This window comes from Scyliorhinus canicula, chromosome 16 (genome assembly GCF_902713615.1).
Source record: "Scyliorhinus canicula chromosome 16, sScyCan1.1, whole genome shotgun sequence".
NCBI lineage: Eukaryota > Metazoa > Chordata > Chondrichthyes > Carcharhiniformes > Scyliorhinidae > Scyliorhinus > Scyliorhinus canicula.
The window spans coordinates 36,071,118-36,647,833 of NC_052161.1; the positions used below are offsets into that span (position 1 = coordinate 36,071,118).

General features: G+C 46.4%; 2 protein-coding genes across 3 annotated transcripts; both read right to left on the reverse strand.

Moving 5' to 3' along the window:
- Positions 1-29,243: 29,243 nt before the first annotated feature.
- On the reverse strand, positions 29,244-288,851 carry cpxm2 (carboxypeptidase X (M14 family), member 2). The gene is made up of 14 exons (XM_038773322.1): positions 288,125-288,851; positions 287,362-287,463; positions 228,157-228,266; positions 213,553-213,692; positions 152,488-152,572; positions 149,337-149,487; positions 134,085-134,173; positions 107,915-108,038; positions 98,232-98,428; positions 97,921-98,100; positions 77,185-77,482; positions 60,026-60,165; positions 41,793-41,892; positions 29,244-29,830 (listed from the first exon to the last, which is right to left on the reverse strand). Exons 1-14 carry the CDS (start codon positions 288,357-288,359, stop codon positions 29,580-29,582), a joined length of 2,202 nt encoding a protein of 733 aa, XP_038629250.1. The 5' UTR covers positions 288,360-288,851; the 3' UTR covers positions 29,244-29,579.
- Positions 288,852-475,981: 187,130 nt separating this feature from the next.
- On the reverse strand, positions 475,982-553,477 carry LOC119979496 (carbohydrate sulfotransferase 15-like). Of its 2 annotated transcripts, XM_038821795.1 has the most exons (9): positions 553,273-553,477; positions 529,222-529,942; positions 519,502-519,841; positions 509,711-509,797; positions 501,735-501,878; positions 500,560-500,716; positions 496,194-496,350; positions 486,885-487,032; positions 475,982-479,091 (listed from the first exon to the last, which is right to left on the reverse strand). In XM_038821795.1, exons 2-9 carry the CDS (start codon positions 529,720-529,722, stop codon positions 478,904-478,906), a joined length of 1,722 nt encoding a protein of 573 aa, XP_038677723.1. In that variant the 5' UTR covers positions 529,723-529,942; positions 553,273-553,477; the 3' UTR covers positions 475,982-478,903. The 2 variants fall into 2 exon arrangements, with proteins under 2 accessions (XP_038677723.1, XP_038677724.1); XM_038821796.1 differs by lacking the exons at positions 509,711-509,797; positions 553,273-553,477 and having other exon boundaries at positions 529,222-529,722.
- Positions 553,478-576,716: the final 23,239 nt, after the last annotated feature.

The following is a 576,716-nucleotide window of genomic DNA, read 5'->3' on the forward strand; positions in this document are numbered from 1 at the left end:
CTGCCATGCACATGGAGACTCCCCCCCCCCCCCCCCCCCCCCACCACACACATACAAAGGGACCCCTCCTTTCCATCGCCGTAGACACAGAAGCAATTCCCTTTTTCTGACGCTTGTGGAGTTTTGTGTCCATGTTGCTGTTTGCGCCCATCTGCTAGTTACTGTAATATCCAGGTGCATTTAAAGGTTTCACTTCATCCCCAGTTAGTTTTGGATGATGTGGGTCTAACAAACACATCAGGTAAGCACCAGGTAATGTCACGTGGTTACCAATCCCTAGTCGTGTACATCTGTGTCATTGCATGTCTTGCCTGTGTTTACATGACAGCATTCTTTGCAAATAAAAACCCCAAATTGGAGGGTGTGTCAGTGAGACATGTGTGACTCCTTACCAAGTTAACAATACATGTGGTTTCCAAGATAGCATACATATTGGTTTGCTTGTGCAGGTGCTGGAGGTGACGGGGATGTGCAGTGTTATACAGCTGGTGTTGCATTCCTGTTGGCACTGCAAGATGGTTATTTTGCACAAGTGGGATGTGTTCATTTTAGATTGGCCCATGCACAGTGTCACAACACCAGCTGCTTCAACGTGAAAACGTAAAATTCAATGTCACCAGGACATCAGAGCAATGAAATGAAACAAAAATGTCTGCATCCACGACGAAACTCTGACCTCCTGGCCAACAGACGATTCAAATGCACAGTGAATTGGAAATATATTGATACCTCATGTCATGTTATTCACGCTGGGGTAACACGGACTGCAACTAGATGCAGTTGCACTTGATTGTAGACTCCAAACTTTGATGATAGTTCAATACGCTTTATTGAACTTGTTAAGCATTGCACAGTTCGCTGTGGGTTTGACACTCTAGTTATCTAAGCGTGCTAACTATAACTAACTAGACCAGACTAGCTCTGAGCCACGTGTAGAAGGTGCTAACTGATATATACACCCTGACTGCCACTACAGTTGTCACCAGTGGAAAGAGGCAGAGTGTTGATGCCTCATGTGTTTTATAGTGGGAGGCCACCTTCTGCCTGGTGATTGGTTGTGTTCTGTCCTGTGTGTTGATTGGCTGTACTGGGTGTCTGTCACTGACTGTCTGTATCTCATTATGTGCATGAGTGCATTTCATGACATCTTCCCTTTTTAAAAAAAAATGTTGATTGCTAGGAGCATATGCAGGGCCGGCTCAAGGCACCAGCAACTCGGGCTGTTGCCCGGGGCGTCATGTGCTAGGGGGCGCCAGATTCGGGTCCCGCGCATGCGCAGTTGGGCCGGCGCCAACCAGCGCATGCGCGGTGGCCGCACTCCCCCAGGGCTGGCCGCACTCCCCCAGGGCTGGCCGCACTCCCCACCCCGGTCCGTCCCCTCGGTCCGCCCCCCCGCTCGGTCCGCTCGGTCCGTCCCCCCCCCCCATGGGTCCGCACCCCCCCCCACCCCCGCACCCCCCTCCCCCCGCCCCCCTCCCCCCCCCCCCCCCCCTCCCGCACCCCCCTCGGGTCCGCTCCCCCCCCCTCGGCCTCGGCCCCGCCCCCGCCCCCCTCTCCGCCCCGCCCCCGCCCCCCTCTCGGCCCCGCCCCCGCCCCCCTCTCGGCCCCGCCCCCCCTCTCGGCCTCTCGGCCCAGCCCCCCTCTCGGCCCCGCCGCCCCTCCCGGCCCCGCCGCCCTCTCGGCCCCGCGGCCCCCCTCGGCCCCCCTCGGCCCCCCCCCCTCTCGGCCCCCCCCCCCCCTCTCGGCCCCCCCCAGGGCGCCGAAGTTCAGCTTGCCCGGGGCGCCAGCAACCCTAGGGCCGGCGCTGAGCATATGCAACTGTATTTACATGTATAATTATTTACATTAAATGGCAAGTGAATGAATACATACATAAGAGGTGTCTAGTGTACAGATACAGAACAAAATTTACAAGATAAATTTCTATAAGTCCAGTCTTTGAGTCTTGCGTCGGATCCTTGTCGATCGCCTGAGAGGTGGAGGTGGGGACGACGGCACCTTGACAGGCGGAATTGCTGCCAGATTGGTGGCCTTGTGGTGCGAGGTGTCCGGAGGAGGCATAACAACATGTGGAAAAGTAGGATCTGGTGGTGGGCAGGCAGCTTTGTGCAGTGCCCTTCTGTTGCGCCTGATAATGGAGCCATCAGCCATACGAACTACAAAAGATCTGGGAGCAGCCTGTCGAACAACAACAGCTGGAGCTGACCAGCCTCCATAAGGTAGCTTGATCCGAACAGCATCTTCCGGAGATAGCAAAGGCAAATCGGTAGCATGAGCATCGTACGTCAGCTTTTGCCGGTTCCTGAGTTGCTGCACCTTTTGCAGCACTGGGAGGTGATTAAGGTCTGGTAAGTGTATGGCTGGAACAGTCGTTCGCTGGTCTCTATTGATGAGGAGTTGAGCCGGGGACATACCGGTGGACAGAGGGGTTGCCCTGTACACCAAAATCGCAAGGCTGAAGTCAAAAGCAGAGTCCGCAGTCTTACAGAGCGGTTGCTTCACTATATGGACCCCTTTCTCAACCTTCCCGTTGGACTGCAGGTAGGGTGGGCTTGAGGTAATGTGGTTGAATTGGTATGACTTGTCAAAATTGGACCATTCTTGGCTATAGAAGCAGGGACCATTGTCACTCATGACAGTGAGTGGAATACCATGCCTGGCAAATGTCTCCTTGCAGGCCTTGATGACTGTCCTTGATGTGAGGTCTGACAGCTTCACAACTACCGGGTAATTTGAGAAGTAATCTATGATGAGCACATAGTCACGCCCATTGGTGTGAAAAAGGTCGATCTCCACCTTGGACCACGGAGAGGTCACGATCTTGTGTTGCTGGAGTGTTTCTTTTGTTTGAGCAGGCTGGAAATGCTGCAGGTCGCACAATTGAGGACCATGTTGGATATGTCCTGACTGATTCCAGGCCAATAGACAGCCTGCCGAGCCCTGCGCCCACACTTTCTGACACCTAGGTGTCCCTCATAGATTTGTTTGAGCACTAAGCTCTGCAGACTGTGAGGAATAACAATACGATCTAGCTTGAGGAGGATCCCCTCGATGACTGTCAAGTCGTCCTTCACATTAAAGAACTGAGGGTATTGCCCTTTTTTCCAGCCATTTGCAAGGTGGTGCATTACACGCTGCAGAAGAGGGTCCTTGGCAGTCTCTTCACGAATGCTGATCACTCTTTCATCTGAGGCCGGGAGGTTGCTCGCACACAGCTGCACCTGTGCCTCAATCTGGTGGATGAAGTCAACCTGTTCACAGGGCGAGGTGATGGAGCGGGACAGGTCATCCGCAATTATCAGCTCCTTGCCTGGTGTGTATACTAACTCAAAATCCTTCGCAGTCGAAGGAGAATGCGCTGAAGCCTGGGCATCATGTCATTCAAGTCCTTATGAATGATATGGACCAAGGGTCTGTGGTCAGTCTCCACTATGAATGTTGGTAGACCGTAGACGTAGTCATGGAACTTTACATTGCCGGTTAGGAGGCGCAGGCACTCTTTTTCTATCTGGGCGTACATCTGTTCAGTAGGAGTCATGGCCCTTGACGCATAAGCAACTGAAGCCCAGGACGAGTCATCCTTCTGCAGGAGCACCGCACCAATGCCGTCCTGGCTTGCGTCCGTGGCGATTTTTGTTTCCCTGTCCGGGTCAAAAAATGCTCGTACCGGAGCAGTGGTGAGCTTTGCTTTGAGCTCGAGCCACTCTGCTTGGTGTGTGGGTAGCCACTGGAATGCAGTGGACTTCTTCACCAGATGCCTGAGAACAGTGGTGTGTGAAGCCATGTTGGGAATGAATTTTCCCAAGAAGTTCACCATTCCGAGGAAGCATAGTACCACCTTTTTGTCTTCCAGGATCTTCATGACGTTAATGGCCTTGACCTTGTCCGAATCTGGTCGCACACCCTGCTGGGATATCTGGTCACCCAAGAACTTGATTGTTGACATGTCAAAGGAGCATTTGGCCTTGTTCAGCTTGAGGCCGTTTGCATGGACACGTCGAAAGACTTGTTTGAGACAAGGTATGTGTTCCTCGGGGGTCGTGGACCATATGATTACATCATCTACATAGACACGCACACCCTCAATGCCCTCCATCATCTGATCCATGATCCTATGGAAGATTTCCGATGCTGAGACAATGCCGAACAGTTATAACAGTACCTGCCAAATAGTGTGTTGCACGTGAGGAATTGAACAAACGAATGTGATATAAAATAGGATAATTAGTTAGAATAATGTAGATGATAGGGCCGGTCTGATGGTAGTGAGTTCACAGACAAAGAACAAAGAAATTGAGCAAAGCACGGCCAGAAAGGGGGGAGGGGAGCCTCATGCGGAGGATGGTGAAAAGGATGCTGGATAACAAGGGGCCCAGGGTTGAGGAATGCGAAGTGAGCCAATCAGGATATATGGCCAGGTCAGGAAGTGTATAGGATGACCTATGGGAATCTTGTATGTGAAACCTGATGCCATTTGAATGATATGTGCGGAGATCTCTTTGTCTTCGACCTCACTTGGTTCTGGGAGCTTCAGAAGACTGCATGCGTTCTGAATCTCTATAGAGCGGGTCAGCCTTGCAAGTTGTTTAAAAATAAATAATACTATACCTACAGATCCCTCTCGAGTTTTATTGAGACCAGACTGACGGGTAAAGAACTTAATTTGTCACATGTGCAGAGCTTCCTGTTGGACTCGTCCAGTTGTATCTGCCAGAAACCACGCGATGCATCTAGCTTCGTGAAGAATTTGGCGTGTGCCATCTCACTGGTCAGTTCCTCCCGCTTCGGGATCGGGTAATGTTCCCGCATTATGTTCTGATTAAGTTCTTTGGGATCTATGCATATCCGCAACTCCCGTGAGGGCTTCTTCACACAGACTACTGAGCTGTCAGTCAGTTCCGTCTTTGCTCCTGTAGCTGTGCCTTTAAATGTTCCTTCAGAGGAGCCGGCACCCAGCGTGGTGCATGGATTACAGGCGTGGCATCAGGCCTGAGTAGGATCTTGTAGCAGTATGGCAGAATACCCATTCCATCAAACACATCCGGATATTGAGCAAGGATGTCATCAATGTCAGCCTGAAGATCCACAATGGAAGAAGACATTGGTTGTCTTGTTGGAGAGGAATAGATGACAAGATCCTAGTGCAGTTATGGCATTGCCATTATAATCAAGGAGCTGGCAGGCTGGCGGAAGAATTTTGGGTTGCTTTTCAATGTGGTCAAAATCAGCTTGAGAGATGAGATTGGCAGAAGCACCAGTGTCCAGCTTGAACTGGATGCTGCATTGATTTATGTGTATGACGTCCGCAGAATCCACATTGAGGACAGATAGGTGTCTTGCTGAATTTGAGGAGGCATACTCACATGTAGTGCTGATGCTCACTTGATAGGGGGACTCCAGGAAGTCGTCCTCTGGATCCGTAGTGCTACCAGGATCCGAATCCAGTAAACCTTGCTGTACACATCGAACGTGCTTGCTTTGGAATTGGGATCACTGGCCCTTGACTGGTGGTGCAGACCTGCACAGGGCTGCATAATGTCCAGGCTTCCTGCAATTTAAACATCGCCTGCCTTTTGCAGGGAATTGCTCCGTGCATTGTCGCACAGGCGCAATGCGGTCAGCCGACGTTCGCACCTGCGCAGTTTGGATTTCGGCTGCTTCATTCTCCCGTTTGTGTTGCACATGCGTTGTGCCCAGGGAAAAGCGTGCAAAATGGCCATTTTCATCGATACTGAGACGCTGCATACGGCCAATGGCCTGTACACTCTATGCCGCGTGGGAGGCAAGTTTTTCGTCTCCTGCCGATTTGAAACGGGGGTACTGATTTCTCGTATGCTCATACACTATACATGTCTCAATTGCGACTGGCAGGGTCATGTGCTTAATTTTAAGGAGTTGCTCCCGCAAGGAATCGGAGTGCACCCCAAACACGATGATCCCTGATGATGGAATCAGCGGTGTCACCATAATTGCAGGGCTGCGCTAATATACGGAGATGAGTTAGAAAGGATTGGAAAGGTTCATCCTTATCCTGAAGGTGTTGCTGGAAGATATAGCGCTCAAAGCTCTTGTTTGCTTCGACTTCACAATGACTGCCGAATTTCTCCAAAACGGTCTTGAATTTGGTCTTGTCCTTGCTGTTGCTAAAATTAAGGGAGTTGAAAATCTTGATGGCTTGGTCTCCCGCAGGTGATAGGAGCAGCGTAATTTTTCTGGCATCGGACGCATCCTCGAGGCCTGAGGCCTCAATTTAGAGAAGAAACCTTTGCTGGAAGACCTGCCAGTTGGCGCTGAGATTGCCGGAGATCCGTAGCTGTGGAGGGGACTGGATCTTCTCCATGCCGCTGGAAGACACTTGCTTATCGTCACAGAATCACTCGAGGTAAACCACTTAGAGATAGTAGACTATTGTTACCATGTCGTGTTATTTACCCTGGGGTAACACAGACTGCAACTGGATGCAGTTATACTTGAAAGTAGACTCCAAACCTTGATGTTAGTTCAATACGCTTTATTGAACTTGTTAAGCAGTGCACACAGTTTGCTGTGGGTTTGACACTCTACTAATCTAAGCGTGCTTACTATAACTAACTAGACCAGAGTGTAGAAGGTGCTAACTGATATATACACCCTGACTGTAACCAGTGGAAAGAGTCAGAGTGTTGATGCCTTGTGTGTTTTATAGTGGAAGACCACCTTCTAGTGTTCTGCCTGGTGATTGGTTGCGTTCTGTCCTGTGTGTTGATTGGCTGTACTGGGTGTCTATCACTGCCTGTCTAAATCTCATTATGTGCATGAGTGCATATCATGACACCTCACTCGGCCTGGAATATGTTGTCAATAAGATGGTCACAGGCCTGTCTGCCACATCACACCATCACCCTGGCTTCTGCCACTGCAACATCCACTCCTTCATCAGCAGTATCATCTTCCCCTTCCTGCTCGTCAGACGAGGCATCTGACTCCTCCATCTCCCCCTTTGAAAAATCATTCCCGCTATGTTGAGCGATGTTGTCAGGGCGCAGTGGAGCACAATCGTCCTGGGCAATATTTGAGTATTGAAGTTCTCTGCCTGAGTAGTCCAACCAGCAGAACCTCATATTTTCTGCTCCATTGTTGCCGGTGTTAAGGCCTAGGCACTGTTATACCTCTCCTCAGCTGCACTCTGCGGGTTCCAGACTGGTGTCATCTGCCAGGCCCTCTGTGGGCATCTCCTGTCTCTAATGAGCCAGCCCTGCAGTCGATGAGGCAGAGCAAAGACTTGTGACATCTGCGAGTTGTTCAGGGTGTAAGCATTGTGAGAGCTCACACACACACACACCTGAAGGATGTGTTTTCTGTGATCACATCCCAGTTGCACATTCATAAAGTGAAACCCCTTCCTGTTAATGAATGCAGCGGGCTGACCCACAGAGCTCAGTGCCACCTGTGTGCAGTCAATTGTCCCATGTACTTGTGGGAGTCTGTGACTGCAGCAGATCCCATAGCTCTGGCTGCCCAGCTCTCAACTGAATTTTGCAAAAGTATTTGCTCTCCTGAAGACACCTCCCAGTTAGATTTGTGCATGGCATACTGGCATATTCTGCACATGAGCCACTGACGGTGAAGTTCATTGACACTGTCAGTTTTAACGTTACTGCCACTGAATTGCCTCCCAGTCCTCATGGGGGCAGGTCTTCAGGGAGCAGCTGGCATATGTGTGTCACTGCATTCTGTGACATGCTAAGCCCCCTCCTCCATTGCCACTCAGACATTTGCAGGCAGCTGCAATACCTGACATGTATACAATTGGGTGTCGAAGCTCACTGTTGCATTGGCTGCTGGATGTCACTATCCTGTGCTGCTTAACCCTCTGCTGCCTCTCCTTGTTGATGTTCCGGACACTGCTCTGCCTGGCCCTGGACCACCTTCCAGTGGTTCCTCCGCAGCTTACTCAGCTGGGCGCAGATGCAGGACCTTGGAAGTCACAGACAAGATGGTTGTACTTTGACCAGCAGTGTGAGATGTCTGCCCACATGTGAGAATTCCCTGAGGCTGTACGCAGTCATGGCTGAGAATGAAGGAGTTAATGCAGCTCATGTGCATTACATGACGCAGGGCTTTAAATGTGTGAGATTCTCCATTATGGAGAGCTATATGCAGCCTCACGCTGAGTGGGTTCAGAGACAGTTCACTGACATGCACAGGATACATAGAATACATGTATGGCTCTGCAGCACCCTGGACTGCCAGGGAATGAAGGAGTCATGGCAAATGCCAGGATAGAGAGCCCACACATGCATTAAGCTAGTGCTTTGGTCCATATCAGCTGAATGTTCAGGGAGTGGTAGCCCTTCCTGTTGAAGAATATCACTGGCTACACACTCAGCTTCTTGATAACCAGATGAGTGCGATCGATGATGTCCTGTATTTGCAGGAATCCAGCGATGGAAGCAAACCCACAGCCATTTGTGTTGGCAAGGTCCCACCTGTTTGAAATCAAATGTACTGCCCAGCTCACAAGTAAGGCATCAGTGACCTGCGAGATTCAATGCCCCAAGATTCACTGCTGATCCATGGAATAAGCCATAAGGAAGTTCAAGGCCGCAGTGACTTTAGTAGCTACAGGAAAGGCATGGTGAGCAGTACTGCGAGTTCAAGGTCTTCCTAAATCAGTGCACAAGGAATGCTCCCCACCACTGACCAGGCGCATACAGAATATCTGCTCCGGTAACTCTGCTCACCCAATGGCACCCGTATGCCAGTGGATGAGCACCCCTCTCAGCTGTGCACTCTATGAGCCCACCTATTGGAATGGCATGGCCGTGACTGGTTTCCTGCAGTGTTACCGCCTACTTCTCTGTGGATTGCTCCTGGTCCATCGTGTAGCGTGCAAAATTGGCAAACTGGCCCTTAACGAGCTGGCAATAAGCTCAGTAAACAGCTTAATTGGACATCGATCCAAATCGGGTCCTGCTTTCCCCTCCTCCTGCTGACCATCAGGATGGCAATGGGAAACTGGCAATGACAGCAAGTGGAGTGAAGTTATGTGCCCACCCATCACTGTCCCTACACCCATGTCGAGGCTTCATATTTAATGTTCCATTGAGGCCAAAACCAAATTCCATAAAACTGAAAGCTGTAGTGTAAATAAACTTTAAAATGAGCCAGAAGATACAAAGAGGCCTACATGACCAGAATGGAGGGGTCGAAATTCATCTCAGGCAATGGTGTAAAGCGGTGATAGCTTCCCATTGAACCCGACTGATATTCAGTCCCGATGCAGTCATTGCAATTAACATTCAAGCAGTGCATAGAATAGTGAAATGTCCAATACCATCTGATTAGTGGCACCGCCTGAGCCAACTTTCAACACAACAGCCATTGCTGCAGGTGCAATGGCTACAGTTCAGTAGGCAAGAGTGGAACCAAGCAAGGTTGGGCCCCTGGAGCTGGAAAGTGGAAGAGAGTCATTATCGGAGAATAGTGTGTTCGCCTGTGTCAGAAATAACCAGCACTCTTCAGTGCACAATATTCCATTTCAATTCCTCTGCACAAAAAAAGAGAAATTAAAGCAATTCTGGCCTCTCGAGCCTCACCAATTTTAATTGCTCCACCATGCTTTCAGGCCTAAACTCTGAAATCCCATCCTTAAAGATCTAACTCTCTTTCTGCTGACACCTAACTGTTTTAACTCGCATGAGACCTACAGGGATGGACCAATTAGCCTCCACGTGAGCCTCCACGTGAACCTCGTGGAATACGAGCTTCCCCACTTCCCCACATCAGCCGAGTAAATAGACTCTCGCATAAAAGCTGGGCCAGATGGGAGCCAAGCATGAGTAGGTCCGGCTGGGACCTGAAGTGTACGGTGTATATGGTTTACTCTGCAATAAAATAAGTTTCTTTATGCCTCTCATTTTGGACTCTTCTGTGGCCATTAAACTACCTCTTTGGTCAAGATGTTTGTCATCTGCTCCAATATCTCCTCATGTAACTTGGTGTCAAATTTGAACATTCCGGTGATGTGCAGTCGCATGTTTCAATGCATTAACATTGCCATATAAATACACGTTGTTATTTTGTTGTTGACTGCAAACAGTCCTTTCATTTCATTACTTTCTCATATGATGCATTCAAAGAATTATAATAGCCTCAAATGCTAATACATATAAAAACACTGAATCCCAATTACCTGCAGTTATATCAATTATGCTATGCTATGATAGAAAGTTAACATTTGCAAAAGTCAAATATTGGAGCCTCATTGCATGGCCTGCATTCAACAAATTTTATTTAGTTCAGCAACATTGTGATTGTTAATGGCATGACAGACACCAAAATCAAAACTAAACATTCCTTTCCAAGCTGCAACGCAAAAGTGGCTTATAGCTTCAAGATAACCAGTGAATTAGACTGATTCGGCCTTCAGATTCGACTTAAATGTGGCACTGCTCTCTTATGTACTGGAGGACAAGAGCAGCCAGATAGTCCTGATGAGCCATCAATTGCACGTGCGACGAGTTGCTATACAAAAGTTAGGCTTTAATAAGCTAGAACTTAGCCCTGCGGTCGACTTCAATAAAATGGACGACCGCCGGGCGTTCTGACTATTTATACCTCGGTATGGAGGCGTGGTTAACTCAGCCTCTTGACCAATCGGAGAGCCGTCACATGACTGGTCTCAACCAATCGGTCGAAAGGCACATGACCGACCAGGGCCAATGGTAAGCCGGTGTTCTGCACCAATGGCAGACAGCTATGCAAATCATACCACCACAAGTCCACTCCAAGCAGCTCTAAGCTGACAGCATCCATGTTGAATGGCTACTGAAGTGGAGGCCATCGTTAAAAATTGCAAAACCACATTTAATTCTGCTGATCTCCATGGCAACCCAGTGCTTGACATCAATTCACCACTTTCTCACAACCACTGATGCCTGTCTGTGTCCCTCAGACCCCCGTTCCCTCGCTCAGTGCCTGATGCCATCCATCACACCGGGAAAGCACCTAAAACACAATGGACAGCCAAAAGCCCTTCACTGGTTACCTGCACACCCAGGGCTGACTTTCATTGGCGCAGTGGGTGTCCTCGCGCCAGACTGGAAAGCCATGGATAATCATGCCCTGGCCATTTGGGGAAGCCTAGGATGCATTTTTTAAGCAGGCAATCAACCTTTTAAAAGACAAGGACCCACCCAGAGAGCTGACGACCAAACACCATCCGTAAGTTCTTCATTCTCAGCAGTGCCATAGGATGCAATGGTCACTGCAAGGACTGCGGCTATCAAAAATGCATGACGATCTCCCCACAAAGTAAGTGGATGCGGGATTGCCAGGGCCAATCAGGTAGGCCCTGCTGAGAGGCAGAGGGGATGGTTGGTTCTGGCAGGGAATGTTTTCGCGGGAATGGTCCTTGCTGCCAGGAGCCCCTCTGGAGGCCCCTAAGCCAACAGAAAAGCCATCAAGATTTACTGAGCAGTGTTCCCAAATGGCAAGGGGCCTATCAGCTGCTGACAAAATGCCAGTGGTGACAAGGCAGACTCTTAGTTGGCCATGTAAAGCCCTTAATTTACTCCAGGTACCTTGTTAGCCACTCACTAAATTGCACAGCATTGAGAAGGTGATGAGCATTCGACACTAACTTCCTGCTTTCTTGCATTCCCCTCCCATTTGCCTCTCAGCCCACCCCTAGAATGCTGGTAAAATTCAACTCCCAGTGAATAATAAGAGATTCCGTCAACATGGCAATGAATTATGCAAATATACTGATCTCATAGTTTGGTCCGTGTGTGTACGCTGTTACCACCAATAGCATGAAACTTAGATTGGACTATTGGCCTGCCTTCCATAACACTTTCACCTGACTGAGTTTATAAATTAAGTCACTACCATATAACTTTTCTCTTTCTTTGTAGCCTCATCCTAATTTTTCCAGCAATTACTTTCCCGTTTACAAATCCTATTTTATTCTCACAAGAACAGCAAATGAACAAACCTGTACAGTGCTGACAATCATTTAGTTTCGGCATTTCACTTTCGGCATTTATTGTCCATTCCTAGTTTCTCTGAAAAGGCAGTGGTGGGCTATAGTAAAAGTTTAATACCATTATCTGTCTTGCCCAACTTCCGCAAGCGCAGGGACATACACCTTGTTGGCGATATTAGCGGACAGGCTTCTGAGGCATAATCTGGTGAGCACCACACAGTTGCTGATGCACATCAGATGGAGGCAGGAACATACGAGGGAGGCAGCAGTTGGAGATCTGCTGGATTCCAGGATTCAGCTAGGTTCCAGTCAGATGCCGAACCTCTGGGAAAGGTTATCCCGGAGCTGATGCAGACGCTAGGACAAGATGGTGAGATTCAGGAGTGGATGTCAGCAATACTCCGGCGTGTGCATATCCGATTGGAGGAGTCCTAAAGACTATGGGTTGCGGAAGAAGGTACCGGTAATGCGTGGTACTGAAGCCAACACTGCTAGGGTGGCGAACGCAGTGGAGAGCCTGTACCATGACGTTAGCACCATGAGTGGTGGTGTCAAGGAGTGGTTCAGTCAGTGACGACCATGTCTGAGGGCATATCCCAGTCACTAAGAGACATGTCCCAGTCGCTGAGGGACATGTCCAGTCTCAACTGGACATTGGCAGGGTACTGCAGAGCATGTACCAGGCTCAGGTGGACATTGCTCAGGTACCGCAGAGCATGTGCCAGTCACTGAGGAGCATCACTGAGGAGTGTCGACACCATGGTGCAGAGAATGGGGAGCCACCAGGGCCAAATGACGTAAGGGCCTCTGAAGCTCACCTCAGCTGCTACTCCATTCCATAGAGTCATCCAGAATGGCAAGGGCCCTCTTCTGTAGGAGAGAGCGCTGGAGGCTTTCCACCGGGGAGATGACAACTGTCTCAGGCTCTTCCAAATCCCCACCTCCTGACATGGCATGACACAAGGTCAACAGATAGAAGAGAGTGGCACGGCGATGCCAGTGTCACCGGTAAGGCAGCTGGGGCCCTCCTGCTCCAGGCCCTTAGGAGGAGGCCTGCCAGAGGCATCAAAGGCCACAGGGTGCGAAAAGCAGCAGGCAGCCTCCTCTGTTGCACATTGTGGGGACACACCTAGATGTAGTGGCAGAGCATGAAAGCTTATGAAGAGCGAGGATCACTGGGTGGACACTGGGGGGGGGGGGGGGGGGGGGTGGGGGGGAGGAGGGTTGCGCCATTGTTAGTTTGGGAAAGTCAGGGTTTCGAATTTTCACAAGTAAAAAGTGTTATACCTGATATATGTGAAGCCTCTGTCACGTTATTCCGCACAGTGCGCCTGCCTGCAACTCCGCCCCAATTGCCTCCTGCTCCCCACCACCTCATGTCCACGGGCACACCAGTCCGAGATCAGGACCCTCCGATGCATACCATGTACAGGCGATGGGTGTGAGTGTTCTATCAGCAGAAAGACAGGAGTCAGACTATGGTTTAGATTTAGACAGAGGGCCACCAGAACTAACCTCACAGCGGGTTATCATCGCTCTCCTGTCTTGTATATTGACCCACTGACAGTGCCAACACAGGCCCATCACCCTGGAGTGATGCTACACAACCCTGGCTTGGTGGAACAGGATAGTCGGTGGAGGGGGGGGGGGGGGGAGAGAGGGAGAGAGAGAGTGTGAGAGAGGATCAGGAACTGGGCAGTAGGGGTGGAATTTGGAGGGTGGGGGATGTAAGGGAGTCAGGGAATGGGGGGGGAGATGGTTGGAAGGGTGGTTTATGGGGTGGGTGCGGTCAATGGGGGAGGCGTTGAACAGGGGGAGTTTGGGGTGGAAGGAGGGATGGGGAAGGTGGGACTGTGGGGGAAGAGAGGATCGGGGAAGGAGGGATGAGGGGATTGGGGGTGGGAGGAGGTCTGTTGATGGATGAAGCACCGTCGTTTGAGAAGTGGACAACACTGAGAGCCCACCTGGTCCTCCAGGCATGCTAGGCCCTCGTTGCCGCCTGTCCTCCTTTCTCCAGCGCTCTTGAAGTCCACCCCGGGCTTGTCATCCAGCCTCTCCTGGTCCTGTCCGGGGAGGACCCACTCAGATGATACCGCATGACCCTCCTCCTTCAGCCTGTCACCCTGCTGCTGTGCAGATCACCACAAAGCGGGCGACCTCTGCGGGGTGTACTGCAGTGCACCACCAGAGAGGTCCAGGCATTGGAACCACATTTTGAGCAGTCTGATGCACCACTCAATGACGGTGGCACGGGTGGCAGCATGGGCCTCATTATATCGGGTCTCCATCTCAGTCTCCGGACTCCACACTGCCACCATCAGTGAGGACCTCAGAAGATCACCTTCCCCCCCCAAGAACCAACACGTCGCCCTGGAGTGATCCGCAAAGATGTCAGGGATCTCTGAGTGTCCTAGGATGTATCTGTCATGCACACTTCCTGGGAAGCGCGAACACGTCCATGATCTGGAGGTGGTGGTCGCACATGGGTTGAACATTCAGGGAGTGGAACCCATTCAATTAATGAAGAGTGCTCCATAATGTCCATAATGCAAGGTGACTTGCGTGCCACCAACTACCCACTGGACATGAGGCAACCCGGTGAAGGCAGAGAATCCAGTTGTCTGGGCATCTTGATTTTTTTACCTTTTTAAAAATTCACTTACGGGATGTGGGCATCGCTGGTTAGGCCAGCATTTATTGCCCATCCCTAGTTGCCCTTCAGAAGGTGGTGGTGAGTTGCCTTCTTGAACTGCTGCAGCCATTGAGGTGGAGATGCATCCACTGTGCTGTTAGGGAGGGAGTTCCAGGATGTTGCCCCAGTGACAGAGAAGGAACGGCGATATAATTCCAAGTCAGTGTGGGGGGTGATTTGGGGGGGAACCTCCAAGTGGTGGGGTTCCCAGGTATCTGCTGCTCTTGTTCTTCTAGATGGTAGTCGGCGTGGATTTGGAATGTGCTGCCTAAGGAACCTTGGAGTTACTGCAGTGCATCTTGTAGATGGTACACATGGCTGCCACTGTTCGTCAGTGGTAGAGAGATCGAATGGTTGTGCAAGAGATAGCAATCAAGTGGGCTGCTTTGTTCTGGATGGTGTCGAGCTTCTTGAGTGTTGTTAGAACTGCACTCATCCAGGCAAGTGGAGAGTATTCCATTACACTCCTGAACTGTGAAGTATAGACAGTGGACAGGCTTTGGGGGGTCAGGAAATGAGTTACTCGTAGAATTCCTAGCCATTAACCTGCTCTGGTAGCCACAGTATTAATATGGCTAGTCCAGTTCAGTTTCTGATCAATGGTAACCCCCAGGATGTTGATTGTGGGGGATTCAGTGAAGGCAATGCCATTGAATGTCAAGGGGCGAAGGTTAGATGCTGTGCTGTAGGAGATGATCAATGTCTGGTACTGTGTGGCGTAAATGTAACTTGACACTTGTCAGCCCTAGCCTGGATATTGTCCAGGCCTTGCTGCATTTGGACATGGATTGCTTCATTGTCTGAGGAGTTGTGAATGGTGCTGAACATTGTGCAATGGTCTGCAAACATCCCCATTTCTGACCTTAAGATGGAAGGAAGGTCATCGATGAAACAGCTGAAGATGGTTCGGTCTAGGACACTGCCCTGAGGAACTCATCGGCGATGTCCTGGAGCTGAGATGATTGACCTCCGACCACCACAACCTCCTTTGCCAGGTATGATTCCAACCAGCGGAGAGTTTTCCCCTGATTATCACTGACTCCAGTTTAGCTAGGGCTCCTTGATGCCATACTCGGTCAAATTCCGCCTTGATGTCAAGAGCAATCACTCTCACCTCACCTCTGGCATTCAGATTGGCTTGGTCCAACTGGAAGTTTATACAGTCAGCTGCCTGGGCAGACAGGGCATCTGTGACTTCACAGATGCATTTGTGAGCTGTAGGTTGTGGTGTGCCGCACAAATCTTGCCCGAACCCTGGAGTGAACCAGTGACATAAAAGTTCTGTGCTGCAGTGATCTTCACGGCCACCGGGAGTGGGTACCCTCCTCCACATGGTGCCAGATCTGCGAAGTTATGGTACTGGTGCCGCACAGTCCCCTTGTTGAGAAGTGAGCCTCTTGCGGCACATGCTGTCCGCCAGCTCCTCGAACAACCATCAACGTACGCATCTTGGGCCATCACTGTCCTCCCCCTCTGGGCTCCACCTTGGCCTGATGGACGGCCACGTCTGCAGAGTGTGCGGTGACCACTGCACATGGAATGCTGCCTTGAGCCTGCGTTGATGCTGTTGCGACCTTCTCTGCTGTCTGGTTGGCTGGTCAGCCACCGAGCACTGTGAAGGCTTCTGCAGCAGGGTCTAAAACACCATCCATATTGTTATACTGTATCTGTAAGGAATTAGAGGAGAGAGATCGATAATCAGTGACGGCTTCCACCCCGGTGGAACAAACAGGCAGCTGCTGTAGTTGCCCCAGTGATAGGTATATGCGATTTGGGGGGATGGACTGTAGAACCCGCAAGCATTGAGCCCCTCACCCCCCAGCCTAGGGCGATCCCCGACAGATGGTGCCCAGCCCCCGACCAGGCCCGTCACTCCCCCACACTCCATCCCCCCGAGCACTGGAGAAGCAGCTCCTGTGCCCCTGGACTGCATGCCCAGTAACAATAATGTCTACTCACCTCTTCCGATCCCCACAGTAAATATTGCGTTATGTTCCCATATTTAAATAGGATTGCTAAAAACTGCCCATGTGCCTTCCTGACGGGGAGCCAGTTAGATCCCGGGAGGCAGTTAGATAGGGCATCCGTTCCGTTAATGATATGGAGATTGCCCTTGATTGATGCCAATTGGTGTCTCACCACAATTAGGTGGGAGCCGAACCCCACCAATGGGAGCAGGCCGGTTAGATCGCGAACCGATTGGTGTCCGGTACGGAACCCATTTCAGCCTCTCCCGTGAACTAACCAGTGCGCACGGATCCATGCCGGGCATAACGCAGCCGCTAAAATGCACCCAAGACATGATAAAGAAAGCAGATCAACTTCCTTAAAAGACATCACTGACCCAACTGAGGTTTAATGTCAATTTAATAGCTTCATGGCCACTTGTATTTTTAAAACCAAACAAGCTTTTTTAAAAAGAGAAATTCCAGATTTAAGATATAATTTGTTTAATTTCCAAACTGTCATGGTGGAATCCAAACGAGCATTAATTTAGAGCTCTGGACTGCTAGTCCTGTAACATAACTAGGATATTACCATACCATAGTTCACAGGATAATATTTAGTTTGAAAATATCATAAGGATTGTACAATTCTTTGAAAGCAAGTTGAACATAGCTGTATAAAACATGATTGAATGGGGTGTGTACTTCATAAATAAAAAGTCCCATTTTAGGACTCTCCCGTGTTAAACAATTTGGCTATCAATATGACTTAATTACAAAGGAAATGCATGTAAATTTTTCAAAATGTTTGGCTATAGAACTATCACAGAAAATAGAGATGACTGCCAGAGCCCCTGCTATGTTTGAAATGCATTCGCCCTCATGGATCTGTAACTGTCACACATTATGTGGAACTGAAACGCTGCTGGTAGGAATAACACATGGATCTCCATTACCTAATATCAATGCACAGCATCTATCACCAGGAAAGTCTAGACTGCAGCTCTAGGCAGAGAAGGCCTTTTAAACACTTCAAATCTAAGGTCGAAGTTTGAATAGACAGAATTCGATGGAACATGCAGAAGGTAATGTATGAAACTTTGAAAATGCCCACTGCTGGGTTATCTATTTAATTTGGCCAAGCAACGATGGCCAACTATCGTGGGAATAGAAGAAAATGGAACAAAGTCCTTGCAGGTATCAACACATTATTAATACTACTGAATCAATGCAGGAACCAGTGACAAACTAATATGTTACAATGCTTTATTTTAAAGTGCAAGGACACTTAAAGTTCAAATGACTGCAAATTAACAAATTAGCACAAAGTGCAAATTAACACAGAATTATTACAGATATTCTAGCAGGTTAGGTATAAAAAAGTTATGGATATTCAGCTTATAATTTCCACCATAAACCCGAGTGTACCCTAAAAATATAAAAATAAAATGTAACTGTGCTGAAACAAGAAAGGCACTATTTTCCAAGGAAGTACTTAGAACCGCAGCCATGATTATATAAATGTTTAAATTATGCTTTGCTTACTTGCCACATAGGGATGTAACATTGGTTGTAAACAATACTTAAGACACTCAAAAAGTGATGTGACAAACTATTTCTAATTGATTTTTTAAGTGCCATATCACTGAAGGGAAATAACACCATTCTGGGCTTGGGGCGAGCATCAAAGCCATTATGCTTCACTGCTCCCAGTCTCCATCAAATATCCACATTTCTATGTGTGAAACATAAATCTAAAATAAAAGGTGCGAACAAAATAATTAGACTGACTCAGATTTTATCCATTGAACATTGATTTGGGGTATCTTTAAGTATTAAAATGAGCATTTCTTAGATATATCAACTTAGTTTTTGAGCTTCTTCTGACTGACTAATTTTGACTCTTGCCAATCAACAAGAATACTGCACTAAAGCTCTCCCTAATTTGTTTTTTTTGTATGAAACACGTTCAACCACCAATTGTAACTGATCACATCCCACCCGGAGGTTTTTCCAGGTGCAGCGACCATTGCAGTTCCTCACATCCAGGTAGAAAAAGTGGAAAGCTGTAGATCCAACTTGTGCACAAAGGAAGGTTCTACTTTGTTATAAACTCAATGGCATGCCTTCACTGGAGGCCTGGCTTTGTTTATTTTAGTGTGCTACTGCCCAAGGAGGAGGAAGAATAAAGTATAGACTGGCGCGACAAGGACATGGCGATGGTTGGTACTGCAGAAAAGGGAAAGAGCAAACACCTTGGCAACTGATGGAGAGTGAAGATTGAGAACTAGAGGGAGAGGGAGAGAGAGATCTACCATCTGGGGGTAGTGGGATTGGTGATTCACATCATATAAAGTAGGAGAGATATACCATTGGGTGGAGACAAGTAACTTTGTTGAAGAGGAACAGCCAGTTAAAGAGGGGTAGAAATAAGGGTGGCATGTGGCACAGTGGTTAGCACTGGGACTGTGGCGCTGAGGACCCGGATTCGATTCCCGGCCCTGGGTCACTGTCCGTGTGGAGTTTGCACATTCTCCCCATTTCTGCGTGGGTACCCCCACAACCCAAAGATGTGCAGGTTAGGTGGATTGGGCATGCTAAATTGGCCTTTAATTGGAAAAATTAATAAATAATTGGGTTGTCTAAATTTAAAAAAAAAAGAGGGGTAGAAATGAAGACTTTTGTAGGAAAAGAGATAGAGAGAGAGCGTGAGAGAGAGTCAAAAATGGTGCTCTCAGTGCACACATATTGAAAGTGTGACTGATTATTGCTATCAGAATTTAGAGGGACACATTTTGAAACAGCCAATTCTCCAACACACAAAGAACAAAACTATAAAAGATCCATCAACATATATGGGGCGATCTTCTAATTTCTTCCCTAAATGGGCACAAAATTGATAGGGTGATTGCACCACCTGTTCAAACGCAGCCTCGGGAGACAAAATTAGTTTTAGTATGGGCCTACAGAATTGCTGTAAAAACTCCAACAGCTTCACAAATGTCCTTTGAGAAACGGCCACCTGTACCCAGTCTCGGCCTAATTGTGATTCCTGTCTCATTCGACATGGTTGAATTTTAATGTCATCAGGCAGACTAGGAATGGGCATTACTGGCATTGCCCACATCATGGGGAGCTGGCGAGAAATCATTTGACTCCCACACTGAGCAGAGAGCAGGTTGGACCTGTAGAGAAGGGAAGGCCTGGTACTGAATGGCACCTGGCTGGAGCTCCTTTTATCATAATAATAATCTTTATTAATGTCACAAGCAGGCTTACATTAACACTGCAATGGAGTTACTGTGAAAATTCCCTAGTCACCACACTACGGCGCCTGTTCGGGTACACTAAGGGAGAATTCAGAATGTCCAATTCATCAAACAAGCACGTCTTTTGGGTCTTGTGGGAGGAAACCAGAGCACTTGAAAGAAACCCACGCAGACACAGGGAGAACGTGCAGACTCCGCACAGACAGTAACCCAAGCCGCGAATCGAACCCGAGTCCCTGTTCGAATCCGAACCCCGAGTCCGGGTTCACAGTGTAATTCTCTGTTGGGTCAGGGGGAACACTTACTACTCCTTTCCTGCTACTCAAAAATAAGAATGGAGATTGTATTTAGCTGATTGTGTTGGCCTCCAGTGCTCCTTTAAAGGGAGCCGGTTGGTAGGCTGCTCTGTGCTTGGTATAGAAATGGGTGGAGCCCATTCTATACTTTAAATTTACACTTGGAACTCTACGATACATTTGCGCTCCATTTTCCAAATTTATGTAGCCACCCAATGGGAAAAAGCTGATGTGCTGCTCCCATTTGCAGGCTTGTCTCAAAATTCTAACAGGCACCTTTAATAGTTCAACCAAAGAGCTTGACATCAGTTTATCCAGCAGTTGGAAAAGGGACTCCAATCTATTTAAGAATGTTTAAGTTGGCCAACCTTTTGATTGAAGTATATGACAAAAGTAAATCCACAGTAGTATTTAAGGGGAGAAGTATTCAGTTTGGGTATGGACAAGTGTGTAATGGGCATCCAATCCAGAGTGAACCGTTCTCCATCTGCACCCCAACCTGAAAATACCAATTTTTGAAACCTTTTTATTGTTTTAAATTCATCAGATTTATTGAAACGTTGCTTTATTTACTGAGGACAGTCTCGCTTTCGAAATCAAGAGGTCATTTGCATGGATTATATCTGCTTGGAATCTGGAATTTGGTATCTGGATGAAACCAGTGAAAACAGCAAATGTTTAACAAACCGAAATATGTCCACGGGTTTCCCATTGGCAAGTGATGGGAAGACAAAATCCTGCCGCCAACAAATGGCATACCGCCGAGAGAAACACGCGGCAGGGGGTCCGGAGAATTCCGCCCAATATAGTTTGGACCCAAAATCAATAAAATAACATTGCCATTCCATGTAAGTTGATGTGCATTCCTCATTTTCCGTAAACCACAAACTGTTCAAATTTTTTCTTTACATTTGGCTCTTTACATTTTATTCTAGTTCAAATCATATTTTGATATTAGAATGACTGAAATAGCAGTCAGTCTGTAACTCTTTGCAATAGTGCTGTTTCAATTGTTCAAATTGGTCATCATTTTAAATTCTTCCCTTTTTTTCAATTTAGGTACTTGCTGTATTATTTACGACCTTTGGAGAAGTAGCAAGAGAAAGAGGGATCAGAAGAGATTTCTAATTTTTTTCCCTGCAGTGAAACAGTAATTGTGAGGAATGTGTTACAAAGGCAGTGGCGTGCAGAGGGGGGGGCCGACGGTGCATTGGCCCCGGGCATCCATTGGATGGGGGCATCCAATCAGAGAAGGGAAAAAAAAAAAAAAAATTTTTTTTTTTAAAAAAAAATTTTTTTTTTAAAATTTAGATTACCCAATTATTTTTTTCAATTAAGGGGCAATTTAGCATGGCCAATTCACCTACTCTGCACATTTTTTGGGTTGTGGGGGCGAAACCAACGCAGACACGGGGAGAATGTGCAAACTCCACACGGACATTGACCCAGAGCCGGGATCGAACCTGGGACCTCAGTTCCGTGAGGCGGTTGTGCTAACCACTAGGCCACCGTGCTGCCCCAGAGAAGAAAATAAGATAGTAATTTTAAAATTTCAGCGGTGATAAATCAATTTTTGGAGGCTCACCACACTGCAGAGGCAGTTGTTAGCCCTTTATTCCTTTAACATGGTGTACCCTTTCTGTCTAGAGAAAATGGTCCTTCTCCCCATCCCCCCCACACGCATGCGCATGATGTACGTGGTGCAACCATCAAAAGCAACAAGCAGACGTGGCTGTTCGTTCCTGCGTTTCCTCGAGTCATAACTCGTCTTTTCTTCAGCTTTTTGTGCATCTAGATTAGTTCTTTTACCTAGAACAGGTGCAACTACGGTTTTTATAGGTTTTCTGGCGATATTTAATGAAATATTTACGTGGGATGTAGTAAGAGTGAAGCCTGGATGATCAGAGGACTGCTATGGCATTTAATCTCGGAATAGGAGACATTTATTCCTTAACATGCTAATATTCGAATACAGATACCACTAATTTGCAAGTCTATGATATAAATTGCACAAAATTATCAGTGGAGAATCAGTGTGAAATAATTTGATACGAAGGAACAAAGAAATGAAATATGGTTTATCCGTCTGCAACTGACCGATTGTTTACCATTTTCTTCCCATTTTCTCATGCGTCTTACGGTTTTTGAGATAGAAAATGAAATGTTACGAGTATTTCGTGTACAACCGAGTGGAGCACAGAACAGGAAAAAAAGAGGGCCAGAGTCGAAGAAGAGTCCCATCAAAGAGGGGCATTAGATGCATGGATAAAAAGAAGTAAAGAAGTAGGAGAACCTGGAGAAATAAAAGATGATGTGGGTGCAGAGAAGGATTTTTCTGATACGGATTCAGCTCGGTCAGAACATAATACTCTCTCTCCTCAGTCTCGTTGTCAGGATGAAATGAAAATGAAATGAAATGAAATGAAATGAAAATCGCTTATTGTCACGAGTAGGCTTCAATGAAGTTACTGTGAAAAGCCCCTAGTCGCCACATTCCGGCGCCTGTCCGGGGAGGCTGGTCCATGTGAAGAAAATAAAGAAGATTTTAGCATATTTTTGCAAATAAGCGATTTTGGCTGTTTGAAGAAACCGATTCCAGATCATTTGAAGATGACAATATTACAACATGGCCCTGAAATATATCAGAATAAAAGTGGTCCATTTGCTGAGAAGGATGGGAGATCATTTTCCAAACAGTGGTTTGATAAAGTTTCCACAAACGGAGAAATTGTGGAGAGAAAATGGTTGTTATACTCTCCATATCGGAAAGCATGCTAGTTTTGTTTGCTTTTTGTTTTCAAAGGAGCATTTGTTGTCTGTGTCAAACTTTGGAAAGGAAGACGGTTTCTCCACTTGGAGAAAATTAAATCCAACAATACCTGACCATGAGAAAAGCCCTTCTCATAGAGCTCACATGAGGGAATACCTGAACCTCGTAGTTCGACTCCATCATTCAACTACGATAGATGCTGAACTTCAACAGCAAATGTCTGCTGAAAAGAAAAGATGGAAAGCTATAACTGAACGGATTGTCGAGGTTATATCCTGTCTGGCAAAACAGAATCTGGCCTATCGTGGACATCGAGGAGAAGGAATATCTGGGTTATCAGAGCCAGAGGAGACAGTCAGTGAAAATACAGGAAACGTTCTAGCAACAATCAGACTTTTGGCCAAATATGATGACATCTTAGCAAAACACTTGCAGAGAGGGAAAGAGAAACCAAAAAGTGTCACCTACTTGTCCAACAGAATTCAAAACGAAATAATCAATCTTCTTGGTGAAACTGTCAAGAAAAATATAATTTCCGAAATTAAGGACGCAAAATATTTTAGCATAATGCTGGATTCAACTCCAGATATTGCCCATGAAGATCAGGTTTCTGAAATTCTGCGTTAAGTTCATATTGATGAAAACAGAAAAGCAGAAATAAAGGAGACATTTCTGGGATTTTTTCAAGTCAACAAGAAAGATGCAGTCAGCCTGGTAAATAAAATTCAGGAAAAATTGGAAGAAGACAAAATTTCCATGAATGACTGTCGTGGTCAAGCATATGATAACGCAGCAGTTATGGCTGGAGTGAGAGGAGGTGTTCAACAAAAAATTTTTGAAGTTAACCCAAAAGCTGTGTTTGTGAGCTGCGAGAACCACAGCCTCAATTTGTCCTGTGTCCATGCAAGTGAGGTGCAACCTGTTGTTGTTACATTTTTTGGCATTCTAGAAAAACTCCACTTTTTTTTCTTCATCTACTTCTCGTTGGGAAGTGTTAAAATCATTTGTCACTCGGGCTGTGAAAAGACAGTGTGACACAAGATGGAGTTCCAGCCATGATGCTGTGCAAGTAATCCACGAAGAGTGTGACAACGTTATTGCAAGCCTTCAACACCAGCTGGAAGGAGAATTTTCAAGGGAAACTAAATCTGATGCAGGATCGCTACTGAACTCTATTCAACAGTTCCCGTTTATAGCTTTATTAAATTTTTGGTACTCAGTTTTATCAGTGGATAAAGTCTCAAAACGTTTGCAGGATCCGAAAATGGGGTTCCATGAAGCTTCTTGTGATCTGAGAGGACTTATTCATATCTTGAATTTGAAGAATGACGAAATTATCCACAATGCAATAGATTTAGCCAATGAATATTGTCAAAATTGGGCAATACCAATTGCACGAACAAGGAGAAGAAGAATAATGCCTGGAGAGTCAGCAAGAGATAGTGGACTGACGGCACAAGAAGAAATGAATAGAGTAATGGTAGAGATTGTGAACAGATTAAAAACTGAAATTGAAGACCGCAGTGTCCGTCTTCAAAGACTCAGTGACCGATTTACTTTTCTTCTGAACTTGAATTCAGGAGTGATTGAAGATGAACAAGAAAGAGAGAAATTAAAAAAGGAATGTTCAGACTTTGCAAATTATAATGACAATGATGTGGTTGCAATTCAGTTATATGACAAAATTATTGATTTTGTGATGCTCCTTCGAGCTGGAGGGAATAGAGTTCCCCCTGACCCTAAAGATGCTCTGGAGTCTTTACTGCAGTATGGGAGGGATGTCTTTCTGACGCTGTGTGTTTCATACAGATTACTGCTTACAATCGCATTTTCAGTCGCAAGCTGTGAAAGGTCATTTTCAAAACTGAAATTAATAAAAACATATCTGAGGTCTTCTATGTCACAGGAGCGACTGACCAACCTGGCTTTAATAAGCATTGAAAAAGAATTTCTCACAGCTGATGTAAAAAGTGAAGTAATTCAGGTGTTTTGTGACAGGAGGTATCATTTGGGGAAAAGAACTTAATAAATTTGATTGATTTATATTAAAATCGAATAAAGCGTTTATTTCATGTTTCATCTGTGTTTATATATTCAAAATGTTTTCCTTTCTCATAATATTTCTCAGTATATTAGGCCTTATACTTGAGTCTTTGGGGCATACAATCAAGATTTGCCCCGGGCATCACCAGACCTCTGCACGCCACTGTACAAAGGCCAGGAATTGCTTTGATGAACAGGACATGTCTACTGCAAGACCAGTGAACTGACAGCACCGGGTAAGGGCCAGACCCAAGGCAATTCCCGGACAAAATCTAAAGTTATATTTCACCGTTTGAATATATTTACCAGAAATATGGCAATTTTGATATTGTTAGCATAATCATAGAATCATTACCAAGCTATCCACCTAGATACTCCAACACACCCCTTTACAATGTAAATCATTCAGGGTGAAATATGATTTTTAGCTTCTAAACGCTCAGTCAGACCCCAAACTGGTCTCAGAATAAAACTGGGTGGAAGTCTTTGAATTAATCTCATGCTGCCTGTAATATCTGCTGATCTCCACACAGGTACCTTTTTGTACTTGCATCAAATCTGAATTTAAATGTTCAAAGTGTGGAGATTCTCATCTCCTTTTTTAAATGTTTAAATATTGAAGAGAGCTTTTCCCACATTTGCATCCGGACATGCCCAGAACTATCGTTTGGACAAGACTGGCAGGAGTTCGACAATGTACAGGTAGTTCTGCCTGTCTGGGGCATTTGCTGCTTTTACTGGTCTCAGACTAATAGCTGCAATGTAAATGTACCCTCAGTCATTGCTTCAGGTCACAAAGAATAAGTTCCTATTTAAAAGACAATGCTACAGAGTTATTTATCTATTATTGAAATTTAGTGTGCTCAATTATATATTTTTTCCAATTAAGGGGCAATTTAGTGTGGCCAGTCCACCTAACCTGCATATCTTTGGGTTGTGGGGGTGAAACCCACACAGACATGGGGAGAATGTGCAAACTCCACACGGACAGTGACCCAGGGCCGGGATTCGAACCCAGGTCCTCAGCACTGCAGTCCCAATGCTATCCACTGCGCCACATGCCGCCCGAGAGTTATCTATTTATAATATAAAACCTGTGAATATGGTGCTGCTGATAGCATTGTGTGTCTTGTGACTGTTCTAATAAAACCAAATGCCAAAAACACTTAGCAAACCAGAATCCACTCTGGCCCTTTGCCTGTGAAGTACTTTGCTGCTCAGCATCCTAGAGTCAGTATGAACATGTAAACTGCTGTTCGAACAGATTGGGCACTTAGTAAATAAAGGCTGCAAAATTTCCGGTGCAACTTTTTCTTGTCGGCTCTCCTGGACCCGTTACTCTTCAGGGTCTTTATTGCTGACCAGGACAGCAGTGCTGTAAATATGGTAAGTTTGAACTCAAGTATGTTTGACACTAAAGCCTGTGCAAGGGTTAAGAGGTTAGAGGAGTTCAATCAGATCTAAGAGATTTTGATGTGCTAGGGGTGTGGGCAAATTACATGAAATTTAGATGAAAATGGTAATTTATTGGTTATAAAGTGCTTTGGGATGTCCAGTTGTCATGTAAGGCACCAGATAAATGCAAGTCTTTCTCTTCTCGTACATGTTTTTGGCTAACACAGAATTCAGGCATAATTTGCAGAGAACAATAATGAAAGAAGTTGAAAGATAAACTGCCTTCATGTTATTGTGCAAAGGTCAATGAAGGTTCATGGCCAATGTGGAGAAGCTAAAGCTATCAGGATGTCGGGTTGTATTACAAGAACCATTCAGTATAATTCAAAAGATATCATCGTGACACTGTGCAGGTTGCTGGTCAGACTGCATTGAGAGCACTATGGCCAGATTGGTCTCCCCACACAGCCTTGTATATAATCCAGAGGAGATCTACAAGAATAATATCTAGCTCAAAGAACCTCAGATACTTAAATAGGCTCAGGGACCTTAATCTATTTATGTATCAGCATAGGCCCGATAAGGTCTATAAAAATAATTCAAGGGCTGGACTGCTTCCCCGTTGATAGATAATTCCAGTTCAACAGATTGAGGAGAGCACGGGACATGAGTTTAAATTAATTAAGAATAAGGATAGACAGGATATAAGGCAATTCTTCTTCCCAAGAGGAATGTGGGCTTCTGGAATACACTACCAGTTAGTGTGACTCTCTGCTTGCCTTCTGAAGGAACTGGAGCCGGCAGCACAGTCACACAGTGGTTAGCACTGCTACCTCACTGCTCCAGGGGCCTGGGTTCAATTCTGGCCTCGGGTGGCTGTCCGTGTGGAGTTTGCACTTTCTTCCCGTGTCATGTGGGTTTTCCTCCATGTGCTCCGGTTTCCTCCCAAAGTCCAAAGATGTGCAAGTTAGGTGGATTAGCCATGTCAAAAAGGGTATTCAAAAGGGTAGTGGGGTTACGGGGATAGGATGTAGGTGTGGGCTTTAGTAGGGTGCTCTTTCCAAGGGCCGGTGCAGACTCGATGGCCTCTTTCTGCACTGTAAATTCTATGAAAAAATGACTGTGGCAGATTTTTGCACCAAGTAGATGATAAAAATCTTTACACATATCACTCAGTCCGTGTAATCTCTGAGACCGGTTTTGATTGTGCGGGGTTGGAGAGATACATTACAAAGTACTTTTCCCTAATTAGCCCTGTGTTTTTTGTCTCACCCTGGAGATTACCTGGCTGTGGGAGTGGATGTGAAGTCAGTTTGGGGAGGGTGGCAGTGCGTAGGGTGAAATGCTTAACCATGATGGTGCAGCTATCATGGTGCGAAGCAGGCTTGACAGACCAACTGGTCTTTGCCTGCTTGTCAATTTTTTAATGTTCGGATCCCATTTCATAGAATTTTTTTCATAGAAGTTACAGTGCAGAAGGAGGCCATTCGGCCCATCGAGTCTGCACTGGCCCTTGCAAAGCGCACCCTACTTAAGCCCACGCCTCTATCCTATCCCCGTAACCCAGTAACGCCACATAACCTTTTTGGACACTAAGGGCAATTTAGCGCGGCCAATTTATTACACTATTTGTAACACTGCAGTAAACTCCCATTAGTTACAAACGATTTGAGGGTACAAGCTTTTGAGATACATAAATCATTTACTACAGGAGAGAAGGAGGCCATCTGGCCCATCCAGTCTGCAATGACCCTCTGAAAGAGCAACCTACATAGGCCTACTCCTCCGCTCTATCCCCGCAACCCCACCTAATCTGTACATCTGGACACTAAGGGACAATTTAGCATGGCCAATCCACCTAACCTGCACATCTTTGGACTGTGGGAGGAAACTGGAGCACCCGGAGGAAAACCCATGCAGACATGGAGGAGGCGATTCTCCGCGGCGCAGACCAAGTGCCTGCACTGGCGTGATCGCCGCCGAGTTCCACGACAGCGTGAATGGGCCTACGCCGTGGCCAATTCACTGCCTGAGAGGGGGCCAGCAATGGCGCAGCGCGGAACGTGGTGTGTGGAGCGCTGAAGCGGCGATGACGCCGCGCCACATTATGAGGGGGGCTGGGGGGGGGGGTGAGGAAGGAAGGGGGGTGGAAGGAAGGGGGGGAGGCAGGAAGGGGGGGAGAAAGGAAGGGGGAGAGGAAGGAAGAGGGAGGAAGGAGGGGGGAGGAAGGAAGGGGGAGGAAAGAAGGGGGGAGGAAGGAGGGGGGAGGAAGGAAGGGGGGAGGAAGAAAGGGGGGAGGAAGGAAGAGGGGGGAAGGAAGGGAATTGAGGAAGGAAGGGGAGGAAGAAAGATGGGGGGAAGGAAGGGGGGAGGAAGGAAGAGGGGGGAGGAAGGAAGGGGCAAGGGGGGCTGAGGGGGAGGTTGGAAGGGGGTGTTGGGGGAGGAAGGAAGGGGGGCTGAGGGGGGAGGAAGGAAGGGGGGCTGGGGAGGAGGAAGGAAGGGGGGCTGGGGGGAAGGGGGGCTGTGGGGGGAGGAAGAAAATGGGGGGGCTGTGGGGGAGCAAGAAAGGGTGGCTGGGGGGAGGAAGGAAGGGGGTGGCTGTGGGGGGGAGGATGGAAGGGAGGGCTGGGGGGAGGAAGGAAGGGTGGCTGGGGGGGAGGATGGAAGGGGGCTGGGGGGAGGAAGGAAGGGGGTCTGGGGGCAGGAGGAAGGAAGGGGGGATGGGGGGGAGGGAGAAGGGGGGCCTGGGGGAGAGCAAGAACGGGGGAGCTGGGGGGTGGGTGGGAGGGTGGGGGATGGGGGTGTGTGTGGGGGGTGCGGGTGGGGGTGTGTGGAGGGTGCAAACTCCACACAGACAGTCACCCAAAGTCGAAATTGAACCCGGATTGCTGGTGCTGTACTAACGTGCCACCCTTCCATTAGTGATGAACAGTGTTCCCGATAAACTAGTGGGATTTCTCCTTGTATGTATACAGCAGTGTGGCAAGTTTCCTAACTACATCATGCAGGAAAGTGCTGAATAGTGTAAAAGTTGCATATGTTATATATTAAAATAATGAACTGAATATTGTGTCCACAAATGACATAAATCCAGATTGCATCTTGTTACTTTAAATGAACGGGAAAAGTGTTTTTGTTATTTGTTATAAAATATCTTGGCTGTTATCATTTAGAAAGCCCTTTCTTCCGACAAGAATTTCCTATAACTGACGACGTCGGTGTCGAACCCGCCGGAAACGTTTACGGGAAAGATTGATTGGTTGCTTCCCAAACTTCTCCATTATCTCTTTAATTCTTGACAGGTTTGTTCTGGCCAGAACAAAGTGACACAGCGTTGCTCCCATGTCGTATCCCACCTCACAGTTTCGGGTTGCACTCAAGTAACCTTCAGCCTTGGCAGTGACTTTGTACTCGCCAGGATTTAAGAGCCGCCAGTAGTCTCCATCAATTGCTGCAATAAAAGATACACCCGCAGGATTAAAAGGCAGCGCTCATTTGGTATATCATCAACTTTAACTGTCATTCCGCACTCCACTTTGTGATCAGACTTGAATTGGAAGACGGCAGCAGTTTGACAAACAACCCAACCAGTGTTTTTGGACTGCTTGCCAGTTACTATATCGGACGTTTGGGGGTCTTTTTGTATTGTGCATTTTCTTTAATGATTGAAAGTGGCTCGCAACATTCACCTTGTTTGCTTTCAATTTTCCCAGTCTGGAGAATGTCCATTACTCCTACATTGACCAAAACAGGATATCATTCTTGTTGAAATCCTTGGTTTGTTAATAATAGGAGTAACTATGAGTGAGATTCTTCGGTTCCCCCAGTCACATGTTTCTCGGTGGCACGCCGTTCGCTGGCAGCAGGATTCTCTCTTCCCGTCACTTGGCAATGGGATTCCCATTGAAACCACCCCACACTGCTGGGAAACCTGAGGGCGGGGGGTGCTGGCAGGAACAGAGAATCCCAACGGCCAGAGAAATCTGGCCTATATTCTGCTTCAGCTTTTATTAGAAGAATGCCTCCTTTGTCAACCCATCACTTTTAGGCCTCTTTATCTTTAGGACTCTCCAGTATTTAATGTACCCAGTCAACTTCCTATATGTTCTTTGGCTTGACAATATAAAACAAGGCGTGTTAATTGGATTTCATATAAACTTGCATACATACAGATAGGTATTACTTCCAACTTTTTTCTGATTTTCTCCATTTTCCTTTTTTCCTGCCTTACATTTGAGATATTCCTGTGACTTAACCAATCTCGCGAGCTACTTTTAAGTTCATCTTTTAAGCCTCTCCTCCCAAAAAAGGAAGAATTAAAATTCATCTCAAATATTTTTCCAATGACACTGACCTCCAGTGTCATTGGAAAAATATTTGAGATTAATTTTAATTCTTCCTTTTTTGGGAGGAGAGGCAGAATGGAGTTGGCCTGCCGTTAAGATGCGGTAGCCCCATCTTCCATTCCCGGCTCAGTGATTCCTGATTTTAACTATGCTGGTTTGCATGGAGAGCCAGTCAGATGAATGTGGATTGAATGCAAATCGCGATCTGATGACATCAATAGCTTCCCAATCATGCTGCAACTTTGCAAGTAGAAATGGCTTAGAGAAAGTGGATAACTGTTAAGAAGGGTAAAGAGCCCCCCCTCATCCCCCCCCCCTCCCCCCCCACACACACCCCCTCTCCTCTCCACCCCTAGTAAGAGAAGCAATTTCTATTAGGAGACAAGGGGAGCAGAAATGCTGCTCCCATGATCCACAAGGAAAGCCATGGTGTGCTAACTTGCGGAATCTCTCCCCCACATGCACAAATGCCCTCTGCACCTGGCACCTGCATGCCAGTGGGCAGCTACAGGTCATATGATCTTTGACTACTGGCATGTGCTGCGCATGCCCATCTCATAGTGCTAAGCAAGAAGTAGACCAGTGATGTTTACAGAAAGCCTGGGAGTTAAAACCTTCTCATTTTGTATTTATTTAATTATTTCCAATTAAGGGGCAATTAAGCATGGACTGTCCGAAGGCTGTCAGCCGCCCAGTGTTGGGCACGCAGGGTGCACATGAGGCGCTCTGTAGCGGGGTGCGGGGCTCACTCACGCCTGACACTGTGTCACTCTCTCTGGGAGACCCCCCGGAATCTGGCACATCATAATTGAAGGTTCTTTTATTTTTCTGCCTCCGTAGATAGTTCAGGTAGTGCCCTATTGGGCCCCCCACCACCAACACCCCGATTCCCTCCCTCCCCATCACCTTCCTTTCCCCTCTCTCCCCACCACCCCCTTCCTTTCCCTTCTGTTGGTATCTGGTCTCTCCAGCACAAAGTTTAGGGCTTGTACCATTTGTTTTTTGTAGAAATGTGTTTTGAACTGTTTTAATAATCAGAATTTCCACCACACCCCTCACCGTACATTGGTACTGAGGGGAGGGTTCCGTGGGCGCGATTCTCCGCTCCACACACCGGGTGGGAGGATCGCGGGAGGACCGGGCGAATAACGACATGCCGCCCTGGCACCCCTGGCTATTCTCCCACCCCACCCAAAATGGTGTGTCGCATTTTGCGACATGCCGCTTGGAGAATCGCTGCTCGCTGTTTCTCACGGCGACTGCCGATTCTCCGGCCCGGATGGGCCGAGCGGCCTGATGAACCCGACCGGTTCATGCCGGCATCAACCACACCTGGTCGCTGCCGGCGTGAACATCGTGCGACCGGTAAGTGTGGGGCCTGTGTGGGGGGGCGGAGGGAGGATCGAGCACCACGGGCGTGCTCATCTGATGTCTGGCCCGCGATCGGTGCCCACCGAACGTCGGGCCAGCGTCTGTAAACGACGCACTCTTTTCCCTCCGCCGCCCTGCAAGATCAAGCTGCCATGTCTTGCGGGGCAGCAGCGGGGAAGACGGCAACCACGCATGCGCGGCTGACGTCACTTCGGCGCCGTCGGCTGCGTCATTCCCGGCGCGCCGCTTTGACGCAGGTGTCAAGGCCGGGCGCTCGGGATTCACGCGCCGCCGCTCCTAGCCCCCCGGGGGTGGGGGGAGAGAATAGGGGGCGAGGAGCGGCCTCCGACGCCAGAGTGAACACTCCGGGTTTCACTCCGGCGCCGGCTGTTTCTCTCCATTTCAGAGAATCGCGCCCCATGTCTCTCCAACACAAATTTAGTGTTTATACTGTTTGGCCCTTGTATATATTTTTACTGTTTTAATAAAAAGATATGGACAATCCACCTACCCTGCACATCTTTAGGTTGTGGGGGTGAGACCCAAGCAGGCACAGGGAGAATGTTAAACTCCACGTGGAGAGATACCTGGGACCAGGATCAAACCCGGGTTTCAGCGTTGTGAGGCAGCAGGGCTAACCACTGCACCACCGTGCTGCCAGCAACCCTGTTATTTTTGATCAGTGATTGCGCTTCACCCATGCCCCAGCCCCAGTGACGTGCAGGGGGGGGGGGGGGGGGGGGGGGGGGCGACGGTGCATTGGCCCCGGGCACCAATCAGAGAAGGAAAAAAACATTTTTTTTTTTTTTTTAATTTGTTTTTAAAAATTTAGATTACCCAATTATTTTTTTCAATTAAGGGGCAATTTAGCGTGGCCAATCCACCTACTCTGCACATTTTTTGGGTTGTGGGGGCGAAACCAACGCAGACACGGGGAGAATGTGCAAACTCCACACGGACATTGACCCAGAGCCGGGATCGAACCTGGGACCTCAGTTCCGTGAGGTCCGTCAGTTCCTAGTGCTAACCACTAGGCCACCGTGCTGCCCCAGAGAAGGAAATAAGATAGTAATTTTAAAATTTCAGCGGTGATAAATCAATTTTTGGAGGCTCACCACACTGCAGAGGCAGTTGTTAGCCCTTTATTCCTTTAACATGGTGTACCCTTTCTGTCATGAGAAAATGGTCCTTCTCCCCATCCCCCCACACGCATGCGGATGATGTACGTGGTGCAACCATCAAAAGCAACAAGCAGACGTGGCTGTTCGTTCCTGCGTTTCCTCGAGTCATAACTCGTCTTTTCTTCAGCTTTTTGTGCATCTAGATTAGTTCTTTTACCTACTCAGGTCAGTGAATAGCTCTAGAACAGGTGCAACTATGGTTTTTATAGGTTTTTTGGCGATATTTAATGAAATATTTACGTGGGATGTAGTAAGAGTGAAGCCTGGATGATCAGAGGACTGCTATGGCATTTAATCTCGGAATAGGAGACATTTATTCCTTAACATGCTAATATTTGAATACAGATACCACTAATTTGCAAGTCTATGATATAAATTGCACAAAATTATCAGTGGAGAATCAGTGTGAAATAATTTGATACGAAGGAACAAAGAAATGAAATATGGTTTATCCGTCTGCAACTGACCGATTGTTTACCATTTTCTTCCCATTTTCTCATGCGTCTTACGGTTTTTGAGATAGAAAATGAAATGTTGCGAGTATTTCGTGTACAACCGAGTGGAGCACAGAACAGGAAAAAAAAGAGGGCCAGAGTCGAAGAAGAGTCCCATCAAAGAGGGGCATTAGATGCATGGATAAAAAGAAGTAAAGAAGAAGTAGGAGAACCTGGAGAAGTAAAAGATGATGTGGGTGCAGAGAAGGATTTTTCTGATACGGATTCAGCTCGGTCAGAACATAATACTCTCTCTCCTCAGTCTCGTTGTCAGGATGATGATCCATGTGAAGGAAATAAAGAAGATTTTTGCATATTTTTGCAAAGAAGCGATTTTGGCTGTTTGAAGAAACCGATTCCAGATCATTTGAAGATGACAATATTACAACATGGCCCTGAAAGATATCAGAATAAAAGTGGTCCATTTGCTGAGAAGGATGGGAGATCATTTTCCAAACAGTGGTTTGATAAAGTTTCCACAAACGGAGAAATTGTGGAGAGAAAATGGTTATTATACTCTCCATATCGGAAAGCATGCTACTGTTTTGTTTGCTTTTTGTTTTCAAAGGAGCATTTGTCGTCTGTGTTAAACTTTGGAAAGGAAGACGGTTTCTCCACTTGGAGAAAATGAAATCCAACAATACCTGACCATGAGAAAAGCCCTTCTCATAGAGCTCACATGAGGGAATACCTGAACCTCATAGTTCGACTCCATCATTCAACTACGATAGATGCTGAACTTCAACAGCAAATGTCTGCTGAAAAGAAAAGATGGAAAGCTATAACTGAACGGATTGTCGAGGTTATATCCTTTCTGGCAAAACAGAATCTGGCCTATCGTGGACATCGAGGAGAAGGAATATCTGGGTTATCAGAGCCAGGGGAGACAGTCAGTGAAAATACAGGAAACTTTCTAGCAACAATCAGACTTTTGGCCAAATATGATGACATCTTAGCAAAACACTTGCAGAGAGGGAAAGAGAAACCAAAAAGTGTCACCTACTTGTCCAACAGAATTCAAAACGAAATAATCAATCTTCTTGGTGAAACTGTCAAGAAAAATATAATTTCCGAAACTAAGGACGCAAAATATTTTAGCATAATGCTGGATTCAACTCCAGATATTGCCCATGAAGATCAGGTTTCTGAAATTCTGCGTTACGTTCATATTGATGAAAACAGAAAAGTAGAAATAAAGGAGACATTTCTGGGATTTTTTCAAGTCAACAAGAAACATTGCAGTCAGCCTGGTAAATAAAATTCAGGAAAAATTGGAAGAAGACCAAATTTCCATGAATGACTGTCGTGGTCAAGCATATGATAACGCAGCAGTTATGGCTGGAGTGAGAGGAGGTGTTCAACAAAAAATTCTTGAAGTTAACCCAAAAGCTGTGTTTGTGAACTGCGAGAACCACAGCCTCAATTTGTCCTGTGTCCATGCAAGTGAGGTGCAACCTGTTGTTGTTACATTTTTTGGCATTCTAGAAAAACTCTTTACTTTTTTTTCTTCATCTACTTCTCGTTGGGAAGTGTTAAAATCATTTGTCACTCGGACTGTGAAAAGACAGTGTGACACAAGATGGAGTTCCAGCCATGATGCTGTGCAAGTAATCCACGAAGAGTGTGACAACGTTATTGCAAGCCTTCAACACCTGCTGGAAGGAGAATTTTCAAGGGAAACTAAATCTGATGCAGGATCGCTACTGAACTCTATTCAACAGTTCCCGTTTACAGCTTTATAAAATTTTTGGTACTCAGTTTTATCATCAGTGGATAAAGTCTCAAAACGTTTGCAGGATCCGAAAATGGGGTTCCATGAAGCTTCTTGTGATCTGAGAGGACTTATTCATATCTTGAATTTGAAGAATGACGAAATTATCCACAATGCAATAGATTTAGCCAATGAATATTGTCAAAATTGGGGAATACTAATTGCACGAACAAGGAGAAGAAGAATAATGCCTGGAGAGTCAGCAAGAGATAGTGGACTGACGGCACAAGAAGAAATGAATAGAGTAATGGTAGAGATTGTGAACAGATTAAAAACTGAAATTGAAGACCGCAGTGTCCGTCTTCAAAGACTCAGTGACCGATTTTCTTTTCTTCTGAACTTGAATTCAGGAGTGATTGAAGATGAACAAGAAAGAGAGAAATTAAAAAAGGAATGTTCAGACTTTGCAAATTATTATGACAATGATGTGGTTGCAATTCAGTTATATGACAAAATTATTGATTTTGTGATGCTCCTTCGAGCTGGAGGGAATAGAGTTCCCCCTGATCCTAAAGATGCTCTGGAGTCTTTACTGTAGTATGGGAGGGATGTCTTTCCGACGCTGTGTGTTTCATACAGATTACTGCTTACAATCGCATTTTCAGTCGCAAGCTGTGAAAGGTCATTTTCAAAACTGAAATTAATAAAAACATATCTGAGGTCTTCTATGTCACAGGAGCGACTGACCAACCTGGCTTTAATAAGCATTGAAAAAGAATTTCTCACAGCTGATGTAAAAAGTGAAGTAGTTCAGGTGTTTTGTGACAGGAGGTATCATTTGGGGAAAAGAACTTAATAAATTTGATTGATTTATATTAAAATCGAATAAAGCGTTTATTTCATGTTTCATCTGTGTTTATATATTCAAAATGTTTTCCTTTCTCATAATGTTTCTCAGTATATTAGGCCTTATACTTGAGTCTTTGGGGCATACAATCAATATTTGCCCCGGGCATCACCAGACCTCTGCACGCCACTGCCCAGCCCCACCTGTCTGAAACATGGCTAAATTCAGCTCTGTTTCAGCTTTCACAGAATATCTCAGTGAGCAAGCCAGTGGATCAGAAAAATAGCTCCTTCAACCCCTGCTTGAGCAAAGGAAACTAAATTTATATTTTTGGTTCAATGATTAACTTTGATTTTTCATTTTTTCTTTTAAGAGGGTTGGTTTCAGAATCACTTCCTTGATTAGTTCTTTGTCTCTTCCTATTTTCCCAGATTGTTTTTCTTTTCTTTTTATAAATTTTGAGTACCCAATTAATATTTTCCAATTAAAGGACAATTTAGCATGGCCAATCCACCTACCTTGCACATCTTTGGGTTGTGGGGGCGAAACCCACGTAAACACTGTGAGAATGTGCAAACTCCACACGGAAGTGACCCACAGCCGGGATCGAACCTGGGACCTCGGCGCCGTGAGGCAGTAATGCTATCCACTGCACCACCGTGCTGCCCATTGTTTTTCTTTTCTAGTGTTTTTTATTTTGGGTCCAGCCTTGTAGCAAGCACCAGCTCAAATGCGAGCGCTTTGTGACGCCCTGAGTCCAGTTAAAGAGCAAATGCATCTCTTAAAGCACGGAGTCATTGAACTCAGTTTAATTCAGTGATGTTACTGGAGGGATCATGTTCAGTAATTTACCTCAGGTAACAGCATCTTACTTCTCTGATAGAGTGCTGTTGGTGCCAGTGAAGCGGGTGGGGCATTGAGGCAGCTGGTCCAGTGCTAGATGTGGGTTCAGAGTCAAAGGCAGTTCAGTGGGCTGCCTGGGACATTAAGCAGGGTGGGCGTGAGCTTGTCTGCTTTTCTGCATTACCATTACATTCCTTTGCGACATTGGCACCTCTCCCACAGCACTTGAAACACTTCCCTCCTCCATGCCACATGCTTGTACACCAATCAAAAGGGGACATGGTAGCAACTCTGTGTCTTTCAGTCATATACAGATCTTTGCTGCTACCCTCACAACAGAGATGAACTGCAATTTTTTGTTAGCTACAAACAGTTAAGCAGTGTTTAATTCCTCTGCTGACTGCCTTCTCATTTCACATGGCTACCCCACTACCTATTTGCAACTTGCTCTCTTGCAGTCAAAGTTGGCTCATAACAACCAGTAGAGGTCAAGAGGCCCAGCACCCATTCCAGCCCTCACTCACATACAGCAATGATAGATATCAACAGGACAGGTGGAGCAAGTGACATTGCTGGATCCCATACTCAGCAGTATCTTTGCTTGTGTCCTTTCTCTTTTAAACAGTCATACATTCAAGGAGTATGACAACATAGAATGCAAAGATAGAATATATAGAATCCCTGTAGTGAAGAAGGAGGTTATTCGGCCCATGCACTGATCTTCTGAAAGAATACCCGACCTAGGTCTACTCTCCCACCCTATCCCCATAATCACCCCCAACCTGCGCATCTCTAGACACTAAGGGGCAATTTATCATGGCCAATCTAGCTAACCTGCACATGCTTGGATTGTGGGAGGAAACCAAACTGGAGCACCTGGAGGAAACCCATGCAGGGAGAATGTGCAAACTCCACACAGGCAGTAACCCAAGGCTGGAAGTGAACCCGGGTCCCTGGCGCAGTGCTAACCACTATGCCACCGTGCCACCTAAACTCATGGTGCAACTTCTGGAAGATTTCTGACTGCCTCAGCTCTCTATTATTCCTTTTTTCTATGTCCTTCTGAAGCCCCAGGACGAGGTCAATCTTGCTGAAGAATCATGGATGATCCATTTCTTAAAGCAGTAATGCAGAAATTGACATCACAGGAGGAATGGATCGAAAGTTAGAGACTCTGAACTGGGTGAAATACACAGCATATATAAATAAGGACAGGGCCTAATGGAGAAGGCAGCTTAGCAAACAGTTCAATAGGAGGCAAGCTGATATAATATTCTTCTATAGAGGATAGAGACGCCAACTCCTGGATCCCAGCCCTCAATTGGAAGCTGCTTTTAGCACATATGCAATTGTGTGAGTTGTTCAATGTTTGAGGATATGGGGAGTCCATGCGGAATTTAGGTTGCATTTTGGTGCTTGACCACAGAGCATGTGATCACCTCCATGGACACTGGTGCTGGACTGTGACACCAGAGGAATCTGTCACCAGCTCTTGCAGCACTAATTGAAGCTGAAACTGGTGATTCTATTACCTCCACTATATTGGAAAGGTTGGGGAACTGCATGGATTGGATTTCAAACACTGCCAATGGTGTGCATTGCTCCAGTCTATTGAGAGTCTCGGAGGCACAGTGCGGGTATTACTTGTTGCTTTCCTCAACCAGTGCTAACCACAATGCCAAAAGTTGTGGGTCAGACTTACTTGGCAGCAGTTGAGATTGATCGCATCTGTACATCCCAAAGATCTATTCTGCTCCCTGTACAATGTGTAAGGGCCTTTCCGTTGATTCCCTTATTTTCCATTTATTTTATTTTGCTGTTATTATTTTTGATCCATGGACTTTTAATGGGCATAAAAAGTTCCAAAATAGTACACTGTGCTAGCTTTTGAACAGCAGAACTCAGACGTTTTGGTACCATGGAGATCGGAGGGATTCAGCTCGATTGATTGGCTGGTGGCCAGTGAATTGGCAAAAGGCTGTGTTCTGCCCAGCAAAAGGCGGTGATTGGGTCCTACCCGAGTGGGATGATTTTCAGAGAATGCTGCATAGCTGCTGCATTTTTGAACCTGCAGAGAACCTGGATGAGTCTACAGAGAAAACCATTACAGACTGAAAACAGAAACCACAAACTGAAAACCTAGACTGAAGGAAGGTGTGCTCGAAGAGAACCATCTGAAACAAAGGGCGGGATTCTCTAATAATGGGGCTATGCCCCCCACACCGGCGTGAAAACTGGCATCAACGAATCCGGCGTCAACAGCCCCCGAAAGTGAGGAATTCGCACCTTTCTAGGGGGCTAGGTTGCTGTTGGAGTCATCCCCAAAGCTCCAGCCGGTGATGAACGGCCTGCGCGAGAATGGCTAGCGTGATCTCGTGCATGCGTGGAACGGCTGGCTTATTTCTTCACATGCGCGAGGGTTCCTGTCTCCGCGCCGGCCCCCGGGCAATATGGAGGAGCCCTACAGGGGCCTGGCGCGTAGTAAAATAGGCCCCCACGGATCCAGTCCCCCCGCTGATCTGTAGGCTCCGATCACGGGCCAGGCCACCGTGGCCCCCCCTCCCTCCCCGGGGTCAGATCCCCCTGCCCCCCCCCTTCCAGGATGGCCCTCACACATTCACCCAGGTCCCGCCGTGTGGGATGTGAATAATTCACGCTGGTGGGACTTTGTCAAACTCATCGGCCACTCAGCCCATTGGGGCCCGGAGAATCCCCGGGGGGGGGGGGGGGGGGGGGGCACTGTCAACGGCGTGGTGGGAATCCCGCTGGCGCCCAAAATACGCCGCCGGAGAATGGGGCAGCCGGCGTTGGGGCGCAAGAATCCCAGCCCAAGACTCTTATCCTTTTACTTTCATCATTATTTTTTCACCCCTTTTTTCATTGTTTGTTTGTTGCCATGTGTGTGTTTGCGTGTGTGTGAGGAGGTGAGTTAAAGAGGGGGAGTTAGGAATTAGATATAGTTATAATAGTTAACCAATTGTATTTGCTGTATATTGAATTATATTTAATGTTATTAATAAAATGTAATTGTGTTTGAATCTACAAACCTGGTGACTGTAGTTAATGGGCAGCCAAGGTCCAAAGACTTTGGTGTTTTCCACAGAATTATTTGTTAATTTCAGTTATGTTGTGTTATGTGGGGCTAGAATTGACCATGTCCTAGCTGAAGAATCCTCACTGGCACATGTAAACTGCAAATTAGGAAGTAAAAAAACCCAGGAAATATAAACTACAATTTAAACATTTGTTACCAGGGGGTCGGTGAGGATTCTTCAGTCGGATTATTGAAAATGCCCTGCACACATACACACACCTATCGGAGGGCCCCACACTGGACGAGATGTGGGATTAATAGAAATCTCCATTGACAAACCTATGAAAAGTCTTTGGGATACTGTACACAAGGTGAACAGAAAAGCCACTGCGAGAAAAATCCAGGTCACTGTTGCCTTGGTTCCCTGACATACATTCCTCAGGGGAAATCATGTTACTCCACCACCGGTGCAAATGAAATCCCAAGTTTTAAATTTGTTAAAATGATCAATTATAATTACGCAGGAAAAGTAGCCTGGGTACGCTTTTGGTATTCTAGGAAATTCTCAGCAGAGTCAGAAGTCAATGTTTATCCCTCAAATAGATAAATTCACTGGGCCAAAATTTATCACTCCCCACTGGTGGCTTTTGAGTGGGAGGGGCCGTGAAATTGAAGGGATGGGATTCCCTTCGGGTTCCTACCCACCCCGACGACATGGCAATTCTACGCTCATGCGGGCAAGGCCTCAAACTGCAAATCCACCCTTGTTCCAGTTGAGGCTGGCCAATTAAGGGCTGTTTCCGCTCAACCTTAATTTTTAGGCTGCCATGCAGATTTAAATTCTGTGGAGAAGGCTGAAAATCAACAATTAGATCTTGGGTGGGAAGTTCGGGGAGGAGGGTGCCTGGCTTGTGTCTCCATTGGAAGCTCCCTTCTGTAGTCGGGTGCTCCCTCCCACCCTCTTAAGGTCTGACTGCACTCTGCAAGACCCCAATCACCCATTGTACTCCCCAGTCCTTCAGTTACCCTACCTGTCCTGGAACCCCTTAACCTTCCCTGCTCCCCCTGCATTTCCTCTTCTGTCCACTGCAGCAGTGTGGCTACAGGGACTGGGAATTTGCTGGCCAACCAGATTGGGTGGCAGCTCTCTAAGATGGGACTTCCTCCTGAGTGAGGGGCGGAAGCGTGGAATAGCTGCAGAACACTCAGAGCCGGCGGGCAGGTGGCAAGATCCCCACCAGCCGAAAAATTCAGTCACTGGTCATTGTCACATTGCTGTTTGTAGCTTTGTAGGACATTACAACAGGAACTCCATTTCCAAAATATTTAATAGGCTGTAACGTGTTTTGCAACATCTGAGGACATATAAGGTGCTACATAAATGCAAGTTTTTTAAATTCACCTGACTGAATTGATCATCTTTATTGAGAAATAATAATCAGTGATGCTGGGATATCTGTTGTTACCCCACCTCAAAGAGAGGCCCTTAAGATGTCTTGCATATTGTACGGGTTTACATTCTCATCCACATAATCATTTCTACATTTTGGTCTAATTTTGTTGAGGGAAAAGAAACGTTTTCTTACCTGTTGTGACATCGTGATTTATGCCTTCAACAGATATGACAGCATTTGGAATTCCTCTTCCATGTTGGTCTTGCACTAGACCTTTGATACCTCTATGAACCTGATCAGGAGGAAAAAAAACAAGACTGAAACGCACAAGTATTGAAACATAAGTCAGCATGTCTTAACCACAAAATTAACTGCACTGGGATCAATTCACCGTGAAACCAGCAGCAACACAGTCTAACAGTACAAATATACATGAAAAGATGCGGGTGTGCATTGTTCAGTACAGATCCAGTTTACTGTCAGATGTTTAAAAATAGGGTTCAGCCCAAACTAAGTAAAAGTGTTGTTTGTACTGTGATCTTTCACTGTAAACTCATTGTCACAATTATGCATAGATTGAGGCACAGATTTGGACATGGGTAGAGAGGACACTGGGTGTGAAAGCAAAATTTGTATTCAGAATGCAGACAATTGCAGGGAAGTGTCAGACTAGGTGACAAAGATCTGAGAAGACTTAGGTAATGGCAAAAATATATATTTCCACCTACCGATTAGCACTTCCAAGAGAGGATCTAACCATTGCCTCTTGACATTCAATGTCACTATTATCGCAGAATCTCCCACTATCAACATCCTGGGGGTTACCATTGACCAGAAACTGAACTGGACTTACCAAATAAATACTGTGGCTAGCAGATTAGGTCAAAGGCTGGGAATCCTGTGGCGAGTAACTCGCACTTTAAAAGTGATGACACTGACAGGCAGGCAGATGATCGGAGGATGATGAGTGTGTGTTATACCCCAACCTACAGCAAAGCTTTGTCCCCAGTGCTCTCCGATCTCCCTATCACTGGGCTAAGACGTCGCTCCGCTGTGAGCATGTGGTGGTCGGTGTGCAACATCCACCCCACATTAAAAGAATTCAGGCACAGGCATCTTCCACCCCAACCCCACCCTACCCACCCATATGAATTTTGGGACCTAGGACGTCAGGACCCTAATGGACAACAGCAACAGACCTGAACATCGCACCGCCTTCATAACCCGGGAACTCCAACACCACAACATCGACTTCTCCGCCCTGAGCGAGACACGACTGGCAGGAGAAGGCCAGCTTAAAGAACAAGATGGCAGCAGATAAACTTTCTTCTGGAAAGGCAAACCAAAAGAAGAACGTTGTCTCCATGGGGTTGGCTTTGCCATAAAAAAACAGACGTTTCAACGGACCTCCCTGTGGGTGAGCGAATGCCTCATGACCCTACGGCTCACCCTGCCCCAGGAGCAGCACATCACAGCCGTCAATTTTTTATGCCTCAACCTTAGATGCAACGGATGAGACAAAAGAGGTATTCTACTCCAGCCGCCCCCAATCACTGTCCCACATCCCAAAGGGAAACAAGCTGATTCTCCTCGGCGACTTCAATGCTACAGTCAGGAAGGATGTAAACCTTTGTGTTAGGTTGAGAAGGTGTGGGAAAAACAAACGCCAATGGAGTTCTGCTCCTAAAAAAAATGTTTAGAACATAACCTGGTCATCACGAACATCCTATCCCACCAGAGGGACAAGCAGAAGTTGTCTCATGGCAACACCCCCGCTCCAACACTGGCATCTAATAGACTATATCATTGGAAGAGCAATGGCTGTAAAGATATCTGCATCACCCCTGCCATGACCAGAGCCGACATCTGCTGGACTGAACACCAGCTACTCCATTCTACCATCTGCACCACCCACGTCCCAAACTGGCACAGGCAGAAAAATGTCTGCCGCAGGAGATTCATTGTCACCGGACACAAAAGTCGGCACCTCACAGGTAACCTGGCAATGACAAACAAGCCAAAGCCGCAGAATGCCCACAGTACCTGGTCCGCATTAACAGCCACTATAGTCAGCGCCTGTGAAGAGACAATCGGATTCTTGACCCCCAAGACTGGTTTGATGAGAATGATCAGGAGATCCAGGGTTTCCTTGACCGCAAGCACAAGTGTATCTGAACTGGCAGCTCCACCAAAACCCAAGTGAGAGAAAACAAGCCGACAGGTAAATGAAGGCCGAGATGCAACAAAGAACCCGTGACCAAAAGAACAGATGGTGGGTAGAAAGAGCACAAGATACTCAGCAATCCTGATGTGAGCCACTTCTTCAGTGCAGTCAAAACCATCTATGGTCCGACTACCCAGCAACCCAGCCCACTGATAGCTAAAAAGGGAGAGGTGCTCATCAAAGACAGCGATCCAGCCAATGCCCACTGCAGAAAACACTTCGAGAACCTCCTCAACCCAAACACATCCTTTGACGCAAGTGCCCTTGACACCATCCCGCAACACGATATCTGCCACCACTTAGCTCACTGTGAGATCGAAAAAAACACTCGACAGCTGAAAAACAACAAGGCCTCTGCCCCGGATGGAATCCCCACTTAAGTATTAAAATATGGTGGAGATACACTCTTGACAAGAATCCACAACCTCATCACACTTGTCTGGAAAGAAGAGAGTATGCCGGGTGATCTCAGAGACGCCTTAATTGTGACCATCTTCAAGAAAGGAGACAGGCCTGATGCGGAACTGACAGAGGGATTTCCCTACTCTCCATCACGGGAAAGGTCAGCACGAGAATACTCCTCAGCCGCCTCCTCGCAGTGACTGTGGAGCTTCTCCCTGAGTCTCAATGTGGCTTCAATGGACAAGAGTTTCAATGGACATGATTTTCAGCGTGCTAAAAATCCAGGAAAAGTGCAAGGAGCAGCATCTACCTCTTTGACCTTGGCAAGGCCTTCGGCTCTGTCAACCGTAAAGGATTATGGAACCTTCCTCCTCAAATTTGGCTGCCCGCAGAAATTCATCACCATTCTCCTCCTGCTCCATGATGACATGGAAGCCGAGATCGTCACCAACAGATCCACCACAGGCCCAATACGTGTGAAAACTTGGGTCAAAACACGGCTGCGTCATTCTCAACCAACGATCTCCTCCACCTTCCTTCCAGCAACATCAGCCCATCACCCTGAAGCTCTCCGCTGGAGTTCGAAGACCAAAACCTCAAATCAAGCACAAGGCTCACGGTCTACAGAGCAGCCGTAGACCCCACCCTTCTATATGCATCAGAAACATGGACAATGTATAGCAGACACCTCGGGCGAAAATCTCCGCGGACCGACGTGACGCCCATTTCCGGCGGGAAAAAGCGGTGTGCATGACTCCGGCGTCCGGGCCTTCTTTTAAGCTGGCAATCACCATTCCCGGAAGGGCCAGCAGCGGACTGACGCGATACGCCTCAGTTTCTCCAGCTGCGGAAGTGGCGAGTCCCGGCGTTTGTGTGGTGGGGAGAGAGAGAGACCCAGTGGGGTGGGGGGAGAAGAGCGACCCGGCATGGGGGGGGGGGGGGAGAAGAGCGACCCGGCATGGTGGGGGGGGTGGGGGGGGGGGGGGGGGAGAAGAGCGACCCGGCATGGGGGGGGGGGAGGAGAAGAGCGACCCGGCATGGGGGGGGGGGAGGGGAAGAGCGACCCGGCATGGGGGGGGGGAGGGAGAAGAGTGACCCGGCATCGGGGGGGGGGGGGAGAAAAGCGACCCGGCATGGGGGGGGGGGGGGGGAGAAGAGCGACCCGGCATGGGGGGGGGGGAGAAGAGTGACCCGGCATGGGGGGGGGGGGAGAAGAGCAACCCGGCATGGGGGGGGGGGGGGGGAGAAGAGCGACCCGGCATGGGGGGGGGGGGGGAGAAGAGCGACCGGCATGGGGGGGGGGGAGAAGAGTGACCCGGCATGGGGGGGAGAGAGGAGAAGAGCGACCCGGCATGGGGGGGGGGTGGGGGGGGAGAGAAGAGCGACCCGGCATGGGGGGGGGGGGGAGAAGAGCGACCCGGCATGTGGGGGGGGGGAGGAGAAGAGCGACCTGGCATGGTGGGGGGGGGGGAGAAGAGCGACCCGGCATGGGGGGGGGGGGAGAAGAGCGACCCGGCATGGGGGGGGGGGGGAGGAGAGAGACAGACCGGCATTTTGGGGGGGGGGGAGGAGGAGAGAGACAGATCCGGCATTTGGGGGGGGGAGGAGGAGAGAGACAGACCCAGCATTTGGGGGGGGGGGGGGAGGAGGAGAGAGACAGACCCGGCATTTGAGGGGGGAGGAGAGAGACAGACCCGGCATTTGGGGGGGGGAAGGAAGGAGAGAGACAGACCCGGCATCGGGGGGGGGGGGGTTGCGGCATCGGGGGGGGGGGGGTTTGGGGGCAGCGGCGTGCAGAGAGGGGGGGCGACGGATGCCCGGGGCCAACGCACCGTCGCCCCCCCCTCTGTACGCCGCTACCCCCTACCCCAACCACCCCCCCTCACCACCCCTACCTCCCTCCCCCTCACCACCACTACCTCCCTCCCCCTCACCACCCCTACCTCCCTCCAACGCCCCTACCCCCCTCCCCACCACCCCTACCCCCCTCCAACGCCGCCCCCCCATCTCTCGCAATGCCGCAACCCCCCCCCCCTCTCAGCGCCGGGTCCCCCCTCCCCTCAACGCCGGTACCCACACCCCGTCCCCCTCCCTCTGAAGGCCGGTACCCACACCCCCCCCCTCCTTCCTCCTCCCCCCTTCCTTCCTCCTCCCCCCCTTCCTTCCTCATTAGTGGGGGGGGGGTGTGGCGTTAGTGGGGGGTCGGGGGGTGCGGCGTTGGAGGGGGGTAGGGGTGGTGAAGGGGGGGTTGGGGGCAGCGGCGTGCAGAGAGGGGGGCGATGGATGCCCGGGGCCAACGCACCATTGCCCCCCCCTCTGCACGCCGCTGCCCCTACCCCAACCCCCTCCCCTCACCACCCCTACCCCCTTCACCCTGAATTCGGTAGCCGGCGGCACGGCGGTATTAACACCGCCCCTGGCGATTCTCCGACCCGGCGGTGAGTCAGAGAATCACGCCCAAGGTAACTACTATAATTTTATCATGATGAGAAAATGTTCTTAAGGTACTGCAAGGTATTACTCATCATTGTAATCTTGCTTCCACTAAGATTGCAGGCACCTCGTCCACATGAAGAAAATGTTTCATGTTGTTTGACGGTCATTTCCTTTGTTTATGCCATTATCACAAATCCACTTTCCTTTGAGAATTACCATTAGATTGTTTCAAAATGAAAATATATAAAAAGCTAATATTTTCCTCGAACTTTACGAGAATGCTGAAAGAAGTGCTTTCCGACAGGTAAATCTGCTTTCAAGCAGGAGAAATCTGCAATTTCTTGTGTTAGGTCATTTAAATGGTGTCGATTTTGCAAGCAATTTACTAGCTTAGTTGGCTGGACAGCTGGTTCGTGATGCAGAACAAGACACAGAACGTGAGTTCAATTCCCATTCTGCTGAGGTTATTCATAAGGATCCCACCTTCTCAACCCTCCCCTGAGGTGTGGTGATGCTCAGGTTAAATCGCCACCAGTCAGCTCTCCCCCCTCAGAGGGAAAAGCAGCCTCTGGCCATCTGGGACTACGGCTACTTTACTTCACATTACCAAAAGAGTTGAGCAGTTTTCAGTGGCAGAATCAATTATAGGAAAATATATTTTATGCACAGAACGGTTGTCAGGTTTATAACCTCTCTTTAATTCTGTATTTATATTTATAAAGGGTGATAAATATGCCAATGGTAGGATGATGTGTAGAGAGAAGTTTGCAGAGGACTGATAGCAAAACAACTGAAACAAAAAGCCCTCTAGCTTAATCTTGTAAATAAATGTAAGCCGATTAACTGAAATAATTTTTCACAAGCTGTATTTCATCACAAAATTCTACGTAAACATATTTAAAAGAGCATCTCTCAAATTAAATATCTTTTAAAAAAGTTTTAAAAGGTGGTGGGCGCGATTCAATGGAACAAAAACAGAGTCCCATTTCGGTCACGTTCAGTGGGGTGATACTTTCAGGGTGCCAGGTGGCAGTGCCTGGGTGCCAGCAGGAATACCAAGGTGTGCTGCCCAGAGCCTGACCACCTGAGGTCTCTAATGGCCTGGGAGATGCCCCCCCCCCCCCCGGTGCTGTTACACCTGGCCCATGTTTGTGTGGATCAGTGCTAAACGGCACCCTGGCGATATCCCCTAGGTGTGGCCGTTAGATCCCGGGCACCATGATAATATGGTCTAGACATTTAATGAGCCTAATGGCTCACTTAAATATGCTAATCTGGATCTCACCCAGCGAGTGTGAGATCCAGATCGCGACGACTCATGAGATTCAACGGGCTCATCGCGTCACCAAATTGGGTGCAATGAGGCCGGAACATCGCATCCGTTATCTTTGAAATTGACCTTCTTAAATGTTTCAGTGCGGAATAAATTTTTTAAATTCTGAAAAGAAGCATATTATCTAAATGCTGGGAGAGCTTTGAGGTGCAGAGGGATCTGGGAGACTGAGTGCATGAATCACAGATGTCTAGACTGCAGGTAGTAATTAGCAAGTAATTAGGAAAGCTAAAAAGGGCGCGATTTAAGAGGGAGAAAACAGAATCCTGTTTCTGGCGCATTTAGCGGGCTGATTCTCAGCACCAGCAGCGTCGAGAATCATCCTGTTATTTTCTGGCCTCAGTGATGAACACACTGCCGAGGCCATGCTTACCAAACTTCCTGCACTGACGAACTCGGCTCATCATTGCACGAAACGTTCGGAGCACCATTTTTAAATTCCGCTCCGGCCTCCCGAGCCCCCTCAATATTGGTCTGCTCATTTAAGGAAGGTTTAAATGTGTTAGAAGCAGTTCTGACAAGGTTTACCAGACTAATACCAGGAATGGACGAGTTTTTTTATGAGATGATTTTGGACAGATTAGGCTTGACCCACTGCAGTTTCGAAGAGTAAGAAGCAAATTGGTTGACACCTTTGAGATCCTGAGGAGTATTAATAGGGCGGGTGTGGGAGGGTGTTTCCTGTTGTGGGAGAATCTTGAAAAAAGGGCCACTGTTTAAAAATAAAGGGTCGTTCATTTAAGACAGAGATGAAGAGAAAGCTTTTCCCTCAAAGGGTGGTGCGTCTCAGGAATACCTCATGAGGCAGTGGAAGTAGAGTCTTTGAACTTTTTTAAAGCATAGATAGATTCTTAATGAAAAAGTGGGTGAAAGGTTATCAGAAGTAGGTGGGAATGTGGGGTTGAGGTTACAATCAGATCAGAGATGGTCTCATTGAATGACAGGGTAGGCTCTTAATTTGTATATTTATATGTATTTCAGTGGCCTAAAAATTGGATCTTACTTGTCAACACTCAAATGTTGACACTCAAGTATTGAGGTGTTGACTGCCTGCATCTGTGACATGATTGCAGAGCGGGCGTTACATTGATGCTGGGATCTCATTCGACTGTGTCAGGCATGCAGCCAGAACTACCTGCGCTCAGGGTGCCCAACTCTGTGACAGGACACAGGATAGTGGGCTCAATTATGGGACAATCCCATAAAATAAGGTATAGTTAGTGGGTTCTGTTGGCAACCAGCGCTTCTCAAAGAGGAGGTACTGTCTGGCTACAGTTGGAAGAATACACTGCTGAACAAAGTTACTGATAGGCGACAAGATTGGGCGTCCTGGACCTCAGATGCTGCTTTTGAAGCCCAAGGTCGGGTAGTGATCAGGAACAGAGGGGCTTTGATGGGCCAGGGTGAAGAACAGACATATAAACAGCTCCAAGCTTCAATTTGCAGATAAAGCTGGATGTGGGCTCCTCCAGCCTCTACCCATGCATTAAAGTGGGTTACCAACCCCCACCATTGATAAAGCCCTGCGATTTTAAATGCAGATCTGCATCCATTACTAGTGATGCATTTACGTTCTGATCCACTGCACATTGGAATTGGGACTGTTGGTTGACTGTGATTGATGATGGCATGGAGTGCTTACTCTGAAGAGCAGCAGATGGAAGCATGGGAGGCCATTCAGCCCTTCGAGGCTGCTCCGCTATTCATTATGATCATGGCTTATCATCAAATTCAATACCCTATCCCACCTTCCCCCCATATCCCTTGGTCCCTTTCGGCCCAAGAGCAATATTTAATTTGGGCGGCACGGTGGGCAGCACTGTTGCTTCACAGTTCCAGGGTCCCAGGTTCGATTCTCGGCTTGGGTCACTCTCTGTGTGGAGTCTGCACGTTCTCCCTGTGTCTGCGTGGGTTTCACCCAGGTGCTCCGGTTTCCTCCCACAAGTCCCAAAAGAAGTGCTATTAGGTAATTTGAACATTCTGAATTCTCCCTCTGTGTACCCAAACAGGTGTCAGAATGTGGCTACTAGGGGCTTTTCACAGTAACTTCATTGCAATGTTAATGTACGCCTACTTGTGACAGTAAAGTTTATTATTATTATTAATTCTTTCTTGAAATCACGCAACATTTTGGCCTCAACTACTTTCTGTGGTAGCAGATTCACTACATTCTGGGTGAAGACATTTCTCCTCACCTCAGTCCAAAAAAGATTTATCCCTTATCCTCAAACTATGACCCCCAGTTCTGGACTCCCCCACCATCGGAAACATTCTTTCTGGATCTACCCTGTCCAACCCTTTTTACATATTTCTATGAAGTTTTTTCTCATTCTTCTAAAGTCCAATGAATATAATCTGAATCTTCTTTCCTCATATGACAGTCCCGCCATACCAGGAATCAACCTGGTAAACCTTTGCTGTACTCCCTCCATAGCAAGAACATTCTTCCTCAGATAAGGACACCAAAACTGTACACAATACTCCAATGTGGCCTCACCAATGCCCTATACAATTGCAATAAAACATCCCTATTCCTAAACTCAATTCCTCTCGTTCTGAAGGCCAACATACCATTTGCCTTCTTTACTGTCTGCTGAACCTGCATGCTTACTTTCAGTGACTGATACATGAGAACACCAAGGTCTCACTGACTTTCCATCTCTCTCAATTTACACCCATCCAAATAATAATCTGCCTTCTGTTATGGGCCAGGGTTTAGAGAACCCAAAGTGTATCATGAAGTTCGCCTGACCCAGAACTTTTCATAGATTGTGGTATGGGAAGCATACGGCCCACTCTACAGGTGTGGTACCGCAGAAATGGAAAAGTATTTTTTAAAGCAAAACAATGTTTATTCTATAAACTCAGGTTAACCTTTTTAAAACATACAGTGAACATCTTAGCAACCAATAATTCAAATACAGTTTCCAGAACTAAAATGAAACCAAACTCACCCTGCAGCAAAAAGCCTAAAGTGAAAGTAAAAAGCTGACAGACAGCCCAGCTCCACCCATTCTCTGACATCACTGCAGTAATAAACACCCATTTCTTAAACGTACTCTCACTATAGATATTTGTATATACACCCATTTATAAACACCTATTTCTTAAAGGTACTCTCACTACACCTCCCCCCCCAAAAAAATAAGCCATCAACTTCAAAATGGTTTAATTTTCAGCTTTTCACTATCTTTGAAGAAATGCACACAGTAAATATCCTTTTTCGTTTCAAAAAACCAACACACGCAAACAGGTATAATAATATTTTCTTTTCTTTTGTTCTTCTTCCTCCAACTGAAATCCTTCTCGATTGACTGTCTCTTTGAACAAGAAGGTCTCTGCACGATCCATTCATTTCTCTACGCCTCGGCATTTCTCTTCAAAGTCAGATACTTTAGTTCAATCTGATCACAGTCCCTTGCAATTCTCCAACACAGGAGCATTGGTTATCACAGCTTTCAGGCAGTCAAATGCCTGTTGAAAGTCCTCCGTCCACTGAAATTTTCGACGTTTCTTTAGCAAGTCCACCAGTGGAGCAATCACGCCACAAACATTTTTCACAAATGTTCGATCAAATCCACTCATGCCAAGAAATCGCATTATTTTCCTTCGTGTCACGGGTATTGGAAACTCCCCAATAACTGTTGGTTTCACATGTTGTGTGACCATTCGACCGTGTTCAATTGTATGGCCAAGGAAAGTGACTTAGGCTTTTCCAAATTCACTTTTGGCTAGGTTTACCACCAAACCCGCCTCCTGAAGTCGATTGAATAACTCCATCAGATGTTTTAAATGTTCTTTCCATGTCTGGCTGAAAATTACCAGATCGTCGATGTATACCGCCCAATTGGGTAATCCTGAAATGACTTTGTTAGTTAAACGTTAAAATATGGCTGGGGCATTTTTCATGCCAAATGGCATTAACTTTGAATTGGTATATACCATCTGGAGTCGCAAAAGCTGAAATCCCCTTTGCTCTTTCGGATAAAGGTACCTGCCAGTAACCTTTAAGTAAATCCAGTTTGGAAATAAAAGCTGATTGGCCCACTTTCTCAATGCAATCCTCCAAACGTGGGATAGGATAAGAGTCTGTTCTTGTATATAGTTTCTATAGTTCACACACAACCGTTGGGTACCGTCTGGTTTAGGTACCATCACTATGGGTGAGCTCCATTGGCTGCAACCCACGTAAATTATGCAATTTTTAAGCATACTCTCAATCTCTTTGTTCACCTGTGCCAATTTTAAAGGGTTAAGTCTGCATGGATGTTGTTTGATTGGAACAGCATTTCCTACATCAACATCACGTATAGCCATTTTAGTACTTCCCAATTTATCTCTACAACTTGTCCATGTGATATCAATAACTCCTTCAGGTCAGTTCGTTTTTCCTCTGGAATGTAACTCAACAATTTATCTCAATTTTTAAGAATATTCTCATTTTCCAATTTAATTTGTGGTATGTCAAATTCACAGTCATCTGGATTTGGTTCGTTACTTTGAGTTAGAATCATTAAAACCTCCTCCTTTTACTCTCCTTCCCTTTCAAAGTACCTTTTAAGCATACTCACATGACACACTTGGTGATTCTTCCTTCTATCTGGTGTTTTTACCACATAATTCACCTCACTTAATTTCCTTTCAATCTGATAAAATCCATAAAACCTTGCTTTTGAAGGCTCACCTACCATTGGTAACAATACTAAAACTTTATCTCCACTGGCAAAACTACGAACTTTGGATTTCTTGTCCGCTGCCCGTTTCATCATATTTTGTGCAACTTTTAAATGTTGTCTCGCCAATTTACCTGCTCTATTTAATCGTTGCCTAAAATATGACACGTAATCCAATAATGTAATTTCCGATTTCTCACTCACCAATTTTTCTCAATCAATTTAAGTGGTCCTCTTACCTCATGACCAAAAATTAGTTCAAAAGGACTGAATTTGGTTGACTCATTTGGTGCATCCCTAATTGCAACCAGTACGAATGGAATTCCTTTGTCCCAATCCTCTGGATAATCGTGACAATAAGCCCTCAACATTGTCTTTAATGTCTGATGCCACCTTTCTACTGCTCCCTGCGATTCTGGATGGTACGCAGTTGATTTAAATTGTTTTATTCCTATGCTATCCATAACTTCTCTGAATAACATTGAGGTAAAATTTGATCCTTGATCCAATTGTATTTCTGTGGGTAGTCCATATCTAGTAAAGAATTTAAGTAACTCCTCAACAATCTTTTACGTACTGGAATGACCTCTGGAAACCTAGTAGACACATCCATGATCGTCAAAGATATTGATTCCAATTTTTTGATTTAGGAAGCGGTCCTACGCAATCAATTAGGACCCTTGTAAAAGTTCCTCAAATGCTGGAATGGGCATTAAGGGCACTGTTTTTATCGCTGCTTGAGGTTTCCCTATCACTTGAGATGTGTGACATGATTGACAAAATTTAACTGCATCTTGATGTAGTCCAGACCAATAAAAATGTTTCTATATTTTAGCTTGAGTTTTCCTTATTCCCATATGACCTCCCACTGGTACCTCATGTGCAACTCGCAACACCTGCTTTCTATAGCCTACCGGCAATACTACTTCATGAACTTCTGCCCACTTTTCTTCCCCCTGCTTATGTAAAGGTCTCCATTTTCTCATCAAGACATCACTTTTACAGTAATAACACTCTGGCATACACTCAGATTCCTCTTCCGTATGCTTTCTGATACATCTGTTTTATTTCTATATCTTTACGTTGTAACTCCACCACTTTTCCTGAACTAAAAAATATCTGCCTCATCCTCCACCTGTTCTTGTTCTTTTTCAACCATCTGATCAAAAATCCTTTCTGATAATTGAACTTCCACTTCATCTTCACTCTTTGATTTCTCCTCTTGTCTTAACCTGTGATTTTACGACCTAGTTACTAAACAATCCAGAAAAATCCCAGGATATTCGTCCTTCAACATTTCAGGGGCGGGATTCTCCTGTACCCGACGGGTCGTGGGTCCCGGCGGGATGGAGTGGCTTGAACCACTCTGGCGTCGGGCGGCCCCAAAGGCGCGGAATCCTCCGCAACTTCAGGGGCAAGGCTGGCGCCGGAGTGGTTTGTGCCCCGCCGGATGGCGTGAAGACCTTTGGCACCACGCCACCCGGGGCCGAAGGGACTCTGCCAGCTGGCGCGGGTCCATGCATGCGCGGGAGCATTAGCGGCTGCTGACATCATCCCAGCGCATGCGCGGGGAGGGTTCACCTTCGCGCCGGCCATCGCGGAAGCTTACACGGCCAGCACGCAGGAATAGAATGCCCATACTGCACAGGCCCGCCGGCGAATCGGTGGGTCCGATCGCGGGCCAGGCCACGTGGAAGCACCTCCCAGGGCCCCACCCCCCAAGGACCACGGCGCCCGCCTGCGCCGCCAGGTTCCGCCGGTAAAGGATCTACTCCAATTTTCACCGGCGGGACATGCATAGAACGAGCGGGACTTCAGCCATCACGGGCAGGAGAATTGCCGTGAGGGGGGGGGCTGCTGTCAGAGGCCGCCGACCGGCGCAGCGAGATTCCTGCCCCCCGCCAAATCTCCGGCGTCGGAGGATTTGGCAGCCGGCGTGGGCGGGATTCACGTCGCCCGCAGCGATTCTCCGACCCGGCGCGGGGTCGGAGAATCCTGCCCCAGTTGTCCGATTTTCCACTGTCTTATCAACCACAGCAGGCATCACTCCCACCTGCGATCCAGCTATATCATTACCCAAGATAAACTGTATTCCTGGAAAAGATAGTTTCTCTATTACTCCTGCTACCACTACACCACTTTTCACTGGACTTTCCAACCTTATCTTATATAATGGAACACTACTCCTCTCACCCTGAATTCCACATATTACCACCTTTTCTGGCAATATTCTTCCCAAACTACCAAACTCCTCATCGTGTACCATTACTAGCTCCCGTATCCCGTATTTTGTGAATTCTTTACCTGCTCCTCCTGATACACATGATACACTTTACCCACTTTACACTTTAAAGAGATCTGGTACCTTCTTCACACCTTCTTCACTTCACTTGGACTTTCCTTTACCACTTTAACAAACCCCACTGTCTTATCCTGTTTTACCACATCAGGGGCGCGATTCTCTGCTCCCGGGAAAAATCGTGAAGGCCGTCGTGAACTCGGCCGAGTTTCACAACGGCCTCGGAGCCCGCTCCTCTCACCGAATTCACCCCCACCCGGGGGGGGCTAGGAGCGGCGCTCCGTTATTCTCGGCCGCCGGGCCTTGATGCTTGTGTCAAGGCGGCGCGCCGAGAATGACGCGACGGCGGCGCCTATGTGACGTCAGCCGCGCATTCGCAGGTTGGCCGGCTCCAGCCCACGCTTGCGCGGCTTACATCACGACGGCTGACAGCTCGAACCCACGTATGCGTGGTGGCCGTCTTTCCCCTCAGCCGCCCCGCAAGACATGGCAGCTTGATCTTGCGGGGAGGCGGAGGGGAAATAGTGCGTCCGATTGAGACGCCGGCCCGATAATCGGTGGGCACCGATCGTGGGCCTGTCCCCTCCCGAGCACAGTCGTGGTGCTCATTCCCCACCAGGCCCACTACAAGCCCCAAAACGGGCATCTCACGGCGATTTCACGATGGCAGCGACCAGGTGTGGCAGGCCGCCCGGCCCATCCGGGTCGGAGAATCGCCGGTCGCCGTGAAAAACGGTGAGCGGTGATTCTTCTGAGAGGGGGGTGGGAGAATCGCGGGGGCACCAGGGGGTCGTGCAATTAGTCGGGGGGCCCTCCTGCGATTCTCCCACCCGGCGTGGGGAGTGGAGAATCGCGCCCTAGACTTCCCAGTGCTTTTCTTCAACCACCAACACTGTGAATTTACATGGCCTAGTTTATTAGAGTGAAAACATTTGAAACTTTTCATTTCTCTTCCACCCTACTGGATTTCTTTTTCAATCTGAGGTACACTCTCCTTATTATGTCCCATCAGATCACATTTACCTTTACCCCAGTAGGGGCTGTTTAGCACAAGGCTAAATCGCTGGCTTTGAAAGCAGACCAAGCAGGCCAGCAGCACAGTTTGATTCCTGTAACAGTCTCCCCGAACAGGCGCCGGAATGTGGCAACTAGGGGCTTTTCACAGTAACTTCATTTGAAGCCTGCTCGTGACAATAAGCGATTTTCATTTCATTTCACTTGAGTATTTTTCTTGTCCCCAGTTCTATCTCTCACCGGCTGAAACTGATGTCGGAAACCAAGCTTTATGAACTCATTCATAATCATCTGCCATTTCTGCTGCTAATCTCGCAGTTTTAACCCTCTGCTCTTCCACATGAGTTCTCACGACATCAGGAATTGAATTTTTAAACTCCTCCAAAAGCATAACTTCTCCGAGAGTTTCATATGTTTGGTCTATTTTCAAAGACCCTATTCACATCTTAAAATTACTCTGTTTGAGCCTTTCAAACTCCATGGATGTTTGATCAAATTCTTTCCTAAAATTTCTAAACCTTTGTCTGTAAGCTTCAGGCACTAGTTCATATGCACCTAAGATGGATTTTTTCACCTCCTCATACATCCCAGATACCTCCTCCGGTAGCGATGCAAACACTTCACTCGCCCTACCTACCAGCTTTGTTTGAATCAGTAATACCCACATGTCCTATGGCCATTTCATTTGTTTAGCTACCTTCTCAAATGAAATGAAAAAGGCTTCCACCTTCTTCTCGTCAAACCTTGGCAATGCTTGGACATATTTAAATAGATCCCCACCAAGCCTTCGACTATGACGCTCTTCCTCATCACTAACCTCCAACTGCACGTTTCCCTTTACGTCTGCCAATTTGAACTGACTGTTAAGTTTCATAGCCGTTTTCTGAAGTTCAAACTCTCTCTCTTTTTCTCTTTCCTCTCTATCTCTTTCCTTTTCCTCTCTATGTCTTTCTTCGTTTGTTTCTTCTCTCTCCTTTTCTTTTTCTCTCATTGCATATTCAAGCTGCTTTAATTCTTTTTCATGTTCAAGTGCTCAATCTGCAACTGGATCTTTTCCATTTCTAATGAGTCAGACTGTATCTCAGGCAACTTTAAATGCTTAGCCACCGCCATAATTACCTCATCTTTTCGCATTTTGTCAGGTAATGTTAACTGCAATGCTTTTGCCAAATCTGACAGTCTGCTTTTAGTCTCTGTCCGTAAGGAACTGCGTGTGACCGTCTCCACCCCCAAAAACTTCAGAGCCTCTGAAAGAGCCATTGTCCACAACATATTCCCTATTTAAACTAAAATACCACACCTGAAAAGCAACCACAGTATGCTCACCTCTCACTGTCTTTACATTCACTGAGCCAATCCAATAGATAGACTTTTATCCCGTATGAGCCCCCAATTTGTTATGGGCCAGGGTTTAGAGAACCACAAAGTGTATCATGGAGTTCACCTGACCCACAACTTTTAATAGATTGTGGTATGGGGAGCACACAGCCCACTCTACAGGTGTGGTACAGCAGAAATGGAAAAGTATTTTTAAAGCAAAACAATGTTTATTCTGTGAATTCAAGTTAACCTTCTTAAAACATACAGTAAACATCTTTGCAACCATTAATTCAAATACAACCCCCAAAGACTACAACACTAAGTAAGACTTAAAAAACACCTTTTGTTCAGAAAGACATCAGGCTTAACTTCATGACTGAGAACAATTACCACGTTGAAACCAGCAAATGGACACTCATAAGCTTGCAGAGATTCACACACATCCCGCTGTGATTGCAGCTTCTCCAAAACTAAAATGAAACCAAACCCACCCTGCAGCAAAAAGCCCAAAGCAAAAGTAAAAAGCTGACAGACAGCCCAGCTCCACCCACTCTCTGACATCACTGCAGTAATAAACATCCATTTCTTAACGGTATTCTCATTACACTTCCTAATTTTGCTACCGAAGTGGATAACCTCACATTTACCTACATTATATTGCATTTGCCATAGATATGCCCACTCACTCAGCCTGTCCAAATCCCGCTGAAGCATCTTTGCATCTTCCTCACAGTTCCTCCCACCCAACTTTGTATCGTCTGAACATTTGGAGATAATACATTTAGTTCTCTCGTCCAAATCATTAATATATAATGTGAACAGTTGGGGTCCTAGAACAAATCCCTGCGTTATCCCATTAGTCACTGCCTGCCAATCGGAAAAAGACCCATTTATTCTTTGCTTCCTGTCTGCTAATCAAATTTATACCACTGACCTTTTTGCATTTTATATATGGGTGCTGCAATTTTAAAAATAATACAACAATCTGAACCGAACTGTAACATAATTTGAGGAAAAGTCAGTTTTGTTTAATTTCACGGGATGTGGGCGTTGCTGGCTAGGCCAGCTATTCTTTGATAACTACATTGGCCGGTTAATGCAGGTCACATTTTAGTAAGAATAATGTTGCTGCTTCAACAATAAGACCTCTGAGCGCTGAAGCTCATTTCGCTAAGCCTATTATCACCATTCCAGCATCAAAGAGTGACTATCATCTCTGACTCAAAGCAACAGTCGCTCACAAGGACCTATTGTAGCTTTCACTTAAGCTCCTTGCATCATGTTTTGATCCAAAAGCACAGAACAGAGGAATGAAGAGAGTTAATTATTCACAAAGAGGGTACTAAGCTTATCATAGATGGGAGAAATGTCAGAGGGTATGTCAAATGCAGCAGGGTGGTGGTGACTCATTCCAGAAATGAGGCAGTAATAGCACTAACATGAGTATTTGGCTGACAGACTGACAGTCATTGTGTGCTACGGTCTTCTTCCATTCAAGGAGTGCAATTATAGCCACCACAGCCATCACCTCCATAACAGCACCTATCATTTTCTGAAATGGGCTACGACGGTCGACTACTTTTCTGTCCATGTGCTTACTATGTGCCTCAAAAGGAACAGATATAAAATCCAGGGGGTTGGTTAGCTCAGTTGGCTGGATTACTGGGTTTGTGATGCTGAGCAATGCCAACAGCATGGGTTCAATTCCTGTATGAGCTGAGGTTATTCATGAAGACCCTGCCTTTTCATCCTTGCCCCTCGTCTGAAGTGCGATGATCCTCTGGTTATATCACCAGCAGGCAGCTATCTCTCAAAGGGAGGATGGAGGGACTGCAGTGACATTTTATTTATAACATACCTTAAGCATGAATAAATCTTAGCAAATCAATAGATAAAATAATGAAAACCAGGCTTCCAATTTAAGAGAAACCACATTTTGAAACATCCCAAATATTGTTGTAGCCTGCACATCTTTTATTTATTTGGATATTTGGCTGATGCATCAAGTCTGCAAAACATTTGTGCATTTTAAGGAAGGGAGTACTTTTAACTTGTCATTCTGGCACTATTGGAATGGTAAAAGCCTTGAAATGGGTCACTGACCTTAACACCCCATTAAGCCTGATAATGCATTTAATGGCATTTTGAAAAGGGCTTACGACTGGATGCTCAAAACGGCTGCCTCGTTCAGGCTCTTGGCTACTTTTAAGATGCAGTTTGAGATACCGATTGACATTGCTTGTTGCAACTGGTCAGAATGCATGCTTGGCCTGTTCTGATCAGCTGTGTGACTGATAAACGTACACTCGCTGGGCTTGTGTAGGTGTAAAGTTATATCTGTGGGGCTGGGGGATGCTACTTCGGAATCTCCCCCACACCACACTGTGTGATTGTGACCCCCATTCCCACAATTACCTTGCTACCAAGTGTCGCAGCCCGATATAGGCCCAACGTAATCCTTTAAGCTGCAAAAAAGAAATGTTTGGCAGCCTGTACTTAGAGGTAAATGAAGCCAGAGCCTCAAAATCGTTACCGTCTCTTTGAAATGAGTCAGCGACTCCTGAAATGATAAGCGACCACACGTGCTTTTGTCCACTATTATCACCCAGTCCAGCTTGTCCTGCACTAGAACAGTATTACATCCTCCACCCAGAAATAGTCACTCTCTTACCGGTGTTACAGACGTAGATATATAGTACGGTGAATGAATCCTCTATAATGTACCTGTTCCATGAAAACCAGGAAGGATTCTCGGTTGTTTTCCCACTGATCTGGGAGTTCACTCTCATGGGGGAATTTGTCACAGCCCACGTACATTGAAATTTCAAAGCAGTTTGTGTGCAGATAACTGAAGTCATTCATGCCTTTAAGAAAGAAAATAATTTTAATTCAAGAACAGTTGTCCAGTAATCAATTACCTGGCCAGTTATCATAGAAATGTTTCATTTAAATCAAGCTCCATATTTTTGCTAACATTTATTATTCACCATTTACTTCCACTTCCAACTTACTTAAATATATTTGATCAGCATCGCACTGTTATAGAATACTATCGTTTCCACATTGAGGAAAAGAAACTAATATGGTTGCTTTTGCAAACACAGTGTGAATACATTCAAAAAGAAAATGTTTGTGATTTCACTAGAGTATTTGTTAATGATTGAAGGCAGGATTTTGGGAATCAAGCTTTTATATGTAGCAAATGATATATAAAAGGGTTGGTAGAGTCAAAAACAACTTGCCTTTGATGAAGTAAAACCTCCCGAGGCAATTCGCAAGAAGAGAAATCAGATATAAATTAAGGGTAAAGCAGGCATGAGGGCAGTTGATCAAATGCTTGACCAAAAGCGTTACGTTTTAAGGAGGCGGTGGAGAAAGACAGACATAAAGGTTTAGGAAAGAAATTGCAAAGTAGTGGGTAAAGGAAGTGAGATGGGGAGGGGGCGGGCACAATAAACCAGAGTTGAAGAACACAGAGTATTTGGAAGGTTGTAGGGATAACGATTAAAGGGGTAGGGAGGGAAGAGGCACTTGAACACGAGGATGAGAACCTTTAAATTCAGGCATATTGTGGAGCTATGGTAGGTTAGCGAGAACAGGAATGGTACCTGAATGAGACTTGTTGCAAGCTGGGACAGAAGCACCAGGATTTTGGATTAGCTCAAATTTATAGAAGGCTTGCTCAGGAGAATGCTGAAATAGTTGAAGTGAAACAGAAAATGCTTGAAATTCTCAAGCAACATCTGTGGAGAGAAAAATAGAGCTACTATTTCAGGCTGCTGACCTTTTGTCAGAATTGTTTAGCCACGACTGTTGGCTAGGGGATTGCTTAGCTCTGCAGCATAGCATGCTGTCTCCACTATTGAGAATGCAAGTAGTCCTGTGGTGTAGCGCCAGCAGGTTGGCATCTTGTTTTACGCTCCTGACTGTTCTTTTATACTTATTGAACCTGGTTTGAGAGTAAGGAATATGCCAGGCAATTAGGTTACAGATTGTGATTGAATACAATTCTGCTGCTGCTGATGACCCATAGCGTTTCATGGATAGTTAGTTTTGGGTGACCAGATCTGTTTTGAATCTATCCCATTTCACACAATGATAATGCCACAAAACTAGAATGGAACGTGTCCTCATTGTGAAGATGGGTCTTTGTCTGTGTGGTGGTCTCTTCCACTAATACTGTATTGGACAAATGAATCTGTGACAGGTACATTGGTGGGGAGGAGGTCAAGTAGGTTTAATGTCCTTGTTGGCTCCCTTGCCACCTGCTGCAGGCTCACTCAGGCAGGTATATCCTTCAGGGCTGAGCCAGCTCAGTCTATAGTGGTCCTACCGAGCCATTTTTAGTGATGGGCATTACATTTTCCCACCCAGAACTCATATTGTGCCATTACTACATTCTGTGTTTCATTCAAGTACATAGAACATAGAAGAGTAGCAATTCCTAATTTGCAGAAAGGTAATCAGCACGTTTGACCTGATGCCATGATATCTAGTATTCCAGAATCAATGTTAAGGGCTCCTATGCCTATTGTATATCATTGCACTTCATCTCTGCTGCATCTGTCCTGCTAGTGGAATATATTCAGTGGTGGTGGACAAGTTAGGGACATTGACTGAAAGATATAATTTTGTGAGTATGACCATGTCAGGCTATTGCTTGACTATGTGGGACTGCTCTCACAATTTTGTACAATTTTCAGATGACAGTAAGGAGAACTTTGCAGGATCGACTAGACAGGGTGAACCTTTGTTGTGTCTGAATCAGGTACCTGGGTTGATACCAGGAGTCAGTCCAGTTTTATTCTCATTATCGCTGATCCTAGCAGTTTCATTCAAACTGGGTGACTTTCTCAGCCACTTCAGAGGTCAATTAACGGGCAACAACATTTCTATGGGTCTGGAGTCATATATACCATCAGATAAGGATGATAGGTTTTGTTTCTTGAAGAACATTAGTGAACCAGATGGATATTTTTAACAATAATCCACAGTGGTTTCATTTATATTTTTAAGAGATGTAATGGGTTCATCAGATAAATAAGCCTTTTCAATAAGGATCCTTGAATCAGTTATCCTCTGTGAATAATCAAATTCGAATTCACTGAACTGGCTTAAAAAACGACATTGAGATAAAAGATGCGATTGGGAGGATGCAGTTGGGGAAGGTGGCAGGGTCGGATGGGTTTCCGGTGGAATATTATAAAAAATTCAAGGATAAGCTGGCACCCCTGATGGTGGGGATGCTTGAAGAGGTGATAGGGAAGGGGGTGTTACCACAAACCTTGGGACAGGCATCGATTTCCCTGTTACCTAAGCAAGATAAAGATCCGACGGCATGTGGGTCGTATAGGCCCATATCACTTTTAAACATGGACGCAAAGATATTGGCGAAGGTACTGGCAGGTAGGCTAGTGCCTCCTGAAGGTGATAGGTGAAGATCAGATGGGGATTGAGAGAGGGAGGCAGCTCTTTTCAAACATTAGGAGGGTATTGAACGTGGTTATCGTATCGGCGGAGGGGAAGGAAACAGAGGTGGTTGTGGCATTGGTCGCCGAGAAGGCGTTTGATGGGTAGAATGGGGGTACTTGATGGCAGTTCTAGAGCGGTTTGGAATTGAACCCAGATTTGTGGACTGGGTAAAGCTACTATATAAGGAGCCAAGGGCCAGTGTCCGCACAAACAACATCAGCTCAGAATACTATCCTTTCCACCGTGGGACTAGGCAGGGATGTCCTATGTCCCCCTGCTGTTTGCAATCGACATTGAGCCATTGGCCATCGCATTAAGAAGTTCGGGGTTATGGAAAGGGATAGTGTGGGGTGGGATAGAGCATAGAGTGTCCTTATATGCCGATGACTTGTTATTATACGTGTCGGAATCAAGTGCGTAAATAGGGGAATACTGGAGATGCTTCGGGTGTTTGGGTCTTTCTCAGGGTACAAATTAAATCTAGACAAGAGTGAATATTTAGTGGTGTCTTGCCTGGGGGTGGGGGCAGTTATGGGGGGGGGGGGAGGTGGGATGCCATTCCATAAGGCAGGGACTCACGTTATATACCTGGGGGTGCAGGTTGTTCGAGATTGGGGGGGGGGGGGGGGAGCTCCGTAGGTACAACATTTCTAGATGGTGGGGAGGGTGAAAGCTGATCTGGCAAGCTGGGATGGTCTCCCCCTGTCACTGGCGGGTCAGGTACAGGCGGTTAAGGTGAATGTGCTGCCGTGATTCCTGTTTATTTTTCAATGCCTGCCGATTTTCCTGCCAAAGGCATTTTTTAGAGAGATTGAAGGGATGATTACCTCTTTCATATGGGGAGGGAAGGTGGCCAGAATTAAAAAGGTGCTACTGCAGAGAGGAAGGTAGGCAGGGAGTTTGGGTCTTCCGAACCTTATGTATTACTACTGGGCGGAGAATGTGGAGAAGGTACGGAGCTGGATCAGCGGGATTGACTCCCAATGGGTCAGAATGGAGGAGAGTTTGGGTCGGAGGTCGGGATTGTAGGAGGTAAGAGTAGGAGGTTGCGACAGCGCTGCTCCCAACAGCCCCGGGACGATACTCAGGGAGCCCGGTATTAATAGCTTCATTGAGAATTTGGAGGCAGTTTCGACAGCACTTCAGGTTGGGGGCAGGATCAAGGGAAATGCCGATTTGAGGGAACTATGGGTAGAATTCTCTGCTCCCGCGAAAAATCAGGAAGGTCGTCGTGAACTCGGCCGAGTTTCACGACGGCCTTGGAGGCCGCTCCTCTCACCTTATTCACCCCCACCCGGGGGCTAGGAGCGGCCCTCCGTAATTCTTGGCCGCCGGGCCTTGACGCAAGCGTCATGACGGCGCGCCGAGAATGACGCGGCCGGCACGCCTAAGTGATGTCAGCCGCGCATGCGCAGGTTGGCTGGCTCCAACCCACGCAAGCGCGGCTGATGTCACGACGGCTGACGGCTCAAACCCACGCATGCGCGGTTGCCGTCTTCCCCTCCGCTGCCCCACAAGACGTGGCGGCTTGATCTTGTTCGGCCACAGGAACGGGACCGCAGTGCGTCCCTTTGAGACGCCGGCCCGACGATCGGTGCCCACTGATCGCGGGCCCGTCCCCTCCTGAGCACGGCCATGGTGCTCACTTCTCTCTCCGCCCCCCACAAGCTTCAAACCAGCTTTTGCCGCCATGTTCACGACGGCAACGACCAGGTGTGGTTGCCGCCGTCGCGAACGAGTCGCGAACGGCAGGCCGCTCGGCCCACCCGGGTCAGAGAATCGCCGGTTGCCGTGAAAAACAGCGAGCGGTGATTCTTCTGAGCGGGGGTGGGAGAATCATGGGGGCGCCAGGGGGGCGTGTCATGAGTCGCACAGCCCTCCAGCGATTCTCCCACCCGGCATGGGGAGCGGAGAATCGCGCCCCATAGATTTGAGCCAGGGAAGTGGGATGGAAATTTTCAGAGAAAGGAATTAGGACACAAAAATATTTATTTCTTGGGGTTCGTTTTGCGGGATTGAAGGAGCTGGGAGCGACGTATGGGCTTGAGCAGGGGGAAATATTTAGATACATACAGGTTCGAGACTTTGCCAGAAAGGAGAGACAGAGCTTCCCGGTAGAGAAAGCTTCCACACTGCTGGAGGAGGTGCTGACGACAGGGGGACTGGAGAAGGGGGTAGTATCAGCGATTTACGGGCTATTTCGGAGCATGAGAAGGCGCCACTGGAATGGATCAAGGCAAAGGGGAAGGAAGAGTTGGGAGAGGGTATGGAGGAGGGGTTCTGGTGTGAGGTGCTCCGGACGGTGAACGCCTGCACCTCGTGTGCGAGGTTGGAGCTGATACAGCTGCAGGTGGTGTATAGAGCGCATCTTACAAGGGCGATGATGAGCCGGCCCTTTGAGGGGGTGGAAGATGTGTGTGAACGTGACGGGTGGGGGGGGGGGGGGGGGGGGGGGGAGGTGGGTATGGTTTGGTCCTGTCCAAAGCTGGTGGATTACTGGAAGGAGATTTTTAGGAAAATCTCTAAAGTGGTGCACGTGAAATTGGACCCGGGCCCTCGGGAGGCCATATTCTGGGTGTTGAACCACCCGGGGTTGAAACGGGCAGATGTAGCCTTTGCCTCGTTGATCGCCCAAAGGCGGATCCTGTTAGGGTGATGATCAACCTCTCCACCCTGTGCCCTGGCGTGGCGGGGTGACCTGCTGGAGTTCTTGACATTTGAAAAGGTCAAATTTGAACTGTGGGGAAGGATGGAGGGGTTCTACAATTCATGGGCGTTATTCATTATGCACTTTGAGAATTGGATTGCATCGAACATTAGGGGGGTTGGGGGCTGGGAGGGTTGGGGGGAGGGGGACTGTATGTGTTAATGATGACTATGGGTGATTCCTGATTCCTCTTTGTTTATGTTATGTTTTTTGTTTTTGTTAACATGCGGGCAAATGTTTGGGGGTTGGTGGGAGGATGGGACTGTTGTTGTTATGGGGATTGACATTGCATTCGTTACTGATTATTGTTTACTGTTGGGTGTAAATTTGGGAGAATAAATGAAAAAGGAGAATAAATTTTTTTTTAAACAAAAACGACACTGAACCATTTAATATTGAGTTTCTTATAAACTAATTATTTTGTTATGAAAACATTTTAAAACATGTCTACTAGCACTTGTGGGCCTGAGGAAATCAGCATAATTTGAAGAGCTTTCCTGAAGCAGTGCCTCTGGCATAATCTCACAATTGTAACCTGGAGGCATTGCATGTTCAGTTAGTGGAGCTGATTTGGGCAAATTAAAATTGAAAGAGTGTGAAATGTCTCAGAAAACATGGTCCGAAGTAGTTTTGGGGGTAACTGACACTTAATATTCCCATTGGTTTGGACAGTTCCTCCCAGATTGCATTGATGTAATTAGCGCAAATAAGAGACACTCATCCCCAAGACCTAGTTGATCTCACATTATGTGGAGTTAAGAGGGTAAGGGATAATTGGGCCACAGCACACAGAGGTAATTCTGTTACGTCCCCCTCGGGGGCCAAACCCTATATTGGATATGGTTCCCTTCCTACACCTTGGAGTACGATTTGCCCAGGTGATTCATAGATCATAGAATCCCCATAGTGCAGAAGGAGGCCACGGAGTCTGCACCGATCCTTTGAATGAGCAAGCTTCCCATTTACGAGTGTCCTCCACGTAATTCCATAACCTAACCTACACAACCCTGGACATTGAGGGGCAATTTACCATGGCCAATCTACCTGGCCCGCACATCTTTGTAGTGAGGAAACACGTGCGCATGCGACTTCTGCCACTTTTGCACTGAAAGGAATTCTCTGTTAGACCATTTCTCTATCCTTCTCATTTCCATAGCCCCACTGTGTTCAATGGCACAGGCAATTCCTCCTCCGGCAGGAGAACACAATCTCCCAAACAGAGGGTCCTGCCCCTAGTGCTTGTTAGGGGCAACCACCAAGTGAAATGTAGCCCAATTCGTTCTTGGCTCAAATGTCTTTCAAGTATCCTTTGTCCGCAGGATGTCGACCTCAAAAATGGGCCTTGCACAACAGGACAATGCGGTCCAATTTCTACTCAACTGAGAACAGAAATTTAAAAAAGAACGAGAGAAGCAGCAGCTGGCACTTCCAAGCATCCTATTGAATAATGATCTTTGTGCAGTGCTTTTTATATTGTGGAATCTCTGTTGGTCACACAAAAGTTTGACTTGCTTTATATTGGTATTTATGTTCCAGCATAAATAAATGAGCTCTGCAGGGAATGGTATGTAACTTCCTATCGGAACGGTCACCGAAAACAGCATGAAAATAATGGTGCGATTATGGTGTAAATTAGATTGAGGAAATTCCTGCCTATTCTGTTGATTCGAAAATATATGTTCAACGCTATTGAGGATGAGTTATAAATTAATTTGAGAGTGTCAATTCATAATTCACATTTGTGTATTATCTTTTCATTATACTAATATTCTGCACTAAATTAACCATATAAGCCACCACTCAAACAAATGTAATGTGGTGTTGCCAATATTGGATTTTCTATTGTACCAGGTATATTGCACAGCACAGTTTCTGTGCAGTTCATTTACAAAATGCTACTATTTTCCATGCGCCATGTGAAGCAAAAATATTTAATGCATATAATATAAAATGACAGGGTAATGGTACAAATTACATAAATGGGAATCTTCATTATTTTTGATTTGTAAATGAACCAGCGGCCTGAACCATATCTATCTCTGTTAATCACCTCTGTCTACTCATTGTTGATTTTCTGTCACTGTTGCAAAATGATTTTGCACTGAACTGTGAAATTATTATCAATTTCTTAAAAAATACCATCTGGAACAATAAAATGCCAATTTTTTCCCTCAAATGTCTCCCTCCTTCTCAACTCTTGGCTCGTGCTGGTGTGACAGCAGCCATCTGTGACCTTGCCCAAAGGGTTATTATTTGTGTGAGTTTATGTAGTGAGGGCTGCCAGGTTATTCAATTATGGATGATACCTTCTTCAGTTGATGACCACACAAAATTGCTTTCCAGCAATTGTTATTGCTGAAGGATCCAAAGTAGAACTACATGTAGATCTTCCCGTGTTTTAGAAAAGGGGTGCCAAGCCATTTTAGTCCCAGAACTGGTATGTTGTTGGAAAGCATGTAATTTAGCACAGACCAAGAGCTGGATTTAGGAGCTTCCTAGTGTGCATTGCACAGTGTGACATGACACAGTGTTTAATGACTGAGCTCTGGGGAAGCTTGCAAATCAAATCAAATTATCCCTCACAAAAGGTAATCCATTGGGAGTAAGAGCATGTTGGGATGTCCTGAGAATGTGAAAAGTTGTATATAAATGCAAATTCTCTCTCTATTCCCTTAACAAAATTGCTATTTTAATAATATCTCTATAATGTATACATATGTTGCTGTCCATCCATCATATGGCAACACTCCTTCATGGAATACACACTATTCCCATTATTTATCCTCAGAAAATGATTTCAACAACCGATGTTAAGGAGGTGGAGGACGCATTATGAAAACCGTGAGACATTTATTATCCACTCTTATCATTAACCTGATAAGTCATGCACAATGATGTCACAGCCAATTTACATTCAGTGTCTCCATTGGGATATATATATCCCATAGGCTTTCAACATTTACTCTGATTGGAATCTATGTTAAAAATGTAATAATGTAAAGAATGAAAAGAAGTTGATCCTGGAGAAAAGTTACAACAGATCTACTCAACGGCATGTGGTCCCATGTGGCATGATCTCTTATGCACCATTTCTCTTGGCATGGTTCCTCCTTGGACAGTCCTTTGAAATGAAATGAAAATCGCTTATTGTCACGAGTAGACTTCAATGACGTTACTGTGAAAAGCCACATTCCGGCGCCTGTCCGGGGAGGCTGTTACGGGATTGTTCATGACTTGCTTCTTATTGGTGAATTCCCTTGCAGCCCATTTTCTTGTGGGGTGGTTAAGTGTGCTTGCTTGTGACATGGTTCCTCATCACACAGTTCTTCTTGGCATGCTTCTATTTGGCACAGATTCTAGTGGTTCTGCTCTTCATGGTACGCTTCCTTGTGAGGCAGTTCCAGTGCAGCTAAAGCTGATCTGAATCCTGATTAGCTGGTTATTATGCAGAATGGATTAAGACCATTTATTATTTGAATTTACTCATTAAATAGATATCGGAATGAAAACTAATTCCATCAATTTGAACGTGATGCAATTCCATCTCATTAATATTTCAAAAATATTTATTGGAAATATCAAGCGTGGTGAAAATTGTTTAAAAAGCTAACAGTAGTCACAAGCAACATCTGACCAAGGGTGGAAAAGTCACCAACCTGTTCTCTCTCCACAGATGTTGTAAAGGACAGGAGTAGACTACACAGCCCCTCAAGCCTGCTTCACTATTCAATATAATCATAGTTGATCTTCTGCCCCAAGTCCAGTTTCTGGCCACTTCCCCATATTTCTCAATTGCAATAATCGGTCGATATCAGCTTTGAATATATCCAACGATGGAGCATCCACCACACTCTGGGGTAGAGAATGCCGAAGATACACAACCTATTGCGTGAAGAACTTTCTCCTCACCTTAGCTCTAAAGGATCGAAGACCTAGCCAAAGATTGTGCCCGTGTTCTGGATTTCTTAGACAGGGAAAACAACCTCTCAGAGTCCAATTTATCAATTTCCTTTATAACCTTGCATGTTTCGATGTGGTCAGTTCTAACTTTTCTAAATTTCAAAGAATATAAGCTCAATTTACTCAACCTCTTATCACAGGATAGCTCCCATCCACTAGGATTCAATCAAGTGAATGCAAGTACATCCATCCATAAATATATAGGGTGCACTTCATCGGAAAATTTCAAAGTGTGATCTCGGGCAGGGTTGGCAGGGTGTTTCATGATGTCTGCAATGCCAAGGTGGAGACTTCTATTCAATGGCATTTGTCCATCTTTTGGGCCTGAGAATGTTTCTCCCCATTGTGGCCACTCTTTCCTGGCACTGGTAAACTGAACGTGCCAGCAGAACTGGCACCTCATATATCGGGGCACTATTTTGAAAGGATGCCGCAATCTATATACCCTCCCCACCCCTTTCAGGATCCCCAGCATTCAGGACCCCTCTTCCCTTTACCCCCACAATCTATCTGCGGCCCCTTCATCCTCCCCTTTCATGGGCATGACCCCCAAAGCCCTGACCTTTTGCAGTGCCAACCTGCCACCCAGATACCTTGGCACTGCCAGCCTGGTATCCTACAGTGACAACCAGGCACCCTGGCAATGCCAAGGTGCCCGGCTTCCGGGGAGTGCCAGGGTATAACCCCTGCCCTGCCTCGACCATCAAGGGGGGGGCTCGGATGGCCTCTGAGATCCCCAAGATGGCATCACGCCTGGTCCACGATTGTGGAAACCAGTACTAAACAGCGTCCAGTTAGGCTACGCAGGCGCAGTCGGTGCTCCTTTTAAACAGCCCACCTCTGTACCCAACAGCCGCTGTAGCTGCCTCTAAATTCTTTCTCAAGCTCGCTGGGCCTGTGCCGCATTCCACAGCATACAATGAAAATACTGCCTTTGCACGATCTTTCTTCCAAGAAGGACAGAACAAGATGGGCATTTTCCTGACTCCCATTACCCACCTCAAGGATTAAAATCAAGCCCATTGTTACATCATACATGATGTTTTTGGCCTTGATCAAGAAGGTTTCTGTGTGGACAGGCAGAAACCAGACTAAAGGGCTTCAGGCAGGGGGTAACAGGCATGCATTTAGGTAGTGTAGACGGTTCTTTTAATTATTTCATGGAATGTGGGCATCACTGGCAAGGCCAGCATTTGTTGCCCATCCTTAGTTCTCCTTGTGAGGGTGGGGGTGAGCTCCTTTCTTGAACGGGTGGAGTCCACAAGGCGTAGGTACACCCACAGTGCTGTTAGGATGGCAATTCCAAGACTTTAATCCAATGACAAGTGAAGGAACGGTGACATAGTTCCAAGTCAGGATGGTGTGTAACTTGGAGGGAAATTTGCAGGTGGTAGACATCATGAGTGTGGACGGTGCTGTCGACGGAGAGTTGGGGAATTGCTGCTGTGCATCTTGCAGATAGTGGGTATTGCTGCCACACTTGGTCGGTACTGCAGGGAGTGATAAAATTTACATTGGTGGATGGGGTGACAATCTAGTTGAGAAAAAGAGATTGGAGATCAAGTAGCACATGCAGAAAATCATGATTTTCTGAGGAAAGGAAATTCCCTGGCATACTAGAGCCAAAGGGAGCCATTAATGATTTACATTGAAATCTACATAGTTTATAGTGGTGAGGAGTTTGATAGGATGGGTTAAGAGATGAGGGATGACGTGAGTTTAAACGAGGATGGTTAAAAAATGAAGCCCCCCACCCCCCGCCAAACTTTATTTGGAAACTATCATTTCCTGAGGCTCACTTGTTCCATTAGCAGCAGAACAAAGCAACAAAGCACATTTCCTGGGATCTTTCCATGCCTCCTTTTTGCCAACATGGTACTACATCTGCATTCCACGGGCAGGTTGTGGAATGTACCTAAGCAGATGCAAGTGGCTTCCCTTGGTCATGTTCAATGGCTCAGTTCCCAGGAGTTGGGTTTGGGTTTCCAATATAGAATTAGGGCAGATGAGATTGCACTTCACCACATTGAACCAAAGGAGCAGGCTTCCAGGAAATTGAACCACTGTTCTTGTACTTTGAATGTGAGTATGCAGGGAGGAGAAACAGCATGGGGCATATTTTCAGTTTTGGAGGAGTAGAGAACAAAAGAATATTGACCATAGTCATACGAATAAAATGAAGACTAAAATGGTTGTACTAGGGTAAGTGGATGGAGGTTAGTGCTGCTAAGGAATCCACATTTAGATGACGCCCTTTGTCTTGAAATCTGCCCATTAACAAAAAATGGCATTCGATAAGCTTTGCCAGATGGTCAAGTCCTGGGAAGAGTTCAGAACCAAAGGGTGAAACATTTGACATGGAAGGTGCAACCAAACAATATTAACATGGTGGAGACACAATGCAAATACATCATGGAGTGAAATGGAAAAAAACAGAAAGTAATTGTTTGGTAATACAGAACTAGTATTGCTGAAAAAAAATATTTTTTGTCGACACAAATGTATCTTTTTTTCAGCAAAAACAGGAAGTGCCGGAAAACCCAGCAGGTCTGGCAACATATGTGGAGAGAAACGGAATTAATATTTCAAGTCCAAAATTGTTTCTGGAGAAGAGTCACATTGGGCTGAATTCTCCGTTTTTGAGACAAAGTGCAGTTGGGGGTTGGCGGGGCGGGGGGGGGGGGGGGGGGGGGGGGGGGGCGTGGGAGCAACTCTGGTGGCACCTTTCTGGCTGGTCAGAATGGCGGGATCCCATGCCAGATTCTGCATTTGGAACTTCATCAATTATGCACAGACAAGCTTCCCTCTGAATCACCTAATAATAATAATCGCTTATTGTCACAAGTAGGCTTCAATGAAGTTACTGTGAAAAGCCCCTAGTCGCCACATTCCGGCGCCTGTTCGGAAAGGCCGGTACGGGAATTGAACTCGCGCTGCTGGCATTGTTCTGCATTACAAGCCAGTTGTTTAGCCCACTGTGCTAAACCAGCCTCTATGGTGGGCCAGCAGCCAATTCGTCCGCTTGCCATCAGCTGGCAGGTTTGAAGGAATCAGTGATGTATTTAAACACCAGTACAGCACACTCATATCACTCTTTCCAGCTCGCCTGTCTTCACCAGACTGTGCAGGATGTCAGCAACCCAGAGGGAAAAGGCTAGCAGCCTCAAGAAAAAGTCTGTTCCTCGATTCAACAACACTCCCACATGAGTCCATCACTTGTAAGACGCCCATGCCCCACATGGATGTCTACCCACCACATCTGGAGTTTTTCTGTATCACCTTCAGTAAATGATGTGGTATTCTTTGACCCCTTTGTGAGCTCATAATGCATCCTTATTGGGTCCAGCTTGCCGCCTCTCGGTCTTCCCTCTGCCTTCCTTTGTTGGTTTTCTTCATTCGCCACTCTGCCTGCCATTGTGAGCCCTTGCCCTACACCCCCTCCTTGCTCAGCCCTCCTTCCACATTGCCCCCTTGACTTCATCAGAAGCCAACTCTTCCCCCGCCTCACCTCACACTTCAGCCACCAGTCGAACGTCAGACCTTTGTTGCTGTGGCTGCATGAGTCCCGCAGTACAGTGCTGTGCAGATAGACACTGGTGTGAGGCACCAGGGGGAAGGAGACCCCTGTCCTCCCCAATCCTAGGCACTGTACTGACACAGAAGGGTCCATGGGTCCAGCAGCACGGTGCTGTTCATGAAGATCAGCTCAGCATGGTAATGGAGGGCAAGAACCGGTCTGACCCAGCAGAGTGGTGAGCAGAGAATCAGGAGCAGTGCAGCACTATGGCAGAAAGGCTTTGGTGCACTCACATCAAAGTCTCTGACCTGAGGACAGTCTTGTGTACACCACTCTTTACCAATCGGGTTTTTGACCGATATAATTTCGTGCTGGTGCGATGCAAGATTGGAAGTTCTGACGGGTCACCAGTGACTAGCTGTTTCAATTAGTATTCATGAGATGGTCGCTAGAAAGTGAATGGGAATGGTCTAACATGGACTGTCAATTGATGAGCACTCATTTTGGTTTAGAGCCCAAGATCAATGTCACCACTCTTCCATGTTCTGAAATGTTATTAATGATAGTTTGCTGTTGGTAATGTTTTACTATGTAACGTTCAGAATACAAATGAACCTTCTTTTCATAATTAGTTGCCAGATGTCATTTATTATAGCGACTCAAATTACTTTGTTTTTATTCTTAAGAACTATTGCAAGATCTATGCTGCAGTTGGATTTAATGGTAATGTGAGTAAATACAAATCAATAATCTTAGACTTGATAACATATGTTTGACGGCATCTTTCATCTGATTTTGCATGTAATTAAAATTCCCAGAAGACTGGGTAGCAGCAACTTTGAACATTATTTTGACTTCCGCACACAGAAAGTGGATGTGTTGTGGTTTGTACTGTGCCATCTCCCACCTTTCACAAACAATCCCAATGGCCGTGGTTACAGAAATCCAATTATCTCGTTCCATTGCAATGAAACAATAGAGTCACTACAGAATATTCAATTAAATATCGAAAAGCCAAGCAGACTGGCAGCACACTCTCAACCTCTCGAAGAAATGACAAAGGAGATAGGTACGACTTCAGAAAATCAATAAAGAAAATGGGAAAGTGTGAACCAAATCCAAATGCTCAGGTAGAAGAGAGACATGAACCTGGAAATTGTAGGCCACTTGATGCCATTGTCTGAAAAATACTCAAAAGCAATAAAAGATCTATTACCGATGCATGCATAAAGAGCTCAGTGCATGTTTAAAGAGCACAAAGGCCATAAGAAATAGCATGCAAAAGCAATAAACCATGCCCCATAAAATCTATTGAACTCTTGATTGGCAACTAAGTTAGGAGACGAGCACTTGATTATGATCTAAATGTGAAGCATTTAAATGAGGCTAATACTTATGGAATTAATGAGAAATTATTATTTGATTGGATCAGGCTTGATAGCAGAAGGTAGCAGAAAATGATAATAAATTGAAAAAGCTGTGTGCATGTCAGCAATTAAAAGGATTTGTATGCACAGCTCAAATGACTTGAAGAATATTTGGAGCATGATAATATTCGCCGATAATTCTGTGAGTCTCGATGATAAAGTAGCATCAAAAAGGTATGTATATCAATAATACATAATAATAAATAATAATATACTATGCAATGAGATCAAATCTGATCCGCGAGGTAATTGGAATTATTATAAATCTATCAATTTCAGACTTCAAAATAACGATTGGTCTAATATCAATTGTCATTTGCAGCAAAGTGTTCCAAACTTCTACCAGCCTGTGTGTGTGGCGAAGGGTTTTCTAATTTCACTGCTGAAAAAGTCTGGCTCTGATTTTTAGACTATCCCCTCAGTTCTAGACTCCCGAACCAATAGAAATAGCTTCTATTTGCCTGATGTGTTCCCTTGAAAATCTGAAGGACCTAGATCAAATTATCCCTTAACTCTCTTAAATTCTAGGGAGTACATTCCCAGCTTGTGTATTCCCACTTGATAATTTAACCTTTAAAGTTCAGGTATCATTCTGGTAAATCTATGCTGCACTCCCTCCATTATGTCCTTCCCAATGCATGGTGCCTCGAATTGCTCACAATACTCCAGATGTGGTCTAACCAGGGCTTTGTACAGTTGAAGTATAACTTCTACCACTTGTTGCATCCATGGAATGGAAATGAATTTTAATAGGGACACATATCACGTGGTGTCTTTTGAAACAACAAACAGGAATTGTGCGCATGCATCAAAGTGTGTCAAGGAAAAGGATGAAAAGACAAGAATACAATTATTGAACATTCCTTGAAGGTTCACACACAATGTTATCAACAAGACAAATCAATGATTACAATCTACTTCCACGTTATGTCAGTACAAGTTAAACATATTTAAACTAGCTTTGCGCAAATCCTCTGGTGAGGTCACATGTTTGCAATTTGGAATACCTTTTCACTATAATCTTTAAGTCCTCATTGGTAGGTTGAGCATTCTTATTGGTCTCATCTTACCCTTAGAAAGCTGTGGACAAGGAGTAGTGCTCTGAGATAATCAGAGGGACAATTACTTGAGGGATGTTGAATGGGATTTGCACACTCACCACCACCCAAGTGTGCAAATCCTCACCAGAGGCTTTGTATCCCGACAGTACAGCAGGAGGCTATTTGACGGATGGAGTCTTCACCAACCCTTCAAAAGGGTTGGTCCACCCCCCATTCGCCCCACCCTATCCCCATAACTTGCATAATCTTGGACACTAAGGGGCAATTTAGCATGGCCGATCCACCTAACCTGCACATTTGGATACGTCAGAGCCTTGCCTTCACCACTGACACTTTAGGAAACCATTTCCAAGTTGTGACTGTGTTCTTGAGATGACAACTTGTACAGCACAATAATCTTGAGATATTGGAAGTTGGTGGAGTATGTGCAAAGTGTCAGGCTTGAACAGTATAAACATCCCACACACAACCCTGAGAGTCAGGAACTAACAATGCATCTTCTAGATGGGTTGATTTATAGCGATTTAAGGTTTTGGCTTTGGAAAATGTAAGTGTAGCAAGGGAAATGGGTTGTTACAAGATGCCACAAAATCTTTCCCATCTCAATTTAGTACAGCAGCTCATTGACAGGTGGACATTTCCACTGTCTGCCAAAAATAATGGGGTGGGAATCAGGCACTGTGAATTGCACATTTCTTTACATATTGATTCAGGTCATTATCAGAAATCCTACTGTCAGTTGTATTTAAAAATGTTAATGATCATATGTTCCCATGTGAGCTAGGTTGTCTGAAGCACAAACTTCATAGGTTTACTCATGTATCCCTCTTTGAACTACATGTAATGTGATTCCCTTCTTTCCACCAGCAAAAGTAACTATTTAAACCCTTGGGTTTAGTTTGATTTTGGCCCTTTCTAGTTTGCTGTAATTTCCCGATATATTACTGCTCACAAGATGTGAGGACACAAACAGCTTAACGGTGAGGCAAGATTAATGATTTTTTTCAGCTCTGACAAGTACAGGAGCGAATAATTAATAATGGCAATAAATCAGTCAGAAAAAAAGGTCCAAATGAGGGCAATCAATTCCAGGTCTCCTCTTAAATGGTGTATTACAATAGTATGCAACATTCCTTTATGTATGTGTATAACAGCATTCTTTATACAATACTCTTTGTATAAAGGAAAACGTCAGAAAGCTTTGAGGAGGAAGAGGCAGAAGAAGGAAGGAAAAGTTTATGAGGAGGTCTTGAAGAATTTGGGACTGAGTTGGGTTCTTTCAAGGCAAGGGGGAAAGAAAGCAAGGTTGAAAGGGGTCAAGGAAGTGAATTTCATAACGCAGGGGCAAAATAGCTGGGGATCACATAAAAAATGGCCACCGATTATTTTAACTATTTTTGATTCTTTCCAAGTTCATAGACACAATGGCATGGTTAAGGTATGTTGTCATAGTTCAAAAAGCATTGCTGCTATCCAACCTCTTAATGGACTCAGATTCCTTTCCTCTGCGACTGTACCAGAGGGAATAACCCATTTTTAAAAAGCTGATTAACCCTCCCGTTGAAATAACCGAAAGAACAATTTGACATGGATGGAATTTGCACAATACTATTCATAACCAGTACACCTCAGAGAAAAAGGAGTGAGATATTTCTGATTTAGGAAAGCAAGCAGTTGTGGGTTGTTTGTTAGTTATTATACCGTTGCTCATTAGAGTCATGCACACGTTTCACACTTACTTCCTGCTACCGTGTGCCACGATGCTCCATTTATAGTCCCATCTTCTTTCGCAAAATCATCAGTGTGGCACACTCTTCGGTTTGCATCTGTCATGAGACGGTGAGTGGAAGCGTAAGAGAACGCCAGCCACCGGAAAACGTGATCATCTGGTGTGGCAGAGTACTCGTGGACCATTGTGCCAAACCGTGTCATGTCAAATGGATATGTCACAACCAGCTCTCCTCCTTGTATATTTCCACCCAAAACAAATGGAAATTTTTCCATCCAGGCAATCACTGCGCGTGTCTCAACAGCTACCTGTAAAAGCAATGGTTTTCAATCAGAATTAGGTTCAATATTTGGTGCAGATTGAGGAGGATATGTCCTGATGTCAAGATTACACATTCTCACTAATACTCCACACATACTCCAATGACGTAGAGCAGTCTAGGCATCATCGGAACTCCCCCCTGAACCCCATAACCCACACCAAAATTGGGCAGCACAGTGGCACAGTGGGTTAGCCTTGCTGCCTCACGGCGCCGAGGTCCCAGGTTCGATCCCGGCTCTGGGTCACTGTCCGTGTGGAGTTTGCACATTCTCCCCGTGTTTGCCCCCACAATCCAAAAAGAAATGTGCAGGGTAGGTGGATTGGCCACACTAAATTGCCCCTTAATTGGAAAAAAATAATTGGGTACTCTAAATTAAAAAAAAAACCCACACCAAAATCAAACCCTCACACTGGGTGAGACAGGAACAGCAAAGCAGCTCCCGGGTTGTAGTCGATCCGAGGGTGGGGTGTCGAGCTGTGGGTATTGAGCCGTGGAGGAGGGTTGGACTGTGGGTGTCAGGCCGAAGGGGAGGGTGCTTGAGTATGGGGGTGGGGGATGGGGGGGATTGGGGGGGTCGGGGTTGGTGTGGGGGAGAGAGGTCTCCTGGGGATCAGGATGTTAGGGGTGACCCGTGCAGGGCTAAGTCTTAGTCTTTAGCACAGTTACTCTGAAGTTAGAAGTGCCTTTTTTCCTTTTAACTCTTTCAGAGTAACTATGAGTGTAAAATTGGCTGAACCATCTGAAGTTAGTGATTTAAATCACTTTGTTGGATGGTTCCCAGGCCAGCGTAATTGTCCAGGGAATGCTCAGACTGGGAAACCCTTATGTGAGAACTTCCAAGATGGATTCCCCAGCACATCATTGGTGTACTCCCGAATCCAACACTGGAGAGCCAGGAATTTATGGCCCAATATGTCTTTAATGACTTTCCAATTCTGATACAAGCACAATTGAAGCAAAACTTTATTGCAGACAATGGTTAAAACCGAGAGTTCTTTATTAAATGGAACAGGCAGGTTAAGCAAGGAGTGAAATGTTTTCTGCACCACTAACCTCAATGTTAGGTTTATTTGTAATAGTTTTGGCTTGATTAAAGTTAAAATTGTTTGAAATATCAATATAGTATAGATTTTCAGATTTACACTTCAACTCCAAAGATTCAAGTTGCAGTTTGCAGTCGCGTTATAATCAGCAAGGTGATAGTTGCACCCATCAGTGAGTTGATCGATGACCCTGATCGAATTGGAAAGTGGCTGCAAGTAATTGGGAGAGGTGGGGGGCATGGCTGGTGGGGAAGGAGGTGAGTTCATTCGGTTGATACTCAATTATGGGTCAGGAATGTAGCTCCTGTGGGAATAAGTTATTGTTATGGGGAGGCAGAGAGGAAGCTTGTTGCTGTAGTTTCTAAAATACGATATCCAAATCTTAGAGGCACAGCGGGTCAGCTTTTTAAAAATGTATTCTTTCATGGGATGGGGGTGTCACGGTAAGACCAACATTTGCTATCCATAACCAATTGCCCTTGAATTGATTGGCTTGCTTGGTCATTTCGGCAGATGGTTAAGAGTCAGCTGCATCGCTACATGTCTGAAGTCACATATAGGCCAGATTTCCTTTCCTGAAGAACATCAGTGAACCAGGGGCGCGATTCTCCGCCCCCTACGACGGGTCGGAGAATAGCGGGAGGGCCTTCCCGACGTTTTTCCCGACCTCCCGCTATTCTCCCCCACCCACGGCCGCCCCACGACACGAATCGCTGCTCACCATTTTTTACGGCGAGCAGCGATTCTCCCCTAGCCGATGGGCCGATTTCCCAGGCCTTTACGGCCGTTTTCACGAACTCCAACACACCTGCTCTCACAGTTCGTGAAAACGGCCGCAAAGTGCCGTTCTGGAGAACCATGCCACCGATTGGCACGGCCGCACCACGGGTCCGAACCCCGCGCACTCTTTGTTCCTCCGCCGCCTCGCTGGATCAGTCCGTGGGGCGGCTGAGGGGCATAACGGCCTGCGCATGCATGGGTTTCACGCATATGCGTGATGACATCATCCGCGCATGCGCGGATTGGAGCCGTCCAATCCGCGCATGCGCGGCTGACGTCATCGTATGCGTCAGCCGCCGTTAACCTTGGCGCGCGGGCTTAGCGAAGTTCGCTAAGCCTGCGATGCCGAGGTTCACGGGGCCCCGCTGCTAGCCCCGACCGGGGAGCAGAATCGGGTTCCGGGAGGGGGCGCGGAGGCTGCCGTGCAACACGGCCAGTTTCACGGCAGCCTTCACGACTCTCCGCATTTGCGGAGAATCGCGCCCCAGATTTTTACAATGATCGAGTATAGTTTCATCATCACCATTACTGACACTAGCTTTCAGTTCCAGATTTTATTCATTGAAGTTTAAATTCCACCAGCTGCAGTAATGGGATTTTAGCCTGTGTCGCAAGAACATTGAATATGGCTTCTGGGTTGATAGTTGTGGTAGTCACCACTGTTGTATTGTGTATACTGCATACGAGGGTATAACGGTAGGGTCCCTGTACTACAGGTACGGGGGTAGATCCCCGCCTGCTGGCTCTGCCCAGTAGGCGGAGTATAAATGTGTGGGCTCTCCGAGCTGCAGCCATTTTGGCATCAGCTGCGGGAGGCTCCATATCTCTGCGTAATAAAGCCTCGATTACTCTCTACTCTCGTCTCGTCGTAATTGATAGTGCATCAATAGTCCAGCAGCATTACCACCAAGCCACCATCTCCCATAAGTGGTATGTGTGGTCTCCTTTAGCTTTTGTCAAAATGTTCAACTCCAGGGATCTATTAGGACTCCTGGCACTGCTGGTGCCACCTAGATACCCTGACATTGCCAGCCTGGCACTGCCAAGGTGCCCAGTTGGTACTTCCAGCTGGCATAGGCACTGCCAGGATAATTTTGTGTGTGCACACAATCGGACTGGGGTAGCGCGGTGTGGGTGTTGGGAGGGGGAGAAAGAGGGGTGCGGGGCAAACTCCCCAATAGTGTATTTGGGAAGGGGGGGGGGAGGTCGGGGATTGTTTTGGGAGCCTCGGAGATCGGGACGGCATTTAAAAATGGTGTTCCGATCTCTCGCAACAATGAGTAGCTCCGGCGAGCGGATCTCCCCACCGTACAAAATGGGGCTATGTGCGTCCTCGACCGCGCATTCTCCGTTCAGGCCCCATATTCAACTGCGAGCGCCAGGAAACACGCGGCTAAATGTGCTCGCTAGGGAACTTTGTTCCTTTTGGGAGAATCGCGCCCATAGTCCATATGGTGTCAGAAGTGAAGCTGAGACTGTGTTTGGAAAGCTGGAAGAGAAGCCATAGCTGCTAGAAGAGGAACACTGAAATTTTCCAACACGCTAAAAGTGCTAAAAAAACAGACAAGAAAAAGCTAACACAAGCTGAAGGCTGCAACCAAATGCTATGAGACAAAAATGGCTGTACATTTTCCACTTCCAGCTTCTGCTGAAGTGAAAGGGGATATGCAACAGAACTGTCAATTTCTCCACTTGAAATTTCAAAACTACGAGATTAAAACAGATTGAATTTACTCGCCCATTCAAATAGCTGCAACACTTTTAACATTGTTAGGGAGAGACTGCTATAAATTGTATTCCACCCTAAATCTATCTGAAGAACAGAATATACAGACTGCAAAAAATTTGCAAGCCTTGAATGCATACTTTAGTCCGAGGAGGAGATTCCCTGGCCTGCCCATAGTGTGTTAATCGGCAGCAGCAGGCGGACCACCATTGGCCGGCAGTGGGATCTTCTGGTTCCACCATTGTCATTGAATCCACCCCACGTCACCGGAAATCCGCAGTGGAGGTGCGATGTCGGCAGGACCAGAAGATCCCGCTGTGTGAACAGCTGGAAGATCTCTCGCACAGTGTTTTATAGCACAGAAAGAGGCCTTTTAGCCTATCTGTTTGTGTTGGCCATCAAATACCTACCTATTCTAATCCCATTTGCCCACACTTGGTCTGTAGCCTTGTATGCTATAGAATCCCTACAGTGCAGAAGGAGGCCATTTGGTCCATCGAGTTTGCACTGGCCCTCTGAAAGAGCATCCTACCTCAGCCCAGTCACCCACCATATCCCCATAACTCCACATAACCTGCACATTCTTTGGACACGAAGGGGCAATTTAGCATGACCAATCAACCTAACATGCTCATCTTTGGAGTGTGGAAGGAAACTGGAGAACCCGGAGGAAACCCTCGCAGACACAGTGGGGAACGTGCAAGCTCCACACAGTTACCCAAGGCCGGAATTGAACCCGAGTCCTAAGTGCCGTGAGGCAAGAGTGCTAACCACTGTGCCACCGTGCCACCCCCACTGCGTTTCAAGTGCTCATCTAAGCACTTCTTAAATGTTGTGAGGGTTCCCACCTCTACCACACCTTTAGGTCGTGAGTTCCAGATTCCCACCATCCTGTGGGTGAAGGCCTTGTTCCTCAAAACCCATTATTTTTCTACCACTCAGTTAGACTCATTGGCCTATTACTATCTGGTTTTTTCCCTACTTCCCCTCTTGAATAATGGCACCACATTAGCTGTCCTCCAGACCTCTGGTGCCTCCCCTGTGGCATCAGAGCCCCTAGAATCTCCTCCTTTGGCTCACACAGCAGCCAAGGATACATCTCATCTGGGCCTGGGGATTTATCCACTTTTATGCCCTCGAGAACCTCTAACACCTCCTCATTCTCTGCTAATCTGTTCAATTATATCACAGTACCTCTCCCTGCTTTCTACACCTACATCATCCTTCTCCAAGATGAACCCAGATGCAAAATACTCATTTAACACTTCACTTCGGCTCTGTGGTATCCAATGGGCTCTACTCAATCCGTGGTTACCCCCTTGCCCTTAATAAACTTATAAAACACCTTGATATTTTCCTTTATTTTAAATGCACTCGCTTTGTATCCATTTAGTTGAATCGAGCCCATCATTTTTCATTATCCCCAGTTGAATGGAAAGTCTGAGGCAGAAGTGAAAATTGCCAAAGGAATCCAGAAATTAAGCAAATCTATCTCCGATGTATAAAAGGCAATCCTCGACTGATGGCATGGAAAGTAGTCCAGTCCAAAGACTAATGTCTTTTAGCAAAAAAGCGACAGAAGCCAGAAGTAATAACAGAATTCAGTGAAAAATATGAAGATAAGAAAGAGTAGAAAGTTAAATTTCAGTTTGACAAGACTACCAAATCATTCTTGGAGTTGAGCATTAGAGAGCAAGTCAGGGTAAAAACCGTCAATGCTCTCAGTAGGCCTCAGCCCAGATGGCAATTTGAGACAGGCGGAGAGCAGTTGACACCCTAATCGTATTTAGTGTAAGTGAACAACCAAAGATACTGGCACAACCACAGGCACATACGAACAACTAGAGAAGCTGTCATTGCAGACAGCCGATCAGGAAGATGGGACCTCAGCAGTTGCACAGAACACCCAAAACCCTAGAGGTCCACCAGTCCCCCAAAATTGGAAATGGAACAACAGCAACAGTTAGAAGCGGCAATAATAAATACCATGGAAATTACACTCCCTGGAGAAGGAACATCACTGAGACAAGCAGCCAATGCGCACACGTACCATTAAGAGACTTGCACAAGTTAACAATTATGTATGCAGTGCAGCGACTGAAGAAAATAACAAAATAATCTGTTACTGCAGGAGAACAGTTGGGGTACAGTTGCTGACCTGGGTAACTCACAGTTACGCATGACAATGTGTGAAAATGTGCCTTTTGTTCGTTGGGAAAAGGGGGATGTTTGGGTTTTGAAATACATTCATGACTACATGTTCTATCTGGCTTGTGGTAGTCCTGTGACCTCTACCATGAGGGACGTCCTGTGGGCTGCCATCTTATATTCAGTTCAATAAAGACATTACACTAGAAAGATTGTCGACTTTGATTTCATAACAGCATTCATGTGACATAGAACATAGAACATAGAACAGTACAGCACAGAACAGGCCCTTCGGCCCTCGATGTTGTGCCGAGCAATGATCACCCTACTTAAACCCACGTAACCCGTATACCCGTAACCCAACAATCCCCCCATTAACCTTACACTACGGGCAATTTAGCATGGCCAATCCACCTAACCTGCACATCTTTGGACTGTGGGAGGAAACCGGAGCACCCGGAGGAAACCCACGCACACACGGGGAGGACGTGCAGACTCCACACAGACAGTGACCCAGCCGGGAATCGAACCTGGGACCCTGGAGCTGTGAAGCATTGATGCTAACCACCATGCTACCGTGAGGCCCCAACATATACGGAGGGTTCCTCTGTGAGCCGACTCGATCCCTGTCACTCCTGAAGTTATGTAACTGAACTGAGCCAGAAACTATTTTTATCTGAGTGTGTCCACCAACTAATTGCTATCTGGCAGGGAAACCATGAGGGAGGAATAACTAGGCTTGAGAGTCCATTAAAGGTAGCTGGCATATAGAATGGAAAAAAAGGCACGGCTGCAATCTGGAAATTTCTCCAAAGTTTGGCACAACATATTGAAAAAATGACAAACGCTGCAATGATTCTCTTGCAGTAAAGCTGCAGTAAATAGACTGTTCCTTGAGTAGATATAGAGGCGCATGGCTGAACAAAGAACACTTATCAATCAAAATTTGATTTATTTTGGGAAATCTTGCCATTTTATTATATGGTCTAATAATATGAAGACTGTTGGATTAAACCATTGCATTTTCCTCAGCAGAACCCACTTAGGTCAGATATGTTTCCTTACTTGCCAATATAAAAGTGAAAGGACGTAGAAAGCGAATTGGATTTTATAAACATAATTTCACTGCTGATGTTGGCATGTGCACCCATGTGGATTTTCACTACTGATCCATCTGTTTTACATTTACATGGTGTTAGCTTGCTACTGATCTCACGTAACATCTGCTCATTTCAGGCTGATGAACAATTTGCAGGCCAACCTGCTGAGTGTGCTCTGAACCTGGAAGAAAATTGATGAAACATAATTCAAACTCTTATAGGGAAAAATGCCTTAATATTGTCTTAAATGTGCCCTCAGAGTTGTTAGACTGACTGCCAGGAAAGAACTTTTGTTAAGTAAATCGTGAAGGCTCAGCCAAAGAAAACAGGGATACAAGACAAGCTGTCAAAACCAGCGGCCCAAAAATGGATTTTAAGGAGGGGAATAAAGATGTCCTGCTTATCTGGATCTGTGTTAGCCCCAATTATTAGCAAAAGTGTTAGAACCCATGGATTCACTGACATGCCGGTGACCTGCTAATTTGAAGGTCACTATGGATACCACTTGAAGGGCTTTAACACGTGTCACTCAAATTGGTCAATAACATTGAGGCTTCTTTGGAAACTCAGGATATCTAAGTGTTTTTGATACTAACATTCTGTCTTCCATTCTCCGCCTTCAGTCTTTGATTCCAAATTTAGCTCTAGTACTTCCCGCAGCCTATGTCAGGGAAAATGTAGGAATTCTTTATTTAGAATATGTAGACGGTCGTGCAAAATTAGACAAACAAATTTGGGCAGCTTGGGAAAGGTTGCAAAAGTTATGATCAAGTGCATCACTTAGGAGGTGCAAGTTTACCTGAGCGCAAGGAAGGCCAGACATAATTCAGCTAGTCCAGAATTAGATAGCAGTGCCATCAAAAACTCATCCAGGAGCACAAGATTGAGGAGGAACATAACAGACAGAGGTTCCGAATCACTCTAAACTCTCAGAGGGCTCACTGTATCATAGATCATAGAATTTACACTGCAGAAGGAGGCCATTTGGCCCATCGAGCCTGCACCGGCTCCTGGAAAGAGCACTCTACCAAGGTCAACACCTCCACCCTATCCCCATAACCCAGTAACCCCACCCAACACTAATGGCAATTTTGGACACTAAGGGCAATTTAGCCTGGCCAATCCACCTAATCTGCACATCTTTGGACTGTGGGAGGAAACCGGAGCACCCGGAGGAAACCCACGCACACACGGGGAGGATATGCAGACTCCGCACAGTGACCCAAGCCGGAATCGAACCTGGGACTCTGGAGCTGTGAAGCAATTGTGCTATCCACAATGCTACCAAGCTGCACTGTGCTTCCAAAGGAAAGTGAAGTAAGTAGTTCATACTTGCTAGCTCATCAGGATGAGTTTGCATAAGTTCTCCAAATATGAATAACTATAAGCAGTGCTGAAATGTTTGTTTGGTATTTCACGGAGAGGTCTGAATGCTTGAACTTAAACTGTTCATTGGTAACCAATAACTATATTGGTAACCAATAACCAAGAGTATGAGAGTAAACTTGCTCAGAATATAAAAACAGACAGTAAAAGTTTTTACAAATATATAAGACAAAAAAGAGTGGCTAAGGTAAATATTGGTCCTTTAGAGGATGAGAAGGGAGTTTTAATCATGGGAAATGAGGAAATGGCTGAGGAACTGAACAGGTTTTTTGGGTCGGTCTTCACAGTGGAAGACACAAATAACATGCCAGCGACTGATAGAAATAAGGCTATGACAGGTGAGGACCTTGAGAGGATTGTTATCACTAAGGAGGTAGTGATGGGCAAGCTAATGGGGCTAAAGGTAGACAAGTCTCCTGGCCCTGATGGAATGCACCCCAGAGTGTTAAAAGAGATGGCTAGGGAAATTGCAGATGCACTAGTGATAATTTACCGAAATTCACTAGACTCTGGGGTGGTCCCGGTGGATTGGAAATTAGCAAACGTGACGCCACTGTTTAAAAAAGGAGGTAGGCAGAAAGCAGGAAATTATAGGCCAGTGAGTTTAACTTCGGTAATAGGGAAGATGCTGGAATCTATCATCAAGGAAGAAATTGCGAGGCATCTGGATAGAAATTGTCCCATTGGGCAGACGCAGCATGGGTTCGTTAAAGGCAGGTCATGCCTAACTAATTTAGTGGAATTTTTGAGGACATTACCAGTGCAGTAGATAATGGGAGCCAATGGATGTGGTATATCTGGATTTCCAGAAAGCCTTTGACAAGGTGCCACACAAAAGGTTGCTGCATAAGATAAAGATGCATGGCATTAAGGGTAAAGTAGTAGCATGGATAGAGGATTGGTTAATTAATAGAAAGCAAAGAGTTGGGATAAATGGGTGTTTCTCTGGTTGGCAATCAGTAGCTAGTGGTGTCCCTCAGGGATCCGTGTTGGGCCCACAATTGTTCACAATTTACATTGATGATTTGGAGTTGGGGACCAAGGGCAATGTGTCCAAGTTTGCAGATGACACTAAGATGAGTGGTAAAGCGAAAAGTGCAGAGGATACTGGAAGTCTGCAGAGCGATTTGGATAGGTTAAGTGAATGGGCTCGGGTCTGGCAGATGGAATACAATGTTGACAAATGTGAGGTTATCCATTTTGGTAGGAATAACAGCAAACGGGATTATTATTTAAACGATAAAATATTAAAGCATGCCGCTGTTCAGAGAGACTTGGGTGTGCTAGTGCATGAGTCACAAAAGGTTGGTTTACAAGTGCAACAGGTGATTAAGAAGGCAAATGGAATTTTGTCCTTCATTGCTAGAGGGATGGAGTTTAAGACTAGGGAGGTTATGTTGCAACTGTATAAGGTGTTAGTGCGGCCACACCTGGAGTATTGTGTTCAGTTTTGGTCTCCTTACTTGAGAAAGGACGTACTGGCGCTGGAGGGTGTGCAGAGGAGATTCACTAGGTTAATCCCAGAGCTGAAGGGGTTGGATTATGAGGAGAGGTTGAGTAGACTGGGACTGTACTCGTTGGAATTTAGAAGGATGAGAGGGGATCTTATAGAAACATTTAAAATTATGAAGGGAATAGATAGGATAGATGCGGGCAGGTTGTTTCCACTGGCGGGTGACAGCAGAACTAGGGGGCATAGCCTCAAAATAAGGGGAAGTAGATTTAGGACTGAGTTTAGGAGGAACTTCTTCACCCAAAGGGTTGTGAATCTATGGAATTCCTTGCCCAGTGAAGCAGTTGAGGCTCCTTCATTACATGTTTTTAAGGTAAAGATAGATAGTTTTTTGAAGAATAAAGGGATTAAGGGTTATGGTGTTCGGGCCGGAAAGTGGAGCTGAGTCCACAAAAGATCAGCCATGATCTAATTGAATGGCGGAGCAGGCTCGAGGGGCCAGATGGCCTACTCCTGCTCCTAGTTCTTATGTTCTTATGTTCTTATATACATATCCAAGGTACTGCCATGCATGGATACTGGGTAGGATTCTCTGTTTGGGAGACTCTAGTTCGCATGTGCGCTGGGAGAGGTGACCAGAGGCAATACACTGTCCCTTAGCATGCAAATGCATGCATGGCTGGGATCACGAGGGATTTCATCGCAAATCCCGCTTTTGGGCTGACCTTTTGAGCAGGTGGCCAGATATCGAGGTCCGACAGCTGGCCCCCCTCCTCCTACAATGCAATTTCTTCCCCCCCCACTCCACCAAGGGAATTGCTGGGTTCCCCCCCACCGCATAGTATGCACTCATGAGAGTGGCACGGCCCTGCCAGAGACACCCACCAGACACCCCCAACATGAGAGACCTCCATATCAGAGACCTCCCAACACAGAGACCTCCACCCCAAAACAAAGAATTCCCATAACTGAGACCCCCTCCCATAACAGAGACCCCTGCCCCCATCAGTCGCACCTGCCTTGAAGCTAAAGAGCAGTCCAGACAGAAATAGTGAAAAAGAATCAATACTTTAAAACTCACCTGTCCCTTGCAGCTGCTACCTCAGGCAGATAAAGCAGCAGCTGTAACTTCATAGAAAGCTAAAACCATATCACCAGAATTTAAACCCGCTCAGATCCTTTGATCTGCAAGGCTTCTATTCACTTCAAAGAGAAATAGCTTTTACTAGGCTGTAATTGAGAGCTTCCAGATAGCCAGATGACTGGATTGTTTAATTTAATTTCCCTTCACACTTGAATGGATCTCAAGTACCCGGCTATGAAATGAGAATCACAGAGGCGTGGAGAATCCAGTGACCAGCCCATTAATAGGATGCAAATGTGTCATTTTGACCTATTTGCATCCTCCCGTTGGTGCGGGGCACAAACTTTGATGCTGCCGACAGCAGGAGACAGGAGTATCGGAAATGTATCAGTGCCTGGTATCTGTAATGTTTTTTGCCCCAATGCTGGATTCTCTGCCGCATCGGGAACTTGGCTGCTGGAGGCGGGTGGCGGAGAATCCAGCCCATTATCCCATGCTGGCTCTTTCCAGGCTCTACTCCACAGATAGCTTACTATCATGTGACTCTCCACATCGGTGTGGGCGGTACTCTTCTCCAGTACCACATTAACCCCTGCTCTGCTGAACACTCTTGTCCTATAAAGCATATAGACCATACTGTGTTCAATAGACTATATAATTTCTCAGCTGTCTTTGGAGTTTAATGCTAAATTAGTCTCACAAATTTAAAACTGCCTCAGAACCTGATCTCACTGTAAATGTATAATCAACAAGGAATTAATGCTGAGTTACTGTGACATAACAGTGCTTTGTAATTTGTTATTTATTTTTCAAATTACCCCCACTAAATACGTTAACTCAGTATTTAAGTGCTGGCTACTGATGCTAAGGTTAATAAAATAATTATTAGTTCATGACTTGTCTGCCTTCTTTTAAAATTGGTAAATAGGGTTACTTGATTCACATAGTAACTTGTGTTGATCCCAGTAGGAGGTTGGTGGTGTAAATGCTAATATAATTCAAATTGGTTTCCATATGCCAAGTTTGAACATCATTAACTCTCAGGCATTGACTCGGTGATAAACCTCAGATGGTTCTTTAAGGAAAACGAGTTAACAATTTGGCCGATGGTATTCATGAATAATCTTGGCTGCGTTTCAGTCCCAATGCTTTTAGAATCTCTAAACAGGTAAACAAAAAGCTCTCCTTTCATAAAGGCCACAGCCGGAATAATGCTGTTCAGAAACAGCACAACCTTCCTTCAACAATTTGTTTTCTTCAGTTTGGCATCAAATTCCAAATTGCCCATTTTGTCTTCCGTTATAATTTCTAGGGGCAGACAGCTCAGAGAGGCTCTTAGTATTACCTGTTCCGAAACTTCCCTTTTGTATATGGACATTTTAAAGGAAGGAATATTAGTCATTTCAAGCTTCTGACGGTCGACACGATTGTTCTGTATCTTTAGTTCCAGATCTTGTCAGGCAAACACAATTGGCTCATTTCAATAGGAAGGGAGGTTCAGTTGACCCATTTTGCCACACTATCTGCTTGCAATCTGCTTACATTCTAATGAATGGACAAAAACGCCTCCTTATCCTCCCTCCCACTCCCAGCTGTTTCACATTTTGAAGTTCCTGCAACAGATTGTGACATACAGTCATTTGGATTCTAATGCTCAGAATCCCAGGTTTGTGATTCACTATCTTTATTCTTGTGTTCGCCACTTGTTATCGAGATGTACCAAGGATCCCTCCTTGTTTCCCTCTTTGCAAATAATTCTTTATCATCAAATTCCACAACATCACCAACAGCAAAGGGGCTGGGTTAGCTCACTGGGCTAAATCACTGGCTTTTAAAGCAGACCAAGCAGGCCAGCAGCACGGTTCGATTCCCGTACCAGCCTCCCCGGACAGGCGCTGGAATGTGGCGACTAGGGTCTTTTCACAGTAACTTCATTGAAGCCTACTCGTGACAATAAGCGATTTTCATTTCATTTTAATTTCATTTCATTCATTTCCGACTGGCCTCTAGATTTCTTCCTTTTATGTCCGACAGATTGGATCTCATCAAGGAAGTCATCTTGCTGCAATCCTTTCCTTGATTGTCACCTTGCCGTGTTGGAGAATCTTGAGCATTCCGTTAATCCCCAGAGCAATGCTGTCAGGAGTCTTAAGCAAGCCCCAAACTGGGCAGCCCGACTTGCTCCGCCTGGTGCCATCTGGATCGCACCCAGCGAGAGTGAGTTCCAGATCTGAATATTTAAATAAACCAAATGGCACATTTAAATACCTGGACATCAGATTCACCCAGTGCCTGGGACCCAGGAAATGTCGGGAAAGTCAGTGTGACTTCCGATCACTGCTTGGCAACTTCAAGAGCAAAGTCACAAGCAACATCGACCACCCGCATGGCCTTTATCGATCTGACCAAGACTTTTGACTCGTCAATCCAGAAGTGCTACGGAATACCCTGTCAAAGGCCAGCTGTCCAGAGAAATTCACCAACATCTCCGACACCTCCATGACAAGATTTCCGTGACAGTCCTCACCGACGGAAATAAGACAGATTTGAAATCAAGACTGGAGTCAAGCAGGGATGTGTCATCACCCTTTTCTTCATCTCCATCACTACCATCCTTCACCTTGTCAAGAACAAACTTCCCAGTGGAGTGGACATCGTCTGCAGGATGGACGGAAAACATTTCCACCTCAACTGGTCGAAATCCAAGGAGAAATCAACATTGAGATGTTTGTGGAACTTCAATATGCGATGACATCGCCATCTCACTCTCTCAAACTAGAATATCCGAGCCAAGCTTGATGCCTTCGTGGAAGCCTACAGAAGAATTGGTCTCGACGTCAAACCCGGGAAGGCTCAAGTCCTTTACCAACCTTCCCCAGGGCAAGATCTGGTCTCCCCCTTGTTTCATAGAACATACAGTGCAGATGGAGGCCATTCGGCCCATCGAGTCTGCACTGACCCACTTAAGCCCTCACTTCCTCCCTATCCCCGTAACCCAATAACCCCTTCTAACCTTTTTGGATACTAAGGGCAATTTATCATGGCCAATCCACCTTAGCTGCACGTCTTTGGACTGTGGGAGGAAACCGGAGCACCCGGAGGAATCCCACGCAGACACGGAGAGAACGTGCAGACTCCGCACAGACAGTGCCCCAGCGGGGATTCGAACCTGGGACCCTGGCGCTGTGAAGCCACAGTGCTATCCACTTGTGCTACCATGCTGCCAAGATCAATTGAGAAAGCCTATCAAACGTGGAACATTTCCCATACCCGGAGAACCACCTCTCCTCTCAGGCTGACATCGATGTGGAGATCCAACATCGCATCCAATCCGTGAGTGCCTACTTTGGATGGCTAAGGACAAGAGTCTTTGATGACCGTGACATATATGCTGACACCAGGATCCTCGTGTATAAGGCTGTTGACCTCCCAACTCTTGCATACGGCTCTCAAACCTGTACTACGTACAGATGTCACCTCAAGGCACTGGTGAGGAACCATTAATGCTGTCTAAGACGAATTCTTGGTTGGACAGGTGTACTAACATCAGTGTCCTTGAAGGAGCCAAGAGCACCAGAATCGAGGCGATGATCATCTAAAACTAATTCTCTGGGCTAGCCATGTGCTTCAGATGCCAGAGACCTGACTGCCAAAGCAAATATTATTTTCCCAGCTCAAGGAAGGCTTCCAAACAAGAGGAGGACAATGTAAGCCTGACAAGCAAAGACACCCTGAAGGCTTACCTCAAGAAATGCAACATAGGCATCAATGCCTGCGAGACCTTTTCTCAGAAGAGACCTAATTGGAAGAACCTCCTGATTGAAGCGGTACAATTCTTTGAGAACACCTGATAGCACAAGGAGGCCCCAAAAGAGAAGCCTGAGAAAGGAATACCAATGATCTAGAGTCCAAGGACCGATCCCACCTCCCAGAAACACCAGTCAACTGTGGGGTCAAAGATGTGACTCATGGATGGGGCTTATCAGCCATGCAAGGGCCTATAGAACCCATGACCAGGAGCAGAGAGCTTCTTAGGTGGACAATCATACTCGTTAACGAGTGATTGCCGAAGAAGAAGACAGATTGAACCGCAGCAAGGAATTCACTTTGGTGCAATGTTCAAAGTTTCATCACCAAATTGAATCGCTGGTTTTATTGCGGGGGATTCTGTTGTTAATGAGGAAATTGTTCATTTTACTTTTGCAGCAAAGAAGCATTGCACTAAAATGTGCCTTAATATAACCTTCATGGAGTTCACTGACTTGGCAGATCTTAGACTTGCAGTCAAATTTTAACAATTTTCTCCTGCATTCTCAAATTCCTTGTGAATATCACATTTGTCTTTGACTAATTCGCAAGTCACATTCTTGTGCACTTACTTCAATGTTCCCTGCAGTCATAACCACCATCTTATCCTCATGCTAAAATTCTTTGGCATACTCAATATACCTTATATACCTTGGCATACTCAACATACCCCTTTAATAGTGTACATAACTTGACAACTACTCCTACTCACTTAGAAATGTGCCTGCTATTTGGTTTATCTGATGTCTCTAAGCTGGGTGTAAAAGTTGGCATCTGCATTTCTGAAGATTTTTTTTTTCTTTTTTTTAAATTAGAGTACTCAATTCATTTTTTCTAATTAAGGGGCAATTTAACATGGCCAATCCACCTAGCCTGCACATCTTTGGATTGTGGGGGTGAAACCCACGCAGACATGGGGAGAATGTGTAAATTCCACAATAACAGTGACCCAGAGCCGGGTTTCGAACCCGGGTCCTCAGCGCCATAGTACCAGTGCTAACCACTGCGCCACATGCCGCCCTTACTTCTGAAGATACTTGAACTATGTTTAGATTTAGCCTCTTTTACCGATAATTCTCTTAAACTGGGCGTGAAGCAACACCAGTCCTCATTTTTAAAAAGGAGGCGTTGTCAATATCATAGTTTAGGAGGAGCTAGCAGATTAATTGGGTGGGTTTAACATATAGAAGTGATTCTTAAAAGGTTGACAGAGTAGAAAAGTCACTCAGTCTGGATGGAATGCGGCCTATGTTGTTGAGTAGGAATTGAAGATGCCCTGGCCACAACCTTCCAGTCCTCCTTTGATATGGGAGAGTGCCAGAGAACTTGAGGTTTGCAAACATTACACCCCTATTCAAAGAAGAGCAAATGGACAATCTTGGAAATTACAGGCCAGTCACCTGAACACTTGGTGTGGGGAAGCTTTTAAAGACATTAATCTGGGACATCGTGGTTTGGTATTTGGAAAACTATGGGTTAGTAAATGATAAGTCAACAGTGATTTATTAAAGGGAAGTCACATGTGACTAACTTGATTGCGTTATTTGATTCAGTAACAGAGAGTAGTGTGCATGAAGCTCTATATATGGACACTCAAAAGGCTTTTGATAATATATCACATATTTGCAAAATTAAAACCTGTTGGATTAAAGGGGCAATGAGGATACAAAATTGGTTAAGGGACAGAAAGTGATGAATAGATGTTTCTCAGACCAGGGGAAATGTGCAGTAGTGTCCTTCCAGGGGACCACTGCTCTTTTTGGTATGGATTAATGAATATGGAATAGTTTCAAAGTTTCCAAATGAAGTGAAACCCAGAAACATAGTAAATAGTGAGAGCAATAGTAATAGATGTCAGGAGGACATTAATAAACTGGTGAACTGGGCAGAAATGTCAGTTGTCTCAATTAAGCTTAAGTACATACAGGTGGAAAACATTGATTGACTGGTTACTTGAGCAAATATAAAATGCCACTATTGATACAGGAGCAGAGTTCAGAGATATATATCGACAATGTATCACTCTTTTAATCAATCTATCCCAAGACTGGCTCTGGAAAGATGGCAGCTGAGATTTAACGTAAAGAATTACAAACGTATTTATTTTGGGAGAAAGAATGCAGAGGAGCAGTTTAGATTAAATTGTACCTTTTTAAAGGAGATGCAGGAACAGGAGAGACCTGGGGGTGCAAGTACAAAGATTTTCAAAGGTTGCAGGACAAGTTGAGACGGTTTTGTAAATGTTAAATCTTTATCAGAGAAAAAATAGTTAGGTTTCAGCTAGAGAACTCGGGCCAATTCTGGGCAGCATACTTTAGGCAGGGCATCAAAACCTTAAAGAAGGATCGGAGGAGATTTACCAGAATGATACAAGAGATGAAAAACTTTAGATAAATGGAGTGTGTGGAGAAACTGAGGCTCTTTTTAGAGCAGAGCAGTTTAAGGGGAGATTTGATAGAGCTGTTCAAGGTGATCTTTTTCTAGTGTTTCCACTGGCAGAAGGGTCAGAGGACATAGAATTAAGATGAGTGGCAAAAGACATGAGAAAAACAAACTACAGTGAGTTAGGATCTCAAATGTGTTGCCTGAAAGAGCGATGAAAGTAGATTCTGTGATCACTTTAAAGGGAAATGAATAAACAATTGAAAAGGAAAAAAATGCTGGGCTATGAGGAAAGAGCAGAGAATAAAAAAAAACACTTCTTTCATAGGGAATCAATGGACCAGGCGTAAGGTTGCCAACCCTCCACGGTGGGCCTTGAGTCTTGAGGGATTGATGATCAATCTCCAGGACACTGCTGTGTGCAATCTGAGAGAAAAATCATTGCTGTAATATCCTACATGGGGCCTATGCGGTGGGAGTGCTTGCCTTCCCTGTGCTCCTTGCAGAGTACGAGCTCCCCTGCTAGGGGAAGGGTGCCTTAATAACTTGGTGTGTTTAAGGTCGGCCAGTAAGGCACCAACCAGAGAGGAACATGGTTGGAGTCTACCGGGGGAGTGTAAATATGCTGTTTGTGAATAAAATTTTGTTCTTATTTTTACCCAGTTTGGATTCCCTGTGTCCTTATTAAAATCGCAACATTGAAAAGTATTTTCTTCGTGTCATTTTCTTTGCCAGATATAAAAAGATTGTAAATTGGGGAGGGGCGGTGGGGGCTGCTGTTTGGCTAACAATCAAGCTTCATCCAATTTGGTACGAGTCTTTCTGATTTTCAATTAGTGTAGGAAGGCAATGTATCACAAGGATGGGATGCATTGGTTGACTAATGGCTGGAGCATGGGGTCACGTCATGTGATTAAACCTCCGGGAATACACTTAATCACAGTCGGCAACCCTAGCTGAGCGACCTCCTTCTGTGCTTTGACATTCTATGATTCTATGAAACAACTTCTTAATTTTCTTTTTGAGCAACTATCCATCAGAACTCCATCTTCCTCTTGGGATATAATTTAATAGTTCTACGCTACTTCAAGGCGGTCAAGATTAATTGTCTAGTTGCCCTCTTGATTCTAATGGATAGCCAGATTCAAAACTGTTCAGTTCTGAAATAAATCGATACATCCTGGCACTATGTCTATGTTCAATTAGCACTTTACCACGGATGACTGATGTCCCCAGAGCCAACAGATTAGGAAGCAGGCTTCAAGCATCTTGATCGCTGTCAGCTGGAAAAATTCCAGAGCCTTTCATAATTTATGGTGGATATCAGTAATTATTTTTCTGAAGGGGTTATAATTTTGTAAACCAAGGTTCTGTTCAGAGCAGCGATGAACAGTCATTCCTACTTGCTCCCAAGGTGACATGGACAAGATGTAGTTTTGTTATTGTCTTAATTAGCTACTCATCTTGCTTCTATGTTCCACCAAAACAACTCGAGTCATATTGAAGCTTCGATCTCGACCCAAATAAATAAATGTACTGCCATCTAGTGAGAGATACTGTTGATGAAAATCTGCAATTCAGGTGGTTTTCAGCTAGACATTAGGCAGCGTAGCCAGGTTGTCTTCTCGATATCATCAATGAGAGGCCAGATTTGCTGTGACGTTTGGGCCTCATGTAAATTTCCCTAGAGCCCTAGATAGACCATCCGTTCCCACTGGTGACAGGCAGCTAGCCCAATTTGAGTGCAGGATTTCTGGAAGATCTGGCATCATTTATCAAGTGAAAGCAAGATGTCTTTCCAGTCTCTGGGAATTGTTGCTGCAATATATGGCGTCCATCAACGTTTCAAATCCAGTTAATAATAAGAACAATCACCATCTTTATTGTCACAAGTAGACTTACATTAACGCTGCAATGAAGTTACTGTGAAACGATACTAGTCGCCACATTCCGGCGCCTGTTCGGGTACACAGAGGGAGAATTCAGAATCTCCAGTTCACCTAACTCATATCTTTTGGGGCATGTGGGAGGAAACTGGAGCACCGGGAGGAAACCCACGCAGGCACAGGGAGAACGTGCAGACTACACACAGGTAGCGACCCAAGCTGGGAATCAAACCTGGAACCCTGGAGCTGTGAAGCACCAGTGCTAACCACTGTACTGCCGTGCAGCCCATTATTCTGACTTCCACTGGACCTATGGATATTTGGGCACGCATCTCACAGAGGGTATAATTATCATCAAAGGTTGGCATGCCTAAGTTTGTCTGATTGATTGTATGAAATGGGGTTTGTCTTCCAGCAGCGTGGCAATGCTATGTATCATGGCTGCAACGGATAAACTTGTATGTGTAGATAAGCAGCAGAGTGACAATGAGGAGAAATACCAGTATTATGGGATTATCATTATTTGTTTGCTTTCATTGAGATGTATTACCAGGTTAAAATGGCATTTCTCAGAAACTGGAGTAGTGGCATTGATATAAGGTGGTAAATTGAATGGCCTAAGTTCAATAGGTTATAATTAGATCAATTCATTTGTCATGGCTTTGAACAGACTTGGGTGACTGCACAAGCAGACTGTGCTCTGCAAAGTTGCTCTCCATCTAGACAGATAAACTCAACGATGAAGGAAAATATTGTTTAACCAAGCTTACTGATCATAGATGCAGAAAACCGCATCTGTTCATAAAACATATGAACATATTACAGACTCTTGTTCAGATTGTCAAAAGCATGATTGTGCATCACATTCACAAAATGTATCCCGTGTTATTTAATGCCATATGTATATTACAGAACAGCTTAAGTAGAAACAATCTCAAATGCTTGTGCTGTGAAATCATACTTTTACCACAGGGCAGATTCCTCAGCAGCAGCGACAACATACAAAACAACAGTGTATGCACAAGGGTGCACACAGGCAGTTGTTTAAAAGTTTCAATCGCAACTTTCGTTCCTGGCTTCTCAATCTCTGCCAATTTATGTGGAAAGTCCATTCAGACGAGTTATGTGAAAACCACTGACCTGAATGAACAGGCTCAGTGTTCAGTCATTCCCAGCCAGTGCAAATAATAGTGTGTGCATGCAGCAATGGCTATTTATATTTTCCCCTGGTAACAGTGTGTTGCTCACCAGAGCAGAAGGAAAGCATCACCTCTTCAAGTGCCTCTACACTCACAATTTGCAATACAACACTACTAGTGAAGTCTGGCTTTTATGGTGAGTGGTAGAGCTGTAATATAAAAGGAATATTTAATTACTATGTTTTTTGGGATGAGCATCTGAAATGTAACCTTTCCGACAGCTGGCAAGATTAATATGAAACATCTTTAAAGAAACATTTCTACTAAATGGGTAATTTTGCCTGAATTTCCATCTCGCTGCTGCTGTTCTGTCCAACTTCTGGTGTGAAATGATGAGATAATCTTCAACCAATTACCTTACAATTTGCTACTCCAAACAACATATTCAAATTATTATTTTACATATACATTGCATGCATTGACAACTCACCGTGGCGTTTTCAGATAAGTACCACTCAGGGATTGGCAGATGGTGATTATTCATTTTCCTGTACACATTTCTACGTTCCTCTCCTTCCCAAAGAACTGAATTGAGATCAGGAAAATTGTGATTGATATCAATGCCATCATGTGTCCAACGTCCCAAAGACCAGCCGACTAGTTCGGAACCCTAAAATTCGACACAAGAGAGTGATCACATTCACATACATGTTGGGGAGAAAAGGGATTGCGGTGAATTAGTAAAGCTCAAATAAACGTGAAGGCAGCAATAGCTGTTCAGAGTTTTAAATGAAAAATTACCACTTCGCAAGCTTTTTCATATCCGTCAGGATTAATAGAAGGCAAGAAATGGATTCTCGTCTCCTCCACCAGGTGCTTGATTCGTGGATTCCCTACCAAGTACTCCTGACACATGAACTGCATCAGTAATAGGAGCAGCTCACGTCCAAGAACTTCATTGCCATGAGCTCCCGAAGAGTAATGGAACTCAGGCTCACCTAGTTCAGACAAACATAGTCAATAATTATTTCATTCAGAATTAAAAGTAAGTAAGTAACACAATACGTACCCCATATAATTTCAACCTAATTTCTCTAGCACCATAACCAATGGATTACTGTACCCTGCGACCATTTAAGCTAGAAAACTCAAGTTACACAATTATATTCACTAAATAAATAAATGCCTGCCACACATATGCAAACCAGTGACTATCTTCAATTAGAGGGAAGCCAACCATCTCCCCTGACATTATTACCATTGCTGAATGCCCAACAATCAACATCCTGGGGGTTACCATTAACCAAAAAGTTACTGGACTAGTCACATAAATACTGTGGTTACAAGAACATGTCAGGGGCTATGAATTCTGTAGAGTAACTCAACTGACTTTCCAAAGCAGGTACACTATCCACAAGGCACAAATCAGGAGTGTGATGGAATACTCTCAACCTGCATGGATGAGTGCAGCTTCAACAACACTCAAGAAGCTCAACACCATTCAGGAAATAGTCTGCTTGATTGGCAACCCATCCAGGATTTTAAACACTCATTCCCTCCACCAGTGACACATAGTAACAGCAGTGTGTACCATCTATAAGATGCACTGCAGAAACTCGCAATAATCCTTTGTCAGAACCTTCCAAATCCACGACCTCTACCACCTAGAAGGACAAGGGCAGTAGACGCCTGGGATACCATCACCTCCAAGTTCCCTCCAAGTCACTCATCACCCTGACTTGGAACTATATTGCCGTTCTTTCACTGTCACTGGATCAAAATCCTGGAACTCCCTAACAGCACTATGGCACATCTACACATGGGCTACAGCAATTCAAGAAGGCAGCACATCACTACATTCTCAACGACAATTAGGGAAAGACAATAAATGCTGGCTTAGTCAGTAACACCCACATCCCATCAAAAATTTAAAAAGAAGGTAACCATTTTGGTCATGTATTTAGGTCAGCATTAATCTCTGATCTTACTGAATGAATTATTGAACAAAACTATTACACAAGGTCAGGTTACGTGAGATAAAGTCAGTTTGGTTTAGTTCTCTGGAAAATATTCCAGGGTAACTGGCTGTACTAGGGAGCAAGCTCCAGTAAATCTATGGGGCGGGATTCTCCATTGCCCAATGACAAAATCGTAATCGGCAATCGGGCGGAGGATCGATTCCAACGCCGGAATTCGGGCCGGGGCCAGTTTGATGCCGGTTTGCAATTCTCTGCCCCCTCCAAACAGACGTCATCGTGACATGCACTGCGCGCAGTGGCAATGCGGTTGGCGCCTCGACGGCTGGCCCACCAACGATGCTCCGCCCCCGATGGGGCGAGGTCCCGGTGGCGCGGGACACATGTGGTCTGAGCCGGCGTGGCGGCTGCGGACTGTGTCCAGCCCTGCCACACCCAGCTGGTATCTGTGCTGTTGGCCGGGTGGGCATTGCCAGGGCTGGGGGGACTGGTGGGGGCTGGCCGTGGGTGGCCAGGGGATGGGCTGTGGGGTCGCGGTCGGCAGGTTAGGTTACGTGCATGGCTGGCACCATGTTGTAAGGCCCGACAATGCAAGTCGTCAGCCTTCAGGGCCCAGGGCACGGCCTTTCTTTGGCTGTTCCCGATGCAATCGGCGGGCGTATTACGTGTCGCCAGTGCTAGCCCCTCAATGGCACCGGAATCGCTGAGGGCTCGCACCGATTTTTTTGATGTGACCCCCCCTGCAGATTTTCTGTTCGAGCCAAACTTAGCCACAGGAACGGAGAATCCCGCCCCTGCTTTCTAGCAGCTTCAGGCTGCTTAATGTTAGCAGTTTCAACATTTTTAGCCATGAGCTTTTATTAAATTATCAATACTCACAACTTATTTTCACTATTAATAAATTAGATCAATTTGGATTATAAGGGTCTTTGATCCCACTTATTCTCATATTTCCAAATTACCGCCCTATTACCACAGTTTTCATTCAGTGTCAAACTATTTGATGGAAAAGTTCAATCATTGACTACCCAAAACTGGAGCTGTGTAAATATTTGGAAGTTTATTTTGGACAGGCTTTTCAAAGTTGAAGAGAACTTGGATCCTGAGTAATGAATGTGTCGTCATCCCCGGGGCCTGTCCAGCACAGATTCAAGTAGTCCCACACAATGCGTGAGTATTGTCTGCAATTTCTTCCACTCTGTCTATTACCACTTGACTAAAATATACCAGTTCAAACATTCATACCATATATTTATATTGTCAATAATTCAGCCAATTAAATATTTGTTTACAATTGGCAAATTGATGAAGTTTGATACACCCATTCCGAAGAGTTCCAGAGATGGTGAATATTTGTATGATTAGAATAGGCGTTTCACACACTTCTCAAACAGCCCTATCATTAAGCTTCACTTTAGAACTTATTTGGGTCAACTTTACTCCCAGGAAATGCAGCTGATGCATTCAAGGGAATGTCACTGGAGGACTTAGACAACTTTAACGGCCAGCCTGCATTAACAAGCAGATTGCTGACCTCTACTCAAAACAGCCTGTCAGCCAGTAGGACGCAGCTGCCCAATAGCTAAGACCAGCTGGTTTGGAGCGCAACGCTGGGTGCTAGGTCTCCCGCACACAGGAAGGGCGCGATTTCATGAAAAGTTTTTAAGTTCATTTCAGGCGGGTTAGCCTGGGAATTTCACGCCGGCTCTGTGGGTGAGTTCCCCACCGCTATCTAACCACTTTGTGGGCCTTGAGGAGTTCCTCTCCGGACTGCCCAGACTTAGAATTATTTTCATCACTGGGGAGCTGAACACACTGGCCAGACCTGCCACAGCCCTAATTTCTCTTGAGAAGGTGGTGGTGAGCTGCCTTCTTGAATCTCTGCAGTTCATGCGGTGTAGGAAAACACACAGTGCTGTTAGGATTTTACGCAGCGACAGTGAAGGAACAGTGGCATATTTCCAACTCAGGATGGTGTCTGACTTGGACGGGAACTTCCAGGTTGTGGTGTTCCCATGCTGCTGTGGCTATTGTTCTTCTGGGTGGTAAACAACGCAGTTTGGAAGGTGTTGTCGAAGAAACCTTTTGCGTTGATGCATTAACGAGACTGAAGTCGAATGCAGCGGTCTTCTGGGAGTCAGCCAACTCCCAGCGAGAAGGCACTGGAGTAGGCATCGTTTAGTGCTCCTCTACAAAATCATGAAGCTGATGTAATGGCTACCGAGGGTAATTGAGGAGGTGAGTAATCCTTTGCATTTACTGGCATGCAGTTCAAGCTACCGGAACTGCTGCCCCAATGCTTAGGCGGGTGGGATTGGGGGTAGGGATGGGTGCATTTGGGTTGGTTGGGGTTGTTCTGGAGGGGCTGGAACGCTGTAAGCTCAAGGGTGTGAGGGGTTTTGCACCTGTGAGGTCTTCAAGCCATCTTTAAATATTTTTGGGACCCATAACAGGGGCAACCACAGCTGTGGCCTGTCTGTCCTACCAAACTCTCCCAGGACAGGCCTGTGCTGCAGCTTCTCTCGTGAAAGTCAATTTAACCCCCTTTGCCTGTGAGCACCCTCTAGCTTCAAAGCTGAAGGCTATTTCAAATGTTAGTTGTGAGAGCACTTCACGAAATCTTTATGCACTAAACCTTTATGCCACTGGCTCATTCCAGAGCTTCAGCGGGGATTACTGCAGCATTTCGCAGTCATCCACCCACAGATCCATCCGTGAGATGACAGATGCTCTGTATACATGGGCGCCCGACTATATCGCTTTCTACTTGGACCACGCCCACCAATATGCGCAGGCTGCAAGATTCTGACCCTGGCAGATGACACTGTTCTATACAAGAAATCCAGGTACGACCTCCGCAAAGCCATCCGAGATGCCAAGAGAGAATATCAAACTAAGCTAGAGTCACAGACAGACTCTCGGCGGTTGTGGCAAGGACTAAGCAACATAACGGGCTACAAAGCGAAGCCGAGCAGTATCTCTGGCAGCAACGCACCCCTCCCCGATGAACTTAATGCATTCTATGCTCGGTTTGAGCAGGTAACCAACAATCCGCTGTCGAGTGCTCCAGCAGCCCATAATTCACCCATACCCACCATCACAGATTCCGAAGTCATCTCGGCCTTCCTGAAAGTGAACCCACGGAAGGCGACGGGCCCGGACGGGATCCCTGGTCGTGCACTCAGAGCCTGCGCAGACCAGCTGGCAGAGGTATTCACAGACATCTTTAACCTATCCCTACTCCACTCCGAGGTCCCCACCTGCTTCAAGAAGACCACCATCATACCGGTACCAAAGAAGAACCAGGCAACATGCCTCAATGACTACCGCCCGGTGGCCCTGACGTCAGTTGTAATGAAGTGCTTCGAGAGGCTGATCATGAAGCGCATCACCTCCATACTCCCGGTACGCCTTGACCCACTTCAATTCGCATACCGTCGCAACCGGTCCACATCAGACGCCATTTCCCTGGCCCTACATTCATCCATAGAGCATCTCGAAAACAAGGACTCCTACATCAGACTCCTATTTATTGACTACAGCTCCGCCTTCAACACCATAATCCCAGCCAAGCTCATATCAAAGCTCCAAAACCTAGGACTTGGCTCTCCACTCTGCAACTGGATCCTTGACTTTCTGACCAACAGACCACAATCAGTAAGAATGAACACCAACACCTCCTCCACAATAGTCCTCAATACCGGTGCCCCGCAAGGCTGCGTACTTAGCCCCCTACTCTACTCCCTGTACACACACGACTGCGTGGCAAAACTTGGTTCCAACTCCATCTACAAGTTTGCTGACGATACGACCATAGTGGGCCGGATCTCGAATAACGACGAGTCCGAATACAGGTGGGAGATAGAGAACCTAGTGGAGTGGTGTAACGACAACAATCTCTCCCTCAATGCCAGCAAAACTAAAGAGCTGGTCATCGACTTCAGGAAGCAAAGTACTGTACACACCCCTGTCAGCATCAATGGGGCCGAGGTGGAGATGGTTAGCAGTTTCAAATTCCTAGGGTGCACATCACTAAAAATCTGTCCAGGTCCACTCACGTTGACGCTATCACCAAGAAAGCACAACAGCGCCTATACTTCCTCAGGAAACTAAGGAAATTCGGCATGTCCACATTAACCCTTACCAACTTTTACAGATGCACTATAGAAAGCATCCTATCGGGCTGCATCACAGCCTGGTATGGCAACTGCTCGGCCAAGGACCACAAGGAACTTAAGAGAGTCGTGAATACCGCCCAGTCCATCACACGAACCTGCCTCCCATCCATGGACTCCATCTACACCTCCCGCTGCCGGGGGAAAGCGGGCAGCATAATCAAGGATCCCTCCCACCTGGCTTACTCACTTTTCCAACTTCTTCCATCGGGCAGGAGATACAGAAGTCTGAGAACACGCACGAACAGACTCAAAAACAGCTTCTTCCCCACTGTCACCAGACTACTAAATGACCCTCTTATTGACTGACCTCATTAACACTACACCCTGTATGCTTCAACCGATGCCAATGCTTATGTAGTTACATTGTATATCTTGTGTTGCCCTATTATGTATTCTCATGTATTTTCTTGTATTTTCTTGAATTTTGTTTAATTCCCTTTTCTTCCATGTACTGAATGATCTGTTAAGCTGCTTGCAGAAAAATACTTTTCACTGTACCTCGGTACACGTGACAATAAACAAATCCAATCCAATCTAATCCAATCCAATTCTCCATCGCCGGGATGCCCCAGGTCTAGGGGTGAATCAATGGAATGCACGTTTCCCTGCGAGCACCAAAGCATCAGGGAGTGCCCTATGTTAACAGGAAGGGTTCCCTCTCCCTGAATGTACTGATCGTTTGTGATCACCACCTCAGGATCATGTACCTGTGCACCCACTACCATTGGTGGGTGCATGGCAGCTACATCCTGGGACACTCGGAGATCTCCGGTGTCTTCAAGGAGCACCCCAGGATGACGGATTGGCTTGTGGGGGATAAGGGATACTCTAAGAGGTCCTGGCTGATGACGCCGATGGCTGAGGCGGAGCCAGAAGGCAACGGCCGACTTACCTGTGTCACAAGTGTCACCCTGTTCTGCCCAATGTCCTTGAGATACGCTAGTATCAGGAAGGGGGGATTCAAAAGAACTGTAGACAGCCTGAATTTCCTTGATGGAAGGCCCTTGTTGGATTCCAGCGTTTCCTCCTCACTGAGTGTACCTGTAGGGCCCTGGATGACTCCATGGAATGGAGGGACAGCTGGAATGAGTTCCAGAGCCTCTAAGTCATTTGGCACTGCCAGTCCTGGAGGCTCCCCATAATCTGTATCATGGTGTTGATGCCTTCAGGGACATTCCTCAGTGACTGGGCCACGCTCTTCAGCACCTTGGTAATGTCCACCTGCATCGGGACATGATGTTGAGGATCTCAGCCACGGTCGTCACAGACTGGGACATGCCTTGAAGACCACCACGCAAGTTGTGGTCGCCAGCTTAGCCGTTTTGGCCTGGGTGCCAAGCATTGCCGGCACCACCTCCTGCGCTTGAAAGCTTTGGGACTCCTCCAATCGGCCTTGCCACTGACAGCCCCTTCTGAATGTCACAGCTGTGTCCTATCATCTGTATCAGCTCTTGGAGAACCTTGTCCAGAGGCTCAACATCTGGCTGAGGCCCAGCTGAGTCCTGGGATCCAGCAGACCCTCTGGATTCTCCTGCCTCTACCTGATGTGCATCAGCAATTGTGGGTGCTCATCAGATTGTGCCCCCGAAGCCTGTCCACTAATGTCGCCCACCAAGGTGTGTGTCTCCACGCTGGTGGAGGGTGCGAGTGATAGCTGTGACGTATTGCCGTAGTCTCAGGACTCTCCTCTGAGGTGTTATCTTGTGTGGCGGGGAGTACTATTCCAGATGGGTCTGGCGTCATCACATGGTGATCCTGCAAGACAATGGACATGTGGTCAGTGAGAAGGAAGGATCATTTTGTGGGACATCAACAACTAACTTGAGACAGGTCATCTCGATGAAGGGGCAGTGGATCCTCACTTCTCTGGCACAGGCCAACCTTGCTGTCAGTCACTGCTCTCTCCTCGGGCAACTGCATGATCTACAGAGCCCATTCCTCATTACGGGTGAGGACCCGGATCTCTCAGACTCCCCCTCCCCCCCTATTTTCATCCTTTCCCTACCTTCTCCTGCGGGGACAAAGAGAGAACAATGTGAGCTGCACACTTGATAGATCGGGAGGGGAGGTCTAGAGCAAGTCGCATGTGTGGGAGCTGCACCTGGATATGAAGGGATTGTGCTTGTGGTTGCCAGAGAGTTCTCAGGAACAAGTTGAAGATCAGATGCTGGCAGGATGGATGCGAGGTATCAGCCAGTGGATTGCGAGGGAGAAGAGAGGGGTGGGGGGGGAGGTGGGGGGGGGGGGGGGGGGGGGGGGGGGGGGAGTTTGGAATTTGAGGGGCGGCAGGCAGGACTGATGCCATGAGGGAGGTGGTAACTTAGCCCTGCTGCTCATTAGATGTAATTCATCTTCTTCCGACATTAGACAGCGGTCCTCCTGGTCATGCTGGCCGCACTTACAGCAGCTGCCACTGCGACCAAGGTGGCATTGCTGACCTAGCTGCTGGTTCTCCGACTCCCTCGGGGGAACAGTGTGCCCTGCCTGTAATCCACGGCGTTGAGACGTCTGGCCAGTTCGGATTCCCCAAAGCGAGGAGCAAGTCTCCGTGCTGTCATCTCATTTTTTTGACTTGGAGTGAGTGGTGAGGGAGCTTTTAAAAGCAGCTTGTTAGCAACAAGCAGCTGAGGTATGAATCTAGTGAATAAAGACACAGATGGAGTCAGGCTTGGCAACATTCACATGCTTTTGGGAAAATTTCATTTGGAACTAGGTGCGGGTGCATACAGGCCATGATCTTGCCATTGCAGCCAATGCGAAACACCCTGTCAAACTCACCCAAAATGGCACTGACAAATGTTTCATTTGAATCGTGCCCATTGATAGTGAGAGATTCAGTGATGGTAATGCCATTGAATGTCAATGGAAGATGATTGGATTCTCTCTTTTTTATTGCCTGTCACTTGTGTGGTACGAATGTAACTTGCCATTATCAGCCCAAGCCTGAATAGTGTTCAGTTCTTGCTGCATATGGACATGGACTGCATCAGTATCTGAGGAGTCGCAAATGGTGCTGAACATTGTGCAATCATCGGCGAACATCCCCACTTCTAACGCCATGATGGAGGGAAGGGTGTTAATGATGCAGCTGAAGATGGCTGGGCTTTGGACATTCCCCTGAGGAACCTCTGCAGCAATACACTGGGATTGAGAATTTTTAAAATTTCTTTTTATAAATTTAGTGTACCCAGTTAATTTTTTCCAATTAAGGGGCAATTTAGCATGGCCTATCCACCTAGCCTGCACATCTTTGTGTTGTGGGAGCGAAACCCACGCAAGCACGGGGCAAATGTGCAAACTCCACACGGACAGTGACTCAGAGCCGGGATCGAATCTGGGACCTCGGCGCTGTGAGGCTGCAGGGCTAACCCACTGCGCCACTGTGCAGCCCCGGGGGGGATTGAGACGATTGACCTCCAATAACCACAACCATCTTTCTTCGTGCTCAGTATGACTCCAAAGAGTGGAGAATTTCCCCCACCCCAAATTCCCATTGACATCAGCTGCAGTACGATACTCAGTTGGCACCTGTTGTCACTGCCGCTGGATGTAGACTGTTGGCTGGATTCTCCGAAGCCCCAGGCCAAAATCTTGTTTGGCGCGAGGGAGGAGAATACAATTTCACGCCGAAATCGGGCCCGGCGCTGGTCCGCTTATTCTCCTGTCCCCGAAAATTGGTGCATTCGCGTAATAATTAGCGTGGCTGGGGGGCCGTTGGCAGAGGCCCGCCCAGCGACCCTCCGCTCCCGACCGGCCGAGTTCCCGACGGTGTGGAACTAACATGCTATTGCCGGTGGGGACTCTGTCCGCAGCTGCCCTGGTGGGAGGCGGGGGGATCGGGCACTGGGGGGGGGGTGGGGGGGGGGGGGGGTCTTATGGTGGCCAGGAGAGAGATTGTGCCGGGGGGATCCTCGGGCACGCAGTCGATCGGGGGGGCTACATCTTCCAGGTGCCTCCGCAGTCCGAGTCCTCCATGGCATCCGGCGCAGCCGCTGGAGGCCGCCTCCGTGCGCACGCGTGGACTCGAAACCGGAAGTGCGGGGGCCCGTCTCCGCAGCCAAAGCTATGAGAAGCACTCCGTTCTTCTACTAGCCCCCTGAAGGTAAGTGAATCAGCTTGTATTATTTTGAGGAAACTTGGGAGTGTGCAACGCCAGCATTTTTACACCATGTGGAGACATAGCCCCATCTTGGGAGGATCCAGCCCTATTCATTTGGGGTGAAAGTAATTTGTTGTGAAAAAAATACTAATCTTGTAAAATGAATGGAAATGGTACAGAGCAAATGGAGGCATGAAGAATAATGTGTGGTCTTTCAGATATAAATCTTACCAATTTCATGCTCCCCTGGATTATCGGATATCTCGATGGCGTACAGTTTCATCCCCTGATAGCTTTTGCCAATGTTGTAAATCCTCGTGATGTTTGGACACTGTTCATTTACTATCTTCATCAACTGCAACAAAATGTACAACTCAGTGAGAATTCAGTGGTTGGAGCTGAAAGAATCAGAGTGTGTTATTAGCTCCTTTGAATGGCATTTCGTAGCATCATTCTTAAACACTCTCTCAAATAGCTCATTTAAACTGTGTGCATTCTACACATACCTCAACACATTTAAGGACTAGCGTCATATAAACCATTCAGAAGTTCAGGCAAGTGAGCATTGAGCAATGATCAACCACTAATAAATTATCAGTCAACCAGGGTTGCACACTAAAGACAGAGGTTCATGCTTAATTAACTGAATAAATCGGTTTGTCCTTTATTGCAGAAATTTTTATATCTGCATCAGGGTATCATTTTACAAGTTAATGATGCACAGTCGTGTCATATGTTGAGCTGCAATCCCATGTGAGAAGATGGATAATCTGACGAAATAATTTGTTCACATGATATGGAAACCATACTGGTAGGAAAGCTTTAAACCTGGCACCGTCACTTTGTACACAAATCTTTGAGGGGGACAGGACAGGTTAACAAAGCAGTTAATAAAACTTATCGGGTCCTGGATTTTATAAATAGATGCATAAATTACAATAGCCAGAAGGTTATGCTAAAGCTAAATGAAACACTAGTTCGCTGCCAGAAAGAATATTATGCCCAATTCTGAGCACTTGGCTTTTGGAAGGACATGAAGGTTTTGGCAGGAGTGCAGAGAAACCGACTCGGATTGTTCCTGGGATGAAGTATTATAGTTACTTTGGATTAACTAGAGAACCTAAGGTTATTTTTCTTGGAACAAAGAAATGTGCGAGGAAATTTGGTAAAGGTGCTTAAGATCATAAAGTGTTTAAACAGTGTAAATGAAAAGAGAAGCTGTTTCCATTGGCTGGCTGAAAAACTAGGGGACACAGATTCAAACAGATTGGCAGAAGAACCAGAGGCGACTTGAAAAAAGCTTATTTTGTGCAACAAATGGTTATAATTTGAAATGCATTCCCTGATTGCCATTACTAAACAGTGGCCTTTACAAAGTGAATTGGTTAACTATTTGATGGAGGAAGCATTGCAGTGATATGGGGAAGACAGGGGAGTGGAACTCATTAGATTGCTCTTCAAAAGAGCGAGTGCAGACTCGATCGACTGAATAATCTATGCCGTGCTATTCTAAGATTCTACAATTGTTTGGCAAGATTACATTTAGTTTGAAGGTTTTTGCTTGATTGCATGTATTTTTTTATTTCTATTGTCCAATTAGAGTTATATGGTTGATGAACCATGCCAATGATTTTCGATTTGCGTGTACAATATATGCACGCACTCCCAGTCAAAATTTAAGGGTTTAATTTGCTGTTGCTGAACATTTAACATACACATATAAAATGACTTTATCTTTGCTAATTTTACAGGGGTGCCAACCAGTTCTTGTTGCCATCATCTTGGTTACGTAACTCGATGACCAGGCGCTGACCAATTTAATCTGGGTGGGAATAGGGTCTTCCTGACCCCATGCTATTTTTGCATGGCCTTTTTACAAATCAGGAAGGCCTTGGGTCATATGATTCCACACACATCTATTCTGAAGTTGAGGTTGTCATTGAGCCCAAAAGGAAATTTCCTGCCCCCACAACTTTTGTGTGTGGGTGCGGGTTTTGTAAGCGCGAATAAACACGCCTCGCTGGAGAGTTAGTGACCACTAGTGGAAGCCTGCTGAGGTATCAGGAACATTCTGACAGGTCAGTGCAAAATGATTTGACAACTTGAAATGTTAAAATTACATGATGCATTGTAATGTGGATCTGTTTTAACTGCAAAGATCCAGTTATTACATACTGAAAAAGTAGTTTGCCAATTACATTGACCAGCATTGTTTCATTGTTTTGATGATATGGCGGGAACGGGGCTCAGAAACAGGCTTGGATTTCGGAAGTCAGGAACGAGTCCGACTCATGTTATTCGAGACTGCAATGAAAGACCGGGCCAATAATTGTGACTTAAAATTTGTTCTTGTTGACAATAATTCATCTATTAGCTTTACCAGATTCACCAACGATGTCATTTTGAATGTAGACAATTTAAGATCAGCTCTCTAGCAGCAGAGAATGCTTCAAATTGTCTCTCTCTGTATTTTGGAGAAATCACTGAATAAAACTAAAAAAAGAAAATTGGCCTCAGGTTACTGCTCATTTCCGAAATTGTTTTGCACCATTGAGAAGTAAATTGAATTGGTCTAGCAAATTTGATTGTATTCAATTTGAAAATCAAATACTTCCTATGCTGATGGGCACTTTTCCAAATACTTCGCAAGTCCAGAAGTTCTTCACATTGGAAATCTGTTGTACATCTGAATCTGTTCCACTGAAACTTTTCAAACTTAACAAACTTATACTAGGGACAGATCACACTATGATTATGATTTGTACTGCTGGTTATTTGTGCTAACTTAGGTTTGAACCAATTTCGAATATCAGAGTTTATTATTGCCGGTGAGAATATTTCAGCCATAGATTTGTTTTCCAGTCTGTTATAGTTAAATGTGTGAATATTGACCCTGAGATTATACTGTGAGACAGTATAATTATAATTATACTGCATTATAATTTATTATTGCATTCATCACTAAGTATCCCAAAGGCATTCCTTTTAATACTTCTGAAAGTACCATTAATGCCACATAAATATACTTGGACAGATTTGATTCAAACCTGCTGTTCAAATTTGTTGTTTGTATACTAATTATAGATGATCTAAACCACCGTACCATATATGTAATGCAGAGTGGTAAGCATGATACCTGGCTACAGGATTTCACTGCCTCGCTGCTGAACTTCTGGTAGCCTCACAAGTCCCTCCTAATTGTAGTTTGTAGCTGATTAAGATGGTGACTGCTGTTTCCCTTTCATTCGCCTGCCCATGGTGGGTGATATAACTCACCGTTTAGTTTATTGGTTGAAAACAACAAAATTATTAAAACCACCAAACATATTTAAAAACGCAGTTTCTGACTAAAATTAGTACGTGCAATTAGGTTGACAGCAAAATATAAGCAGCAAGGAACAAGAGTGTACTAATTTAAACTACCCACCATTATCCACACACTGCACGATAGAGGAAATAAATGCAATGCAATTGCCTTGAACATTGAGCTGAGTATTTATTTGCCACTGGTTACAATATGAGTCACAACAGAATGTAATGTTTCAAATAGGTGAACGACATGAAACTGCAGAACAAGGTGGTTTTGGCATGGTTATTTGGCAGATGTGGCCTGCCAGGAAATGGCGCATTCATAGCATTTTGCTAAATACAGAGTAAAACTTTTCACACCTGAATGGTTTCCATACCTTGTCAATAATTTATATCATTAAAATATTTTTTTCCCCTTAATCAGGTAAAGTGACCAAGTTTATCCAGTAAATCCATTGCATATCTAATTAAATGAAAGAACTTATTGTTCATCCTGCGTCCCATTATTCGGTGGGATTTTACAGTTTTACAGCTGGGTCATGACTGTGAGCTGTTCAAAGGTCCATTCACTTGGCTGGGTCCAGAACATCCCGCTGGCGGGTGGGCCTCTAAATTTCCGCACTTTATTTTTATTTACGCAAGATCATGTTTCGGTTCTTCGAGAGGATGGGTTGTCTGGTGCATGTGGGATTTTGTAATGGACAGACGACAACATATCTGGAGCCTGTTCAAGTTTTAACAATTACAATAACTTGGATTCTATTCACCTGGTATGTTATTTGCATTAAATGTTTGAAGTGATAATGAGCAAGGTACATGTTGGACACAGTATCAGCCGCTTATTGTACGTGTTGATAAGTTTAGGGACCAGATGGTGGAACTCAGGCAACAGCAGAGATCTATTAACCTCACAGGCTTCAATATCTGATCGCCAATAAAAAGCGTCAGCTGAGACAAGACAAAGGCAGGAAAAGGTGCTTGAAGGCAGAAGGCTTGAATGGGGGGACTACTGGGGAAGAGATACATGCAAACACATGACAGGGAGCGGGTGACTGGGGAAGAGAGGAGAGGCAGTGGCATAGTGGTGTTGCCACTGGACTAGTAATCAAGAGATCCAGACGAATGCTCTGGGGTCCGGAGTTCGAATCCCACCAGGGCAGATGGTGAATTTGAGTTCAATAAAAAAATCTGGACTTAAAGTCTAATGATGACCATGAAACCATTGCCGATTGTCATTAAAAAATCTGGTTCACTAATGTCCTTCAGGGAAGGAAATCTTACCCGGTTTGGCCTACACGTGACTTGTTGCACGTTTTACTATGGGCGTAAAACGCGTTTATTGGAGTGTATTAACACGCCTCCGTATTCGACGTGTGCTTAACACTACTAGGCTCTGTTGTATGTAATTATTCAGCTCTGGGAGTCGCCAGTTGCCGTGTAGACAACGTCACAAGTATTCCAAGGTCAAGTTCAAAGTAATAAAGACGATACACCGATTAGTAAGGTTCAAACAATCAATATTTATTATACAGTTATAATAAATACTCATGCACACACTAAGAGACTAAGCTATAACTAAACTTAAGCAAACAGAATACTTATCTAACAGGAACAGGCAAGGTCAGAGAACGAGGCCTTCGTCCTGGTCTTGTACTGCAGCCTTCAGCAAGCGTTCTGGTACTTGGGAGTCTAGTGGGCTTGGATCGCGTAGCGAGCGTTGAACTTACGGTTTTGGCGGCTGGTGCTCAACGGCTGGAGTCAGGATGCAAGATGTCAGTCAGAGCCGGAGCACGAGTTTAACAGACCGGGCTCTGTGGGGAATTTGCTTTTATACCCCTCTCTAATGTCCTTGCCCCCTTCTAGGCGGGCTCTACCTTTCGGTACCGATTGGAGCGTTTCCAAACGGTTACCTTCGAAACCCTCCAATGCGGGGGCTTCCCTCGATGTTGGGGGGTGGTTTCGATATTCTTTACTCTGGTGCCATCCTGTCTGCTCCACCAATTAAGTGTTACATTGAGATGGAAATGTTGCCATTGTTTGTGCCTGGATTTGGGCTGCCTCATCAGAATGTTAAGCGCTTTGCCATTAACACCTTTGGCTTGGAGATCTTGCACCTGGCCAGAAAACTGGTTTGCTGCTTGCAAAATGCTAATTAGTTGAGAGCAGGCTGTCTGTTCTCACTAAACAGGCTTTTCCTTCTGTCTTCCATTTTAGTTTGGCTCAGTGTCCATTTTGCGTGGCCAGCATGGCTACATTCCCTCCTTGTGATCCTCACAATCATACTATTGTGAAGGATCACCTATGTACGTTGCCTTCCTTGTGTTCTGACCTCTTGCCAGTTCCTGTTCTACTCTATCTTAAACTATGGGAAGAAGAGAAAAAATTTTTTTTTTAACTAACATTTCTACTTGGCCCTATGTCAAAGGGACATGCATTAATACAACTGGGAACCTCTACCTATCACTATTAACCTTAACCTTAACTTAACATTTCATCACTCTAAAATCTTAACCATTCACACCACAACATCACACTTCCCAACTCGGCAGTCGAGTATGGGACAATATAATACATGGCTGAAATTTTTATTTACAGAGTGTTGTAATCAGTGAGGGGTTGAGGGGTTTGGTGGAATCCGAAGATGGGGGATTGAACTCTATAGATGGGTGAGGTGCTGGAACGAGAAGCTCTCCTCTTCCATTTCCTCAACCTGAGGGTCTGTACTAGTATGATGAGGATCGCGATCACCAACAGTGATTCGATTATATAGGACATGGAGTACCACGTCATGAATTTAGTGCACCAGGTCTGAACCTCGCTGATCAGAGCTGAGCACTGGGGGTTTGCTGTAATTGAAACATTTACGGTGGGGGTTGTGGGGGAAACGTGCCTTGTTTCCACACATACACATATAACATTAAACAGTAATAAGTGGGCTTCCATCATCTTTTGTTCTTCTTCCTTCTTTTCCTTCTTCCTCCGGTATTGACAATCCTGGCTTCGACCTCTGTCTCGACCTTTGAAACCTTTGGGATCAAGCACAGTATCTGTCAATACACAGTTTAAGACCTTTACTTGTTAGTGCATCTGTCTTTCAAAACCCAATTGACCCTTTAAAATGACTGGCTAAGTCACACCCTGTGACTCCCCTCATTTTTTTTTTTCAAAAAGCGAATTTAAAGACCAGCATACACCTAACAATCCTTCCTTCTGCGAGCCGTCTCGCAGGCTTTGCTGATTTACCATCCGAATGTTCCCGGATGTAAATAGCATGTGGGATGGCGGCCGAAGGGCTACCTAACTTAAAATGAAAACAAACTTTGAAACAAACATCCGAATGAGTTGCGTATGGGCCGCGACGGGTACGAGTTGGATGGAATCCCCGGGTAGGGCGTGCTGTGCCATACCCGAGCTTGGCTGACCAAGGGTTGGTTCTCAGACAGGGCGGGTCCTCAGTGCCGTTTGTCCACTGCCTGAGTAACCTGGAAAGAAAAACGGGTATGAATGTATTTACCATGACTTGCAGCCTCTATTCCGCCGAATAGAGGGGCACCTAAAAAACCAAGGGAGCCAAGATGCTCCAACTGAGGACATCACTGAAGTTCTCAGAGATATCTGCGGACAAGCTATTTGGCGTGTGGCCTTACAACTTTGGAAAAGATCTCCAATCAAACCGAAGTTCTCAAAAGTATCTGCGGATAAACTAACGTGTATGTGAGGTGGTCACAATCTTTTCAGCTGAAAAGAAGATGTCCATCCTCCAGCTGAACAATTTATAATTCTGAGAACAAACAAACATAAAACGAAGACAAACATACGTGCAGGTTCCATCAGAAAGGACATCGTTTCCCTCAAACGATTCCTATCTTACATCATCTGGACACCTCACTTTGATTCTGCCTCTGTGAACAGGGTCACAAAGGGGTTGCCGTGTCGGGATTCAGACATTGCGTCGTCCTGCTCTCCCGGATCCCACACCCTTGTGTGGATCAGGCATGAAACTTTGGAATTGTGTGACCGGGGGTCACTCTCGTCATTGCGGACAAGTCTGTATGAGTTGTCCCTGTGCCATAGTGTAGTGTCGAGTGTGTTGTCGGGGTAGTCGGGGTCGGGTGGTGGTTCTGGGTTTTTGAGGTAGGTGACTTCCATGGGGTCACTGGAGTCGGGGTCGTAGTTGGTGCAGTGTGGGCTGTATGGCTGTGTGCTGTCGCTGTCTTCAGAGTCAGTGTCAGTCCTGCTGTCTCGGCTGTGGCAGCTTGTGGGCGTGTCGGGGCGTGGTCTGTTGTGGTCTGGGGGCGGAGTCGTGGGCGAGTCCGTGGATGAACTGGTCTGTGAGGGGGATGGTGGAAAAGTGTCTCTGGTGGGCGGGGTGAAGTGTTCTGCTGCATCCAGCAGGACATGGTGAGCATGGTTGGCCTGTGTTCCATATGCCTTTAACTGGTTTATATGGAACCACGCGGTCTTCCCATTAGGATATTTTATCCTGTAAACGGAGGGGCTAATTTTGTCCGAAATTGAGTAGGGACCGGAATATTTTGGAGCCAAAAAACTGCTGGGGTTATAAACAGATAACATTACCTGTTGCCCAACCTGGAATTCTGTGGTGTGTACGGTCTTATTGAAACAGGCAGTGCGTTGCTGTTGGCGTTTCCCTAGCTGGACTGCGGCCGCGATCTGTGCAGACCTCACAGTCTCAACTAGATCTTTAACTGCCTTTTCATGTGTGAGGGCCGTCACTTCGGGGCTTGTCATGTCCAGTCCTAAAAGGAATTCTGTACCTTTCATAGGGCGTCCGGTCATGAGTGTGTGTGGTGTGTATCCTGTCGATGTGGAGACAGTGTTCCTTATGAACATAAGTGCAAATGGGAGCACTGACTCCCATGTGGAATTGTTCTGTTGAACCATTTTCCTGAGGGTCGTTTTTAGGGTCCGATTCATGCGCTCCACAATCCCGCTGGACTGTGGATGATACGCAATGTGGAAGTTTTGTTTTATACCGAATATTGTCAGGACGTTCCTCATGACCCGTCCTGTAAAGTGAGATCCCTGGTCCGAATCGATACTTCGGGGTAAACCCCATCTCGTGAAGATGTGGTGGGTCAGGATCTTTGCAGCTGTCTTTGCTGTATTTGTTCGTGAGGGAAATGCCTCTACCCATTTGGTAAAGGTGTCGATGACCACCAGAACGTATTTATAGCCATTCCTACAAGGGGGCAATGGACCTATAAAATCGATCTGGAGGTTTGTCCAAGGGCCGTTAACTGGGCGAGTATGCTGAAGTTGTGCTTTCTTAGAATACCTCTCCGGGTTATTCTGTGCACAAATAAGGCAATTCTCTATGTAATGTGTGACATCAGTCCTGAGATTAGGCCACCAACAGAGTTGCCTGAGGTGCCTCGTTGTTGCATCAATTCCCTGATGCCCGTGTCCGTCATGGAACAAGGCAATCATCTGATTCCTGTCCTGCTTCGGGACCACATAAAGTTGGTCCTTAATGATCACACCCTCATGTGTGGTCAGTGTGTGTTTAAAGTGCTCGTACGCAGGCACAAAGTTTCCCTTGAAAACCTCCCTGAGGTCTCTGTCCTGTTTCTGTGCTGCTACGAGATCTTTAACCTCTGTTTGTGAGACTTGTACTGCACTCACAGGGGCGCTAGCTGGTGCGCTAGCTGGGGGGGTCCATAAGTGTCCTCTCCTGGAACCTGCCTTAGCCAATGCGTCGGCTTTTACATTCCCAGGGGGTGATGACCTATGGTGGCTGCGAACTTTTATACTGCCGAAGGTCCTGTCCTTCGCTTTCTCTAGGATATGCTGGAGTAAGGGGGCTGATGGAAGGGGTTTTCCGTCTGCGGAGCCAAAACCTCGTGTCCTCCACAGGGGCAGAAAATCTGTTAGGCTATTGCAGACATATAAGCTGTCTGAATATATGTCTGCTGGGCTGGGGAAAGAATCGGGGTGGTCCACTATATACGCTATGGCCGCTAGCTCTGCTGCATGCGCGCCTAAGTGACCTGGTAACTTAAGAGCTATCTCTTCGAGAGCGCGCCCCTGCGCGTCCTCTACATAGATGCCGCATCCTGTGATACGCTCACCATTTAAAACTGTGGAGGAACCGTCTACATAAATCCTCAAGGGTCCACACGTGTCTGTGGGCTGGGGGCTTTGTTTTGGGTTCCCTATCTTCCTGGGGGGTGTTTTTGCTAAAAAGGGTCCTGTGTTATGCAGGGGAGCTACAATTTCACAGTCATGGGGCTGTCCGGGGTATTGGAGGTTGTCTGCTAAATATGTGTGGGTGCGTGTCCGTTTTACAGTAATGTCCCGTCCTTGTAAAAGTAGGGTCCACCTAGCTGCCCTAATCTGGCTAACTGAACCGTCCTTCAGTCGACCGTCTAGTAGTAGCTGTGTGGGTGTGTGTTCGGTTAGAATGGTGATGGGGTTTAGTCCGGTTATGTAGGAAAAGTACTGTACTGCCCAGAAGACAGCAAGGAGGTGCCTCTCACAGGCTGAAAATCCTTGTTCAACCGGGTCTAACAGTCGGGAGGCATAAGCCACTGGTCTTAGCTGCTCGTGCCGTTCCTGAAGCAACACGGCCGAGAGGGTCAGATCGGTGCTCGCTACCTCTATTGCGAAAGGGGAAAGTGGGTCTGGGACTAGCAGCGCGGGTGCTGCACTAAGGGCTCGTTTTAACTCCTCCACAGCCTCTGTATGCTGCGGAAGCCATTCCCAGGGGGCTCCTTTCTTAAGGAGGTCTGAAAGTGGGGCGGCTTTTGTCGCGAATCCGTCGATGTGGTTCCGACAATAACCAACCAGTCCTAAAAACGACCGGAGGGCTGATACATTTTGGGGAAGGGGCAATTTGACGATCGAATCAATTCTTTTGAATTCGATCTCGCGTTTGCCGTGCGTGATGACTGTTCCCAAATACATCACTTTACTTTCCAATATCTGGGCCTTTTTCGGGTTAACTTTACAGCCAATTTCAGTCAAGAGTTCCAGGAGTTCGGCCAGAAGCGAAATGTGCTCTGCCTTTGTGTCTGTCTGCAGTAGTAGGTCGTCTACATACTGTACCAGACATTCGGGTCGGGAAAATTTCTCTAATCCACTTGCCAGCTGTCGGTGGAAAATGGAGGGTGAATTGTGGAATCCTTGTGGGAGGCATGTCCACGTGTACTGCTGAGTTTTAAAAGTGAATGCGAGTTTGTATTGGCACGCTTTTGCCAATGGTATGGACCAGAATCCGTTACTGATATCCAATACCATGAAGTACTTGGCGTTGAGACCCTGCTTGAGCATGGTCTCGGGACTAGTAGCTACCGTTGGGGCTACTGCGGGGGTTACTTTGTTGAGTTCCCGATAATCGATGGTCAGACGCCATGATCCATCGGGCTTCCTCACTGGCCAAATAGGGGCATTATTGGTGGAGGCTACCGTTCTCAGTACACCTTGGTCCAACAAGCTACCTATAACCTTTTCTATTTCCACCTCTGCCTCGAGGGGAAATCTATATTGCTTTTGCGGTCGGGGGTCCTGTCCGGTAACATGAACTTGTCCAGTCATTCTGCCACAGTCATGACGGTGACTTGCAAATGCTGTCCTGTGTTTGTTTAGTAGGGCCTTAATTTGTCGGTCGGTGTGGAGTGTAGTCAGGTCGAATGAGTACTCTCCCACTGCGCTAATCCGATTAGCGTAGTCTCCTACTGTGAGGGTGGCTGGTGCTCTGTCTGATCTAGCCATTCGCCAGACACACTGGTTCACTGGGTCGAACGACAAGCTATGAGCGTTCATAAAATCTATCCCCAGGATGTGTTCTGCCGTCCGGGGAAGATTTACTAGAACTACGGGGTGCCTTGTGCTAATGTTCCCTAGCTGGATCGCTACGGGTGCTGTGATATGTCCCTGCTGCGAGTGTCCGGTGAACCCGCTAAGTGTAATGGTGGATGTGGTCGGCCACGTGTCTGCGTGTGCCGTGGTTGTGGAGTTAATGGTGGTGCGGGATCCTCCTGTGTCCCACAGTAACTCTATGGACTTCCCTTTGACTTTTGCTGTGACTACGGGCCTCCCTGATGAGTCCCATAGTGTGTCACAGACCCAAGTGGGGGAGCCCGGACACCGTCAGTCCGTCTCGTCCACATTGGTGGGTCCTGACTGTACTGTCACATTATGGATCGGTTTTGACTTATTGCGGTTCAGAGTGCCTGTCTGCTGGCCTCTCTGAGATCGCTGGGGTGCATTGCACTCTTTAGCCCAATGCCCTAACTGTCCACAGTTATAGCATTCCTGTCCTTTCTGTTGTGGGCTGCTCTTGCCTTCATTTACCCATGCGGGCTTCTGGTGCTCTCTGACTGCTTGGATATCTGCAGCAGCCTGAGCCTCTTCTGGGGATCTAACTTTGCCTTTTGCCTGAAGCGATTGCTCCCAAGCGCGGGACAATCTTTTCAGGACCCATTTTTCGTTATGGGCCTCTTCTGAGGGGTCATAGCTATTGCAAGCGCTCTGTCCTGCTTCTGTTGCGTGTGAGATAATTGTGCGCGTCCACTTAACCATGTTTTCGCGGGTTAAATGCGCTCTATCTAACTGTCCGAAAACTGCGCTGAAATGAATCCACAGCCTTCCTGCGAATGCTGTGGGGTGTTCGGATCTTTTCTGCCTGCACTTATTCAATCCTTCTACGGGGTCACCTCTATTGTACCCGATGGCATCTAAAATGGCGGTGTGCATCTCCTCTAGGCTGCCTCCTGCCACGTTCTGTGGGTCGGGGAGGGCTGCTACTACACTCTGGTCTAAGCTCAGCACGGTGAGCTTAACCTGCTCTCTCTCATCCAGGCCGTACATGGTAGCCTGCTGCTTTACTTTAGCGAAAAACTGGTGGGGGTCTGCGGTGGGGAGGAACGGAGTGATCTTTTCACACGCGTCCCTTAGCTGGGTTACTGTTAAAGGGGTGGTGTAGGTTATGTCTGGGGCGCCTTCTGATTCGGCTTTTCTCTGCGTGGTTACGGGATTCATGGGTGCGGTTATGGTCTGAGCTGTGGGGGGTTGGGGTGCCTGTCGTTTCTGCTGAGCTGCGGGCGCACATGTTCCCTGAACATAACGCTGCGCTGTCTCACTTAATTTCTGCCAATCTGGGGCGTTTTCTCCATCTAACTGTGCTCCAAAGGTGCTTTGGAAGCCATTCTGCACCGAAAGCAGAGATTGCAGTTCCGCAATCTGTTTCCTGCATTTCGCGTGGTCAACTGTGCTTTGTCTTTGTTCGGTCGTTGCAGCATGGAGTGCTCTCAAAGCTGCTTTGAGATCAGAACATTGCCTCTGCAATGCCTCCACCTGCTTTTCCGATTCCTGTCTTATCAGAATGGCACGTTGCACGTCCTGATAGGCTTTCTCATACTGGGTCTGGGAACTGTTCAGATGAGCTAGACAAGACTGATGAGCCCTTTTGGCATCATCCACCTCTCTATCCTTCTCTGCCAACTTCCCTTTGAGATCCAGATTCTCCTTCTCGATGTCCCTGACATCGACCTTACTCATCCTATTCCTCTCTTCTAAATCTGTCCGGAGCGTCCTGATGACCTCCTCTGCGCCTCGCAACTGTGCCAAACAGGACACAATCGCCATCGGCTTGCGTGCTTTACCTAGGTTCTTTTTGTGTATTTGAGAGAGGTTCTCCCACCAAGTATGACCTATACTCCCGGGACCTGTCTCCTCATTTGCACAAAACTCTTTCCAAAGGGGCCATCCCTTTCCCTGTAAATATTTGCGGAGTTCCAGCTCCCACGTGGGACACTGGCCTACTCTGCTACTGCTGCTGGTCGCTGCGACCACAAACTTTGCTGGATCCATCAGACGTTCCATTGCCTGCATGGCCATTTCCTCTGACTCTCTTTGTATAATTTGGAACAGGGGGTTGTTGGGGTTGTGTTTCAAGAAACGGGTACGGCTTACGCTATTTTCCGATCACAAAACTACCGAAAGTTTGTCGCAACAAAAAGCTTTCAGTTTTACCTTACAGCCCTGTTAGTACGCATGCACTAAACACACTTCCGAATTACGCTTATTATTTTGAACACCTTGAATACTTGTGATCTCTTTCTTTCTCTGCAATTTGGAGTTCTAATTCAAATTTCAGGGTCCTGGACGGTGTGGGGTTTCCACTTACAACCGTGTCCCGCCAGGAAGTCGCCACTAAATGTTGCACGTTTTACTATGGGCGTAAAACGCGTTTATTGGAGTGTATTAACACGCCTCCGTATTCGACGTGTGCTTAACACTACTAGGCTCTGTTGTATGTAATTATTCAGCTCTGGGAGTCGCCAGTTGCCGTATAGACAACGTCACAAGTATTCCAAGGTCAAGTTCAAAGTAATAAAGACGATACACCGATTAGTAAGGTTCAAACGATCAATATTTATTATACAGTTATAATAAATACTCATGCACACACTAAGAGACTAAGCTATAACTAAACTTAAGCAAACAGAATACTTATCTAACAGGAACAGGCAAGGTCAGAGAACGAGGCCTTCGTCCTGGTCTTGTACTGCAGCCTTCAGCAAGCGTTCTGGTACTTGGGAGTCTAGTGGGCTTGGATCGCGTAGCGAGCGTTGAACTTACGGTTTCGGCGGCTGGTGCTCAACGGCTGGAGTCAGGATGCAAGATGTCAGTCAGAGCCGGAGCACGAGTTTAACAGACCGGGCTCTGTGGGGAATTTGCTTTTATACCCCTCTCTAATGTCCTTGCCCCCTTCTAGGCGGGCTCTACCTTTCGGTACCGATTGGAGCGTTTCCAAACAGTTACCTTCGAAACCCTCCAATGCGGGGGCTTCCCTCGATGTTGGGGGGTGGTTTCGATATTCTTTACTCTGGTGCCATCCTGTCTGCTCCACCAATTAAGTGTTACATTGAGATGGAAATGTTGCCATTGTTTGTGCCTGGATCTGGGCTGCCTCATCAGAATGTTAAGCGCTTTGCCATTAACACCTTTGGCTTGGAGATCTTGCACCTGGCCAGAAAACTGGTTTGCTGCTTGCAAAATGCTAATTAGTTGAGAGCAGGCTGTCTGTTCTCACTAAACAGGCTTTTCCTTCTGTCTTCCATTTTAGTTTGGCTCAGTGTCCATTTTGCGTGGTCAGCATGGCTACAGACTCCAGACCCACCCAGTGGTTGACTCTTTCTCTTTTTTTTTATAAATTTAGAGTACCCAATTTTTTTTTTCCAATTAAGGGGCAATTTAGCATTGTCAATCCACCTAACCTGTACATCTTTGGGTTGTGTGGGTGAAACCCATGCAGACATGGGGAGAATATGCAAACTCCACATGCACAATGACCCAGGGTCAGGATTCAAACCCACGTCCTCAGTGCCGCAGTTTAGTGCTAACCACTGCGCCATTGCAACCCTCAGTAGTTGACTCTGAACTAGACCCCACTGAAATGGCCTAGCAAGCCAATCTGTTCAAGGGCAATTAGGGTTGGGCAACAAATGCTGGCCCCAAAAAAGAGCACGGAGTCACATAACTGAGGGACCGCAAAACATAGACAGTCCTGGTCTGTTGCGTCACTTGGAACAGGCAATGCTGCCTTCATTCTGGCAGTTAGACAATTGAGAAGAAGAAGATGGGCCCATCGCCGGAAGGCTAGGCGAAGGGAACAGTCTCATCCCAATGAACAAGGGCCAAGTGAAGACCCAGAAGCTGCCAGAACCACTGAGCAGAGGCATCTAGCAAGGCTAAGGATGTACAGAAGAGCCATCACATGTCTGCAGATTATCGAGACACAGTGCCGTTGACACCTTCACATGTGATGGCTCAATTCTGCAACATTCTCCAGGAGTTGATAATGCAGAGATTGGGAGGGCAGCCATTAACAGTGGTTCTAAAATGACTGTCCCTCTGAACTTCTTTGTGAGTGGCTCATTCCAGGGCTCCACAGGGGATGTCTGAGGGATTGCTCAAGCATTTGCTCACAAATTTGAGAGGTTATAGAAATCCAATTTAGCAAGACGCACGATTATGTCCAGTTCTCCTTAGTTGAAGCCATCCAGGTTGCAAGAGCACTGGACTTTACAGCAATCTCCGGATTCCCTCAGGTGCAGGGTGCCATTGACTGCACTCATGTGGCTTTAAGAGCTCCCTGGCAACAGCTGCTACCATTCATCAACAGGAAAGGGTTCCATTTGCTCAATGTGCAGCTGACATCTTGAGTCACTTCCAGGTGCCACAGGTCTTTGAGTGTCCTTAGCATATCCAAGTTTGGCTCCTGGATCACAAAAGCTAACAGCGAAGGACGTTGCTGATGATGCCAGTTCATCGGCCGCAAAGTGACTCAGAGGAGAGGTATAATGCTGCTCATTCTGATTTAACAGACCATTGGTATCTTGAAGGAGCAGTTTTGACGTCTGGACTGATCGGGGTGGGGGGCTCTACACTCCTCTCCCCAGAGTGTCTCGCACATCATCGTGGATTGCTGCGCTCTACACAACCTAATGCCTCAAAGAGGGGATGGCTTGCCAGATCAAGAGATGGAGGAACTTCACATTTCCTCTAATGATGAGGACATTGAGGAAGCTGAGGTTCCAGCGGAAGAGGCCATAGAACGGACCAGATGAGGCAGGTGTGTACATCATATGCTCATAGCCACAAAGCAAGATATGACATATTGATTTATTTTGTTGGAGGAGATAAAACATCCAGAACCTCCAGTAGCCTGACTCTAGCAGTTATCCAGGAAGAATTCTCTGGACTATCCTAAGCCACATTCCCCTTCTTCGGCATTTATGATGGGACACATTTCAATGTACCACTGCTATGGTTTTAATTCCCATTTACTTTCTGGTACAACTTTTCCCGAGGAGTCCTGAAGCGCTCTAGCAAGTGCAACAGGATCTCCCAATTAATTCCAACAATTAGCTTTAGCATGTCCAGTTTGTTTTACAATGGAAGCATACTTTTTCCTTTCCATCACTTCTAGGTTCTAACCTACCTCCTCTATTATTTTGACATACTTCCATCCGTTCTCTCAACTTGTAACTATTCTATCACTCGGTTTTCTATTCCTCCAATTTTGTTGTTGATTCCCATTTCCCCACACGTAATTATCTGAGTGAGATATCATGGTTATCAGCAATACTGTCGCTTCTTGGATCCTTGCTACTTGGCGCTAATCTAAATAAGTCTTAATGGTTACTGAAATGCTACCTCAGAATTATTCCATAATCAGAATTGCCCTCACAATCGCAATTTAAAAAACAATTTGAATGAAGGAAACCATAGATCTCACAGCATTTATTTTTCTCTTCAAATTCAACAAATGTCTGATCGTTATGGTCATAAACTTTAATGGATAAGCTTCAGGGTCAAGCTCAGAAGCATTGAGAATTGCCGTTTTAACTTTTTCATCGCCTGCGGACTGCACTTCTGACCCCCTGTGTACACATTGAAACCTGTACCTTTCGGTACACTCTATAGCATTAAGGTCCAAGCATCTTTGAGAGCCAAACCTCACAGCTATCATTTGAAATATCCTTCAGCTCCATCCTCTGTAAATTTAGGCACTAAATGAAGATTATTAGTTAAATCAAAAATCTCAGTGGAACCAGACTGACTCTTTGATCTCCCTTTTCTTTCTTTAATCTAAGCTTGTTTTTTGTCAAATCATTCTGTCTGAGTTATTTTTCTCTTTGGAATTCAAGCTCAAGATTTTTGCATTTCCCTTTCTTTGTTCTTTCTTTTTCTTTCTTCTGTTTCATTTTGAGTATTTTCATTTCTCTCTTTTTCCTTCAGTTAAGTTTTTTTTTCATCTCTTTTTCTACCTCAGGCTGCTTCATTTGCACCTGAATTTTTGTTCACTCTAGCTTTGAGACATCAATTTCTCCCTTTTTAATTCTAAATGCTGGGTCATTACCTTAATCATATCACCCGTACGTGATCCTCCTTTCATTTCCACCTTCAATTTACCTGCTAATCCTCTCAGTTTAGTCTTAGTCAAGGATTTCAATAATCCATGGACACATCTGCTTCCAGAAAAGTATTGGCAAGTCAAAGCCATTTTTGAATTCCAACCAGTGTGGTACTTCACAGAAAATCCTATTCGCTATGCCCAGCACCTCCACATTGAACATAGAACATAGAACATAGTACAGCACAGAACAGGCCCTTCGGCCCTCAATGTTGTGCCGAGCCATGATCACCCTACTCAACCCACGTATCCACCCTATACTCGTAACCCAACAACCCCCCCTTAACCTTACTTTTATTCGGACACTACGGGCAATTTAGCATGGCCAATCCACCTAACCCGCACATCTTTGGACTGTGGGAGGAAACCGGAGCACCCGGAGGAAACCCACGCACACAGGGGGAGGACGTGCAGACTCCACACAGACAGTGACCCAGCCGGGACTCGAACCTGGGACCCTGGAGCTGTGAAGCATTTATGCTAACCACCATGCTACCCTGCTGCCCACCATTGTTTCTTTAAGGATTCACAGATCCCAGGGAATTCAAGGAATTTTGTATTCCGCCAGTGTCCCCACTTTGTTACGATCCAGGCTTATGTTAATGCCGGACAAGTCGGATCCCAGAGTGAAACCTGGCTTGATAGATCCTAACTCTTATTTTAATAGGAACAAAGGAGGTATGTCACGGAACAAGTCACAGCAGTCTGCTGATGAACTTTTAACACAAAAATAAAGCGTTTATAATAATAATAATAATCTTTATTGTCACAAGTAGGCTTAGATTAACACTTAAATGACACAAGTTGTAAACCATTTGTTCAGCATATTGTTCCAGGGTCTCTGCAGCTTCCCCTTTGAGAGGTGTAAAGGATGCCAGATATCACATTCCCCACCCTAAACCCCCACTGGATACCATGGGTGGCATTGGCTGGGTGCATGGATGATTAACATTCGCAGGCAGCACTATGTTGTCTGTATTGATATTAAGTCATGATGTGGAGATGCCGGCGTTGGACTGGGGTGAGCACAGTAAGAAGTCTTACAACACCAGGTTAAAGTCCAACAGGTTTGTTTCAAACACGAGCTTTCGGAGCACGGCTCCTTCTTCAGGTGAATGAAGACTGAAGAAGGAGCCGTGCTCCGAAAGCTCGTGTTTGAAACAAACCTGTTGGACTTTAACCTGGTGTTGTAAGACTTCTTACCTTGATATTAAGTGGCATGGTTTTGCCACACCCACTGCATGCCCATTTTCAAGCACGATCGGATTTCTAAACCAATAACTTCAGATGAGGAAGCAAAATCGGCTTTATATTTTGCCTGTAGACATCAGTTTGCAATGAGCCAAAACTGTTTAACTTCAGCTGTCTTATTTTCCTAACAAGTACTGTGAGATGACATGTTAAACACTGCTTTGGTTGCCAGCTTCATGCACAGGTCTGTACTTAAAAAAGCAATGCATCACGTTGGCTTACCAAGAATCTCTTCAGCTTGGGTTGTGCTGCATTGATCTACACTGGGAATTGGCACAGTAACAAATGCAAAGCTCATATGAAACACTATCATATGTTTGGGAAAGCGGGCAGCATAATCAAAGACCCTTCCCACCTGGGTTATCGTCTCTTCCAATCTCTTCCATCGGACAGAAAATACAGAAGTCTGAGAACACAGATTCAAAAACAGATTCTTCCCCACTGATACCAGACTCATTAATGGCCCTCTTATGGACTGAACTGATCTATCTACGTATCTTCTCTACTTTTGTCGCACTATACTCCGTATGCTTCATCCGATGTCTATGTCCATGTATTTACGTTGTGTATTTATTGTATGTCCTATGTTTTTCATGTATGGAATGATATGCCTGGACTGTACGCAGAACAATACTTTTTATTGTACCTCGGTACGCGTGACAATATATCTAAATATAAATCTATCAGAAATTATGCTGAGTGTTTGAAAGGTTGGGTGAAACAAGAAACTTGAATTAAAATAGTTCGGTCAAAAAATCGCCAAATTGCTGGTGTGAGCAGAAATTATCCAAAATAAAATTGAGCCTCGGAAGTAAGCTATTAAATAGAATGTGGGAATGGATATTATTATAAATAAATAATGTGTACTTTAATCACCATTTATCATTAGTTGACATATAATAATCTTCAGGAGATAGAGAAATTGCTCAGAATGCATTGTTATAGCATTCAGTGTTTGCAGACTCAGATTAATTGATTTGAATATTAATATACAGTAAAAGTACTAATGAATTGATTAATATTACAGTACTACAAGTAAATGAATTGCTAATTTGGACTTATAATGGGATACAGTATTAAACAGACAGAACCTTACTTTTAGTATTATTTCCCTCATCTTTATTACTCAGGCTGAAAATAGTTATGCTTATTTCACATACAAGTGGTCTTTCATGAACTGTACATTCACAGTGCTTGCGTCAAAATAAAAATAGCCAAGTGGGTTCAGAATTAAACTTAAGCCCAATAGAGATAATGATAATTGTTAGTTCCACAAAAGTAATATTCGCCGATAGGTTAATGCAATTAATTATTGTGAACTGTTGATGCAACTTCAATATGTAATAGAACCTCCTTCCTTTTACCTTCCATTTGGGATTAATAAACTTGTGTTATAACAAGCAAAACTTACAAGTGGGCAACCTTTATGTGACTATATAAAACTCCAGTGGATGGTAATTATGTTTTATTGGCCAGGCAAGTTTAGAATAGCTAGACTAGTAGATCATGGTGAGTGTGTATGGATTTTACTTGAGGTAAACACAGCTTATCTATATTTGTCCTGCTGTGGTTTACGCAGCAGTAATTTATACAGAGTAAATTTACATGAATTCTTCTGTCTCACTGCATTTTTAGTCAAGTTTTTACCTAACCCATTAAAGATACGTGGAAAAACATAAAATGGTTAAGCTGGTAACAGGACATCATCCAGTGATTCAATGTGTTTATGTAATAATGCAGTGTGCCATGGGGAATAAAGGCATAAAATGTCAGCCATGTTTGCCTGCCCAACCATCCTGCAGTACAGAAGAGCTTTGTCATATATCTGAACAGATATGCTGAGGTGCTATATAATTGCAAGCCTTTCTATCTGCCAACACTCCACCTTGTATGTCATGGGGAATAAAGCATTTCATGCGATGAAGCTGCAGTTGATGGCAACCATATGGTTGCCTCTCTATCCACTGTATACAGAAAAATCAACTGCGTGACTTTATTCCGATGTCAGTGGAGCCTTTTTTATGTGAATCCCTGCCAGATTTACTTGCTCCACTTCTGACTAGTGTTTGATGTACAAGAGAGGGGAAATGTGAACAGGCTGCAAGTGAAAATAAATTGGTTTTAGTGTTGCTCTCCCAAAACCCACAAAGCGGTGTGAAAACAACTTTATACGCAATTTCCCACTCTGCCTTTGTCCATTGTCAGGTCATTACAGTAGTACTACATAAGTGTTAGATGAGCGGATTAGACCATTTTCCTCTGCAGACTGGGACAGAGTTTAAACAAAAGTAGATAAGGCTAAATAGTTAACTCCTTAAAAAAGCAGCTCAGCAAATGCCCTGTTGCGAAGACGAATTGGAGCCTATAGGAATAAGGGTAGACTGAGACGTCTAAATGTTCTATCGCACATGGCAGTTTTTGAACAGCTAAGGGATGGCAGAAATACAGGGAGGCGGGTAGCTGAGGAGGTTTTGGAGAGCAACAGACCAGGGTAGAAAGGTTAAATCATGAGATAACTATTCTGGAGCATTGTTAGAAAATCTTGGGAAATCAAAGAGCGGTTATTCTGTCGGAGGTCAAATGGGAGTAGCTGATCTCTCAAAGGAGATGGCTGGATGGGACAAAGCCTCTACCGTCTTTCCATGATTTGACTTTTGCCAAATTTTCTGTTCAATAACTTCTGGAGTGATATGGTGTTATGCATTCTTTGTAACAGTGAAGTGCTTCTCGAAGATTTCTGACCATAAAGTGCATAATAACCAAGCTTGATCATGAACTCATCCCAAATCCAGACATGCAAAAATACTCTGGGCTTTATTCAGAGGGGCATAGAGTGCAAGAGCAAGGAGATTATGCTGAATTATACAAGGCACTAGTTAGACCTCAGTTGGGATACTGGGTGCATTTCTGGGTGCCACACTATAGGAAGCATGTTAACGCATTGGAGAGAGTGCAGAGGAGGTTTACAAGGATGGTTCCAGGGATCAGAAACTTCAGATATGTGGATACATTGGAGACGTTGGAAGTGTTCTCCTTGGAGAGAAGAAAGCAAAGAGGAGATTTGATAGAGATGTTCAAATCATGAGCAGGCTGGACAGAGGGGCAGCACGATGGCACAGGGGTTCGCACTGCTGCTTCACCAGAGATCCGGGTTCAATTCCGGCCTCGGGTGGCTGTCTGTGTGGAGTTTGCCTTTTCTCCCCGTGTCTGCGTGTGTTTCCCACGGGTGCTTCGGTTTCCTCCCACAGTCCAAAGATGTACAGGTTAGGTGGATTGGCCATGCTAAATTGTCCCTTAGTCTCCAGGGATGTGTAAGATAGGTTAAAGGGTTATAGGTATAGGGTGGGGAAGTGGGCTTGGGTGGAGTACTCTTTCAGAGAGTTGGTGCAGACTCAATGGGCCGAATGGTCTCCTTCTGCACTATAGCGATTCTATGTAGTAAATAGGGAGAAACTGTTCCTACTCATAAAAGGATCGATAATGAAAGGGCACAGATTGAAAGTAATTTGTAAAAGAAACAGATGTGAGCAAAAATGTTTTCACACAATGAATGGTACGGGACTGGAATGCATTGTCTGGAGATGTGGTGGAGGCAGGTTCAGTCAAGGCATTCAGGAGGACATTAGATGATTATTCAAATAGAAACAATGTGCAGTGGTACAGGGAAATGGCACATGATCCTTGTTTGGAGATCCAATGCAGACATGATGGGCCAAATGGTCTCCTTCTGCACCATAACAGTTCTGTGAGTCTATGATGTATATTTTCCAATGCATTGCTCTGGATAATGGTCCAAAGGATGTAGCCTGGCTATTTTTCTAGCTTGGTGTTGCTGAGGTAAATTGCCCTGTAAGCCCTGATCTCAATGGCTCAGTCACACATTACCCTTAGATTTAGGATTTCTGACCTGGATGATTAATCTTACAAGTCTGCTTCTGACGAAGCCACCGAAAGAGGAAAAGTTTCTATTTAACTTCCTGTACAAAACAGGACAGCTCTCACTAGAGGGAGATTACTCTTCAAGCTTTAAAATGAGTTCAATAGCTTTCAGTCACTTTCTGGTGGGAGATTCTCCGAGTATGTCGCTCAATACTAAATTGTTACTTTTTCAGCGTGGGTCCTTGTTGTAAAGGACATCTTAAGGAATTTTAAACTTGCTCAAGTTAACACAGACACAGTTTATATTTTTAGTGGGGTTTTATTCCAAACATTTTTAAGTATAAAACAGAGTTACAGAGTCTGCAGAATGTAAATACACTGAGGCATGGATATCCAAAAGTATTTCCAACTAAAAATGTTTAAAAGAGTAAGAAAGACATAGTCACAGAAGTCTTGAGAGACTGTTTGTTGAAACAGGTGGTGAACAAACCATTTTGACTGCACTCTCTTGCAGATCAGAAAAGTGAGTGCTGACTCTGTCAAATCTGTCTCTTTCTATACATTTCTCTCCCCTTTCGCTAGAATAGTTTGATGATAAATATAGGTTTATATTTTTTATAATAGCCTGGTAATAGGTGGCCTATAGTGGGCCAGCTTAAAGATGGCTATTCACAGGTATAGATGCTCCACCATTTTTTAAAAGAGGTCATTTACTGGACATGTTAGCTCTGTGTTTAATCACGGTGCTGGTGTCAATACATCTTGAAATATGTCCAAACTTTGTTCGAGCAACATGTTATTTCTGTGGGCTTCTCGCATTAGCTTTTACTAATGATGTTAGGAAGAATTTTATGTTTATCAATTCAAGATCAAGAGTAAAATCTTTTTTCTTTGTTACATTTGTTGTTTGGGGTTGTTTGAACTATTTAAGTCTTACTCCTAATCCAATTTGTTATGTTTTGCTTTCGACAAGGTGCCACATAAAATGTTGCTGCATAAGATAAAGATGCATGGCGTTAAGGGTAAAGCAGCTGCATGGATAGAGGATTGGTTAATTAATAGAGAGCAAAGAGTGGGGATTAATGGGTGTTTTTCAGGGGGCAGTCAGGAGCTAGTGGTGTCCCTCAGGGATCAGTGTCAGGCCCGCAATTGTTCACAATTTACATCAACGATTTGGAGGTGGGAACCAAGTGCAATGTGTCCAAGTCTGCAGACGACACAAAGGTGAGCGGTAAAGCAAAAAGTGCAGAGGATACTGGAAGTCTGCAGAGAGATTTGGATAGGTTAAGTGAATGGGCTAGGGTCTGGCAGATGGAAGACAATATTGACAAATGTGAGGTTATCCATTTTGGTGGGAATAACAGCAAAAGGGATTATTATTTAAATGATAAAATATTAAAACATGCTGCTGTGCAGAGAGACCTGGGTGTGCTAGTGCATGAGTCACAGAAAGTTGGTTTACAGGTGTAACAGGTGATTAAGAAGGCGAATGGAGTTTTGTCCTTCATTGCTAGAGGGATGGAGTTGAAGATTAGGGAGGTTCTGCTGCAATCGTATAAGGTGTTAGTGAGGCCACACCTGGAGTATTGTGTTCAGTTTTGGTCTCCTTACCTGTGAAAGGACGTACTGGCGCTGGAGGGTGTGCAGAGGCGATTCACTAGGTTAATCCCAGAGTTGAAGGGGTTGGATTATGAGGAGAGGTTGAGTAGACTGGGACTGTACTTGTTGGAATTTAGAAGGGTACGGGGAATCATATAGAAACATATAAAATGATGAAGGGAATAGATAGGATAGATGTGGGGCGGTTGTTTCCACTGGCGGGTAAAAGCAGAACTAGGGGACATAGCCTCAAAATAAGGGGAAGTAGATTTAGGACTGAGTTTAGGAGCAACTTCTTCACCCAAAGGGTTGTGAATCTATGGAATTCCCTGCCCAGTGAAGCAGTTGAGGCTCCTTCATTAAATGTTTTCAAGATAAAGATAGATAGTTTTTTGAAGAATAAAGGTAAATGGTTATGGTATTTGTGTGGGAAAGTGGAGCTTAGTTCACAACAGATCAACCATGATCTCAGTGAATGGTGGAGCAGGATCGAAGGGCCAGATGGCCTACTCCTGCTCCTAGTTCTTATGTTTCTACCCCAATGGGTATTAGGGATTCTGAAGACACTTGTATTGTATTGATTTTACTTTACTTGTGCCTTACGCACTGTGCACCAGAATTAACTACTGCCCATGAGTTTTGATTCTTCCAAAAGCTTTTTATTTTACCTGCTGAAAAGTAGCACATGCTGAGGAAATCCCGAAAGACCCCAGTATGTGTCCAGGATCAACCGGAGGTAGTAATTTATCCACAGTGAGATACCCTCAATTACAACTTGAGAGAGATGATTGGTAATACAAAGGCTTTAATTAGCAGAGAACCAGACAGCTACCGAGAAGTGTGCTCACTGCACACAGCCCACTGAACAGTACCTTATATATGGCTCCCTGGAGGGGTGGAGCCAGAGGCAGAGTCCCCCAGGGTTCCAAACCCAGTCTTAAAGGGATCATTACATTAAAGGTGCAGTAATCATTCATCACATTCACCCCCTGTTTTAAAAGTAAACACAGAGTCCGTTGGGGGTGAAGTGGAATTACATGTCCAGTCTTTTGGGTGGTCTGATTGTCCTTGTCGACCTTCCCAGCTCCGGCGGTGGTGCGGCGGACATGGGCGTCTTCAGGTGGTCTGTGCCTTTGCCCGTGTTGGAGCGGGGGGGGGGGGGGTTATCCGGGGTGACTAGGGTGATTGGTGCCTGCGCCGGCCGGGGGGGGGGGGCGCTAGAGGGGAGGCGCAGTCAGAGTTGGCAGCCGGTGCGGGGAGGGGAGCGCCAGTAGAGGAGGGGGGCATCAGTGGGAGAGCCAGCGGGTGCCAGGTCTCGCAGGGAAACTGTGTCTTGCCTTCCGTCGAGGTCATATCGGGGCAGGGGACAGCGAATAGGAAGCGGGACAATTCGTTGATGACAGTGAGGAAATAGATGTTGCGGTTGGTGGATGGGAGGGGCCCTTTGAAGTCCACGCTTAGTCGCTCAAAGGGCCCAGAGGCTTTCACCAGGTGGGCCTTGTCTTGTCGGTAGAAGTGCGGTTTGCACTCCGCACTTCTCGGTAGCTGTCTGGTTCTCTGCTAATTAAATTGAGATGCCCTCAATTACAACTCGAGAGAGATGATTGGTAAAACAAAGGCTTTAATTAGCAGAGAACCAGACAACTACCGAGAAGTGTGCTCACTGCACACGGCTCATTGAACATTACCTTATATATGGCTCCCTGTGGGGGTGGAGCAGGAGGCGGAGTCCCCCAGGGTTCCAAACCCGGTCTTAAAGGGATCATTACATTAAAGGTGCAGTAATCATTGATCACACACAGGTAGATTTCTGACTTCACACTCCCAACAAGGACCTTAAGCCTACATGTATGGCAGACCCAGAATTTGGACATGTTACTGGTATGATTCTTCAAACAAAATAATTTACAATATTGGGCCTGGTGCACCAGAACCATTGGCAAGATGCTGCTGAGGGTGAAGGTCTCTTCCAGGAGCATGATATAAATAAAAACACCGATAAATGTACAGTGCTTAAATTCAGCTGAAGTTTTCAATTCAGCATAAAATGTACAAATTGTACATTTCAAACATATCAGAATATTTCAATTACTGATCCAGAATATGATACAAAGACCATCCGCATTGTTCAGTATGTAACTATTTTACTGGTTGAATGTAAGTTGTGTATCTCAAAAGAATAACAAAAGTACATATTGGCGACAACTAATTTTAAATGTGAAGCAGCAGATAGATATACGAACTGGATAATTTATTTAAAGAGCACAGAAAAATCTTCTTACACGTCATCTTTATGCAGTTCACATCCTGAACAAATAAGCAATGTTTGCAAAATATCAAAAACATTTTCCCCATTTAAGGGAAAGTTCAGAAGCATTGATTTGTGTTTCTGATTCTGTTTAAGGGTCCTGCTCCTACCTGCCTCATTTCCTTATAACTGTGGTGTTTGAAGTCAAGGTCATCTGTTGTGGTGACTTCATTTCGCCTGTGATAGTAATTGTTCGGATCTGAAAGTAAATGAAATACGGAATTTAGACGCCAGCTTTTGAAGCTCAATAATATTACAGGTGTAAAGCAGGCAGTGTGAGGACCTCTTTTGATGAACAGAGAGAGTTTTGAAGGATTGAGTTGGGCCATTTTTCAGGCTCATTTAGCAGCTGCCTAAAGCAGGTATTCGGTACATCATTTACATATCACTGAAATTGGGATATGCAATGAGCAGGGCATATGTTGGGCCCTCTGCCTTGCTCAGATCCTGCAGCTGGTGAGGGACTGAAGGTAGTCTTCTTCAGAAAAACATTTTTAAAGATTCTTCCTGTGGAGCAAGAAAGTGCAGAAGTGTTGCCCCATACTCCAGACTGGTCTGGATACGCCCAATCTCACAAACAGCCCACTGCCATCTCCAACCTCCCTCCCAGGTCTTACCTTTGACCACCATCAGCATGGTAGCCACTGAGAGCATCTGCCAAAAATGTCGCTGAGCCCCAATTAATTGCCTCTGAAATGGTCAGCCATGCCATTCTTCTATAAAGACTCTTCCCCATTGTGCAACTCAATGGTATTATGTTTGCTTGGTTGCACTCTTACCCATTTACCTGCAGTCTCCTGCAATGGATTTTCTTTCCAAGCTGTTCTGTCTCAACTAATTTACTGCCTTTCTGCCAGGAAGAATAGAAAAGCAACAGATTTAAATGGAGGGAGATTGCAGAACTCTGAGGTACAGATGGATCTGGGTGTCTTGGTACATGAGTCACAAAACATTAGTATGCAGGTACTGCTCGTGATTCGGAAGGCAAATTGAATGCTGTCATTTGTTGCAAGATGAATTAAACATAAAAGTAGGGACATCTTGCTGCAGCTGGACAGGCAATGGTGAGCTACATTTGGAGTATGGTGTCCAGGATCAGCACCATGGGGGTTACCATTGACCAGAAACTCAACTGGGTTAGTCATTGTGGCGATATGCATCACTGTAGATACACAAGGGGTTAATGTAAGTACACGTAGTCTAGCTAGACACTAGAGGGAGCACCAGAGACATGACACACAGACACTCAACCAATAGGTCAGTAAGTTAGGACACGACCAATGGGCATTCACGATACGCACAGAGGTGACACTACCACAGGAGGGCATTACACCAACCCATATAAAAGGACACAACACACATGATCTTCCTCTTTCCAGTGGAGACATTCAGTGAGTACAGACACAGGGTTGATTCAACATTACACCCACCACGTGGATTGTAGCAGACTGGTTTGTCAGTCTGAGTAGCTATAGAAGGATTAACAGTAGTGGCGCACCCGAGTAGAAGAATTGTAAATAGTTTAATAAATGTGTTGAAGTTATCTCCACGTCTGAACCTTCCTTTGTCAGAGTGCACGTCAAGGAAGCCGCTTATGCTACGCCAAGAGCATAACAAGGCAAATCTTACAGCAACATATAAAATCCTGAGGGAACTTGACAAGTTGGATGCTAATAGGATGTTACCTCCAGTGTGAGAATAGAACCAGTTTAAAAATAAAAGGGGTCTCCCATTTAAGACTGAGCTGAGGAGAAATTGCTTCCCTCAGAGGGTCATTAGTTTTTAGAACTCTCTTCCCAGAGAGCAGTGGAGGCAGGCTCATTCTGTATTTTTAAGACTTAAGTGCATAGATTCTTGACTAACAGGGGAGTCAAAGGATATTGGGGTAAATGGTAATGAGGTTGAGACCACAAGCAGATCAGCATGGTCTTATTGCGTGTAGGAGCAGGTTCGAAGGGCTGAACTGCCCACTCCTGTTTCTGAGTCCTAAGTTTGTATGTCCATATACTCCGTGGACGACCAAATCATTGGCCTTTCTTCTTTCTCGTCTGCATCCTGCCATTTTGTGACACTATTTGTAAACTTAGTGTAACCTTCCATGTGTACACTGAGAACAAGCACCCAGTTCTTTTTCCACTGCCTCTGTTTTTGACGGACTGCTTGTCTGCACAAAGAATTGGATGAGCCATAATTTCTTCCATTTAAACAACTGGATGGTTTAAACCATTTCCCTCACCCCTGCCACAAACTCTGGATCACTGCCACCATTTCCATTCCCCAACCTGGCTAGAGGTGACAAAATGTTTTGTCAAAACATTCAATTCTAGAGAGACTCCAGAGGCATAAGAAGTAGAGATTGTGTCATAGAAGTGAGGCAATGGTGGAACGTGAACATTAGGATGAGAATTTTAAAATGGAGGTGTTCATCAATCATGAAATGAAATGAAATGAAAATCGCTTATTGTCACAAGTAGGCTTCAATGAAGTTACTGTGATAAGCCCCTAGTCACCACATTCCGGCGCCTGTCGGGAAAGACTGGTACAGGAATTGAACCGTGCTGCTGGCCTGCTTGGTCTGCTTTAAAAGCCAGCGATTTAGCTCAGTGAGCTAAACCAGCCCAGAGCCAAAGTAGATCTGTAAGCATCAGCATATTGAGTGAATGGGACAATGTGGGTTAAGGCATGGACACCATAATTTTGGATGAGCAAAAGCCGATGTACTTTAGAGGATGGGCAGCACGGTGACACTGGGCGCGATTCTCCGCAAATGCGGAGAGTCGTAAAGGCTGCCGTGAAACTGGCCGTGTTTCACGGCAGCCTCCACGCCCCCTCCCGGGACCCGATTCTGCTCCCCGGTCGGGGCTAGCAGCGGGGCCCCGTGAACCACGGCATCGCAGGCTTAGCGAACGTCGCTAAGCCCGCGTGCCAAGGGTAATGGTGGCTGACGCACACGATGACGTCAGCCGTGCATGCGCGGATTGGACGGCTCCAACCCGCGCATGCGTGGATGACGTCATCACGCATATGCGTGAAACCCACACATGCGCGGGCCGTCATGCCCCTCAGCCGCCCTGCGGACTGATCCAGCGGGGTGGCGGAGGAACAAAGAGTGCGCGGGTTTCGGACCCGCTGCCTGCGATCGGTGCCCACCGATCGCGGGCCCATGCCACGCTTGGCACGGCTGTGGTGCGTCCGTGCCAATCGGTGCCATGGTTCTCCAGAACGGCAATTTGCGGCCGTTTTCACGAACGGTGAGAGCAGGTGTGTTTGCGTTCGTGAAAACGGCCGTAAAGGCCTGGGAACTCGGCCAATCGGCTAGGGGAGAATCGCTGTTCGCCGTAAAAAAACAGCGAACAGCGATTCGTGTCGTGGGGCGGCCGTGGGGGGGGGGGGGGGGGGGAGAGAGAATAGCGGGAGGTCGGGAAAAATGTCGGGAAGGCGCTCCCGCTATTCTCCGACCCATTGTGGGGGGCGGAGAATCGCGCCCACTGTGTTTAGCACTGCTGCCTGACAGTGCCAGGGATCCAGTTCAATTATGACCTTGGATAATTGTGTGGAGTTTGCACATTCTTCCTGTGTCTGTGTGGGTTTCGTCCGCGTGCTCCGGTTTCCTCCCATAGTCCAAAGATGTGCATTGGTGGATTGGCTATGCTAAATTGCCCATTAGTGTCAAAAGGTTAGGTGGGGTTCCAGGAATAGAGCAGAGGAAGAGCATTCTAAAAACTAATGACCCTCTGAAGGAAGCAATTTCTCCTCAGCTCAGTCTTAAATGGGAGACCCCTTTTATTTTTAAACTGGTTCTATTCACACACTGGAGGTAACATCCTATTAGCATTCACCTTGCCAACTTCCCTCAGGATTTTATATGTTGCTGTAAGATTATCTCGCAGTCTTCTGAACTCCAATGGACACAGGCGCAGCCTGTCTGACCTTACCTCATAAGATAACCTTCTCCCTCCATCTCAGATATCAGTCGAGTGAGACTTATTGGGAACTGCTTCGATTGCAGTTATATCCTTTCTTAAATAAGGAGACCAAAACATTTTTATAAATTCATTTGTGGGTTGTTGGTATTGCGGGTTAGGCCAACATTTATTGCCCATTCCGAGTTTCTCTTCAGAAGGTGGTGGTGGGCCTGACAGGGTGCTCTTTCAGAGAGTCGGCACAAACTCAATGGGGCAAATAGCTTCTTCTGCACTGTAGGGATTCTATGATGGGGAACTAGTTGGACAGCAATTGAAGCTGGAGGTGAGAAAAGCATAGATGAGAATTTCAACAGTGGATTAGCTGATGCAGTGATAGAGATGGGTGATGTTATTGAAAAGATGATTAATTATTTTTGAGATGGAGAAAATATGTGGTTAGAAACAGGACCAAATAGGATGCGAAGGTTGCCGTGTGAATCAGTGGTCGGGGAGGAGAGTGGAATTGATTATAAAGCTTTGTGGCAGGATCAAAAGACATAGGAGCAACTCAGGTTCGATTCCCGGCTTGGGTCAGTGTCTGTGCCGAGGCTGTATGTTCTCCCCGTGTCTGCATGGGTTTCCTCCGGGTGCTCCGGTTTCCTCCCACAAAGTCCCGAAAGACGTGCTTGATAGGTAAATTGAACATTCTGAATTCTCCCTCAGTGTACCCGAACAGGCGCCGGAATGTGGCGACTAGGGGATTTTCACAGTAACTTCATTGCAGTGTTAATGTAAGCTTACTTGTGACAATAATAAAAATTATTATTATATTGAGGAGGGAGAATGAATGGGGGTAGACATTCTTCACCCTCCCCTCCCAGAAACCATGTCGATTGGAGCCAATACGCTTTTCACTGACCTGCCATAAGTGTTGCAGGGGGTACTAATGAGGTCCCGCCCCCTGGAGCTGCCAGCCAGTCTGATTGGCTGGTAGCTCCATCAGTCCCGGAAGCACTAGGAAGGCATCAGTGGCCATTGCTGGAATTGCTGAGAGGAAAGGATCCCAAGGCTTTGGACCCCAGAGTAGGTAAGTCTGGGGTCTTGAGTTCGGAGTTTTGGGTAGGTTCAGGAAAGGGGACAGTAGAGGCGGGGCGGGGAGTTTAAGTGAGGATGCAGGTAGGAAGGAAGGGATGGTTTGACCTAAGCGGGTGAGGCTGGCCCATGATCGGCAAAGGGCAACCCCCAAAGAGCAAGCCCTCTTGCCTTCCGCTCTTCCCTTTGAGAACCTGAGGTAAAAAATCGGGTTGCTCACTCCCACCCTGCGGCCAACGCTGAAAGGTTTATGGCTTCGGGAGTGCATTTTCAGGATTAATTGGCTTGACAACAAGCTGAGTTGACTCTTAGTTGTTTATTTAAATATGGTGGGCTGGCTGCCAATTTTGGCGCCCGCCCATTCCCCGTATTATAGGGGTCAGCTCTGGGGTGGGCACGAAGATGGTAGGATGGGTGCCCACTTCATTTTGTGTGACTCCCCCTCATCATCCTCCGCAGGGGCAGGTAAAATTTATTCCCCAGCCTTTACTCTTCCCAATGTTTAATTGGAGAAAGCAGAGAGGGAAAACCAAAATAGGCTGCAGACCTCTATAATAATAATTTATCAAATGGCACAAAGCAACCAGTACTTACAATTTTCTACTTCAATATTGGAGCATACACATATAATCTTTAAGAAGCAAACTTTACTGCTATTTTAGTTTCTTTTGTGAAGTGCTTTGAAGGGGGCAGACAATTTAATGTTATCTTCAGATCTTCAGGTCATTAGTTCTATAGAGAGTTATGAACTGTGATTTAGACCACCCACCTCTGCTCTGCTCAGTAGGAGTTATAAGTTATTTTAGTTACAAATATTAAATGGGAAGTGGTGGCACGGTGGTATTGTCACTGGATTAGCTATCCAGCGGTTCAGGCTAACGCGCGTTCAAATCCCACCACGGCAGCTGGCAGAATTTAAATGCCAATCAATAAAATCTGGAATTCTAAAGCTCCTCTCAGTAATGTTGTAAAAACCCAGTGACTACATTAATGCCCTTTAAGGAAGACAGTATGGCTCATATGAGACAAAAATTGAAGAACCACCCAGCATCGATCCAGGCACCAACATCGCACATTCAGCCCTGTCTGCCCTGAATATCTGAGAGCTGTCCCACAGACCAATCAAGCCTGACAGACGTACACACGGAATTGCACCATACATCACCATCACCACTTCTGGGTGGTGACTGGCACTATTTAGAAGTCTTGGATGTCCGATCAGGAAGGATTTGGAGTCTTCAACGATGACTCCGGACCCCATGTTGGCATCAGGTCAAAGATGGGCAAAGAAACCATCTGTTGATTACCACCTGACTTGGAAAGAGGTTGCAGTTTCTTCACTGTCGCTGGGTAAAAATCCTGGGATTCCCTACCTAACAGCACTGTGGGTGTAGCTGCACCTCATGGATTGCCGCAGTTTTAGTGGCAACTAGGAGCGGGCCATAAATGCTGGCCTATCCCGTGGCATAATTAAAAAAATTGTGCCAAGACATTGACCTGCACATAGTCAATTAAATGTGAGACACTCGAGGACAGCAGGAATCCATAAGGAAGTTTAGCTCTACTCATTGCTGTCAGAAACTTTGGTCAGAATTTTATGTAACCTCAGACGTGGGAAGGCAGTTGGGGGTTAGTGATGGTGGGGGGTTAGTGGCAAAGTCAAGTTAGTTGCCATGCCAGCGGCATCATATCAGTCACTTGCCCCAGCCACTGTAATTTACCAATGGACAAGGAGGTGTTAGGTGGCCTGCTCACCCATGGGGCAATTGAGGCCCAATTTAGTCAACCAATTAATGGTTACTAACAGAGTAAGTGCTACCACTGGGATGTTACCTGTGGCAGGCAAGACTCACATAAGGGGCGGGATTCTGTGACCCTGAGGCAAAGTATTGACGCCGTCGCGTTTCTCGACGGCATCAACATGGCCTCAGGATCAGCAATTTTGGCCCCTATAGGGGGCCAGCAAGGCACTGGAGCGGTTCACGCCACTCCAGCTGCTGATCCTGGTGTGAACTGGGCGCTGTGGGATCCGCGCATATGCAGTGGCACCGGCGTCAACGCGCGCATGCGCAGTGGCTCCCTTCAACGTGTCGGCCCCGACGCAACATGGCGCAGGGCTACAGGGGCCGGCGCGGAAGAAAGGAGGTCCCCAGCCAGAGATACTGGCCTGCCGAGCGGTGGGCCCCGATCACGGGCCAGGCCACATCAGAGCCCCCCCCCCCCCCCCCCCACTCCCCTGGGGTCGGATCCCCCTTCCACCCCCACAGGCCGTCCCCAGACCCTTCCACGCTGAGTTCCCGCCGGCTGAGAGCAGGTGTGGACGGCGCCGGCGGGACTCGGCTTTTTTACGACGGCCGCTCGGCCCACCCCGGGCCGAGAATCAGCCGGGGGGCCACGTAGAGCGATTTGCGCCGGTCATGGGGATTCTCCAGCCCGGCCCTGGGCTGAGAGAATCCCGCCCCAGATGTCTAGGCTGCCCAGCAACAGCTTTCAAGCCTGGTGGTTATGTTGGTGGGGTTGGGTACCCCCTGGTTTGGCACCCTGTACCCATCGTAAGACCCCCCAAACGTTTAAACATTTTCCCCTCCTTCATGTTCTCCCATTTAGCCTCTCAGCCCTCGCACCATTGCACCTCCACCCCACCCCAGCCTGTCCTTTGCCAGCCTGTTCTTTGTAAGATCCCTAACTCAACTCAAATCCTTGAATGCCTTCATCAGGGACTGCCAGATTACCAGCAGCGGCAAGCACTCGAAGTGGTGCTGAAACATGGCAGCGGCCAACCATTTTATTGGTGCACTTCAATCCATTTAAAGGCCTGACGATTGCTAAATGGCTGCAGGGTGAACTGGACAAACTTAGGTGTGCTAACCACTGACTTTTATGTCAGGTCATGGACACTGCCTTCATGCAAAAAATTCAGCCTTTTGTTTTTCTACAAAGCCCATGAGCGCAGAGTAACTGAATACAGTGGCTCTGCTACTAAAGGAAAATAATGTGCAACTTCCCAGAAAGTCCCATCTGTTACAGTCTAAAACTACTTATATACTTATATGGTAATCAGGCAAAGTCAACATGGTTTTGTGAAAGAGAAATCATGTTTAACCAATTTACTGGAGTTCTCTGAAGAAGTAAAATATGCTGTGTATAAAGGGGAACCGGTGGACGTACTGTATTTAGATTTTCAGAAGGCATTTGGTAAGGTGCCACATCAAAGGTTATTATGGAAAATAAAAGCTCATGGTGGAAGGGATTACATATTGGCATGGATTGAAGATAGGCTAGCTAACAGGTAACTGAGGGTAACCATTACTGGTTGGCAAGATGCAATGAGTAGTGTCTCACAGGATAAATGCTGGGACCTCAAATCTTTACAAATGACTTGGATGAAGGGACCAAAGATACGGTTGCTAAATTTGCTGATGACACAAGGTAGGAAAGTAATGTGTGAAGACGGTACAAGGTGACAACTAAGGGATACTATAGGTTAAGTGAGGGGGCAAAGTCCTGGCAAATGGAATTTTATGTGGAAAATTTGAAATTGGTTGCACTTCAAACCATTAACTTTTGGCAGGAAAACAAAACTTTCTGGGCGTGATACAATGGCCATATGCAGTGCAGCATATCTTGTGGCACAGCCTAATGTGCAGTGTAGCATCTCCTGTGACACAGCCTAACATGCAGTGCAGAATAGCCTGTGACATGGCTTAACGTGCAATGCTGCATATCCTGTGACACACCGTTGTGGTGATATGCCGATTGGCTATATCATAGCCGGTTGGTGTGCAACCTCCAACCAGCGAGTGACAGTACAGACACACCTAGACCAAGATCATGTGACCTGTGACTCGGATGGAAAGGGAGACACATCTGGCCATCTTCAGAAGAAGATTGAGAGGGTAATAAGACATACATGTGAATGGTTAGTCCAGGTGCAAGTTCTAGAGGAGTAGTTAGCAGACTCCATGATAACGTGCTCTGTATCAGATTGCTATCTTACCATACGAGACTCAATAAAAGATTCTGGTTTGGACAAGTTGAAGTGTTTGGTGAGTTCCTTTGTGAAGTACAAAGGACCAAACACAACATGGTACCATGAGTGCTGAAAATTTAAACGTAGCGACAGCAGTGATAATGTTAGGCATTCAGCTTGAAGACCAGTCTGGTGAACTGCAACCTGAGGTGACGCAACACGTAAGAAAATGCTGAAGCTCGAGATGGATGGATTAAGGGCCCCCCAACGTTTCAGATGTCCGGTAACGTAGCTGAGAACTGGCGGCTGTTCAAACAGCAGTTGGAACTTTATGTTTCGGCCGTGGGCCTATAGGCCCAGCCTGATGAAAGGTGAATCGCTTTGCTGCTAACAGTGGCAGGTTCACAAGCGCTTGAACTGTACAACTCGATTGTGTTTGATAATGAGGAAGATCACAAGAAATGTGATGAAGTGATGAAGTACTTTGATAAGCATTGTTCCCCTAAGAAGAATGACACGTTTGAGCACTATATGTTACGTATGCGTAGCCAGAGACCTGGCAAATCGTTTGACAGTTTTGTCACAGACTTGAGGCTTAAGGCCCAATCTTGCAACTTCAGTGACCTGAAATCTTTGCTAATCCGAGACCAAATTGTCTTTGGTTAACTTGATGATAAGCTTCGGGCGATATTATCGCGGTAGGAAGATTTGTTTCTGGAATGTGGGCGGCATTGTGGCACAGTAGTTAGCACTGCTGCCTCACAGCACCAGGGATCATGGTTCCATTCCGACCTCGGGTGACTGTCTTTGTGGAGTTTGCGCATTCTTCCCGTGTCTGCGTGGGTTTCCTCCGTGTGCGCCTGTTTCCTTCCACAGTCCAAAGATGTGCAGTTAGGGTTAATTGGCCATGCTAAATTGCCCTTAGCCAGGGTTCCGGGTATAGGCTGGGGGTTAGGCCTAAATAGGATGCTCTTTCAGAAGGTCAGTGCAGACTAGATGGGCCGAATTGCCTCCTTCAGTACTGTAGGAATTCTATGACAAAGCAACCTGCTTGAATGGCATGGCATGGTAGCACAGTAATTTGCACTGCTGCCTCACAGCGTCAAGGACCAGGGTTCAATTCCGGCCTTGGGTCACTGTCTGTGTGGAATTTGTACTTTCTCCCCTTGTCTGCGTGGGTTTCCTTCGGGTGCTCCAGTTTACTCCCACAGTCCAAAGATGTGCTGGTTAGGTGGATTTACCATGCTAATTTGTCCCTTAGTGTCCCAAGATGGGATAACGGGGATAGGGCAGGGAAGTGGGCCTAGGTAGGGTGCTCTTTCAGAGGGTTGGTGCAGACTCAATGGGCCGAATGGTAACCTTCTGCACTGCAGGAATTCTATTCTATGCTCACCCCAGCCATCACCTTCAACATCCACTCCCTGCAACAGTGCGTACCATCTATAAGGTGCACTGCAGCAACTCACCAAGACTCCTTCGACAGCACCTCCAAACACACGTCCACCAACCTAGAAGGTCAAGGGCAGCAGATACATGAGAACACCACACCCTGCAAGCTCCCATCCAAACCACTGACCATACTGACTTGGAGTGATATCGCCGTTCTTTCACTGTCACTGGGTCAAAATCCTGGACCTGCCTTCCCAGCAGCACCGTGAGTGTACAGAAACAACGAGGTTCAGGAAACTGACTCTACCAGATTTTCAAGGGCAATTAGGAATGTGCAATAAATGCTGGCCTCGCCAGTGATACCCACGCCCCACAAAATAATTGAGAAAAGTAATGTACTTGGAATTTGCCAAATTAATAGGAACAGGTGAGGCAAGATGAAAGAGAGCACTTTAATTCTGAGGTTTAGTTACTCAAAAGATTGTCCTCTAAATGTTTGGCAGAAGTGCAAACTTTGTATTCCAGTGGGCTTCCATAAACTATACTAAGATGCCTTTATATTATTGCTCCTGGGGATCCTGGACTGACAGTGCTGCTGAAAAGAATTTAAGAATCGATTATGTATAAACACATCGAGAAGCCTAGTTATCTTTCATTGCCTTGGGGAAGTTGTTGTCATGGCCAAATATCATTTCACTGTCAGGTGAGTGAAAGGTGAATTTTGTGTTCGGGTACCTTGTCAGGCATTGTTCCACAGCTTAATTCTTTCGTCACCTTACAGTAAAACATTCAGCCCTATGCCCTTCCCGAGATAAAACTGTAGCATTTAAATAGAAACACTGCCTCTCTCTTTTTCTCTTGAGCAATTCGACCTGGGTATCTTCCTATCAGTTCAGTGGAGGAGGAGGAGGGGAGCTGCTGTCTGATCAGATAGCTCAGATCGCCCGAGATTTGCTCTCACTGCTCGGTCTGACCCTGGGCAAAAATAAGGGGTATGATTTTACAAAATGGGAACTGGCTTCCACCGCGAGCGTGTAGGCCACGTGTTTCCTGATGCTCGCAGTGCCGAGAAACACAAGGCTATAAAACGCGACTTGCATTCGATAAGGGGCCTCAATGGGGAATGCACAGCTGAGGACACACATAGCCTCGTTTTGTACACTGAGGAACTCTGCTCCCCGGAACTCCTGAGGGTAGCGAGAGATCGGAACGCCAATTTTAAATGGTCTCCCGACCACCCCCTAAGCACTATGGGAGGACCTCTGCGCACCCCCCCCCCCCCCCCACTCTTCCTCACAGCCCCACCCCCAACACCCACATAGGGCACCCCTGGCCCGATCGCACCCATGTAAAAAAATACCAGCTTGGCACCTTGGCAATGCAAGCCTGGCAGTACACCAGCCAGCTGACATTGCCACCTGGGCACCTTGGCAGTGCCAGTTTGTCATCCAGGAGGCACTGCCAGGGTACCAAGTTGGCACCAGTAGTGCCAGGGTACCACGTTGCCCAAGGGCAAGCACCTGGGGGTCTCCGATCCACTGGGACATCCCTACAAATGGAGTTTTGTCTGGTTTTCTTTTTTATGGAGGTCAGTATTAAAAGGCGCTCACCCAAGATCTCTGAGATGAAGCAGATTGATCACACGCCTCAGGTAACTCGGGAACCTGCACATGAAAGTGAGACTAGATGTCTCGCTTTAATATGTAGACTTACTAAAAAGTGAGCATCGCAACAGCGTTGCACGTCGGGTAGATCCCAGGAGTGGGGTTTCCTGGCTTTTATCGGCCATGCTGAGCTGCGGTGAGCTGCCTTTCGGGTGCAGTGTGGCTGTAAAACCGCACCCAAAAACTCCATGATTTACAACTACGAGTCTAGCTCCTGGTTCTGGTGTTTTGCACCTTGTGCAGCCCCCTCATCCAGGCCCTGACTGCAGACAGCACGTTCCTGATGGTTGATGTTAGGCGCACTAACTGGAAGTTTCTCATTTTCTCTCCCACATCATTCTTGAATCACAGCATCATTTGCTGACTTTGAATACAATGGGACCATTCCAGAATCCATGCAACTTTGGAAGATACCAGTGTATCCATGATCTCTGCAGCCACCCCTGCTGGAACCCGAGGATGTCAGCCATCAGCTCATGGGGATTTCTTTGCTTTAACTCCTGCTAACTTGTCCACAGCATATTCATCACTAATATTAATTACTTTATGTTCCTTATTCCTATTAGGCTCTTTGTTCCCAATTATGTCTGCTACATTTTTGTGTCCTCTACTGTCCAGATATTTACAAAATATTTGTTTGACGTCACTATGATTTCCTTGTACCCCATTATAATTTTTTCTGTCTCAGCCTCGAAGGTACTTACATTTGTTTTTGCTATTTTCTTTCTCTTTGCATATTTGTAGAATATTTTACAATTTATTTTTATTGGAAACTTATTGTCAATTTTTTTTCGCATTTTTATTTTCTCCTTCTTTATAAATCTTTTGCTCATCCTTTTTTTGGTTTCCAAAGCTCTCCCAATCTTCAGGCTTGCTACTCTTTTTGGCAATATCAGATTATCTTAATCTAATTCTATTCTGAAACTTTTTAGTTTGCCTATGGATGGATAGGATTGCCCATGGAATTTTTATTTCTTCAGCTCATTGATGATCAGTTTGGATTCCGCGAGGATTACACAGCTTCCGGTCTCATTACAGCCTTGGTTCAAACATGGACAAAAGAGATGAAGTCCAGAGGTAAGGTGAGAATTACTGCTCTTGACACTGGATGTCATTCAGGGACCCGAGAAAAAAGTCAATGGGAATCGAGGGAACAACTTTGCGCCAGCTGGAGTCACACCTAGCACGAAGGAAAATGGTTTTGGTTGTTGGGTGCCAATCATCTCAGCCCCAGGAAATCACACAGGAATTCCTCTAGATAGTGTCCTCGGGCCAACCATCTCCAGCTGTTTCACCATTGTCCTTCGCTCCATCAGACGGTCAGAAGTGGGGATGTTCACCGATTATTTCAGAGTTCAGCTCCATTTTCAACTCCTCAGATAATGAACAGTCCTTGCGCACATGCAACAAGACCTGGACAGGCTGTTCATAAGCATCAAATAACATTTATGTCACACAAGTTCCAGGACATGGCCATTTCCAACAATTGAGAATCTAACCACCTACCCATTGACATTCAACGGCATTACCTTTGTTGAACTCCCTACATTAACATCCTCAAAGTCACCATTGATCAGAAACTTCACTGGACCAGTCATATAAAAACTATATGTACAGCAGGTTAGAAATTGGATATTCCATGACAAGTGACTTGCCTTCTCACTCCTTAAAGTCTACCACTGCTACAAAGGGAAAAGTTAAGAGTATAATGGAAAAGTCGTCATGTTCCAGATGAGTGCAGCTCCACCAGAACACAAGACGTTTGACTCCATCCAGGGCAAAGCATTGTGCTTGATTGCCACCCGATTACCACCTTAAACCCTCACTGCCTTCATCACTGTCACACGGGGGTTGCATCTACAGGATGTACTGCAGCAACCTCCCAAATCTTCTTCAGTACAACCTAAAAAGCTGTAACCATTGCCACCTAGAAAGACAGGGACAGCAGGTGCATGGGAACGTCGCTACCTCTAAGCATCCCTCCACAGACTAAGTGACTTTGAATGTTATTGTTGTTTGTTCATCGATGCAGGTCAAAATCGTGGAGCTTCCTACTTAACAGCATTGTGGGACTACATTCACCACACAGACTGCAGTCGTTTAAGAAGATTGTTTACCAGCACCTTCTCAAGGGCAATTAGGGGTATGCAATAAGTGCTGTTCTTGCAATGACACCCACCTACCTGAAATGAATATATATATGGAATCTATATTAATTAAGAATTATGAAATATTCCTTTAATATCTCATTACTGATTATCTACCAATATATCTATTAACCTGATTTCTTAATCAGGCTAACCAACTTTACCATCACACCTATTCCATTGCTTTATTTAGGTATTATTTAAGTTTAATACTCTAGTTTCAGACTGAAGCACATCACTCTCGAACTCAACCTATTCTATTATATTATGATCACTCCTCCCCAGAGGATCCCTTACTAGGAGATTAATAATTAACTTTGTCTATTACACAAGGAAATATCGAATATAACATCTTCCATGGTTGGCTCTGTGTATATAGCCTGTCAGCAAGAGATTGCAAGCTGTAACATAAAACGGAACTCTTATCACAATAGCATCAAGGAAGGTGAGCACACACACAACAAAACTGAGTCGCGTGATTCATGTTTACTTAGTCACACCCACTGGAATGAAGCACAGACACTCCCTGGAGTGCCAGCAGTTTTTCTCATTGTTCAAAGACCTGCCTTTCCATTGTATATTCTGGACATCCATGGTCACGATGAAAGAAAACATTTTAAAGGAACCTCTGTTGGGAGGGCTGAGAGTACACAATTTTCAAACTTCCAGCATTTCAGCAGCACTTACCGAAAAACCAGTCAGTGCATTACAGATGGGAAAGAAGCCATATAAAGGAGAGCCACATGATAGCACTATCAATGCTACATTCCACCATTGTGCTGATGAGAGCAGACTGATAGGGTGGTATCTGGCTGGATTGGATTTGTCTTTCTTTTTGTGGACTGGGCGTACCTGGGGAATCTTTGACTTTGTTGGGCAGTTGTCAGTCTTCTAGCTGTACTGAAACAGCTTGGTTAACAGCTGCCTCTGGAGGACTACAGTGCAGTTTGTCGAGGTCCGTAGCTTTTGCTACATTCGGTGCTCTTAGGTGTTTCTCGATGTCACCTGGCTATTCTCACAATTTCAATAACCAACCAGTATGTGCCATCCTTACCAAGCACAGCACTTGATCAGATTTCATTCTCACTTTTACTCATTATCAAAATATTAGCTGAATCATGAGTTGAAAGCTAAGTATATTTACGAGGGATTAAGATTCAGCAATCATACTCTACAATGTAAAATAGAATTATACCTGGCATTGGGCAGCCCAAGATTTCTACTCTCATGCAGATGTCACCCTCCGGGTACCAACTCCGAGGGTTTATTCTAATGTAGCGAGCGATCACGGGAGTGGGAAAATCATTAAGTACAGGAATCTCTTTCTCTTGGTTGGCTTTAAATATCTGAAAAACAAAGATCCAATAAATAACTGTATATGCAATATTTTAAAAATCTATAACATGCCCGTGTTTCAAACTGAGGTAGATAGAGACACGTGGAGATCACTTGCTCCATGTGCTGATCTCCTGATTAATCCTAGACTAGTATACACCCAAAACCAATTGTAAAGAGGGCATGTGTTCCATGAACTTGATACAGATGGCTACTGGGATCACTGAGTAAATTCTAGTAGACTGCTGATGGAATAAGCTCTCACACATACTGAAGCATACTAAATATTCCTGACTCACCAAATAATGGATAATTTTGCATTTGTTCAGCAGAAACCTTAGTGTCAACCATTGCTAACCCATTCTCATTTCTTGGAGAGCATCTTTTCCCAATGCACTTCAAAAGTGCTTGATTATAAACCTTGAACAAAGGCAGCCACCAGTTAGAATCATAGAATCCCTACGGTGCAGAATTTGGCCGTTCGGCCCATTGAGTCTGCACCAGCCATCCGAAGGAGCACCCTACCTCGACCCAATCCCCCGCCGCATCCTTGTAATCCCACTGGACACTTTGTGAAAGATTACTATGGCCAATCCACCTAACCTACAAACCTTTGGTCTGTGGGAGGAAACTGGAACACCTAGAGGAAACCCAGGCAGACACTGGGAGAACATGCAAATTCCATGCAGACAGTCACCCGAGGCAGGAATCGAACCAGGGTCCCTGGTGCTGTGAGACAGCAGTGCTAACCACTGTGCCACCGTGCTGCCCCTTCATAGGAGATGCTATATGCATTGGTGACATGAGACCATAGAAAGACATAGTAACTATACAAATATATTATTTTCTCGATTAAGAATGGCTTACGTGAGTTGAGAGCTATGATTCCAATTTGTGACTAAAATCTATGATATTAATAGAATGAGCAATTAATATCTCTTATGATAATTGTTCTAGAAGGATGTAAAAAGTGTTATAACGATGGAGAAAAAAATCCTGGAATCAGACACGGAAATATTGGACTTTAAAAAGATTTATATTTTTTTAAAGGATATAGATCACGAGATGGCTGAGAAGGTACCGCTAGCTACTGACAGGAATGGCTGGACAGTGTTTATCTAAGGGACAATGGAATCTTTCTCTGTGGTTCCAGACAAGATAATTTTAGAAGAATCCAAAGACTGATTACCATTTCTGGTAATGTCGAAGGAATATAATAGCTATTTCAACCAAAAACCCTGGGTCTAATTGCCTAGGCTGACTAGTGGACACTTCAAATACTCAAAGACGGGGGACAAAGCTAGTTAAGAGAACAGCCCAGTGTGTGCTGGTCTATGTCTGTGTGCTGTTATGAAAGCACATGGAAGTTTGCCACACTGAAGGTGACTCAATATCCAAGACAAGGCACCTGCAAAAATAGTCAGCTCTTCCAGGAGCATCGAAAACACTCTCTCTGAATATGAAAATTGACCAGCCAGCAGAAGGATCGCAGCTGGAAGAAGAACTGGAATCTCTCTACTGAACTACTGAGCACCTGAACCGAAGAATCAACAAATGGAATCAACCTGTATCAGCTGCAAAACATCATCGTCTACACCTCACAACTCAAGGCCTGTTCCGTCTAACCTTTTATTTATATTTTCTTACTATTGGACTCAATTCTTACTTCTACTCCATTTCTCCTCAACTTTTTAATAACCTTACTCTATCTTAGCTCCACAGAGCCTGGTTAAATTGGCTCCTTTTCAAATGTAGCTATTGGGTCTAAAAAGGTACCCTAGGGAAAGGGAACCTCATTAGACTAAACCTTTGCTGCTACCAGCATAGGGTGGGTTGAATGAAGACATGGAGCCAGTCATCCCTCCTCAACAGGGTTTGGGGCATCCCAGCTGGGTGGTGACAAATTTAGGGGCCTTGTCCAGATCAACAACTTTCGGGGAACCCTACCTGAGGCTGGTCGTAATAGTACCTCAGAACAAACAGGCCAGCTGGGCTTGAAAAAATTGGTTGAAGTTATGGCTATTTGGCAAAAATGTTCAGTATAACCTTTTCCTTCTGGAGTGGAGGAGAGGACAAAAGTTAGACTCTGGCCTCCATTTTACAAATTATTTATCAGGACGATTGAAAAGATAATAATTAGTGCCACCATAGATATGTCATGTGTTTTATATTACAGCCGCGCTGCCCATGTTATCACCTGCCCAAAATCTATATTTTCCAAATGAATTGCACATGAAGGATTACAAGTAGTTTATGTAGTATGGCTAAAGCAATACACTTTTTAAAAGTAAAAGGATATTGTGCATAAAAATTGACATTGTAACTATGTCTTGCTAGCCCTCTTCCCAGTGAACGAATACACAGCAGGCCCTTCAGCACATAACCCAACACAGGTTTTACTTTTGCCACTCTGAACAAGATAAGGAAGAATCAGTAATTTCTGTCTTCAGGTCACACAACCATAAGCATACATTTTTGGTAAGATAAAGCGTCTCAGAAAGAAACATCACCTCATTTTCAGTAACATCTGAACGCACCTATTGAAGAAAACAGGCAAAACTCTTTGAGGGGAGAACTCTGCTGGAGCACGCCTGTTTTTCAGGTGCCTGAACAGCCAATAAGGTGGCAGGGCTGTTGCACACTATCCACTACATTGTCAAAGATGGGTAAAAGAGCATCCAGCTCCTATGCTTGAAGCAGGCATCAAGCCCTTTATATTTGTAAATTGGGGGAATAAGATATTTGAGACCCAAATGCAAAACTAGGCAGCAATGATTGCACCCGACCACCGGCCTAAATGCGGAACTGGAAGAGACTGGATTTCTTCCAGCTCCACTGGAACTCTCACATGAAAAGTGGCTCTAAATGTAAACTGGTTGAAAATCACTTCTTTCTTTAAATTTATGCTTTGTGTTCACCATCTCTAGCATCTGTTATTTTAAATAGCGATTATTAAATACAGCTTGCTTTTCTTTGTCTACATAACTCATTACTAATATTAAGAAGCTCACCATATCGTCTGATCCATTTTTGACAGTGACCCAGCTGTGGCTGTCATTGCTCAACAGAACGCAGTACGATGTCACCCAGTCACTCCTACAAGGAGAAAATTTCTAGTGAATAACATTTTGTCTTGGGTTTACTGACGCTTCCACCTTTGTTTTTATTTTCTAGAAAAATAATTCATTTAACTCTGAGGGGTAACAATTTTTCAAATGTGTATTAACAATGAGCAGACTTTTCCCATTCGAGTCATTAGCCCAATATTGGGCTGATTCTGGGTTGTAAACCTGCACGTAGACGCGGCAGGGTATCAGCTGCAATCTTCTGGAGGAGGCCAACGAAGAGACCGTCTGCTGGACCACTGTCCCATTAGGGTTGGCAGGTGGTCTGAGGACAAGGGAGGACTAATTAAAGTGTTCAAATTGAAAGGAAGCCTGCAGGCGCAATGGCTACTGAGATGAATATAGAAGGTGAGGACAGCACAAAACGGAGGCACAACACAGCAGTTGGGGCCACCAGTCGATCCCACACACCCAGCACTGCATTGTGAATCTGGCGGCAGATGACAAACGATTGGCAATTGCAATCAATGCCCGAAGGAATATGAATTTTATCCTTTAAAATGGCCTTTGCATATGAATCTGACCTTCAGTTCTGCTTGCCTCGCCTGTGAGTAGATGAGTTGATGCCACAGCAAGGTCCTGTGCTGCATTGGCAAATTTCCATAGTCTTCCAAGTATGCCCACTAATTCCCCTCATAACCAAGGGCTTGAAAATTGCAGCTATGAGGATATTGGACAGGCTAGGGTTGTTTCCCTTCGAACGGAGAAGGCTAAGGGGTGACATAGTTGAAGTGTACAAATTTCAGAGGGGCTTAGATAGGGTGGCCAGGAAATAATTATTTCCCCTAGTTGAGGGGGTCAATTACCAGGAGGGCATTGATTGGTAGAAGAATGAGAGGGGACACAATGAAAAGCTTTTTCACCCAGATGGTGGTGGGCATCTAGAATTCGCTGCTTAAGTTGCCTCATTTAAAAGGTACCTGGATCTGCATTTGAAGTGCTGTAAGCTGGAAGGCTACAGACCAAGTATTAGAAAGTGGCATTAAAATTAGCAGCTAGTTTCTTTTCTCATTTTTGATCAGCGCAGACATGATGGGCTGAATGGCCTATTTCTGCACAGTAACTGTTCAACAGTTCTATTTTAATTAGTTACCCGCCACTGATAGGTAGTTTCAGCACTCGGAAGTCACCTCCTATAACAGCAGATGTTGACGGGCTGGCCTTATTCATAGCTGTGTCCTTGAACCCCTTTCCCCAAACTTACCTCCAAGATGCCGGAAAAGTTTCCGCAAATGTTCTGACAAAGGTATTCAGATGATGTTAACATGCAGCACCGAATGCAGAGCTGGGACTATGTCTGGGCTTCCCAGAACAAACTGCACTAAAAGACACGTTTGCTGCAACTAAATAAATTAATTTGCTAAGAATTCACACAGAAATTGGGCATCTTGAAATTCGGAAAATAGCATGTGGACGTTTAACAAATGTGAATGCAATCCTTTTGTTATTTTACCAAAGTTATGATTTAATCAATAACCGATAAGCAATCATAACTGCTCTCACAGTATAATTTCAAGGCTATAACGAGTGGGAATTCCTCAAGTGGTATCATACAACCCAGAAAATGTATTTTGAATATAATTAAAATGCATTCTACCAGATAAACAAAACTTCAATCAGTTATGAATTAAACTTTTGGCAATTGATACCTGATACCTAACCAAGAATGGAGGCTGTAAAGAGGACCTACTTGTAATGTTACAGAGGTCAGTTAATCTTTTCATTCCTGCATGACGCTACAAAAGGGTGACCCAATATACACCACAAATTGCAACAATATTGGACGCTGTCATTAAAACCACTTTAACTGATCTATGTCCCACTCAAGATAGATGTTCAATCATGGGCTTTGCAACAACATCTGATCCCACTTATTGGTAAAGATGCGATGGCTAAGAATTGTCAAATCAACCAAAGATTATTCCCTGTCCAATATTTCCATTAAGGATGGGTACACGCTGGAATCAATATCCACCCACAGTGCATTTGGGTGTGATCTTAGGCAGCAAAGCGAAAGCTATTACAAAATGTTGGCAAACTGTCAAGACTTCCCAAAAGCAGCCTTAATGAGGCAACAATGTTGAAATTCAATCATGGGGAGGTCGGGTTATACAGTACGAAAGGGATGATGAAAATAAACCAACATACTTTTTGTGTGTATGATTTGATCTGAAAACCACACAGCCAATTAGTTTGTGGTACGCCAAGCTCCAAGCACTCTGATCAAGGATCACGGTCAGCTTGTTAATTGATGGCACTGAGAAGCTTCAATCAGTTGCTGTACTTTTCATTTACTTTTACCCTTGTGCTGTCAACCATGCCTTTAAAATATGGACCACAATCTCCTGGTAGAAATAATGTAATTTTGTGTGAAACAAGACATTACCTTAAGAGTCGCAATGAAATATGACCACTGTTGATGGAGAGAGGTCACAGCCTTCTACTATCACCTCATGGCTTACATCGCATCCCTTACAAATATATACATTTTTCTGTCAGTACACCTATACTGTTTTGCCAGCACCAGCAGCTCATTTAGAAGGCTTGAGGTCCAATTTATATCAATCTTCAGGTCCATTCAGTTCATTCCACACTTCTCCAGCAGGCCTGGACTCATTTATATCCTAATGTGTTGAGGTTAAAAGACAAGAATGCTACTGTGGCGAGTTGAAGAGGCTAAAAGTGCTCTGTGAGTAGGGATGTTTTGATGGAAACAGTTGGAGAGGATGGTGCCTCTTTTAAGCAGGACAAATGGAAGTACTGCTAAATAGAGGTGTGTTGGGGGGCCACAGGGGAGGGGTGGTGGGGGAATTGGGTTAAGAGAATGAATGATAAAAGCAAAATACTGCAGATGCTGGAGATCTGAAATAAAAACAGGAAGTGCAGGAAAAACTGAGTAGGTCTGGCAGCATCTGTGGAGGGAGAAGCAGAATTAATGATGTGCGTCAAAATATGACTTCTTCAGAACAGATATTGTGCAAGATGGATGGTGGGTCTGAATTATAGATAAACACAAATGTTGCTTATTTTTTTGTTTTTATGATTAAAAATAGATCAATTGCAAAGTAAGAAAATAGTCAGAATGCACAACTTTTAAAGAACACCTTAAAGATTTATAGGTCGGATGGTCCTGGGCCCCAATGCGCTTGTCACTGAGCAAGAGGGCTGGAAGAATTTAGAAAGTCTTTTCTCAAAGTTTTCTGCTTCCTACAATGTCTGATTCCAATATTGCCTGCCTATTATGCTCTGACTGAGTTAAAATTATGAAATTTATATTTATTGATTAAATGGATGATTAATTTGAACAAAGTATAGGATCCTTCTGCGTGAATAAATGTGATAAATGCAAATCACCTCGAAAGACTCGGCATATTCAGCAGGCACTTACTGATATCTGGCTCAATTCGTCTATTAAATTTGACTGAATACCATTTAGTGCCTCGTTGACTGCTTTACTCAATTCTTCAGGGGTATTAATGCACTCAATTTATCCTATCAGGATTAGAAGCCATTTTATTCATATGCTGGGTAATTGGTAGAAGTGTTGCCTTAGATTCTGATTTATATCATAAACTATAATAGGCCCAAATCACCCAACCCCACTTGTAATTTTTGTGATAGCTTGAGTAGATCGAGTGAAAGTAGATTTCTCAAGTTTGTTTGGGGTCCATTTCGAATATTCGGTGATTGATTGCACTCGAAACAGGTGAGTCACTTTAAGCCGGCACCAAAGTTCCCTCTGAGTTGTGCAGCTGCACAGCAATAGAGAATGTGCTGCTCATGGAAAAATGAGGTTGTGCCCAAGCAATGTTCCCTTCAAAATGCCAACACTTGCACATGCACATAAATCTTCAAGGAAGCTCCGCGTGCAACAAGCCAGCCGAGTTTAGTTGATAGAAGAAACACCAGCCAGCACCTTACTAAAATCAGAACAGGGAAGGTTTTCTGCTAGATTGAGGATTCTCAGTGCAGACAGAGGCCATTTGACTCATCGAGTCTGCACTGACCCTCTGAAAGAGCACCCTACCCAGGCCCACTCCCCTGCCCTATCCCCTAAAACCCCACATAACATGCACATGCCTGGACACTAAGGGGCAATTGTGTCGCGGCCAATCCACCTAACCTGGACATATGAACATAAGAACTAGGAGCAGGAGTAGGCCATCAGGCCCTTCGAGCCTGCTCCACCAAATCATGGCTGATCTTTTGTGGACTCAGCTCCACTTTCCCGCCCGAACACCTTTATTCATTTATTCTTCAAAAAACTATCTATCTTTACCTTAAAAACATTTAATGAAGGGGCCTCAACTGTTTCACTGGGCAGGGAATTCCATAGATTCACAACCCTTTGGGTGAAGACGTCCCTTGGACTGTGGGACTGTGGGATCTTTGAACTGTGGGAGGAAACCGGAGCACCCGGTACAAGGGTGAAGGCCACAGAGACATACAAGGTCCTAGCTGGCAAGACAAGGCATTGCACGTCATCTTTGGCTTGATCTGACGTTTCATCTTAGTCAAAAGACCGAGAATGGAGCAGGAAGACTATCAACCCTGTTTTGGGGCTATTGATTGCCTATAATGATATTGAGGGCAGTACAAGTTAATATCAACCTCTATGATTAGTCAATGACCTTGATTCATTGAAGAAAAATTACCTTTTCAGGTCGGTATTTAAGGAAATCAGTCTCGAGTTACACCCCAATATTGTTAAATAGTTGAAAGCTGACAAGACTTAGAAGAGCTTTAGCAGCAGTTGAGCTCAGGCATGAGCAGAAACTGTAATGTTACTGAGGTACAAGTAGGCATTCTTGGGGATGGAGATGATATGGGGTCAGAAGCTGAGTTCAGTATCAAATGGTCTAATTCAACCAGCCCAGGAGATCGATGGAATCGAGGCGTCGACTCACAAACTGCTTTTGGATTCATGTCTGAATCTCCTTTTATTTATGTTCTCTTCACTCATCTCCAGCCATTTAGTCCAGTTTATGCCCCTTCCCATCACCCAGTTCTCCGCTTGCAGATACCTTGTCCCTGTGACTCCAATCCTTCACTTTCCTCTGCTGTCATGCTCTCCTGGCGTCATGTCAGGTTTTGAATCCCTCTTGGAAAAGCCCAATCTACCAACTGTGCCTTTCACCTCATTCTCTGAAGGGCGCAATGAGGCAGCTATGAATGTCTTGTTATAAGCAGCAACTCCATTATGCTCCATCTTTGTCTCTCCCACTCAATATGCTCACAGGGGAGTACTCTTAATTGTTAATCTCCTTCCCATCTTGGTCACCCTACCCAACCTGGCCCTCTTTCATTCTGCCAGCAGGTGAGCGCTTTCCACCTCCATATTGCATTTCCATCTATAATGCCCAGTCCCTCACAAACAAAGCCCTTGTAATCCATTACATCACTGACATCCTGGATTTAATAGGGTCCGGCTGGACTATATCATGTGCTGCCTGGCATTGACCAAAACTAATAATTACCACAGGATTATCCTAAAATGCAAAGACAACCAGGGTTTTTTCTCCACTGCAGTCTCCAACACAATCTCCCTTTCCAAACTGCCATTATCACCCCCTTCCATAAAATGCCACTCTTGATCCATTTGGTGTTGCAAACTATCATTCTGTTTCCAACCTCCCCTGCCTCTTCAAAGTCCTTGACCATGTTGTTGCCTCTCAAATCCATGCTCATCTTTCCTGCAACTCGATGTGAATCTCTCCAAATAGGGCTATGTGTCTGCCACAGCTTTGAATCAAAGTCACAAATAACATCTTCTTTCACTGTGACAATGGGCATTACCACTTCTCACATTCCCCATTTTCCTTGATTTTTGTGGAGTCTTTGGCACAGTTGATAGTTGACCAAACCATCCTTTCCCCATGTCTTTCACTGTCTACTGAATTAGCATTTGCTTGGTTCCACACTTACAAGTTTAATTATATCAATTGGTTCCATGTGTTTGTTTTCTTGACTACGTCAATGCTTTCTTTTCTGGCCACTCTCCATAAACATTAGCTCATCCAAAATGCATCCTAGTCCACATCAAATCCCATTTAGATAGAACATAGAACATTACAGCGCAGTACGGGCCCTTCGGCCCTCGATGTTGCGCCGACCTGTGAAACCATCTGAAGCCTATCTGACCTACACTATTCCATTTTCATCCATATGTCTATCCAGTGACCACTTAAATGCCCTTAAAGTTGGCATGTCTACTACTGTTGCAGGCAGGGCGTTCCACACCCCTACTACTCTCTGAGTAAAGAAACTGCCTCTGACATCTGTCCTATATCTACCACCCCTCAATTTAAAGCTGTGTCCCCTCGAGTTGGTCATCCCCATCCGAGGAAAAAGACTCTCACTGTCCACCCTATCTAACCCTCTGACTATCTTATATGTCTCTATTAAGTCACCTCTCAGCCTTCTTCTCTCTAACGAAAACAACTTCAAGTCCCTGAGCCTTTCCTCGTAAGACCTTCCCTCCATACCAGGCAACATCCTAGTAAATCTCCTCTGAACCCTTTCCAAAGCTTCCACATCCTTCCTATAATGTGGTGACCAGAACTGCATGCAGTACTCCAGGAGCGACCGCACCAGAGTTATGTACAGCTGCAGCATGACCTCGTGGCTCCTAAACTCAATCCCCCTACTGATAAAGGCTAGCACACCATATGCCTTCTTAACAGCCCTATTAACCTGGGTGGCAACTTTCAGGGATTTATGTACCTGGATGCCGAGATCCCTGTTCATCTACACTACCAAGGATCTTGCCATTAGCCCAGTACTCTGCATTCCTGTTACTCCTTCCAAAGTGAACCACCTCACACTTTTCCGCATTAAACTCCATTTGCCACCTCTCAGCCCAGCTCTGCAGCTTATCTATGTCCCTCTGTAACCTATAACATCCTTCAGCACTATCAACAACTCCACCGACCTTTGTGTCATCTGCAAATTTACTAACCCATCCTTCTACACCCTCTTCCAGGTCATTTATAAAAATGACAAACAGCAGTGGCCCCAAAACAGATCCTTGCGGTACACCACTAGTAACTGAACTCCAGGATGAACATTTGCCATCAACCACCACCCTCTGTTTTCTATCAGCTAGCCAATTACTGATCCAAACCGCTAAATCACCTTCAATCCCATACTTCCATATTTTCTGCAATAGCCTGCCGTGGGGAACCTTATCAAACGCCTTACTGAAATCCATATCCACCACATCAACCGCTTTACCCTCATCCACCTGTTTGGTCACCTTCTCAAAAAACTCAATAAGGTTTGTGAGGCATAACCTACCCTTCACAAAACCGTGTTGACTATCGCTAATCAACTTGTTCTTTTGAAGATGATTATACACCCTATCTCTTATAACCTTTTCTAACATTTTACCCACAACCGAAGTAAGGCTCACAGGTCTATAATTACCAGGGTTGACTCTTCTCCCCTTCTTGAACAAGAGGACAACATTTGCTATCCTCCAGTCTTCTGGCACTATTCCTGTTGACAAAGACGACATAAAGATCAAGGACAAAGGCTCTGCAATCTCCTCCCTGGCTTCCCAGAGAATCCTAGGATAAATCCCATCTGGCCCAGGGGACTTATCTATTTTTACACTTTCCAGAATTGCTAACACCTCCTCCTTGTGAACCTCAATCCCATCTAGCCTGGTCGACTGTACCTGAGTATTCTCCTCGACAACATTGTCTTTCTCCAGTGTAAACACTGATGAAAAATATCCATTTAACGCTTCCTCTATCTCCTCTGATTCCCCACACAACTTTCCACTACTATCCTTGATTGGCCCTAATCTTACTTGTACTCGAACTATAGTATTTCCAGTCAATTTTTGGAAAGTTAAAGTCCTCCAATACAACTACCCTGTTACTCTCGCTCCTGTCGAGAATCATCTTTGCTATCCTTTCCTCTACATCTTTGGAACTATTCGGATGTCTATAGACAACTCCCAACAGGGTGACCTCTCCTCTCCTGTTCCTAACCTCGGCCCATACTACCTCAGTAGACGAGTCTTCAAACGTCCTTTCTGCCGCCGTAATACGTTCCTTGATTAACAATGCCACCCCCCCCCCCCCCCCCCCCCTCTTTTACCATCTTCTCTGTTCTTACAGAAACATCTAAATCCTGGAACCTGCAAAAACCATTCCTGTCCCTGCTCTACCCATGTCTCCGAGATCACCACAACATCGAGATCCCAGGTACCAACCCATGCTGCAAGCTCACACACCTTATTCCGGATGCTCCTGGCGTTGAAGTAGACACACTTCAAACCAGAATCTTGCTTGCCGGTGCCCTCTTTCAAACTTTTAACCCTATCCCTGCCTCACTACTCTCAACATCCTGTACACTGGGACTACAATTTAGGTTCCCATTCCCCTGCTGAATTAGTTTAAACACCCCCCGAAGAGCACTAACAAATCTCCCCCCCAGGATATTGGTACCCCTCTGGTTTAGGTGAAGACCATCCTGTTTGTAGAGGTCCCACCTACCCCAGAATGAGCCCCAATTATCCAGGAAACCAAAACCCTCCCTCCTGCACCATCCCTGTAGCCACATGTTCAACTCCTCTCTCTCCTTATTTCTCACTTCGCTAGCACGTGGCACGGGTTACAACCCAGAGATAACAACTCTGTTTGTTCTAGCTCTCAGCTTCCACCCAAGCTCCCTAAATTTCTGTCTCAAATCCCCATCTCTCTTCCTACCTATGTCGTTGGTACCTATGTGGACCATGACTTTGGGCTGCTCCCCCTCCCCCTTAAGGATCCCAAAAACACGATCAGAGACGTCACGAACCCTGGCACCTGGGAGGCAACATACCAGCCATGAGTCTCTTTCGTTCCCACAGAACCTCCTGTCTGTTCCTCTAACTATGGAGTCCCCAGTGACAAGTGCTCTGTTCCTCTTCTCCCTTCCCTTCTGAGCAACAGGGACAGACTCTGTGCCAGAGACCTGTGACCCATTGCTTACCCCTGGTATTTCCCCCCCCCCCCAACAGTATCCAAAACGGTATACTTGTTATTACATAGAATTTACAGTGCAGAAGGAGGCCATTCGGCCCATCGAGTCTGCACCGGCTCTTGGAAAGAGCATCCTACCCCCTACCCAAGGTCAACACCTCCACCCTATCCCCATAACTCAGTAACCCCACCCAACACTAAGGGCAATTTTGGACACTAAGGGCAATTTATCATGGCCAATCCACCTAACCCGCACATCTTTGGACTGTGGGAGGAAACCGGAGCACCCGGAGGAAACCCGCGCACACACGGGGAGGATGTGCAGACTCCGCACAGACAGTGACCCAAGCCGGAATCGAACCTGGTACCCTGGAGCTGTGAAGCGATTGTGCTACCCACAATGCTACCGTGCTGCGGGGATCCCTGCACTGCTTGCCGGCTCCCTCTTGTTCCCCTGACGGTAACCCATCTACCTTCTTATTTTACCTGAGGTGTGACTACCTCCCTATAACTCATCTCAATAACCCCCTCCGCCTCCTGAATGATCCAAAGTTCATCCATCTCCAGCTCTAGTTCCCTAACGCGGTTCTCGAGGAGCTGGCGTTGGGTGCACTTCCCGCAGATGTAGCCAGCAGGGACACTCGAGGTGACCCTTACCTCCCACATTTTGCAGGATGAACATTCAACTGCCCTAGCCTCCATTCCCACTGAACTAACTTCCCAACTACTGAAAAACCAAAAAAAAACAAGAAAAAAAAACTTGTTAGTTTAGCAATCCGACGGACAGAACTTTGTTTTGGTTAGAGGAAGAGGATGGGTGGGAGACACTACCTAAGTAGTGTTTCGGGTAAAGCAACCACACAAATATGTACCTCCCTTACCCAGCAGTCCCACGTGCACTCCGCCTATAGATGAATTAAGTTTTTTAATTAAACAATCAGTCACTCACCTTCCCGGCAGTCCCCTGGACAGCACTCCCTCTCCTCCTGCTGCTGAAACACGACATTTACTGACATTGAAATGTCTGCTACTTATCCAATGTGCCTTATTTAAAATTCTCACCTGTGTGTTCTCTTAATGGCCTCACCCTTCCCCTCCCTATCGATGTAATCTCCTCTAGACCTGCGACCCTCTGAAAACTTCAAGCTCCTGCAACTCTAGTTTCTTCTGTATCTCCAACTTCCTTCACCCAACTATTGGCATCACTGACTTCAATCATCTCACCCCTGAGCTCGGGAATGTATTCCCTCCAGCTAACTGCCCCACTCCTTCTTTAAGATTCTCCTCAAACCTACAGATTTTGGTCAACCTTTCTAGTACCCCCTCTCGCTCAGTGCCTCCCTGGTGCACATTGGCATGCTTTGTTGTACATCAAAGGTGCTCTGTAAATACAATGTAATTTTGTTTCATTGTGAAAGCAACTACCAAGGTGAAAGGGGCTGGTTTAGCTCACTGGGCTAAATCGCTGGCTTTTAAAGCAGACCAAGACAGGCCAGCAGCACAGTTCGATTCCCGTACCAGCCTCCGGAATGGCGCCGGAATGTGGCGACTAGGGGCTTTTCACAGTAACTTCATTGAAGCCTACTCGTGCCAATAAGCGATTTTCATTTTTCATTTCAGGTGTTCTTAAAGATTAGAAGGAACCTTAGATATTGATGAAATAGTGTTTCATAACCAACATGAAATGTATTTTAAATAAAAATATTTGACCTGAAATGGTACCTTTTTGTTCTGAAGGCGGGTGATGTGTTTTTTCCGAAGGAGTGAAAATAATGTTAATAACACTATTCGTGACAGTACTCTACACATCTGGCAAATCTGAAGTGATTGCAGGACAGGCAGCATCATAAAAAAAGATTTAGCAGCAATCACAAGCCAACCTCCATCATGGAAAACTTTATTTTAACGCTTTTTGAAATATTGAAGAAGCAATTCTTTCACTGTAATTACTGTGTTTAAACCTATTAAAGGCACATGGAGTACCAGGGATGTGGTTGTCCAGACAACTAAAGTTAAAGAAGTGACTTTTGTTGCATAATTTGAAAAACAAGTTCACTCATACCTTCTGGCACAGTTTGAATGATTTAACCTCCGAGATTACACCGAGCAGATGGATTTTCATACAATTGCTTTAATTTCTCACATGACCTTCTGTGAACACACTGCTCATTGCAATAACTGTTTTTCCACCCTCCACCCACTTTAGCAAGTAACACCTAAACAGTGCGTAGTCCCTTCATTGTCAGAGAATGGTCAGAGTTTTACCTTGAACAAGTTTGGGGGAAGGAAGCTCAGGGTGCGGAGGTTGGGTGTGTGCCCACTGTCAGAAATTTCTGGCTCAAGGAACTCCGACTCCCAGACCTCACCTAGATGCCTATAATTAGTTGCTCCTCAGAGGGGCAGGAAGTCACAGCTGGCCAGGCGGGAGGGAGAGATTGAATGGCCCAGAGACCGTCCATGCATACTGAGAAATGGTTTGTCACTCCTGCATCTTCTGGTGCCACACATAGATAATAATAATCTTTATTATTGTCACAAGCAGGCTTACATTAACACTGCCATGAAGCTACAGTGAAAATCCCCGAGACGCCACACTATGGCACCTGTTTGGGTACACAGAGAGAGAATTCAGAATTTCCAATTCACCAAACAAGCACATCTTTCAGGACTTGTGGGAGGAAACCGGAGCATCCGGAAGAAACCCACGCAGATACAGGGAGAATGTGCAGACTACATGCAGTCAGTGACCAAGCCGGGAATCAAACCTTGGTTACTGGCGCTGTGAAGTAACAGTGCTAACCACTGTGCTATCATGCCGCCCATAAATGTTTTATATTTACAGGCCTGAATTTTTGCCACCGGGTCAGGATTGGGGCATCAGGACAATTCCTGACTCTGCAAACCCAACCTCGGAAAGGTTGCATGGAAGGTTGAATTTCCGGTCTGCTTGGGGCTGGGTGAAAATGGAACGGGAGGAATGTGTGTGACGGCGGGCTGGGCTGAAAGCCTGCCTTGGTTCACTAGCACCGTGTTGAAATTTCCCAAAGGAAACAACGCAGCTTTTCAACTCTCACGTTCCAACGCACTCCTCATACTCTACCCATGCCATCTGTATTCCCTGTGGCTTGAGTCTTTCAAAATCCTCAGTTCATTTTAATAGGGGCTGTACCTGTGCAACGGGGAGGCTACCTGCACCAGGTACTAACAGCCTGGTCAGAGCAGAGGCCCGCAGTAGTGCTATGGGGAGGGCAGCAGTGCAGTATATGCCCACCCACATGCTATAAGCGCATTATTGACATGGGAGCACCAAATTGGCTAATCCTCACCCCTACAGGAACTAGTGTGTCAAGCCATAAATTGTGACCCCCACATACAGAAAGAATGGGGGAGGGGCAAGCCAATTTCTAGTACCTTGAGTCTGATCTAACCCAATGCTGAGCTCTAACAAACTCACAGCATCACAAAACCAAACAGCCACGTTACTTCAAGCCCCAAGATTCAAACACTCAGGTCAAATTCCTGGCCTTTGCCAGGAACCCACTTACATTCATCGGTGCTTCAGAAGTCAGTCATTAAAAAAAAAGAGGTTTTTATGAGGACCCAATGAAAGTATGATGATACACTGGGTAGGGACACTTTGTGTGACCAATCACGTTATCAGATACAGGTTTGAATGGTTTAACATACATGGGAAGTAAAATAAAAGAAAGTAATGCTATCTAAAGCGCGACATTTTCTACCATTTTAAAAACAGTTTCAAGGCTGGGCCCAGGTCTCCCACCTACCCTCCCAGCCTGGGATGCTGGAAAGAATTAAAAAAGATCCTGGTGAGAGAAAGATGAGAGGGCAGCACGGTAGCACAGTGGTTAGCACAGTTGCTTCAAAGCTGCAGGGTCCCAGGTTCGATTCACGGCTTGGGCCACCGTCTGTGTGGATTTCCTCTGGGTGCTCCGGTTTCCTCCCACAGTCCAAAAGATGTGCAGGTTAGGTGGATTGGCCATGATAAATTGCCCTTAGTATCGAAAATGGTGCGGCGGGGTTACTGGGTTATGGGGATAGGGTAGAGGTGTGGGTTTAAGTAGGGTGCTCTTTCCAAGAGCCGGTGCAGACACAATGGGCAGAATGGCCTCCTTCTGCATTGTAAATGCAATGATAATCTATGAAAGTGGTCCCTGTGGCATTGCTTGAAGCAGCTCTGCGTGAACACATTTCAACCCCTCCATCCGCTCTTATAAATCAAGAATTGATTGCTATTAGCTCGGCTCATTTAAGCTCAAGTTGAATCCACCATAACAATTATAAATCTTGGTAATACATTGGTGTTAAAAATATTCCAACAGGGCAGCACGGTGGCGCAGTGGGTTAGCCCTGTTGCCTCACGGCGCCGAGGTCCCAGGTTCAATCCCGGCTCTGGGTCACTGTCCGTGTGGAGTTTGCACATTCTCCCCGTGTTGCATGGGTTTCACCTCCACAACCCAAAGAAGTGCAAGGTAGGTGGATTGAACACGCTAAAATTGCCCCTTAATTAGAAAAAAATGAATTGGGTACTCTAAATTTATTTTAAAAAAATATTCCAACAGTTGGGCGAGGTTAGTGAACTGTTTGCTACACTGAAAGTCATGAAAATATAATGCTGTGAGATATGCAATTACCACAGTATCACTTTGAGTTCAAAACGATTAATCCTTTCTAGGATAGCAAGTGAGCACATCATGAAATATAACTAAATGACTGGACACGACAAGCAGTTACCAAGTTGTCAGTGATATTATCAATTGTTTTTATCTCCTAACCTTAGGCAAGCACAATCCTTCACCAGTTCTGTAAATATCACCCAATTAATTAATAAGATGAAAAAGCACTGTCGAGAATTTATTGGTGTCACTGAGGTGAAACCAATAGACCAGAAACATGGTGTTGACTGGTAAGAAATTCCTGGCTTGTGGACTGATGGAATTCCCATGACAGGAATCAATCTACAGGTGAATATGTTGATCGTATTAAAGTGCATTGCTGACACGCATAAGGCAACAGGTGGAATTTAGAGCCCGCATTAGCTGTCAGCAAGAATGACGACATGGGCAGGAAATCCAGAGAGGATCGGGAAACATGATTCTCACCGGCGAGATTGCGTTTTCCAATTTTCCAGCTCCCTTGCTGGTGGTGTAATGAAAATCCCACCACAGAAGGCCGGGAATCTGATTTAAATTTATTAGAATTTCATTAGCGAGCATTCCTGCTGGGACTTCACGCCCCTCACTGAATATTCATCGGTTGCCGCCGATTTACAACAGCTGTATAAAAACGGGAACCTGGTGGCCCCACCTCCTATGGGGATTTCGCAGATGTTCATTCAGGTTGCCTTTAACCTCCAGGGTGCCAGTCACAGAGGGGGCAGTGGAGAAGATGCGGGGGGGGGGGGGGGGGGGGGGGGGGGGGGGGGGGGGGGGGGGATCCAGATAGGTTCAACTCGGCGTCAGGGATGGGGTTCAGTGTCGGCATCTCGGGTGGGTGGTGCCGCTTGCAGGCCTTAGCAGCCCTTCATGCCTGTGAGCCTCTAGGTCTAAAGTGGTGTAGTGGCTGGTATGCAGACAGCGCTTCCCTTTGCTGGGCTTGTGGTTCTATAACCGCTGAGGGACTGCCCTTCCGGTGGAACATCTGGAAAGTGGGTGGCAGGAGGTGAATCCATAGGGTCAGCACTGCAGGCGACTGTGAGTTTCACGAATGGGTTCCCATGAGATGCCAGCCTCCATGGGCAGAGCGTAGGTCTCTGGCAAGGGGTGTTTTTCAGCCCCATGAGGCCTGAAGACCCTCATGGTGGGGGAGGTGGGGCAGGATAACTGCAGGGAGAAAGAACCCCCAAATGCAGGCAACACTCTGCAACCAGCGGGCCCAACATGTCTGGAAGTTCAAAGCCACTGGTTATGGAGGCCAGGCTGTCAGGGATTTGTAATGGGTGGCTGGCTGTTCAACGGGTGTTGTAGTGCTTCCCTCCTCGGTATGTAGGACTGGATGTGTCGTTCAAAGGGAGGGGGGGGGCAGTTGTGCCAGACACCCCCAGGGTCTCCTGGGTGGAAAGCCCCGGCCAATCCTTTTCTCTTCGGGCGCTCAGAGGCCTCTGGGCTTCTTCCTGGGTAGAGGGGCACCGCAAGCTAAATAGCTGGCTTTTAGAGCAGACCCAGGCAGGCCAGCAGCGAGGGTTCAATTCCCGTACCAGCCTCCCCGAACAGGCGCCGGAATGTGGTGACTAGGGGCTTTTCACAGTAACTTAATTTGAAGCCTACTTGTGACAATAAGCGATTTTCATTTTCAAAAGCCCCACCGTCCTCTGGCACTAACACTTGTGTATCCCCACAAGTGCCTGCACCATGCAATTGAAGTCCTACACCATAACCTCAGCCATGGAGATCATTAGCTGAACAATGGAGCGGACATACCCCGCCATGGAGTGCACATCCTGTTCCAAGGTCACCAATGTGGTGCCACCCTTGCAGTGTTGGCCTCATTGCGTCAGACTGACGGCAACAATTCTTTGAGCAGCATGCGATGGGACTTCTCCAGTCGGCCATGTAGTCCGAGGAGGGATGCTGTCTTCCCTTCCTGATTCTCATGACTCTGCCTTTGCAGCTCCAGCAGCTCTGGGATTACTGTACCTAGGGGCACATCATCGGCCAGGGGCTCAGCAGAAACAAGTGCTATAACTCTGCGAGCTGGGCGGGAGATCACCGTGGAGGTGTAAGGGATATGTTAAGGGGTGCTGAGGGAGATATGAGGAAGAAGGTCATTCATCTTCCTACGACACTGCAACACCATCCTGCGTTGGAGTGAGGGGGGGCTGACAATGGTGGCCACAGCCTCCTTGGCGGGGGTTGGTCACTTTGCTGGCTAGACATTTGCCCAATCATGGGTAGAGGTTTTACCACCTCTGCCCGACCCCATTGAGAGGTTTGCTGAGGGCTCCCTCTGTAAAACGTGGTGCAATCTACCTGGCAGCCACCCCGCCAACTGGACTTGGAACAAGGAGCACCCCACTGATTATAGAGATTATGTTTCCCTGGGGCGGGTACCTCAGAGGCAGGTTGCCACAAGCGAGGCGTGATTCAAGTGGAGAGAAAAAGCACTGTTAAAGAGGCTAAATATACTGTGAGTTTTCCCACCGTTGGCACCAGTGGGATTTTCCTTGGTTTTCTCACCAGAACCGACTCTTTGAAAAAAATATGATATGATTCAGCGCAACCTCCTTTCAGAGGAGCCATGTCAACCCCTCAAAATTAGTAGTTTGAGCCAATTATTTTTAGTTTCAATGAATGGACATTCAAGGGTAGTGAGCCCATGATCTTCTGCTTTGCTCTGCAAGGTTTCCACCGGGAAGACACACCCTAAGCACGAGAGTGATGTTCTGAGGCAACTTTTGAGAACCTGGCTCAGGAGAGGGAGAGCAGGAGGTCCTCCTTAAAAGGCAATGTGAGCAGATGGTCAATGCAAATCATGTCATCCTGAACCCTTTGATGTTGCTGCACAAGAAGTGTCTCAAATGAGTGGCCAAGTTCAGTAAATTCAAATGTCTTATCTATACGAAGGTGTATAGAGTTGGGATGAAGACTTGGAGGAAGATGTAGAGCAAAGGGTTAACATCAGAAGCATCCTATGCTGATGCAAGTATGAAATACTGCCACATGACTAAATAACAGAGATCTGGAGGGGTGTAAAGTCATACAAATTTACAAATTAGGAGCTGGAGTAGGCCACTCGGCCCTTCGAACCTGCTCTGCCATTCAATAAGACCATGGCTAAACTGATTGTAACCGTAACTCCACATTCCTGCCTCCCCCCCAATAATCTTTCACCCCCTTGTTATCAAGAATCAATCTATCTCTACTTTGAAAATATTTAAAGGTTTGCGATCATATAGTGGTTGGGGTCCCAGAAGACTCTCTATCAGATCTCTTGCAAACGAGAGACGATCTCACTATAATTAGGTTGTACAAATCACGAGGCAAACTGAGCTCTGAAGCAGAAAAGAGTGTTTGCTCACTGGAAACGTAAGGTCCCTTTGAAACAAATGAGTTCAATATGCAAGCCAGAAGAGGAAAAATGCATCACATCAGAAGCCCATGAAAATAGGGATCAGCATGTTAACTACCATCTTGAAATGGTCACGGTGTGGCGGGAAGACTTGCACGTGCTGGAAGAATGCCCAGTAGGAGGAACAGAGTGCACCAACTATTGGAATTTGGGACATTTTATAATAGTCTGCTAATCTAAAACACAGGCTACCTACAAAAAGAAAGAAAAAATATATATTTTTTGAAAGTTTTCCAAAAAGTTTCCAATTAATTTAGTGTGGCCAATCCACCTACCCTGCACATCTTTGGGTTGTGAGGGTGAGACCTCCGCAGACATGGGGAGAATGGGCAAGCTCCACACGGACAATGACCCGGGACCGGGTTTTCAGCGGTGTGAAGCAGCAGTGCTAACCGCTGTGCTACCGAGCCGCCCTAATAAAAAATATTAAGGCTAAACCACATACAAGAAATGGAAGAACCATGGAATATGGAAATGACTTTCCGAAGAGAAGTAAATTGGACAGAAAATAAATGCTGGAGCATTAAACTTGAAGTGGATGGACACCTCACAGTGTTTAAAATTAGACATGGGGCAGGTATTTCAGTCTTAGGCTTAGGGACAATACACGACAGCCATCATCAATCCAGTTAAAATTTTAAGATGGGACCGCACTGAAACTCAGAAGACAATATCTGGCAAAAGTAAAATGCAAGAGAAATCACTGAAGCTCTGTATGTAATACAGGGTCAAGAATCTGTAACGTTGATGAAGTTGCCGATGAGCACGTATCCAGGAACGAATTCCCAGATAATTTACAGGCTTGGAAAAACTGAAGACCAAATACCATATCGACCGAAGAGCTAATGCTAACCAATTTGCATCTTCACACTGAGGTGCGTCCTTCACCCACTATTGGACAAAGTCAAGGGTGAACTTGAGCACATGCTACAAGAGGGAGTTTTCTCTCCAGTAGCCACACCAAGAAAGTGGCATTCTGGAATGGTCACGGTCCAAAACCAAATGGCTCAATTAGAATCGAATGGACTTTACTCATCTGAAAAAATTAGTGGGATGTGAGCTCCACCCAATTGAATCAGTTGATGGCAGTCTTGCCAAACTAGCTACAAGTGCCCGATTCACCAAATTAGTTGTGAAAAGCAGCTTTGGATAGTTGCCCTGGACAAATAATTCAGACTTCTAACCAATTACCAATTTTATAATGCCATTTGGACGTTACTGCTTTAACAGATTACTGTTTGGAATTGTATCTGCTCCATAAATACCCCAGAGAACCATGTTTCACACCCTAGAAGGGTTGGAAGGAATAATATGCCAAATGGATGACAAATGGCCACATGGTTCCACATGGGAAAAGCATGATCTGAGAATGAGAGTAGTGCTGGAAGTTCTGCAGGCCGCAGGTTTTTTATTGAATGAAGAATGTGAATTTGCAAAACCCATGATTAAATTGTTTGGGGAAATTGTGAAAGCCTGAGGAATAACCGCTAACTGATAGAAAACAAGGATTAAAGAGTTTCCACAACCAGGAACATCACAGAGCTACATATGTTCCTCAGAAAGCTACCAAATTTGACAGAAAGCAGTGAGATGGCTCTTGAGACAAGGTCAACAGTGGTGTTGGAATATAGACCTGGAAACTACTTTTGGCAAGATCACAAATCTTCAAAATTCTCCTGAAATCTTAGCACACTACAATCCAGAACTGCTGACCAGAGTAGCAGCAGATGCATCATCTACAGGTCTGGGTGCAGTTTTGTTCCGAGTACAAAAGGATGGTAAAGGTAGACCAGTTTATTACTCCTCTCAGGTTCACTCACAGACACAGGAAAATTATATGCTACAATTGAAAAGAAGACATTGGCAGCAACATGGGCGCATTGAGACATTTTCAGACCGAGTGATGGGATTGCAGTTTCAAATTGAACCCAACCAAAAGGTATTAGTCATTGTTCTGAACATGAAGGAGACTGTAAAGATGCTGCCTAGAATTCAACACTTTGGACTGAGACTAATGAAGTATGATTCAGTAACTGAGTATGTCCAAGGGAAGTACCAGATCCATAATCAAGAACAGTTAAAGAACCAAAGTAGAGGATTGGCATTTTATCGATGAGGTGGAGGCATACACATCACTCATTATTAAACAACTACTGACTACTGCAAAGAAGTCACAGGAGATAAAACAAGCACAACTGTAAGGTAACAAATGTGTCCAGATTAATAAATACTGGGGTAAATTTTCCACTTTCCCAGCCACGTGATCCTCGGCGGTATGCCATCACTGACAGCGGGATTCTCCATTCCTGCCGTCGGCCAATGGGATTTACCATTGTAGGCACCCCACGCCGCCGGGAAATCTGCAGGCAGGAGCTGCACTGCCGGCGGAAAGATGAATCCCACTGGCGGAGAATTCACCCCACTGTCTAGCAGGATGGCCAGATTATACTCCAAACAACTCAATACTATGACAAAACTTCTTACACGCATTGACGATCTCCCAGTATTTAACGACAGAATAATCATTCTCAGGAGACTTTGGCTTGATATTCCCCCAAATTTCATCATGGTTATTTAGGTATAGCAAAATGTTGAGCGAGAGCCAAGCAATCAGTCTGGTGGCCAGGATTGCTCATTCTATTGAAGAACTGTTTACAAATTGCCTTATATGTGCAGTGTACGGCCAAAAGCTTTGAGAACCACTGCCTTGCTCTAATTTTCAATCAAGACCATGTAAGCACCTGGGAATCGATTTATTTAACTTCAAAGGCAAGGTATACTTATTGTCATTGATTACTACGCCAGATGGATTGAAGTGAGCGGATTGCACAGGAACATGGTGAGTGCAATCATTCAGTCACTTAAGAGAATCTAATCAACATGTGTCATCCCAGACATTGTAGCGTCAGAAAATGGCCCACTATTTACAAATGATTGTTCCATAATTTTGCAAGGGAATATGGATTCATTTATGTGACTAGATCACATCAATTCCTCAAGGGAATGGAGAAGTTGAAAGAGGTGTTTGAAACGTCAAAGACTAGATGAAGAAAATGAAGATCTCAACTTCGGCCTTCTTAGTTATTGAACCTCACCAGTACAAAATGGATTCTCGCCATTAGAATTATCAATGGAAAGATGACTGAGAACACAACTTCCAGCAAAGATCACTTTGATTGACCATTAAAGAGTTAAAAAGCATAAGGAGGAACAGAGATACAAGTTTGTAACTTCAACCCAGGCACAGGGCACAACCAGTTCTGGCTTTAGTGTTGAAGCCCAGGGAGAGAGTGTGGGTACAAGACTGACAAGAACAAATACCGGAGCACTTGCAGGAAACCCACAAAGACACAGGGAAACGTGCAAACTCCAGTCACCCAAGGCCGGAATTGAACCTGGGTCCCTGGCGCCGTGAGGCATCAGTGCTAACCACTATGTCACCGTGCTGCCCCAATCTCACTTCTGTGAACACTTTCTGTGAATATTTTCTTCATAAGCAAAGACAACCCATCTATTGCACAACCAAGATTCATTTGAAGATTAGAGAAGAACTTCCAAAAGGCCTGAGGTGAGTAAGGCCTCCTACTGACATCCAGAGTTTTTTTCCCCTCTCTACCTCCCTGCAAGCAGCTTGTATTCTCCGTTGCTGCCTCTGCTCCATCTTCCTCTGATGCTGCAGCCCAATGGGGATTGTGATGATACCACACATAACGGGAAGCAGGAAGCAGGAACTGGCACAAGCAACAAGGCTCCCTGCAGATATCAACTGTAGCTAATTCCTCAAAACATCCCGAATTTCCTGACATTCAAATAGAGGGAGCAGAAAACAATCAGCAACTAACCGTTTAATTAGCACTGGTGGTGGTATTGGGGGGGCGGAGGAGGGGGGGGGGCCTTCCTGCTGCTGAATGCCTGCTCAGTTATGCAAAGTTAAGAGATGCTGGTGAGAACCACATTACAAGCTGACTGACACCACAATCTGTCACTACTGCATGCTTCAGTGCACAAGTCTGTGCTAACGCCCTCAATACAGTTTTGATATGTGCCACACCAGACCTGTGCGTGCCCCAGCAGATAATGGGCGGGATACTCCAAGCCCCGCGCTGGGCCGGAGAATCGGCGCAACTGCGCCACGCCGCCCCAATGCCGGCAGGCGATTCTCCAAGGAGCGGAGAATTGGCGCATTTTACGCTGGCCCGTTTGGCGTGGCGCCAGTCGCGGACCGCTGTCCGCGGCCGGGCCGCCGACTCTCCGGCTGCGCGGAAACGGCAGAGTCCCACTGCCGCTGTCCACACCTGCTTGTAGCCGGCGGGAACTCTGCACGCAGGGTCGGGGGCGGTCTGTGGGGGGGCTCCTTCACCCAGGAGGAGGGTCTGACCTGCGATCGGGGCCCAACAATCGGTGGGATGGCATTTCCAGCCCCGGCCCCATTTTGTTACGCTACCGGCCCCTGAACCCCTGCGCCATATTTCGTCGGGGCCGGCGCGTTCAGGAAGTCCCCCGCGCATGCGCAGGTTGGTGCGGCGCCCAGTTGGTGCCAGGAAGGGAGGCTGGAGCGGCGTGAACCGCACCAGCACCGTGCTGGTGCCCGCACCCGTTTCAAGACAGCGCTGACACTCTTCCTCCATTCCGGAGAATCCCGCCCAATATTCTGGGGGCATTGGCACATTTAAGGTAGGTCTTGTGGACTAGTGGGTGGTGTCCCTGCCTCCGAGCCAGAAGCTCTGGGATCGAGTCCCATCTCTGGACTTGATGACCAAGGAAGGTGCATTCATAACATGGCCAACAGGTTGAATATGAACCCGCAAAATCATTCTAACCCACACCAATAGCAGGCGGTAAGCGCGGGAGAGACTCCTGGTCAGCCATGCATGGTGTGGAGTGGCTTACCTCAAGCTGTAAGCCTTTGACGATATACTACCGATCTGCTCTGGGAAAATCCTTGCGATGGAATCGGATGAAAGATTGCTTTGTGCCCCAACTAGGTGCAGGAAGAAAAACAACCATTGGCATCCATACTACCTAAACTCTGGAAACAATGCAGCCCAATTTCTCGGATAAAGTGTGAGAGGTTGTGGGGTGAGATTCCCTGTCCCTCAGACTAAGTGTTGACGATGTGGCAGGATTTGTAGACTGCCACGACAGCAAAACTGGTGCCTCATCTGGACCGATTGAGTGACCATTAAGGGGTTAGCATCGGCGCCACGTGGAACATAATCGATTCCAATGAAAAATGGTGCGACATTCGCTGGGTCCGTGATTCACACTCAGGAGGCTGACAAGCTGCAGCCACATATACACATTGCACGCCTCACACATACCCATTCCAGCCAACTAGATGGCACTAGTTGCGCTGGAGCACACCCATACAGCTGATGGGTCGGTTGGGGCCAGAGGTACCTTGGGGGTGGGGGCACCCTTATGACCTGTGGCCCTAAGTTCACAGTGGGTAGTCAGCGTAGCTGCATGGCTGCCTTGCAGGCCACGACAATGGTGCTCCGTGCCCGTCCACCCCGACCACACAGCCCATCTTCTGGCCACCCCCACTACTCCATCCAGCCCTGGAAGGGGACCCCCTGCCAGCGGTACAACTGTCAGCAAACTATGGCGATCTGGAAATCATCCGCATCCCCTCTTGCTCCCTCAGCAGGCACTCGTGACTATTTCACGAGTTTTAAAAACACAAGTGAACTGCGCCGTCAGGAATTCGCCCGAGTGGAGGTGGAGAATCGCGGAAACCCGGAGAATACCGGGTCAGGCCTGCTAATGATACGCCCACAGTGTTTACTGTACGTGCAGAGTGGAACGCATTGACACCGTTGTCCAGGCACCAGAGAATTGTGATTTGGCATGAAACCGGCGCCCAGCACGATTTTGGAGTCAACACCGATTCTCCGCCCAATCACGTTTCCGTATTCCGACGTCAGTCGACCAAGAATCCCATCCCTGCTCTTTCACCCAAACTTACGATAATGAATGTTATAGTTAGTGCTTCTGTCACAGGTAACAAATGGTACTTTTGCTTTCTGTGTTTCTGAATTAGTTCACTATCTCTATCTCTCTTTACTTAAATGTATAATGTAGTTAGTAAGCTGTTTTTTACTAATGGAGCAGGATTGACTTGGGGGTCTCTCAATTTCCCAACCATAACTTTGGCTGGAAGGCTGAAAAATAGCAGTTTACACAATTGCAGATGATTGCCTGCTGAAATTAGTTCAAGGTAGGAGGACTTTTGCAGAAATTCTATACAAATAATTTACAGTTAAAACCAAATTGATTTAATTGAGCGGATTATACTTTCATTCTCAGATAAACACTGTTAGAAACAGGCATATTTTTGAAAGAAAAACAAGGCCCTGAAATTCCACAATTTTCTTTTGCTTTTTTTTTTAAACTTTAGAGCAGCCAATTCATTTTTTTTCCAATTAAGGGGCAATTTAGCGTGGCCAATCCACTTACCCTGCACATCTTTTTGGATTGTGGGGGCGAAACCCACACAAAAACTGCGAGAATGTGCAAACTCCACACGGACAGTGACCTAGAACCGGGATCGAACCTGGGACCTCAGCGCCAGGATGCAGCAATGCTAGCCACTGCGCTGCCCTAAAATTCCACAATTTTACCGATCACCAAAGGGGGCTGGTTTAGCACAGTGGGCTAAACAACTGGCTTGTAATGCAGAACAAGGCCAGCAGTGCGGGTTCAATTCCCGTACCGGCCTCCCCGAACAGGCGCCGGAATGTGGCGACTAGGGGATTTGCACAGTAATTTATTTGAAGCCTACTTGTGACAATAAGCGATTATTATTAATATTAAGATCAGGAAAACCCCAGGGAAATGGTACACATCACTCTGTCCTATTTTAGGACTTAAATGTCATCCAGTCAACCCTGGAGGTAATTTTTAAGACATTCAGCAACTGGCAGGGCGCCTCAATGGATGTGAACACAGGTCAGAGATACGGCTGTAACAACACAGCATTATAGATGATCATGTGGAAGCCTGGTAGCATTGTAGGGAAAATCAGGCTGACTTCCAGTCAGCAAATAAGACATGTGTGGGCTAGGAAATTAGGCAGCAATCGATTTTGTCAGCTCCTTGCGTGTTTCATTCAGTGTTTAAATGTCAAAACAGCCTTTTAGGCCAAGCTAAAGAAAAGGTTGTTAAAAACAAACATATGGGATCCTGGGCTTTATTAGTAAAGGAATAGACAACAAAAGCACGGAAGTAATACAAACCTTTATAAAGAACTTATTAGGCTTCAGCTTGTTTTGCGCTCAACTTTGGGCACCACACTTTAGAAAGGATATCAAGGCCTTGGAGAGGACGTAGATCATATTGACTAAATTAGTACCACGGCCAGAGAACTTCAGTTATCATGGAATCATAGAATTTACAGTGCAGAAGGACGCCATTCGGCCCATCGAGTCAGCACCAGCCCTTGGAAAGAGCACCCTACCCAAGCCCACATCCTCACCTTATTCCCGTATCCCAGTTCACCCACCTAATCTTTTTTTTTGGACACTAAGGGCGATTTGGCATGGCCAATTCACCAAACCTGCACATCTTCGGACTGTGGGAGGAAACTGGAGCACCCGGAGAAAACCCACGTGGGACACGGGGAGAACGTGCAGACTCCGCACAGACAGTGAGCCGAGCCGGAATTGAACCGGGAACCCTGGAACTGTGAAGCAACTGTGCTACCATGCCGCCTACGTTAGGCTGGAGAAGCTGGGGTTCTGCTGCGTAGAACAGAGAGGATTAAGAGCGAATTTAATAGGTTTTCAAAATCATGAATAGTTTTGATGGAGTAAATAAGAGGAGACTGTTTCCAGTAACAGAAGAGTAAGTAATGAGAGGACATAAATTCAAGGTACTTGGCAAAAAAAAAACAGCAACATTAAGAAAGCACTTGTTGCATAAGTTGTGATCGGGAATGTTCTGCTGAAAGGATGCAATAAGATTGACTTGGAGCTCGCAAAAGAGAATTGGATGGATATTTCAAAGAAACCAATTTGCAGGACTATAGGCAAAGAGCAGCAGAGTGGGATTAATTGGACAGCAAAGGGCTAGTACAAACATGATTGGAAAAATGGTCTCATTCTGCATTGTTATTCTATGATTCAATTTTGTCATCATACTCACTCTTCCCAAGGCTTAGAACATTGTGCGAGATTCTCTGTTTGGGAGTCAATGATCTCCTGCCTGACGAGAATTGCAACCGATTCACATTCCTCCTGGGAGCACAAAATGGGATGCAATTCCATATCCCTTGCCCACAAATTAATGACAGGCAAGGAAGACGAGGGAATTCTGAAGGCACCCAGCCCCCACAGGGACCCCCTAACTAAAGGGATCCCACAGAGACCCCCTAACAAAAGGGATCCCACAGAGACCTAACTAAAGGAATCCCCACAGAGACCCCCTAACTAAAGGGAGCTCCCACAGAGACCCCCTAACAAAAGGGATCCCCACAGAGACCCCCTAACTAAAGGGAGACCCCACAGAGACACCCTAACTAAAGAGAGCCCCAACAGAGACCCCCTAACTAAAGGGAGTCCCCAAAGACACCCCCTAACTAAAGGGAGCCCCACAGAGACCCCCTAACTAAAGGGAGACCCCGCAAAGACCCCCTAACTGAAGGGATCCCACAGAGACCCCCTAACTAAAGGGATCCCACAGAGACCCCCTAACTAAAGGGATCCCACAGAGACCCCCTAACTAAAGGGAGCCCCCACAGAGACCCCCTAACTAAAGGGTTCCCACAAAGACCACCTAACTAAAGGGAGCCCCCACAGAGACCCCCTAACTAAAGGAATCCCCACATAGACCACCTAACTAAAGGGTTCCCACAGAGACCCCCTAACTAAAGGGAGCCCCCACAGAGACCCCCTAACTAAAGGGAGACCCCACAAAGACCCCCTAACTGAAGGGATCCCACAGAGACCCCCTAACTAAAGGGATCCCACAGAGACCCCCTAACTAAAGGGATCCCACAGAGACCCCCTAACTAAAGGGATCCCCACAGAGACCCCCTAACTAAAGGGAGCCCCTGCAGAGACCCCCTAACTAAAGGGTTCCCACAGAGACCCCCTAACTAAAGGGTTCCCACAGAGACCCCCTAACTAAAGGAATCCCCACAGAGACCACCTAACTAAAGGGTTCCCACAGAGACCCCCTAACTAAAGGGAGACCCCACAGAGACCCCCTAACTAAAGGAATCCCCACAGAGACCCCCTAACTAAAAGGAGACCCCACAGACACCCCCTAACTAAAGGAATCCCCACAGAGACCCCCTAACTAAAGGGAGCCCCCACAGAGACACCCTAACTAAAGGGTTCCCACAGACACCCCCTAACTAAAGGGAGACCCCAAAGAGACCCCCTAACTAAAGGGAGCCCCCACAGAGACCCCCTAACTAAAGGGTTCCCACAAAGACCACCTAACTAAAGGGAGCCCCCACAGAGACCCCCTAACTAAAGGAATCCCCACATAGACCACCTAACTAAAGGGTTCCCACAGAGACCCCCTAACTAAAGGGAGCCCCCACAGAGACCCCCTAACTAAAGGGAGACCCCACAAAGACCCCCTAACTGAAGGGATCCCACAGAGACCCCCTAACTAAAGGGATCCCACAGAGACCCCCTAACTAAAGGGATCCCACAGAGACCCCCTAACTAAAGGGATCCCCACAGAGACCCCCTAACTAAAGGGAGCCCCTGCAGAGACCCCCTAACTAAAGGGTTCCCACAGAGACCCCCTAACTAAAGGGTTCCCACAGAGACCCCCTAACTAAAGGAATCCCCACAGAGACCACCTAACTAAAGGGTTCCCACAGAGACCCCCTAACTAAAGGGAGACCCCACAGAGACCCCCTAACTAAAGGAATCCCCACAGAGACCCCCTAACTAAAAGGAGACCCCACAGACACCCCCTAACTAAAGGAATCCCCACAGAGACCCCCTAACTAAAGGGAGCCCCCACAGAGACACCCTAACTAAAGGGTTCCCACAGACACCCCCTAACTAAAGGGAGACCCCAAAGAGACCCCCTAACTAAAGGGAGACCCCAAAGAGACCCCCTAACTAAAGGGAGCCCCCACAGAGACACCCTAACTAAAGGGTTCCCACAGACACCCCCTAACTAAAGGGAGACCCCACAGACACCCCCTAACTAAAGGGAGCCCCTCAGAGACCCCCTAATTAAAGGAATCCCCACAGAGACCCCCTAACTAAAGAGAGCCCCCACAGAGACCCCCTAACTAAAGGGAGACTCCATGAGAGACCCCCTAACTAAAGGGAGCCCCCGCAGAGACCCCCTAGCTAAAGGGAGCCCCCAATGAGACCCTCTAACTAAAGGGAGCCCCTAATGAGACCCCCTAACTAAAGGGAGCCCCTCAGAGACCCTCTAACTAAAGCAAACCACCAGAGGAACCCACTGACTAAAGGGACCACTCGCCATAAGAGAGCACCCTGTCTGGAAGCAAGTGAACAGTCCAGACAGGCGCAGTGAAAATAAACACAGCTGTAACAGTTATCTGGAAGCTCCACATGTCCAATCCTGGAAAGAGAACACCTGTGACCTGTTTTTCAACCCCTGAGATCAATGAACTACAAGCCGTTCATTCATTTCTAGCCGTGGGCTATGATTGACAGCTTCCACATCACAGCTGCGACCTGGATTCATTCATCTCCCTTCGTGGATGAGTGACTATGTGCTGAAACCCCAATGTTTACAAACATCAATCACATTAAAGAGAAGTAAGTGCATTGGCTATGTTTGTTTTCCAGTACAAGGGGACATAATAGCTTACAATGACCAGTTAAACAATGCTTAATAAAAGGAAACACTTTGGGCGCGATTCTCCGCAAATGCGGCGAATCGTAAAGACTGCCGTGAAACTGGCCGTGTTTCACAGCAGCCTCCGCACCCCCTCCCGGGACCCGATTCTCCCCCCGGTCGGGGCTAGCAGTGGGGACGCGTGAAGCACGGTATCGCGGGTTTAGCGACCGTCGCTAAGTCCGCGCGCCAAGCGTCACGCCGGCTGACGCGCACGATGACGTCATCCGCGCATGCGCGGATTGGACGGCTCCAACCCGCGCATGCGCAGGGCCGTCATCTCCCTCGGCCGCCCCATGGGCTGATCCTGCGGGGCGGCGGAGGGAGAAAGAGTGCGTCTGTTACGGACGCACTGCTCGCGATCGGTGGGCACCGATCGCGGGCCCATGCCCCCCTTGGCACGCCCTTTGGTACTGCCGTGCCTATCGGGGCCCTGGATGCCCAGAACGGACATGTTGCGGCCGCTTTTACGACGGCAGCAAGCAGGTGTGTTTGCTGCCAGAAAAACGGCCGTAAAGGCCTGGGAACTCAGCCCATCGGCCTGGGGAGAATCGCTGTTCGCCGTAAAAAACGGCGAGCAGCGATTCGTGTTGTGGGGCGGCCGTGGGGGGGGGGAGAGAATAGCGGGAGGACGTGAAAAATGTCGGGGATGCCCTCCCGCTATTCTCCGACCCGTCGTGGGCAGCGGAGAATCGCGCCCAATAACTTATAACTGATTCCTTCTTTATCTCCCATCAAGCAAAACCCAACACAGGTCAAAACCACTTTTTATAGCAGCGGATACAGACACACCATAGCCTTGGCTCTTAAAACTGTTACTGCACTAGGGACATGAAACACAATATATATATACCAATTTCATACCTTCATCAAATGCTAAAGCAGTGTTTTTCAAACCTTTTTTCCTGCTTTAATCAACCTGTGGACCTTCGGGACCCACGCTGAATGATGTTTGTGACCCACGCAGGCCAAACTTCGCGACACACTATTATTGCTTACCTTTAATGTGGCAGGTGAGCCTGCTTGGTCCTCACAATCTCACTTGATTAATCATTCAATGTTACGTTTCTGCGAAGGAGGTCAGCTGCCGATTTAAGTTCACGCTGCACCCTTTGAAAAAATCTTCAAATGCATTTGAAGATTTTAGGGTTTTAAACTTTCCTTTGCTCTTCTCTGCATATAACACACATGGGTTTCGCATCCTGATTTGCATTGGCATAATTAAAGCCATACCTCAAGAAATCATCTTTCTACTGCTCACAATTTCAGTTTCTTCTTAATTGTTTGTTCACCAGAGGCCCTGGAGCTCTATTTACAGCTCACACCAACACTGCTTTGTCCTGCCGTGGACTCTCCTGAGAACCTCTCTCCAGCAAATTCAGTTCTGAGAACCTGGCTTGATGTGTCTCTGGCCCTCTCTTCCTTATTGGCGACTAGGGGCTTTTCACAGTATCTTCATTGAAGCCTACTCGTGACAATAAGCGATTTTCATTTCATTTCATTTCAGTTCTTCACACAGTCCATTGCTTGCTTGTGGGCAGCTACAAAATGGAGGAATCTCTCTCCATGATTTTGCTCCCAAATCACAGATATACAAGGCGCGTAGCATCAGTGTTTGTGCTGGACCTGTGACCTTCTGTCTCCCGCTGCCTCTGGCAGAAAGACTCCATCATTCACATTTAAAGGCCGCTCATGGGCGGCTTTCTTTATTTTACTTTGCAACTTTATTTCCAACACCTGATTTTGTTTCCAAGTTTATGACTTTTTAATGACTGAAAATTAAAACAATTTCAGTTGAGCATGTACATCCTTACATTTACACACAAACATTGTTTTAAATATATTCCCATGTCTTTAGAAATTAAAACAAGTATAGATAAAAAGTATAATCTTGTTTTTACTTGACAAACTATGGGCGGGATTCACCCCTGCCCGGCATGGTAGGGGTCAGGCCGCCCCAAAGGTACGGAATCCTCCGCACCTTCAGGGGCTAGGCCCGCCCCGGAGTGGTTTGCACCCCGCCGGCCGGTGGGAAAGGGGCTTGGCGCCACGCCAACCGGCGTTGAAGGGCCTCCGCCAGCCGGCGCGAGTTGGCGCATGCGCAGGAGCGCCAATGCGTGCTGGCGTCATCCACACGCATGCGCAGAGGGCTTTGCATCAGCACCGGGAATGGCGGACCAGTGTATAGCCTCCATTGCGAAAGGATACAGTGCCCCCCACGGCACAGGCCAGCCCGTGGATCGGTGGGCCCCGATCACGGGCCAGGCCACCGTGGGGGCACCTCCCAGGGCCAGATCAGCCCCGCGTACCCCCAAGTACCCCGGAGCCCGCCCGCGCCGCCAGGTGCACCGGTAAGGGACCTACTCCAATTCACGCCGGCAGGACTGGCAACAGACGGGCGTGACTTCGGCCCATCGCAGGCCCGAGAATTCGGACAGCCCCAGCGCCCATTGAGTCGCGCCGATCCTGCCATTCTCCGAGGCGGGCGGCGCGACTCACCTGGGCCGAATTTTGGGGGGTCGGAGAATCAGGAGGAAGGCAGGGGCGGGATTCACGCCGACCCCTGGCGATTCTCCGACCCGGCGGGGGGTCGGAGAATCCTACCCTATGACTTTAGACGAGATAATGTTACTTGCCAAAAACATACACTGTCACACTATTTCTTACTGGTTCCGCTGCATTGCATTATCCTAACGTCTAAGTCATTTCCTTCTCCATTTTCACCAAAAGTACATCATTCCTGGGTTCCAGAGTGGGGACACAATGTGATGACTGTAGGTGTTGACATGTGTCCGCCATATTGACTGGCCTCGTTGGATCGGTGTTCCTCGCCGAAAAATCTGGCCTGGCGGTGACGAGCACAAAGCCCCGCCTTGCACCGCCCACCCCCTCAAACACTGCACCCAATCGAAGACTGCCCTTGGCCGGCATTCTTAAAAACCCATTGCGCCCGTTGGAGACTTCTTCCCGAAATCGAGAACACCACAACTGATCACTCCGCACCCCTCCTGACACCCGTCCGCAACCCACTTGTGGTGAATTTGAAAAACCCTTGCGAAAGAGCAAAACATGGATTCCAGCTCATCTGCTAGTTAGCCCAGGTACTTGCCCAAGTGCGTGAACGTGTGCGAAGTGTCATGGAAAGCTCATTTCCAGAGAGGGTGAGAAATGCAGAAAAAAGAGAAGATCTTGATTTGCACCATGTAAGTTTGAGGAAATTAGAAGCACAGCATGCCCGATAGAGCAACAGTAGGAAGCAGTGCCAACTTCTCGAGGCATCATCAGAAACAAATGGCGTTGGCAGGTTCGGGATCATTCATTTTAGCCTCATTTTCCTTTCATGCTGTTTTTGAGATCCAACAGGTTTTTGGCAAGAGTTTGGATTGCAGCCTGCCCACTTCCTTAAACGCATGAATCCTTCCATCATGTGCAGAAAAACTACCCTGCTCGTTTCTGAAAGGCAGACAGGAAAACCACGTCTGTTTCAAAAGGTTGCCAAATATCACCTCACACGAGACAACGCTAAATTCAAAACCTCTGACGGATGGACTACTGGTCAAACTATCTTGTGGCCAAATAGAAGAAAACCACACTTCAGAAAGGCAGAGGGTTACAAAATAAGAGTAATTGTTACAAATACCCACACAGAAACAGCAACTATCCTGGAAGACCTGCTCTTCCAACTCATAGTTAGCAGGCGAGAATTACTTTCACGTTCATTTTCCCCACAAGTTGCTTCCAATTCCTTTCTGTCCTCAGTTGCAAAATTAACACACTTCAGTTGTAAGTGCCAGTGTTGTAAAGTTCGTATTGCATCTCTCAGCAGAGGTTTTAAGAATATTATCCGATCCTAATACAGCCAAGGTGTTCCTCTAAAGTCTGGCTCTTCCAACAAGAATCTCCTGCAATCCCACAGGTTTCAACTGTGCTAGCTGACAATTGGCTCAACCTAAATAGTCTGATCAAGATTGAGTTGGCACACTCAATGTAACACAGTCATCCCTTCCTTCCATCCACATGGACAGGGAAGAAGAACAAATAGCTCGTTAAAACTGGCTGCACAAAATATCTACTTGAAAAATGCATTAACAATTCAATGAATTAATTATTCCCCAAGAAGAGCCGGCCTTATTGAATAAGCTGCAAAGAACATAATGATCCCAGAGATATCCGACAAATTGATTGCCTTTTTAAAATGCGCTCAGTGCACATAAATCATTGCCATTTTCCATCATTCTGTTTTATTTTTAATTAGCACCTACATAGCTGGTTGTTTAGTTCAGAGTGATGAAGTGAAACCGGGCACATCTCCACCCACAGATCTGATTTACGTTCTGAAAATTTTATTTCCAACACAACAGGGAGAAAGTGAAAAGCATCACATTTTTTAAAAAAATGGTGTGAGATCTTGTGATTTTAATTAGTGCTCTTTTGGTTACAGACATCCTCAGGAGCTCGCTTCAATGTACACATTGATCTCCCACCACTGTCTAAGGCAATAATTAGGGTGAACATATTTGGTCACTTAACAGCAGAGCATACATTATATAAATTTCTCTAAATAGTTATTGCTAAATGTGCAAAATGCTTTCATGACTAATTCCTGCTTACTTCATGCCGGTAGCATTCCACAACAAAGCACAATATTATCTGACATAATGGGAATTGGCCTTTCAGCTCAGCTGTGATTTTAATGAGGGCTGAATGATCCTTTAATAGTCCCAGCGGCCTGCTAACAGTTTCCACCTCTCTGGTGGCTGCTGGATATAAACAAACTGAGCATACTGTTGGTTCGTGATCATTCACCATGGAAGAAACATGTTGCACAATTTTAATTAGAGCGCATGCAGAGATCCGTGCATGTATCAGGCTCTGGTGGATGTTTTAATCCAAATGTTGTTTCACTGTTTTTGAAAGAGAAAGTAGAATTCACCCAGGCTACGGAGTTCCTCCTTTACGAATGACAAGGTACCCACCCAGGGTAGACAGAGATAAAGATGTTGGTGCGCAGTTATGTCTGTGGCTAGGCATACACAAAACCATTGAAAACAGTGCCACCTTGCCAAATGACACCTCTGCCACCCTTCACCTTTGTCAATCTCTCATTAGCTCCAACCTATCCCAGACCTTTCATTCTTCCCCACCCCATTCTCCAACTATATAATTCATTCCATTTCTATCCCACTTCAGCTCTGCCGAAGAGTCATCTTGAAACGTTAACTCTGTCGCTCTCTCCGCAGATGCTGCCAGACCTGCACAATGTATCCAGCATTATCTGCGCTTATTTTAATCTTAAAGGATCTTGTTGAAAATATCTTACCATAATACTGTGAAAATGTTGGCACAGTTTTTTCTCTGCCATTAATGAACTGCTCCTGTTCAGCTTCGAGAGACTATCTATCCCCTTTGGGACATGTTGTCTGTGTTGTGAGGTGGGAGTTAGTCTTTGTAATGCTGCTTCACAATATAACCAATACAGGAACCAGCCATCCTTCCTTGTTTCACAGGAATCCATTCACGAACCCAATAATTTATTAATACATCTATATTTTTAGCATGTGGTAGTTGATAGCTTTTTATATGAAAGTATTCAATGGGAGAAGTTGGTATCTGCCTCTGCGCCCACACCAATAGTGTTCTAAAAAAACCTCATAAAATAATTGGAATGAGCCCAAAACATACATCCCATTTTGGATTTGATTCAACATTTTGCAGGAAGTTTAAACACAATGGCTGGAATTTTCCAGCGCCTCCTCCCAATATGGGTTTCTGTACAGTAGGGCCGCCTGGGTTGTAAATTGCTAATGTAGATGCATTAAGTCACCTGCCCCTACACAAGATCATTCTCATCCTAAACTGCCTAGCCACCCTGCCAGTGTCCTCTGAAGCTGGACTCAAAGAGATACTATTCTTTCAAAGGTCAAAAGAGCGACACAGTTTAAATGGTGATGTGAAAAGTCTGAACAGCTGAGGCCCTACTTGTCAAAGACAAGCTGACATGTGGAAATCGCGTGATTCTCTGGGGGATCACGAGTGGTCATCCTGCCTCAGTCTACGGAGTTCCTCCTTTAAGAATGACAAGGTACCCACCCAGGGTAGACAGAGATAAAGATGTTGGTGCGCAGTTATGTCCGTGGCCAGGCATACGCAAAACCATTGGAAACAGTGCCACCTTGCCAAATGACACCTCTGCCACCCTTCACCTTCGAGAATGGCCAGATCGCCCATGGACCAGGGTCCATGTTGATTATGTGGGCCTGTTTTCATAGAATCCCTATAATTCAGAAGGGCAAGATAGTCTTGGCACTGGTAGATGCCCATTCAAGGTAGATGGGAACTACTGTCTCGGCGGCCATGGGAGATTGCTTGAGCTGAATGTGTGCCATTCATGGGCTTCCTGAGGCATTTGTTTCAGACAATGGCACCCCCTTCACCAACAAATGGCATCATATGACACACGACATAGCCCCCCTACCACCCAACGTCGAACAGTCTGGCTGAACGGGCCGTTCAAGCTCTCAAGGAAGCGATGAAAGAGCAATCCGATAAACCGTTCGGATTCTATGCACATTCAGGACCCTGACCTTCCCATTTCTTGCCATTTTAACAGAAGACCCTGCTTCCATCCCCACTTGTCTTTCCTTGGCCTGTTGCAATGTTCCAGTGAAGCTCAATGTAAACTGGAGGAACAGCATCTCATCTTTCAGTTGGGCACGTTACAGCCTTCCGGTCTTAACATTGAATTCAGATGAATAACTCTACCCCTCGACCCCTTTGTTTTCATTCCATTTCATTTTAACTGTCTTTGACATTTTATTTCTTTCTTGTCTTTCTTTATAGTTATATTCCCCCCAGCATATCTTATCCGCCATCTCCTTACCTTTTCTCCCCTTTGCTTCTCCCTCTCCCCCCTACATCTGTCACAGCTTTCCTTCTTATTTTAGTTTCTCTGCTGTTTGGCTGTTCACACATTTTATTCTTTGTAGGGACTGCCATTAGTACTCTTTTCCATTGGTTGCAGTAGCTATGCCGCACCTTTCATTCCCTCACCCCACAGTATAAATATCCCCCACTTTCTATGTCTTTTAGCTTTGACAAAGAGTCATCTGGACTCTTTTATCTCCCTACAGAAGCTGCCAGACCTGCTGAGATTTTCCACCATTTTCTCTTTTAATCTGATGAGCCACTTTGTCAGAGGTTGGCTAATTTTTGGTTGTTGTACAACTCAATCCTTCATGTAACCACAGGGGTCACTCTGGCTGAGCTGCTCATGGGCCATCAATGGAGAACCCGATTGAATCTTGTATTTCCAAATTTGGCAGGGAGGGTGGAGGCATGTCAGGCCTCTCAGGAAATTCAGCAGCCAGAACAGAGAGAGGTGACAGGTTGTTCTGGGTGGGAGACACGATTTGCGTCTGTATTTTCACAGCAAGTTTGCCTTTGTTAAAAAGACGGGTTGTGGCCCAGTCAGGGCCGGTGTCTTATGTGGTCGATGTTAACGTGAAAAGCATGTCAACTACCTGAGGAGTCAAGAGGTGGTAAACCCCCTAATATGGAGTCAACGAGTTCCAGTGGGTATTGGGAATACCTCTGTAACGTGGTCCAACCAAGGGGAGTACGAAACTCCCGTTTCTGTTCAGCCACCTGCGTTTGTCAAGGCTGGCAAGGCTAGTTTCTCCGTCGTTGAAGTGGTCCTGCCTGAGTTGACATCGACTGTGGACCACTCGATTGCCGAAAGTGTGCCGAGCCTTTGGCTGTGCTTCAGAGGTCTGGGAAAACCCAGAGGCCTCCGGATCAATTGACATTTTGGTATACTCTTTCCTCAGTTGTCTCGGTTAACTATTGTAATTTTTGGATATAGGTTTTAAGGTAGTGTATTAAGGCCCTTATAGTGTGGCTCCTATGAGAGGGCGAGCTCCAGTGACCACATGACCAGCTCGGGGTCAATCGCATGGGAGTGCGCGAACCCTAGCGAACAGGGAGTTTGTGTGGGGTCCTGGGAGCAGGACCCTGGGCAGTGTGAAGAGTACACACCTGTCGTATAGTGTTCTGTGCCTGTTATGCCAATGATTGCATTGATGTTAAACACATTCTTTTGACTTACTTTAGCTTTAGACGGCACAAGAAAATGATCAATACCACACAGCAACATCTTGCCAAAGGGGTATGCAGGGAGCCCTGGGGCGGGATTCTCCGTCCGGCACACCCATTTCGTGGTGTGGCAGCGGGAATCTCCATCCCGGCAGCCGACCAATGGGGTTTGCTATTGTGGGCACCCCAACGCGGTCAGGAAATCCACGGACGTGAGTGCGCTGCCGACGAAGTGGAGGAGCCCGCCAACGGAAAAGCCAGCCCCTGATTTTAGGGAATTTCTCAGGGAGGTTTTATTGCACTATCTCCAATTATTATCTAATTGCTTACCATGGTTCTCAATCATAATGCCATTCAGTCCACCCAGGGTAGTATTGGAGATGTGGATGTGTAGAAATACAAAACCATGAAAATGTAGTCAGGAACATTCAACCTTTCAACACAAATCAGGTGTTGTGGAATTTAGTGGTACTTAGAAATTGTACAGCTTAAATAATAAAATCAATATTTTTAAATTGAAGAAAATTTGTGATGCGATCCACATTGTGAAACTTTATTTTTTACTTGTTCACAATTAGGCAGTTGCTTTACCTCCCAATATTTCATTTTAAAGTCAATATACTTCCCCGTAATGTTATGAATATTTTCCTCATTACCAAAGCCATGCAGCTCTCTCATCAATGATTTCCCACAGATAATAATATCTAGTTCCCCAACATTATTGGGCATCTGCTTACTGCTTCTCACTACTTTAGACAGTTTGATTATTGTTATTTGTATCCTTGAGGAAAATGTGAGAGAGTGTTCAGAACCAACTCATAATTTATGAGATAACACAGCCCCTATACCATAAGAGGATGGGTCACATGTCAGCATAATTGGTTTTCCCGGATCAAAATACACCATGAGGTTTGAAGAATGTAATGCTTACTTCACACCTTGGAAGGTTTCTTTTTGAGGCTCCTTCCATTGTCACCGCATATTCTTCCTTAATATTTGGTGTGATGGTGCCAATGTTGTGGCTAGTTAAAAAATAAATGTTCCATAGTAATTGACCAAAGCAAGGAAGAAGTTAAGCTTGCTGACATTTTTGGGTGCAGGGTCATCACGTACGGCCTTTACCTTTTTTTTCCCAAAGGATGCAACCCTGACACATCAACACGAAACCCTAGGTATGTCACTTCAAAGGCCTGGAAAGCACATGAGTCGTGTTTTAAGCAGATTCCAGCACCACAAAACATCCTCTCATGTGGCCATGTGTTGCACTGATATAGTGTCAGTGACTAGCACAACATCAAGGTCAACCATCACCTTGGGAATCCCCTGGAGGAGATTTTCCATCGTTCTCTTGAAGATAGCCTTGGCTGACGTGCCAAACGTCAGTCCGGTATACTGGAAGAGGCCTTTGTGTGTATTGATTGTAGCAAACTCCTGAGACTCCTCATCCAACACTAGTTGCAAGTAGGCTGAGATCCAATTTTGGATAGGTGAGGCCACCCGCCAGCTTGGCATCGAGTTCCTCGATTCAGGGAATCGGATACCGATCGAACCGGGCAACCAGATTTATGCTCCGTTTATACTCCCCACAAATTCTTATCAACTAACCAGGTTTGAAGTTAGAGACTATCAGTGCTGCCCACTCTGAAAGCTGAGTTGGCTGGATTATACCCAGCTCTTTCAATCTCACTCGCTCTGCTGCCACCTTCTGATACAATTGGCCTAGCTCGGAAGAACTTGGGTGTCAAATCCAGATTGATTTATATCTTGGCATTCACACCCTTAATTCGGCCTAATTCTTTGTGGAAGACGTCTTCGTACCTCCTTAAGATATCTTGGAGGATACCGTCAGATAGTTTGAAGATTTCCAGTCAGTTGAATCTCATCTTCTATAACCAGTTTCTTCCCAACAGACTGGGTCTATGTCCTTCCACGACAACAAAAGGTAGATTGGCCTCCCGCCCTCTGTAGGCCATTGGGGTCTTGGCTGTTCCGAGGATCATTAAAATATCCGGTGTATGTCGAAAGCTTGGCTGTAGTACTCTTCATGCTTAAAGATTGTGTTCCTGGACGTAGATATTGGAAAGTCTGCTCACCCTCTATGTTGACTTCCATTTGATGGGATTTACCATTTAGCCTCAAGACAATTTCAATCAGAACTGGTTTATTCAGTTGAACTGTATTCATTACATTCTCTTTTCCAGAGTTCTTCTCCACTATGTTCATTGGGGTGGTGGACTGCTGCTGCTGTTGTTGTTTTTTTACAATTACACGCTTTGCCTTGCATGGCAATGTGCTTGAATGTGCCCCCTTCGGTTGCAACGGAAGCACACAAACTCCCGAACATGACAGGTCTCCCGTGGATGCCATGGCTGCCCCTGCAACAACGGCAGTCCAGCTCGGATTCAGTTTGGTGTCCCAATTCCTTCCCCCTTATTCTTGAAAATACGGAAAAATGTGTCATTTGAAACATGGAAGTCTGGCAATATCTGGTCTGAGAGAAACATGAGAGGATACAGGGAAAGATCTCACAAAAGGTTAATAGCAGCTGCAAAGTGCAGGATTATAAAATGCAGATTATTTCTCACAAGTAGGCTCAGCAAACACACAGGATTCATGTAATAAGCTAAAACAATGGCTCACACCTTCATTGAATGTAACTATCTTAGGAAGCATCTGGAAAAGCATGGACGAGAGTTTCAATTGAATTAAATGATGTATGTTTAAAACAGGCAGGTCTTTTAAGTCATGACCAAGTGAAATTTTAGCATACAGTTAAAAGCAAAGGTTTCACACCTTCATTGAAATTAACTCTCTTAGTAAACAGCTGGAAAGGATAGATGATGTTCAGTTGAATTTGGTGTCAATTCTAAGTGTGAAATTCTACTAACATCAAGTAAATTAAAGAGAATTGGAGACAACCGGTCTGTGAGAAACATAATTTAAAGTCAAAATCAAAGGCAAAGTTATGAGCTGGGGACAATTGGAAAATTAAACTATTCAAATGACAGAAATTAAAAGTAACACCTCTTGAAACCATAGCATTTTTTGAATATCACAAAGGAACTTTGAACATCACAAAGGCCAATGTAATCAGATCTGAGAGGTGAGGCTATGCCCAAAATGAATACTCAGTTGTATTAAAATGTTTAGATCAAAGATACTTTTTAACAATCAAAGTGGAAATAAGTTAATTTACAATAAGGTAATAAAAACTTAATAATTGTTAGAAAGAGAATATAAACCTAGGAAGCAGAACCAGAAGAAAAAGGGAAGGGGAGGAGAACTCAGAAGAGGAGAGAAGCATATTTAGCTTTCACAGCTCGGTCATGGGAAAGACAAGATGAGCAGCCGAGCTTAAACAGCTATACATCTAAGGAAGACTAGAATTTAAACAGGAGTCAGAGTCAGCTGAGAGATAGCTAGCAGAGCCAGCTCTTATAGCTCAATACATGGGATCGACAAGACAGCAACAGAGCTAACCAGTGAACACATCTCAAGAAGACCAGACTTTAAAGAAGATTGATTGTCAAGGTGGGCCTGTAGGTCCCTTCAACCAACCAGCAGGGTCCAGAAGCAAGATCTTTTTACTTTTCTGTAAAGAAAGTGTTTGCAACTTTTAAAAGAAAAAATATAACAATGAAATAACTTAACTTAACCTGAAAAAGTGGTTATTCCTAAAGTCTACGTTACTTACTTAGCAATGCAGGACCCAGGACATCGATGCTACTAAGTGGTAAGTAGATAAAATCTTCGGTGAAGGTATGGGTTATACCGGGGGATGACTTGAAAATATAGTTTGACCTGAATAGCACCCACTGAAGCCTGCATCGGAGTCAGGGAGTGAGAATCCCTGTTCACCATTTAGAATGTCGGGCCTTTTTGGTATAGGGGGAATTCTAAGAATAATGGTGAGTTTTCAAAATCACCCTCCTTAGGTTCCAGTCTTCCCCTGAGGGCCGCGTCTGGCACTGAGCTGTGCCTGTTCATCCCGCCGCAGACCTCACGGCCATATCATCCCATACATGGTAAACCTCTCCTTCAATCATGCTTTGGAGCTCAGTCGCGCCGTTTCCGAAACACTCTGTTGCCTGAGCTGTCTCAATAGCTTTTTCAAAGAAACTGTGATCTCCAACAGAAACTTCTTCTGGATATTAAGGCTATGGATCCCACAAACAAGCCAGTCATGCAATATATCACTGAAAACAGTCCCCAATTCACAGTGCTCAGCAGTGCTGGTGAAGCCTGGCTGTGAAGGCTGAGACAGACTCTTCATGGTCCCTCACCACAGAGATAACCTGAGGAACGAAGCAGAGAATTTCAACCCAGTCTTTACTCTTCAGCCTCCTGGTCCACTCTACCCAGTTACCCAGGGCGGTAGCTAAACACCACTATTTAAGAAGGGAGGGAGGCAGAAGATGGGAAATTATAGGCCGGTTAGCCTGCCCTTGGTCATTGGTTAGATTTTAGAGTCCATTATTAAAGATGAGATCGCGGAGTACTTGGAAGTCCATGATAAAATGGGTCTGAGTCAGCACGGCTTTGTCAAGGGGTGGTCCTGTCTGACAAATCTGTTAGAGTTCTTTGAGGAGGTAACAAGGAAGTTAAATAAAGGAGAACCAGTGGACGTGATTTATTTAAATCTCCAGAAGGTCTTTGACAAGGTGCCACAGAGGAGATTGTTAAATAAGTTAAGAGCCCATGGTGTTAAGGGTAAGATCCTGGTATGGATAGAGGATTGACTCACTGGCAGAAGGCAGAAAGTGAGGATAAAGGGGTCTTTTTCTGGATGGTAGCCGGTGACTAGTGGGGTGCCCCAGGGGTCTGTGCTGGGACCACCACGTTTCTCAATATACATTAATGATCTGGAAGAAGGAACTGAAGGCACTGTTGCTAAGTTTGCAGCTGATGCAACGATCTGTAGAGGGACAGGTGGTATTGAGGAAGCAGTGGGGCTGCAGAAGGATTTGGACAAGCTAGGAGAGTGGGCAATGAAGTAGCAGATGAAATACAATGTGGCAAAGTGTGAGGTTATGCACTTTGGAAGGAGGAATTTAGGTATAGACTTTTTTCTAAATGGGGAAATGCTTAGGAAATCAGAAGCACAAAGGGACTTGGGAGTCCTTGTTCACGATTCTCTGAAAGTTAACGTGCAGGTTCAGTCAGCAGTTAAGAAGGCAAATGCAATGTTAGCATCCATGTCGAGAGGGGTCGAATACAAGACCAGGGATGTACTTCTGAGGCTGTATAAGGCTCTGGTCAGACCGCATTTGGAGGATTGTGAGCAGTTTTGGACCCCATATCTGAGGAAGGATGTGCTGGCCTTGGAAAGGGTCCAGAGGAAGTTCACATGAATGATCCCTGGAATGAAGAACTTCTCGTATGAACAACTGTTGAGGACTCTGGGTCTGTATTCATTGGAGTTTAGAAGGAAGAGGGGGTATATACTTGAAACTTATGGAATACTGTGAGGCTTAGATAGTGGATATGGAGAGAATGTTTCCACTTGTCGGAAAAACTAGAACCAGAGGACACCTTCTCAGACTAATGGGACAATCCTTTAAAACTGAGATCAAGAGGAATTTCTTCAGCCAGAGGGTGGTGAATCTGTGGAACCCTTCGCCATAGAAGGCTGTGGAGGCCAAATCACTGAGTGTTTTTAAGACAGAGATAGATAGGTTCTTGATTAATAAGGGGATCAGGGGTTATGGGGAGAAGGCAGGAGATGAGAATAATATCAGCCATGATTGAATGGTGGAGCAGACTCGATGGGCCGAGTGGCCTAATTCTGCTCCTATGGTCTTACAGTCTTATGGTGCCAGCGTGACCACCTGCTGGGGAGGCCGCTGAATGACAGGAGACCGTTGGATATGGAGTGGCTCCTGTTAATTGTATGGAAATAGGGCTTAAATGGTGATAATTGGTTTCTCGCCACCCTACGGCAAAATCCCGATTTTGCCGATGGGAGCAGGCCGGTTGCATCCTGCCACGGTTTTCATTTTTGGCCTCTCCCGCTATTCACCGGCCACGTTTTGCGCGAGCAAGAACGTGACGAGGACGACAAATCACGCCCATAGTTAAAACAAATGCTGGAGATGTCAAAAAACATTTTAAAAATTGTAAGATCTTAATTGCTTCCAGCCTGCCCCTATTTCACAGTCTCAAACCTGGAATATGCGAGACCTCAAACTGGCAGCAGGACATCGCAAGCAGCTCCTGTGGTTTTTCTTTTGCTACCCATGAGTTGGGGAGAAAAACTGAGACCGAAAGCTTTCTGCACCTTCATAAAAACATCAAAATACTCAAATCCTCTTTCAACATTTTACAGCCCAGGTTTTACAACTTTGGTCAAACGCCAGCCACATCACCAGGCTTGTCCTAAACAACTGGACACTCTGGAACGTCAGGGAGATTTCCCACTCAAGCAGACACTGTAGAATAAAATGAAACAAACCTCCATAAGTTTATTTTATCTTCGATGTGCCTTTGGCTGGACTTCAGTTCATGTTTTCATTGGAGTTATTGCAAATGCCTCTATATTTTTGTGATTTTTTTTTTTGTTTATCCATCCGCTATTACCTTTTGGCCTTTTGCCTGTGTACTGCTGACTTTGACCTGGCATCATAAAGAGGGGTTGTTAGCTGTTTCTTTATGGTTCTAAATACATCGCATAACTGGAATGAAGGAGAAAATTCCTGAGAAACAGTGGCCTGAGACGATCTGCCGAACCCATCACTGCCCTCGGACCTGCTCCTGTCCTTGTCACCTCTGCTTCTGATGGTAGACGACCAGAGACTGGTGCCACCTGCTGTGCAGCATCCGATATGCAACATTTGAATCAAGGATCAAGATTTCCTCCTTTGGACCGTGAACCCGACATTGGGGTCAAATCGAGGTCATAACCCGCACTGTGTGTTAAATAGTCACCAGCATTGATTTCCCCTTATTGGCAGATTCGTGGCCGGAGGATGAGCTCTGGTGGGCTCTGGAAGCTGCAGGTTAATAGAAAGTTCTCTAATTAAACTAAAGCCTGCAGTTCAGGCATGAGAGAGAGAGGATGTGCCCACCTTGAGTTGCCTCTTCTCCAATATTTTAAACTTTTCAGTTTAAAAATGCCCTCAGCTGCCGGACCACCATTTCGGAGGGGGTGGGAGCTGTTCCATAGGGTGATCTGCGGCCACAGTTTTATCCAGGTAAGTAGGGGTGATCCACAAACTCCTACCCGGGCAGCTCCTCCCGCTTCACCCCTCTCCGGCAGTCCAGCTCCAGTCTTCCACAAGGAGGCCACTTTCAGGAAGCTGGCCTGTGCTTTGATGCATTAAGGGGCCTGTTGGCCAACTGTAAAATTCTAGTCTGCTTCTGACAATAGTCCTTAATAGGCCTTTAACTACCCTCATTCAAGTACCCACCGCTTGTGGGTGGGTAGCCATGCTAACTTTGATGCCGCCTCTGGGAAAATGATCTGGGGGCGGGATGGAGCAGGAAAACCTTTGTGCCTGCCCACCTCCATGTTCACTCCGATATGAAACTGAAAATCCTGTTCATGGTTCCTTCAGTGGATAGAGACCCATTATATATTTGCATCCATCCTTCTAAGTCCCCCAGCAGACACCTATCGTACCCAGACAGTGGCAGCGCATATTTAAATGAAAGAGATGGTAGTCAACTAAGTTGCAAGATACCAACACTCGTCATTTTTACTTTCACAAAAAGGCATGACCCGGACATGAAACACAGGTTTAACTGGATTAGAGTGTCCCTTTGATGCAAACCTTCACACCAAGTGGGCATAAACACACATGCCAAGCATCAAAGTTTCATGCCAACGTTAAGTGTTCAGTAATCACTTGTCTGCCTGAAACTGTATCTGTCTCTGTGGGTCAGCTTTAGTTTACAGTAATCAGTAGTTACCGCATGTATCCTTTGCATTACCCCAAAACGTCCTGTAATTTTGCACTGGAGATTGTGTGTATCCACAGCAACCCAGGTTCCAGGTTCTGTTTGCTCTTCTAATATTGCCCATGAATAGCCTAGAATTCTCACTTAATGCAAAGCTCATAAACTGCACTGCCTGACCGGATTTCCATGATCACCCCAGACAACCCTGAAGTGTTAGCATACAGACACACGATCATCACATACGTGGTGCAATTCATAGAATGTATTTTCTAATGTTGATTTAATGCAACAATGCCGGTTCTGACACTTCAGCCAAATATCAAATCAGATCATGAGATAACATTTGTACAACAATTAAACTTACCTCTGGCCCATGGACCAGAAGAAATTAACTTATTTTTTCAAAAATACATTATTAAAAATCTAAAGTCTTGGCAAGTTTCTCCAAAAATTCAGAAATCCCAGAGGTCAATGCCCAGCAGCTTCCAGCAACGATGGGACAAATTAACAGAGTGCTGCCTAACAGAGTAAAGTTGGGGGAATACAAAGGTTTGTCGGACGGAAGGAAGATTGAGAGCTAGTGAGTGGCAAGAAAACGGAGAAATCTAAACATGCAGACGAGAATTTTAAAATCACACATTGGTGAATGGGGAACCAATGTCAGTCCGCAAGCACATGGACAATGGGTGGCCTGGACTTGGTGCGAGTTAGGGTAAGCGAAGCAGAGATTTGGTCGGCCTTAAGTTCATGAATAGTGGGAAGCCGGCCAAGGCCAACATTCAAATAGTCGGGAGCAGCGAATGAGCGAATGTTTCAGCAATAGGTGGACTGAAGCAGGGGTGGAGATGGATGGTTCTAGGGCTGTGAAAGTAGGAGGTCTTTATGATAGGGCAGATATGTGGTCAGAAACCCAGCGAAGGGGTACACGTGTAGCGTGGTTCAGGCTGAGACAGTGGTCAGGGAGGGGGTGGAATGGAAGCTAGGGAATAGAGTTTGTGTTGGAGATTGATGGTAATGACTTTGATCTTTCCAATGGTTAATTCAGTCAATTAGCAGTAGCACTTTCTCTTGCACCGGACTTCCTTTGTGGCGCTGCATGTATTTTAGGTGCAGGATATTGCAGAATTATGTGCCGTTAGAAGCACAATTTATTCCTCTATTCAAGTCTGATCACAACTGGCTCTGCATTCAAGAAAATGCATACTGTGCAGTCCACCACCTCCCCTGCCTAGCTGCTACTGCATCAAATCAGCTATCAACTCTTTAATTACTACTAAGCAGTCTTTCTAGAATCTAGAACAGTACAGCACAGAACAGGCCCTTCGGCCCTCGATGTTGTGCCGAGCAATCCCACGTATCCACCCTATACCCGTAACCCAACAAACCCCCCCTCTTAACCTTACTTTTTAGGACACTACGGGCAATTTAACATGGCCAATCCACCTAACCCGCACATCTTTGGACTGTGGGAGGAAACCGGAGCACCCGGAGGAAACCCACGCACACACGGGGAGGACGTGCAGACTCCACACCTTTGTAGAAAGCCAATACATTTGAATAAATTGCAATTTAATTAGCCCGGAAGAAAACACATCACCAAAGAAAAGTGGCTTCATAGAACATTTCAAAGTCTTTGCAACGGATTTAGCTTTGACCATCTGCATAGAAATTTAAACTATGAAACTCGCTTGTTTAAAAGAAAGGTCGCTCCAAAATCCTTCACAGCCAACTGTTAGCACTGTTGCTTCACAGCGTCAGGGTCCCAGGTTCGATTCCCAGCTTGGGTCACTGTCTGTGCCGAGTCTGCACGTTCTCCCCGTGTCTGCGTTGGTTTCCTCCAGGTTTCCTCCCACAAGTCCTGAAAGACGTGCTTGGTCGGTGAATTGGACATTTCTGAATTCTCCCTCTGTGTACCCGAACAGGCACCGGAGTGTGGCAACTAGGGGATTTCCATAGTAACCATTGCTGTGTTAATGTAAGCCGAAGCGTGACACTAATAAAGATTATTATTATTATTACTATTATGACCACTATATTTTTTGAAGCTTGAGCACTGAATGGTGACATTTCTTCCCTTGGCATGGCTTCCTTCACTCACCCACACTGTTCTATTGAAAGCAGATAGTGGCAGAAGGAGATACCAGGGGGCAAAGCCAAACAATAGGACTTTGTATTTCAGTACTCAACTACAGAAAGAACATAAAAATAGTAATCTCAATCAGGAAGGCCAACATGACCTTTTGATTTTGTGTTTTCAATCTAAATTAGATGGATGATATCGTTGAATCAAATATTCAAGAATATGCACATCTATGGGTGTTATTCTGGAATATTCCTTCAAAACTTGAAAATTGGATTGCAAAAAGCATAGATAGAAACCGTCCACAGTCAATGAATCCTATGTGCATGTTGCCTCCGATTGACATCAGCGGGACTTCAAATATTCCACGTCTGTCCAAGTCCACCTATGATTCAACACTGTTCAGTTCCTCTGTGTGAGTGTATTGTCTTCCCCCAAATCAGATACCTGCTGCACCCATTGCATCTGACCCCACTGACAAAGTCTTGGCTCAGTAGTATGAAGCTTGCCTCCAAGTCAGAAAGTGGTGGGGTCAAGCCCCACTCATAGAGTTGAGCACATAAACTTTCCTTGTATTTCAGTTCAGGTGGCGCTGCATTGGCAGAGGCGTTGGCTTTTGCATGAGTATAAAAATAGGCCCTGACACTTCCCTCCCCTCCACTGTGTCTACTCTCTCAGCTGGTTGTAAAAGATCCCTTGGGAACCATTCAAAGGAGTGCAGGGGGGTTCTCCCAAGGCGACATTTGTCCATCTGTTTGCTGATCTTCAGCTACCAGCTGCACCTTGAAGAAAATAATACCATGTGGCTTAGGTGCAATGTCGTCACCCAGATGGCACAATTGGGAAACATGCTGCCAGTTAGTATCCCAGCCTCTTTGATGCCATGAAAGGGGCCACTATCTCCCGAGGTCATCCATAATTGTAGGTTTGCGAATCACTTTAGAATTGGTTGTGAAGTCATGACAGCTGGATGGATGGCAGCACGATTGGCAAGCTGGAATCATTTCACACAGGGCCAAAACCAATGAGAGGAGGTTGCTGTACTGGGGTGAATAAGAACGATTGTGGGGCATACAGAGTTTGGATTGCAGGGGGTGCCCCCATGGGTGTCTGGGGTCCCAGTCATGGGGTCGGTGGAAGGGAGAGGGTTAAATTATGGTTTTGAAGTCCTAATCGTCGAGGCTTTCCAATTGTGGGGGGAGGGGGAAGGTCAAATGGTGATCCAGGATGTTACAGTGCCCCAATTATTTACCTCAGAAGCCCTCTTGCCTCCTTTAAACTGCCAAGCTTCTTGAGGCTTGGAAAATCTGGTCACCCACGGTGAAAAATAGAATAACTGTGAAAGCCAACAGCCTCATTATAATATATAATTACACAATCTGTTCCACATGAGTAAGTTGGCCATCACTCCTTGCCGCGTCTCTGATAAAATCGGAAATGAGTGTGTTGGAGGCATTTTATTTTCAGTTGCGTATGTTTTGCCTTTGAACCTCTGACATGACCCCAACCCACTAGTTTGTGATTCAACCCATTTGTGCCACTGTGTACTGAGCACTGACAACTTTCATGCTTCATACCTTACGTCAGCATAGAAGGAAACTTCAGACTCAACGGATTACACACATGCAGAGCTTTGCCAGGAAACGGAAAATGTTCCTCTTGAGAATCAACAATCGCAGCAAATTGCTGTGGGTCGAAAATTCCCTGAGTTATGCAGAAAGACTGCTCCTGAATTTTTCACTTATTATCATGATTTAACATTTCCATTAACTTCAGCAAACCAGCCATTTTTATGTTTTTGTTGTTACTAAAAGTAACTAATTAATACAGTCAAGACTTAATCAGGAGATCCTCGTGAGATGATTAACAAAATAGGTATTCAATGAATGGAATAAAATTTTCACAGGGACAGTTAGAGAAGGGCATGGAAAGGAAGAATTTTCAATGGGATATCACCTTTTCTTGCAAAACACTACACTAGTTTGGTAGCCAATTTACTTTTTTTTGGAATCTGCTGTGCAGGCAACCAACATATGCACCGCGAGCTCTCACAAATGGTGAACCAATGATTTATCTTTGGTACTAGCATATGAGGTCAAAGTATTCAGGGCACCAGGAGGACTTCCTATCCTTCCAATAAAGCCACAGGATCTGTTACATCTACTGTAACAGGCAGGCATGTCCATAGTATAATAACTCATTTAAAATATTGCATCACCTACGACCTAGCAATCCCTCCATGCATTGAAGCGGCAGTCCCAATTGAACTCAAATTACCAGCTGAACCAAGTTGATATTAATAGCTGGATTACAATAAATGTGCAGAGAGATGTTAGGATGCATAACCATAGTGTATGTCTCCAGGAATAAGTTTAGATTAATTGCTATTTCACAGAAAATATATACTGCTGGTGATATTAGCAGATGAAGGCTTAATATATTTATAGAATATAGTTATGTCTAGTATTTTACATTTATTGTGACTAAAAATGTAAATGAAATGTCACCCTTTGGAGACTGACTGCTGGTGATTTAACCTGAGGATCGCCACACCTCAGGCAGGAATTGAACTTGCACTATTGACGTCACTCCGCATCATGAACCAGCTGTTCAGCCAATTGAGATAACCAGCCAAGGCCAGAGTTCCTTCAGAAAAGTTACAGCATCTTGTTGAAAGATTGATCTTATGGAAAAGGAATTGCCAGGAGGAAAGAATCAATGTTTATAGAGTAGAAAGAAGATGGTTAAGGAAGAAAAAGGTTGGAAAAATTGAAAAGACCACTGGGGAAAAAATGGAAAATTTATGACAGCAAAGCAAAGGTTTTAAAATTCCAGAGGTTGTACAAGGTTCAGGGAGGATGAAGATGTTAACTGCAGGACTCTGCAACTCCGGCTTAAGTTGAACAAGAGAAGAAAGTTCATAATTAATTCAATGTGGTGGTGTGAATGAAATACAGTAAGATGGCCAATCTGTGAAGGAGAGAAAAGAGTTGCTGGATCGGGAGTGATTATCAATCAGGTCACCAGGTTTCTTCTTGAATACTGTGTTGAGAGAAGTATTAAAAGAGGCAATCAGATACGAGAGCAGTATTCAAACCTTATATGGATTTGGGGTTTGTGAACATTTAGGAGCAGTCATTTCAAAGTCGGGGTCATGACCCACAGGTGGGTCACGAGCAGGTGCCAGGAGGATCGCGGAGCCATCGATCACGGTGTTCCCGATCATGGGAATTAATGGCCAACGGCCACAGCAGCCAGCTTTTAAAGTGACGGCCACAACCAGTTTTCAGAATGCGGGCACGCTGCACATGCGTGCCCGCTCATCAGTGCGCAGACCTGACCCAGGGGGAAACACCGCCTCCTCCTGATATCAGTGCGCTAACCCAGGAGAATTTTATTTTTAATTCAATGCAGTCTTCCTGCCCGAAGCAATGGCAGAGAGCAGGTCACGCACCTTGAACACTTAAGTTACATACTCTGGGCGCGATTGCAATTGCTCCATTTTGTCAGTAGCAAACAAGCAACAGGACTGAGAAATTTAAAATGGATAATTTTAAGATAAGAAAGAGAGGGCCAGAGACACAAATAGGCCAGGATCTCACAACTAAACCTGTTGGACAGAGTGGCTGAAGAGAATCCATTGCAGGACAGAGCAGTGCTGGTGTCAGCTTCAGGGCCTCTGGTGAACAGCCCACTTGGAAGAAGCTGAAATCAGGCACAAAGCAATATAAAGATGATTTTTTTTAAGGTATGCCTTTATTAATAGTGCTAATGCAAATTAAGCTGTAAAGCCCATGTGCGTTATACGCATGAAAGTACTGGCAAATGAAAGTTTAAAACCCCAAAAAATTCAAAGGCATTTTAAGACCAAGCGAGTTCGAGGACAAACCTTCTGATTTTTTTCAAAGGATGCAGTGAGAACTTAAATCATCAGCTGAAGTCCTCAGCAGAAATGTTACATATTAAATGACAAAGTACAGTTAGCCTCTTAGATGGCAGCTTACCGTGTAGCTAAAGAGAAAATGTCCCTTTTTACGCGGCGCCGAGTCTCTGACGCCACGCCGAGGCCCTGCCCCCGTAAATCGTGCAACGCCCCTGCTAGCCCCACGGAGGGGAGAGAATAGGGGTCTGGGAACGGGCACCGACGCCGGAGTACAACACTCCGGTTTTTACTCCGGCGCTGGCACTTAGACTCCCGTTGGGAGAATCCCGCCCATGGTTCATACAGTCCTAGATGAGAGGTTCGCTGAAAAGTGAAATGCATCCCAATTAGTGAACACAGTGGCTCGCCGAATATGTGATGTTACTGAGAATATAGAAACCCAACTTACTTTTCATTTTGAAATTAGCACAGGAGTTCTCAACACAATTGGATGAAAGTATAGACGTTTCAGATTATGCAAAGTTGCTGGTTTATGTTAGGTATGTTTGGCACAGTGAATTTGTTGAGGATTTGCTGTGCTGCCTAACATTACCAATCCACACGACTGGCACAGAAATTTTTCAAACATTGAATAGTTGCGTGGATGGAAAGTGCAGGTTCGACTGGGTTCATTGCAGAGGAATAACAAGCGATGGTATAGCCAACTTGCCTGGGAAAAACAGTTGAGTTACAATAAGGATTAAGGAGGCAGCTGGTCAGGACATTGTTTGGAATCATTTTTTATTCACCGTGAGGCACTTGCATAGAAACGAATTCCATCTGATCATGGTGTTGAAAGGAATTGTGAAAATTGTGAATTTCATTAAACACAGCTCATTCAATACCAGACTTTTTGACACTTTGTGTTCCGATATGGAGGCTGAGCACACATATTTATTGTTCCACACAGAAGGACTTTGGCTGTCAAATCGTCGGGCACGAGTCAGAGTTTACAAACTGAGGTATCAAATCCACGCTTTCTTCTTCGAGGAATCATCCCCTCTGTCTGATTCATTTGCTGATGAAACTTGGATGCTAACAATATCTTACCTTGCATTCATATTTTCAATTCTAAATGAACTGAACCTCAAATTGCAAGGAAAGAATGATCATTGCTTTCGGCACTGTGAAGAACTCAAAGCTTTCCAAAAGTTTGGCAATTGTGAGTGCAAAGCCAAAATTACTATATGGGCGGGATTCTCCGAGCCGTGCGCCGGGCCGAAGAAATGCCGCAACCGCGCCCCGCCACCCCAATGCCGACACGCGATTCTCCGAGGAGCGGAGAATCGGCGTCATTTGCGGCGGGCCCTTTGGCGGGGCGGCAGTTGGGGCCGCCGTTTCTCTGGCCTTGATGGGTCGAGCAGCCGCATGGAAATGGCAGAGTCCCGCCGGCGCCGTCCACACCTGCTCGCAGCCGGCGGGAACTCTGCCCGCAGGGTTGGGGGGTGGCCTGTGAGGGGGGGCTCCTTGACCGGGGGGGGGCTCCAAAGGGGTCTGGCCAGCAATCGGGGCCCACCGATCAGCGGGCCGGCCTCTTCAGCCCCTGCACTATTTTGTTACGCGGCTGGCCCCTGAACCCACACGCCATGTTGCGCGGGGCGGGCGCATTGAGGAAGTCCCTCCACGCATGCGCGGGTTGGCGCAGCGCCACTGCGCATGCGCGGGTTGGCATGGTGTCAAGTTGGTGCTGGGAAGGGAGACTGGAGTGGCGTGAACCGCTCCAGCACTGTGCTGGCCCCATGTGGGAGCCAGAACCGGTAGTGCCCGCGCCCGTTTCATGCCATCGTGAAACGCGGCGGCGTACACGATGGCGCGACACTCTGCCTCCATTTCGGAGAATCCCGCCCTATGTTCCCCACACTGCTGCGGCACATCGAAGAAAACAGCATTAATAAGGAAACTGTAAATAGGCTGGCACCTGGCTGTCCTGATCAACAATTTGGGTTGTTACTTTCCAGAGGAGAAGTTTAAGATTTTGAGAGTGACTATGTGGGTGAAAAATCCCTTTGAGTTTAAGATCCCAGATTCAGTTGTTAACTGCTGACTCCAAACGAAGAAACTGAACTTTTGCTCAATACCTGGAATTATTGTGAACTGTGAGAAGGACAGTAGTAGACTTCAGGATAACATACACGGTTTGTGGAAAAGATAGACATGTTGAAGATGAAGGGAAGTGTGAAGTGGTGGTTTCCATTGGAAGAAAATAAAAGATCACAGGCAGGATTCTCCGTCAGCTGATGCCAAAATTGGGAAAGATGATTGGGCAGAGAATCAGCTCCGATGCCAAAACCACGGCCGGCGCTGATTTGACGGCAAATCGCAATTTTCTGTCACCTCGACAATGACATCAATGCGTACCAGAACGCATGAAGAGTAGACATCGTTTGAATGTCAGTAGGCGGGGTACCACCCTGCTCCCCCCCGCTGGGGGGAGTGGTGTTGGGGGGGTTGGCACACCTGTCACAGGGAACCACAACTAAGCGGGGTCTCACTTCCTCGCTCGATTTCCATCTTGGTGACCTCCCTTTCCTCCGGGCCGCCAAAGACATCCATAGTCAGGGGCTGCAAGTCAGGCGGCCCCCCTCCTGTGTTCTCCCACTCCTGGCGGTTGTACACGGCCTTCTCCTGGGGACACACACACAGACACACACACACACACACAGAAAACAACAGTGTTAGACCACCTGATGTATGCAGCCCAGAGAGTGGGTAGGTAATGGCCTTAATGGCCAGAGCACCCGGCAGGGTGGGGGCTCGACTGCCCTCCGGGTGAGTCAGAGGTTGGTTCCAGGGCCACATTGCTGCCTACTCACCCTGGCTGCCCTGAGGAGGTCATGTAGTTTTTTCTGGCACTGCTGGCCCGTCTGGACAATATTGCCCATAGCGCTCACGGCCTCTGCCACCTGCTCCCAGACACTACAAACGGCAACTGCTGGCAGCCTCCTTCCTGGGCCGGGATACAGGGTCATCCGCCTCTCCTCCACCGCATCCAGCAGGGCCTCCAGCTCGGCATCGGTAAACCTCGGGGCTGCTCTCCTTGCTGCCATGTTCTTGGCTGGGATGGTGTGTGGGGGGAGAATTGTTTATACGTGTCTGCAGCTTGTCAGCCTTTGGATGTGAACCATGAATCCGGTGAATCTGGCACCATTTCTAATTGGAATCGATTATGTTCCACGTGCCGCCTGTGCTAACCCCTTAATGGCCGCTGGTTTTCCTATCGTAAAAGTCCACGGATTCTGCATTTACATCAACACTTAGTCTCAAAAACGGAGAATCCCCGCTCCACATTTTTAAAGAGGTGCAGGAGCTGAAGGACGGGCGGTATATGCGCACAAATGATTGACCGTAGCGGGAACAGATTGAAAAAACGGCAAATAAAAGATATGGGAACCTGGGATTTGTCAATAAAGACACAGGGCCAGATATTCATAACCATAGCAGCTACTTAGAGTAAGGGAATTTCCAAACTTGGCAAACGTGCTGCAATATAAAAGGCCCATCATAAGCAAGTTTCACTCAGGGAAGGTGAGGGAATGAATGTATCAGGCTTGTCACCTCTGGAGGCAATTCCGAGGCAGGTGAGTGCCGAGGCAGGCTGGTTAGAAGGCCCACCTCAGTTCTCTGAGATGTCATCCAGTGGCATGAAAGGCTGATTTAGACCCTTTAAACTTCACCATGGTCTCCTCCACAACCACTCATTTAGGATCCACTATGGGCAGACCTCAGGAGCCATGAGGAGATGGAAAATAAATTCTAACAATCTAACAGAGCTCTCATTCATACACACAATTTTTTTTAAAAAAAATTATTAAGAGACCAATTAATCTACCCTGCACATCTTTGGGTTTTGGGGAGAGAATGTGCAAACTCCAAATGGACAGTGACTCAGGGCCGGAATCGAATCTGGGTCCTCGGTGCCATGAGGCAGCAGTGCTAACCACTGCACCACCATGCTGTCCTTACACGCTTTTTTAATTCATTCATGGGTGTCACTGGCTAGGCCAGCAATTATTGCCCATCCCTAATGGCCCTTGATACAGAAAGAAAACCTCTCATTTATGAACCCCATTCAAAAAGTTCACATACCCTAAGTGGCCAATCGTTTCGAAAGACAAGCGTCTATTCAGTATCCACACCAAAGATTCAGTATCAATATCACCCTTTATTAGTCTCTTAAACCTGTAAACTCAACCACCCTACTGGGATCAGTGGTTTCTGATCTTTTAGACCCCAGCCAAGCAATCATAGTGGGCTCAGTTGAAATAACAGCACTTAGGAAATGTCAAAAATTACATCCATTAAAACTGCAGGGAGAGTCAGTAATTCTTTTCTCTGAGATTTCCTGTCAATCAATGTGCTCCAGCAGTTTGTGTTTTTTTGAAACTGGCAGCTGCAGCCGAGTTTTATTTCACTTTAAAGCGCTGGAAATTTTAATGACTTCAGATCGTAAGACTTAAACAGGACTTCACGAGTGTTTACATTCTATCCAAAGAGTTGTGACTCTAACATTGAGAGGTAAGGCACTTGGAAAAATGAAAATGGGGTCAGTTTAAACTCAGCACTATTTTTAAACAAATTTTAAAATTCCATATTGTGTTTCAAGTCTGTAGGTTTCTGCCCCACCCCTTTTCCCCTACTTGTGCAAATTGTAGTGGCTGGAAATGGAGGTGGAACTTCCACATCCAGGTTCCACCCGCAATTTTTAAATGTCTCTGGTGTCGTCATGGCTTTGCAAAAGTCCAGCCCATAGAGTATAAAAACAAAAAAATAATGTGGTGAAACTTTATAACTTCTCAACTAGAGTAGTGTGTCCAATTCTGGGCACAACACTGCAGGAAGGATGTGAAAGCATTGGAGAGTATGCAGTAAAGATTTACAAGAATGGTTCCAGGGATGTTGTAATGAACTCCAATTGGCTTTATTGGTTGGCCAATTGGAGTATGAGCTCCCTCAATGATAGCTCATTGAGGGGGCCCATATAAGCACCTGTGTAGGATTTGTGAGCCAGTCTTAAGTTGACTGGACTGCTAGCAGCACTGTTTGGAGCTGCTCCTGTAATATCGTTATTGTAAATAAATATTGGTGTGGTGACGGAACTCCTGCCTTCCGTGGATTACTACAGTGACGACGAAGTAAACTAAGAATTTTGCGGAGACCAGCTGCCGCACTCGGAGGGTAAGCCTTGCCATTTTAAAAATGCCGTTTTTTGGGAGGTTAGAGGCACTCGACCCGGCTATTTAGGACTGGTCCCAGTATGTGGAGAGAATGTGTTACTTCTTTCGGGCAAATGATATACTGACGGATGAAAGGAGACGGCTTATCCTGCTGTTGGCGTGCGGACCCTCAGCTTTTTCCATTATATGTAGTCTGACTTATCCCGATGCGCCGGACATGAAAATTTTCCAAGAAGTAACGGAATTGGTGAAAGAGCACTACGACCCAAAACCACCCCTCATTTTGCGTAGATACAGATTCTACGCAGCGAAACGGGAAGACAGGGTGTCAGTCACAAATTTCTTGACCCGCCTGAGAAGGCTGGCGGAAAAATGTGAGTTCGGCCCGACGCTAAATGAAATGCTTCGGGACCGGTTAGTGTGTGGTATAAACAACCTCACAATACAGAAACGCCTGTTGGTGGAAACGGAGCTAGACTGCAGGCAGGTGTTACAGCTCGCACTATCCCTAGAAAAGGCAGCAAGTGGGGCGCAGGAACTACAGGGCACGCCAATGGAGGTAGATACCTGTGAGAGGGACTACCACAACGGGTCCTGCTACCAGATAGCCGCTCTCAGGAAAAGCCTGAGGAATAGAGGGAAAAAGGAAAACCCCAGAACTGCCCCCAAGTCTGCCAGGACTAACTGGAGACAGAGGGAAATACCGGCTGAGGCTCCTCCAACAGAGAAGGACCGTTTCTTGCACCAGACAGAGTGGGGTAACAGCGACAGAAACCCTAGAAGGAGGTGGCAAAAGAGGAATAGCAGGTGGGGACGCAGGGAAGTACACAACCTAGACGCCCCATCCTCCTCCGAAGGGGAACAATTATATAATATTGTAACGAAGAAAGCAGAACGTATTACGATTACCCCACGGGTGAACGGGCGGCTGACAATAATGGAAATAGACACGGGTGCGGCCGTATCAGTAATGGGAGTGGCAGCATTTAGAAAAATCAAAGATGGACTCCAGCCACTAATCCTAACAAAAACATCGACGAAACTTAAAACATACACGGGGGAACCCCTGGAAGTTCTAGGCACAACTCATGTACCTGTGGAATATGAGAAACAATTGCTCAGATTACCGTTGATGATAGTAGAGGGCTCCGGACCGAGCTTAATTGGATGAAACTGGCTGAAAGACCTAAAATTAGATTGGATGAAAATTTTCCAGAGTGGAAGCAGGCAGTTGAGTGGAGTACTCCAAAAATACCCGGAGGTCTTCAGGAAGGTTTGGGGAAATCATAGGTGCCAAAGCAACTTTGCACGTGGACCTAGAAGCCCTTCCGAAATTTTGTAAGGCCAGGCCGGTACCTTTTGTATTAAGGAAGAAAGTAGATGATGAAATAGAAACGTTACGGCGCAACGGCATTATCAGATCAGTACAGTTCTCGGAATGGGCAGCGCCGGTGGTACCAATTTTGAAGCCAGATGGCTCGATACGTCTCTGTGGAGATTTCAAATAGACAGTAAACAAATACGCACTGCTGGACAAATACCCAATCCCGAAAATAGACAACCTATATGCCAAATTGGCAGGTGGGCTTTTGTTCACGAAACTGGACATGAACCACGCCTACCTGCTGTTAAAACTAGACAAGGACTCCCAGAAGTTTGCTACAATCAACACCCTGAAGGGCCTTTTTCGTTATACTAGGCTACCTTTCGGAGTGTCATCAGCCTGCGCTATATTCCAGCGTACGATGGAAAATATTCTGCAGGGACTACCGCAGGTGGCAATTTATTTGGACAATGTCTTAATCACGGGTAGGACAAACAGGGAACGCTTAAGGAACCTGGAGGAAGTGCTTGGGCGTTTCGCAAAGCCAGGCGTATGGCTAAAAAGGGAAAAATTTGTTTTTCTGGCCCCACAGGTTATACCTGGGATATAAAGTAGACGAGCAGCACGGTAGCATGGTGGTTAGCATAAATGCTTCACAGCTCCAGGGTCCCAGGTTCGGTTCCCGGCTGGGTCACTGTCTGTGCGGAGTCTGCTCGTCCTCCCCGTGTGTGCGTGGGTTTCCTCCGGGCGCTCTAGTTTCCTCCCACAGTCCAAAGTTGTGCGGGTTAGGTGGATTGGCCATGCTAAATTTCCCATAGTGTCCTTAAAAGTAAGGTTAAGAGGGGGGGGGGGGGGGGGGGGGGGTTGTTGGGTTACGTGTATAGGGTGGATACGTGGGTTTGAGTAGGGTGATCATTGCTCGGCACAACATCGAGGGCCGAAGGGCCTGTTCTGTGCTGTACTGTTCTATGTTCTATGTTCTATGAGTCAGGCTTACACCCATTAGAAGTCCAAAGATGTGCAGGTTAGGTGGATTGGCCATGATAAATTGCCCTGAGTGTCGGGTGGGGTTACTGGGTTATGGGGATAGGGTGGAGGTGTTGACCTTCGGTAGGGTGCTCTTTCCAAGAGCCGGTGCAGACTCGATGGGCTGAATGGCCTCCTTCTGCACTGTAAATTCTATGTAAGAAGACAGAGTAAGGGCAATAAAAGAAGCCCCAGCTCCCACCACAGTCCAGGAGTTACGATCATTTCTAGGGTTGGTAACCTATTATGGAAAATTTATTGAAAATAGGGCGTCCATCCTAGAACCCCTCTACCAGCTACTAAAAAAGGGGCAAGAATGGAAATGGTCCACCCGCCAAAACCGAGCATTTAGGGACATTAAGGAACAGCTGTCATCCGAAAATGTCCTAAAGCATTATGACCCAAGGAAGGAGTTGGTGGTCACTTGTGACGCATCCCCTTATGGGGTAGGAGCTGTCTTAGCCCATAGAGGAAGGAATGGGGAAGAACGTCCAATAGCCTATGCTTCGAGGACCTTGGCGATGGGTGAGAGGAAGTACGCCCAAATCGAGAAGGAAGGACTGGCGGTGATATTCGCAGTAAAAAAATTTCACCAGTATCTGTACGGGCGGAAATTCACCATAGTGACGGACCATAAGCCATTATTAGGGTTATTAAACGAAGACAAGTCAATACCCCCGATTGCATCAGCTAGAATCCAACGCTGGGCGTTGCTACTGGCGGCGTATAGATACGTTCTGGAGCACAGACCGGGAACGCGAGTAGCAAATGCAGATGCTTTGAGCAGACTTCCCCTCCCGGACACTCCGCCGCAAATACCAAAAGTAGAGGAGACAGTAATGACTCTAAATGTTTTGGACACCCTACCAGTAGACGCACAACATATTCGGTTGTGGACGCAAAAAGACCCAGTTTTAGCCAATATGAAGCATTTACTGCTAACAGGGGAACTGGAAAGACCAGTGGAGCCCCAGGTGCACCCATACTGGAGCAGAAGGGACCAAATAACTGTAGAAGACGGTATCCTATTATGGGGAGCCTGGGTAATCGTCCCAGCTCAGGGCCGTCGGGCAATCTTAACCGAGTTACATCACGGACACCCAGGGGTGTCTAAAATGAAGATGCTAGCTCGAAGCTACGTTTGGTGGCCAGGTTTGGACACAGACATAGCAGCCTTGGTACGTCGGTGCCAGGAGTGCCAACAGGGGCAAAGAGTGCCACCAGCGGTGCCATTGCACACGTGGGAATGGCCAGGCAGACCGTGGACCCGCCTGCACATTGACCACACCGGCCCTTTCATGGGCTCGATGTTTTTGGTGATAGTGGACGCCCACTCCAAATGGTTGGACGTCCACCGGGTAAACGCAGCAAGCACAGCATCGACAATTGAAAAGCTCAGGGCCTCGTTTGCAACACATTGACTTCCGGAGGTATTGGTGTCGGACAATGGAACGGCATTCACAAGTGGGGAATTTGGAAAATTTCTGAAGGAAAACGGAGTCCGTCACATCAAAACGTCCCCTTACCATCCAGCGACCAACGGCCTGGCATAGAGAGCGGTCCAGACACTTAAAGCGGGACTCAAGAAGCAGCCGGCAGCGTCAATGTACACAAAGCTCTCCCGCTGGCTGTTTGATTACAGGACCAGACTGCATTCCACAACGGGCATTCCGCCAACTGAACTCTTAATGGGAAGGCGGCTGCGAACGAGGCTGAGTCTCCTTTTCCCAAATTTAACGCGGAAAGTGGAGAAACAACAGGAGGCCCAACGCAGGGGGCATGATATTAGTCAGCAGCAGAGACATTTCCAGGTGGGAGCACTGGTTTGGGTCAAGAATTATGGGAATGGACCAAAGTCCATTGGGTCAAAGGCACGATAGAGTCCCAAACAGGGCCCATATCCTATGAGGTTTCAATAGGAGGTAAGGTGCTGAAGAAACACCTAGACCAAATAAGGGCAGCGGAACCACACCTGGAGGCAGGTGAAGCAGGACCACCTCAAGCTGGGATAGCCCAGACGGAAAGGATACCCACACTCCAGCCCCGAGCAATTTCTCCAGACCCTGTCACCCAGTCGTCAGAGTCGGAGATGGACACGTTCGACGAGGCCGCCGCGACACCTCTCCCCAAGGAGGAGGAAGAACAACTTCCAAAGAGGTCGTCAAGGAAAAGACGGGCACCTATAAGGTACACCCCGCCCACTTCGGAGAACGACCCAGTGGACGACACAGAGGTGACGGACCCAGACATGAGGAGCAGGAAGAAGCTCAGAGGAATGCCAGCTGGCAGGAATTCCTCGGACCTTGTGGGGGAGGGGTGTAATGAACTCCAATTGGCTTTATAAGTTGGCCAATTGGAGTATGAGCTCCCTCAATGATAGCTCATTGAGGGGGCCCATATAAGCACCTGTGTAGACTTTGTGAGCCAGTCTTAAGTTGACTGGACTGCTAGCAGCACTGTTTGTAGCTGCTCCTGTAATATCGTTATTGTAAATAAATATTGGTGTGGTGACAGAACTCCTGCCTCCTGTAGATTACTACAGATGTGGATAGATTTGGGAAGCTGGGGCTGTGCTACTTAAGGGGGACAACGTTTGAGAGGAATTTTGATAGCGATGTTTATAATCATGTGAGGTTGGACAGAGAACATAGAGAGAAACTGTTCCCATTGGCGATAAGGCTGAAGGCCAGTGGATACCAATTTAAGGTGATTGACTCATGCTTTGGGTGAGATAAATCTTTTTTTCATAGGATCTGGAATGCACTGTCTGAGAGTGTGACTGAGGCAGATTCAATCATGGGATTTCAAAAGGGAATTGGATAATAACCAGAAGAGAAATAAGTTGCTGGGTTTTGCGGAAAGGGCAGTGAATGGGACTAGTTAGGTTCCTCCTGCAGAGGGTTAGCATAGCCATGAAGGGTCGTTGAGTGTAGATGTATTCATGGAATCCCTACAGTGTAGAAGGAGGCCATTCAGCCCATCGAATCTGCACCGACTCTCCAAAAGAGCATCCAAACCAGCTCCACTCCCCTGTCGCAGCCCCGTAATCCCACCTAACCCGCATATCTTTGGACTGTGGGAGGAAACCGGAGCACCCAGAGGAAACCAACACAGGCATGGGAATCACGTGCAAACTCAACACAGACAGTCACCCAAAGCCGGAATTAAACCCGGGTTCCTGGCCCTATGAGACAGCAGTGCTAACCACTATGCCACCGTGCCACCCATATATAAATAAATGGTGTTTTGAGGCAGCATGGTGGAGCAGTGGCACTGCTGGCTCATGGCACTGAGGACCCAGGTTCGATCCTGGCTCTGGGTCACTGTCTGTGTGGCGTTTGCACATTCTCCCTGTATCTGTGTGGATCACCCCCACAACCCAAAAGGATGTGCAGGGTAGGTGGATTGGCCACGCTAAATTGCCCCTTAATTGAAATAAAAGAATTGTGTACTCTAAGTTCATTTTAAAAATAAATAAATAAAGTAAATTATATTTTGCTTTGAAATATTATTTTTGTACAAAGGTTGGTAGGGTTACTTACGACCAAAGTGAGTTTCTTCCTTGTGTAATAACTCCAGTGAATTTTGTTAATCTTCGAGCATCCATTTCAAACCACTGTGAATGGTCATTCCTACCAGCACACCAAGCTCCATCATAGAAGTCGTCTTCAAAAATGCCAGCCTGTGGGCAAGGAAACACAGTCTAAGCACTAATGGTGCTAATTTGCTTAAAACCCTTTGCAGTTTCACTAGATAAATAATAATGACAGACAATAACCTAAATGATATCTTGCCACTTAACTGCTAGACGTATATAAATCGAGGAGCTCCTGCCAGCAACAGTTGATATAAAAGCAAGGAGATAATTAACTGCACTTATTTATTCTACAATCATTAAATCCCTTCCAGTTACGAGGAAATTAATTATTGATCTTTTTGGACAATTTTCCAGCCAAGTAAAATTCTAATGTAGGATTTTTATGATACAATTAGATAACTTTGGTCTAGGTTATGGGTGAATGGAGGCAGTTATGCATATTGTACAAGGCATGCATGGCTTGTATTAGAGACGTAACTTTAACACCTCAGTCGCCGGCTGTGAATTATGAGTGCGAGACTCCACCGAATTTAACAATTGGGCCTTATTTAAATGGAGGCAGCAAGGTGCCTGGCCCAGACTGGGGCCAAGAGCAGTTTGTTGCATTTGGACTGGCATAACACTAGGCAGCCCAGATGAAGCCCGGTCAACGCAGAGGTAGATCATCAGGGTTCAGGAGAATTTTGAAAATGTGCAAGTTAGAGCAGCAGTGAAGCAAATAATTTTTACCGGATCTGAACGGACATCACTGCTGCTCCTGGGCCCAAAATAAAATGTTTTCTTAAAAACCTTGGAGAATCTCTGCATCTGGTTTGAATGCTCCGTCTGAATGGCCATGCTGCCTATTGGATCATTTAAAAATATAGTTCAGCTCCTTTCTGCATACTAGGGCCACAATTAGCATAGAGTCATGTGGCTTATGGTTATCCTGTACACAATTATATTTCTTTATTTTTACTATGATGCCAATTGCCAGAGCTCCTCTCTATTGTTCACAACCTAGTAGACCAGTGATGCCAGCTGTAACATAAAGTGAGCCTTCACCTTTATGCTTCTGTGTCCCAAGAGGACTCTTCAGCAGTCTGCAGCATTACTGCTGCTGTGTCCTGCCACCCAACATGAACCAATATATGATGGAGCTGGCTGGGAAAGACACAGAAGAGGGAACAGCTTTCTGAAAACAGATTTTATCCATTATTCCAATTGTGCTGGATACTTGATGAAAATATACACTGGTTAGCAGGAGGCAAGATAATACAGTTAGATGCTGCAGACATTGAGAGATGTCCCAAAGCTGAGAGCAGTTGGTTTTCCTTATTGTCTCTTTGTGACTTCCCAAGGCCTGAATGCCAACAGTGAAGGCATCCATGCACTGATTGTTCAGGGGGTCTCTCTGTCCAGGAGATGGCTGCATATGAAAATCACTTATTGTCACGAGTAGGCTTCAATGAAGTTACTGTGAAAGGCCCCTAGTCGCCACATTCCGGCGCCTGTCCGGGGAGACTGGTACAGGAATCGAACCGTGCTGCTGGCCTGCTTGGTCTGCTTTAAAAGCCAGCGATTTAGCTGAGTGAGCTAAACCAGCCCCTGGTTTATGGTTCATGGTTTCAGCACCAATTTATGTCATATTGATACTGATGTCACTTTAATGCTCCAGCAAGATGCACAGACCTGAGTCCATGTGGTCCAGACCCAGGGGCTGATTTCTGTAGAACGTGTTATGGTTCTGGGCCAGACCTCCAGGTTTATGGTAAATCCGGTTAGGGACCAATAACATTTGGTTTAAAGCAGACACAATTTGACATTCAGGAAACTTGGTAAGAGAATAAAACCACAAGAGTTCACAGGTTTTGAACAAACAAAAATGAACTATGCAAGTTCAGAAATATTAAAGAATTTATATCTTATACTTTAACATTAAATAATTTATATCTTACACTCTAACATCCAGAGTTAATATGAGTTATTATGAGGTACATGTGAATTAACCAGCAAAATGTGGTTGAACACAGCACACTAAACATACCAGAATAAATGACAGATGCAACGTAGATGTGAAGTGGTGGCAGAAGACCAGAAGGCGTTGTTACGGACAGACAGTTAACGTCAAACATCAGGTGCCTGCTGAACGTGATAATGACCCCATCCAGGGAGTGAACACCAGAGGTGATCATCTCCCTGGACACAGAAAAGACCTTTGATGGAATCAAATGGAATACCTCACTGAGGTACTGGAGTGGTTTGGGCTTGGTACACCGCCTGGGAGAGCTGTACAGCGAGCATGCGGACAAACACCACCAGCTCAAAGTACTTCTAGCTGCCTAGAGGCACAAGGCAGGGATGCCCGTTGTCCTCACTGCACCATGGAGGGAATCATGGCACTCTTGAAAGAGTTTGGAGCCTTCTCGGGCTACACACTGAACCTGAGCAAACGTGAAATCTTCCAGGTGAACCCACAAGGGAGAGAGGCAGAGCTGGAGGGACTGCCGTTTTTAACAGGCCCAAAACAAATTACGCTACCTGGGGATCCAAAGTGCACATGATTGGACACGGATCCACAAGTGGAACCTGGCCAGTCTGGTAGAGGAAGTTAAAAAGGACCTCCAAAGGTGGGACACATTTCCAGGCTCCCTGGCAGGTAGGATACAGACAATCAAGGTGAACGTACTGCCCAGGTTCCTCTTCCTGTTCAGCTCCATACTGATCTATATCTCCAAGACCTTTATCAACTCAGTGGAAAAAATGATCATGGCAATAGTGTGGGAGGAGAAGAACCCAAGGATCCCCAAAAAATTCTTGCAAAGAACGAGTGGCCTAATTCTGCTTCTATGTTTTATGGTCTTATGGCCTGTGGCCCTCCCACCCTGCAATGTTACCACCGGGCAGCAAAAGCAGAAAGGAAAAAGGGATTTATAAAGGAACCAGAGGCTGAATGGGTAATCTAGCACAGGGCTAAATTGCTGGCTTTTAAAGCAGACTAAGGCGGGCCAGCAGCACGGTTCAATTCACGTAGCAGCCTCCCCGAACAGGCGCCGGAATGTGGCGACTAGGGTCTTTTCACAGTAACTTCATTTGAAGCCTACTTGTGACAATAAGCAATTTTCATTTAATTTTCATTTCACGGAGGAGAGTTCCTGCACGGGAACATTCCTCCGGGCTCCGGCCACGGCAGCGTTCTCATCCCCACCGGCTAAGCGCTCAATGAGCCCAGTTGTAATAGCCACACTCAGGTCATGGAACCAGCTAAGACAGCACTGCGGTCTAACCAAAATGTCCATCAAGACCCCCATCTGCAATAAGCACAGGTCTGCACCAGCCAAAATGGACGCCACCTTCAAAAGGTGAAGACAGGATAGGGGAACACTGACGGTTAGGGACTTCTACACAGACGACAGACTGACAACAGTAGAGGAACTGGTTCCAACTGACTAGGTGCAATGAGTTAAGATAAATTTAAAGTAAGAAGTTCCTACATGGGGAAACAAAGACATACCCACAGGCGCCGAAACAATCGCTATCAGAGGATCTACTAGACTCAGAGAATTTCGGGGCAGAAAACTGGGGGGATCTGAATGGGCAACTATTGGGAAAGATACACTCTTCTCTGGGTGTGACCAGAGAAAAACAGGAGGAAGACATGGGGCGGAATTTTCCGACCCCCCGCCAGGTTGGAGAATCGCCGGGGGGGGGGGGGGGGGGGGGGGGGAATCCCGCCCCCGCCAGCTGCCGAATTCTCCTGCACCGGAGATTCGGCGGGGCGGGAATCGCGCCGCGCCGGTCGGCAGCCGCTCGCAGCGGCCCCCCCCCCACCCCGGCGATTCTCCGGGACATGATGGGCCAAAGTCCCGCTGGCATAAATTAGACTAGGTCCCTTACCGGCGGGACCTGGCGGCACGGGCAGGCTCCGGGGTCCTGGGGGGGGCGCCCCCGGTGGCCTGGCCCGCGATCGGGGCCCACCGATCCACGAGCGGGCCTGTGCCGTGGGGGCACTCTTTTCCTTCGTGTCGGCCGTGTCAGCATCAGCGAGGGCCGACGCGTTGATGAACACCCCCCCTGCGCATGCACGGGGTTGACGTCAGCAGCCACTGACGCTCTCGCGCATGCGCGGATCCGCACCGCCCGGTGGAATCCCTTCGGCCCCGACTGGCGTGGCGCCAAGGGCCTTCCACGCCGGCCGGCGGGACGCAACCCACTCCGCTGCCGACCTAGCCCCTGAAGCTGCGGAGGATTCCGCACCTTTGGGTCGGGCCGACGCCGGAGTGGTTCACGCCACTCCATCCCGTCGGGGCTCCCCGTCCGCCGGGTACGGGAGAATCCCGCCCATAGGGTTTAAAATTGGGTGGGGACTCTGGAGCGAACCACTGCCCAGCGTCAACTCCATATCCACTTGCGCAAGGCTAAGCCTAATGCAGCTAAAAGTGGTACACAGAGCGCACTTAAGCAGAACTCGAATGAGCAGATTCTTACCAGAGGCAGAAGACAAATGTGAATGGTGCCAGGGGGACCCGGCCAACCACACCCACATTTTCCTTTAGGTTCCATGTAGTCTCTCAGGTCAAAGACTCCAGGCACTATATTAAAGAAGAGTGTGTGTGTGTGTGTGTGTGTGTGTGTTGGGGGTGGGGGGGGGGGGGGGGGGGGGGGGGGGGGGGGGGGCTGTGGGGGTGGGGAGTGGGTTATCCCTGATGGCTAGCTGATATTTATTCCTCAACCAACTCCTGAAATCTGGACATTACCTCATTGCTGTTTGTGAGAGTAGTTGTGTCCAAAATGACTAACACACCTACTACATTATAACAGTGACTATACTTCAAAGAAGTACTTAATTGTCTGTGAGGGAATTTGGGACATCTTGCGCTTGCAAAGAGTGCTAAATGAATGCAAATTATTTGGTTGTTTGAAACCTAGCTCCCCATCTATGTAAATAGTCCGCACACCTCTATATACAACATGGTCAGCTCGGTGCCCTCATGGTGGGTCAGTGTCAGAATCCACTTCAGCGATGGCAGCAGAAAAACCGCTCAACAAAATGAAGGAAAAATCAGCATTTTTGTGTTTTGCACTGCTGTTCTCAGTCTGATTTCACCAAGTGATAAGGTAGACTGGAAACTAAAGAGAATTTTGCAGTCCAGCCCAGGGCAAACTGTCTGAAGGATTACCATTTATTATAAGCTGTTGAAAATGACTTGAAGGTACACCAGCTGAGTTCTGCTCAATTTGGATGGACTCAATTTGACGTTAAAATGTTTGACATGTAAAAAAATGTAATCCATCTGTGGTTACAACAGCACAATGTTTATGCCAACTCAAAGTTACAAGGATATAACTTCCAGAATATTTAAGATTTTAAAAAAAAACTTTTAGAGTTATATGGTCTATGCAAGTTTACATTCTTTGAAGTGATTATGAATGAAAAACACTTGTTTGATTATCTAAGTGCAATGATTTTTAAGTGGTCACATGCTTTATTTTTATCCAGACATAAATTCTGTGCATAGTTTTCAAGTTGCAGAGCAAGCCTGGGGTATGTGCAATGGAACACACTGATCTGCAATAGAGCAGGTTTAAAATATAATTAACCAAACGGTAATTGGTGACATTATCGAGCATTGTTGATTCAGAACAGAATATTTTTAACAGCCAAATGAGTATGACATTAATCGTTACAAATTAATTCTGTCCATCTAATTGACAGAGCAAAAAATTAGTAGCTACTGTGCAACAAACAATTCTTATTCCATACATTAATATGAACATGCATGACCATAAAAGGAGCAAATGTGTATTTACAATGTGACTGGCATTGAATTATGTAGATTTTGTTTATATTATTTCTATTACAAACACAAATATCAAATAATTGGTTGATACAGAGCTGAAACAAAATTCTTCTGATACATAAAATAAGTGTTCCTTGTGATTCTGGTGATTAAGTGTTACGTTCCGAACGTGAGAGGCCTGAATGGGCCGGTCAAGAGGGCTCGCATGCTCGCGCATTTAAAGAGCTTGAAGGTGGACTTGGCAATGCTACAGGAGATACACCTGAGGGTAGTGGATCAGACTAGGCTTAGGAAGGGGCGGGTTGGGCAGGTATTTCATTCAGGGCTAGACTCTAAAACTAGGGGGTAGTGATCATGATCAATAAGCAGGTGTCATTTGAGGTGGAGAACACAGTGCTGGATTCGGGGGGTAGGTACGTTATGGTGAGTTGGAAGCTGGAGAGGATGATGGTGATATTAGTGAGTATTTACGCACCAAACTGGGACGACGCGGAGTTTATGAGGCAGGTATTAGGGAAAATTCTGGACCTGGACTCACATAGGTTGCTCATGAGGGGGACTTTAATATGGTCATTGATCCGAGGTTGGATCGGTCAAGTTCAAGGACAGGGAGGGTGCCAGCCGCGGCGAAGGGATATAAAGGGTTTATGGAGCAGATGGGAGGGGTCGATCCATGGAGGCTCAGAAGGCCAAGAGCGAAGGAATTTTCTTTTTTCTCCCATGTTCACAAAGTGTACTCCTGCATTGATTTTTTTCCTTTTGAAGAGGGCTTTGCTGGCAGGGATGGTAGATGCCGAGTATTCGGCAATTGTTGTGTTGGACCATGCCCCACACTGGGTGGATTTACAGGTGAGCAAGGAGGGGGGTCAGCGCGGCAATGGAGATTGGAGTAGGACTGTTAGCGGATGAGGGGGTGTGCAAGCGGGTGAGGGAGGCCATCCAGAATTATTTGGCGATAAATGACATGGGGGAGGTTTTGGCAGCAATGATATGGGAGGCACTGAAGGCAGTAGTTAGGGGGGAGCTGATTGCAATCCGGGCTCATAGGGAGAATGTGGAGCGGGCAGAGATGGATAGGCTGGTTAGAGAAATACTTCAGGTGGACTGAAGGTATTCGGAAGCCCTGGAGGCGGGGCTGTTGAAGGAGCGGCAGAAGCCGCAGATGGAGTTGGGTCTGATATCTACAGGGAAGGTGGTGGGGCAGTTTAGGAATGCGAGAGGGGTGATATATTAGCATGGTGAGAAGGCCAGTAGGATGCTAGCACACCAGCTCAGGAAAAGGGAGGTGGTCAGGGGGATAGGAAGAGTGAAGGATAGAGTGGGAAACACAGTCTTGGACCCAGCAGGGGTGAAAGGGGTGTTCAAGGAGTTTTACAGTTGGCTGTATGAGTCAGAGCCCCAGCTGGGGTGGAGGGGATGTGGCACTTTTTGGAAGGGTTGAAGTTTGCGAAGGTGAAGGTGGAGGAAGGGTTGGTGGTGGGGTAGGAAGCCCTGCTCGGGATTGTAGATGTAGTTGAGGGATTGGAGGTCATGCAGTCGGACAAGGCTAAGGATCCTGGGATGTTTGGCTTGCTGCTGGTGAGGGTATTTAATGAGGGAGGGGAGCGGTGTGTTCTTCCCCCAACAATGTCATAGGCTTCGATTTCTTTGATCCTGAAGCAGGAGAAGGACCCAGAGGAATGTGGGCGATACAGACCATTCTCCCTACTGAATGTTGACGCCAAATTGGTGGACGAAATTCTGGCCTCAAGGATAGAGGACTGTGTTCCGGGGTGATAGGGAAAGACCAGACGGGATTTGTCAAAGGCAGGCAGCTAACGGCCACCTTTAGAAGGCTCTGGAATGTAATCATGATGCCTGCTGAGGGAAGGGAGGCGGAGGTAATGGTCGCTATGGGAACGAAGAAGGCCTTCAACCTGGTGGGGTGGAAGTGTCTGCGGGAGGTCCTGGGACGGTTTAGGTTTGGGTAGTGCTTTATTGACTGGGTTTGGTTGCTGTAACAGGCACTCTGGGGGACGAGAGTGTATGAACGAACAGGGTGAGTTCGGACTATTTTAGACTGCACTGAGGGACAAGGCAGGGATGTCCCCTCTCCCCACTGTTATTTGCATTGGCTATAGGGATATTGCCGATGGCGCTGGCGGCGTCAAAGGACTGGAAGGGGCTAGTCCGGGGGTGATGTGGAACATAGGGTCGTGTTATATGCAGACGACCTACTCCTGTATATTTCTGACACTTTTGGGGAGATGGGAGCGATTATGCGGATTTTAGGGGAATTTGGCTGGTTCTCGGGATACAAGTTAAACATGGCTAAGAGCGAGGTATTTGTGATCCAGATGAGTTGGCAGGAGAGGAGACTGGGGGAGTTGCCGTTTAAAGTGGTGGTAAGGCATTTTCATTACTTGGGTATTCACGTGGCACGGGAATGGGAGCAGTTACATAAGCGAATTTCATTTCATTTCATAAATTAAATTTGGCCCGATTAGTTGAGCAAATTAAGGTGGACTTCCGGAGGTTGGACATTCTCCCGTTGTAACTGGCGGGGAGGGAACAGACCGTAAAAATGACGGTTCACCCGAGATTTTTGTTTGTTTTCCAGTGCCTTCGTATTTAAAAAAAAATTTCAGTGTACCCAATTCATTTTTTCCAATTAAGGGGCAATTTAGTATGGCCAATGCACCGATCCTGCACATCTTTGGGTTGTGGGGTAGAAACCCACGCAAACACGGGGAGAATGTGCAGAGAGTGAGCCGGGATCAAACCTGGGACCTCGGCACCATGAGGTAGCTGTGCTAACCACTGCGTCACCGTGCTGCCCACCTCCCTATTTTTATACCGAAGGCCTTTTTTAAGCGGGTGAATGCGGTGATTTGTGGGGGGGAGGATTGGCACTGCCGAACTTTAGGAACTACTACTGAGCGGCAAATATAGCCATGATCAGGAAGTAGGTAGTGGTGGAGGGATTGGTGTGGGAGCGGGTAGGGGTACAAGTTTAGGAGCACGGGTAATGGCACCTCTGTCGTTCTCGCCAGCCCGGTACTCCACAAGCCCAGTGGTAGTGGCAGCCCTGATAATTTGAGGGCAGTGGAGGAAGCATATGGGAGTGGAGGGAATGTTGGTGTGGGCTCCAATTTGTGGGAATCACCGGTTTGTCCCAGGGTGGATGGATGGGGGGTTTCGAAGCTGGCAGAGAGCAGGGATTGAGAGGCTTGGAGATCTGTTTATTGATGGGAGCTTTCCCTGCTTCGAGGATCTGGAAGAGGAGTTTGAATTGCCGGTGGGGGATGGATTTTGTTATCTACAGGTGAGGGATTTTGTGCAAAGGCAGGTGTTGACCTTTCCGCTTCTACCTCCATAGGGGATACAGGAAAAAGTAGTCGCTAGAATGGGAGTGGGAGAAGGGAAGGTATCGGAAATCTATGAAGAACTTATTGAGTGGGAAGAAAACCAGAAAAGTGTGTTAAAGTGTAAATGGGAAGGTGAATTAGGAAAGGAGTTAAAGGCCATTCCGTGGGAGGATGCTCTGAGCACAGTCAACACGTCCTCATCATGTGCCAGGCTCAGCCTGATACAATTCAAGGTGGTTCACCAGGCACACATAACGGTAGCCCGGATGAGCAGGATTTTTGGGTGTGTGAGGTATGCGGGAGGGCCCGCAAATCCTGTCCATAAGTTTTGGGCATGTCCGAAGCTCAGGATTTTCTGGCAGGAATTTGCCGTTGTCATGTCCACGGTACTAAAACCAAGGGTGGCGCCGAGTCCAGAGATTGCGATTTTTGGAGTGTCGGAAGACCCGGTATTCCAGGGGGCGAGAGAGGACGACATTTTGGCCTTTGCCTCCTTGGTAGCCCGAAGCCAGATCTTATTAGCATGGAGGGACTCGGAGCCCCTGAAAACAAGGGTATAGGTTATCGACATTGCTGGGTTTCTGAGGCTGGAGAAAATAAAGTTTACCCTGAAAGGATCAATGTTAGGGTTCGTTCGGAGGTGGCAGCTGTTTATCGACTTCTTCACGGAAAACTAAACTGTTAGCAGATTCAATCAGTGGGGGGGTGGGGCGCGGTTAGTGAGTAAGGAGGGCAGGGGAAGTAAGGTTATTTTTGTTTGGCTTCGGTGGGAAAAGTGTGAGATGGAGAGGGGTGTTACACACTGAATTATGTTTACATTTGTACTTGTATCTTTTATAAAACCATAAATGCCTCAATAAAATGTTTGTTAAAAAAAAGGTGTTAGGTTCCAAGTTGATGTTCTCACTGGACAGTAAAATCCCAGAATGGAAACGCGGCTCAAAAATCCGTAACTTATATATTTTTTTCGATAAACCTTGGAGGAACAGAGTAACAGGATCGCTAATTCGTTTCAACAGCAAGGAAAAAACATTTAATATACATAAAAAAACTAGATTATGATACAATATACCTTTCCTCTGCTCCTTAGTTTAACAATTACACACAAGTTTTCGGATTAACACAAATTACAAAATGCATCTTAATCTTCTACTTGATCTACAATGGTCTCATGAACAGAGTGTCCCCTTTAAGCACACAAGATGACTGTGGTCAAATACACACACTGCGCTCTGAACCCGAGGTAAATGTTTGTGTATTGTCTCCCCTTCTCCCCAATTTTCCAAGCTCCACACCCAAAAACACATTTTCAAATCTTCTCACATAAATATGATTTCCCACAGCAGTTTGCATTCTGAAATCACACCATGTTTTCCAACTTGCACATTTAAACAAAGCTTCCACTCCACCTTTAACAGCAGACCCAGTCCATGATTTTACATCCTTTTAGGTTTCCTTTGTTTTAACGGCTTTTGCACAAACTCCAAGATGCAGCCACATATTTCCATAATTATTTCAACTCATATTTCAGCGGCTACAGTAAACCTCACAAACCTAAAATTTACTTCAGCTATCTTTCTGGCATCTCAGCCTTCTCCCTAGCTCTGTCCGTCTTTACTTAACCATGCTCTCTTGTAGTAGCTTTAATCTCAGACTTCTTGGAAACTTCCCTTCATTCTCTAGTTTCTTTAATTAGATATTCTTGAGATCTCTGCACTTATTTTTTAACCATTACTCCATGGTATGGCTTTTCTTCTGGCAAAGTGGAGTAAGATGTGCCCTCTCTAGCCCTCTAAACCATTGCTTTTACCAGAGCTGTGAGCTGCTTTCTATCGTACTGCCTGTCTCCAACTGCAATCAAACTAGCTGAAATAAAACTTAAAAAGCTTTTCTACCTTACAAGGTCCAGTTGCTAAGCAACACAAACATGTTTATGCCTTTTATTTATTCTTCATGCCATAGCCCTCTCAAAGCACTATAGATACACAGTTAGAATCTAACTAACCCCCACACAGACAAACACCTTTGCCCAGCATGAATCTAACTATGGGTTTTGCCCTTCCAGGCACAAAAACATTAAATCAAACCCACTTGAAACTACACCTTATTTCTAATGTTTACCAATACAAACATAAATACCTTAAAAATACCTTTATTTTCCTAACGTAAGTCATTGAGTGACTTAGCCATGCAAGCTCAAGAAGTCCCAGTTTCGAACCCTGATCAAAAGGGCAGCTAGATTTGGTCTCCGAAGGCCAGTAATCAGGATTGGAAAAACAGCCAGGGTTTCAGTTCATCTTCAACTTAGATGCTTGGGGTGGGGTGAGGGGGGGGGGGGGGGGGGGGGGAGGGGGGGGGGGGGTTATATTTGTCATTTATCTCACACTTCAGAGCTTCGAAATTACCAACAGTGAACACACCTGCCTGAGTTTTACATTATGTTATATAGCGATGATGAACGGAAAATTAATAGCCTTGTGAGGTGGGTTGGTGGCATATCGCATTTTCCTCCCAAGCGTGTTCCCACTTCTGAGCGATCTTGCCAGACCAGGCTGCTGGGTGGGTAGCCAACTGGGCCATCAAATGCTAAGGACCCACTTCCACAATGATGGCCTGGCAGCTGAGGCCATTCTTTACTTTTAAAATCTTGGAAAGCTTCAGTGAGCACTCCCATTTTGAGACACCCTGGTGGTCCTCTACGTGCCTCAGCAGCTACCACTTCTCCCATGGGGGCAGTCAGTCATCCAGCCCTCTGACAGTTCCTCTCACCTCAGGAACCCGTCTGCCATCTGTAATTAGACATTGGCTGCCTCCTGTAAGATCACAATGCTGTGCGGCATTGCTTTTGGTTCTGACGGCAGAAACATTTCAAAGCTGGTAAGATTCTACCTGATGTACAGGAGAGAATATCTGGCCCATTGCCCCAGGTGGCTCTTCAAGTGGAACCATCTACTTTAATTAAATTTTCTTATCCATTCTTTTAACTTCATCTTCTTCTTTTTCAAGTTTAAAAAACAAAATTCCTGTTAAAACATGTCCTCATTCCGAATCATGATGAGTGTAGTTAATCTATATGTAGACTGGAAAAGATAGTTAGGAAAATGAGTTCTTAGAGTACATTCAAGACAATTTTTTAAAGCAGTACATTCCAGTGCCAACCAGCATTCAGGCTACTCTAGACCTGGTAATGTGCAACGAGACAGGATTAATCAATACCTGATTGCAAAGAAGTCTCTGCAGTGAGAAATGTGGGCCTAAGACTAGTGTTTTAAAGCTAAATAAAGTTAATTATGAGGCTATGAAGACAGAGCGGGTTCAAGTGAACTGCAAAAAAAATTAAAATGTAGAACAGTAGAGATGTAGCAGAAGACTTTTAAGGACATGTTAAATAGTTCTCAGCAAGGATTTACCCAAGTAGAAAAGAAAGATTCTTCAAGAAAGAGACACCATCCATGGCTAAATAAGGAAGTTAAGGATGGTATAAAATTGAAAGAAACAATATACAAATCTGCGCAGATTAGTGGGAGATCAGACGATTGGACAGAGTTTAAGAAAAAGCAAAGAAAGATTGAAAATGTAATGAAGAGGGAAAAAGAAGAGCATGAAAGAAAGAAAGCTATCTAGAAATTGAAAACAGATAGTGTCCTCAAGCATTTAGATAGAAATAGAATAACAAAAGCAAGTTTTGGTCCTTGAGAGCAGGATTTTTCAAAGTGCGGGTCACAATCCACACGGGTATCAGGAGGGTCGTGGCGTTCCCACGGTGGTCCCGATCGAGGGAGAAGCACCTAACAGCTACTACCGGCATTTATATTGAGGAAGGAAATGAGGCTGTGTGAAGTTTTCCAGCCATAAGCAAAAGCAGTGAGAAGGTCATGAGCCCTGCACACACATTTGACAAACGCCCTATATGTATGTCTCACAGAGGAGAGCGTCTTCCATTTTCTAGCTGCTGGAAAGCATGGCAAAGGACTGTGAAGATGAATCGTTTTCTTACAAGAAAGAAATGGCCAGAGGTACAAATAGACAGAGTACCTACTGGCCAGGATCTCACATCTAAATCTGCTGGAGAAAGCTGCCCAGGAGAGTGCAGGGCAGAATAGAGCAGTGCTAGTGTTAGCTCTGCACAGAGCTCCAAGGCCTCAGATTAACAGTTTACAAAGACGATTTCCTGAGGTATAGGTTTTGTCAATTGTACCGATTCAAATAAAGATGTAAATCCCATGTGTGTTATATGCAGGGAAGTACTGGAAAATGAGAGCAGAGGTTTCAGGTTTTGAAAGAGAAGTGGTGGATGAAAAATTCCTTTTGAGGTTGAGACCCCAAAGTCAGTTATTAACTTACAGCTGACTCCAAATGAAAAATGCTGTACCTGACCTGTGACAGCACATTAAAAACACGCCAAAAGTCCATGAGGCTGTCAGCATTCTGGAGCAGCATCTCTCAGAAATATCCAGTGCTGAGTAAAACAAGCATTTTGTTGCTATTGCCTTTCACAACGACCTACATATGCCAGGTTGGATTTTCCATTCTTACAAAGATGAAGACAGCACAAAGGAACTGGCTGAAGTCTGCACCTGATATGCTCATTGCCCTCTCCTCCTGTGAACTTGATTGGAGATCATGAGGAATAAGCTGGTTCCTCTTTCGCATTAAAAGCGAATGTGGCGCCGGTCACTGCCAGGAGATGGAAGTCTCACCCATCAGGGAGGTAAGGGGCCATTATGAGCACATGCTGTGTGTCACACTCTAACCTTGGAAAACAATACTCAGAAACACATGAACAGCACATGCTTGAACTTCCATGTGCGCCTCAGATGGGCAAGGGTGCCCTCCCACAGCATTGGGTTAGAAGAATACCGGGAGTTGTTTTACTTTCTGGCATATTTAAAGATAACAGTGATTACTGTGCTCCAGAGGGGATGCTGTATCTACCCATTTTAAAAGAGAGACTGTGTCAGGATGATATAAGAAAAGGGCATCCCCTGCAGCACTGGTTGACAGAACCGCAAACAGTTGCGTTGTACTGCTCAGTACTGTTCACAGGCCACTCTCCCTATGTTCATTTTTCCCCTGTTGCTATTGAGTATCCATTGTGTGTTTTCCAAAACAGCAACAGCCAATTAACTGCTCTCAATGCTTTGATACATGCCCACAGTAAGAGGATCCCTTTTCCCTACAGTACATCAATGTGCTTGCTCTATTAAAAATGAAGCAATTAAAGAGCTACCCATACAGTCCATTAAATGCAATTATTTTGAACTCAGTTAGCAAGATGAAATGATAGAGGATTGATGTTTACGTAAATCCTTCCACAAAGGTTTCATACAATGTTGCTTCTTTGATGTACTACTTACTTGGCCCTTGAAGGTTGAAGGAATCGCCCCCACACAAAACTTAAATATTCTTTTAAAGACATACCTGGATATTCAGCCTTCCTCTGTGAGCCCCCAAACCATAACGCTGGACAGTCGATGCATGGAGCTGAAAGTCATCAATTCGCAATGTCTCCAAGCCCAGAGGAGGACATTCTGTTAAAGAACAGAAGGAAATAATTCAAACCTATAATATATCAAAACTAAGCACTTTAACACAGCCTCTCGCTGCCATTTATTGCTTCTGTCTGGTTGAAATATTTTTCAGCTACTGCGGTGATAAAATTATGCAAAGGTAAATAAGTTATGGGAAACTTTCTTTTGAACTAATCCCTGCATAACTTAAAAGTTAGCCAAAAATATCTTATTCGGTTTTTATTCTTTCACATCTTGGTTCAATCATATTGCTCTCACTTCTAAATCAGAAGTTATTGGTACGATATTTACTCCAGGACCTGAGCACATAATCTAGGCTGACTCTTCAGTACAGCAGGCAGGGAGTGCTGCATTGTCAGCAACGCTGTCATTTGGATGAAATATTAAACTAAGGCTCCATTCACCTGTTTTATGCAGAGATGAAATTCTGAGTTCCAGTGAATAGTTTGCCTTCAACCATCAACACCCCACAGATGGGATTAGTTGATTACTCATTCATTTGTTGCTTTTGGGATATTACTGTGCACAAATTTGGTTGCCAAGCATAACCCTTTTGGACTCTCTCCAATTAACCAAAGCTGACATCCTATTCGTAACATTTGATAAATGTTAAACTTAATGCTACTGATAAGACTTAATAAATGCGACTTAAGATTGTAAGTGGGCAACAGTTTACAAGATGTTGTTGAGAATTATATTCTGAGTATTCTTCGAGTCGAAATTGTCACTCTCTTCCACTGCTCCCCCCCCCCCCCCCCCCTCCCCCACAGCTTGCCTCTGTTCACCCTCCATGTACTCATTGTTGAATTTTCTACACTCAGGATTTGCCCTAGCCCCTGATTAAACTTCACTTGAGGCAGCATTTATCCTATCAGTTTCTCTCTCACATTCCGACCCAATCATGTTGACACATGTCCAGAAAGAGGTGTGACCTGGATCTCTTATCTCTATTTTCGGCCTCATCGCAAGCTTCTTTTGTTTCTGAGTTAAGCACTGATCCTGCAAACCTTGAAACTAATGGCCTTATTGACTATTTACCAACTTAATTAGTGGAATGGAAGTAAACTATGACCTTAGCTGAGATATAAGATTAATCCACTGTTCCGAGCAAGGATGCAATTTTTAAGTATTTCAGACCTGCTTCCCTAATTATCTTCTCAGCACATTTCCTTACACATGACTGCCGACACAATGACAGTAAACATACTTCAATGGTCTTCTTTGATATCACCTCCAAAATCTGCATCCTTCGCCAGCTAGAAAGCAGACCGCAGGGGCAAGGGAGACAATCAGCTCCACGTTTCACCTCCAAGTCACTCACTGTGTTGCCTTGGATGTAATGTCACCATTTCTTCATGGCCATTAGGTCAAATTCCGGAATGATCAGCCTTTCAGCATTATGAGAGCATCTTCACCACATAGACTGCGGTCATTCAAGGAGAAAGCTCACCACCACTTTCTCAAGGGCAATATTGGATAAGCAATAAAAACTATCCTTACTATTGACACCAGTATCCTCAAAATGTATTATTTTTAAAATAATCCATTAGTCATAAAGGAATTGATAGTGTGTTATATAAACATAATCTTAATTTCTTATCTTTTACCTCGACACTCTTTACAAATGAACACACAATTAATGGCGGTTGCACATGCCCCATACCTGGGCCCACACAGAGGGGAAGGAGTTGAAAAGTTCCACATTACAGTCACTGCAACATTATTGACATCCTGGGGGTGAGGTTACAGTGAATGCTGCAGGGCCTTGGTATCAAGCGTTGAAGTTTGTGGAGGCAGGTGTCAGGACTGGCTGACTCATTGCACAAAGCCTTTCTGCCACATTTACTTCCACATTTACTTCTAGGACCCCCAAAGAACAGGCAGAGAATCAGTAAAGCACTTTGGGATATCCTGAGATTCTGAAGGGTGCTATGTGAATGTAAATCTTTATTTATTATATTAGTCAATTGGATGGCTAGCCCTACGCAGCGGATGGATTTTAGGGATCCATCCCAGAAACCATGGATGGTGGGGATAGCTGTCCCCCCACACGCACCCAGAGACAAGTACCCGACTGAGGTCAACACCAAACCTAGAGCCAGAGCTTCTGTTTCTGTTAGCAAGGGCTGTCTGGAAAAGGACTTGGACCCTGCAACGACTGACTCAGAGATGAAATACTAACCACTAAACCAATAGCTCACTCCTGCATTTTCTGAAACGCACTATTAAAATAAATAATGCTTGTAATACGTCAAGATACAAACATGCTTTGCATGTGCCAAGAGGACAATGCTAATCGCACTCTATAACCCAGTAGGAACTTCCCTCTTTGATTCATTTGAAGTTCTTTTTTAAAAACAGCTACGGTTCAAAATGGAGGTTCTCTTCACAAGTTTGAAAATAGATCAGTATTCTAACAAGAAATCAGTGAAGATAAAGTTCCTTTGATGTTTGAGGCAGCAGATTTCAAAATGTTAATTCCTGCAGTTTGACAGGTGAAACTGTAATTTCTAACCATGATTAGGTTCTGGCAGAAATATTCAGTCAAACATTACAAGCCTTTGCCAATTAATTTGCTGAGGTGTAAGACTGTTAACACGATGGCTGCCAGCCTACTTTAAACAAATGGTTTTAAATGAAAGCAATTCTGGATACTACTTCTGGATCCTGGCAAAGTCATCCAGGTTCTGTAAACATGTGTGACTTGTATTACTTGGAAAAAAAAACACATCCTGAAAAGCTGCTGACAAGGAAAGAGAAATCCGACTGTTGCATCCAAAAGATCTGTGGTTTCAGCTTTCTGAAAAAAATAAATTATCCCTTTGCAACCGAGTTCCAAATCTCCAAGGACAGAATTTACTGTCAAAATAACAGTGAGGCTTATGATGTTCTTTGTTATTTATGCATAACTTGGGATTTCAACTTCAGGTAAGCAGCAGAGACACAGCTAAATACAGCTGTCTAAATGCTGCTCTCCGAGTCATATAACTCTTGCCACTAGCTTTGCAAAAACAGCATTTAACTGCATACTGCACTACTTGACCTGCATCAAACTTCATATGGTCCCCCTTTTAAAGGGGTAACTGGGGGGGGGGGTTCTCCCTATTACAGGAGTCCCTGGGGGATTTCCCTATTACAGGGGTCCGGTGGTGGAGGAGGGTCAGGTCACCCCATACTTAGCAGTGTGAGAGGTACCCAGGTATTCTGGTGGTGGGGGGGGGGGGGGGGGGGGGGCTGCTGTGCAATGCGGGGTGAGGTTCGGGGCTGCTTTGCAGTGCGCGGGTGGGGGGGGGGGGAGGAATGGCCAGCTGTAAAACCTTGCTATTGGGCCGCCCGCCTAAAATGGCAGCCCAATAACGGCGTTGTTCAGGAATCCCTCGTCGAGTTCAAAGATCTGTCAGAAGACAGTTAAAGTGTTCGCTCTGCAGCTTTGAAACATTTAAATGTTTCTCCCAGTAGGTCAAGTTAAAAGTTCTGTCAGAAGAGGGTGATAGTGTGTCCCTTTTATGTGTTGGAAAACTTTGAAGAGCGTGCTTTTTTTTACAGTCAATTTCATTTCATAGAACATAGAACAGTACAGCACAGAACAGGCCATCCGGCCCTCAATGTTGTGCCGAGCCATGATCACCCTACTCAAACCCACGTATCCACCCTATACCCGTAACCCAACAACCCCCCCTTCACCTTACATTTTAGGACACTACGGGCAATTTAGCATGGCCAATTCACCTAACCCGCACATCTTTGGACTGTGGGAGGAAACCGGAGCACCCGGAGGAAACCCACGCACACAGGGGGAGGACGTGCAGACTCCACACAGACAGTGACCCAGCCGGGAATCGAACCTGGGACCCTGGAGCTGTGAAGCATTTATGCTAACCACCATGCTACCCTCACTTTAACTGTTTCAAGCCTCTTGCCATGCCAAGAAGCCTAAAAGCTTTGAACTGCATTGTTTACATTCAACTTCACAGTCCATTATCTTTTACAAGCCTCTCAATTGAAAAGGTCCAGGCCATTTCAAAGGAGGGTTACGGTTGTTTGTTTTTATTGGTCTTCGTGGTCCATTAACACTGAAGTGCTTCCTCTTTTGAGCAGGTGTTCTTTCTAACTGCAGTTTTTTTTAAAGACACTGTCTCTTTATTCTGAGGAGGTTCCTAAGAAAACTGGGGGGGGGGGGGGGGATGGGGACCTTGCCAGTGATTTGGAGGGGGGGGGGGGGGTGGCCTTGCCAGCAGATTGGGGCTGCAAGATTATTCTGAATCTGGCCGTTCAATCTCTGAGGAGTGGGACCTATCAGCGAATTTAGGCCCTGCACCTCTCAAGGCCAGCCCAAAACCCGACTTTCTCTCAAAATGAATTTCTAAGTGCCATTGAATGGCTCCTGAGCAGTGATACCAGCGCCAGCAGGAAACACTCCTGATACCCCATTGGCAGCACCACGTAGAGTGAATTCTGGAGAATCGCAGCATACATTTTCCTTGAATAAGGTGACCAACACTGTAAAACATACTCCAATGTAGTCTCCCCAATCCCTTGCACAACTGAAGCATAATCTCCTTACTTTTGTAGTCAGTTCACTTCACAATAAATTACAGCATTCTATTAGCTTTCCTAATTGCTGTACCTGCATACTAGCTTTTTGCGATTAATGCACCAGGGCACCCAGATCCCTCTGCATCTCGGAGCTCTGCAATCTCTCACTTTTTAGATCATTTTTAACCTGCCTCTCTGGCACTGAAATTAACTCAGAAATGAATGGAGTCACATTCATTCAAGATTTACATTTTTCAGAGCGTTTTTAAAAAACGTCCACTTTTAACTTTTACAGGAACATAGGAATTAGGAGCAGAAGTAGGACATTCAATCAAATCATGGCTGATCTCTTCCTGGTCTTAAATCCATCTCCCCACGAGTTTCCCATATCCCTATAATCTATTTTTTTATCAAAAATATATCTATATCTTCCTTGAAATCATTTAATGACTCAGAGTCCACCGCACTATGGGGAAGCGAGTTCCACAAATTCACCTCCCTCTGCGAGAAGTAATTCCTCCTCATCTCTGTTCTAAATCTACTGTCTCGCAACCTATATTCGTGACCTCTCATTCTAGATTTCTCCACAAGGGGGCCCATTAGGTGTATGTTTACTTTATCAATCCCATTTCGTATTTTATATACCTCGATCAGTTCCCCTCTCATTCTTCTCAACTCCAGCGAGTATAAGCCCAAACTGTTTAATCTCTCCTCATACATCAACCCTTTCAACGCGGAATCAATCTGGTGAACCTCCTATGAACTGCTTCCAATGCCACCACATCCTTCCTCAAATAAGGAGACCAAAATGGGACACAACAGTCCAGATGTGGTCTCACCAACACCCTATCCAATTGCAACCTCTCTACTTTTACGCTTACTTTTCTTTTCTGTCCCACATTTTGCACGCAAAATCCAATCTTTCTTTTCCCCCTCTTTATTTCATTTTCTGTACCTGATTTGATACAGCATTGAATTAATCCACTCTAATTCACAGTCCTTCTTAGTCCTTTTACAGTTCATTTCCCAATCTTTGAATCTCATTGATGAAGGAGATACACTTGATTATCATGTCTACTCAGCTCTCGGGCAGCACGGTGGCCTAATGGTTAGCACAACCGCCTCACGGCGCTGAGGTCCCAGGTTCGATCCCGGCTCTGGGTCACTGTCCGTGTGGAGTTTGCACATTCTCCCTGTGTCTGCGTGGGTTTCGCCCCCACAACCCAAAAATGTGCAGAGTAGGTGGATTGGCCATGCTAAATTGCCCCTTAATTGGAAAAAATAATTGGGTAATCTAAATTTTGTTTTAAAAATGTCTACTCAGCTCTCAAATGTCCCATTTTACTCTTTGTGCTGTTATCAGATTGCACTTTTCATATCTCTGTGAGTTGAAGGGTGGAGGGGAGGTGTAACTAATGACAGATGCCACTAGAGACACATCTATAGCAAAATCTGGTCCATTATTTTGTTTTGTATCACATCTACTTTTTTTCTGTACGCTAATATATCTGTAAATAAATCTCGATAAGCAATTTTAGCCTGTACGGAGATCAAGTATTTGCATTATTTTCCTGTCTTCTGAGCTAATCAGCGGATATGGTTGACACTTAAATTGCCCAACAAGCCACTCTGTCCAAGGGCTGAGGCAATTAGGGATGGGCAATAAATGCTGTCCCATCCAGCGATGCTCACACCCACGTAAGAACAAAAAATAAATATATAGACCATTCCATCAATTCTAAAATAAAGGATTTTATCACTGTTTATGGTTCATTGTTAAATTGTACTACACTAACCCATGCACAAATATGGTAGAGAATAAATGTGTCGGCTTCATTTCACACAGGGCCTGCTTAAATAGAAAACTATACTTCGGCCCGAATTTCACGCTCATTGGACACGAGCGATGGGCTGGACGATAAGCGTCTGTTTTGTCTGCTTCCACCTGCAATCAACCAAAAGGTACAATTTCACACTGGCCGCCCAAATAAGGACCTGCCAGCATGAGTCAAGTCCCCCCTCCCCCCCCCCCCCCCCCCCCCTCCCCTTCCCCCATTGCATAAGAGCTGTCGGCAGGGCTGGGAGCATGGCGGGTCTCTATGGGGATCTGATGGGAGGTTTAAACGTGGCTGTGGAAGACTACAGAAACATCACAGAGTTACGGAGGAGGCACAAGGAGCTGAGAAAAAATAATAGTGATGGCAACTGCATCCTGTCGACATGCCGCTTCTCGGACAAGCACCTGCACACTCACCTGGAGATGTTGAGTGTCAGGCAGGACATCCACATGCAAGAGAAGGCCAGCCCAACAAACAAAGGACCCAGCTGAGACCAGCAGGCATAACATGGTGTGCTACACCTGCGAACATTGCCAAAAAAGGTTCAAAGATCTTCTGCATTTGGCAAGGGTGAGCGCTGAGTTGGCATGGTTCAGGGAGGAACAGTCCGGAAGGGTGGCTGTCTTTAGCAGCACTCAGGAGTGTAGGAATCAGAGTAGCAGAAGGCACATATACCTGTGATTGTTAAAGATGGGGGAATGAGATCAGAAGCCCTGGATCTTTTTTGAGGGTGAGATATGACAAGGTGACCGGAACTTTAACATATTTCGTGGGGGTTAGGGGTGGAGAGTGGGTGGGGTTTTAAGAGTATATTTTGGTGTTGCAGGTGGAGGGTGGTGTGCTGAATGGACCTTTGTACCTGTCGGAGAAGGCAAGCTATAATGCTGCTAAGTACTCAGAAATTGGTGGTGGGGTGGCCAACCTGCTCATCCTGAGCACATATGAGATGAAGACCCTTGAGTTTATATGTAAACACAAAGGAAGTTCCTTAAGGTGCGGAGAGGCAGACGAGGAGGTCGGTAAGGGTTCAGTAGACAGAAGCGGAACAAGCACAGAGTGCAAACAACGTAGGGCCGTCTCATCTTTCATGAGGACTTTAAAACAAGAGGCCCAGTTATACAGCAATCATAAAGTCTCAACCGTCCTTGTGGCATGGACATTGTCTATGTGATGAATGATAATAGTGATTGTCTTCCTCTCTCAGATGAGTCATCCTCTAAAAGCAGCCGAGACTCCCAGGACCCTCCACTCCTACCCAACTAGGTGTTGCTGCCAGATCAACCCATGTCACATCCGCTACTGAACCAGGCACTAATGCATATACACGCATGTTGGTGGGCTTTAGACCAGCGGCTCAGATAGCAGTGCATTATGGGGTGGCATGGCACCCTCACATCAGGAGCTGGCGAAGGCAGAGGGCACCAACAGTCACACGGCTCTAGAGGTCAGGACCATGCTGAGGCAGGTGATGAGTCTCTAGAGTTGTCAATCAAGCGGCTGATGCCTGACGTCCAGCAGGATATGTGGGAACATCTGGTCAAGATCCCAGAAGATCTCTATGCCATAGTCTCTGCCATGGAGGATTCCATACAGGGTGTGAACACTGCGTTGACCCTGAGCACCGAATGCACAGCCTCCTCAATTGAGAGAGTGGCGACTCTCATGGAGAAACAGCTCCAGGAACAGAATCTGAGGTTCCTGGGGTGATGCTCAAACCTGAAAGGGGAGGCACCAAGTCGTAGCACTTTGAAGCATGAGTTTAAGGTGCAAGCACAGGATGGGGTTTCATGGGTAACTTTACTCCAATGTTTTGTTTTTTGTGTGTAACCGTAGCAACCATGTAATGTTCTGCTCCTTGCTTGCATCTCTGTGAAAAATATAGATCAAGATTTTATTTCAATGCTCTGAGTGTCCTTCCTGTTTTCCATAGGTACAGGCCTCATCAGAACCTCATGATAGATGGCAAGAGCAGCAAACCTTATTACACAGGCTGTGGGGCAACATTGGGGTCCTGGCATTGCATTCTCAGAAACGTGCGTGATGGAGGTTCACTGAGATCGCAGCCATGCTTTGGAGGCCGAGCTGAAGGAGCGTTGAATCAAGGCCTCCCTCGTATCCCCACTTCCCTGAAGGTTCCTCACATCTGGTTCCTCGTCTTCACCCTGTGTCTGCCTGGGCCTCCTATCAGATCTATCTTTAGAGTTTACCTCTGAGGCAAGTGGAGCTGCCTCGGTGTCCTCGTCCTCGAGTGTGACTCCCCCTCGCCAGTGGCAGGCTGTGCAGAAGACCACAATAATAAACAACTCTCACTCTGGTGGGTATTACAGGGCATCTCCAAAACGGTTCAGGCAGCAGAACCTCACCTTCAGTAGCCCTGTTGTCGTCGCCCTGGTGGAGGCTGTTTTGTTATGCTCTTGACATAGCATAAGCTGCTTCTTTGATGTGCACTCTGACAAAGGAGGGTTCAGACTTGGAGATAGCTTTAACACATTTAATAAACTGTTAACAATTCTCCTATTTGGATTTGACTCCCCTGTTAATCCTGCTATAGCTACTCAGACTGATGAACCAGTCTGCTACAATCCTCGTGGTGGGTGTGATGTGTTTCAAATCAACCCTGTGTACTCACTTAGAGTCTTCACTGGAAAGAGGAAGAGCATGTGTGCTGTGTCCTTTTATATGGGTTGGTGTAATGCCCTCCTGTGGTAGTGTCACCTCTGTGTATCATGAATGCCTATTGGTCGTGTCCTACCTTACTGACCTATTGGTTGAATGTATGTGTGTCATGTCTCTGGTGCTCCCTCTAGTGTCTATCTAGTCTACGTGTATTTACATTAACCCCTTGTGTATTTACAGTGATGCATATCACCACAGAGGCATGACACCGATTGTACCACTGTTTCGCCTCTGTCTTTCTATGATGGTGTGACGTCATAAACCACCTTTTCAATGGATACCCTTTGTCACCCAGCAACCAACCATCCAGCTGAGCTGGAGCCAGAACTAGCCTTGGCACGGGGGGGTGCCACAGAATATATGCATTATGGGAGCTACTTGGAAACCTTGACAGACTTGAAGAATTTGGGTCTTGTGATCGCACACTATCTGCACATTCTTGGCGTGGTAACACTCCCTATTCACAAAGGCACCCGGCTAACTTGTTGGAGTGATGCTGGCCTCATGAGTGCAGTTTATGGCACCCTGGATACGGGGCCAGAAATATAGATTTGGGGTACGGGGCAGGACGTTTAGAGGGGATGTTAGGAAATTCTGCTTCACCCAGGGGGCGGTGGGAGTCTGGAACTCACTGCCTGAAAGTGTGATGGAGACAGAGTCCCTCGAAACATTTAAAAAATATTTAGATGTGCTCTTGCCAATACATACAATGCTTCGGGCTAAGTGCTGGATAATGGAATTAGAATACTTAAGTGGTTGTTTTTGACCGGTGGAGATGCGATGGGCCGTAGGGCCTTTTCTGTGCTGTACACCTCTATGACTCTATAACTCAATAGGTGTGAAGCATCTGGCTCACTCAGCCTGGCTGGCTTGGTCCATCCAGTAATGAATGAATGTGGGGACCCGTCTGAACACAGTGTCAGCTTACGAGCATGACGCAGCTATGGACAGGTGATTGGGGTACTCCACACAGATCCCTCACTGACCTCTGGAAAGACCCAAGTGCATTAAAATTGAAGGCCACTGTGACCTTCAGACCACTGGCACTGGATGTCCAAGCTCACAGTTGGAGGCGATCTCCAGCCAAATCATGTGGCACAATGGTGTCACGGTGTCCCTTGAGAGTGGAGCATTATACAGCACTGGACCTCGGACTTATTGAGGTAGCTGGATCGCTGCCTGTACACTCGGGCAATGTTCCAGCCGCCATTTATCAGCTGTTACATGCAAAAAGTGAAAACAAAACGGATGGCTGCCTGCCTAAGTGCCGACCTAAAAATCACACCAGCAACATAAAATTCCAGTCGATTGCCGTTTTAATTGCCTTAACTAGCTGATTAATTGTCGGCGACTGTGCCAAGATTCCTGCGCCTGCTCGTTGACTAAAATATTTCACGAGGGAGCGATGATGTCGGGATGTCTGTCCGACATCTCGCGCCATCTTGCGTTCTTTCAGGTGGGCAGCATGACCGTAAATAACGCGTAAAACCCTGGCCTTTATGTATCAGAGAAAGCTTAAAATGTGACTCCTCGCCGCTCTGGGTCTTTCCTCCTTGCATCATCAGTCATCCCATAGCACAAATCAGAGTTTCCACAGAAATTCGTAAATAAAAATGCTGCTGGGATGCACTGTAATCTGTTACAGTATAATATTATTTAACAACTGGATTTAATTTCAGTCATATAAATCTAAGCTGAGGTATATCTATATCAGCATTTTAAACACAGTGTTAATAGATTTGCAACTACCTCAGACAAATCTCATGGTTTCTAATAAACGTCTACAATAATTGGATCTGAACACACTATATTCTGTCATTATAATGTAATGTACTAACTGGCAGGCATACAAAGGCAGGAAGAGGTCAAGCCAAATGATGAATATGACTGGATTATTACTGTCTTCTATCAAGTAGGTAAGATTTAATCATACCATAGTACAGAAGGCAGTAACGCTGAATGAAAGGATTTATAGTTACTCCGAAATTGTTATAGCTTCCAATGCTGTCACTGAAAATCAGTCATACAGAGATATAAATTATACAAAGTAGGTGTCAAAGAAAAGGCGTCAGGCATCTTAATGCTTCTGCGTGAAATTGAGATACGACATTTTCAATAAAAAATGAAATACGCGTCATTATTAATCTTTAACAGAGATAAAAAGTCTGACACAAAATATAGCCCATGTTATCTTAGCAATAGCGATCAGTGGCTCTGTGTGAAAACTTCCTCTCGCAGTGTTGGATGAGATTGGTCGCTCAGTACACTAATGTAAAATAATGTGCTTCTACTAATGGGGGCAGCATGGGGAGGTTCAATTGTTGGAATATGCTATCAGAATTTTTCATTGTTAAGCTTCACGGAAGTTATTAATTTTAAATCAAAGTTACATTTAACATGCATATATTTCCTATATTGAATCTCATTTTCACATCATTTTGAAGAGAAGAACAAAGAATCCATCTGACTAATCCCAGTCCTTAAGCAATATAATCGAATATCTTTGTTATATCCCACAAATGTTTCTTCTCCCAGTAATCCATCCAACCCCTCTTCATTGCTGAGGCCACCCACCACCCTCTCTGCAAAATAATTACATTTCAAGTGTCTTTTGAGCTTTGGCCAGTGCCCCAGCTACTGTTACAAAGCTCTGAGCTTGCTTCATCTATTCATTTTATCATTGCTGAGCAAATACTAATGACTATCAAAAATCTCATTGCCACAGTTTTGTCAAGAATCTGGTTCTTCTTAAGGGTCATGCGTTTGGAGGGGACTGGGGGCTGGTGAATTGATCTTTGACAGTTGTGCAAAAACAGCACTGATGAATCAGCAGCTTGCATTACATCCATCCATCTTTTCCCATTGATAGTCAACGGAATTGAAAACCAGCTGGGGTATAACACAGTTTGCCGATTCATTATCAGTCATTTTGCTCGACTTTCAGAGATCAGTTTTATCCACTATCTCTCAAAACCGAAACCACAATTTCTTCATCATGTTTCAGAGATAATTTACTTAGTCGAAGGCAGGATGTGGTGTAATGTTATCTGGCTCCAAAACTTCAGGGAAATCAGTGGATTTACTAAGAACATAAGAACATAAGAACTAGGAGCAGGAGTAGGCCATCTGGCCCCTCGAGCCTGCTCCGCCATTCAATGAGATCATGGCTGATCTTTTGTGGACTCAGCTCCACTTTCCGGCCCAAACACCATAACCCTTAATCCCTTTATTCTTCAAAAAACTATCTATCTTTACCTTAAAAACATGTAATGAAGGAGCCTCAACTGCTTCACTGGGCAAGGAATTCCATAGATTCACAACCCTTTGGGTAAAGAAGTTCCTCCTAAACTCAGTCCTAAATCTACTTCCCCTTATTTTGAGGCTATGTCCCCTAGTTCTGCTTTCACCTGCCAGTGGAAACAGCCTGCCCGCATCTATCCTATCTATTCCCTTCATAATTTTAAATGTTTCTATAAGATCCCCCCTCATCCTTCTAAATTCCAACAAGTACAGTCCCAGTCTACTCAACCTCTCCTCATAATCCAACCCATTCAGCTCTGCGATTAACCTAGTGAATCTCCTCTGCACACCCTCCAGCGCCAGTACGTCCTTTCTCAAGTAAGGAGACCAAAACTGAACACAATACTCCAGGTGTGGCCGCACTAACACCTTATACAATTGCAACATAACCTCCCTCGTCTTAAACTCCATCCCTCTAGCAATGAAGGACAAAATTCCATTTGCCTTCTTAATCACCTGTTGCACCTGTAAACCAACCTTCTGTGACTCATGCACTATCACACCCAAGTCTCTCTGCACAGCGGCATGCTTTAATATTTTATTGTTTAAATAATAATCCCGTTTGCTGTTATTCCTACCAAAATGGATAACCTCACATTTGTCAACATTGTATTCCATCTGCCAGAGACTAGCCCATTCACTTAACCTATCCAAATCCCTCTGCAGACTTCCAGTATCCTCTGCACTTTCCGCTTTACCACTCATCTTAGTGTCATCTGCAAACTTGGACACATTGCCCTTGGCCCCCAACTCCAAATCATCTATGTAAATTGTGAGCAATTGTGGGCCCAACACGGATCCCTGAGGGACACCACTAGCTACTGATTGCCAACCAGAGAAACACCCATTAATCCCCACTCTTTGCTTTCTACTAATTAACCAATCCTCTATCCATGCTACTACTTTACCCTTAATGCCATGCATCTTTATCTTATGCAGCAACCTTTTGTGTGGCACCTTGTCAAAGGCTTTCTGGAAATCCAGATATACCACATCCATTGGCTCCCCGTTATCTACTGCACTGGTAATGTCCTCAAACAATTCCACTAAATTAGTTAGGCATGACCTGCCCTTTATGAACCCATGCTGCGTCTGCCCAATGTGACAATTTCTATCCAGATGCCTCGCTATTTCTTCCTTGATGATAGATTCCAGCATCTTCCCTACTACCAAACTTAAGCTCACTGGCCTATAATTTCCTGCTCTCTGCCTACCTCCTTTTTTAAACAGTGGTGTCACGTTTGCTAATTTTCAATCCACCGGGACCACCCCAGAGTCTAGTGAATTTTGATAAATCATCATTAGTGCATCTGCAATTTCCCTAGCCATCTCTTTTATCACCCTGGGATGCATTCCATCAGGGCCAGGAGACTTGTCTACCTTTAGCCCCATTAGCTTGCCCATCACTCCTTCCTTAGTGATAACAATCCTCTCAAGGTCCTCACCTGTCATAGCCTCATTTCTATCATGTTATTTGTGTCTTCCACTGTGAAGACCGACCCAAAAAACCTGTTCAGTTCCTCAGCCATTTCCTCATTTCCCATGATTAAAGCTCCCTTCTCATCCTCTAAAGGACCAATATTTACCTTAGCCACTCTTTGTTTTATATATTTGTAAAACCTTTTACTGTCTGTTTTTATATTCTGAGCAAGTTTACTCTCATACTCTATCTTACTCTTCTTTATAGCTTTTTTAGTAGCTTTCTGTTGCCCCCTAAAGATTTCCCAGTCCTCTAATCTCCCAGCAATCTTTGCCACTTTATATGCTTTTTCCTTCAATTTGATACTCTCCCTTATTTCCTTAGATATCCACGGTCGATTTTCCCTCTTTCTACCGTCCTTCCTTTCTGTTGGTATAAACCTTTGCTGAGCACTGTGAAAAATCGCTTGGAAGGTTCTCCACTGTTCCTCAACTGTTCCACCATAAAGTCTTTGCTCCCAGTCTACCTTAGCTAGTTCTTCTCTCATCCCCTTGTAATCTCCTTTGTTTAAACACAAAACACTAGTATTTGATTTTACTTTCTCACCCTCCATCTGTATTTTAAATTCCACCATATTGTAATCGCTCCTTCCGAGAGGATCCCTAACTATGAGATCATGAATCAATCCTGTCTCATTACACAGGACAAGATCTAGGACCGCTTGTTCCCTCGTTGTTTCCATTACATACTGTTCTAGGAAACTATCGCGGATACATTCTATAAACTCCACCTAAGGCGGGATTTATATTCGCGCCAAATAGTTCAATCGGTTTAAGTGCAGAAGGTTAAGATGCCAGCAAAGCACACATTGGTCAATCATTTCCTGGTTCCCCAACATCACATTCAGGGGGTACCCAATGATGACCTGGGGAACCCCTCTACGGCGTTCCAAGTAAGGGCTGAGCGAGTAATTGCCCAAGAGGGCTAACTTCGGGTGGCTTTACCATAATAGTTACTCTGAAAGAATTAGAAAGAAAAAAAATCACTTCTAACTCCAGAGTAACTATTTTAGAAACCAGATCCAGCCTCTCACGGGCCACTACCACAAACACGACTCCACAGGTGACCCACCACACCACCCCATCCAGCCTGACCCCCAATACCCCCCCCCTCCACCCGACGTTCCCCCCCTTCCCCACCCCCCTCCACTTCCCCATGCCCTGACCCAACCCGAAGCCTCCCTGGCCCGGCCTGCCCAAACTGACCCCACGCTCCCCTCCGGTCTGACCCCCCCTTTGCAGTATGCCCCACCCCAGCCTGTCCATTCTGAACCTTACCCTCACATTCGGTCTGCCCAGCCTCCTGCTGTCCGGTTATAATTTCCCCCACCCCCCACCAGCCTCAAGCCACTCCCATCCCCTCCAGTCCACCCCACCTACACCTGTCTGGTCCATCCTGCCTGTTCCTTTCTGATCCGCCCCTTCCCCTCCTATCCGGTCCACCCAGCCCCCTCCTATCTGGTCCACCCAGCCCCCTGCTATCCAGTCCACCCAGCCCCCTCCTATCTGGTCCACCCAGCCCCCTCCTATCCAGTCCACCGAGCCCCCTCCAATCCAGTCCACCCAGCCCCCTCCTATCTGGTCCACCCAGCCCCCTGCTATCCAGTCCACCCAGCCCCCTCCTATCTGGTCCACCCAGCCCCCTCCTATCCAGTCCACCGAGCCCCCTCCAATCCAGTCCACCCAGCCCCCTCCTATCTGGTCCACCGAGCCCCCTCCTATCCGATCCACCCAGCCCCCTCCTATCCAGTCCACCCAGCCCCCTCCTATCCGATCCACCCAGCCCCCTCCTATCCAGTCCACCCAGCCCCCTGCTATCCAGTCCACCCAGCCCCCTCCTATCTGGTCCACCCAGCCCCCTCCTATCCAGTCCACCGAGCCCCCTCCAATCCAGTCCACCCAGCCCCCTCCTATCTGGTCCACCGAGCCCCCTCCTATCCGATCCACCCAGCCCCCTCCTATCCAGTCCACCCAGCCCCCTCCTATCCGATCCACCCAGCCCCCTCCTATCCAGTCCACCCAGCCCCCTCCTATCCAGTCCACCCAGCCCCCTCCTATCCGATCCACCCAGCCCCCTCCTATCCCGTTCACCCAGCCCCCTCCTATCCGGTCCACCCAGCCCCCTCCTATCCAGTCCACCCAGCCCCCTCCTATCTGATCCACCCAGCCCCCTCCTATCCAGTCCACCCAGCCCCCTCCTATCCGGTCCACCCAGCCCCCTCCTATCCCGTTCACCCAGCCCCCTCCTATCCCGTTCACCCAGCCCCCTCCTATCCGATCCACCCAGCCCCCTCCTATCCAGTCCACCCATCCCCCTCCTATCCGATCCACCCAGCCCCCTCCTATCTGGTCCACCCAGCCCCTTCCTATCCAGTCCACCCAGCCCCCTCCAGTCCAGTCCACACTGCACCCCTACCTTTCCCAATTTCTCCATTCCGCCACCCCATCCCCCTTCCTCCTCCCAGCCTTCCCGCCCTCCCATGCCAGGTCTCCCTGCACCCCCCTTCCCCCTCCTGATCTCCCGCCCAGGTTGCCTCCCCCGATTGCCTGAACTGCTTCCCTTTGAAACTTTCCTTTAAATTCCCTTTAAATTGTCCCTCTAATCACCTCCTTTGTGGCAGCCAGTACCCCAGTTAACTCTCCACCGATGTAGCTGGGGTGCGCTTCGCCGTTCCTGATTCACTCAGCCTGAGTGAGGAAGGTTGGGCAAGACAAGGGCTAACAACGGGGTAAATTCTTCCAGAGTGGCAATCCGACAGTCAGGCACTCTGAGGAAGTTACCCGCCATTGTCTCACATCCTGCTGTGGTGGCCAGAATGATATCATATCATAGAACATGAACCAAAAGCAGCAGACACCGTTCACCAACCTGTCACTCTATTCCTCTTCAAATCACTCTGATTATTGAACAATAACAACAGGGGTCAATACCACACCCAAATAGGACAATGGAAACACGTGTTGATGGATGGTCATAAATCCTCGAGTTCTTCTGCAGGTCCAAAGTTTGCTTTGGTCGAATAAATAAAAGGGCCCAAGACTAATGCTGTGGTTGACCCATTTGAATGTGGAAAGGTGCTAAGGCAGGATGGACTAGATTTTATGCTGAATTCCGGGGGAAAGGAAATTACGAAGTCCACTTGCACCAGCTCTTGCTGTTGCATCACTTCAAATCAAGTGTCGGACAGTCAATTAGCACATGGCTGAAGGCTATCGCGAATAGGAAATTGGCAATCGTAGTAAAGCACGCACTTCACAACTCCCAAGTGGATTCACTTGGATGGGCGGGCCATGTAGCATATTGGGGCTATTGCCTGGCATCCTAATCAGACTGTGAGGCCTGTACACTGCAAGAAGCAACATCACAGACACAGCGGTCAACATCTGAACACCCAGGGGCTGTGCCCAGCACCGGGGACATTTCCCCAACAGAATGGGGTTGTTTTGCACAGGGCTAAATCGCTGGCTTTGAAAGCAGACCAAGCAGGCCAGCAGCACGGTTCGATTCCTGTAACAGCCTCCCCGAACAGGCGCCGGAATGTGGAAACTAGGGGCTTTTCACAGTAACTTAATTTGAAGCCTACTCGTGACAATAAGCGATTTTCATTTCATTTTCATTTCAGGTGTGTGCACCGGGCATGGGACCAGCGCTCCTCCCAGTCAGTGCCTGTAGGCCCTTGGGTGGTCACCTCAGATCAGAGGAGCAGCTGGATTGAAATCCCTGGCAGCTCCCCAAATCCTGCACCAGGGTCTTGATGCCTTCGGCGATGCTCCTCAGTGACCGGGACATGCTCTGGAGTGCCTCGGCAATGCCCACCATGAGACTGGGAAATTGCTCCGCAGTGCCTCAGAAAGATCCACCTGTGACTAGCACATCCCCCACTGAGTCGGACATGCTGCTGAGGCCCTCAACCATGGCCCTCACTGACTGAGCCAAGCCTTGGACACCTCATTCATTTTGCCGTCGTCATGCACCAGGCTCTCCACTACGGTTGCCACCCTAGCAGTATTGGCCTTGGTGTCAGGCATAGCTGACGCCATCTCCATAGCCTCTAGGACTCCTCCGAACAGCTATGGAACTGCTGGTGTGTCTCTGAATCTCATGACTGCACCCTATTGGCTGCAGCAGTTCTGGGTAAACCTGGTTCTGAGGCTCAGCACCTGACTGCTGTCACAGCTGGGCATTCCTGCCTCCACCTGATGTGCATCAGCAACTGTGTGGTGTGCACCAGAGTGTGCACCTGTCCATTGCTGTTGCCCACCAAGGTGTGTGTCTCTGCACTGGTGGAGGGTGAGGATAACAGCTGTGCCGCGAATATGGTGGTCTTCCCAGAGCTGCCCTCCAAGGTGTTCTCTTGCAAGGCGGGGGGACACCACGGATGGGCCGGCAGCATCGGACGGAGATCCTGCTGAAGAATGGACATGTGGTCAGTAAGAGGGACGGATCAATCTGTCTGGCATTAACAACTCACATTTGGCAGGTCATCTGGGTGGAGGCCAGTGGATTCTCACCTGTGCACCGTACAAGTTATTTGTCGGTGATCGATCTGCCCTCGGCTACCCCTACGATCTCCAGGGCCCGTTGCTCGTAGGGGGTGAGAACTCTGATGTCCGGCACCCCTTCGCCCGTCTGGGCCCTCTGCCATCTGTTGTGGGCCACCCTGTCCTGCACAGATAGGGCACTGTGAGCTCCATTCATCGGGGTGGGGGGCGGAGCGGATCCTCTTACGGCACGGGCTGCTGGTCTTCCTGGTGACACTCCCCGAGCTGACGACCGCTGTATTTCCTCCCAGGTGGCACTGACTGTCCTGTGGCTGACCCTCTGAGCCCCTTGGGGGGGGCAGGGCATCCCGTCTGAACTTGGCCCTGTCCAACATTCTGGCCAGGTCGGCATCTCTGAATCGTTGTTCTGGTCTCATCAGTAATGGCTGCATGCTGGGTGGTGTTTACGCTGCGGGCTCGGTTTAAGTTCCCTAGCCAGCGGGGAGCTGGTGGGCGCAGTCCCGGCAAATCAGCCGGCGGGACCATTATTTGGGGTGTGAAACCTGTGGAGCCTCATTAAGTGGCTTAATTAGCGTTTGATACCAGTGACGGCCTCGGCAGTTTGAGCGTTGGGAAGCTTACGGCAGTTCCCTCTCGCTACCACACTTTTGCGCTAAACCATGCCCAATACCTTAATTTCTCAGTTCTTTCTCACAGCGCTCCGTAAGAAGAGGTAGTGTTAAAATGATTGTGTATTTTACTCTTGCCCCTTTTTAACAATGTGTGTAATGTGGGTGTAGCTGACAAAGCCAGCATTTTCTACCCACCCTTAATTTCCCTTGAACTGTAAGGCCAGTTCAAAGGGCAGTTAAAAGTCCAACACAGTGCTCTGGGCCTGGAGTTACATGGGGACCAGACCGGATAAGGATGGCAGATTTCCTTCCCTAAAGGACACCAATAAATCAGGTTTGGTTTTTATGACAATTGATGATAGTTTCATGGTCACCATTGCAGAAACTAGGGGCGAGATTCTCCGGACTCACGACGGGTCGGAGAATAGCGGGCGTCGGAAATTTTTACGGCGACGCTGTTCCGACGCCCTCCCGCTATTCTCCGAACCCCGCAAATTGTCGGAGTCGCGTTTCCCGACAAACGCCTCCTTCCCGCCCCTGACACGACCAGAATCGCCACTGAGAGCCCCCCCGCTATTCACCGGCCCGGATGGGCCGAAGTCCCGACGTCATGGCGCCCTGTTTGGACGTCGTGAAACACACCTGCTTTTTAAATTCGTCAACCAATCGGCCTGGCTGACGACTGCTTGGAGGAGGTCAGGGCACCACTCTGCGCACCGCTCAGCGCACCGCTCAGCGCACCGCTCGAGTCTGGCCACAACGGGGAAGGCATCCCTGGGAACGGGAGGGGGTCCAGAACGGGGGCGGTGGGGGGGACGGAGGGGGCAGTGGGGGAGACGGAGGGGGCAGTGGGGGAGACGGAGGGGGCAGTGGGGGAGACGGAGGGGGCAGTGGGGGAGACGGAGGGGGCAGTGGGGGAGACGGAGGGGGCAGTGGGGGAGACGGAGGGGGCAGTGGGGGAGACGGAGGGAGCAGTGGGGGGCGACGGAGGGGGGGGGGGGTTAGGTAGAGAGTGAGCCGTCCAACCCCGTAACAAAATGTCTGCCACCATGCCATGGTGTGCAGGTGACGAGGACACGGCCGCTGGTTCCCCTGTGGCTTCCGGCCACAGGCCACTGACGCACCCGTGAGGAGGACATAGTTTACTGGCCGTTGGATGCAGGAAGTGACCAGGGGTTAGGCTGACCGCGTGTCAGCAGCGCGACCAGGCCACCGGGACACACTGGTATCCCATGGCTGGCGGCTGCCGAGGTGTCGACTAACGTCCGTCTAACATGTCCCGTTTCTCTGCCCCCCACCACCCTTCTGTAGGTTAGCACGATGCATGGGAACAGAACGGCTATGTTCTGCGCAGTGGTTGGGGCAGCTCTACTGGATTTGGAGATGCAGCAGCATCCACACCCACAACCCGCAGTGGCTGCAGGGCCAGCTGCAGCAGCAGAGGGAAGGGCCGAGGAGTTGCCAGTCGTCGAGCAGCATGGGGGGGGGGGGGGAGGAGGAGGAGGAGGAGGAAGAGGAAGAGGAGAGAGTGAGGGTGCAGCCACGGCGTCAGAGGCGACGACCAAAGCCGAGGGTTGTACCGTGTCCGGGTCTCTTTCCTAACAATGCCGGACATCACCTGCAGGAGAAGACTCCGGCTGAGTAGGCAGACGGTGATACATATCTGCGAACTCCTGTCGCACCTCGCCCCACGTGGAACGGGGGGAGGACACGCGATCCCGGTAGCCATCAAGGTGACGGTCGCTCTGAACTTCTATGCTACCGGCTCCTTCCAGTCTCCGAGCGGGGACGTCTCTGGGATCTCCCAGTCATCGGTGCACAGGTGCATCCGGGATGTGACCGACGCCCTCTATGCCATCGCCGATCGCTACATCACCTTTCCCGAGGACCGAGCAAGTCAAGACTCACGAGCCCGTGGATTTGCCAGTGTGGCCGGGATACCGAGGGTTCAGGGGTCAATCGACTGTGTTCACGTCCCCATGCGCCCGCCTGCTGTGGACAGGGACGTGTTCACAAACAGGAGGGGGACATACTCCATTAATGTCCAGGTGGTATGCGACCCCCACATGAGGTTCATGAACGTCTGTGCAAGGTTCCCAGGGAGTGTGCATGACTCCTACATACTAGCGCAGTCGTTCATCCCTGCGATGTTTGAGGGACGTCCCCCCCGGCTGAGGGGCTGGTTGCTAGGTGACAGGGGTTATCCGCTGAGGTCTTGGCTGATGACGCCGATACGGAGGCCTCAGACCAATGCGGAAACACGATACAACGAGGCCCATGCAGCAACCAGGGGTGTGGTGGAGCGCTGCCTTGGCCTCCTGAAGATGAGATTCAGGTGCCTGGACCGCTCCGGAGGGGCCCTGCAGTACCAGGCCGACAGGGTCGCTCGCATTGTAGTGGTCTGCTGTGCGCTGCACAACATCGCGATGCAGAGGGGAGATGACCTGTTGCAGGAGGCGGAGGGAGAAGCTAGTGGCAGTGGTGCCAGCACAGAGGAGGAGGAGGAGGAGGAGGAGGAGGAGGAGGAGGAGGAGGAGGAGGAGGAGGAGGAGGAGGAGGAGGAGGAGGAGGAGGAGGAGGAGGAGGACGCTGGCGGAGTGGCGGGCGCAGCACGCAGACACGATCCAGGTGCTGGTGATGTCCAGGAGGCGGCACGACGGACCCGGCAAGGACGGCGGGCACGCGACGCCATGGTGGCAGCACGGTTCACGCATCGCATGTGACGTCCCCGATGAACACCAAACCACCACCTGCATCGCTAGTCATGCAGAGGGTCACCACACAACTGCCACCACCAAACCCCCCCCCTCAGTGTACACTGCTCCACTTCGACATGACGCTTATCACTGGGTCCAGACGGAATGGCACAACATTGATGGCTGTGTCAGCGGGTGTGATCAGTGCCATGTGGAATGATGACAGCCCGCTCTGCGAAGAGCTGTGAGCTCAGAATCGTTAGAGAGAGTCTGACCCATGGCAATAGCTGAACCATCCACCTTGGTGGCCGCTGAGTTCGTCACTGACACTCCATCACGTGCCCGCGTGGGCTAGCTGTGGGAGGGGGGTAGGGGCAGGGACTGCACACCCGGCACCGAGGTTTCACCACCCGCCACCCCCAGCGACACTCGGTCACCATCACGATTCCTGTGGCTGTGGAACAATCACACGGTATTACAAGTAAGGTGGAACAGTGTGTTTAATATTAACAATTATTTACAGGTGCCCTAGCCCCTACAACTAAACTGTGCCCTTCACCCGTGCCAACTTACTCAGTGTCTATCTTAGTTGCCTTACGGGCCCTACCACTACGTCTAAGTGAATCCCCAGATGATACAGCAGGAGTGGAGGAGGATTGCTGCGAATCGCCCCCCTCGACTCGTTTCTCCTTGGCCAAGCGTTTCCTGGGGCGACCCGGCCTTGATGGGCCAGGCTGCTCTGCGGGCGTCTCGGGTGACATTGTGCCACCCTGCTCTGCCTGCTGCCCACCCGATGCACCAGGGATGGGACGGGGGAGGCCGAGAATTCCGGGACGTCCCGTGATGGAGTTAATGGGACGGGCCCCGAAACCTCCTCCTCCCTCGGGGAGCCCGGTGGCCCCCGGGCCTCACTTTGGGACAGAGGTGCGAGCGGGGAGGTTCCCCGTCGCACCACCGACACCTGGCGCTGCCAGTCCTGGAGGCCTGCAACGGTATCCACCAGGATCCGAAGGTTTGCAGAGACGGAGTCCAGGGAGTTAGACATTCCCGCCAGGGACTGTGCGATCTCAACCTGATTGTGCACGACGCCATCCAGAACATGTGTCAGGCGGTTGATGCTCTCGGCGACTGACTGCTGCGACTGGCCAATGACCTGCTGAGACTCGGCCATGGCCCGCAGGGCGCCGGCAATGTCGGTTTGGCTCTGGCACATTGCTGCCTGTGAGAGGGCAACCCTGTCCAGGGCCGAGGATGACGCGTGCACATTAATCCCAACGTCTTGCATAACCTGACCCATTGCCTCCACCGCGGATGCCACCCGTGCGGTCTCGGACTGGGTCTCTGAATGAGCGGCACCACTCCCTGCTCTTGGACGCGGATCGACTCCTCTAACAGCGTCTGCAGAGTCTGGAAGGAAGCCCTCATCCCGTCATTGTTTCCCTGGGTTTCCTGAGGCATCGGCTGTGCGGGTGGGTTGAGAAACTCCAGGAACTCCGAAAACGTCTGGGAGCCAGCTGCATCCTGGGCCTGGTCTGGCCTCCGCGAGTCCGGGCCCTCTGTTGCTCCGACCTCCACCTGCTGTACCTGCTCATCTGTGATGTGCCAACCAGACTGTGCCCCAGGAGACTCATCACTAAATAGGCCCGCCGGGGTGTGTATCTCTGGGATGATGGAAGTGGTGGGAGAAAGCAGTGCCGCAAGCCCGACGCTCTCAATGGTTAGGTCCTCGTCCAGGGTGTGGGGCCGCTCAGCGACAGGAGGGTTGTCCCTGGCCATTTCTGGTGGTGGTGGTGGACCTCGAACCCTCTGTGCGTCCTGGTCCGCAGATTGGGTTGGGGCAGATAGGGCTGCCCGCTGATCGGGCACCCTCTGTTGTGAGGCCCCGGGTGAGGTGGCGGCAGATTCCTGTCTCCGTCTGCAGCCAGACGGCCCTGGTCGTTCGGCATCATGTCCTAGGGAAGAGAATGAGACGGGTTATTTCGATTTGCTCGGCAGGCCGCTGGACGGTCCCAGTGGGCAGGGTGTGTGAAGGGACAGAGGATGGGGAGGTGTCCCAGTGGGCAGGGTGTGTGAAGGGACAGAGGATGGGGGGGGGGGGAGGGTGTTTGTCAGGGAGGGTTGTCTCACTTGCTGCAGTTCCGCCAACCTCGCATTGCGCGATATCGCGGGTGGCAGACCCCCCAACAAGGTCCAGTGCCCTCTGTTCAAAGGTGCTGAGGGGGTGCATGTTGGGCGAACCCCCTCCAGTCTTGTGCCGCTCACGGTGGTTATGACCGGCCTTGGCCTGTTGGGGGAGGGAACATAGGTAGATCATTACAAAACGGTAGGTCTCAGAAGTCCGTTCTGATACTGGCACAGTTTGGGGGGGGGCAAGTTGTCATCAGATGATTGCATCTCTCCTCGGGGCCAGAGCGCTGGGTCTGTGACAACTTTGTGAACCACCCTCAAATAACTCTGCCCCAATCCCTCTCCCCCCCCCCCCGGGCAGTTAAGGGGGAGGGATGGTTGTGACTAGGGGGCACCCTCATGGCACTTACCCTGGCAGACCTGGTGAGGTCATGTAGCTTCTTTCGGCACTGCTCTGCTGAGCGAGGGGTCTGCCCCACAGCACTGACGGCAGCAGCCACGTCACGCCAGGCCTGGCGTACCGTGCTGGCAGGTTGGCGATGCCCTCTCCGCGGGCGGATGATGCCCCTCCTCTGCTCCACGGCATCGAGCAGCGCCTCGACGTCTGCATCAATAAAGCGAGGTGCAGCTCGCCTAGGCTCCGACATCCTGCCCGACAGATTCTGTGGTCGCCCGCGCCTTTTTACGGCGTCGGGCGGCGTCACATGGGCGGGTTCGTGTCGTCGTCGCGTTCCGTCGTCATCACGCACGTAATTGACGCGGCCGCGCTGCTAGCCCATTTCCAGGAAGTGAATCGGTCGGGAAATGAAGCCTTCGCGACCGTCGTAAAACGGTCCCGATTTTTACGACCGTTTGCCGACTTTCCGCGGGTGCGGAGAATTTCGCCCTAGCTTTATGTTCCAGAACCATTAATTGGATTTAACTTCCATCAGCTGTCATGGTGGGATTTTAACCCGTGCCAACCTGGGCCGATTGCAATTGGTTATGCTTTAAAATAATTTGTGAAAACCTGATCACGGATCCAAGAAGGAAGGAATGCAGAGAACTCAGGTTTGATCACTATAAACAGAGCTGAATGAACATGTGGAGCAGGTTTCATCGAGTAGCAGTGGGGGACAGTGGGGAGATTTTGTGGAAGGTATCCCCGGTTCCTCTGCTTTTCAAGAAATTATACATTTATTTCCAGCAAGACATCCTGGGGGGTCTTAATTTCTACTGATTGATGAAAAGTGAGCAAAAGCAAACCGAATACCATTTTACATCTGCTTAACTTTCCTTTCCATTCCGGTGAAGGTAATTCAAAAGTTAAAACTAACTCCTCCCCACCCTCCTCTGGTCTTCAAGCATGGTGATGTGTGACGGTCTTGTGGGATTTAATTTTGAGGATACTCAACACAATTTTTAGTAGATATGAACTTGCTGCACAAAAACCTCCTCATTTGGTCATCTCAGAGCAACAAGGCGTGAGAAATAGAGGAAAGAATGGCACACTGCGGTAATGTGGAGGACAATTTGTGAGTGGGGCAGAATAGAACTGGATTCCATACCGACCTGTTGCTTACCAGATCTGGGAGTGTTTGATGTTGACTCTGGGGCCATGATTAAAATCCACCAACCTGGTAGAAACCAGGTCGGCTTTATGAGGGGGGTCCGGGGATGTATGGGGTTGGTGGGGGACAGGAGGGCAGGTTAAATAAGGAAATTGAATTACCCTCCTCCCACACCCTGAGATCTTGCTGTTTTCTTGTGGGATTGGTTTTAACCTGCTGTTTTCAGCAGACACACAGGCTATCCGTTGGACGGCCATGGGGCCCTGCGTTAACTATGTAGATGGAGTCACAATTACACCATCGTGAACCAACTGCATTTTTAACCTGTGGCCTGAGCAGGTGACCAAAATTACCAGGAGCTGCATCGAGGGCCAGAATAGGCCCATCTACACCTCCCGCTGCCTGGGGAAAGCGGGCAGCATAATCAAAGACCCCTCCCATCCGGCTTACTCAATCTTCCAACTTCTTCCATCGGGCAGGAGATACAAAAGTCCGAGAACATGCGCGAACACACTCAAAAACAGCTTCTTCCCCGCTGTTACCGGACTCCTAAATGACCCTCTTATGGACTGACCTGATTAACACTACACCTCTGTATGCCTCACCCGATGCCGGTGTTAATGTAGTTACATTGTGTACCTGGTGTTGCCCTATTATGTATTTTCTTTTTCTTTTCTTTTCATGTACTTAATGATCTGTTGAGATGCTCACAGAACAATGCTTTCCACTGTACCTCGGTATACGTGACAATAAACAAAATCCAATCCAATCCAAACTAATCCAATCCAAAATGGGAGATCAAAGTGCTCTGAGGTTTCCCTCTTCTAATAGATTCAGAATGATAGATATTCAAAATGTCTGCTTTGGAATTATAAGATGGCTTGTTGACAGGTAATAATGAAGCAGAATTCAACAATATGGCTCACAACAAGGCCAGTTCACAAGATGAGGAAAAAGAAGTTGCCAAACATTCCTCATTTCAAGCGAGTGAAAGAATGTGTGCAAGTATAAAAGGGCCAATTCATTTTATATTCACATTCCATTTTTTCTTCATAATAATAAGGAAAATATACCCAAAGGTAAGTAGACAATGTTGAGCCCATGACATGGAATTATTTGGAAAGCTACATTAATCAGTCAAACAGTAAACAATAAATAGATTAAAAGACTTGCAAAGATTCCAATGTGTGATTGCTTGCTTATCCGAGGCGCAGGATTGTAACAACTTTTGTTTCATTGACATTGGAAGATGTCAAGACGTGCCAGAGGAATTTACCAGGCTTCCACTATGAAGCGATGCAGAGTTTTAACAAAACACAATTGGGGTATGAAAATGGAAGTATGCTAAAGTACTTCTCTCTGATTTATGCCCAAAAATGCACAGCCATATGGTTAACTCATTATTTCTCAATCTTTTCTTCAAAATTAGCCAGGCCATCAGAGGACAACTTCAAGAATTAATGGAATCCGTCTCCAAGGGAAGGAGGAAAAATTGCTCAAGCAATTAAGAGGTGCCAGAGGTTTGGAGAATCGCGGAATGTGGTCCCACTATTTAAGAAAGGCTGTAGGGAAAAGCCAGGGAACTACATGCCTCACGTCAGTGGTGGGGAAATTATTGGAGAAAACTCATTTAATTCTGAAGGAGATAATCTATCTCCACTTGGAGAGGAAAGGTTTGGTCAGGAATTGTCGGAGGCATTTCATGCCGAACAAATTTGATTGAATTTGTTGAACACGTGACTAAGTGTGTAGATGAAAGTAGTGTAGTTGATGTAGTTTACATGGATTTCAGCAAAGCATTTGACAAGGTCCCACATGGGAAATTTATAAAGAAGGCAAATGCACATAAGATACAGGTTAAATATAAAATGGGAAGACTGGGAAAACACATGTTTTTCCCACAATTCATTGTTGATTTACACAAATAGCAGCAAATTTACTTCAGAAAATAGTCAACATCACATCCAGAAATCCTTCAATGAAAGGAGGTTGATTTTGACTTTGGAAAAAGCTGTACCCAGATCGCCGTGTCAATCATGATTCTGATGCCCTGATCTCTTTTACATCACAAAGGCGAGCTGTGAGCTGTCAAGTAGGTTTTTCCACCTTATTAGTTCCCTCATCACGTCCCCTAGGCACAGTATAGAAGTTATGTCCTTTAGGACTTGGCCAGCTCACAGTCAGTAGTGGTACTATTTAGTCACTTTTCATGAGGGACATTGAAGTTCCCCACCCAGAATACGTTCTGCACTCTTGTCGCCCCCAATGTTTCCCCCAAATGGTGTCCAATATGGAAGTGTATTGGTTTATCAGTTGAGGAAAGGCGAAAGGTGGTAATCAGCAAGAGATTTGTTTTCCTTACCATGTTTGGCATGATGCCATGAGATCTCATGGAGTCAAGGTTGAGTGTTGAGGACTCCCTCCTAACTGTACGCCACTGTGCTGCTGGGTTTGCTCACTCATGCTCTGTTTGGGTCCCACCAGGGCCAGTTGGCTTTTGATTTCATTACAGGCCTGGTCCAACAACAGCGATGAACTCAAGAGGTGAGGTGAGAGTGACTGCCCTTGGCATCAAGGCAACATGACTGAGTATAGCATCAAAACTGTATAGCATCAAAACTCTAGCAAAACTGGAGTCAATGGGAACAGGGAGAAAACTCATAACGCATATCTATTACAAAGAAAGATTGTTATGGTTGTTGGGAGGCTAATAATCTTACTCCCAAACCATTGCTGTAGGGGATGCTAGTATCCTAGGCCCAACCAGCTTTAGCTATTTCATCATTAAATTAGGAGTGGGGATATTCGCTGTTGAGTGCATAATGTTCAGTACCATTCACAATTCCTCAGATACTGAAACAGTCCATGTCAAAGACCTAGGCAACATTTAAGTTTGGGCTGATAAGTGGCAAGTAACATTCATTGCCAGGCAACGACTATCTCCAACAATGGAGAATCTAATCATTTTGCCTTGACATTCAATGGCATTACCATCACTGAATCCTCGACTATAAACGCTGGGGGCGGTTGAAATTGACCAGAAACTGAACTGGACCACTATATAAATACTATGGCTGCAAGAGCAGGTCAGAGGCTAGGAATTCAGCAGCGAGCAACTTGCCTCCTGACTCCCCAAAGCCTGTCCATCATGTATAAGACGCAAGCCAGGAGTGTGATGGAATACTCTCCACTTGCCTGGATGAGTGCAGCTCCAACAAACCTCTAGCAGGACAACACCATCCAGGACAAAGCTGCCTGCTTGATGAGCACCCGACTTCTTAAACGTTCACTCCTCCTATCACCAATGCAAAGTGGCGACAATGTGTACAATATACAAGATGCACTGTAACAACTCACCAAGGATCTTCCAAACCCACAACCGCTACCATCTAGAAGTAGACAGGCAGCATGGCCACACACTATCCTGACTTGGAACTATATCAGCATTCCTTCACTGTTGTGGGATAAGAACCATTGAACTTCCAAACAGCACCAGATGGACTGCAATGCTTCAAGAGCAATTAGAGATGGGCAACAAATATTGGCCTTGCTAGTTCTGTCTGACGACCACTACCAAATTTCTAGCCCATTTCATCCAAAGCGAGAGGGTCATCATGACTCTTACAAAACAAAGGCCATTATCAACTTGCCCCAACAGGACTTCCGGTGTGCACCATGGAGAAAGTGGTCACACAAAAGGCAGCTCCTGCCCAAGGTTACAGAAAAGAGCTCTTTTTTAAGCAAGATGGGGTGGAATTTTGATGAAAACGCATAGGTGAATGTTGGAGGAGTACTTTCCCCCAGGAATTGCATGTTTCTTGGTTACCAGACCCGCAGAAACAGTGAAAGATTTGGCTGAAGCTACAGCAGAGACAAAAGCCTCTTCTGGCATGCAGGCGGGGGAAGGGCGAGTTTAAAGGCCTCAAGCTGACCTGAGGACCTTTATGAAAGCTGAATTCTAGCAGCAGAGGGAACAACTGTGAAAAGATCTCACCAAGGCCATTGAGGTGATGAGACTTCCGGTTGCAGCGATGCAGTGCTAAGCCGCACGTTCAGTGGCTCCCGCTATTTTTGGACTTTCGGGCTTTAATGGCCCGCAACGGCGCTGATTTGATTTTTCCCCGGGTGGGAATGCAGCCTCTGTGCTTGGCGGCTGGTGGATGGGCTGGACCAGAAGTGGAGTGACCAGAAAATCAACTTTGCAGCAGAAGAAGGTGCGAGGCAAAAAGGGCAAGATGGCGGCGGGCGGGGAACCGGCAGCGTGGCAGCAGTGGGCGAGGGAGCAGCAGGAGCGGCTGCTGCGGAGTTTCGGGAGCTGCAGCAGAAGGCTTCGGAGAACGAGGACGAAAACCTTGGCCTGGCGGTGAAGGGAGCAGAGAGAAAGGGAGAGATTGGTGGGTGAGATGGTGAGGGTGGACAGGAGGTATGCGGAGGCCCCGGAGGAGGGATTGCTGAGGGAGCGGCGCAGCCGTCGGGCTGAGTTCGACTTGTTGACCACCAGAATGGCGGAGGCTCAATGGAGAAAGGCTCAGGGTGCGGTGTACGAGTATGGGGAGAAGGCGAGTAGGATGCTGGCACACCAGCTCCGTAAGCGGGATGCGGCTAGGGAGATTGGTGGAGTTAAGGATAGGGGAGGAAATGTGGTGCGGAGGGGGGTAGACATTAATGGGGTCTTCAGGGACTTTTATGAGAGACTATATCGGTCTGAACCTCCGGCGGAGAAGGGGGGGATGGGGCGCTTTTTGGACCGGCTGAGATTCCTGAGGGCGGAGGAGGGACGGGTGGAGGATCTGGGTTGAACTTGAGGAGCTGGTTAAAGGGATAGGGAACATGCAGTCAGGGAAGGCGCCGGAGCCGGATGGGTTCCCGGTTGAATTTTACAAGGCGTATGCAGACCTGCTGGGCCCCCTGTTGGTTAGGACCTTCAACGAGGCGAGGAAGGGGAGGGGCATTGCCCCTGACAATGTCTCAGGCGCTGATCTCCTTGATTCTTAAGCGAGGCAAGGATCCCCTGCAGTGTGGGTCCTACAGGCCGATCTCACTCCTGAATGTGGACGCCAAGTTGTTGGCAAAGATCTTAGCCACGAGGATAGAGGATTGTGTGCCGCAGGTTATCCACGAGGATCAAATGGGGTTTATGAAGGGGAAGCAGCTGAACATTAATATACGTAGGCTCTTGAACGTTATTATGATGTCGGCGGTAGAAGGGGACGCGGAGATAGTGGTGGCGCTAGATGCAGAGAAGGCCTTTGATAGGGTCGAGTGGGGGTACTTGTGGGAGGTGCTGGAAAGGTTTGGGTTTGGGGAGGGGTTTGTCAGTTGCGTGAGGCTGTTGTATGAGGCCCTGATGGCAAGTGTGGCCACAAATAAGAGGAGGTCGGAGTATTTTCGACTATACCGAGGGACGAGGTGTCCCCTGTCCCCCCTACATTTTGCACTGGCAATTGAACCTCTGGCTATGGCGCTGAGGGAGTCGGGGGATTGGAGGGGCCTGATCCGGGGTGGGGAGGAGCACCGAGTGTCGCTCTATGCGGACGACCTCTTGTTATATGTGGCGGACCTGGTGGGGGGAATGCCGGTGGTGATGGGGATTCTCCGGGAATTCGGGGATTTCTCAGGGTATAAGCTTAACTTTGGGAAAAGCGAGCTGTTTGTGGTACACCCGGGGGACCAGGAGGGGAGGATTAGGAGGTTCCCACTGAAAAGGGCAGAGTGGAGCTTCAGGTACTTGGGGGTTCAGGTGGCCAGGAGCTGGGGGGCCTTGCACAAGCTAAACCTCACAAGGCTGGTGGAGCAAATGGAGGAGGAGTTTAAGAGGTGGGAAATGCTGCCGCTGTCTTTGGCGGGTAGGGTGCAGTCAGTCAAGATGACGGTGCTCCCGAGGTTTCTGTTCCTGTTCCAGTGCCTCCCCATCCTTATCCCGAAGGCCTTTTTTAGGCGGGTTAACAGGAGCATTACGGGGTTTTTGTGGGCACACGGGACTCCAAGGGTAAGACGGGTGTTCTTGGAGCGGGGCAGGGATGGGGGGGGGGGGGGGGGGGGGCTGGCATTGTCCAACCTCTGTGGGTACTATTGGGCTGCCAATGCAGCGATGGTGCGTAAGTGGGTAATGGACGGGGAGGGGGCAGCATGGAAGAGGATGGAGATGGCATCCTGTGTGGACACGAGCCTGGAAGCGCTGGTAACGGCGCCGCTGCCGCTCCCTTCAACGAGGTATACCACGAGCCTGGTGGTGGCAGCTACCCTCAAGATTTGGGGGCAATGGAGGTGGCACAGGGGGGAGGTGGGGGGCTCGATGGGGTCCCCGATACGAGGGAACCACCGGTTTGTTCCGGGGAGAATTGATGGCGGGTTCCTGAGTTGGCACAGGGCAGGTGTCAGGAGGCTGGGGGACCTGTTCATAGACGGGAAGTTTGCGAGCCTGGGTGAGCTGGTGGGGAAGTTTGGGCTCTCTCTCCCTCCCCCCCCCCCCCCCCCCCCCCCCCCCCCCCGGGAACACCTTTTCATTGGTACATGCAAGTAAAGGCGTTTGTCAGGCGGCAGGTGGCGGGGTTCCCTCTGCTGCCGCCGCGTGGGGTTCAGGACAGGGTGCTCAGGGTTGGAGAGGGAAGGATCTCGGAAGCGTACCAGGTGATGCAGGAGGTAGACAAGGCCTCGGTGGAGGAGCTGAAAGATAAATGGGAGGAGGAGCTAGGTGAGGAGATTGAGGAAGGGACGTGGGCGGATGCCCTAGTAAGGGTGAACTCCTCCTCTTCGTGTGCGAGGCTCAGCCTTATACAGTTTAAGGTACTGCATAGGGCTCATATGACCGGGACAAGGATGAGCCTTTTTTTTGGGACCGAGGACAGGTGTATTAGGTGCTCAGAGAGCCCAGCAAACCATGTCCACATGTTCTGGGCATGCCCAGCGCTGGGGGAATTTTGGAAGGGTGTAGCAAGGATGGTATCGAGGGTGGTAGGATCCAGGGTCTATCCAGGCTGGGGACTCGCAATATTTGGGTTTGCAGTGGAGCCGGGAGTGCAGGAGGCGAAAGAGGCCGGTGTTCTGGAAGAAGGCAATGTCTGGGTGGGAGGGGTCTCTGATAATGCTGTCTGCCTTCCTGAGGCAGCGGAAGGTGTATACAGAATCAATGTGGGGGTGGCAAGTTTGTGTGATGCGTTGGGCTGAGTTCATCACAGTCTGCAGTTTCTTGCGATCTAGGACTAAGCAGTTGCCATACCAGGCTGTGATGCAGTTCAGAGTTTCTAACAAGGCAGACTCACTAACCTGATTGAATTTCCTGAGGAAGTGAACAATATATTGGATGACAGCAGTTCTGCTCATTTTATAAATTTTTATTTTCAAAAAATCATAAAGTCTTTAGAAGAGGCTATTTGAAAAAGATTAGATTGTATGGAATGATTGGGCAATTATAGGCTAGATAAGAATTGTAATCGTTGGGGGAATGATTGTCATTAATGTCAGCAGATTTGAACAAGGCCTGGTCGCATGTTGAGTTCTACAGTGATTTCTGCTGGGATTGGTACTTTTCATTCCTTTCAGTAATAATCAGTGTGGGGCTACTAATAGGAAAGTAATGTTGGACGGTACATTTCAGCAGTTTAAATGTACTCTACAATTCATCCTCAGCCAATGTGAAATTCCATCCTGTTCTACTGCCCAGCTGATTGTATCCCAGGGCAATGTCATTGAATCTAGGAGCCCTCTCCTTTCCTGGCAGCAACATGACTTCTCTTAGAGGTTAAAAGGCATTAATAAAGCAGTCTTCAGTACACTGCTGCAACTACCGTTTTTATAGGGATTGTGCCTTTAACAAGGGGAGGCTGCCTGGAACACATGCTTTCCACTGACGTCTGTTCAACCCCTTGGAGTGCAGAAGCTGTCAGCATTGAAATGGACACCTGGGGCGGGATTCTCTGACCCCCCGCAAACTACCCCAAAGCCCCAACTCACCTATAAGGCGGTCTTCACGCCCCCCACTGTACCCACGCAGGACACCCCCAGGCCCAATCCCTTGCACTGCCAACCTGGCACTGCTGTGACACCCTGGCAGCACCCCTGCCAGCTGGCAGTGCCACCTGCACACCTTTGCAGCGCCAGGTTGGCACTCAGGTGGCACTGCCAGGGTGCCAGGCTGGCAGTGCCAGGATGCCACCCTTCCCAGAGAGAAACCACCTGGGGGCCTCCGATCCTCTGGGAGACCCCCCACAAGTGCCGTTCCGCTTGGTCCCCGTTTGTGGAGAGCAGCACTGAACGGCACCTGCCCGCGATCTCTGTGGTGAGGGGTTATATCCCACGCCTCAGGTAGACATTGGAGAGCATATTAGAAGAGGGATATATATATCTGGAAGAGAGATCTCTCGGCATCTATCAGTCATGCAGCCGCTAGATCATGCCCAGTAAAATGGAAGAGTGAAAGAAATGGGGTGCAGAGTGAAGAACTGATCCTTTAAATTAAATAGACAAAAATAAAGGGACTTCAAAACATTATGAAAAGATGTCTGCTCAGTATAGAGATGGTATAAATAAGCACATCAAATTTCATCTGGAAAAGCTTGGATTACAAGTCAGAACAATAATGAGTCCAGTTCTATAATATTGACCTCCCTACCTCAGAAAGGATAGAGATCACTTGGCAACATTTCAGAGCAAATGGCTGGGTTAATTCCAGGCCTTGTGCGGACTCATGTGTAGAAGAAAGGTTCAAGCATCTAAAGTTATTTTCACTGAAGCAAATAAAGCTGAGCAGAGTCACATTGTGGGTCTTTAAAGGAAAATATGAATTGCGCTGAAGTAAGCAAAATGTTCAACTCGGAGAATGAGCATCAGAATAAAGATCCAAGGTAAAAATTCATCAGCTTCAAGCACAGTTCGATAGAGAAATTCTCCACAGACTGATGAACTACCTAAGGCTTTCCAGTCCCCTCAGAGCAGTTTTCTGCGGGATCTGCAGATGGAACTGGAAAAAGCGCTCAGGGATTCAGCCTGCCATGTTGTGTCTACTTATTATTCTGGAACGGGGACATATCAGCACAAAATATACTAGTCCTTATGTGGACCCCTACTATTTGTCCTGTTTGAATGCTCAACAACAAGAGCACCCTGTTATGATCTAGTATCCGGCCTTCAAAGGTCAGCAGAGAGGGCATCAGATGTTTCTTTACCAATGGATCTGTGCACTTGTCCTCAGAATGTGTCATGCACGCTGTTACGTTCTTGTGCTTGGCCGGTGTGAATGATGCACAGAAGAACGTCTAATTCTTGACTCGTAGAAGTATTTTATTATAAAATAAATGCGTGGTAAAGATAACTTTCAAATATATATTATAAACTACTAATACTGATGAATTATCCTGGAGCTACTACAAGTATGACTATCCACTAACACGACTAACCCCCAGCTCCTCAAGTCACATGGTAGATTTACACCGCCACCTTCTGGTCAGAGGTTGTTTAAATCATTATATACATGATAGCTTATGCATATCATTACACACACAATATTTATATATTTTTTTATGTAGCTCAGATATAGCCTTCAGAAGGCGTGCCACAGTTTCTGGCCCTCATTCCTACATTACAAAGTGACCACACTTCAGGAAGTACTTAATTGGCTGTAAAGCCCTTTAGGACTTCTGAGATCATGTAAGATGTCAGCCTCTCTTTCCTTCTATGATTAGGGAGCCCACGTCTAGTAGCCAGCGTGGGTCAATGGGCTTCACTGGACTGTCCTGCATCCCTGGGTAAAGCGACCCAATTGGAAAGCTTAAGTCACTGATTTTCTTCAGTAGAGATAGAGGAAGCACTTTTCTGTACCTGAAGTAGAAAATCAACAGGTGATCATGAAAGGAGGAGGGTTCATGATAAAGTCATAATACATAGACACGTGACAGCACTTCGAAAGTACTCAATTGGTTTTAAAGTGCTTTTGGACAACCAGAGGTCATGAAAGGTGCTCCATAAAGAAAAATCTTTATTTTTTCATGATGTGTTTTATGAGTGAAATGGTCTTTCTCACTCCAGACCCTCTTATGTTTTCAAGATACAACTGTATTTGACTCTGATGAATATGCTTTAAATGAATCGTATTCATATACAGCTATGCCTCATGAAACCTTAATAGGTAACCACTGATAGTAGATGTCATAGGTAAAGGCATCAAATAACCAGAATGTGTTACAAATGTAAAGAATGTTTTTGCTGTCATTTGTAGTTTATAATCAGGCAATAGGCATTGCCCGTTCAGTGTTGCAGATTGCACAAAGCTGGGTGGGTGGGTGAGCTGTGAGGAGGACGCAGAGGTCCTTCAGTGTGATTTGAACAAGTTGAGTGAGTGAGCAAATGAATTGCAGATGTAGTATAGTTCAGATAAATGTGTGGCTATCCACTTTGGTGGAAAAAACAGGAAGGCAGATTATTATCCGAATGGCCATAATTTAGGAGAGGAGAATAGGCAATGAGCCCTCGGGGTCCTCGTCCACCGGTCGCAGATGCAGCAGACGGTAAAGAAGGCAGTGGTATGTTGGCCTACATATTGACAGGATTCGAGTACCAGAGCAGGGATGTCTTGCTGCAATTATACAGGGCCTTGGTGAGGCCACACCTGGATTATTGTGTGGAGTTTTGGTCTCCTTATCTGAGGAAGGATGTTCTTGTCTCGAGGGAGTGCACAGAAGGTTGACCAGGCTGATTGTTGGGATGGCAGGACAGATCTATAAGGAGAGATTGGGTCAGTTAGTATTGTACTTGCTAAAGCAAGGTTTTTCAAAGTCCGGATCCCGACCCACTCGGGGTGGGTGACAGAAGGGTCATGGAACTAAAGGCCGCAGTGTTCCCATCAGCCTTTAATGCAGCATTTCCCAACAGCAGCATTCTAAGCTTGCAGGGAAAACCCTGCCTACAATGTCGATTCAGTCTTTAACTGACACTGGGAGTGCGCTGCGTTTAACTGGCGTATTGACTGCATGTTATAAGGTGAGCTGAGAGCTGCAGACTTGACTGCTGTTCCCTGTGTATTAAGGAGCGTCTGCAGCACCCTCCCAGATGCTTTTTGTGTGATCTCCTGCTGTCTGGTATCTGATAGGCCCCAGACCCACAGTGTTTCTCAAGATGGACAGCTATTGGACAGAGCTGTTATGGAGGAAAAGGAGAGAGCAAGTTAGGAGCAAATTATTTAGGAATAAATAAAAAGAAATTGGAAATCTGAAAAAAAATCTGCTGATTCACAAGTGTCTGCAAAGCAAAAGGACTGGCTAATATTGAGGGCGGAGCTTTTTGTCATCTGTGTGTCTCTGGAGAAACTAAAAGTTGGGAAAGGCGGTGTCTGTTACTTTTGCACGTTGTTCACCCATAGTTGGTCAGTGGTCTGTGAGGCGGTTTTAGTGTTGTCAGCATTCATCAATTTTGATGAGCTTTTTTCTATTGGTGTACTTGCATCAAGTAATTGAATTGCATTTAAGCCAACTATAAATCAAGATTTTAATGGCACTATCTTGAGGTTTACAGCTGTTTTATTTACAAGAACTACACATGGTTCTCCGCGGAGGCAGTGGCATCGCGAGATGAATCCAGACATTCAGGATAATGATCTGGGGACCCGGGTTCGAATCCCATCACAGCAGGTAGTGAAATTTAAACACAATAAAATATCTGGAATTAAATCTAATGATGACCATGAAACCATTGTCGGTTGGCATCTGGTTCAGAAATGCCCCCTTTAGGGGAGAAAATCTGCCTTACTTGTCCAACCTACATGTGACTCCAGACTCCAGATGTGGTTGACTCTGAAATGGCCTAGCAAGCCATTCAGTTGTATTCAACCACTACAAAAAAAAGAATGAAACCGGACGGACCATCCAGCATCGATCCAGGCATCGGAAATCGCACTGTTGACCCTGCAAAGTCCTCCTTACTAGCTTCTGGGAGTTCCTGCCAAAGTTGGGAGAGCTATCTCACAGACTACTCAATCATACCTCACAGACAATGTCCCAGATACCATTATCACTATTTCTGGGTATGTCCTGTCTCACCAGCAGAGGTTGCGACACAATGATATATTGTCGAGAGAGTTGCCCTCGGCATGCTCAAAGTCAACTCTGGACCCCATTAGGTCTCATGGCTTCAGGTTAAACATGGGCAAGGAAACCTCCTGCTGATTACCATCCACCATCAGCTGGTGAATCAACACTCCTCCATGTTGAACACCACTTGGAGAAAGCACTGAAGGTGGCCACAGGGCGCGGAGTATGTCCACAACCAAGAGTGGCTCGGTAGTACCACCATGGACCGGGCTGGTCCTAAAGGACATAGCTGCTAGACTGGGACTGGAGCAGGTGGTGAGGAAACCAACAAGAGGCAAAAACAAACTTGACCTCCTCCTCACCAATCTGCCTGCTGCAGATCCATCTGTCCATGACAGTATTAGTTGAGGTAACCACTGCACAGCCCTTGCGGCGACAAAGTCCCATCTTCACATTGAGGATACCCTCCATTGTGTTGTGTGGCACTACCACCATGCATAATGGAATCGACTTTGAACATATCTAGCAACTCAAGACTGGGGAACCATGAGGCACTGTGGGCCACCAGCAGCAGCAGAATTGTACTCAACCACAATCTGCAACCTCCTGCTCCAGCATATCCCCCACTCGACCATTACCACCAAGCTAGGGGATCAACCATTGTTCAATCAAGAGTGCAGGGGAGCATGCCAAGAGCAACACCAAGCATGCCTAAAAATGAGGTGTCAACCTGGTGAAGCTACAACACAAAATTATTTGTGTGCCAAACAGCATAAGCAGCAAGTAATAGACAGAGCTAAGTGATTCCACAACAAACATATCAGATCTAAGCTCTGCAGTCCTGTCACATCCAATCGTGAATAGTTGTGGACAATTAAACAACTGGAGGAGGAGGCTCCGCAAATATCCCCATCCTCAATGATGGAGGAGTCCAGCACATCTGTGCAAAAAACAAGGCTGAACAAGGCTGGCAATATGGGAATTTACCCAGGTGTGTCCGATACACAAGAAACTGGACAAATCTAACCCAGCCAATTACTGCCCTATCAGTTTACTCTCCATCATCAGCAAAGTGATGCAAGTGTCATTAGCAGTGCTATCAAGCAGCACTTGCTCAGCAATAACCTGCTGACAAATATTCAGTTTGGATTTCGCTATGGTCACTCAACTCCTGACCTCATTACAGCCTTGGTTCAAACATGAACAAAAGACCTGAATGCCAGAGGTGAGTTGAGTGACTGTCCTTGATATCAAGGCAACATTTCACAGTGTGTCATCAAGGAGCCCGTGCAAAAACTGGAGCCATACCTGGCACAAAGGAAGATGGTTGTGGTGGTTGAAGGTCAATCATTTCACCCTCAGAACATCACTGTAGGAGTTCTTCAGGGTATTGTCCTAGCCCAAACATCTTCAGCTGCTTCATCAATGATCTCCCTTCCATCATAAGGTTAGAAGTAGAGATGTTTGCAGACAATTGCACAATATTCAGCACCATTTGCGACTCCTCAGATAATGAAGCAGTCCATGTCCAAATGCAGCAAGACCTGGACAATATCCAGTCTTGGGCTGACAAGTGTCAAGTTACATTCATGCTACACAAGTGCTAGACAATGACCATCTCCTACAAGAGAGGATCTAACCATCATCCCTTGACATTCATTGGCACTACTGTTGCTGAATTCCCCACAATCAACAATGGGGGTTGCCATTGATCAGAAACTGGACTAGCCATATTAATACTGTAGCTACCAGGGCAGGTGAAAGGCTAGGAATCCTACGGCGGATAAGTCACCTCCTGACCTCATAGCCTGTCTACCATGTTCAAGGCACAAATCAGAAGTGTAATGGAATACTCTCCACTTGCCTGGCTGAGAGCAGCTCCAAAAACACTCAAGAAGCTTGACACCATCCAGGACAAAGCAGTTCACTTGATTGCTACCCCTTCCACAAACATTCAAACCCTCCACCACTAATGAATAGTGGCAGCCTGTGCACCATCTACAAGGTGCACTGCAGTAGCTTGTCGAGGCTCCTTAGGCAGCACTATCCAAACCACAACCACTATAATCTAGATGGACAAGAAAGCAGATACCTGGAATCCCTATCACCTGGAAGTTCCCCGCCAAGTCCGATTTGGAAATAAATCACCGTTCCTTCACTGACGCTGGGTCAAATTTGTGGAACTCCCTCCCTAACACCATTGTGGGTATACCAACACCTTAGAGACTGCAGTTGTTCAAAAAGGAAGCTTATCACCACCTTCTGAAGGGCAACTAGAACTGAGCAATAAATGCTGGCCTAGCCAACATTCTGTAAGTATATATGTTTTAAATTATGGCTCTTTCCCTGTGATACCTCTTCTTTGTTCTCCTCTCCTCAGTCTTCCTTCACTTCTTTGTTTCTTCAAGGCAGTGTCCAATGAGGAATGCAGTTTCACAATTGTTGGCGGTCCTCCATGAGTAACTGTTGTTCATGTATGTTCCTGGACAGTGAATTGTCATAGAAAGGAGGACATCACAGGCACATCTGATCCTGCCCTCACTCAATGCTGAGACAAATTCAATGCCTACTGGATAGTGATTAAGAACAGGCATATTGAATGATTTTCTTTCGCTCCCTGCCTTGGGCAAGAAAAATTTAGTGTCTCAAAAACTGCCTTGATTCAGGACAGACTGGGGAAACGAACATGGCATGGTTGCCTGCTGTGGGTCCCGAACGTCGGCCAGTTTGCAAACGTGGGCCCTGGGGGAAAACAGTTTGAAAAACACTGTGCTAAGGTTCAGAAGAATGAGGGGAAATCTCATAGAAATCGATAAATTTATAACAGAACTAGACAGGATAGATGCAAGAAGGATGTTCCCAATGGTGAGGGTATCCAGAACCAGGCCTCACAGACTGAGGACACAAGGTAGACCAGTTAGGACTGAGATGAGGAGAAATTTCTTCACCCAGGGCATGGTGACCCTGTGGAATTTATTTTCAAGAAGCTGTTAGATGTAGCACTCGGGGCAAAGGATATAGGGGGAAAGCAAGATCAGGCTATTGAGTTGGATGATCAGCCATGAATGGCAGAGCAGGTTCGAAGGGCTGAATGGCCTCCTCCAGCTCCTATTTTCTATGTTTTGATGTTATCTCTTGTAATCTACATTATCATTATCTGAAGCTTACATTATACAAACCTTTAAAATGAAACCCACTCATCCAAATCAGAGAAACACATCATGACAAATCTGTTAATCTGTCAGATGAGTGATCTGCTCTTTTTAAATCAAATGTTTTCTTCTTCTGGACTGAAGCAATATCAAAATAATTGTTCACTATGTAACAGTCTTATGGTGAAAAGCATGGAGCAAATTATTTTAACCCTTTCCCATTCAAATTCACCAAATCAAACCATAATTCCAATTTCCCCCATCCATCTAAAATCAGTGACTCTTCCACCTCCAAGAAAGATAGTGTGAACTGTTGCACCGTCCTGCCTAAAGACAACCACAACTAAAATAAGCAACTTCAGTGGTTATAACCCTCGAGGACCAGGGGGAAACCATTGTTGCTCTCCCTGTAGGATTCGTGGAGTACACACTGCCCAGCTAGAGCTTGTTAGAAACAAATATAAAAGCCAGCCCAAAGCAGGACCTGGTGTGGTTAGTTCTCCCAGCAAGGGCTGTACTGGGATCAAGTTTCTGCTTTGAGCAGGGTACTGTATATAGTTTAATAAATCTCTGTTCCCTTACCGCTGACTTCCTCAAGTCACTAAAATCAGTTTGGCATCAGAAATTTCTATCAATAAAGTAAGAAAATTAAACATCTAAACATTCTTAAACATCTTCTGGCTGTTCACGCTGACGGGATCTTCCAATCCCGCTGACGGTTCATCCCTGCCACAGGTTTCTCGGAAGCATGGGGTGGATTTAATGGGAAATCTCATTGACAGCAGTGAGACCAGAAGATCCCGCCACCGGCCAGTGGTAGGCTGCCAGGTGCCGCTGAGAAATGCTCCATGAGGAGAACAGAGAAATCCCCCCCCACTAAATTTTCTGTCCCAAATTTTTAACTTGTGTCATGAGAGGGAGATATTAGGAACTTTGGTCCAGAAATGGGGTCCAAGGTGTAGCAGGCAATTGAGGGGTTAAACAGACTGAAGGAAAAGACTGCGAAAAGCAGAGTCCGAGGTAGCCGCCCGCAGCTTGAAATGAAATGAAAATCGCTTATTGTCACGAGTAGGCTTCAATTAAGTTACTGTGAAAAGCCCCTAGTCGCCACATTCCGGCGCCTGTTCGGGGAGGCTGGTACGGGAATCGAACCGTGCTGCTGGCCTGCTTGGTCTGCTTTAAAAGCCAGCGATTCACCTAAACCAGCTTGAGTGACCTTATCCCATTCAGACTTAATCTCATTCGTGGGAATACACAAGATGGGTTGAATGACAAGGAAAATTAGGAGAAAAGTTAAGAGGAAATATAACTTAGGAGAGGTTACTGATCGAGGTGTTAAGATTCAAAACAGAGGTATAAAAGCCAACATAAGTGTACTTTACCTGAATGCTCATAGTATTCGGAATAAGGTAGTTGATGGTGCAAATCATCATGAATGACTGATTTAGTGGCCATTACTGAAACATGGTTAAAGGATGGTCAAGACTGGGAGTTAAATATCCAAGGGAAGCAAACTATTTGGAAGGACAGAGTGAATGGTAAAGGAGATGCTGTAGCTCTCTTATTGAAGAATAGTAAGGGATGACATCGGTGCTATGGAGGATAAGGTTCAATCCATTTGGGTGGAAATCAGGAATAGTAAGGCGAAAAAGTCAAAGATAGGAGTAGTCTATAGGCCATAAATAGTAACATTATGGTGAGGCAGGCAATAAACAAAGAAATAACTGATGCATGTAGAAATGGTACAGCAGTTATTATGGGGGATTTTAATCTACGTTTCAATTTGCTTAACCAGGACAGTAAAGGCAGCCTTGAGGAGTTTATAGAATGTATCCATGATAGTTCCCGAGAACAGTATGTAATGGAACCTACGAGGGAACAAGTGGTCCTAGATCTGGTCATGTATAATGAGACAGGATTGATTAATGATCTCATAATTAGGGATCCTCTCGGAAGGAGCGATCATAATATGGTGGAATTTAGAATACAGATGGGGGATGAGAAGGTAAACTCAAACACTAGTGTTTTGTGCTTAAACAAAGGAGATTACAATGCGATGAGAGAAGAGCTAACTAAGGTAGACTGGGAGCAAAGACTTTATGGTGAAACAGTTGAGGAACAGTGGAGAACCTTCCAAGCGATTTTTCACAGTGCTCAGCAAAGGTTTATACCAACAAAAAGGAAGGATGGTAGAAAGAGGGAAAATTGACCGTGGATATCTAAGGAAATAAGGGAGAGTATCAAATTGAAGGAAAAAGCATGCAAAGTGGCAAAGAATAGTGGTAGACTAGAGGACTGGGAAATCTTTAGGGGGCAACAGAAAGCTACTAAAAAAATAATGAAGAAGAGTAAGATAGAGTATGAGAGTAAACTTGCTCAGAATATAAAAACAGATAGTAAAAGTTTCTACAAATATATAAAACAAAAAAGAGTGGCTAAGGTAAATATTGGTCCTTTAGAGGATGAGAAGGGAGATTTAATAATGGAAGATGAGGAAATGGCTGAAGAACTGAACAGGTTTTTGGGTCGGTCTTCACAGTGGAAGACACAAACAACATGCCAGTGACTGATAGAAATGAGGCTATGACAGCTGAGGACCTTGAAATGATTGTTATCACTAAGGAGGTAGTGATGGGAAAGCTAATGGGACTCAAGGTAGACAAGTCTCCTGGCCCTGATGGAATGCATCCCAGAGTGCTAAAAGAGATGGCTCGGGAAATTGCAAATGCACTAGTGATAATTTACCAAAATTTACTAGACTCTGGGGTGGTCCCGGTGGATTGAAAATTAGCAAATGGAACACCACTGTTTAAAAAAGGAGGTAGGCAGAAAGCGGGTAATTATAGGCAAGTGAGCTTAACTTCGGTAGTAGGGAAGATGCTGGAATCTATCATCAAGGAAGAAATAGCGAGGCATCTGGATGGAAATTGTCCCATTGGGCAGACGCAGCATGCATTCATAAAGGGCAGGTCGTGCCTAACTAAGTTAGTGGAATTTTTTGAGGACATTACCAGTGGGGTAGATCACGGGGAGCCAATGGATGTGGCATAACTGGATTTCAAGAAAACCTTTGACAAGGTGCCACACAAAAGGTTGTTGCATAAGATAAAGATGCATGGCATTAAGAGTAAAGTAGTAGCATGGATAGAGAATTGGTTAATTAATAGAAAGCAAAGAGTGGGGATTAATGGGTGTTTCTCTGGTTGGCAATCAGTAGCTAGTGGTGTCCCTCAGGGATCAGTGTTGGGCCCACAATTGTTCACAATTTACACAGATGATTTGGAGTTGGGGACCAAGGGCAAGGTTCCAAGTTTGCAGACGACACTAAGATGAGTGGTAAAGCAAAAAGTGCAGAGGATACCGGAAGTCTGCAGAGGGATTTGGATAGGTTAAGTGAATGGGCTAGGATCTGGCAGATGGAATACAATGTTGACAAATGTGAGGTTACCCATTTTGGTAGGAATAACAGAAAAAGGGATTATTATTTAAATGATAAAAGATTAAAACATGCTGCTGTGCAGAGAGACCTGGGTGTGTTCGTGCATGAGTCGCAAAAAATTGGATTACAGGTACAACAGGTGATTAAGTAGGCAAATGGAATTTTGTCCTTCATTGCTAGAGGGATGGAGTTTAAGACTAGGGAGGTTAGGGCAGCACGGTGGCACAGTGGTTAGCATTGATGCCTACGGCGCTGAGGACCCGGGTTCGAATCCCGGCCCTGGGTCACTGTCCGTGTGGAGTTTGCACATTCTCCCCGTGTCTGCGTGGGTTTCGCCCCCACAACCCAAAAATGTGCAGGTTAGGTGAATTGGCCACGCTAAATTGCCCCTTAATTGGAAAAAAATAATTGGGTACTCTAAATTTATAAAAAAAAAAAAAAAGACTAGGGAGGTTATGTTGCAATTGTATAAGGTGTTAGTGAGGCCACACCTGGGATATTGTGTTCAGTTTTGGTCTCCTTACCTGAAAAAGGACGTACTGGTGCTGGAGGGTGTGCAGAGGAGATTTATTAGGTTAATCCCAGAGCTGAAGTGATTGGATTATGAGGAGAGGTTGAGTGGACTGGGACTGTACTCATTGGAATTTAGAAGGATGAGGGGGGATCTTATAGAAACATATAAAATTATGAAGGGAATAGATAGGATAGATGCAGGCAGGTTGTTTCCACTGGCAGGTGAAAGCAGAACTAGGGGGCATAGCCTGAAAATAAGGGGAAGTAGATTTAGGACTGAGTTTAGGAGGAACTTCTTCACCCAAAGGGTTGTGAATCTATGGAATTCCTTGCCCAGTGAAGCAGTTGAGGCTCCTTCATTAAATGTTTTTAAGATAAAGATAGATAGTTTTTTGTGAATAAAGGGAGTAAGGGTTATGGTGTTCGGGCCGGAAAGTGGAACTGAGTCCACAAAAGATCAGCCATGATCTCATTGAATGTTGGAGCAGGCTCGAGGGGCCAGGTGGCCTACTCCTGTTCCTAGTTCTTATGTTCTAATGTTCTTATGTCCCGGTTCAGCCAGGATCATCCACTTGAGATCCATTGTCATTTGGGACAGCCTTGTTTGACCAGCCATTATCCCATCACAGAGTCTGATGATCTATTTGTCTATCACTGGCTGGTTAGTTGCACATGAATGGTATAGCTCTGTCCTTTTTTAGAAATGGGAATGGGAAATCAGACAGCCAAGATAATGCTAATGGAATCATGTCTGGTCACCCCGAGAAGGACCTTTGTTTGAGCGGTTGGGTGGAGCTTAGAGAGAGAGAAAGAATGCTGTTCTGAACAGTTAGAGGAGAAGGCTGTGGAAATCAAGCTTTGGAAAAAGGTTTTGAACAATTGCCCGAACAGAAGAAACATTGCTCCATAAATGCAAGTATTTCCCCAGCCTATGTATAAGCGGCATGGGAGCACCGTGGTTATTTAAAATGATGTTTAATGGGAACCAGTGTGTTAAGGTTAAGAAACCACATGTAATCTGTTAGTGTTAGAGAGGAAGTAAAAGTTTAAATATTGTTTTCTTTCCTTTCGTTGTAACAAAGTTTGCTTATAAAATAACCAAGCCCTATTTCTTATATTATCTCTCTGGAATTAATTGATCTTTCCACATTAAAACTTTAAAAAGTTATGGCATCTGATAGAGTCACTTCGCCAGTGTTGAGAGCTGACCAGGCGTCCATAACAAATGTCCAGACACTGGTCCCATCTTTTGAGCTTTAAAGGAGAACCCTATAATGAGCACCAATCACTGCTACTTGAGAGCTCCAGGCTTGACAATTTGAATTCACTTCATGAGACCTGATTCTGTCCAATTTGAGGGATTTTACGAGAGTAAACAGTACGAAGGAATAGATATTTACTATTGGCTGGCCACCATTTACATTTCAATGAACAGGCTGAACACAGCAACAACAGAACTCGAGGGATTTCCATGTTTGCACTCAGGGGATAAGATGTTCCAATAAATCATATCTCAGTGCATTCTATGCTCAATTCGTGCAGGTAACCAACAATCCACTGTCGGGTGCCCCAGTAGCTCATAACTCACTCATACCCCCCCATCACAGCTTCCGAAGTCAGATCTGCCTTCCTGAAAGTGAATCCTCGGAAGGCGACGGGCCAGGATGGGATCACTGGTTCTGCATTCAGAGCCTGCGCGGACCAGCTGGCAGAGGTGTTCGCGGACATCTTTAACCCATCCCTACTCCACTCCGAGGTCCCCACCAGTTTCAAGAGGACTACCATCATACCGGTGCCAAAGAAGAACAAGGCAACGTACCTCAATGACTCCCGTCCGTTGGCCCTGACTTCAGTCGTAACAAAGTGCCTCGAGAGGTTGATCATGAAGTGCATCACCTCCATACACCCAGAACGCCTTGATCCACTGCAATTCACATACCGTCGCAACCCGTCCACAGCAGACGCCATTTCCCTGGCCCTACACTCATCCCTCGAGCATCTCGACAACAAGGATTCCTGCATCAGACTTCTATTTATTGACTACAGCTCCGCCTTCAACACCATAATCCCAGCCAAGCTCATATCAAAACTCCAAAACCTAGGACTTGGCTCACCACTCTGCAACTGGATCCTCGATTTTCTGACCAACAGACCACAATCAGTAAGAATGAACAACAACACCTTCTCCACAATAGTCCTCAATACCGGGTCCCCGCAAGGTTGTGTACTTAGCCCCCTACTCCCTGTACACACATGACTGCATGGCAAAGTTTGGTTCCAACTCCATCTCCATGTTTGTTGACGATACGACCATAGTGGGCCGGATCTCGAATAATGACGTGTCAGAATACAGGAGGGAGATAGAGAACCTAGTGGAGTGGTGTAACAACAACAATCTATCCCCCAATGCCAGCAAAACTAAAGAGCTGGTCATTGACTTCAGGAAGCAAAGTACCGTACACATCCCTGTCAGCATCAAAGGGGTCGAGGTGAAGATGGTTAGCAGTTTCAAATTCCTTGGGGTGCACATCTCCAAAAATCTGTCCTGGTCCACCCACTTCGACGCTACCACCAAGAAAGCACAACAGCGCCTATACTTCCTCAGGAAACTAAGGAAATTCGGCATGTCTACAATAACCCTTACCAACTTTCACAGATGCACTATGAAAGCATCCTATCGGGCTGCATCACAGCCTGGTATGGCAACTGCTCGGCCCATGACCAGAAGAAACTTCAGAGAGTCGTGAACACCGCCCAGTCCATCACACAAAGTTGCCTCCCATCCATTGACTCCATCTACACCTCCCATTGCCTGGAGAAAGCGGGCAGCATAATCAAAGACCCCTCCCACCCGGCTTATTCACTCTTCCAAGTTCTTCCATCGGGCAGGAGATACAGAAGTCTGAGAACACATACGAACAGACTCAAAAACAGCTTCTTCCCCACTGTCACCAGACTCCTAAATGACCCTCTTATGGACTGCCCTGATTCACACTACACCCTGTATGCTTCATCTGATGCCGGTGCTTATGTAGTTACATTGTATACCTTGTGTTGCCCTATTATGTACTTTGTTTTCTTCCCTTTTCTTCCCATGTACTTAATGATCTGTTGAGCTGCTTGCAGAAAAATACTTTTCACTGTACCTCGGTAAACGTGACAATAAACAAATCCAATCCCATTTATTTCATATCAAAATGAATGATTTTCATTGTACACAACTTCTATCGGAACGCTGAAAGCTTTTCTTTGTTCTCCATTTTAATGTTATTTTATACAATCTTCAGGGGATTTAGATATGTTTGCTGTTGTATCGTTTTGAACTTTTTACCTTTTTATGTAAATATCTCTACTTGCAGTAATGCAATACCATTTGGTCTCTATGACTATAAATCTCTCATCACTCAGCACATCTTTTCATGTTAAGTAAAGTTAATGTCAAATATAATTGAATATTTGGAAGTACTTTAGACATTTTAATATTCTGTTGTGAGGTCTTTTTAAATGCCACAAGTGGAAAGGGAAAATAGGAATAAAATATACCACCAAAGATTACAATCCAGATAACAGTGAGTCAACAAAATATGATCTTGAAGAATGGTAATGTTTTCCAATAATTTATGAAACACAATCCTACTATTTGAATAAAATGAAAATATGCACCAGAATATTGTATTTTGTTGAGGCTGCAGAAGAAAATGCAGCCTCCACAGCGTCTCACGATCCTTGGTAATTGGTCTAACCTTTGTCTTGACTCCAAGAACAGAAATTACCATGTTAAATGTTTGTAAGTGTGAAGGGGCTGCTGCATTTTTTTAAATAATCTATATTGTCACAAGTAGGTTTACATTAACACTGCAATGAAGTGACTGTGACATTACCTCCAAAATCCCAACACTTAACTTGTGGATCCTGGCAGGAATTCTGATAACACCTAAAGATATATTTAGCCTCTTAACTGCCCTTCAAAGTAGCCGAGTGTGGTAGCGTGCCCCTTTAAGGGAGGGGCAGGTTCCTGGCAGGCCATGTGACCCAATTGACCAATGGGGCTGGAGCGTGGAAAACCTGGGGATGGAGCATGGATTTCCCAGTTAGTTAGGAATATGGCGACTTGGAAAGTAGGCTTTTTTGTATTCATTTCCGGGATGTGGGCGTCGGGGGTTAGGCCAGCATTTATTGCCCATCCACAGTTGCCCTTCAGAAGGTGGTGGTGAGCTGCCTTTGTGAACCATTGCAATCCTTGAGGTGTAAGTACACCCACTTTTATCTCACTCTCTGTATTTAGTTTCTTACTTTAATAAACCCTTCATTCGTTAATCTACCTGGTGGTCGCTGTGGTGAACCACTGTTGCACCTATATTAGGTGATGTATGGTAGGACCTGTACTACATGTACGTTGGTAGTCCCTGCCTGCTGGCAGTGTATAAATGTGTATGTCCTCCATGCTGCAGCCATTTCGCCAGCTGCTGTGGGAGGCCACACATCTTAGAGCAATAAAGCCTCAGTTGTGTCCAACTCTCGTCTTTGTGCAATTGATCGTGTATCAGTCGCCTGTCTGCCGGTATATTACACTGAGCAAGTCACTTACTCTTTATCAATTTGACACTGAAGAAGGCCTGTTTACACATAACTGGGGATGGGCAATAGATGTCAGTAATGCCCACATTATGAGGATTATTTTTTTAATTGATTTTATGAAGAAACTTAAAAGTACTTAAACATTTTTAAAATCTTTCATAGTTAGCATTATGCAATTGTTTGTGTAGCTTTGTGATGAGCAATTTAAAGAAAAGGATTGTTTTTTAAAATGGTTTAACCAATGTAATATTAAATCTGTACCATAGAATTCAGATGTTAATATGAAAATACATAAGAAAAACAATTTAGATGATCCAAGTCAATTTATGAGTTAAAGTTCTTGAGAACTGCAATTGTTTTCAGATAGTATTTGAACACTCTCTTTCACACACATTCACACAGACTCTCACACAATCACATATATTCTCACACGCCACGTGTATCATACAGTTCAAATCTGCCAGTTTTATGCATCACAAGTTTGAGTCGTGCTCTTTTGTCAACATTTAACATTGAAACATTTTGATAGAAAAGCCGAAGAAAGGTGTCAACATTTTGCCAGCAGAATTTGATAGTTGTTTTCATAAAAATATTCTCTTTTTGTCACTAACTGAAACTTAAAACATTTCCAAAGTTAGCTTTTCAACAAAAGTGTTAAAAATAAATTCTATTTCACAGCTTTCATTTAGAGTATTTACTTCAAGGCCCAAACCTGTGTCGGAAGCCTGAGATTTAACGGCATATTTGAACCTCACAAACATCGAAAACAACTCTCAATTGCACCTGGTGATGTCTGGCGACTGAACCTCCATTACAGAATCAGAATCTTCGGCATCCTGCATCTCAGTGTCATGTGCCCTGTGGGATGGCGCCTGTGGAACCGTGGGTACCAAGGAAGCCTGGGGTTGTCCTGATTTATCCAAAGGGGATAGTCTATCACAGGGCTCCTACCATGGAGGTGACCGAGATGCCTATTCGATTCCTGTCCTTCAAATGAACCCGGTATGATGCCGGTCAAGTCTGCCGAATGATAGTGCCAGGAACCCACTTGGCACTGTCTCTGTAGTTGTGCATGTGGTCCATATCGCCTGGTGCAAATTGTCTTAGTGAGGCATGCTCGACAGCAAAGCCCCAGCTGCCCCTGTCAGCTGTGTATCTTTCTGCCAATATCGGGTCATGCCAGGCTGAGGCAAGTTCGAAGTCGATGTCCCATGAGAGGTTTGGAGTGGTAACAGAAAAGGAAGTGCGGCAAACACTTGTCAAGGGACTGCTTATTCATGCCACGTTTTAACATTTGGACTGCTCTTTTAGCCAAACTATTTGACGCGGGGTGATATGGGGCAGTGCGTATGTAGCTCACTCTATTTGTCCGCAAGAAATGTTTTAACTCTGCACTCGTAACCTCCGGAATACCATGCATGCTAAAAGAGAGCCTGAGCTTCTCTATCGATGTTGTCAAAGTCATTGATGACATCCTGTGGACGTCCAGTCATTTTAAGTGCATGTCGATGATGAGGAGGAACATGAATCCTTGAAAACGACTGGCAAAATCGGCATGGAGAGGTATCCATGGCTGAACCGGTCACTCCCAGGGATGAAGCGGTCCCGCAGGTGGCAGCTTCTGCTGCTCCTGGCCCACTATTGGGTGAGCTGCTGAATCCCCGTGTCCAAACCTGGTCACCAAATGTAACTTCGGACGAACACCTCTCAAGCCCATTTGGAAAACCCTCTGCCAGTCAATGCGGAGGCATAGCAGCAAGTGGCTGCCGAGCAAACTGGGGCCATCACCTTTCACCACAATCAAGGCAAACAAGCGATTGCTGCTCGTAGACCACTGGGGTCACCATTGTTCCCGCTATGGGCAGCAATTCTCCGGTATACGTGGCTAATCAAGTCCCAGTGTGTCATAATGACAGAAGCTGCACTCCCGTCCGGAGCCCCTCAGAAGTGTGCATTCCAACAACTGAGACAGCGGCACCTGTGCTTAACTCCATTAGCAATGGGTGGCCATTTTCTCAAATTGTGGCCCTAATGGGGGCAACTTTGAGTGATGCAATTCACCTGCAGACAATCATCCATGAGTCACTTTGTTATGCATACTGCAGACCGTTCTATCCCACAACAGTTCGGACAGTGGGAATGATCTTCTCCATGAGATTCACGGGGAGCCTAATCAGCCCGGCCCAGTAGGTACTTGGGGGTTACAGTATCGCATTTAAATAACATCTAATCTTCAAGAAGATTAGATGTTATTTAAATGCGATACTGTAACCCCCAAGACAGGATTGAATTGACTGAGCATTTATAATCAGACAGAAACTTCATGCCTAAATTTTAATAATGACACTTTGTCCCTCATGGCTTCTCAACCCGAACCTGAGTGGAGTACTCACCCCACTCAGTAACATCCAATTTGAAGGCAGCAGAGTCTCTGCAAGGCAGACAAAAAAGGAAGGACGCACAGGAACAATTGTGAGGACTGCTCATGGAAGACCTGGATGTCCAATGCTCTGTGCTCTCCGCCCTTCCCACCAATGAGGCACTGCCAGACAATCCCTCTAGTCTACATCCCCAATGCACAAATTACCTACGTGATGGCAAGGTTACCAGTAGTGCCAACACAGAACATCTGGACTACCTAAATCTCTCCTAATGCCTGTAAATGAGGTTTGGAAGTTATATCTCTAGACTAAAATTGATGCCAGCAGGTGTGTTTTGTACTCGTCTTGTCCCATCCACCCAAACGCACTCCAAATTGACATCCAATATAATTCTGTTCAATGTGACAGGCCAGAACAAACGGGATAACAAGATTGGCTCATAAAAGTGATTTTAACTTGTATTTTTGTGGCAATGTTTCCAATGCTTTAAATAGCATTGCTTTGTGCGTCAAATTGAACAGTTGTCCATTTATGATAATGAACCATAGGAAATAGAACAGTCAGGCCTCATACAGTGTTCACACATGTGCAATTCCAGCAGAGGTCATTGGATAACTAGCAGAATAGGGAACCTTGGCCAATCTTGCCTTCTTCCCAGGGATGCAGCTTGGTTCTCCCACCGCTGTCCCAACTGAGATTAGCCAATTCACCACAGTTCTCATAGCAAACCTTGAACTTTGCTCCTCTCAAGAGGCCCATCAAGGAGGTCAATGAAATTACAAACAAATGATATACTGTGTTACTGGTGAATAACACATTTGAAGATATGAGCATTTTAGCATATGATATGGTTTTGTAATATGTTGAGGGAAAAAGCACTCCAAACTAATGACAGCCCAAATATTTTGCTTGAAGAAAAACAGATCAAGGATGATAAATCCATTCTACAATGACAATGACCTGTTTCAAAACACTTTGAGAACTCGGCCATCTCAAATGTTTGGATTTAGAATTTGCAGAGAAAATATGCTAAACTAATTTAGATTTCACCTCCTTAAAAATCTTCATTGCATATACACTTTAATATTTTGGACCAAAGAAAAATGATTGACCTTCAAATCTTCAAATTCTACATGATCTAGATTGGCTGTAAGTTAATGTGACAATCATTGATTCCAAAGCATTCACATCAGCAAAGATTTTCGAACTAGTTTACACTGAAGTCACACCAGAAGTAAAGGACCTTGACCAAAGGTCAAGTGAAGTATTCTTTGTGTGCCAGAATTAGCTTTGCTGTAGTTGAACTCTGAAACTGCACACTTGAGACTTGCAAATTCCTTGTTAGTTTTCATTTTAACTCCCGTATTAACCATTCAGTCCAGGAGCAACGTCACACGCTCCACATGAACATGAAACTCAGTCATTCACATCCTCATACAAACACGGTATTTTAATCCGATATTTGCCGTCCAATGTTAAATTATCCAAACTGCTGAACAGTTAATCCCAAGACCTGGTTGTTGCACAGTTAATCTCAACACCGCATGGGATTACTGCAACTAACATTGAAGACTGCTGCATTGACCATGATACAAAAATGCAGGATTGCAACATAGTCACTTAATAACTGGTTTGCAGAAAGGGTGACTGGTGTGCATAGTGTGTAATGTTAGAAATAGTTGTCAATTATTCAACCACTTTTCTTACAGTTAGTTAACATTCAAAAATCAATGCTGTAATAAAGATTAAGTAATTAGAACTGATAGAAAATTATGCCATAAGAGACAAGAATTGAGTGATTACAAGCATTGTGTTTAAGTGTAGCATGCAATTCATTGTGCTGTTTTGGGAGTCAAAACAGTTCCCATTTAAAACATTATTCACTGCAAATAAATCTACAATGTCCCTGTTCATATATGTAGTACAAATATATTATTACCAGTTGATTTCAATATGTTTGCTAGCAGCCAAAGCAAATATTGATGCATATAGTAATTAATAATTTCAAGATTACCAATTTGATTATATTAGACAATCTTGGTCAAACATTAAGATTTTTTTCAGGGTTTTGCAAGCTTTCAGGCAAAAGGAACGGCAAAAAGCTTTGTTATGAAGCTGATATATGTCAAAGCATGCAGTAAAATCAAAAAAGTATATTCCATCCTTTCTCTCCAATAGATTTTAACAGTCACTTACATTGTTTCAATTCCCTTTGATCCTTATAAAAGTAATATAATATTTTTATACTTAGTGTAGCCTGAGGCCATTAGTTTCTTAAGGCAAACAAGTTATATTGCCAGCTCTACTCTGCTCCTGCCCAAGCAAGCGGACAAGTCTTTTTAAAATCATACCAGAAAATAGCTTGCAATTACCCCTTACAAACACTGCTCAATACAGTGAATACAATACCCTTAACTGCTATCTTTATTCCCACTCAAGCAACAAGAAAAAAAACCATCTCAGGTTTTAATCCACTTCAACTACCATTGGCACTCAGGAGTATTTGCTTTACAGAGATGTTCTTTGAGGAAGAGCAATCTTTCGACACTGTTTAATGACAAGGGGCTGGAGTCTCTATTGGTGGGATCCTCTGTTTCGTTGGCAGCGGTGTCAGGTGCCCACAATGCAAACCCATTGGCTGGCTGCTGGAACAGAAAATCCCTCTGCCGGCGGGGCGCGCCATACCAGAAAACGGGTGTGGTGGACGGAGAATCCCGCCCAAGTCTTGAATCCTGTCAAAACTCTAGCTGTATTTCTTCAGAAGCTGTTTCAACTGGTTTGGTCACCTTTCTCACCACATTGTTCTTCTGCCTGCAGACATATCTTTAACTGAACTGCAGATAGCAAACTGCTTGACCTCTGGGAGGGTTTAAACTAATGTGGCAGGGGGATGGGAACCGATGCAGGAAGTTGGAAGGTAGTAAAACAGGGACAGAAGCAAAAGGAAGTAAGGGGAAAAGTGCAAGACAGAGAAGACATAGTCAAAAATCAAAAAGGGCGACAGTACAAGGTACAGTGACTGAGGGGAGCTCAGTGAATAGGCCCAGTAATACTAAAAGGAATAAAACTGGAGATGTTAAGATTCAAAACAGAGGTTAAAAAAAAACCAACATAAGTGTACTTTACCTGAATGCTCATAGTATTCGGAATAAAGTAAATGAGTAGATGGCACAAATCATCGTGAATGACTATGAATTAGTGGCCATTACTGAAACATGGTTAAAGGATGGTCACGACTGGGAGTTAAATATCCGAGGGTATCAAACTATTCGGAAGGACAAGAGTGGATGGTAAGGTGTTGCTCTGTTATTTAAGGATGACATCCGGGCAATAGTAAGGGATGACATTGCCCTTACTATTGCAATGTCCACTTCAACTACTGTTGCTGTGGAGGATAAGGTTGAATCCATTTGGGTGGAAATCAGGAATAGTAAGGCGAAAAAGTCACTGATAGTAGTCTATCGGCCACCAAATAGTAACGTTATGGTGGGGCAGGCAATAAACAAAGAAATAACTGATGCATGTAGAAATGGTACAGCAGTTATCATGGGGGATTTTAATCTACATGTCGATTGGTTTAACCAGGTCGGTCAAGGCAACCTTGAGGAGGAGTTTATAGAATGTATCCGCGATAGTTTCCTAGAACAGTATGTAATAGAACCTACGAGGGAACAAGCGGTCCTAGATCTTGTCCTGTGTAACGAGCCAGGATTGATTCATGATCTCATAGTTAGGGATCCTCTTGGAAGGAGCGATCACAATATGGTGGAATTTAAAATACAGATGGAGGGTGAGAAGGTAAAATCAAATACTAGTGTTTTGTGTTTAAACAAAGGAGATTACAATGGGATGAGAGAAGAACTAGCTAAGGTAGACTGGGAGCAAAGACTTTATGGTGGAACAGTTGAGGAACAGTGGAGAACCTTCCAAGCGATTTTTCACAGTGCTCAGCAAAGGTTTATACCAACAAAAAGGAAGGACGGTAGAAAGAGGGAAAATCAACCGTGGATATCTAAGGAAATAAGGGAGAGTATCAAATTGAAGGAAAAAGCATATAAAGTGGCAAAGATTGGTGGGAGACTGGAGGACTGGGAAATCTTTAGGGGGCAACAGAAAGCTACTGAAAAAGTTATAAAGAAGAGTAAGACAGAGTAGGAGAGTAAACTTGCTCAGAATATAAAAACAGACAGTAAAAGTTTTTACAAATATATAAAACAAAAAAGAGTGGCTAAGGTAAATATTGGTCCTTTAGAGGATGAGAAGTGAGTTTTAATAATGGGAGATGAGGAAATGGCTGAGGAACTGAACAGGTTTTTTGGGTCGGTCTTCACAGTGGAAGACACAAATAACATGCCAGCGACTGATAGAAATGAGGCTATGAGAGGTGAGGACCTTGAGAGGATTGTTATCACTAAGGAGGTAGTGATGGGCAAGCTAATGGGGCTAAAGGTAGACAAGTCTCCTGGCTCTGATGGAATGCATCCCAGAGTGCTAGAGATGGCTAGGGAAATTGCAGATGCGCTAATGATGGTTTACCAAAATTCACTAGACTCTGGGTTGTTCCGGTGGATTGGAAATTAGCAAACGTGACGCCACTGTTTAAAAAAGGAGGTGGGCAGAGAGCAGGAAATTATAGGCCAGTGAGCTTAACTTCGGTAGTAGGGAAGAAGCTGGAATCTATCATCAAGGAAGAAATAGCGAGGCATCTGGATAGAAATTGTCCCATTGGGCAGACGCAGCATGGGTTCATAAAGGGCAGGTCGTGCCTAACTAATTTAGTGGAATTTTTTGAGGACATTACCAGTGCAGTAGATAACGGGGAGCCAATGGATGTGGTATATCTGGATTTCCAGAAAGCCTTTGACAAGGTGCCACACAAAAGGTTGCTGCATCAGATAAAGATGCATGGCATTAAGGGTAAAGTAGTAGCATGGATAGAGGATTGGTTAATTAATAGAAAGCAAAGAGTGGGGCTTAATGGGTGTTTCTCTGGTTGGCAATCAGTAGCTAATGGTGTCCCTCAGGGATCCGTGTTGGGTCCACAATTGTTCACAATTTACATAGATGATTTGGAGTTGGGGACCAAGGGCAATGTGTCCAAGTTTGCAGATGACACTAAGATGAGTGGTAAAGTGAAAAGTGCAGAGGATACTGGAAGTCTGCAGAGGGATTTGGATAGGTTAAGTGAATAGGCTAGGGTCTGGCAGATGGAATACAATGTTGACAAATGTGAGGTTATCTACTTTGGTAGGAATAACAGCAAACGGGATTATTATTTAAACGATAAAATATTAAAGCATGCCGCTGTGCAGAGAGACTTGGGTGTGCTAGTGCATGAGTCACAGAAAGTTGGTTTACAGGTGCAACAGGTGATTAAGAAAGCAAATTGAATTTTGTCCTTCATTGCTAGAGGGATGGAGTTTAAGACTAGGGAGGTTATGTTGCAATTGTATAAGGTGTTAGTGAGGCCACATCTGGAGTATTGTGTTCAGTTTTGGTCTCCTTACTTGAGAAAGGACATACTGGCACTGGAGGGTGTGCAGAGGAGATTCACGAGGTTAATCCCAGAGCTGAAGAGGTTGGATTATGAGGAGAGGTTGAGTAGACTGGGACTGTACTCGTTGGAATTTAGAAGAATGAGAGGGTATCTTATAGAAACATTTTAAATTATGAAGGGAATAGATAGGATAGATGCGGGCAGGTTGTTTCCACTGGCGGGTGAAAGCAGAACTAGGGGACATAGCCTCAGAATAAGGGGAAGTAGATTTAGGACTGAGTTTAGTAGGAACTTCTTCACCAAAAGGGTTGTGAATCTATGGAATTCCTTGCCCAGTGAAGCAGTTGAGGCTCCTTCATTAAATGTTTTTAAGGTAAAGATAGATAGTTTTTTGAAGAAACAAGGGATTAAGGGTTATGGTGTTCGGGCCGGAAAGTGGAGCTGAGTCCACAAAAGATCAGCCATGATCTCATTGAATGGCGGAGCAGGCTCGAGGGGTCAGGTGGCCTACTCCTGCTTCTAGCTCTTATGTTCTTATTCTTATGTTCATTGAAAAAAAAACTGACCTGCTTTTCCTGCAAAATGCATAGTGCCTTAGCTCCACCTAGCAACTACATCATCTTACCAAACTGAAATCTAATTAACTACACAGGGTATCCCTTTAATCCAAACAAAACTGCATTAGCCCAAGCTTTTTACAATGCCTTAATTACATCCCTGGCTTCCAAAAGCTTAGTTGTTTTTAAAACTGGGATTTCATTTAAAACATGATTGCAACAGTTACACACATTAACCCATTAAACCAGGTGTTTAACCCTTACTGTGCAGCAAATAACTATAACATAATATGGCTGAAATTCCCACAATCATCACAGGTAAGCTAAATTTCCAGAATGTCTGATGGAACAATTGATACTCTTTTCATGTTAAACAATGTAAAAGGTCACCTGAATGTGCAAAAATCAGCTTGGGAGTTTTGCAAAGTTTACTTACAACTAATTATACCTCAGCCAGGCAAATCTGTAATAGTTGGAGATGTATACTCCATGACAATACTGGAATATATTCTGGCAAACTTCACTTTTCAGTTCACTGTACTGAATTTGCCTAAAACCAAACCAGTTTGACATTGATGTAAACTGTGTTGTATAACTGACCAGTGGTAAGTGAACATGACAAAATATTTGAGGAATTGTCCCACCTCCAAATTATTTTATCTCCACATTTGACCTCTGCTAATAATTCCATACACTTATGACAGACACTTTGTTAACCATTATGACCTTGGGCCACATTATTAGACAAATGATGTGGAGGCCAAAACACTACTATACCAGTGGAAAGTTGGAACATTGCAAACTTTCAATGCATGGTACCATTCAGTGTCACGAATGCTGATGATGTCACTGAATTTATTACAGTAAATGTATAGAGAGAAAGTTCAAGATCTGTGCCTCCCTCTCAATATGAGCATCCATCAGCTGGTTTGACATATAATGTCTCCATAGGCACTTAATCCTATGGATTAAGAAATGTCGCAGTGTAGATTAGAGTCAAATAGCCATAGTCATAGATTTACAGAGATTTTACAGTATGGAAAGAGGCCCTTTGGCCCACTGTGTCTATGCTCCCTGATTATTGGCCTCTCCGCTAAGGGGAAATGTTTCTTTCTATCTATGCCCCTCAAACAGGTCCCCCCTCAGCCAACTCTGCTCCAGGGAAAACAACTCCAGCCTACCCAGTCCCTCTTGACAGCTGAAACTCTCCAATCTAGGCAACATCCTGGTGAATCTCCTCTGCACCCTCCAGTGCAACCACTTCCTTCCTATATTGTGGCAATCACAACTGCACACAGTGCTTCCAGTGGCCGAACCCGCGTTTACTAGAGTTCCATCATAACCTCCCTGCTCTTATATTCTATACCTCTGTTTATAAAGGCAAGTATCCCATAGGCCTTCTAAACCACCTTATCTACCTGTACTGCACTCTAGAGGGATCTATGCCAAAGTCTCTCTGGTCGTCTGTACTTCCTAGTGCCCTACCATTCATTCTGCATTCTCTTGTTGTGTTAGTTCCGTTCTAGCAAATGTTCATTGGTAGTGAGATGTAATTTCAAATTGTAATTTCTAGGCACCAATTAAAATTGTCAGTGAAGTTGACTAGCTAACAGAGGATAAAATGAAAGATTTCATCACTCACTCTCAATCTTTTCTTCAGACACTCTGTAGGTTTTTTGGCTGCTATTTGCCATTTTTCCATTGGACTTCTTCTCTTTCGCACTTTTTTTATTGCCATTTTTGACTGGAAAATGGGAAGCAGTGTGTGAATAATCTTAAATGCTAAAATATTAAACACAGATTCAGTCTTATTAAAGTAGAATATTTCAGAGATGATTTAAGTGCAATGTTACGATCCTGAGTAAAATCGAGTCCACATAATGTAAAAAAAAGCAGACATACATTTATCTACATTTTATATTTTGTTTCCTAAGTGATAATGAAGTCCCTTTACTTATCAAGTATAATTCATAATTATTGTCCATTATTCACGAAAACACCTAAATCGCTCGAATTTTTCGTGCTTCTTTTACAACTATCTGTTTGTCTTGAACGCACTTTTGAAATTTATCTTTGACTCAAGTTTGCTCCATGTAAAAAACGTGTCCATCCGTGCGCGGGAACTCTTGCAAAGTTTCAGAATGAACTATATGTCGGCGGTGCTACAGGACATTGTTTAAACTCTTGTCCATACTCAATTGTCAGAATATGAAGCTATATTCTTCGTGTTATACTTAATCCCAGTCGCCTCTCCTGCTTGTGTTTCGAAACGCAACTAAAATGAAAATCCTTAACGTTTTTTTTAAAGTGCAGAATTGCGATGTTAAACTGCGAATACATGCAGAATACAGATATTTTTAGATCTAATCTGAATCCGTTCTGTTTTGATGACAGTCACTGTTTACCTGGCGCTCCCCCTGGTCTCTCTTTTTCCTTCTTTACTTTCATCTTGGGCTGTCTTTCGAATGGAACCTCTGGGTTCCTTCGGCGCTCCTCGGGGTAGTAGTAAGGGTCTCTAGAAATGATCTCCTGCAGGTAGTAATCGAGCTCTTCCACAGGGTCCCCACGGACAACATCCGGAAAGACCACCGAGCAAAGACCAAGAACAGCAACGCAACAGCCACGGGTCAGAGGGAACATTGTAGGAAACGGCAGCTCAACACAGCACTGACTCCAAAACAAGTGTGGTCAAAACACATCTGTGGATAACATGGAATCACAAACTTGCTATGCCCCAAAGTTCTGGTGATCCTGACTTGAGGAAAAGTCCATGTGATTAGAAAATGCGTCAGACACAGAGCAAAGAGCGGCTTCAGGCTGGATGTTGCCAGGTGATTTGGGCGTTAGGATCCCAGTGCTTACTGAAGCTTGCGGCCAAACCCAGAGGCACTGCACAATATTAAGGGACACAAAATAATCGAAATCACATATCTCCTTACAGAGCACTGGAACGCATGTTTATTTTAGATGGGGTTTGGCAGTGGTCACCGACCTTAATCTTTCTGTCATAAAACAATGTTAATAAATGAATTGTGTCTGCCCAGAGTGTGTGTCTGTTTGCGTCTTTCATAAAGCAGATTCAGTCAGCACTGTTTCTTTAGTGAGGTCTTTGCCAGCGTGGCTCCCGAAACTGGTCAACCCCAGAATCAAACGCGCGAAAGAAATTGTGCATTACACAAGTCTTTTTTAAAAAATCAATTTCTCGCTCGCAGCGTTCACGTATACGTGGAGTTTTGCGAATGAGTTAGTCGCTGTCTCCAGCTGTCTGTCGGTTCTTGCAGACGCCCCGCTTGAGGCGTTCTGTAAAAGAATAGGCAGCAAGCAAGGGCGAATAGATAGACTCAGCATGAGTTCAGAGACAAGTTAGAAGGTCTGTGTTCACTGGTGAGAAGTATTTCAATGACCTGAAAACACCTACTTTCTCTCTCCCTTCCAAGTTTCAGACGCGGTGAGGCAGGTTTCAACAGAGCCAGTACGGTTCCACCATTCATCTTTCCCACTGTCACAAAGGATCATTTCACTGGGGGAAAAGTGTTCTCAACACCAGGAGACATTGATCTATCTGTCCCTTTAACTGAAAAAAAACCTTCAGAAAAACATAGCTTTATTTTGTTTGTTTTTTTAAAACTGTGTCGAATTATTTTAAGTGCCAAAAATTAGAAAATTTTCAAAAACAATTTTGCTTTCAAGCTGGTCAGAGTGCCAACACACCAGCAATATTTCTAAACCTGGTTACTTAACCTGCTTCCATTCAAATCGACATGTGCTGAAGAAAATGTGCTCAGCACACTGCCCCCCACCCCCACCCTCTCCATCCCAGGGATTTAAACAGTTGCTGGTGTACAGTATTCAATTCTCAACATGGGAATATTAATTATATAAGTGTATTCATTTATTAGGGCAACCTCCATTAGACACCACTGTACAGTTACATCTGGCAGTGGCCAAAACTGAATGCACAAAAGTTTCTTGTGTCAGCAGAATTGAAACAGCGTGAGGAGAGAGGAATTATCCTTTAATTCCATATTTACAACTTGTGTTATGTACTCTGGGATAACATAGGCTGCAACGCGATGCAGCTTTGATCAAAAGATACTCCTGACTTTGAAGTAAGTTCAATGTGATTTATTGAACCATCAGCTCAGTTCTCTATGAGTTCAACTCTCCGGCTAATCTTGCAATAGTAACTCAGTCTAACTAACCAGCCTGCTCTAAGCCACGTGGTGGGTGTGATGCTTCTGATCTGCCCCTGTCCTTCTCTCTGAGTGTCGCCTGTGGAAAAAGAAAGAGCATGTATGCCCTGTCCTTATATATGGGTTGTGTAATGCCCGCTTGTGGTAGTGTCACCTCTGGATGTCCTGACTGCCCATTCGTCGTGTCCGATTCTATGTGTTCATTAGCTGTACGTCTGCATGTCATAACATCTCTGGTGCTCCCTCTAGTGTTTACTTAGTTGTAGTGTATTTAAATTAACCCCTTGTGTATTTACAGTGATGCATATCACCACACAACTGAAAGATAACACCATCACATTGCTCAAGAGAATGATTGACTGCCATACAATATGATCCTGGAAGTATTCAAAACATATATTCAAAACAGTTACCAGGAGGACTGGGGCTCGTGCATTCTGGGACTGCTGTTATATTGTTATATTATTTGTAAAGAGTTGGGAACGAATTGTTATGTGAATATATGCCTGGATTTCAGCATTCACTGTCTGCACTGCAGTCATGTGCCAAGTAACAAGGTATCACATGAGGGGCAGCGGGAAATGCACGCAACGAAGCTCCAATGAGTCTGAAGTGCGATTATTTCTAACTTAAGGGAAGCAGTAAGGCAACATGGCACCAGCAGGCTGTGAGAGTAAAAGTCCAAACATTTTGAACAAATTTAATGCTGAGTGAGATTACTACCTTGTTCAAAAAAGGTTGTAAGCATAAGCCCAGCAATTATAGGGCAGTCAGTTTAACTTCACTCGTGGGGAAGCTTCTAGAAACAATTATTCAGGAGAGAATTGGCAGTCACATGGGAAAATGTAGGCTGATGAAGAGGAGGCAGCATGGGTTTCGAAAGGAGAAATTGTGTTTAACCAACTTGTTGGAGTTTTTTGAAGAGGTAACAGAAAGGATCAATGAGATTAACGCCATTGATGTGGTGTACATGGACTTTAGAAAGCCATTTGATACAGTGACACACAACAGACTTGTGAGAAAGGTCTTGGAATAAAATGGACAGTGGCAACGTGGATACAAAATTGGATGAGTAATAGGAAACAGAGAATAATGGTCCCTGAATATTTTTCAGGCTGGATAGGAAGGTTTGTATTGAAATTCTCCAGGGGTCGGTATTGAGACCCCTTGATTTTCCTGATATATCTTGGTGTGCATGGGACAATTTCAAAGTTTGCAGATGACACAAAACTTGCAAGTATTGTAAACGCTGAAGAGGGCTGTATAGAATTTCAAAAGCACATAGACAAGTTGGCGGAGTGGGCAGGTGGATGGCAGATGAGGTTCAATGCGGAGAAGTCTGAAATGATTAACTTTGGTAGGAAGAACATGGAGAGATCATCAAAAACAAGAGTTAAAATTCTTATGGGGCTGCAGGAATAGAGAGACCTGGGTGTATATGTGCATGCATCATTGAAGGTGGCAGGACAGGTGGAGAACAGTTAGTAAAGCATATAGTATTCTGGGCTTTATTAACAGTAGCATAGACTTACAAGAGCAAGGATGTTATGCTGAATTTATGCGAGTTAGACCTCAGCTGGAATATTGTGTCTGGTTCTGGGTGCCACACTATAGGAAGGATGTGAACTCATTGGAGAGAGTGCAGAACATGTTTACAAGAATGGTTGCAGGATTGAGAAGCTTTAGCTATGAGGATAGATTGGAGAGATTGGGATTGCTCCCCTAGGAGAGAAGAAGGTTAGGGGATGTTCAAAATTGTGAGGGGGTTAAATAGAGTAGATAGGGAGAAACAGTTTACACTGGTAAAGGGACCGAGAATTAGAGGGCCCAGGTTAAAACTCATTTGCAAAAGAAACAAATGTGATGTGAGAAAAAGCTTTTTCACACAATGGGTGGCTCAGGTCTGGAATGCACTGCCTGGAAATGTGGTGGAGGCAGGTTCAATCGTGGCATTAAAGAGGGCATCAGATGATTATTCGAATAGAAACAAAATGAAAGGGTAAGGGGAAAAGGCAGGGGAATGACACTAAGCCAAGATGCTTGTTTGGAGAGCTGGTGCAGACACGATGGCCGAATGGCCTCCTTTTGCGATGCAACACTTCTGTAATTCTCTCATTTACTCTTGAAATCCAGGCATCATCCTGGTAAATTAAACAGCACCTCCATCAAGGCCAAAATATTCTTCCTCCGGTGTGGTGCCCAGAACCTCTCACAGCAATCCAGGTGTTGTGCAGCCAGGGATCTGTATCCTCTTGTATACTCATCATCAGAATACAAAGGCCAGCATTTCATTAGACCTCTTGATTATTTATCCATCCTTTCATGATGTTTTGATGCTCTATATTCCTGGACTCCCAGGTCATCTTTGAACCTCCACTGTTCTAGCTTTTCATCATTCAGGAAGTATAGGTTCTATCCTTTTCAGTCCAAAGTGGATGACCTCACATTTGACTACCGTGAATTCCATTTGTCAGCCATTCAATCTATTATTTTGTTTTTGTAATTTTATGCTTCCACCGACACTGTCCTCAGTGTCACCCATCTTTGTGTCATCAGCACATTTAGATCTTTGACTTTCCATCCCATCATCTCAGCATTAATACCTACAATAAATAGTTGAGGCCCAACATATATTTTTGCAGACACCACACGTCATATTCTGCCAATTTGAGTATCTGCCATTGTCCCTATGCTCTGGTTTCTGCCATTCTGCCAATTTCCTAACCATAGGCTCCAGAAGATTAATATTTAATTCCTTGAGACTCCAGGATAATCATGGAAAGTTGGCAAGTTTACTAATACAATATTTGCCAACTCCATGAGAAAAGAGTTATCAAATTCAGTATTAAAATGAATTTTACAATCATAGCATCTCCACACCAGGAATCAAACTAATGGCTTCAGAACGTGAAGCGGGTGGAGTTGATGATCAAGAATGGGCTACTGAGGACTTAGAAGAATTGTAATGGTATAGCAAATGGTATGGACCAGAAACAGAACAGACAGGGTAGGTTTTTTTTTACAGTATTTTTATGGCTTTGTATGTAATGTTATAAATTGTAATTTTTATTTGGGTGTCTGAGGGAATATTATAGATATAAAGAGGAAGCAAATTGGCTCACAGCTGCTTTTGGGTGTAGACCTAATGCTCATCATGCAAGCATCAGAAGAGGTCAGTCTGTGAAACACCCAAAACTGGCCCCATCGGGCTTCATCCTAATCGTTTGGACGTGCTGATGGAGCTTGCCACATCCCCAGAGGCAGCTTGATGCTCCTGCCTCCTTCAATGTCAGGCTGCTTGCATTGCTAGCGATGACCCGAAGATAAATTGTGGGAATGGGGTGGGGGAGAACAGAAGGAAGTGTGAACATGAGCCAGCAGCAGTGTGCAGTAAATAGCAGGGGTTAGCATGCCGGCTCCTGCCAGATCCTCATCAAGGTAAACATTTTATACAACCTTACACTTTTGGTCCCAGCCTGTCACTCCAAATAAAAGCAATTTCCAGGATGGGTCCTAAAACAGATGTGGAATGCTATATTTACATTTTCAAGAGAGATTTAATGCCTTTTTACATGGCTTCCAGGAACACCTCTCCAGCACCTGTATATGACTTTGGATGTGTTTCTGGTAATGCTCATGTTTAGGACGTTAGTACCCTGTTATACAGCCGGCAAACAGAACAACAAGATCCAATTATTCCTCCACAAAGAAGGCATTTTAAGAAGTGTAAAGTTTTCACCCAGATTTAATAATGTTGCTTCCCTTTGATCTGTACAATTCTAAAGTTTGCAAGATCTTATGGGAGAACTAAGTGATAAGGACCCTGGAATAGATCATTACAATCCTAAACTTGCCTAATCCTGATTATTTATTCAGTCATCAGGAGAATCCTTCAATTAGTGGAATGGTGACTGGAATAGTCACTGTCGGTAGTGAGAGTTCCAATTCCTCAGCAAACATTCTAACACAATGGACTGAATTATACAAATATTGTGATAGTATTCGTTGGCTGATGCTGACCCCTTACCATTCCTCAGTGCGAGAAGGAATCTGAAAAAGCACTTCCGGGATGTCGTGGTTTCCACCAGAAAATGTCACTTTGAATGTTTAGTTTCTTTGAACTTTAAATGCAAAAATGAAAAGCTAAATCAACAAAATGGATTTTACTGGAATGAATTGTTTTGATCACTGGTATAGTTCATGGACAATCTCTGCAAATTCAGATGGTGTGCCTGGTAACTTTGTGATTACATTCGTGGATTAGTAGTCTGGGCCCATGGTAGTGAGGGAATTAAAATTTAGTTCATTAAATAAATGTGGAACAAAAAACTAGTGTTAGTAATGGTTGCCATGCTACTGAATGGTTAGAAGAACCCATCTTGTTCACTTAAGTCTTTTAGGGAAGGAGATCCTTTGCTTTCACCTGGTGAGGTCTACACCTGCAAAAATGTGGCTGAGTTTGGGCAGCAAGGTAGCATTGTGGTTAGCACAATTGCTTCACAGCTCCAGGGTCCCAGGTTCGATTCCCGGCTTGGGTCACTGCCTGTGCGGAATCTACATGTTCTCCCCGCGTGTGCATGGGTTTCCTCCGGCTGCTCCGGTTTCCTCCCACAGTCCAAAGATGTGCAGGTCAGGTGGATTGGCCATGCTAAAATTGCCCTTAGTGCCAAAATTGCCCTGAGTGTTGGGTGGGGTTACTGGGTTATGGGGATAGGGTGTGGGTGTGGGTTTGGGTAGGGTGCTCTTTCCAAGAGCTGGTGCAAACTCGATGGGCCGAATGGCCTCCTTCTGCACTGTAAATTCTATGAATCTCAATTGCCCTCTGAAGTGGCCCAACAAGTTGGCTCACCAACACCTTCTCATGGGCAAATTTGGGAAGTGCCTTGCTGGCAAAACCAACATCTCATGAATGAATGTATTAAGAAAAAGCTTCTTTTTGGAACAATGGAGTGTTGTAATTCCTACACAGCAGCTTAAAATGAGGAGACGTGCCTTGTGCTGTGATATTTGAAAATGAAGGTCAATGAGTGCTTTGTCCTTTTACTCAATCATCACTATCTTTGATCTTGACTTTTCTAAATGTAGTTGGGAATAAGTATATATTAAAATAGTCTGGATAATTTTTCTTTAAATGGAGAAATAATTAGAGCAAGTCAGCAATTTCATGGAGGCAAGACTAATAACTCAGCCTAAGTGTGGTAATACTGACAGATTTTCTTTTTAATTAATAGCATTTTGCAGCTGTAAATTTCACGAGAATTACAGTTGATGTAATATCAAAAATAACCTCAATGATGAGAACCTGCAGACAGGTCCAGTTGGAACGGAAATTCAGATGGTGAGAAGGTTTTTATACGCACCTCGGTTATTTTTCTGAAAAATGCTGGTTTTCTTATTCTGTGCCGTCTGTTTTTCTTTATCCCATTTTACCAAGAATGATTAAAATTATTTGGTGCGTTTACATTCTTTAATTCTAAAAAAAAAAGTAATTTTTAAGATTATTGGCAAGAGAACCAGAAGGGAAATGAGAACTTTAATTGCATGCGAGGTTGTTATTATTGAGAACGCAGCATATGGGCAGCATGGTGGCACGGTGGTTAGCACCGCTGCCTCACAGGGCCAGGGACCCGAGTTTAATTCCGACCTTGGGTCACTGTCTGTGTGGAGTTTTGCACTTTTTCCTGTGTATGTGTGAGTTTCCCCCAGGTGCTCCGGTTTCCTCCGACAGTCCAAAGAAGTTAGCTCTGAAGCCAAAGTGATCGGATCTCTGACCACAGGAATTGGGGTGCGAGGCGGCTGGGAGGGTTGCAGTGAGCAGGAGATGTACAATTGGGTCTGATCTCAGTGGCTTTTGTAGGTTGGGAGGGAAGCATCTGTGCCCCACTTAGGCCATTGGAAACGCTGCGAGGGCACTGAGATTCTCACCTCCTTTCAGCTGCCTGCTTACCCAAATTCTGTTGGATCCGATTGCTCACATTGAAACCTACGAATCAAGTTAATTCAGATGCCAGTAACCTCATTCATATATTTAAATCATTAACGCGTCACCTGGAGTCAGTTAGTTGACTGGCCCTTGCCCATCATCTTTAAACCCAGAAATAGGCAAGTTGGAAGCGAGTTGAGGCTGGGTTTCAGATTGCCTAAATTGTTACATATGGCTTCTATTTTTGGGACAGGAAATTTAGCCTTTTTGGTACTACATTCATTATAACACCTGGACTTTTCATTTTTAGCCAGGTTCATCACCATTGACAGTAAGACATGGGAGAAATCAAAAACAATGTAAAACAAAATTGATTTTTTTTGCACACTTAGAAATAAACTTTGCTGAACCAAAAGAAGGCTACCACAGGTCACCTGATGACTAGAACTTTGAGGTGGCCATTAAAGCATTATATGGGTTGCACTGGACACATACCCTGAGATGTTGCTATGGAATCTTGTACCTGGGACTATCAAGGTTCATTTTAAAAGACAACTATTGAAAGGAAATGGACGTAGTTTTCATCGCTATAAGCTTCTTACTCAAATGGATTCCGAAGGTCTACCAAGACATTAACTACCTGGAACAGTGTCCTCAATATAGATAATGTCTCTTTCAGAGGCTAATTAAAGGGATATTATAAGCTCTATATTTCCGTGAAGGAATCCCCTCTGGATTTTGAATTTATGGTCAACTGATATCCATTGCTGAGGTTCTTTTTACTGTATGTTTCATTGTTATAAAACCCCTCTTTCCTATTCCTTTACTATATTTGTGTGTGTGTGTCTGTGTATGTGTGTGCGTGTGGTGTGTGTGTGTGTGTGTGTGTGTGTAGTTGCTATCACCACCCTGGGTTTGACTATGTGAATAAACTAAACTTCCTGGGCAGCACGGTGAAGCAGTGGTTAGCATTGCTGCCTCACGGCGCCAATGTCCCAGGTTTGATCCTAGCCCTGGGTCACTATTCATGTGGAGTTTGCACATTCTACAGATGTTTGCCCCGACAACCCAAAGATGTGCAATGTAGGTGGATTGGTCACGCTAAATTGCCCCTTAATTGGAAAAACTGAATTGGGTACTCTAAATTTATTTAAAAAATTAAACTTCCAATTTAATTCCAAGAGAGTTTGCTGCAAGGTACTTTAAAAATTAACCATGCAATCAAAAGACTTTTGAAATATGCACTACAGGCTATTTTAAACATTTAAAAAAACTCTGCTTATGCACAGATGGTGAGTGAATAAAAGTGTTTATTTTAACTCCGATCTCCATTTTGTAACAATCATCTTCATGTAAATATGGTAGTCATTTTCAGTCGGAAAAAAGAAAATGGAAAATAAATGCAGCGTTTTTATTCTGTGCGTATTTTTAAGTTCAGTATTCATACTTACAATCATCAGATTCCCTTCTGAAAACTCACCAGTTATGCTACTGATATCTGTCATAACCCCCACAAGGGCCATGGAGAAACCAGCATTTATCTCCCCATGGGACCCATGGAGTATGAGCTCCCCAGATAAGGGGCGGAGGCCGCCTGCCTGAGGCTTGTTATATACTAATATGAAAGCCGGCCCAAAGCAGGGCCTGATGTAGTTGGTTCTCCCAGCAAGGACTGGGAGCGAAATGGTGCTTTGACAAGAACTCTGTAAATCGTTTAATAAATCAATGTTCATTTACCACTCATGCCCTCAAGTTACTAAACTGGCGACAAGGATTAAAGGAAACTTCAGGCCCGCTGATGGAGGTGTTTGGCTGCTGGAAGTTACTGTTTGGGACGTAAAGTTATAACCATTTAAGATGCCATTATTCAGAAAGTGGGAAGCCTTTGATGCAGGCCTCAAAGATTGCAACCATTATGCTCACGAGAGGTATTGAGCATCGGGCACGACGAGGGCTGTATATCTCACTAGTTGTGACTACAAGAACAGGTCAGAGGCTGAAAATTCCGCGGTGAGTAACTCACCTCTTGATTCCCCAAAGCCTGTACACCATCTGCAAGGCACAAGTCTGGAGTGCGACAGAATGCTCTCCACTTATATCATTAAAAAAATACTCTTCACTTGCCTGGATGAGTGCAGCTCCAACAACACTCCCGAAGCTGGACAATATCCAAAACAAAACAGACCGCTTGATTGACGCCCTATCCACCACCTTAAACATCCCTCCACCACCAATACATAGTGGCAGCTATGTGTATCATCTACAGAGTGCATTCCAGAATTTACCAAGGCTCCTTTAGCAGCTTCATCCAAACCCGTGAGCTCTACCACCCAGAGGAGCAAGAACAGCAGATACAGGGGAACATAACCACCTAAACACTCCCCTCCATGCTGTGCACCATCCTGACTTGGAACTATGAGCTGAATTAATGTTTGGAGGGATGAGGGTGGTGGCCTACCACTTACCCCCTTCCCCCCACCCAAGAAATGTCAGATACCAGCCATCCCACATTAAATAATATCCCACAGCTGATGGTCTTAAGTAGTGAGAACGGGATTCCTGTCTCTCAATGGGAGGGATTCCCATCCTTGGGAGCTGTCAACCAATCTGATTGGTTGATAGTTCCAGCAGTCTCAGCAGCAACAGAGTTCAGTAGTGGGCACTGCTGGGACTGCACTTAAGACCCAGGAAGAGGCAGCATGGATCTCAGACTAAGGTAAGTCCAGGGATATTAGGGCAGGTAAGGTTTGTGGAGCCTAGAGAGGGGGGCCAGGGTGGGAGTGCGGTGGCAGGTTTTGGAGACCAGGTGGGGAGGAACAAAGGCGGTTAATATCCTGGGGATGTTCCCCCGATGTGCTCAGGGCGTCCCCCAATGGACACCACCCACCCACTACCACCCACCCCCCCCCCCCCCCCCACCTCCTTCTCACCTTTTAACCATTTGTATTTTAAAAAAAACAGACTGCCCACTCCCATCCACCTGCCCATGCCAACCACTTTATGGCATAGGCAGCATAATATTCAGGTCAATTGGCTTGTTAATCAGCTCTTTTTTAAAAAAGCAGGTGGCAGACAAGAATGAATTTTAAAAATTAATTCTTGGGAGGGGGTGCCGCTGGCAGGGTCAGCATTTGTTGCCCATCCCGAAAGGACCTTGAACTGAGTGGCTTGCTAGGCCTTTCAGACGGGGGGGGGGGGGAGTTAAGAGTGAACCTCATTGCTGTGTGGGTCTGGAGTCACACATAGGCCACACCGGAAGGACATTAGTGAACCAGATGGGCTTTGACGACAATCGGCAATAGTTTCATGGTCATCATTGGACTTTTAATTCCAGATATTTTTACTGAATTCAAATTTCACCATCTTCCATGGTGGGATTCGAACCCTGGACCCCAGAGCATTAGACTGGGTCTCTGGATTAGTGACCACTAGGCCACCACCTGTCCGAAAGAAGGAGGAGCAGGCCATTTGGCCTCTTGAACCTACTCCAGCATTCAATAAGATCAATGCTGATCTAATTGTAACCTCAACCTCACATGCCTACCTACCCCCAATGATCTGTCACCACCTTGTCAATCAAGAATCTACCTAGCTCTGCCTTAAAAATGTTCACACCCTGTTTAATGGAAAATGTATCTGGGGTGGGCAGGGAGGTGGTGGGCTAGCCATCTGTCATATTTTACGTATTGTACATGCCTCCCCCATCGAAAACAGGCCTGGCCAGTAAAATACAGCCCTGTATCTCCATTTCTTCACTTTTGATGGGTCAGTCCTGGAACTCCCTTCCCCGAGGATGTATTTACACTACATGAGCTGTAGCAGTTCAAGAAGGTGACTCACCTACAACTTCTCAAGGACAATTCAGGGAGGGAAATAATTACCACATCCCATGAATGAAAAAAATGAAAAAAGCCTGAGAACAACGACGATCATCACTGCTGAAGGCCTCTCAAGTCTCCCCTGCTTTGAGATGCAGATCGCTTTGAAGGGGCGTCCTGCACTGGGGGCCACTAAAGCCATGGTAATGTCCTGGAATTGTAAATAGAAATGGATTCATGTCTCATCAGTGTCAGGCATGAGTGTGTTATGAATGCTAGCAGGAAATGTCATATTAATGAATCCCTTTTGGAACATATCCAATATCTGCCTGGAGATTCAAGGCCCTCAATGAAGTTAACAGTTGTAAGGGTGGTTGCCTATTCTTTGTGCAGCTTCAACATCCTTGGAGGTGAGCCAATTTGTAAATGTTTTATGGCCACCATTAGCTCAGATGGCGAAGGACAGGAAACTTTTAGTCATTTAAAACCATAGAAGTGAACAAGTGAATTTAGGGCTGATGAAAGTTAATGTAAAAAAAAGTAAGGTCACGGAAGGTGGATAATGTAATCGTCTCTAGCTGAGGCTATAATTGTATATTACAAGTTCAGAATGCCCAGGGTTAATTGATCAACCTGCAACTGAACTCAGCAACTAGAGCATGAGGTCTCCCGCAGTCCTCCATTATCGCGTGTTATGTCTGTCAGGAACATTTCCTCTCATAAATCTATTTTAAAGACACCCTCTGCATCCAGAACGCTCATTCTGGCACAAAAGCAATATTCCCTCCAATATTAATCAAATGGTGAACTGTGATAGCACTTTGTCCAATTTTCACCCAGTCAGAGACAAAAGCAAATTGCCCTATAGTATGATTATTATACATGGACTTCTCCTGCATCACCATTAACAGCTGCTGATTTCTTACTGTCAGCTTGACTTCAGTGGTGGGGAAGCTTCTAGAAACAGGTATTGGCGATAGAATTAGTAGTCACGTGGAAAAATGTGGGTTGATTAGGAAAAGCCAGCATGAATTTCTAAAGGGAAAATATTGCTTAACTAACTTGCTGAACTCTTTTAAAACAGGTAACAGAGAGGGCCAATAAGGGTCATGCTGTTGATGCGGTGTCCGTGAGCTTTCAAAAGACATTTGATACAGTGCCACACAACAGACTTGTGAGAAAGGTTGTAGCTTATAGATTAAAAGGGACAATAGTAGCGTGGATGCAAAATCTGATGGAAGCAGAGAGTAATGGTCAATGGGTATTTTTCGGTTTCGAAGAAGGTTTGTAGTGGAGTTTCCCAGGGGCCGGTATGGGGACCCATGGGCTGGAATTTTCCGGCCACCCGATGTGTGTTTTCCAGGGTCGGAGGCAGCACGTCATTGGCTGCTGGCAGGATCTTCCAGCCCTGCTGAGGTGTATGCCGTTTTGCATGGCTCGTCCACTCTGCTGTAGGGAAACCCAGCACGGTAGTGACCTTTGGTGGGATTGGGTAAGAAGGACTGGAAATCCCGCCCTTGCTTTTTCTGATCTATATTAATGATCAAGATCTTGGTGTGCAGGGAACAATTTCAAAGTTTGCAGAGGACCCAAAGCTTGAAAGCACTGTAAACTGTGAAGAGGACTGTGTAGAACTCGTAAACAACATGGATAAGTTGGTGAGCAGATTGGTGGCAGATGAAGTTCAATGTGAAGAAGTGTGAGGTGATGCATTTTGGGAGGATGAACATGACAGACAATATAAAATAAGGGGCACAGTTCTGAAGAGGGTGCAGGAGCAGAAGGACCTGGGTGTATATAACGTGGTAGGACAGGTGGAGTGAGCAGTTAATACAGCTCATCGTATGTTAGGCTTTATTAATAATGGCATAGAGTACAAGAGCAAGGAGTTTATGATGAACTTAGACAAGACACTAGTTACACCTCAGCTGAAGTATTTTGTATAGTTCTGGGTGCCACACTATAGGAAGGATGTGAACGCATCAGGGAGAGTGCAGAAGAGATTTACAAGAATGGTTCCAGGGATGAGAAAATTCAGTTATGAGGATAGATTGGAGAGGTTGGGACTGTTCTTCTTGGAGAGAAGACGGCTAGGAGGAGATTTAATAGAGATGTTCAAATTAATGAGGGGGCTGGACAGAGTAGATAGGGCAAAACTGTTCTCGCTTGTAAAAGGATCGAGCACAAGAGGGTACAGATTTAAAGTGATTTCCAAAATAAGCAAATGTGATGTGAGAATAAACTTTTTCACACAGTGAGTAATTCATGTCTAGAATGCATTGCCTGGAAGTGTGGTGGGGACAGGTTGAATCGTGCAACCAAGAATCATTAATGATTATTTGAATAGAAACAATGTGCAAGTATATGGGTAGTGGCAGGGGAATGGGCCTAAGTCATAATTTGAAGACCAACACGATGAGATGAATGGCCGCCTTTTGGGCCGTAACACTTCTCTGATTCAATTTCCTTATTAGTTGGTCCTTTAAAGTCCAGAATCCTATCTATCATTATGCTTTAAATCCTTGCTAATGCATTTATATCATAAGAAAGTCTCATGCTGCCTCCTATATGAAATGGCTAGTGCAACATGCGACCACTATTACAATACTCTGCTATAGAATGTCATGGAAATGTCACTTTAAGAAATGTTTGTCTTCTCAAGTGGCTGCAGTGATGTCAGTTTGTGGGTGGAGCTGGAGCTCTGCTTTTTACTTTCGTTTTGAGCTGGAAGCTGTTTTGTAACTGAGTTTTAGTTTAGTTTTCAGTTGGAGAGCTGCATTCAAGCAAGAAGGTTTATTTTGATTTCTCTCTCTGCAGGTTAAAGAATGTCTCCAGATCACTTGATAATTTAAAAGTGATATCTGCTTTCTCTGTAAAGAATTCAAACCTACTGTCTTTGTTTAAAAGGGTCTTTATGGGTTAGCCCTGCTGCCTCACGGCGCTGAGGTCCCAGGTTCGATCCCGGCTCTGGGTCACTGTCTGTGTGGAGTTTGCACATTCTCCCCGTGTCTGCGTGGGTTTCGCCTCCACAACCCAAAGATGTGCAGCGTAGGTGGATTGACAGGATAAATTGCCCCTTAATTGGAAAAAGAAATGAATTGGGTACTCTAAATTTTAAAAAAGACAATAAGAAAATAAAAGGGTCTTTGACTTATGGATGTTGTTAGGTAAGTTATTAAGGGTTATCTATAAAGTATTGTATCTGTGGGGATTATCAGTGTTGGTAGTTGAGAACATGTGTACTGTGTGTTTATAAAATGTTAACTGGATTCACAGAATAAACATTGTTTTTGTTTAAAAAATACTTTAGATCTCTGTTGCATCACAACTGTAAAGTGGGCCCTTGTGCTCCCCATAACCAAAATCTATTAAAAGTTGTGGGTCAGGTGAACTCCATCATATACTTTGACGTTCTCTAAACCCTGGCCCATAATAATAACAAGAATGTTGCAAATCTACACTGCGTGCAATGCAACTTTATTCACACTTCAGTCAGCACAGACTGTAACATCATACCAATGGAAGAAGAGCAAAAGAGCAAAAGAGCTTTAAAAAAATGGTAATTGAGCATTACTGTTGTCCTATTTGCAGTCTTTCCCCTTGAAATACCTCCTGAGGGCAATGGCTTCAAATAGTTATCCCTTACTTGATTAGTGCCACTCCATTTGGGATTGAGCAAAAACATCTCTTAAAACACTACAGATTTAAGCAGTAGTAAACGGGCTTGGGAAAATAGCCTACAGCTGCTAATCGTTAAAATGTAATGAAATAGTGTTTGGAGGAGATGTCTCCAGTTTATGTAAAGTGCAGCTGTTATTGTGTTTTCATCGTCAATTATATCATGATAGAAGGAGATGGGGATACTGTCAAGATGCTGACAGTGTACAGCAGAGTTAATCTGTGAACATCAGGCATTGCTGTGCAGATAAAGTTCTGATGGCCCTCATGTGGGGCAAATCGCACCAGCTGCCTATTGGGGAGGGCATGAGCATACACACAATATAAGACCGTAAGAGATTGGAACAGAATTAGGCCATTCGGCCCCTCAAGCCTGCTCTATCTATCTCAGCCTTAAATGTACACAAGGACTCTGCCCCAACAGCTCTCTGTGGCAAGGAGTTCCAAAGCCTCACAACCCTTTGAAAGAGGAAATTCGTCCTCATCTCAATCTTAAATGGACCCCTTTATTCTGAAACTAGGCCCTCCGGTCCTAGACTCTCCCGTGAGGAGAAGCACCCTCTCAGCATTTACCCTGTCAAGCCCCTTAAGAATCCTATATATTTCAATGAGATCACCTTTCATTCTTCTAAATTCCAACAAGTAGAGTCCCAACCTGTTTGTTCATAAGACAGCCCCTCAATACTGAGGATCATCCTAGTGAACCTTCTCTGATCCGCCTCCAATGAAATAATTTCTTTCATAAATAAGGTGACCAAAATACGTCTATCGTAAGTATTCAGAGCAGAGAAATCAGGATATCCATCAGCCTGGAACAGTCAGCTGACCTGGCACCAGTGCTGCCACTTTTGAGCTCAATGTTCCCACCATTTCACGCTCCTTACCTCGCACAGCTGAATATTCGTTCAGCAGCAGGAAGGATCCCACACCATTGTTATTTGAAACTACCCTGGTTAATTTCTTCCAGCTATTACTTTGAGCTGTTTAACATTGCAAAGGTTTACAGTGTGTGGTGTGGCAAGTGCTGAAGGACACCTTGCTGATTTCAAGGCTTCTACACAAACCAGTTGCACCCAGATATGAGTGTACTCGTAGGTATTTTCCCTGGAATGCAATACGGCTTGCAGAATGACTTGAGGCCAGGCAGAGCAGGGCAAGCTGCTGGAAGAGGGAGCTAGAGATGGAGGTGAAGAATTTGCAGGAGGAGGACAGATTCAACTGGGGTGCTCAGGGATAAATTCTTCTACTTGAAGATCAATGGAGATCAATGGACTGGATTTCATGGAGCCTGCTGGAGTGAGCAAATTAGCAGGTAATCACATAGAATTTCACAGGAGGTCATGCATCACCAGCGGCGAGAAGGCAGAAAATGATTAAGTCGGTGATGGAAAGGTAACACAGCGAGAACTTGCCATGATGACAGCAGCCCGAACATCACTCAGATTATGGGATCAGCTTCTTATGCTGCTGTAGAAGTTGTAACATGGGCCATCAGATACAGCATCCTAACTACTGGATTCACAATTGTGTGAATGGTGTTGGCCACCATAGGGACCAAGGGCAATGTGTCCAAGTTTGCAGATGACACTAAGATGAGTGGTAAAGCAAAAAGTGCAGAGGATACTGGAAGTCTGCAGAGGGATTTGGATAGGTTAAGTGAATGGGCTAGGGTCTGGCAAATGGAATACAATGTTTGTTTTTTTTTTGTTTTTTTTGTTTTTTTTTTAATTTAGAATACCCAATTCATTTTTTTCCAATTAAGGGGCAATTTAGCGTAACCAATCCCCCTACCTGCACATCCTTGTGTTGTGGGGGCGAAACCCACGTAGACACAGGGAGAATGTGCAAATTCCACACGGACAGTGACCCAGAGCCGCAATCGAACCTGGGACCTCGGCGCCGTGAGGCTGCAGGGCTAACCCATTGCGCCCCCGTGCTGCCCAAATAGAATACAATGTTGACAAATGGGAGGTTATCCATTTTGGTAGGAATAACAGCAAACGGGATTATTATTTAAACAATAAAATATTAAAGCATGCTGCCGTGCAGAGAGACCTGGGTGTGCTCGTGCATGAGTCACAGAAAGTTGGTTTACAGGTGCAACAGGTGATTAAGAAGGCAAATGGAATTTTGTCCTTCATTGCTAGAGGGATGGAGTTTAAGACTAGGGAGGTTATGCTGCAATTGTAAAAGGTGTTAGTCAGGCCACACCTGGAGTATTGTGTTCAGTTTTGGTCTCCTTACTTGAGAAAGGACGTACTGGCACTGGAGGGTGTGCAGAGGAGATTTACGAGGTAAATCCCAGAGCTGAAGGGGTTGGATTACGAGGAGAGGTTGAGTAGACTGGGACTATACTCATTGGAATTTAGAAGGATGAGGGGGGATCTTATCGAAACATTTAAAATTATGAAGGGAATAGATAGGATAGATGCGGGCAGGTTGTTTCCACTGGCGGGTGAAATAAGCCTCAAAATAAGGGGAAGTAGATTTAGGACTGAGTTTAGGAGGAACTTCTTCACCCAAAGGGTTGTGAATCTATGGAATTCCTTGCCCAGTGAAGCAGTTGAGGCTCCTTCATTAAATGTTTTTAAGGTGAAGATAGATAGTTTTTTGAAGAAAAAAGGGATTAAAGGTTATGGTGTTCGGGCTGGAAAGTGGAGCTGAGTCCACAAAAGATCAGCCATGATCTCATTGAATGGCGGAGCAGGCTCGAGGGGCCAGATGGCCTACTCCTGCTCCTAGTTCTTATATTCTTATTTCCATACTGTAAAGAATGGACTCCAATTCTGCACAAGTCCCTGTCCCACGTTTACATCGGACTCTTGCATGTTCTGCTGGGTGTTACCTATAGCTGTTTAACATTGCAAAGGTATACAGTGTGGGGTGTGGCAGATGTTTCCCAATTTGTAAACCATTCGAGTTTTTCTGTAGGCTGTCCCCGTGTAGTGCTCATCTGAGTCCTCAGCAGTGTGGTGGTATGAATGGGAGCACTGCCATTGGTGCAGAGTACTGGTTTCCCATTGGCTCTAGCTGGTCATGTGCCTCTCATCTGATTGGCTGGGACTAGTCATGTGACTGCTCACCAATTGGTCGAGAGGCACGTAGACCCCGCCTCTACCCAGAGTTCCCGGCGGTCGGCCTTTCTCTGTAGTCGGCCACCGGGCTAACATCTAGCTGATTAAAGCCTAAGTTTGGACCTTCATCGTGCCTCGCGTCCAATTGATGGTACATCAAGCAGCAGATGTTTATGACCTCGTATTCCAGTGATCCAATTTAATAATAATTCGCAGAAAATGCGCGTTCTGATTAACTAAGATTCACATTCAAATCCGCACATATAGGCAAACATCACAAACACACATGCACACACACATGCATGCATGTGCATACACACATACCATACACACGAACATACTACACACATATGCACCCATGCACACACACCACATGCACACACCATACACACATACACACGTGCACACACACATACACACTCCACACGCACACTCATGCATGTACATACACACATGAAATGAAATGAAAATCGCTTATTGTCACAAGGTGGCTTCAAATGAAGTTACTGTGAAAAGCCCCTAATTGCCACATTCCAGCGCCTGTTCGGGGAGGCTGGTACGGGAATTGAACCGTGCTGCTGGCCTGCCTTGGTCTGCTTGCAAAGCTAGCGATTTAGCCCAGTGTGCTAAACCAACCCCAGTGCACGCAAGCATACACATGATAGAAAAGTGGAAGATTTACAAAACTATAGATAGCAGCAATAAAAGGATCACAAAATTTAATTTGGTTCATGTGATTTCAAAGTCCAGAATTCATTGCAGAATTCAGTCCAAATGAGTTTCCGGATGGGCACAACAACACGAGAGCCCTTGAAATGAATGATGAAGCGGTACAATGGAGTCTCTGTGCTTAGATTGCCTGGCAGGCGATGATAAGAGAATTTCAAAATCAAACAGACTTTGAGGAGTTGAGAGATGACAGCCAGCTGCTAGCTGAGCTGAGAGCTGTTGGAATTATTTCCAGTTGGTATTAAATCACAATCTGAGGGTTTCTCAGTGCTCAAAGGAATTCTAGAGATTTCAAAATGGTCACTTGAATCATGTGACCTTCTTTCTCCACAATTATGTCAAAAGGGCTGTTTATCTATTGTTTGAATCTGGATTTTGGTTTCAGGCCTGACAATGTCCCTGCCATGAGCTTTTGAAATTCATACTGAGATTCTTGTCTTGGGAGGTCAGTGTAGTGGTCTTTACATGGGTATGTACAGAAGAGGCTGATGGGTAATGGAAAGACCACTAGGGGGAAGCACTGGCGTGTATAAAAGGGGAAGCAAGCAGCCCTCTGGCCAGTTGGGTGGATCAAACTGTGAGGAGAACAGAGGCAGAGATTTAGCTCATGGCTGCTGGTGTGGTCAGGCCTAGGTGTAGTGTGTAGAAAAGTTGTAACCTTTCTACTAGTACAGTTATTAAAGTAAGAATTCACGCAGTTATTTAAGTTGTGTTGCTCAATAAACCTTCTGTAAAACTTCGGCATGACTCCGAGCCTTCTTCCAAAGCCTCTACTGTAACTGGGTTGAGTAGCACAGATTACCTGCCTTACAGGTAACAAAACAGTCATTATCTAGGCAAATGCACTTTGTCTGTGAGAGGGGAAAGCTTATCAAGATGCAAATGATGTCCATTGTCACCTCAATAGTTCTCTTTTGAAATGGACCTGGACAGTGCCAGGTATAAGCTGGACTGCTACTTACTCTGCAGGCATAACAAGTTTGAATTGCAAGTCCCCTGATTTTGTGATTATAATGACCTTACAATTGGAGACGATATTTCACAATGATGACAGGAGGATTCTTTTGTTCTTGTAACTCCTGTTGGTAGTTTACAGAACATAAAAGGCCAATCCTGTGGTCATGTTACTTGTAACAGCCATCCTTTTGTTTCAGCAGCGAGTCCATTTTAAAAATAGGAAAAAGCAACAAAGTACTGATATATACAATTTTGGTTTTCTTTTCTATTGGATATCTATTGACATAACACATGCTTGCTTCATCTGCAGTTTGAAAATCAGAAAATAAAGTGGAATGAGGGGAGTCAGGGTGTGAGAAGCAGCATTAGGTTTGAGGATCCTGCCATCTTTCACAGCTTTAGCCCATCATTGACCACAGCCTCAGCAATAGTTGACCCAGCACTTTCCCTTTCTGTACTTCCTGCTGCCTCCAGCTGTACACCATATTGTTCTTCAAGGGAGGAGGAAGTGTGTCATTGGGTGTTGTGCAAACTGTTTGAACATAGAACAGTACAGCACAGAACAGGCCCTTCGGCCCTCGATGTTGTGCCGAGCAATGATCACCCTACTCAAACCCACGTATCCACCCTATACCCGTAACCCAACAAACCCCCCCCCCCTTAACCTTACTTTTTAGGACACTACGGGCAATTTAGCATGGACAATCCACCTGACCCACACATCTTTGGACTGGGTGATATGGCTGCCATTGTTGAATGGCTGGCAGTGTATGAAAGCTGTGAATTGTGGGTAGGAGGCTTGCAGCTGTATGAGGGTAGAGGAAAGCTTCCAAATGGAAGTTTGGCATCCTGATTGATATAAACTGTTGGTAGGCGAGCGATGGGGATGTTGCATCATTGCTTCCCAAATTGGGTTCACTTTCTGCATGAAGCGCAGCCCTTGCTAAAGTCACAGTGCACCTCCCCTTTAAGCAGTGCAAGGTATAACTTTAATTAATGTGGGCGGGGGGGAGGGGGAGTCGAGTTAAGATTTTGGGCTCCCTGCCGGTGTGTTCAGCCAAAGAACAGCATGGTTAACTCCAGCCAGATGCAGAGAATATTCAGATGAGTGGAAAGCACAAAGGACAAGGTTAAGCGTAGAGCACAATTGACCCTCGGGACTTTCACATTTAGCCTCCGAAATGTCTTTAGAAGTGTCTGCGATTCCTATGAGCTTAGTTTCTTTTATATGTGCCGTTCCTGATTCATCAATGTTCACTGCACTTCACAGCATGTAATAAAATAATGACTCCAAGCACTTCACAATTTTTAGTTCTGGGTTGAAATTTCTATGCAGTCATCAAAATCTAAACAAGAACAAAACTTTTTATCTTTTCCACAGGCTGTGCAGTGCTTTGCTATTGGGACTTTGCTTTCATGGGGTGGTTAGTAACATTTTTTCAAAATGAAATTTTAGGGATGCAAAACAAATTGGAAACAGTTTCAGACCTGTGAAGAAGCAGAACTCACTGGGTTATTCTCCAAAAGAGCCAGTGCAGACTGGATGGGCCGAATGTTGTCCTTTTGTGCTGTACTGTTCAATAATTCTAGAAATTCTCTGGGGAAGAACAGGACCAATTTCATAAAGGCCATACTTTAAGTACATGAATAAAAGGTTGGAAGGAAGAAAGAGGGAGAGAGAGAGAGAGAGAGAGAAAGGAAAGAGACCTTCACTCATACCCTCAGGATATCTCAAAGCATGTTGGAACCAAATAAATATTTTTGTAGTGTAGTCACTCTAAGGTAGGCAGGCATTAGTAATGGTTTCTACTCAAAACTGCATCGAATCTTTCCTTATCACAGATGTTTGATGTGCTTAAATGTGTTTCTACCGTGTTCTGCTTGTTTCAGATTTCCAGCATTTGCACTTTGTAGTAATCCACGGGAGGCAGGAGTTCCGTCACCACACCAATATTTATTTACAATAACGATAACAGTGCTGCTAGCAGTCCAGTCAACTTAAGGCTGGCTCACAAAGCCTACACAGGTCCTTAAATGGCCCCCCTCAATGAGCTATCATTGAGGGAGCTCATACTCCAATTGGCCAACCAATAAAGCAAATTGGAGTTCATTACACACTTTTAGCTTTTTGTTGAGGGAATATGTTTTGAATTGCCACACTCAAGAAGATTGTTTCTGTAAAAAACAGTAACTGTTTACAATAGAGCACCATAGTGGCACAGTGGTTAGCACTGCTCCAGCTGCCTGGATTCAATTCCGGCCTCGAGTGACTGTGTGTGTGGAATTTGCACTTTCTTCCTGTGACTGCCTGGGTTTCCTCCGGGTGCTCCGGTTTCCCTCCCACGGTCCAAAGATGTGCAGGTTAAGTGGATTGGCTGTGCTAAGTTACCGCTTAGTGTCCAAAGGGTTACCTGGGTTACAGGAATAGGGAGGGGTTGTGGGCCTCGGTAGGGTGCTATTCCCAAGGGCCGGTGCAGACTCGAGGGCTGAATGGCCTCCTGCACTGTCGCGATTCTACAAATCGGGCTTACAATTATTTTGCTGGAACAAAGGGAGGCCCGGTGAAAATATTATTTGCAGATTTTGTTTACTATCTTCCCAATCCAGGGGGTGATTTTTTTTGTTGTCGCACCAGGTAATAAGGGAGAGGAAGAAGAAATGAGAATAACATCTTTGTTTAAGTATTAAGACCATAAGATATAGGAGCGGTATTAGGCTATTCATCCCATGGAGTCGGCTCTGCTATTCAATCATGGCTGATATGTTTCTCACCCCATTCTCTTGCCTTCTCTCCATAACCTTGATTTACTTATTAATCAACAAACCTATCGATCTCTTTTAAACTCCAACAATACAGCCAGTTTTACGTGCAGCTGTATCAAGTGTCTCTGCTTACTTGAAGCATGTTGTTGAGATGTGCAAGAAGAGGTGGTTGAATGCTAACTTCTCGTGCTCAGGCCTGTTCTAACTTTCAAGTTAGGGTCCGAGGAACCCAATAACCATTTTTCATTAAAACTCGTGAGAGCTCATTGAGTTTCACAGGAGCCAAAGAGGCCACAGTAATGGTTGAATTTATTACTCAGGGCCCTATAAAACTAACGTGGGACATTACTGTCCAAGTATCCCTCACATCTACATTGCTGCAAGAGAAAAGGGCCAATATTAGCCACTCCATCATCTACTGAGTGGCATCAGAATGCGTGTTGGACAGCTCACAACTCGCCTTTGTGATGTAAAAGAGATCAGGGCATCAGAATCGTGATTGACACAGCGATCTGGGTGCAAACATTTTCCAAAATCAAAAGCAACCTCCTTTCATTGAAGGATTTCTGAAAGCTGTGTTGACTTTTTTCTTAATAAATTTGCTGCTTTTTGTGTAAATCAACAGTGAATTGCAGGAAAAACATATGGGGCGCGATTCTCCGCACCCATGGAAAATCGCGAAGACGGCCGTGAAAACGGCCGACTTTTGCGACGGCCCGACACGGCCCCGTTCCCGACGTATTCAAGTCCGGGAAATGGGCTAGGAACGGGGCTGCGTCAATCACATGTGCGATGACGCCGGAACGCGACGACGACACGAACACGCCCATGTGAGGCCGCCCGACGCCGTAAAAAGGCACGGGCGAGCACAGAAACTGTAGGCCAGGATGTCGGAGCAAAGGAGAGCAGCCCCGCGATTCGTGGAGGCTGACGTGGAGACGCTACTCGAATCAATCGAGCAGAGGAGGGGCATCATCTGCCCGCGTAGAGGGCATCGCCACCCTGCCAGCGCGGTGCGTCAGGCCTGGCGTGAGGTGGCTGCTGCCGTCAGTGCTGTGGGGCAGGCCTCTCGCTCTGCAGAGCAATGTCGGAAGAAAATGCATGACCTCACCAGGACTGCCAGGGTAAGTGCCAAGAGGGTGACCCCGGGTCACAACCATCCCTCCCCCCTTTACTTAATTACCCACCTCCCCCCCCTGGCACGGGGGGGTGGAGGGGGATTGGGGCAGAGTGAGTTGAGGGTGGTTCACTAAGTAGTCACAGACCCAGCGCTCTGGCCCCCGTGGAGAGATGCAATGGTCTTATTACAACTTGACCCCCAAACTGTGCCAGTATCTGAACGGCCTGCTGATACCTGCCGTATTGTAATGATCTACCTATGCCCCCTCCCCCAACAGGCCAAGACCGCTCACAACACTCGTGAGCTGAACAAGACTGGAGGGGGTTCGCCCATCCTGCACCTCCTCACCACGTTTGATAAGAGGGCACTGGACCATGTTGGGGGATCTGCCACCCGGGAGATCGCGTAATGCGAGGTTGGCGGAGCTGCAACAAGTGAGACAACGCTGCATGACAAACACCCCCCCTCCCCTATCCTCTGTCCCTTAACACTCTGCCCACTGGAACACCTCCCCCATCCTCTGTCCCTTCACACACCCTGCCCATTTGGACACCCCCATCCTCTGTCCCTTCACACACCCTGCCCACTGGAACACCTCCCCCATCCTCTGTCCCTTCACACACCGTACCCACTGGAACACCTCCCCATCCTCTGTCCCTTCACACCCTGCCCACTGGAACACCTCCCCCATTCTCTGTCCCTTCACACCCTGCCCACTGGAACACCTCCCCCATCCGCTGTCCCTTCACACCCTGCCCACTGGAACACCTCCCCCATCCGCTGTCCCTTCACACCCTGCCCACTGAGATACCTCCCCCATCCTCTGTCCCTTCACACACCCTGCCCAGTGGAACACATCCCCCATCCTCTGTCCCTTCACACTCTGCCCACTGGGACCATCCAGCGCCCGGCCGAGCGTCTCTAAATAACCCGTTTCATTCTCTTCCCTAGGACGTGATGCCGAACGACCAGGACCGTCTGCCTCCAGGCGGACACAGGCATCTACCCCCACCGCACCCAGGGCCGCATGACAGAGGGTGCCCGATCAGCGGGGAGTCCCATCCTCCCCAACCAAGTCTGTGGAGCAGGACGCCCAGAGGGCGGCGAGAGAGCAAGAGAGAGAAATGGCCCGCGAACGCCCTGCGGCCTCTCAGCGGGCTGATGACAGAGGAGGCGTCCACCCAAGACGACCTCGAGCTTGCGGCACAGCTATCTCCCACACCATTCACCATCCCAGACACTCACCCCGGTTGGCCTATTTAGTGATGAGGCTCTTGGGTCACAGTCTGGGTCGCACATCACAGCTGAGCCGGTACAGCAGGTGGAGGTCGGAGCAGCCGAGGGCCCGGACTGGCGGAGGTCAGGCTAGGCCCAGCATCCAGCTGGCTCCCAGACATTTTCCGAGTTCCTGGAGTTTCTCAACCCACCCGCACAGCCGATGCATCAAGAAACCCAGGGACACAATGGCGGGGTGAGGGCTGTCTTCCAGACTCTGCAGACGCTGTTAGAGGAGTCGAACCGCGTCCAAGAGCAGGGAGTGGTGCCGCTCATGGCAGCAACCCAGGCCGACACCGCACGGGTGGCATCCGCGGTGGAGGCAATGGGTCAGGTTATGCAAGGCGTTGGGCTTAATGTGCATGCGTCATCCTCGGCCCTGGACAGGGTTGCCGTCTCACAGACAGCAATGCGCCAGAGCCAACACAACATTGCCGGCGCGCTGCGGGCCTTGGCCGAGTCTCAGCAGGTCATGGCCCAGTCGCAGCACGCCATGGCACAGTCACAGCAGTCGATGGCACAGTCCCAGTAGTCAGTCGCGGAGAGCATCAACTGCCTGACACATGTGCTGGATGGCGTCGTGCACTCACAGGTTGAGATCGCACAGTCCCTGGCGGGAATGTCTAACTCCCTGGACTCCGTCTCTGCAAACCTTCGGATCCTGGTGGATACCATTGCAGGCCTCCAGGACTGGCAGCGCCAGGTGTCGGTGGCGCGACGGGGCACCTCCCCGCTCGCACCTCTGTCCCAAAGTGAGGCCCGGGGGCCACCGGGCTCCCCGAGGGAGGAGGAGGTTTCGGGGCCCATCCCATTAACTCCATCATGGGACGTCCCGGAATTCTCGGCCTCCCCCCGTCCCATCCCTGGTGCATCGGGTGGGCAGCAGGCAGAGCAGGGTGGCAAAACGTCACCCGAGACGCCCGCAGAGCAGCCTGGCCCATCAAGGCTGGGTCGCCCCAGGAAACGCTTGCCAAAGGAGAAACGAGTCGAAGGGGGCGATTCGCAGCAGTCCTCCTCCACTCCTGCTGCATCATCTGGGGAATCACTTAGACGTAGTGGTAGGGCCCGTAAGGCAACAAAGGGAGACACTGAGTAAGTTGGCACGGGTGAAGGGCACAGTTTATTTGTAGGGGCTAGGGCACCTGTAAATTATTGTTAACATTAAACGCACTGTTCCACCTTACTTGTAATATCGCGTGATTGTTCCACAGCCACAGGAATCGTGATGGTGACCGAGTGTCGCTGGGGTTGACGAGCGGTGAAACTTCGGTGCCGGGTGTGCAGTCCCTGCTCCTCCCACAGCTAGCCCACACGGGCACGTGATGGAGTGTCCATGACGAATTCAGCGGCCACCAAGGTGGATGGTTCAGCTATTGCCATGGGTCAGACTCTCTCTAACGATTCTGAGCTCACAGCTCATCGCAGAGCGGGCTGTCATCATTCCACATGGCACTGATCACACCCACTGACATAGCCATCAATGTTGTGCCATACCGTCTGGACCCAGTGGTAAGGGTGATGTCGAAGTGGAGCAGTATACACTGAGAGAGGGTGTGGGGGGGGGGGGGGGGGGGGGGGGGGGGGGGGGGTTGTGGTGGTGGCAGTTGTAAGTTGACCCTCTGCACGACTAGCAATGCAGGTGGTGGTTTGGTGTTCAGCGGGGACGTCGCATGCGACGCGTGAACCGTGCTGCCACCAAGGCGTCGCGTGCCCGCCGTCCTCGCCGGGTCCGTCGTGCCGCCTCCTGGACATCACCAGCACCTGGGTCATGTCTGCGTGCTGTGCCCGCCACTCCGCCAGCCTCCTCCTCCTCCTCCTCCTCCCTCTCCTCCTCTGTGCTGGCACCACTGCCACTGGCTTCTCCCTCCGCCTCCTGCAGCAGGTCATCTCCCCTCTGCATCGCGATGTTGTGCAGCGCACAGCAGACCACAACAATGCGAGCGACCCTGTCGGCCTGGTACTGCAGGGCCCCTCCGGAGTGGTCCAGTCACCTGAATCTCATCTTCAGGAGGCCAAGGCAGCGCTCCACCACACCCCTGGTTGCTGCATGGGCCTCGTTGTATCGTGTTTCCGCATTGGTCTGAAGCCTCCGTATAGGCGTCATCAGCCAAGACCTCAGCAGATAACCCCTATTGCCTAGCAACCAGCCCCTCAGCCAGGGGGGGGGGGGGGGGGGGGGGGGGGGGGGAAGGGGGGGGTCCCTCAAACACCGCAGGGACGTATGACTGTGCCAGTATGTAGGAGTCATGCACACTCCCTGGGAACCTTGCACAGACGTCCATGAACGTCATGTGGGTGTCGCATACCACCTGGATATTCATGGAGTATGTCCCCCTTCTGTTTGTGAACACCTCCCTGTCCCCTGCAGGCGGGCGCATGGGGATGTGAACACAATCGATTGCCCCCTGCACCATCGGTATCCCGGCCACGCTGGCAAATCCACGAGCTCGTGAGTCTTGACTTGCTCGGTCCTCGGGAAAGGTGATGTAGCGGTCCGCGATGGCATAGAGGGCGTCGGTCACATCCCGGATGCATCTGTGGATCGATGACTGGGAGATCCCGAAGAGGTCCCCGCTCGGAGACTGGAAGGAGCCGGTCGCATAGAAGTTAAGAGTGACCGTCACCTTGATGGCAACCGGGATCGCGTGTCCTCCCCCCGTTCCACGTGGGGTGAGGTGCGCCCCATTAGGAGGAATTCCTAATGTAGTTTGATTGCTTGCACAACCTGGACACAGGTTCCTTAATGCTTCTTCCGTCCCTTATCAAATTGGAATTCCCCAACATGGTGCAAACAGCAAAGAACTCCAGTGGATCTGGGAGCCCCTCCCCCAGCCAGGATTGCACTGTATTTCCATCTTTCCCAGCCCCATAAACTTTGGGCACCGTGCCTTAAGCCTGTCACAATTGACCTGATTTAATGTTAAAGGCTCTCAACTGGTTAGCAAAATGTATTTGCAATACATTTGAACATGGTGCCAAAAGCCATATCGACAGTCATGAAAAACCTTCCACGTCTTGAAAAACCTCTGGACCAGCCTCTATTTTCAACTGCTCAATGGGTTTACGCTCATTGTTTGCTGTTCAGCTTCTCATGTAATGTTCTTCACAGTGACATTCCATTCACAAGAGAACCTTGTCCAGTGCTGATGGATTTGAGTACGCTTCATAAACAAAATGATTTATATGTGCAAAAGGATTGGAGAAACCTTCGCTTGCACTAGATCCAAGCCGCTGCTCCTGTAGACACATGTCTGTAATAAAGACATGCAACAGCTGTAGACATCTGTATGAAAAGGAAGAACAATGATCTTCCTTTCGTTTGACAGGATAATTGACACATGCTATTTTTGGCAGGACATAAAAATGCAAAATATTTAAAACTATTCATCAATTATTAATGTTACTTGAAGAGCATAATGTGGAGAGAGCGAGGGAGACAATGCATTGTGAGCCAATTTTTGTCTTAAACACGCTTATTTTTTGAAAAATCATGTGTTCGAAGGATATCATTCCATACTGTCATGTAGATTTGGTAAAGTGCTAGGATTAAACATGCAGCTTTCAATCTTTAACAAGTATTTATTTTGTCAGAATGTGAGAAGTGCAATTTGACCTACTGTGCAAAATTGCATCATTGCCTGGCAAAAACAGCCAAATCCATGGGTAAACTCACAGCTCTTGACACAACTTAAAGGCCTCTGTCCAACAGAAAGCATGAATTCGAAGACATTCATTAAAACTGGAGTGTTAATTTATTTTTCTGTCACATTTATGAACAATTTGAAAATCTGTGGTAATATAAAAACAATTCCAATCCCCGCCAGTTATTGTAAAAGCTCCATTGTGAGGCTTAATTCTACTAGTAAATGGAATTGTACTGTAGCGATCTATTCAGTGGAATTGACAGAACCAATAATCAATGAATGAAACAAAAATGACAGGGATGACAGCCCCTGGTGGGCGGCACGGTAGCAGTGGTTAGCACTATTGCTTCACAGCGCCAGGACCCCGGGTTCTGTTGGGTTACGGGTATAGGGTGGATACGTGGGTTTGAGTAGGGTGATCATTGCTCGGCACAACATCGAGGACCGAAGGGCCTGTTCTGTGCTGTACTGTTCTATGTTCTCTGGCGACATTTAAACACTCTACAGGTCTCCAGCTTCCAATGGTTGTTAATTATGTTCCTAGCTCCTATTAACTTCCTAGCTCCTTCCTTATGCAGCATTGCCTCCTTCAGTAGGAGCCTGCACAAATCTTCCTATTTTTCTATGTACGTCACCAGCATGTTGTGTGTTAGCATTTACCTGTTGATAAAATCTGGACACATGAGGTATGATTTTATGTTCCCCTCAAATGAGATTGAAGGCAGGGGGCACATAAAGTCCAGCAAGCAGCCTGCCCGCAAACTATGCCTCCACCCTGCCCCACTGAAATTTTAGTAATGCCGTGGTTAGTATTGGGCCAATGGAAGGCTTTAAGTGGATAATTAATTGTAATTTGTGGGCCTCAACTGTCTGGGAAAGCTCCCTGAAAAATATCCCAGCCTGGCAGGTTTCCAAATGTGGGCTGATGGTGGACAGAGGTTGGAGGTCGCTCATTAAATGGGCCTTCAGGCCAATTATAGGACTTCCCAAGGTTCTTCCCCGCCAGGTCTCCCCCCCACACCATGACCTCTCAAACTCCAGCCCCATGACCCCCTTGCCTCAATCGCAAGGGGCTGCCTCATTGTCAGCAGATGAAACACCCAAACACTGACCCAAATCCTGATCCAACACTCTGATTGGCCAGCAGCTCTCTTATGACAGATGCCCTATTCTACAATGGCTGATGTCCTGCTGCCACCCTATTAATGGCCAATTGGCTGGTGTTCCCTTTGACCTTGTAGCCATGGGACGAGGTATCCAGCACCTTGAATAATTCAGCCCATGGGTTTTTATTACAATCACAGCAGTCCTGAGAAGGATTCAAGCGGAAATGTTGATTCAACAAGCCAAAGCAAAACCGCAAAGCTGTGGAGAGTACATGTAGTCCCAGCCAGGACCATCCAAAGGTGCTGGTTCCGGTCCTAGCTGGCTTTTATCGGTGCCATCCTGGAGAATCTCTGGGTATTACCCTAGGATTTTGTACAATCTCCCAGTGCCCATCTTGAAAATCTGCTGCTGGTCCAGCTGTAGGCTCTGCAGCCAGTCACGGCCCAGCATACTGGGTCCGGACCCTCGTATCACTACCAAAGGCAATCGAATGGACAATTGCCCGTCGACAGCTGGAGTCATGGACCTGCCCGCAATGGCCAACGATTCTCCCATGTACGTTGCCAAACCAGCCTCAGTGTCCCTCAGGTCCAGGTGTTGGATTCTTGTCTGGACCTTTTTGTACGTCTGCCGTCTTATGACCAAGACAGCAGCTCCAGTATCAATCTCCATTTCAAGTGGGTCGCCATTAACCTGGACGATGACTTTGATGGGGGGCTAATCTTAGTGCGGTGATGCAGTTTAACTGCATGCACTTGTCCTCCTCGGGATGCGCCAGGCAGAAAGCCCTGGCGATAGGTGGGTGTGTCCCCTGGCCAAGGCAATGTTTATTAGCAGATCTGGTGCTCCTGGTCCCCATGGTTCCTCTAACCACTATGAGTGCTCCTCCTGGAGTTCAGAGGAGACATCTTGCCGAGCTGTTGAGGCCCTCAGCCAACGTGTCTGGCACCAACTTTGCTTGGCAGTGGCTGGGTCCCAGCGGCTTTACTATTGGGGGCATTGTTCGCCTGAATGGGGGCATCCAACACGATTCACCTTCACCTCTAGCTCTGGAGCTCCTGAACATCCTTCTCTGCTTCTTCACGCAAGAGAGATATATCTATGGCCCTTTTCAGGTCCAACGATGGTTCAGCCAGCAACTTCCGTTGGGTTGCCATGTTGTTGATTCCGCACACAAGACAGTCCCTCAGAACCTCTGGAAGTGATGGACCATAATGGCAGTGCTTCGCTAGCTTGCAAAAATCATGTGACGGACTTCCTCGGGGTTCTTCCGGCTGTTTTGAAGCTGTACCTTTGGACAATTTCCGATGGTCTGGGGTCATAATGGTCACCACAAGTGCCACTAGTTTGTCAAATGTTTTTTAATCTGGGGCCGCAGGGCAGGTCAGGCTTTTGATGACAATACAAATAGAGGCCCCACAGGCAGACAGGAGTATCACCTCTGGGGGTCATCCACTATGATGGTGTTTGTCCTAAAACAGTAATGCATTCGTTCGGCATACTGGGTCCAGTCACCTACTCTCACTCAAAGGCATTGAGCCTTTACTACTACTCGAACCAGGTGCCCCTCTGTTCCAAGGTTAATCCCAGGACCATATGGGCACCGGCCGGGAGGAGGGGGCGCTGGGTGCCAACCCGGACCTGCCCATGGAGTAGCGATGGTCGTCACCAGCTCCCCCGGGTTCCAACCTCTAATGAAGACTCATCTCGAAGTCAGCACATGGTACGGGTGGCACAGCTGTCCATGTGCCGTAAAATAGTCCGCCGGGGCCCTCCCGCACCAGAGCCACCAGAGGACACCCGTCAGGGGCATCGAATGCCAAGGGACATGGTAAGCAGCTGGCTGCCTGGCTGCCTCTACCTCAGATGTGAATCCTGGGAAGAGGCTACATGCAGCGATAGAGCAAGGAGAACCAAGCAAGTTGAGGATCACTCAGGACATCGGGTGAAGGGGGAAGGGGGTGGGGCGGTAGGTAAGGGTGGGGATTTGGGGGGGCGGCAACATCAGGAGAGTGGGGAATTGTATTACACTTCAAACACCCTTGTGCACAATCATTATGCCGCCTCTGTTACTTTCTTCTGCAATGCGGACTGACCTCTGATCCCTTACCCCATCTCTCCAGGCATCTCCCCTCCCCATGGCACCCACCCACCCTCCGGCCGAAGACATGTCTCCGGAGCTGTGTCCCATCACCTGGGTGTTCAGATATTGGCTGCTGCATGTATGGTGTTGCCCTCCGCAGTGTTCAAACACAGTGTCCATCAAAGTGTTATTGAGTTACTAGGCAATGACTCCCATATGGATCGCCCACCCACGGGAATCCACTTGGGAGGTGTGAAGTGCACACATAACCATGATTGCCAATTCCCTGTTGGCAATTACCTTCAGCCACGTGGCCAGAGGCCTCGGCAGTCAGCAGGGGTTATGGGTGGTCGTTGGGGTTTTCCGGAATAGGTAAACGATTCAGGCATTGGCATTGTGGTGCCGTAAGTGGTTGCCCCCCCCAGCGCCCTGCTACCCTCCCATGGCGGCCCACCCCTGCAGAGAGTCTTCCACCCCCAGCCAATGGTCCCTCCAACTCGCATCCCTGGGCTCTTTACCTGTGCGCAAAGGTGGCTATTCACCTTCACGGCTACCCAAAGAAGTCCTTCCGCCAGGTTCATGTTTTTCAAATGGAGTACTAATCGGCACGAAAATGAAATGAAAGTCGCTTATTGTCATGAGTAGGCTTCAATGAAATTACTGTGAAAAGCCCCTAGTCGCCACATTCCGGCGCCTGTCCGGGGAGGCTGGTACGGGAATTGAACCGTGCTGCTGGCCTGCTTGGTTTGCTTTAAAAGCCAGCGATTAGCCCAGTGAGCTAAACCAGCCCCGCGCATGAGCACTTGTTGGCGGGCTGCTGAATGATGGGAGGCTGTTGGATATGGGTGGCTCTTGTTAATTGTATGAAAATGGGACTTAAGTGGTGATAATTGGTTTCTTGCCAAGCGACAGCAAGGTCCTGATTTTGTCTCTGGGAGCGGGCCGGTTGAATCACAAACTGTTTGGCGCCTGCCGCGGTTCTCGATTTTGGCCTCTCCCGCTATTCACCGGCCTCGCTTCAATTGAGCGCGAATGTAACGAGGCAGGAAAATGTTTTTTTACTTTACCAACAGAGAAAAGCATGGATAAGCACATTTCAGAATAAACTATGTTCACATTTAAAATATAGCTAGAAGTACAGATAATATGTGCACTTAAGAAATCTTAGTGCTCAGACTTATGGACATTTCCAATGGACTCACAAAGTGCTTCTGTTGAAAGTTCTCAGTAAAAAGCCCTAAGTGTAACAGTGCAACCATATTGCTGTTAAATCCACATTCAACACTTGCTTCTTGGGGATTCAACCATTTTCCCATTGAAATATGGATCTAAAAGTGCACTCATAGAGGTTCAAAATTGGCGATTAAATAGGCTTAAATTGACTCGGCATCCATTCTTAATAAAAGTGAGGTTCCATTAGTATTATATTCCACAGAGCTCTCAGCCAAACCACAAGTGACAGGCATTCAAAAATTCTTTGGTAAAGTACAATTCCTTTGCAAGCTGAAATAACTGGACCTTATTCATTTTGTCTGTGGGAGGGGCAATCGCAAAGTCAATTTGCAAACCTAGGAGAACAGCAATTAAAGCCTTGAAATATATTGCTGTCAGTAATGTTTTAATGGTGCTGTGCACAGCAATGCACTAAAAAGCATGCTTTAGAGGAACACCCAAAACAAGTCCAGGACAGTTGCCTTTGCACTGTCTCCTCTGCGACATTCCTACAGATGGGAACATGATACTTTTATTCAATTTTTTAAAAAAAAATTTAGAGGACCCAATTCTTTTTTTGCAATTAAGGGGCAATTTAGTGTGGCCAATCCACCTACCCTGAGGTCTGCACGGTAGCATAGTGGTTAGCACTGTTGCTTCACCGCTTCAGGGTCCCAGTTTCGATTCCCGGATTGGGTCTCTGTCTGTGTGGAGTCTGCACGTTCTCCCCTTGTACGTGCTGGTTTCCTCCCACAAGTCCCAAAAGACGTGCTGTTAGGTAAAATTGGACATTCTGAATTCTCCCTCCATGTGTACCCGGACAGGCGCCGGAATGCGGTGACTGGGAGCTTTTCACAGTAACTTCATTGCAGTGTTCATGTGAGCCTACTTGTAGCAATAAAGATTATTATTATTAATTATTATCTTTGGAATGTGGGGTGAGACCAACACAGACAGGTGGAGAATGTTCAAACTCCATGCGGACAGTAACCTGGAGCCGGTATCGAACCCGGGTCCTGGGCGCTGTGAGTCAGCAGTGCTAACCACTGCGTCACTGTGCTGCCCCATGATACTTTTATTCAAGATGTACAGTAGGATTTACCTTTTGCATGAACTTCCATCGGCTTTCTACAGATTGAGATGGTTAAGGGTGTTCCCCATACAACATGGGAGGCCCATTTTGCCTGTGCCAATGCTTTGAAAGAGCTATCCAATTAGTTCCACACCCTTGTTTTATCCCCTGGCCCTGAATTTTCTACTTTTGAAGCATATATCAAATTCCCTTTTGAAAGTTACTATTGAATCTGCTTCCAGGCAGTGCATTCCAGATCATAACCACTTACTACATTAAAGAAATTCTCTTCATCTCCCCCTTTGTTCTTCCACCAATGATCTTAAAGATTTATAATTTGATTACAAACCCTCCTGCCAGCAGAAAGTTTTATTTATTTTTACTCCACCTCAACGAATCACAATTTTGAACACCCCTATTTAATTTTGCCTTAACCCTCTCTTGCTCTAAGGAGACGTATCCCAACTTGAGAAGAAAAGGGAGCAAACTCATTGAAACAGAATGAATTAGTTGAGGACTTGACAGGGGAGATGCTGAAATGTTGGGCTGGATTCTCCGCAGCCCCGCGCCGGAATCGCGTTTGGCATGGGGGCGGAGAATCGAACTTCCCGACCGAATCGGGCCCGGCACCGCTCCGGTGATTCTCCGGGCCCCAAAGAATCGTGCATCCGTGAATTACGGCGCGTAGCTGGGGGTCCATTGTCACAAGCCGGCCCGGCGATACTCCGCTCCCAGCAGGCCGAGTTCCTGATGCCGTGGTTCTAACCACGTATGGCTGGTCAGGAACCTCACGTGGGGGCTGCGGATTCATCCGCGGGCGTCCTGGTAGGGGGCGGGGGGATCGAGCACCAGGGAGAGCCTTATGGGTGGCCGGGGCAGCGAATAGGCCGGAAGGATCCTCGGGCACACCGCCGAGTTTGTTGATGTTGGTCCGCGGTCCGAGTCCACCATGGCGCTCGGCGTGGCCGCTGGAGGCCGCCACCATCCGCATGCACGGACCCAGAACCGGAAGTGCGGGAGCCCGGATCCGCAGCCGGAGCTGCATGAATTACTCTGGGTACCTGCTATCCCCCTGAAGGTAAGTAAATCGGGATGTTTTTTTCTAGGAAATTCTGGAGTTCAACGCGTTTTTAGGCCTGCGTGGGGACATAGCCCCATTTTCGACGAATCCAGCCCATTGTTTTCTCTACTTGGAGAGTCTTAAACTAGGGGGTCACAGTCTCAGAATAAGGAGTCAATCATTTCAGTCTGAGAAGGGGGAAATTTCTTCATGCAGTGAGCTGTGAATCTTTGGGATTCTCTATCCCATAGAGATGCTGGATGCTCAGTCATTGAGCGTGTTCAAGATCGAGACTGATAGATTCTTAGGCACTCAAGAAATTAAGGGTAAATAAGGAGATGGCGCAGGAAAATGGAGTTACGTTTGATGATTAGCCATGTGTTATAACCCGACCCAAGACCCCAGGCTCTGCACATTCAGGTTTGCCAGGTTCCCCACAACATCACCTGAGTATCATCTCCTCAGATGAGGGGTCACAGCTGCACTCTTAACCTGGAGGACCTTGGGACATAAATACTTCGGCCTGAGTGTGGACCAGCAAAGGAGACCCTTCGGGGAGTAGGAATGTGTTGCAAAGGAAACAAATATTTCCTTCTCTGTCATCACTTCTGCATGGTCAATAGCCTGGAACGTTTCACCATGATCTTGTAGAATTTAGAGCAAGCTCAAGTGATCTTATTCTGCTCCGATTTCAGAGGTTTATTATATTCGCTCTGGTCTATCTGGATCACTGGAGCCCCTTCACCCTGAGTATAATTTTGGAAAACCTCCTTTGCACCTTCCTGAAGGCCTCGCTGTCCTCCTGATTGCCCAGGATTTGAATACGATAACCTAACTGATGATTTCCTGGTGATTCATAAAAGTTTAACTTGTGGTCATTTTTCAGGCTGTAAACTTTGTTAGCTAATCTTCATTTATGAAATAGTTTTGGAGATGGAATAGAACGCAGAAAAAAACCCAATTGCTATTGTGCCCGTTCATGGAATCAGTGTAACGTAAGGACCTTGTCTTGTTCCTAAAATTATTCAAATGTCGCTGTGTTGAATTTCAAAGCTGAGCAAAATTGAGTTTGGTCATTTCCAAATTTGATATTATTCTCAAAGTAGCCATTATATTTAGCTTGACTAAGTGTAAAACCTGCCAGTCTGGACTCTTTCTGCGAAATGAATTTATATTTCCAGGATTAATCGTGATGTTATCCTTCAATTGGCAAATTCTCCCCTTTGAAGAAAAGTCTCTCTTGAAATGAAACGAAGCGACAGTTTATCCAAACATGTCTAACTCAAGAGCCTTCAGTTTTAATTCCATTCGATGTTGCTTTTGTCTGCTAAGCAAATACAGGGGAAAGCAATTGTCCATCTGTTCCACTAATAATCAGCCTTCATAGGCCAGTTCATCTTTTCAAAACATTTAATTTGTGGTCTATGTGGTCTCATATTGGCTGCCATTCAATTAAAATAGTCTAGAAGTATCAGTTGTAATGTGTTAAAACCATGACTATTGAGCACTGGAAATGTTATTATGAAGTATATAAGACTTATTCATTGCTACCAACAGCAACACCCTCAAGTGCTTTAGCATTTTAGATTGCATATGGTTTTGTTGATGAGAGAGCACTGAGCATAATGCCCTGAGTAAAAGGAGCAAAGCAGAATGCAGTTTGGATTTTTTGATTGTTTGCCATCAACCACATGTACAGACATGGCATTAATAAATGATGATGCCCCGATGTGCGCTGGGCGACGTGTGTGCCATCTATTGTCCCCTGGACCTGGGGCATCCCGGCAGTAATGGCGAATCGTGCAGCGGGCATCTTGGTGGGTTTGATCCAGGTTGAAGGTGATGTAGTTGGATGCCCGGGCCTCCAGATAATCCATGACCTTCCGGATGAACCTGTGGGCTGCAGCTTGAGAGACGCTGCACCAGTCCCCACTCAAGCCCTGAAGTGAACCGATTGTATAAAAATTCAGGGCTGTGGTGACCTTCACAGCCACCGGGAGCGGGTGTCCTCCACAGGGTCCCGTGTCTGCGAGGTGGCACAGGTGGCACACTGTCTCTTTGCTGAATCGGAGTGTCCTGCTGCACATACTGTCTGTCACCTCATCGATAGACCAACAACAACTTTACACCTTAGAATCATAGGATCATAGAATCACTACAGTGCAGAAGGAGGCCATTAACCCATCAAGTCTGCACCGACCCTCTGAAAATGTATCCTACTTAGGGTCTGGCCCCCACCCTATCCCCTTAACCCAGTAACCCCACCTAACCTAACCTCAAACGTTTTGGATACTAAGGGGAAATATATCATGGGCAAACCATCTACCCTGCACATTTTTGGACTGTGGGAGGGAACCTGAGCACCCGGAGGAGACCCACAGAATCACAGGGAGAAAGTGCAAACTTCACACAGTCACCCGAGGCGGGAATTGAACCCGGGTCCCTGGAGCTGTGAGGCAGCAGTGCTCCACTGTGCCCCCGTGCCGCCTTGGGCCGTCGCTGCCCGCAGCCTCCCCCCCCCCCCCCCCCGCCCCCCCACATGAGCACAGTCGTGCATCAGGGTAGTTCCAGGGGAGTCTAAAGAAACTCCATGATAACTTGCTCTGTATCTGATCGTTACCTTACCACGTGTGTATTAATAGAAATCCTCGTTTGGACAAGTCACCAGCAGTTCTGTAGATTCCTTGCTGGACAAAGACCACCAAACACAACAAGGCACCAGAGTGCTGAAGAGTTGAAGGTAACAACGGCATGACAAAGTTAAAATTCGGCGGAAGAACCGACCTGGTGAACTGCAACCATTGGTGACTCAACGCAGTAGAAGACACTGAAGCTCGAGATGGATGGACTGAAAGCACCCCACCCTTTTCACGTATCGGGTAATGTAGATGAAAACTGGCAGTGTGCCACCTGTAAAAACGTCAAGCAGCAGTTCAAACTCGATGTCACAGCCTGACGAAAGGCGAATAGCATTGCTGCTTACGGTGGCCGGTCCACAAGCAATTGAGCTATATAATACTTTTGCTTTGACAATGAGGAGGATAGCAAGAGATACGATGAAGTCATTGGGTACTTTGATCGACATTGTTGCCCAAAACGAATGAGACATTTGAGAGATATATGTTCTGTCCGCGTACCCAGAAACCTGGCGAATCGTTCAACAGTTTTGTCACTGACTTGAGGCTGAAGGCGCAGCCTTGCAACTGCAGTAGCCTGAAATCTTCTCTGATCCACGACCAAATTGTCTTTGGTATATCAAATGATAAGCTACATCAGAGGTTGCTGCGGGAGAAAGATTTGGGATTGGACCAAGCAAGAAAGACTTGTCAGGCGAGCGAGATTGCTGCACGGCAAATCAGCACACTCTGCTCAAACAATTTTGCCGCCATCACAGAGGAAAATGCCAGCACCATTAGTGCTGTGGCGCAAGTCCTGGAAATAACATGGTCTCAGTGCGGGTGGCTATTTTAAGCAGCCAACAGGAGCTGCCCAAAGTGTGGCAATCGACATTAAGCAATGTCTCGCCTTTGGAAAAGTCTGTTCCAAGTGAGGCCGTGTTGGGCATTTTGCGAAACAGAGTTTTGGGCATCCTACAATGCAGTGTTCTTCAAAGTCGGTGGCGCGACCCGCGGGTAGGTCGCGGGCAGGTGTCGGGAGGGTCGCGGAGCCCTTGTCCACGGTGCTCCCGATCACGTAAATCTCCGTGCAGCAGCCGGCTTTTCATAAATCTGGATTCCTCATCAATCTCATTGCAACCAAGGACCAGAAGAGTCCGACCAACAAACATGAAGGCACAATTTCAAAAAAGAACAAAGCTAGTAAGAACTCGCTGGAAACCATCAAAACCAGACAGAAATTGCTGATGTTCCCAAATAACTCATTATTACGATGTGACTTTGACATCAAAACGAGGGCCAACCTCCTCAATCGGTCTGCTTTGCACAAGCTGAACACGCACTTGAAAGTCGCTGATCGGCCGGGTCTGCCGATATATTACGGTACAAAAAAGATGGAGACTTTCAGTGAATGTGAACTTGAGCTCTCCGTGGATGACATGAGGTACATGTTACTGTTTTATATTACGGACATGAAAACTGAGTCCACCATAGGAGCGAATGCATGTAAATCCTTGAAATTAGTTGAGTGACTGTCTGCCCCTGAAGGTGGATGGCCAGCTGAATACTGCAGATCCTTACAAGATATTATAGTGCAGTCATTTGATGAAGATTCGGAAGAAATCTAGGTGCAGGACGACAGATCAGACAAAGAGACAGAATAACCAAAGAGCATTCAGCAATTGTGGCTAACAGCATTCAAGAAGGTGTATGTGCTCAGTGGCATGACACAGGAGCATAGCGAGCCCGTAATAAAGCATCTACAAGATATGAACGTTAAATGTCCAGAGCATGACATTTAGGGGCAGCAGGGTAGCATGGTGGTTAGCATAAATGCTTCACAGCTCCAGGGTCCCAGGTTCGATTCCCGGCTGGGTCACTGTCTGTGTGGAGTCTGCACGTCCTCCCCCTGTGTGCGTGGGTTTCCTCCGGGTGCTCCGGTTTCCTCCCACAGTCCAAAGATGTGCGGGTTAGGTGGATTGGCCATGCTAAATTGCCCGTAGTGTCCGAATAAAAGTAAGGTTAAGGGGGGGTTGTTGGGTTACGGGTATAGGGTGGATACGTGGGTTGAGTAGGGTGATCATGGCTCGGCACAACATTGAGGGCCGAAGGGCCTGTTCTGTGCTGTACTGTTCTATGTTCTATGTTCTATGAGAAGCCGAGGAGCTTCATTCTGAAAGTTAAGTTCAAACCCAATGGGTATTTTACAAATATGGTGATTACGAAAGTATACCAGATAGATTTGCGGCCTGACAAGCTTGAATCTTCATTCTCTGATGAACTAGAAATCATGTGGTGCACAGGCTGTACGACCGACTGGAAGAAGGGCGAAAATGTCACGTTTAAAACTGTTAAAACTAAGCCGAAGCACAAAGGTCAAAGTACTCACAGAATAGCTACGAAACCTGTGTCAAATGAATCATTCCTTAATTTCTTCAGTCCTCCGGACGTTCCACAGCGTGGAATGTTAAGCAAAGGTTCGGTAGGAAAATTCCATGCTGACTTTGAATTTAACTGCCTCCTGCATGAACACATAATTCCATGTGCAATGTTGTATTTTACAAGAGAAATTATTGCAAACAATGCTGAATCCAACGATGAGTACTATGAAGATATAGATGATGACTTTGAAGATGATGCGGAAAGTAATGGCATGGAATGAGAACCAGATGAAGACCAATATGAAATGCTCGTAAACCTATTTTGCAAGAGCAATGATGGGCTTAATGAAGAGACCCAAGAAGTTCTACTCTGATGGTTTGGCGGGAGTGACAAAGTGGTCACGAGGGACACCCAGATCGCGCTGGACACTGAGAAGGGTGGGAGCCCTGGTCCACTCCAAAATAAAAACTGAGATTGCACTGGCTGAAACCTTGGAGGACCAGCTACTGAACAAGCTAGTAACAGAGCCATCGTGCCAATCAAAGAGAAGCTTGCTCCACAGGCACATGGTGAATCATTTCAGGCCACTGAAATGGTTCTGGTAGTCGACCCCCTGATCCTCGAGGACATTCAGGATGAGTGGGAAGATATTGATGATAGGTACGATGATATTAACTCTGATGTTGAAGTGAATGACAACTCCGAGAGTGAATCAGCGGAGGGTCATGCATATATTCTCGAGCAAGACAAGGATAACCCAATGCCTGGATTATCAGACACAGACAACTGGATTCCCCGACCCCCCGCCGGGTTGGAGAATCCCCGGGGTGGCAGTATAAATCCCACCCCGCCGCCCCGACGCCGGCTGCCGTATTCTCTGGCTGCGTCTTTCGGCGGGGGCGGGGTGCACGCCTCCCCAGTCATGGGCCATTGGCAGCGGCCCCCCCGGCAATGCTTTGGGCCCCGATGGGCCAAGTGACCGTCCGTTTTTGGCCAGTCCCGCCGGGTTAGACATGGTCCCACATGGCGGGACTTGGCAGGTAAGTCGGCTGGGGCGGCTCTCAGGTGGGCGCGGGGGGATCCGACCCCAGGGGAGCCCCCAAGGTGGCTTGACCGCGATCGGGGCCCACCGATCTGCGGGCAGGTCTGTGCCATGGGGGCACTCGTTCCTTACGCGCCGGCCCCTGTAGGGCTCCACCATGGCCGGCGCGGAGAACAGAACCCCCCCCCCCCCCGCGCATGCGGCAAAACATGCTGGAGGTTCAACGTATGCGCGAGATCACGCCGGCCCTTTGGCGCATGCGCAAACTTGCGTAGTCCCTTCGCCGCCGGCTAGTGCGGGGCCAACCCCCCGGCATCCACCTAGCCCCCGGAAGTGCGGAGAATTCCGGGTGTTGATGCCGGATTAGTTCGCGCTGGTTTTCCTGCCGGCGTGGGGACTTAGTCAGGCAGCACGGTAGCACAAGTGGGTAGCACAGTGCCAGTCTCCCAGGTTCGATTCCCCGCTGGGGCACTGTCTGTGCGGAGTCTGCATGTTCTCCCCGTGTCTGCGTGGGTTTCCTCCGGGTACTCCGGATTTCTCCCACAGTCCAAAGATGTGCAGGTTAGGTGGATTTGCCATTCTAAATTGCCCTTAGTGTCTAAAAAGGTTAGGAGGGATTATTGGGTAATGGGGATAGGGTGGAAGTGAGGGCTTAAGTGGCTAGGTGCAGACTCGATGGGCCAAATAGCCTTCTGCACTGTATGTTCTATGTTCTATGAAAGGAGAATCCTGCCCAGAGAGTGTTGCATTGTCATTTCCAGTGATGAGGAGCTATTGAGTGTTGCTCCAGAGAGCCAAGTAGGGGCAACACCTGTTGTCCATCCAGGCACCAGAAAGTGAGGCGCTCCAACATCCAGTTGAGAGAGCAGAATTAGGTGTGGCCACACAACCCCATGCAGACACTGCACAGACTGTGATCCAAGCCGGGAATGAAACACGAGTCCCTGGTGCTGTGAAGCAACAGTGCTAATCACTGTGCTACCATGCCGCCCAACATGGGCGTAGTTGTAGCGGGTCTAAGCATCGGTCTGTGGATAGGCATCAATAGCCATGACCATAGCAGATAATTCCTGTCACCCAAGAGCCAACCCCTCACCTGGGTGTGCACCTCGAAGGTGTTGGGAACCGTCGAGTGTGTCAGGATAAAGGCATCGTGCGCACTTCCCGGGTTTCTGGCGCAGACACGTTTTGCAGCTCATGGTCATATGCCAGCTGCACGTACATGGAGTGTAATCCCTTTCGGTTTGTGAAAACCCACCCATCATGGGACGGAGCTGCAGGGATCCATGCATCCTGTCAATTATCCCCTGGTCATCAGGCATCCTGGCGATGGTGGCGAAACCCGTTGCCCGGGCATTCTGGTGGGCTCAGTCCACATTGAATTTGATATATTGTGCCAAGTGGACATACAGGGCCTCTATGATGGCATGGATACACCTGTGCACCTAAGTCCGTGGAATCCCTGACAGGTCCCCACTTGGCAACTGGAAGGTCTCCATGGCATAAACGTTCAGGGCAACTGTCACCTTGGCGGCCACCGGGAGAGGATGTCCTTCTCCATACCCCTGTGGTGCCAGGTGTGCCATAATCTGGCAGATATGTCGCACAGTCCCCCTGCTCAGCTGGAGTCTTCAATGACTTGCCCGTTCCGGCAGGTCCTGGAATGACAGGTGCTGCCGGTACACACGAGACATGAGCAACCACAGCAGTGAAGAGTCATCGCAAACCTTTCCCTTTAATCCCAGTTTCTGATCCTCTCCAACCCTTACCTTGGATCTGTCTTGTGTGTGTCTGGGTGGAAAGTGGGATGGGGTTTTGGAAATATGTAGATTGGTAGACCATTGTTCAATTATTTCTTTATATATTCCTCTTTTCCTCTTGTTAGTAATCAACAGTTTGTTAATGTTTTACTTATAAATGTGTCTGTAACTCATTTAAGCAGTCAAGGGTTAATCATCTTGGGAAGACACCAAATTATTGATTAATTGACGTATGTTGGGGCTCTTGGGTCTGTAAGGCTGGAATTGACCGTGAACTTGCCCAAAGTATCATAATGGTGGTCATGGTAAGGAATAGATGGTAGTACTAAATTAATGAGTATTTTCCTCTCAGCACTCAGAAATTACCTCAAAACCACCCAGTTGTCAACTTGCCTCAGTTTGTAGCTTGTTTCTAAGTCAAACGATTGAGGGTAGAACTGTGTAGAATTTGAGCACAGAGCCATGGCAAACCCTTGCATGTGATATTCTATTATTGGAGCTCTGACCATCTTTCAGCTCTGATATCGTGAGAGACTTTTAACTGCTGGCTGCTTATTTTTCACCTATAAGAGAGATAGCCACAAGCTAAAATCTATTAGGGACTTTGTGCATGCACTTGTCCTTTAGAAATGAACAAAACAATATATGACTGTTTGAATATAGCAAGTCTCCAGTTTGGGAGATTTTCTTCCAGGTCTGACCCCAGGCATGCTGGGTTTCCTTGTAATTCCTTGTAATTATCAGGAAATGGAAGGAAATTTCCCGGCGTTGGCTGCACTCAGCTGATCCATTGTCGATAGATGCAGATCCAGGAAATTCTCCATTATCATATCTCAGTGCAGTCTGCCTCTTCCAAAGGTTCCGTTGGATGACACCATCCAATGGAGCTTTGGGGATTTTACCTGTATCTCTGAACCGTCACCACTTTTCAACCAGACTACCAAATCATTCACCATACCACCTGGTGCCAGAGTGGCTAATTGCAAAGAGCTGCTGTGCAACAAGTCACTGCATTTCACAATAATTCACCGTATTTGAAAGAGTTTGAGATGTATCTGAGTAGCTGGGATGACACCACAGTGGGGGTAATTTGTTATATTTGTGAAGCTCAACACCAACCCCCTCCCCTACCACCACCCTCATACGTGCATACCTCCCTGACCAGTGTAGGTGCCTGTTTTGGTTAAATCACAATGTATTTGAGCGTGTCAGAATGCCGCGTCCTGGAGAGGCAGATTTGACATTATATGTAAATGAGGGTCCATTCCTAATAATTTGGCAGCAAATAAGGGCGCGGGAGGCCCAGCTGCTAATGGAAGATGGGAGAAGTCAGATGAAGTAAATTTTCTGTCCCTGTTTGTCTGACCCTCACCACCCTTCACCCCCAACCACCTAAACTCCATTAATCTGCAATGTTCCCCTTTTCCTCTCCCCATCGATTCCCAATCTCACCTCCCTCAAACCCCAATGCCAACTTCCACAGGTTTCTAATTGCTGGGGAGCGCCAATCTGGCCAGGTACTCTAGCCAAAAAAGAAAGTAAAAATTCAATAACGTGGTCAGACCATTAAATTCGACAAATTCGACATTCCTGACATTTTTAGATTCTCCCCCACTACCTTACCACATACATCTGGAACCACAAAAATGCTCGGAGAAGAATCTCCACAAAGTTTTCCTGATTGTGGTGAATGTATTCACCAAAATGCATGCATGATACCGTCACCTGTGACCTATGACCTGGAAGTGGTGATATAAACTGCTTCCAGGTACTGTACTGTAACCCCGGTATGGCTCCGCTTCTGACTCCGCCCTCACCGGCCGCCTGTGGGCGGCATTCATTTGTATTACTGACTCTGGCTAGGCAAGTTCATGACTAATAAAGCCTATTGGTCACTCACTCTCTCTGCCTCACTGTGAATTGAACGTATATCAATTTATTAGTCATCGACAGCACTATGGAAGTCGCTCGAAAGCCAGACAGGCTCGAACTCGATGTCCGTGCGTCCGAAGCCAAGGAAATATTCGAACATTGGCTCCGGCGCTTCGAGGCCTACCTCGACTCCTCCACAACGCCTCCTTCAGAGACTCTCAAGCTGCGACTCCTCCACACTCAGGTGAGCCATCGAATCTCAGTAATGATCGAGAAAGCGGCCACGTACGAGGTGGCGGTTGCAACTCTCAAGGCACACTTCGTGAAGCCCGTAAATGAGGTGTTCGTCAGACACCTCCTCACTACTCGCCGTCAACGTGCCAGAGAATCTCTGGATGAGTATCTCAAAACCCTGACCCTACTCGCGAGGAACTGCAGCTATCGAGATGTGACGGCGGAGAAACACATGAACTCACAGATCCGGGACACCTACGTGGGGGGGGTCCGCTCGAATTATATCAGGCAGCGCCTGCTGGAAAACGGGAGCTCCGACCTGCGGGACACGGTAAAGCAAGCGACCTCGCCAGAGGTGGCCTACCAGATCCTCAGCGCGTTCCCCGCAGGCCTGGAAAAACCCTTGTGGACACCCTCGTTGCGGCCCCCGTCGGACCCGACTATGTCGCAGGCCTGTGCCGCGCGTCTGCCAGCCCAGCCGGGGAACTGCAGTGCTACTTCTGCGGCCAGGGTCAACCCGGCAGCACTGCCCAGCCCGCACAGCGACGTGTAGCGATTGTGAGAAAAAGGGGCACTTCGCTAGAGTCTGTCTGGGCCGGCCTGCGTGCCTGTGTGCCTGCCCGGAACGCCCCCGTCAGATGCGTCGTCAGCATCGTACGACTCGTGGGGGCCGCCATCTTGGTCGCTGGCCCCAACACCGACCGACATGTGCGACTCATGGAGGCCGCCATCTCGGCCACCGGCCCCGGCACCGACCAACACGTGCGACCGATGGGGGCGGCCATCTTGGTCACCATCTTCACCCCAGCCCGACATGTGCGACTCATGGGGGCTGCCATCTTGTGACTCCACCAACCAAACAGACTACCTGCAGCTGGGCGCAGTCACCCTCGACCAGTCACAGCCAAAACAGCTGAAGAACTTCATGATGGTCGTCAGGGTCAACGAGCATGAGACCCCCTGTCTTTTCGACTCCGGGAGCACGGAGATCTTTGTCCACCCCGACACGGTAAGGCGCTGCTCCCTCCACACCTACCCAGCCTCCCAAACAATCTCCCAGGCCTCCGGGTCCCATTCGGTTCAGATCCGGGGGTACTGTATCGCTAATCTCGTGATGCAGGGCGCAGAGTACGCTCATTTTAAGCTCTAGGTCCTCCCCCACCTCTGTGCCCCCCTACTGCTTTGATTGGACTTTCAATGTAACCACCAAAGCCTGACCCTACAGTTCGGTGGACCCTTGCCCCCCCCCCCCCCCCTCACGGTGTGCAGCCTCGCGACCCTCAAGGTCTCTCCCCCATCGCTCTTTGCGAATCTCACCCCTGATTGTAAGCCCATCGCCACCAGGAGCAGGCGGTATAGTTTGCTAGACATTATGTTTATCAAGTTGGAGGTCTAGCGACTGTTGAGTGAAAGGATCATCGAGGCCAGCAACAGCCCCTGGAGAGCGCAAGTGGTGGTCATCCGGACCGGGGAAAAGAATCGGATGGTTGTGGACTACAGCCAGACAATTAACTGATTCACGTAACTCAATGCGCACACCCTCCCCCGCATAGCGGAGATGGTCAACCAGATCGCGCAGTACGATCTGAAGTCGGCCTACCACCAGCTCCCAATCCGTCCGGAAGAGCACCACTACACTGCTTTTGAGGCAGCCGGCCGGCTCTTCTACTTCCTCAGAGTCCCCTTCGGCGTCACTAACGGGGTCTCGGTCTTTCAGAGAACGATGGACCGAATGGTGGACCAGTACGGTTTGCGGGCTACATACCCGTATTTGGACAATGTGACCATCTGCGGCCATGACCAGCAGGACTCTGTCGCCAACTTCCAGAGGTTCCTCCAAGCCGCCCAATCCCTCAACCTCACGTACAACAAAGAAAAATGCGTCTTCCGTACAACCCGACTAGCCATCCTTGGCTATGTCGTAGAGAACGGAGTCCGAGGGCCCGGCCCCGACATATGCGCCCCCTCACAGAACTCCCCCCTCCCCACAGCCTCAAGGCCCTAAAACGATGCCTGGGCCTGTTCTCCTACTACGCTCACTGTGTCCCCAACTATGCGGACAAAGCCAGCCCACTTATTCAAACAACCACTTTTCCGCTGACGAATGAGTCCACGCGGCCTTCAGCCGCATAAAGGCCGACATCATCAAGGCCGCAATGCACGCGGTGGATGAGTCCATCCCTTTTCAGGGAGAGAGTGACGCGTCAGACGTCGCACTGGCCGCCACACTCAACCAGGCGGGCAGGCCAGTAACATTCTTCTCCAGGACATTCCATGCTTCTGAAATTCGACACTCCTCGGTCGAGAAGGAAGCACAAGCCATAGTGGGACCTGTGCAGCACTGGAGGCACTACCTAGCCGGTAGGAGGTTCACCCTCGTCATCGACCAATGATCGTCAGCCTTCATCTTTGACAATGCACAATGGGGCAAAATTAAAAAATGATAAAATCTTGAGGTGGAGGTGGAACTCTCCACCTACAATTATGATATTAAGTATCGTTCTGGGAAGCTCAATGAACCCCCAGATGCTCTGTCCCGCGGCACATGCGCCAGCGTGCAAGATGACCGACTTCGGGCTATCCACAATGACCTCTGCCACCCGGGGTCACCCGGCTTACCCACTTCATTGAGGACCGCAATCTGCCCTTCTCCACTGAGGAGGTCAAGGCCATGACCATGGACTGCCAAGTCTGCACGGAGTGCAAACCGCACTTCCACTGGCCAGACAAGGCTGGCCCGGTAAAGCCCTCCCGTCCCTTTGAGCGCCTAAGCATTGACTTGAAAGGGCCCCTCCCCTCCACCAACCGAAATATATACTTTCTCACTGTCATCGATGAGTACTCCCGCTTCCCCTTCGGCGTCCCCTGCCCAACATGACCTCAGCCACCGTAATAAATGTACTGCATAGCATCTTCACACTGTTCAGTTTCCCTGTCTACGTCCACAGCGACCGGGGCACATCGTTCATGAGCGATGAACTATGTCAGTACCTGCTCAACAAAGGCATCGCCTCGAGCAGGACTACGAGCTATAACCCGCAGGGAAACGGGCAGGTGGAGAGGGAGAGCGTGACAGTATGGAAGGCTGTCCTTCTGGCTCTTAGGTCTAGAAGTCTCCCGATCTCCCACTGGCAGGAGGTCCTCCCTGATGCCCTCCACTCCATCAGATCGCTCCTCCGCACGGCCACGAACGAGACCCCTCACGATCGTTTGTTTATCTTCCCCAGGAAGTCCATCTCCGGGGTCTCGCTTCCATCTTCGCTGAAAACTCCGGGACCAGTCCTTCTCTGGAGGCACATAAGGAGCCATAAGACCGAGCCCCTGGTCAAGAGGGTCCAGCTGCTCCACGCTAACCCTTAGTACGCTTACATCTCGCACCAGGACGGACGGCAAGATACGGTCTCTCTAAGGGACCTGGCGCCAGCTGGTTCCCCTGCCAATGTATCCCCCCTGCCTACTTACCACCCCTCCCTGCTGCCCGCCACCACCCACAGCACCCCGTACGCTCCCCTTGGTCTCCTGTATTGAGCCGCGCCGCCACTGCCGCCACCCATCACCCCCCTCCCTACCCCCGCACCCCAACTGTCTCCGACACCCCGGACTGAGGCTCAAGCTCCAGACACAACGCCCCTGGAGTCACCACCTGCGACAACTGTGCCCGCCGCACCGCCAGAGCTGTGGAGGTCGAAGAGAATGATCCGGCCTCCAGATAGACTGAATATGTAATGACCCCACGTCACCCCCACTGGACTTGATTTTTTTAACAGTGGTTGAATGTGGTGAACGTATTCACCATAATACATGCATGATACCGTAACCTGTGACCTATGACCTGGAAGTGGTGATATGAGCTGCTTCCAGGTACTGTATTGTAACCCCGGTATGGCTCCGCCTCTGACTGTGCCCTTACCGGGGCCATATATAGGCCGGCCGCCTGTGGGCAGTATTCACCTGTACTACTGACTCTGGCTGGGCAAGTTCATGACTAATAAAGCCTACTGTTCACTCGCTCTCTCTGCCTCACTGTGAATTGAAGGTATATCACTGATCTTCCACTCTAACATCGGATCTCTCTGAGAAACAGTGGGGACAGCTGTTTTTAGTCATTGACACTGCTTTGCTGGGAGTTCTGCCAATGTTCCAACAAAGTTAAAGTGGAAGATTAGGATAAACCCCATGAAAATTCCAGACGTGAGTCTTTTTTCCTCTTGTGCAATCCTAAACGTTCAGTCAATTGTTGGTATGTGATTTCTTTCAAACATTCCAAGGCACGACAGCTTAAGAAGATCAGGAAATGAAATATGACAAAGCCAAAAGGCCAAGATAATCTGGAAATACAATGGAACCAAGTGCTTTTGAGTTAACAATTTAGAATCAAGCATTATCAATTTCCTTAGTGTCACTGGGGACACATTACTTTATGCAGCCTCATACTGAGAGTGTGTGGGAAGTTTTTAAATCTGAGAAAATTGCTCTATGCCATCGAATCCATTTTACTGGTTGCTCTACTTTTTTAGACTACGAGGATACATATACAATGAATAAATTTTAAAGTTGCAGAAAATAATTTTTCAACATTCCAAACATATTGGGGTTGATCTCCAGATGCACATCAGGCAGGCCAGAGCAATCTCACCAACTATCTGATAATGGGTCCGATCCAACTGCCTTGTCACGCCCGACTCAGGAAGCGACGAGGTCGTTAAATCTCACAAGAGGTCTGTAACGAGACATTGCGATCTGGAGCTCGCCCTCATTGAGCGGGATCTCAATTTGCATATTTAAGTGAATAGCTAGGCTCACCAAAATATGTTGCCACCAGATCTCCCAAGGCACGCGATCAAATGCCTGTGCTTGGGAGACTTCGCCATGGCACCGTTTAGCCATGGTCCACACAAACGAGGGGGGTCTCCAAGGTCATCAGAGGCTCCCGGGTGGTTGGGCTCTGGGCAGAATGGTCCCCTGGCACTCCTCCTAGCACCTGGGCACCTTGGGACTGCCAGTCTGGCACCTTGACACTGCCACATGGACATCCTGGCACTGCCAGGTAAGTTGCAGTGTTAGGGTGGTCCAGAAATCGGGGAACTTGGGCCAGTATTTAAAAATGGTGCCCCAATATCTTCCTGTACTGGCGAGGTCAAGATATGTGAGGCCTCAGCGAGCCATTCCTCACTGTGGCCAAAAGAAAACATAGAGTCCTGTTTGATAAGGGGGTCATTCCCAGCACTGCAGGCGCAGTGAAACACCCCACTAAATGCATCCAAAATGGGACTCTGTTTTTTTTTCCCGTTAAATCGAATCCAAACATTAGCAAAAAGCCCGAACCATTTCTCTGATGTGGCCTCATTTAAATTCAGTGCCCAATGAGCATCGGCTGACAGTTACCCGATTGGGGGTGGACAGAAATTCTGGTGGTTCTTTCATGGAGGTAAAACATTTCAGGGCGTTGATGAGACATCCGGAGTACTGTGTGCAGTTTTGATCTCCTGATTTAAGGAAGGATATAAATGTTTTGGAAGCAGTCCAGAGGAGGTTTATTTGAATAATACCTGGAATGGGTGGGTGGTCTCATCAAGGCAGATTGGTCAAGCTAGGCTTGTATCTGCTGGAGGTCAGAATAATAAGAGGTGACTTAATTAAACATACCAGATCCTGACGGTTCTTAACAGGGTGGATGTGCTGAGGATGTTTCCTCTTGTGGGAGAATCTAAAATTTGGGAACACTGTTTGAAAGTAAAAGGTTGTGCCTTTCAGACAGAGATGAGGAGAACTTTTTTCTCTCTGAAGGTCGTGAGCCTTTGGAATTCTCTTCCTCAAAAGGCAGTGCACACAGAGTCTTTGAATATTTAAGGCAGAGGTAGATAGAATCATGATAAATAAGGGGCTGAAAGGTTATCGGGGGTGGGCGGGCATATGGAGAAATCAGATCGGCCATGATGTTTTTGAATACCAGAGAGGCTCGAGAGGCCGAGTGGCCTACTCCAGCACCTAATTCATATGTTTGTATGTTGCAAAGGGGGAGGCATGTGGCAGTGAAGTCACTAACCGGAATATTCGATGAGGGTAAAAGCTACCTGATAGATGCCCAATTTTTCAGTCTGTCTAAAACAGGCATGAGGCCCCTAACATGTTGGAGATTGTGGAGTAGAGCAGGAACTAGGCCTTCTCTGGATTCTTCAATGATCATTGCCCACAAAAACTGCTTTTTGAAGAATGCACATTTTTAAAGTGTTTCTGTGGAGTCAGATGGAGCAGGATTTGAAGGTATCATTTTGTGCCTCCACAGACCCCACTCCTCATCCCGCCTCATATTTCCTTTCCTTCCCAAGACTTATCGACAGCCACTGACAGAGTAATTAATCTTTTTATAATGGGAAAACTGTAATAGGCACCAGCAGCTCACCAAAAGAATGATACTGAGCCCTGAGGCTTAGGCCTCAAAATAGGGGTGCCTGTTTCATGGTCAGTGAATATTTCTGGTCCAAAAATGGGCTGAATGCAATTTTCAGCCTGAGTATCCTGACCTCAGTTTTCTCGAGAAGAATTACAAGCAATGTTTGTTTTTTAATTTGCAAAAGTGTACTCTTCTCTTGAACTGCATCTTTCTTGCATCTGTGCGTGAATGCGATGTAGCATTTATACTTTTGGGATGAATGTGTGAATAAATAATCCTCTTTATTTGAACCTGTTGGCAGTCTGTTGGAAGGCAAAGGGACGGCTGGTAAGTGGGAGGCTTTCAAAGGTGTGTTAACCAGGGCTCAGGGTAAGCACATTCCTCTTCGAGTGAAGGGCATGGCTGATAGAAGTGGGGATACTGAGGATACTCGGGATACTGAGGCCCTAGTCAAAAAGCAGAAAGAGGCATATGACATGCATAGGCAACTGGGATGAAGTGGAGCCTTTGAAAAGTATAGAAGTTGTTGGAGTAGAGTTAAGAGAGAAATCAGGAGGGCAAAAAGAATACATGCGATTGCTTTGACAGATAAGGCAAAGGAGAATCCAACGCGCTTCTACAAATACATAAAGGGCAAACAAGTAATTAGGGAGAGAGTAGGGCCTCTTAAAGATCTACAAAGTCATCCCTGTGCGGATCCACAAGAGATGGGTGCGATCCTAAATGAATATTTCTCTTCGGTATTTACTGTTGGGAAAGACATGGATGTTTGGGAACTTGGGGAAATAAATAATGGTATCTTGAGGAATGTACATGTTACAGAGAAAGAAGGTCTGGAAGACTTAAAGCGCATCAAGGTAGATAAATGCCCGGGACCTGATGAAATGTATCCCAGGATGTTGTGGGAGGCTAGGGAGGAAATTGCCCGTCCCCTGGCATAGATATTTGAGTCATTGACAGTCACAGATGAGGTGCCTGAAGATTGTCGAGTAGCAAATGTTGTGCCTTTGTTCAAGAAGGGCCACAGGAAAAAGCCTGGGTACTACAGACCGGTGACCCTAACATCTGTGGTGGGTAAGTTGTTAGGAGGGATTCTGAGAGACAGGATCTACAGGCATTTAGAGATGCGAGGACTGATTAGGGACAGTCAGCATGGCTTTGTGAGTAGAAAATCATGGGCGGGATTCTCCCGCAATTGGCGGGGAGGCCTGTACCGCCGCCAAGAGAGGCATGAACCACTCCGGCGTCGGCCGCCCGGAAGTTGTGGAATCCTCCGCACTTCCGGTGGCTAGGCCGGCGCTGGAGGGGTTTGCGCCGCGCCTACAGGCGCCGAAGGGCCACCGCCAGCATGCGCAAGTTGGCACATGCGCAGGACTGCCAGCGGATTCTGGCGCATGCGCAGAAACGCCGGCGTGTTTCCTGAGCATGCGCAGGGGGTTTCTTCTCCGCGCCGGCCTCTGTAAGGCTCCGCCATGGCTGGCGCGAAGGGAAAGAGTGCCCCCACAGCACAGGCCCGCCCGTAGATCGGTGGGCCCCGATCGCGGGCCAGGCCACTGTGGGGACCCCCCCTGGGCTGGATCCCCCCGCGCCCCCCCAAGGATCCCGGCAGACGGCCGGCAAGCCTGGTCCCGCCGGGATGGACCATGTCCATTTTACGCCGGTGGGTCTGGCTGAAAATGGGCGGCCTCTCGGCCCATCAGGGCCTGGAGAATTGCCGGGGGGGCCACTGCCAATGGCCCCCGACCAGCGTGGTGCGATCCCCGCCCCCGCCCGAAAGCTGACACCGGAGGATTCGGCAGCCACATCGGAGTGGCAGGCGGGATTCATGCCGCCCCCCGCGATTCTCCAACCCGACGGGGGGTCGAAGAATCACGACTCACAAATTTCATTTAATTTTTTGAAGGGGTAACCAAGAAGGTAGATGAGGGAAGTGCAGTGAACATTGTTTACATGGACTTTAGTAAGGCCTTTGCCAAGGTACCACATGGTAGGTTGGTGCATAATGTTAAATCTCACAGGATGCAGGGTGAGCAGCCAATTAGATACAAAATTAGCTTCAGAACAAAGGGTGGTTGTAGAGGGTTGGTTTTTAAACTGGAGGCATGTGACCAGTCGTGTGCCTGAGGGATCAGTGCTGGGTCCACTGTTATTTGTTATTTATATTAATGATGTGGATGAGAATTTAGGAGGCATAGTAAGTTTGCAGATGGCGACATAGTGGACAGTGAAAAAGGTTATCTCGGTTTGCAACGGGACCTTGACCAATTGGGCCAGTGGGCCGATGAATGGCAGATGGAGTTTAATTTAGAAAAATGTGAGGTGATGCATTTTGGTAGTTCGAATCAGGGCAGGACCTAGTCAGTTAATAGTAGGTGTTGGGGGGGAGTTATAGAACAAAGAGATCTAGGAGTTCATAGCTCCTCATTCCCGATTGCTTACATCACTACCTGTGTCAAAATGTTACATCTAGAATGTGCGCTGGGATTCTCCCCTACCCGGCGGGGCGGGGGGGTCCCGGCGTGTTGGAGTGGCGTGAACCACTCCGGCGTCGGCCCGCCCCAAAGGGCCGCACCTTTAGGGGCCAAGCCTTCACATTGAGGGGCTAGGCCCACGCTGGAGTGGTTCCCACTGCGCCGGCTGGGGGGGGGCGGAGAATTCGGGACACGGCAGGGGCTGGATTGATGCCGGCCCCGGGCGATTCTGCCTATGGTTCCTCTCTGTGATGTTAACTTTCTGTGTTCATTTTCATTTGCTAGGTGTCACATGGGGGTTGAAGGTCTAAGTATAATTTAACTTTAATTATATACTAATCTTTCATTCTACGCACCACTGTAAGATCAATTTTCTTGAAGTCGGGATGTATTATCAATTTTACCTGCTCTATGGTATGAGATTTAATGGCACTGTGATTGATTTCGTCGTAGTGCCCTTTATTTCTGCATTTCTGACCCTCAAACTAGCTGCACTTGTCAGATTAATTTCTTTTAGGAATAACCTGTTGAGCCTCAATTACAGATCATATCAGCTTAAAATTCAATCTGTTGCGTTATTTGCTTTTCCTTTCTATTTTGTTACAGACTGTTGAGCCCCAGTTTTAATCAGCAGGGATGAGGTGCAGTCCACTTTGCACCCACCCAAGTTTATGGCGCATTGACCTTGAAGCCGGTTAAAGTGGACTTGGAAATTCTTATGGTGTAGCTGGGTCTGTGATGTGGGTGAGCTTTAACATTTCCATTGTCTGTATTTCTCAGCGATTTTCCCTTCAGACCAGCAGAATTGACACAGAGAAAACACGCTTCAGCGTTTTAATTTTAAGTTAGTTTTCATCTGTTTAGCATAAAATTATATAGAACCTTTTTATCTTGGTTTCTCTGTCAGCTATTGCTAACAGATGCTTTGATTAGTAATCACATTACAAAATAGTGTAGAACGAAGCATATTTACTTCAAACAATGCTTTTTAGTGAGAAGCAATTGCGGCACAGTGGTTAGCACTGCTGCCTCGCAGCGCCAAGGTCCTGGGTTCAATTCTGGCCTTGGGTGATTGTCTGTGTGGAGTTTGCCCGTTCTCCCCGTGTCTGCGTGGATTTCCTTCAGGTGCTCCGGTTTCCTCCCACAGTCCAGATGTGTGCAGATTAGGTGGATTGGCCACGCTAAACTGCTCCTTAGGGCGCAATTCGATGAAAACGTTTCTAAGTGTGGTAGCGAGCGGGAACTGCCGCGACCTTCCCGGTGCTCAGCCCAGCGAGGCCGGCACCGCAGTCCAACATTAAGTGATCGACTTAAGGAGGCCCCACGGGATTCATGCCACAGATCATGGCTTGCCAGTTGATTTGCCGTAGACCTCACTCGCTAGTCCCTCGCTAACAAGGTAAACTGATCTTGCACAGTTAACCCCACTCAGATCACAGTCATGGCGTCGGGGCGACCAGCCCCACATGGGGAGGCTCCAAGAGACGGTCGAGGTCAGGAGGGATGTCCTGTTCCCCTGGGGGTCATAGAATCATAGAATCCCAACACTGCAGAAGGAGACCATTCGGCCCATCAAGTCTGCACCAACCTTCTGAGAGAGCAAGCAACCAAGGCCCACTCCATCACCTGGACACAAAGGGGCTATTGAGCATGGCCCAGAGGGTAAGCCACAGGGTAGCCAGTGCCGTCTGGGAGGAACTGACAGTAGCTGTCAGCTCGGGCAGTGTGACAAGGAGGACCAGCACCTTGTGCTGCAAGATGGTCAACGACCAACACCGGACCACATAGGTGAGTTGGCACTGGACAAATCCCCATGGGAATGCATCTGGCACTGCCCCTGCCCAGTACTGTGTCATGCCCTGGCCCACCCATGCTGCTCACACCACCACCCCCTCCAGTGAACCACACATGCAGCTAACAATGCCCTCGCTGTGTCCCTGCAGGAGAAGGTGTGCCACAGCCATTGGGAGAGGGCTCAAATAGGCACCGATCATCAGAATCCTCACCACCTTCAAGGAACAGGCCCTGGAGGTTACGGGGGTGGCCAAGGACAGAGCGGTCACTGTGCCCCACACAGAGGGACTGAGAAACGTGAGTTTCTAATACCATTTCGACTGACCCATCCCCCCCACTGACCTACATGTCCATTCTCCCACAGGACCTCCAGGCGACAGTGCTGACCCATCCAGGGTGCTCCGCCGCCCCTCAGCCTCCCATGAGAACACCCTAGAGGAGACCTCTGAGTATGCCACCATAGATGCATCACAGCTATCAGCCCCACCCTCCACCAGTGCAGAGATACACACCTCAGTGGGCAATGGCAGTGATCAGGCTTCTGGGGTACATTCGGGTGCGCACCACACAGTTGCAGTTGCACATCAAGTGGAGGCAGGAACGCCGAGGCGAGACAGCAGTCAGGTGGGTCCAGTCTGATGCTGTGCCCCTGGAACAGGTTTACCTGGAGCTGATGCAGACGATAGTGTGCAGTTGTGAAGGGGATGTCAGCGACACTCCAGCATGTCCATAGCCGATTGGAGTGGTACCAGTGGCTACAGATGCGGGAGATGGCACTGGCAATGTGTGGCAGCGAGGCCAACACAGCTCGGGTGGCAATAGCAGTTGAAACCTGGTGCATGACGTCAGCAGCATTAGTGGAGGCATCCAAGGCATGGCTCAGTCAGTGAAGGTTAGTCAGAACCCCTTTCTGTTGCTGTCGGGCACTCCCTGATGGCCCGGTGCGCAGAAGGCGACATGCGTGCAATCTATTAGTCCCTGGGCCTGGGGTATCCTGGCAATATCAGGGACTCCTGCTGCCGGACATCTTGTTGCACCTGGTCCACGTCAAAGTTTATATAGTTCGTTGCCCAGGCAAACAGGGAATCTGTGACCTGCCAGTTGCACCTGTGGGCTGTAGCTTGAGATACGCCACAAAAGCCCCCGCTCGAGCCCTGGAATGATCTTGAGGTGTAGAAGGTCAGGGCTGCTGTGCCCGTGACCATGAGCAGATGTCCTCCTCCTCCATGTGGTATGAAGTCCACTAGGATATGGCATAGATGTCACACCATCTCCTTGTTGAGGCAGAGACGCCTGCGGCACGTGCTGCCTAACTATTGTTCGAAAGACCAGTGATGCTTGTACATCTTGGGCTGCCATGGGTCTCCCCCTCTAGGTCTCACCCTGAACTGATGGGCGGCTGGGTCCTCAGGGTGTGTGGCAGGGCCCTGCACATGGCCTGCTGCCTCGGGACTCTGTCGACGTTGCTGCCGCCTTCTCTGGTATCTGGCCGACCAGCCTGCGAGCTGGCAAGTTCAGCAGGGTCCAAAGTATCGTCCATACTGTTCAATATCTGTTAGAAATTGGGATCATAGAATTTAGTGCAGAAAGAGGCCACTCGGCCCATCGAGTCTGCACTGGCTCTTGGAAAGAGCACCCTACCCAAGTTCAACACCCCCACCATATCCCCACAACCCAGTAACCCAACCCAACACTAAGGGCAATTTTGGACACTAAGGGCAATTTATCATGGCCAATCCACCTAACCTGCACATCTTTGGACTGTGGGAGGAAACCGGAGCACCCGGAGGAAACCCACGCACACACAGGGAGGATGTGCAGACTCCCCACAGACAGTGACCCAAGCCGGAATCGAACCTGGGACCCTGGAGCTGTGAAGCATTTGTGCTATCCACAATGCTACTGTGCTGCCCGCAGAAGGTGTTAAACTGACAAACAGTAGTACCTTCCACCTCGGGACCCTCCAATACCCCCATTGCTCTCCTCCACCCAGCATACCCTGCTGACGCACACCCGGCCACATCGGACCCTTCACCCTGCACTCCAGAGAGCCATACATAACAATTCCATAGACCAGGTGCTGGTCCCCTCCCTGTTGCACTCCCCCATCCTCCGTCATGTGGACATGTCCCCGGGGCTGGGACCCATCCCCTGGGTGTTCGGATGTTGGCTGCTGCATCCCGGGTGTTGCCTCCCGCAGTTTTCAGGCTCAGTGTCCAGGCATCACGGTCTGATTGGGATGCTGGGAAATGACCCCTACATGTTAACATAGCCCTCCCACCTATGGGGATCCACTTGGGATGTGTGAAGTGCACACTTAACTACTATTGCCAATTCCCTATTAGTAATGTCCTTCAGCCGCACAGCCAGAGACCTCTGCAGTCAGTGGCAGTTATGCCTGGTCAGTGAGGCAGAGAGGCAGGGACTAAGGTTGCCCCTGGAACGGGTATACACGATCAAGGGATTTGAATGGCAGACCCGCACACAGTTGCAACTCCTCCAGCAGAGACCCCCCTCAGCAGCACCCCCACCCCAGCTCCGATACCCCTCTGATGGCCCACCCCAACTGAGGCTGGAACCCCAAGTCGCCACTTCAGCCCCTCTTAGCCCAGTGCCCCTGTGAACAAAAATAGCTACTCACCTCCTTGGGGCCCCGCAGCAGCCCTTCTGCCAGGTTCACGTTTTTCAAAAGGAGTATTAATTGGCGCCAGCGTGACCACTTGCTGGGGAGGCAATTAGATCACGGGAGGCTGTTTGGTATGAGGTGGCCTCCGTTAGTTGCATGGAAATAGGGCTTAAGTAGTGATTATTGGTTTCTTGCTACACTAAGGTGGGATCCTGATCTCTCCTATGGGGGAGGGCCGGTTGCAACACAATCAGTTTGACGCCTGGTGCAGCTCTCGGTTTTGGCCTCTCTCGCTATTCACCAGACTTGTTGCGCTCTCACTCGAACACAACAAGGCCACTGAATCGCACCCATAGTGATCAAAGATGAACAGTGTCATAATATACACCAGTATATCATGGTGCAGACACACACTGATGGACACACACAGGGACCAATCAACATGTACAAACACCGCAGCCAATCACCAGTTTGAATACACACACTATAAAGGCAGAGGGCACCACGGTTCCCGCTCATTCTGGGTGCTGCCTCTCAGTGTAACAAGAACTCATCCAGCCCAGCACAGACTCACACCGCGTGCTGAGAGAATCAACTGGTTCGGACAAGGCTTAGGTCTCTAGTTTAAATTAGCCTCATTTAAACCCACAGTCATCGTGTGTTAGTTAGTTAGAAGTAGTTAATAAAATTGAGTTGAACCTTCATCAGTGTTGGAAGTGTCTGTTCATCTCTCAAGTCTACACTAGCCAACACTTCATGGTACCAGAAGTTGAGGGATGCCAGCACTTCTGAGACCTACCTTTCAGTGATCTGCCTTCCACCCGTCTGTTCATCTCTCAAGTCTACACTAGTCAACACTTCAAAGAGGTTAGGTGGGGTTACAGGGATAGGGTGGCCTGTAGGGGTAGGCCTAAGTAGGTGCTCTTTCGGAGGGTCATTACAGGCTCGGTGGGACGAATGGCCTCTTTCTGCACTGCAGGGATTCTATGGGTTCTATGAAACACATTAATAATGCAGGTAAAAAGCCTTTCTTGTACATCTTGCCCTCATTTCAGCATCTGTTTTTTTTGTAACAAAATTACAAGAAATGTGTGCCATGGGCAGTGCTAATCATTTTGTTTTCTATTATTCAAAACTATCATAGTTTACAACTGCCAAGATGAAATCTTCAATAAAATTAACAGCTCTTTATTTTTAAGTGCTGTTTAACATCTTGACACTCTTAGAACCAGGAGGGCAGTGAGAATTTGTTGGATAATTTAGGATTACTGAAAGTGTGGCAATTATGCAGTCACAAATCAACTAAAATTACTGCAATAAATTCAGAAAATTCAAAATTTACCACCTGAATGATTTCTTAATTTTTTTTGAAACAGCAAATAAATAAGCTGCCCACTCAAAGTATTTGCTTTGTTAATTGCTGCTTCTTAATAATTGTCAGGTTGCTTTTAATTCCCTTTCCCTGGTGAAGACCAGGTGGGGGAGGCAGTGAAACAAGAGACTTATCTTGCCTTTTTCAACTCCAATCAGGCAGGTTGAATTGCAGGTGACATGAAAACCTGCCTCAATCCAGCAGGATCCTCATCAAATATGCACCTCGGACACAGATAGTTTCATCGGGGCCTGATTTAATCTGGGGCTTCCTTGGTGTAGGCTTGTGCACCAAGTATTCCAGGTGGATGACAAAATGAGCGTTAGGCCACTGCCCAGAACTGAATTAGAGGCCTTATGCCCACCAAGAGATCCTTCCCAAGACTGGGTTGTCTTGAACACAGCCTGCACAAGGCCAGCTGCATTCAGGATAACTAAGTCTACATGCGGCCTATCTGGGACTAGAATTTAATCAGGCCACTTAGAATGAGGAATGGAGGTGGGAAAAAGGGTGGGGGCATGGGTAGCCACAAAATAGTGCAGGGTGGCGAGGTGGGATACCCGTTGTCTCCCTTCCATCATATCATCTTCCAAATTATGGGGACGATGGTGGAAGTCTCATATGCCCAAGCTCAGTTGAGTCACTTCAGTGGCCAATTAAAGGCCACCTCCACTGGCATTCAATCAGCAGCAGAGGAGGCTACCTGGGGAAATAAACTCTGGCTGTCTCTGTGAAGGGCCCTCTCATGTGGGTGCACTTTGGCCCTGGCAGCAGGGCCAACAACCCTACTTGACTGGCCCCAACAACCTCACACCCCACTTACCTGGTTGTGAGATTGCACGCCCATCGACGTGCGTGCTTTGAAAAAGTTATTTCACGGGATATGGGTGTCATTGGCAAGACCAATATTTGCTCTTCAAATGAGTGACTTGCAAGGCCATTTCAGAGGGCAATTATGAGTCAACTACCTTGCTGTGGGTCTGAAGTAAAATGTAGGCCAGACCAGGTCTGGTCAGCAGATTTCCTTCTTTAAAGGACATGATTGAACCAGATGACGTTTTACCACAATTGACGATAATTTCATGGCATCATCACTCGACTTGTTTTATATTCCAGATTCACAGATTCATAGATGAATACTGCACAGAAGGAGGTCATCTGCCTATTGTGTCCACGCCTATCAATTAAGTTCTGACTACACATCCCATTTTCCAGCACTTGGCCCATAGCCTTGGATCTTACAGCAGCGCAAGTGAATATATAAATAATTCTCAAACCAACCTTTCAGGCACTTAGTTCCAGTCTCCCAAGATCATCTGCGTGAAAGATTCCACCAGTTGACATGGTGGGATTTGAATCCATGTCCCCAGGGCATTATTGTGGGCCACTGGAATAGTTGTCCGGTGACATTTCCACTACATCACTGCTTCCCCAAGGAGAGATGGTGCTCCCTACAGCTGCAGTCCCAGCAGTGGCCACCATTCTAGGCGGCACTCCTGAAGCTGACCAGCTGCTAGCCCTCTGATTGGCTACAGCCCTCGGGACCAGCAGCTGCCATTGATAGGATGCGGTCATGGGTTCTGCCGACAGCCGAAGCGGGGTTGACCCTCCCCACTTAGGGCCTGGCAACGGGACCCCTGTTATCGATACTATACCCAGCTTGGCAGCCTTTAAAGGAACCACTGGATGTAACCTCCATAAGGGTGAGCCACTGAACAAATTCTTACCTGAATGTGGGGCCAGAAGAAGCAGGAATGTTTCTTGTGGTTTGAGCTGTCCTGAGGATTGTTGCCAGCCCCTACATCACTCTTTCTGACCCTCCTGCCACTTCCCATCCCTCCCATGCCCCCTGTTCCCTTCCCCTTTCTCGATTGTCCATCCTTCACTACTTTTCCTCTCTAGCACCCACTCCCCACCAACAAACCCCCATCTTCTCAAAATCCTCCTGAAAGATGAAAGCTTGGACATAATGTCTTGTTCACGGAACATTGCCTGTGGATGCAGAGTAGATGTTCACAGCTCACTCGTCTTATTTAAATGAAGCCTGAACATACATACATATGAACATACTAATTAGGAGCAGGAGTAGGCCACTTGGGCCCTCGAGCCTGCTTCGCCATTCAATAAGTTCATGGCTGACAGGGTGGCATGGCAGCACAGTGGTTAGCACTGCTGCCTCACGGCACCAGTGACCCGGATTTAATTCCGGCCTTGGGCGGTCTGTGTGGAGTTTGCACGTTCTCCCTGTGTCTGCATGACAGTTCAAAGATGTGCAGGTTAGTTGGCTTGGCCATGCTAAAATTGCCCCTTGGTGTCCAGAGATGTGGTTAGGTGGGGTTACGGAGGGAGTGGGTGTAGGTCAGGTGGTCTTTCAGAGGGCTGGTGCAAACACGATGAGCCAAATGGTCTCATTCTGACTGTAGGGATTCTATGGATTTCAATTATCTAATTATAACCTCAACTTCACATTCCTGCCTGCCCCCGATAACCTTTCATGCCTTTGCTTATGAAGAATCTATCGGCTTCTGTATTAAAGATACCCAAAGACTGTGTGTGGTATCTTGTAAGATGGGCAACCACCAAGTAGGTCAATGAAGAAACGGTTTATTGAGTAACTGTTTACCAAGAGTGAGATAAAGGAGACCGTACTCCATAACTATATGGCAAGGAGAATTTTCACTCAGCCCCAGGATTCTTGTGCTCTGATCCGATTGGCTGAACGGGTTGCATGACACTCAGGAACTCGCCTTCTTAAAGGGGCATGCCACCACATTCCTCCCCCCTGCTTTAAGTTCCTAATTAGTACCTTTTAATAGCAATGTAACTATTTACAATATTATACAACAAATGGATCTTAGTACAGTCCTTTATAAGGTGAGTCTGTCCGGGGACTTCCTGATCCTTGGTAGTAATTCACTACCAAGTCTTCCAGCAATAGAGGTAACTTCGGTTTGAACCTCAATGGGTTGACTCTCAACTTGTGAAGGTGCTTCAGTGCCGATAACCTCTCCAGTTCCCACTGGAACATTACTTGGCTCTTACCCGGGTAGTTGCTGATGCATTTACTTTCATCCGCAGCAAGATCACTGACAGGCAGACTAGGGGTGGGCTGCCCTACTGGCTCTGTGGGCGATTCTCTTCTTCTCAAATGGTCCAGGTCTTTCCTCACCCTTTTACCTTGGACATCTATTTTATATGACACTGGACCTGTTCTGGCCACGATTGTTGCAGGGATCCAATGTGGACCAGCACCAAAATTCTTTCCATTAACATCCTCCTCAAATGTTCTCTCAGTTTTTTGTTGATTTGTGATGTCCCTTCTGTTTTGTTTCCACCCTCCCCACCAAATTCGGAAATACCAGGTCCAACCTTGTTCTAATATGTCTGCCCATTAGTAACAACTGTGGTGACATTGATGTGTTGTTCTACGATCAGGAAATGGGCCAGTTTGGTTTGTAGCGAGGCTGATGACTGTTTCTTCATGGCACCTTTGAATGTTTGGACAGTTCTCTCAGCCACTCCATTCGGAGCAGGGTCGCAGGGAGCAGTTTGAAGATGTTGAACGCCATTGGTTTTCATGAACTGTTGGAACTCTTCACTAGTGAAGAGACCAGAAACTCAGGAAACCCATGGATGGCGAATGTAGAATCCTGACAGTGCAGAAGGAGGCCATTCTGCCCATCGGGTCTGCACCCACCCTCTGAAAGAGCACCCTACCCAGTTTCACTTCCCCATCCTCCTTGCCCCATCCCCGTAAACTAACTTACACATCCATGAACATAAATATGTGCCATCACACATATAAGCGAGGGAACATCTTCATATTTGTCACATGACCCTCCCAGAACCTGCCCCTTAAAGGGACACACTACCACACTCTGCCTCAACCACCTTTTGAGGAAGAAAATTCCAAAATCTCACAATCCTCTGGAAAAAATTATTTCTCCTTGTCTCAGCCATAAACATGGCTCTTTATTTTTAGTTAGTGGCTGTAGATCCAGATGCTCCCATAGAGGAAACATCCTCTCCACATCCACCCTGTTGATTCCCCTCAGCATTTTATTCATATTGGTTTCAACCAAGTGAAGCCATATTTTTATCCAACCTACTTTTTCTGCAATTTCCACTCCAGGCTCCCCCAAAATGCAAACACCAGCAGAGGTCATGGATAGCAATCAGGAGTAGGAACTCTAGTTAAATTTGTTCACCCGATAACAGGATAGGTAGATTTAATTTATTCTGAATTACAGTAATTAATTATCCTCCATAGAGCCAAGGACAAGGTAGGACTTTACAGATGATGCACCTTATCCTTAGTTTTTTATTAATAGACTTAATTTTGTGCTGTTCGAGCTATAAGCCCTTTTGTGCTGATAGTTTCCTAACTTCATTATTACTTTTGATAACACAAGTCCACACAATTTACTCCGTCAAGTAGCTTTTAGAAAACTCTAGATCATTCTTGCCATTTAATGAACACAGCATCAAACTTCAAGATAGAATCTCATTTCAGCAAATCAATTTAAATGTAGAATTGCTTCCTTGATATTAGGACTGCTGATCAAACATTTAATTACTTTTGCTTTGTCTACTTTGTATAAAGATAAGGTACATCTCTGGTATATTAAAGCATTGTTTGTCATTATGATAACAAATGAAATATTAATAAATTGCTTATGTTTAATGGTCTCTGGGCAACAGTCACTTTGAAGCAAAATCATTGCATCTGCCCTCATTTAACGTTAACTAATCTTTACTGGCATGGTGACAGAAAATCCATTGAGTGTGTTTCTAATCAGGAGTAGCCCGTCTCTCGACTTCCTACCTTCATAAAATAATTGATTCAATCACCGATGTTTCCACAAAGGCCTCCCTGTTGATGGTCGTAACTTCAATAGGGGTAGGGTGGAAACGTGGCAATGGCACCTAATGCTGTTTACTGCATTTTTCTGGGGTTTCTGGTGATATTCCTGCAATGTTAGTGGCAGATTGGGGAACCTCCACATAAATTCCATCCAAATGTTTGTGAAGCCCAATCTCATAAAATAGGGTCAGTAATAATTGTGGGAAACATTCGGTGGTTTACATGATGCTGGCTCGTGGAGCTTCTCAGGTGTACTGCGAGGAAGGGGATTATTAAATGAAATTACAAGCAGCAGGCACACTATTTCACTCAACTAAATTGATTTGTTGCAGAGATTTGTACTCTGGGATTAGGAGTTGACACATACATGGTGGCATCTTGATTGATGAATAACTGCTGCACTTTGGAACTCTTTGGAGCTTGAAATGGAACTTGCAATTTCAATGTTATAGATGTTTAAAACAGAATTAAATGCCTGTTTCTTTGATTCTGGGTTGGGAACGCAAACCCGGGACATTTCCCAGCTCCACAAACCTGACCCAGAAAAAGTTGCCCCAGAAGTGGGACTTCTGTTCTGGGGTGGTGGGGTTCTCCAGAAGTCAGGCCAGGCAACCCAGAACAAGTGTGAAGGCTGCTGGGTGCAAAGGTGGGCTGGATGGAAGGCCTTCCACAGTACACCAGTATCTTATCGAAGATTTTTTTTAAAAAGCATTGTAACAAACAACCTTCTAGCTTTCACTCTTGTCATCTCCACACTCTCCTAATGTCCTCCCATGCCAAATCATGCCCCCATCAATATCCCCTACGGGCACTCATACGCTACATGCCATCACATGCTCCCGACTCACCTACTATGGCCCTTCACACCCTCCATGCCACACGTGTCTCTGTCCACCCTCCTGGGCCCTTTATAGTCCCTATGTCAATTTAGTGCGAATAGTGTTCACTGACGACTACTCAGTTACATTTGAAGTTCCTCTGATACAGAAGCAGTGCATTCCCCGATGTATTAAGATCTGGATAGCACTCACACTTGGGCTATTGAAGGACAAGTAACATTCATGTCACACAAATGGCAGGCATCTCCAACAAGTGAGATCAATTCTCCTTCACATTCAATGGCATCGTCACTGCTGAATCCCACCACCATCATCCAAGCGAGAGATGGGAGATGCGGGGGTGGGGGGGAGCAGGGCAGGATCACCATTGACCAGAAATGTAACTGAACTAGCAACATAGTGTCTACCCCTACCCCCCCCCCTCCCTCCAACCCCTCCCCTCCCCCCCCCCCCCAAACATCCTGCCTCCCCAGAGTCTGGATGCCTGGATGAGTGATGCTTCAACAGTACTCATAAACACTGTACAGAGCAAGGCAGCCCACTTGATCAGCACCCCATCCACCACCTTAAACATTTACTCCGTCCACCACAGTTGGAAACTGGCCCTTTGTACTTCACAAAGGAACTCACTAAACACTTCTACTTGTCCAAACCAGAATCTTTTATTGAGTCTCGTGTGGTAAGATAGCAATCTGATAGAGATCACGTTATCATGGAGCCTGCTAACTAATCTTCTGGACCTTGCACTGACCATTCACATGTATGCCATATTACCCTCTCAATCTTCTTCTGAAGATGTGTCACCCTTTATAGCGGAGTTACAGGTCACATGACTTCAGTCTCACCACCGCATGGTGTGCCTGTACTGCCAGCTGCTGGTTGTAGCTCGCAAACCTTCCAACTATGATATAGCCCATAGGCATGTCACCACAAGCAGTAGTGTATACTATCTACAAAATACAAACACTGCAGTAACAAGGCTCTTTCAACAACACCTTCTAACTCCGCGACCTCTATCACCAACAATAAGGGCACATGGAAACACCATCATCTGCAAGTTCCCCTCCAAGTTGCTCACCATCCTGACTTGAAAATATTCCTTCTCTGTTGCTGATGCCCGTACCTTTCCCAATCATACTAGTACATGATCCATACATTAGTGCTGTGCTTTGGGATATTAATTAATTGTGTTAATAAACTGGCTTCTTATTATGGCTTTGGATCAGTTCGGTTCTGTGAAATGTAGCTTCATGTAGAGCCTGAGGAAGAACAACAGTGGAATTTTGGTTTCATTTGTGAAAATCCGTGTCCCAACCTATTCTATGACCCTTCAAGCAATGTCTCTACAGACATATAGTGGGGATATACTTAAAAACCATTGCTTTTCAACACCACATTTGGAACATATTACTTCAGTAATTGAAACAGATTGTGAACAAAAGGATCTCAAAAATATCGTGATCATTTTGATTATAGTCCATATTGTTTTCGTCACTCATTCCTGATTTGTTGCTTCTATATATATCTGGTAATTTGCCGTTGCTAGATTTCTACTACTTGCTCTTGATGCACTTTTGACGACTGAGGTATCGGTGTTAAAATTTGAACCCGTCAAAAAGAGCGAGTCATTTTTCAAATTGGGACAGCATGGTGTGATGTTGAAACTCGGACGCAGGAAGTGTGAGGTGATGGCTGTGAAATAGATTTGACTGCAACTTCAGCATTGGTGTGGTATGCACTAGCTGCTCCAACTGTGTCAATGCAGTGAATGTCATTATGAAACATGACTACAGTACTTGTGAAGGAGAGCCGTAAGCATAGCATGAATTCAGTCTCCGTCTGTTTTCCGCGGTTTACTGTGGAAGAGACGCACTGTGGAACAGTGGAATGACATAAGGCATTATTTGCATCATAGCCAACCTGTTTGTGTTGGCAGATGCTTAATTAAGCATCTGCTGTTCTTATTAATAAAGACTGCAACAAATAATGAGTTCCACGATAAATTATTTGGTATGTAGGTTAGTGATGTTATTCCATGTGGACAGTAGCTACAGAAATAGTCAAGATATATGACTTACCAATACAGGTAACTGTTACTGCAATGCCAATTTATTTTCAAATCTTCTCCATAAAGCAGCATTTATTACATGTTATAAACAGGCATAAACGCCCAAGTTTAGTTTCCATGGCAACCTCCGGAATGCTACTATGCATTAACACTTCACATTATGGCCACTTTACAAGGCACGTTCATTACTTCTCAGCACAGATTGGCAAATCCGGTCATCAGTAAAGAAATACATTAAAGTAATGAAATTGGTGTTAGAGAGCACAGGGTTTCACGATCATGGCTCTGCACTGAATTGCTTTCTGTTTTGAAGTGGGTGGGAGAAACTATGAGAAGAATCGCACATAGGGAAGTATTCTCAGTGGCCATCTAATCTCATTGTGGATACTTCTACCAATTGTGACCTCCATGCAAGCCAAATCAACTTCTCAGGTTGATTAGTTAAGTGGTAATTTTAACCTTAACCTACCTGGTGGGAAGATAACTGGACTGGGCCAGTGATACCTTTCACACCTCACCCAATTGAAGAGATTGGAGAGTATAATTGGGCGGGATGTAAAATGGGCAGCTGGCCACCGGGCAGAATCGGTGGAAAATGCTCACCTCCTTTCTTTTTCTGGATGGTCCCTTGTTTAATGGGTGGCTCCACCATAGCCGTCTGCTACCTTGTCTATTTGATCAGTTTTCACGTGGGACTTGGCAGTGAGTTTTGCAACGCTGTACGTGAGTGCGGGACACATCACAGTTGAGTCAAATTCTTTCCTTGTCTGATGTTTTATATGCAGAATTTCAGCAGTGTCACTGAAAAACAATCCGGTTTAGGAATCTTGATGATTGACACCTTATCAGGTTCCTTGAGACCTACCATAACTTCCCTCCACCTATAGCCTCCTTATTAGAGGGACACTTGCTTTGTTTGACACATGAAGACTGATGCAACCTTTCACTCCCGTCTGTGTAATGTGGGCTCAGATCTATTTGATTGTTAGTGTTGAGTTTCCCTGGGCACTAATATCAATTGAAGATTGATTTCTGCAAGTGTTTTCGTTTGCTACAAATGTCAGTGATACAGTCTGCTTCAATCCAAAAACGCTGAGAAAAATGGATGTGATGCCAGCAGATTATGGCCAAAAAAAAATGATAAGATTGCAGGTGGGGTGGATTTGAGCAACCAGTTTGGAAATACAAGAAAACACAAAACATGAGGAGGAAGAATAGAGCTTTCAGCTTAGCTGGTAGATAAATCTTTCAAAATGTTAACCATGCATTATATGGGAAGTATGTGCCAAGTTACTGGAAAGCACCTTAAATATCAAAAGGAAGGGAGACAGTCAAAACATCTTTAATAAATTGTACAGGATTCGGGGGAGAAGAAGCTTCTAAAGATTCACGACAAACGGAATCTCTTTTCTAGCCACAGGGAAGATCTCACATTTGGAGGAGAAGGATAGAGTTCATCTCCACGCACCAAGTAATAAGGCCATTCAATCATGACAATAAACACACACATAATATTACCAGTGAATTGAGCACACCGAAAATAAAATACATGGTTGTTAACTGCATTTATGGGGAATGAGGATGGGGGACGATGTAGTTTCACATTGAAGAAGGTTTTAAATTTTCCTAAATTACCAACACCTTCAGAAACTGACTCCAACTTATAAACTTTTGGATTTCATTCAGATGTGCTCTGCTGATTGAATGTAACCCTTTAAGAGAGGGAAGTCACCAATTCAATTATTTTTGATTTGATTTGATTTATTGTCACGTGTCCCAAAGTACAGTGAAAAGTATTGTTCTGTGTACAGTCCTGCCGGATCATTCTGTACATGAAAAAACATAGGACATATATTAGTACACAATGTAAATACATAAACACAGGCATTGGATGAAGCATACAGAATGTAGTACTACTCAGTAGAGAAGAGGTGTGAAGAGATCAGATCAATCCATAAGAGGGTCATTCAGGAGTCTGGTAACAGTAGGGAAGAAGCTGTTTTTGAAACTGTTAGTGCGTGTTCTCAGACTTTTGTATCTCCTGCCCGATGGAAGAGGTTAGAAGACAGAATAACCCTTTTGGGAGGGATCTTTGATTATGCTGCCCACTTTCCCAAGGCAGCAGGAGATGCAGACAGGGACAATGGATGGGAGGCAGTTTCACGTGATGGACTGGGCTGTGTACACGACTCTCTGGTTTCTTAAGGTCTTGGGCCAAGCAATTGCCAAAGTAGGCTGTGATGCACTCAGATAGGATGCTTTCCATGGTGCATGTGTAAAAATTAGTAACCATCAATAAGGACATGTCGATTTGCTTTAGTTTCCTGAGGAAGTAAAGCTGCTGTTGTGCTTTTTTGGTCGTAGAATCAACATGAGTGGACCAGAACAGATTGTTGGTGATGTCGTAATGTTCTTGTCGGGTGACCTGATTTATATTACAAGAAAACTTGTAGCTGAAGCTATAAACAATTTATTAACATTACCTGTGGGTAAACTATATACAAAACAACAGATGAACAACAGTATGATCAAGCACAAGCAACCTCTCTCCAGCTTCCTCCAGCCAGTCTGAGGGATCACCTGACTCTAATATTCCCTTATATACTAGTGAGCCTCCTAGTGGTCAGTCAGTGAATTACAACACAACCATGATATCACTACAGTGCACACCTAGGAATTTGAAACTGTCAATTATCTCCACCTCGGCATCATTGATGCAGACAGTACGATACTTCACTTCCTGAAGTCGATGACCAGCTCCTTAGTTGTGCTGATGTTGAGGTAGAGATTGTTATCGTTACATTATGCCACTAGGTTCTCTATCTCCCTCCTGTACTCTTATTCATCGTGTTCGAGATCCGACACACTACGGTTGTGCCACCAGCAAACGTGTAGATTGAGTTGGTGCCAAATTATGCTACACAGTCCGTTGTATATAGGGAGTATAGTAAGGGGCTAAGTACGCAGCCTTGACAGGCCCCACTATTGAGGACTATTGTAGAGGCGATATTGTTGCTTATCCTTACTGATTCTGCAATTAAGCAAAATCACTTCACTATAGTGATATTTCAACCTATTTACTGTAGAAGTAATATGGTCTGACACACACAGGGTTAATGTGGACCTGTACCACCCACACAGTGATGTACGAAGGCAAATGACCCAGAGACAGGGTCAGCCGAGAGAAGGACAGAGATGTTCAAAGACTTAGGATGTCGTCAGCTTCATATATCACCCTGTACTTTATGTAAGTATATGGTTATGAGTTATTAATAAAGACTTGCTGTTCATATACTCAAGGCTACGAAGCCTAAGTCATAGTGTCTGAAGCAGGATTCTTCATTTACAAATTTAAAGATGCATACGGAGGTTTCCCAGGCTTCCTGAAATTCACCTTTTAAAACCAAGGCAGAAGACAAAGTTTAATCATGGATCTCATTAGAAACACGACAGATCTCAGACAAGGATCAAGTTGGCAATTAGGAGGTGTAAAAGCCGGCTGTGGAGAGATCTGCAAGGGGTTGGAAAACAATAGCAGCAATGCCTTGAATTTATTCAGCCCTTTTACTACAGCCAAAGTTCCCAATGCGTGTACAGGAGTGTGACCAAAACAAATCTAATACTAAACCTTATTGGAAGATATTATGATGATGACAAAGTGCTTGGTCAAAGAGTAGGTTTAAAGGAGTGTCTTAAAGGAAGAGTGAATGAAAGAGAGCTGGAAAGGTGTATGTGTAGGGAGGAGGGGGTGACTCATCAAGTGTTTACTGTAAACTACATTGTTATGAAGACATGGGATGCACACGCTAATCTGGTTTTGTACCGTCATGTGGGGATAAGGGTTCTGGTCTGTTCCCTTATATGGTCTCAGCTGTGGCATTGTACAGCAGTGACTTGAATTTTGGACCAGTTCACAAACCACCTGGGATACTCTGGTGGATCACACATCAGGAACATCAGATAAACACCAGCAGCATCCCAGTAGAATATCTCTCCCCTGCTGGGTATGATGGCTATACATCAGAAGCAGCTTTGACAGTAACCACAGGAGACCACCCTCCACAAAATTCAACTTGAGATGGGAAGACTATCGCGCAAGAAGGAGTGGCAGAATACAGTGAAAACTACAAAACAATAATTTAATCGATTAATGGTTTTGTATCAACTGCTAATAGTGGAATTGTCTGACATTGTACCAAACAGACCTTATAGTCATAGATTAACTAATCTTACGTGAAAGTTCTTTTTTAGCTGCATGTTGCAACTTTTTATGTACGTTAAGATAAATTCCATGACGGTTCCTTCCAACCTGGGTGTATTTAACTGTTGCATATAGTAAGTTAAGATGGTTGAGCATGAGAAAGCAGATGTTGTGAGCTCGTGGGGGATGAATGTAATGCGACATGAATCCCAGACATGACCTATCGGTATCTTTTATGCTAAAACAAACATAAATTAACAACAGAATTAAGCACATTAGCAACAAAGAAATGGCTTTACAGTTAACGGTTAGACCAGTTCTTAAGTAAAATAATAAAACTTAACTTAACTTCCTAAACCTGGCACTACATGCCAATTAAGCAAACCGATATATATTTCAAATACCATTCATGAATTAAGTTAACCACAGTTGTATTTACTTTTCTCTGTGCTGAATCTTTGGGGAGAGAACCTTTCAGGACCAAACTGAAACACCTCTGTTCAGATTAGAGTTCTAGAACTTGCTGATTCTTCAGACAGAACTGGCTCCTTCCATTAACTTCATAATCTGTACCCAAACCATAATAAACGCAGCGTTCTTTTGACTCTTATTACAAGGTATCCCTTGATTTTTGTTGCAGCACCAAACACAATACCCCTTGTATGTTATCTACACCCCTGTGGTCCTTCAGGCATAAAAAACATTTCATTAGTTAACTATCTGTAAGCAAGTAAATTGTTGTCCAGCTCTATTAGCAGGACACTTTACCTGAAAATGAATGATTACCTCACTTTTATGACACCTTAATCACTGCTCTAGTAGTCAGACTGTCTGCATGTATCTTAACTTAGGTTTGAGTAACATTACTGCAACATATAACATTTGACACTTTCTTACATTCATCACCCCGCCCCCTTAATAAAATGTACCTGCAGGGCAGCACGGTGACTCAATGGTAGCACTTCAGTCTCACGGCGCCGAGGTCCCAGGTTCGATCCTGGCTCTGGGTCACTGTCCATGTGGAGTTTGCACATTCTCCCCGTGTTTGCATGGGTTTCGCCCCCACAACCCAAAGATGTGCAGGGTAGGTGGATTGGCCATGCTAAATTGCCCCTTAATTGGAAAAAATGAATTGGGTATTCTAAATTTTTTAAAAAATGTATCAGCAATATGAAAAGATGTCTTCATTTTCCAAGTCTTTTCAACTTTAAATAGTACTCATTACTAAACACTACTATTACACTATAAGATACATATCTCATCGTGTTCGTGCATACAAATTTAAACATCATATAGTCAATTTTAGTCTTTCTTTCACAAGTTTAAATATTCCATTCTTCTCACATCTCAAAGTCGTGATAAAGCATCTGCAATTACATTTTCTCTTCCTGCTACATGTATAATTTTCACACGAAAAGGTTGTAGCACTAAACTCCATTTAAACAGTCTGGCATTACAATCTTTAAACTTCTCCAGAAACTTCAATGGTTTGTGGTCTGTGGAAACAATTGTCTGTGATCAATTGTGAGCAACATAAATGTCAAAATTTTGTAACATCAATACCAAACTCAACGATTCCTTTTTGATGGTAGAATACATCTTTTAATGAACATTTAGTTTTCTGGAAAAATAACCAACAGGTCTTTCTACACTTCATAATCTTCTTGTAATAATATAGCTCAACTGCCACAGTACTCGTATCAATGACCACCTTAAATTGCTTGTCATAATTTGGTGTTGCCAAAACTGATGCTGTGGTCAACACGGTTTTCAGGTTATCAAATGTCTCCCGACATTCTGCCATCCAGTAAAATTTTCTGTTCAGTTAGTGGAGCAACCACACTGTTAAAATTTGACAGGAACTTTCTGTAAGAACTATTCATGCCCAGAAATTTCAGAACTTCTCTTCTTGTTGACAGTATTGGGAACTCCATAATAACTTTCGCTTTCAAGTTCCATGGCGCCCTCTAAACATGTCCAACAGTATAGCCTACAATGTGTCTTGCGCTTTTGCAAGTTCACTTTTAGTTAAGTTTACCACCAAGGCAGAGTCTTGTAATCAATTGAACAATTCCACCAAATATTCAACTGCTCCCTGCATGTTTGACTGAACACCTCCAGATTATCTTTGTACACTGCACTATTATTTAGTCTGGAAATTACCTCATTGGTTAGTCTTTGGAATGTTGCAGGCACATCCTTCATTTCAAACAATAGGATTCTCCATTTCTGAGATTAAAAGTTGATGCCAAATTTATGGACTTTTGTGGACAGCAAAACTGGCACCGAACCTCTGCAATTGTGGAGGGGCTAGCCTAGTGCCACGTGGAACACAATCGATTCTAATGAAAAACGGTGTGGGATTCGCCGGGTCCATGATTGACACTCGGGAGGCTGACAAGCTGCGGCCACATATACACATTACAGTGACCACACACGCTCATCCCAGCCAACAGGATGACACTGTTTGTGCTGGAACCTGGCCATACAGCTGAGGAGTCAGCTGGGGCTAGAGGGCACCTAAGGGGGTGGCCTGGGGGGACAGCTATACGACCCAGGTTCACAGTGGGCTGTTATCAGCGTGTGCAGCTGCATGGCTGCCTTTCCGGCTGAGGCAATGGTGTTCCGTGCCCGTCCACCCTACCCCGCAACCCACCTCTGGCCAGCCCCTGAAACTCCCCCGGCCCTGGTAGAATGCCCCCCCCCCCTCCCGGCTAGAGGCACAACTGTCATCAAACTATGAAAATGTTGGACACTTTCCGTACTTCCTCTCTCTCCCTCAGCAGCCACGACTTCAGTTTCACGATTTTTAACAGCACAAGTGAACCGCACCAACGCGAATACGGACCATCAGATTTGGAGCATTGCAGAGGCCTCAGAGGATACCAGGTCAGGCCCGAAAATGAAACGCAAACAGTGTTTGCTGTTACTTTCCGGACCGCATTGACGCCGCTGTTGAGGTGACGGAGAATGTCAATTTGGCATCAAAACAGCACCCGCTGTGATTTTAGCGCATGAACATATTCTTTGCCCAATCACATTTCATGATTTCGTTTTAAACGCCAAAAAATCCTTTTCTGATAAACGATCTTGCCAGTATCCATGTAATAAATCAATTTTCGGTAATGAAAAGTCCCACCTTTCAATACAGTTTTCCAAACTGGGTATAGGATACAAATTTAACTTTGTTACTGCATTGACTTTCTTATAATCCACATGCAATCGTTGTGTTCTATTGGGTTTTGATACCATCATAATAAGTGAGCTTCATCACTGCAACTCACTTCAATTATATAATTTTTTTTAAATTTGGAATACCCAATTCATTTTTTTTTCCAATTAAGGGGCAATTTTAGTGTGGCTAATCCATCTACCCTGCACATCTTTGGGTTGTGGGGGTGAAACCCACGCAGATACGGGAAGAATGTGCAAACTCCACACAGACAGTGAGCTAGAGCTGGGATTTGAACCCGGGTCCTCAGCGCCGTAGGCAGCAATGCTAACCACTGTGCCACCTTGCTGCCCAATTATATCATTTTAAAGCATGCTTTCAATCTCCTTTAGAACCTGTGCCAACTTTAGTGGATTAAATGTATGGAAGTTGCTTAATTGGAACAGAATGTCCTGTAACTACATCATATATAATCACCATTGATCGTCCTAGTTTGTTCCCATATTTAGCTCCATGTGACTGTAATTACTCGTTCAGGTCACTCTGATTTTCCTCCAGCAAGTAACTGAGTAATTTTGCCAATTTCTTTTACTGCCTCATTGTTCAATCTAATTTGAGGAATGTCGAATTTAGAATCATCTGAATTCATCTCTTCTCCCTGAGGGTCAGTTGGAGGGAAATTGGTCAGTAGATGTACTTTTCACTGCCAGGTAAATAGTTGTGAGCCTGATGATTTTACATCTTCCTCAGTGCTTTTAAAATGTTCAAGGTGAATTTTGTTTGAGTTACTAATTACCAAAAGTAAAATCACTGTAGATGCTGGAAAGATCCAGCAGGTCTGGCAGCATCTATGGAGAGAGAAATAAAGTTATTGTGCAAAATCTTCTGCTTTTGCTGGTGGCGAACGTGGAGGTGGGAAGGCATGCACTCAGGTGGAATGGTGGTACCTGAACATTGTCACCTTCCTGCATCCTCCAGAGTTAAGTTCTAGGCAGGCAGACCCATCGTCAACCTTCCTGCCTGGCATTGTTTGAGGCCGGTTAATGAACAGTTAAGGGCCTCACTCCCTGCTGCTGATATTAACCCACCTGCAGGCAGGCTGGTTGCCATGCATGGCAGCTAAAACCTATGGCTGAATGTGTAAGAATATTTTACCTTGTAAATGCTCATGATTGTAATCCACTTATGTCATACACACTTTGTATAGATTTTTAAGTATTGTCCACTGCATATCCCTCTTTACGTTGATGTCCTGGCATGGATTAGGTTGAAATCCTGGCATGGATAGAGGATTGGCTGACTGGCACAAAGCAGAGAGTGGGGATAAAGGGGTCTTTTTCAGGATGGCAGCCGGAGACTAGTGGTATACCTCAGGAGTCGGTGCTGGGACCATAACTTTTCACAATATACATTCATGATGTGGAGGAAGGAACTGAAGGCACTGCTGCTAAGTTTGCAGATGATACAAAGATCTGTAGAGGGGCAGGTAGTATTGAGGAAGCAGGCAGGCTGCAAAAGGACATGGATAGGCTAGGAGAGTGGGCAATGAAGTGACAGATGGAATACAATGTGTGGAAAAGTGTGAGGTTATGCACTTTGCAAGGAGAAATGGAGGCAAAGACTATTTTCTAAATGGGGAAATGCTTCGGAAAGCAGAAGCACAAAGGGACTTGGGAGTCCTTGTTCATGATTCCCTTAAGGTTAAAATGCAGGTTCAGTTGGCAGTTAAGAAGGCAAATGCAATGTTAGAATTCATGTCGAGAGGACTGGAATATAAGACCAGGGATGTACTGAGGCTCTGGTCAGACCCCATTTGGAGTATCGTGAGCAGTTTTGGGCCCCGTATCTAAGGAAGGATACGGGGTTGACAAGAATGATTCCTGGAATGAAGAGCTTGTCGTATAAGGAATGGTTGAGGGCTCTGGGTCTGTACTCGTTGGAGTTCAGAAGGATGAGGGGGGATCTATTGAAACTTACAGGATGCTGCGTGGCCTAGATAGAGTGGATGTGGAGAGGATCTTTCCAATTGTAGGAAAAACTAGAATCAGAGGACACAATCTCAGGCTAAAGGGAGGATCCTTTAAAACTGAGGAGGAATTTCTTCAGCCAGAGGGTGGTGAATCTGTGCAACTCTGCCGCAGAAGGCTCTGGAGGCCAAATCACTGAGTGTCTTTTAGACAAAGAAAGATAAGTTTTTGATCAATAAGCGGATCAGGGGTTATGGAGAAAAGGCAGGAGAATGGGGTTGAGAGAATATCAGCCATGATTGGATGGCGGAGCAGACTCGATGGGCCGAGTGGCCTAATTCTGCTCCTATGCCTTATGGTCTTATGGATGTTGGTCTGTTTAAAATTATAAATAATCTGTCCTAAAAGTAAAATAGCCACTCTAAACACAACGGCCACAGTAAAATACATCACCCAGCAGGAGAACTTTCAACATACAGGCAGACATTTAAAAACTGATCTAATCAACAGTACTTGAAGAATCTATAAAATAATTGCCTGAATTAATTCGGAATTCACACTAAATACGTAGTCTGAGACAATGAGCTAATCATGCTTTCTATGCTGGAAGAATAGAGATCAGGAGATGACCATGCACTGTACCTGCCTCACCTAGCCAATCAGAATCGAATCATATACTACATAAAGTCCCACATAAACAATTAGTGTATAAAATTAACGCAGATGGGACTGGGGCTGGTGTATTGAAAATGGATAGAAACTGGTTGGCAAACAGGAAACAAAGAGGATGTCGAGATCCTTCAGTGTGATTTGGACAAGTTGAGTGAGTGGGCAAATGAATGACGGATGCAGTATAATTTGGATAAATGCGAGATTATCCATTTTCACAGCAAAAACAAGAAGGCTGACTATTATCTGAATGGCCATAAATTAGGAGGGGGAAACATACAACGAGACCTGGGTGTTCTCGTACAACATGCACTCTTTTTAAGTGAAGTCCTGAGCATATCCAAAATAAATGTTGCTTGAGCATTGGTGAAGCCTTGACAAAGTGTCCCAGCAGATTTAGGAAGCAAGTGTTCCCTATCACTTGATATAAGATTTGAAATCACCATCAATGCTGTATTTATATCTGGATAGCTGATCACTGTACGGAGATGCTGTTAGTTGAAGTGTTATCCATCAAAATTCCATTCAATCTATTTAATAAGGGCTCATGTGCATTCTAAATGGCAATTAGCTGTGCAATGTACCTCTGAGTCCTCATTCATGTTTTGTTTGTTTATTTATTCATGGGATGTGGGCTTGCTGGCTGAGCCAGCATTTAGTGCCCAATCCCTGAGAGCATTTTTAAGAGTCACCCACATTGCTGTGGGTCTGGAGTCACATGTAGGTCAGACCAGGTAAGGACGACAGATAGAGGATTGGTGAACAAGATGGGTCTTTATGACAATGGTTACCTTTATACTTTTAATTCCAAATGTTTTTTATTGAATTCAAATATTACCATCTGCCATGCCAGGCTTTGAACCCAGGTCCCCAGAGTATTACTCTGGTCTCCAGATTACTAGTCCAATGATAATATCACTGCCACTGCTTCCCCTGGGGCTTCAATGCCTTTACCAAGATTGGATTGGATTTGTTTATTGTGTACCGAGGTACAGTGAAAAGTATTTTTCTGTGGGCAGCTCAACAGATCATTAAGTACATGAAAAGAAAAGGAAATAAAAGAAAATACATAATAGGGCAACACAAGGTACACAATGTAACTACATAAACACTGCCATTGGTTGAAGCATACAGGGGTGTAGTGTCAATGAAGTCAGTCCATAAGAGGGTCATTTAGGAGTCTGGTAACAGTGGGGGAGAAACCGTTTTCAGTCTGTTTGTGCATGTTCTCAGACTTTTGTATCTCCTGCCCGAAGGAAGAAGTTGGAAGAGTGAGTAAGCCGGGTGGGAGGGGTCTTTGATTATGCTGCCCGCTTTCCCCAAGCAACGGGAGGTGTAGATGGAGTCAATGGATAGGAGGCAGGTCTGTGTGATGGACAGGGCTGTGTTCAGAACTCTCTGAAGTTTCTTGCGGTCTTGGGCCCAGCAGTTGCCATACCAGGCTGTGATGCAGCCAGATAGGATGCTTTCTATAGTGCATCTGTGTGAAAATTGGTCAGAGTTAATGTGGACATGCCGAATTTCCTTAGTTTCCTGAGGAAGTATAGGCGTTGTTGTGCTTTCTTGGTGGTAGTGTCGCCATGGGTGGACCAGGGCAGATTTTTGGAGATGTGTATCCCAAGGAATTTGAAACTGCTAACCATCTCCACTCAGCCCCGTTGATGCTGACAGGGGTATGTAAAGTACTTTGCTTCCTGATGTCTTGTGCTAAGTATGGACAAAATTAATATTTCAGTTTGAAGTCTCACAGTGGTCAATTCTTTACCTCTTTAGAGCTAAAAAGTATTTGGCAAAATTTGCCTTTTGTGTTACTCAATCTAGTTGGCTGAAAAGATTCACTGTTGCTTGCCTGCCTCACACAGACACTACAGAGTCACTGAAGAGGATGCCACAATAGGCCAGATAGCCAATGACAGCTAGTCTCTATTCAATAGTTCACAAAATCTGCCTGGGTATCTGTCAATGAGGTGACTGCTCCTTCACCACTCATCACAAAGCCTGAGCCAGGGCTGTTTACTGAATCTTCTCTCATTTACACCTCAGAACACCAGAAGATTGGATTTGGAAGTAGATTACAAATTTAAGTACATTAACTTTTAAACGGAGTCAAATTTCCCTTTAAGTACACAATTAAACCGTTGCAAGACAACAGATTCAACAGCATTCTATATTCCACGCAAAAGAAACCCTGAGGACTTTGCATTTCATTGAAGGAGCATCTGGTCATCTGAAGTTGTCCCAAGTGAGGCAACAAACTTCTGGAACACATTTCCAGCAAGTTTTATTGTTTTATGTTACAACATCTGGTCTTGTCTATTTACAGAACCATTTAACTGGCTATCCTTAACTGAATATACTGCAGATCACGGTGTAAAGGTCAACCTTCAAAGCCAAATATCCTTCCAAAAATGGTAGCCGACTGACAGCTGAATGTAAAATGTGTGCGTAGCTGATCACTATTTTGATATGTGAAAAAAGGTCAGAGCACTAATAATTCATGTTAAGGTGGAATGATTTATTAAAATGAATATATATAACCACAATCAAAGCTTTTTAAAACCCTTCAGATTTTTCTTTAGCATCTGAATCAAAGAATTCATTGACTCCATTCTGAGTCACTTTAGCCAGTCCGGATCAGATGTGGCACTTCAGTTCCAGAATTCTCCACAAATCATCTTCCTTTCCATCCATTGAATTGAATATTCCATGATTTGTTTTAATGACCTGATGACACTTTATGAACCACCCATGTATTCCATCTGAAGCAAAGTTGATCCTGGAATGGGTTGTTACAAAGGTTGAACTAAAAATGTTAGACCCCCTGGTATAACTGCAATGTGGGTGTTACATCTTTACAAGCATTTCTTGATCTCATTGATCATATGGGTCCAAAATGTCCCAAACTAATAAGCTGCATTTATTGCAGAGGCCACCGGGGCACCTATTCCGCACGTTATCAATCCAAAAATTCACTCCATCCTCATCAATCTAATGGTGGGCATGAACAGAAGCTCATCCAGGGAACTCAATTTTCAGCATCACTCACATTTTTTATAATAATCTTTATTGTCACAAGTAGGCTTATGTTAACACTGCAATTAAGTTACTGTGAAAAACCCCTAGTCATCACATTCCGGTGCCTGTTCGGGTACACAGAGGGAGAATCCAGGATGTCCAATTCACCTAACAAGCACGTCTTTGGGGACTTGTGGGAGGAAACTGGAGTACCGGAGGAAAGCCATGCAGACACAGGGAGAACGTGCAGACTCTGCACAGACAGTAACCCAAGCCGGGAATCGAACCTGGGACCCTGGTGCTGTGAAGCAACAGTGCTACCCACAGTGCGACCGTGCTGCCCCTTTTGAAAATGACCATTTGTCATGATAGGCAAACATGCAGCCAATGAACACTCAGAATCGGACACAACCAATGGGCAGTCAGGACACTCAGAGGTGGCATCACCACAAGGGGGTGTGGTTGTCACCACTGTTGTATTATATTGTATATATTGGTATTACGGTAAGGCCCCTGTACTTCAGGTATGGGGGTAGATCCCTGCCTGCTGGCTCCGCCAAGTAGGCGGAGTATAAATGTGTGTGCTCTCCGAACAGCAGCCATTTCACCAGCTGCTGTAGGAGGCCACACATCTCTGTGTAATAAAGCCTCGATTACATTCTACTCTTGTCTCGTCGTAATTGATAGTGCATCAGGGGGCATGACATAAACACTATAAAAGGGATGAGGCACTCACACCCTGCCTCTTTCCACAGACAGACATCTAGAGAGTTAGGCAGGATTGATCAGCAGCATCACACCCAGCCTGTGGCTTAGAGAAAGCTGGTACAGTTAGACTGAGTTACTACAATTAGATTAGCAGAGAGTCAAACTCATTTGAGAACTGTGTTAATAGTTCAATAAACACATTGAACTCATTTCAGAGTCTGGAGCATCCACTCCACAGATTAGTTGCTGGGCATATCAAAATTCATTAGCATTTTCATCCATGTTACCGATGTGGTATAATATAAAATGTCTGCTGATGAATTGCTGGAAACTGGTCATCTTTTAGTAGTCTCTGAGCAGTCTTGGTCTCTGCTGCAACACTTAACATTTTTGCTCCATAAATCTGCTACACAAACTGGCTGTTGGTCTGGAATTCAGAGTTTAATTTGGCCGACTGAAGTGTATTTCTGGTGACGATGTAACCATTCTGACAATTTCCAAGGATCCAATCCAATATATTCCCCTCAAGATCAGGCCAGTGGCTGGTCCCTGCTCTCATGGCGCATTTGGTCATGGGCACCTTCAGAGAGGATACTGCCTTCTTCCATTCTAACAGATGGTTTTCACTGACTTTCAATTCCCTCGCTGCAGCAGTTATTTAGTCAGGTTAGCAAACGTTACAACTGTTAGTTTGAAATCATACTTCATTTGTTTTGTTGGAAGACTCATTTTTTTCATCATTTGCCACACGGGACCTGCTCTATGTAGGCATGTCTTAAACCTTTATGCATTTGCAACACAGCCCAAATCAACTGCTTACTCTCATGTGCTCAGTTGGATATACTGGTAAGTCAAACATGTGGGGTGAAAATTGAGGCCGACTGCGAGCTCATGCGAGTACAGCAATTTTTGGCTGAAAAGGGAGGTCACCTTATACATTGAGTTTTTGCAAAAACATGGGGTGGGATTCTCCGTCCCGCCGCACCCATTTTCTGGTGCGCCCCCCCCCCCCCCCCCCCCCCGCAGGCAGCGGGATCCTCTGTCCCACCAGCTACCAATGGGGTTTCCCATTGTGGGCACCCCCCTGCTGTGGGGAAATCGAGGGCGTGAGTGCGCTGCCGGCGAAATGGAGGATCACACCGATGGAGAATTCAGCCCATGATTTTTGCGGCCAGGAAAATGGGGTCGTCTTCTACATTGATTTATATGCCATGACCTATGGTATCTAAAAAAATTACAATATTCTGCCAGCAGTTCACAATAAGGTAACGAGAAGTAAAGTAATATAAACAGTGCTTCTGCAGTAAATGAACAATAAAAGCCTAACTCAACTCTGATACATCAGTCCCTCCACATTAAATCTCCAATTGTAGATACAGTAATTTGTGAGTCATTATATCTTTACTGGTAACAGTTGATTAAAGCGCGTAATCTGAATTAAAGATCATTTGGTAGCATCGTAATTTAACAAGATGCAATGTGTTTTACTTTGTGTTCATCGGTGAACTTTGCTCTCAAGCAAATAAATTAAAGTGATACTGGGTAATTTCAGTTTACTCCAGATTTTTATATTAGCTGCTTTTACGTGACATCAAAACTGGAGCAAACAAGATTGTCGACTACAGATTTAGAAATACTGTTTTGTGTGGATATAGTTGTGGCGCTAACAATTGTACACAAGGACTCGAGCGAAGTACAAGAGAGGCATTATTACAGTGAGATGCTATTCCTCCGGCGGCAGCTGTAGATTAGCATCTCAGTGAAACTTACGAATATTTATACAGCTCCCTGTGGGCGGAGCTAGCCGGCAGGGGCTTACCGGAGAAACCTGTAATACATACATCCCCCTACTGCAAGCACACATATATATACAGTGGTTGGATCACCACAATAGTCATGACTTAATCACAAAAAATTGTGTTTATTAATGTCTACTGGCATCTGCCTCTTTGAAAGATCAGCTATAAACTGTGCAGAATCAGCACTCATTTAATCCTTCAGAATCCAGATCAATACCTTCTCGTCATGGTGTCAATGTAGTTGTTTATAATACAACTTTAGGTGCAATTGTGCCACACAGCTCTCTAAGTTGAATATTGTATCAGATATAATGCCCAATTTTAAGTCTGGAGAAGATCATATGGTTAGCAGGAAGGGCTGCCAGCTGAGTCCCTATGGCATTTGTTAAGCTGTCCAAAGTAAAACTATTAGACATAATACAGGAATTGTAGCTGTATGGATTAAAGGCTAGCTAAGAGAGGGAGAGCAGAACGAAGATGAATAGATGTTTTTCAGATTGATGAGAGGCAGATAGTGTTATGTACGAGGAGGTGTAGCCAAAACATACACTGGAAATCTGGGAGCTGGTTCAGCTCAGTTGGCTGGACAGCTAGTTTGTGATGCAGAGCAAAAGCTAACAGCGTGTGTTCAATTCCTGCACCAGCAGAGGTAGTTCACGAAGGCCCTGCCTTCTCAGCCTTTCGCCTTAGCTGAGGCGTGCTGAGCCTCAGGTTAAATTACCACCAATCAGCTCTGCTCCTCAATGGGGAAAGCAGACTATGGCGAGTTTACTTTTACACTAGAAATCAAATCTTATTATAAATTTTCCTCGCTAAAACTGTTTTTAGCACAGTTTTTTACACGCGCACGATAGGTGACACAACACCAGAACTCAGTGTTCGGCACATGTAATTTAACTCAGTATAAAAAGTGACAGAGAGACGGACTGGAGTAGGCCTGAATACTTAGGCAGAGTCAAGGAAAAACCCAGGAATGACTAGGGAATTGGCCAAAGGGCAAAACAGTTTATTTCAATTCATTTAGTAGGTTAACACCTATATGAAAATTAGAGACCAGTATTTGATTTGAGTGCTGTGGTGAATTATAAATGGTGGACCAGTACGGGCTGCGGGCCACGTTTCCGTACTTGGATAACGTCACCATCTGCGGCTATGACCAGCAGGACCACGATGCCAACCTCCATCGATTTCTCCAGACGGCCCAGAAACTCAACCTCACATACAACATGGAGAAATGCGTTTTCCGCACGACCAGGCAAGCCATCCTCGGCTATGTCGTGGAAAACGGAGTCCTGGGTCCCGAACCGGACCGTATGCTCTTAGAACTACCTCTCCCTCATTGTCCCAGAGCCATCAAACGGTGCCTGGAATTCTTTTCATACTATGCCCAGTGGGTCCCTCAATATGCGGACAAAGCCCGCCCACTATTTAAGGCCACACTTTTCCCCCTGTCAGCTGAGGCTCGCCAGGCCTTCAACTGCATCAAGGAGGACATCGCCAAAGCGGCCATGCGGGCGGTGGATGAATCCGTCCCTTTTCAGGTTGAGAGCAATGCCTCAGAGGTAGCTCTTGCAGCCACATTGAATCAGGCAGGGAGACCAGTCGCATTTTTCTCCCGAATCCTCTCCGCTTCAGAACTTCGACACTCCTCGGTCGAAAAGGAAGCACAAGCCATTGTGGAGGCTATACGTCACTGGAGGCACTACCTCGCAGGTAGAAGGTTCACCCTCATCACCGACCAAAGATCGGTTGCCTTCATGTTTGACAACTCGCAAAGGGGCAAAATTAAAAATTATAAAATCCTGAGGTGGAGGATCGAACTCTCCACCTACAAATACGATATCATGTATCGACCGGGGAAGCTCAACGAGCCCCCAGATGCCCTGTCCCACGGCACGTGCGCCAGCATGCAGAGCGACCGCCTGAAAGCCATCCACAATGACCTCTGCCGCACGGGGGTCACCCGGCTCGCCCACTACGTCAAAGCCCAAAATCTACCTTTCTCCACTGAAGAGGTAAAAGCCATCACCAGGGATTGCCCGATTTTTGCGGAGTGCAAACCACACTTCTATAGACTAGACAGGGCCCACCTGGTCAAGGCTTCTCGGCCCTATGAACGCCTTGCCTTCGATTTCAAAGGGCCACTTCCCTTGAATAATCGGAATGTGTACTTCCTGAATGTCATCGACGAGTTCTCCCGCTTCCCTTTTGCTATCCCGTGCCCCGATATGACCTCCCACACAATCATTCGGGCCCTGCATAGTATCTTCACCCTGTTTGGTTTCCCCAGCTACGTACACAGCGACCGGGGTTCGACCTTCATGAGCGACGAGCTGCGTCAGTACCTGCTCGGCAAAGGCATCGCCTTGAGCAGGACTACCAGCTATAACCCCAGGGGGAATGGGCAGGTGGAGAGGGAGAATGCGACGGTCTGGAAACCGTCCTACTGACCCGCTGGTCCAGGAAGCTCCCGGTTTCCCATTGGCAGGAGGTCCTCCCCGACGCGCTCCATGCTATTAGGTCCCTCCTATGTACCACCACCAACCAGACCCCTCACGAGCGGCTCTTTTTTTTTTCCAGGGGCACTACCACGGGGGTTTCGCTCCCAGCATGGTTGAAGACACCGGGCCCGTTACTCCTCCGGAAGCACATCAGGGCACACAAAACTGACCCACTCGTAGAGAAAGTGCTTCTACTACACTCAAACCCCCAATACGCCTTCATAGAGTACCCTGACGGCCGTCAGGACACTGTATCCCTCCGGGACCTAGCGCCGGCAGGATCGAATCCCACCACTACCACCGCCAAGGTACCCCTCACACTACACCCCACCCAACTCGTCGTGCCCCACACCCCCACACCTAGCGGGTCGCTACACATGTTCCGTGCACCCACGCCCACAAGCTTCCAGCGTCCCCAGACGGGTACGAAGCTCGGATAGAATCACCCCCGGAGTCCGCCATCGTACCCCAACCAACCATGATCGTCCAGCCACCAGAAGAGGCTGCAACCCCGGTGCTCCGCCGATCACAATGGATAAATCGACCACCGGACAGACTCAATTTGTAAGCCATCACCCCCGCCGGACTTGATTTTTTCACAGGGGGTGAATGTGGTGAATTATAAACACTAATAATCCACACTGTATTGTACAACATGTGTTGAGCCTGTACCTTGTACAAGATTATGTGTAGTTGCGCGGCTCTACCCATAGCGGGAGATGAGGAGCTTGTACTGGGCTCCACCCTTGGCTCAGCCCATGGCCATGCCCATGGCTCCTCCCCTAACCGGAAGTATAAAGGTTGCTGCTGTGAGCCTGCCTGCCAGTTCATCTAGAGTCCATCTCGTCACAGGCAGGCTCTGTTGTAAGACGATTAAAACCACTGTTCGCTTCTAACCACGTGTCGCGTGAATTGATGGTCTCATCAAGTGCATTAAGCATTCGGACGATAATCTTACCCATAATTATATTGCGTCAAGTAATTACTTACAACAACCCGTATTCGTATAGTGCCTTGAATGTAATAAAATAAACCAAAACACTTTGCGGGAGCATTAAACAGCACATTTGATTCCAAGCCACATCAGGGCAAATGGGCAAAAGCTTGTGTAAGTGGTAGTTTTTAAGGAGTATCTTGAAGGAGGAAAGAGAGACAGGCTGCGGGATTCTCCGTCGGCAGAATCCTCAGCTTTGCCGGCAGCGCACGCATGCCTGCGTGTTTCCCAATGGCCTGGGCTGGATACATTGGGAAACCCGATTGGTCGGCAGCTCGAACGCAAGATGCTGCTGCCAGAGAGGGGGGAAGGGGGGGAAGGGGGGAATGGGGAAGGGGGGAGGGGGGCACCACACTGGAAAATAGGCTGGCGCGTTGGAGAATCCTGCCCAGGAGATTTAGGGAGTGAATTCCAAAGCTTAGGGTCTAGAAAGACATTGAGTGGGGTTCTCCGCTTGCCGATGCCGAAATCATGTCCTGTCCGATTGGCCTGAGAATCTGTTCTTACGCCAAAATAAGGGGCGGTGCCATTTTTCAAATGCCCCGCCTCCTGAAAAATGGTCTAATCGCTGAGTACACCACAGAGCCTCAGGCCATCACCTGAGGCCCTTCCCGGTGCTCCGAGTTCCCGACGGCCGTGTGTCCTCTCAGTTTTTGGGTTCGCACGCGCCGGCGCCATGTTGTACAGCACAGTCGCCACGGGTCACCGCCGTCCCACGCTTGGCCACGGACCCGGCTATTCCCCGTCTGGATCTGCAGGTAAAACCGGGACTTTCCGTGGCCAGGCTGCTTGCCCCTACTGGGCGGAGCAGCGGTGTGGAGGCGGTGTCGACTTTTTGGTTGTAAGACCAGAAGCTTCCTCCGGACATAGCTGCAAAATCGGAGCATCCAGCCCATGACATGAGCACCGATATCTCAGAGGGTGGTGAGGCTGGGAGAGATTACATAGATATTGAGGAGTTTAAAAATGAGGATGAGAGTGTTAAAATTGAGCCATTGCCGCAGCGGGAGCCAATGTATGTCAGCAAGCGTTGGGGTGAGAGTTGAACTGATGTGAGTTAGGACATGGGCAGCAGAGCCTTGGATGACCTTACGTTTATGGGGGTTGGAATGTAGGGCCTGGGCAATGTATAAGGATAGTTGAGTCTAGAAGTAACAAAGGCATAGTTGAGGGTTACAACAGCACATAAACTGAGGGTGGGTGCTGAAGTCAGATGTGGAAATTGGTGTTCTTTGTGATGCCTTGGATATGTCGTCGGAAGTTCATCTCAGGCACAAATGTGACACCAACGCTGTTTTCAAGAAGACAGGGGCAGCCCATACCGAGTTGAACAAAATAAACTATGGTTAATTTATAAGGCTAAGGCCAAGGTACACTGCTCCCAGGACTGAGCTGGCCAACCTTATATACATTGGTCATTAAGCTTCCCCCTTCCCCTTAGCGGGGAAGCTGTGTGTTCCTCAAAGGATGCTGGGAATCCTATAGTCCCCACCTCGTAAGTCCCGTGGGATGCAGACTATGACAGTTACAAAGAGTCTGGTCTTGCCTCAGTCAGTTATCAGGTAGAGGGATGAGGTCAGCAGATAGGGAACAAAACTGGTAATGGTGGCCAAAAATAAGGGTGTCAGTTTTCCCAATATTTAATTGAAACAAATTTCTGCTCATCCAAAACTGAATGGCTGTTCAGCAGTCTGATAATTCAGCAACAGCACGGGGGTCGAGAGAAATTGGTGCCATCTAATAATCTTTATTATTGTCACAAATAGGCTTACATTAGCATTTCAATGAAGTTACTGTGAAAAGCCCCGAGTCACCACATTCGGGCGCCTGTTCAGGTACACTGAGGAAGAATTCAGAATGTCCAAATCACCTAACAAGCACGTCTCTCGGGACTTGTGGGAGGAAACTGGAGCATCCGGAGAAAACCCACGCAGACACGGGGAGAACGTGCAGACTCCGCACAGACAGTGACCCAATCGGGAATCGAACCTGGGACCCTGTGAATCAAACCTGTGAAACAGCACTGTGCTACCCTGCCTCCCAGCATGCAAGTGAAAAATGACACTGTTTTAAAATAGTGTCAATGAGTGGCAACATGTCGAAATAGCAAGGATGCAAGGGGGATAACAGAATTAATGGTGTAGGAGCAGGAAGAGAGGGCACTGCAGGTGATAGTCCAAATTAGTGTTAGGATCCCGGATGAGAACCCAACTTTTGCATTTTGTAAAACTTTGAGGAGATGTTACTGCACTGCAGGAGTGATAACACTGACTTATCGATGCTTTATGTTAAAACAACCTTTATTTTAAACACAATATTAACCATATTACAACAAACAATTGCAGTTAACAATTGCAACAGTTCTTAATCCATGGAATCCGTAGATTCCCAACCGTGCAGAAGGAGGCCTTTCAGCCCACCACGTCTGCACCAACCCTCCAAAGTAACATTCTACCTAGGCCCACTCCCTGTCCTTTCCCAATAACCCCGCATTAAAATGGAAATCCAGCTAACCTGCACATTGTTGGACACTAAGGGACAATTTAGCATGGCCGATCCACCTAACCTGCACATGTTTGGACTGTGAAAGCAAACGGATGCACCCATGCAGACACGGGGAAAACTTGCAACCTCTACACAGAGAGTCACCCAAGGCGGTATTGAACCCGGGTCCCTGGTGCTGTGAGCCAGCAGTGCTAACCACTCTGCCACCGTAAAAGAGAAAACCTTAACTTACTTTTTAAACCTGCAACTATATTCCAATTAAGCAAAACGATATATTTCAAAAACAGCTCATGGTGCATTGGCTTGCTCTGGCCTCAACCCTGTTACAGGAAGTAGCCTGAGAGCCAATGGGAACCCCGAGGGAGAGAAGGTGATGAGCATGTACCGCTGACTCCCGCAGGGGAAGTGCTAGAATACCGCAGCACCTCTGAATTTCCCACCTTCCCGCCCGTCACTGGCGCATGCAATGGCCAGCGGGCAAAATAGGGTGGCACCACACTACCTGTGACACCCAGACAGATTGCCGCCAAAGGCGACCCAGGTCGGAGGGTGAGATACGCAGCAGGCCAACTCCACCTCCGATGTACCACCTGGGGCACCCACTAGAAGGAGTATTAGGACAAGTGAGATTATAAAGTTAGACACCAAGTAAATTGGCACAGGTGAAGCACATACCTCAGTGTAAGAGTTAGGGGCTAGGGCACAATATATCACAATAAACAACATTCTGAACTGCCTCGGTCCTCTGTCGGAAAGGTGTGAGGAATGGGCTGTGCTGGGTGCAGAGAGTATGCTGGTGGAGTGCGCAAGGATGAAGGCGTCATGCACACTGCCTGGATATCATCCGCAGACGTGCATGATAAGAACAAGGAGCAGGAGTAGGCCATCTGGCCCCTCGAGCCTGCTCCGCCATTCAATGAGATCATGGCTGATCTTTTGTGGACTAAGCTCCACTTTCCAGCCCAAACACCATAACCGTTAATCCCTTTATTCTTCAAAAAACTATCTATCTTTATCTTAAAAACATTTAATGAAGGAGCCTCAACTGCTTCACTGGGCAAGGAATTCCATAGATTCACAACCCTTTGGGTGAAGAAGTTCCTCCTAAACTTAGTCCTAAATCTACTTCCCCTTATTTTGAGGCGATGCACCCTAGTTCTGCTTTCACCCGCCAGTGGAAACAACCTGCCCACATCTATCCTATCTATTCCCTTCATAATTTTATATGTTTCTATAAGATTCCCCCCCCCCCCCCCCCCCCGCATCCTTCTAAATTCCAACGAGTACAGTCCCAGTCTACTCAACCTCTCCTCATAATCCAATCCCTTCAGCTCTGGGATTAACCTAGTGAATCTCCTCTGCACACCCTCCAGCCAGTACGTCCTTTCTCAGGTAAGGAGACCAAAACTGAACACCATACTCCATGTGTGGCCTCACTAACACCTTATACAATTGCAGCATAACCTCCCTAGTCTTAAACTCCATCCCTCTAGCAATGAAGGACAAAACTCTTTTTGCCTTCTTAATTACCTGTTGCACCTGTAAACCAACTTTTTTCGACTCATGCACCAGCACACCCAGGTCTCTTTGCATAGCAGCATGCTTTAATATTTTATCATTTAAATAATAATCCCTTTTGCTGTTATTCCTACCAAAATGGATAACCTCACATTTGTCACCATTGTATTCCAACGGCCAGACCCTTTTCCATTCACTTAAACTATCCAAATCCCTCTGCAGACTTCCAGTATCCTCTGCACATTTTGCTTTACCACTCATCTTAGTGTCGTCTGCAAACTTGGACACATTGCACTTGGTCCCCAACTCCAAATCATCTATGTAAATTGTGAACAATTGTGGACCCAACACTGCTCCCTGAGGAACACCACTAACTACTGATTGGCAACCAGAGAAACGCCCATTAATTTCCACTCTTTGCTTTCTATTAATTAACCAAAACTCTTTCCATGCTACTCCTTTACCCTTAGTGCCATGCATCTTTACCTTATGCAGCAATCTTCTATCTGGCACCTTTTCAAAAGCTTCCTGGAAATCCAGATATACCACATCTATTGGCTCCCCGTGATCTACCGCACTGGCAATGTCCTCAAAAAATTCCACTAAATTAGTTAGGCATGACCTGCCCTTTATGAACCCATGCTGTGTCTGCCCAATGGGACAACTTCCATCCAGATGCCTTGCTATTTCTTCCTTGATGATAGATTTCAGCATCTTCCCTACTACCGAAGTTAAGCTCACTGGCCTATAATTACCCGCTTTCTGCCTACCTCCTTTTTTAAACTGGTGCCACGTTTGCTAATTTCCAATCCGCCGGGACCACCCCAGAGTCTAATGAATTTTAGTAAATTATCACTAGTGCACTTGCAATTTCCCTAGCCATCTCTTTTAGCACTCTGGGATGCATTCCATCAGGGCCAGGAGACTTGTCTACCTTTAGCCCCATTAGCTTGCCCATCACTACTTCCTCAGTGATAACAATCATCTCAAGGTCCTCACCTGTCATAGCCTCATTTCCATCAGTCACTGGCATGTTATTTGTGTCTTCCACTGTGAAGACCTGTTCAGTTCCTCAGCCATTTCCTCATCTCCCAGTATTAAATCTCTCTTCTCATCCTCTAAAGGACCAATATTTACCTTAGCCACTCTTTTTTTGTTTTATATTTTTGTAGAAACTTTTACTATCTGTTTTTATATTCTGAGCAAGTTTATCTCATAATCTATCTAACTCTTCTTTATAGTTGTTTTAGTAACTTTCTGTTGCCCCCTAAAGATTTCCCAGTCCAATCGTCTACCACTAATCTTTGCCACTTTGTATGCTTTTTCCTTCAATTTATACTCTCCCTCATTTCCTTAGATAGCCACGGTCGATTTTCCCTCTTTCTACTGTCCTTTCTTTTTGTTGGTATAAACCTTTGCTGAGCAATGTGAAAAATCACTTGGAAGGTTCCCCACTGTTCCTCAACTGTTTCACCATAAAGTCTTAGCTCCCAGTCTACCTTAGCTAGTTCTTCTCTCATCCCATTTTCATCTCCTTTGTTTAAGCACAAAACACTAGTGTTTGATTTTACCTTCTCACCCTCCATCTGTATTATAAATTCCACCATATTATGATCACTCCTTCCGATAGGATCGCTAACTATGAGATCATTAATCAATCCTGTCTCATTACACAGGACTAGATCTAGGACCGCTTGTACCCTCATAGGTTCCATTACATACTGTTCTAGGAAATCATCGTGGATACATTCTATTATCTCCTCCTCAAGGCTGCCTTGACTGACCTGGTTAAACCAATCGACATGTAGATTAAAATCCCCCATGATAACTTCTGTACCATTTCTATATGCTTCAGTTATTTCTTTGTTTATTGCCTGCCCCACCATTATGTTACTATTTGGTGGCCTATAGACTACTCCTATCAGTGATGTTTTTGCCTTACTAATCCTGATTTCCACCTAAATGGATTCAACCTTATCCTCCAAAGCACCGATGTCATCCCTTACTATTCTTAAATAACAGAGCTACACTACCTCCCTTACCATCCACTCTGTCATTCCGAATAGTTTGATACCCTTGGATATTTAACTCCCAGTCGTGACCATCCTTTAACCATGTTTCAGTAATGGCCACTAAATCAGTCATTCATGATGATTTGCGCCATCAACTCATTTATTTTATTCCGAATACTACGAGCATTCAGGTAAAGTACACTTACTTTGGCTTTTATACCTCTGTTTTGAATCTTAACACCTTGATCAGTCACCTCTCCTAAGTTATTTTTCCGCTTAACTTTTCTCCTAATTTTCCTTGTCGTTGAACCCATACCTTCATGTAACAATCTGTCGCGTCGCTTTCCATGTATGTTTTGACTTCCCGTTTTACTCCTTTTTGTATTACTGAGCCTATTCACTGAGCTCCCCTCAGTCACTGTACCTTGTACTGTCGCCCTTTTTGATTTTTGACTATGGCTTCTCTGCCTTACACTTTTCCCCTTACTGCCTTTTGTTTCTGTCCCTGTTTTACTACCTTCCGACTTCCTGCATCGGTTTCCATCCCCCTGCCACTCCTCACCCTTCCAATTTTTGGTGTACCGTGCCTTCCCAATTTCATCACACGAACGCGGATGCCCATACCGTGAGCTGCCATGGCCCAAGCTCTGGAATTCCCACCCTATACCTTTCTGCCCCTCCCTTTCCTTTAAGATTCTTTCTGAATCCTACCTGCCTGACCAAGCCCATCTGTCTCAGTTTGAAAATGCTCTTGTGAAGTATTTTGGACATCCGCTTTTGTAAAAGTTTATATTTCCATTCAAGTTGTTTTTGTACTGATGTGCAGCGGTGGTCATACACCTACTGTACATTCAGCGTGTGGAATCCTTTTCAGTTTGTAAGGACACCTCCTCATGCAACAATGCTCGAAGGTGGACATATGCCCCTCTGATCACCCCTGGGCCTGGGGCATCCCAGCGTTGGTGGTGGATTCCGCTGCCTGGACTACCTTGTGGGCTTGGTTCATATCCAGGTGGATGCATTATGTCACCTGAGCTTGAAAGGCCTCCATAACGGGTGTTACAGGGGGCATGGTGCCAACCTATTTTGCCGCTGCCCATTGGATGTGCCAGTGACGAGAGGTCTGGGAGATCCTGCACAGGTCCCCACTTGGCGTCCATTGCAAAGAGGTTCAGGGCACCGTCACCTTGTCAGCCATTGGGAGCAGGTGTCCTCCCCAATACTCCCGTAGTTCCAGATGCGCCATTATCCGGCACAGGTCTTACGGTTTGCCTGGTCAGCCGCAGTCAGCGGTGGCAGGCTCAGTCCAGCAGGTCCTCGTATGATGGATTAACACGAGGCCCGATTTGACACCTCAGTCCCACCTTCTCCTCAGCCTGTTGACGGTTGCTCTCTATCCTCACTGACTGGCTCCTGCTCCTCTGAGGCAGGCTCCTGTTCTGCAGGATCCTCCCTGAGCAGCTCCTGCAGCCTCAGTGCATCCACTAGGGCTGTGGTGGCTTGGTAGATGCTAACCACTCCTATTCCGATACTAAAGTCTATTCTTTGCAAGGGGCAAAGGGCAGATATGTTAGCATGGTGAGTACGCCCATGCCCAATGAGCTACACAGTAGTCCTGGCATGCACTGAAGCTCCTCAAACCCCCATTCCCAACCCAAACCCTGGCTGTTCCCCTGGTATTTGCCCTCCACAGCGCATCCCTTGCCCCATCGACGCCTGGCACTGAGGCTCTCTGACCCTGCCACCCATTCCAGCTGGCAGAGGTACTGGTGACTGGTGCCATCCATGCCAGTGGTACGCGCTGCAGCCCCTGCACTGCATTCTCCTGTGACGTTTACTGTGCTTTGGCCGTGTGCCGCCTGCCATTATGGTGGCACCAGGTTGTGGGGAGGGGGGGGAACACAGTGCGTCACCAATCGGCACCATGTTTATTGATATGCATGTGGGCAGGACCCACATGCATGGCTGGACAAGGGGGGTGGGAACTATCTGTGCTGTGGGTCCTCAGAGTAGTGCACTGGTTGTGTCTAATTGTCTGAGGACAGGATGAATGGGGAAGGGGTGGAGTGCGCACTCAAGGCTTGGTGACAGCTGGTTGTCCTGTGAGGTGGGCTAGCTGAGGATTTCACTGGTGGGGCGTCTGCTCTGCGAGGGGCAGTGTGCCAGGGAGGGGGCCAACGCTCACAGTGCATGCTTCGGCCAAATGAGGCATGCTCCATGGCTCGTCTACTGCCCCTACAGTGGGGGAAAAACCTTGGATGAGTGCACTGGGGTGTGCCAACATATGGTGGGCTACAGACTGCGCTGAGCCTTGCCCATCCCGTTGATGGGTCGGCTAAGGGCTGTGGGCTCCTGGGGGGGGTGGCCCAGGGGGAGGGGCACCCGTACAGCCAGTGGTGCTCTGCACATTTATGGAACACAGTGGGCAGTCTGTGGAGTGTGCAGCAGATGGCTGCCTTGCCAACTGCGGCAATGGGGGTCCGTGTCTGGACACGCCGAGCACACGGCCCATCTTCTGGTCGCCCCCTGCCATTCCCTCCAGCCCTTGCAGGAGCGCCCTCGCCAGTTGCACAACTGGCAGCCCATTGTTGCACCGACTGTAACTTGGCTTACCTCCCCTCTCTCCCTCATCAGCCATGGTGCAATTTTCCCGATTTTAAATACAAGTAAACCACGTTGTCGTCACTGCAGCCGGGCGGAGGTGGAGTATCGAGGGAGGCCGGAAAATACCAGGTCGGCCCTTTGATGATACGCTAACGGCCGTTACTGTACAATTTGCATGCCCATGCTAGCACGTGGCGTGGAACGCATTCACATCGCTATGGAGGCACCGGAGAATGGCATTCTGTTGGGCGTCCGGCGCTGACCTCTGTTATTGCCGTGATTCTCTGTCCGATCGCGATTCCGGCATCGCTGGATAGAGAATCCCACCCCATGTCTTCAGACTAACATCAAAATTATGGTTTGCAGGATGGAGGAATTTATATAGACGAGATTTTTCTCCAAAAATCTGTCATATCGATTGCTCTCTTAATTATCTAACCAGCTGGTTAAAGTCCCCAGCTGCATGATTATTGTTAGCAAGATGAAAAATATGTTTGATGTTTTATTTTCAGTTCGTACAATCATTTTTAAAGTCGAACAAACCTAAAGCAGATGGTTGGCCAGAATCTCTTCTGCAAATGTATATTTTGATTTCTGGAATCAGTTGTAACTACATTAATCCTTGATGCCATTTTATAATCTCATTTGTATCGTTGCTAATTCCTATCCACGTTGTGGATTTCTGAATACTGCTGCCGTCCCTTCTGATTCTAATTAGACCATAAAATGTTACTCACATTGTCTGAGTGGGTTCTCATGACCTGTACACAAGGCAGCCTATTTAAAGGCTGCTCTCCTGATTTATGTAAACAGCTATCCCCACCCTCCTCAGCCACAATTTGCAATTTCATCACAATTAAAAATTTCTAGTGTTAATAGATTGAGATTTTCTTATTTAACTATTTCTATCTTCAATTAGTGTCAAGATTTTCCTTGAAAAATCACCTGTTTGGCCGTGTAACTTTGATGCGAAGATCAAAAGAAACCCTCTTTATTCTATGCGATTGTGAGGAGCCGTAAGGAGATGTTTCTCCTGGAAAACTCATGGTTTCCATGAGGAAACCTGTCCATTTCACAGTACAGAGTGAGGCCAATAGCGCGGGTTCAATTCCCAGTACCGGCTGAGGTTATTTATGACCAACCTGCCTTCTCAACCTTGCTCCTTGTCTGAGGTGTGGTGATCCCCGGGTTAAATCACCACCAGGCGGCTCTCTCCCTCAAAGGGGGAAGCACCCTATGGTCATCTGGAACTGTGGCGTCTTTACTTACAATATAGGACAAGTATACAAAAATAAATATTGGGTACTTGTGATAAAGGCCCATCAATAATTATGGGCAATTGTAATCTACATGTAGAGCCAAATTTTCCCAAAACCTGCCAAAGTGTCAGGTTCTGAGTGAAAACCAATTAGCTGGATTCTCCGATTTTGAGGCTATGTCCTCATGCCGATGTGAGAACGGTGGCGTTTTATGCCAGGATGTTCGGCGCAAAATGGCCACCAATCCTTTGTTTGGCTGGAGGCTAGCAGCCGAGCAGCGAAGAGCACCCAGCTCTAGCTGCTGATACAGCCGGAGTGTTGCCGGGTCTGTGCCCGTGCATTGGCACGGCGGCAGCCTGCAGCGGTCGCTCCTTGCAACATGGCGCCGGCCGCTCGCGGACCCGGCCTGCAAAATGGTACCCCCCTTTCGCCGGCTCGCAAAGCCCGGACCACCCCCCCCCCCCCCAAACAGTGCACCTAGCCCCTGCCAAAGTGCCCCCCTGCCCACGGACTGGCCTTCCCCCGACTGCGGCAGTGATTGAGTGAGTCCGCAGCCGCCATGCCGAATTCCCGACGGGTGTGACCATGAGAGACCCATCCCGTTGGGAACTCGGCCAATCGGGATGGAGCATTGGGTGGGTGAGCCTCGGGTAACAGCTTGGGGCCGTCGTTACAGCGCGCGGAGCACTCCTCAAGTACGGTGCTTTGAAAAGGGCGGGGCATCGTAAAAGCAGCGCCGCCCCCTATTTGGTCGGAATAGGGTATTCTCCGGCCGATCGCCGGAGCGATTTTGGTGTCAATGACCGGAGAATCCCGCCCAATGTTTTTTTCTCTGCTGGGGCAGGGCCTGATAGAGCCAGAAAAGGCGGCTCCACAGAGATTGGAGCACCACCTTTAAAATGTTCCCCAATCTGCATTTAAAAAAGTATTCTCCCAAACCCCCCATGGACACGTGGAACCACCCCCCCATAAGCATCGGGGCAATACCCCCACACACACACACAAATATCGGGGGCACTCATACGGTGTGAAGTCCTTTAATTATATTGAAATGTATTTAAAATCATGGAAATCAGGTTCACGCTCATTCTGGTGTGAACCAGATTATGTCATCAGCGGGGGAGAGGCGAGGGGCGATCTGAAACTGAGATCACACTGGCACAAATCCCGTTTTGGCCGCTCAGTAGATTTAGCAGCCAAGCTGTCATTTGTGCCCATGACGAATGGGGACATTAGATCATGCCCATAAACTAGAAAATTCAGATAGGCAGCAGTAATCTGGATGAGGACTTCACAGAATGCTTTCAAGATAATGGCTGGAATTGTCTGGCTGTTGGGATAGCTTTTCCCATTGGCAGTGAACCCCTGCCCATGAGTTTCCCGTGGGGTGGCTACAATGGGAAATCCCATTGTCAAGCAGCGCAAAAAGGGAACTCCGCCGCCAGCGAACGATGCACTGCTGAGAAAAATGCATTGGGGGACTGGAGATTCCAGCCCAGTGACTTTGAGTTGAACATTCTGACACCAATCAGAGAGCAGGTTAAATTTGACTTAATATTATGCAATTTGATAATGTTAATGCACCCCTACCTAGCAGCAACCACAATATAATTACATTTTACATTCAGTTCGAAAGGGAGAAGAGTGGGTCCATGGCTAGTTTTTTAAACTTAACTAAGTGCAGCCATGTGGGCAAGAAAGCTGAGTTAGCTGAAAGGGACTTAGATACAAGGCAAGGGGCAGATCATTATAGAAGCAGCGGCAAACATTTAGGGAATATTTTGGAATCCTCAGGATAAGTATATTCCAACTATAAAGAAAAATTCTAACGGGAGGACCCACCATCCTTAGTCAAATAAAGAAGTTAAAGAAAGCATCAAACTTAACAAAAAAGGTCAGATAATTTGTCAGAATTAAAGAATGGCAGAGAATTACTGAAAGATTAATCAGAAGAAAGAAATTAGAGTATGAGATAAAGCTAGCTAAAAATGTAGGGCGCAATTTAATGCTCAAAAAAGTGAGTGCTGTTTTGAGGACGTACAGCAGGGTGTGTTTTGGTGCCGGTAGCAGCAAGAGCGACCCCGCTATCAAACAGGATTCTGTTCTTTTTGCGTCGGCATTTACCTAATCCGTGCAGGAAGAGATCAGGGCGCCGTTTATAAATGCCGCCCTGAGCTTGTGACCCCTCAGACTCCCCACCATAGCCTCCTGACCCCCCTAAATGTCTCAACTTACCTCTTAGGCATTCCTTGAGCCCGACCCCCCCTTACCCCTCCTCATAAGGCAGGGCACCCCTGGACCGATCCCTGGCATGGACAGCCTGGAACCTGGGCACCGCCAGCCTAACACCCTAGCAGTGTCCCTAACAACCTGGTAGTGCCAAGTTGCCCAGATGGCATTGCCAAGTTACCCCGGCACTCCAACTACCACCTGGGCATCACTCGGCCCAGAGCTGATGACCTGGGGGCCTTTGATGTATCATTACACAGTGGACCAGTGCTAAATGGTGCTATGGTGATGTCTCCCAGGCACAGGCATCAGTTCTGGGCCTCGAGAGAATCGGGCACCAACATATTTAAATTAGCCCAATAGCCCTCGTTAGGTGAGGTCCAGATCGCAATGTCTCCCGTTAGATCAGAGTCGGGCATGACGAGGCTGTTCGATCGTGCCTGTAAAACAGATAGCAAGAGTTTCTGCAGGTAGTTAAGCGGGAAAAGATTAAGTAAAGTGAGTGCTGATCCTCTCATGCATGAGAATGGGAGATATTCATAGATAATAAGGATATGACAGAAGAAATTAACAAATATTTTGCTTCTGTCTTCAATATAGAAGATTTTAAAAACCCAGTAATAGCTGAAATCAGGAGGTGGAGGGGAAAGAGTAACCTGCTGAAATTACAATCACTAGGGAAGCGGTAATGAGCAAACTGATGGAGCTGTGGACTGACAAGTCTCCGGGCCCTGGTGGACCACATCCTTGCATCTTAGAAGAGGTGGCTAATGAGATAGGAGGTGGGTTGGTGACAATTTTCCAAAGTTCCCAAGAGCCTAGGAAGGTTCCATCAGACTGGAAAGTAGCAAACATAACTCCTCTATTCAAGAGGGGAGGGAGGTCGAATATAAGAAACTTTTAAAATTAATTGTCGACTTTTAGGGCAGAGATGAGGAGAAAACTTTTCTCTCAGAGGGTTTATTAAAAATAAATTAAGAGTACCCAATTCTTTGTTTTCCAATTAAGGAGCAATTTAGAGTGGCCAATCCACCTACCCTGCACATCTTTGAGTTGTGAGTGTGATGCACTATGAATTACGACGAGAAAAGAGTAGAATGTAATTGGGGCTTTATTATACAGAGATGTGTGGCCTCCTACAGCAGCTGACGAAATGGCTGATGTACGGGGAGCACACATATTTATACTCCACCTACTGGGCGGAGCCAGCAGGCAGGGATCTATCCCCGTACCTGTAGTACAGGAGCCTTACCGTAAAGCCCATATATATACAATATATACATCAGTGGTGATGATAAAATTCACCCCCTGTTAAAAAATGAGTCCCCTGGGGGTGGTGGAGAACTATATACAGACAAGTTGCTTTTAAAATCACAGAGAATATTACAAATTTAGGCGGTCCAGTGCCTTGATCTGTCGTCGAGAGCGCCGCAGTGCTGGTGGCGACTCGGGCGTCGGCTTAGTCTTCGGTGACTCCAGGAGTGTGTCGAAATCCTCTTCATCCCCGGGTGGGAGCAAGGGGAGGACAGTTTGTCCTGGAGCGGGGGCTGCGGTGGGGTGTGCCGGGGGAAGGGAGGGAGGCGCCGGGGCAGAAGGGGGTTGTGCGTGGAACCAGCTGGTGCCAGGTCCCTGAGGGAGACTGTGACTTGGCGGCCATCGGGGTACGCTATGTAGGCGTACTGCGGGTTGGCGTGGAGTAGCTGTAACCCTCTCAACCAATGGGTCCGCCTTGTGGAGTCGCACGTGTCTACGGAGGAGAACGGGTCTGGAGCTGCCAGCCACATTGGGAGCGAAACCCCGGAGGTGGACTTCCTGGAGAAGGCAAAGAGACGTTCATGAGGCGTTTCATTAGTCGCGGTGCACAGGAGCGACCGAATAGAGTGGAGTGCGTGGGAGAGGATCTCCTGCCAACGGAGGCCAGGAGATTTCTGGACCATAGGGCCTGCTGTACGGCCCTCCAGACCGTCCCATTCTCCCGCACCACCTGCCCAGTTCCCCGGGGTTGTAGCTGGTCGTCCTGCTCGAGGCAATGCCTCTGTTGAGCAGGAACTGGTGCAGCTCATCGCTCATAAATGAGGATCCCCGGTCGCTGTGGACGTAGCCGGGGAAACCGAACAGAGCGAAGATGGTGTTGAGGGTTTTGATGATGGTGGCAGACGTAATGTTGGGGCATGGGATGGCAAAGGGGAATCGGGAATATTCATCGAGCACACTGAGGAAGTAGGTGTTTCGGACGGTGGAGGGGTGGGGCTCTTTGAAGTCTACGCTGAGGTGTTCAAAGGGGTGGGAGGCCTTCACCAAGTGCGCATGGTCTGGCCAGTAGAAGTGCGGTTTACACTCCGCACAGACCTGGCAGTCTCTGGTGGAGTAGGGCAGGTTGCGGGCCTTAATGAAGTGGTAAAAATTGGTGACTCCTGGGTGACAGAGATTGTCGTGCAGGGTCCGGAGTCGGTCCACTTGTGTGCTGGCACATGTACTTTGGGATAAGGCATCGGGGGGCTTGTTGAGATTACCGGGGCGATACAAAATCTCGTAGTTGTAGGTGGAGAGCTTGATCCTCCAACTCAAGATTTTATCATTTTTGATCTTGCCCCGCTGAGTGTTGTTGAACATGAAGGCAACCGACCGTTGGTCAGTGAGGAGAGTGAATCTCCTGCCGGCCATTTTAATGCCTCCAAAGCCACACAGCTTCAACGATGGCTTGGGCCTCCTTTTTGACGGAGGAGTACCAAATTTCGGAGGCTTGGAGTGTGCGTGAAAAGAATGTCATGGGCCTGCCTGCCTGGTTGAGGGTTATGCCCCGAGCGAAGTCTGATGCATCACTCTCAACCTGGAAGGGGAGCGTATCGTCGACCACGTGCATCACGGCCTTTAAGATGTCGGACTTGATACGGTTGAAGACCTGGTGAGCCTCGGCCGTCAGGGGAAAAAGAGTGGATTGGATGAGTGGGCGTGCCTTGTCCGCATAGTTAGGGACCCACTGGGCGTAATACGAAAAGAACCCCAGGCAACGTTTGAGGGCCTTGGGGCAGTGGGGGAGGGGGAGTTCCATGAGGGGGCACATGCGATTGGGGGCAGGCCCCAGAACTCCGTTCTGGACCACATAGCCGAGGATGGCTAAGCGGTTTGTGCTGAACACACACCTCTCCTTGTTATATGTGAGGTTGAGGACAGTGGCGGTGCGGAGAAATTTGGAAAGGTTGGCGTCATGGTCCTGCTGGTCGTGGCCGCAGATGGTGACATTGTCCAGGTACGGGAAAGTGGCCCGCAGTTCGTACCGGTCAACCATTCGGTCCATCTCCCGTTGGAAGACCGAGACCCCGTTGGTGACGCCGAAGGGAACCCTAAGAAAGTGGTAAAGGCGGCCGTCTGCTTCGAACGCAGTGTATGGGCGGTTAACCTTACGGATGGGGAGCTGGTGGTAGGCAGATTTCAGGTCCACTGTCGAGAAGACCCGGTACTGTGCAATCTGATTGACCATATCAGATATGTGTGGGAGGGGGTACATGTCGAGCTGCGTGTACCGATTGATGGTCTGACTGTGGTCAACGACCATTCTGTTTTTCTCCCCGGTTTTCACCACTACCACTTGGGCTCTCCAGGGCCTGTTGCTGGCCTCGATGATACCTTCCCGAAGCAGCCGTTAGACTTCAGAGCTGATGAAGGTCCTGTCCTGGATGCTGTACCATCTGCTCCTGGTGGCGACAGGTATGCAATCCGGGGTTAGGTTTGCAAAAAGGGAAGGTGAGTTGACCTTAAGGGTCGCGAGGCCGCGCACAGTAAGGGGTGGTAGGGGCCCGCCAAATTTCAGAGTTAGGCTCTGGAGGCTGCACTGGATGTCCAGGCCGAGTAGCAAGGCAGCGCAGAGGACGTGGAGGCAGAAGCCGCTGAACTCCACGCCCTGGATGGTGAGGGTGGCAATGCACTACCCCCGGATCGCCATGGAGTGGGATCCGGAGGCCAGGGAGATTCTCTGGTTAGCAGGGTGTACCGCGAGGGAGCAGCGCCTCAACATATCGGGGCGAATAAAGCTCTGTGCTCCCGGAGTCTAGCAGGCAGGAGAAATCATGCCCGTCGACCTTCACCTTTGTCGAAGCGGTCGCGAGGTTGTGCGGTCGAGACTGGTCAGCCGTGACCGAGGCGAGACGCGGCTGGTCGTCGGCGGTTGCAGGCGATGAGCAGCCTGATGAGGTGCCCGACGGGCAGGGTTTCTGAGGCGGGTAAGATGGCGGTGCCCATGGGCTGCACGTGTCCTGGGGGAGGCAAGATGGCAGCGCCCACGGGCCACACGTGTTGTGAGTAGAGCAAGATGGCAGCGCCCACGGGCCGCACGTGGTCCGAGGAGGGGAAGGTGGCAGCACCCACTGGCCGCATGTGGGGGGTAGCGGCGATTGAGCTGGCCTGGCACACAGCAGCAATATGTCCCTTGTCACAGGCCTTGCAGAGGGCGCTCCGTGCCGGGCAACATTTCCGGGGGTGTTTTGACTGTCCACAGAAGTAACATTTGGATCCCCTGGCGTTGGTTGGCTGCTGCGCGGCGCAGGCGTGAGGTTGTCTGGGGATTGTCACTGATGGGGTCCATGATAGGGTGGCCATCTGCGGGGTCCATGATGCACAGGGGTGGTGAGCCGCGCAGTCGGGGGCATAGGCATGAACATAGAACATAGAACATAGAACAGTACAGCACAGAACAGGCCCTTCGGCCCTCAATGTTGTGCCGAGCCATGATCACCCTACTCAAACCCACGTATCCACCCTATACCCGTAACCCAACAACCCCCCCCCTTAACCTTACTTTTATTAGGACACTACGGGCAATTTAGCATGGCCAATCCACCTAACCCGCACATCTTTGGACTGTGGGAGGAAACCGGAGCACCCGGAGGAAACCCACGCACACAGGGGGAGGACGTGCAGACTCCACACAGACAGTGACCCAGCCGGGAATCGAACCTGGGACCCTGGAGCTGTGAAGCATTGATGCTAACCACCATGCTACCCTGCTGCCCCTTTACGTGAGGCGACCGTAAGGTGAGGCGACCGTAAGCGAGAGCGCTAGGTTTTTGGTCGCCACCAGGTCAAGCGTGGCTCCTTCTAAGAGGCGCTGGCGAATGTAGTCAGACCCTATGCCCATAACGAACGCGTCTCTCATCAGCAGGTTTGAGTGTTCAGTGGCTAAAATGGCCTGGCAGTCACAGTCTCTAACTAGGGCGAGCAGCGCACGCCAGAAATCTTCAACAGACTCACCGGGAAGTTGGCACCGCGTGGAGAGGAGATGCCTGCCGTAGATTTTGTTAGTCCGCTGAGCGTAATTCTCCTTCAGTAGCACCATGGCTTCTGCTTAGGTCGGCGCATCCTGGACGAGGGGAAAAACATTGGAACTCAGCCGTGTGTACAGAATCTGGAGCTTCTGTGCTTCTGGGATTGCGTCTGGCACAGACCCGATGTAAGCTTCAAAACAGGCTAGCCAATGTTCAAAGTCCTCTTTGGAGTTGTCTGCTTGAAGATGCAGCTGTAGGCGATCCAGCTTGATGCGGAGGTCCATCTCTGAAAAATCTCTGTGTAATAAATTGATGCACTATCAATTACGGCGAGTGTAGAATGTAATCGAAGCTTTATTACACAGAGATGTGTGGCCTCCTACAGCAGCTGACGAAATGGCTGCTGTATGGGGAGCACACATATTTATACTCCGCCTACTGGGCGGAGCCAGCAGGCAGGGATCTATCCCCGTACCTGTAGTACAGGGGCATTACCGTAAAACCCAGATATATCTACAGTATATACATCAGTGGTGACTACCACAGAGGGTGAGACCCACACGGACACGGGGAGAATGTGCAAACTCCACACAGACAGTGACTTGGGGCTGGAATTGAACCCACATCCTCAGTGCCATTAGGCAGCAGTGCTAACCATTGCACCACTGTGCCGCCCCTTCTCTCAGAGGTCACCCTTTCTCGGCCATGGGCTGGAAGGTGGTGGGGTGGGTGGGAGTGGGTGGGTTCTCCTTCCCTCAAGAACCTCCTTTCTACAGTGGGTGCCCACTCAAGATTATCCCCCCATGGGCGTACATCCCTACCCTCCCTGGCCCTTCCATCAAGAGCCTTGCCCCATGCCCCAGGGCCTAACCTCCACTTGCTGCAGTGACACCCCTGCGCTTGCCTGATCCTGAACCCCTGGATGTGGAATTTAGGGGCTGCTTGTTGTCTCAATCCTGGCCACTGCTGTCACTGATGCTGCCAGGACTACAGAGCTGTAGAACATAGAACATAGAACATTACAGCGCAGTACGGGCCCTTCGGCCCTCGATGATGCGCCGACCTGTGAAACCATCTGAAGCCTATCTGACCTACACTATTCCATTTTCATCCATATGTCTATCCAGTGACCACTTAAATGCCCTTAAAGTTGGCGAGTCTACTACCGTTGCAGGCAGGGCGTTCCACAACCTTACTACTCTCTGAGTAAAGAAACTGCCTCTGACATCTGTCCTATATCTACCACCCCTCAATTTAAAGCTATGTCCCCTCGTGTTGATCATCACCATCCGAGGAAAGAGACTCTCACTGTCCACCCTATCTAACCCTCTGACTATCTTTTATGTCTCTATTAAGTCACCTCTCAGCCTTCTCCTCTCTAACGAAAACAACCTCAAGTCCCTGAGCCTTTCCTCGTAAGACCTTCCCTCCATACCAGGCAAAATCCAGACGACATAAGGATCAAGGACAAAGGCTCTGCAATCTCCTCCCTGGCTTCCCAGAGAATCCTAGGATAAATCCCATCTGGCCCAGGGGACTTATCTATTTTTACACTTTCCAAAATTGCCAACACCTCCTCCTCGTGAACCTCAATCCCTTCTAGCCTGGTCGACTGTACCTGAGTCAACCAATTAGTTTCCAGTTGGAGCCATACAAAGGAAAATGGTTGTATTTCCGGAGATCAATCATCTCACCCCCAGGAGATCACTGCAGGAGGTCCTCAGGGAAGTGTCCTAGGCCCAAACACCTTCAGTTGCTTCATCAATGACCTTCCTTCCATCGTAACACCAGAGTGGCAATGTTCACTGATGATTGCACAATGTTCAACATAGTTCATGACTCCTCAGATACTGAAGCAGGCCATGTACAAATAGAGCCAATTCCCCTAATAACAGTATAAAATCGCATGACACATTTTTGCTCCTGGAAAATAAACAGGCAGTTTGTTTCAGAAAATAATGAGATAAGACATTAGGCTTTGAGTGGTGCCAACCAATTTGACAAGAGTAGGACTAATATTGGAGGGCAGCAAGAGGATGACATATCAGTAATCATGAACTCAAGAACAGGGCGGGATTTTCTGGTCACGCCCGACCAGAGACTAAAAATTCCTGCTCTAGGTCAACGGACCTTTAAATGGTCCGTCAAATTGACCGTCCCACCCACGAACCGTAAAATGTACCCCAGGGAGTTGAAAAGTTGGAATCTGGGGTGAAGTAGGACACAGTTATGCTGCCGCGCCTAAGGGGCTCCCTGGAAGCAGTTATCTTATTTAAGGTTGCAGGAGAGACATGCGAGAAGCTTAAGGGTTTCTGAGGATGTGTGGAGGACTGAGTATAGGGTTCCGGAATGTGTCCGGTGCTGTGGGGTGGGGGCCTTGGGAGAAGGGCAGCGAGGGGGGTGGTAGTTCAGGTTCTCAAGAGAGCAAGACAGGAAGACTTTGATTGTGAAAACTAATGGTCCTCAAGCTCATTGCATTTGATATCTGGTGAGAATGAAACAATTGCAAGAAGACAAGTTGGAACAGATGGTTTATGGTAAAGAGAAGCAGAGGGGTTATTTCTGAACAAGGAACTGAAATTTAGGGCATGACATATTATGTAAAACCAGTCAAACAGCAGAGGTTCTTGCCATTTCAGCATTTCCTAGATTCTCCAGCTTGCCAAACGGAGTTATTTGCTTTTCTTTCTGCTTTGCTCCTGACTCAGGCTGACTTTGATGGATCAGGTTCCACAAAGAAGCAAAATACGTGCAATTGGATGAAGCACTCTGTGAAGGAACAGCAGATGGAGCAATGGCTCAAGGCAGTGAGGTGCAGGAAAATCATAACAAAGATAAAGCCGAGGAGATCAAGACTGACACACACTTCAGCAAATAAATAAGAAAGAAAATCACTGGAATAGACCCAAAAGAGATTGGAAGCAGATCAACTCATTACAAGAAAGCTGGGAGGCCAAAATATTCAGCTCAAGAGTGATCACATAAAGCTGGAAAGTGAAACAGGATGCCAAATAAAAGTAACACTGGAGAGGAGAAATTAAACTGAAGCAGCTGCAGGGGAGAACGAAAAATAAGCAGCACAAACCCCATCCACAAATTTCTTTATAGTTGCAGTAAGCGTTGGGAGGGGAGAACAGTGGAGAGGGTGGCGATGCTTATTGCCAACAGCAAGACATTTCAGACCCGTTGTAATGTTATTTGTGTACAAAATAAATTTCCATCTATACCACCTGAATAAATTGCTTTAACCCCATCTTCAGAAGAGCACCTCCTGGTGAAACAGTTTCCCAATTTCATTTCCCTCACAAGTCATCCTTCTGAATAAGGTTGTCAACATCCTGATTGCAGCCAACTGACTGACAATGTATTCTCTGATAATTGGAAATGTCCCTCTCACTCTAACACCTGTCCAGCTCATTTTGAAAGGATTATGGCGAATCCCAACATACCTTACGTTGAAGGAATCCGCTCCTAAGGCCAGTGGCTCTCTGCAAAATCTATACCTCTCGCCCCTTAACCTCATTTAATGCCCGTGGATATAATTCAACTTCATCTGGTAGAATGGATTGCCCACTCATTACAGAACTTGTCCAATTGTCATCCCATGTTCTCCAGGCAGTGAAAATGAAAATTTATCCCCAAATTGTATTTGCACCTTATCATCTTACATTTCTAATCATCACAAATGGCACATTGAATTTGAGTGAACTCAATCATCTATTGGGGTTACAAAAATTTCTGTAATTTTCGAAGTCTTTGGCACAAACTACTACGTGGTCAAGTTGTGTCAGATTTGCAGCAAGATTTGCTTTAATGGCCAACTTGTTTAAATATCCATTGATCCTTCTACGGCAGAAATCCCATCTGAAACAGAAATAAAAATAATCTGTCTGAAACAGAAATAATGTGCTGGAGCTATTTGGAAACTGCAGCGTACCCTTTCAAAAGCCACAGCTGTGGAAAGAACTGCTCAATAGGAAAAGACCATATGGATTAGAAGCAGCGGGCTGGCCATTCGCTCCTTTGAGCTTTCGGGAAAGACTTTTGCCTCACGGGTTGACTGAAGTTGACAACTCATATTCATCCAATCAAAGAACCAACACGGGCATTGGACGGAGGAACCAAGAGAAGAGGGCTGTATTGACACCAATTTCTAACCCTTCTTAACCAGACTCAATAAAAAAGAAAGAGTGAGTGCTGAATTTCTATGTTTGGAAACGATAAGAAAGATTTTATGCCAGCAGGGAGGCAGTGCTGGTACTGACTACTCCCAGAATTGTAAGTCAGCGCAGGAAATAATTCAGTGACTTGCTAAGTAACCCTCCAGCCATTCTAATTTTCTTCCTTGGGCACTCTGGACACCAACAGATGATTCATCCTTGAAAGTGGAAATCTCCATAACTAACCTGATGTGTTATGTACTCTGGGATAACACAGGATGCAACTGGATGCAGCTTTAACCAAAAGATACTCCAGACCTTGAAGTTAGTTCAATCTGATTTATTGAACCAGTAGCACAGTTAGCACAGTTCTCTATGAGTTCGACTCTCTGCTAACCTAAGTGTGGTTACTCTGTCTGACTGAACCAGACTAGCTCTTAGCCACGTGCTGGAGGTGTGATACTGTACATACACCCTGACTCACTCTGTAGATGTTCATTAGTGGAAAGAGGCGGAATGTGAGTGCCCTGTGCCTTTTATAGTGAGATACCACCCCTGAGTGTCCTGCCTGCTGATTGGTCATGTCCTGTTCTCTATGTTCATTAGCTGCTGATGTGTTGGGTATGCTGGGTCTGCGGGGATTGCGTTTACCATAGCAGTGAGAGAGACAGGCTTCCAACACTTGGAGAAATTCAACTCTATTTTGTTGAACTCTAAACTATTAAACATACTTTAACTCTGGGTTGACACTATGCTGAGTTGACTGGAGACCTGAGGCTAACCTGACCAGACTATCTTACTACCACATGGTGGATGTTGTAGTTGTTGCTCACAGGCTCTGACTCTGAGAGCGGGAAAACCAGTGCCCTCTGGCTTTATAGTAGCCGTGTCCTGTCTGGTGATTGGCTGCTGTGTTCTGTGTGTTCATTGGTCATCCTGTGTCAATCAATGTCTGTCTGTGCACCATCATATACTTGTGTGTATATTATGACAGCTGCCTGTCGAGTATAATTGTATATGTCGCCATTTTTCTCACTTGCATTCAAAACCTTAAAATTAATTTCTGTATCTTCAAAGGTGACTCCACTATATCATCTGTCAGATGCCACCTGGAAGGCTTTCCTCAGCTGTTAACCTTCGTGTAACTCATTTCATCTTGTTGCTGAAGACGGAGTCACACAACGTGTGATAGAGACAGGATGCTAAAGTGGTCTTCCCAACAGTAAAGGAACCGATTGGGGAGCTGCTGGGAAGGCATTATTTTAAGCTTGGGAGATGACAATTGAGAAGAGAACCGAACAGATAAGACACTGGTGTGCAGACACCAGTGGGTGTACACATACACAGTGATAGCAGTATTCTTGTGAAGCAGTATGTAGGCATAGACCTCCACACACTTCAGTCTCCAGAACCCATTACATGTTGGATTTTTACAACTGACAACAAAGAGAAAATATTGTTCATTCAACCAATGCACATCCACATACAAACATACAAATTCGGAGCAAGAGTCAGCTATTCAGTCGCTCAAGCCTGCTCCACCATTTGATAAGATCATGGTTGATCTGATTGTGGCCTCAACTCTACTTTCCTGTCTACCCAGATACCCTCTAATTGCCTTGTATATCAAGAACCTCTCCAACTCAGCCTTAAAAATATTTAATGACCCTGTTTGCCAGGGAAGAGGCTTCCACATCCTAATGACTCTCTGAAGGAATACATTTCTCCTCATCTCCCTCTTAAATGGGAAACCGTGTGGTAATATGCATGTGATGTGCCTGTGCCCAGTTTTGCATGTAGTTAGTAATGCAACCTCCAACCAGCTGGTGGCGATAGAGATCCATCACGTGACTCAGCACACCCGGCAGTTGGTAGTAAGACAGACAAGAAGACAGTTGCACTTAGAATAGTTCCAGGAGAATTCACTGAATTGATTTAGTAGCCATTGTCTGTATTGTAGTTCCTTAATTATTTTTTCCACGTGTATATTAAGAAATTATCTTTATAGTTAAATAACTATATGTTCCGTGTACATCACTACAACGGTTACAACACAGAACACAACAATTCCTTTTTAAACTGTGTCCCCTAGGTATAGTCTCTCCCAGAATGGATCCTCTCTGCATCCACACTGTCAAGTCTGAAGGTAAAAGGTCAGAGTTCTAATACAGTCTTATCCAGCAGGTCCCCTCGTCTTAATTTTCGTCTGTTGTGCGTCAAAATAAATTTGATAGTCAGCAACAGATTTAAGCTGGATGAAAACTGTTGTGCTTCCTGAAGACAAAAATGCAAAAATAGGAAACAAATGCCAACTAACAATTCAGGAAAACCTCCAGGATATGGCTCTTAAAGTTCCTAAGGTAATCATGCAAATGTCCAAAAGTATTCAGCATAGTCTGAGAGTAGAACTTTTAATATCTTTCAACACAGAAGACAGATTGAAGATGAACCCATCTTTCACACATAATAAAAGGGCAGAGCAATAAAAAGAATGATATACTAACTTGATCTCGCAACTATAAATCTATATTTAAACCCATCCCTTCCACCCAGACAGATGCAGATGTAATTTTAATTTGTCAATTTTTAACATTATCTTGATATTAAACTATAATCTTTCAAAGCCCCCACACATTGTTTAAAGTACTGTACATTACTGTCAGATCTAGCAGTTATTCTATTGGGATTTTAAAAAAAAATCATTGTGACATTGATGCAGCTTTAATTGGCTGCTGATGTGCAGTGTCCATGTACTTTCACCAACACGCTTCCCGTGAATGTTTCATTTTTCATGAGACATTTAAAATGTTGTGATTGTCTCCCACACACCGTATGTCTACTTGGCTTCTCTTTATAGGTGTTTGTTCCAAAGATTCACCTCCACCATTTCACAATTGCTTGCCGCCGGAAGTTTTCAATTGTGAAGTTTATAACATTTTTTGTGAGGGCCACAAAGAATCCAGCACAAGTTTGTAGAATCAAAAGAAATAACTTTATTTACAATTACATATATACAGCAGCAGTACTCCACCTCTGCTCTCTCCTCTCCAGCTGGTTCCACTCTGGCCAGCTCTATTTATGCAGGTGACTCTGCTAATGATTTCTCCGCCCCTCTCATTGGGGAAGCTCATACTCACTAAGGATTGTGGGATTGCCATTAGTCCCCAGCCAGTCGTAATCAGGCAGGTTATAGCAACATTATTATGCTTTAGGATTGTATCTTTTGGTTTACAATATTACTATATTTTAGGATGGTAGCTTTAAATGAAGGTTAGATTAGGGGGTCATATGACCTATGCTGGAGTCTGCTTGACAGAAAACCTGGGTGGTTTAATTGTTAAGAATCAAAGGGACCCAGATTGCTTTATTGAGAGGAAGGTCCTAAGTATTTACACTTGGAGACAATGACAGCGGTCCATGAGTAAGCCATGAATAGATCCTGAGTTTTCCCAAAGTCTTGGAAAGTTGTTATAGGTATTAAGTTGTAAACAGTGATGCTGTAAATGATCCATTTACTTCGAAGATGAAAGGCAATTGGGAACAAAGATAAGTAAATAACATTGTTACTTAAATATTACGCTAATGTGTTTCCTGTTGCCTTGGGGAAGAGAGTGGAGGAAGCCATTTTAAGATTAGGTTACAGGCTCTCTTATAAACCCAGGAATATCACAGACAGCCAGTAATTTCAGTTTTGTGTTGTGTGACCTGTCAGCATCTGAGAGGAAGAGGGCAAAAGATGGAATCAGCCAGGCCTGCACCTTGAGCAGAAAAGCTGCTGACTCGATCATTCACCATCCAGAATGCAAGTGGAAGCTCACGTTCAAGACCAAGTTCACGAAAAGTTAAAAAAGCCTGGAAAGGTTTCCTAGTGTGGAGAAACAGGAAACATTCTACAGTATAACTGTAATAGTCTGCGTTTAGAAGTTACTCGGCTGAGCATGTAAAAAGAAAGAAATCCATTGGAGTCCGGGAACAACTATGAACTATTTGCGATAAGAACTCTAATTGCATGGAGAACGATAAGCAAATAGGACCCTTTTTTTCTATAGTTTGAAGTATATGTTGCAGCCAAAAAGAAAAGAAAATGTAGCCAATTGTGTTGTCTTGGTAATTTGGTACAGCAAAGGTTTTATAATGTGAAGCCTTCATGAGTTATTCTTTCAACTATAACTGGAAGTCCGAATTTCTCTTTAACTGTTATCAATCTCTATGGAGGTCGTGACACCTTTTGGAAAAGATCATGGAATTTTAAGCACAACTTACATTTGTTGCAGACAGAGTTTTATTGGCCAGTAGATGTCCGGAGATCCCTCTTCCAGGATTTACCCGGCTTGCCACGCCACGCGAGACCTAACTAGATCTCGCGAGGCATCATGATTCAAATCCTCTCCATTGTGGGTGGGATCAGTATTTTGTAAGTCTGTATATTAGAGTGAGACAGCGAGCTTAACTCTAATATACACTCCCCTGATTGACCCGAGGAGTTGGGATCTAACCCCTTCGCCACTAAATCTCAGGCGAGCGTTGTTCAGTGATGGTCCCCACCAATGGGGAGCAGACGGAACGGCACGGGTGGAGGTCTCCCAGGGGATTGGAGGCCACCAGGTGGTTGCCCCCTGGGCAGGGTGGCATCCTGGCACTACTGCTGACACCTTGCACCTTTGCACTGGAACCCTGACACTGCCACCTTGGTGCTAGCCTTTGCACTGCTAAGGTGCCCAGGTGGCATTTCCAGCTGGCAGGAGCACTGCCAGTGTGCTAGGTTGGTGCCAGGATAGCATTTTTGCTGTGACGGGGATCAGGCCCGGGGGTACCCTGCGCGCATGAGCGAGGGTGTGGGGGATAGCCTTATGGATGAGTTGGGGATATGGGGAGAGTTTGGGGGTCGTGTTAGAGAGTCGAGAGATCGGGAAGCCATTTTTAAAATGGCGCCCTGATCACTTCCTGCACTGAGGAGTTCCGGGAGCAGATCTCCTCAGTGCAGGAAATGGGCCTATCTGTGGCCTGAGCAGGTAGTTCCCCGTTGATACCCCGATAGATAGTGTGGTGTTTTGCAGCACAGGGAAACATCCAGCTAAACGCGCTCACCATGGGACTCTGTTCCAATTTGGTTAGATTAACGTCCATAATCTTTTGCACTAAGTTAAAAAATATTGTGCTAGATATTCACCATGCCCACAAAACTGACTACACCTCCAGATTGAATGAATCACGATTGGAACTTTCCCCCCATAGCACCTGTTTGCACATCTTCGGATGGGTTGAAAAATTAAACTTATTTTTTAATCGAGCTTTTCCATTTTTACAAATAATACAACATAATCCTCAAAACTGACACAATACCGTATAAATGCTTCATCGTACATCAATACAGAAAAAGACAGGAGAACCCCATCACAGTTGGCTCAGCGCAATCATTAATCCTGGTGCCTCCTTTTATCCCAGAAAAGATGGTAAGCGGATAAAGCAGAGAATGCGGGAGAAGGGGGATAAAACCATTAAAACAGCTGAGAAGAATATCGGATAAGATTTCCGTGCCACGCTTGGGAGCGCAACAAAACAAACCTTCCCCAATTCCAATTATACCAGAGGCACCAATGACCCATTATAATGCCTTTCCTTGGATATGAGACTACCTTTGCAGGAGCCAATTAAGGATCCCTTCACCACAAAATAAAGAAGGAAATGCAGAAAACATTCACAAAGACATTAGTTTTAAGAGGACATTTTACCTATAACCACAAGACGCAACAGGATCCCAAAATCCAGCACAGTACAGAGTAATCATTATTCCACATATTTGTGCGTATAAGACCAGCAAATATTCATACTATTGCTTCAGATTGTAATCATTGTGGATGGCATCTCCCTTCACACAAGACCATGACAAAATGAAAAGATACCAAAAAGAGCAGGGTATCTGAGGATAACAGGATACCAGAATAAAGCCATGAGCACATGGCCTTCTGGTGGATACTTGCCTTCATAAGACAAGGCTACATATCCATAAGATAAGGCTACATATTCGAAACAACAGGATAGTGTCCTCAGTACAGGGCATAGCTTGGCAGTGTTCACACTTGTATACAGGAGCCAGTAAAGTAAGGATACTAATACCAAGCCAAGACCTTCCACACAGCAGACCTCACTCCTCTCCAGCCAAATCAGAGGCACCACTCAGGCCCCACCAACACTGGAAGACTTAAACCATCCTCCATGAAGAAACCCCATTCGCAAGAAGAACCACAATAAGAGGCGCCCTCTAAAAACAAATACAATAAATCAGTGCCTGTATCGAGGCCTCACTTACCCAGATAAAAAAAGGAAATCCAGGAACACCAGGATTAGCCAATAAACATCAAAAAGGACCAAGCAATGTAGACCGACGCAAAAAGTATACCAAAAACAGAACAGCTTGGCCTCATGAGAAACAGGGCACTGTCTATTAAGAGCATCAGCCTCAGAAAGGACAGTTTGGAAGTCCCTATATAATACCACATATCAGAGGAGGGCACTTTAGTCCTCCACCCAACCTGACCCCCAACCAAAAAAGACTCCAATAAAGCTGAACACTCTGATGCACTCTGACCCTGCAGCCAACAGGTTGCTACCTTCCTAGTGTAATCATATCTTGAGAAGGACAGCTGACCAGGAGCCCCAAAAGGGGGCATCGTGGAGGAGGGTGACTTCCTCCACCATCCAACATGCCCTGCATTCGACCCGGGTAAATGAAATTACTATTGCCCTATCCCACTCAATCAAGTGGTCACTGTCACTACCAATACAGTCAAGTAAATATAGAAGACCAACCCAAGAAAAGCTAGGTATCCAAGGATTAACTGACCATACCCGGGTGTGCACCAATACACATTTCCCCTACTCCTACAACACCAGAGGCGCCAACCACAGAAGGGAAAAAAAAGCAACCCAGTCTTCTCTAAGATACATGATCAGTCCGTACCTTCATAGGAGACAAGCAAGGATTCCATAATCCCAAAACAACAAAATTACAGAAGAAAAACACTAATAGCTCTAATGGGGGGTTTTCCTCATCCACAATGAGGACTTACAAGGCCACACTAAGCACCTCTACACCGAACCTTCTACCCGCCACCCTGCTGTGGCACCACTCATCTTCTCTGTAAATAAAATGAAGAGTACCTAAAAGAGAGTGTACTCTCTCATTGTAAAAGCATGGATCACAGCACGTATATGAAAACAAAACTAGATAAATACGGCACAGCTCTCATGTCACATTACCAACTCACCATGATTTTAGCCACATACCAGGATAACAGGCGACAAATGCCTCTGTGCTTGTATAACATACACCCTTGTAAGGAAAAAAATGCAATAACACAAAATCAGCGATATAATCACAAGAGACATAGTTCAGGATTATGGATGAACTGCAGGATAAGATCACTGTCTACGGAGCTTGAAAAGGACAAAACCATGTCAGGCTCATTGAGCAGCAACAAGGATCCATACAGAGTTTTATCGAAGCACCTGAATCTCCACCATATTGTCATCCCGAAGCCCCAGTAAAAAGACACCTAGGTCCCCCCTCAATGAATACTGAGGACAAGACTCCAGGCCTCGAAGACTGAATACAATGTGCTCTGTCAAACTCAAAACACCCAAACTTCAAATCGAGCTTTTGAAAGCATGGCAGTCTGTTCTCAAATTTAGCCATCTGCCTTTGAGAGACTGGACGCCCCTTCTCCAGCCTGTAAAATCATTGGCTCCAACGCACCACTCCCTGATGAGCTCCAAGCATTCTATGCCCGCTTTGAGCAAGAGGTCAGCGAGAGTGAGCCCTCCACCCCAGTCGAACCAAGACAAACTTGTATCTGAGATCACCACTGCAGACGTCAGAGCAGCCTTCTCGAAGGTCAACCCATGGAAAGCCACTGACCTGGATGGGGTACCCGGACGAGCACTCAGGTCTTGTGCGGATCAGCTGGCGGGGGTATTCGCAGACATCTTCAACCTCTCTATACAACAATCTGAGGTCCCTATCTGCTTCAAGAAGACGACCATCATCCCTGTACCAAAAAATGTCAAGCAGCGTGCCTTAATGACTATCGTCCAGTGGCTCTGACATCCATCATCATGAAGTGCTTTGAAATGTTAGTCATGGCACGAATCAACTCCAGCCTCCCAGATTGCCTTGATCCACTACAGTTTGCCTATCGCTGCAACAGGTCCACAGCAGACGCCATCTCCATGGCCCTGCACTCTACCCTGGAACACCTAGATAACAAAGACACCTATGTCAGACTCCTATTTATCAACTACAGCTCAGCCTTCGACACCATCATTCCAACGAAACTCATCTCCAAACTCTGTGGCCTTGGCCTCGGCTCCTCCCTCTGTGGCTGGATCCTAAACTTTCTAACCACAGACCACAATCAGTAAAGATAGGCAGCAACACCTCCTCCATGATCATCCTCAACACTGGTGCCCCACAAGGGTGTGTCCTCAGCCCCCTACTATACTCCTTATACATCTATGACTGTGTGGCCAAATTCCCCTCCAACTCGATTTTCAAATTTGCTGATGACACCACTGTAGTGGGTCGGATTTCAAACAATGACGAGACAGAGTATAGGAATGAGATAGAGAATGTGGTGAACTGGTGCAACGACAACAATCTCTCCCTCAATGTCAACAAAACGAAGGAGATTGTCATCGACTTCAGGAAGCGTAGTGGAGAACATGCCCCTGTCTACATCCATGCGAGTAGAAAGGGTTGAGAGCTTCAAGTTTTTAGGTGTACAGATCACCAACAGCCTGTCTTGGTCCCCCCGTGCCGACACTATAGTTAAGAAAGCCCATCAACGACTCTACTTTCTCAGAAGACTGAGGAAATTTGGCATGTCAGCTATGACCCTCACCAACTTGTACAGATGCACCATTGAAAGCATTCTTTCTGGTTGTATCTCAGCTTGGTATGGAGCCTGCTCTACCCAAGACCACAGGAAACTACAAAAGGTCGTGAATGTAGCCCAGTCCATAATGCAAACCAGCCTCCCATCCATTGACTCTATCTATAATTCCCGCTGCCTCAGAAAGACAGCCAGCATAATTAAGGACCCCACGCACGCCGGACATACTCTCTTCCACCTCCTTCCATCAGGAAAAAGAAACCAAAGTTTGAGGTCACGTACCAACCGACTCAAGAACAGATTCTTCCCTACTGCCATCAGACTTTTGAATGAACCTACCTCGTATTAAGTTGATCTTTTCTCTACACCTTGCTATAACTGTAACATTATATTCTGCAGTCTCTCCTTCCCTCCCTATGTACGGTATGCATTGTTTGTACAGCATGCAAGAAACAATACTTTTCACTGTATACTAATACATGTGACAATAATAAATCAAATCAAATGAAAGTGAGGAACCACTTTTAGATCCTTGTCTGATCCTTGTGTCCCTTTGAATGGACACAGTGCTGACTTTTGAATCCATCTCTGCTACAAGCTGCCAGTTGAACTGGCCCAAAGGGATTCCCCTCTATGCTGTGTGCTGTGTGACAGCACACCATGATGTCATTTTGATGGACTTGAACAACAGCCAAATAGCTCTTCTGGAATTCCTGGACTTGTTTGATTCTCAATTATGATTGGTGGAGTCCTTCAGAATCTTCTGGAAGGTTTCTGGAAAAGGACGCAGATTTCATTTTGGCTTTCAGTCTCCTCTTAGACCTAGAAGGCAGCTCACAGCAAGTCTGAACTCTATCACATCTCTGCCTGCCGATTTAAAATGCAAGTAGTCATTTCTGTTCTGATTAAGCACCTGTGAGACCAGAGCTTTGTATTCTTTCTCACCTGCATGATCCTTCCTTTGGGTTCAGGATAAGGAGAGGGGCATTTGAAAATCCATTCAAATTCTCCTGTTGAGAACTTCAGTTTGACTCAGTGAGGAAGATAGTCCATCTGGTGGACGCGAGTTAGAATTACACAGACCAAGGCAGCGCGGTAGTTAGCACTGCAGTCTCACAGCAGCGAGGTCCCAGGTTCGATCCCGGCTCTGGGGTCACTGTCCGTGTGGAGTTTGCACATTCTCCCTGTGTTTGCATGGGTTTCGCCCCCACAACACAAAGATGTGCAGGGTAGGTGAATTGGCCACACTAAATTGCCCCTTAATTGGAAAAAATGAATTGAGTTCTCTAAATTAAAAAAAAAAGAATTGCACAGACCTGAGGGGAATCTTCTTTGACAAAGTCCATGCCAGTGGAAGTGAAGGCAACTTCCCAGAGGAAGCCTTGCAGCTTGAGAGTTCTAATTGAAGGCAGATACTAGAAGATCCAAACCAACCAATGGTTTTCAACACCTCACATTCTGAGAAGATCACCACTTATAAAGACCGCTACATCATCAGCAAAAAATCTCATCTCTCATCCCGTTTAATCCCTATAATTTTGATCCTTCCCCTTCCCTGCTTTGTGTCTGTTTTGTGTGTATGTGGGTGGAGGGTGGGACAGTGGTTGGGGAATATTCAGATTAGCAGACCACTGTTCTCTTATCACCATTACATGTTTAACTCCTCTCTTGTTGTAAATAAGCAGTTCTTTTGTGTTTTACTTACAAATCTCATGCTTCTAGTTATTGAAGCAGTCTCAGAAAAATATTCTGCTTATTGACCTACTTATGTTGGTGCTCTGGGGTGTGTGAGGCTCGAAATGACCGCGCAGTCGCCCAGGGTGTCGAAACAGGCCCCGTCTCCCCGAATCAACCAGGATGTTCGATATATCCTGCAGCAGGATTTCCAAGGACTGAAGGCGGGTCCCCATTGAGGAATCTGCTGAATTGACTGACATGATTCTCTTCTCCGCTTCACCCATTCTCTTCAGGATATCTCGCAACTTATTAAAGTGAGCACCGACAATCTCTGTCAGGAAGCCAAGACCATTGTCCACAACATCACTTACAATGGTCATCAAGTCGATGCCAATGGCATTGCTGAAGTACAGGCCCGCTCCCCAGTGAAACCGCCACTGCGAACTGGGTGGCAGCTCGGCCATCTCTGCCAGCCTCAATCAACCAAAAGTGTTCTTGATTTAACTCAGCTGCCCATCACAAAAATATTAACCAGGCTCTCCCAGGGACATGGCATAGATCATACACATCAAGATGAAATAATTGTGGTTTGTGCATCAGGGCAAATAAAAGGATTAAAAGCTGAGTAGCACCAGAGCTCGTGAAAATTCAGCAGCTCCCGTATTTACATCCTGTGATCCCTTTGGCTTTTTCACAGATGCTAATAGGGACACCAATAGGGACCTTTTTAAAAAATGTAATAGTAATAATAATAATCACTTATCGTCACAAGTGGGCTTCAATGAAGTTACTGTGAAAAGCCCCTAGTACTAAATGTACTAAATAAATTGACTGTTGTACACCAACATTAGTCTGTGGGTGCGATTCAGCATGCATCACGCAATAACCTTAAATCAGGCATCGGGCTGCGCCGATCACAGTTCACCCGACTCACTTCGCCGGGTACAATCTGGTTCTTGCCACCACAGGGCGAGATCCAGATCTGTGATTTTAAATGAGCCAAAAATACCCAGATGATGGATTCACCCAGCGCCCAGAGCTCAACAGCCACCCCTGGGAGACGTCACCAGGGTGCCATTTAGTACTGGTCCACTAGGTGTAACCGCACCTTGGGGGGTCTCGCAGGCCATTGGATATCCCAGGGGGTTGGAAACAGGGCAGTATGGTACACTGGAACTCCACCTGGCACCTGGGAACGTTGACATTGACAAACTGCAACCATGGCAGTGCCACCTGGGCACCCTGGCAGTGGCACCATAGCACTGCCAGGGTGCTTCGGTGACACTGTCAGGGTGCCATGGGCACTGCCAGGGTGCTAGGCTAGCACTGTCAGGGGCCAGGGCCCCGGGGGGATGGGTTTGCTAATTAGAGGGGGTTGATGACGGGATTCCCATGGGCCTCTCCGTGATTTGGGGGATGAGGGGGTCACAAATGTGGGGCTGGGCTTAAAGCGAGGGGGAGTTGGGGAAAGCGAGGATGCCGATCAAATGGACACCCCGATCTGCAAACATCTGCATTGCAGTTGCCAAGAAACACCCCACTAAACGTGTCTGGCAGCTGACTTTGTATTAAGCCCTCTGACAAAGAAGTTTTTAAGTCCGTTGAATCTTACCCGAAGTTTGTCAAAGTAATTTATAGTTACTTAAAATTAGGTTAGTCACAGGAAGTGGATGAAAGCAATTGATTAAAATACTGATTCTTTTTTGACAAGTCCATTTTTACTAGGGGTAATCAAACAGCACCAAGTTACCACTCTTAAATACAACAAGGGTTATTTTTCGATCTAAATGTAAAAAACATTTCTAAAGTTCCGACTCATTGCTTTGGTACTTGGCAGATTTTATAGTTAGCACTTTGCAAAGAGGTTTGAGTGGAACCTTGAGAAAATAAACACTTCTCAAAACGAGCACAATTTTGGGCTGTAATTTGCACCCGGATATTGCGCTCAAAGTGGATGCTCTACCCATAGTGTCAATTCTGCAATGCACATTCCCACTGAGAAAGATGCCATGTATAGCAAATTATTGGGACATCTAGAATGATGCAAAACAACACATGGGAGGACTCAACTTGATTGAGTTTCACCTAGATGTAAAATGATAAGTTACAGTTCCGCCCAATACATCGCACTCTGCTCCAGTCAAGGTAATTTTAGGACCTGTATTTCTATCAGAAATTGATTTTGTTTCGCTGCATCACATTTGAGTAGGTATATTGTTAGGCTAATAATACCACTCTTAACATTAGCTACTTGTGGAAGGCTCTTTGACAGCTTGGTTATGTTTCATTTGGTACATATTTTATTTTTAACATGAGCTCAAATACTAGTGTAATAGACAGAGATGAATGAGAGACACTGGAACCCTCAATTCCCTTCCCTTACAGTCTGTAATTAGGATGGGTTTCTTTTGGAAATGAAGGCATTTGTGCTTCACAGCCCCAAGTGTGTGATCAATTTGTGAATAATAGGCAGCAAGCTTTCGTGAGTTTAAATTAAAGGATTACTTATTTTCGCGTTCACCTCTACAGCTATGTCAAACACTCCGCATACACACACCCAGGAAAACTAATAGGCAAAGAGGACGTACACTTTTGTAAACAAAAATAAGTTCAAAGGTCATGCATTTCGCTAGCTGTTGGAAATGCAGTCATTGTGGGCCCGCTGAAGAAGGAGTATTCATTCCTGAAGGGTACTATAGGTAGTTTCAACAGCTGGAGTCTATTGTCAGGATAATTGCAGGGTACTTTAAAGATATCAGCAGATCACAAAGTGAGTCACTTGTACTTTCCTTATCAGAAGTTTAAGTACAGATAGACCTGGAATAAGATCCAGGCTAGGAGTTGTTTAAGATGTTGCTGTCTGCAGGTTTTGAAATACGAGGGTCTACTGCCTTTTCCTGCAGATGATTACCCGCATATAGTGTTTTGTGTAGACTGAACAGTTTCTCTCTGTTTCTTGGGATAATATAATTTATGATTTGAAGTCAGTTTCAGTCACATGATCAACTGCCAATGCACATCCTGAATGGTTTGGAAGTCTGAACCTACTGCTACACAAAGGCAGCATGATAGCACAATGGATAGAACTGTTACTTCACAGCGCCAGGGTCCCAGGCTTGATTCCCGACTTGGGTCACTGTCTGTGAGGAGTCTGCACGTTCTCCCTGTGTCTGCGTGGGCTTTCCCTCCTACAGTAAAGGTTAAAGAATTAAGGCAGGTAGATGAAATTAAGATGCAGATCAGTCGTGATCTAACTGAACAGCGGAACAGGTTGAGAGGCCAAATAGCATCTTCGAGTTCCTGTGTTGTGACTTCAATTGGTTAGCCTGAAACCTTTTAGAATACAATTGTTTTGTTTAAGAAAATAGGTTCCGGGCTATTCATGTATAATTTTGGCTTCGAGCACAACTCTCTTTTTCCCCCTGTTGCCCCAGTATACACAACACACACTGGCTCGCCAATGTTTCAATTGAAATTATTTTCATAAAGAAATGCTTTCCTTCTCTTCCACACCACCCACGGGAAATTCAGTGTTTGGTTTATGGAAATGAGGATGATTCATAGGGCAAGTGTTCAATAGAGCATCTCTGCTCGTCAAAAAGGATTATAATAAGTTGCTGCAGCAGATTCATTAGAGCTGGAAACTAAGATCATTTGATTCACAGAGAAACTCAGCAAAACTGCATACATTCCAATTAATGTCATCTGAATCCACCATCCTTAATGTTGGCACAGATTGGTTAATCGTAATTACGATAATTGAAAAGATTTGCAAGGAACTGAAAATGTATTTCTCATAAAATATTAGTGCACTATGCAGAATGTTGACACTGAATTATTTGTCTCAGGTTCCAAATTATAGTTTGCTGCCTGACATTTTGATAACAAGTTCTGTTTTGAATTAAGCGGCAGCCCTTTTAATAAAAGACTGGCACATTTGTGCAGCATAGACGATCTACTTACTATCAAACTAACGATGAAGAAAGTTGACTGTTCTCCTTTATTTTGTCTTGAAAACAAAGACATGTGTGGTGCACATGTAGAAAAAAAATCCAGCCTAAGGTTAGAAGATGTTCAGTGTCCTCCCTTGTGATCCTGTTATTTATCAATATGAACAAGTGAACTGATGCGTAATACTTATAATGTATTCTTCTTTCCATATTGTGGCCCACAGATCTGGAGGATTCATTTTTCTATTGCAAACATCGAGGCCAGGTTTCCCCTTTGGGAGTCTGGTAGGAGGATGCATTTGAAAGCATTATGTCTATCAAAGCAGGCTGCATTTCAAAGTCATCTTTTCTGTCCCTCAGCAATCATTCTTGGGAAACTCTGTCATGTCTGGCAGCATTGCGCAAAGAGGCACAGGCTTTTTCTTTGATGGTGGCATCTTGAAGATCTTGTGTAGGAATTGGAGAACATGAGAAGTGTGTTGTTTTTCTGTCTTGGCCATGAAGTATGTGGGCAGAGAGGGAAGTCATGAAGTGACTGACACTTCGGCTCAAAACAATTCATCATTGTCAGGTGGAGCGGAGTTGCGCTGAGGCCCAAGTGAACCAATAACCTGCTCACGGATGCCCAATCTTGGTTCTGCCATGATCTCACAGCTCGAGACCTCATTACAGCCTTTGTCCAAATATGGACAAGCGAACTAAATTCCAGTGATGAGATGGGGGTGACTGCCCTTGACATGAAGACAGAATTTAAACAAGTATGGCATCAAGAAGCTCTGTCACATTTGAAGTAAATGGGGATTACAGGATTGCCTGGAGTTGAACCTCGCACAAAATAAGAAGGTTGTTGTTTGGGGCCAATCATCTCAGCTGCAGAACATCACTACAGGTGTTCCCCAAGGACGTGTCCTACGTCCATCTATTTTCAGCTGCTCCATCAATGGCTTCCCTTCCTTTAAAAGGTCAAATGCAGAGATGGTTTCTGATTATTGCACAGTGTTCAGTGCCAGTTAACTCCACAGATAATGAAGCAATTTGTGTCTACATGCAACAAGATCTGGAGAACATTCAGGTTTGGTCTGATGAGTGGCAAAGTACACCTCACAAATGATCATCTCCAACACGAGAGAATATAACCACCGCCCCTTGACATTCAACGGCATTACCATCGCTGAACCCCCACCGTCAACATTTTGAGGGTTACCATTGACCAGAAATTGAACTGAACCAGGCATATAAATACTGTAGCTATAAGAGCAGGTCAGAGGCCAGGGAACCTCCCACAAGAATCTCATTTCCTGACTTCCCAAAACCTGTCTATCATCTACAAGGCACAAATCAGAAAAATGATGGAATACTCTTCAGTTGCCTGGATGAGTGCAGTTCCAACAACACTCAAGATGCATGACACCATCCAGGACAAAGCAGCCCACTTGATTGGCACCCCTTCCACAAACATTCAAACTTTCCTCTACTGGCAAACAGTAGCAGAAGTGTGTACCAGCTACAAAATGCACTGCAGGAACTCACCAAGACTCCTTATGCATCACCTTCCAATTCTACAACCACTACCATCTAGAACAGGGGTGGGCAACTTTTCCGTGCAAGGGCCACATTCAGAAATTCACAATTTTAAAGGGCCGCATAGTATATTAGGTAAAATAATTAATATTTAAAATAGCCAAAATAAAAGGTTTTTAAAGAAAAAAAAGCAATTAATTTTTATTAATTAATATTTTAAAGTAGAAACTTCACATGAAACACATGTTGTGCCGAGCAATGATCACCCTACTCAAGTCAACGTATCCACCCTATACCAGTAACCCAACAGCCCCCCCCCCCCCCCCCATTAACCTTAAAAAAAATTTAAAAATTTTTTTAAAAACATTTTTTTTTAATGACTTGATCTTGGTGGGCCGCATAAAGACCTTTGGCGGGCCGCATGCGGCCCGTGGGCCGTAGTTTGCCCACCCCTGATCTAGAAGTAGCAGATACCTGGTGTAGAAGCCAGGTATTTCAAATACACTTAATATAGGTAAAAAGCTGCTTAAAGCATAAATATTAATTCCCAGTTTTAAAATGAAAGAAACATACAATTTCCAAACTCAGTCATGAGTTTGCAAAACACAGACGTCTGATAAGAACATTAAATTTTTTCCAAGGACAAGGGTTGAATCCACGGCAACGAGGAATAAGAATGAACGAATTGCATGATTCTCACGCCATTTCAGATTAGGGTAAATAACATCCCACGATTATACTAGCTGAATCATTTTAGACTGTGTTGCCTTGTTTTTAATAAATGGATAGTTAAAACATTGAATCAAATATAATATATATATTTGATTCCAACATTCTCATTGAAACAATCTTATAAAAGACAGTTTGAATTATATTTTCGGAATTATGCCTCGCATAGTATGATGAGATAACATAAGGTCTCCATTGTTGCAGACAAGCAACAATTGGAAGTAATGTTACATCGTGAAGATGGACGGCTTGTTATCAAATCAAATGTATTTGAGTCTAACCCAAACCAATTAGGATTATATTGGGGTGTGATCGGATTGCTTAAGACAGATATGAAATAGTATATCCATGGATGATTTGGCCACCATTTTAGTGAGGTAAAGAAAGAAAGAGGAGAGGTGGAGAGAGAGGTGGAGAGAGAGAGAGAGAGAGAGAGAGAGAGCCAGAGCGAAAGACAGAAAGAGCCAGAAAGTAAAGGAAGAGAATTAGAAAAGAGTTCTGTATTCATATTTCTTTTTCATACTTTGACTTCAGAATTTGACTTTTAAAGTTGTGTTCAGGCTACTGTCTCAGAAGATAATTCCTGTGATTCTTTGAAGAAAATCAAATTGTCTACAAACTACCTTTTAAATGATTTTCAAGTTGTAACCAATGAACTCCAAATAAAACAATTCTTATTTGCACCTGACAAGTTTTTAACTTGATTTTCTACTGAGTTTCAGCAATGCTCAAGAACAACCGGTAACCTTAAATTGAAGCTCTACTTCACAATCCTAAGTTCCACCTGGGAACACCACACCTGGACATTTCCCTCCAAGTAACTCGCCATCCTGACTTGAAAAATATTGTCGTTCCTTCGCTGTTGCTGGGTCAAAATCCTGGAACTCCATCCCTGAGAGCATCGTGGGTGTACCTACACTGCATGAAGTACAGTGATTCAAGAAGGCAGCTTACCACCACCTTCACAAGCGCAACTAGGGATGAGCAATAAATGCTGGCCTGGCCAGCGATGCCCACATTGCATAAGTCCTTTTTTTAAAGTTCAAGAAAGCAGCTTACCACCATCTCCTTCAGGGCAATTATGAATGGATAATAAGTGCTGGCCTTGCCAGTGACATCCAGATCACATGAATGAATTAATTGGAGAAAGAAGACAAGGGAGTGAAATTTATTCATGTCACAGCATGGCTAGCACTGCCAGAGGAAGCGCTTTGTGAATGAATTTATCCCCCAAAATTTGTTTGACTGGACAAGGTAATTGATCCCCTCCAGTTTGGGAGCCTTCAGAAGACTTCAAAGTGATGGACACCAGGCTTCAAATGACATGAGTTCTGCTGAGGTCTTTAGAAGCATAAAGAGAAGAATCTCCTGAGGAACTCTGCAAATATGGCTGTTTGAGATGGAGGCATGGGGATGATGCTCCCATTGTTTCACTACAATCTAAACTGGAAGGAAATTCTCCATTTTTTTCAGATCTGTGTCATAGTGGTGCCCTGTAACCAGAATTGTAAATATAAGTAAAATTAGTTGACAGCTAAATATTATTCTTATGTTTATAGAGGAAATTAATGAGTGAGACGTTACACTTCAATGAATATCTATCGCGACGATCTACAGCCAACAGCAAGAATCAACTTATTTTGGCTTTAGTTTAAGTTTGCCAATTTGCTGTCATAATGCATGATTGAATTTGTTTGAAATGCTTCACTGAATATCACCTATAATTATTGTTTAAACTTTTCGGTGATAACTAACGTTTATACAAGGGTGTTAATTCATCATCCTACTTCGTGTCATGAATAGTGTTGCATATAATATATGATCAGTTTGATAGACGACACTAATATGATTTTTATACACAACAACCCTGAGATGAGAGAACCTTCAAACGTTTCGTGGGACGAGACTGGAATCACTCCATCTGCTACAGAATGCCAACGTGACTAAATGTTCCACACAAGCTACGAGGCAAGCTGGCAGTGTGAAGAAGAAAATAAAAGGATTTGAAGAAATGTGGAATATGGTGCCATGAGACCATAAGATATAGGAGCAGAATTAGGCCATTCGGCCCATTGAGTCTGCTCGACTATACAATCTGGCTGATATGTTTCTCAGCTCCATTCCCCTGCCTTCTCCTCGTAAACCCTGATCCCTCAATAATCAAGAGCCTAGGTATTTCTGCCTTATAGACAGTGACTGCCTACCTTCTCCCTATCCCCCCACCCCCCAAAAAAGCATTATATCAGAGAGAAACATTGCATTTCCTAAGTTTCATGTAAAGGTGCCATGGTCCCAGATGTCCATAGACTGTCTTCCCCTTTGAGGTGATGATATAACCTGAGGATCAACACACCCCAGGTGAGGGGCAAGGGTGAGAAGGCAGGGCCTTTATGAATAACCTCAGCTGGTATGGCAATTGAATCTCTGCTGCTGGCCTTGCTTTGCATCACGAACCAGCTGTCAAGCCAAGTGAGCTAAACAGCCCCCCAAGTTTCATGTAACATTGTAATGACTGCAGCTGTTAATGTAAATCTGACACGCATGGTGGAGCTACTAAAAAATAGTGTCAGCGATGGTTAGTTTGGCATTAACCAAGGCAGGGATTTTTTCATTCTTTCATGAGAGGGGCTGATTTAGCTCACTGGGCTAAATCGCTGGCTTTTAAAGCAGACCAAGCAGGCCAGCAGCACGGTTCGATTCCCGTATCAGGCGCCGGAATGTGGCGACTAGGGGCTTTTCACAGTAACTTCATTGAAGCCGACTCGTGACAATAAGCGATTTTCATTTCATTTCATTTTCATTTCAGATGTGGGCTTCACTGGTTAGGCCAGCATTCATAGCCCATTCCTAATTGCCCTTGTGAATGTGGTGGTGAGCCAACTTCTTGAACCGCCGTGTAAAAAATATACTGGCTCTACAAGGTGAAAACATGCACCAGTGACGTTAGGATAAGCTTACAGCATGTAGGGCATTTTTCTCTTTGGCTTTTGGTAATTTTATCACCACTTATTCCCAATTGGAAAATAGCACCTGAGTGAGTCAGGGCATGTTTGGTGGTATTACAGTTATTCTGTGCTTTCTGATGTGGGTTTAATACAATAGCAAACAGCAACTGCAAGGAAGGAAGAAAAAGACTAGTTCAGTCAATTATTAGGCGCATATCACATTAATGTTAACTGATCTGTAATTTTACAATACCTTAAATTCTTTGCACTACTGCTACTATAAATTACAATTCAGGCACGTATAATACCGCACAGAGTCTTAAGCCAGAGCTGCGCATTGATTTTTTAAAAAGTGACAGCATTTTCAATAAGAAATTACTTATTAAATCTTAGTGATGCATTACATTTCACCATGAAGCAATACAGTTGTTACTTCCTGTCGTGTTTTGTTATTCAATGCGTGTAACATGAGCAGAACTGCATTGTTCATAATTTGCAAGTTTTCTGTGAGGTTATTTATATGGCCCAGGAACTCTATAAAGATTCTCCCAATCTCTCACTTTAACTTCAATGGGAGAGCAATGAAATCCCTCTGCATCGGGGCCTATGTTTCAAATGGCAGAAGCAAAGGAATCCTGGTCCAGCCTGTTGCAAAAGAGAGCAGTATCTTTATTAAATGGTCATACAGCAAGCAGAACCTTTGACAGTGAGCATTTGTAAGCTGTTCAAAGATTTAAAGAATTAAAACTCAGTTGGTAGCACTCTTGCCACTGAGACAGATTGTGCAGTCTGAAGTCAGACGGCAGAGACTTGAACACAAGATGTAAGGCTGACACTCTAGTGTGGTGCTTAGGGACTGCTGTCTTTTGGACGTGATATTAAACCAACGCCCCAGCTTCCCTGTAATTCTCTCAAGTGTATGCCAAAGATCCCACAGCGCTATTTCCAATCAGCTTTCTTCAATGATGTGGATACGCACAACTGCATCCGCTGTGTGCGCCCAAACACCGTGAATTGGTGCTACCCTGGTGTCACACAGCCCAACCAGCTGCTGATATGCCAGGATCACAAATTTGGGCAATGTTGGTTATGGTAGTTGTTGTGTTATATTACTTCCTTGATGATGAAGGTTCACGTAGAACACAAAGATGTAGCTGCTACAAGTATTTATTCTTAATGGTAACCATGCATTTCTAGGTAGAAAAAATTCCGTCTCCGTTACCTGTGCTCTTGTCCGTCCTGCTACCAACTGTCTGGCACCCAATTGTCCTCTGATATATATATCTTTCTGGTCTGGTACCACCTTCTGGTGGGGGTTATATCTATCTCCACATGTATTGGTCATTGTCTATATACAGTGGCACTATTATGTACAATACATACATTGGTACAACTATGTACAATTATACATGCAGCCTATACGCATATCACCACAGTAATGCTTGTACTGTCTTGAGTAAGGGTGCATCAAACAACAATAGGAGCCCTGAAATCATGTCAGAGGGAGGGCCAGGCATCCTAATCCCTGGTAAGCTACATTTTTGGAGGGGGGATGGTTCAGCTCAGTTGGCTGGACAGCTGGTTCGCAATGTAGAATAAGGCCAACAATGCAGGTTCAATTCCCATATCAGCTGAGGTTATTCACAAAGGCTCTGACTTCTCAACCTTGCCCCTCACCTGAGGTGTGGTGATCCTCAGGTTATATCACCACCAGTCAGCTCTCCCCCTAAAAGGGGAAAGCAGCCTATGGTCATCTGGGACCAAGGCTACCTTACATTTTTTGAAAATTTTTCTTTTACAAAGTGTTTGAAAGTTTTTTTTAATGTTTGTATTTTACATCGAAAGTTCCTACATTCTCACAGGGATGGAAGATGTAGATGACTTGTAGGCACAAAGTGCCCCTTGGTCTGCAGCAGCTGTAGAGTGGTCAAGCTCCGCAACATGCCCTGTGCTTTGTTGGAACCAGCCTCCTCCATGCTCCATCACAGTGACAGGACACTGCCTGGCAGGCCAGCCAATGCATCTTGTTGTACATGCCCATCATTACTCTCCTGTATGCTACCTTATCAAGCTCCTCACCTGAGTCCTCTACCATAGAAGCAATAGGCCGCAGTCTACTGTACCTCCTCACCTTTGTTGAACCAGCGAACAAACCATCCTTTAGCCCTGCCCTAGTTACAGCCCACTCATGTCAAATGACAATGTGCTGGCCTCAACTCTATATTGGCCTCATCGATAATTGCAGTGTTAATGCCTAGTGACTCTGAGTATCAGATCAAGTGATGGGGCTTTTTCATCTATAGTGTGCCATTGTTTTCTCTCCTTCTCCTGTTAATGGACAAGTGATAGCTCTTGGGCTGGATTCTCCATTCCTGAGACAAAGTGTTGACACGGGGGCAGGATTTGTTGACTTTCACAACAGCAAAACTGGCGCTGTTCCTGGACCAATTCAGCGACTGCAGAGGGGCTAGCACCTGCACCACATGGAACACAATCGATTCCAATGGAAAACGGTGCGGGATTCAATGAGTTTGTGATTGACACTTGGGAGGCTGACAAGCTGCAGCCGCATATACATATTACACACCTCACACACACTCATCCCAGTCAACAAGGGAGCACTAGTTGCACTGGAGCGTGACCATCTTGCTGATGGGCCGGCTGGGATCAGAGGGTAACGAGGGGAGAGCCCTTGGGGGGACAACTATACATTCACAGTGGGCTATTAGCAGCTGCATGGTTGCCTGGCAGGCCGCGGCAATGGGGCTTCGTACCCATCCACCCCACAGCCCACCTCCTGGCCACCCCCTGCTACTCCCTCCAGCCCTGGCAGAAGCCCCCCCCCCCAGTCAGCTGCATAACTGTCAAAGAACAAAGGGCAAATAACAAAGAAAAGTACAGCACAGGAACAGGCCCTTCGGCCCTCCAAGTCTGTGCCGACCATGCTGCCCGTCTAAACTAAAATCTTCGACACTTCCTGGGTCCGTATCCCTCTATTCCCATCCTATTCATGTATTTGTCAAGATGCCCCTTAAACATCACTGTTGTCCCTGCTTCCATCACCTCCTCCGGCAGCGAGTTCCAGGCACCCACTACCCTTTGTGTAAAAGACTTGCCTCGTACATCTCCTCTAAACCTTGCCCCTCGCACGTTAAACTTATGCCACCTAGTAATTGACCCCTCTACCCTGGGAAATAGTTTGTGACTATCCACTCTGTCTATGCCCCTCATAATTTTGTAGACCTCTATCAAGTCGCCCCTCAACCTCTCAACAGTCATTCCAGTGAGAACAAACCGAGTTTATTCAACCGCTCCTCATAGCTAATGCCCTCCATATCAGGCAACATCCTGGTAAATCTCTTCTGCACCCTCTCTAAAGCCTCCACATCCTTCTGGTAGTGTGGCGACCAGAATTGAACACTACACTCCAAGTGTGGCCTAACTAAGGTTCTATACAGCAGCAGCATGACTTGCCAATTCTTATACTCAATGCCCCGGCCAATGAAGGCAAGCATGCAGTATGCCTCCTTGATGACCTTCTCCACCTTGTTGCCCCTTCAGTGACCTGTGGACCTGTACACCTAGATCTCTCTGACTGTCAATATTCTTGCGGGTTCTAACATTCACTGTATATTCCCTACCTGCATTAGACCTTCCAAAATGCATTACCTCACATTTGTCAGCAAACTATGGCAATGTTGGACACTTCCCATACCCCCTCTTTCTCCCTCAGCACCCACGGCTCCAGTTTCACGATTTTTAAAAGCACAGGTGTATCGCGCCATTGGGAACTCGGCCTATCGAAGGCGGAAAATTGCAGAGGCCCCGGAGATTTACCAGGTTCGGCCCGCTAATGATATGCAAATGGTGTTTACTGTACATATGTTCTGGAACGCATTGACGGCGCTGTTGAGAAAATAGCAAATTGCAATTTGGCATGAAACTGGTGCCCACCGCGTTTTCGGGTCGAATCCAATTCTCCGCCCAATTGCATTTCGCGATTCTGCCGTCGGCAGACGGTTAATCACGCACCTTATGTTTCTGAAAATATAAAATCAGAAGGCAAAGTTTGAGCGGACCATAGCAGCAGGTCCATAGTCACACCGTCAGCATCTTGCTCATCTGGCCAGAAAACAGAATGAGGATGAGATAAGAGGATTATTGCAGGAAAATACAGTTATCCTCAATGTTCTCAGCAATTTAAGCTGCTGTGGGCTCTTTCACAGCTGACCACATGATGCTGAGTGTCATTTCCCCTGTAGAGCTCAAGAAATGCAGATTCTCCAGATGTTAGGGTGCACTGCAGCTGTGGAGCACTGAACAGAGTGAGACAGTAGTGTTGTGGTGGGTGGGAGATGTCACATGAAGACACATTCACTGGAACTGACCACCCACGTGAGGTCTTTCGACTTCTTGTGACACTGCTGCCAGGTTCTCCACTCCAGACTCTGGGAGTTCACCTTCCTGGCCAGCTATTTGCACGTCCTTCTGAGCGGTGGGCCTTGAGTATCTCCTCAACACTGCTACAGGATCATGGCATCTCTCCTTGCACCTGCACCACTTATTCCTTCAACACCATTGGCATCTATGGGTCCCTATGTCTGTCCTGCTCATCAATTTGTAAGAATTTCCATTCCTGCTTTTTTTTCCCCCAGCTTCCCTTTAAGAGTCTTTGAGAAAGATCCAGCTATCTGTACCATGTGGTCTGCAGCAACACAGAGCTTAGTGGGAGCACTGAGGAGTGGAGGACAACGCTGAAGGTGAAAAACATGCAATGAGTTGTGTGGACCAATTTTGCATCATTCCCACCTCAATCTAAACAGCCATGGGCACAACTTGAATATGGCATCAATGCCCAAGAATCCGAATGAATTAACGTTGCTTGTTATCCTGTCATCAGCACGTAACTCTTTGTGGGATTTCTGTTTTCAGATTGACTGCCATCTTCCCCACATTACAACAGCACTTTAAAAGTACTTCATTGGCTGTAAAGCGTTGCATTCAAGGGTTATACACACTAGCATCAACTGATGGAGTTCATGGATGAGTTGGTGTTTTGTGAAGGGAGTCGTTTCAGAGTCTGAAATTGTGGTCAGAAGATCCCAGTAAGAAAGTCTTTAACATCATGAAATGTGCTCTCTGCAAGTTCTCCATGCAGAGTGCCGAAATATGGAATCAGTTCTTGAATTCTTCTTCCCCCTGGAAGGAATTCTCAAAATGGCGGCAAACACTGCTGAGCTGCTGGGGGTGAGCAGAGGGGGTGACATGATGTTGGAAGAAGATCTCAGCATTACTGTTGTTCAGATACCCATTATCCTTCATATATGCATAAATTGTGACGTGTAATACCGTATGGAGTAGAACTGTGACGAGCAACAATCAAGTGCAGCAAAATTGTAAACCCTTAATTGCACAGGGAGCAATAATATGTCTCATATGAAAATTAAAATCTATCTCTTAGTTATGACTTGAACTTTTATCATACTTCAAGATTTAGTCCTAAATTAATGTGTCCAATTTCACATCAAATTCATTAAAAGTTTAAATTCGCTGCATTCTTAATTGCAAATTCTCAGAATTATAGCCTTATTAATAGTATTCAATTATAACTGTCTATTTATAACTAGTCTTCCAGCTTTTACACTGACAGTTGTTTATAGGTCATGGATTTTGTCACATTCCTGATTTAGACACAGCTGCAGTGCATAATAAATAATAAACAGCGGCTAAAAGTAAAGTAAAATACTGCAGATGCTGGGAGTCTGAAATAAAAAAACAGAAAACGCTGGAATTACTCAGCAGATCTGCCAACACTTGTGGAGAAAGAAACCAAGTTAATGATTCGGTTAAACGATTTTTTCATCAGAACTTTGCTAGCTACGGGTCTACCTAGGAGACGCTGAGAAAGAATAGCACCCCTTCATTGGCGTCAATAGTAGCAGGTAGCAGCCCACTCTCGCAGTGCTGCGCAAACCTTGCTGTGATGTTTCCAGGCAGAGCTCTGGTTCGTGTTATTATCTGTTCTCTTGCTCAGCTGTCCTGCCAACTTAAGATACCATGGTCATGATATCCAATACCACAAAAGTGAAGTTAGCAAGGGACAAAACAAAACAACTTGAATTCCAAACTGCAGTTTTTTCTGTTATCCAAATCCAGTCTAGCGCTACGCAATTGCCAATAAAAAGATTTATAGTTAGCATCATAACCAAGTTGCCAAAAATGTTAACCAATGTCAGCTGCGAAAAATATATAGGCCAACGGGGAATGTTTTTATGTTGAGCCGAGTGGTAGCCAATGCTTGAGGGAGGTCCACACAGCATGACCCATGATACACTCTGAAAAACAATTAATGGCTTATCCTGTGGTGTCTGGTTTGTACATTTTCAGATTGACTTTCCCATTTGGCCAACATTACAAGCAAGTTACAGTGAATTTGCGATAGAAATTCCTTTTATTCACGACCCATATTGCGGCAGATTTAGGTGAAAGGTGGAGTACAATGGGACATAGAGGCCTTGGACCACTTTCCTGGCATTCTGCTATTCTTCCACCCAGGTTGTGGGTGGCCCATGATCATTAGTGCAATCCTACTCTCTGGATTTAAACTACAACTAATGATGCCCTGTATCCATTGTTAGATTTCCCTCACCTATCAACCATGGCCTTCCTCAGAAATAAATCAATGTCAGTCATAGAATACCGACAGTGCAGAAGGAGGCCTATCACCCCATCGAGTCTGCACTGACCTTCTGTAAGAGTATTCACCCAAGCTCACTCCCCGCATTACCCTGATAACCCCTTAACCTAACCTACACATCTTTTTTTTTGAACACTCAGGGGTAATTTAACATGGCCAATTCACCTCAGCTGCGCATCTCTGGACTGTGGGAGGAAACCGGAGCACCCGGAGGAAACCCATGGAGACACGGGGAGAATGTGCAAACTCCACACAGACAGTGACCAGAGGCCATAATTGAACCCGAGTCCCTGGCCTTGGTAGACAGCAGTGCTAACCACTGTGTCACTGTGCTGGCTGTTGGGTAGCGTTAGACAGGCATAAATACTATTAAAGTCTAAAATATTGTGTTTGTTCACATTTTGCAACCAAACATGTTGTTGCCATTTAGACTTTTGCCTCTTTGCAGCTGACTAATAACACTAGCTGCTCTGGAGATTATTTCAGCCGTGGGGCAAAGGGCAAAATGGTGGTCCTCACATAGATTTTTCTTTACCTACGCTTTGAAGAGGATATGGATGAGCCACACAAGGGGCTCTTCAGGCACCACCATAGATTCCACATGCTCTCTAATCCAAGATGCCATATTTTCAAAGCTACAGTTGTAGCTCAACCTTTTCCATACATGATAATATGATAGTATGTGATAGTATGATCTTCTTGTCTCAACCTGAAACATATTTCCACCAAATAAATTAGACCATGGCACTCTAGCTGTTATTCCATTGCTTCATTTCAAGTGGCACCAATACTTTTGTAATAACAGCTAAGCGGGTGAGAGCTCAGGGTTGCGACCCACAGGTAGGTCACGGGCGGGTGTCAGGAGGATTGTGGGGCCATCGGTCACGATGTTCCCGATCGTGGGAAGAAGTGCCCAAGGCCACAACCGGCTTTTAAAAATGCTGGCCGTGACCAGCTTTCAGAAGGCGGCCATCCCATGCATGCGTACCCCCTCAGCAGTGTGCAGGCCCGGAGCCCAGCCAGGCAGATTGCCTCATCCTGATGTCAGTGCGCTGACCCAGGAGCAGATTCTTTTAAAAAAATTGATGGAGTCTGCTCTCCAGAGGTGGCGGCAGAGAGCAGGTCACATACCCCATACACTGATGTCACATGCTCTGGGTGCGAGAGAGAGTCCTCCATTTTGTAGCTGCCAGCAAGTGTTGGTGTGAGCTCCAGGGCTTCTGGTGAACAAACCATTAAAAAGTAGCTGAAATCAGGAGCAAAGCAATATAAAGCTGATTTCTTGAGATATGAGTTTATTAATTGTGCCAATGCAAATCAGGATGTAAAGCTCATGTGTGTTCTGTGCAGGGAAGTACTAGCAAGTGAAAGATTAAAACTCAAAACTTCAAAGGCATTTGAAGACTAAGCATGGCCAGTTCGAGGACAAACCTCTTGATTATTTTCACAGAATGCAGCGAGAACTTAAATCATCAGCTGAAGTCCTTAGCATAAATGTAACATTCATTGACAAAGAAAGTGAAATCGTGAGGACCAAACAAGCTCACCTGTCACATTAAAGGTCATCAAAAACGGTGGGTCCCAAAGTTCAGGTGGCATGGATCGCAAAGGTTGGCCGGCTTGGGTCTCGAAGGATGGCCGGTTGGTAAACTGGGTCCCGGGCAAAAAAGTTTGAAAAACACTGGTCTAGTTCATTTCTTCATCTCTGGATCTTCTGCACCAACATGAAAGCATTGTCAACGCTTACAGTTTCAAGTGCAAAGTTCAATGATTGAATCCACATTGCACATATATCCTTTTTTCAATAGGAAGGGCCATAATTCTCTGAAAGAGCAACATGTCTGTGAATTTAACATCTCAATATGATGTGAATGCATGCCATTCAAGGAGCTATCAAGATTCCTTTAGCTTCAGACGATTATATTCTGAGCTTTGTTCAGTAATCAAAGCAGTTTCTAGTTGGCTGATGATTGACCAAGGTCAATCTGGAGCAGTTTCTGATGTTACCAGTTCCCCACGAGCACAAATGCAACGCCACTTGAACTGTCATTGAATACTCATAAGAATTCTGTAGACATCTAGAGATCTGAGGGAGCATTGCAGCGAAATCCCATTCAGGTGTCTTGTGTTTTGTTGCATTGTAGTGCCAGCAGCAAAAGATTGCTGATTATTCCCAGAGGATGAAGGGGAAGATTACAGAGGTCAATTAGGGTACCATGCAGCCAAGGCCTTGATTGAAGAAGAGCAGGGGCAGGGCTAAATTAGACGAAAGGGCACAGCAGCACAGGCAAATCCCACTGCAGGCCAAAGATGAAGATTGAATGGAGCTCGGTTCTACCTGGATTTTGCTCCATTCCTGCAGTTGCTATTTTCTGATGGGCGGGAGTGGGATGGGGGTGGGATGGTTAAGGTGAATAATGGGCGGGGGGGGGGGGGGGGGGCGGGGGGAAGGGATGATTGAGGTTAATAATGGCCACTTCATTCCACCCCCTCTCCACATCAATGTTGAGAGTGTCTCTGGGCTACGCTACAAATTCTGTCCTTTAGCCCTTCAAAAGGCTGACATGACACTCTCAGGTGTGGCTCCATATTGAAAGCTGCACATCTCATTTAGACTGAAGTCATTAATTCTGTACAGCATTGATTGCCTTTCAACTGGTGGCAAAATGGTGCCATTTAAAACTGAAGGTTTGTGAAAGTAATTTTTGATGTTTTCTTCAGCTAAGGAGGGACAGTCAGGTGAAACAGTTGTTGAACTATCCAAATTGCAAGAGTGGATCAGAACAGAGAGTGTCGCAAACGCTGTTTACCTGCTCCAACATGACAAATGACCTTTGTTCCTGCAACTGGGAGACAGGATCATCTGCCAAGCAGTGCAAGTAAGCAGCCTCAGGAAGTTTGTTTGCATCAGCCTCCAGAGGCCATTGATGGATGCAGCACGCATTTTAAATGTGTAGTAACGAGCTGTTAAGGGGTTTATACAAGATACATTTTTCCTCATGTTGGTCCTTCTGGTAAGTCCATTTAAGCAAGGAGAGAAAGGAGGGTCATAAGACAGTGGTAATCCCAGCATGCTTCCTGTAACCCTTACCCTCCCAAGAGAGTACGTAAATTCATGGCAGCATAGCCGGACTCCTCTGAGGAGCAATATGGAATTCAGGGGAATCCCCTTGACCTCGAGAGTGGTTAGAATGTGGAACTCACCACTACCTAGAGGCTGTGATAGGATTCTATCATCTCCCTAAATAAGATCTGCAATCAGCATTTCCTGTTGCAGTCAAGGTCACTGCAGTCTTCAACTTCTTTGCCTTTGGCTCCCTGTAGACTGTCACAGAGATTATAACATCAGCCAGTCTGCAGTTCAGGCTTGTGTTAACATGAATCCACCTGTTGGTATTAGCTTGAAGCTGAGCCATTTTGAGACACCAGCGTATTTAACATATTGCCAGATAGCTAGCGGCAACTTGCTGGAAGGGCAAGAGGATCCTCTCATTTCCAGACTGAGCTTGTCAACAGATCAAGTCAGGCTAGGATCATCAACTCTGGTTTAACATTTCACCACGTGACCAACTGCCTCCAATTACCCTGTTCTGTTAAAATGCCTGACTTACTATTGTTTAATAACCTACAATTAAAGGTTTTCAAAGAAAATATAATTTATTTTATATACAATGGTCCTCTTATTTCTCTACCAGCATTTTATTACAGCCATGGCCAGGAAATTAATCATTAATTCCTGTGGGCTCTGGGACAACCTTAAGTCAGGCAGGGAAATCACTTTGATGAAGTCTCAGCAACAAAAATAACAAATTTCCTGCATCAATGTTTGAGGGACATCTCGTGGACCCCTTTCAAAACCAGGTTCGGTCACTTACTGCTGGGTGTAAATCGGGACAGCATGCACAGCAAATGCTAGCACATTTGTACCTGAAAAACGTAACCGTTTTTCACAGACACATCGGATCTGCAAAGGGAAGGAGGGGTAGCTGAAAGATGCTGAAAGCAGACAAATGGCCTGCTCAGCTATTGAAAACTGCATCCGGCACGTCTTGGAATCAGTGCGAATCAAAGTTGTTGTCTCCCCCCGCCCCCCCACCCCACCCACCAGTTTCACTCCCCCCTCCCTCCACCCCCGCCCCCCATCGGGATGTTCAGCTCCTGACCACCCATTGGTTAAGTGCGAAACGTGTGATCAGCAGTTGAAAACGGCCAGCGAATCACGCGCACATGTTTTGGGATTGCATAAAATTGGGAAGATTCTGGGCGGGGGTGTTCGTGGTCTTAGCCAGGATAGTGGAGGAGGAGGTGGACCCGGACCCATTTGGTGGCAATATTTGGGGTCTCAGAGTAGCCGGAGCTGATGGAGAGGAGGAAGGTTGATGTCGTGGCCTTCGCTTCTCTGATTGCACAGCGGCGAGTTTTACTGGAGTGGTGGTCGGCATCGCCACCGGAGGCAGCGGTTTAGTTAGGTGACCCGCACGATTTCCTGCAGCTAGAGAAGGTAAAGTATGAGTTAAGGGGCTCTTCAGGGGTTTTGAGAAAAGGTGGGGGATGTTTGACCGTGTTTGAGGAGATGTTCGTCACAAGGGGGCGGAGAGGGAGGGTGAAAAAGGGGAAAAACTTTGGACAGACTGTATAGTTGATTGCTGGGAAGTATGTTTCCTGGGGTGTTTATGGGTTGTAACCTGTTTTGATACATGTTGGTAATAAAATACATTTTAAAAAAGCAGTTGAAAACTGGCTGACCAACAGTTTTGAGTGAGAACCAGGTTTCTGCGGCCATCTAATTTTAGTGCAGTTTTTTGCTTTAAGCCTCATGTGAAGGGAGGAATTTTCATAATGAAACACCTTAGTGGAGGTAGTAAGTGGGTTGAATGAAAACGGATGGCAATTGGTTGTTTTGGTTTTCTACTGCTGGAGCTACCACAGGCATCGTGCTGAACACCTTAGGCTGGATAAAGACCCAATTGTCCTGAATGTGGCTAACATCAGTCCAAATCTCTGTTTGATCGTCTCTGGAAAATGGCCCCCAATATATTTGACCAATGAACAAATAACTTAGATTGCTAGTTTGTGTGGTGAATCACAATCCTAATAATTCATACTGTGTTATATTGTACGTGTTGTGTCTCTGTAAGCTCGGTATACGAGCAGTTGCGTGGCTCTGCCCATAGGGGGAGATCAGGAGTTTGTACTGGGCTCCACCCTTGGCTCCGCCCATGGTTCTGCCCATGGCTCCTCCCACTAACTGGAAGTATGAAGACCTGCAGTTGTGAGCCTGCTGCCAGTTCATCTAGTCACAGACAGGCTCAGTTGTAAGACTATTGAAACCACTGTTCACTCCCAACCACGTGTCTTGTGAATTGATGGTCACATCAGTTTGTAAAGTTCAAAAACAATTGGAACTTCCTAAATGATTGGTAATACAAGTTGAAGCATTCTATCTCCCTGCTGATGCACTGTCTCTCAGATTATAACATATTTGCCCCAAAGGTTTTTGAAAAAAATTATGAATCTATTTGAATGAAAATCACTTATCAAAATTAATGATGACATGCTGGGAACAAACAATCAAAACGATCAAGCCCACATAAACTACGTGGGGAAAGGGTCTGAAGCACACACGGGGAGGACATGCAGACTCCGCACAGACGGCTGGGTCACTGTCTGTGCGGAGTCTGCACATCCTCCCCGTGTGTGCGTGGGTTTCCACCGGGTGCTCCGGTTTCCTCCCACAGTCCAAAGATGTGCGGGTTAGGTGGATTGGCCATGCTAAATTGCCCGTAGTGTCCTAAAAAGTAAGGTTAAGGGGGAAGTTGTTGGGTTGCGGGTATAGGGTGGATACGTGAGTTTGAGTAGGGTAATCATTGCTCGGCACAACATCGAGGGCCGACGGGCCGGTTCTGTGCTGTACTGTTCTAAATCTAAATCTAAAACTCGGTGGCTGAGGTTTAACGACTGGAACTTTGAAATCAACTTTTCGAATATTTAAAAGTCTTTCCATTTTACTCTTTGGCATAATTTCCAGCAATTAAAATGTTCCAATAATGAAGCCTAACTGTTCCTAATGGTGGCAACATCATTGACTGATGTCTGAATTCCTTTTATGTTGCAGCAACAGATACTGTTATGTAGAATAATTATCCTCCTGTCGTTAATGCTTGCAGTTACCAGCATTTTATTTTTGCTATTAGGTTTCTCCTGCTCGTTCCTCAGCAGGGTAGGACTACAAACAGCAGAATAGGGACCAGCAAAGATTCTTCTCGACAATAAAAGTAAAGTTGCCACAGTCCCAGATGTCCATAGGCATCTCCTTTTGAGGAGAGATTTAACATGAGCATCGCCATTCTTTAGGCGAGGGGCAAGGTAGAGAAGGCGGGGCCTTCATGAATAACCTTGGCCGGCACAGGAATAGAACCCACGCTTGTTGATCTCGTTCCGCATTACAAACCAATTGGCCAGCAGACTGAGCTAAAATGACCCCCTTCTCAACAATGACCTGCCTTCAGGTAGTCATACTGCAGGTGTTTTTGCTCTTGCCTCACTGATATATGTATGAAGTTAAATAGAGCCATCTTGTGGTCAGTAATGGGATTGATACCAAAATGTGCACTGAGAGGAAGTTGGAATTTTGGAATAAAGGTTCGGCTGTAAGCGGTGCCTTAAGTGCTGCTGTTAAGTTAGACTACAAATCATTGCACGATGTTGGAATTAGGATTGAGAGCTCCAAGATCATGTATGGGAGCATAAAGAAAATAGAAACATGTCTTTGAGCTGTGTGCAGAGCAACAGGCTTCGGAGACAAAACAAATTCCAGGCCAGCACTCTATTGCATCCGATAGCTTTCTTCAAATCCACTGTGGCATAAACCATGTGCAAATTCAGACAAATATGCTGGGATACTTGGAATTTAGAGTACAGCCTATAAAACCCAATTCTGGCTGAAGGTTACAGCAGCAAGCTGTGGGAGTGACAGGGGAGAGGCCAAATTAACTGTTCGGTGACTGAACTGATGGTTTAATTTTTTCACGCATCACTTTTCAAGGTTGCATACCACTGGAAAGCAGGCGGGAGGAGCCTCATAAATGGCAGGGATATGGGACAACATCAGAACCCACGGTTTTAATATGGAATTTTCCCATCCTGCCCTGGCTCCTTGGCGGGCGGGAATGGCAGGAAATCAGTGGCAGAAATCCACCAGCAGAAAAATAGTTTGCAGTTTTGCCGAGGGTGGGTTAATGTGGGATCGGTTATCCTGCCGCCTTGTGGCGTGAATTCCATATGCATTCATTACCATCTCAGAAATGCAACTTAAAACAGCTGCCCGTCGGAATCTGGTGATGCCTTCTGCAATAAGTCCACAGAGACAGAAGTCCCTTCACCAGAATCCCTTTTATTGACAAAATGAACAGCAGTACAACCAGGTTCATTCAGCTTCCAACTGCACCGGGAGTGCAGACAATCTGACACTCCCTGTTATATACAAAGAAGAGGTTCCCTGATTGACCCACCATTCAGGGAACTCCAATTGGCCAATCTCAAAGGCCTGGTCTAAGTCATTACACCCTCCAATCTTGCATCACACCAGCGGGAACTTACGCTGGCCTGAAACCCATCTGGTAAGGAGTGAAGTAAACACATTGGACTTCAGTTCACTCGCGGCTTCAAGGTGGGTGCAAATATATACAGCAGCCTGCCGTAGCACTGTGGGGTTCCTGGTGTGATACACGCCTCTCTGCTGAGGCTGTAAGGTTACTCACTTCCTGCTCTTTGTCACCGTTGTCCACAAGGATACCACTGTGCTGCGGTACTCAGGCAGAACTCCACTTTCGGGCAGGTGGGATTGGGGAGTACAAGGGTCTTGTGTTCCCGGTGGCTGCACCGCTGTCCACAAGGATACTTATGGCATTGTGAAGAATAGTCAAAGACTACAGGCAGTTGAGGGACTATGTGGATCTCCTAGTCAGAGATTTGAGACAATCCAGAGGTGCAGCAGGAGGAATCATTAGGAGCACTATGAACTCCAGCTGCAGCGAGGGGCAAGGGCTGTGTGCTGCAGAGGAAAAATGCCCAGCTTGGTGCAGAGGAATGTCTCACAGTCACTTGTTCCTGGGCGTGGCAGTCTCTGTACTCGTCTCCGGATGGACTGCTGATGGTAACTGGAGGCATCTACAGCCTGTACATTGGAAGCAGATAAAAGAGATGGGGGGGGTATATGAAGCTCTCCTATGGCGAGGGGGGTTCATCTCAGTAGGTGGCTATGCACATAGCCTCGAGATGGGAGGGTCTGAGGCAGTATGTGAGGAGCACACTGCTGGACCAAGGGTCCCTTTCCGGGGATTCCTCTAACACAAGAGTGAATGGAAGTCTGCTTAGAGAGAAAGGAGGAAACCTCCTTGGGAAGAAAGACTTGTCTTCATTAGTGCTGTCAAAGGGGTACTTAGAACTCAGTCGCTTCACACCCCAGTCACTGCGTCTCAAGAGTCATGCATGGGAATTAGGAATTTTGGAATGTAGCCAATAGTGAAGGAGTTACTATTCAATGAAGGCCAGTCACATATTCACCAGAATTAGCATGCATAATGCGCCTAAGAACATCCGCTCAATGGCCATGAGCAACTGATCAGTACTTACTATGCCACAAAGCAGATTGGAACACAGAGCTAGATTGGGTCACTTATCTCACTTACACCTTATCATCCTACGCGAAGCTCCAGATGTTATTTATCCAGGATGGTAGCTTGGTCACCTCGGTGTGCGTGCTAGCATCTCAGGAATGTTATATCGTCAATTCACTGTGAGACCGTGAGAACGAGTGAACATTAAGCTTTACTATCCATGAACTCGCCTGCCAGAATCGGCTGTACAAATGAGTGCCACCCACAGGTGGCCGGACGATATATGGCCCCTGTGAGGGTGGAGCCAGAGGCGGAGCCCACCGGGGTTCCAGTACAGTACCTGGAAGAAGCCCGTATCATCACTTCCAGGTCATGGGTCACATCATTATACAGACAGTATAGACAGCTCATGCATTAGGTGAAATACATTCACCACATTCACCCCCTGTTAAAAAAGCAAGTCCAGCGTGGGGTCCATTAGAGATTCAGGCTGTCTGGAGACTGGATCGTTCTTTTAGACATCCTCAGCTCTGGTGATGCGGCAGGCATGGTTGTTGCTGATGGTGACTCCGGGGGCATTGTGTCTGGAGCTTGAGCCTCAGTCCGGCATGTCGGAGACGGTTGGGAGGTGGGGGTAGGCAGGGGGGTGGGTGGCGGCAGTGCCGCCGCGGGACAATACGGGAGACCCAGGGGGGCGTAAGGGGTGCAAGGGGTGGCTATAGGCAGCGTGGAGGGGGGCGGGTTGGCAGGGGAACCAGCTGGCGCCAGATCTCGTAGGGAGACCGTATTGTTCCGTCCGTCCTAGTGTGCGATGTAGGCGTACTGGGGGTTGGCGTGAAGCAGCTGGACCCTCTCGACCAGGGGGTCGGTCTTATGGCTCCTCATATGCCTCCGGAGAAGGACTGGTCCCGGAGTTGTCAGCCAAATGGAAGCGAGACCATGGAGCTGGACTTTCTAGGGAAGACAAACAAGCAGTCGTGAGAGGTCTTGTTTGTGGCTGTGCAGAGGAGTGATATAATGGAGTGGAGGGTGTCGGGGAGAACATCCTGCCAGCGGTGGGTCGGGAGACTTCTAGACTGGAGAGCCAGAAGGATGGCCTTCCATACCGTCGCGTTCTCCCTCTCCACCTGCCCATTTCCCTGCGGGTTATAGCTCGTAGTCCTGCTCGATGCGATACCTTTGCTGAGCAGGTACTGACACAGCTCATCGCTCATGAACGATGTGTTCCGGTCGCTGTGGACGTAGACAGGGAAACTGAACAGTGTGAAGATGCTGTGCAGTGCCTTTATCACAGTGGCTGAGGTCATGTCAGGGCAGGGGACAGCGAAGGGGAAGCGGGAGTACTCGACGACAACGGTTAGAAAGTATATATTACGGTTGGTGGAGGGGAGGGGCCCTTTGAAGTCCATACTTCGGCGCTCAAAGGGCCGGGAGGCCTTTAGCAGGCAGGCCTTGTCTGGCCGGTAGAAGTGCAGTTTGCACTCCGCGCATACCTAGCAGTCCCTGGTCATGGCCTTGACCTCCTCGGTGGAGAAGGGGAGATTTTGGGCCTTAATAAAGTGAGTAAGCCGGGTAACCCCCGGGTGACCGAGGTCATTGTGGATAGCACAATAACACTGGCGCATGTGCCGCGGGGACAGGGCATCTGGGGGCTCATTGAGCTTCCCAGGACGATACTTGATATCGTAATTGTAGGTGGAGAGTTCAATCCTCCACCTCAGGATTTTGTCATTAAATTGTTATACCGTCAATTCATTGTGAGACCGTGAGAACAAATGATCTTTAGGCTTTAATATCCATTAACTTGTGTCTGGAGCTTGAGCCTCAGTCCGGCGTGTCAGAGACAGTTGGGGGGGTGGGGGTAGGCAAGGGGTTGGCGGGTGGTGGCAGTGCCAGCGCGGGCCAAGACAGGAGACCCAGTGGGGCATAAGGGGCGCAGGGGGTGGCTGTAGGCAGCGGGGAGGGGGTGCCAGATCTCGGAGGGAGACCGTATTGTACCGTCCGTCCTGGTAACAAGGGACAAGGCTGCATCAGCCACCATGCAAGTAAGGCAGGAAAATCTATCGACCCTTACAGTTGCCATAGGTTTCATATTCTGAACTTCATTCCCTTGACCCTTTAACCATTAATGTCTTCAATGTTTCTTTTCAGAGAGAAGGAAAAAGCAGAATTGAATGCAGGATTTGATGCTGCCTTTTCCAGGGTCTGAACACAATGGAGGTGGTGACACTGAGTGTAGCTCCAGCTGGACACCACACCTGAGGGACATTGTTAAGAGAGGGCCAAAGCATTAAAAGGAGGATCAGGAGGAGAGATCCAGACAGAGGAGGTGAATCACCAAACCTCGGGAATACTGCAGAAGAGCTTTCTATTTACAAATGTGTGAAAGACAGTGCCGGGCACGTCTGCGCTTGTCCCAAATTCTGGGTCATCATATTTGCCCCATTTTTCATGAAGATCTGACGCCACGTGGAATTGGAGGCTATCTCCTGCCAGTGGCTTTGAAGGTGACCAAGGGCCAGAGAAGCCGTCTACTGGCCGGGCATCAATGATAACATCGCCAATGTGGTGCTCAACTGCTCTACCTGCCAGCGTTTTCATCCTGCCCAACCACGGGAGACCCTGATGCCCCATGAGCTCGTCACATCACCTTGGACCAAAGTGGGCATCGACCTGTTCCATGCATTGGGCAGGGAATACGTCGTCATCATCGACTACTTCTCCAGTTACCCGGAGGTCATCAGGCTGCACGACCTCACATCCTCGGCTGTGATCAGGGCGTGTAAGGAGACATTTTCCCGACATGGCATTCCGCTGACGGTCATGTCAGACAATGGCCCCTGTTTCGCGAGCCAGGAATGGGCCGGCTTCGCCTGACACTACAACTTCAAGCACGTTACGTCCAGTCCCCAATACCCCCAATCCAGTGGGAAGGCGGAAAAGGGGGTCCACATCGTTAAGCGGCTCCTCAGCAAGGCCGCCGACGCCGGCTCAGATTTCCATCTTGCTCTGCTGGCCTATCGCTCCGCCCCGCTCTCCAACGGCATGTCGCCTGCTCAGCTACTAATGAACCGCACCCTCAGAACGATGGTGCCATCAATTCTCGCTCCCAACCTCGATTATGTCCCCGTGCTCCACCGCATGCACATGTCTCAACTGCAGCAGAAAACTTCCTACGACTCACGGGCTGCTGACCTTCCCGACATCCATCTACGCGCCAAGGTTCGCATCCACCTTCCGGATGGTGGCTGGCCTGCGCCTGTTGTCGTTCTAAGGTAGGTGGCCCCCCGCTCCTTCCTGGTCCGCTTACCGGATGGATCTATTCGGCGCTGCAACAGGCGTGCTCTTCGCCTGGTTCCTGGGTCGTCACGGGATCCTCCGACCAGCTCTTCTACTGATCCCGCCGTGGACTGTGTGGCGCTTCCAGTCACTCTGCCTGCCCCTGACAGTGCTGCAGCCCTCCCGGCTCCTGAGCCGCCAGCCATTGCTCCACTCTTGAGGTGGTCAACCAGAGTTCGTCACCCACCTCAGAGACTGAATTTATGAACTCTGTACACACGTGGACTCTCTGAAATGTTCTTTTTCCTAATTCCTTTATTGTTGCATTCGTTATCCAGTGATTTGTAAATAGATTTGTTAGTTGTTCCAGTTCATGGTAGACATCTGCACCAGGCACCTTCCTCTGTAAATAGTCTTGTTCCCTGTATTTAGCTTTGTACATATGTCTTCGCACCTCACACGTAGCTACGTACATTCTCCACACACTCACACTATTTATTATCACATGCCTATATCAACATTTTTTTATAAAAGGGGGGATTTCATAATATACACCAGCATGTCATGGTGCAGACACACACTGATGGATACACACAGGGACCAATCAACATGTACAAACACCGCAGCCAATCACCAGCCCAGCACAGACTTACAACACGTGCTGAGAGAATCAACTGGTTCGGACAAGGCTTAGGTCTCTAGTTTAAGTTATCATCATTTAGACCCACAGTCATCGTGTGTTCGTTAGTTAGAAATAGTTAATAAAATTGAGTTGAACCTTCATCAGTGTTGGAAGTGTCTGTTCATCTCTCAAGTCTACACTAGCCAACACTTCAAGAAGGGCAACCACTCAGGATTTTACACACTCCTCACAGCAGTGCATAAGCTTTATAAGCCTCTCTTCACTATCAAATTTACCTCTTTTACTTTAGCTGTCTGATGCCACTTGCCAGGAATTAATCGTTTGTTAATCTTTATCTAATTCAGGCAATCTCATTGCAGAACAAACTGATGTACAGTTCCCGAGGAAACCAGGGCATTGGGTTCAACCCTGGCTTTATGTATCTCACCCTTTATAAGGAGCAGGCCATTGAGCCCAGGAAGATATGTTCTGACTTGCAATGAGAAACAACGGGCAGGATTCTCCTCGACCCAGACCACTCCGGCATCGGGCCGCCCCAAAGGTGTGGAGTCCTCCACACCTTCAGGGGCTAGGCCCACCCCGGAGTGGTTTGCGGCCAGTCGGCCAGCGGGAAAGGGGCTTGGGCCATGCCAACCACGCTGAAGGGACTCCGCTTGCTGGCGTGAGTTAGTGCATGCGCGGGAGCACCAGCGTATGCTGGCGTCATCCCCGCGCATGTGCAGAGGGTTTTGTTTCCGCACCGGCAATGGCGGACCGCTACAGCCGCCGGGGCGGAAGAACAGAGTGCCCCCAAGGCACAGACCCGCCTGCAGATCGGTGGGCCCCGATTGCGGGCAAGGTCACCATGGGGACACCTCCCAGGGCCAGATCCCCCAGCGTCCGTCCCCCCCCTCCCCCACACCCCAGGAACCCCGGAGGCCGCCTGCACCACCAGGTCCCACCGGTAAGGACTTACTCTAATTTACGCCGGCGGGACTGGAAAAAAACGGGCGGGTCTTCGGCTCATCGCAGACTGGAGAAATCGGGCGGCCCCGGGGCCCGTAGAGTCGCGCCGACCCACACCATTCTCCAAGGCGGGTGGCGCGATTCACGCCGGCGCGATTTCTGGGGGGCCAGAGAATTCGGAGGACGGTGGGGGCGGGATTCACGCCGACCCCCGGTGATTCTCCGACCTGACGGGGGGTCGGAGAATCCCGCCCAATAAGTTTGGAGACAAAGAGCGCAATTCTCAGTGTTGTAGTGAGCGGGAATTGCCGCAAATTTCCTGCCACTCAACCAGCTCACCCAGCAAGGCCGGCAAAGCAATTCAACGTTAATTGGTCCACTTAATGAGTCCTCACAGGCATCTCGCTGCAAATAAAGGCTCTCCAACTTATTCGCCAGGAGAGAGAGGGAACCGTTAGCCTCATGCAGGCGCTCTCCAGCGCTCCACTAACAAGGTCGAGCAGCATTTAAGCTGCACTTGGTCAGCCAACCCCAGACAGCTCGCACTCAGGAGACCGGCCCCAAGATTCGGAGATACTGACCTGGGAAGGCTGTTAGGCCCGTGGAGGCCAGGAGAGATGTCCTGTTCCCCCGAGGTCCCGGAGATTCAGCTCAGAGAGTGCTGCCTGGGATGAGGTGGCGGCAGCTGTCAGCTCAGGCAGTGTGACCAGGAGGACTGGCCTTCAATTCAGGAAGGTCAACGACCTACACTGGGCAGCATGGGTGAGTAGGCACCAACCCCAGCCCCTCAAAGGAGCATTCACGCCCCAACTCCCCGTGTGTCCCTAGCTCTTCCTTCAGCCTAAACCCACCTCTACCTCCAAATCCCTTCTTCATACCCCCTCTCCCACCACTGTGAACCATGCATGAGGCTAACGATTCCCTCTCTGTGTCTCCTCAGGAAATGTTCTCCCATAACCATCGGGAGAGGGCCCAGACTGGTGGAGAGAAGCCAGACATAAGAATACTCACCTTTTTAGAGGAGCATGCCTTAGCGGTGACTGGGGTGGCCAAGGACATGCCGGTCAGCTACGCGGAGTCTGGCGGAGGCCACGGAGGTGAGGAATCACCGTGATCCACCTGGGGGGCCTGTCAAACTTGAGTAATTATTGCCTTACTGACTCGCCCATCCCTTCCACTGACCACATGTCCATTCTCCCGCAGGCCTCCAGCCGATGGTGCCAGCCATTCCGGAAAGCACCCTCTCCTGACTCCGAGGATGCCACCAAAGTCGCGGCACAGCTGTCATCCCCACCTCCTACCAGTACAGATACACACACCTCGGTGGTACGTGCTAGTGGACAGGCTTCTGAGGCACAATCTGGTGAGTACCACACTGTTAATGATGCACATCAGCTGGAGGCTGGAACCCCCAGGTGAGGCAGCAGTCAGAGGGCTGCCGCATCCCAGGACCCAGCTGGGACCCAGCCTGATGCTGAGCCTCTGGCATAGGATTACCCGAAGTTGATGGAGATGATAGGGACCCACGTGGAAGTTCAGAGGGGGATATCAACAACATTCCAGGAGATCCATAGCCAATTGGAGGAATCTCAGAGGTTAGGGCCGCAGAAGACGCGGCGGCAATGAGTGGCACCAAAACCAACACTGCTAGGGTGGGCTGATCACCAAACACTTTGCCAATCTTACGAGGCACCCACCCCCCACTCCCACCTCCGCCCGTGGTGCTCACCCAACCTTCTGCTGTGGACATGTCCCCGGAGCTGTGTACCATCCCCTAGGTGTTCAAATGCTGCATGTGTGGTGCTGCTTCCCACAGTGTTCAAGCACAGGGCCCAGTCAACAAAGTGTGATTGGGATGCGGGGCAATGATCCCCACGTGTTACATGTCCCACCCACCCACAGGAATCCACTTGGCATGTGTGAAATGCCCACTTCACCATGATTGCCAATTCCTAACAATAGCCTTCAGCCGCACAGCTGTCGGTGGGAGTTATGGGAGGTCATTGGCGCAGACACACAGGAAGGGGGTTGCCCCCGGAATGGGTACACATGGTGCCGTGAATGGTTGGCCCCAGTTGCCCCCCCAGTGCACACCCCCAACACTCCATAGCGGCCCACACCTGTGGAGGGTCTACCACCCCCAGCCAAGGGTCCCACCGAGCACGGGGGTGGCAAGGCCAGCGCCCCAGTCTCTTTGCCGGCTTCAACACACGAGCAAAGGTGGCTACTCACCTGCTTGGCTCCCCACAGAAGCCCTTCCGCCAGGTTCAAGTTTTTCAAAAGGAGTACCAATCGGCGCCAACATGATCACTTACTGCGGAAGCCACTCAATAACAGGAGGCCGTTGGATATGGTTGGGAGTAACACCAGGTTTTGCTGAAGGCTTGGGACCATTGAAGGAGCTATGGCCGTGATAAATGTGGAGGAAAATTCCCAGCCCTGGTATTTCCGCTCCCGCCCTGTGCCGTATGCACTGCGCGTCACGGTAGACCAGGAGTTGGGCCATTTGGAGCAGCTGGTGATTATTTGCCCTGTCCACTATGCCGATTGGGCATTGCCCGTAGTCCGCATGTTGAAGCCGGACGTGTCAGTGCGGCTTTTTGGGGTTACAAAATGACGGTGAACCAGGTATCCTGCCTTGACCATTACCCGGTCCTTCGGATCGAGGGTCTCTACGTCCGGCTGAGCGGCAGAAAAACATTCACAAAGCTAAACATGAGCCATGCGTACTTGCAGCTGGTGCTCGAGCCAAGTTCCTGGCTATATGTGATAATCAATACCCATCGGGGACAGTGCAAGTATAGACGGTTGCCGTTCAGAGTCTCCTCGGCTTGTGCGATATTTCAGAGGGTTATGGCGAATAACTTGAGAGGACTGCCATGGTGTCCATCTACCTGGACGACATTCTCATCACCGGGATCTCGCATCAGGAAGACATGGAGAACCTAACCGAGGTCCCCAAGCAGTTTGCTCGGGCCTGGGTCTGCCTCCAGATGGAGAAGTTGTTTTTCACACGCCGGATGTCACATATCTAGATTACCGAGTGGACAGTAGGGGCCTCCATCCAGTGGAGGACAAGGTGCAGGCGGTTCCCCAGGCACCCATCTCTCGTGACCAAATGGAGCTCCGCTCTTTCCCAGGCCTGGTGGTTCATACCCAGGATTGTCACACTGCTCAGCCTGCTCCATCAACAGCTGAAGGGGCAGAAATGGGGTTGGGGCCCCCTGCACCACAAGGCGTTTCACGAGGTGAAGCGGCATCTCTCATCAGATGAATTGCTGACGCACTTTGACCCGGACAAACCCCTGCTCCTCCCGTGTGACGCCTCGTTAAACAGCGTTGGGTCGGTCCTGGCACGCCGCATGCTCGACGGCCTGGAGCGGCCTATAGCTTTTGCATCCTGCACAGTGGTAGACGGTGAGTGGAACAATGCCCAGATCGAGGGTGGGGCATATGGTCCAATATGGACCCGACATAGGGTGATACCAGATGGACTGTGGGCCTACGCTGCCAAGCTACCCGAGATGAGCATCAAGGTCGGTGCCCTCCTATTGGGGACGCAGGTGGTGTACCCAAACGGGGTAGCGCCTCCCTGCTGAAAGACCACCATAACAGGCACCTCAGGGTGGCTAAGATGAAAATGTTGGCCCACAGCTAAGTTTGGTGGCCCAGATTGGATGCCGAGATTGAGCTGGGGCCCCCAATTACGCACCTTGCCAGGAACACCATGAAGGCCCCACCGGCAGCCTCAATACACCCCTGGGAGTGGCCCAGGAAGCCTTGGTCCCGCGTATTAATCGACTTTGCATTTCAGGGGGCCACATTCCTCATAGTAGTGGACACCCACTCGAAGTGGCTGGAAGTACACCGGGTCCCCATGGCGACCACTCGAGCAACAACAAACAGACTAAGGGTTATTTTTAGCACGCACGGACTGCCCGAGGTCCTGGTGTCCGGCAATGGGGCGGCATTCACGAGCCAGGCATTCGCTTCGTTCATGGCCATGAATGGGACCAGGCACATGCGGATGATCCAGTATCAACCAGCCTCCAATGGACTAGCCGAACGAGTGGTACAAACGTTCAAGAAAGCCACGAGGAAGGTGACCTCGGTGTCATGGGAAACGTGGTTGGCGAGGTTTCTTTTCAGTTATCGTATGACGCCTCAAGCCACAACCGGCATCGCAGAGTTACTCATGGGGCCCCGACTCCGGATGCCTCATCCTCCTCAATGTCGAGGCACGCGTCCGTCAGCCGCAGCACTGCTCAGAGACGGACTTTCACCACCGCCCCTTCATGACGGGTGACACGGTTTATGTGAGAAACTTCAAGACTGGCGCCTCGTGGATCCCTGGGGTAGTCCTCCATGCGCCGCGGCCATTCTCCTACGTGGGCCAGGTGCAGGAGGCAGAGATACACCGCCACTTGGAACACTTACAACAACGCAACCAGGAAGCACCGGTATGTGGCCCGGAGGCCCCACACAGGACCTGGACACCATTCCCCGTACGGCCAATGATGAGGCGCAAGACCGGTGGGGAACCGTGGAGTGGAGTGATTATTGTGACTAGTGTGGAATAAAGTGAGTTGTATCCTGTAAGCCTCGCCTCTTGTGGAGTCTTTGCCTCTGTCTACAACAATAGGATGAGAGGGTTGTTGTCTGTGTACTGAGTTGGGTAACAACGTTGTCAATACAGTTGAATTTGAAAATACAGCTTAATTTGAATTAAATAATTTACACAAGCCGGTTCTAATCTTTATAATCACAATTGATTTAAAACTGGCACCCAGAACTGTTAAGAAGGCATTGCTAAATTAGAATCAGGAAGGAGTCAAGTTATTGGAGTATGGGAAGAAAGTTGAGTAAATGAAGCATTAAAAATGTAAAGGAACTCAGCTAATCAGGTCAGGCACTTCATTGGCCGCCCATTCACAAGGCTACCTCTCTCATGGGAAAATAGGCGAACCAATCATAAACTAGGCCTGTTCCCACTGATCTTTGTACTCATCCTGACAAGAGTGATAGATGTTGTAGAAATAATTTTCACTGTGATCTGAAAAATAAATTCAGTCTGCTTTTCAATATTTGGAAGTTATTATTTTAGCTTTAAGCAACCCAGTGAGAACCAATAAATCTGATCCAAAAGGCAGATGGAAGCTTCCAGAACACATGCAGAACATGGTTACCATGGTAACATGCAGTTAATCCACGGGTCTTTCCACCACCTCTTCCCTGAATGCCTGATCGGGAGTAGGTTAGTGGGTTCATTGGAAGAGAACATTTATCTTTTATCCTATTATGGAAAAAATCGATGCTTCCCAAAAGTGAAACCATTGGAAAGGATTTGTACATTAGCAGCAGGAAACAAGGCCTTTAGCAAAACTATTACACTGAAACTATGAATCTACCACTCGCAATCAGATGTTGATTGACTCACTTTCTGCACTTCCTCTATTTTGTTTTGGATTTCCCCCATCCCACCCTACTTTTTAATCTTGGTTTAACCACTTCATATGTTATAAACTGCTAAATTCATCAGTGGCTCTGCACACTTATAAATACAATTTGTACTTTAGAACCATACACTTTTATTGAGGGCATTTATCTACCATATAAAAAGTATTTCACCAGAATCGCAACACGACAGAAACAAATGTGTTGTACAATGCTGCCCCAGTGTGGCACAATGCGAATGGGCAGAAAGCAAGTCAGGCAATTATGATTTGACAGTGCTTATATTTGCTCGGGTTCTTAACTGGAAACACAAACATGGAACCAAAATATCCTGTTAGCAAAACAAATTAATGGTAACTTTGGATGGGAAAACTTAAAAACAAATATTTTTGCATTAGTGTTGATGGCAGAGAAAATAATATTTGCTATAATCCAGTATTGTCATACATGCCCTGTCGATAAAACAATGCCTGCCAGAAACACAATAAATAGAAATAAAGGCTATCCGTGGGACGTTTTGTTCAAACTCAGATGCTGATTTATGCTAATGAAATAATTAAACTAGTCTTTGTGGAAACTATCCACTGAGTTGCATAAATAATCATCACCCAATCAATGATATTGTTAGTCAAGGTTATGCTCCTTATCAGCTACATTGCACCATCAATTAACTCTGAAATGTCCACTAGGACCAACAACAATAAATTAGTTGCGGATCCTCATAAATGGTACAATACCACATTGAACACATCAAAAACATTATGAAGATCTGTTGTTGTTATTGGCATTGTGTAGCAGAATTCAACTGTGGTTTGAACCTTGCTCAGCGCTATATTTGAAACCGAAACCAGGCCACAAATTGATAATACCGCCCTTCATATCTCTACGCCTCCAGGTAAACTGAAATTATTCACTGTCAGTTTTCCTCTGCAGTTTAAACTGCAGTCCTAAAGTTAATTGAAAGAAGAGGTTGAATTTAAGAATCAAGATGAATGTTGTGTTTTTGAGAATGCTATCTTACTATGCAGTATTCATAATGTGTAACAACTTATACATCCTTCTGCTGAATTGTTGCTAAACCTTGTCAACCATTGATTATTGTTTTAACCTATTCTTACATATTGATCTGCACAATTTCCGCTAAACTAAAACCAAATATAATTAGGACATTATTTTAATTCAAACTGGAATATTTTGCATTAAAACCAAAAAGGCTTTGCTTATGAGATGAGAATGAGATAAAAGAAAATATGGCTCATTGCATTGGAAAAAGGGATAATAATAACATAATTATTGTCACAAGTAGGCTTAAATTAACACTGCAATGAAGTTACTGTGAAAAGCCCCTAGTCGCCACATTCTGGCGCCTGGGCGGGTACACAGAAGGAGAATTCAGAAGATCCAAATGATCAAACAGCACACCTTTTGGAACTTGTGGGAGGAAACCGGAGCACCCGGATCTGGGAAACCCACATATATGCGGGGAGAATGTGCAGATTCCGCACAGAGTCCAAGCGACAGTGACCAAGCAGGAATCGAACCTGCGACCCTGGAACTGTGAAGCAACAGTGCTAATCACTGTGCTACCGTGCTGCCCATATTATTATTTGAACCTATGGGAAGAAAGGTAGTGGCTTTAAGTTACAAGAGTCTGACCCGTTAAATCAAAAATAATTATTTCCATAAAGCAGTGGTTGAGAAAGTAGAATTGAATAAACCATTCATTAACCATGAACTGAAGTAGCTGAAAGAACAAAAAGAATGGTTAGTGTATTTTTTAACCAGAAGACTATTAGAAAAGAAACTTGCGGGCATGATTTAACCAAAAGGTTTCTAAGTTTGATAGCGAGCTTCCCGACGCGAATCCGTTACTGCTATGAGTATCAGCTGGCACCTCCGCCACCCAGCACCATTCCGTGTCCCGGCCCACCATGTCCAGCAGTGCCGCCCACCCTGCCACTCTCCATACTCCCCATTCCCACTCCCCAAATGGGCCTTCTCCCTGACCCTCCCCCATGCCAAACCGCACCCCCCCCCTCGAGTCCCAGGATCGCCCTACCCCCAGGATGAATGACACTAATAATGTGGCTGATAATGCCCCCTCTTTTCCCCACAGGAGAAGTTGGCCCACAACAGGTGGGAGAGGGCACAGACGGGCGACTGAGTCCTCACCTCCTACGAGGAACAGGCCCGGGAGGTCACAGGGACGGCCGAGGACAGATGTTTAACCAATGTAGAGGTTGGTGTATGCCACAGAGGTGAGGATCCACCGGTACCCACCCTGAAGAACTGTGATACGGGAGTTGTTAATGCCATATAGAATGACCCAACCCTCCCACTGCTCACATGTCCATTCTCCCGCAGAATCGGCATCCGATGGCGCTGCAAATCCGGGGGACTTCCTGCCCCCAGTACATGTCGGTGGAGAGCTCTGAGGTTGCCACCATCAAAGTGTTACAGCTGACATCCCCACCCTCCACCAGTGCAGTGACACACACCTCGGTGGGCAATGATAGTGATCAGACTTCTGGAGCACAATCTGGTGAGAGCCACACAGTTGCTGATGCACATCGGGTGGAGGCAGGAACGTCCAGGGGAGACAGCAGTCGGAGATCTGCTGGATCCCAGGACCCAGCTGGGTTCCAGTCAGATGCTGAGCCTCTGAGCCAATTGGAGAAGTCCCAGGAGCTATGAACATAAGAGATGGTGCCTGAAATGGATGACACCAAGGCTAATACTGCGACCGAAGTGGAGAATCTGGAACATGACGCGGGAGCATGAGTGGATGTGTCCAAGCGTGGCTCAGTCAGTGATGGCCATGGCTGAGCGCCTAGACATCGTGTCCCAGTCACTGCGGGACGTGACCCAGCATCAGACGGACTTTGATGAGGCTCTGTCCCAGTCTCAGGTAGGCACAGCCGAGGTGCTGCACAGCACATCCCGATTGCTAGGGGAAGTCTCCCAGTCCCATGGCGGCATAGCCAATGAACTGCAGAGTATGTCTCAGTCACTGAGGGACATGTCCCATCGCTGGTGGGAATTGCTGAGGCAGCCCAGAGTGTATTATCCCAGTCACTGAGGAGCATCGCCGAGGGTGTCGATATGTCCTGCAGACATCGGGGAGCCGCCATGTTTGGCAGAACCAGATAATGCTGGGGCAGCTGGGCCTTGATCCAGCTGCCCCTCCATCCCGAGGTGAACTGCAGGGCCCTCTAGGCACGCAACTGGGAGGAGGGGGCGCTGGGTGCCAACCCAGAGCCATCCTACACAGTGGCGGTGACAGCCACCTGCTCGACTGAGACCCACCCCACTGACAGCGGCACATCTCGGAGTCAGCATCTGGAACAGGCCGGCAGGTGCGCCGAACTCTCCGGCACCAGGGCCCCCAGAGGAGGTCCGCCAGGGGCACCGAAGGCCACGGGAGACGGTAGGCAGCAGGCTGCCTCCATCTTTGGTGTGCACCCTGGGACATGCCTAAACGCAGAGATAGTGCACCGGAAGCTAAGCAGATGGAAAATCACTGAGAGAGTACTGGGGGAGGGTGGCATTGTGTGGGGCAGTTGGGGAGGATCTGGGACGGGTGGGGAAGGGGCTGCAGTGCCATTAGGAATTAGGACAGTTGGACACATTTGTTAAATAATAAAAATCGTTGAGCTCGATCAATATGACGCCTCTGCCACTTTCTTCCTCAGGCTGAGTACCAATCCCATGTCCTATCTACCATACAAACATATCCTTGATGCTTCTACCCCCAAACCATCCCTCCCAACCCAGCACACCATGCCCATGCACCCCCAGCTGCAGCTGGGGGGTCCCAGCTCCCTAGCGCCACACCCTGTACCCCAGACACCCAAACGTAACCTTACCTGGACCGGGCATGGGTCCCCTCCCCAGTGCACACACCCACCCTCTGGTCGCTGAAATGTCCCCGGTGCTGGGGCGCATCCCCTGGGTGTTCGGATGTTCGCCGTTGCGTCCGTGGTGTTCCCTCCCACAGGGTTCAGGTTCCGTGTCCATGCATCACGGTCTGATTGGGATGCAAGATAATAAACCCCGCATGCTACATGGCCCGTCTACCCACGGGAATCCACTTGGGATGTGTGAAGTACTCAATTTACTACAATTGCCAATTCCCTGTCAGCCATAACCTTCAGCCGCGCAGCCAGAGGCCTACACAATCAGTGGGAGTTATGGGTGGTGGGTGGGGCAGGCGGGGTGGGGCTGGGGCTTCCCCCAGAACAGGACCACAAGATCCAGGTGTTGGATTGCCGGACCCGCAGGCACTGAGACAACCCATCTCCCCTCACCCCAGCCCAATCCCCAGGCCATGGGAAGGCACCCCCTGCTGTCCTCCATCCCCCCCGCTCCACTAAGGCTGACCGACCCCAACTGAGGCTGTTCCCAGTGCCTCTGTCACCCCCCCAAGCAGCAAGGCAGCAACCCGAGTGCCACTGGGTTCATTATCCGGGAGAGAAGATGGCTACTCACCTCCTCAGGTCCCCACAGTAGCACTTCTGTCAGCTTCGCATATTTAAAAAGGTGCACTAATAAACACCCATGTGACCACTTGCTGGGCAGGCCTTTCATCGCGGCAGAGTGAAAGATAAGTTGCGGGATTCTCCCTTCTGGGGACTAAGTCCCCACGCCTACCGGAAAACGGCCGAGAATCACTCCAGACGTTTTCCGCGATGGTCCGGAGTGATTCTCCGTTTACCAGGGGGTGAGCAGAGCCCCGGGGTGCGTCCCGATGTACTGACTGCAGGCGGGGCCCTGCTAGCCAGGCCGCAAGCGGGTCCGCGCATGCGTGCGGTGGCCCACCTCGGCGCAGGCGCTGCAGACGTGGCGGAGCCACACAGCTGGCCCTCACAGAGTAAGGTAGGTCCCCCCAGATCGCGATGGCCCGCCAATCGGTAGCCCCCGATCCTGGGCCTGGCCACAGCTGAGGCCCGCCCCGGAGTCAGATACCCCCCACCAGGACCGCCACCGCAGCTGGGGATCCCAGTTCCTGCCGGCCAGTACCACATGTAAACCACGCCAGCCGGGGTTCAGCCCTTCGACCGCGGAGAATGGCGCGGGGTCCTGTTCCAAAGGCCCTAGATCGGCACCACATCGACCGCGTATGCGGAACTGGCGGGTCCGCGGGGAATTGCGGAAGTGCCATCGTGCCGACGGCGTGAATGGCTATTCTCTGCCCCCGTGCCGGGCGCAATTCCGGCGTGGAGGGTTGGAGAATCCCGCCCAAGTGGTTGTATGGAAATTGGGTTTGGTCACTGTTGGTTTCTCGCCATGCTATGGTGGGGTCCTGATTTCGCCAAGGCGAGTCGGCCGGTTAGATCACAAACAAACTGGCACAGTTCTCGATTTTGGCCTCTCCTACGATTAAACGGCCTCCTTGTGCTCTCACTTAACGCAACGTGGCCATTAAATCGCATCCTACATTTATGTTGCATGTTTCATGATCTCAGAACCTTTCTAAGGACTTTATAACTAATGAAGTATTTTCAAAGTCACTTTTCGGGGAATCATGATGGCTAATTTACACATGTGAGTTCCCACAAAAAGCAATTAAATTTGTGAACAAATACATTTCCTGAGAGCTTGCATTAAATTTACTTGTGAAGTTAATATTTTAAGACCCCAAATTTGCTGAAAGAATAATGGCACATGAATGACCCAAGCTGTTATTAAATGGTGAACAGTTTATGGCAAAGAAGAGATAAGTCAAAAAACATCAGCTCGCATTTTCCATTATGAGAAAAATATCTTTGAGCTGATGGGTGCATGTTCAAACCTGACTAAACGAGCATTTCATGAAATGTCCCACGCTGCAAAATCCCTCCCAATGTATCAGTTCTATAGAATTCAGTGTCGGTCACGGATTCCTGGCATTGGATTCTGAGAATAATTACATAAAACTGTGCAGTGCCTGCAAGGCATTCAACCCATTCTACTTACTAACAAACCACGTAGTTAACAGAAAACTGAAGGGAAATTAATTAAAATCAGGCCACGGAGAAGGAAGACTGATTGCCACTTTCACTTAACTAATTCACTGGCATTGGAATTGCCCAGAATGTGTTCAGAATGTGGAAAGATAAAGTGATCTCCGCCCGATTCACTTCCCCATAAGACAGACTGCCAGAAGTGTAATTAACCAGACACTGTGATGTGCAACAATAATGAGCAGCCTTAGTTTTCCGCACCATCCTGATTTATAAGCGATGATAATTAACTGCAAAATGGGGAAAGTAACCACCTCTATTAATTATTATTTATTTCAAAGCCATGAGGGGTCCATGTGCAGAGTAGATCGGGAGAAACTGTTCCCGGAACGGTTGGCTGGCGGAAGGATCAAGGACACCAATTTAAAGTGATTGACAAGAGAAGCAACGTCAGGATGAGGAAGAAATGCAGGGCACGGTTGGGATTTGGAACCCACTGCCTGAGTGTGTGGTGGTGGCAGATTCCGAGCAAGGTTTTCAAAAAAAGGGAATTGGACAATTATCGGAAGACTTGTAGGGCTACGAGGAAAAGGCAGGGGAGTGGGACTAAGTGAGCTGCTCTTGCAGAGGGGCATCATAAACACAATGGGCCAAATGGCCCCATTCTGCACTGTGACCGTTCTCGGAGTATCACCTCAAGTAAAGTGTAAAGCCTTTTAATATATGAAAATGGGATTCCTGCATGAATCATTTAACTTCAGTTTTATGGATGAGTTGAATATTTATGTCATGTTTCGGCAGCTTGAATGTTTATTGGACACTGGCTATGATGCTTCAGACTCACTATTATGCCATGTAATCAGTTCTCCAGTGAAATTTAAAAAAATTTTAAAAATAAATTTAGAGTACCCAATTAATATTTTCCAATTAAGGGGCATTTTAGCGTGGCCAATCCACCTATCCTGCACATTTTTGGGTTGTGGGGGTGAAACCCACGCAAACACGGGGAGAATGTGCAAACTCCACACGGACAGTGACCCAGAGCCGGGATCGAACCTGGGACCTCGGCGCCATGAGGCAGCAGGGCTAACCCACTGTGCCACCGTGCTGCCCTTCCAGTGAATTTTCACATAGATTTGCCACTGGAGGATCAGGGAATACGGCGTTCCAGCATTTGTCTTCATAGTGCACAGTGTGCCCCAGGTAAATCTGTTTGATCGAGGGATTATTGGCCAGGCCACTGGAAGAACTATGGTATTCTTCTTTGAAGTAAAGGCATATGGGATTTTTTTTAACATCTCGATGAGACAGCAGGTGCAGCCAGGGTTAACTTCACTTATCCAATAGTGCAGCACCCTGAGAGTACTGCGCTAAAGTGTCAGCTTACATTACCATTTCACATTTCTAGTCTCTGGAACAGAGGCAAAAGTACTACCGACTGAGTCAGTGCTGATGCAGAAGGAGATGAATTGATTTACCAGAAGCAATCAGGGAAACAAGGTTCTTAATGGTTTTTCAAAAGGAACCTGATAAATATTTGAAAATAAAAATTTAAAAGCATTTCGGAAAGGCCAGGGAAAAGGGCTAAGTAGATAGTTGATTCAGAGAACAGGTCCAGACACAAATCGGCTAACTAGCCTCTACCTAGTCAATAAAGTGCTGTGGAGATCATTTTAACTTCTGAAATGGTGAAAAATGAGCAAAACTACATCGACCAGGTATTGAATCCAATAGAAAGGACAACTAGGAAGATCAAAATGGGCTAACAATTGTTGTCACGTGTCTTACATCATTGGTTATAGTTGAAATTAGCTCCTCATGATCCCAGTTGCAGTCCTGGCATGGTTGGAAGTGGTGGTGAATAGAAGGAATACCTCCCAGTAAGTAGTAAACAGGTATTTGTCAGAATCACACCCTCAGTATCAATTTGAGATAAGAGTAGCGAACCTAGCTGTGGATGCAAAACAACGGTCAGTTTTCGCGAATCATAGGGTCCCTCAACATCTGAGTAATGCACAAAATGCTTTTATAATTGATGCAGACAGTACTACAGTAGTATCTTAGTGTAATGTCTAAGCATAGTTAGCCATACGGTAATTAAAAACCAGGACCATTGAATGTATTGCAAAATATTGACCCTAATTCAATTGAAATGCCATAGCTTTGAGTATTATCCATTAAAGATTAATTTTAAAAGTCATGTACGTGATCCCAAATAAACTTTTTTAAAAATCCGAAATGGCTTAAATTTAGAACAGATACAAAAGAGGAATCCTGGGGTGTCGGCAGGTGGGGACGCTATGTGGGGCAAGAGGGGGTTAGTTGAGCATGGGGGGAGTTCTCTGGGGGCTTGGGGGTGTGGAGGTAGTCTTGTGGGGATTCAGTCTTAGTCTGTACAATAGTTACAGAGGAGTTAGACGTGGTTTTAAGTTTTCCAACATTTTCTGGGTCACTATACTGTCGGAACCATGTGAAATGTATGACTTAAATCGCATTTTCAGACGGTTGTATATATGCAGAAAAGCACAATTGCACACTGTGCTGGGCAAGCCATCACAAAGGTATTAAACAAAAAGATCTTTTTCAAGCTCATTTTCTCAACCTCACTTTCCCATCTAGTCCATGTACCGCCTGATTTCCTGAGAGATCAAAGATCTGTCAACCTCAGTCTTAAAGACACTCAACAATGGAGCATCCACAACCCCATGGGGGGGGAGAGAATTTCAAAGATTCACAATCGCTGGAGTGAAGAAAATTCTCCTCACCTCAGTCCTAAATAATTGACCCGTTATCCTGAAGCTATTCCCCTTTGTTCAGAAATTCCCCAGCCAGGAGAAACAACCTCTCGGTGTCTACCCTGTTAAGCCCCTTCAGCATTTTATATGTTTCATTAAGATTACCTCTAAATTCCAGTAAGTATGCGCCTAATTTACTCAGCCTCTTTTCGTGGGACAAGTCTCTCGTGCCAGGAACCAATCTAGTGAACCTTCATTCTACCACCTCCATGTCAAGTATATCCTTCCTTGGATAGCAAAACTGTGCACACTACTCCAAATGTGTTCTCACCAAAGCCCTGTACAATTGTAGCAAGACTTCTTATTCTTGTGGTTGAAATCCCTTGCAATAGAGAGTAATCATGCCACTTGCCTTTCTAATTATATTCGGTACCTGCATACTAACTTTCTGTACTCCTTGTATGAGTACACCCAGGCCTCTTGGTACGCCAACATTGAAAAGATCTGCACCTTTTTAAAACTTTTCTGCTTTCTGTTCTTACCATCACAGTGAATAGCCTCACATTTCCCCACATTACACTCCATCTGCCTTCTTGTTGTCCATTCAATCTGTTTGAAGGCTCTTTGTCTTCTCCTCACAGCTTACATTACCACCTAGTTTTATATCATCAGCAAGCTTAGATACATTACTCTCAGTCTCTTTGTCGAAGTCATTAATATAGATTGTAAATAACTGAGGCCCCAACACTGATCCTTGCGGCACTCCATTAGTTACAATCTGCCAACTTGAAAATCCCTCATTTATTCCTATTCTCTGCTTCCTGCCTGTTAACCAAAACTCGATCTATGCTGATATATTATCCCCCAAAACACGAACCCTTAACTTACATATTAACCTTTTATCTGGAGGTTTATCAAGTATTTTTTGCAAATCCAAGCTTACTACTGGCATGATTTAACGGCTGTGTTGCAGCCGGCTCCGATCCAGGCATGATGGTTAATAGGGGGAGAGGCCAAAATCGGGTTCTATGCCGGGCGCAGATGGGTTTGCAATCTAACCAATTCACCCCCGGTGGCAGGTTCCAGATCCCGCCCAGACGTGGCAACATACCAATTGACACTAATTAAGACCAATCTCCATCTCGTTAACGAGATGAAAGCCCAATCTAACATCCTCCCGGCTTCCCAGCGAGAGATCATGCGGCTGCCTTTTAGCACTCCTTTTTAAAAACAGGAAGCTGGCAAAATAGCTGCTGAGGGGAGTCGAGGAGGTGAGTAGCCATGTCCATTGCCCAGCATGCAGCACAGGGGCACTGGAGCTGCTGCCACAGTGCTCGGGGTGGTGGGGGGGGGGGGGGGGAGGGGGGGGGGTGCTGAGCATCATAGGTCGGGGGTCGCCCCGGGCTCGGGGGTGAGGGGCTCAGCATCAGCGGGGTATACAAGCCACCCTCCAATATTGTGTATACCCACAACAAGGGCAACTACAGCTGCTGCTGTCTGCCCCACCAAACCTTCCAGGACAGAGCCCTGTTCTTGGTTATATGCAGAACATAGAACATAGAACAGTACAGCACAGAACAGGCCCTTCGGCCCTCGATGCTGTGCCGAGCATTATCCGAAACTAAGATCAAGCCATCCCACTCCCTGTCATTCTGGTGTGCTCCATGTGCCTATCCAATAACCGCTTGAAAGTTCCTAAAGTGTCCGACTCCACTATCACAGCAGGCAGTCCATTCCACACCCTAACCACTCTCTGAGTAAAGAACCAAGTTCACTTTAACTTCCTTTTTGACTGTGAGCAGTCTCAAGTTAAAGGTCATTGCTACTAAGGAATTGGTATTGTTAGATATGAGAGCACTTCGCAGCTTTCAAGTGCATTCTCATGGGTACACATGCCATGTCCCAAATGTGTGTAATTGCCAACCATTTCAATCAAACTGTGAGGCCTGAACACTTTACCAGAACCCTGGAGGCATCAGGACCACAGAGACAGCAGCCAGCAATCAAACACTCTCAGGCTGGGCTTCAGCACTGGGGATATTCCCACGACCAGAGGGTGAGTGTGTGGATCAGGGAGGGCAGAGGAGCTCGTCTCCCCAATGTTCCCAGTTGGGGCCAGGTGTCTAGGGGCTCCTGCTGTGGCCAGGGGTGAGTGTGCAGAGCAGGGTACTCCAGCATAACTGTCTCGGTGGATGGCACTGTGAGAGAAGGCGGGACACATAAGAGAGGGGAAGGCTCGGGGGATATGGAAGCCCATAGGGGCAGCAGGGTAGCATGGTGGTTAGCATAAATGCTTCACAGCTCCAGGGTCCCAGGTTCGATTCCCGGCTGGGTCACTGTCTGTGTGGAGTTTGCACGTCCTCCCCCTGTGTGCGTGGGTTTCCTCCGGGTGCTCCGGTTTCCTCCCACAGTCCAAAGATGTGCGGGTTAGGTGGATTGGCCATGCTAAATTGCCTGTAGTGTCCTAATTAAAGTAAGGTTAAGGGGGGGGTTGTTGGGTTACGGGTATAGGGTGGATACGTGGGTTTGAGTAGGGTGATCATGGCTCGGCACAACATCGAGGGCCGAAGGGCCTGTTCTGTGCTGTACTGTTCTATGTTCTATGTTCTATGTTCTAACTGATTGTCGATCTTTCTCCTTTTCCAATTCCTTACAGGTATCACAATGAATGGTGTTGTTGACCCTCCCCCCTTCCCCCATGGTGCTGGTGGCAGCCCAAGTGGCAAGACAGCAGTATCGACACAGGCTCTGAAGGAGGCACCCCATGTGCAGGGGGCCGCCGCACACCCAGCAGAATGGCCTCCTTCTGAGCAGCAGGAATTCCATGATTCTATGAGACCTGGCCGAAGAGGGACCCAGAGGTCATGCCAGCAATGGCCCAAGGTGTACAGGTGTCATTGGTCACAAGAGGAGATGACGGACAGCATGAGCCGCAGGAGAGTCCGTCTCAACAAAGAGATGGTGCAGCACCCGTGTCATGTCCTCGCAGACTTGGCACCCTGTGGAGAAGGAGGACCTCCGCTCCAGGTGGCCGTGAAGGTCACCGCAGGCTTGAATTTCTATGTCACGGGATCATTCCAGGGCTCGAGCAAGGATTTGTGCAGCATCTCACAAGCTACAGCCCAAAAGTGTACCTGTGAGGTCACGGATACCCTATATGCCCGGGAAGCTGAACCAAGCCCATCAAGATGACCAGCAACAGAATTCTCTGGCATCGCCGGGATGCCCCAGGTCCAGGGGAAAATAGATGGCACACATGTTGCTCTGCGTGCACCAGGGTATCAGGGAGTGCCCTTCATTAACAGGAAGGGGATTCATTCCTTTAATGTTCAATTCGTTATAACCACCACCTGTGGATCATGCATATTTGTGCACACTTCCCAGGGAGTGTACATGACAGTTATATCTTGAGGCACATGGAGATCCCCGGCATCTTCGAGGATCACCCCAGGATGGCGGACTGGCTCTTGGTGGATAAGGAGTACCTGCTGAGGTCCTGGCTGATGACGCCAGTGCGGAGGCCGGAGGCTGAGTTGGAGACCCGTTATAATGAGGCCCACATTGCCACCCGTGCTGTCATTCAGCAGTGCAGCAGACTGCTCAAAATGCAGTTCCAATGCCTGGACCGCTCTGGTAGTACACTGCAGTAGAGCTCCCAGACGGTCTCTCACTTTGTGATGGTATGCTGTACCCAGAGGGCCTGGAGGCCCTCACCCTCACCCGCTTCTCATAGGACAAGGCTTTGTCCGTCAGTTCTCTTCCTTCCCTGGCAACTCCCCCTCATTCACCCCCTCTCCCCATTGACCATCGCCATCCCCGTTCCCACCCTTTTCACCCATTTCCCTCCTTCTCCCCACCCTCCCATTCCACGACTCTCCCATAATCCCCCCTCCCTGACTACCCTGTTCCACCCTCCCAGGGTGTGTATAACATCACCCCAGGGTGATGGGCCTGTGTCAGCACTGTCAGTGGGTCAATATACAAGGCAGGAGACTGGTGACAAAATGCTGTGAGGTTAGCTCTGGGGCTCCTCAGTTTATGCCAAAGTCTGACTCCTGTGTTGTTGCTGACAGTGCACTCATACCCATCACCTGAACTGGGTCTGCATCAGGAGCTCCTGATCTAGGACCACTGTACCTGGGGAGCAGGAGGTGGGGGGAGCAGAGGTGTAGGCAGGCCTGCTGTGGAGAATAATGTGCAGGGTTCACACATGTATCAGGTTAGATGTTTAATGGTGAACATTTGAACCTTCCATTGTCCCTAGCTACAGATAGTGACCCCCCCCCCCCCCCCCCCTGCCCCCAGACCCACCAGTGCCCACTCAACGATCCTCAATCTTAATCTTCCATGGTCTGCCGTTACATCTAGATGTGCCCTCCGGATGCACATCAGAAGTGGAGGCAGCCTGCTGCTTTTCATGTCCTGTGGCCTGTGATGCCCTTGCTTGGAGGAGGAGGGCTCCGGCCGACTTAACAGTGTCACTGGCATCGCCTTGCCACCATGATCTGCCCACTGTGCTTGATACACACCGGTGTCAGGAGAGGGGAATTCAGGTAAGGTGTGGACTGCCGTTTTGTCCCTGGTGGCAGGCACTGGGTCAGCCTCCAGCGCTCCCTCCCCCCAAACTGCCCTTAGGGCCTTGGGGGTCTCCATGAAATGGAGTGGCAGCTGGAGTGAGCCTCTGCGTTAGCCGACTCTGCCGGTCTTGACGCCTCCCCGTTGTCTGTACCATGTTGTTGATGCCTTCAGCGATGCTCCTCAGTGTCTGGGCCATGCTCTGCAGTACCTCGGCTATGTCCACCTGTGTCTGGGACACGCCCCCCAGCGACTGAGACATGATGTCGAGGCCGTCATGACTGAGCCATGCCTTTGACACCATCACTCAAGGTGCTGAAGTCGTGCTCAAGGTTTTCCAGTGTGGTAGTCACTCTAGCAGTATTGGCCTCAGTGCCAGGCATTGCTGGCGCCATCTCCTCAGGTAGAGAAGGCAGGGCCTTTATCAATAACCTCAGTCAGTAAGGGTATTGAATCTGCGCTGTTAGCGTCACTCCACATTACGAACCAGCTATCAGCCAACTGAGCTGACCAACCCTCTGTAATCCCTAATATATAGATAGCTAAAGTTATAGCTACAAAAGGTCTGTTTCGATTTGATTTCTGTGTTTCCACCTATTTCGTGGCAAAAAAAGGAACGTTGATATTATGAGAATGATATTCCCCAATGCACTTGGGAGGTCACTAAGGGTTCCATGGCTCAAGGTTTGGGAAAACCTATTCTACACGACCTTTGCCATTTTAATTTGTCCAGCCTATATGTAGGATCAAAGATCCCAACAATTGTTACATTGCCTTTTTTACAATGCCCAATTATTTCTTGTTTATTAGGGAGCTTAGAAACTAATCTTGCTATTTATTCTCATGAAGGACTCTGATTGTGACATTAACCTGACTTTCTTTGTAAATGCTGACTAGCTTTCCATGCATTCAGCAATAAGTACAAAGAAAGAGACTATTTGGCCCATCCAGCTGTTTCTGGCACAGTGGTTAGCACTGCTGCCGCAGCGCTGGGAATCCGGGTTTGATTCCAGCCTTGGGTAACTATGTGTGTGGAGTTTACACATTGTCCCCGTGTCTGTATGGGTTTCCTGCAGGTGCTCTGGTTTCCCCCCACAGTCCAAAAATGTGCAGGTTGGGTGGGGTTACGGGGATAGGACTACCCTTTCAGAGGGTTGGTGCAGAGTCTTTGGGCCGAATGGCCTCCTTCTGCACTATAGGGATTGTATGAAAATCTCTTGAACGATTGCGGAGATTTTTCTTTAATGTAATAGAAACAATTACACGTGTGTTAGTCTGAGGTCAAAATCTTGGGACCTTGAGATTTGGCCCAAATCTAATTATTGACCTTCCACATGAGAGATTGATCAATGTAGTCATATTAAGCTTCTCTGCTCAAGTGTTCAGGGGCAGATTAGATATTTAGAAACGTCAGTGGATAACACAGTGCAACACATTTCACTGCTCATTGAAATATGATTTGCGAATATAAGAATCATGCATCTTGGTCAATTTATTCAACCTTAAATCAAATCTATGTACTCCAAATATGCTTTGAAAAGAGTTCATTTTTACAATAAATCTGCAATTACAAAAAGAGAGCCAATCATTCCATTACATATACAGTGGGTGGCACGGTAGCATTGTGGTTAGCACTGTTGCCTCACAGCTCCAGGGTCCCAGGTTCGATTCCAGGCTTGGGACACTGCCTGTGCGGAGTCTGCACATTCTTCCCGTGTTGGCGAGAGTTTCCTCCGGGTGCTCCAGTTTCCTCCCACAAGTCCCGAAAGACATTCTGAATTCTCCCTCTGTGTACACGAATAGGCGCCGGAATATAGCGACAATGGGCATTTTACAGTAACTTCATTGCAATGTTAATGTAAGCCTACTTGGGACATTAAATGTTATTATTATTAAAAAAAGATTAACTTTCTGCTGGGGAGAGGAACAACATGAAGTAGCAGCACAGAACACTCTGGAGTGTAATATAATCCAATTAGGGGAACATAAAGCTTCCTCTACTCTGCTCCAGCAACAGAGTGCTAAATTAGGGGTACCTTTATGCTGTGAAACTATGATTACCAAAAATTAGACGGGAGTCTGCCCAAGCTCATTTCATCTTGGAACTTTATAGCCAGGAGACAAATACCTAGAATTCCTACAGCTCTCTCCCGATTTCCCACGGTAGCCTTGGTGAAAAGTCACAGAATCACAGAATTGTTACGACGCAGAAGGAGACCATTTGGCCCATCCTGTCTGCACCGGCTCTCCAAACGAGCACCCTGAACTTTCCCCGTAGCCCTGCACACTGTTTCTACTCAAGTACTCATCTAATGTCCTCTTGAATGCTTCGATTGAACCTGCCTCCACCAAACTACCAGGCAGTGCATTCCAGAACTGAACCACTCATTGTATGAAAAAGATTTTTCTCACATCACAGAGAAACCTGGACAATAATATACATGGCTGTTTGTGTGATTACTACAGGGTTGGGCAGCACGGTAGCATGGTGGTTAGCATAAATGCTTCACAGCTCCAGGGTCCCAGGTTCGATTCCCAGCTGGGTCACTGTCTGTGTGGAGTCCGCACGTCCTCCCCATGTGTGCGTGGGTTTCCTCCGGGTGCTCCGGTTTCCTCCCACAGTCCAAAGATGTGCGGGTTAGGTGGATTGGCCATGCTAAATTGCCCGTAGTGTCCTAAAAAGTAAGGTTAAGGGGGGGGTTGTTGGGTTACGGGTATAGGGTGGATACATGGGTTTGAGTAGGGTGATCATTGCTCGGCACAACATCGAGGGCCGAAGGGCCTGTTCTGTGCTGTACTGTTCTATGTTCTATGTTCTATTTTTCTGCTAATCCTCTGTCAAAGTTAAGGTGGGAAGTTTGGAAAACCCTGCCAATAATCTTGGAAATTTCAGTATCTTTACTCTGGGATTCATATGTGATGCACAATCAATGGACACGAAACGTAGATGAAGTCCGAACGAAAGGCTTTAATTAGCAAGAAGTGGACCCGGCAGCAGACTTACAGAAGAATGGCTGGCTACCGGGGAACACAGGTTCTTATACCCCACCTCGTAGGCGGAGCTACCTTCCTCTCAGCCAATCGGCTGAGAGGCACACGATACCTGGGCCAATGGGCAGCGAGTCCTCTGCACCAATGGCAGCTCACACTCCCAGGTACCGTAATACCACAATATGCTGGGTCCAAAAGTGGAAGTATTTATTTCAGCTTAATATCCTCTTGCAATGTTTAAAAATGTCATTAATTGAAGGTACAGCAGGCGTTTGTCTTCATTTCAGATGTTCTGAAAATATCACCATCAGTAAGTCAACAAATATTTAATTCATCGCGTTAATGTCTAGCCATTGTTACAACATTGTACATATGGGATATTTAATATACAGTCGAGTTTTGTTAACATTTCTAAGGGCAAATGTTAATTTTCCCGGAAAGTGTTTTGCCATTAATCTGTGTGAAGTGCATAAATAGAGTTTAGCTATGCTTAAACGTTGCTTTGCAATGTATTATACATCTGTTGCAAAGGAAGCAGAATAATTAGAAAATGTTAATATTCAATTGAATTATTAGTTAACCGAAGAAGACAAGTTTGTATCAAGTGTGACATATATTCTGAAGTACATAAACAAGGCTGTTTAGTTTGATGTTGAACAAAACTACAGGCACCATAGGATCAGTTGAAGTGGAATATCTGTTATTACTTTTTTAAGGTGTGTTAAGTTACATAACACTGTCAACAATATCTGTTTGGCACCATATGCCAGCACCTAAGGTAAACCTTTTAATGGCATCTTAAACAAGAAACAGAATAAGAATTTTTTGTGGAACAACAGCTCACAGGTGGGATTTGAAGTTTATTTTTTCTGCTTTAAGCTACTTCAAGCCGAGGATATGAAACATTGCCCAGGTATGTCCTATTCATAAAAGCAGGACAGATCCACATATTACTGCCCTATCAGCCAACTCTTGATCATCTGGAAAGTGATGGAAGGTGATGTCGGCATCAAGTGGCACATGCACAGCAATAACTTGCTTACCAAGTCTGCTTGCCGCTTTCCAGCCCTGGTCTGAACATGGACAAAAGGAATGAATTCAAGAGATGAGGTGAGAGTGACTGCTCTTCATATCAAGGCAGTAATTGACAACGGATGTTATCAAGGAGCCCTGGCAAAATTGATGTCATTGAGAATCAGGGGGAAAACTCTCCGCTGGTTGGAGTCATCCCGAGCACAGATGAAGGGCGGCAAGGAGGCACAGTCGTGAGTACTGCTGCCTCACAGTGGCAGGAACCCGGGTTCAATTCCAACCTTGGGTGACTGTCTGTGTGGAGTTTACACTTTCTCCCTGTGTCTACATGGGTTTCCTCCGGGTGCCCCTTTTTCCTCCCATAGTCCAAAGATGTGCAGGTTAGGTGGATTGGCCATGCGAAAATTGCCCCTTAGTATCCAAAAGGTTACGTGGTGTTACAGTGTTATGGGGGTAGGGCGGGGGAGTGGGCCCAGATACGGGGGAGTGGGCCCAGGTGCTCTTTTGGTGGGTCAGTGCAAATATGAAGGGCCAAGTGGCCTCTTCCTGCACTGTAGGGTGAAGGGGGGGGGGGGGGGGGGGGGGGGGGTCAGCTATGATACCTCTTAAAAATGAATAGTTAGAATGCCACTAGAGTAGTTTTACATAGGTTACTTTATTAAGGATTGAGATGAATTATAGGGAGAGTATTGAGTAATCATTATTAACCATTAAATATGTATTTTTAGGACATAGCAGTAATAAGTAATAAAATGGATTTAGGATAGCTAACGTGACCAAGGGAACATTACTTCTGACTTACTGTCTTTGTGAAACAATCCAGGGTGCTGGTTCTGTTGTTCTGTTTCTCACAAACAATCAGCACAGGCTGTTGAGATTGTACATAGCTGTTAGGATGAGGATTAATCACGGGTTGCTTGCGATTCTATTGGGTGAAGTTTAAACATTGCTTACGATTCTATTGGATAAGTTTAACATAGCAGCTTCAGAGATTGGATCGCGTCCAACTGGGGAGGGCCAATGATTTTTGAAAGTTGTATATGTGCTGAGTTTGTGTCTTTGTTCTGTAGAAGGATCTTGGCAGCTTTCCAGGTCTTAGCTCTCATGTACATGAATGCAAGCTTCTAGAAAATGAAACCGTCTTCAGATTGTTGATGTGTCTGCTGCTCTTTGTACTGAGCTGAGTCACAGAAGAAAAGCCCACATGGAAACAGACTCAATACACAAGCCTTGAAACCGCTCCTACATAGGGATTCTATGATTTTAAGATGCTTGTGTCTTTTGGAGGCCAGGATTTTTACCCAGCAACAGTGAAGGAACACAGTCCAAAGATATGCGGGTTAGGTGAATTGGCCATGCTAAATTGCCCGTTGTGTCCTAAAAAGTAAGGTTAAGGGGGGGATTGTTGGGTTACGGGTATAGGGTGGATATGTGGGTTTGAGTAGGGTGATCATTGCTCGGCACAACATCGAGGGCCGAAGGGCCTGTTCTGTGCTGTACTGTTCTATGTTCTATGTTCTATAACAGCGATTTATTACCAAGCCAGGGTGGTGAGTGAAGGGGAACCTCCGAGGTACCTGCTGCCCTAGTCTTTATGGATGGTAGTGATCATGGGTTTGGAAGGTGTTGTCTAAGGAAAGTTGGTGAGTTCCTGCAATGCATCTTGTACATGGTACGCACGGCTGCCAATGTTCAGCACTGGTGGAGGAAGTGAATATTTGTAGAAGGAGTAGCAATCAAGGGTTTTTTTTGACCTGGATGGTGTTGAGCTTCTTGAGTGTTGTTGTAGCTGCTCTCATACAGGCAAGTGGAGAGTATTCCATTACCCTCCTGACTTGTGCCTTGAAGATGGTAGACTGGATTTGGGGAGTCAGGAGGTGAGTTGCTCACCACAGGATTCCTAGCCTCTCTTAAGACCATAAGATATAGGAGCAGAATTAGGCCACTTGGCCCATCGAGTCTGCTCCGCCATTCAATCATGGCTAATATTTCTCATCCCCATTCTCCTGCCTCCTCCCCATAACCCCTGATCCTCTTATTAATCAAGAACCTATCTATCTCTGTCTTAAAGATACTCAGTGAATTGGCCTCCACAGCCTTCTGTGGCAAAGAGTTCTACAGATTTCACCACTCTCTGGCTGAAAACATTCCTCCTCATCTCTGTTTTAAAGTATCGTCTCTTTAATCTGAGATGGTGTCCTCTGGTTCTAGTTTTTCCTACAAGTGGAAACATCCTCTCCACATCCACTCTATCCAGTCCTCGCAGTATCTTGCACATTTCAATTAGATCCCCTCTCATCCTTCTAAACTCCAATGGTACAGACCCAGAGTCCTCAAACGTTTCTCATACGACAAGTTCTTAATTCCAGTGATCATTCTTGTGAACTTCCTCTGGACCCTTTCCAAGGCCAGCACATCCTTCCTTTAATATGGGGCCCAAAACTGCTCACAATACTCCAAATGGGGTCTGACCAGAGCCTTATACAATTTCAGAAGTACATCCCTGGTCTTGTATTCGAGCCCTCTTGACATGAATTCTAACATTGCATTTGCCTTCTTAACTGCCGACTGAACCTGCACATTAACCTTAAGAGAATTGTGAACAAGGACTCCCAAGTCCCTTTGTGCTTCTGCTTTCCGAAGCATTTCCCCATTTAGAAAATAGTCTATGCCTAGATTCCTCCTTCCAAAGTGCATAACCTCACACTTTTCCACACATTGTATTCCAGCTGCCACTTCTTTGCCCACTCTCCTAGCCTATCCAAATCCTTTTGCAGCCTGCCTGCTTCCTCAATACTACCTGCCCCTCTACAGATCTTTGTATCATCTGCAAACTTAGCAACAGTGCTTTCAGTACCTTCTTCCAGATCATTAATGTATATTGTAAAACGTCGTGGTCCCAGCACAGACCCTGAGGCATACCACTAGTCACCGGCTGCCATCCTGAAAAAGACCCCTTCATCCTCATTTTTTGCCTTCTGCCAGTCAGCCAATCCTCTATCCATGCCAGGATCTTACCCTTAACACCATGGACTGCTAACTTTTTTAACAGTCTCCTATGCGGCACCTTATCAAAGGCCTTCTGGAAATCTAAATCAATCACGTCCACTGGTTCGCCTTTGTCTAACATGCTTGTTACCTCCTCAAAGATCTCTAACAGATTTGTCAGACACAATCTCCCTTTAACAAAGCCGTGCTGACTCAGTCCTATTTACCATGCACTTCCAAGTGCTTCGCCCAATAACAGACTCTAAAATCTTTCCAATGACCGAAGTCAGGCTAACTGGCCTATAATTTCCCGTCTTCTGCCTTCCTCCCTTCTTAAACAGTGGTGTTACATTAGCCACATTCCAGTTCTCTGGGACCCTTCCTGCCTCCAGTGATTCCTGAAAGATCATCACTAATGCCTCCATAATTTCCTCAGTTATCTCTTTTAGGACCCTAGGGTGTAGTCCATCCGTTCCAGGCGACTTATCCACCTTCAGAACTTTCAGTTTCCCCAGAACCTTCTCCTTAGTAATGATCACTGCACTCACCTCTGCCCTCTGGTTATCCTGGAGCTCTGGCATCCCACTGGTGTCTTCCACCATGAAGTCTGATGTAAAGTAACTATTCAGTTCATCTGCCATTTCTTTACTTCCTATTATTCCTTCTCCAGCCATATTTTTGAGTGATCCAATGTCTATTTTTGCCGCTCTCTTACCTTTTATATATTGAAAAAAATCTCTTCCTATCTCCCTTTATATCACTAGCTAGCTTGCACTCATACTTCATCTTCTCCCCCTTTATTACTTTTCTAGTTGCCCTCTGCTTGCTTTTGAAGGCTTCCCAATCCTCTGGTTTCCCACTAATCCTCGCCACTTTGTATGCTTTTTCCTTAGCCTTTATAGTGTCCTTGACATCCCTCGTCAGCCATGGATGCCTTGTGCTTCCCTGAGCATGTTTCCACCTCCTTGGGATAAATTTCTGTTGTGCCTCCCTAATAACCCCCAAAATCCCCTGCCATTGCTGTTCTACTGTCTTCCCTGCTAGGTTCATTCTCCAATCACCTCTGGCCAACTCTTCCCTCATGTCTTTGTAGTCACTCTTATTTAATTGTAATACCATTACATCTGATTCCAGCTTCCCCCTCTCAAACTGCAGGGTAAATTCTCTCATATTGTGGTCACTGCTCCCTAAGGGTTCCTTCACCTTCAGTTCCCGAATCATGTCTGCCTCATTACACATCACCAAATCCAGAATTGCCTGTTCCCTAGTAGGCTCTGTCACAAGCTGCTCAAAAAACCATCTCTTAGTCATTCCACAAATTCCATTTCTTGGGATCCACTTCCAACCTGATTTTCCCAGTCCACCTGCATATTGAAATCCCCCATGATTATTGTAATATTGCCTTTTTTGCATGCCGTTTCTATCTCCTGATTTATTTTCTGCCCCACATGCTGACTACTGCTAGGGGGCCTGTACATAACTTCCATCAGGGTCTTTTTACCTTTGTGATTCCTCAACTCTACACCGACAGAGATTCTATGCCTTCTGATCCTATATCGCTCCTTGCTATCGATTTAACTATATTCCTTACTAACAATGCAACCCCGCCCCCTTTGCCCATCTGCCTGTCCTTTTGATAGAACATATATCCTTGGACATTTAGATCCCAGCCATGATCATCTTGCAGCCATGTCTTTGTGATACTTACAACATCAATGTGCGCAACACGCTCATTTACCTTGTTCTGGATACTGCGCGCATTTAGGTACAACACCCTCGATCCTGCATTGGCCACCTCCCTTTTCACACTCCCCTCAGTCACTGTACCCTGTCCTGTGGCCCTTTTTAATTTTTTACTATGGCTTCTCTGCCTTACACTTTCCCCTGACTACTTTTTGTTTCTGGCCCCGTCTTACCTCCCTCCGACTTCCTACATTGGAACCCATCCCCCTGCCACATTAGTTTATGGGTTCCAGTCCTGCCTAGGTGCAGACTGTCCGGTTTGTACTGGTCCCACCTCCCCCAGAACCGCTTCCAATGCCCCAGGAATTTGAATCCCTCCCTCTTGCACCATCTCGTGAGCCACGCATTCATCCGATCTATCCTGACATTTCTACTCTGACTAGCTCGTGGCACTGGTAGCAATCCTGAGATTATTACCTTTGAGGTCTTACTTTTTAGTTTAACTCCTAATTCTCTGAATTCAGCTTGTATGACCTTGTCCCGTTTTTTTTGTCGCCACATTATTTATATGGCCAATGCAGCACAGTCTATGCTCAATGGTAACCCCCCAGGATGTTGATAGTGAGCAATTCAGTGGTGTTAATGTCATTGAATGTCAAGAGGGTGTGGTTAGATCCTCTCTCGTAGGAGGTGGTCATTGCCTGGCACCTGTGTGGCATGAATGTTATTTGCCACTTGTCAGCCAAGCCTGGATATTGTCTCAGGTCTTGCTGCATTTGGACATGGACTGCTTCAGTGTCTGAGGAGCCATGAATGGTGTTCATGAATGTGCAGTCATCTGCAAACATCCCCACTTCTGACCTTATGATGGAAGGAAGGTAATTGATGAAGCAACTGAAAGGTCTAGGACACTACAGTGAGAATTCCTGCAGTGACATCCTGGAGCTGAGATGACTGAGCTCCAACTGGCACAATTATCTTCCTTTGTGCCAGTGATGACTCTGATAACCAATTGGGTTTCCCTCGATTACCATTGAATCCAGGATTTCCAGGGATCCTTGATGCCATATTCGATCAAATTATGCCTTGATGTCAAGAGCAGTCACTCTCACCTCACTTCTGGAATTCAGCTCTTTTGTCCATGTTTGAACCAAGGTCAATAGCTGAGTGACCCTGGTGGAAGCCAAACTGAGCATCCGAGAGCAGTTTATTGCTGAGTTGAAGGGAATGAGCCCATGCCCTCTTTTCTACAGCACCAGCTGCCAGAAACAGGTCATTTCAAAAGTGCAAGACAGTCCAGGTAGAAGGTAAGGGCAAATGTAAGTGGGGTTGATTTGAGGGCTGGGACGGTCAGAGGTCGGAGTGGGAGGATCAGATGCAAGGGGTGTAAGTGGTTTAGGGGGTCTGAGGTCAGGGTCTTACTTTTGGGACATGGTCGGTGGGGCTCAGATGTTGGAGGGGGTTGATGTTGGGGATGTCAGAGATCGAGTGGGTGTTCCAAGCTTGGAGGGGGGGCTGTGATCGATTGGGGGGGGGGGGGGGGGGGGGGTTTGCGGTGGGGGTGTGGGGAGGGTGGTCAGAGGTTGGGAATTTTGGATGTGGGGTGGAGTTCGGATGGTGTCAGAGGGAAAGAAGTTGGAGGAGGGTGCTCGAAAGACGGAGGTGGCATATATCAAATGTGGGGAGTTTGGGGTGGGCAGAGGTTAGGGGAGGGGGCTGTGTTGGGGGTCAAAAGTTGGGGAGTGGGAGGTTGAGGGAGTGAGGTTGGGGGGATTGGAGGTGAGGGGGGGGGTTGGATATGGGGAGGTTGGAGGGGATGGGAGGTTGGCGAGGTCGCGTAGTTGGAGATAGGGGGTCAGGTTAGGCCTCGGTTGGGGGGGTTAATGATCTCAGGCCAGGTCGAGTAGGACCTGGGTAGTTGGAATCGTGAGGTGGGGGTTGTTCAGAGATCAGGGCGGAGAGCAGAGGTGGGAGCCATTGTGGATCAGGTTTGGTATTGAGAGGGGATGCTGGAAGACTCCCCGTGAGGGTATCCCATGGTTTGAGGCCTTCTTGTGGGGGTTATAGTCCCTTTGGGGTTTGGGAGTCCCATGGTGGTTGCTGTTGGGGGAGGGGTAGTTAGGAAGGGGTGGTGGGAGACCCCTGGAGGGAGGGGAGCTGTGGGTGGAGGGCAGGTTGGTGGAGGTGTTCCATGGAGCGGGTGTGGGGTCAATTTTGTATCTGCACAATAATCACATGGAGGTTTTCATTCTTCTAACTTATTCCAGGTAGCTATTAAAGGCAGATCTGAAGGGGAAATGGTGGGGTTCGGGTTCGGTGAGTGAGAGGAGGCTCCGGGTCAGCTAGGGTCTGAGGGGATGGCCGGCCAGGCCGGGTCTGTTCCGGTGGGGGGGGGGGGGGAGGGGGGGGGGTGACAAATGGGTCAGTTTGCGGGGGTGGGGGGGAACCAAGGTGGGGGTTGGGTCAGATCAGGTAGGTGGGGTGTCAGGTCAAACCAGGGAGGTGGGGTGAAGGTGGATCAGATCGGGGCAGGTAATGGACAGATCGGGGGAGAGTTGTGGAATGTGTGAGTTGCGGATGGGGTGGGGGTTCATTCGGCAGGGGATCAAGTGTCGGGAGTGTGGAGGTCGGCCAGGGTCTGAGTCCGAGTCGGCTAGGGTCAAAGGGGGATTGGGTCCACAATTGGGGTGTTGGGGGTGTTGAGTCAGGGGGGTAACCAGGTTGGATGGCTCTGGGTGGTGGGGGGGAGGGATCAGCTTAGTACCTGGATCAGTGGGAATCAAGTCATGGAATGGGTCAGTTGAGCTTGGTTCGGAGAAGATTCGAGTCAAGTGCAGGATAGGAGTCGGAGTGGGGTGGGGGGGGGGGGGATGGGTCCCATGTGGCTGGGGGTCAGGGAGATGAGGTGATACCATGACAGTGGAGACGGTGGGGGAGTTGGAAAAACCCTATGGGGGTGGTTAGTCGGTGGGGGAGTGGGGCCTTCCTGACTGTGGAGGGTGTCCTGTGCAAAAGTTGCCGATTTAAATTGCTTCAGAGGTATCTTTGGCGCAGCCCCAAATACAACGCTGTGGAGCCAGGAAGTTACAAGTATATCCACATATATGTTTATGTGGATATACACAGTTATGATTACATTTTTCTTTCTATTATTGAGCTACACACAATGGTATGTTTCTAAGTATGTTTCTTTCATGGGATATGGGCTTTGCTGGTAAGGACAGCATTTACTGACACTCTAATTTCCCTTGAGGTGATGCTGAGATGTTCTCTTGAACTGCTGCAGCCCATGTGGTGCAGGTACACCCACAGTGCTGTTAATGAGGATTTTGACCCAGCAACAGTGACAGAAAGGGGATATATTTCGAAGTCAGGATGGTGAGTGACTTGGAGAGGAACTTCCAGGTGGTGCTGTTCCCACATATCTACTGCCCTTGTCCTCCTAGGTGGCAGTTGTCATGCAGTTCAATGTTGCTTTCTCAGGAGTCATGGTGAGTACCTGCAGTGCATTTTGTAGATGGTACACACGGCTGTTTCTGTGCTTGGAGATGGAGGGAGAGAATGTTTGTGGAAGGTGTGCCAGTCAAGTAGACTAATTTGTCCTGGATGGCGTTGAGCTTCTTGAGTGTTGTTCGAGGCAAGTGGAGAGCATTCCGTCACATTCCTGACTTGTGCCTTGTAGATGGTGGACAGGCTATGGGGGGGGGGGGGGGGGGGGGGGGTCAAGAGGTGTTACTCGGTACAGATTCCCAACCTCTGACCTTCTCTTGTAACCACAACATTTACATGGCGAGTCCAATTCAGTGTGTGTTCAATGGTGACCCCTGGGATGTTGACAGTAGGGATTCAGTGATGGTGATGTCATTGAATGTCAAGGGGCAATGGTGAGATTCCCTGTTGTTGGAGATGGTCTTGCCTGGCACTTGTGTGGCACGAATGTTACTTTGATTTGATTTGTTTTGATTTATTATTGTGTAGTATTGTGTCTTGCATACTATACAGACAACGCATACCGTACATAGAGAAGGAAGGAGAGACTACAGAATGTAATGTTACAGTCATAATTAGGGTGTAGAGAAAAGATCAACTTATTTGTCACTTGCCTGGATATTGTCCAGGTCTTGTTATATTTGACTGCTTCAGTATCTGAGGAGCTATGAAGGGTGCTGAAAATTGTGCAATCACCAGCGAACATCCCATTTCTGATCTTATGTTGGAAGGAAGGTCATTGATGAAGCACATGAAGCACAACCTGGTGTTGGAAGACTTCTTATAGATGAAGCAGGTGAAGATGGTTTGGCCTCAGACATTACCCTGAGGAACTCCATCAGTGTTGTCATGGAACTGCGGTGATTGACCACAGGCATTTTCCTTTGTGCCAGGTTTGACTTCCACTAGCAAAGGGTTTTGCGACAATATATATATTGTAAGAATAATGAAGGATTAACGATTTACTGTTACTGTATCCAGCCACTAGATGGCGATCAAACACATACACCTGGATCACATGATATTCTTGATTCAGGGAGAAGGCTGTTAGGCGAGCTAGAGAATAGTCGTGTTATCAGGAGCTCTGTAATTAGAATCATCGTTTAGTAATCTGTAATCTTTTATATTTTAATAATAATAACCTATACTGTCACAAGTAGGCTTACATTAATACTGCCATGAAGTTACTGTGAAAAGCCCCTAGTCACCACATTCCAGTGCCTGTTCAGGAACACAGAGGGAGAACTCAGAACGTCCAAATTACCTAACAGCACGTCTTTTGGGACTTGTGGGAGGAAACCAAAGCACCCAGAGGAAACCCACAGAGACAGGGAGAACGTGCAGACTCCTGACAGAACCCAAACTGAGCGCCATTGAGCAGGTTATTGCTCAGTAGGTGCTGCTTGATAACATTCTTATTGACCCCCTTCCATCGTTTTACTGATGGTCAAGAGTAGCCTAATGGGGTAGTAATTATCCAGATTGGACTTGTCCTATTTCTTGCGCACAGGACACACCTGGGCAATTTTCTGCATTGCCGGGTAGTTGCCAATGTTGTAGCTGCACTGGAACGGCTTGGCTAGGGGAGTGGCAAGTTCTGGTGCACAAACCTTCAGTACAATTGCTGGAATATTGTCAGCGCCCATAGCCTTTGCAGTATCCAGTATCTTTTAGCCATTTCTTGATATCACATAGAGCTGAATTGTATTGGCTTAAGACTGACATCTGTGATGCTGAGGACCTCTGGAGGAGACTGAGATGGATCATCCACTTGGCACTTCTGGCTAAAGATTATTGCAAATGTTTCAGCCTTGTCCTTTGCGCAGATGTACTGGGCTCCTCCATCATTGAGGATGGGGATATTTGTGGAGCTTTCTCCTCTGGAAAATCCTGACCATTGAATTATACTTTTCAGTGAATTTATTGTCATTTAAGCAAAACAGCAGCCACTTAGGTCACAAAGAGCAATGTGAATGAATCATTTTTATTACTGTTGTTTGAGGAAAGAATATTGATTGGAAGAAAATATGAACTTGCTATTATTCAAATAGTGTCACAGGATGTTTAATATCCTCCAAAAGAGGCAGCTTCCAGATGAATTTAATCACTCACTTAAAACATGATATCAAAGGCCATAAACAGTTCACTAAAGTGAGAGACTATGGCCGGGATTCTCCGACCCCGCGCCGTGTCGGAGAATCTCCGGGGAGGGTGCGAGAATCGCGCCATGCCGCCCCAACGTATCACCAGCACACTGGCCGGGGCCGTTGAAAGCGGCCCTCCGGCAATTCTCCGGGCCTCGACGGACCGAGTGCCCGCCGAGTTCGGCCAAGTCCCGCCAGCGTGGGTCACGTATGGTCCCACACAGCAGGACCTGGAAGTTCTGTCTGCGGGGGCCGTCCTGGTGGGGAGATGGGGGGGGGATCCGACCCCAGGGGATGTCCACAGTGGCCTGGCCCGCGATCAGGGCCCACCGATTGGCGGGCGGGCTGGTTCCGTGGGGGCCTGTAGGGCTCTGCAATATTGCCCGGAGGCCGGCGCGGATATGGGAACCCACGCGCATGTGTGAATTCGCGCCGGTCATAGCACACATGCCCTGCCAGCTGGAGCAGGAGAGACCACTCCAGCGCTGACCTAGCCCCCTAGGAAGGGGTGCATACCTGACAATCAAAGATCGTCGACGCCGGAGTGGTTCAAGCCGCTTTTCAGGCCGGCATCAGAACTTGGCCGCGGGATTGGAGAATCCCGGCTATATGTTTGCAAATCCCGCAGTGGAGCTTGATTACATGATCAAGTGGAAATTGGCCTCTCCCAACAACCTGAAATGGATCATAGTTCCATCACTTCATCAAACCATGACAATCAAATGTACTCTGAAATAGCTTCAGCTCATTCATCCACTAAAATTGACTGATTTTTCTTTAGGGCACCAATAAATCACAGCCATCCAGGCATCAGAGGATCAGCCCAAACCTCCTAAACATGTCAGAGGATGAGGCGGCTCATGAAGGCCCATCACAGTGCTCACCCACATCATCCATCAGTGCAGAAGCACACACGTCACTGGGGCATAGCTCTAGATTAGACTTGGGGTCACTTTCTGGAGGACACCTCATACACATGTGCTGGTAGCAGTTGGAGTCATGGGCAGCCTGGGTCTCCGACACTTGGAAGGCAGCTGCAGGCCGGCCACCTGCTCATTCCCAGTCAGATGATAGAACATAGAACATAGAACAGTACAGCACAGAACAGGCCCTTTGGCCCTCAATGTTGTGCCGAGCCATGATCACCCTACTCAAACCCACGTATCCACCCCATACCCATAACCCAACAACCCCCCCCCCCCCTTAACCTTACTTTTATTAGGACACTACGGGCAATTTAGCATGGCCAATCCACCTAACCCGCACATCTTTGGACTGTGGGAGGAAACCGGAGCACCCGGAGGAAACCCACGCACACAGGGGGAGGACGTGCAGACTCCACACAGACAGTGACCCAGCCGGGAATCGAACCTGGGACCCTGGAGCTGTGAAGCATTTATGCTAACCACCATGCTACCCTGCTGCCCCATGAGATGCAAAGGGAGGCAGAGCTTCAAATGTCACTCAGCAGGCGAGAGCACACAATGGAGGAGTCAGTCTGTGGTCTGTCAGATGTCGTGGCCCTATCATGCAAGCGTCTCTCAGTCACCACGGGAAGGTTGGCGATCACCATGGAGACCTTGGCCCAGCAGTCCTTGCTAGATTTGTGCTCAGCCTGCACTCAGCCATGCAGCCTGGTGGGCACCATCAAGATATCGGCGCCATGACGACGTGGCACCTTCCAATGTGGCTGGGGCCTTCTGGCACCCACAGGGAGGATGAGCCTGAGCTGGACACCCTGTGGGACTCCACTCAGGATGCCCTAAGTGTGTTAAGAGTCCCCCTGCCTGTGTCCAGCGCAAACTGTCTTTCAGCTGGAGACACTTATCGGGGGCCCTCCAGGACTCATGCCATCAGAGGACACCCGCCAAGGTCATTATGAGCATCAGGTGCAGCAGCCAATAGGCTGCATCCACCCCTTGTGTTTGTCAGACCCACTCTCACCTTGCACACAATCCCCGGTTGAACTTTAGTTGGTAGAAGTAGAGGGTGCATGCGTCCCACAGCACAGTGCTGTCCATAAAGATAAGATCAGCATGGAACTGGTTAGCCCCAGCTAAGAGGTGCTCAGTGCAGCAGGAGCGATGCAGCACTATGGTAGGTAGGTTATGTATGTTTCACTCACCTCAGAGCCTCAAGCAAATTGAGGTCTGCCTTGTACATGTCACTCTTCTTCGAAAGGGCTTGAGGCCCCCCATAACTTTTCACTGGCATGTTGCAAAATTGGAAAGTGTGGGGAAAGGGAGCAGCTATTTTAATGAACATTTATGACAGCCAAATTAATACAAATAGCATTCACACCACTGGGCAGCAGGAAAACTGACCCGCCATTGGGAGAACTGCAACGTGTTTATACGTTGGCGGTTTTTGACTTTTTGGCTCCTGCGAGATGTTTTGCTCACTCCTGTCACCAGAACCCTGAGGGAGGGTTGGGAGAATTCTACTCAAGAACTCTGATCCCAAATTGTGTTTTTTTCAGTGAGGTGCAGTCCCAGCAGGGAATGTAAGATGGGGAGTCATAGGTCACAGACTTTTATATAGTTCAATTAATATTTGACCTATGACAGTCAGACCAGATCATATTCTCATTGGACATCAATGTGTACTTTTCAATGGGGATCGCGAATAGCATTGAATGGACATTTAGTGGAAGCGTCTCTTGTTCATCAGTACGTCTCTGCGTATAACATGTGGGCTTTGCGTCTGTATTTGCTCTGGTGCAATTGCCAAAACCATACCTCAAGAAGTCATCTTTATACTGCTTTGTTCCTGAGTTAAATTTCTTCTTTGTAGACTGTTAACCAGAGGCTCTGGAACACTGTACAGAACTAATACAAGAACTTCTCTGCCCAGGACTCTACTGCGCAGCTCTCTCCAGCAGATTCAGATGTGAGATCCTGGTCAGTAGGTACACTGCCTAATTGTGTCGCTGGCTGTCTCTTTCATGTAAGAAAACAATTAATCTTCACAGTCCTCTTGCCTTGCTTGCAAGCAGCTAGAAATTGGAAGAAGCTCTCCTCTGTGATTTGGTGCCAAAAGCACATACAGGCTGCTTGACATGAAGTGTACATGCAAGGCGAGTAACCTGCTCACTGCTGCCACTTCTGGCTGGCAGAAGGCAGCAGTGGCCAATATTATCAATAAAAATGCTGGTAGCGGCCGTTGGGCGCTTCTCCCGTGATTGGGACCACTGCGCGAAGGCTGCCACCGACCCACCCGATACCCGCTGATGAAATGCTCTTAGAGTCCCACCTGCCTGTGTCTATACCAACTCCAGCAGCGCAAACTGTCTTTCAGCTGGAGACAATTATCGGGGGCCCTCCAGGACTCGTGCCACGAGAGGACACCCGCCAAGGTCATCACAAGCATCAGGGTGTCGCAGCTTTGACAAATTCTGGTCACAAGGAACTCATTACATCCAATGGAAAGACTTCTCCTGTCAAGGTACAAACTTTAGGATAAAACTGTGAGCTGGATTTGTGACAAAAATGGGAAGGACTGTTATCCTGACTTTTATTCACCTATCACTGGGTACTCAGTGTCCTTAAAGTGGGCACAACGTTATTGCCAAAGCCCTTCTACGAAGGCCAGAGGCTGACACCTATAATAATGACTTGGGATTATAGTTGCTCAAAAGAGTTACATGATGCTCAGCATAACTTGCTACTGAAATGCAATTGACTGCTGCTTAAAACAATTCATCTCCAATCCTGTTTGAACCTTTGTTCAATGGACGATGTAATTTGTGCTAATGTTGCAATCAGCCTGGTGGTAATCAACCTTTATTTTATGCTGAATTGTTTTCCGCACCATGCTGCTCATAAGGGGCTTTTGGAATCTGCAGCTTGCTTGATTCAGCTAATGTCTACATTTCGTGGCAGACTGGAGTCTTTAACAATGGCATCAAGGGAACACTCCTGAGTAATTTAGAAAAACGTTCACCCTCTGTGACAGACCTGGTAGCTTGATAACTGAACCATACATTTTTGCAGTTGCCCAGGTCACTGCTGATGACTAACCAGTCAGTATGGCTCACAAATGGAACCTGGAGAGGTAGACTTCCTACTGAGTCTGGGATTCCTCCAGCTCAGCTCCAGTTAGTCTTTCCTGTGAATTCCCCAACAGGGTGTTCCTGGCTGGACAAGCAGATGTCCCCGTGTCTGCGTGGGTTTCACCCCACAACCCAAAAGATGTGCTGGGTAGGTGGATTGGCCACACTAAATTGGCCATTAATTAGAAAAAAATAATTGGGTACTCTAAATTTATTCTAAAAAAAAGTGAATGAGGATATTTGCAAACAGCCCCCCCCCCCCCCCCCCCCCCAATTAGTTGTTTAATTGCCTACCACCATACATGACCGGATGTGACACACTGCAAAACTTTGTTCTAATCTGGTAGTTGTGAGATCACTTCGCTCTGTCTACCTCATGTGACTTCCACTGCTTGGCATGCACATTGTCCTGTGTCTGGTGTTGCTGCTGGCATGCCCTCCTGCTATCTTCAATTAACCAGGGTTGATTCCTTGGCTCGATGGTAGAGTGAGGGATATGTCAGGCCTTATGGTTACATATTGTGGTTGAATAGAATTCTGTTCTTAATAGCTTCATGGATGTCCAGTTGTGAGCTGCCAGTTCTGTTCTGAATCTATCCCAATTAGCACGGTGGTAGTGCCGCACCAGCACAATGGAGGGCATGCTCCTTGTGAAGACAGGACATGCTGCTTAATAATGGGCCACCATTGAATACAAACTGTAGCCACCGAAGTTGGCCATTCCCTCAATACAAAATGGAGGAACGCAAAGCTTGCAGGTTAAAATGGACAATGTTTGCAGCACAAGCAGGCTGCAGCAAGCCAATGTGTATTCTGTCTGCTAAGAGAGCAGACAGGACCGAAACGAACATTCCGCATACTAATGAGGCAATCTCCAGGATAGTTAACATAGCAATGGAACGATCCAAGGGACAATGGACACAAATAGAGAAGTGATTGCAACAGTGTATAGGAAACCAGACACCCCGGCACCAGCGGGGTTCGAAAACAAAGCACCTGAAGGCCCGCCCAGTAGCCGAGGGACAGCTTCAGTATTGGGGGGATTCAAACAAATCGATTGGGAAGAGACCCAATCGATTCCCAGCAGGTAAAGGATCCGCCCAAAAGGGCGCGAAGCCCTAGGACCTATAAAAGACAGGTCCCAAACTCAGTTCGTTCTTCTTGTCCAGCCCTCCTCTCTTGACCAGCCCTCTCGACCAGCCTTTTACCGAAGCAGACCATGACCGGGAGAGAGGAGAGGTTTGGGACAGCAGCCGCCAGGAAGTAAGTGTCTCACAATGATCGCTACCAGAGATAGACACTCCTGACCCCTTTTTAACCCGTACCAACCTGAAGTCTGCGGACCAGTGCAGAGCAAGAGGCCTTGTCCCCTGATCCGGCAGTTCCCTTTAAGGTAAGTATTGGTTTATCTAGTGGTAGGAATAGTTTAGTCATCTTAGCGTGTGCATGAGTAGATTATAATTGTATTATGATAAACTCATTTGTTTGACTTACTAATTGGTGTATGGTTTATTGCTTTGAACTTGACCTTGAAACTTGTGGCGGTATCTTAATGATACCTGGCGACTCCAGAGCTAAGTAACGAAACAGAGCCAAATTGAGTGTTAAGCACACTCACCAAGAACGAGCAACAAAACGTTGCATTTATTCAATCATTTATCGTATGTGAACAAATATAATTTGTTCTCAAAAGAAATTAGGAAAATACAGGCCTCCAAAGTCCATCTTTGCAGTGTTGGTATGTTTGTGAGTGACCTTTGGTGCTCACCCTGACAGTCTGAAAGCATATGAAGGGTCAAAAGGAGATCATTGCATTCTATTAGCAAGGCCCCTCACCATTAGAGGTGCATCTCTTGCACCAACCAGAATAAATGGGTTTCCTGGTCGAGAAGACAACGCCATGACACCGCCTGGCCCTCCAGGTTGCTCCCACATCTGTTGATTGGTATCCTTCACATACTGCATCAGAACACTGGCAAAATGCCAGCATAGAGAATACCCAGCCTTGGAGTCCCCTCCCCGGCTACGCCCTTTTGTGGGGTAGTAGTCTCAAATAAGACTTCTAAAACTGTGGGAAGTCCAGACCCCAAATATTCAGTTTACAGCCCAATTTGCAGCCTGTGCTGTCCTCTTGCCAGCGTTTATAATAATACAGTATCATACAGAAAGACAACAGATATCTGGCCTCATAGCCAGTAAGGAAATCTGGGCAGTTCTCAAGTACACTTGGCTTTCACTTTCACTAAAAACCTACAATCATAAATTGAACTAGATTCTAGTTAATTGGCAGAAGTGTTACTTTCAGTTTATGCCAATTAATCGATCAGTGACTGCAACAGAATTTCCATATAATGACGAAACATACAACTTGCATTTATGTATTAGTTAGATTTTCTTTTCGCAACGTACCATGGAGTTATGCGTATGTTATTTAAATGGTTAAAAAGTTTGTAGAGAACATGAAAGGGTAGAAGGATCTGACAAGGGAATGAAGGAAGATCATAATGTGCTAAAATGGAGGTATGACAAACAGGCTTTGTAAGTGGATTGAAACAGGAACAAAGATTAAAAGGCAAATTTACTATTCAAACATCGTACTTCTTGGGAGCAAAAACACGGCATTCAATGTCTGCATTGTCGAAAAATATCTTTGTGTAAACACACTAGATTCAGATTAATTGTGTTTATTGTAGAAAAATAGGCAGTACAAGTAACAACAATTTGTGAGGACAGAATGTGGTCAATTATATTATAGGAAATGGCTTGGTGTTTTCAAATTATGCATGAAGTGTATTGCAGTACAGTGGTTTTCACAGCACCGGGTAGAGTTAACACTTTTGTGAGTTGGGGGCTGTGGTTATACATTGCATGCTTGCAAAGTTGTAACACTGCGGAATGTAGCAAAATAGTTCTCAACAATTATCTCCACATTCTATATTTGGAATAAATAGAGGGGCTCAACAGGGAGGGGCAGGAAATTAACAACAAGCAGTCTTTCAAAAGAAATAAAAATGGTGCCAGCCTTTATGAAAGCTAATTCTCAATGTGCATCTTTCACCTTGTAAAGATTGTTTCAGTTAAAATGCCTGCCTGTGTGGCTGCTACACAGAGAAATGTGAAAGCAGGAAACAGAACATGTGGCCAAACACTCCAACCTGCCTTTTTAAATGGGTGGCAAGGTGGTGGCAATACAGAGGGTAGCACAGCTGACTTGTTATTGTCAAACGCACCACCAGTCCTATGGTGTATGCTAACTGCAGGAAGCAGGTTGAAGAATTATCAAGAGAGGCTGTTGACTGATCCACAGCCTGCATAGTCACTGCTGGGCAACAATGCTCCTGTTTGTAAATGAGAATGAGGTGTGAACAATCGGCCAGCCTCTGGCAAATGTATCACTCCCATTTCTTCTTCCAAAAGACACCCCATAAATAACAGGTGGCTCCCACTGCTGAATATCATGGATATAACATCAGGCAATGACATTGGCCACAAGGGCACTTCCATAAACTAATCGAACTAAGGGGGGAAAAAAGTAAAATAAAGAATTCAAAAGTAACTGCAACATGTCCTAGTCCTAGCCCAAGCCCATTCTACAACCCCCCCACCCCGCCCCAAGTGGCCCATTTCAAACAGTCAGGCACTGATTCAGCACAACACCAGGATACTGCGATGACAATGCAATAATGGACTCAATCAAATTACCACAGAGCCCCTCAAAGACTGGTCATCGCAGGCTGACTCAATTCACAGACAAAGGTGTTTTTCCCTGAAAGCAAGATTGCAACTGTACCTCTGTAAATAATTTTCCAATTTATTATCCCAGCATCATAATGACGGGTAAATGATTGGAGCCGCAAGATCTGTATTAGCTTTAATTTAGAAAGAGCTATCTAGGATTTGAGCAAGAATCTGATGGTGAGATTCATTGAATACAGTCCATGACCAGTGTAAATTATTGCAGATTGATATTAGATATCAATAGGATATTAGATTGGCCATTCTCTTTTAAACTCGCTATTGTTTTTTGAGTTTTAGAGATATTTAATGCAAAGAAAATACTGAGTTTTCTTCTCTGAATTTACCCAGATTTTCCTAAGATTCAATTCCCCTGCACTCATTTTCCCTTCTTTTTAAAAACACCACAACTAGAAAGAGAAAAATGGGACATTAAATGGGCTAATGATCCTAAAAGTTATGACCTATTGTTGAGCTACAATGAATACCTGCTTTACTTTGTGAATCACTGGATTAAATCTAACCTGGAAATAAGTGACTGGGCTAACGGAGGTAAAAAGTGTTGCATTACCCTATTAGCAAAAGTGTTCCATTACTCTATCAGCCCTGTTTAGCATCAACAATTAATTCAGAAAAATATTAGTATTCTCAAACATTTAAAGCCCTTTCATTATTCGGCAGATTAATGGTACTCACAATGCACCCAAGAGTTAAACTATATTCTTCTTGATGGATAAACTTTGGAAAATCTTTAGTTCTGGTAAGTTCGACATTTCACAATAAATTTGCATCTATTACCACAAACATTTAAGACTCTTTGAACCACCATATGCTCGGAATTAAACTGTATAGCCTTTCTAATTATAAACACTTAACACTAGGGGGCACTGTTACACAATCTTTCTTAACATGCAAATACAGATGGTGGTGTGAATGTGGACAGCAAAACCTCAGCAAAACTAAGTCACTAAGACTAATTGCATAATGTGCAGTGCAGGCATCTGTTTATAACAGTAACCGAGTGTTACGCACAAAAATCGGTTTGCTGTGCACATGGACCGCTGAAAACACATTGCATTTTGTCCAATTCGATCCATGGATGTAATAATCAACATTTCTCCAGTCCTAGTTTTGCCAAGAAGCAAGTAAATTAAGATAACTTGATTATTTATTTGAGAACACGCAAAAATAGAACAGGAAACAAATGTTGATAATTATTCTTGACTGATGAAGATAATGCATTTGCAAAACTGAATCATCATAACTGTTGGAGATATTCCTCTGCAATCTTTAGCTCCAAGACATGAAAAGACAGGGAGGGAAGGAATAAAAAATAAGTTAAAAATAGTAGTTCTTAACTCCATTACCAAGCCATAATTATGGTATTTGAATTCTTGGAAGACTATAGTAGGCACTATTATTGAAACCCCTTATGTACGTATGTTTGGCAGCAATATTTAAATATATTCTGTAAAAAAAGCATTTTTTACCAAATACATAGGTGTCATTGAAAATCCAACAAAACATTTGAAACAATCATGAGGAATGACTTTAAAAAGAAATATTTACACAAACCTCGGGCTTCTGATGTGGCTGACGATCACAGTGTCAAGAATTTACATATTCCATGGGAAGTTAAATGAGGGCATATGGATAATGTCCTTTATAATTAGGGTTAAACTTCAAACAAGCCTTTTGCTGAGTTTTGGACAAGTCTTCAGATAAGAGTTTAAAAATAAACTTAAAAAAATAACTTTGAGACTTGAACATCAATGTTGAACATTCCACAATAGTGAAAAAAAACATTGTACAAAAACATTTGATATTTTACTAATTTCGTGAATTTGGCCTGCATTTATTTTTCCCACAAGAAAGAATCATCATTTAGTAGCAAAGCCAGCTTTTCATTAAATGGCCGATAGAAATCCTCGAGAATCCTTCTAGTTTCTGGCAACATAGGTCCAAGGCTTTTGTCTTTGGGACGCCTGGTATTTGACGCAGGATTGTTTATGATGGCTGCCTCCTGGCGCTCCGTCAAATTTCCTGTTGAGAAGTAGCAGGATAGCTTTAGGGAAAGATATCTAACAATAGCACAGCAAATTTAAACCTTTCCTTTTAAATTTGGCACCCTTTTTCTTTCCTCTTTGTGAGTTGGCCTTCTATTTTTGCTCCTCATCCTGCCATAAATTAAAATTAGACGAAATTGGCTTTTGCACCAGCAAATTGAGGCTGAAAATGGGGGAAGGTAGACGACTTTCTTCTGCGTTAAATATCATGGCTCTGTGCAGTTACTAGAGTGTAATTGCTTAAATACCTGGATGCTCATCAGCATTCAGTGACCTAAATTACTAATGATTTAAAACGTACCCTGTCAAAGGCTGTGATCTGAAGCATAGACTGCCCGTGCTTAATAAAGTGTTCCGTTTTTTAAAAATAGAGAGGCATTAGGTTACCGATTAAGCTTTGCACTCATTCCTATCTGCACTTGTAACCTCTTCAGTAACTTGGTTAATCTGACGATCAGGAAAGAGGTATTTGGGAGTTGACCAGAAAAAAACCTGCCAATCAGCTTCAACTTCCAACTGAAAAGCAGGTCAACGAAAGGCTGCTATTTCTGTGAGCCAGTTTAACAAAACATTGGTTTTTTTCCTGGAGCCAGTGGAATTTATTGTGAAGAGGACGCAAAAGGGTAAGGGGCTTGAGACTGGAAAGCACGTCATAAAGACAAAATTATCATTTGAACCACTTGTAAATCTAGTCGGACTTATTGAGGCCATTAATGTCTAGCATCAATTATCTACAACGTTTCTTTGCTTGTCTGATGTGGAGATGCTGGCGTTGGACTGGGGTGAGTACAGTAAGAAGTCTTACAACCCCAGGTTAAAGTCCAACAGGTGTGTTTTGAATCACTAGCTTTTGGAGTGCAGCTCCTTCCTCAGGTGAATTTAAGGAGGGGAAGTATTTCAAAAAGAGGCCCTCAAGTTGAGGCATTTACAAAGCTGATTTAAAACCCAGTGCTGTCAATCATAAGCCAGCATGGTTTATTCCGGTCCATCATTAAATTTAGATGAGATACCTTTCTTTTATATTATGAAATATTTTCTTATACTATTAAAATACCATTGAATTAGATATATTGCTATTCATTCGTCCATGCAAACCAGCTTTGACTGCATACCAGCTGTTGGGATACTGAGGTCACATTCCCTGACGACACAACCATGAAGAAGAGTAAATATAAACAGAAACTAAACAATTATGCAGCATGGATATCCCAGAATGTGCCGTTCTTCCCTTCCTGTAACCCGGATCTGGATTCTCCGCCCGCCACACCGCATTTCTGCCCCCACCCCTTGGCGGGATTCTCCTTTACGCCGACCGGTCAATGGGGCGTCCCATTGTGGGGCAGTCCCATGCCGTCGGCAAACCCCTGGGCGTTGGCAAAACGGAGAATCCCGGCGCCATAGAATCCCGCCCCCTATCTTTGGAATACTGTTAGGGACTGGATTTATACCAAGATTTCTAGAAATTGTTTTGGTAAGGAGTTGAATGTATCAATACTGGACAATCGACATCCGCTTGTGACCACGGAGTGATTGGCCACATAAAGGGCTATTCCTGTTCAAAGTCACAGAAAAGGGCTCTTTTTACCCAGATCCGGGTGGAATTTTGATGAAAAGGCGTAGGTAAATGTTAGAGGAGTAGTTTACTCCTGGAATGGTATGTCTTCTGATCACCGAACCCAGCAGAAAACAGTGAGAGGGTTGGCTGGAAAATTGAAACAATCTTGTGCTTCACAGACAGTCTCTTCCAGCATGCAGGTGGGGGAGGGGCAAGCTGATGAATTTTATCAAGGAGGAATTCCATAAACAGAGGAAAGAAATGCAAGAGGATCATGCAAAGGCCGTTGCAGAAGCTGTGGCAGCCCTGAAGAGTACTTTGGAGCAGATGGAGAGGTGTTTAGGAGTGCAGGGGTCACAGGTTCAGGAGATTGAAGGAGTGATATCGGACCACAAGCGATCGTGTGGTGGCTCTGGAGGCGGAGGTGGGGCTCCTTGGAGACCGTTGTAAAACGCTGAGGGCAAAGGTTGAGGAGCAGGAGGATACCTCGAGAAGACAGAACCTGCGAATAGTGGGCCTGCCTGAAGGAGTGGAAGGCGTGAGTGCCATGAGGTACGTCTCAAGGATGCTGGCGTGGTTGGTGGCAGAAGAGGTGCTGGATAAGGCACCTGAAGTGGACCGAGCGCATAGGTCTCCGAGGCAAAAGCCGAAAGCTGGGGAGCCGCTCCGGGCGGTGATTGTGAGACTCCATAAATTTGTGGAGAAATAGAAAATTCTACGATGGGCCAGGAAGAAGCGTAGCTGCGACTGGGAGGGAAATAACATCCAGATTTATCAGGACATCGGAGCCGAGTTGGAAAAACGGCGGACAGGTTTCAACAAGGCCAAGGCGGTGCTGTACCGGCGGCAGATCAGGTTTGGGGTGCTCTACCCGGCACAATTATGGGTCACGTTCGGAGGCCGGGAGTATTATTTCGAGACCCCAGAAGTGGCCGAAGTTTTCATTAAGGAGCATACATTGAGGGAGAACTGAGTGGACAATGTTTGGGAACTGGGGTGCTGGCACTATGTAATGGTCGGGTGCATGTTTGAAGTGGATGTAAGGATTGGGGGATTTTCGCTTTTTTTGTTGGGGGGGTGGGGGGGGGGGTTCTGTTCAATGTTGAGATTGTAAGGAGTTGTAGGGATGAAAAGTTTATGTGGGAATGGATGTTCCCGTCCCCCCTCCTATTTTATGGGACTGTTTGTGTTTAGCATCTGTTTGTTTGCTTTTGGAGAAGGCTAACTGGAGTTCAGGAGAAGTCCTTGTTTGGGTGGGGGAGGGTAAGGCCAGCAGGAGGTCGCCTTCTTTGAGCTGAGGAGTGTGTGTGTGTGGGGGGGGGGGGGGGGGGGGGGGGGGGGGGGGGGCGGCGGGCGGGAAGAGGTTATTAGGATGTGCCTTTGGGCAGGGACAGCCGCGCTAGCAGGTTATGCTGGTGAACGGAAGTGAGGTGGTGGGGGAGAAGGCCAAGAGGGGTGTCCGGGGAGAGGCGGGAAAGGGGAGGTGGGGGGGAAGAAGGGGAAGGGGAAAAGTAGGGGGGGGAGGAGGTTCTGCGACGTGGCAGGGGGTGAGAGATGACATGGTCATGGGCAAAGAAAGGGAGGAGGCCATCTGGGATGGGCTAGGTACAGAGTGAAATTAAAGGGGCAGGAATTAAGTGGGGAAGATGACGGACGGTAGAGGGGATTGGAGGCCCAAGCCTCCGGTAAGGTTGGTAACGTGGAACATCCGGGGGCTGAATGGGCCAGTTAAAAGGGTGTTCGCGCACCTCAGGAGCTTGAAAGCTGGGGTTATCTTTTTGCAGGAGATACACCTCCGTGTGAAGGACCAAGTTAGGTTAAGGAAGGGGTGGATCGGGCAGGTTTTTCACTCGGGGTTTTATTTGAATTCGAGGGGTGTGCCGATTTTAATGAGCAAAAAAATGGGATTCGTGAGTGTGAAGGAGGTGAGGGATCTAGGTGGGAGATATGTGATTGTGAGTGGGGTATTGGAAGGGGCACCGGTAGTGTTGGTAAATGTGTATGCCCCAAATTGGGATGATGTGGGTTTTATGAGGAAGTTGCTGGCAGCAATCCTGGGGGGGGGGGGGTTATGGAGAGGATGGGTATGGTGGATCCATGGCACTTTCAGAACCCAGGGGGAGGGGAGTTTGGGGTGGAGGGGGCAGAGTATGTAGGGATAGTTATCTCGGAACATGCACCCCACTGGCTGGATATTCGGTTCAGTACGGGATGAGAGCAGAGGCCGGGGTGGAGGTTTGACTCGGGGTTGTTGGCGGATGGAAGTTTTTGTGATAAGGTGCGGTTGGCGATTAGGGATTATGTGAAGTTCAATCAGAATGGGAAAGTGTCGGTGGGATCTTTTGGGAAACACTGAAGGCAGTGGTCCGGGGGCAAATGATCACATTTACGGTTTGTGCGAATAAGGAAAGGAAGGCGGACCATGACCGTCGAGTGAGCGAGATAGTGGAGGTGGACAGGGAATTTTGGAGGGTGCCCACCGTGGAGGGATTGGCGAGGAGGAAAAAGTTGCAGGGGCAATTTGACAGGCTGACAACAGGGAGGGTGGTAGGGCAACTGCGTAGGGCAAGAGGGGTGCAATACGAGTATGGGGAGAAGGCGAGCCGCATGCTGGCACACCAGCTGCGGAGGCAGGCTGCGTCCAGGGAAATATTGAAGAACCGGACTGGGGCTGGGGATGTGGTGTCAGAGCCAGGGAAGATCATTGAGGCATTTAGAGAGTATTAACAGGGACTTTATGAGGCAGACCCAGGAGGAGAGGAGGGGGACATGGGGTGGTTTCTGGACAAGCTGGAATTTCCCCAGGTGGAGGAAGCAAAGAGCAGGCATTGTTTGAGCCCCTAGGGCTGAGGGAGGTCTGGATAGTATCAGGGGTATGAAGCTGGGGAAGGCCCCTGGGCCGGATGGGTACGGACCTGGCACCATATCTGTTGGGGGTGTTTAATGAAGCACTGGAGAAGGGGGAGTTGCCGGAGATGATGAAGCAGGCAGTAATCACACTAATCCTAAAAAAAGGGAAGGATCCGATGGAATGTGGGTCGTGTAGACCCATATCACTATTGAACATGGATGTGAAAGTATTGGCTAAGTTGTTGGCGGGAAGGATGGATGATTGCATCCAGGGGGTGGTTGCAGAAGATCAAACAGGCTTTGTGAAGGGCAGGCAGCTCGCGAGTAATATAAGACGGCTGTTGAGTGTGGTGATTAATCCGTTGAGAGCTCTGGTACTGGAGGTGGTGGTGTCCATGGACGCGGAGAAAGCATTTGATCGGGTGGAGTAGCGGTACTTGTTCGAAGTTTTGGGAAGGTTTGGGTTTGCGCCGTGATTTGTGGCATCGGTGCGATTGCGGCATGTGGTGCCAAGAGCGAGGGTGAGGACGAATGATATGAGCTCACGAAGCTTTGACTTACAGAGGGGTACGAGGCAGGGGTGCCCGCTGTCGCCACTGCTGATGGTGCTGGCCATAGAGCTATTGGCGATGGCTCTCAGGAGGTTGGCAGAGTGGCAGGGGATAATGAGGGGACAGAGGGAGCATCGGGTGTCGCTTTATGCCGATGACCTCTTGCTGTACGTTTCGGATCCATTGGGAGAGTATGGGAAGGATTCTGGGCCTGTTGGGGAGGTTTGGAGGGTTCTCGGGATACAAGTTGAATGTAGGGAAAAACGAGGTATTCTCGGTGAATGAGCTGGGACAGCAGGCTAATTAGGGGGGAATGCCATTTACAGTAGCGAGAGATAGGTTTAGGTACTTGGGGATTCAGGTAGAGAGGGAATGGACGGGGCTTCATAAGTGGAACTTAACAAAGCTGGTGGAGGAGGCCAGGGAGGATCTTAACAGGTGGAATATACTGCACTTAACGTTGGCCGGGAGGGTCCAAGTGGTGTAAATCAATATTCTGCCGAGGTTCTTGTTTATCTTTCAGGTTCTCCCGATCTTTATAGCAAAGACCTTTTTTCGGAAAGTGGACACAATCATATCTGACTTTGTATGGGCGGGGAAGGTGCCGAGGGTGGGGAGGACCCTGCTACAGAGGCAGAGGCAGCGGGGGGGGTTGGCATTGCCAAACTTGCTTTATGATAATTGGGCAGCGAATGTGGACAAGGTGAGGCGGTGGTGGGAAGTAGAAGGGGTAGAGTGGGTTCGGATGGAGGAGGAATCTTGTATGGGGTCTAGTTTGAGGGCTATGGTGACGGCAGCATTGCCAATGGCTCCGATAGGTATTCAGGGAGCCCAGTGGTGCAGTCCATAGTGAAGATATGGAATCAACTGAGGAGGCATTTTAGGGTGGAAGGGATGTCGGTGCTAACGCCCCTGTGCGCGAATCATGGGTTTGAGCCGGGGGGGATGGATGGTGTATACGGGAGGTGGAGGGAAGTAAGACTGGTCAAGGTGAGGGATTTGTATTTGGAGGAAGTGTTCGCCAGTCTGGAGGAGCTAAGGGAGAGGGTAGAGCTGCCATGGGGTAGTGAGTTCAGGTATCTACAGGTTCGGGACTTTGTACAAAAGGTCTGGAAGGGATTCCCTAGATTGCCGGGATATATCCTGCTGGAGCGACTGCTGCTTCTGGATGTGGAAGGGGAGGGAAGAATTTGGGATATATATAAGTGGCTAGGGGAGCAGGGAGGCGAGCGGGTGGTGAAGATCAAGGAGAAATGGGAAGCGGTGTTGGGAACGGAGATCAGTTGAGGAGTATGGAGTGAGGCACTGCGTAGGGTAAACGGAACCTCCTCTTGTGCAAGGATGAGCCTGATACAGTTTAAGTTGGTGTGCTGGGTGCATATGACTCGGGTGTGAATGAGTGGGTTCTTTCGGGGGGTAGCAGATGAGTGTGAGAGGTGTGGGCGGGGGCCAGCGAATCATGCGCACATGTTTTAGGGTTGTGAAAAATTGGGAAGATTCTGGGCGGGAGTGTTCGCGATCTTAGCCAGGATAGTGGAGGAGGGAGTGGACCCGGACCCTTTGGTGGTGATATTTGGGGTTTCAGAGAAGCCGGAGCTCATGGAGAGGAGGAAGGCCGATGTCTTGGCCTTCGCTTCTCTGATTGCACAGTGACGAATTTTGCTGGAGCGGCGGTCGGCATCGCCACCGGGGGTAACAGCATGTTTGGGTGACCTGTATGACTTCCTGCGGTTAGAGAAGATAAAGTATGAGTTAAGGGGCTCAGCAGGGGAGTTTGGGAAAAGGTGGGGGATGTTTGTGACTGTGTTTGAGGAGCTGTTCGTCGTCGGGGGGTGGGTGATGGGGAGGGGGGGTGAAAAAGGAGAAAAATCTGTCAAACTGTATAGTTGATTGTTGGGAAGAATATTTCCCGGGGTGTTTATTTGCTGTAACCTACTTTGATGCAAGTTTGAATAAAAGGCGTTTTAAAAAAATCAATACTGGACATTATAAAAGTAGCGTGCCACTCAGCTCATTGAGCCTGTTCTGCCTTTCAGTTTACCCGTGTTTTAGAAGAATATAAGACAGGGGAAACGTATTGTGACTGCGGCCGGGAAGTAAAATTAAACAAGCATGTGTCTTGAAAACAAAGCCCTTCTTTCCCAGATTGCCCGCAGCATTAGCGGGACAACCTGAAAGGATTGACAATCCTGACAACGGCATAGGTCTGGACTTTTAAAGCAACTGTCTGAAGCAAAAGCTTTGTTACAATATGTGAAATTATATGGGAAAGGTTGTCTTGGAGGAAATGGGCTGAAGAACGGCCCTCAGCCAGGAGGGCCTCGAAAAGGCAAATAGATATTGAGGCAAATAGATTCCCATACCGGCTGAGGTCATTTATGAAGGCCACGCCTTCTCAAACTTTGCCCTTCACCTGAGGTATGGTGATTTTCAGGTTAAATCACCACCAATTAGCTCTCCTCAAAGGAGAAAGCACCCTATGGCCACCGGGACTATGTCGACAACTTACTTTATTTACTAGATATAAAGGATATCTAGGATGTTATTTTCACTTCAGATTCAAGAAAGATTAGCACCAGTTCCTAACTATTTAGAAGCAATTTAATCGGGGGTTGAAATCCACACTCATTGTGTCCAAACTGACTTCAATTTGAGTTTTTGCAGAATTAATCTTAAGTATTGAATATGCTGATCCTCAGAGTTCTCAACAATGTATTTTATGAAGCATACTGCTGTTAACTAATGTGCTCTGGAATGATATTTTTTTAAACAAATGCCTTTCGCATTGAAATGCAGCTTAATCTGAAAACATACCCAAGCTTAAGAATTCAAAGACTCTCTGCATACTCTTTTTCAAATTAGCGGCGTGTTCTTCCAGTTGGAGAATGAGGAATTGGTTTTTGTTATAAACTGCATACCAGTCCCACAAAAAAACTGCATACAACCCAATTTGCAATCTCGCCTAAAAAGAAAAAGAAAGACAACATAAGTTTAGCAATTCTACCCTCGTTCATCTGATTCTTTTGCAGCCAATCGCTTTATGTAAAATAGTTGGCCAATAGTACAGAATATTTTTTAAGGATTCTGATCGGTTGGTCCCTTTGAATTACAAGGTAAGCATTTTGTAAGATCAGTGACACAACACCAGTGCACTGCCCCACTGCACAACAGATGAAGGGAGGGCCGTTCCTCTGAAACTCCCATTCCAGGAGTTCCCCGTGGAGAAAATACAGGAGGAAGGAATACGACAACAAGGGAAAATTGTGGCGTTTTCCAATCCCCCAGCAGAAATCCTAATGAAACGTTGTGAATTTACCTTATTTCTTCAGGATTCTAGTGATCTTCTGTTGAAGTTATTGTGCGAGGTCAGGAAAAAGCCCGACAGAAACTTTGGGTGGAGCAAGCCTGTCAAACCATGCCACCCTTAAAAAAAAGCTACTGTCGACCATTTGGAAAGAAATAATGAGAAGAGGTCAAAGAGGAGTTAATCTAACTGTCTTATTGGTCAGGGAAGAGTGCGGTTAACATCAAGGTTTGACATCAGGCACTGTAAAAGAAATAAATCGGGCACTTGGCCCCATGTTGTTAACTGCTTTCTTTAAAGAAAACATGCATCATAAACATACAGTATAAGTGGAATATAGGATGTCCTTCATCTGATCCCAGAAACCTGGATGAAAACCCAGGAAAAGGCAGGTGACACCAAGTAGGGAGGGAGGATTGAGGACAGGTCAGAATGTTCAAAGTTCTCAAACCCTGGCAAAAATAACGTATATCTGACAATTGAGATACAAGAATAATTAGCAGAGAAGTGGCGATCACAGTAAGAAAGCATTAGAATGATTACAGAAATGAATTAAAGAAAGATTAGAAACTGTATGTGAGAAAAGGATTGCTGGTTGGCCTATCTTGAATCCTGTCCAACCGTGTTAAAGAAATTCTCATGGAACCTCTATAGGACCGGTAGTCGGTTTTGGATAGACTAAATGGGTGAGACGCTATTACTATCCCAGTGCAGACGCCAACAGTGGTTAGGATACTGGACCAAAATCCCGATATTTTAGTTTATTTGAAAGGCTGTGCGGAAAGAATGATTCACTCCAGGAGTCATTGCATGAAGAAATAGGGCTTTGGTAATTTTAAAACAAATCTTTATTTTGACTACAATATTAAACTTCTAAACTTCACACTCAAAATAAACAGCTTACAATTTACACCTTAAACACTACTACTCAATTTCCCATTAAACAACACAAAAAGAAACATACAGCTCTCAATCTATCTTTCTGTGGAAGAATTGTACACTCACTGTCAGGCAGATCAGAATTCAACTCGTCTCTCCACAGCTTTCTCCCAAAAAAAACTGGGCAGGATTCTCTCAACCCGCGCCGGTTCGGAGAATCGCCAGGCCGGGCACGATTCACGAGACACCGCCCCGACGCCGGTCTGCCGATTCTCTGGTGACCCGGGATGGGCCGGGTGGCTGCCATGAAAGCCCAAGTCCTGCCGGCGCCGTTCATATCTGGTCTTACCTGGCGAGACTTCGGCGTCCATCCTGTCGGGAGTGGCCTGGTTTGGGGGGGGGGGGTCCGACCCCGGGGTGGGCCTCCACCATGGCCTGGCCCGCGATCGGGCCTATCGATCGGCGGGCCGGCCTCTCCTGGTGGGGACCTCTTTTGCTCGCGCCGGTCCCTGTAGCCCTACAGCACCGGTGGTAACTCTCAGGTTTTCATGACGGCGTCAACACTCTGCCGTTAGAAGGGAGAATGCTGCCACTGTCTTTCTCCACAGCTTTCTTCAAAAAGACAATGGGCGGGGTTCTCCTATCCGGGGGCTAAGTGTTGGCGCCTTCTCAAACGCCGGAGCGTTTTACGACGGCGTCAACTGGCCCCTAGGATCAGCGGCCCTGCGCTGCACAGGGGGCCAGCACGGCACTGGGGAGCCTCATGCTGCTCCAGCTGCTGATACGGGTGGCAGCACGGGCGGTGCAGGCCCGCGCATGCACGCCATGGCCGGCGCGAGTTCGCGAACATAGGCCTCCACCGAGCTAAGCCACCTGCTGATTGGTAGGCCCCGATCATGGGCCAGGCCACCATGGAGGCCCCCTCGGAGTCGGAACGCCCCTCCCCCCACCAGTCCGTCCCCCCGAGCCAGAACGCCGAGGACCCGCCAGGTAGGACCAAACAAGAACGACGCCGGCGGGACTCGGCCGAACTGGACGAGCATTCGGCCCATTTTGCGGGGAGAATCGGCAGACCAGCGTTGGAGCAGCGTTGTGTGACTCGGCATGGGGTCGGAGAACCCCGCCCAACCTCTCTCCACATCTTTCTCCAACATGGCAACCTGTCTCCACACCTTTCTCCAAAACCGCCTCTCTCCACAGCTCATTAAATGTCTCTCTGGATTCTTTGGCTCCACGCAGCAAGGACCTCATCTCCCCAAGCTGAAAAACAAATGATCTTTGCAGGCAAAGAGCATTAACACCCCAGGGACTTCCCCAGCCAAACCACAGTTAATTAGCCTCGACTGAAAAACACTGGCGGGATTCTCCGACCCCCCGCCGGGTCGGAGAATCGGCAGTGAGAGTGGCGTGAATCCCGCCCCCGCCGGCTGCCGAATTCTCTGGCGCCGGAGATTCGGTGAGGGCGGGAATTGCGCCGCGCGGGTCGGCAGACGCTCGCAGCGCCCCCCCCCCCCCCCCCGGCGATTCTCTGACCCGCGATGGACCGAAGTCCCGCTCTTTCTATGCAGGTACCGGTGGCGTAAATTGTACTAGATCCCTTACTGGCGGGACCTGGCGTCGCGGGTGGGCTCCGGGGTCCTGGGGGGGTGGGGGGCGCAGGGCAATTTGGCCCTGGGAGGTGCCCCCACGGTGGCCTGGCCCGTGATCGGGGCCCACTAATCCGCGGGCAGGCCTGTGCCGTGGGGGCACTCTTTCCCTCGGCGCCGGCCGTGTAAGCCTCCGCGAAGGCCGGCGCGAAGATGAACCCATCCCCCTGCACATGCGTGGAGATGACATCAGCAGCCGGCCCCGGCTGGGGTGGCGCCAAAGGCCTTCCATGCCGGCCGGCGGGGCACAAACCACTCCGCCGCCGGCCCAGCCCCTGAAGGTATGGAAGATTCTGCACCTTTGGGGCGGCCTGATGCCGGAGTGGTTCACGCCACTCTGTCCCGCCCCGCATTTCTTTGCCAATTTCAACTTCTAGCTGCTAAAAACATCCCGGCCCTGCAAAGGTATTATTTTTTTTAAAAACATGACCATTGCAGTCAGACACACTCTAACCCTAGGCTTTTAACCATGCCCAATACATTTAATGCAATATTCCAATAGTCTTCCAGTCGTCACAACGCCTTGAAGGGAAAGATCTTCTGGATTGAACAGTATAGCTACAAATTCGATACTTACAGACTGTTTTTTCTCTCAACACTAACTCTGTGTCCCTCGAAAGGAGGAAATAAGATTGATCCATATTAAAGAGAAACTAGGCAACTGTTCCCTCCAACAATATAAGATGGCCCTAACTTCCTCGGAGTGGCAAATTGCCACTCAGTAGAAATTTAATTCTGCTTAAAATGGAAAGTGTTTGTATCACCCGACCCTCCTAACTTTAGGCTGGGTGAGACTGAAGAAGCGAAGCGCGTCTACGGCTTCAGTGGTGAAGTGCAAATTATGCAAGTTATGGTAAATTGTAAGTGTGGAACCTAATACACTTGAAGGTGCAGTATATTTTATTTTGGAATTACCTTGCAGTCAAAACTGTAGTATTGGCAAATAATAGTCTCAGGCTATGGTTTCCTCTGGTAATCAAATGCAGATTGCCATTCAAAAAGCTTGCAGTGGTTATGTTACCATAATCCAGCTGTTTAAACATATTTACGTATTAACTATATGAAATGGCTATGGGTATCGATACCTCTAAAAGCAGACACCATTTGGAAGGGGTTGAAGAATCAAAGTTAAGGAAGGTTACCAAGGAATGAATACTACGGTTTAAATTTTATTTTGTGGTTCAAATTAGAATGATCAAACAAAGCCACAAAATGTTTTATACAAACATGGGATTTTCTGCGCAACCTGGCGTGTGTTTCGCGATGGAGGCGGCCTGCCAATGGCCGACGGCAGGATCTTCTGCTTCTGCCGCATATTTCCTCGCCCTGGGAAACCAATGGAGGGGGGTGTGCCATCGGCGAGGCGGGACTGGAAGACCCCGCCATCGTGAATGGCCAGCAGGTTCTGGCTGCTGTGTTTGCACATTCAATCTATATGCCGCAATTTCTAGGATTAAGTAATTTAGATAAAGAAATTTTGTTTGAAAAATGAAAGACAGTATAGCACTCTTTTTACCACAGCGAGACTATAGATTTGCTGGAAAAAAGTAAATTCCAGCAGGCTGTTCCCAACATCCTGCACTTTAACTCCAATCCCTCCAGGCAGATGCAAGTATGATGATTGTTACGTTCCTCACTGGATGACCTCGAGGGACACTGGCTAAGCTTCTTTGAGGATATTTAATTAATTTTGAATATGTTTTCAAATAATTAATGCGTTGAAATGTAAGGTGAAGACATATAGCTCCTTTACAGGCCAAGTAAAAGCAAATCGACAACAACTGATGGCATTTGAAATCATCTACAGTTGGAAAAATTCTACAGGGAGAAAAAAAGTAACCTAACAGAAGTTAATGGGGAGCAGAAAATTCTGTGCATCAATTGTACTGAGTTATAGACAAGACTTCAAGTGTAGTGAAGGTAGAACTTGAACTCATCACTACAGATACGGCAAATTAGCTGGTGTTTTAATGGCCCCTTTTATGGGATGCCAATACGCTTGTTAACCTAACATGTAAAGTAGTGGCTGCTGGTGAATGCAGCGCACTCTCAATTTTCCACAGTTAGTCTCCAGGTTTTTAAGGCAAAATAGAACCAGCTTTATTCATTGCAATCCATCTGTGAGAGGCAGTTGTGGAGTTAATGGAGAGCATTACATGTCGGATCTTATCCCCCAACCTAAGTAAACAAATATGCACTTTACTGCATGAGATACTGGAAGTTAATCGGCAGGAACAGAAACTGGAATCTTGTCCTCGAAACAAAGATGTCCTTCCAGTCAGACAGCCAAGCCCAAACCTGTTACCTCAAGCTCATAAGCAATGAGTCAAGAGAATGCCTGAGGCTGGGCCAATTGGCCAACTGGTTCAAGGCACATATTGATATATGCTGGTACTCAATGTTGACGCTGTAGGTACTAAACTATGCCAAGGTTTTTAGTGTCAAAAAAACAAATAAGTCAACATGGCATTTTTATTTTAACATATTCAGAAAATGTTTGATGTATTGTTTGAAAAATCCACTGAAGGTATAAAAAGCCATTGTTTTGTCAAGAGGATTTTTACACCACTGTATATATGTTTTATTTAGGACCCTTAATAGCCAGAGAAGACTTACATTGGGCTGGATTCTAATACGTGTCCTAGAAGTAGAAAGTGTATTTTAACGCACTGTGTCACTACATCTTCTAAAACTCTTTAAACTGTTTCAGCTGGTTATTATTCTCTTGTCATCATACATACCTGCTAAAGAATATTTGTAAAGGAAAATAAATATGATTAGAAATCAAAACAAATGGCTAAAAAAATAACTCTAGTGGTTTTGCAAATCCTGCCTTGCCTTCAATCTGGTTATCCTTGAATTATAGTATGAAACACCACAGAAGATTCAGGAACAAAAGGTGCAGCACAGGTAGCATAGTGGCTAGCACTGTGGCGTCACAATGTCAGGGTCCCAGTTTCGATTCCCCGCGGGGTCACTGTCTGCGGAGTCAGCACGTTCTCCCGTGTCGGTGTGGGTTTCCTCCGGGTGCTCCGGTTTCCTCCCACAGTTTAAAGACGTGCAGCTTAGGTGGATTGCTCATGCTAAATTGCCCTTAGTGTCCAAAAAGGTTAGGAGGGGTTACTGGGTTAGGGGGGTGGGGTGGAAGTGAGGGCTTAAGTGGGTCGGTGCAGAGTCGATAGGCCGAATGGCCTCCTTCTGCACTGTATGTTCTATGTTCTATGAAAGGGCTGGATTGCACATTATGGCTTAGCACACTTTTAGGCAATGGCTTTTTGAGTCTGATGGGCTGACATTTCCTCCTAGAATTACATATTAGGCTCTTAAGTGACCTGACTTTTTGCAGTGTTAACCCAGTTCCTAATGGGTATGTGTCTACAGCACTAGTCTGCAAATAGTATAATATATAGAACAGAATAAGACTTTACTGTCCATGCAAAAGTGGACATTTGTCTTTGGCTTCACCTCCAGCATAATATTCCTTGACACCAAATCGATAGACTCTGAGCTGATGACAACTGTCAAACAGAGGTGTCACACTGATACAGTAAAGAGGTCTCCTGAAAGGCTTAAACACGCTGCAGATAGATTTACATTTCATCTCTTCATTCTATACAGGAGTACATGGTGTTGATAATTGATACCAAAAAGGTTCTATGTACCAGTGCACATTCATCACTTTAAGAGCATGTGGTTTGCAGTGCACATCTAAATTTTGAAAAACAAATGTTTAATATGCCACTACGAGAGTCAAAAATGTTAAATTTAATTTGGTTCTTTGCCAATATAAATAGGTTCATGAATGATGGCAGAAAAAGAGAAATGGAGACTTTGTGATGGCATAAAGTATAAGTTTGCCTGCCAAATATTTAGCCTCCAATTTTTCAAAAGTGTCAACGAGCATTTGTACATCAGAATCATTCAGTTTGGATGATGCTCACACTACAGTTTCAGCCTTGATCATTTACAGGTGAGCACAAGTGTGTTGATAATTTTGTTCATGACAGAGCTGCACTGTGTGCTGGAGACCCAGAGCTAATCATTAGAACAAAAGAACAAAGAACAATACAGCACAGGAACAGGCCCATTCGGCCCTTCAAGCCTGTACCGGTCATGATATTAACATTGGCCAAAGCCCCCAGCACTTCCTTGTGCCGTATCCCTCAATACCCATCCTATCCATGTGTTTATCAAGATGCCTTTTGAACGCCGTTGATGTATCTGGTTCCACAACCTCTCCTGACAACGCGTTCCAGGCACTCACCACCCTCTGTGTAAAAAACGTGCCTCGCACATCTCCTCTAAACCTTGCCCCACGGACCTTAAACCTGTGCCCCCTGATGACTGGGAAATATTGCCTGTCCACCCACTCTATCTATGCTCCTCATAATAGTTGCGGTTATGCAGAGGGGAGGGGCGAGGGAAGTAGTAATCTGGCTACGCTATCTATCTCCCCTTACCTTCTTTGGGACCTGCAGCCAGGAGAGATTTTCACATTCATGGTGTTGCTCATGCTGCCTGACGTTGGCTCTTTTACAGAGCCAATTGGATGCCAGGCGGGGCACTAATACCGAAGAGATATCCAGAAAGTGTTTTGAAGACAGGTCACTCGATTTGAACCGTTAGACGGGATTTTACACACCATTAGCTGGAGGGAAGATCTTCTGGTCCTGCCGTTGTCAACGGGGTTTCCCATTGAATGCATCCTTCACCCCGGCACCCCATGGCAAGGGGTGCACCGTCGGTGGGATGACCCCTCCGGCGTGAGCAGCCGGAAAACTCCAGCCGTTGACTCTTTCTCGCCACAGATGCAGCCTAGCCAGCTGACATTTCCCAGACCTTCTTTTATTAATCCAGTAAGGAGACTTGGATACAATTCCGTTCAATTTGATGTGGGCACATGCATATAGTTTAATTGCTAATATATAAATCAAGGAGAAAATGGTTTAAAGTATGTGTGATAAAACTGAAGAAAAGCCATAAAATACTTTTAATTAGTGGCTATTTCACACAATAACGTAAAGTTAGAAAACATTTTGTAACTAGTGATGTTGAATGTGCAGAACTGACAAGACATTATAAATTACAAGGTCACTACTGTACTGTAAAAACCGGCAAAGCCGGTTTCTTTCCTGAGTGGTGATGATTATGTTGCATGGGTTTCGCCCCCACAACCCAAATATGTGCAGGGTAGATGGATTGGCCACACTAAATTGTCACTTAATTGAAAAAAGAATTGGGTACTCTAAATTTAAAAAAAACGCATTATCCTTGGCCATCAAGTACTGGGGTGAGACTGAAAACCAGAGCTTCGAGGACAGAGACAGGGTGCTACGTACTGCCACTCCCCTCCTTCCTGAGCATAGAGCCTCAAAATGAATGCAGAGAAAAATGGCTGAGATAACTTGTTGAGTATCATGTTTGCTAAAAACTTGTTGCATGTCATGGACTTAAAACTATTAAGGATAATGATAATACTATGGCAATCTAATTAATCACTCATTACCTATAATGAGAAACATTTATTATCTCCAATTTGCTAAGCTATGTGCCCGTTCAAAACTTCTCTCAGTTTATATTGTCATATGGTCAGATCTTGATCATGTCAAATGCAATGAAAGCGTGAATTGTTCCAATTTCTAACCAACAAGCTTAGAATTGCAACGTCCCTGCTAAATATGGCAATTAATATGAATGACAAGCAGCAATGGGGCTTATGCACTGGGAGAGATTCTTCTTCTTCTGCAATTCTCTGCCCGAAGGCAGGTCCAACCCAGAGTGTCATGATCACTGCCTCAGGTAGAGCAAGGAGGCACGTCTCGAATCCACTCCAGCCGGAACGGGGATCGAACCCGTGCTATTGGCTCCAATCTGATTCATACTGGCCACAAAGCCAACGGTGTCCAAGTTGCTGTGACAACATACACTTTTACATGCTGTAGCTCGGAGCCATAGTGATGGTAAAGGTTCCAACATTCTTTTCATCATGTTGCTAACAAGGAATCTCTCCTGCTGTAATTGCCTGCCAGTGGACGCATCTGCAGTTCAGCCGCATTATGAATACACATTTCCTTGACCATTAAGACCTGGATTGGGACATGAACCAAGAGCTCCTGGTTCAAAGACAGGGCAGCTAACCATTGCACCACAATATCTCCCGTGAAGCAAAATAAAAATATCCAATGGTATTATTCCCAGAATAGTCCAAAATAATGCTATTTTATTAATTCACATCTAGTTTGTCAGACATGACTGTCATGACTGTTTATATGACTGTCACTGAAAGGTACTTACAGGCATGGCAGAGTTCACAGTGCAGTTGTACACACAGGATCTGAGGGAAGAGTGCATCAAACATCCATCGAATATTTGCAGCGAATCTTTTACTTTTTCATGAAAATCCTCGACAGATTTGTTAGCGCTTATGAAGTACAAGTAATCAGAATACAGCCTAAAAAAGTGTGAATATATCATTATCATCCAAGTGCATAAAATGAGTGACTTACTCTCAGCAAAATAAAAAGCACACCATTTTTTTTTACAAGAGCTAATCTTTTTTCATGTCACTGCTTTTCTTTGACATGGGGACGTTTTTGGATCACAAATGTTTTTCTCCGGTCACAATAATCTATTTTAGTGGTTTCAGAAGTGGATTGATAAACTTCGCAGATTTCAAACATTAGCCTCCAATTTCAAAGCAGAGGTTGGTTCTCTTGACATCGTCATTGTGATCCATTGGCATCTCATTTAAGCCCCGTCAGCACTTTGTGGATTCAGATTGAGAAACAAAATTGAACTTTGACTATGAGTGCTGTCTTTAAAATTGCATAACAACCACAAGCAGCATCCTTTTCTACATATTCACTGGTTGCTTGAATAGATTCAAGATGTGCTAAAGACTTGAGAGGAGCTTAACATGAAGGGATCTTGATTCTGGCAACTGAACTTACAGAGTTAAGTAGCTGAGCAGCATAATGGCTGAAAAAGGACAAGCGACTGGATATTAATAATTTTCCTATCCTTTCAGACTTGGTTGCCCAAAGCTCTAGAATGCACCACTTTAAACAAAAAACTTGAGGTAAAGGATTAATGATTAATGATGAGTGACAGAGAGGGACTTTAAAATTCATCATAACCCTTTACAACTCTTTGACTTTAAGGGTAAGGCTTTAAACCTATGGTCAAGTTTTAAACTGATGTCCCCTTCCTTACTCCAAAAAGTTTTAAACTTGGATGTTTCAGCATTTAAAGTAAAGAAATCAAACAGCATACACAAGGAGGAAATTCTCATTACATCCACACATCGGCACTTACACACTAGTGTGTGTGTAACATGTGTGCACACTCACAGTTGGGGGAGATCTAAGCCTATTACACCAGGAGAGTATATCCATTTAGAATGAAAATTGGTCGGTCCTCAGTCATCAGGTGACAGGAGAACAGTCACAAAGATCACGGGTCTTAGCTATTCAGAACATTATAGGGAGAAGAAAATAGACTTAAATAAAATAATGGGAGAGACTTCTTAGAATTACCTCGCAAGAATCCTATCTATAAAGCATGAGACAGAAATATTCACAGGAGGAAGAATCATAAATTGAGAAAGAAATCAGTGGTGGAGAGAAAACAGAACATGGCTCTGGATTTTCTAGACAAGGCATAGGTAGCATTAGAATGGAAGAGACCTACTCTGTCCCAAACGGATATGTACTATCCAATCAGCATGAGTATATGTGGATCAGTTTGTAATTTTGTAAAAGGAAATCCCAATGAGCTGTAGCAATTTTAAAGTCCCTCTTTGTCACTCATCATTAATCATTAATCCTTTACCTCAAGTTTTTTGTTTAAAGTGGTGCATTCTAGAGCTTTGAGCACCCTGAACACTTCTACCTTAGCTATGTCTTAATACATTCAATCCATGTCTTGAATGTCGCAAGATTCAGGGAAGTTCAAGGACGACAAAACAAGTAACTTTCTGGAATCTGCAGTGTGCCATCAGAACCAGGGGATATATCCAGTCCAAATTTAAAACATACTCACTAAACATGACGGGCCGCCTCCCTATGACTCCCAATTCAAAAAAACATTTGCCTCAGCTTTAAGACTTCCAATGAATTTCAGTTCCTGGTAGGGGCAGTCCTAAAATTCTGTCGCAATTAACAACTCAATCCCAAACAAAAAATGCCATAAAGATGACTGGGTTGGGAAATGGAAAAATGCTAGTGTTGCGCAACTGGAGAATTTTCCCCTTAGCTAAAGATTAGGGGACTGTGTTGGAGCAGAGCAAAACAAACTTGACATTTAGCCACATCATGTCTGAGCTGGTAGCACATGATGTTAACAATTGATATTCAAAGTAAAAAGAATATTCCAAAAAGCTAGCACTGATACCTTCCCCTTGGTGAGCACAAACATTCACTCAAAGATTTAATGTTAATGCTTTTAAAGTTAAATGTTAAAACTATAGTGAAACCAAACAGAAATTTTAATCAGCGGCTATTCTATAATTTCTGTTTTAACTGGTGAAAGATTATGGGTGGAATTTTCCAGACTAGCCAAAGGCAAAACCGCCCCACGGTGAGATCCCAGTGGTGGGATGGGCGAGCCATGCGTAATGTCAAAGACATCAGCGGAGCTGGAAGGTCCCGCCAGCGACTGATGTCAATCATCCTCTGCTACCGGACAATACGCCGCGGGGAGGTCATGTAACCCCGCCCTATGTGTGAGGAACTGTCAGAGCATTAGCATTAAAGACATCGCTGCAGAAATATTGGATCCAGAATAAGAAATGCAGCAGTAATATATTCCCTTTTAGATATGAAATAAAATAAAATGAAGTAATCCAAGTTAATTTTTAAAAAAAAGTGAAATTCTTGTCAGCATGGAGTTTAAAAAAAAATCAACTTACTGTGTTTGTGGGTGCAAAGAATTTAAATACAGGTCCTTGTATATGACTGCACCTAACCTCATCAATAATTTTGAATACTGTTGAAACTGGGTTGAAATAGATTCTCAGGGCATATGTATGAATTTTCAGTCGAGTTATTCCATTGTTACATCGATGGCATGGGAATGACCTACTTTGGCCTCACTTATAATAGCCAGGTTAGACTGCTCACAGACAGTGGCTCCAGTTTCCTCTGAAATCTGTAGTTGCATTGCACATCACAAAGATACATCAGATTTTGGCTGCCACGTTTGCTGTAGCTGAAACACTAGCAGCATTGCAGTGTTATTTCTGTGCCAAGCCACTGACTTGGATGAATGTCAGAGGGAGCCAGTTACAGGTGTGTCAATTTCAGTCTCAGCGGTTACAACATCAGTTCAATGCCAAATTCCTACCACAGTCCTGGCACTGATTCAATGCAAAATCCATAACTGGCTATTACATCTAAAGTACTTCAGCAATAATTGCTATAGCTATCCAAAATGCTTAGCCTTGCTAACTTTTCCAAACCACTGTCAATTTCTCCATATGTCCCTGACTTTCTTTCTAGGGCGGAATTCCACAGATTCTTTGTCCAACTGTCAGAGAGATGGAAAAACTGGAGTCAATATACTGGGGAATTTAATAGCAGGCCTGCACATAACCCTTGTGCTACATGCATTAATCTGGCGGGATTCACTGGACTTGAAGAAGGCGTGATAACGCGGCTAGATTTTCCCTTCCCCGCCCTCAGGACAATGAGATTCATACGGCGGCATAGTGGCACAGTGGTTAGCACTGCTGCCTACGGCGCTGAGGACCCGTGTTCGATTCCGGGCCCGGGTCACTGTCCGTGTGGAGTTTGCACATTCTCCCCGTGTCTGCGTGGGTCTCACCCCGACAACCCAAAGATGTACAGGTTAGATGGATTGGCCACGCTAAATTGCCCCTTAATTGGAAAAACATAATTGGTTACTCTAAATTTTAAAAAAAGATTCACTATAATGGTCCCAATACACTGATCTGGCTGAGATCAATCAGTTTTCTTCGAATACATTCAGACTTTAAAAAAAATTTTTTTTAGAGTAACCAATTATGTTTTTCCAATTTACACGGGGAGAATGTGCAAACTCCATATGGACAGTGACCTAGAACCGGGATCAAACCTCGGCATTGTGAGGCAGCTGTGCTAACCACTGCACCACCATGCTGCCCCGAATATATTCAGACTTAAGGGGCTTTCTGGGCTCTAAGGTTCAGTATCATGTCCACAGGCTTTATTCATTGACTAACCCTTGTCGTTTAAGCAACAACAGGCTAAAAACAAAGTAGTTAATATTTGTCATAGTTTTTTTTAAAAAGGGTACTCCTGATAATTGATTATTTTTACATTTATTCGATCATTAAAATTAAACAGTGCGGTTTAACGTACGTGCAAATTTAGTTCTGAAAAAAATAGACATTGCTAATCAGAGAAGATGGTAATGTTTGAATGTTTATTGTGAGAACCTATTTCAGGTTAAATTAATTTATTTCTATAGTTAAGGCAAAATTCCCAGTTACGGAAACGTGAATTGTGCATGAAAACAGCAGAGAACCAAAAACATTATACAGTGCGGAAATTTGGACTATTCCGCCAGTCATAAATGCACAGGTGAAATGCTTTGCAAGAAATCGCGTTTCCCAACGTTTTGGCATAAAGACACTGGACAATCAACAAAGGCTGCAACTAACCTCTCAACGGGGTCCCTCAGCATAACAATAAGTTTAACAGCTGGCAGAACCGCGTGAAGGAAGTCCTGAATTAAATATGGTGGTTCACCATTAACAGTGCGATGATAGAAATTCTGCCAAGCATTATTGTCCCACATTGTGGAAGCACTTGCCTCACCTATAAAGAAATGAAAAGTTTTTTTTTAAAACTGAAGAGTGGAAGCAAGTGAGATTCAATTTCCCGTGGGAGATAGGGGGATAGGTGATCCCGACAATATCCTTTGGGTTTGGCTACAGGACCAGAAAGTGGAAAGGTGCCACACAATCTTATACTGGGGAACTACAGAACAATACTTTTCACTGTACCTTGGTACATGTGACAATAAATCAAAATCCAGGAGGAGGAAAAATAAAAAAGGATCGGCTCAAACTTAACAAAGGAACAGGAGTGGACTATTTAGCCCCTCAAATCTGTTCTGTTGATCTGTGATCTATTGCTATATAAAACACTTCGGAGGCACACCACTGTAATCTGGTTCCTAAACATTGAGCTCTCGTTGAAGCAAACACAAATCAGTGCTTTGTGATGAATTCTAGTACTTGCATGTTTTGACCAGGAGCACACCACACCGCGCCACAGCTCCAACATAAAGCTTGGATCCGGTCCACGTAAAAAAAACAATTCACCATTAGATCTCATCTCCGATAGGAAAACAAGCATAGCCTGTGGCCTGACAATGAGTCAGTTGTCTGCTCTCTTAGTTTGGGATTGGTGTAAGGTCAGGGTACCAAAAGAGGGGAGAGGGAACAAAATGTCCTTTTTAAAACAAAACCACGCACAGACAAATGAAATGTTGACAGCTGCTTTTACTTAAAATTACTTTCATGTGGTAATCCAGTAAAAGATCAGTTGCAGCAGCATGGAGGTTTCCGTGCCACAACCACGGCGGAATTGTTCCTACAAATTATCAGATTTTCCATCAGGTGAGTCAAAAACTGAACTGTCTGAATAAATGATCAGTTCATGAAAGAAAAACATTTCCGCAAAAATTGTGCTCATTAATTGATATGAACCACGCTTTGACAAGCACTTAACACGTTCAACTTGTGATTTCGAGTAACTCAGATTTTTGGGAGCTGAAGTAATCTTTATAATATAGTGTGTGTATGTGTGTGGGGGGGGTAAAATAACTCACCAATGATCATGTTGCTTTTAATGAATTGTTCAGCAGATGAATTTGTTATCTGACTCTGAATCTGATGTGCTGCGAGATCAAAAAGATCCAGATAATCTTCAATTAGGTATCGGGCATGGAACCCATTCCAGGGTTGAATAATACCTGCAAACAAAAGCATGCTTCAGTCCAGAATTAACGTACCATTCCATTTCAAACTGATCACCTCATTACATTAATGGGCCAGGGAACCAATTTATGTCGAATTTTAAGATTACTCACTCAAAATTCTGTCAAGTGTTCTGAATTGTGTTTTAGCATTGTGGAGAAAATCAACAGGCAGCACTGCATTTTGTCTAAGCACCCGGAGCTACTGTTGTTTCACCTTCCTGCAGCACAATGTAATAAAATGAGGAATTAAGAACTGCTTAATTGCTCCCAATTGGTGATGTGAAATATTGGGCTAAGAGTTTGTGAGCTCCAACTCCACCACAGCAAGTTTATGAAATTCAATTCAGGTGAGCTGTGGGCTAACACCATAAAACATTATCAAAGGTAACCCGTTCAGTTGTAAAAACCCAACTGGTTCACTAATGTCCTTCAGTGAAGGGAAGCTTCAGTTTTCTGACTGACCGGCGATATCTTACTAAACTCAAAAACACAGTCAGATTATTCAGTTTGGGACAATCACTGCAAGACACAATTGTAAGTAAAATGTTGAAGAAACCAATGACCCAGGCGTTAAATTGGGGCAATGTCCAGACAATCCTACCTCAGCCAACCCTGTGAAGCTCTCCTCACAAATATCTAGGGACTGTTGTAAAGCTTGGCAATCATACTCACACAATCACATCTACAAGGCAACATCCTGGACTCTGTACTATCGCTGGGTATATTCTGTCCTACCAGTAGAGAGTCCCATGAGAGGTGGGCAAACAATGTTATGTAGCCTGGTCTAGTTGGCCTTGCAAGTCCTTAATATAGAGTTTACATGAAGTCTTATTACTTCAAGCCAAAGCAAAAATCTACTGATTACCATATGCTACACCCATCAATCATTGAATAAGCGCTTTTAATTATTGTACACCACGTAAGAGAAAGAACTGCAGGAAACAAGGACACAACAGGTAATATGAACAGAGGACTTCAATATTCACCACTATGCAAAGCTCAGAGGTGGGACTGCTTACTAAACTGGGCAAGTTCTGAAAGAAATAGCTGTCAAACTCAGCCTGCAAGGGTAAAGATCACAAGGGAATAATCTACTTGATCTAATGCTTACCAACTTATCTGATTCACATATTTTTGTCCACAATAGCATTGATGGAATGATCACTACACAATACTGGAAAAGACAGTCCAAGTTTCACAGCGAGTACACCTTCCATCAGGCAGTGTGGCACTGTCACTGTGACAAACTGAGGATAAATCAAGCAGTCCAAAATTGGACATCTATTTCCACAAGCTTCATCACTAACAAGCCAAGGACTAAACTCAGTGCAAATTAAATGCAGTAGATCACACCAGGAGTAGTGCCCGATCAATTTTACAACAAGACACTATATTGGTCAAGCCACAAAAATGTTCCAGAAAGAGAAAAACTAAAAGCTACAGATAGAGCTAATCGATCAGAGAAACCTCTGTATTCCAACCACACCTTGTCAAGAATGGCAGTAGACAATCAGATAACCACTGGGGGAAAAGGACATATAAACATTTAATCAACATGTTAGAGCCCAGCACATCACATTTAATGGTTAGTATATGTTTTTTTTTTAAAGTATTTCCTAATACCTACTGAAGTGCTGAGTGGATAATACCACATCATTATTCCAATTCTCTTCATGCACCTACTAGTGCACTAAAGCAGAGTTTCTTCTGTTTCCATACCTAGTTGTTCCTGGAACAGGTTGCTAAACTGTCACCAGAGGCTTATATAGCTTGAGGGTTCTGCGGATCAAAAATTTAACTGGAGCAGACACATGATGTGACTGCAAGACCCCTGGTGGGCACTAGATATGCTGATGAGTTACTCAATTCCATACCTCTCATAATTTCTCAAGCAATTACAGGGCTTCAGTCAGGAATATTTCAGAATACTCACCATTCACATGAGTATAGCCACAATAGCTTGTCACCATCCAGGACAAAGTAATCCACTTGATCAGCATCACTGGACTCAGTATGCTCCACCCCACCATTGGTGCAGCATGGCTGAGGTAGGTATTCACTAAAGGTTACTTCAATAATGCTTCCCACCCCTGAAAGATTGCGACTGATACTAGCAGCAAAATAATGAGAACACCATCAGCTCAAAGCTCTCCTTGAACCAGCATGACCTGGGCATGTATCACCATTTCTTTACTGTCATTGGATCAATGCCTCAGAATTTCCTCCATTGTGAGAGTAGTTTCATCACAAGGACAACACTGTTCACAAAGGCCCCATCAACTTCTCCAGGTAACTTGAGATGAGCAATAAATGCACTCTTGCCAGCTTTTCCCACATCCTGAGATCAAATGTTAAAAAGTGCAGCTTAAGACTCCTTGGAAAAATGATGGCTTTCTACAAGTGCCAGACACAAAACTGACCCAAAAAACTCCCAAAGCATTCAAGTCTTTTAGAGCAGGAACATCCAAGAAGACCCACACCTGTCTCCATGACTCTTCTATAGCTCATTCCCAGAATTCTTTCAGAATCTTGTTATCTTTCGAGCTGGAGGTAAAGATGGAACAAAGAGTGGAGTTGACTATGGAGATCTCTTCAAATGTAAAGCTACTGTTCTGATGAGGGGGTGAGGGAGAAGAAGGGGCAGAAACGTGTTCTTGGCAGGGTGACAAAGTGTCTAAGTGACTGTAACACTCAATCCGATTAAAGGCCCAAAGGTTTATCTCTCAGCTTTTAGAAAACCGTCACCAAGGAGGTTAGCTAATGTGGTGACGTTTTACACGTGTTGCTTTGTATGTTCTGTTGTTCTGAAACAGTTCAACAATTTATATTTAGCCTGATTGTACCAACCATTACGTATGGACACTGTAAAAGGTGACCAAAGAGCTTGGACTAAAGATAGTAATAACCAGTTCCAATCACAAGAGACTACTGTTGTTAGATCTCAATGTTACACTCGCATTTAGTTAGATGTTAGAACATGTGCACGTCTCTAAGGTGTTTAGGCTGCATATGGGAGTTACTGACACTGCTGTAACTGAGAGAATCTTGACCGCAAGACCCTTAGCTTTTATCATATCAATTTAGGGAAAGTTGAAACACAAACGTACCCAAAAATAATATAGCCAAGTAAGTGTAGATAAACTGGAGTGCGCTGCTGAATTTGTCCCAGTCGGTAGAGAAATCAAACCATGATAACCAGATTATGTCCTAATTGGACTGATGTCAGTAATTTTAACACACAATGCTGTGCCTATACTTGCCTGCCAAACATTAAAGGCCTGTTAGCCTCTCAGGGATCAGGGCACACATCCAAATCTGGCTCAAACACAAAACGTCAAGAATAATAAATCGTTTTGCCGATGTACAATATGCCATTGTATCCGATTTTGAAGTGTTTGGAGAACCAGGGGGAAAAAAACTTTACAAAAATAAAAACCAGACTTAACTTTCTCTAAAGTAATCTCAGTCTGTCACAATTACTTAAAGCACGACATTAGCTGACATCATGGAGGTACAATTCTACCACGTGGATCGCCTCTACTGTAAAGGTTACATTCAAGATGGAGTCAAAATGCAGTACTCCGTCACAGATGTCATTGGTTTTGGAAATGATCTCAAAGATTACCAACAGCTTGAACAAGAACATATTCATTCAAAAACAACCCTAAATGTAAGTCTATGGCACATGAAAAATGCTTTTATACTGGAAATGCACATGAGCATATGTTTTAACGTGCAGGAATAAAGTGACATTGTTTTACTTTTAGAGAAAAATAAAAAAGATTGAAGGGGGTCGCTAATGTTAAAGGCACAAGATATCTTTTCGAGACAGCTCTGATGCGTGAAATCCCAAAAAATTAGATTTGTTACTTTATTTAATGGATTTTCTAACCAAGACTGTCACAGCAATATTTTCATTCAAAAAAGGTGGCATTTGCTTGATTTTATTGTAAACGACTCTACTTGCCATTTAAAAATTATTTATTCTGTTAAAGGTTCTTTTTCTCCACTGTAATATGGCTGGAACATTTGTGACTTGCTTCCCTAGGACATTTAAATGTTTAAATTAAAACTTCTGGTTGATTTCAAATATTTCTCAATTGCTAGATTTCCAATCAAAAAATTAGGAAAAATAAACACATCTGGATGTTTTAACAAATCAATCAGACCAAGCTTCCCCCTTTTGCAGAGGAGCTCTCTCTCTCTATCCCATGGTTCAAAACACTTAGAGCCCTTAGTCGTTAGAATATTATAAGCCCTTCAAATTTCTCTTCATCCTGGTCGCAAAAATCATTCATAGTCACATCACATGGGGGGAGTGGGGCATTCGTCTCTTCCTCGGTTAAACTTGGCATTTCAACCCATCTTCCTATCTCAAAGTTCAGACTTGAATTCCTCTTCTTGGCAAACCTACCCCCTTAGTTTCTTCACTCAAGCAAAAGGCTCACCTTCTCGGCCAATCTCCCTCTCCCATTTAATAAAAGAAAATTACTGCGGATGCTGGAATCTAAAACCAAAGAGAAAATGCTGGAAAATCTCAGGTCTGGCAGCATGCGGGGAGAGAAAAGAGCCAACGTTTGGAGTCCAGATGACCCTTTGTCAAAATTAAAATATGTGCTCACGTCGCAAATGTTCCAGTTTCAAAGCATTTTACATGTGCCACAGACTTACATTTAGGGTTGTTTTTGAATAAATATGTTCTTTTTGAAGCTGTCGGTAATCTTTGAGATCATTTCCAAAATCAATAACATCTGTGACAGAGTACTGCATTTTGACTCCATCTTGAATGCAACCTTTACAGTAGAGGCGATCCACTTGGTAGAATGGTACCTCCATGATGTCAGCTAATGTCAGCTAATGTCATGCTTTAAGTAATTGTGACAGACTGAGATTACTTCAGAGAAAGTTAAGTCTGGTTTTTATTTTTGCTGAGATTTTCCACCATTTTCTCTTTGGCCCCTCTCCCATTTTACTGGCATTGTCGACCTTCATTCAATTCCAGCTAGATTTTTCTATCCTCCTATTCAAAGAGATTCTACTTTCCTTCCAGCGCCACGTTGGGCTCTGTTCAGTCAAAAATACCTGCTCAGTTAATGTTGGAAACCCTCCAGCTCTCCCTTCCTCGGTCCTGCCCCAGGTCCTCTCCTCTCCTTACCGCTTCTGAATCACTGCCAGTCCATGGCTCCTCCTAACTCTTGTGTACGGTCAAGACCACTTGAAGGGGTAATAACACCACTGAACCAGAGAACATATTTACAGCTGACCAGGATATGCAACAACTTCATTGATTAAAAAAAGAACTGTAATCTCAATAGCTTTGTGTTAGGATCATGTAATAACACAGTACTGCAGGTTCCTGTCCTAGACATCTCTGTTCATGGATATTTGCCTTTGTTGGTCAAAGTGCCCCTTACTGAATTTAGAAATTAGCAACTATTACAATTGACAAAACACTCAATGTGACATGGAGCCATTTTACATTTCCAGCTGTACAAAAATCCTCGAGGTGGTTCAGAAAAAACAGCAACCCCAGTCCCATATTTAGGTGTATTTTGTTCTGTTGCTTAAGAAATATGAACGTGAAGATTCATTCCGCAGTACAGTTATCAGTACAATGATAGGATTATAATTTTTAAACAGTTATTTACAGCTTTAATATTTAGAGAACCAGAAAATCCAAATTGTAAACAAATCCTTCACTGTTGAAATACTGGCCAGAATTCTCTGTCCCCTTCCGCTAAGATCGGTAATTCCGATCGGGCAGAGGATCACACGTCAGCCCAAAAACGGGATCAGTGTCGTGCAGTTGATCCATTCCCAGTCTCCAGTCCCGCCGGCCATAGAGGGCTTCCTGCCCCGAGTTTGTGGGAACATGCAAACAGCTGATATGCATTCATTAGAATGTGATTAACGGGCTGAAAAGCAGAATCTCCACGCCCCACACCCCGTTCGCCACCATTATGCCCTGACCCTCACAGCAGGAACTCCACTGGTGGGGCTTTGGTTGAAGTATTGACAAGGGAGGGGGGGGGTCAAGGGAAGTTAGCTCACTGCCACGCTGAAGAGGGGGCTCCCCAAGAGTCCAGAGGTTGACGTGTGCTCAGGCTGTGGATATGGGGTTGACCCCAGGGATTCCCCACTCTCACGGGACTGGGGTGCCATGTCTGGACTGCCCATTCCAACCCTGAGCAATCTAAAGATTACTCTTGGCATGGTGATCTTAGGCAACCCAGATCATCATCCTCTACTGACCTATTTAAACTCTCAAGTGGCTATCTCACTCTGACCTGCTCTGCTTGACAGCTGGAGAACAAATCAGACTGAAGATTTAAACCAGGAAGAGTTTCCCTTTCCTCTCATCTACCTCAGCCCCATGATTTTAAAACTGCTGCTTTTGTGTGAGAACCTTCCAAGAAAGCTTACAGCACTTGAAAAGCTTTGAAATCCACTGAGATCCTTTGAAATGCTTTGCATTAATTCAATTTCACAGTTCCGTACCTTTAACTAGACTTTGATTGACAACGTTACTGGTTCAAACACAACTGCCCAGAGGCTTGTTTATTTATCTTTCCCTTCATGCTTGAATAGATCTGAAGTATCCTCCAAAGATCCTCATGCAATGTTTATAAACATTCTTGTTCTGATCGACAGATGCTGGTCACTTAATAGCAGCTAAGTGCTTTCAAATCCTATTTTCTAACCACTGAAAACATTAGCATTGTTGAAGCCTGGCAGCGGCAGAGAGGCACATGAGCAATGAGCTAACCCCCTTGACCCCACTGGATCCAACGCACCAGGCCATCACTGTCAGACTCAATGCCATGGTCCAATCCACTGTTGGAAATGCCAGGGGATGGGGACTGAAGGATCGAGTGAACAGGTCGGCTCTCCTTCATGTGTGTGTGATGGGATGAGGTGACCCGTTTTATCGAGGTTGAGGGGGTGGGAAGGATGGCCTTCCTTGATGAGGTGTTGGGGATGCTCCCGTTGTTAGTGGGAGATTCAACCTTTGAGTTGTGGGGATGGGGGGGATTGTATCTGAACACTGGGATTAGGGTGCTCGCTCAAAATGGTAGCTCAACACCAGTAAGTAGCTTGTAGCTATGCATTTTGCAATAGCAAAGGTCTGAGAATCCCCCCTCTGTGACACTCCTGGTGCCAGTGGGTCACAGTCCCATTTCTCAGCTGGCGGGAGCACTTGAACGGAGAATCTGCCCACATGTGTTTGGAGCTTCAAATAGTTATGGTCATTGTAGGAGTGGCGGAGCATCACCGGTTCTAGCAGATGACTAAATTATCCAAATTAGAGACCATAATGCAGAACAACCCACAGCTTGGACACCCATAATTAAGATTCAAATATAGCATAATGTATAGGTTGGAATAAGGCAATAACCAAAGGCTCAGATTGTGCAGAACTTTGTAAATGGCTTATCGAGGATATATAGACATATATGTTTTTTTTCTTTTCTTCCCTCCCTCCCTCAATCCCAGACCCTTGAATAGACAACAAAAATCTGTGGCCAACCCGCTTCCTGGTCCTTGCCAATGTTGCTTTGAGTTGGCCATCAAGTACAGGGGGCTGGATTCTCCGCCCCGCCATGCCACATTTCGACCCAACGGTGGGAACCTCCGTTACGCCGGCCGGTCAATGGGATTTCCCGTTATGGGGCAGCCCCACGCTGTCGGGAACCCCCCGGGTGCCGGCAAAACGGAGAATCCTACCGACGGAGAATTACACCCAATATGTCTGGGGAAAACCCTCTTTCTGAGCTGAGCATTATTCAGTACCTCTTTATAGTAGAGTGCCTGAGATAGAAACTAACCTGCTGCAGAGCCACGCATTGTTGCTTTGAGGCTACTGTACTTCCTCATGTTCTTCAACATATGAAAGTTGTGGACTTTCAGATGACCATTTGAAGTAATAATTGCAACATTGCAAAAACCATTATGAAGTAAACAAACAAATGATACTCTATCATGTGACTGGTAGAAAATGTATAACAATTTTCTTTGCAGTTCGATACATAAAATTCCATAAGATATACAGCACATTGGGCTCAACTGATCTTTTCTTACCCCTCCCATTCCAGCCGATTCATCTCAGCCTTTTCCAGATCTTTCTATTCCCTTTTTTCTTATGTGCAATCACTTTCAGCGAAAGTGAGTTCCACATTTAACTGCTCTCTGAGTAAGGACATTTCTACTTCTTTCCCTATTGGATTTATTAATCTCAACCTTGGGATAAAGTTTCCCCTTTCAGCAGATTCCACGACAAATTGCGCCCAGTTTGAAGAGTTTTCTCTCCATGGCTAGCCGTTGACACTCAGTTGTAAGTTGTAAAACACAAAATCTGCGAACCAATGCAATTGGGCAGTGTTTTAAAACACAATTTTTTCAGAACATAAATATTAACGTATGAAATATGAGCAGAAGTAAGCTACTCAACCCCTCAAGCCTCACCGTCATTTAATAGGATCACAATATCCTGTGTCTGTTTCAAATTACACATCACCATCAACACTGACAATCTTCGATAACAAGAATCTATCTTTTCCTCTGCCTGAAAAATATTCAATGACTCCCACCTCCAAACCTTCTGAGGCACAGAGTTCCAAAGTCACACAAACATTACACTGCAGAAGGAGGCCATTCGGCCCACCAAGTCTGCACCGACCCATTTAAGCCCTCACTTCCACCCTATCCCTGTAACCCAATAACCCCTCCTAACCATTTTTGGTCACTAAGGGCAATTTATCATGGCCAATCCACCTAACCTGCACATCTTTGGAATGTGGGAGGAAACCAGAGCACCCGGAGGACACCCAGGCACACACGGAGAGAATGTGCAAACTCCGCACAGACAGTGACCCAGTGGGGAATCGAACCTGGGACCCTGGCGCTGTGAAGCCACAGTGCTATCCACTTGTGCTACCGTGCTGCCCCAAACCTCTGAGAGAAAAATAATTCTCTTCATCTCTGTCATAAAAGGGCAAGCCCTGATTTTAAAACGGTGTCACCTAATTATGGATTCACCCACTTTACATACCCACCTGTTCGGGATCTTATATACCGCAATCAAGTCACCTCTCACTCTACTAAACTCCAGTGGATTTTAGAGGAATTTGTCTAACCTTGCCTCATTCCAGGCATCCTCCTCACAACCAACTCCAACGCATTTACATCATTTCTTAAGTATGGAGACCAAAACTACACAAAGTGGGAGCAATCCAACGGCCACGCTGCAACGGAAAAACAGTTTGCCTCAGTGCACCATGGCCAATAGAAGCCGGGAGTGGGATCTATCCGGCTCCAGGGATCTATCCGTCTCACAATGCCTCGCGAAATCCAATGCGATCGCACGAGATGTTGCGATGTAAATCCTGCCCATTGGGGCGGGCGCCCTCTTTGGCAAATCTGCATATTAGAGCAAGACAGCTTGGGGGTGATTCTCCGAGCTCCACTCCCAGCCGGAGAATCGCCGCAACCGTGCCACGACGCCCTGGCACCGGCGCGCGATTCTCCAAGGTGCGGAGAATCGGCGGCATTTATGCCGGCGCGTTTGGCGATGCGCCAGCAGCCGCAGATTGCTGGAATCAGTGGGGCCGCCGATTCTCCGGCCCGGATGGGCCGAGCGGCAGCTCCGATATGATAGAGTCCCGCCGGCGCCGTTCACCCTGGTCGCTGCCGGCGGGAGCTCTGCGGGAATGGTCGGGAGGCAGCCTGTGGGGGGCTCCTTCACCGGGGGGGGGGGGGGGGGGGGGGGGGGGGGTTCCGATGGTGTCTGGTCCACGATTGGGGCTCACCGATCAGTGGGCCGGCCTCTCTCCCCTCCGAGCCTAATTCCTGGCGCGGCCGGCCCCTGAACACCGACCCATGTTGGTCGGGGCCGGCGCGCAAAAGAAGTCCCCTGCGCATGCGCAGGTTGGCGTGGCCCAAATGCGCATGCGCAGTTTGGAACGGAGTGAAACACTCCAGCACTGTGCTGGCCCCCTGTGGGGGCCAGAATCGTACGTGACTGGGTCCGGTTCGCGCCATCGTGAAACGCGACGGCGTTCACGACGGCGCAAACTCTTGGGCCCAATATCGGAGAATCACTCCCCTAGTCTCACTCTGGATAAAAGTTTTTTTAAAACAAGACCCTGCTCCCATACCCACATGTCTGTCCTTGGCCTGCTGCAATGTTCCAGTGAAGATCAACGCAAACTGGAGGAACAACATCTCATCTTCCGGTTAGGCCTTCCGGTCTCAACATCGAATTCAACAAATTCAGATGATCCCATTTGTTTTCAGCCCATTTCATTTTAACTGTCTTTTACCATTTATTTCTCTCTTATCTTTCTTTATACATATTTAACCCCCCCCACCCCGAGCTTATCCACCTTTCCTTACCCTTTCTCCCCTTTACTTCCCCCTTCCCCTCCCCCCACATCTACATCTGTCACAGTTTACCCTCTGATGTTAGGTTCTCTGCTGTTCGACCTTTCACACCTTTTGTTCTCTCTGGGGTATGCCATTGGCACGCTTTCCCCACGGTTTCTGTGGCTGTTAGCACCCCATTTCCCGGGGTTTCTGTGGCTATGACTAATCTTTCATTCTCACTCCACAGTATAAATACTTCCCACTTTCTCTGTCATAGCTTTGACAAAGGGTCATCTGGACTCCAAACGTTAGCTCTTTTCTCTCCCTACAGATGCTGACAGACCTGCTGAGATTTTCCAGCATTTCTCTTTAGTCTCACTCTAATGTGCAGATTCCAGAAGTACCTGAGGCTTTGGGATTCATCCCCTGTGTCTCAGAGACCTCAGGCGAATGTGGTTTAGCACTGGTCTCCACAAATGGGGAGTAGATGGAACGGTGCTCATGGGGGTTTCGCAGGGGATCGGGGCCCCCAGCTGCATGCCCTTTGGGCAGGTTAGTGCCCTGGTGCTGCTGGTGCCACCTAGGCATGGCTCAAACCCAGATGGCACTGGATGGGTGCCAGGCTGACACTGCCAAGATGTCCAGAGGGCATTGCTGGCTGGCAGGGTACTGCCAGAGTGCCAGGTTGCAAAACATGCAAGCTGCATTTTTTGTGTGGAAGTGATCAGGCCGGGGGTGCCCTGCGTGGGTATTGAGGGGGTGGCCGGGGAACGTCCTATAGTGCGTTGGGGCTGGCAGGGGGTCGCTTTGGGGCCTTGGAGATTGGGATGCCATTTTTAAATATCTCTCACTAAACTGGGGAGTTATGATGAGCGGTGCTCCCCAGGGTACAAAACCAGGCTATGTGCGGCCTCAGCCAACATGTTTCCCGCTGAGACCCCTTATACAGCGCGAGTCGCGTTATATAGCCATGTGTTTTTCGGCACTGCGAACACTGGCAAACATACGGCTATACTCACTCAGTTTGCGGCTTTGTTCTCAATTAGTTTCATCGCGCCCAGTATTTGAAATGTAGGTCTGGATTCACCGAATCGATGCCGAAATTGCAAAATGCGATTGGGTGGAGAATAGCCTCCGACACCAAAATCACGGTAGACACCAGTTTTACGCCAAATCGGGATCCTCTGGCACCCCGAAAATGGCAACCCCAAAAATCACCATTTGTGGAGACCAGTGCTGAACCACATTCACCTGAGGTCTCTGAGACATTTGGGATGAATCCCAAAGCCTCAGGTACTTCTTCTGGAATATGCACATTAGAGTGAGACTAAAGAGAAAATGCTGGAAAATAACAGCAGGTTGATATATCTGGCCTGACCCTCAATTCTGCGGGGCCTCTACGATTCACCGCTGTCGATGGGCCGAGTTCCCGACGGCGTGGTCCACTTGTGGTCTCAGCAATGAGGAACCCAGCATGGTGGCTGCGGACTGTGTCCAGTGCTGTCACAGCCGGTCGAGCGCCATGCTGCTGGCCGGGGTGGGGGGGGCTTCCGTGAGGGTTGAGGGACCCGTGGGGGGTGGCCAGGGCGGTAGTATTTGGCAGGTCGGATCCGCACACGTCCGCTGCCATGTTTTACGGTGTGACCGCTGCACGGTTCCAGCTGTTTACGTCGTGGGAGCTGGGAGATTTACTCGGCGGGGCTTCCAACCCCTCACCGGTCGCAGGATGGGGGAGGGCTCCATGCCGATTTTTTCGTCGTAAAATGCCACAGTCCCTCCGCTGGCGTCAACAGCCTCAAAAACCGTGAATCCAGTCCGTGGTCTCACTAATGCCATGTATAGCTGAAGCATAACTTCCTTACTATTGTGTACAATTTCTCTTGCATAAAGGACAACCTTCTTAATTACTTGCTCCACCTTCTAACCTTTTGTGACTTTGGACAAAAACACCTAGATCCTTCTGCGCCTCAGAAATCTGCATCTGTCTTCCACCAAAATGATACTCTTTTTTATTCTTCCTGCCAAAGTCAACAACTTCACATTTTCCAAAATTATATTCCAATCGTCAAGATTTTGACCATCACTCAACATGTCAATATTCGTTTGTCATTTTCTTATGTCCCCTTCACAACATACTTTCCTACTTATGTCATCTGCATACAACTACCGTGCCTTCACTCCCCTCACCTAAGTCATTAATACAGGGTGCAATTCAGCAGAAATAATTCTAAATCCACTTTTCCGCATGTTTGGCAGGGCTTTTCTAATTGGCTGCAGCGCCAAGATTCACCCTGTTTTTCACCAGTAGTTTGATGGTATTGTTGGGCCTTGGGGAGTTTTCCCCCACTGAGGCCAAACGTAAATTAGTTTCCTGGTGGCACTACAAGCTTGGCACCTTGGAAGTGCCCCTGTCACCCCGACAGAGCCATGCTGTTGATACTAACAGGGTGTCAGGCTGGTAGTGCCAGGGTACCGGGGGAGGGCCAGGGTACTACCTAGGTGCTTTTAATGGCCTGTGTGACACCATCCCCCCCCCCTCCCCCACCACCACCTGCCTACCAGTTATGTTGGCCAAATTGGAGACTTTGGAGGCTATTGAAGCCCGGGTGGTCAGGGAAATGGCTGGGAGGTGTCCTGGAACTGCCCCCTGGCAACCCTAACTTAGTAATGCCATGACAGTGCCCCTGTCAAGAGGCAGTCCCTGAAGGGGGTGGGACTTTGGTGATCCCATTGCGGGTTATCACTCACTTGGGGGAGGGAGCGGGTGCGATGCCCTGTTGCCAGCGGCAATAGATAGTGGGACCTGGGGGTGACCCGGACATTTAGTAATAACTTTGAGATGGGCACCCTTGATCTCGGAAGGACTGGTCTTGCCAGTGTCTTTAGGTCCCCACTCCAAAAACAAAGTGTAGGAGAATTCAGTGAAAATCTTCCCGAGTTCCAAAAGAACTACGGCACGATCGAACGGCCACGCTACACCCGAAAAGCCATGGCACAGCGTGGCCAATAGAAGCCAGGAGACAAGGAGACCATTTTTAAATTGTGCCCTGATCGCTCGCTACACTGAAAAGTTCCGGCGAACAGAGTTCCTCAGTGCACAAAACAGAGCTATCTGTGGCCTTGACCGCGGGTTCCCCCCTGAGGCCCCCTATCTAACCTGGGTGCCATTTTATAGTATTGTGTTTCTCGGCATTGCGAGCACCAGGAAACATGTAACTAAATGCACTCGCTATGGAACTTTGTTCCCATTTAGTTAAATTCCTCCCAAACTGATTTGCCCCAAATCACCCAACGGGAATGTCCCCGGTTTTCCGACTTGGACAACACTTCAAAAATTTTTGAGAGAATTCCACCCTTAATCTTTTCCTTTAAAGTACCTGCACAAAACACTTTTGGCGGGATTCTCTGGTGCCCCAGCCGCGTGTTTCTCAACGGCATGCCTTTCACTGACGACGGGATTCTCTATTCCCACTGCTTGTCAATGGGATTTCCCATTGAAGCCACCCGTGTGCTGGGAAAACAGTGGGCGGGTGTGCACTACCAGCAGGAACAAAGAATCCCATTGGTCAGAGAATTCCGGCCTTGCTATCTGTTTATAAATTTTTAGCTAAATTCTGCTCATACTCTAATTTATTTAACCTTTTAGTCATTATCTGCCATTCTTTATATTCTCACCAATCACCTGACCTGCCACTGATATTTATGCAGTTATATTCTTTTTCTGAAGCTTGATGTTTTCCTTAATTTCTTTAGTAAACCACGGATGGTGGACCTCCCTTGATAATTTTTCTTTATAATCGGAATATTCCTTTTCTGAGTATTCTGAAATATTTCCCTAAATATCTGCAGTTGCTTCTCTAGTCAGCTATCCCCTAGCCGAGTATCCCAGTTCAGTTCAGCCAGCTCGGCTCTTGTGCCCACACTGTTGTCCTTATTTAAATTTATAATACTAGTCTTAGACCCACTCTTCTCCCTTTCAAACGGGATGTAAAATTCAATCATATTGTATGCTTCCCAGGGGTGTCTTCACTCTGAGGTAATTAATTATTCGTGTCACAATGGGTGGGATTCTCCAGTCCCCCAGCCACGTGTTTCTTGGCGGCAAGCCATTTTCTACTCCCACCATTTGTCAATGGGATCTCCATTGAAGCCACCCCACTGCGCCAGGAAACCAGTAGGCAGGAGTGTGCTGCCGATGGAAAAAGCCGGAGAATTCTCGCCATTATTATTAAGTCTAATATAACATGTTCTCTGGTTGATTTCAGAATGTGGTGCTTGAAGAAACTATCTCAAAATAATTCTATGAACTCTTCATCCGGACGACTCCGGCAATCCAATTTTTCCAGTTTATATGTACATTAAAGTCACCCATGATTATTGCTGCCCCTTCATCACAAGCTCCTAATATTTATTCTTGTACACTTTGCCCTCTGTGGTGGTTACTGTTAGGGAACCTGTAGACCACCTCAACTAGTGACTTCTGTCCCCCACTATTTCTCATCTCCACCCAAAACGATTCTACATCCTGATCTCTTGGACCAAGGTCATCTCTAACTGTTGCACCAATCCCATTCCTGATCTACAGTGCTACCCCTCTACCTTCACCTAACTCCCTATTCATCTTGAATGTCATATACCCTTCAATATTCAGGACTCAACCCTTGTCATCCTGCAGCTACATGGCTCAGATTGTATTTGTTTCCTTCAATGCGCACTAATTAATTTACTTATTGTGAGATGGCTGTAAAATAAATTCTGCTGTACAGGAGTGGCACGGTAGCACAGTGGTTAGTACTGTTGCTTCACAGCTCCAGGGTCGATTCCCGGCTTGGGTCACAGTCTGTATGGAGTCTGCACGTTCTCTCCGTGCCTGCATGGGTTTCCTCCAGGTGCTCCGGTTTCCTCCCACAGTCCAAAGATGTGCAGGTTAGGTGGATTGGCCATGCTAAATTGTCCTTAGTGTCGAAAAAAGGTTAGATTACTGGGTTACTGGAATAGGATGAAGGCTTAAATAGGGTGCTCTTTTCCAGGGCCGGTGCAGACCGTTGGGCCGAATGGCCTCCTTCAGCACTGTAAAGTCTATGATTGTATGATTTGTAAGTGATGACATGGTGAGGTTTGACTAAAGCAGTAGTTTATCAAAGTTTATCAAAAAAGAGAGAATTTATGCTCATGGGAAAAACCAAAACTAGGGACCATAAAGGACCTGGAATTTCTGCTTCATTGCACTTGTTTTCTTGGCACAATTCAAAAACAAAATCAATACAGACGAGTGCAGTATTTAAACATAAATTGCATTCAGTACAATTTGAGTTTCTGTAATCATTTGTGCTTGCTTTAAAGACATTGGGCTTGAAGCAATCTTCGCCCCCATCCGCAAGGTTATCACCGCTGGGCGTATGCGCTAACCGCATTAATTTACGGGCCTGCAGTGAGCCTCCAAAAATTAAGCCCGTTCTTTTGGGCCCATTGACACAACACCACGTTCTATAAGCTTTTAAATGCGATTTGTGTTTCAACTTATGAAGGACCTGACTAAATATACTTCTCCGTCACGAGAAGATAGTTCAAGAAGCTTTTGTAAAAGCGAATTTCAGTCATTTAAAACTGAATTATTCAGGTGATGATTGACAATGGTTTTTTAAATGAAGCACAGGACTGTTCACCCATTCATAACTTAAGACCCCTGACGTCACCTCTAATCTATCCCTTCATCCAAAGAAAAGAGCCCTGACCTGTTCAATTTTTCATAACAGCTATATCTTTCAGTTCCACCACCATCCTTCCTTGTGATCTTTTTTGCATTTTTCCCAGTACTTCTATGATCTTTTCATAGTTTGGAGGCCAGAACTCTACACAATACCCTGAGTGCAACCAGACGAGAGTCCTATACAAGTTTGACATTACTACTTTTGAATTCTATTACCCGTAGAAATAAATTACAATGCTTTGTTGGTATTTTCTATTGCTTTGCCCGTGACATAACTTTTCATAATCTATTCACCTGTATTCTTGGACCCCTTTACTCTTCCATTTTTTTTAGCTCTTTTCATTTTTGAAGATGTAAGTGAGGATTGAGTTTCCTACCAAAAAGCACAATTTAGCATTTATTTATGCTAAGATCCAATTCCTCGTATGGACAATTCCGGAACACTGCAAGTAATCTGCCAGTGCCTTTGGTATATTTGACCGTTGAAAAATTACTTTTCGACATATAGGGCAGATTTTCCCCAAAAAATGGCAAGTATCAGGTGGGCTGGTTTTTCAGCAAGATCTTCACGCACTTTGTCAGTTTTAGAAGGTGGGGGTGTTTTGTGCTATCATTGTGAGGGGCAGGGCCTAGCAATGCCGACAAGCCCGGCTCCACAGAATGGATGCCATTATTAAAGGGTGCCCTGATCTTAAATGTAAATTAAAGAGCACATTCCCACGCCCCCCTCCAATGGACATCGGGACCCTCCTTATCATTGATTGTCAGCATCAACCCCCCCCCCCCCCCCCCCCCCCCCCCCCCCCCGCCCCACCCCACTACCACCCCACCACCACATTATTAATCGCCAGAATTGGGTCCCTCCCAATGGGTCTCCCTATAGGCCCCTTCAGACCCATCACCTGGAAATGCCACAGCACTGCCAGATTGGCACTGCAAGGGTGCCAGGGGGCAGTGCCAGAGCACTGCTATGCCATGTCCCTGACCACCCAGTGCCACAATGGCCTCCAAGCTCCTCGCATGGTCATCACGTCCTGTCTCCGTTGTTGGAAAACAGTAGTGTGTAACGGCGGTGTCACGTCATGCTGGCAGGTGAGAGCACATGATGTTCCCGGAAGATTTGGCGTGAAGCCGATTTTGAGTGTTTAAATGAATTTAAATCCATGGTAATCAGGTTCACATCCTCACTGGGCATGAGCCTAATTATGTCACGGGCGCGAGGTTACGTCCCGTGCCAGCCTCCCCGGACAGGCGCCGGAATGTGGCGACTAGGGGCTTTTCACAGTAACTTCATTGAAGCCTACTCGTGACAATAAGCGATTTTCATTTTTTCATTTTCAGGTGGGGGGGTAGCTGGGATCTCAGTCTGTGATCTCCCCAGTGTAAATCCCGTTTCTGCCCATTTGCGAGAGTATCCAGCCATAACGGGATTCGCGTTGGGATGTAAAGGGGCTGGAAAATCACCCCCATACTCTTAAAATTGGAAATTAATATTGTTTTTCACTACCTCTACAATGGGAGTAAGCAACAAAACACGTCACTTACCAAACCTTTTCCTTGTCCACCAGTGAGGTTCTTTGACTATGGAAAAACTCACTTCTGGATGAAGTCTAAGTCTGTTATACAGATCTGTAGTCCCACACTTGGGCTGCCCTATAATGTAGAAATAAGGAAGACAGCGAAGGCGATAATGTTTGTCCCCATGGTGTTGCAAGTGTTTCCAAATGACCTTTTTCAAGTAATCAAATATAGTCTGAAAATGCTTTGTGTGTAAAAAATAGGCATTTTTCTTATAAGGGTCCGTGGATGCAGTCCCTGTGTATCTTGTATACCAACAATGGTTCTTCACGTTTTGAAGAAAGTTTCGTGGGATGACAGAAAATATCTGTAATGTAAGCATAACAAAATAGTTAAGGAAGTCAATGCCCATTTTTCATTCTAAAACCATCCTGACCCCACACTGTTAGACGCTTAATTCCAAAATGTTATTCACAGAATGGTGGGTCAAGTAATTTAGTGCCATGTGGCACACAATACCATGGTGAAACCTTGTAAAACAGTTGTAAGCAAAAACAATCTTCAAAGCTGCCCCAAATTTTGTTCAGCGTGACCTTTGCAGCCACGCATGTAAATTAGGATAAAGAATTTAATATTGGTCCAAGTCTTTCAATCAGAGTTGGAACTGTTGCATCTGATGCTGGTCAGACAGTGAACTATCCATTTACCTGAATATGCTTAAAAAAGCTAAGCTTCCAATCCACAGTACAGAAGAACCCTCTGTACAGGAATCCACACAGAGAGCAATATAGATAGTCAGTACAGAAGACCTGCCTCTTTTCTATGGCACTGGCTGCTGTAGGGTAACTTTAAATGCCCAGTTTGAATGGTTGAGTGAATATGTGATTGGTAGGGTGGTTAGGTAGGTGAGGTGACAGGGTGACAGGTGGGTGAGTGGGTAGTTGCATCACGGTGTAGTGGGGTTGGGTCAGCAAGGCAGATGGGAGATAGTCAGGTCAGGTGGTGGGAGTAGTTGGGTCAGAAGGAGTAGTCGGGTCTGATGGGGCAGTCAGGTTGGAGGGGTCAGGAGAGGCTGTCAGGTCAGGAGGTTGATGGGGTTTTCAGGGGGGTCAGTTCTGTAGTTACCCAGGAGTTGGACAAGGATTTTTCTGTCTAACATTTCCTGGGTAACTATCCAGTTAAGTAAGTTCAAATCGTCCTTTGGAAGGACCCATGGAGCAGGGCAATTTGCCCATTGGAAGTTCAAACTTCCTGAGCAATTCCCACAAAGTCAGCACATTGGACGTCTGTAGGGTCCCAATCCATGTTGAGTTGTACATCCAGTCTCCAATAATCCAGAGACCAGAAGATCTGGGCCATTGTTCTTACCTTCCACTTTCAAAAGGTTCTTGTCGAGTTTAACATCACAGACACTGATTTTGCGAAACATGAAGAAGCAGAGCATCATGCATCAAAAAAATAATCCTGAAACCTTGATTAAAGTGAAGGGAATGAAGGAACTGGCTTTTTCTTGAGTCAATACAATTTAACTCCCTACAATGTTTGAGAATTTCTAAAACAAACCTTCCACAAATATATATGCCAACAAGAATATTGCTGAACTAGCCACATTGGAATGAAAATTGGCCATGATCTATCTGTCTTCAGTCACATAAAAAATGATGCACACTCAGCACATATCCAAACACTTAGGCGCGATTCTCCGCAGATGCGGCGAGTCGTAAAGGCTGCCGTGAAACTGGCCGTGTTTCACGGCAGCCTCCGCGCCCCCTCCCGGGACCCGATTCTCCCCCCCGGGCGGGGCTAGCAGCGCGGCCCCGTGAAGCACGGCATCGCGGGCTTAGCGACTGTTGCTAAGTCCGCACGCCAAGCGTCACGGCGGCTGACGCGCACGATGACATCAGCCGCGCATGCGCGGGTTGGACGGCTCCAACCCGTGCATGTGCGGATGACGTCATCACGCAGATGCGTCAAACCCGCGCATGCGCGGGCCGTCATGCCCCTCAGCCGCCCCGCAGACTGATCCTGCGGGGCGGCGGAGGAACAAATAGTTCACGGGTATCGGACCCGCTGCCCGCGATCGGTGCCCACCGATCGCAGGCCCGTGCCAATCGGTGCCATGGTTGTCCAGGACGGCACTTTGCGGCCGTTTTCACGAACGGTGAGAGCAGGTGTGATTGCGTTCGTGAAAACGGCCGTAAAGGCCTGGGAACTCGGCCCATCGGCCTGGGGAGAATCGCTGTTCGCCGTAAAAAACGGCGAGCAGCGATTCGTGTCGTGGGGCGGCCATGGGGGGGGGGGGGAGAATAGCGGGAGGGCGGGAAAAATGTCGGGAAGGCCCTCCCGCTATTCTCCGACCCGTCGTGGGCAGCGGAGAATCGCGCCCCTTCAAGGTTCACACAAAATTGGGTCTTGGATCTGATTTCAGTAATGTGAATGAGCTGTTGGCACCCATCATGCCCAGCGGCCCAGCACAACTAGCTAATAGCGCTAATTTTCAACCTCAATAGCTACAACAGTCAGAACTGTTGACCCGGCTGAACTTAATCAGAACTCAAAATTCTACTCTCTGCAGACTGAAGGTTATGTAGCTGTAAAAACTTAGGGTTAGTTTTAGGTCAAAGTAAAAAATAGGTGATAACAAATCAGTAACCTATTTACATCTCTTGATTCTTATTTCTATTGTTGGCATCAATTAACGCTACCAACTAGTTGGTGCTGGCTAAGGGCCAATTTATATCCCAATGTGGCTCAATCAGGGGCAGCAGTCTTATCAACAATCCCAAAATTTCACCAAAAATTGGAGTAACTCAAGTTGTTTGTTTTGATTTTAGTTTAGCATTAAGAATTGCCAGTAACTAGTTGAAGAGCAACAAATGTACTCAGGTGTCCTGGCCAAAGTTCCTCCAACAAGCAATACTACACATTAAAAAACTCCACAGATTAACTACTCATTTGTCTCAATGACATTTATGGGACCTTGCTGTGTAAATACCAACCTGACAGCAGTAATTGCCCAAAATAATTAATTCAATATAAAGTGTTTTGAGACATTATTGAAAGATGTGCTGGGTCACTAGTTTTGGGCGTGGCCTACGCGAAAGGGAACAGTCTCGTAGCGTGTGATTAGCCTGGTATATCCAGGCACTCAGAGCGCCGCGAAACATCACGCTCTCAAACAAACGGCCATCCAGGTAGATTGGGGGCCTCAGCGGAGATGGCGTGGTCGAGGCCACACTTGGTCCTCTTTTCCGCACTGAGGAGCTCTTCTGGATTCAAAATCTTCAAGATTTCAATTAACGTGGTCTCACTGGACCCAAGGTAGTCCTACTCTGTGTTTCTGTACAGACGAGCTGAGATCTATCAGTCTCGCTGTGATCCTGCACACTCTGTATGTCGAGTATGAACACTTTGTCACTGTTTTTACATACAGTGGGTAGACATTCAATGTCTTCTTGCTGGTTACATGAGCTGGGCAGACTTTCATAGTCTGCTGCTGGTTTCTCACATAAGGCGGATAGACCTTCATAGTCTTCGTGCACGGTTGTCGCTCCGGAGTCTTTAATTGCGTCCATTCTGGAGTCTGTTAAAGAGCTCGCTGTGGAGGTTTGTATTACTCCCTCTGTGGAGTCAATTTGTGCTCTCTGCGTGGCGTCGCTTGCTTCTTGGGTATTGCTGTCATCCAATGTATCGACGATCTGCCATGGCATCATGGTTTTGGATTCATCTACCATTAGTAGAGTCGTGTTGAGCTTTTCAACAGTGTTGCTGATGCAATGATCATCAATTCCGAATAACTTATCCATGTCTGAGCAGTAGTCTTCAATGAACAAATCATCTCTTTTTGTTTCGGATTTGTCATTGTGCTCTCCTCTTCGGGTGTTGCAAACTGCTTGTTCCAGGGTGCTGCAGAGGTAATCTTTAACTGTGGGTGGAGGCTCGGGCTTCATTCTGTCATTTGAGGAAAAATGATTCTGTTTTGTAGCTTTAAAATTCTTATTTGCAATTTTCGGGCATTTCCTTTTTAAGTGGGCGTGGTCCGAGTCTTTTGGCGTCATGATGCTCATGACGTAAACCATAGGAATCGGGTGCGCATGCGCAAGCCGACTTTCCTTTACAGTGTGCTCTTTTCGCATCTGCGCATGTGCGACTTCTCGCACATGCGCGCAAGTGTATTTTGCCGTTTTTTTTGTTTTTGAGAAGTGCACATGCACGTACTGGCCGGAACGCTCTCGCTCAAGATGGCTGCCAATCAAAAAGTGCCGTGGCATCGAGTGAGACTCTGCCTTCGCCTCGTGGTAAGTTTTCGAGCCATTTTGATGGATTTTGTTTTCTAGATAACGATTCTGTCTTTGTAAAGACTCAAAGTAGTGATTTTGTTTCTGTTCATAAGCAAGGCATGTTTGTATAGCGATTTCCAATGTTAAGTATATTTTTTGTGAAAATTCTTTCCTCAAATTTTTATCAGATAATCCAGAAATTAATTGATCCAGAATTATAGCATCTTGAAATCAGCATAATCACAGCCTTGTGGTATTGACTTGAGATTTGTAATAAAATCAATGATGGGCCCTCCGTTTCTGTGGCATTTATGATAGGAGTTAAATTTTTTCAGCATCTCACCAGTTACAGTGTTCATCAAATTTTTTGAGTGTTAATTCGAATTTGGTGTCGTCTTCACCTTCTAAGTAATTAAAGCAATTGTAGATTTTTCTGGCTTTTTGCCCTCCTGCTGTGAGTAATAGGGCTATTTTCATTGCATCAGAGACCGTGGTTAACTCATTAGCTACAATACATATTTGGAACATCTGTTTAAACATTTTCTAGTTAAAACTTAGATTACCGGTTGTTTCCAGCTGCCACGGAACTCCAACGATTTCAATCGAATCAGGTCGTCGCCAAGGACTCATTTTGCTGCCAAGTCTTCCACAGTCAAATTTTCCGGCCTGAATTTTCTTCTCTTGTTGTCTAACCTTATCTAACTAGTTCTGTTAAAGCCACTCGCCTGGTACCATGTCTTGTTACCTGTGTGATAGGTAACTCGTGCTACTCAATCCATGGTTGATGGTGAGGTCTTCTGAATCTCGATGAAGAAGACTCGAACTTGTCCAGTAACAACAAAGGTCTATTGAGCAACTATAACAGGTGCATGGGTTTTTTACTTTAACTTTGATACTAGTGATCAGGTTAACAAGATCTATCTACAATAACTATACGTAACTCCACTAGCCATTTGAACTATTCTGATATTGCCCTGGTCACAGTGCACCCGAGAGAGTGAGAGACTGAGGGAGACACAATGTGGTTGCTTTTCATACCCCTGTTGGTCCGGCCCTCTAGTGATCATGTGATGCTGCTGATTACACATTAACCCCTTGTGTACATGCACATACAGAGATCACTACAAAAAAAGTGGAAGGACCCGGTGGAATGAGAGTCATAAAGGCCCATATCATTATTGAACACGGATGTGAAAGTATTGGCTAAGTGTTGGCGTGAGGCTGGAGGAGTGTGTCCCCAGGGGTAGAAGATCAAACAGGCTTCGTGAAGGGCAGGCAGCTCGCAGGTAATATAAGACGGCTGTTGAATGTGGTGATGAATACGTCGGGAGCTCTGATACCGGAAGTGGTGGGGTCCATGAACGCGGGGAAGGCATTTGATCAGGTGGAGTGGCGGTAATTAGAACATAGAACAGTACAGCACAGAACAGGCCCTTCGGCCCTCAATGTTGTGCCGAGCCATGATCACCCTACTCAAACCCACGAATCCACCTTATACCCGTAACCGAACAACCCCACCCCCCCTTAACCTTACTTTTATTAGGACACTACGGGCAATTTAGCATGGCCAATCCACCTCACCCGCACATCTTTGGACTGTGGGAGGAAACCGGAGCACCCGGAGGAAACCCACGCACACAGGGGGAGGACGTGCAGACTCCACACAGACAGTGACCCAGCCGGGAATCGAACCTGGGACCCAGGAGCTGTGAAGCATTTATGCTAACCACCATGCTACCCTGCTGCCTGTTCGAGGTTTTGGGAAGGTTTGGGTTTGGGCCGAGATTTGCGGCATGGGTACAGTTGCTGTGTGTGGCACCATGGGCGAGGGTGAGGACGAACGATATGAGCTCACAAAGCTTTGATTTACACAGGGGTACGAGGCAGGGGTGCTCGCTGTCACCGCTGCTGCTTGCGCTGGCCATAGAGCCATTGGTTATGGCTCTCAGGGGGTCGGCAGAGTGGTGGGGGACTATAAGGGACTGAGGGAGCATCGGGTATTGCTCTATGCCGATGTGCTCTTGCTGTATGTTTCGGATCCTTTGGAGAGCATCGGAAGCTCTTCCGATCTTTATACCAAAGGCCTTTTTTTGGAAAGTGAACATGATCATTTCTGACATTATATGGGTGGGCAAGGTGCCGAGGGTGGGGAGGACCCTGCTAGAGAGGCAGAGGCAGCAGGGGGGTTTAGCGTTGCTGAACCTGCTTCATTATTATTGGGTGGCAAATGTGGACAAGATGCGGCGGTGGTGGGAAGGAGAAGGGGTGGAGTGGGTTAGGATGGAGGAGGAATCTTGTAAGGGGTCCAGTTTGAGGGCTATGGTGACGGCAGCATTGCCAATGACTCTGAGTAGGTATTCAGGGACCCTGGTGGTGCAGTCCACAGTGAAGATATGGAATTAGTTGAGGAGGCATTTTAGGGTGGAAGGGATGTCGGTGCCAACGCCTCTGTGCTAGAATCTGGGTTTGGGCCAGGGGGGATGGATAGTGTATACAGGAGGTGGAGGGAAGTGGGGCTGGCCAAGGTGAGGGCTCTGTATTTGGAGGGCGGGTTCGCCAGTCTGGAGGATCTAAGGGAGAGGGTAGAGCTGCCGAGGAGAGTGAGTTCAGGTATCTGCAAGAGGGACTTTGCTCAAAAAGTGTAGAGGGGGTTCCCTAGATTGCCGGGTTACACCCTTCTGGAGCGACTGCTGCTCCCGGATGTGGAAGGGGAGGGATGAATCGGGGAAGCAGGGAGGTGAGCGGGTAGTGAAGATCAAGGAGAAATGGGAAGAGGAGTTGGGAGGGGAGATTGATTGGGGAGAATGGAGTGAGGCACTGCGTAGGGTAAACGTGACATCCTCTTGTGCAAGGATGAGCCTAATGCAGCTTAAGGTGCTGCACAGGGTGCATGATTCGGGCGAGAATGAGTGGGTTCTTTCAGGGAGTAGCAGATGAGTGTGAGAGGTGTGGGCAGGGGCCAGCAAATCATGCGCACATGTTTTGGGGTTGCAAAAAATTGGGAAGATTCTGGGTGGGAGTGTTCGCGCTCTTAGCCAGGATAGTGGAGCAGGAGGTGGACCCTGACCCTTTGGTGGCAATATTTGGAGTTTCAGAGAAGCTGGAGCTCATGGAGAGGAGGAAGGCCTTCCCCTCTCTGATTGAATGTCGGCAAATTTTGCTGGCGTGGCTGACTGGTATCGCCACCGGGAGTAGCAACTTGTTTGGGTGACCTGTCCAACTTACTGCAATTAGAGAAGATAAAGGCCGCAATTCTCCCAAAGGGAGACAAAGTGCCGATACCGGAGTGAAATCCGGAGTGTTTCACTCCGGTGTCGGAGGCCGCTCCTCGCCCCCTATTCTCCCACCCCCAGGGGGCTAGGAGTGGTGGCGCGTCAATCTCGGGCACCGGGCCTTGACGCTTTCGTCAAAGTGGTGCCGCCTGAATGACGCGTCCGACGGTGCTTAAATGACGTCACCCGCGCATGCGCGGTTGCCGTCTTCCCCTCCGCTGCCCCGCAAGACAAGTCGGAGTGATCTTGCGGGGCGGCGCAGGGAAAAGAGTGCGTCTTTCAGAGACGCCGGCCCGATGATGGGCCAGACCCCTCCTGACCACCCCCCTGGTGCTCGATTCTCCCTCCGCCCCCCACAGGCCCCACACGCAGCGGTCGCACGCTGTTCACGCCGACAGCGACCATGTGTGGTTGGCGCCGGCGTGAAACGGTCGTATTAGGCAGGCCGCTCGGCCCATTTGGGCTGGAGAATCGCCGCTCGACCGGAGCGGTGATTCTCCGAGCGGCCTGTTGCAAAACGCGACACACCGTTTTGGGGGGGGGGGGGGGCGGTGGGAGAATCGCGTGCGGGTGCCAGGGCGGCGTGGCGTGATTTGCCCGGCACTCCTGCGATTCTCCCACCCAGCGTGGGGTCGGAGAATCACGCCCAAAGTATGAGTTAAGGGGCCCTTCATGGGGGTTTGAGGAAAGGTGGGGGATGCTTGTGACCATGTTTGAGGGGACGTTAGTCCCGGGATTGGGGGATGGGTGAAAAAGAGGAAAAATCTGTACAGACTGTATAGTTGATGTTAGGAAGTATGGGGTATTTATTCGCTGTAACCTGCTTTGATACATGTTTGTAATAAAATATTTTTTTTTTAAAAGGTCTCGCAAGGCATGGCGAGCCGGGTAGATCCGGTAAAGCATCTCCTGGAATCTACCGCCGTGCTGCGCTGTTTTTCGGGCTCAGCGTGGCCGGTAGATCTCACCCTCTATCTTTAAAAAAAATACTATTCCTTTTTAGACCCTTATGAAGTATATGAATCCATCTATGGAACCTGGAGCGTTGTGCTGTCTCTTGGCAATCACTAAAAGCTTTATATTTTGACAGATAGATTCTCAATGATTGATGTGAAAACTAAGATGCACTTTTCACCTTTTGAGTTTATGGCATGTTTAATTTTTCAAATCTCAAGACACAGCATATGTAAACCAAAAGAATGGTTTTTGAATCCATTGCACAATCATCACTGAAGGTTACAGCAGTAAGTATGGACATTGATAAAATACTCCATTAAATAGTATTCTGTGCTGTTGGGCTGGGATGTTTTACCAAACAATAGCCAAGATTGAAGAGCACCGACGTTATGACTGATGGCATTTCTGAAACTTTGTTCATCACTGGGCAAGTAAATTATGAATCATGGATGTATCATTTGACAGTGTCATGATTAAATATATGATCTTGTGACCACAAAATGGAAGGTAGTACTGAATTAATGAAAGAAGCAGGATTATAGGCCAAAGGGATTTCCTCATTTCATTCATATATATGTGACTATGTAAAGTAAGAAAGGCTTTGCACACCTTTCTTATCCTTTTAATACTAAGATTAACCAGTGCAACATAGACCAAAGATTGAATTTGGAACCTTCCAGTCTGCCTTCATGCCATACCGTACAACTCTGAAACATCAGGATAGCCAAGGAAGAACTGCATTAATACTCAAAATTCAATACTTCCAATAATCATGCATAACGAAATGAATCATCCTCCTCAGTATGAATGAATAACTTTAAAAACAAAATCACTACCAATATTAGATTTGACACAAGGTAAATATACCATTCTTCAACATTTAATAGTGATTGGTTGGCATACCAGTGAAATATGTTTTTTTAAGTCTGGAGCAGATGATCCTGAGTATCAACTGTGTTCCATTATAATGATTCTAACCTATTAGTTACACGCAGCAACTTGTAAAGTTGGCATGTACCATATTAGTCTAGACTCCAGCACTGAGGGCTAGATCCTTAAAGAGTGAAACCAATAATTTAATCACTAATAAATACACTAAGTGGAAAATTGTTGTGCACTATATACTTATAACTTGATAATGCATCAGAAAGTTACAAAAATACTTAAGTATTGTTTTCTGAAGATGTCATGGAAGACAGTGCAACAGATACATTATAGAAAAATGTATTTAAACTCACATGTGCCTCTTGCTTTATAAGATCCTCCCTCTCTGGCAGTCTTCTAGGTTTGAGCTGAAGTTTGGAATCGCTAGTTTCAGCGATGGTTTCTGGGGTTGCATAACTGACTCTTTCCAACCAATTAAATGGCGAGGAAAGCCTGTCAGTGTCGCTCTCAATTTCTGTAGAGTCCAATTCTGGAGATTCTTCATTATTGCTGGTTGCACTGTACTGGAACGGGGATGGAGTCAGTAGAAATTTCTGTTGGTCTCTAGTTAAAATATAAGATGCCATAACTACGCAGAGTATTATTACTCCCAAAAACAGGGTGCCATGTTTGGCTTTCCATGCAAAAATATACCCACTCCACCCGAACCTGCGCTCTGCTTTGACCTCCAGTGTTGCAAGTAATTTCATTGGCTGGTTCTCAGCTTCATAAAATAGTCGAGGAAGTTTTTGATAGCCTCTGTTGCAGGTAAATGAGGCAAATTTATTTTCTGTATGATCAGTCCCTGGACGCATGTTACTGGGTCATGTATCTTGCAGTGGTGAAGCAAAAGTACACAGCAATTGTGCATTGAATAACTACATCTTCAACTGATGCACTGGACGGAGTTCCTTTGTCACCCTAGCATTGAAAATAGTCAATCTCTGTTGATGAGTGGTTTGATGCAATCTTGTTCTTAAGCCGTGAAGACACTTGCCTGATGTCAGTTAATAGAGGTAATCCTTTAAAATCTACCTGCAGGAAGAGAGGAAAACAATGAATATAACGATACACTGAACTCTTGTGTTACTTATTGGAAAATACCAATAACCATGTTAAGTACACAATGCCAGATAAGGGTGGGAGGGCTGGTGAAACTTTCCTGGGCTCATCGGAGGCACATCCCCAAAGGTCATTGCGCCCCTGAACTCAGTTCCCCTTTCAACCCCCTTGCTGAGATCCGCTGACCCTGAATTTTACCTGGACTCCTCAGCATGATGTGACTGGCTGCAGTGCCAACAGTGGGCGTGTTCCTGGTTGGTTCTACTGGCCATCCAAACGTACCATCAGTGAGAATGGTGATTAAATACCACTACCTACCAAGAGTTTCAAGATTCTCTTGAACTCTTAAATTTGCAAATTTGCACCATGTACAACAGCTCGATTGGCTGGTATCTCTTTAGACAGGACATCCTTCACAGAAAGGGGAGTAAGTCTCGCCTCAAATCGATTGATGCTGCTCCCAGTGTTAAATTGCTGTGGGACAGCCATTGAGATTATAGGAGACCGCCTCACCCCTCACCAGCCTGGTAGGGCCCTCCCAAGCCCAAGTGTGCACTGTCAGGTACCATGGCCAGGGGCAGTGACAGGACACCGCCTGGGCAGAGCCTTCTTTCCTCCTCTCCCTGCCCGGGGCTATACTTATTTCTGTGCTCCTGGAGGGATATAATGCAATGGACTGGCCAATGCAAACTGGAGGAGCAACACCTCATCTTCCAATTAGGTACGTTACAGCCTTCCGGATTTAACATTGAGTTCAACAAATTCAGACTGCAAACTTCTCTTCCACCTTCACCCCATTTTTATTTCCATCAATGTATTTTCATTTCTTCCCTCAATCTGTTTTTCCTGCACTATTGGCCTGCCATCATTCTTAGCCATGAACACCACTATTTACATTCCTTTTGTTTTGCTGTCCATGACATCATTGTCAATCTCCACCTATCGCTGGCCTGCTACCCAGTCCCACTTCTCCACCTCCCTCCCACAACAGTATCAATCTGATCCTATTTCCAGTTCTCTCCAGCTTTGATAAAGAGTCGTCCAGTCTCGCAACGTTAGCTCCCTTCTCTCTCCACACATGCTGTCAGAACTGCTGAGATTGTCCAGTATTTTCTGTTTTTGTCTCATTTGGCCAAACCTGTTGTAAACGTCACCGACGTGACTTCACATCAACGAGGTCTGAATATTTAGTGAGGAGGGAAATCATGTGGCGGGAGACTTGTTAATAATATTTAAATAAATGGAAATCTATTCAAATTAGTAGGTGTGAACCTCGTGGCAGGGGCGGGGAAATTGAGGAAACATGATCGCTCCGGAGAGAATCGCGTTTATCTATTCCTGCGTCGCCAATCCGTGCACGGCTAGTGCCGGCTCAAAACCGTCTCTATTGAGTGAAATTTATTGCCCCCTAACCTGGAGGCAACTTCAGAGGTGATCGTCGGGAGGGAGTAGTACAGGGAAGACTGTTATGTGAAGAGGTGGGAAGGTGCAGGGTGAAGATGGCGCCATGGTTCCTATCTCCTATCAATTAAGTTTTGCTCCGGTGGGCTGGAGATAGGCCTTCTGCCTGGAAAACAATTGAGGCAGTCAATGGCCTCATCACACTCCCACTGATATTTGACTACATGGTCACAGCATATGGATTTACCACCAGGAATACCCAAGCGGATAGGTCTGGAGCCTGAGGGCGATAGTAGCGGTGCCTACTTTCTGGGCACTCTATGCCCAACAAAGCCACTTACTAGCAGGAACTGAGTGACTTAGAGTAAGAACCCCTACCCCGCCACCTCTGCTCTTCCAATTGACCAACCTCCCATCCCTTGCTGGGGCTTGCTTGTCCAGTCGGGTGAACACCCCACTCTCCTGTATCCTTGGGCTCCATTTTCGAACTCTGATACAGGCCCCTCTGCAAGTAGCAGTGCCCTAAAAGTCCAAACAGCACTGCTGGTCTTTACAGCTGCTGGCCTCCAGGGGGTGAGATATCCCATTGTACCAGGATTTCCAGGATGGATTTGCCTCACAGGAGCTGAGAAGACTGACAGTGAGCAGGTAAGTAAACGAGTGGAACATAATCCTATCGGGCTTGCCGCAAATGGCAGTGGTAGGGTTGTCACATGTTTTTGCCTAGTGGATGGGCCCCTGGACATGATCATTAAAATGCACCCATTCCTTCTCTTCTTTCTCCTTGATGCCACATGTTGAGTATTTCCAGCATTTTCTGTTTTTCGTTCAGAATTCCGGCGTTTGCAATGGGGTGAATTCCCCACCTCCCCGGCCGTGTGCTCCTCAGTGGCGTGCTGCCACTGTCAGTGGGAATTCTCCCTTCCTCCCGCCAGCCAATGGGATTTCCACAAATACTCATGCACACCCCATGCTCCTGGAAACCCCGCAGGCGGGGGTGCGCTGCCGGCAGAACGGAGAATCCCACCAACAGAGAGTTCACCCCAATATTTTGCTTTTGATTTTAAAGTATGAGACAGGAGGTACAATCACATATAAAATTTACATAATATTACAGGAGGTGATCTCCTGTCTCTCTGTTCTCAGTGATTGTGTTGTTTTATAAGGATAGGCACATTACAGCATGCAAAGCACAATGTTGTGATGCTTACGTATAGGCGGGTATCTAATTGTCAAACTGTAGTTAAGCAGACGCTGACTGGAGTTCATTCAGAAGTTAGTTGCTATTTAGGGTGGAGATCAGAACCTTGGCTTTGTTTACACTAAAAGTCAATTAAGGAAGTGTAGACAGTGTGGTCAAATTTTACTGCCTTCGTCTCTGGCGCAGCAATGGGACTATTTTCAGGCCGTCAACCCGACCTCCCAAATAGCAGGTTTTCCAATTGCTCTTTGCCAAAAGCAAACCAATCAGGAAACTACTTTCCAACTCATCGTCAGTCTTCTCGCCTCCCGTCAGGCAAATCCATCCTGGAATTCCTGATACAATGGGATATCTCACACCCTGATTAATTGGAGAGGGTGGGCAGAATGGTGCAATTATTTTGTCAGAGGAAGGATTTCTCTTTCGAGGGCCCATGGCAAGTTTCAGAAAATTCCAGCAGCACTTGGGTCTTTCCGGGCTGCAACAGCACTCTCAGGACTGGGAAGGCTGCCTCCTGGTTCTCTAGCTCCTACCCGGAGGTCCAGCAGTGAGGTGAGCTCACCCAAGGACGGGAGGAAGAGGACAGCCTTGTCAACCAAGCAGGCCTGATTGGAAATGGCCGAGAAAATCAGCAGCCAGAGTATGTTCCCTCCAATCAAGGACCCAGAACCTCAGGAAGGCAAGGCAGATGAGTGGTTAACACCTTCAGGTGTCACACTCTCCCTTCCCTCGTGTTTGTTTGCACAATAAGCCTCAGTTCAAGACATCTTCCAGCAGCACTCATTCCTCTCCCTGCAGTCACCTCACATTCCCATCTCACCCTTGCCTTCAGCCTGCCACCCTCTGCCACCCATGCCTCAAAGTGAACCTCCACAGTTCTTTCCTCCTCTGCATGAAAGCCACTACAGCAGTAAAACCCATCTGTTTTCTCCCGTTACTGGGGAATTGAGCACACAACTTGGATTGAGACAGAACAAAGAGTGGAAGGAATTTTGGATCTCCATCATGGGATACTGTCAGTGAATGAAAATGCGTGCCCACCGAGCCACCTGGGGAGGGTTGTGTTCTGTGAGGATGCAGATGTCAACAATGAACTGTCATGGCAGCCGGGGCCTCCTGAAGCACTGGTACTCAGACATAATAGGATAACAGGTCATTTTGCCTCCTCCCAGATGAATCTCAATGTCCACTCCCTCTGTCCTGTAGCACAGGCTGCAGCTGAGGAGAAGGCAGCTGCGGCTGTTGGTGGAGCAGCTGCAGTGGAGAACCTATGCCATTGATTCACAGAAGAGGGCCAATGGGTCTCTTTCTGTGCTGTTAAACTGCATGACTATGACAGTGTAATTCTAAGAGGGGGACAGCAGAGCTGTACAAGTTGCTCCCCATGCCGTGGTGAGGGTTGGCAGCCAGACAGTACAGCTGAAGGTGGGTGGATAAGTGAAATGCCAGGTAGTGAAAGTGTTCACTGAGAGAAGGAGTGCTTTACACAGCAACCTCTCACCTGACCAGGACTGGGACTCTTCAGTACAACTAATTAAAACCTTCCCAACCTGTCAGTGTTACTGAGGCAATCACTCTCACTGCACACTCGCTTCTCCAACCTGCTGATTGCAGATAGTGTGGGACTCCTGTGCTGTTTTGAAAGAGCAGATCCGTGCACAAAACTGCTCACAACTGCCTCCAGCACTTCCTGCTGCAGCTGCGGGGATTCCCCAAGACACTCAACACACCTGGGAAAGCTGGAATGGGGTGGGAACATGTCAGCTTCCCAACCCAATGATATTTTTGGAATTTTCCCTTCCCTCAACCCACCTCTCCTGCTCTGTGAAAATCCTATCCTGTCATTCAGTTATATAAAATTCCTTGGTTATTCCAAAAGTTCTGCCTTTTTGTGCTCCACTGCCGCACTCAGGAGACATGATAAAATTTCAGTAGACAATGGGTGTTTTCCATTTGAAATGAGGGACAAGGTGGGGATTTTCCGCTCCCATTTTCAGAGGGGAAGGGGGAGAGAAAGGAGGAGGCCAATCAAGTGGGGATCTCAAAACGGGTTTTACGTGGGTGGGAATCCCCGATTGAATGTGCATTCTCCCCCCCCCCCCCCCCCTCCCCCTCACAGCAAATGACGTGCCAGGATTCCCATTTGTAGTCATTTCAATGTCATTTTAAGGCCTTTACATCTGATAGCCCCCCCTCCAATATTAAGTTGGCCATTTACGTTGGCGTGAAGGTACACCAGTGTGAATCAAGACAGGTCCCCCATGATGTGCACCTGGTGAGCAGACCCCGCCAGAGGCGCACAGGTAAGTACAGAACCCGAAGGAAAGAGGGTCATTCCCGGGCATTGAATGCCAGCACTGTTAAGGCTATATTATGTGGGTGAGAGGGGGGTGTTGCATTGCGGGGGGGGGGGGGGGGGGGGGGGGGGGGGGGGTCCATGGTGGGGGCGGGGTGCGGTGTCTACTTGGGTTGGGAAGGGGGGGGCACTGGTTTCAATTTTTATTTATGTACATCCTTTAAAAAGTTTAGAAACCAAAGTTGCAGGTGTTCTGGGCCCTGCCCGCATGATGTCGTTGGACCCACCCCTTTCATTTGTTTGGATAAAGCATTTAAAATACGGCGTGAAAACCCAGTGGTAATGCCGGCGGGCTACCGTCTGATTTTCTGACAAGAGGTAGATGTCTATGTAACCTTGTGAGAGAGGTAATGAGCGAGCACGAGAGACGACATGGAAGAGGTATCTCTCTAACTGGCCTTTAGTTAGCTACAAGCGCCTTAAGTGAAATATCACAGGTGGGATTCTTTGGTCTCCCAGCCACGTGTTTATCGGCGATGAGAGGTGGTGGGCTGTTTGCTGCAGATGGGATTCTCTGCTCCCACCATTGTCAATGGAAATTCCCTTTGAAGCCAGCCCATGCCACCCAGAAACCAATGGGCGGGGGTGCACTGCCGGCGGGAGCAGAGAATCCCACCGCCAGCAAATGGCTGGAAATTCCAAAATAGCCATGAAATGAAAATCGCTTATTGTCACGAGTAGGCTTCAATGAAGTTACTGTGAAAAGCCCCTAGTCGCCACATTCCAACACCCGTCCGGGGAGGCTGGTACAGGAATCGAACCGTGCTGCTGGCCTGCTTGGTCTGCTTTAAAAGCCAGCGATTTAGCCTTGTGAGCTAAACCAGCCCCATGGATATGACCACATGAGATATGCTAGTTGTATTTAACAAAAATAACCCGTGAAGTCATTACCTACACATATCTACAAACTGTAGCTTTGTTAGCTGATCACATAACACTTACATAGCAAAAATTGTGATTATTAAACCAAAACCATTGTTTCAATGGCCTAGAATATTGTCTCATCCAATCCGAAGAAAAGGCAAAGTAGATCAGTAACTGGTCAGAGTAATCCTTCTAACTCCACTCACAACAACTCAAAATAATGTGTGGCAAATGGCAACAAATTAAAGACAGCAAACAAATTATTTTGGAGGGGGGTTGGGTTTTGTACCGGCACTGAGGGGTGGGGCCTAAACTCAGCAAGCTCGGCGACACAGAAAGCGGGGTGACATTTTTAAAGAGTGCACTGATCTCAAAGTGTCAGTCAAAGCACCACCACCACCATTCTCTCAAACATCAACCCCCTCTCCCAACCCCCTCCCCACATCCCTCAAGGATCACTGGAATCAAGGCCCTCCCAAAAGGTTTCACATCAGTCCCCGCCCACTTCTCACTGGCATCAATCCCTCCTCCCCCCAATTGTTGTACCAGCGGCCCCCCTCCCAATTGAGCAAATCTCTGATATGGGGTCATCAAATGCCCCCTTCATGCCTCCCCCTTTCATGCCACACCCCTCTCAGCCCCCAACCCTTGGCAGTGCCAACCTAGCACTGTCCCCTGGCACCAATTGGGACTACAGGGGGCCATGGTACTGGCCTGTCATGTCCCATACCATCCGGGGGCTTCAATGTCCTCAGAGCCCCCTGATGTGGCCATGCGTCTGGTTTCCACCACAGGGATTCTCCAAGGAAATGGCTTTGGGCGTGATTTAACATGCAAAAATCAGTCCCGTTTTGGCCACATCGGGGTCGTTGTCGGCGCCTGCACTATATGAGGTGAGTGTTATAACAGTAGCTTCTTTCACTTGTCCCTGTCTGGACTGCTCTCTAACTTTCAGACAGTGATCTCTTTTCTGTAAGGTCTGTTGGGGGGGTTCCTTGAGTTAGGGGGTGACGGGGGGACAGGACAGGGGGGGTCATTTAGTTAGGGGTTCTCTGGGGATTGGAAGTGGTCTCTTTAGGGGTCTCTGGGGATAGGGGTCCCTTTATTTAGGGGATCTCTGGGGTGACGGGTCCCTTTATTTAGGGGGTCTCTGGGGGTTGCTTCATTTAAGGGGTCTCTGTTGGTGTCCATTTAGGTGGTCTCTGGGGGGAAGGGTCCCTTTATTTCAGAGGTCTCTGGGGGGGAGGGGTCCCTTTATTTAGGGGGTCTCTGGGGGAAGGGGTCCCCTCATTTGGGGGGGTCTCGGGGGGATGCCACGTGGAAGTGCAGTGGGCAGTTCTGAAATTGTTTGGAGGGGGAGGCCCTCGGGTGGACTTTGTGGGCCACTCCCTTAAGGGGTTACCCACTTGCCCACAGCAGGGTCCACCACGTCAGGGCCACTCTGGTAAACACCAGTAATGACCCCCGTCCGTGATCCCCGGCCCAGAGGACCGGAGATTCATGCGGGCTCAGAGATATTGGTGCCCAGTCCACTAAGTGGGTGAAAATGGGCCATTCAAACCCATTTGCATTCTCCGGCTGGCACTCGGGCATGAACCCCGATCTGGGCCCACCAGCTGGGAGGGGTGGGGGGCGGGGGGGGGCAGAGCATCGGAAACGGATCGGCGCCCAATTCACTGCCACATAGGGAACCCCGCAGCAGAGAATCCAAGCCCTTGTTTTGCTGTTTTGACGAGTTACATCAACTGCTGTGGAACATTTTATTTCTATGTCTCGAGTTGCCGCATGTCCAATTCACATATCGACACTTTGAAGAAAGGAGCAGCATTGAGACAACTACAACATGTTGTACTTCAACAAAAAGGCCCGCAAGCCATTGAATGCTTTACAAAGCTTTGCTTCTCTATTGAAAAACAGTGCCATGCTTGTCCTGCTTCATAAGAGTTCACAACTTTTAAATCAGCTAAATGTTTTATAAATCTCAAATAAATTTATCTTAAGGACAGTACATTGCCACTAAATTGAAGCATCTGACTCAGCAACCGTTTTTTTCCATCATGCTCCTGAAGTGAGACAGATTTTAAGCCATCACCTTAACATGAACTAAGCATGTGCCTCAGTATTTTGTCTGCCCAAATCCTTTCACGTAGATGCCGCTGTTGCATTGCAAAAAAGGAGTAATTGAACTACCTACTTTCAGCGCAGTCACCCTATTCTTCAAAGTAATTTATTTCTCTGCAGGTGGATGGGTCAGGCTCAATAATTCAAGATGGAAAATCAGAGGGGCATATGCAATATTTCAGGATTTTTAAATATGATAGGGAAGCCAATGTGAAACAGAGTCCGGTGTGGAACGTGTTTAGTCGGATGTTTCCCGTCACTCGCAGTGCCAAGAAAGAACACGCTATCCAACGGGACTCTGTTGCAATCCAAGGTTTCAGCAGGGAATGCCTTGCACCACACTCCTGTGTGCAGGAGGCAATCGAGACGCCATTTATAAATGGCGCTCCGATATCCCCCCTCCACACCCCCCCCCCCCCCCCCCCCGCCACACGATAAGGGGGTTTCTCCCCCCCCCCCACACCCTATCTCACAAGGCAGGGTCCCCCAGGACCGATCCCCAGTTCAGGCACAATGCCAGCCAGGCACCTTGGCATTGTCAGCCTCCCCGACATCCAGGTGGCACAGCCAGGGTGCCAGGCTGGCAGTGCCCCACTGGCAGTTCCAAGGTGCCAGTTTGGCATTGTGCCTGCGCTGGGGATCGGGTTTTGTGGGGACCAGTACGGAACAGCGCACACCTAAGGTCTCCGAGGTGATGGGGTTAGACCCCAACGCCTCGGGTAGAAGTGAGATTAGAGTGAGAGTAGCAACTCATTAATATGCAGATTTACCAAATACTGATCCCGCCCACAATGGCGGGGTCCAGAGCACATCTCGCAAAATCCCATTCGATCTCGCGAGGTGTGCCAGCTGGGTAGATTCTGGAAGAAGCCTCTCCAAGCAGCTTTGCGCCCCATTCAGCCAGTAGATCGCACCCAAAGAGTCTGGAACGAATGTCCTGAGAGAGTGGTGGATAGAAGTTTGATCGAGCTATTCACAATGGCATTTTATTGCTGAAGGAAAGTAAAGAATGTGCAAGGTCACGGGGGTGAGGCAGTGGAGTGGGATTCAATAGAGTGCTTTTTCAGTGTAGACCCGATGGGATGAATGGCCTCCTGCACTGTAAAGATTCTGTGCAATATTATGCGATTACCCCTTCCTCTTCTATATTATACCCAAACCACTTACCGGCTCATTGACAAGCAAGCAGTGAAGACTCTTTAAATCAGTTAGACACAGACATGGTCGGGTGAGTGATTTTAAAATCCTCATCCTTGTTTTCAAATCCCTCCATAATCTCCTCCTGCCCTACAACCCTCCAAGATTTCAATGCTCATCCAATCTTATCTCAACCCCATTCTACTGTCTTCTCCCCATAACCCCTGATCCCCTTATTAATCAAGAACCTATCTATCTCTCTTAAAGACACTCAGTTATTTTGCCTCCACAGCCTTCTGCAGCAAAGAGTTCCACAGATTCACCGCCCTCTGGCTGAAGAAATTCCTCCTCATCTCAGTTTTAAAGGATTATCCCTTCAGTCTGAGGCTGTGCCCTCGGGTTCTAGTTTTTCTTACAAGTGGAAACATCCTCTCCATGTCCACTCTATCCAGACCTCTCAGCATCCTGTAAGTTTCAATAAGATTCCCCCCCTCATCCTTCTGAACTCCAACGAGTACAGAGCCAGAGTCCTCAACCGTTCCTCATATGACAAACTCTTCATTCCAAGGGTCATTCTTGTGAACCTCCTCTGGACCTTTTCCAAGGCCAGCATATCCTTCCTTCGCTAGGGCCCCAAAACTGATCACAATACTCCAAATGGGGTCTGTCCAGAGTATTATACAGCCTCAGAAGTGCATCCATGCTCTTGTATTCTATATATTTTAATGCTGGGCAGTTGGATCAAGTCACAGGACTAAACAGAATACCAAAGAGTATGCCAAAAGAATACCAAACATCCCAACAACAACAAAAAATCTAGAAAGGAGGAAGTCCTTTTTTTTAAAAATGGCAGTGTTCATCACCTTTGCTAACTCTCAAATAAGAAAGAAAAACTTCCATTTACATCATCGCTGTTACGATCTCTATTTAATAGTCAATGAAGTAGAAAATATGCTCTATAATTAAGACCACATTTAAACAAACAGCAATGGAAGAATTTGTTTCCAAGGTGTTGATTGGGGGAAGTTTGACTTCAGACAAACCATTCCCCTGCACCTCGGAATTAGAGTCGGACATGTCGGACAGTTCCACAGTATTACCTCGAGGGGATTGAGGGCACATGTGAGAAGTGAGGGGCAGGAGTGTTGCCTGGGGCACAGAGGTGGTTATTCACCTGAACAATTTGAAGGACGTTGTTTATCTTCTTCTGGCATTGCATGCTGGTCCTCTTGATGATGCTGCCAACACTCACAGCCAGTGTCACCTCCTCCCAGGCCTCATTCAGGATCACAGGCTTGAGTCTCTGCCCCACCCTGCAGAAGATGATATCCCTCCTCCCCTCAACGTCATCCAGCGAATGAAAGCATTCAGTGCCTTTGGGCAGGTCTTTCAGTAGCCATCTTCTTGGCTGGTCAGGCTCTGAACACAAATCCCGACCCCAGTGAAACAGACATCTGCGGGGCCAAGTCTCGGGTGGGCTGGAAGTGGGCTGCATGCTGGCCATTCTGCATGACATGAATTGCTCCTCGCCGGTGCTCCTAGCTGCAGCGTGCAGTTATCGCAATGTATCACCCCCTCAGAGGGTGACAAATCTATGGAACTCTCAATCACTGAAGGCTTTGGAGGCCAAATCACTGAATATATATTTAAGAAAATAGATAGATTTCTAGACTCTAAAATGTGTCCAGGGGTGTGGGGAAAGTGCAGGAGTATGGCATTGAGGTAGAGGATCAGTTATGATCAAGTTGAATGGCGAGGCAGGCTCAAAGAGCCAAATGGGCCACTTCTGCTCCTATTTCCTCTGCTTCTATAATTTACTCTTCTATGTGAAAATCAGGTCAAAAGTTATTTTGTGGTATTTTTAGTGTAAACAGTGCCTAGAGATTCTGAGAGTATTCCTCAACAAGCCACAGTCTCTTGTATGTAATTTTCCATAAGAACTGCATAAGGTAGGAAAGAAACTTTCTCATTCATTAAAATGGGAAGAATGCCTGATTTTCTCTCCAATTAACAAATCCATAAAACCACATTCTTTCACAATTACATAATCCCAAGACTCAACTTCCCGAGTTACTGTTATTGGGCTATAATTACAGTATAACAGTGCTGATGAGGGACTTGCACAATTATATCCTTTATATTGCATGGCGGTCTCTAATGGCAACAGTGGTTTGAGAAAATGAGAAATAAAGGAAAGCTTTGCCGTTCGGAAGCATCCCTGTCGATCAGTAGCAGGCCCTCGGCTTGCTGAATTCCTTTGATGGGTAGTCCCATCTCCCATTGCCAGCATCACCAGCTTGACACCAACTTCTGATCTCTCATCTCACCAATAGTTTGCCAGCGCCCTTTCACCATTGCTTCCAGAAAGTGACCATATACAAATCCTCTACATATAATATATAGGTTTTCCCATTATGCAAAGTATATACATTTAGGTAACGTCTTTCACAACCCCAGCACATTGGCTCACAGCCAATGAGGGGCTTTTGAAATGTCGAGTATATTGTGAGGTAAATGGGGCAGCCATAAACTAACAAACTCCTCCCCCTGCCCCGCAGAGTAGGAAGAGGAAGTTAGGAATGTGAACCAACTTGATTAATAAGCTGATTCAGTCATGTCAAACTAGCGTGAGTGAGAACGGTGGAGAGAAAAGCAGCTGAGCTGGAGTGGGACATTTCAAAGTGGCACTGTCCCCAAGAGTGAAGGGAGTTCGCCATTTTTATTTAAATATGATTGAGAAACAATGCACCTGAGAGTGACGTAAAATAACAATTTATCATTACTCCCTATTTATAAGTGAATTGTATCTCTTCCTCTCTACTTGTGTGTAAATTCACGTAGCTCTGTCCAATACAGTTCCTTCCGACTATTAAAATGTTTCTAGTTTCTGCAGAAATTTTGCTGTTCCTTAAATTCGCCCCATTACAGGCATTCCTGATGAATTACGCAGCTGTTAACTGGAATTTTGCTATTTATGGGATCTTGCTATTGCGTGTCCACATAACAAATACTGCACTCCACAAAATAATCCAAGTTCTTTGAGACATTTTGACACATTCCATGGGCGGCATGGTAGCACAGTGGTTAGCACTGTTGCTTCACAGTGCCAGGGTCCCAGATTCGATTTCTGGCTTGGGTCAGAAACACATATATATAGACAAATTCAAAGATGCCAGACAATGCTTAGAATGCGAGCATTTGCAGGTAATTAAGTCGTTACAGATCCAGAGATAGGGATAACCCCAGGTTAAAGAGGTGTGAATTGTCTCAAGCCATAACAGTTGGTAGGATTTCGCAAGCCCAGGCCAGATGGTGGGGGATGAATGTAATGAGACATGAATCCCAGGTCCCAGTTGAGACCGCACTCATGTGTGCGGAACTTGGCTATATGTTTCTGCTTTGACAATACTGCATTGTCGCGCGTCCTGAAGGCTGCCTTGGAGAACACTTACCCGGAGATCAGAGGCTGAATGCCCTTGACTGCTGAAGTGTTCACCGACTGGAAGGGAACATTCCTGCCTGGTGATTATTTCGCGATATCCATTCATTCGTTGTCGCAGTGTCTGCATGGTTTCGCCAATGTACCACGCTTCGGAACATCCTTTCCTGCAGTGTATGAGGTAGACAAAGTTGGCCGAGTCGCACGAGTATGTACCGTGTACCTGGCGGGTGGTGTTCTCATGTGTAGGGGCAGCAGGGTAGCATGGTGGTTAGCATAAATGCTTCACAGCTCCAGGGTCCCAGGTTCGATTCCCGGCTGGGTCACTGTCTGTGTGGAGTCTGCACGTCCTCCCCCTGTGTGCGTGGGTTTCCTCCGGGTGCTCCGGTTTCCTCCCATAGTCCAAAGATGTGCGGGTTAGGTGGATTGGCCATGCTAAATTGCCCGTAGTGTCCTAATAATAGTAAGGTTAAGGGGGGGGGGGGGCGTTGTTGGGTTACGGGTATAGGGTGGATACGTGGGTTTGAGTAGGGTGATCATGGCTCGGCACAACATTGAGGGCCGAAGGGCCTGTTCTGTGCTGTACTGTTCTATGTTCTATGTGTAATGGTGGTATCCATGTCGATAATCTGGCACGTCTTGCAGAGTTTGCCATGGCATGGTCGTGTGGTGTCGTGGTCACTGTTCTGAAGGCTGGGTAGTTTGCTGCAAACAAGGTTGTGTGGTTGTTTGAAGGCATCTCCACATCACGGAAAGTATTATTGGCAGTGCTTGTTTAGCAATAGCCTGCTCACTGACGCTCAAAGCAACATTTGACCAATTTTGACATCAAGAAGCCCTAGCAAAACTGAAGTCAATGGAAATTGGGGGAAAGTTCTCCATTGGCACAAAGGAAGATGGATGTGGTTGTTGGAGGCCAATTATCTCAGTCCCATGACATCATTGCCGGGGTATCCTAGGCCCAACCATCTTCAGCTGTTGCATTCATGACCTTTCCTCCATCATAAGGTCAGAAGTGGGAATGTTCGCAGCTGATTGCACAATGTTCAGCACCATTTACAACCCCTCAGATACTGAAACAGTCTGTGCCCATAAACAGCAAGAACTAGACAATATTCAGGCTTGGGTTGAAAAGCGGCAAGTAACATTTATGCCACGGTAGTACCAGGCAGTGACCACCTTCAACAAGAGATAATCGAACCTTCTCCCTTTGAAATTTAGAACAAGATCCTAAGAGTTTCCATTGACCAGAAACAGAACTGGACCAAGCATATGAATACTGTGGCTACACGAGCAGGTCAGAGACTGGAAATTCTGCAGAAAGTAACCCATCTCCTGACTCGCAAAAGCCTGTCCACCATCTACAAGACACAAGTCAGGAGTGTGATCAAATACTATCCCACTTACTTTGATGAGTGCAGCTCCAATAACACTTCAGAAGCTCAACATTATCGAGGACAAAGCAGACTGATTGATTGGCACGCCATCCACCAGCTTAAATATTCACTCCCTCCACCACTGATGCACAGCAGCAGCACTGTATACCATTTACAAAATGCACTGCAGCAATTCACCAAGGTCCTGCGACAGAACCTTCCAAACCTATGACCTCTATCACGTAGAAGGACAAGGGAAGCAGATACATGGGAACACCATCACCTGCAAATTCCCTTCCACATCACACCCCACCCTGCCTCGGAACTATATTGTCGTCCTTTCGCTGCTGCTGTGTCAAAATCCTGGAACTCCCTTCCTAACAGCACTGTGGGTCTTCCTGCAACATATGGGCTGCAGCAGCTAAAGAAGTCAGCTCACCATCATCTCATCAAGGGCAATGAGGGATGGGCAATAAATGTCAGCCTAGCCAGGGATGCCCACATCCCATGAACAAATATTTTAAAAGTCATTTGGTACAATGTACCACGAACCACTTCTTTCTTTTGATCCAATAGCTAACATTCATGGCAAGATAAAGCATCCCATAATCAGTCTATGGAACACAGTGGAATGCTTTATGGAAGCTGCACACCAGAATTCCAAATTTTCAACGTTCATGCTCGTATTTTACATTAAATGTAGAAAAACTAATCCAAACAAAACACATGTGATCCCACAGCTAAAAGCTTAACAACTCACCCAGCTGTACCAGATAGCACCAATTAACAGTGGCATAGTGATAATTTTCAGGAATTGTAATTCAGAGTCCTGGACTAGTGCTGCAGGAACAGTTGAGATCCCACAATGGCAGCTAGTGAAACTAAATTAATTAACAGATGTCATCAAAAATAGGTATGGAATTAAAAATGATCATGAAACTAAAACTTTTGAAAAACCCATTTGATTTCACTAATGCCGTTTGAGAGAGGACGGCTGCCGTTCTTACCTGGTCTGGCCTACAGCTGTCACTTTAACGCCCTTTGAAATGGCCTGGCATCCCAATAGTTGTATCAAACCGTGAGAAAAAAGTCAATACTGTGGGTAACACCGACACCACATGGACTGCATCACTAAGAAGGTGGCTCGCCACTATCTTCTGCACCTCTCACTTTTATTTAATTGGCTTCAACCCTCAAAAACGTCCACCAAGTTAGCTGGGCCCAATTTGCCCTGAACAAATCTATTATGGCTTTCCTTAATCAATCCACATTTGTCCAAGTGACTTCATTTTTTTTCCAGATCATCATTTCTCAAAGCTTTCCAACACTGCTTTGAAAATGTTTTTGCTGAGTTTATCTCTAAACCCTTTGGGTACGGGTGTAAAATATATAATTCTCCCATCCTCTGACACACCCCGCTATCCAAGGAGGATTGAAAGATCATGGCCAGCACCTCCATACTTTCCACCCTTACTTCCCTCAATACCTTCTGACGCATCACATCTGATCCTGGTGACTTGTCAACTTTAGGTTTAGCCAGCCTTTACATTTCTTCTTTACCAATTTTGAACTCATCCATTGTCTCACCTACCTCCTCTTGTACTATGATTTGGAATTCGTCTTTACCAAGGAACAAGATGCTACCATAGTAGTCATTTCGTACCTTGTCATTACTATGTCACTGTGTAATTCTCCTCTGGGTCCCAATCAGTCCGATTTATCCTGTCACTTGTATCATTTATATTGCAAGAGAATATTTTTGTATTCATTTGTGTTAGCTGCCAGTCTCTTTTCATGCTCTCCCTTTGCTTGTCTTATTTCTTCTTTAACATCCCCTCTGAAATTCCTATGTCGAGCCTGGCTGCCACTTATATTATCCACCTGACGTGTCATATAAACCCCTTTTTCTGCTTCATTTCACTCTATTTCTTTTGTCATCTAGGGTGCTCTGGCTTTGCATGCCCTATTTTTCCTCCTCATGAGAATGTGTCTCGACTGTACTAAAGTCCCTCCTCTTTAAAGAACATAGAACTTTACAGCACAGTAAAGGCCCTTCGGCCCTCGATGTTGCACCGACCTGTGAAACCACTCTAAAGCCCATCTACACTATTACCTTATCATCCATATGTCTATCCAATGACCATTTGAATGCCCTTAGTGTTGGCGAGTCCACTACTGTTGCAGGCAGGGCGTTCCACGCCCTTACTACTCTCTGAGTAAAGAACCTACGTCTGACATCTGTTTATATCTATCTCCCCTCAATTTAAAGCTATGTCCCCTCATGCTAGACATCACCATCCGAGGAAAAAAGGCTCTCACTGTCCACCTATCTAATCCTCTGATCATCTTGTATGCCTCAATTAAGTCACCTCTTAACCTTCTCTCTAACGAAAACAGCCTCAAGTCCCTCAGCCTTCCCTCATAAGATCTTCCCTCCATACCAGGCAACGTTCTGGTAAATCTCCTCTGCACCCTTTCCAATGCTTCCACATCCTTCCTATAATGCGGCGGCCAGAATTGCACGCAATACTCCAAATGCGGCCGCACCAGAGTTTTGTACAGCTGCAACATGACCTCATGGCTCCGAAACTCAATCCCTCTACCAATAAAAGCAAACACACTGTACGCCTTCTTAACAACCCTCTCAACCTGGGTGGCAATTTTCAGGGATCTATGTACATGGACACCGAGTTCTCTCTGCTCATCCACACTACCAAGAATCTTACCATTAGCCCAGTACTTTGTCTTCCTGTTATTCCTTCCAAAATGAATCACCTCACACTTTTCTGCATTAAACTCCATTTGCCACCTCTCAGCCCAGCTCTGCAGCTTATCTATGTCCCTCTGTAACTTGTAACATCCTTCCGCACTGTCCACAACTCCACCGACTTTAGTGTCATCTGCAAATTTACTCACCCATCCTTCTACGCCTTCCGCCAGGTCATTTATAAAAATAACAAACAGCAGTGGCCCCAAAACAGATCCTTGTGGTACACCACTAGTAACTGGGCTCCAGTCTGAACATTTCCCGTCAACCATCACCCTTTGTCGTCTTCCAGCTAGCCAATTTCTGATCCCAACTGCTAAATCATCCTGAATCCCATGCTTCCATATTTTCTGCAATAGCCTACCGTGGGGAACCTTATCAAACGCTTTACTGAAATCCATATACACCACATCAACTGCTTTACCCTCATCCACCTGTTTGGTCACCTTCTCAAAGAACTCAATAAGGTTTGTGAGGCACGACCTATCCTTCAAAAAAGCGTGTTGACTATCTCTAATCAAATAATTCCTTTCCAGATGATTACACATCCTATCTCTTATAAACCTTTCCAAGACTTTGCCCACAACAGAAGTAAGGCTCACTGATCTATAGTTACCAGGGTTGTCTCTACTCCTCTTCTTGAACAAGGGGATAACATTTGCTATCCTCCAGTCTTCTGACACTGTTCCTGTAAGATCACTTAAAGATCAAAGTCAAAGGCTCAGCAATCTCCTCCCTAGCTTCCCAGAAAATCCGAGGATAGATCCCATCCGGCCCAGGGGACTTACCTATTTTCACACTTTCCAGAATTGCTAACACCTCCTCCTTATGAACCTCAAGCCCTTCTAGTCTAGTAGCCTGTATCTCAGTATTCTCCTCGACAACATTGTCTTTTTCCTGTGTGAATACTGACAAAAATATTCATTTAGCACCTCTCCGATTTCCTTGGACTCCACGCACAACTTCCCACTACTGTCCTTGACTGGCCCTACTCTTACCCTAGTCATTCTTTTATTCCTGACATATCTATAGAAAGCTTTAGGGTTATCCTTGATCCTACCTGTCAAAGACTTCTCATTCCCCTCCTGGCTCTTCTTGGCTCTCTCTTTAGGTCCTTCCTAGCTAACTTGTAACTCTCGAGAGCCCTAACTGAACCTTCATATCTCATCTTTACATAAGCCTCCTTCTTCCTCTTGACAAGTGTTTCAACTACTTTAGTAAACCATGGCAGATTATTGTTCTATTACAGATGTTTGCCTTTCTGTGATTCCAAATTATCTGGACCAGATCCATTCTCACCCCATTGAAGTTGACCCTCTCCCATTAATTATTTTTTTAACTCTAGATTGCTCTTTGCCCTTTTCCACAGCTAAATAAACTTACAATACAATGACTCAGAGTGCAGCAATTTCTATAATGCTGTATTGGTATTCCCCCATTCAAAAGTTAGATAAAGTTCCAATGCATACTAGATTACTATTTGAAGTATTCTGTATTTTCTTTACAGCAGTAGTTGGAAAGCAATATTCGGCTTTGATTTTTAAGTATATCATCATGATAATGGATCAATTAAGATTCAATGACATAAAGTACTTCAGTCACTGTGAGGTGCAAACATGTAGAGACTGAGATGTGAAATGTATTAATACACTTTCTGAAGCATTAATAATTACTACAACATAAAATCAAAAATGGAAGATAGTAAAGGAGCTACAAATGTGTAAATAGTTCTACAAAATTCTTGCAGTATCAAATTTCATCCATATTTAGGTATTCACTCCTGTGCGCTTACTTGCGTCTCAACTTGAGTATCAGATTTAACATCTGTTGAGAATATTTTTAAATCATTGACTATCCAGTTTCCAGTTATCAATTGGCAGCTCAAATGACACAAACAGGTGTCTAAATCCGAAATCACAATCCATTATTGCATTGAGAACAAAATCAAAGCAGGTGCGCTTTTGTAAAATGTATATAAGGTTACTAATGTAAAGCTATATCTACATTTATTAATTCCTTTGAGTATCCCATTCCTATGTGTGAGTCACATTATAACTCTATGCCAGCAACTCACCGACTGAATTCTTTCTCCACCGAACTGATATCCTGGTTGGGATTTACCAACTGTCTCTCCTTTACCAACTATCTCTCCGCGTGTTTTTTGGCGGCGGAGGTGGCCCACCAGCAGGATCTACCAGTCCCGCCGTTGTCAACGGGATTTCCATTTGACTACACCCCTCGATGCTGGGAAACCGTGCGCCGGTTTGGGACCGGAATTTCCAGTCAGCGTGAAATCCTGCCCCACGGGCGGGATTCTCCGCCGGCACCATTCTCCATTTTGCCAGCACCCGGGGGTTTGCCGAAGGCGTAGGGCTGTCCCACAATGGGAAACCCCATTGACCGGCTGGCGTAACGGAGAATCCCGCAGGCAGGTCAAGGCTGAAAAGTGGTGTGGCGGGGCGGAGAATCTAGCCCGTCCACATCTTTGCGATTTTCCTTGTTTTTCTCCGAGAATGGCAGTCCTCATTGTTGGTGCCTTCTAACAGAATGTCTTTCTTATTTTACCTCTCAATAGATAGGAGATTAATAGATGTCTCTACTTTATGAGGTGTTTTGATCCTCGCCAGTCTTACTTCAAGTTGGAATGGCTGGGTTTTATACACTCTGCCTGACGCTCCTTTCGTTGGCCTAGTGGAATGCACAACAGGTAGGTAACCCTACGCCATCAGTTTTCTGCTCTTGCTGAATGGAAACTTAATCCAAAGCAACAAAGTTTCACTTTGGAGATTGTGTCATACGTTGTGATGTACGCTGCGCTTTGTTATCAACAATTCAGTTTGAGACCAGTAATGCATTCTGAGCACTTAGTATAATTGTTGCAACTTTATATGCAATAATAAAATCATACCTTTATACGGTCTGGAGAACTTACTTTGTGCCATAGAAATAACTTTTATCTTTGGTGACTTATCAAAACATCTGCCATTAAAAATATAACTTTTACACTTTGGCATGAATTCTCATCCATAACGCCGGAGTTGTGAAAACTCCCTGCTCGGTCTGCCCACCTAAGGAGAAAGTGCTCTCAAACACAGGATTTTTATTGTGTTGTGGGGGGCGGTGGTTGGGGAAGGTATGGTTGCAACTGGAGTCAGGCCAACCAACCGTGGAAAAAGTTTGGATACAGCCACAGCAACTGCCAGGTGCCAAGGCAGGCTGTTTAAAAACCCCACCTCAATGCTGTGGGACGATGTCCCAGTTAAAGTAAAATAGAACGGCCCTCTCCAGCCCTCACCCACTCTCTATGACTCACCCATGCCATCTCATGTCCCCCACTGACTTCCAAAGGTCCCTCATGCCAGGCTCTGTCCCTCACCAACCCCCTATGCATCCTCATTTCAACAGGTTAATGCATTTCTGGGCTGTCAGCCAAGTCTCATTGTGTATTCTTGGCTGAGAGCCAAGACATCCATGAGAGTACTAAAACACCTGCTCCCCTGATTCATTGACAGTTCTGGCTATCTGATCTCTACTGTCAATTGCACAAGACTAAGAGGTTTCAAATGCTTGCAGTTTCAGCTACTGAAGTATTCAAAGTTCTTGATGATTGACACTTGATTGCCTGGTAGCAAAAATACTTTAAAAAAAACATAGTGAGAAGTTATCAAGAAACACACGCTACTGTCACTAAAGGGTTCATTGCTTCTAAACAGCATATAGTGAGTGAATAAGTATGGAAGTGCCATAGTTCTACATGGTAGGTGGGGACTCAAGGGTCTTGGGGGTTGTTTGGAGGGCATAGCTTAGAATAGGGATTTATGAGGGGCCATCAGAAAGTGGGTGAAGGGGTGTACCTTGGCATGGGAAATGGGACATGGGCACGGGAGGAGAAGATACTGAGGGATAGGATCCATTCACATTTGGAATAAAATAGACTTATCAGTGATAGGCAGCATGGTTTTGTGCAGGGATGATCATGTCTTACAAACCTAATAGAATTCTTTGAAGAAGTGACAAAGTTAATTGATGAGGGAAGGGCTGTAGATGTCATATACATGGACTTCAGTAAAGCATTTGATAAAGTTTCCCATGGCAGGTTGATGGAAAAAGTGAAGTCGTATGGGTTTCAGGGTGTACTAGCTAGATGGATAAAGAACTGGCTGGGCAACTCGGACCACTGTTGTTTGTGATATACATAAATGATCTGGACGAAGGTATAGGTGGTCTGATTAGCAAGTTTGCAGATGATACTAAGATTGGTGGAGTCGCAGATAGCGAGGAGGACTGTCAGAGAATACAGCAAAATATAGATAGATTGGAGAGTTGGGCAGACAAATGGCAGATGGAGTTCAATCCAGGCAAATGCGAGATGATGCATTTTGGAAGATCAAACTCAAGAGTGGACTATATGGTCAATGGAAGAATGCTGGGGAAAATTGATGTACAGAGAGATCTGGGAGTTCAGGTCCATTGTACCCTGAAGGTGGCAACGCAGGTCGATAGAGTGGTCAAGAAGGCATACAGCATGCTTGCTTTCATCGGACGGGGTATTGAGTACAAGAGTCGGCAGGTCATGTTACAGTTGTATAGGACTTTGGTTAGGCCACATTTGAAATACTGCGTGCAGTTCTAGTCGCTACATTACCAGAAGGATGTGGATGCTTTAGACAGGGTGCAGAGGAGGTTCACCAGGATGTTGCCTGGTATGGAGGGTGCTAGCTATAAGAAAGGGTGAGTAGATTAGGATTGTTTTCATTGGAAAGACGGAGGTTGAGGGGAGACCTGATTGAGGTCTACATAATTATGAGAGGTATGGACAGGGTGGATAGCAACAAGCTTTTTCCAAGACTGAGGGTGTCAATTACAAGGGGTCACGATTTCAAGGTGAGAGGGGAAAAGTTTAAGGGAGATGTGCGTGGAAAGTTTTTTACGCAGAGGGTGGTAGGTGCCTGGAATGCTTTGCCAGCGGAGGTGGTAGAGGCGGGTACGATAGCATCATTTAAGATGCATCTAGACAGATATATGAACGGGTGGGGAACAGAGAGAAGTAGACCTTGGAAAATAGGCAACAGGTTTAGATAAAGGATCTGGATCGGCGCAGGCTGGGACGGCCGAAGGGCCTGTTCCTGTGCTGTAATTTTCTTTGTTCTTTGACATGCCTTTGAAGAGGGACATGAGAGGCCATAGGGGTAATTTGGGGGGTTGCGCCTTGCCATAGGAGGGCATGAGGAGCAACTTTCAAAATAACCTTTTAAAAGGTACCCTCAGGCAGATTATGGTTCGCAACCCTTCTGAGGGGTCATGAATCACGACTCGTTGAAAACTGGACCCAAGTTTGTGAAGATTGCAGAGGACTAGGACATGCCTATCTCGCAGGTCAGGAGTCTGGGTGTGGGCTTGTAACCTGAACCAGCCCGACCACTTAAAAAGGCCTTATGGGTGGCACGGTGGTGGTGGTTAGCACTGCAGCCTACGGCGCTGAGGACCCGGGTTCGAATCCCGGCCTGGGTCACTGTCCATGTGGAGTTTGCACACTTTCCCCGTGTCTGTGTGGATTTCACTCCCACATCCCACAGATATGTAGGTTAGATGGATTGGCCACGCTAAATCGCCCCTTAATTGGAAAAAAGTGAATTGGATACTCTAAAATTTATTTTTTTAAAAGGCTCTTATGAAAATCAGAAACCCCAGGATTGGGGCCAGGAATCCCAACGTCAGGTTCTGCTGTCATTTCTAAAAGGGTTCCCAAATCATTCCATTTTGGTGAAAATCTTTGTCTTTGACTTTAATCTCTCTTTCCACCCTTCCTTGTGACTAACATAAAGTGCCACAATAATTAGCATAGGGCAGTATGTGGAGACCCACGCTGGACAATAATTATCTTGACGAATCATAATTGTCTACTGTGCCAAAACTCAGTGTGGGAAACATGTTCTCCTGAACTGTCCATTACCTCAAATAAGAAATCAATATCCTGCACACACTATAGACATTTATTTGTCAGCCCATTCAACAGCTATTTAGTGCTCCTTGAAATGATGTTGTGGGTATGTTTCAGCATTAATTCTTGATTTGGCAAATTACAATTTCACAACACGTGGCTGTACCCCCGGAGTTAGGAGGGGGAATAAGAAAAATTAAAAATCAAAAATGGGTTGCTGATCCCCAGCAAAGAAAACCACTTGCATAGCATGCAGCTGAATGTCCACTGATCTTATAATCATGATTGTCTCTCACCTGCAAACACTTAATGCCTGATGCATGTAAAGAATAGCCCATCTAGAACAAATGCCAAAGAGGACCTAGCACCCAACACCAGCACTAGTCAATGGCTTCAAAAAGGTGAAGGACACTAAAATCACATGTTCTATTCTCTTCATGTGATGCTGCAACTCAGAAGTGGTTTTGTTCTTTACAACTTGCAAATCTGCTACTGGGATCCCATTATTAACACACACAATGCTACTGGGATCCCATTATTAACACACACAATGCTACTGGGATCCCATTATGAACACACACAATGGTGAAATATGTGATTGTTTCAAATACTGTCGTCATTGCATTAAGCCGCTTGACACCTGAAAAAGTGTTTAGTTTTCAATTGAGCAAAAGTACGCTATTAGCACAATCAGGGTTACCTAGTTCTTTCTCAAAGCCAACGATAACAGGAAATGTTACATCAGCCTCAGCAGTATTTTTCTCTCCAGGCTAATTCAGTGCAGAATAGTCTTTTCTTCTTTAGATCCGCAGCCTGATGGCCAACACACTGCAAGAATTCAGGACAGCTTTTGTGGTTTCCTGAGTGGAACGTCAGCTGTTTTTCTTATCCCATTTCCACCCGAATATTTCTTTCCACCACCTGGAAAAGTAGATTCCTTTGTTTCAGTCTGTGCCTATTTAACAAAGTCGCTGCACTCTGCACTTCATTACCTTTTTAAAAATCGTGCCCAGATTTTCTTTCTGACTGCTTAGACTCTACGGCTAGATAAAGGACAATATTTAGCATTCAGTCATGAACCTTTCAGGTCTCAGATGGTGAAAACTAAGCTTGCAGTTTGTTCTGTAAAACCTGAGCTGTTAAAACTGTACAGTTCGTCCCAACAAGTTAACAAGCCTAAAGGTATTCACAAAACTTTAAATGGCCACACACTCACGCAAGAACTCGGTGATTTTCTTCGTTGAGCTTCACTGAATTGCTGACCGTTGCATCTTTAGATCGAAGTAAATACATTACACTGGAGATTCACGGCCTCTGCTCACCTAGTTGGGAGATGTTTCTGCAGTGCTACTATTTTCAAGCTATCCCATTTATGAAGTTTCTAACTAATAGTTCAACTGTTGGAACTGTTCAGACAGGTCTAGGATGACACAAGATTGATAACTTGTGATAGATGCCTCACTTCATTTCAGAATAAAAGTTGCCTTTTTACAGATTCACCCAGCAACTAAAAAGTAAATCTTACTTGATGTCATAATAGATGGAAGTCAGTGATCATGATCTGCTGGACATGTTTCCAACCACAAGAGAAATGACATATTAGAAGATAGTGACCAATACTGTCCAGATGTAGAGAGTGAAATACACCCAATGGTATATACAGAGTAACGTCACTGCTTACAAATCATGAACTTTTTTCTAAATACCCCACTATCTGCTTTACGCAAAACAGGAGAAAATGGAGGGTCATGGAGTGATGGCAAGCAGGTTCAATCATCCATGTTTTCAATCATCCATTTATTGGGGAGAATGCTGGGAGGTGGAGTTGAAATGCCCATCAGCCATGATTGAATGGCGGAGTGGACTCGATGGGCCGAATGGCCTTACTTCCACTCCTATGTCTTATGGTCTTATGGTCTTATGCCATTGAGTTCTCAATCATAACTGTGGAGAGATGTAAAGCGGTGACAGATATTTGCACAGGGATAGCTAGTGGTCCCCAGATCTACTCATGCATCTTCTTATAAAGCATTATTCAAACCAAAATGCATTAAAGTGTTACAATTGAATATCCCATAATATTAATCATATAACCATGCAGATTGGGCACGCCCCTTACTGTTTCTGGTGGCCAGAGGAACCACCAAGGTTTAAGCCAAATGTTGCAAACCTGTATTTACCGCCCAGTAATATAAGGTGCTATGTCAGAGAACATCATTGATCCCATGGCATTGCTAACAGAGAAAACTTTAATCATGTAATTCGCCTTCTTCCTGAGATTATCTCAAATCTATTTTAATTCTATGTCACAGAATCACAGAGCCTGTACAGTGCAGAAAGAGGCCATTCGGCCCATCGAATCTGCACAGGCTGTCTGAAGGAGCATTCTACCTAGTCTCACTCACCTGTCTTATCCCTGTAACTAGGCACATCATTTATTTTCAGATAACAGCCAAATTCCCTTTTCAGTACCTTGATCCAACCTGCATCCACCACCTTCTCAGAAAGTTCATTCCAGATTCCAACCACTCTCTGGGTGAAAAGCAATTTCCTCACACCCCATCTACACCTTTTGCCTATTATTTTGAATCTGAGTCCTCTAGTTCATGATGTACTCTTGAAAGGGAACATTTTTTCACTTTCCATACCTCTCAGGATCTGGAATACCTCTATCAAATCTCCTCTCAACCTTCTATTCTCCAAGGAAAACAGGTCACAGTTGTTACCAGCACTTTGTTTTTCTTGCACATTTTATTATTGTCTGATTCACATTTTCTATCTCCTGAGAAATACCATTGGCCAGAAACTGAACTGGACGAGGCACATAAAATACTGTGGCTATAAAAGCAGATCAGAAGCTAGGAATCCTGCACCTCACTCCCCAAAGCCTGTCCGACAAGTTCGGCACAAGTCAGGAGTGTGATGGTTTACTCGCTACTTGCCTGGACTTTTTTACTTGTTCATAAGACGGGAGTGTCGTAGGCTGGGACAGCATTTATTGCCCACCCTAATTGCCCTTGAGAGGGCAGTTAACCACGTTGTTGGGGATCTGGAATCACATGTAGGCCAGGGAAGGATGGCAGGAATCTTTAAAGAATCTTTAACATGCCTTTGTTACCTCACGATGTGACCACTCCCATGTACTCCTGGCAGGCCTCGCACATTCTGCACCCCATAACAAAACTCTGCTGCCATGGGAACAAACAAGTCTGGTTGACCCATCAGCCCTGTGCTCGCTGACCTGCAGTTACTTGCTCCCAGTTAAGCAATCCCTTAATATAAAATGTCTTACCCTTGTTTTCAAAGCCCTGCTTGGCCTTGGCCCTTCTTACTTCTGTTATCCCCTAAAACCCTCTGAGATATCTGCATCCCTGCATGATTTTAATTGCTCCCCTATTGGGGACTGTGCTTTCAGTTGGCTAGACCTTAAACTTTGGAATACCGTCCCTACCCTCACTACTGCACTTTTCCCCTTTAAGTCACTCTTTAAAATCCATCATTTTGCCCAAGCTATTTGCCATCCGCCCTTAAATCTCCTTATGTGTCTCAATGTTAAATTTGTGTGTGATAATGTTCCTGGCTCATGCATTGGGATGTTTTATTGTGTTTTTCATAATTGTCACCTCATTAATACCAAATGTATATCACATTTGTATAAATCATTCAGCAGCAATGAAGAAATAATATTAATTTACCAAGTCCTGACTATATTTCTCAAAGGGTTATAGAATCCTCACTTCTAAATTGATTTTTATTCACTTTTTGTTGCATTATTTCCAACTATTACTTTACCATCTGTCGCGGTCATCACTAATCTTCCTTCAGAGACTCAATTAAAAGATTACTGAAGAGCTTCACAGATTTTTGTTATGGGGATAGCTTAAGCATCCTTCGGTCAAACATTACACTGCCGATTAGTTACTGTACGTTAAAAGAATTTGGTGGGATAGATGTAGGGAAACTGTTTCCCTGGTGGGTAAAGGGGAATCAAAAACAAGGGGACTCTATCCAAAGCGGAGCTGAGCTGTGCGGTAGCAAGCCTGGATCTACTTTTTCCACACACAGTCTAACAGAAATCTGGAATTCTTGCTGCTAAAACGCTGGAAATGCCAAGTCAATTGGAGCTTTCAAACTGAAAGAATAGATTACTGGAAAGTAAGGACATCAAGGGATTGAGGGCAACAGTGGAAAAATGGAACTGAGTCTCACATCAACCAGGAATGACTTGAATGTTGGGGCAAGCTCAAAGAGGGGTGAATGGCCTACTCTTGTTTTCATGTCTTATGTCTCTGTGAAATTACCTTGTAAAATTGAAGTCAATGTGAATCAGGGGAAACACTCCCACTTGCTGGATTCACACTGAGGACAAGGAAGGACAGTTGTGGTTATTGAAGCCCAATCAAGGGGCTGGTTTAGCACACTGGGCTAAACAGCTGGCTTTTAAAGCAGACCAAGGCAGGCCAGCAGCATGGTTCAATTCCAGTACCAGCCTTCCCAAATCGGCGCTGGAATGTGGCGACTAGGGGCTTTTCACAGTAACTTCATTTGAAGCCTACTTGTGACAATAAGCGATTTTCATTTCATTTCATTTCATTTCAACTACCGGATATCACTGCAGGAGTAGTTTAATAAGGGTAGTTTAATAAGGCTCAGGGAGTACAAAGTAAATAAAAGTAAATTACATTTAATTCAGAGCCATATATATATGAGTACCGATAGAACCTCACCGGGTACTCTCTCCTATTGGTCAATTCCACACTGCTGTCCTTTTATACAAGTGCAGGTAAGCTATCCTGCTCCTGCAGGGGGAGAGCTCCTACTCCTCAAAGAGTACGGGGAAAACAATCATCTCACACAATGTGTCCCGTGCAAGTTATTACAGGTAGTGTACTCGATCCAACCATCTTCAGCTGATTCATCAATGACCTTTCCCTCCATTATCACCAAAGATGCTTGCTAATTATTACAGTGCTCAGTTCCATTCGCTAATCCTCAAAGTGAAGCAGCCACTGTTTGCAAACAGCAGAACCTGGTCCATTGCACCTCCCAAACCCGCCACCTCCACACACCTGGAAGAGCAAAGACAGCAGGCACGTGGGACCACCACCACGTACAAATCACACGCCATCCTAACTTGGAAATATCTCACTGCTCTTTCATCATTGCTGGCTCAAGAACCTGGAACTTCTTCCCTAACAACTGCGGATGTACCCACACCACATGGACCGCAAGCACCATCACTTCTCAATGGCAAATAGGGAAGGGCAATAAATGCTGGATTTCCCATCGGTGCCCATGTCCTGAGTGTTAATATAAAAATCATAGCAGAAGGCTTTAATGCAATAACCTCAAAGGCAAATTCCATTCTTCAGCAATTTTATGCTGCATTTGTTCATTCAAAGTATTTCTAATTGTAGATTAACTGACTAAAGTTACATTTTCAGAATGTTTAAACTGACAGTAATTATGGGGCACTCTGCTAGAAGCAGTGCAGGGGTTCTGCACAATGGTTTACAAGGAGGACAATGGGAAAATAAATCAATTTGCTAAATCTTAGCATGGCTCCATTCTCTAAATGAATTAAAGCATTTCTAACTTTGGATTTCAGTGAGATTCAGTCCTTAGTTTGTGAAATTACTTTCCTGGTAAATGATCAAGTTGACTCTCATAATGACAGGACTGTGTGAATCCCTGAAGGACAGCCAGGAGCAGCTTGTGTATACTGACAAGCTGATTCTAGTGGATACTTTTGTAGCTGAAACATTTCAGATCTGGAGAATGGGTAGATATCTAAATTACACAAGGATAATGCAATGTTACACTTCAGAGTTATTTGGAATGAATACTCAATAAGCCGATGCAAAGAAACTAAAAGTGAATTAAATGTCCTTCCTAAGACAATGCCTGAAAGGATTCAAGTAAAATCCACAAATAAATAGGTAATCTTAAGAAGGAAAATCGAACACTGACTACTGCATTGCTGACACCAGCCAGTTTTCACTTCATCGTCATTACCATAAATGAAACGATTAATTCTCATACCATGCTAGCTTCAACTAGCACAAAGTGTGAAGACAAGGGCATTTCACAAATCAGTCATCACACATATCTTTACATGAAATAGAAATGAAATACCGGAATGTTTATTTTATGATTCGCATTAGCAATTTATGTTTCAACGCTCTATTTCAAGCAGACTGCTTTAAGCTACAAATTATGTTCCACTCATATTTGGAAACTTATTTTAAATCTCACTCTGAACTGTTACATAGGAACAGGAGTAGGCTATTAGGCCCCTCCAGCCTGTACCTCCACTCAAAGAGATCATGGCTGGTATGCAACCTAACTCCATACACCATCTATCCCCAAGTCTCTTAGTAAGGTTGGTTAACAAAGCTCTGTCAATCTGAACCAAATGTTTTACGTGGAAGAGAGTGCCAAAGCTCTATCACCCTTTTCATGTAGATGCATTTCTCAAATTAATTCATTCCTGAAAAATCTGGTGGTTTGCCTCTAATTCTTTTGACTATCCCCTAATCCTGTACTCTACAAAGAACGAAGAGAATTCCTTCCAATCCATGGCATCCATTTCCTTAATATCTCGCAATCTTTGTTTAAATCACCTCTTAATCTTCGAAGTTCATTGGGCAAACATCTAAATTTGTGTAATCCCGCCTCGTCATTTAAGTCATGAAGTCCAGGTGTCTTTCTGGTACACCCTGCAAAGTTAGCACAACCTTCCTCCAATGTGGTTCCCAGAACTGAATAAATTACTCCAGGTGTGGTTTAAACTAGGGCTTTATGGAGGCACAACTTGTGCCGAATTGCTGTTGCAATGTTACGAGATGTCACTTCAAAATAAACATATTGTCACATTTATTGTAGATGTGTTTGATTTTATGTCATGACGTTTGTTCAAAATGATAGGATACCTATTCATCCGTTCTCAGCCAGCTCATCCATTGGACTGTACAACTTTATTGTGCTCAGCACGACGATGTGAGGATTATTATCTAATTATTTCAGGAAAATGGTAATGTGGGCAAACCTCATTCTACGAGAGCTGCGGCCGCATCTGAAGCTAATTTGGCCATTATCCCAGTATTAGACATCACACAACACAGGATTGAGCAGCAAATAAACTTTTCAAACATACATTTACATTGGCATGCTTGCAAGACAAGAACACACATTAGGGCCCACTGTAAGAGACATGCTTGTGAGAACAGCGTTAGTTGAGAATTTAAGATGTGAACTGTTCTTTGGGTTTTTGAATTGGAAGCAACTTGATCCACAGGAGAGGCAAAATGACTGAGTATACTTTTCCTTTTCGACATGTACTTGGATTTTAAAAACAAACATTTGAGGCAGTGCGTTGGACATCATTTCCCTACATGTGTTACAGAAACCACAAATTTGACTAGATATGTTATTCATTGAGCTGGCTTACGAGGCCAGAGTTTTGAAAATCTCACTATTTCGAACAAGCACCATTATGAAACAAAGTGGAAAGATTAAATGAAAACTTTGGTGGATAGTCAGGTTAGGTGGATTGGCCATGCTAAATTGCCCTTAGTGTCCAAAAAGGTTAGGAGGGGTTATTGGGTTACAGCGGTAGGGTGGAAATGAGAGCTTAAGTGGGTTGGTGCAGACTTGATGGGCTGAATGGCCTCCTTCAGCACTGTATGCTCTATGTATCTATGTAACTTACATGTTTGATGTTTGATCTTCATTTTATGAGGTAAGTTGAGTGAGAGATAATGTGCCCACCACCCCTTCCCATGACTTTTCCTACAACTTATAGTTGACATGGAATTGTATTGAACTACATAACAGGTCTATATGTTTTCACATATATTTCATTACTATTACACATGTCACTCTTCACTCCCAAGTTTAATAATTGGTACTGATAGAGTTAATAAAATCTGGCCTCACTTTTAAGACCCCCTGTTCAGTCGCCAGCAGGGTCTACATTATGGTCGGGATTTCATGGCCCTTTTCCAGCAGCAGCGACAGTTCGCCACTCACCGTCAGCGGGATCTTCCGGTCCCGCCGAAGTCAATGGCCATTTGCATTGCTTCCCCGCCATGCCACCAGGGGAGCCGCCGAGAGGGGTCACCCCCCCCCCCCCCCCCCCCCCCCCCCCCCAACCACCCCACCATGGAGAGGGCTAGAAAATCACGGACTGTCCCGTTGAACCACCCTCCCAACATGACGATCAAAGAGTTAAGTTCTCATTTAATCTTTAAATTATCCCTACCCCAACTCAGTGAAGTATATGCCAGGTGCCTACAGATACAAATTCACTCTCGGAAACCGCGCAGGACCACTTCTACCTAACACAGCTGCAGTCACACTTTAGCAAACACGTGACATTGTGTTCTCTTATCTGGAAGCTGCATTTTAAGTGCTCATTGAAGTAAATATTCCAAAATAATTTGTCTATTGAAATTCTGTCTATTCTATGGAAGTATTAAAATGATAATTTAGCACAGGTTACAGTCACAGCAGCCTTCCTGTTACTGGTGAACTATTCACAAAATGCAACTTTGTCATTTTAATGAAGTGGCCAGGACTCCAATGGTCAATTTATTTTTAAAGCTGGGGATGGAAAAGCACTTTGAGATGAAACAGCACTTTGAGATGTTGCAAGTTTTACGTCTGCATCTATAATTTTGCAGGACACTGCCGAAAATTATCTTCTCTGCTCTAATTTTTCTAAGTATCTGTAATCTCCCGCTGCTATTGTTCGCTTATATTTCGGAGATGTGACCACACTAACGGCTTGATACATTTTGCTATTGGCAGAGCTCATACCAACTCTGATTTTGGCTCCCACAATGTATATATGTCTGAGTCAGCACATTGTAATCCTCGTTAGGTCAGTACAGACCCTTAATCCAATTATCTTGAGCACTTCATGTGCAGGGTTCTCCCCTGTTCAAATTAATGAGAGGCTGATTAGCCTCAGACTTTACGCTGGCTGCCCAGAGTCTTTATAATCTGATAAAATCTGATTTTTCATCACCAAAAATAAACCATCAGAACTCAAGCCAGAATTCCACCTGCCCTTGCTTCTGGCCCGGTTTTCAGCTTGGCAAAGAAGTTGCGAATTGTTCCCTTCTGTGACTCTCCACCAACAGTTTATTTATATCACTAAGTATTATCCAATCAGAGGCAGCCTTTTGCAGTCATTCTGACATTGCAAGTTTAAAGATAACAAAACGATGAGGGGTGAGATGTAACAAGTTTCATTTTGGGATCGAATAGTGGGGTGTTTCTTGGAGCCGACAGCGCCAAGAATGACCCCACTATCAAACAAGACTTTGTTTTTTTTGCGGGGGGGGGGGGGGCCTCTGTGGGGAATGCTGACCGAGACCGCACTTACCTCAGGTGCAGATTGGGGTGTCATTTTTAAATGCCACCCTGATCTTTCAACTCCCCCCAACGGCCGAGTTTACCGATTAGGGGGTTCTGGTGCACCCCTCCTCGCCCTGCCTCATAAGGAAAGGCAACCGGAAAGGCAACCCCAGGCCCAATCCCCGGCACAGATAACCTGGGAGCTCACACTACCAACCTGACATCCTGGCAGGGCCCCGGACAGTCTGGAAGTGCCACATGGGCACCCTGGCAGTGTCTGGGTGGCAGTGCCAAGATGTTCACATGGCATCGGGGGTGCCAGTGTACCACCCTACCTAGAGCCCGACCACCCGGGGCCTTCAATTGCCTGGTAATTCCCCCTCTCCCTTCCCCACAGTGCCATTACGCCTGGTCCAAGTTTGTGCAAACCAGTGCTGAATGGCGCCACAGAGAGGCCTCCCTGGCATGGGCATTCAATCCCGGGCCTTGGGATACTCAGGTGCAGACACATGTGAACCTAACTGTTTACTTAATATGAAAATCTGGATCCCGCCCATTGAGGTCAAGATCCAGATCGTGACATCTCATGAGATCTCGTTGGATGTCAAAAGCGTCCAGAGCGTCGTAATTCTCGTAAGAGGCCTCTCACGAGATTTAACCACCTCGTTGTAACACCCAATCGGGTGCGATTGCGCCCGGTGTAAAGGAGGACATGTTTTAAAGCCTTTGACCAAATTTGGATGAGTTGTGATACAAACTCCGAAGATTGCCGAAAGGGAATTTTAATAGCTGGTTTGATTTGTGGAATATGAGCAAACAACTGTGACTGAAAATATTGATTTATTTCACCAACAAAAAAAATCTTAAACATTCCACTATATGTCTGGGTGCCTCTGCACACAAAAAGAACAATTCTAGACGTATGTTAACTAATAGGAAGAACATATTGTAAAGAGTATTTACAGAACAGAAAAAGGCCAGTAGGTCCAAATGGTTCATGCTGATAATTATGCTGCACCTGAGCCCCATCTAGGCCATTAGCATCCTGGTACTCTCTTCTCCCTCCTGCGCTTATCTACCCCAAGAACATATGTATTGATCGTTGCCTCAACTATTCCCTGGGGTGGCGAGTTCCACATTCTCACCACACCTGGTAAAGAAATTTATCCTGAATTTACAATTGGATTCAGTAATGACTATTTCATACTTGTGGCTCTTAACAGAAAGGTTCATTCCATTGAATTAATTGAGACTGAAAAACGTTTTTCCAAAAGAGAAACAGACTATTTCAAAAATGGCTCATGGTCTAATCTATTTAGAAGGAGTAACATGATGAACACAATTTAGATGTTACGTATGTGACAAAAAGAATTGCATCACTGGAAGAGCAACTGATGAGGCGTTTTCAGGTTGTGGGATTTTTTTCAAATATTTCAAAAATATCAAATGTTTCTCCTGCAGCCGCTAGAATAGGTGTTGCCTTGTGTATTCATGTTTGTTCCTAATTGGAGCAAGGTCACTTGAAGAGTCTGATCACGTGACAGATTGATGACATCATCGGCCATTTGCATGGGCAAATGGTAAGTCTATCCTGATAGCCTGTTGAGCAAACACCTCTCCAATAAAGCTCTTGTTTGTTTGTACCTTCGTGGTCTGCAAGCCTATCCTTTAAAATTACCACAAAGAAAACTGGCGATGAGGAGTTTGGAACCACACTGGCAGATTCCCAAACAAAAAAAAAATGTAGAAAAATCGTTGATCCGTGCACAGACATCTAAAAAGGAATAAGAAGCTAAAAACCTCACTACACAAAAGCCTGAGGGGAAGGTGTGCTAAATGTCGGTAGCAGCCATCGAAGGAACCAAAATTAATCATAGATTTCGAAGGAAACAATATCGAAAAGAAGCTCATCATGTTCTCTGCACAGAAAGATCTGGAACAGTGCAGGGAGCACTGTAAGTAGCATAGACCCTGCAACAAGGTTTAGAACTGGGGGTGTTCCAAAACTCGGGAGGAAATAGGCTGAGTTCAGGGGTACCCTGTTTGAAAAAAGTAGTGAGGTAGTGTTAAAAATGTTGTTGCACATCGTGCTTATGCAAGCCCTTTGGAAAAAAATGACACCATCTTGCAGGGGGCTAGCAGGCAGCTGTCGTGGATCTCACAGCTCTAGTTGCCATTACGCCCCCCCCCCCGCACTTCCGGGTCAGAGGCCACACATGTGCACGGTGGCAGCCTCCAGTGGCCGTTTCGTGCTCCATGGCAGACTCAGCCCACGGACCTGGACCACAGAAATAGTGCCCCATATCGGCCGCTCACCTGATCCGGTCGGCCCGCACAAAAAATCACCAATCCCGAATGAGCCCCACCCGCCCTCCGATCGTCCCTCCCCCAACTATGGTGGCCCCGTACTTAGTCGGCAGCCATCACACAGGTAACACGGACAGAGAATAGCGGAGCAGGCCTCAGGCAATGGCCTGAGGCGGTGGACAATAGGCGCGATGTATTCCCCAAGTACGCCGGTTTTCGGGGGCGCAGAATCGCAGAACCGGTGCCGGTCCCGATTTCTTAAGGTGTTCATTAATTGGTCATATTTTAACTTTTAGTTGTTCACGTTCTACTGTGTTTTGTTGCAGGAACCTTTAATGTAAAGGGTGAGGAAAGTGTTGCGTATTCACGTTTGTTCCCAGTTGCAACAAGGTCACTGTAAAAGAGGGGTCACATGACGTAGTGATGACAGGGGCTGATTTAGCTCACTGAGCTAAATCGCTGGCTTTGAAAGCAGACCAAGCAGGCCAGCAGCACGGTTCGATTCCTGTATCAGCCTCCCGGACAGGCGCCGGAATGTGGCGACTAGGGGCTTTTCACAGTAACTTCATTGAAGCCTACTCGTGGCAATAAGCGATTTTCATTTCATTTCATCATAGGCCATTTGCACGGCCATGCGGGTTGTCTATCCTAACAGCCTGCAGAGTAAATACCTTTCCAGTAAAACTCTTGTTTGCTTGTAACTTCTGGTCTGGAAGCCTATCTTTTAAAAATCACCACAGGTTGTCGTTAGATAACACAGTTCACATTACCGACTAATGTTCAGTCAATAAATTTGCCTCTGGAGTTTAATTTTTCATGTTTGATTTTCTCATTAATCAGGAGTGGTGCAATAAAGCAGGTTGTTCTGGAAATGAACCTGCAAGTGCACAAAATGAATTCAAAACATAAGAGAAGAGACAAAGAATAAAAGAAAATGAAATGCAAAACCAAAACTGCAGGGCACACTCTGGAATTAACTGGAAGGAAATTTGAGATTTTTTACGTAGCTAAACACAATATCAAAAACAAAGTCTGACCAGAAGTCATTTCTGAACATTCAAAATAAAGTGCCCATTGAAAGCAAAACTGTAAAAAAACATTATTCTTCCTCCACCCACCCCTCCCCATCAATCGTCTGCTTCCAAAGAATTCTCACTAGCGAAGTTACCAAATCAACAGAATGCTTCACCAGCCGATATTCACATAGAATCATAGAATTTACAGTGCGGAAGGAGGCCATTCGACCCATCGAGTCTGCACCGGCCCTTACATAGAGCACCCTACTGAAGCCCACGTTTTAACCCTGTCCCCGTAACCCAGTAACCCCCACTTAACGGTTTTGGACACTAAGGGCAATTTATCATGGCCAATCCACCTAACCCACATATCTTTGGACTGTGGGAGACAAGGGGAGAATGTCAAGACTCCTCAGAGACAGTACCTCAGCCGGAAATCAAACCTGGGATCCTGGAGCTGTAAAGCAACTGTGCTAACCACTATGCCACCGTGCTGCCTCAGAGGCTCTTTAAACTAAGTCACTGTTGGGGGTGACGGCGATCATATACAGCTCCTCAGGAAGGAATGGAAGTGTATGGGGGGGGGCACAACACGCAGGTAAATCATTTCAACCCACCCCTGGTACCCAGTAACCAGGTTAAATAAAGTTAAAGACATTCTGTGGGCCGAAGAGCACAGTCCGATAGATTTTTCACAAGCTGTGCCATGAAGCGGAGGAAAATCTTTACCTTTTTTCAGCCTGCATCAAGAGGATTCTCGGAAAAGGCTGAATAGCACGTCAAGTGGGTCAAGTGCAAAGAGTCATAACTGATTGATTAATGTTATTGCATTTCTCCTCCACAAATCTCACCACAGGAAACTGCTCTGCTGTGGTTCTTTGTTCAATTTGAAGCTTCGGCTGTGAAGAATTTGTAAGAAGTAGAAGACACCGATGCAAAACAAACCAGTGCTATTCCAATTCCGCTTTATCTGTTTGTTGTTCAAGCAGTAATAAAAGCAACGACCATTAGCAGTGCAACTATCGTCGCAGTCAAACCTTCCAAAGAAAGGCAAGCTCCATGATGATCAATTACAAATCACAAGGTAATCTTGAGAAGCAATGAAAACCATGAGAAGCCATTCAAAATGTGAAAAGAGAATGCCAAGGAAGCGGGTCAAAAGACATTTTGTCTTGAGATATATGAGTTCAGTGTTACATATAGGGTAATCCACTTGGGGTTGAATTTTGGTTCCAGTAGGGGGTGCCATATCTACAAAGACTGTTGACAGTCCTTCTTCTAAAGTACAGATTTAAAAAGTCATGAGGATGAATAATTCCTTTACCCACAGCTCTGTATGTCCTGCAGTAACTCAGTGATAATGATAACTTCAGTTTTAGGAGGTGGCTGTTTCCTCCACAGGCTAGTGATGGATGATAAGAATGTCTATTGTCTTTGCTAAAAGCCCTGTCCACACTAAATTGAATAGACAAGTAGCAATGAAAAATTAGATATGCAATAAATTATATACAGGGAAAGAGGTTAAAGGAGAAAACTGAAGTTGGCAGTCTTCAGAGAAATTGGATTGAAAAAAAAACCAGGCCAGAGTCCAAATGAAACACCTGAAATATTGATGCAACTTCTCGATGGGGTGTGCTGTTGAGAGGGAATCTAGGTCAGAGAGGCTAGCTAATCATGATGCTGCAAGAGGTGCAAGTACATGGAGTGCACTTACTTTTTGTCTACTTTTCTCCTCTTCCCTCAGCTCAGCGACTCCTACCCCGCTACAGTGCAGCAGCCGTAGTCAATCAATTGGTGCTCAACTCAAGTGAGCCTTCTTCATGTTGAAAGCAAAGAGGAAGAAAGAGAGCGCGGATTAAGGGACAAAAGAAAAAGATAAACAGAAAGGGGAAAAAAAGGGGAAAAATTTAAGAAAGAGATCAACAAAAGTGTGGTGGCGGAAGATTCGATCAAGCCATTCAATGGGGAAAAAGAAAGAATGAGCAGGGTTAAAGTGAAAAGGCAGAGCAATGGCAATAAGTGAATTACCCCTTCAGAGAGGTAGTGCAGAGACGATGGGCCAATTTGGTGATTCTGTGAAAAGGGCCTTAAAGCGTTTTGTTCATTGAGACATTGGTGAATGAATGACAGAGTAGGTTTATAAAATGGACCAATAATGTCCCTCCATGAAGTACAAAGGTCAGATGGAACATTCGTTAGGTAGGCCATTGTTCTACTTTCATATGGACACGAGACGTTCTAGATTTTTTAATCACCATGATTCATCCAGTTTTTCTTCCACCATCCTGGTAGGAATATGATGAAACGACAATGAAGTTGTTGGCTGTTCACAGCTATCAATCCCTATCCACGAGTTTAAAACAGAATGCAACACACTGAAAATCCCACAGATGACGAGGTTTGGGAACCATAGCTCCAAACTCACGTCCCTCCCAACCAACCTCACTTACCACATCGTAAAGTGGATCACATGAATATCTTTCAGAAAATATTATCGACTTGGCATTTGAAAGCGTGACCCTTATCTGAATATTAAATCAGATTTGTGTCATGAAAATGATTACCTTCTGGCACTATCAGGAATGGGATGAGACTGGTCTAAACAAAGAATAAAACACCTCGAAGAACAATTCATTTTCAACCGAAATGAGATTCCACAGCTCCATTAGCCCTTTTTGGGCTTCCAAGGTTGAATATCTTGTTGGGACCATTACTTGGGCCCTGTACAACATTACTTATCAGTCCAAAATGGCTATAGTGGAAATAATTTGTAATATCATAAGTCAAGGAATGTCACAATCATACTGTTCAACTGCAGCATGGTGGCACGGTGGTTAGCACTGCTGCCTCACAGTGGCCGGGACCCGGGTTCAATTCTGGCCTCGGGTCACTGTCTGTGTGGATTTTGCACTTTCTCCCCGTGTTTGTGTGGGTTTCCACCGGGTACTCCGATTTCTTTCCACAGTCCAAAGAAGTGCAGATTAGGTGGATCTGCCATGCTAAATTGCCCCTTAGATTGGGTGGGGTTAAGGGGTTACAGGGATAGGGAGGGGGAGTGGGCCCAGAAAGGATGCTCTTTCAAATGGTCGGTGTGGACTTGACGGGCCGAATGGCCTTCTTCTGTACTGTAGGGATTCTATGAATGGTTCAAATTGTATGGCAACTTGCACAGAATCAAGACTCATGGCTTATCTCTTTTATTGTGTAAATTGCTGGTTATTTGTTGAATCTTTCTAATGCTGCACCCTCCTGGCAATCTTTAGCCTTTAGTTTGTTGCTGAGTTACAGCTGGCATCATCACAGTCCCCCTGACAACCTCCTTGCATCCTCTATACTTTGGGAATCTCTGACCTAGATACTGTCCTTTTAAAAGTACATGTCTATTTGCAAAACCAACAAGACCAACTGATTCTATACAGCTACGATGTTCAAAGCCTTGTGATTCAGACTGGAAAGCCACATCCTGGAGACCCAAAGAACTAGAAACAAAATTAATGAAATATTACATTGAAGCTTAAAGTGCTTTACAGAAAAAAGTTGACTGGTTTCTTCAGACAGGCAGATGAAAAAGGGATGAATTACCAGAACTCTAGTTAGTTACTCAAATTATCAGAATGGCCATGGTCACAATTACCCTTCAAATCTACTATGTCAAACTTTAATACAAATTAAAATTCTTCCGATTACACAATAGTGACCCTTTTATCATATCCAAATACAGAATAAAAATAGGAAAAACATTTTGTTGCATTTATCTACCATTAACTGTCGACAGTAAGCCTCTGTTATTGCAAATTTAAATATAGAGAAACTTGATACGCAGTCAACATCCAGGCACTTATTCTTAAATGGAGACTCTGTACGATGGCAGAATTGCAAGGGTTTTGAATGTAACTTAGTAAAGATTTATTCTCGGGACACATGTGGTAGTCTTTAATTAGCATACCAAGTAAATCACTATGCCCATGCCATCCAGATCAGAATCATCCTCATTCAGTCCAACGCACCACTTTAAAGAAACACAGCATGCTATTAAAGCTTTACAGTTAACCCCTGTGGCTATACTTTCACAGCAGTACTGCAGCTTTTGTGGCTTAACTTACTAATATGATTCTTTCTTCTGCATTGATACAATTATTTAATTTTTTATGTGATAACAAGCTATTTACGATAGAATGCCCTGGGCAAATGGGGAGAGATGTGGGTTCATGCCCATCATTTTCCACACAGTGCTTTTCCACTTTTAGCTGCATCCACCATCTAATTTTGCACAGGCAGAGAGGATTAATAAGGACATCACTCTAGGCAACTCTCATCTATCTCCCAACAGTTATCAAGAAATGTTAGTAAATGCTCAGCCATAATCTTCCCTCCTATGTCCCTGGTATAATGAATGATGCAGCAGGACCTAAAAGAGATGAATGTAAGAATGTATTAGAGTGCATCAAATACTGACTGCGTTCTATATTATGTCGTAGGAGACATGGTAGAATTACATTCTGGAAATCTTGGAAATTTAATTGGTCAAGTACTCAAAATACAATGTAGTTAACGCTTGATTAACGCTGAAAAAGAGCAACGGCTCTTTATTAAAAACTATATTAGAAGTTATCTTCAGCCTCCAATATATTGCAGTAATAAGGCACAGCTATAAAGTTCTTAAGCGTCCACGGGAAATGGTCCAGGCACCGCCTCCCTCACCATTTAATTTGACCTCAATTCCAAGAGTTGATATTGTCCCAAGGCTACAGCAGACTGACAACAGAGTGAAGCCCAGGAATTAGTGGTTCATTAACATCTACTGATCTTAGTGATGTTGCATACATTAGATTCTAGACAAGGAGTCAGCTTCAGCTCCAGGGTCCTAAACCATCGGCAGACCAACACCTTAGGTTGGTCACACTTGACAAACGTAATGAACATGAACTGGGAATGAGGTTTTGCAGCTGAATTCTACAATTTTGTGATGTATGTACATAGCTGGAAATTCTGCATTAATGTTCATAATACAATATCGACATTACAGGCAGGTGATTTTCTCACACTTATTCAAAGTTAGTTGAATAATATTCACATCAATCAACATTGCACAGTCTCTGTCTGGTGGAGTCTCTTTACAGTGGAATCTCAGGTGGAGTCCCTGGACAGTGGAATCTCAGGTGGAGTGTCTGTACCGTGAAATCTCTGTATAGTGGAGTCTCGGGTAGAGTCTCTGTTCAGTGGAGTCTCGGGTAGAGTCTCTGTTCAGTGGAGTCTCGGGTAGAGTCTCTGTTCAGTGGAGTCTCGGGTAGAGTCTCTGTTCAGTGGAGTCTCGGGTAGAGTCTCTGTACAGTGGAGTCTCGGGTAGAGTCTCTGTTCAGTGGAGTCTCGGGTAGAGTCTCTGTTCAGTGGAGTCTCGGGTGGAGTCTCTGTGCACTGGAGTCTCAGGTGGAGTCTGTACAGTAGAGTCTCGGGTAGAGTCTCTGTACAGTGGAGTCTCGGGTAGAGTCTCTGTTCAGTGGAGTCTCGGGTAGAGTCTCTGTTCAGTGGAGTCTCGGGTGGAGTCTCTGTACACTGGAGTCTCTGTACAGTGGAGTCTCGGGTAGAGTCTCTGTACAGTGGAGTCTCGGGTGGAGTCTCTGTATAGTGGAGTCTCTGTGCACTGGAGTCTCTGTACAGTGGAGTCTCGGGTAGAGTCTCTGTACAGTGGAGTCTCGGGTAGAGTCTCTGTTCAGTGGAGTCTCGGGTAGAGTCTCTGTTCAGTGGAGTCTCGGGTGGAGTCTCTGTTCAGTGGAGTCTCGGGTGGAGTCTCTGTACAGTGGAGTCTTGGGTAGAGTCTCTGTATAGTGGAGTCTCGGGTAGAGTCTCTGTACAGTGGAGTCTCTGTACACTGGAGTCTCTGTACAGTGGAGTCTCAGGTGGAGTCTGTACAGTGGAGTCTCGGGTAGAGTCTCTGCACAGTGGAGTCTCGGGTGGAGTCTCTGTACAATGGAACCTCTGCACAGTAGAGTCTCGGGTGGAGTCTCTGTTCAGTGGAGTCTCGGGTGGAGTCTCTGTACAGTGGAGTCTCTGTACAGTGGAGTCTCGGGTAGAGTCTCTGTACAGTGGAGTCTCAGGTGGAGTCTGTACAGTGGAGTCTCGGGTAGAGTCTCTGTACAGTGGAGTCTCGGTTAGAGTCTCTGTACAGTGGAGTCTCGGGTAGAGTCTCTGTACAGTGGAGTCTCGGGTGGAGTCTCTGTACAGTGGAGTCTCGAGTGGAGTCTCTGTCCAGTGGAGTCTCTGTACAGTGGAGTCTCGGGTACAGTCTCTGTACAGTGAGGTCTCGGGTAGAGTCTCTGTACAGTGGAGTCTCGGGTAGAGTCTCTGTACAGTGGAGTCCCGGGTGGAGTCTCTGTGCACTGGAGTCTCGGGTGGTGTCTCTGTACAGTTGAGTCTCGGGTACAGTCTCTGTACAGTGGAGTCTCGGGTAGAGTCTCTGTTCAGTGGAGTCTCGGGTGGTGTCTCTGTACATTGGAGTCTCGGGTAGAGTCTCTGTACAGTGGAGTCTCTGTACAGTGGAGTCTCTGTACAGTGGAGTCTCAGGCAGAGTCTCTGGACAGTGGAGTCTCGAGTGATCTCTGTATGGTGGGGTCTCTGTCCCGTGGAATCTCTGTACAGTGGAGTCTCGGGTGGAGTCTCTGTTCAGTGGAGTCTCGACAGTGGAGTCTCTGTACAGTGGAGTCTCGGGTACAATCTCTGTACAGTGGAGTCTCGGGTAGAGTCTCTGTGCAGTGGAGTCTCGGGTGGTGTCTCTGTACATTGGAGTCTCGGGTAGAGTCTCTGTACAGTGGAGTCTCTGTACAGTGGAGTCTCTGTACAGTGGAGTCTCAGGCAGAGTCTCTGGACAGTGGAGTCTCGAGTGGTGTCTCTGTATGGTGGGGTCTCTGTCCCGTGGAATCTCTGTACAGTGGAGTCTCGACAGTGGAGTCTCTGTACAGTGGAGTCCCGACAGTGGAGTCTCTGTACAGTAGAGTCTCGGGTAGAGTCTCTGTTCAGTGGAGTCTCGGGTGGAGTCTCTGTTCAGTGGAGTCTCGGGTGGAGTCTCTGTACAGTGGAGTCTTGGGTAGAGTCTCTGTATAGTGGAGTCTCGGGTAGAGTCTCTGTACAGTGGAGTCTCTGTACACTGGAGTCTCTGTACAGTGGAGTCTCAGGTGGAGTCTGTACAGTGGAGTCTCGGGTAGAGTCTCTGCACAGTGGAGTCTCGGGTGGAGTCTCTGTACAATGGAACCTCTGCACAGTAGAGTCTCGGGTGGAGTCTCTGTTCAGTGGAGTCTCGGGTGGAGTCTCTGTACAGTGGAGTCTCTGTACAGTGGAGTCTCGGGTAGAGTCTCTGTACAGTGGAGTCTCAGGTGGAGTCTGTACAGTGGAGTCTCGGGTAGAGTCTCTGTACAGTGGAGTCTCGGTTAGAGTCTCTGTACAGTGGAGTCTCAGGTGGAGTCTCTGTACAGTGGAGTCTCGGGTAGAGTCTCTGTACAGTGGAGTCTCGGGTGGAGTCTCTGTACAGTGGAGTCTCGAGTGGAGTCTCTGTCCAGTGGAGTCTCTGTACAGTGGAGTCTCGGGTACAGTCTCTGTACAGTGAGGTCTCGGGTAGAGTCTCTGTACAGTGGAGTCTCGGGTAGAGTCTCTGTACAGTGGAGTCCCGGGTGGAGTCTCTGTGCACTGGAGTCTCGGGTGGTGTCTCTGTACAGTTGAGTCTCGGGTACAGTCTCTGTACAGTGGAGTCTCGGGTAGAGTCTCTGTTCAGTGGAGTCTCGGGTGGTGTCTCTGTACATTGGAGTCTCGGGTAGAGTCTCTGTACAGTGGAGTCTCTGTACAGTGGAGTCTCTGTACAGTGGAGTCTCAGGCAGAGTCTCTGGACAGTGGAGTCTCGAGTGATCTCTGTATGGTGGGGTCTCTGTCCCGTGGAATCTCTGTACAGTGGAGTCTCGGGTGGAGTCTCTGTTCAGTGGAGTCTCGACAGTGGAGTCTCTGTACAGTGGAGTCTCGGGTACAATCTCTGTACAGTGGAGTCTCGGGTAGAGTCTCTGTGCAGTGGAGTCTCGGGTGGTGTCTCTGTACATTGGAGTCTCGGGTAGAGTCTCTGTCTGGTGGAGTCTCTTTACAGTGGAATCTCAGGTGGAGTCCCTGGACAGTGGAATCTCAGGTGGAGTGTCTGTACCGTGAAATCTCTGTATAGTGGAGTCTCGGGTAGAGTCTCTGTTCAGTGGAGTCTCGGGTAGAGTCTCTGTTCAGTGGAGTCTCGGGTAGAGTCTCTGTTCAGTGGAGTCTCGGGTAGAGTCTCTGTTCAGTGGAGTCTCGGGTAGAGTCTCTGTACAGTGGAGTCTCGGGTAGAGTCTCTGTTCAGTGGAGTCTCGGGTAGAGTCTCTGTTCAGTGGAGTCTCGGGTGGAGTCTCTGTGCACTGGAGTCTCAGGTGGAGTCTGTACAGTAGAGTCTCGGGTAGAGTCTCTGTACAGTGGAGTCTCGGGTAGAGTCTCTGTTCAGTGGAGTCTCGGGTAGAGTCTCTGTTCAGTGGAGTCTCGGGTGGAGTCTCTGTACACTGGAGTCTCTGTACAGTGGAGTCTCGGGTAGAGTCTCTGTACAGTGGAGTCTCGGGTGGAGTCTCTGTATAGTGGAGTCTCTGTGCACTGGAGTCTCTGTACAGTGGAGTCTCGGGTAGAGTCTCTGTACAGTGGAGTCTCGGGTAGAGTCTCTGTTCAGTGGAGTCTCGGGTAGAGTCTCTGTTCAGTGGAGTCTCGGGTGGAGTCTCTGTTCAGTGGAGTCTCGGGTGGAGTCTCTGTACAGTGGAGTCTTGGGTAGAGTCTCTGTATAGTGGAGTCTCGGGTAGAGTCTCTGTACAGTGGAGTCTCTGTACACTGGAGTCTCTGTACAGTGGAGTCTCAGGTGGAGTCTGTACAGTGGAGTCTCGGGTAGAGTCTCTGCACAGTGGAGTCTCGGGTGGAGTCTCTGTACAATGGAACCTCTGCACAGTAGAGTCTCGGGTGGAGTCTCTGTTCAGTGGAGTCTCGGGTGGAGTCTCTGTACAGTGGAGTCTCTGTACAGTGGAGTCTCGGGTAGAGTCTCTGTACAGTGGAGTCTCAGGTGGAGTCTGTACAGTGGAGTCTCGGGTAGAGTCTCTGTACAGTGGAGTCTCGGTTAGAGTCTCTGTACAGTGGAGTCTCGGGTAGAGTCTCTGTACAGTGGAGTCTCGGGTGGAGTCTCTGTACAGTGGAGTCTCGGGTGGAGTCTCTGTCCAGTGGAGTCTCTGTACAGTGGAGTCTCGGGTACAGTCTCTGTACAGTGAGGTCTCGGGTAGAGTCTCTGTACAGTGGAGTCTCGGGTAGAGTCTCTGTACAGTGGAGTCCCGGGTGGAGTCTCTGTGCACTGGAGTCTCGGGTGGTGTCTCTGTACAGTTGAGTCTCGGGTACAGTCTCTGTACAGTGGAGTCTCGGGTAGAGTCTCTGTTCAGTGGAGTCTCGGGTGGTGTCTCTGTACATTGGAGTCTCGGGTAGAGTCTCTGTACAGTGGAGTCTCTGTACAGTGGAGTCTCTGTACAGTGGAGTCTCAGGCAGAGTCTCTGGACAGTGGAGTCTCGAGTGATCTCTGTATGGTGGGGTCTCTGTCCCGTGGAATCTCTGTACAGTGGAGTCTCGGGTGGAGTCTCTGTTCAGTGGAGTCTCGACAGTGGAGTCTCTGTACAGTGGAGTCTCGGGTACAATCTCTGTACAGTGGAGTCTCGGGTAGAGTCTCTGTGCAGTGGAGTCTCGGGTGGTGTCTCTGTACATTGGAGTCTCGGGTAGAGTCTCTGTACAGTGGAGTCTCTGTACAGTGGAGTCTCTGTACAGTGGAGTCTCAGGCAGAGTCTCTGGACAGTGGAGTCTCGAGTGGTGTCTCTGTATGGTGGGGTCTCTGTCCCGTGGAATCTCTGTACAGTGGAGTCTCGACAGTGGAGTCTCTGTACAGTGGAGTCCCGACAGTGGAGTCTCTGTACAGTAGAGTCTCGGGTAGAGTCTCTGTTCAGTGGAGTCTCGGGTGGAGTCTCTGTTCAGTGGAGTCTCGGGTGGAGTCTCTGTACAGTGGAGTCTTGGGTAGAGTCTCTGTATAGTGGAGTCTCGGGTAGAGTCTCTGTACAGTGGAGTCTCTGTACACTGGAGTCTCTGTACAGTGGAGTCTCAGGTGGAGTCTGTACAGTGGAGTCTCGGGTAGAGTCTCTGCACAGTGGAGTCTCGGGTGGAGTCTCTGTACAATGGAACCTCTGCACAGTAGAGTCTCGGGTGGAGTCTCTGTTCAGTGGAGTCTCGGGTGGAGTCTCTGTACAGTGGAGTCTCTGTACAGTGGAGTCTCGGGTAGAGTCTCTGTACAGTGGAGTCTCAGGTGGAGTCTGTACAGTGGAGTCTCGGGTAGAGTCTCTGTACAGTGGAGTCTCGGTTAGAGTCTCTGTACAGTGGAGTCTCAGGTGGAGTCTCTGTACAGTGGAGTCTCGGGTAGAGTCTCTGTACAGTGGAGTCTCGGGTGGAGTCTCTGTACAGTGGAGTCTCGAGTGGAGTCTCTGTCCAGTGGAGTCTCTGTACAGTGGAGTCTCGGGTACAGTCTCTGTACAGTGAGGTCTCGGGTAGAGTCTCTGTACAGTGGAGTCTCGGGTAGAGTCTCTGTACAGTGGAGTCCCGGGTGGAGTCTCTGTGCACTGGAGTCTCGGGTGGTGTCTCTGTACAGTTGAGTCTCGGGTACAGTCTCTGTACAGTGGAGTCTCGGGTAGAGTCTCTGTTCAGTGGAGTCTCGGGTGGTGTCTCTGTACATTGGAGTCTCGGGTAGAGTCTCTGTACAGTGGAGTCTCTGTACAGTGGAGTCTCTGTACAGTGGAGTCTCAGGCAGAGTCTCTGGACAGTGGAGTCTCGAGTGATCTCTGTATGGTGGGGTCTCTGTCCCGTGGAATCTCTGTACAGTGGAGTCTCGGGTGGAGTCTCTGTTCAGTGGAGTCTCGACAGTGGAGTCTCTGTACAGTGGAGTCTCGGGTACAATCTCTGTACAGTGGAGTCTCGGGTAGAGTCTCTGTGCAGTGGAGTCTCGGGTGGTGTCTCTGTACATTGGAGTCTCGGGTAGAGTCTCTGTACAGTGGAGTCTCTGTACAGTGGAGTCTCTGTACAGTGGAGTCTCAGGCAGAGTCTCTGGACAGTGGAGTCTCGAGTGGTGTCTCTGTATGGTGGGGTCTCTGTCCCGTGGAATCTCTGTACAGTGGAGTCTCGACAGTGGAGTCTCTGTACAGTGGAGTCCCGACAGTGGAGTCTCTGTACAGTAGAGTCTCGGGTAGAGTCTCTGTTCAGTGGAGTCTCGGGTGGAGTCTCTGTTCAGTGGAGTCTCGGGTGGAGTCTCTGTACAGTGGAGTCTTGGGTAGAGTCTCTGTATAGTGGAGTCTCGGGTAGAGTCTCTGTACAGTGGAGTCTCTGTACACTGGAGTCTCTGTAC

Bases quoted from the DNA above. Each gene is read 5' to 3' on its own strand.
- cpxm2 (XM_038773322.1), bottom strand. From the start codon at position 288,359: ATGTTCCCTCTGACCCGTGGCTGTTGCGTTGCTGTTCTTGGTCTTTGC. The intron at 152,573-213,552 runs GTAAGTAACCCT...TTCTCCTTGTAG, and splicing joins GGAAGAAACTCACTTTGGTC to GAGTGACTGGGTGACATCGT. The intron at 149,488-152,487 runs GTGAGCTTCTTA...TTTGTTTTTCAG, and splicing joins AAAATGGATCAGACGATATG to ATATTTAAAGCCAACCAAGA.
- LOC119979496 (XM_038821795.1), bottom strand. From the start codon at position 529,722: ATGCGTCCAGGGACTGATCATACAGAAAATAAATTTGCCTCATTTACC. The intron at 500,717-501,734 runs GTGAGTTATTTT...ATTTCTTTATAG, and splicing joins TAAAAGCAACATGATCATTG to GTGAGGCAAGTGCTTCCACA. The intron at 496,351-500,559 runs GTTAGTTGCAGC...ACACTTTTTTAG, and splicing joins CTGAGGGACCCCGTTGAGAG to GCTGTATTCTGATTACTTGT.